This window comes from Pleurodeles waltl, chromosome 1_1, assembly GCF_031143425.1.
Source record: "Pleurodeles waltl isolate 20211129_DDA chromosome 1_1, aPleWal1.hap1.20221129, whole genome shotgun sequence".
Taxonomy (NCBI): domain Eukaryota; kingdom Metazoa; phylum Chordata; class Amphibia; order Caudata; family Salamandridae; genus Pleurodeles; species Pleurodeles waltl.
Genome location: NC_090436.1, coordinates 977,423,166 through 977,999,881, shown reverse-complemented (window position 1 = coordinate 977,999,881; position 576,716 = coordinate 977,423,166). Strand labels below are relative to the sequence as shown.

The 576,716-nt window shown below is 44.7% G+C and overlaps 1 protein-coding gene across 1 annotated transcript; it reads left to right on the top strand.

The window, feature by feature from the left end:
- Positions 1–141,669: 141,669 nt before the first annotated feature.
- ENPEP (glutamyl aminopeptidase) lies at positions 141,670–399,094 on the top strand. The gene is made up of 20 exons (XM_069230243.1): positions 141,670–142,588; positions 203,035–203,176; positions 223,078–223,209; positions 237,792–237,912; positions 255,722–255,876; positions 274,682–274,795; positions 299,707–299,841; positions 304,205–304,270; positions 317,853–317,918; positions 326,685–326,836; positions 336,945–337,030; positions 340,618–340,754; positions 349,491–349,546; positions 353,161–353,311; positions 361,722–361,795; positions 361,986–362,087; positions 362,172–362,342; positions 366,334–366,474; positions 398,164–398,245; positions 398,362–399,094. The coding sequence occupies exons 1-20, from the start codon at positions 141,927–141,929 to the stop codon at positions 398,515–398,517; spliced, it is 2,901 nt and encodes a 966-aa protein (XP_069086344.1). The 5' UTR covers positions 141,670–141,926; the 3' UTR covers positions 398,518–399,094.
- The last annotated feature ends 177,622 nt before the right edge of the window (positions 399,095–576,716 follow it).

The window sequence follows — 576,716 nt, the reverse complement described above, 5'->3', positions numbered from 1 at the left end:
GTCACTGTCTAGAGGAGAGGTGTAAACTGCCCAACTATCAAACTTACTCAGACGGGGAATCCACAAACAGGCAGGGTCACAGAATGTTTTAAGCAGAAAAATGCCTACTTTCTAAAAGTGGCATTTTCAAACTCACAATCCGAAAATCAACTTCACTAAAAGATGTATTTTTAAATTGTACGTTCAGAGACCCTAAACTCCATATTTCTATCTGCTCCCAAAGGGATTCTATGCTTTAAAGTGATTTAAAGCCAGCCCCCGCTGGCAGCTAGCAGGCACCAACCATCCCAGCCTATCTCAGCCAATCTCCACCATCACTGGAATCCTCCTGTTGTACTGTTGGCATGTCAACAATAGAGAATGTGCTGTGATAGCTGGCACAAATAGTGCTAAGCCCACAGAAATGCAAATACCATTGATGCCTTTAGAAAGAAATTCAAAGGAAACAGCTGATAAAAGACTGCCTCCCTGTAAGAGCTGTGCCCCTTGCACCTGTGTTCATTTCCAAGCTGACTCTGGATGCTTATCAAGAGACCCAGTGAGTGTATGCTCACTAAGGGCCTGATTTAGAATTTGGAGGATGGGTTACACCGTCACAAACATGATGGATATTACATATGCCAAATTAAGATTTACATAGGGTATAATGGAATCGTAATACGGCGAATGGGATATCTGTCATATTTGTGATGGAGTAACCCCCTCCCCAAATTCTAAATCAGGCCCTAAGGGGTTGATTACAAGTGTGGTGGTCCGAGGACCAGCACACTTGCAGTGACAGTCAAATTGCCACACTCCAGGCATTCTGACCACCACATTAAAACCCTGGTGGGCAGACCCACTAGGGGACTGCTGTCCCCTCCAGCAGTATGATTCCTGACAGGCTGACGGCGGTCTGAGTTGTATTCAGCCATGGCGGTGCTGAACTCAGCACCGCCTGGCTTATTACAACTCAGCTTTCCATCAGCCTTTCCATGGCGGGGACCCTATTGCATGTGAAGTTTGGTGCCACCCTGCTCAGCACCATCGAAATGCGTACTGTCTGCTTTGCAGAAAGTGAGCTTTCCAATGGTGCTGGTGTGCTATGATATTAGCCTCAGCTCCCTTAAAGGAGCTGTGACCAATATCGTAGCGCTGTTCCAGCCATTCAGCACAGCAGGAACACATAATACAATGTTCCTGCATGCAGGGGCTTCCCCTCCACTATGGTAGAGGAGTGACGCCCCACTGCTAAAAGGCAGAATAAAAATAAAACGATAATTAATTATTATAATTTTATATTTATGCTGAGTCTAAGGCGGGGCCAGCATCTTCTGCATCAGAGGAAGAAAGAGTAAGTGCATTTTTTTAAATTATTACTACCTCTGCCGCTCCGCGCGCTGTCCCACCAGCCCTTTTTGGCGGCGGCGCCACTGCCGCCGGAAACATTGTAATACTGTTGGGGGGGACGCCACAGGTATGATGGTGGCATCCTCTCTGCGAGTTTGGTAGTCGGCTCGTCCAACCGCTAAACTCATAATCAGTCCCTTAGTGTCCAATAGGAACGACACTTTCCTGACATCCATGTAATAATCTGAAGATTCTGGGACAGTGGAATACAGGACTTGGCAATATTGTTTGCCTGCGTAGTCTGGTTCTCTCTGACGTGACGCTCGCAGCATGCCACTATCTTTTTAGGCATTGTGACCCCAGTCACTGGACAGGTTCGCTAAGACGGCATATTGCAAATGCAAAAGTTGGAGTGTTTTTTTGCACTTTTTGCAAACCTTTTTTTTTTTATTTGTTCATGTGAATCACAACGTGATTTGTGGTTGAAAAACGTCGCCCCGCTATCAGTAACTAATGTTGTGCGGTGGTTGGTCATTTTGATGTTGTACAGACTTTGTGCATTGGAAATGCGGACTTTGAAATTGCAAAGACAGTTGAATTCTTTACAAAGGTAGATCTGAGCCCCCTATTGTTTACAGTGGACTTTAACTCTCTATATACTTCAGTCACTCACATTGAAGCTGTGACACGTATTGAAAGGCTAATTGCACAACAAGAACTTAGAGGCAAGAATACACTTTGACGTCCTTATTGCACTACGTTTTGTACCACAAAAATGTTCAATTACTTGACTAGTACCACTTACAAGTGTCATGCACACCAACTTGATCTAATGTGGTCTCATTCTATGGGAATGTATATATGTATAGTTGTGTGCACAAATATATCAGGAAGATTGACACTTTGAAACAGAACATGGGGCCAGATGTAGGTAGGAAAAATTTTGCGAGTCGGAAATTGCGAGTCGTTGCGACTCGCAATTTCCGACTCGCTAAATGGTATCCAAGAAGAAAACGCGACTTCAATGAAACAGTTAGCTCTCCCTGATAGAGTAGACCAGATAATACATATACCAGGGACGGACCAACAAAAGGAAGGTACATCACATACAATGGTTCCTATAAGGAATAAGATATTACCTCAACTAAGGCAGTGTGATGATTCCAGAAATATATTAAATACAACTCATGGCGATATCCCCCCTCCTTCCCCAAAGGACCAGTACTGCAACTTTGAACAGAATCTTAATCAGAAATCTGAAATAGTCTTACTATTTTGGAATATTGCAGGTCTAGCAAATAAGTTAGGCAATGAGATCTGGGCTAACTTTTTAGAAGACTATTCATGTGTTTGCCTACAAGAGACATGGCTTTTAACTCCTGTCCATCTAAAGGGCTACAAAACATTTCATACTCCTGCGGAGCAGTCCAGGTATGGTAGACCTAAAGGGGGACTGTGTACATACATCTCCAATAAGTTATCCTTACAGAATCTAGAGATGACTTTATGAGTCCATACTATCAAATGATAGAGAGTAACTTAGACCACAAGACCCACTTAGTCATTATTAATTTTTATAACAATGTTGCTCCAGGAGAATTCTCCAACATTTTAGTGGAAATGGGAAATGACCTAAAAAAAATATGTGAAAAAAACAACCGCGAGATCCTATTGGTGTGGGGTGGTGATTTTAACGTCCATCCGTGTAAAGAAACTTCTGATAAGATATGTGGTTGGGTCTCGGAAGGTGTAGATGCATGCCTCCATTTCTCTCACAACACTCAAGGAGATGAAATGAATCTATTGGCTCAAACCTATAACCTATCCTTTGTAAATAAATTATTTCTGGATGAACCACAGTTTAAACCAACGTATAACGGAAGGGGCGTAAATACTGTGATCGATTATGTCCTAATGTCAACTCACTTCGCACACTATCTTACAAATTACACCTTGCATGACATCGCAGTTAGTGATCACTACCCCCAGAGTATGAATCTCCTAGTATCCCCTCTTTTAGCAGCTAGGGAAGATAGAATTACACTGGTAGACGATATTGAACTGGTGCCGCGCAATGGATACACTATGAAGTGGTCACAGACAGACCCCAAGTCTTTGTTGAAACAGTTAATATGCCAATGTAAACATGCTTTCACAGACTGTCTAAGAGAGAATCCACAACCAGGGCAATGTCTAACTGCATTTACGATGATTACTCAAACCATAAAAGAAGCCCTTACTATCAGAAGTGGTAAGATAGGGAAAAAAAAAGGACGCGCGGATGGTTCGACCATAACTGCACTCAAGCACATAAGAGACTGAAACAGGCCTTAAATGCCCAGAAAAGGTGCTTCAGTGATATCCGTAAACGCAGACAGGAATATAAGACAGCAATAAAGGAAAGGAATCTGACTATGAAAATAACCTTGTGGGAAACTCTCCATATAGCAAGAAAGATAACATACTCTTTTGGCAGACAATAAATTCCCCCGTGTTAGGGGAGAAAGACATCCCTAGAATGGAAATCGCCATCTCTGAAGAAGACTGGGTTGCACACTTTTCCAAAATATACTCATTGACGAGTGATACAACAGACCGTACACATGACCATGATTCACAGGAAGGTCCGCGCCTGGTTATAACCCCCCAATTTAGCCTTCAGGAGGTAGAGGAAGCTATAATAATAAGCAAATCAGGGAAAGCGCCGGGCCCTGATGGTGTTCCGATTGACATATTCAAGGCCAATATAGAGCTGTGGGGGCCTGTACTGATGCAGACATTGAGGGCCATCTGCATATGCGGACCCCTACCATCTTGGAGAGATTCCAACATTATTCCAATATACAAAAAGGGTGACCGCCTTAATCCAGCCTGTTACAGGCCAATCTCCCTGCTGGACACAACAGCTAAATTAGCAGGGAGAATAATCCTGAATAGGCTGCAAACATGGGCGGAAGAAAAAAACGTTTTATCCCCGGTCCAGTATGGATTCAGGAAAGGAATCGGAACAGTGGAGCAAAGTTTAAATTTAAGTCTCATTATTGGAAAGTATACTAAGATCAGAGCAGGCAATATCCACCTGGCCTTTATTGATTTATCATCAGCTTTCGACTGTGTAATTCATGACAAACTATGGGACATTTTAAATAGCATGGGGGTAGAACCGGCCTTAACTCAATTTATCCGTGAAATGTACACAGGGTGCAGAGCAAGAGTGAGATATGGCTTAAAAGGGGAATGTACTCGCCCCTTTGGTTTATACAGAGGAGTGCGCCAAGGCTGCGTTCTCGCTCCGCTCCTGTTTGCAATGTATATAAATAATCTAGATAAAGAATTGGCCACTAAGTGTAAAGATCTACCCCAAATAGACAACCGACCCATTCCAGCATTACTCTATGCAGACGACGCAGTACTAATGGCCAGGACCCCAATTGCTCTCCAGAAACTCCTAACAACCTGCATCACATACATGTCACAGCTGGGTCTTACTGTCAATCGCTCCAAAACTTTTATCATGAACTGTGGAGGGAAGCGCGGTAAGACTTATAACATCTCTATTGCAGAAAGCAAGGTCGAAACCGCGCAAACCTTTTCGTACTTGGGCATAATGTTCGATAAGCTGGGTTCCTGGGCTAACTGTAGGAAGACGAAGAGAGTGCATTTGATCAAAACAACGATGGCATTACGACTCTTCTCCAAAAGGCTTGGGGGGATTACACCATCAAACATGATAAAGATCTATAAAGCCAAGTGTATTCCGGCAGCCACGTATGGGACAGGAATTTGGGGACATACAAATTGTGATTTAATGCAGACAGTGGAAAACGATTTTTTAAAACATCTGCTGAGGGTGCCAAATGGCACCTCATCGTATGTCATTCATTCGGAACTCGGGGTTCTCTTTGTTGTAGACTTGATAAAGATCCAGCCACTGTTATTATGGAATAAAGTTTGGACCTCAGAACATACCGGTTTTAATAAGGTCATCCTGACCGATTGTACGAAGTCATTATATACATCAAGGGTACCATAGTTAAAATACATTATGACCTTTTTCGAAAAAATGGGCAATAAAGACTATTACACAAACCCACTTTCGCTGGGGAAGATATCCAGGAAGGACCTGAGCATTCTGGCATTAAAGTATCTAGAAGACATACATTGGAGGGCTGAATAAAAAAAAAACACCGTCATTCATAACCAAACAATTTTGACGGTTGAAGGCATGCAGCCGTACTTGGCAAACGTAGTACACCTTCGCCATCGTTACATTCTTACTAGATTTAAGCTAGATACGTTCCATCGTCTAGTTTCTTTTCCAATTATGAACGACTGGTCTACCTTGCTAAAACCATGCCCCTGTGATGCAAAGACACCTCAATCCACAATTCATGTGGTTTTATTCTGCAATTTCTATGCCCACCAGAGGAAGTGCCTAGTATTTCCACTTTTAAGGTCAATCAATCTCCCCCAGTGTCGCACAGCCTACGCCTGCCTTCAGTCACTATCTTCTCTAGAGATCTGTGAAACTTTGGCTAACTTTTTATGTACTGTATTAAAAATAAGGAAATCTATGGGGACGGTAATGTAATTGTAATTTACTGTGACAGGGCTTTTTATCTATCCACCAGACAGTTTATTGTTGTGTGCTTTTTATTCTTATACTATTCTTCTTTTACTCAACCTTCTTATTATATATTGAAATGTATTATAACTGGAGATTTTTTATGACTTGTATTACTTTTATGAGTTGTTGAAAGTCGAATAAAGTTTTGTTATATTATATATTATATATTAAAACGTGACTTCAATTTGTGACTCGCAAATGAAGTCGCACCGCAGATTGCGAGTCCCCGGTTTGCGAGGTTGCTTTTTGCGACCGCGCTAAAAACGAACACGCAATTTGCGAGTGGGTGTCGCAAATTGCGACTGTACTGCAAATTGAATGCAGGTGCTGCAGAACACTCTGGAAAACTGGATGACATCACAGCCAGGAAGTTTACAAATACACCTGGGAGGAGGGAGGACCACACCCATTTTAACAGCAGAACTGCAAACAGAAGGAACAGCAGCTACCATGGCTGAGACCCCAAGGAAGCGCAAACTCAAATTTGCAGAGAAAGAGCTGGAGGTGCTGACAAAGGAGTGCTGCCAGCACCATGACCAACTATTTGGGAGGGCAGCCCTCACCGTGCCAGAGGTGGAAAAGAGAAAAATATGGATGGACATCCAAGACAAAGTGAACTCCCTGGGTGTCAGCCACCGGAGCATCGAAGAACTCAAAAAAAGGTGGGATGACCTGCGCTCCCGGACCAAGGAGAGGGTGGCAGATTGGCTCCGGGAGATGAGGGGCACTGGAGGGGGACCGTCCACAATACCACCACCCACACCCCTGGAGGAAAGAGTAGAGGAGACCCTTGAGCCTGAGGCAGTGTGCGGGATGGGAGAGCTGGATACATCAGAGCCAGGACCATCAACCGGTGAGTACCATGAGACATGCATGTACCCTCAATAATGCCATACTCCCACCCACCTTGTACACAGTAGCATGCACAACCAAAATAGCTCCATTTCAGAGTTGCAACCACCAGAATGGTTCATTATGGGCAATGTAGTCAAGTAGGCAGTTGATAGGCAACAATTTATTAGGAAGTTGATAACAGATAGTAGATACTGACAGTGTGTTCCCTATGTCCCACATGTCTCCCACAAGACACCCCCACCAGCCAAAGCATCCAGGGGCCAATAGTCAGCCAGCAGCCAACAGATGACTCAGGACCAGCCACCACTGAGACCTGCACCACCAACACTCAGTCCCCTCATGATACACCAGTTGCCATACTTTTGTCTGATCCAGTACCTGGTCCCAGCCACAGTGCCACCGTAGAAGACACGGAGCCTCCACTGCGTCGCAGGCGACGTGTAAATGTACCATCACAGCGGCAGGCAGAGTCAGGGGACGCCTCCATGTCGCGTGCTGAGGCCGCACTCCTACGGGGTCAGCGCCTGCAAACACAGGAGATTAGGAGAATTACAGGGGCATTGCGGCGCATGGAGCGAAACCAAGGCAGTAGCATGCAGCTTGTGCACACGGAGTTGCAACAAATGAACACACATATGGGCGACCTTGCACTCTCCATGCGAGAACTTGTGGCTGGACTCCTAACTCAGACAGAGGGTGCAAGGCGTCGTGACAGGCAGCTACTTAACCGGCTGGACCGCATGTCTGCCTCCATAGTCAGGCTGGCTGTGAACACTACTGGCCTTTTTAGGCGCACAGTCAGCCTCCAAGTTGACATGGGCCACTTTGCCAGTGATGTGGCACGTGGACTGGGCCGTCTCAGCCACGCTGTTGACATAATGGAGGCACGGCAGGTGGCCAGGGGCGCGCCCGACACGCCGCAAGACAGCGAGGAGGGCTCCACCATCAGCAGTGTCTCTGCCAGTGACACCAGGGTGTTGCGCAGTGGAAGCACAAGGCAGGGCACTGCTGACACCCCTGGTACCAGCCATGCTGGCCGAGGCCGGCATAGGATCTGAGCTCCACACTGTCCTGGGGTTGGGGCACAGGAGGTTAATGTGTCCTCATGCCAGGAGGACTGTTACAGCCCCTGAACTGTTGACAATGTATATAGTTTTTTTGGTTGCACAAATTAAATCACTTTTTAGTTCCACTTAACACCTGGACTCTTTGTGTGTGACATTAGTGAGTGTGGTGACAGTTAGCACGTACCTTCCAAAGTATTGGTTTGCAATGTGTTCCCGTCTCAGTCTGCCTTGATTAGCGATGCTTCTATCCCCATGATGGCGATGTGGTAGCTCTTGCTCTTCATCCTCCGAATCTGGGTCTTCAGGGGTGAGAGGTAGCCCACGTCTGGTGGCAGTGTTGTGCAGTATAGCGCATGCAACAACAATCTTGAAAGCTGTTATTGGGGTATACTGGAGGGCACCTCCACTTCTGTGGAGGCATTTGAATCTTGCTTTCAGCAGTCCAAAGGTCCGTTCAATAATATTTCTGGTCCTCTTATGTGCACTGTTGTATCGCCTCTCTGTCTCATTGCTGGGTGTTAAGTACGGGGTAAGTATCCATGGTCGAAGTGCATATGCACTATCACCTGTTTGGCACAAAATGCACAATGTTAGCAGGGCATAGATGGGTTCCACATTGACCTGTGTGTATGTCTGCAAGGTTTTTTCAGCTATTCCTAGGAGGTATCCGTCTCCAAACTCCCCACGTTCTAGGCGTTGGTGTATCCCACTGTGTCTGAAAATGTAGGAGTCATGTGTACTCCCAGGAAATTTGTCAACCATGTCAATGATAACATAATGGGCGTCACATACCACCTGGTTGGTGAGTGAGTGGGTACACTTCCTATTGCGGAACAGATATTCTAGATTTGCAGGAGGGCATATTTGTATATGTGTCCCGTCTACACACCCTATGACATGGGGGAAGTTGGCAATCCTGTAGAATTCCAATTTGGTGCTGTTGATTTCTGCCTCATTCCTGGGTAGGTATATGTATCTGGACATGTGTGTGAGTAAGGCATCTAGGAATGCCCTGAAGAACCGTGAGAGTGAACTTTGGGATACCCCACCTGCCACGGCAATGACCCCCTGATAGCTACCCGAGGCCAAGAGGTGCAGTGAGCAAAGCACTTGCACATGCGTAGGGATGGCGCAGCCGCGCACAGTCTGGCGTTGTAGCTGTGGTTTGAGTAATTATATTAAATCTAGTATTGCTGCACTGCTGAGTCTATATTTATCATAAATCTCCTCCTCAGTTTATTGGAAAAGTGTCAGCCTGGTTCTGTATATCTTCTCCTGTCTCTGGCTCCTCCTCCTCCTCTGCTGTGCGGCGTGGACTCTCCTCCTCATTCCTATCACATATATCTCCGCCATCTTGGGTAACCCAGATGCCTTCTGGGTCTCCTTTTATACTTTGGTAATGGTTACCACCTGCTCTGAGTTAGTGGTAAATTGGAAGTGCAAAATGGGCTTTTTGCGACTAGTCGCAATTTGCAAGTGGTTATTGCATATGGTTTTCGACTCGCAAATTGCGACTTCCTATTTGCGGGTCGCAAAATGGGGTTGCTATTTTTGCGAGTCGGTAATGGCTCGTGTCACATTTTACGAGTCGGAAATGGGATTTCTGCATCCCATTTCCGATTTGGGGAGTCCCACATTGCGATTCGGGCCATTTGCAACTCGCAAAAGTTTCCTACATCTGGCTCATAATGTGGTGAAAAAACGTCATTGACAATGCCTTTAGGGGAATTACGAAGATGTCTTGATAGTTTTGAAAATTGTGAATGAATAACTTCTTCAAATACACTGTGAGCATTGGATGGCCGATATCCACTATTCAAATTAAAATCTAGTATACTACTTGTAAAATTCATTAATGAGAAGAGATGGTGAAAAGATTCTTAATCGAGAATTATATTCTATTTAATAGGAGTTAGAAATTATGACCAATAACAAAAGGGAAGGTAATGGATTGACATATGAAAAAGTACACAATTCACATAGGAGGGATGATCTGCTAACATCACTATGGCAACAGATAAAGGACTTAAAAACTGACCTGTTTTAAATTGTACGGGCAAATGGATAGCCTCATATATTAGCTGGTTAGCCACACATTCTACGGGGCTCTTTCTCCCGCTGGTGTTTCCCAATAGAATTTATTTCCCTGTGACAACGCGGTGTACGTGAGTGGGAACTGGCTTCCCACGAGTGGGTGGCGGGATTAGGGGATAGGATGAGCGCAACAACCATCAGTTTTAGCAGTCGGTAGGGTAGTGCATAATATTGAGTTTAAACAGAATTATAGAAATACCGGTGTTGGCCTAACATTAGCATTTGGCTTGAAAACTTTAAAATACTTGATAGTGTAGTTCTGTTAGAGAAAAATGCAGAAGAGGGACAGATTTAAAAAAATATGGTTCATTGCATTAGTTTACTCCATCTGTACTTCCTTACTTTTGAAATATTTATATCCGAAGAGCGTTTAAAATTGTGCCATCTGTAAATGTACTTGCTACTCCATTTGCAATTTTATATATTCTCCAAGGACTGGAGAAGACAGTCTCCTCCGTGCCTTGGGACTCGTAAAAGCAAATCATATAATGGCAAAAAATATCCTGCAACTACTCCTAATAAAAACACTTACCACGGAAGCTTGAAAACAAGGTCATCTTTCATGATGTGCTCTTAGGCTGACAAACTCTGACATATTTATTTGCAGGTGCTCAATTTTTAACAGAAACCACAGCCTGCACACCAATTAAAGCCCTACAGTGGGAATGGCAGCATTTACTACGGGCACACAACCAAAGCCCACTGACAGAAACATGCACCATCACACATTAAAAGCCTGATACAACTGACCGTAACTTCTTTAACAATGCTATTGAAGTTGTTCTCTGTTATTTGGAATTGTTATTCCAAAGGGTACAACACAGGAAAAAGAAATAGATCATGAATTATTGTTGTACAGTAACTGTGGTTTAAGTCTAATTTGATGGGTAAGAAGAATCAGGCATCTGTATTCACACATTTCATTTTCAAGATTATTTGCCTGTGCGTGAGCCTTTCCTAATTTGTTATTTATTTAAGTCCCCTCTAAAATCCAACAGAATATGATTTGCACTCAACAAGTGGACACAAACACATTCATTAAGAGAGGGCGGAACGGGGAGCCCAAACGGAATTCCCTTATTCCAGGTTATGTATGTCTCGGAATTCTCACACCCTGTTTTCCTGGGTGCCGGAATACTGGACTAGATGTTATTGGATGGAAAGAATCAGTAGGCAGGAGGCATGTGGTGGAGGTAAGTAAAAATTGTATTAAACATAAAACAAAATAACACCTCTACCGCACCGCTTCACCCGCTCCTGTGCTGTCTGCAGGCACAGACTCCCAGCCTGCCCTGCTGCCAATCCTAACGCTGCTCAGAGCAGCATCAAGATTGGGTGGGAGCACCCAGTCAGGGTGCTCCCAGGCAGACTGGGAGCCTGTGCAGGTTCTCTCCAGCCCATTAGCTGTGTAGCAGAGCTGGAGAGACCCTACTGCGCAGGTGTGTTTGGCCGGCCTGAGACGGCCGGCCAAACATACATGCGCACTGAGGGGGACGTCACTCCCATGGCCCTTCCCCTTTTACAAAAAAACTATAATAAACACAGTTTATAATTGTTTTTTGGTAAAAGGTTTGCAGTTGTCACTGCTGGCGGGGGCGACGCTCCTCCGCCCTAATGGAGGAGCCGCCCCATGGAAAGAACAGCCAATAAAATTGCTGTAGACTGCAGCTGTACCAGCAGTCAGACCACATCTAATGGCCCAACCTAACCTCTTTTTCTAGCAAAGGGCCAGCATGCAATGCTCCCCCACCAAGGTGCTTGTTCTCTTCCCTCTCCTATGCCTCTACCTATTCCCTCTACTCCCACCGACACAGATGGCCCTGCTCAAATTTACCACTTGCTCGGACCAATTGGAAAATAGGAGTGTAAAACCACAAGCAATGGAGAATTTCAATTGGTTTTAGGTACGGAAAAATTTGTTCTGCACTATTGTTCCCCATTCCATGGGGTTTATCTCATAATTGCACATGGAGTACGGGTGGTGTGCTGCCACATGATACTAGTAATTATGGGTCAAAGGTTGCACTAGGCAACTTGTAATGAGAACCAAAAAGTCATTTTAGAAACACTGGTCACAAGGCTGGGATGAGCACACTTAGGAGTGTAGATTAGTAATTTAAATTCAGGAGGCGTAAATCTCAAATTCTCAGCTAAATATGCTGTTGGATGTGGGGTAGAGGAGTGAGATAACGAAGTTTCACTTTGGGCTGTTTCCAGGAGGAGCGGGGTCAGTATGGATTTGCATTAGGTGGCCCTCTGTTTGGAGTGGAACACTGAATGAAAAATGATGGTTTGGAGTACTACCACAAGGAACTACCACTGGTTTGACTATTTGTAAGCACTTATCCCATGCACCTTTTGGGTGTTTGATTGCCAGAAGTACGCCTGCTAACCTGAGAATGGCACAGGTGTCCAAGCCTACTACTGCCAGTGACATGAGAAAAACTGACAAAGGTATAGCAGACTCACCTCAGGGCCCCCAAAACCAATTACCAAGCTAAAAATACATTTGGGGGTGTCACACCCCAAGCACCGCCCACCCCTTAAAGCGACATTCCTGCTTATGCCACCTTCGCCTAGTAGTTAGAACTCCCTGGAAAATCATAAATATGGACAGGTACAACACAACGGTATGGGGTCCCTTTTATGAGATAACTTATTCTAAATTTATTTTCACTACACATACTTTTCTTAGCCTCTGCTATGAGAATCTTTGATGGTAGGTTTGTCGAATCAGTGCATGCCAGCAGGGCTCAATGTTTTCTGTCCTGGCCTTTAACAAATTATTTTATCAAGTGACTGATAGCACTGTGTACTAAGCCAGAGTTGCAAATAGAGGTGGGCGCACCAGGAACCTAACAGGACGCAACAAGTCAAGGTCCTATCGTGACTCTTAGTCTGTGCACGAGCCAAGCCTTGAAAACCAAAGCATAAATATTGTGCAACAAAAATAATGTAACAATCAAAATTATTATTTTTTAACTTTTTTACCATTCTGAAGTGTTTCACTGTAGTCCATAATATTCTATCACTGCGTAGTCAGAAATTTAATAAAACCCATCCTCCAACAACATTAGCAAACTAAGTGGCAGGTCAGTAGTCTTGTAAACCATAAACGTGGCTTAGATTCTTATTACAGAAAGAGTAGCATTATAATCTATGAAATCAAATATAAGAGTTGCTTGCACATCCTCAATATTTAAAAGTGCCCTGATGTGTGAAAATAAAGACAAGCATTGGCAAAGTCAATAGGTTTTGCCTATGCAAAACATATTAGCTCTGTCAATGTGTTTTTACATGTTGCACAGCAGCGTAGAACGTTAATTTGAAGCCAATGCATATGGAACAAAACTTTTATACAAAGTCAAAGCAAATTTTCGAACAAAGATAACTTTGAAATGATTGATCATTTAGGACTGCTATTATTTTCTCAATCTTCGACAACAATTTAACTATGTATTATTACTCACCACAGTCCCAATGACATTTCTTCAAAAGTTATATGCTAAACAGCATGGGACGAAATGAATGTTACTGCAGTGGAATCGTTTTAGCAGAAAGCATTGTTAAAGTTAGCTGCAGGAGGGACCTGACTGTAGACCCAAATGAGAAACGTATGCAAATTTGATTTTGCTTTCCTTGCCAAGCGGGAATAACTCTCCAAAATATATTTGCTCATACATCTTAAGGAAAGCTCTTCAGACTTACTCCTGACTGTATTAGTCGTTGAAAAACAGGCACAGTTGACACAATGTTACCAAATAACTATAGCACGGTACTCTGGACAAATATAAGCAAAGCGTCTATAGGCACAATAGTGTACCCCTTGGATTTTATGCAGTTACTCTGTAGTTTATGCAATGCATTTTTGGGGCATAATACTCAGAAGTATTGCAATTACAAGACGGTGCACTTCACAGACCACCTACTCATTATACCACTTGTAAATATATAGCAAGAGTCCTCTGAAAAGTTTATTCCTGCACACAGCAGCAGCCTTTCTCTGTAGTTTCAAATGCTGGAGGTCAGTGCATGGTTAGAGAAGGACGCCTCCCCCAGAAGGTGCATGCATCCTTGCTACACCTCTGCGTGATGCGCTTAAAGCGCCCTCCATTCACACAGCTGAGGATAGCAAGGCGCCGAGAGAGGGGAGAGCATGTGGCGTAGTGGCCAAATCTGCCGACCTTAGAGTGGGGAAGCAGCATTCGAGTCCCGGCATCAGCTCAAATCTTGTGATTGTGGGCAAATCACTTAATTTCCCTGTGCCTATAAAAAAAATAATGTGATGTATGGTGTAACTAGTGCTCGTGTAAAGCACTCCCATGCCTTTCAGTTGATTTTTCTATATCAAAAGGAGGAAGTTATTTATCCACAGGGGGAGCGGGGTGTTGACAATAGGGTCTGACTCAGCCTCCAACTGAGTACTAACATTCTGTTCTGTGTTTAGAAAAGCCATTGAAATTTGTAACACATAATATCCTTCATTTAGATGCATTGTTATTATCCTGAAAATATGACAGGTTTTTACTATTACGCGGGTCGACAAACCCCCCCTCTTGGATGCAACACCATTTTACATGCATAAGGTGCGTGCTGAGCAGTGTATCTAGCAATAACGCAGTGGCACTAATGTCCATGGATGTCAGGTGCCCACTGCTTCCCCAGTTATAGCTTTCTAATAATTTCCAACTCGGGCTTAGGGACCCATTTCCTTTACTTGCCTTTAGTTGCCTTAGATCCTATCGCGCCTTTACTAGCCCGTGTGCCCTATACTTGATTAGACAATTGCTTCCAACATCCACCTAGGCAGAGGACTGGGCTCCTGCATATGTCAGCCATAAGAAGTTCCTACCTTCATAGGCTGCTGGGAGAGCATTCCAGTGCTTGGGAACTAGAGTTGTATGAAATGTGTGCTTTATATATCAGAGGGACGGAAATGGAAACATGTGGTCCATATTTATCAATATTTCATCCATTGCAGTCAAGCACCTTCCTGCGCTGTGCTTCATGAAAAAAGGAGGGCAGGAATGCACTGTATTTAACATTATACAGTGCATTTCTGTTCTTTGCCTGTGTTGGTGCACAAGCTGCTTCCTAGCACCACTCCAGGCACCCTTACACTGTGGTGCAAGGATCACTGCATTGCAGGCAAGATTGTTTTTGTGCAGGAAAGGAGAAAAAATATATCTCCTCATTGCACCTCGGGTTGGGAAGCATACAATTCTGGTGCATTTCCTGGTCTATCAGTGTTGGTAAGTCTCAGAATGTGTCAGAATGCTTAGTGCCCCCAACTCATTTACACATCACTTACATTATGGGAAACTGTATGGTTTCCAATGGAGATGCTGCCTAATGAAACCTTTCAACCAGAGAACCATCTATCTCATTTAGTAGTGTTTCTACATTATTTTTTATGTTATTTATGATGCACAAAACTTTCACTACAAAAAGGGGTATCCTCATGCTGTAAATAAAAGACAAAACTGTACAAGAACTTCTGAGAAACACTTTAGTCTATGAACCTCGACTTATGATGTTTTGGAAAAGGCCAGGTTTTTCGTGCTTTCCTGGATCTGTGAGGGTTCTAAACTTTTTAAGATGAACAGGCAGCTTGTTCCACTTTATTCCAGTTATGATAGAGAAAGCAAAGCCTCAAAGCTAGGAACTCTGAAAATGTAGAACTACCAAGAGGGACAGATCCCCGGATCTCAAAGTTTGAGAAGGATCATACAGAGTAGAACAGTTTTCCTGCATTGGGGAGTGCACAGCTTTGTGCACTAGACTAAGCATCTTAGAAATGGTGCACTTTTTTACTGGCTTCCAATTAAGAGAGTCTAAAGCATGTGAAATATGGTCTCTGGTTTTTAAACCAAGAGCAATCTGGCAGCATAGTTTTCAAACCAGTTGAAGTCTGCAAATCAGATATGTTGGAAAATTGAGATAGACAGCGTTACAATAATCTAGGCAAGCTAGTTCAAAATCTGAGCTAAGAAAAGCAAGAACTGCTCACATACTTAACGTGATTCAACAGGTAAAAAGCAGAGTTAAACTTTACTTTTATTTTACTTTCTGTTCTTGAAAATAGGAATTGGAGTTAGTTTAGGGGCCAATGTAGATGACTAGAAAGGATGTGATTAGAGCCCAACGTAGAGAGGTAGAAAAGTGAAAAGACTTGGAGGACAGAGTATCCTTGACTTATTGCCATTCGACTTAATATATCCATTATTCAGTCTGTGTCAAGCAGTGGTAGAGATGGCTCGCCATGGCACTCAGATCATGAAGTAATTAATACAAAGTGAGTGTCGTTGACGTACATATGTAAATCAAACCCTTGTGAGTGAAACAGATGGGCCAGAGGGCCATATAAAAAAACAGAAGAGGGATAATATTGATCAATGAGGAACCCCCGTGATAGCGATCGAACTGAGTAGGAGAATGAGCCAGCTGTAATTTAAAAATACTTTCAGATAAAAAACTGCAATGCCAAGTCCAAGCCTGATCTGCTATACCGAGATCTTTTTAAATTATGTAATAAGACCAGGTGAGTAATGGTATTGAAGGCTGCTGACAAATCTAACAAAATCAGTGGCAGAAAGGAGAACATATGTACATTTGTAGATCATCTAGTACTGAGGCAACTACTACTTCAGTACTGCTTCCAGGACACTAAACTATTTGCAGAGGGAACATTAAGTTGATAGCTGCAACAGAAGCAGATGTCTGATGAACATGGTAGCCTAGCCAAAAAAGGCAGCTGTGAGATGCGGCAATCGTTAGGCATATTGTCAGGGTCTAATAAAGATTTCTTCAAAAAAGGAGTCAAATAAGTGAATTTGAATTCTGTAGGAACCATTCTGTCGTAGGACTCTCGTTGAAAGAACAAGACCGCTGCATTTTGGGCAGCAGCACCACTGAGCGTGGGGGACTGAGTCTGATCCCACGCCAAATGATGGCTGTCAGCATAAACCGTTTGGCTAGCTAGCAGCGCCTCATCAGTACCCAAGAGTAAAGGTGATTATGTGGCAGGCTATCGCGTGACACTCCAAGACTCCTCAGGGAAGTTGTGGTGGAACAGATCTTACCCCTTCCTTTCTCTAAGTTATACATGTCTCATACATGCAAAGACAAAAAGAAGCAGGATTAGGTATTAAAATATTTTCATGAAGTAACTGCAGTCTACATAAAAAGACATGATTTGCATTTATTAGGATAATGAAACACAATACTATTATAGAGGTGACTAGAAAAGTGAAACAAAGGAAAGGTCCCACCATACTGTCATAATAGTGATTCTAAAATCCCTACCTGCACCACTAGAATTCTACATGAGAACAATAGCAGTGTTAGCCCCAATCTGCCCATTTAGTGCCCGAAAGGAAACACAATCACCATACTTGTGCTACCGATAGAGAAGAGATCTGTTGGTCTGCTGAGAATCCTCATGCATGGATGAAGAAAAGAAGCAGTGTTTCAGCAGAAACTGTGATGACAACGTGCTGCATGAGATTTCAAACTGGCTGGAATGTCTCCTTTAAGATGGTGTGGGCTATGTGGTGTTTTATAGTAAAACATGTGTTGTACTAAGAACTGCCCTGACAAAACATATTTTTCTGAGTAGGGTTGATAATCTATTCTTTGGACTGGCAATACATGTAAACTATTGTGTACAGCCTTAGGTTGAGCACGGATGAAAATGTTGTGCAAAGCAATGAATAGCAAATTCTGCATGGAAGAACAACTGATAAAATAATAAAAACATCTCAACTAAAATGAAGTTTTGCTAAAAAAAAAAAAATGACTACAAGTGAAATGTAACTAGGTGAGAGGGCACAGGCCTCAGGCCCAGAGCTAAATAACGTGCCTGTGTAAATGCTAAAATAACCACATGACAATTGCATATGAAATAGAATCAGTACAAATAGCTTCTGGAAAAGCATGTTCCACCAACAACATTTCTCTGAAAATTCTAACAGAAAGGCGATTGTTTGAAGATCCAGAAGGATTACTCACCAGTTGGAGAAAATCATTGTCAATTAGAAGAGAGAACTACCATAATTGACTGCAACTGTCAATATTAGGGATAGAATGTTGAGAGTTTTGTGAAAAAAACGAACATGGCGGCATGCAGTTTATGACAGACAAAATCTTTTTAAGTAAAGTGGGATATGGTTGCATCTGAACCCCAATTGACTAATGGTGATGGAGGTTGTTGCAGCTCTTCAATAGAAGAAACAATTGCAGAAACAGTCATAAAGAAATAAAAGCATGCTTTAGTTTTATGGACAGTACATTTGTAGATGTACTTCATATTGTATTGTAATTGTATTGTAATAGTATTTATATAGCGCTTACTACCCCTGACGAAGCGTCAAAGTGCTTTTTGGCGAGTAGCACGCTACTCCGGAACCCAACAAGAATTAGTGGTGGATTAGTATAGGGAAATATGAGTACAGTTTTAGTATTATTATGACTTAATTATGTGGCTATCAAGCTTAATGGTGGGATTATACTTATGCAGCCAATGGTGTTCCATAACACAAAAGTGATGACACAGGTCAGCTAAGTCCTTGGTGTACCTCTTGTGGGATATGCTCAAAGTATTTGTGGCTCTTTAAATAGGCAGCCCGATCTAAATGAGACCTCAGCTGAATGTGATTAATATCCAGCCCATCCTGTGGATCACGAGGATTACTGATGACAATGGTAAATAGAATACTATAGCCAGTAACTCGGGGTGGGCAAACTAATTTAAAATCATTAAAAAACTATATGGGTAACTTTAAAATAATTTTTTTGCAAAGCAGCTCTTAACAATTCTTGGGCTTCTTGTCCTTTACATAGTGTGCTATGGGATAATGAAAAGGTCAATGAGGAAAGCTGGTACACGGTCAAGTTTCTTTAGTCATGAGGATAGTATGGTGTGGGAAATTCGTTGAATTCTACAAAGTATTTACAGTTTACTTGACAAACTGTAGAATTTTAAATTATCACTGAACCCTAAATGGGATCCAAGATTTAAAAAAAACGATATCATAGTTTCAATGAACAGATCAAAAAAAGCAGCTGTATGTAAGAACAATATATATGTTAAGCAAAGCTAGTTCGCTGTTTGGTAATACACATTCTAAATGTATGAAATGTTGATTTCTTAATTTGCGGTTCCTAGTGGGTCACATCAACCTACCACATCAATATTAATGAGGAAGGTTGCTATTTGCGACCCATTAAGAATCACAGCCATCATGGGGATGGTGGCCTGCTGAGGTCAGCAGACCAAAAGCAATTATTTTTTTATATGATGCATTTAAAAGTAAACAAACACTTTGTGGTTTAAGTTTTTGAGAGGATGCAGTAGTCTGTGGGACCACTGCCTGCTCTTACAAATGTTTAGCTTTTTTAAAGGGTAAGGGTCCTAATGTGACCCCTTTCATTTTGGGAATGAGTTACCACCACTTATAAAATGGTGGTAAAGTATTACTGTTTTGCGACCAGAGTTTGGTCACAAAACAGTAATACATACCATACCAATTCGATATTTGGAAGGGACACCAAAACCTCACCTTATAGTGAATCACAAATGCAAATTGCGGTTCAGTAACAAGTTATCAAATCACATTGTGCATTTTGTACATTTGAAAAAGCATTTTTCTGGTCGCAAACAGCCCAATTCTGTAAATCAGGCCATTTGCGACCGGAAAAATGCTTTGTACATCTGCTCCAATGTTTGCACCTTGCTACGGGGAAAGCACAGGATATGACACAGTTATTCCCTTTTCGTGTACAGAATTTGGATTGGATATGTAACTTTGCTCCAAACAGGAACTGGACTTCACAGTTTCAGTATTTACTGAGTGCATTATTATCTCCTCAAATTACCAGGAGATTCCGAATGAGGCCTTGAGGTGATTCATTTGAAGCCATTTCTAATTGTCAGAGAGTTATTATACCATGGCTTACATGACTGTATCAATGCAATACAGATAACATCCATAAAAAATGAATCCCTTCATCAACCTATTGAGTTTATGACACAAACAAAAACAAGCACTAACAAAGCCAATAGGCATAGATTTTTATATAAATCAAAGTCTTCTTCATTTTATTGTAGTGTGTTGTATTGTATTGGGTTTGAGTTTATATAGTTATTCATACCCTCACAGAGGCACTGAAGTGTTTTGGCTTCTCTGTAGGTTGTGCTTGATTAGTAAGTTTCAGAATTAGAGTGTGGCAATGTATGAGGTCTTTAGTGTTGTGTGTTATGATCTTAGTTATGCTTTATGTTGTCATGCGTAGTTGTCCTTGAGCATGTAGCAGATTAAAGAGCATTGTTAAATAGGATACTTTGCATCTCAGTAAAAAAGTGTGAGTTTCACATGGGGCATATGTCAAAAATGCTTTGGTGTTGTGCGTAATAGGCAGTGGTTGTGGTTATTGTGTTGCTGTGTTTCTATGCATGTGAGTAGAGTGAGAAATAGGCATGCATGGGCTGTGCCTTTAATAACTGTAAGAAGATTTGGTTATGGTTCTTCATTGGGTATGACCCTGGCTTTGCACCATCATTACCCACCTGTTGTTGTTAGGTTGTGGATCTGTCCATTGGTTGGTGGGTGATCAGTACATCAAGGGGGATAGTGCCAGGCCACTAGCCCACTTTCTAAATTTCAGGTGGTGTAGGATGTGAAAAAGGATAGCTTGGCTGTGCCACTACATCTCTGAGAAAAGCACTTGAAAGAAAGGTCATTTGCTGGTGGCCACAATTTGGTGGTCACGTTTTGTCCAACATTTAATATGATTTATGTAATTTCTGCACTACAAAATATATGAGTGGAGTGCATCTTTGGGCATGACCTCTAGTTAACGTTTTATGAATATCTGTTTGAGACAAACATTTTTTAAGTATTATTTTGCATATCATTTCATATATATTCACACATATAGTATTTAGAATTCATTTAATGTGAACATATTTTTGTGTTTTATTAACTTGGCTGGAGTGAAGGCCTACACATATAATTTCCTTTTTACAGCTAACTTTCAATGTGGAGTTGTTTTTCTTAACTGTTTCTTTCCAGATGCAGGTGTTAGGAGCGGAAACAGAGTCAATAAGAAACTTTTTGTGCATAAAGAAAGCCTGAGACGAACTATGCAAGGACGAAGAGAGGAGTGTTCTGGAAGTTTGGCAGTCGTAACTCTTTCGAATTTGCTGAGACTGAGGAGTATCAAGATGGGGTGTTTCATGGGTTTGGAAACTGTAACTTCCAATTAATTTAATTAGGGTTTCATTTGAGAAGCTTTTCACTGTAATTTCATTATCTTGGGAAACTGTGATTTAAGGAAGGTTTAGTTAGTGAGGGATTCAGACCCTTGCCTATGCTTGCAACTGAAGTGACCCTTTTGAGGTACAGACCTCATATTTCATATGTAGTTTCATACCATCACACTTCTCCTAACAGAATATTCTACTGACTTTCTGCTTGCAAAGCTTTCCCAAATACTCTTCCAATACTAGAAAAGTTAGGATTAATTAGGCAGGAGAATTTGGTTCTAGTGACCAAGAACCACACACTTTTTCTGATCTTCTGCATTGTTGTAATCAATTTTAGTCCTGTATGTGCTAACTAGGTTCAACATTGTACAACGTTTTAATTCTCCCTTGGTGATTTTATGGTTTTGAGACTCATTTATGTAATGTTGACTTTGAGTCTTTTAATAAAACCCTTTTAACCCTATAAATTGACTCTGAATGTTATTATGTGACATTTGGGTTATGCAGAGATTGTTCAAGTGATCTGTTAACCCCTCAGAACAAAGAAGCAAAGATTCATCGGACCACAGAATTAGAGAAAGTGCCCCAGGTTCAACCAGATGTTTCTTGTCTTTCTTGGGAGGCAGTTGCATGTTTTTCATATCAGTATGTAGAATAAGGTTCCAATAATGTGTGCCTTTGTCTAGGGTGGGCTAGTCCTTCACTGGTCTTCCAGGGGTAGATTAGGGAGAATATCTCATATTGAAGGAGATTATCTCATAAGGATCGGGAACGCACTGTGTCCTACTAAGGATTGGGTTATAAAGAATAGGTCTGATTTTGAGTCTGAGATGAGGTAGATGTATGTATGGATTCATGCAGGTGATACTTGTATACTGTGAACTTAGCTGAAGGGCAGTGGAGCACTGCACAACGTTGAAGGCAATGATACAGTCAACAACTGATTGGAAAGCTAGCTGGGTTCTGTATCCTAATGAAGTATTAATGAAAGAGGTACATCTTTGGCTCTTTCCTAAATTAGAGCAGGTGTGTGGCACTCCTGATGGATATGGGAACATTGTTCTTGATTCAGGCAAATGTGGAGAGGGCCTATTGCCTTGGTTATATTTTATTGCACTTCATCAATTCCAGTATGATAGTGTCCTGGCTGTGGATGTGCTGAGAGTGATTGGAGATGATAAGATTGTCAGTCAAGCAGATGGGGGTCCCACTCATGATCACCTTATAGGTGATGCAGTTGTTTTTGATGTTTAATCTGTTCTTATTCAATGACAGCACTTTATCAAGAAGGCACCTCAGTTGGTGGAAGGTCAAAGAGGTGGTGTTGAGAGATCTTTAAAGTCAAGTGTGGAGCATTGGAGTAGAGAGATGGGAAAAACAGAGCAAAATGTGAATAATTTTGGAGGTGAGAGTTCTGCCTCTCAACTCCAAAAGGTAGAGAGAGTCTTTACTTGTATTGGAGTACAGAAGAAGTGAAATGGGATTGGTTAGCGACAGAAGAGAGTTCGGAGAAATTTGGATTGGAAGCCATAGAGGGTCCAAGGAAGTAAAACAGAATGAGGTGAAGGTGAAAGATGGAATTGGGTTGCGTGCAGTGAAGAGGTTGAGGAAAGGCAGGGGGAAAGTGAGAGAGGTGCCTTCATTTCTTAAGTCCAGTAAGAAAAGAGTGTTTGAGTTGGAAGAAGGGTTAACAGACTCTAGATTGACTGAACTGAAGTAATAGATTTACAACACAGTGAATGAACTGGGTTGCTAGAAAGATGCAGAGAAAGATGGGTAGAAAGAGAGAGAGGAAATACAAATGCAAATGAACGAGACAGATGGATTAGGTGTGGGGTGGAGGCTGGGGAAGTGAGGTTAAAGGGAAAGGGCTGAGTTAGTGGTGACTACTAGGTCATGTGCAAGTGGAAGGTTTGATGGAAGGGTGGTTATAGGAAAGAGGTGTTGTGGAAGGAGAGAATATGGAAAGTAATGTTGCTAGAGAGAGTATGATGAGGAAAAGATAATCATAGTGGTTCAAATAGGAAGGACTGGGAATAAAAGCAATTAGAAGGAGTAAAGATGGGAGGAGCTAGAGTACTGAGGACAGATTTTATAAAGAAGTGAGGAGAAAAAAAAGAGACCTAAGGTTGGTGTGAGAGAAAGGTTACATGAAAGTCTGAGTCGGGAAACAGATGCTTCTAGGTGTGGTTGTGTGAATGATCATGTGACCCCAAAAGAGAATGGGCAATGGGTGGATGAAAGAATGGGAAAGTGGCTGGTGGCTTAAATGAATGTATAGATGCACAAACATTAATCTACCACAATATGTGGAATAAATGTCATCTGACAAATTATGGTGTTCTAAGTATTGTTTCCAAAAATATCACCCCATTGGAGTTAATATTCTAAAGTCCATACGACTGGATGAATGCACGAGTGAGTCATGGATGAACAGTAAGATAACAGATCATTGTGTGGACGGATTGGATAAATGAGTGAGCGACAGAGTGGGTGGATTTAAAACAAAACAGGCAAGGTTCAAACCTTTAGTGGGAAGGAAAGCATGTATACCTCCATCAAGAACATTTTGTTAAAATGAGCTACAAATTCTGAATTTCAAAGAATATTGGCTCACTGACACAACACAAATGGTGGGATCTAAGGACATACTTATCAAGAGGTTAATGAATCTGGAAGTTCGAATATTATTCAAATCTCAATGTATTATTCACATCTTAATGTGTCCTACTGGAAGAGACGGATGGTATTCGGCACTCTATCTGATGCAAAATATCCTCATTTATAACTTTATGTTACAGGGAGTTGTGTGGATGGCAGAAAAGATTTATAAACTGAAGAAAACAGATGACAACATATCAACCCAAAGGTATGTCCTAAATCCCACAGAAGTGCATCTGGATGTATTTGTAGTATTTTTATGATACGATTAGCGGTATCAATAATTCTGGATATGCCGCTAGTAATTAGTACTATATATATTTTAATATTGTCAAACTTTCCAAAAGTAGATTTTTGTATCTGCTCCATGTCGGTTCTTGCGACTGTATTAAACTTCTTTGTGCTCCAACATACCAATATCTATCCATTTCATACCCATGCTGAATCGTCAGCTGTCCTAAAAATAGAATTTCAAATGCAGAAAAGCAGAGCGTGCAGGGAGACCCTTTTCACATGCTGACAAACAAAGAAACAATGTGAAACCCCACAATTCTCGCTGTCATTGTGAAAAACATGTCCTTCGGCCTTTCTAAGATCTTTGGCCAGTGTTGCTGAAGCAGGGAGTGGTCATTTAATTGTGCTGTTTATTGGCGAAAATCAATTATATATATATATATATATATATATATATATATATATATATATATATATATATATATATGTATATATATACATATATATACATATATACATATATATATATATATATTATATATATATATATATACATATATACATATATATATATATATATATATATATATATATATATATATATATTTATATATATATATATATATATATGTATATATATATATATATATTGTTATTAAAATCACTTTGCAGCTGAACCAACAAACTTGAGATGTCTCACCTGTTTGCATCACGATTATCATTCCATTAGATAGCAACCTTTTATTAATGGAAAGGAAATTTGATCAAATATGAAGACAGAGATGGCTGGCATTCCTAGATAACCGAGGCCTTTCCTGTAAGAGAATACCATCAAACTTCTTCAAATAAGACCACATTCACCCAAAACATTGGTGAGCATATTATGCATTGCAGTCAGGGATACAACAGGTGTTGCATCTATTTTGTGCACCCCCAAGGCACTATAGTATTGCAGAAGGGGCTGTAGACACTTGTGCGGGCCCGTCTGTAATGGTGATAGCACTGGTGCACATGTAGCACCTGTGATATCTTGAGATGACGCCCCCTTATTTGCATGGGGGAGTGGTCTACATGCAAATGAAGGAATTACTTTGCCTTTGCACCCATGCTGTATTACAGATGTGGCCACAGAGGCAAACGGGTCTTTAGGAGGCACAATGACACCACAAAAAGGTAGTGCACTGTCAATCTGCCCCTTGGGGCGGTCCTCTGGAGGAGACACAGGGGGTCACATAGACCCCAGACAACCTCCCTGCAGGCAAATGAAGTTAATCGGTGCATCCTCCTGCATGGGCATTTCTCTCCCCTCTTCAAAGTGCACAGCATTGCCATCTGCACTGTGAAACTTGGAGCAGCTTGTAAGCCACTGCTCTCGATTTCACAGAATAAGCTGCCCCCAGAGCAACGTATTGATTGTAATAGCGTGCACCATCCTAGTTTGCACCTCATGCATCTGGTGGAAGGTGTGTTTTGCCACACTACAAAACAAAGGCCCTGTTGTTGCACTCCTCCTCATTATTACTAGCATGCTTACTCTGCACCAGTGCAGTTGCTCTGTGGTGAAAGAAATCTTCAGTTTTTTTCCACCTCAACAACACATTATGGGCCAGATGTAGCAAAGGTTTTGAACGTCGCAAACAGCTAATTTAGCTGTTTGCGACCTACAAAACCCACATTGCGTTGCCCAATTCCCGTTTTGCGAGTCGGTAACCTGGTTACTGACTCGCAAAATGGGACTGTGAGTCACAAATAGGAAGGGGTCGCAAAGCAATCGCAGTTACCACCAGTGTCATACTGGTGGTAACCCATTTGCAAAAGGGATGGGGTCCCCAAGGGACCCCTTCCCCTTTGTGAATGGCCTGCAATTTTTTTTTTCAGAGCAGGCAGTGTTCCCCTTCCTATTTGCGAGTCGCAGCGCGATGCTGCATTGCTTTGTGACCGCGGTCGCAAAGCAATCGCAGTTACCACCAGTGTCACACTGGTGCTCACCCATTTGCAAAAGGGATGGGGTCCCCAAGGGACCCCTTCCCCTTTGTGAATGGCCTGCAAAACATTTTTTCAGAGCAGGCAGTGGTCCTATGGATCACTGCCTGCTCTGAAAAAATGAAACTGAAACGTTTCATTTTTTCATTTTGTGATGCATCTCGTTTTCCTTTAAGGGAAACGGGCTGCATTACAAAAAAAAACCTGCTTTATTTAAAAGCTGTCACAGACATGGTGGTCTGCTGTCTCCAGCAGGCCACCATCCCTGTGAGTGCTGCGAGTCACAAGGGGGTCACAAATAGCAACCCACCTCATTAATATTAATGAGGTGGGCATTTGCGACCGCCTTGCGAGTCGCAGATGGTGTCAGGGACACCATCCTGCATCCTGAATTACCTTAACACCCCCCCCACCCCCACCCCCTCCAGCCCCTCTGGGCATTTTGAAACAACATACGGCATGTAGCACCTTAGAAATTACTAATAAATAAATACAGTATATATATATTATCATCATTGGTCTCTTCTCCTGCCGCATTTCAGCGGACCCTTCAGACTTCATGGACATTTGTAATGCGAACATTTCTATCTAACAGTAGCAGCACACAGGGCCTTATCAATGGACAGGTGGACAGGTGTGCCTGCCTGGGATCCCGCTGTGCTGATACGGCGTAGCAGTGGCCTGGTGTTCCTGCGCCTGTTTTTTCTAAGTGTGGTATCACCAGAGCCAAGAAAATAGGGACGGTAATATCAGATCAGGCTTTGTCTGCAACAGTAGCCAAGCCTAGACCCTTGTCCCTGCCAAGTGTTTTCTTTGTAATGGGAGAACACTTGCCAGAAAGATCCTTCCTTACTCCTCCCCAACAACGATCCCAGCCCATCTCCCTCGCACCTCAAAAGGAGCCACTGCCGCCATCTGCCTGCTGCTCAAAGCATGGTGCCAATGGGAGTATTAACCCCTATAATGTCGTAATTCCACACAGTAATTCTGTGTCTGCACGGTTAATCCCCATTCTGAGTGGATACCTTGTGTGAGAAGGTAGCCTCTTTCTAGCCTTGTTACCCCCACTTTTGGCCTGTTTGTGAGTGTATGTCAGGATGTTTGTCACTGTTTTCACTGTCTCACTGGGATCCTGATAGCCAGGCCTCAGTGCTCATAGTGAAAACACTATGTTTTCAGTATGGTTGTTATGTGTCACTGGGATCCTGCTGGTCAGGACCCCAGTGCTCATAGGTTTGTGGCCTATATGTATGTGTCACTGGGACCCTGTCACACAGGGCCCCAGTGCTCATAGGTGTGCATGTATATGTTCCCTGTGTGGTGCCTAACTGTCTCACTGAGGCTCTGCTAACCAGAACCTCAGTGGTTATGCTCTCTCATTACTTTCAAATTGTCACTAACAGGCTAGTGACCATTTTTACCAATTTACATTGGCTTACTGGAACACCCTTATAATTCCCTAGTATATGGTACTGAGGTACCCAGGGTATTGGGGTTCCAGGAGATCCCTATGGGCTGCAGCATTTCTTTTGCCACCCATAGGAAGCTCTGACAATTCTTACACAGGCCTGCCACTGCAGCCTGAGTGAAATAACGTCCACGTTATTTCACAGCCATTTTACACTGCACTTAAGTAACTTATAAGTCACCTATATGTCTAACCTTTACCTGGTAAAGGTTAGGTGCAAAGTTACTTAGTGTGAGGGCACCCTGGCACTAGCCAAGGTGCCCCCACATTGTTCAGAGCCAATTCCCTGAACTTTGTGAGTGCGGGGACACCATTACACGCGTGCACTACATATAGGTCACTACCTATATGTAGCTTCACAATGGTAACTCCGAATATGGCCATGTAACATGTCTATGATCATGGAATTGCCCCCTCTATACCATCCTGGCATAGTTGGCACAATCCCATGATCCCAGTGGTCTGTAGCACAGACCCTGGTACTGCCAAACTGCCCTTCCTGGGGTTTCACTGCAGCTGCTGCTGCTGCCAACCCCTCAGACAGGCAGCTGCCCTCCTGGGGTCCAGCCAGGCCTGGCCCAGGATGGCAGAACAAAGAACTTCCTCTGAGAGAGGGTGTGACACCCTCTCCCTTTGGAAAATGGTGTGAAGGCAGGGGAGGAGTAGCCTCCCCCAGCCTCTGGAAATGCTTTGTTGGGCACAGATGTGCCCAATTCTGCATAAGCCAGTCTACACCGGTTCAGGGACCCCTTAGCCCCTGCTCTGGCGCGAAACTGGACAAAGGAAAGGGGAGTGACCACTCCCCTGACCTGCACCTCCCCTGGGAGGTGTCCAGAGATCCTCCAGTGTGCTCCAGACCTCTGCCATCTTGGAAACAGAGGTGCTGCTGGCACACTGGACTGCTCTGAGTGGCCAGTGCCACCAGGTGACGTCAGAGACTCCTGCTGATAGGCTCCTTCAGGTGTTAGTAGCCTATCCTCTCTCCTAAGTAGCCAAACCCTCTTTTCTGGCTATTTAGGGTCTCTGTCTCTGGGGAAACTTTAGATAACGAATGCATGAGCTCAGCCGAGTTCCTCTGCATCTCCCTCTTCACCTTCTGATAAGGAATCGACCGCTGACCGCGCTGGAAGCCTGCAAACCTGCAACATAGTAGCAAAGACGACTACTGCAACTCTGTAACGCTGATCCTGCCGCCTTCTCGACTGTTTTCCTGCTTGTGCATGCTGTGGGGGTAGTCTGCCTCCTCACTGCACCAGAAGCTCCGAAGAAATCTCCCGTGGGTCGACGGAATCTTCCCCCTGCAACCGCAGGCACCAAAAAGCTGCATCTCCGGTCCCTTGGGTCTCCTCTCAGCACGACGAGCGAGGTCCCTCGAATTCAGCGACACCGTCCAAGTGACTCCCACAGTCCAGTGACTCTTCAGTCCGAGTTTGGTGGAGGTAAGTCCTTGCCTCACCTCGCTGGGCTGCATTGCTGGGAACCGCGACTTTGCAAGCTTCTCCGGCCCCTGTGCACTTCCGGCGGAAATCCTGTGTGCACAGCCAAGCCTGGGTCCACGGCACTCTAACCTGCATTGCACGACTTTCTAAGTTGGTCTCCGGCGACGTGGGACTCCTTTGTGCAACTTCGGCGAGCACCGTTTCACGCATCCTCGTAGTGCCTGTTTCTGGCACTTCTCCGGGTGCTACCTGCTTCAGTGAGGGCTCTTTGTCTTGCTCGATGTCCCCTCTCTCTGCAGGTCCAATTTGCGACCTCCTGGTCCCTCCTGGGCCCCAGCAGCGTCCAAAAACGCCAAACGCACGATTTGCGTGTAGCAAGGCTTGTTGGCGTCCATCCGGCGGGAAAACACTTCTGCACGACTCTCCAAGGCGTGGGGGATCCATCCTCCAAAGGGGAAGTCTCTAGCCCTTGTCGTTCCTGCAGTATTCACAGTTCTTCAGCCTAGTAAGAGCTTCTTTGCACCAACCGCTGGCATTTCTTGGGCATCTGCCCATCTCCGAGCTGCTTGTGACTTTTGGACTTGGTCCCCTTGTTCCACAGGTACCCTCAGTCAGGAAACCATCGTTGTTGCATTGCTGATTTGTGTTTTCCTTGCATTTTCCCTCTAACACGACTATTTTGTCCTTAGGGGAACTTTAGTGCACTTTGCACTCACTTTTCAGGGTCTTGGGGAGGGTTATTTTTCTAACTCTCACTATTTTCTAATAGTCCCAGCGACCCTCTACAAGGTCACATAGGTTTGGGGTCCATTCGTGGTTCGCATTCCACTTCTGGAGTATATGGTTTGTGTTGCCCCTATCCCTATGTTTCCCCATTGCATCCTATTGTAACTATACATTGTTTGCACTGTTTTCTAAGACTATACTGCATATTTTTGCTATTGTGTATATATATCTTGTGTATATTTCCTATCCTCTCACTGAGGGTACACTCTAAGATACTTTGGCATATTGTCATAAAAATAAAGTACCTTTATTTTTAGTATAACTGTGTATTGTGTTTTCTTATGATATTGTGCATATGACACTAAGTGGTACTGTAGTAGCTTCACACGTCTCCTAGTTCAGCCTAAGCTGCTCTGCTAAGCTACCATTATCTATCAGCCTGAGCTGCTAGACACCCTATACACTAATAAGGGATAACTGGGCCTGGTGCAAGGTGCAAGTACCCCTTGGTACTCACTACAAGCCAGTCCAGCCTCCTACATTGGTTGTGCAGCGGTGGGATAAGTGCTTTGAGACTACTTACCACTCTTGTCATTGTACTTTTCATAAGAGAAAAATATACAAAACAAGGTCAGTGTATATACACATAGCCAAAAAGTTTTGCATTTCCTCTTTTCACTCTTTTCTAAGTGCTGAAAAGTACTTCTAAACTTTCAAAAAGTTCTTAAAAGTTTAAAAAGTTTTTTTCTGTCTTTCCAAAAAGTTCTGAAAACTTTTTTCTCTTTTTCTATCACTTTAACTCTCTCTAAAAATGTCTGGCACAGGCCAAAAAGTTGAACTGTCCAAACTTGCATATGATCACCTTAGCTGGAAAGGAGCAAGGAGTCTCTGCATAGAGAGAGGTTTGAGTGTAGGGAAGAATCCTTCCTTAGAACTGTTAATTAATATGCTTAGAGTACAGGATAAGGCCATAAGTGCCCAATCTGTAGAAAAAGTAGCTAATGGTTCTCAATCTGATCCAGGGACTCCCCCAGGAAAAGGTTCAGGAAAGAAACTTCTCAGCCTGCCCATTACTAGACAGTCTAGCATAGTTGGTACAGAGGTTGAATCACATCATACTGATGATGTGCTCTCACATTATGCTGGTAGCCAAGCTGTTAGGGTGCCCTCTGTAAGGGACAGGTCTCCTTCTGTTCATTCCCATCATACCTCCGTATCTAGAAATGTCCCTCCCACCCACCCTGATGACAGATTGTTAGAAAGGGAGCTCAATAGATTGAGAGTGGAGCAAACCAGACTGAAGCTCAAGAAGCAACAGCTGGATTTGGATAGACAGTCTTTAGAAATAGAGAGGGAAAGACAGAAGATGGGTTTAGATACCCATGGTGGCAGCAGCAGTATTCCCCATAGTCATCCTGCAAAAGAGCATGATTCCAGGAATCTGCATAAGATAGTTCCCCCTTACAAGGAGGGGGATGACATTAACAAGTGGTTTGCTGCACTTGAGTTGGCCTGTGTTGTACAGGATGTCCCTCAAAAGCAGTGGGCTGCTATCCTATGGCTATCATTTACTGGAAAAGGTAGGGATAGGCTCCTTACTGTAAAAGAAAATGATGCTAACAATTTCCAAGTTCTTAAGAATGCACTCCTGGATGGTTATGGCTTAACCACTGAACAGTACAGGATAAAGTTCAGAGATACCAAAAAGGAGTCTTCACAAGACTGGGTTGATTTCATTGACCAGGCAGTGAAGGCCTTGGAGGGGTGGTTACATGGCAGTAAAGTTACTGATTATGACAGCCTGTATAACTTGATCCTGAGAGAGCATATTCTTAATAATTGTGTGTCTGATTTGTTGCACCAGTACCTGGTAGACTCTGATCTGACCTCTCCCCAAGAATTGGGAAAGAAGGCAGACAAATGGGTCAGAACAAGGGTGAACAGAAAAGTTCATAAAGGGGGTGACAAAGATGGCAATAAGAAGAAAGATGGTGAAAAATCTCAAGATAAGCATGGGGATAAGGGTAAAACCAAAGATCCCACTTCAAATCTTAAACACTCTTCAGAGGGTGGGGATAAAACAAATTCTTCCTCTTCTTCCCAACCTGCACACATTAAAAAGCCTTGGTGCTTTGTGTGTAAAAACAGAGGCCATAGGCCAGGGGATAAGTCCTGTCCAGGTAAACCCCCTGAGCCTACCACCACTAATACATCAAGCTCTAGTGCCCCTAGCAGTAGTGATACTAGTGGTGGGACTGCTGGCAACAGTCAAGCAAAGGGTGTAGTTGGGTTCACTTATGGGTCCATAGTGGAAACTGATGTAATCAGTCCCAAGACAGTTTCTGTCACACCTAGTGGCATTGGCCTTGCCACACTGGCTGCTTGTCCCCTTACAATGGATAAGTACAGGCAGACAGTTTCAATAAATGGTGTTGAGGCCTTGGCCTACAGGGACACAGGTGCCAGTTTCACTTTGGTGACTGAAAACCTAGTGCCTCCTGAACAACACATCATTGGACAACAGTATAAGATTATTGATGTCCATAATTCCACTAAGTTTCTTCCCTTAGCTATAATTCAGTTTAGTTGGGGTGGAGTTACTGGCCCTAAGCAGGTGGTGGTATCACCTAGCTTACCTGTAGACTGTCTCTTAGGTAATGACCTAGAGGCCTCAGGTTGGGCTGATGTAGAGTTTTATGCCCATGCAGCCATGCTGGGCATCCCTGAGGAATTGTTCCCTCTCATTTCAAGTGAAATGAAAAAGCAAAGGAGAGAAGGCCTGAAAACTCAGGATCCCTCTCCATCAACAGGTAAAAAGGGTATCACAGTATCCCCTAACCACCCTACCATTCAGGATACTATTCCTGTGGTGGGAGAAACCTCTCCTGGGGTGGCACCTGTTCCAAGGGAATCATCAGCTGGCAAAGCTGGACTCCCTGAGGTGGAAGTACCTCTCTGTGGGATAACTAACATTGGTGAGAAAAACAGCACCATTTTAGTTAACATGGAGCATCCCTCCAACCCTCCCAGAGAAACTTTAGTGCAGAAACCCTGTACTGCCTCACAACACTTAGGACAGCATCACTGCCCTAGTGTGGAGCTCATAGGACAGCATCCCTGCCCTGCTCCAACTCAAGAGAAACAGCATCCCTGTTCTCTCTTCCAGCCAAATGGACAAAGTTTTTGCCCAGCTATGGCTTTACTGAGACAGCATCCCTGTCTGGCATTTCCATCATTACAAATAGGTTCAGTGGATAATTCCCACTGCTCTAAACTAAAACTTACTGATAGAAACTCTGAAAATACATCTTCACATTGTTGGCTAGCTAAAAAACTTCAAACAGGGTGGTTTACATCCCCACAGGGAAGTAACCATATAGTGGATGATAAAGGGAGTAACCAGTCTATTGCAGAGCTACTCTCTACTTATCACCACTTAGACAATAAAGTCTCAACTGGCCAAGGTTAGCCTTATTGTCCTTCGTTTGGGGGGGGGTTGTGTGAGAAGGTAGCCTCTTTCTAGCCTTGTTACCCCCACTTTTGGCCTGTTTGTGAGTGTATGTCAGGATGTTTGTCACTGTTTTCACTGTCTCACTGGGATCCTGATAGCCAGGCCTCAGTGCTCATAGTGAAAACACTATGTTTTCAGTATGGTTGTTATGTGTCACTGGGATCCTGCTGGTCAGGACCCCAGTGCTCATAGGTTTGTGGCCTATATGTATGTGTCACTGGGACCCTGTCACACAGGGCCCCAGTGCTCATAGGTGTGCATGTATATGTTCCCTGTGTGGTGCCTAACTGTCTCACTGAGGCTCTGCTAACCAGAACCTCAGTGGTTATGCTCTCTCATTACTTTCAAATTGTCACTAACAGGCTAGTGACCATTTTTACCAATTTACATTGGCTTACTGGAACACCCTTATAATTCCCTAGTATATGGTACTGAGGTACCCAGGGTATTGGGGTTCCAGGAGATCCCTATGGGCTGCAGCATTTCTTTTGCCACCCATAGGAAGCTCTGACAATTCTTACACAGGCCTGCCACTGCAGCCTGAGTGAAATAACGTCCACGTTATTTCACAGCCATTTTACACTGCACTTAAGTAACTTATAAGTCACCTATATGTCTAACCTTTACCTGGTAAAGGTTAGGTGCAAAGTTACTTAGTGTGAGGGCACCCTGGCACTAGCCAAGGTGCCCCCACATTGTTCAGAGCCAATTCCCTGAACTTTGTGAGTGCGGGGACACCATTACACGCGTGCACTACATATAGGTCACTACCTATATGTAGCTTCACAATGGTAACTCCGAATATGGCCATGTAACATGTCTATGATCATGGAATTGCCCCCTCTATACCATCCTGGCATAGTTGGCACAATCCCATGATCCCAGTGGTCTGTAGCACAGACCCTGGTACTGCCAAACTGCCCTTCCTGGGGTTTCACTGCAGCTGCTGCTGCTGCCAACCCCTCAGACAGGCAGCTGCCCTCCTGGGGTCCAGCCAGGCCTGGCCCAGGATGGCAGAACAAAGAACTTCCTCTGAGAGAGGGTGTGACACCCTCTCCCTTTGGAAAATGGTGTGAAGGCAGGGGAGGAGTAGCCTCCCCCAGCCTCTGGAAATGCTTTGTTGGGCACAGATGTGCCCAATTCTGCATAAGCCAGTCTACACCGGTTCAGGGACCCCTTAGCCCCTGCTCTGGCGCGAAACTGGACAAAGGAAAGGGGAGTGACCACTCCCCTGACCTGCACCTCCCCTGGGAGGTGTCCAGAGCTCCTCCAGTGTGCTCCAGACCTCTGCCATCTTGGAAACAGAGGTGCTGCTGGCACACTGGACTGCTCTGAGTGGCCAGTGCCACCAGGTGACGTCAGAGACTCCTGCTGATAGGCTCCTTCAGGTGTTAGTAGCCTATCCTCTCTCCTAAGTAGCCAAACCCTCTTTTCTGGCTATTTAGGGTCTCTGTCTCTGGGGAAACTTTAGATAACGAATGCATGAGCTCAGCCGAGTTCCTCTGCATCTCCCTCTTCACCTTCTGATAAGGAATCGACCGCTGACCGCGCTGGAAGCCTGCAAACCTGCAACATAGTAGCAAAGACGACTACTGCAACTCTGTAACGCTGATCCTGCCGCCTTCTCGACTGTTTTCCTGCTTGTGCATGCTGTGGGGGTAGTCTGCCTCCTCTCTGCACCAGAAGCTCCGAAGAAATCTCCCGTGGGTCGACGGAATCTTCCCCCTGCAACCGCAGGCACCAAAAAGCTGCATCTCCGGTCCCTTGGGTCTCCTCTCAGCACGACGAGCGAGGTCCCTCGAATTCAGCGACACCGTCCAAGTGACTCCCACAGTCCAGTGACTCTTCAGCCCGAGTTTGGTGGAGGTAAGTCCTTGCCTCACCTCGCTGGGCTGCATTGCTGGGAACCGCGACTTTGCAAGCTTCTCCGGCCCCTGTGCACTTCCGGCGGAAATCCTGTGTGCACAGCCAAGCCTGGGTCCACGGCACTCTAACCTGCATTGCACGACTTTCTAAGTTGGTCTCCGGCGACGTGGGACTCCTTTGTGCAACTTCGGCGAGCACCGTTTCACGCATCCTCGTAGTGCCTGTTTCTGGCACTTCTCCGGGTGCTACCTGCTTCAGTGAGGGCTCTTTGTCTTGCTCGACGTCCCCTCTCTCTGCAGGTCCAATTTGCGACCTCCTGGTCCCTCCTGGGCCCCAGCAGCGTCCAAAAACGCCAAACGCACGATTTGCGTGTAGCAAGGCTTGTTGGCGTCCATCCGGCGGGAAAACACTTCTGCACGACTCTCCAAGGCGTGGGGGATCCATCCTCCAAAGGGGAAGTCTCTAGCCCTTGTCGTTCCTGCAGTATTCACAGTTCTTCAGCCTAGTAAGAGCTTCTTTGCACCAACCGCTGGCATTTCTTGGGCATCTGCCCATCTCCGAGCTGCTTGTGACTTTTGGACTTGGTCCCCTTGTTCCACAGGTACCCTCAGTCAGGAAACCATCGTTGTTGCATTGCTGATTTGTGTTTTCCTTGCATTTTCCCTCTAACACGACTATTTTGTCCTTAGGGGAACTTTAGTGCACTTTGCACTCACTTTTCAGGGTCTTGGGGAGGGTTATTTTTCTAACTCTCACTATTTTCTAATAGTCCCAGCGACCCTCTACAAGGTCACATAGGTTTGGGGTCCATTCGTGGTTCGCATTCCACTTCTGGAGTATATGGTTTGTGTTGCCCCTATCCCTATGTTTCCCCATTGCATCCTATTGTAACTATACATTGTTTGCACTGTTTTCTAAGACTATACTGCATATTTTTGCTATTGTGTATATATATCTTGTGTATATTTCCTATCCTCTCACTGAGGGTACACTCTAAGATACTTTGGCATATTGTCATAAAAATAAAGTACCTTTATTTTTAGTATAACTGTGTATTGTGTTTTCTTATGATATTGTGCATATGACACTAAGTGGTACTGTAGTAGCTTCACACGTCTCCTAGTTCAGCCTAAGCTGCTCTGCTAAGCTACCATTATCTATCAGCCTGAGCTGCTAGACACCCTATACACTAATAAGGGATAACTGGGCCTGGTGCAAGGTGCAAGTACCCCTTGGTACTCACTACAAGCCAGTCCAGCCTCCTACACCTTGCAACAGGTGAAATTCCATGCCGGAACGGCAGTGCTTAATTTGTTAATAAAAAGGTGCTGGTGCCCAAAGCCCTCCTCTTAAACACGTGGCTGCTGCAAATAAATGTGGGAACACGGAATACTGAGGCAGGGTAATCCTGAAGTCATCTCTGGCCTCTTCAATCCATTTAAAGCCACTCCCTGCCCCTTCAGCTAACCTTTGTAGCTTTCTGCTTTCTCCCTTTGTGACGCTTTTTCGTTTTTCTCTTCCTCATTCTTTCCCATGTGTGTCTTTTGCTCACAGAAAATGTTTGAGGCAGAAGAATAAGCACCAGCCCTCAAAAGCAAGTGTCGGTGCTCAGCATGGAAACAACAAGCACAAATTAAGCACTGCGGAACAGTAATTCCGACCACTGGGAATCCCCAAATTAAATTCTACCTAACTCAATCTCATGGCTGTTATCTAAACCCAGGGCCACTGGAATTATGCAATTGTGCAGCTACGGCGATTTTTGCATAACTTTTAGATTTGCTGCATTTGCCACACAATCCAGCTGCCACATAATCTACAGATTTTAACAAAAAAAAGTGTTTCCCGATCAAACGGTTCAAAAGTTAGGAAAAACGCTGCATAACGGGTTGCTGCGCAGAGGAAGGCCCTTTGCAAAGGTTGACTGGTCAGCTTCCTGTAGTTTATTACAATGTATGGGAGTCAAACTGGTACTAATGATGTACAACGAATTCCCAGACTGTTAACAAGTTTAAAGATGACTAAAAAATAAAGCAATCCTGTCACAAAATGTGCTGCATAAATTGCCTTTTCTTGCTGCATAATTTACTCAATGCTGCCAAATAATCTGACCCTCCCTTGCCTCAACAGTGGCTCTGTCTATACCAGATGAAGACTGTCTGAGGTTTAAAGGTAAAAGTGAATTCGATTGGCATCGCTTACTTTTGAAAGAATGGAAGCAGCTACCTATCAGAGATACCTACTGTAAAAAAAATAGAAGATTAAAGCAAGCTAATGCCTAATTCACCTTTTGGAGAGCATGCTGAGACCTCTATAGCTCGATAGTACTGACTTACATCTATTGTTAATAATATGTTCATACATGACATATAATTTAATATGCACAGTACTTTTTAAGAGCCTGTAAGTGCTTTAATCTTCATTGACCTTCACACCTCACTCGCTTGAATTGAGACCATCATGATCGGGGGAGCTAGTAATTTAATTAGTCAGGCATCTTAAGACAACATCTGTGCCTTATTTGTAGAAGAAAACTGCTTGCATATGTGTAAACTGAAAATGCTGTGCTAGCAGAGCGCAGGCCAATGTCTTTACACACGTTCTCAACAGCGTAGTCCAAGAAATGTTTGTTTTTTGTGCATTTACGAAATAGCTTGCACAGGTACATTTTTTTAAGGAAGCAACACTAGATTAATATTGTCCAACCGCAACTCATGGTGAAGAAAGAGAGGTCATTTTTGCACACACAAGGGCTTAAGAAATAAGGGGCAGATTTAACAAACTTGCGCAAAGTATTTTTAAAGTATTAACTTTTCCAGCACAAAAAGTTTTTGCTCTGTAAAGATAGCCCTTAAAGTAATGCATATAGGGGCATATTTATGAAAAGTAGCGCTGCAACTAGTGTAGCGTCACTTTTCTTGCGCTCCTTAGCGCCCCCCCTAATGCCACCATGTGTGCGCTGTATTCAACATACGGCGCACCATGGTGGTAGTTAGGGAACTAGCATCAGAATATTTGACGCTAGTTCAACGTTTTGCAGGATTAGCATAAAAAAAATTGACGTTAATCCTGCAAAGCACCCCGGAGGCCCATTGTAACCAATGGGAGCCTCCTTTTAATGCCTGCTCTGAGTAGACGTTAAAAGTGCTGAAAAAATGATGAAGAGAAATCTCTTTGCCTGGTGCAGACATAGGGGCATATTTATACTCTGTTTGCACCGAATTAGTGTCATTTTTTTAAACTCTAATTCGGTGCAAAACTAACTCCATATTTATACTTTGGTGCTAGACCCCTCTAGCACCAGATTTATGGAGTTAAAGTCATTTTTTGAAAGTGGAGACCTACTTTGCCTTAATGAGATGCAAGGTAGGCGTTACCATGCAAAAAATGACTCTATGGCCTTAACGCCATACTTAGGGGCATATTTATACTCTGCAGCATATTTATACTCTGTTTGCACCGAATTAGTGTCATTTTTTTTTTACTCTAATTCGGTGCAAAACTAACTCCATATTTATACTTTGGTGCTAGACCCATCTAGCACCAAGGCCCTAATTTAAACTTTTTTTGCACCGCATTAACGTCATTTTATGACACAAAAGTGGCGCAAACTTACAAAATATTGGCCCTTATTTCTACTTTTTGCTGCAAAACTGCACTAACTCAGTTTTGCACCAAAAAGTTTAGCACCGGCTTGCACCATTTCTGTGCACCAGCCGGGCACCATATTTATGGAATGGTGCAAGCCGGTGCAAAGGGTAGGCTAGAGTTTAAAAAAATGACTTTAGTCGGGTGGGGCTGGCAGTATAGAAGAAAAGGGTTTAGCACCAAAAAATGGCTTTAGGCAGGTTAGAGTAAAAAAAAATGACTCTAACCAGATTAGCGTCATTTTATGGTGCTAAACCTACCATGCCACATGACTCCTGCCTTAGAAAAGGCAGGAGTCATGCCCACCACCCCAGTGGCGAGCACAGAGGACAGGGGTCCCCTGGGCATGGCCATTGCACCCTGTTCAGGGCCCCCTATGGCACTTTCAAAAATAAAATGCACTTACCTGTACTTACCTGGGATGGGGTCCCCCATCCTCGCAGTCCCTCTAGTGTGGGTGGGGGTGCCCCTGGGGCCTAGGGAGGGCACCTCTGGGCTTATTCCATGGTGTTCCATCATGGAAATAGGGCCACTGGTCCTCTAACGCCTGCCCTGACCCAGGTCTTAAAAAATGGGGCAAAGCAAGCTTTGCCCCATTTTTTGACCCCTCCTCCCTCCCTTGCACCATTTTTACATGGGAGTATAAATATGGTGTTAAGGCCATAGAGTCATTTTTTTGCACGGGAACGCCTACCTTGCATCTCATTAAGGCAAGGTAGGTTTCCACTTCCAAAAAATGACTTTAACTCCATAAATTTGGTGCTAGACGGGTCTAGCACCAAAGTATAAATATGGAGTTAGTTTTGCACTGAATTAGAGTAAAAAAACCTTGACGCTAATTCAGTGCAAACAGAGTATAAATATGCCCTTTAGCGTAAAAAAATGATGCTAATCTGGTCAGAATAATTTATTTTGACTCAAAACTGCCTAACGTCATTTTTTGTTAATCTAGCCTACCCTTTGCACCGGCTTGCACCATTCCATAAATATGGTGCCCAGCTGGTGCTAAAAAATGGTGCAAGCCGGTGCAAAACTTTTTGGGGCAAAACTGCCTTAGTGCAGTTTTGCACCAAAAAGTATAAATAAGGCCCATAATGTGGCCCAAAGGGTTACAAAGTGGTGCAGTGCATGCATTACGCCACTTTGTAAATATGGTGTGCCGTTTTTGACCTTCTAACGCCACATTAGCATAAAACAACTGACGCTAATGTGGCATTGGAATGGCTCTAGGGGTTCTTAAATATGCCCCATAGAGCTTTCTGCTATTTTTCTCTACTTTACATGAAATAGGCAGCCCAAGAGTGGTGCATGAGAATCCCCACAATACTAACCATGTTTTTTTGCAAAGCCCAGTCTGCTAAAATTGAGAGACAGGACTTTGCACCCAAAAAATAACGCCTCATAAGGCAGTTGTAATTTCTCCTACCTTTTCAAGCATAGTATGCATGCTCCACTGTACAACATGTGAAATGTATGAAAAGTGGAAATGTTTGCCTAGTGGTAGGCTCTTGTACAGCAAGGTTACTGTTCCAGTGCAACACCTTAGCTACACATCATGTGAACACATTTGAACTATAGTGCAAAGAGTGTATGTGCTGTTAGGCAGCCGGTTTGAGCACAAGCATTGGGTGAGAGAGCAGATGTGCTAAATCTCATTAGATATGGCTATGTGCAGCTCTCTCACCCCGTGCTACACAAACTTGTACTATGTCTTAGTGAGTCACACCCTAAAGTTGCAAAATACCAGGACTTCAACAGGTAACATATTAGCAATCAGATGCTGGAGAGGTGATTTTTGCTAAATTTATTAAGAACCTTGATAGGTGTGAAAACAGCCAATGTTAGATATTTTCCCTTCCCCAAAAAATGTGTTCATTCATCAAATATCATTAGTAGTAGGACATTTCTGAAAGCATTGCCCCAAAAGATAATAGGCCCCGCCTAACACTCACAAATAATCCTTTCATTTCAGCATATTGCACCATCACCAAGCCAGTGTGCAGCCTGAATGCTGTTATTGTTTGACAAAGCCCATGCCTTCCTCTGTTTTAAAAGATCCACCTTAGTTAACTGGGGTTTTGCCCTTACTTTATTCTGTACAGATAATCTTTACTATATGAAGTGCCCTATCCTAAAGACCCCTTTCAATTCCAAGGAATAGTTGGTGGGTAGAGTTTCATGTGCACAATTAGGTCCCTATTTTTTAGAGTGTTTTATAAAGCGTGAACATGACCCCAGTGTATTAGAGCACTGTAGATAACGATGATGCACAGAAGATACACAAATGCAGATACATTAAGAGAAACAAACTCAAGTAAGATATAGTATGTTGTTACAGAGGTAATGGTAATGGTTTTCTGAGATTGTTAAAACGTCATGCAGTTCTAGATACCCAGGGAGCAAAGAATGAGTGATGTTCTCCTGAGAAAGGATGTATGGATAATATTGTCAATTGTGGTGCTCATTGAGCTCAGGAAATGGGCTCATCTAGAAATTCTGAGAGGAATATTTTCATTATGAGAGGAATCTATTCATTAGGATTGTCTTCACTTCTCTTTTGAAAATGTGGGTTGATGGGTTTGATTGCACCTCGGATGGTAAGGAGTTCCAAATTCTTGGAGCAGCTCCTGAAAAGGAACAAGAGTAGGTTTTCTGCTTTCTGAATCTTGGGGTTCAAGCCTGAGAGAGTTAGCACTTCTGAGGGAGCGGTTGCCTCCTGAGATTCAAATTTGTCTGCCAGGTACATTGGTTCATTAAAATGCAAGGCTCTGTGTGTGAGGCAAGCAATTTTCTGTTGGCCTCTGGCTTCGAGATGATGCTAGTTTAGATGCCTAAGTGATGGGGTAATGTGGTCAAAACGTCTAATGCCTGTTCCCAGTCTCACTGCTGCATTGAGAGTTGCTATGAGTGGAGCTGTACTTGCCTTGGGGAGACCTGAGAGGCATGCAGAACCGTTTTCTAGTCTGGAGATGACTAATGACTGCACTGCTTGTTTGAAGTCTGACGAGGGGGGAACGGTTTCACTTTCCTCAATAGATTAAGTTGGAATGACGCACTACACATATTTGCACTGATATGTGCTTGCATGTTCAAATTCTTGTCTAGTGTTACTCCGAGGGGTTTAGTGGAATCAACAATGGTATGTTTGCAGTTCAGGGCGTCTAGGTGATTCAGCTAATTTTGGATGTGTGAGTGCCTGTTCTGAGGGGAGAAACTTAGGAATTCCGTTTTCAGAGATTGTGTCACCTCACACATCCAAATAAGCTAACCTAGTCTTCAACAAACAACAGCTTGTATATCATCATAGAAGCATTTAAAGCATCCTTCTGAAACAGTTCAGATAGAAATGCCTCCATATTGCTTATTAAAATTATTTCAATCACCCATTGTTCTTCTAAAGTCCTCTTTATGAAGGACGTAGCACTATAACAATTGTGTGAAAAAGAAAACCCAAATTACTGATTGTGCTTCAATTGGTCAACTGTACACACTGCAATGAACGCAACAAAAGGGCTCCTCTTTCTTTCAGACATTATTAAGATTGTTTTGGTGGTGTACATTTTTTACCTATTTACTGTTTTATAAATTTCCACCACAGTTGTAGAATCTTAAGGGCCAGTGGGTGCTTTTATAGCAAGGACCATTTTGCCTCTATATTTACACACGGCAATGACTTCTATATGTCCTAGCTTCGGTGAAAACTGCTATCTCTGCTATCTCATCGAACACATACGCAATGTACAGCCTGAAGTAAAAGGAGCCAAAACAGGGTCTCTGTTTGAGCCTGTTCTCATTTTGAATTTTATTGAATAACGTTCCCACAATAATGGGTCTGCGTGTAGATCAATCAACAGAACCACTAGATCTAGGTCAGTTCTCCATGAACTTCATTTGACCAAATGGGTTTTCTTTACCCATAACTAAATGTGGAGCTCAGGTTGATAAAATATGTGTGTAAGTTCATAACCCCTTTAAAGTAATGTCTTATCGTGGCTAAAGCCATCAGATTATTATCAAGTGAAATAACTTTGAGAAATCCTACCTTACAAATTGATTTCAAATTGTTTTCCACGGACTATGTAGCCAGTTCCTTGTCTGGAGGAGCAAGCCTCAGAGATGGTTTTCTGAGCCACAGAATTCCCCATTTTGTAAATTGGGCATATAATGCTGCCAATTTATAAGACGGTCATTACTCCAGATTTTTGCACTGCAATTTTATAATAAAGCAAGAAGATTCTTCTGTGTCTTTAGGCAAGATTTGTGGAAAGACTACCTGTTCCACTGAAAAACATTTTTTGAAGTGTAGCCCAATGTCACTAAATTGTTAGCCTTTCCTTCTCAGTGGCACTGTGGGTTTCGGTCACGAAGACGCACAGGAGTCAGGATGCACTCCTGCTCTAGTGTATGAAATATATGTAGGAAAACCAATAGCTCGTATCTGTAATCTGATATATTTAGATCCTCCACCAGTTTAATGGGTTCCAGGCTAAGCAATGTACATTAATCACTGCAAAGTCCAGTTACAACTCCTACTCTGCAGGCTGGGTGAGCTACTCAGAAGGACACTGATATATAACTCCTCAGGTGCAATAATGTATTACAATCAGAATTATCTACAAGGCTACTGCCTTCTAAAATAACTGGATCGGCAAATAATGACACCCTCTCAGTGAACATATTAGTTGCAACCATCCCCAATACTGGTCTTTGTGTTTTACATCTACACATGAGATAGCATTTTAATCCTCTTCTCACTCACCATGGCAGGTGCCAGTTCCTTCATTCCTGGTGTAAATAACCCAGACGAGCCCATGGCTTACCCTGCTGAACTAGACATTCATCTTTAGGGTAGCAGAAGACTATATGAGCAGGGATGAGGCCCATCCTTCTCATGCCTTATATGATGCATGCTGAATTGACTGGTGGTCAGTTTCTGCAGCAAATCTCACCCTTACACAGTACAGCACCAACTCACCTAACTGGGTTGGTAGCTCTTGAAGTAGTGACCACACTGCATTGCCCACTTACTTCCAACATGGAATCTATCAGGCCTGGGATCTCCTTGGTCTTCAACAATACAATTTCCTCAATGTTACAGCTTTTTACATACTTTTTACAGTGAAACTACCAGGGCTAGAATCACCAATTCCTGCTGGTAATTGCACCCCTGTGCTTTGGAGTTAAGAGTTTGACTCAGAATGGGAAATATCCATGTGGTCCCATGAATGCCTGGTTCTTTTCCACATGGTTATCCTCCATTATCGGGTCTGGTCCACTTCTATTTACAGTCAGCATGTATTGTGGATCGGGAGGCAAGGGTTGTCTGGGATATCAGGGGGCTTAACAGGCAGTGGGCTGACTGGGTGGAGCGTTGTATGCACTTCTGTGTTGTGGGGGTGTAGTGAGGACTGTGCCTTTGCTCGTTGCATGTGCTTAATGATTTTACATGATGCTTGTCCACTAACATTAGGGCTGATGTTCCTGCTTCAAATAACACTTGATCACTAGGCCAGAACAGTCTGCTCCTTCTTCAAAGATGCCGCTCCGAGTGACTCATAATCAGTCGCATGGTGGTATCAAGGAACTGAAAGTTATCCTTGTCTGATTATCCTCTGTGTGGACTCCACCCACCAGCGACATTCCAGGTTGAAGCAGTGTGGCATGTGGTCACTTTTAAATATATACTGTAGTGAATGTTTTAGCAAGCAGGAAAAGTTCATTTCTCAAACAATTTACTCAACCGTCTAATTAGAGGATGGACTTAAAGAGGCCAATGAATCCTAGTATGATATACCAAATATACCATTTAATGAACATGGTACCTCTCAAATTGCCTGAAAAGAGAATGTGTTAAAATAAATTGAAAGCTAGTGTAGACAATCCTCTAAATAGAATATCCAGGCAAATGGTTTAAGCATCTTGAACCTATAAAGTTGAATCTATGATTTGGACAAGCATTTACTCATAATTTCAGATTGGAGTCAGAGGTTCTATTTGAGACTACACTTCAGCTTTATGCTTTCCCGTACCTGAAGTTAATTAATGTAAACTTGACATTGTCTTTTTGAACATGACATAAAAAGAGGATGAATTACCCCAACGCTTTCTTACACCAAATCCCAATAATTGCTGCTTCAACTGTTCCACTACATGAAGGCCAGTATATGAGTGACACAAACCCTCTTTGACTCACACAAATGGGCCTCTTCACAAACTGCATTTTGGAGTATGTTTAGTAGTGCTAGAATAGTACTGATTATCTGCTACAAAATGATATTATTTAACCTACTTGTGGAGGTTTATGTCTTCACCTCTCCCATCCTTTTTGTGCAGAGATTTCCTCTTTGACTGCCCTAGACTACCAGGGGCTGATAAGCTGGTTAGATGAGTTAACACCAAACTTACAGTGAGTAACTAAGGTCTTCCTACTAGTAAGCCCCATGAGAACCCTTGGCATTCGTTTAGTGTGGTGAAGAAATTAGTGTTATACTGGCAGGGAGTAAAGGTGTAATGCTTCTGGGTTGAGCCAAAAGAGACTTGAATTTGACTGTTTGGAGAAGGTGTGGGTGGACAGGAATTTGGTTTAGTCAGAAGATGAGATGCTGCTGCACCAGAGAGCGAGCTCCGAGATTCCAGGATCATGGCACCCATCTTCTGCCAGACAGGGAGCCTCCGCCTAAACAGTTGCCCAAATTGGTCTCACAGCATGTAAAATACAGACTGTGCTATATTTACCAGTGATGTGGTCTTCTGAACAGAACTTTAAAGTACAGTCCAACAACAGACCTAGAGGTGAGTGCTTGTCCATTTTATATGGGCGGGTGACCCATGACCTGGCTCATAGCTAACACGCATGTTCAGACATACCTAGGTATACCTGCTTTTCTAGAGGGCTCTGGGTTTGCAGGCTACTCTTCAGTTCAGCCTTAATCAGCAGAGGCCACTATTGAAGGCATTTACTAAAATGTTTTGACATTTTCCTGCTGCCTACTTTCTGAGACCATGATTTCTTTCATTTACAATAGGGATACAATATTGGTCGTGTATTGTTTTGTCTGATGATTTTGTTCATATACGGAAGTTTTTCAACAACAAAAAAGGCTTATACGAGAAGTAGATGGTTTACTAGACGGGCTTCTCATCCATGGTTTTTGGAGTTCATGTCAAGATTTACCAAGGTTTACGCAGTGCGAAGCTGCTCAGAAATCTGCTGTGTTATGTTGTACGAATTAGAAACAAATTGTGAGGAGCTGCATTAATTAAACATTACACACCACTGATGGTATTTGCCTTACTTGCGCTACAAATGTGTGGTTGTGTAAAGCTAAACACTACTGGCATAAAGAACAGTGAGCAGTATCTGAGATGTGTCCTAAAGACCCATGCGTAATTGCATAATATGAATACTTTCACAGAAATTATCATATTTCTCTTGGGAAAGTCATGATAAAACCCAATCTTTGCATCTGTTTTCATTTAGTATTAGTATCTCATTTCAGACCAACTCCCACTACTGTATGTAACTTTAGTTATTATGAATTTGCATGAAATCCTAGGGTGCTTTACACATTTCCTTCCTTGTGTCCACTTTCAATAAACTATCTGGAGTTTGGCACTAAGCGATGCAATGCAATTTAGCACTACATTTGTGCCAACTTTCCTCACAAAAATTCATTTTGTATGTGCAAGTTGATCAGTGGTGCGGTGTCTGCAGCATTGCCTTATGTAGCACAACTTATCCCCTCATAAACGTCTGCCCTGAAGCTTAGTACAGCTAGGGGAGACTTTTATTCCCTGGGACCTCTAAATTCACTAAAGTGCAACAAATCCAAGCATATGTGAAGTCAGTTGGCTGGGCTTTAGTGTGGTAAACTCATGCAAACAACATGCCCACATTTCTGTGTTTGCCTGTTTTAAAAAAACATAAAACCAGACCTTTTGGCTTTGACAGTTCTTGTTTAGAAAAGGAATGTCAGAAGGTCTGGTGCACTATTAAGCCAGACCTGAAATAAGCACAAACGTTTTAGCAAAGCGATAGAAAGAAGCCATTGTATAGAGTGATGTGCACAGTCATAAGCCTGCTGTTCACACAAACAGTTGATATCACACTTGTAACGCCGCAGATATTTCAACACTACATGTGCAGTTTCAGAATTATAATATTTATGACACAGTTGTAAACAAAAACAAAGGTCTTGTATTAATGAAACAAAAAGACACGTATTTTTCTGTTTGAAAATCCCTTTTTAAAAAAGAACTTTGGGATACATATGGATAGATAAAATATGTGATTTAAATTGTATATAGAAAAAAGTGTAGTGGGCGACTTTGACCCGGAGGACCCATTGGATTGAAGCAAAATGTGTGCTCTAAAGATAAGAGAGTATCACTGCACGGACAGTACACAGTACTGATTAGACAGTGGAATGAATACTCCCTTAGGAGAACTTGTATGACAAGATGCCTTAAAAAGTGGCGCAAGGGATACCTGTCCACAAAGTTCCAGTCCGGGGCTGGATACCGGAGGACAGACGGTGGTGCTCAGACACTCCAGACAGACTCCCTGTGCTGTCGCAAGAGGCTGAGTCATAAGAGAATTCTAGACAAGTCACATCCCTATTCCAAATGGTCAACAGACACGTGCAATGCATTCAATCAAAGGCCCATATTTATACTTTTACACGCAAAACTGCGTTAGCGTGTAAAAGTATAAAGCCGGCTAGTGCCATTCCTGGATGCCGGCCGGGTGTCATATTTATGGAATGGTGCGAGCCAGAGGTAATGCACGGTTAGCGTAATTAAAAATGACGTTAACCAGGTGGGGGAGGCGTAGGGGGATCCAGAGGTTGTGCGCCGAATTATGGCGCTACACTGTTTAGAGGCAAAAAAAATGCCTCTGAGCAGAATAGCGCCATTTACCGGCACACAACCCCCATGGACATGGCTCTTGTCTTAGTAAAGACAGGAGTCATGTCCACCATCCCAATGGCCATGCGCAGGGGACTAGTGTCCCCTGGACATGGCCATCAGGGCCAGTGCCATGCAGGGGGCCTGAGGTTAGGGCCCCCAAGAGGGATTTTTTTTTTTTTAAATATACTTATCGGACCTACCTGGGATGGATTCCTCATCCTCTGGTGTCCCTGGGGTCAGGGAAGGGCATCTGTGGGCTCTTTCCATGGTCTCTGACCATGAAAACATGCCCACAAGCTTAGCTCCATTATTTAAGGCCCCCTGAGCTTGAATTTAGCACGGGGGATTTAAGGCCATATCGTCATTTCTGCACGGTAACGCCTAACTTGCATCTCATTGATGCAAGGTAGGTTTCCATGTCCAGAAGATTACATTAACTCCATAACTTTGGCGCGAGACGTGCCTAGCGCCAAAGTATAAATATGGAGTTAGGTTTGCACTGAATTAGCATAAAAAAAAATACGTTAATTCAGCAAAAACCAAGAATAACTATGCCCCAAAGTGCTTCAGGAGCGATCAGAGAACGTGCATGTTGGGTGATAATCTCACTGTAGGCTGCATAAAACTCATGCACAGAGCGTACTGGCGAAGTCAGTGCTTGACGAGCGCCCGGTAGGTTTGGCTTTAATGTGCTAATGCAGGCAGATTTAGGCTTGCAGACTGCTCGTGCTGCGTGGTTCATTTTTCTGCTATGTTTGTGCCCTGTTCTGCATTCTTCAAGCTTGCTGTGTCACTGTCTTCAAAGCGCTAAGGTGGCGGTAGTGTAGCGATGCACCCGTGCAAGTTTGGGAGTTAACAATAATAGAACACAGATATGAGAGAAACAGAATACAGTCACGGGACAAATAGCTCCTTTACATTTGTTCATGCCTGTGTGTTTGCATTTGTTAGCAAAAGAAAGCCATCCTATCGCTTTGCTAATACTTGAAGGAATAGGCCACACCGTCAGGGACGTCGTAACCTCCCCTACCCCCCTAGCCCCCCTAGTTAGGAGTGACGGTGGATTGGGGTTCCTAATGGACCTCTTCTGTCTGGAAGTCGGCAGACAAAAACTCATTATTGGCCCTGGACTAGAGCGTCAATAGAGGAGCAAGAAGGAGCAAGTCAAAGCGGCAGCTGGGGAAATAGAACAAGTAAAGGAAGAAGAAATATTGGAAGGGTGAAAAGAAGAGCGTGTGTATGAATTAATGGGTGGATGAATATGTGGATAGTGACTGAGTGGAAGGATGTTTGGATGGATAGGTGAATGGATGACAAAGTACAGGGGTGAGTGGATGGGTGGATGGGCAGATGAAAGGGTGACAGAGTAAGGGGATGGATGAGTGAATGGATAGGTGGATGGACAAGTGAAAGCATGGGAGAGTAAAGGGATGGACGGAGAGGAGAAAGGATGGCAGAGTAAATGCATGGATGGATGAATGGGAGTGAATGGATAGGTGAATGGACAGGCAAAAGGATAGCAGAGTAAAGGGATGGATAGATATGTGAAAAGATGGCAAAGGGATAGATCGATGAATGGGTGAAAAGATGAATGAATGGATGGCGGGGTGGATGGATGGCTGAATAGCAGAGTTGGATAAATGGATGGATGGCAGAGTGGATGGATGGGTGAACAGATGGCAAAGTGGATGGATGGATGACTTAGTGGATGCATTGATGGAGGAATAGCAGAGTGGATGAAGGTAGAGTGGATGGGTGGATGGATAGTAGAGCAGATGTATTGATGGGTGGCAGAGTGGACAGATGGATAGCAGAGCTAATGGATGGGTGGACGAAAGAATGATTGGTGGATGATAGAATTTAAAGTGAAATAGTCGATGGCAGAAGGTGGGTGGAAGGATGAAAGAATAAATGGATAGACACATGGACGGAAGAGACAAGGAAGGTATTCTAAGGAGGGTTCGGCTCACTTGGTTCATTTGCTTGGTAGAATCAGCACTTTAGTTTAAATGTTCTGGCTACTCCTGTGCACACCGTCCGATACTGCAAACAATTGTTTGGTGCTTCAAACCATTTCCTGTGCTTATGCTAAATTCTTGCCTTGCACCAGATCATCAGTCTAGATGCAGCTTTCAGCTTACTGCCTCACCACCATCTACCTTTCTGGATTATAGCCCTTAGCCGGAGACTAAAAAGCAAGCATTTGCTGACCATAGTGCCAATGGCTATGCAGTCCACATATTGAGGGGTACCAGAGGCATGAATAAAAGGATTGCTTATCTATATCCTGAGTAAAAGGGAAGTATTTTGTATTTTGCATTTTTCTTGCTAAAATGGTTGCTTTGCGGGATGCCCTCACAAAGTATCTACTTTTAGTATTTTCTCACACTACCTATATTATTTTAGACTTTTACAAGATGTTTGCAGTTCAGAAAGATTTCAAAAGACCTTTTCTGAAAACAAATGTTTTAGAAGGGAATTTACCCATGGAGGGTGTTTTTGGAGTTGACTTGCTTCTGAAAAGCAATTACTCTGAGAAGTTTTGTTACACTATTTGTTTACATTGGGGTTTTTTCAAAGTTCACAGCATTTGTAAAGTTTCCAGGAAGAGGCAAATATGTTGTTAGGATATCCTGTTTTAGATTTAAACCTCTAATAACTGATAAAACCCCACTGCAAGGGAAATGTCCCTATCACTATGAACATATAAACACTAATATACACCTGTACAACCACTTTTTAAAATGCCATTCGGAGAGAGGAACATTAAAGAAAATGCATCTTTTTTCTTCCTAAAGGGGCCAACACAATGTTACTTTGTTTTACAAGCTAGCAGCAAGAAAGACTGGACAAATATTATTCTGCTTGAGATTTGTTGTTTAAGGCTGTGACTAAAAATTGGTTCTTCTTTTTGTTTCGTTCAGTTTTGTGTGATTAGATTAAAGGTGCAGGGCATAGACTCATGTTTTAGGTTTGATCTATATGTTTCATGCACTGTGGAAAATCTGGGAATATTAACAGCATACTTGACCTTTTGGCAGTGTTTAATTTTTTCACTGATTGGTAAAATGACTGGCTCGTAGGAATCTTGGGCAATGCACATACCACATATATCTATGGATACAGAATTGGAAAAACCCTTTTAAATAGTAGCCCCTGTTTCAACCATTCCCTACTGATATCAGGTCAAATGTCAAACACCCCAGGCTTTAAACATTCAATGCAAGGTATAGCAACATCTACCTGTGAAAAGAGTACTGTCATCATCCAAATGGCATTGACATACCAACAAAATTCATAGCTGCAAGGCATCTCATTGTCACATGTGATACCTTAATCTAATTCTGGCTTGTTACCCAGCTGCATGCTACAGCAGTAGTTTTTTAGACCAATAGTTGCAATGTTAAGAGCAAAACTTCAAATCCCAGAATACAATGTGATATCAGTTAAGAGGTCAGGACTTATTTAGAGTGAAACATTTGCCGTAGGAGCTCTTGGCAGTGATGAAAGTCCACACAACAGCAGCACCTCTTAAAGTCATCGGGCAAAGAGTACAGAAATACAGAAATGCAATGGTTAGCATGCGTTAAGCATCATGTTTCAGGTGCCTTATAATGGAGGGCTACAAATTAATCTAGTGTAATTCAATATTTATAAAGGTTTCACAAGGAACTATGCTGTAGGCAGGATTGGCCACCCCTACAATGTCATAATATTCACTACGGATAGAGTGAATAACTTACAGCTCTACAAATTTGTTAATTAAACATTTGAATATAGCACTCTTACTTTTGTGCTCCACATCTAGTCATGGAAACCACACAGAGTCCAGCCTGACAGACTGATCTTGACAGGACATTAGATATGAGAGAGGGGTCAGGGATGTGAGTGAGTGTTTACTACACCAACTTTGTAGGCTTAAAACAGTCTGACACCAAGTCCACTGGACACATTGCCCATAGGAAGGCATTACATTCCTTGCATTACTTCTCCTTTAAACTAAATATTTGTTTTTTTAACAATCACATGTTAACATGTAAACACTGAAAACACAATTGTTGCCAATTATTAGGGTTAGTCAGCTGAATAAACGCCAATGAGCACTGATTTCAAATGCTTTACAAAACAGTGAAAAAAAACCACTGAAACTCACAAAAATATACACTGAAAACAGGACAGCCTATATATTGATAATGACTGCTGTATGAGTGAACTTACATGGAGAGACACACAACAGGAAATAGACGCAAACACACAGACAAAGAGAGATATTAGAAACAGACTTGAGACAGTGACATTGGTAGAGAAACAGAGAAAAATACATTAGGTGAGAGAAATAGAGGATTACATATGAGAGGGTTACATACAAATAAAGAGAGACAAAGAGTGACACACTACAGAAGAGACAGAGGTTATGGCACAGAAAAATAGAAACGTGAAGTGAGACTTTAGAAGCAAGACACAGTATGATAGATATAGTGACAGAGTTAAATAGAGGGGTATCTAGAAGGATTACTTACTGATAAAAATAGAGAGTGTGAGGTGCTAGGGCAGAGAATGTGGATTGGATGTAGAGGCAAAGAGAGAGACATTAGCATAGAAACAGTGCAGCATTATGCAGAACAAGACATTAAGGAAGACAGTGAGAGACACACAGAGTAGGCAGTAATGGACAGATAGAGAGCGTCAAACAATTACAGGCACACAAACGGACATTAAGGGAGAGTCAGTGAGTGAGGACCACTGACATAGAGACTCTTCGGGTGAGACATTGGAAAAGAAATAAAGAGAGAAGCATTAAAGGAGAGAAAGTGGGTGGCACAGTTTTGAGGCAAGTGTATTGAAAATAAACTGGAGAAAGAGAGAATGTGACATGTTGATACAGAGAGACTGAGGGACCTATTCACAAATGTAAATCTACAAGTGTAGATTTACTACAAGTACATCAGCTCCTACACTTTTGAGTAACTTTCCTACTTTTGACTATTTACCATTTGTGAGTGTAAAATTAGTCAAAATTGTAGACTTACATTGCCTTATCCAAGGAGATAGTGTGGGAGGGGACTAATAGTAACTTTACAAGTGTATTTGAAGTTCAGCACACTTAGTGGAGACCCTTGCAATCGGGGGCGGAGATCTTGGTAAGGAAATGTGTAGGTAAATTTGGATTAAACTTTTTTTAAATATTGAAAAATATTTTAAGTTAAATATTAGATCAGGCATAATTTTAATCATGCAGTTATAATGTGATGATATTTAGATGTAACCATAATTTGACCATCGACTCCATTTTGTGCAAGAGACTCCATTTTGTGCCCAGCTGCAGGACAGCACAAGTATTTTTCCTTACAAAACTTCTTTTTCTCTTCCCCTGTGAAGAGCCGAACAGGGCTGGAACATATTATGTGGGATGCACACTAGATACAAGTTCACAAGACTGAGACTGTTTTTATCAGAGGATTGTGTAAGTCTATCTCAGAACAAACATTTGGAGCCTGGCCAGCTCCTATGGGCGTTTTTGACGCAGACGAAGTACAGCCAGTGTTTAATTTCATAACAGAGAGGAGAGAGGTGTTCCCAGAATCATCTTCTGGAGGTCGTTTAAGGTATTAAAGATGGGGAGACTTGGCACTGAGACAGGAACTTTCCTGTGGCGTGGACGCGCTGCCTAGGATCTTTGTGATCCCAGTCTGGGGTCTCCTGCCCTGGCTGATGAAGGGTTCCCTAGTCTCGCTGGCGAGGATGATGTCAACCCAAATGGTGATGTATTTTAAATCTTGATTATTTAGCTTATGTATACATGCTCTGTTAACACATTGCGCATTACTTTCTTTTAAGTCCTGAACACTTGATATGTGCATTTATCTTTGTATATATTTACATGTTCTGTTGCATTTGAGTTATATGCATATTCTCATATATTTGTGTGACTTTCATTTGATATTTGGGAAGTGCCTTAATAAATTCATTATTTAGACTAAGAGTGTTGCATTCTTTTGGCATTGTGGCGGTCATTCTGACCTTGGCGGACGGCGGAGGCCGTCCGCCAAGGTACCGCCGTCAGAACACCGCACCGCGGTCGAAAGACCGCGGCGGTGATTCTGACATTTGCCCTGGGCTGGCGGGCGGCCACCAAAAGGCCGCCCGCCAGCCCAGGGCAAATCAACCTTCCCACTAGGATGCCGGCTCAGAATTGCCGGCATCAGCATGAACAGGATGGCGGTAGGGGGTGTCTGAATCCCCATGGCGGCGGAGCGCACTCCGCCGCCATGGAGGATTCAGACGGGCAGCGGAAAGTCGGCGGTAGCCCGCCGGCTTTCCGCTTCTGGCCGCAGCTGTACCGCCGCGGTCAGAATGCCCGGCGGAGCACCGCCAGCCTGTTGGCGGTGCTACCGCCGACCTCCGCCCTGGCGGTAATTACCGCCAGGGTCAGAATGACCCCCTGTGTCTCCTTAGTTTAAGTGAGAGCAATACTCATGATAGGAGTAATTTTGGTAATTCTGCATTATTTATTCATTCATTTCTTATTTTATGTCGAGTTAATTAAAATCATTACATGTGATCAGCCACAGAACATAAATTTTCACAAGTGCCAGGGCAGTCATTTACAATAAATAAAGAAAAACGTATAAAGAGCCAAAAATAGGTTGAATATGATTTTCAGAAAAGAGCTAAGTGCTCCATAGTCATGTGCAAAATTATTAGTAAATAATAAAACAATCGACACAATACCATAAAAGTTTTAGCCATTTTGTGCCAGAGAGGTAACCGCCAAGATAAAAGAAGGAGGGAAGAAAGATTAATAATGCAGGGCAATTACTCATTACTGTTTGACATGTATTTACCAATAATAATGTAATTACTCCTGCTCACATAACTAAGAGTAATTTGGGGAAAGCAACCCTACCACAAAAGCACATTTAGTGACCACAAGCGCCCACTGGGGTTCCCTATTTGGGTTCTGTTGCATTTAACACTATTTCTTGACACAAAATGCATCCTTTTATCCATTTTAGATGCAAGCATGCATTTTACACTAAGAAAATAGAGCTAAATGCTGGGAGTAAGTTGGTGGGAAAATACTACCCAATGACACATTTAGCTCTATATCTGCTGGCGCCCATTGTGGATGCAAGGTGGACAGTGTACATAATTATGCTTCACTGTATTATATGAGTTACACCCAGCCCTATTAAATAGTAACATTAATTAATTGTACACATTTATTTTAAATGTATTGCAATATAATACAATGTTACAGCATTATTCACTAATTTTTACAAATGATGTAGAGAATTCATGAACATTACTATAATTGTTTTTAATATAAATTAATGTTACATTATTTTTAAAATAGACAAGCATTAAAATATGTAAATATAACATATTACATATTACATATTGTTGATTTTTAGATTTTTAACACTTAATTAAATGTAGTTATATTTTTAAATACCTTATTAAATAAATTAAATTACTTTTTTAATTTATTTGAACGTTACTTCAGATGGAATTTTCTTTTAAGGACCCTACCTCCATTATTTTCTACAGGAGGATGTTGCAGTATCAGTGGTTTGCCATGTGTGGTGCTAAACATAACAGTTTTGTGTCCTTTTTGGCTTTACCATCTATTGAAATATAGAAGGGCACTTTGTGAATGGCAATGCGCTTACTCTTTTGATTGTGAGTGCATGTCCCTTCTTAAACCCCTGCTTAACCCTCTCTAAACCCCTCCTTAATCCTCCATTAGGCCCTCCCCTTTAGCAGTAAGTAGTTGTAAGCAATCCCCATTTCCAGTCACTCCCCTTTATCCCTCCCACATTTACTACTAAAAACATATTATTACATGTGCTGAGGAAAAGGTTTGACCTCCACAATTAGGCATGGGAATTACATTTGTGGTGCATTAATAGTACTATTGTAGAACTACTTAACATGGTACATATTTTGGTAGGTTTGAGCAAGTGGTACAGGTGAGGACCACTGGCACTCAATTTTTGGGACCAGCACTTATTTTCCCTTTGACCAGGGGAAAAACATACAAAGAGGAAAGAAGGAAGAAGACAAAGAGCGGAAGTAGGAACCTACAAGAGTGACATAAAGGGACAGGCAGTGTCTGGCAGTGGATTTAAAATGTACGAAGTGGAATCAGAACTAGCCAGTCTTGGTATTTGGCATGATGACATTCAGTAGCACCAGTTGCGGACTTCTGAGCAAAACCCTTGACCCCAGCACTTATTTTGTTATCAAATTAAGCACTGACAAGCACTGGCAAAGCCAACAGGTCTCACAAATTTACAAGACATTTCTCAATAATTGCCAACCCCAGCTAGAACAATTTAAGTAAATGGGAGCAAGACTTGGGCCTCTTGGGTGATGCTGACTGGAAGGAAATGTTTAAATACCGTAAGGAGGTTGCAGTGAGATCGGGTTTCTGATCAAAACAGCTCAAAATACTGCACCTTGCCTACTCCACCGCAAACGACTCTTTAAGAAGTGTAAAACTAATTCAGACCACTGCTTGAGGAGGTGTAAACAACCAGGAAAGCTAATACATACAATATGGGACTTCCCTAGTGTTAGAAATAGGGTCTTTGGTTTGCAGTCAGGTTACTCCCTGTCCAAGCAAGGACCCTCACTCTAGTCAGGGTAAGTCACATACAATTCACATTATCCTGTGTCCACGCTCTGGTAGCTTGGCACTGAGCAGTCAGGCTTAACTTAGAAGGCAATGTGTAAAGTATTTGTGCAATAAATCATGCAATAACACAGTAGAACACCACAAAAATACACCACACAGTGTTTAGAAAAATATATAACATTTATCTGATAAGATGCAGGTCAAAACGATTAAGATGCAATAAGTGTATGTTGAAATATCACTGTAAAAAATGATATAAAGTGTCTTTAGTCTCTTAAAAGCAACAAATGTCTCTTGCAAGCACAAAGTACCTGGTTTGCATTCCAATTCTCCGCAAGAGATCGCAGAGGAGGAGATGCGTGGAAAACGAGGAGGTGTGCGTCGATTTTTACCAACGCACACAGGCAATGCGTTGTCGAGTTTTCACGTAGGGCAGGCTTTACGTCAATTTCCGGTGCGCAGACTGGAATCCTCTGGGTTTTCGGACACCCCGGGTACAATGCGTTGAAATCCGGCGCTGACGGGATGAAGTCACAGGGGCTGCGTTGATCCGGTGGGCGTTGAGTGGAAGTTTCTACCGCACGACAGGCGCTGCGTTGATTCCTCTCAGGAAGTCGGGCTGCATCATTCCGGCTTGACTTTGAGTTGATCCAGTGGGATGTGCATTTAATTTCCAGTCGCTACCCTGGCGCTGCATTGATCTTCTCCTTGCGAAGTCGGGCTGCAACTTTCTGGTTCGGCGTGCAGTGATTTTCTCACCTCGATGCAGGCTTTGCGTTGATTTTCGCCACACAGGGAGTTCTGCTTACAGGAGTGAAGTCTTTTTGGTCCTGAGACTTCAGGGAACAGGAGGCAAGCTCTATCCAAGCCCATGGGCAGCAATTCTCAGCACAGCCAGAGAGCAGCAAGGCAGCAGGGCAACAGCAAAGCAGCAGTCCTTCTCAGAAAGCAGTAAGGTGTGTCCTTTGGGCAGCCAGGTAGTTCTTCTTGGCAGGTTACAGGTTCTGCTTCTGGGTTTCTTCTCCAGGATGTGTCGTGTCCAGAAGTGTCTACGTTGGTAGGGTCAGAGACCCTGCTTTAATACCCAAATGTGCCTCTGAAGTGGGAGAGACTTCGAAGAGTGGCTTAGAAGTGCACAAGGTCCCCTTTCAGTTCTATCCTGTCTGCCAGGGTCCCAGTAGGGGGTGTAGCAGTCCTTTGTGTGAGGGCAGGCTACTGTCCTTTGACATGTAAGTGTCAGGCCCTCCACCCTCCCAACCCAGGAAGACCCATTCAATATGCAGATGGATGCAAGTGTGGATGAGCATCCTGTGTTTGGGGTTGTCTGAATGAATTCACAAGGGAACTGACAACTGAACCTAGCCAGACGTGGATTGTAAGACCCAGAAGGATTTAAGTGCAGAGAAATGCTCACTTTCTAAAAGGGGCATTTCTAAAATAGTAATATTAAAGCCAACTTCACCAGTCAGCAGGATTTTGTATTACCATTCTGGCCATATCAAATATGACTTTGTTACTCCTTTCAGATCAGAAGCTACCACTCAAACAGTATATGAGGGTAGCCCTAATGTTAGCCTATGAAAGGAGCAGGCCTCACTGCAATGTAAAACGAATTTAGGAGTTTTACACTACCAGGACATGTAAATTACACAGGTACATGTCCTGCCTTTTGCCTACGCGGCACCCTGCCCTATGGGTTACCTAGGGCCTACCTTAGGTGTGACTTATATGTAGAAAAAGGGGAGTTTTAGGCTTGGCAAGTACTTTTAAATGTCAAGTCGAATTGGCAGTGAAACTGCACACACAGGCCTTGCAATGGCAGGCCTGAGACATGGTTCAAGGGCTACTTAAGTGGGTGGCACAATCAGTGCTGCAGGCCCACTAGTAGCATTTAATCTACAGGTCCTGGGCACATATATTGCACTTTACTAGGGACTTCTAAGTAAATTAAATAAGCCAATTGGGTATGATCCAATGTCATCATGTTTTAAGGGAGAGAGCACATGCACTGGTTAGCAGTGGTAAAGTGTGCAGAGTCCTAAAACCAGCAAAAACAGTGTCCAAAACGTGGAGGGAAGCAGGCAAAAAGGTAGGGGTCACCTAGGCTGCAGCACTTTTGGACCAGGGTGTATCAAAGGATAACTAGAGCCATCGATATCGACCGGAACTCACGGAACTGAACGAGCAGGTTGCTTGCTTGGGGATTTGAGGATATCAAACAATCCTCAGGTTTACCCTCATGTTTTGTAATGTTGCCCTCATAATAGTTAAACTGGATGTGATTCGACTTTGGGGGAGCGCTGACATTCCGAAAGTGTTACACTGGGTCCAGAATATGGGTTGGTGTGTGCAGACTAGTGAATAGGACAAAAGGCTGCCCGAAGAAGTTCGAACGAATCTAGGGTCCTTGGCGAGAAACCCTTAGGTATATTTAAATAAAGGTTGTATGATTAAATAAGGGCCATGAAAACAAGTATAGTGGAGAGATTGTTGAAACAGAGGTTCGCACACCACAGGGGAGCATTGTATTTGATTAATCAAATGAGTGGAAAACATTTAAACCAACTTAAATGATGGAAATGTATTGTTGACATTCTCTGCCTTCTTGATTGGTGAATACATTGAATGGAGATTTCGCATTGTGTTGAATAACACGTACATCCTTAAACTGATGAGCATAAGTTTGCATTAAAAAAAAATACAAGTATTTTTTTAAATCAGGATGTATGTGTGGCACATTGCATCGCAAAGCATGGAATTGATATTCTTACCATTAGAACATTTTGCAGGCGCTGCTTAAAACTGCGGAACACCGTGCAAGTGGCCACATTACACTTCCCAAGTAATCCCTTAGGTCGCGCAGACAGCTTTGCTATCATGCCTGATCTAAAAACTGAAACGACCTTTGGCCTCCGAATGACTCTCACATCTACAAGGAAGCACCAACTACTAATAATGCTATGGAAACTGTTTTACAGCCGCCTATCTTTGCGAGATCATAAATGACATGAACATTGAACCAGATGGGTCGATAACATTTGGCCTGGAACTTAAACGTCCTGTCCAATAAACGAGATGGTTTAGACTCTGATCAGTTGTGAAACAGATCCCTCATAAACTCGGCCACTTTTCATATATTTGGAGTTATAGGAAACTGGAAAAAGTGTATGAAACATTTACAATCACATTCCAATGATGCTACCCATAAATGTCTAGGGAATTGTTAGTCTTGCCTTTCTGCAATCTGTTGGGCAGCGATAATGGAGTGTAAAGTGCTATCGGTCCATGGTATCTGGTCATATGTCTTCAGCATGGGTAAGGTCATTTACCAATGCAGTCAATGTGCAACATACTACAGTGGCCACTGCATGCCAGGGGCTATACCACTACTAGTCTCCAGTGTTTTCAACGCCTGTATTCTTTATATTACTTAACTCCTTGCCTTGGGATGTTGGACAGCGTTCAACCTATTTTTGAACATCTTACAATATCCATTGTCCTAACAGACTGGTGTAAAATGTTCCTCCCACGCACAGGTGCTCATTGAGTATATTTAGCTTTTGAACAGCAGAGAGTTCCCCTGTTGACCATATGGTGGTAGGGTATAGTTGTATTTGAAAGGATAACATGAGGGATGTACTTTTAGAAATGAAGCAACAGTAGCAAATAATATTGTTAAATGCACTCTCTATTCAAGAAGGATAGTGGAGCACAAACCTGTACTGCTATTTAGGTGGAATGATTACAAACTGGGAAAGATTTGTATGGACATGGCAACTGAAGCATTCCATCACCAAGTAGCAGAAGTGCGTTGAAATCTTGCTCTAGATGCAGGGGCAGCTCCTCCATAATAGGGGAGGAGCGTCGCCCCCCTCCTCAGTCAGGCAGTGATGCACGGCCTGACTGAGCCATGGGAGTCTAGGGTGGGGTGCAGCCATGTAGCAGGGAGGAGGAGTGGTAGGCACTTGTAAGTGCGCCTGTCAGTTTGGCCGGCCATCTCAGCTGTGTTACAAAGCAGAGTTGGAGAAATGGCATAGGCCTCCTGTGCCTCAGCGAGCGTCAAACCAGCCTGCTCAGGACAATATTGGTGCTGCTCTCATGCATGCGTGGTTTGTGCCCCATTTCCAGGAAGATAGAAGCATCACGGAGGCGGCCGGCAGCAGTAGTGTCAGAAAGGTATGTTTAAAAAAAAAAATGTTTAACCTACCTTCCCTCCACCAACAGTCCTCCCTCAAGCCCCACCACCCTTGATTGGGGCAGCCGCCACTGGCTAGATTTCCTTGTAAAATCCTTGTGGAATCCTGTGTTCTGTTAACATTACATTTGTGAAGTTCCTGTGAGTTTTACTATTTGTTTACATGGGAGACTGAAATGGAATAGATGTAGCAGGAAAGTTACCATGCACAGCTTTAGCACTTCAGTCCCATATTATGTATGGAGTGCATTGCCCCAGTATGCACCACAGCGCATCTTTATCTGGGGACACGGGCAAAGACCAGGTCAATGCACCCTATTACAGTTAATGCTCTGCCCCAGCACAGCAGTGAACTTGCACCTCCGCGGGGGTAGTGCATTAATGAAAGGCAGACTGGCTGTTTCAAGCTGACAATCCACCTTTACCTCTGCAGGCAGCAAACCGGCCTGCATCCAAAGCAGGCAGAGATCCTTCTCAGAAGGGCTGCATGAGGTAACTGAACATACATCGCGTCTGGAATCTGACTCTGTGCTCCAAGATTTCCTTTTATACCTGGGAGTTGCAACAGAAAGGGGACATGCGTGACACCCGGGAAAAGAGGAAATCAAATTTCTGTCGTTGAACGAGGAATAAATTAATCCAGCTGTTCCAGAGATGTACTTCTACCGATGCGGCAAGCTCGCGCCACTCGTCTTACAACAACACGTGGATTTGATTTTCGGACAGAAGCGTTCCCTCGTTGTTAATTGATAGAGGTAACACAATTTGCCTTCTTAATCACTAAATCAAAGAAAATACTAAGGCAAGCGTCAATAATGGCAAAGAGATTGAGAAAGAACGTTCTTTCGTATGGCCACCTGGCACCAGAGGTTATAGCAGAGTGTCGAGGGCCAAGGAAGTAAATTATGTGTGTTATCGAAGCAGAGAATAACCTGGCTGGTAACCTACTGCAATAAAGTTTATTTTTATGGCAGTCCACAGCCTTGGTCTTCAATAAACAACTTAAATTATTCATGCTCACGTCATTCGGTAATGATTACATTAAACAACAAAAGGACAGAACAGCTACATTCAATTTCGCTTCCAAGTACACACAAGGCTATTTCCTAATTAATTTATTGAGGATTTGTTCTCTCGCTCAGCACCAGGTTGCAGCCCTGCCAAGCTTCCCAGGTCCATGCGTGTTGTGCTGCTTTAGTCCAGGGCTTTTCTTTGAATTCTGGGACGTGTAGTCTTGTTTATTCAATTGTAAAAGAAAAGTACAAGTTCCAAAATGCAAAAGAAAAAACCTGGACTGGAGCGGCACATAACGCACGAACCTGGGAAACTCGGCTGCTGAGGTTGACTCTCGGTATTATAGTCCCTTCTAATATAAATAAAATCATGGGTAAATTATTAAAGTGTGCTCTTGTTTTAGCAACGTTTCTATTTATATCTGGATGTAGCACCTTTAGTTGTTTACCAGACCTTTTGTTATCAATTCTTTCAAATATATATAAATTAGTCTTCATTTCTACCCAGAGTAATATTTCTCTTTCACCCCTTAATCTTGGCTGTTCCATATTTGATCCCAGTGCCTATGTGATGCCTGCATGTCAATTTGTGAGGCACTATTTTATATCTAGGACACACACTCAACCATCACACTTTTCGACATATTCAATTCTTTTTATCATATATTGTAAACCTTGTCACCTTCAATACTACCAGCATTGTCACTGATTCCAAACTAATACACAACTTCCAATACCATACACTCCCAATGAATCCACCACCGTTACCAAATCATCAACATCACCACCATTCGTACCACCACAACTGCAACTAATACCATCACACCTGGCCATACCACCATCATTACCAGTACTAACAACATCAATGCTAATACCACTGCCCACAACATTACCTTTACCAACATAATCAGTGCCACTGCCACCATCAATAATACACCAGCAACTCTACCGGTACTGCCACAACCAATACCTGACCAGCACTTATGCCACCCCAACCCACCACCAACAATACTGAAAATTACAAAAGCACACCACCATTGTTGGAAAATGGCCTCCCTGAATGGTCACCCCAAACTTTTTGCCTTCCTCCTCTTCTTTTTCTGACCTCATTTTTGCTGGCTTTAGGACTCAGGACACTTTACCACTGCTAACCAGTGCCAAAGTGCGTGTGCTCTCTCCCTAAAAAACATTGGCTCATACCCAATTGGCATATTTAATTTCCTTGCAAGTCCCTAGTTAAGTGCACTACATGTGCCTGGAGCATGTAAATTAAATGCTACTAGTGGGCCTGCAGAACTGATTGTGCCACCTACATAAGTAGCCCTTTAACCATGTCTCTGTCCTGTCATTGCAAGGCCTGTGTGTGCAGTTTCACTGCCACTTCGTCTTGGCATTTAAAATTACTTGCCAAGCCTTAAACTCCCCTTTTTCTAAATATAAGTCACCCCTAAGGAATACCCTAGGTAACTCATAGTGCAGGGAGCTATGTAGGTAAAAGGCAGGACATGTACTTATGTGTTTTACATGTCTTTGTAGTGAAAAACTCACCAATTCATTTTCTACTACTGTGAGGCCTGCTCCTCTCATAGACTAGCACTAGAACTGCCCTCATATACTCTTAAGTGGTACATTCTGATCTGGAAGGAGTAGCCATGTCTTGTTTTGTAATGCCAGAATGGTAATAGAAAATACTACTTACTGGTGAAGTTGGATTTAATATTACTATTTTAGAAATGCCACTTTTAGAAAGTGGGCATTTCTCTGCACTTACTATCATCTGTGCCTTACAGCCTCTCTCCAATCCACGTCTGGTCTGAGCTGATTGACAGTTCCCCTTGTGCATTCCACCCAGACAAACACAGGACACTCAGTCACATCTGCATTCATCTGCATACTGAATGGGTCTTCCTGGGCAGGAAGGGTGGAAGAGCTCACACTTGCATTTCAAAGGCCAGTAGCCTGCCCTGACACACAGGACTGATAACCCCCCACGGGGATTCTGGCAGACAGGACTGACTGAAAGGGGAACTTGTTCACTTCGAAACCACTCTTTGAAGTTTCTCCCACTTAAAAGGCATTTTCGGTATATTAACTGGGTCTCTGACCCCACCAAATCAGACACTTCTGGATCTATACCTGAACTCTGTCAGAAGACCTGCCTGGCTGCCCAAACGACTCATTTGGACTGCTTTGCTAAGACGGATTGCTGCCCTACTGTTGCCCTGCTGCCTGCTGGCCTCTGGCTGTTGTGGATGGATTCAGCCTTCCCCAAAACTGCTCTCCCATGGCTTGGATTGAGCTAGTCTCCTGTTCTGAAGTCTCAGGGACAGTAAAGACTTCATCTACTGGCTTTTGAGCTAGTTTCCGGCTTCAGTGATGCCTGGAACAACTTCAGCTATGCCAGCACAGATGCTGAAGCCTGCTCCCACTCCATGGACATCTCTGCATGCAACGACCGTGCCTGCAACGCAACATTGCAGCGACACTGCTGACCTCACGCAGGGTCATCGCTACACGCAAAGTCGACACATCACGTCTTGACTGACTGGATCCAGCGACCCATCAGGTCACTAGGAATCAATGCATTGCCAACTATACCACATCAGCTGTACCGGCAACCGGATAGAACCAACGCTTCACCTCTATCTGCCTCGCAGAGCGGAACCAACACCTCATCTTCTCGGACGCCTGAGGACTGATGTCGCACCAGCTCCGGTGATGCCTCTTCTCTCCGACTCCGTGCAACGTCTTTGTTCTTTGTTTTCCAAAGGTACTGTACCTGGCGGCCTATGTGACTCCGTGACCAGCACCGGTGGTGTCGGATTGTTGGGAACGACTCCATTAGTGATGCCAGGATAGCCCTAGTTGGAGCTATTGTGATTCTAAGTGCTTGAGTGGGATTTAATCTTTAAAAATTCATAACTTTACTTGTGTACATTGGATTGCCATTGTTTCAACAATATTTTATTCAGATAAATATTCTCTATTTTTCTAAACCTGTGAGGTGTATTTTTGTGGTGTTTTCACCGTGTTATTGTATAAGATCTGCACAAATACTTTACACTTTGCCTTCTAAGTTAAGTCTGACTTCTCAGTGCCAAGCTACAGAAGGGTGGGCACAGGATAATTTGGATTGTGTTGTGACTTACCATGACTAGGATTGCGGTCACTACTTGGACAAGGGTGTATACCTCTTCCAATAGAGACCTCATTTATAACAACCATTAATAGCACAGCCCCTAATACCACACCACCACTAATATCAATTTCCGTAATATCATCAATCTCAATCAACCATCAGTACCACACTACTACAAATATCACTATCATAGATACAAGCACCATACCACTATAAATCTTTTATTCAGCCTACTTCATCCATATGCACGTTGTTGTGTCATTCACATTTTTCTTGCTACCTCTACAGGGCAGTGGTTCGGCCCACTTTAGCCATTTGCTCACCTCGCTGTGAGTTACATTACAGAGCTGTATAGTGTTTTTTTTTAATGGCCCACTTCAGTGCCATGTACTGATGAGCCAATATGTCTTTTTCTAAAAGGCAAATAAACGTTTCCCTTTTTTAAACTTTTATTTTTATTTCCTTGCAAGGGCATTGTACCTCTTCAGACACAGCTGCTGGGCTCTTGTGGCCACTTGCAGTGAGATGCATCCTACAAGGCCACTGTAAAAGACACAAGGACACTGCAAATACCACCATTCTCTAAAACGGCTTTAAAACCATTTCAAGATAACATTCATCCTTGTGCGTGAATGCACACACATCGGCAGTTAAATTTTAATGTTTTTGTTATACATTCCTAAAAACTATTCCAAGATAGCCTCCCAGGCCTGCGCATACATGAACAAGCAAAGGAAGTCGTATTTAAAATGTGTGAAGTTCTGTCCAGAAACGGGTTCCAAAACCAATTGTGAGGATCTGGACCCAACAGATCATCAAGGAGCAACCCCTTGTCATGTTCGGGAAGGCAGTGGACGGGTAGGCATACTGCAGAGACTACTGAATGATGCAGTAATCAGCGGGTAGTCTAAAGATCCTGCCACTCCCAAGCGGCCGTTTTACCTTAGGATTAGGATCATCAAAGCAAAAATACGGATCACATCCAGAGTATGGGTGTGAGGTCAGGTACACTAACCTTATCAGACATAATGTTGTGAAAATGGTAGGTCACTCTAATACTGAGACAACACTCACTACCATAGTATACTAAGTTACTGATAGGTCATGAAGAAATGCTGTTGATCTATTTTAGCACAGACAAGGCCCGAACAATGTCTCCCAAATAGAGGAATCTAGTAATCATAATACAGCCTGAGGATCTACTGATTTCTATTTTGATCCCATTAACAGAGATCCTACAAATAAAATAGGTTTCAGGGGCAGTTCTAGTTAATTTTAAACAGTTGTTCTAGAACCAACTACACAATTCTGCTAACACTTCTCAAATTTTTTCCGAAGGACTTGCTGGCCATAAATGTCCAATGGGTGATAAAGAAAGAACCCTGGCAAAGTGCCCTTTGTGAGCCCTGCTGGACATTGCTGCCCCAGCCCAGCAAGGAGTACAGCCCTATGATGAAGCATGCCCTTTTTTTTTGGGTATGGACTTGTGCTCCTAAAATGAGCTGCTCCTTGATGATCAAGACCTTCACAGATGATGTTGGAACTCGTTTCTGGATAGAAATTAACACTTGTGTAGCTAAATATAAATGTAATTAGGGAGGATGTGTGGTAAACTGAAAACTCTTCCTGCCCCCTGTTGTTTTTCTCATATTTAGAGTATGCACTTACGTGAGCCTTCACAAGAGGACACCTTTGATTGGTTTTGGTTATAATGTACTAAAACAACATTCTAAAGAAATAAACACTGGAAAAGCCAATAGATCGTCAACGAAAGTCTGAACTATTGGCTTTGCCATTGCTTGTTTAACATTGTGTTCTAGTTCTCATGCTATTTGCTGGAGAAAGACATATATAAAAATCAATCTAATTTCACATGTGTGCACAGACGTACCCAAATGAAGTACCTCAGTCACAGAACAAAGGTGGGCTTGAAGACAAATCAATGATGGGCTGCTTTAAATCCAATCATGAAAATACCCAGTGCATGCACATTGAAATGGTAATATTATTTAGGCACCAATACCCTGTTCATGGGGGCATAGAGTGGAGGAGGGAAGAAGAAAACATTGGTGAAATTTTCCGTAGATTCATAGAGATAATGAGTTTGGAGAATGTTTCCGAGTCCATCTCCCATGCCGGAGTTCCACCTATCATAGCACCACCAACTCCACAGAATTATGGAGCTTTTAATTTAGCATATAACACATGCTCATACTCATCTTCAGGAGTAAATCTACATTCTCCTCAAAACATGCCTTCATTTACACCTACTAGGAATTCTGAAAAGGAATCGTGGCATGCATAAATGGATTACTAACGCATTCTTCTCAATGAATGGGGAGAAATATGCAATAGATATATCCATTCAAGTGTTGAGAAGGGGTCAGAACAAAGCAGTGTCCCCACATGGAAAAAATGTTTTCCCTGTCAAGAAAAAGAAATGTGCATTTAAACATTGGATTACGTTTCCAAAGTATGTAAGTGTGTAGTAGCTAGAAATTGCACATTGAGGAAATGGGAGCCCAGGGAATGTTTCACACAACATTCTGAATAGTAACTTGCTCCCGGTGCAGTTTTCCAAGGGTAAGAAGTGACTGTCTTACATTCCAAAAGTTGTAATTCTGCATCTGTTTTTAGGAGTGCATTCACGACCCCAGGTTTGTTCATTTTTGTGAACTGGGCCTAATATCTTATTTCATTAACTAGCACCCAATTTACAAAACTTTGCACACCGAAGTCTGGCATAGAGGAGTAAAAGGTTGAATTGAGAATTTTCAAACATGACTGTATCCAGAGCAGACACGTGGTATGGTAATTAACAAGACAGTGAGGGGCATATTTATACTCTGTCTGCGCCGAATGTGTGTCAGAAAATTTTGACGCACATTCAGCGCAAACCATGCACTATATTTAAACTTTGACGCCCGATCCCGCGGATGCCAAAATCCCGCCGTGTGCGTCATTTTCTGGATGCGGGAAACCGCCTTGCGTTAATGATATGAAAGGTAGGCATTCCCATCCAAAAAATGACACAAACACCCGTGCGCCTTATTTATGCTACCGCGCAAAAATCCCACACGGCCAGGAGGCGGAGGCGGAAAATGACGCACAGCCCGATTTGCGTAAAAAATTAACACCTGGGTCAGGGCAGGCGTTAAAATGGGGCAAACACACCTGTATTTAATGAAACCACACAGAAGCAACAGCAGAGCTCCAAAAGGAAGACATGGAGGTGCTTCTCATCCAGCGTGCACGCAGACGCAGAGCACAGGAACAACAACAGCAGCTTCCACAACACCAGAAGGGACCCCAAAGGCAACGGAGAAGGCAGGAGAGGATATTCCGCACCAGGACAACCCTTCCTGGCCTCAGGGAACATGACATCATCCAGAGGTACAGGTTGAACTGGCAGGCCATTCAGCAGCTGCTGCGCAACATTGAGCCACAGTTGGCACCCAGCTTGCAGACACCCCGCACCATCCCAACAGAAACCAAGCTGCTAGGTGTACTACACATGTTGGCAAGTGGCTCCTTTCAAACCATTAGCGCCCTGGTTGCTGAGATCTCACAGCCATCATTCTCCACCTTCCTCCCCAAGGTATTGAATGCCATCATCTCCCTCACACCCTGCCACATCAGCTTCCCAAACACACAGCAGAAGCAGCAGGAGACAAAACAGGGGTTTTAGCTCATTAATGGATTTCCACACGTCCTTGGTGCCATTGACTGCGCACATGTACGCCTTGTGCCACCTGCTGCAACTGAATATCTATACCGCCACAGGAAGCACACACACTCCATCAATGTGCAGGCCATTGTGGATCACCAGGGATTGATCACCAACATCGTGGCAAAGTATCCTGGGAGTGTACATGATTCATTCATCTTCTGTCACTGTACCGTCAATCAACACTTCCAGGATGGACGATGTGGAAATGGACTACTTGTTGGTGAGTACAGAAACCTACTTATATACACACTGCACAGCAACCCTCTAGGACAAACAACACATACACCACAACAGCGACATGTGAACAGGAACACATTGAGGTTGTGACACCGCTAGGCATGTTTGATATCCTCACCCAATGGGAGACACACCTAGGGACAAAGTACTGTTCCAAATACAAACTGATGCCACTTCACAGACACAAGGGGAAAATGTAAAACAACACAATGACAAACACATGGTGCCAACTGGCATGACACCTGTGAAGGTAAAACTCCAATAACACATCAATAACACCCAAACAAACACCCTTCCAGACAATACGTACTGTGTAAGGGGTGTGGAATGTAATTTGCTGCAGGTCAAACACTGTGACTCACATAGCATTATGATGACTACAATAAAGGTCACATGCAATCATTGAGGCCATTCCAATATCTCACATCACTCCTGCTCTGACATTGCCCACTACCAAGACGCAAGTGGACTGTGCGAAGAACACATCTTGATGGTACTATATGGAAGGTGCACATAACACACACACAACAGATGTACTGCCATATGGACCTTCTGAAACTCAAAACGACAACCTCACAACCAAGTTAGCCAGCTGAACTAGACCATGTGCAGTAGTCTAGGTAGACGTTACAACCTGAGTCAACTTGCCAAAGGCAGAGAAATAGGTCTGCAGTGACCTTGTCACACATGTGAAATTAGTGTACAGTCAAATGTTAAGACATCAATTATCACAACGTATGGAGAAGTTTGGCTAATTGTCACCTTGCAAAATGTAAGTGTCTCACTGATGTTTAAATGAATCCATTGCATATATCAAAAGGTATGGGATGTCCAGGGTACATAGATGCAAACGTGTTACCACCACTGTCGAATTGATTCTGTGTATGGAACTATCATCTCACCCCCAGTTAAGACACAAGGACACCTGTATCACAAGTCACAATGCTAGGGAGTACACACTGTACTGCAACTCTCAAAGTATACTGCTGATATCGGGTCAGCAGCCAAACACTCGTTCAGCCTAGGAAACAACCCAATGCTGATGGTACATCCTAGAAGCCTAGGAATCAACACAATAACACAAACACAAATGAGTCACAGACAACACAAGAAAACTACTGCCATGTAAGGTGATATTAATGAGGCTAGCTACATCAACATGATCACAATCATTTTCTCTTTCAGCTGATCAGGGGTATGGGATCCAGCCATGGATTATGACCCCACTTGGCAACCCAAGCACTGCAGCAGAGCGTGCCTACAATGAGGCACATAGGAGGAAACGCACCATAGTCGAGAGGACCTTTGGCATCCTGAAGTCGAGATTCAGGTGCCTCGACATCACTGGTGGCAGCCTCCTATGCTCACCAGAAATGGTCTGCAAGATCATTTTAACCTGTGCCATCCTGCACAACATTTGTGTACGAAAGAACATTCCCCTATTAGAACCAGAGCCACAAATGCCTGAAGAGGAGAAAGAGGAGGATGTTGGCCATCAACATGAGGGGGACCAACCAAACACAGCTTCAGGATTGTGTAGGCGCCAACATATTGTCAACAATTTCTTTTGAATCAACTCACCATCACCACTGTATTAACATATGTAAATAAACACCTATAATAATCACCATATCATGGTCTGGGTAATCATTTTTGCTCACCTTTATCTCTAACTATCAGAATAAGAGTGTAGCCTCTTGGAGCATTGCTGATATACTGATCAGGACACAGAAATTTCCAAAGCAATTGTAATGCGTATTATTGAACAGTCACATTCACACACACTGTAAATGACATATCCTGTACATTTCACCTTTGAAGGGCAATAGCAGAGGACCACACCAATTTCACACATACATGTTGGCAACATGATTCTTTGCAGCATATGGAACACAACTAAGACACCATCAGTCATTGATGGAACAAAATGCATCATACACGAGGCAGTGGATGTGAAATTGCAACAGTAACATTAATGTATGGCCACACCCTTGACAACAGTAACTGTTACATCACCTATCTTTGCAAGGACCATGTGTGACTAGAATTCCATATAAGCAGAACATAGAGAGCACAAGTGCCACACCTATGACAAGCATTGCGCACATGACATTCCATGTACATGTCAGCCCATGTCCTAAGTCCTGACACACTCATGTTCCCGGTCTCACCCCACCGGTCTTAAGAGGTCCCTGGAGTGGTAATATGTGTACCCAGATATTCCCTCCTCTACACACACACAGACTAACAATATTAATCCAGTGTGCTTCACCCTTTAGTATGGTATGCCATAGTCATTGTACATTTGTCTGCATGGACAGCAGGTTAAATAATGCACTGGCTTGTAGTCTCTAATCCCTGTTATCACCTGTAGGTTGCTTCCCATGTGAAAGGTACTGTTGGCCAGTTGAACTCGATTCTCACCTACAGGACTTGTGAGAGACTGATGCAGTGCACACTTGTGAGCACCTCCATGCAGACCAGCCATTTGAACATGCACTGCCCTTGCAGATGCTTGGAACAGCATAGAAGCTGCCATTTTATTGATTACACTGTTATGCATTGCCAGAAAAATAAGCTGTATAACACAGCCCATGGGTTTATGTGTCACCTTCCAAAACACAAGACAAACACAGTTTTCCATGTCAACTGTCTTGTTCTTCCCCTGACCAGTCTCAGTCAGACCACTGAGTATGTACTTTGTGAAATTGCTGGACCCTGATTGACCCTGCATCCTGTTAGCCTGACTGGCACCTGTCTGTGCGTTACCCTAAAGGTTCCTTGTGGCTACATATGTATCATAGTTGCTTTCCCAACCCTCACATTCCTCCGGGGGTATTTTGTCAGGTGGTTTATCAATGCGTACTCAAATACATTGTATAGCATAATCTGCTTATTTATCGTACCATAATTTGGGACGTCTCCAAATACCCAAATCATAGCCTATCCCTTGTCTGGGTCTCATGTATGCATGAGCGACAAAGTGTGAAAGTGTACCATGGCCGTATGCAGGGATTTGGTATGGTGCCTCTAGCAGAACCAGCAACGTCAGATAATGTGCATGAAAAGTCCACACATTTTAGGACCCTGACAGTTCACACGCTGATTCACATTGCTCACAACATATTGATGGGCCGTGCGTGGTGAATAGCTGTGAGATTAATCAGCACAGAGGCTATGATGTTCCCAGATGCAGTGGGAACATTAGAGGCCAACCTTTGTACAAATGTTGTAATGACACCTACCGGTAGAAGAATCCTGAGATATGATCTTACTCAGCACACCAAGGTTGCCCTGTTGACAGTCTCATAACACGTCTGCAGTGACAGGGTAGGACATCCCCATGTGGGTTCTCAAATCCTCATTGGCTTTACTTCCATTGATCTCCGAAGGATACTCGGTAGATACAGGAATAGCCACCACTGACTCATGACTAGACCTGGACGTATCTGTGACAACATAGACCCCTAAAAATATACAGGATTAACATTGGCCCACACACATGAACCAGGCACCTCTATGCAATTGATCACTGTGAATATGTGGCCACGTGCTGCTTGGTCTGCTTGTCCGCCACTGCCACAGGAGAGTTGTGGCTGTGTCATATGACCTCAACTGTGGCGTGACATTACAAATGTGGTTCATCTTTGGCTCTCTGAGTCAATAACACGGAACCCACTTAGTATGTACATGTGCCTGACTCATGTTGGGTTCACCAACAAGTGCCTAGGAAGCAGTATCCAAAATTCCAGCACATGTGATGGCCAAGTTGTGGACCATTGACATGAACAACCGTCTGCTTTCTATCCGGTGCATGCTTTGTCATTTGTGGTGTTTATGTTACCCAAAAACTAGAAAGTGCACACAGCAGTTGTTGCTACATGTATGACTAACACATGTCCTCTCTCATTTCCACACTGACTTTCATCTGAGGGTTGGACACATTGATTCCACATGCATACAAGCATATTTGCAATAATGCATCTTGGGATGGTCACACAGTGGGTCAACAACAATAATAGTAGCCAATGCACACACATTGAGCCATAAGCATTGAGGTATTGTACTTCTGTGCCTCACCTTGCTATCCTCTCCTGATGCCAAACATACTCAATTTGTGCAATACATATATGTAGGCCACACGTTTGGCCATCTATTGCGTCAGTCAAGAGTGAAAATCCTGTACATGAAGTAGCGGATCATGGTCTGCAGTAGTATGATGTGTCACATGGGCCCATACGCCACCATGCCCAAAGTGGGTGTAATCAGCCTATCTCAGTATTGTCACAACTGTAATATTACATTAAAATGGTCAAATGACCCAAACCCAGTTAATGCCTGAAATTTTGCCGCATACGCGTAAAAAAATGATGCACATGCGTCTGAAAATGACGCTTATGGCCGAAAAATGACACATAATGAACTGAAAGAACCATTGGCCCTGAGCGGTATCTTCCACACTGTACCTCTGAAAATTGATTAAGTTTAAAACTATTTAGAAAAATATGGATGCGGGCTCAAATCTACTCCTGTGCGTCGAAAAAAATGACGCGCAGAAAAAAGTTTGACGCATGACAATAAAAATGCCCATTTTAGGCAGGAAGTGATGTAATAGGATATCCTGTTTACAGAATAGGTACAGTGGATGTACTTTCACTTTCACTTTGCAGTCTGTGATATTTCCTGACTGTGTGGCTGTGTCTCAATTTGTCTCTGTATATTTAGTGAATTTGTCTCCTGTGTGGGCTTTTTATTGTCTTTTTGTGATTAAAAACTTGTTGTAGTATCCTGTCTGAGTGTTTTGTGGTCATTTGTGTTGTAAACTATTATCTTTGTTTTGTTGGGAGTCTGTTGTGGGTAGTGTTAGTTTGGGTATAGTTGGGCTGTGTTGGTATTTTTTTATTTTTTCCTGTCCTACTTTCCCCCTATTCTCCTTTGTTTCCCTTTATCCCCTATTTCTCTTTTGGTACAAATATTGTGGGTAGACCTCATCTTGGCAGGATGGGAGAGGAGGAGCTGGGTGGATTAATTTGGCTGGTGTGCCATTTCCTACCCCTAATGATTGAGGCAGGTGGGCGTGTGATACAGGGGTATCACACTGAGGCACGGAGGCTCCGGTGGGCAAAGGTGTTGCATCATCTGAAAAGGATTTATAAGACACCCAGAAACGAGCACCAGCTGAAGCACCGCTGGGATGACCTTGTCTCCAAGGAGCAAGATCTGCTGGACCACCTGGGGATTGTGATTGGTGGCCCTGTTTGTGAGTACAAATCATGTTAATATGCACGTTTAATTGCTCTGTAGTGACATCAGCTGATTTTTACAATATCTGCCGGCAATGTTGTTGAGTGTGTGGAATGCTACTGAAACTTACAGGGTCATATTTCTACTTTGTTAAGGATCACAATTGCTAGCTGTTAGGAAGCAAGAGCTCCGCAAACTTACTGAATACATTTGCATTATGTAAGTTAGTGCCACCTTTGTGTCAAACAGCAACACAAATCAGGAGCCAATTATGTATAGATATAGGCCACAGTTGCCTGTGAGGTATGGAAATTTCCAACTCATTACCATCATTTGTTGACGCAAAAGCTAGACTGACTTTCTAAACACAACATGAGGCTGAAAATGAGTGCAGGCTTCACGTCAACTGATGATAGCAATGTGGCCCAAACATATGTCTCATGTGTGTCTGCTGAGTGTGTCAGGAAACCGATCATGGTAATTCCAAACATCTAAGGGATTATTGTGCCCCTCCTTCATTTCAGATACATGTCTGATCTGGATTTGGACACATAGGTAACAAGTTCTAGCTGCGTTCAGTTAACATCTTAGACTGGTATTTGTAGTGCCACATTTCGATTAGGGATGGCTGGCCGAAGGTATGGACATGGGTTCATATCTCTATGGTTGGTGCAACTCATCATAGCTGTGCCACATCAAATGAAGAAACTGTAACAAAATGAGGGCTAACAACTGTCCCTGGCCCTCTGTACATTGTACCTGTGTGTCATAAATTTGTCATGGTCACAATGGCTGGTTGACTGGTAATGCAGTCCTCATGGAAAGTGGCTTTGGATGTCTCTCATGGATACACATGATGAGACGAATACACTCCATGATTATGGGGGTCATTACAACATTGGCGGTATAAGGCTCTTACCGCCGAGCAGAAGACCGCCAATACACCGCCGTGGCCGCGGTAGACCGCCACAGCTATTATGACACACATCACGGAATCCGGCGAAATTCAGACACCCACACAACACCGCCACACCAAAGGTCAGCGATAAACTGGCGGAAACAAATCCTCCACCTCCACGCCAACAAAAACACGCCCATGCTATTACGACCCACGAATCCACGCGGCGGTCTTTCAACCGTGGTATTCCATTGGCGGTACAAACCGCCGCGCTCAAAATACACACACATATACAAAACACCGCCACATTGGAAAATTCAAAATACACACACCTGATACACATACACACACCACTCCCACACACCCAACACAATATAAAATACACACCCACATCACACACAAACCCCTACAACCAGAAATTCTGAGAGAAGGCCAGAGAGACAGCACAGCTATTGACAACTCCATCACACAGAGGCACACAACATCATCACCCACACAACATCCACGCACAAAACACCACATACCACTACACTCACCACACTCATCAACACATACACCACCCCACACATCACACACAACACCCCATGTCATGCCAAAGACACCCCAGCTCAGGGTCAAGGTGGAGGAAATCGTACGGGTAGAGCCACAGCTATTTGGCTCACAGGTACAGCATACATCAATAGCCAGGAAGATGGAGCTATGGCGCAGAATAGTGGACAGGGTCAATGCCGTGGGACAGCACTCAAGAAATAGGGTGGACATCAGGAAGAGGTGGAACGAACTACAGGGGAAGGTGCGTTCAACGGTCTCCAGGCACAACATCTCGGTGCAGCGGACTGGCGGCGGACCCCCACCTCCTCCCCCACAACTAACAACATGGGAGGAGCAAGTCCTGACCATCTTGCATCCTGAGGGCCTCGGAGGAGTCGGTGGAGGATGGGACACTGGTAAGTCAAATCTTAACTATCACATCCCCCACCCTACCTGCATGCTATCACACACCCCCACCCTCACACCCTCCCCTATCACCCCAAATCCTCACTAATCTACCCATGACAGCAAGCACCCATCCCAACACCAAGCTCTGCATGACACAACTAAGCATGGGCACCCCTCACTAAAGCATGCCCACTGCACATACCCAGAACACCCCCCCCCAACCATCACCACACAAGCCCCCACACAGGAATGCCTGCACTGGGGATCATGCACACCCAACCATTGCACACCTTTACACACACAGATGCAATAATCATGTTCTTATACCTCTGCAGGAACCCGAAGGAACGTCACCACACCAGAGGGTCCAGACAACACCACTCCACCCCCAGAAGAGGCCCACAGTGACGACAGCACCTCTGCCCCACTGGATCCTGATGACCAGCCCGGACCATCGTGGGCCTCAGGACAGTCGGTTCCCCTTGCCCAGCCACAGCCCAACACCGAGCTGCCACCCTCTGGTAACACCAGCACAGCACCCACCCAGCGAGCCCAAACCTCCCTTCCCAGGACAGTCAATCAGCGGTGTGTCCACCACTACAGGGCACCCAGGCTAACCCACCACCCCAACAACAACAGGGACCTGGGGGCAGTGGTAGTGGGCACACGGTCCAGGGGACGGAGGCACAGGAACATCGGGGAACTGGGAGGGCTGCTGTGCGACAGAGGTAGGACAGGCCAAGGGAAGCAACTCTCCACGAGGCCCTATCTTCCATCATGGGAGCATACCACCACTCCCAGGAGACGATGGCGACAGTCCTGGACAAGTTGCAGGAGACCCTGCGTCTGCAGGACAAACTGTATTTGGGGTTCAGGGAGGAGCTCAGGACCATCAGCTCCGCCCTGGGCACCATCGTAGGGGTGCTGACGGACATTCAAAAGACCTTGAGGGACACCGTGGCACTCCAAGGGGCCCCTGACACAAGCCAGGACGACGAACTGCCCACCACCTCCGCCGGCGCTAGTGGACAGGACGCCCCGCCACAGGACCACAACACCAGCACCCCATCCCCTGCAGACGGACAACCACCATGCAAGCGGTCCCTGAGATCCAGGAACAGGACAGAGCAAGATGGCAAGACCCCGCCAGGAAATAAGACCACCCTGATTGTCCCCCCACTGTCCCTCTTTGTCACCCTGTCCAGATTGGAACTGCCCCAGCTCCACTTCCAATGCCCAGATGGGCAGTGCACCTGTGAGACTAATAGACTGGACTCTGCCATGGACATTCCTCCACCATCACCCATCCCCATTTTACAACCTTCCTTGATTTTTTTAGCACTTAAATAAACACCCTTGAAAGCCCAAAAAATCTTGAGTCAGTCTATGATTTGGAACTTTGTATTATCAATTACAGAGTCATAATGGGTTACCCATTGTAAGGCTAACATACCAATGTCACACATCACAAGCCCTTGAAGGATGCAAGCAGTTGACACGTAGGTTACCACACTTGTGAAACTGAAATGGAAGGGTACAACTCAATTAACAAATAGCGAGTGAAATGTAGGTACAGGATAGAGGTAGACGTGTGAAAGTTAATGTAATGTTAAACCAGAAAATTTTCTCACCTGTGTGTCACTGGAAATATTGCTGTATGACTGACTCCCTGTTGTCGTTTTCTTCATCCTCAGCTTCATCCTCATCACTTCCACTGGCTCCACAGGCTCCACAGCTGCCACAACACCGTCATCTGGATCATCCTCCTGCAGAAAAGGCACCTGGCGTCGCAATGCCAAATTATGGAACATGGAGCAGGCGATGATGATGTCGCACACCTTCTTCGGTGAGTAGAATAGGGATCCACCTGTCATATGGAGGCACCTGAACCTGGCCTTAAGAAGGCCGAAGGTGCGTTCGATTACCCTCCTAGTCCGCCCATGGGCATCATTGTACCGTTCCTCTGCCCTGGTCCTGGGATTCCTCACTGGGGTCAATAGCCAGGAAAGGTTGGGGTAACCAGAGTCCTTCAATAGCCATACACGGTGCCTCTGGAGTTGACCCATCATATCAGGGATGGTGCTATTCCGCAGGATGTAGGCGTCATGCACAGAGCCAGGGAACATTGCATTTACCTGCGAGATGTACTGGTCTGCCAAACAGACCATCTGGACATTCATGGAATGATAATTCTTCCTGTTCCTGTACACCTATTCACTCCTGCGGGGGGGGGGACCAGAGCTACATGGGTCCCATCAATGGCACCTATGACGTTCAGGATATGTCCAAGGGCATAGAAGTCACCTTTCACTGTAGGCAAATCTGCCACCTCAGGGAAAATGATGTATCTCCTTACGTGTTTCAGCAGGGCAGACAACACTCTGGACAGCACGTTGGAAAACATAGGCTGGGACATCCCTGATGCCATGGCCACTGTTGTCTGAAATGACCCACTTGCAAGGAAATGGAGCACTGACAGCACCTGCACGTCAGGGGGGATTCCAGTCGGATGGCGGATTGGTGACATCAGGTCCGGCTCCAACTGGGTACATAGTTCCTGGATTGTGGCACGGTCAAACCGGTAGGTGACGATGATACGTCTTTCTTCCATTGTCAACAGGTCCACCAGCGGTCGGTACACCGGAGGATTCTGCCATCTTCTCATATGTCCCAGCTGACGGTGCCTAAGAAGGACAACAGCGAAGAACCAGTCACTATTCCTCCAGGTATGTACCCACAGTTACACACAAGACTACACCAGACAAAAAAGCCTTCCTGTATGTGATTTGAGTATAGGCCTAGCTATGCGTGACGCAGTAGTAAATGAAGCTATGTGGGCCCCTGAAATGGCGGCTGCCTGACCTCTAAACTGGGACAATGGGATTGTGGGGTAACTGCGCTGGCGCTGCACACCGTCACGGTAGGCGGTCGTAGACCGCGGCGCAATGCTGCATTGGTTAACATTGGACCCTATGGGTCCCAGGAGCCAATGAACAGGTGCGCCGGCGGTGATGATGTGCACAGCCGCGGACGTCACCGCCGCGGACGTCACCGCCATTTTCTATCTGTTCACTCACTAGATACCTGACCTTCGACAGGAGAGGACCTACACTGCTAGTGCTGCTGTGACCTCAGTCTGGAAGCGACAATGGCTTCTGCGTCTGGGGAAAGGGCCCCTGCCTTCACTGCACAGGAGTTGGAGAAACTTGTGGATGGGGTCCTCCCCCAGTACACGCTACTCTACGGTCCTCCAGACCAACAGGTTAGTACACAGGGAGCACGTTGTATGGGCTAGGCCTGGGTGGAGAGGGCTGGGCGGAAGAGGGAAGGGGGCAGAGTACATAGAACAGTTATGCATGGGAATGAATGGGCCACATGACCAGAGTAGGGAGGGGGCCACTCACATTGACAGTGCAGTTGGTAATGACTGTTCCTCTTTCCTTGTGCATGTCATGTAGGTCAACGCCCACCAGAAGAGGGACATTTGGCGTGCCATCGCCAAGGAGGTCCGGACCCTGGTTGCCCACCAGAGACGGGGCACCCACTGCCGTAAGAGATGGGAGGACATTTGCCACTGCAGCAAGAAGACGGGGGAGGCTCAGCTGGGGATGGCCTCCCAACGTGGGAGGGGTGCCCGTCGCACCATGACCCCCCTGATGTTCCGGATCCTGGCAATGGCCTACCCGGAGTTGGATGGGCGCTTGAGGACATCACAGCAGACACAAGGGGGTGAGTACAACCTCATTCAGTGGACTTTGCGTGCAGTGGAGGGGTCTGGGTGGGGGAGGTGGGCTGTGGGTGTCACTAGGCCAGGGCGAGTTAGGTAGGCAAGGCCCCTCCGTAATGTAGGCCATGTGGCACTCAACCCCACCTCAGCAGAGTGCCAAGTTGAGGTATAGTTGCCCTTGTGGCATCAATGTGCGCAGATTTCCACCATTGCCATGTAGGCCATGTCCCAGAAATTGCATGTGCAGAGGTCAGGAGCACGGCGTAATGCAGGGGGCTGCTGCGTCTGTCTTGTCCTCCAATGGTAGCGGCATGCCATGCACTAAAACTCTCTTTGTTCTGTCTCCCCCCTTTTCCTGCTCTCCCTGTCCTTTTGTACATCAGCATCATCAGGCGGAGGTACAGTGGCACCGGAGCATGAGGGAGCTGCATCCCACATGGCCATGGAGGGCCACACCACAGACTCTGAATGCACCAGTGGGACGGAGGGCGAGTGGAGCTTCACGTCGGCCACCGGATCACCAACCAGCGACACAGACTCATCCGCCGATGGGAGCTCCCCTGTGGTGGCGGCACCACCTGTGCGCCCCACTTCTACAGATACAGCCGCCACCCCCCCTACCAGCACCGCCCTCACAGCAGCCCCTCAGCGTTCGCCCCGTGCCCGCTCACCCAGGAGGGTGGGCATCACCTTCGCCCCAGGCACCTCAGGCCCTGCCCCAGTCACCCCTGCTGCCCTCAGTGAGGAGGCCATTGCCCTCCTAAGGTCACTCACTGTTGGGCAGTCTACCATTGTGAATGCCATCCAGGGTGTAGAAAGGGAGTTGCAACACGGTAATGCATTCCTGGAGGGCATTCACTCTGGTCAGGCTGTCCTTCAGCGAACCCTGCAATCTCTAGCCTCAGCACTGATGGCAGCCATTGTCCCTGTGTCTAGCCTCCCCCCTCCAACTTCCTCCACCCAGACCTAATCTCCTGTACCCCAGCCCATCCCAAGCACACCTACAGACCAGCATGCACACAAGTCAACACACACATGTAGCTCAAGCAAACATAGGCACCACACACACCACAGGCACTCACGCAAGCCTCACCCACATACAGACACAGCAACATCCACTGTCTCCACTGTGTCCCCCTCCTCCTCTTCTCCCTCCTCCCTCCCAGTCTCGTCTACACACACACCTGCATGCACCACATCTACAGGCACTAGGACTCGCACCAGTACACCCAGCACCACAAGCCGCTCACCTGCACTCACCACCTCCACTGCCATTTACACGTCCCCTGTGTCCTCTCCCAATTTGTCTGTGACGTCCCCTCCCAAAGTACACAAACGCCGGCAATCACTCACCCAACATCCATGCACCTCACGATAGCCTCCAGTACCTGCACCTACACCCAAAACACCTAAAGTGACACCTCCTACAACCACCTCTTCTTCCTCCACTCCCAGACCCCTCCAGCTACCCATCCCAGTGTTCGTCAGAAACTGTCCCTCTGTCAAATTGACCTTTTTGCCCCCACCCCCCCCTCCAATTCATCAGTCCTGTCGTAGCGCCTCAGCCAAATATCCTCCAGTACCAGTGGTGCGTGTTCCAGGTTTTTGGAGTGCACCGGCCACCAGGGCAGGCAGTAGGACCCGGAGCCAAGGCACTGGCAGCCCACCCACTGTAAAGGCTCTGAAAATGGAGAGTGGACGACGGGACCGTCTTAAGACTCCTGGTGGGACAACAAGTGACATGGGATCGAAGGCAATTGGTGAGTCAGCTGTAACTCCAACGAAGGTGGGGAAGGTCCAGAGGAAGTCTGCCCAGCCTGTTGTGAGTGTCACGGCGGAGAAGTGCGCCATCATTTCCGCGGTCCAGACACAACCGCCAGCACCGTCGTCACTGGTCCAGAGACCACCGCCAGAGTCACAGCCCAGGAGGGCCCAAGTATCGTCACTGGTCCAGAGACCACCGCCGGAGTCACAGCCCAGGAGGGCATAAGTATCGTCACTGGTCCAGAGACCACCGCCGGAGTCACAGCCCAGAAGGGCCCAAGTATCGTCACTGGTCCAAAGACCACCGCCGGAGTCACAGCCCAGGAGGGCACAAGTATCGTCACTGGTCCAGAGACCACCGCCGGAGTCACAGCCCAGGAGGGCACAAGTATCGTCACTGGTCCAGAGACCACCACCTGAGTCACAGCCCAGGAGGGCACAAGTATCGTTACTGGTCCAGAAACCACAGCCCAGGAGGGCACATGTATCGTCACTGGTCCAGAGACCACAGCCGAAGTCACAGCCCATGAGGGGCCAGGATGCCACAGCCCCGCTGGGCAATTATGGAATGTCATGCCACACACCAATGCCCATTGTAGAGATCGTCATGCCACCCACCAATGCCCATTGTAGAGATCGTTATGCCACACACCAATGCCCAGTGTAGAGATCGTCATGCCACACACCAATGCCCAGTGTAGAGACAGTCATGCCACACACCAATGTCCGTATCAGAACCGCCATGTCAAAGCACCGCTGAACAGGGCAAAGACCGCCATGGCAAAGCACTGCTGAACAGTCCTGAAACGCCATGTCAAAGCACCGCTGAACAGGGCAAAGACCACCATGGCAAAGCACCGCTGAACATGGCAAAGACCGCCATGGCAAAGCACAGCTGAACAGTCCTGAAACGCCATGTCAAAGCACCGCTGAACAGTCCTGAAACGCCATGTCAAAGCACCGCTGAACAGGGCAAAGACCGCCATGTCAAAGCACCGCTGAACAGGGCAAAGACCGCCATGGCAAAGCACAGCTGAACAGGGCAAAGACCGCCATGGCAAAGCACCGCTGAACAGTCCTGAAACAGAATGTCAAAGCACCGCTGAACAGGGCAAAGACTGCCATGGCAAAGCACCGCTGAACAGGGCAAAGACCGCCATGGCAAAGCACCGCTGAACAGGGCAAAGACCGCCATGGCAAAGGACCACTGAACAGGGCAAAGACCGCCATGGCAAAGCACCGCTGAACAGGGCATGCACCGTGTAGGAATGAATGGACCGCCACCAGGCATCCTTATCCTATGTGCAGCTGGGACAGTGACAGGACAGGTACTTTCAAGTGGAGACTCATCCAGTCTGGGCACCAGTCCCCCTCCAGAACCAGTGGAGACCTGCATCTACTTGAGAGACTGTGGCTTTGCACTCCCCAGGATGGCACAGTGGGCAAACCACCCACTGTAGTGACTTGAGAGACTGTGGCTTTGCACTCCCCAGGATGGAACAGTGGGCAAACCACCCACTGTAGAGACTTGAGAGACTGTGGCTTTGCACTCCCCAGGATGGCACAGTGGGCAAACCACCCACTGTAGAGACTTGAGAGACTGTGGCTTTGCACTCCCCAGGATGGCACAGTGGGCAAACCACCCACTGTAGAGACTTGAGAGACTGTGGCTTTTCACTCCCCAGGATGGCACAGTGGGCAAACCACCCACTGTAGAGACTTGAGAGACTGTGGCTTTGTACTCCCCAGGATGGCACAGTGGGCAAACCACCCACTGTAGAGACTTGAGAGACTGTGGCTTTGCACTCCCCAGGATGGCACAGTGGGCAAACCACCCACTGTAGTGACTTGAGAGACTGTGGCTTTGCACTCCCCAGGATACATCAATGGGCATGGAGCCCCGTCGTGGATCTGGCTTCGCATTCATCTGGCTGGGGTGCCCCCCCCCCTTCCCTTCCCCCTGAGGTGCCTGTAGTGTTTCTATCTGATGCCCCGGCAGTGTTCTCTCCGATTTTGGTCAGGTGTCTATTGTGGGCCTCGCCCATGCATTTTTGGACTGTTGGTGCACGGACATTGTTGTGTACATATCTGCACTACTTCTCGGATTGTATGTGTAAATAAGAGTTATTTTGAGAGATATATACCTGTATATTTTTGTATGACATTTATATTGGCACATTACAATGTTTGCCCGAATTTTGCATTGTCTTTGCATTCTTCCGGGGAGATTGTGGGTTGTTACTGTGATTTTTGGGACTGCATTGGTGTGTATGTTGTGATATGCGAGGGTGGGGGTGTTTGGTGGGTGTCCCCCTAACTTTTGCCTCCCCCGTGTCATAGGTGCAGTACTCACCGGTATCTTCTGCGCCTACGTAGCTGTTGGTCATAAAGGAGCAGAAAAACAAGGGCAGGTAGGATTTGTAATTCCGGCTCCATGGTGTCCTCCTTCCTCGTGGGATGTGTTCAGGTGAGCGTGAGGGCCAAACTGTAGACAATTAAACGGACATGATTCCCTCCCTTCCCTCATCTTTCCTGGTTCTAATACTTTGTGGGTTTAGGGTGCTTAGTGTAGGCTGTTAGTTCAGTTAGTGTTAGTGGGTGGGGGTTCCTGAATTTTTCTACTGTTTATTTTTATGTGTGTGTGTGGGGGCAATGTTGGGGTTCTTGTGTTTATAAAAAAAAAGAATTAAAACAAAAAAAACAAAAAAATATATATATTTATGTAGTATAGGATAGTGGGGGTCATTCTGACCCCGGCCGGATCCTCCAGAATACCGCTGCGCGGTCAAAAGACCGCCACGGTTATTCTGAGTTTCCTGCTGGGCGGGTGGGCGACCGCCAGAAGGCCGCCCGCCCGCCCAGCGGGAAACACCCTTCCATGAGGATGCCGGCTCCGAATGGAGCCGGCGGAGTGGAAGGGGTGCGACGGGTGCAGTTGCACCCGTCGCGATTTTCAGTGTCTGCCACGCAGACACTGAAAATCTATGTGGGGCCCTGTTAGGGGGCCCCACGACACCCGTTCCCGCCAGCCAGGTTCTGGCGGTGAAAACCGCCAGAACCAGGCTGGCGGGAAGGGGGTCGGAATCCCCATGGCGGCGCTGCTTGCAGCGCCGCCATGGAGGATTCCTTTGGGCAGGGGTAAACCGGCGGGAAACCGCCGGTTGCCCTTTTCTGACCGCAGCTTTACCGCCGCGGTCAGAATTGCCCATGTAGCACCGCCAGCCCGTTGGCGGTGCTACCCCCGGCCTCCACAGGGTCAGAATGAGGCCCAGTATGTGTTTAGGTTAGTATCTGTTGTCCTCCATGTGTCCCGTCTCATAAGGGGGGCAGGGGGCTGATGTTTAGAACATTTCGTTAAATGTGATAAGTAAGTTTAGCTTAGGTTAGTTAGGGACAGTTGTGGATAATGAGTAGTTGGAGTAGATTAGGGTAGGTAAGGCTTTTCCCAGAGTTTTCACTTCTGTTTTTACTGTTTAATAAATATGTAGGTAACCCTTTACAGTATTTGTCACATGCTTGTAGATCAGGGCCTTGGCATGAGTGTACAGTGTCTCTTTTGTATTACATTTTGGGTCCTATGCTGCAAACAAATCCCAAATGAGCTGTAACATTGGCAGCTACCCCAAAGCTACTTAGCTAAGATTCGGCCATTCATTGCAACCACCAATCACAGTTACTATGGATCCCAAAGTGTGTTTTTTTGTGATGTATGTTTTCAATGTCACATACTGTGCTTCCAGATTTTGTATTTGGGGCACTGTGTTATGTCTGACTGCAGTCTCATGTCCAAGGAAACCCTTATAAGGTGAGTGGTAGTAAGCTCTCTTGTGGTATGGTGTACATAACTCACATAGATCATTTGTTACACTGTTCAGCATGATTAATTATTTGGATGTAAACTCACACACCTCCATTCATGCAGTTTGGTGTGTGTTAGCCTATATTTGTGGGCAATGTTCCATACGTTAGTTTTGCATTGAAGCAACATTTTGAAGGCATTATTTTCTGGTTTTGACATCCCTTGAGGAAGTGATAATCTGTCCAACACAGCATTATGGTGTATAGTTTATCTTTTCCTCAGAAATTACCCTCAGGAAGGGCAGAGTATGGTAGAATCCAGGCCAATATGCATAGTTATCAGTCCACATTATTTCAGGACAGTTGTATTGACAATCTATGATAATTGACAGGTTGCAAAATTCACTGATCTGCTGCACGGTTGATGTGTCACATTATACAGAGAAAAAGTGGTTGTGTAAGAGCTATTTATTAAAAAGTGCTGTAGTGCTATACGTACATTGTCCATGATTGTGAGTCCATTATAGTGACATCTTCCATTGTGATCCTACACAAGTGCAAAAGGACATATCATTTGACATGCTGGGGTGAAGTGTCAGACAGTGCAGAGGGACAGGACTTGCCAATGAGTTAGTGCGAGACAATCACTGGGCAGGCTGACAAGATAAACAGTGGTTTGCAGAACAGTGCTTGAGAACAGTTGTTAGACTGGCATGGTACAAAGCGCAGGACCTTGGTAATACGTGGCCATGTGGCAGGGACTAGTGCTACCGGGTACTTTTACATGTGAAGGTGATCTGTTCCTGGTCTTCATCTTCTGATGTGTGTGTTGCCTCCTCTGCCCTTGTTGGTGGTGGTTGTGAAGGGGCAACACACACCTCAGTGTGTGTAGACGTGGAGTCAGACATCCCAGTAGCTGCTACCTGTGGGGTCCTAAGGGCAGTACTGATGCAAGGAGGATCTGCTGGTTCTTAAGAATAGCAGCCACATCGCGATGGTAGGCAGCCAGGTCGGCCCTGAGGAGTTCAATGTTGCATTTGTGCACGCGTTGACAGGATTGCTGTTGTAGGTGTTGAGTCAACTGTATTACAGCTGTGCTGATTTCCTTCAGCCTTTTTTCTACTTCTTGCAAGATAGTTGTTCGCCCTTGCATAGCTGCTGCTTGTTCTTCAGTTGACATCATGCACGAACGCACCCCGTCTAGGCTGGCTGCCATAGTTTGCATCCCCACCCGCACCTCCTTGGCCAGCTCCCGCTGTACTCCGACTACAGTTCTCTCAAAGCTGGTGCCAGTGTCATCAGAGTCCTCAGCTGTATTGGAGCTGGAAGGTCGTACAATTGGGGTGGTGGGTGGATCCTCTGCGATGGCTGCTGTATCTGTGCTCCTCCTTGTGACTGAAGGTGGGGTCTGGAGGGTTCTAAGGACCTCTTGGAGGGTCTGGTGGCTGATGTTTGTCAGCTCATCATCCATGTCATCAGGGTAGTCCTGGACAGGCATATCCGCAGGAGATCCATCGTCCTCTGCAATGAAATACAGTACAATTAGTGTGTCTGTGTTGTGGCATTTGTGATGTGACATGCCTGCCTTGTGATGATTTTCACATTGTGATCTTGGTTCCTGTTCATTGCTCCAGTCTTTCAGATGGGCATTCTCCCGGGCCTATGCCCCACCTGCATTTCACATGTATTGTGGTCAGTTTGTGGACTTGTCAGCATCATCTCCTCTAGGTGTTGGTTCTGGCCAAATTGTGAATTGCCACCTTCTTCTCCTACTCAACCCTCCGTCTACTTACATTCTCATGGTGAGGCCTTTCACTAGCTGTGGGTGCTCTGATGGCACTAGCACCACACTTAACAATCTGGACCTGCCCCAGTGTCTGATCTTTCACATCCACCTATATGTAGTTGAAATGTAGCATATACTATGTATAGCATTGTTATGGCACAATATGGATGTCAGCATTGGTAATGTGTACTGCTGATGTTGGGGAATGTGTGGTACATTGGATTGCCCTGATAGTAGCAGTGTCCTATTTCCTCCTCTGACTGTGCAGGTGTATTTCAGTGATCAGTTACATGTGTCCTTCCCCTCAATGCTGTTGTCTGAGCAGTATGACATTTGGGATGTTGCATTGTGACCCAGGCACAGGATGGACCCTGACATATGCAGCATGGTTGTGACATTACTGCTGTGTACCTCCTAATGTGGATGAAATTGGCTGATGTTTGCGGCAACTATGGACATTCACATTTGACAAGACTGGAACATTTGTCTTGTTTCAGGACATTGTCAACTTCGTCATCCTAAACCCTCTAATTTGGGTGTGTATGATCCATGGGGACGTTACTGCCATTGGCTACTTGACCAGCACACACAGCAGAGGTGGTAGTGGCAACTGTTGTCAATGTTACATTCCAGCTGTCGGTATGGCTAGAGGTTGTTAATTGGGCCCTAGTTAATATAGGGAGTATGGTGGCTGACGTGTGACGGGATGTCAGTTTGACGTTGTGCCCTTCCCTCCTGGCGTGGCTTTACCTTTGCAACATCGTTGGCGTGGCAGCATACCCCCATGGAAAGGTTGTTGGTGTTGTGTAGTGGTGTGCCCCAGGTTTCCTCTGAACGGGCCATGCCCCCATGCCCCTTTACCCATGCCTCTCCATGTATATGATGACTTACATGCATTGTGTAGTAGGTATTCCCCCCCGCTGGCAGTTAACATTAGTGCATTTTAATTCCCCATGCGACTTACCCTGCATGTGCGTTGTGTCTGGTAGTCTGCGCTGTCCTGTCCTTGGATCCCTGTGGCAATCTCCTCAGGGATGATGGCTGCAACCATCTCCTCCATGTGGTCCAGGGCCTCCTGTGGTGCTGGACTCCCACCTCCAGTCTGCAGTGCCGCCTTCCTGTTTCGAAAAGAGTGACTCACACCTGTTTGACGGCGCACAGAAATGGCGTTAGCCTGCGGTGCAGTTTTGCTTCAAAAAGTATAAATATGGGCCTGAATACCTCAAAGTAAAAACTTTGTTGATATTCAAAAAATGTCCTAGTGATTTTCAAGCTCAATTTGCTCATCCACACTTACCTCTTCGATGGATGAATTATAGTAATTCTGCTTCGACTGTGATCACAAAAATCTGGCAAAATATGTTTCTGGTGAATGTGGGCTACAATGCAGACACAATCTGAGGCAATAGGTGCGGAAGCAGCAAAACCTGTTCCTAGTTCTCCTCAGCACATAACCTGTAATTCTGCTGTAAACCGAAATGTCAGATTAGCTTTACCCTGCAGTTTTGATAATTTCTGATTCTGAATTTCTGATGTGGTGTGCTCCTGCTTCGTTATTGTGAGCCTCTTAGCATCAAACGAGGTTAGCAGTGATATATAAGTGCTAATTAAGTGAGAAAAAAACACTTAAATACCTTCGTGTTTTGTAGAGAGCGGGGTGTTTTGACCTGGAAACAGGTTTTCTTCAGTTGGAGAAAAAAGTTATGGGACATTTTGACCATAAAACGCGGTATTTTCTACTTTAGGGAAATATGCTGTTTTTGAGAGAAAAAGGTCCAGTGAACTCTATTATTTAGTAAGTCTGCATAAGTAGGCTCAGAGATTGTTTTTGAGTCCTTGAAAAGATGATTTTTTATTAAAAAATGTAGGTATAAACAACGGTTACAATGTTGCTGTTTTCTTTTCAGATTGCACCCCAAAGACACTTCACGTAGTGGCATGCTGCGTGCGAGTATTTTCCTATAAATTACATCATATTAACATCTATATTTTGGGTTATGTCCTCACTAGTGACCTTCACTGAGTGTCTGTTGCTTCCCAAGTACAGTGGTAATCTTCATCTGTGAGTGCGTGACTAGTGGACAACGCTAGGCCTTTCAAACTTCCTTAGTCACTGCAGAGGTCAACATGTTTGTGCTTGTGAAACCTCTCCTGCCATTCTTAGGTAAAAGAGCTGGCAACAGCAGCGGACTCCCTCATCACTCTTTCTCTCCAAACTGCCCCTTTCAAGTTTGGGTAGAATATTTTATAAAATGAAGTGAGAATATGAATAGTTTGGGTGGGGGAAAATTTCGAACTAAGTACAATCTTCATGGTCACTCCCTACCTCTTCTGTTTAAGGAAAGCCCTCATTAATGCAGTGATGCATGAGTGACTGAGTGGATCTGAGGGGGTAATATGTTTGGGGCAGACAGCACAAACGCTGCATCTCAGAGCAGTTTGAGTGCTGAAACATCTAAGTGCTTGCCAACTCTTTGCCAGCCCCTATACCATGAGCCACACCTCCCATGAAGCTAACATTAGATTGTCTTCCTTAGAAAAAAAATCATCCTGTGCCAATGGAAAAAATACATTTTGAAATTGCATGGTGCCATCGTTTTCAGTGGTTATTGTTTGGCCCCTAGACACACCCAGTCCCATCTTCAGTGGAAGCCATATCATAAAACGACCACAAGGTCCCTATACGCTGGCATTGTCCCTACCTACTGCGTGACAAAACACTTACAGTTATGTTTTTTGAAGGACAGCAAGGTGTACTGGAGGCAGGTGAAAGACCCTGAGGAAGTTAAATGTAAAAACTTACCTATGAAGGATTTTGTAGGATTTTGCTGACGTTCAGATTATAAATCAGAATCATACCCATGTGAATCTTTGCTGAGTGACAACACAGATTTGGTGTAAATTGTATTGAGTGCATGAAATTATGTTTAACTTGTATTTTAGGATATAGAGTTTTTAATATTGTGCTCCCATAATATCAAAGCTAAACTGACTACAACCAAAGTACAGACAAGTATGACAGTATGTATAGATTGACTAAAGTTAATTCCACATCTATGTACCTTGAAAATGAATATATAGTCAAGGGTTTGCCGATGTGGAGATAGGCAGAGTAAACATACTTAACTAGATTTACAAACCTTGTCTTCATTGTAGTTATCAATATTTTTGCTCTGATATTATGAAACCACGATATTACAGATCAAATATTCGGTGCCCTTCCAGTATTTCTACACCCGTAATACTAAGGCACTCGTTGAAGTGTCATAGAATTGACATATGGTAAAACTACTTTGGAGAACTACTTTGGAGAAAAGCTGTTATTGACCCTCATGGTTTTCCAGGGATTTGTTTTACTTTACAGTTTCACAGGTGGGGATGCAAGAATAACATGCAGGGTCCGTTTTACCAGACTGTAAACTTTCACTCGTTCTCACACTGAAAATCCCTCCCAGTGCTGGCAGACATTTCTTGAAAAAAACAGATGGGCCAGATTTATCCAGGCGTGCGTTGCCCTTGCATAACGCAAATTGACACAAGGGATGTTAAGTGGGATTTACTATACCACACAGCCACATTTTGCAGCTTCACGATGTATAGTACATCTGGAGTATTGCAATGCAGTTAAGTTGCTGGCTTGCTTTATTTTGCCCTGGAAAGGTGATCTATGGGTGGAGCATGGATCTTCCCATGCATTCACTCCTGGTTTTTGGTGTATTCCCAGATTTATTAACACTAGTAAACTGGGACTGCATCACAATGGTACACCTTACCAGGAGAGGCGTAATGAGGAGAAAAATGTTTACCTCTCCTTGTTTTTTTCCTCTTTCTACATGTACATCTGCAGCACACATAGAAAGAGGAATTGTTTTTGATAAGAAAGGTGTGCTTTCCTTGACAAAAACAATAATGCTCGTAATGCGGGCACCCATGAACCTAGAGGTATTAAAAAAGAAAGCAACAGCACTAAAATGTGAATTTATTAATTTTTGATGCCCACTTTGCCTTTGTTAAATGTGATAAAAGTGTAGTATTTGACATCCCTAAAGTACGGCCTAGAAGCATGTCCAGAAAAACATAATGAATTATTAAACTTGGAGTATAACAAACTTTTCAGATCATTTTTTGCCTTTTCCTATCCACAACTCGAGCACAAATCCCTCATAAGTTCGACCTAATTGATCAAGAGTTGAAAACCAATGGTGCTTTAGAAAATTATTGGTTTACCATGAAAAGAAGTGCACCAAACACTTTTAGGGGCATTGTATACAAAGAATGTAAGTGTCTAATCCTATAAAGGAAAACAGCATGGCACCGAACAATAGTGAGTTTTTAAAAAGCTGCATATGGCTAAACTGTGGAATCAGGCCATTTCAAATTCCAGCCTCAAAATCCTGTTAAAAACTCACCTTATTATATTCCTGTATTAGAGATCAAGGAAAATGTATAACATGGAACCATTTGTTTCTGGTTAAAGAAAAATATGTAACTTATTACTGCTCCTTGCCTTATGCTTCTTTTATTTCCTGGTAACTAAGTATAAAATGTTTACGCCTTTGATTTGACCTATTTGATGTAGGCGAAATTACACATTGCAGGGAAATCAAGAGGGCATCGCCAGCATATAAACTATACTACAGAGAAAGTTTAGCCTTTATTCTGTGCTGCTCCCCTTTACTAGCCACCCAGTGCTGCTATTAACACACTTCGAGAAACTGGGCATAAGATCATGCGATAAGGTATTGTTGTGCAATGTCCACTCTATGGAAAGTGTTTTGTTACCCAATTTGAAGAATACATGGACTTGATTAAGTTGAAATCTGAAAATTAAAATCAATAAGTTGCAATTTTGAATTTAAATAATAGAACTTGCTAATCAGTATGTGTTTCCAATTATATCATTTGTTTTTAAAATCTAGAAACTGCTTTTTATCTTTTAACTTCTTTCTACTGTTTTGATCAGACCATATTATCACTCTTGACCTTTAGTTCTTGTTTAAACCTAGAAATGAATTTGTTTTTCTCTCCTTCAAACTCCTCTATAGAAGAGCTACTCTTCATTACACTTTATCTACCTACAGTATTTATTGCATGCTTTCCCAAAGTTGTAGTGTAATGATTTTAATTAATCAAACACTAAATATAACTTAAGTGCATGTTTTTTAAACAAGTAGCTGTTGGACTTTTTTGCTTATGCAGGGTCAACCCCAATCATTTTGCCTCCTGCCTCCTATTTTTTCTGACCTGTTGCTGTTGGCTTTTGAACTCTGAGCACCTTAGCACTGCTAACCAGTGCTAAAGTGCATATGCTCTCTTTGTAAATTGTATTGTTGTTTGGTTTATCCATGATTGGCATATTTGATTTACTAGTAAGTCCCTAGTAAAGTACATTGGAGGTGTCAGAGCCTGTATATGTAATGCTACTAGTGGGCCTGCAGCAATGGTTGTGCCACCCACATAAGTAGCTCTGTAATCATGTCTCAGTCCTGCCACTGCAGTGTTCTGTGTGTGCAGTTTTAACTGTAAATTAGACTTGGCAAGTGTACCAGGCCTAGACCTTCCCTTTTCTTACATGTCAGACCCCTAAGGTAGGCCCTAGGGCAGGGTACAGTGTATGGTTAAGGTAGGGCATATAGGCCCTCATTACAACCCTGGTGGTCGGTGTTAAAGCTGCGGTAAAACCGCCAACAGGCCAGCGGTAAAAAAAATGGAATCACGACTGTGGCGGAAACCGCCAACATAGACAGCCACTTTAACACTCCGACCGCCACGGCGGTACAAACAAACCCCTCGGCGGTCACCGCTAACAGACAGGTGGAAGACAAGGTTCCGCCCACTGTATTACAACAGTCCAATCTGCCAACTTTTCCGGGGCGGATTCACCGCGAACAAAAACACGATGGAAACAGGACTTGGAAGGGAAAACGCTCACCTCTACACACCCCACGAGGAATCAGGACGCCATGGAACCCGAGCTCCAGATACTGCCAGCCTTTATCTTCCTACTTCTCTACCAGGAACAACAAAGACGGCGGCGAAGACCACGTGAGTACTGCACCTACGACACAGGGGAGGGGGGAGGGAAAAGTGAGTGACACACATACACGCAACATGCATAACTCCCACCCCCACCCTCACCCACTGCAACACACACACAAGTACATGTTGATACATGACATTAACAACCCCCAACTCCCCCTGGAAGAATGCAAGGACAAAAGGAAATGATTCAAACGTTTGCAATCTATTAAAAAACAGTAATCAAAAATATATACATTCACATACATATATTTACACTAGAAACAAATATATACACCAAGAATACAAGTCCAAGGTATTCCACCATCATAGTCCGTGGACAATTGGGCCCAAAATGCATGGGCGAGGCCCACAGTCAATACCCAATCAAAATGGAGAGAACACTGCTGGGCATCAGATAGAAATACAACAGGCACCTCAGGGAGAAGGTAAGGGGGGGCACCTCAGCCGGATGAGTGCACGACGTCAGACCCACGAGGGGGCTCCATGCCCATTGATGTATCCTGGGGAGTGCAAAGCTACAGTCTCTCAAGTCTCTCCAGTGGGTGGTTTGCCCACTGCTTTATCCTGGGGAGTGTAAAGCCACAGTCTCTCAAGTCTCTCCAGTGGGTGGTTTGCCCACTGCTGCATCCTGGGGAGTGTAAAGCCACAGTCTCTCAAGTCTCTCCAGTGGGTGGTTTGCCCACTGCTGCATCCTGGGGAGTGCAAAGCTACAGTCTCTCAAGTCTCTCCAGTGGGTGGTTTGCCCACTGCTTTATCTTGGGGAGTCCAAAGCCACAGTCTCTCATGTCTCTCCAGTGGGTGGTTTGCCCACTGCTGCATCCTGGGAAGTGCTAAGCCACAGACTCACAAATGGATAACAGTCTCCACTGGTTCTGGAGGGGGCTTTGTGCCCAGAGTGCTTCATCCTGCCAAGGACAGAGTTAGTGGATGCCTTACTCCACTGGTTCTGGAGGGGGCTTTGTGCACAGAGTGCTTCATCCTGCCAAGGACTGAGGTAGTGGATGCCTTTCTCCACTGGTTCTGGAGGGGGCTTTGTGCCCAGAGTGCTTCATCCTACTCGTGGTGGCCTCAGTAGCGTCGGAATCTTTGGCGCTCACTGGCCTGCGGTGCTGGTGGCGGCGGTGTCCTGTTCAGCGGTGCTGGTGGCGGCGGTGTACTGTTCAGCGGTGCTGATGGCGGCGGTGTCCTTTGCAGCGGTGCTAGGGACAGCGGTGTCCTTGGCAGCGCTGCTTGTGACGGCAGTGTCCTTGGCAGCAGTACTTGTGGTGGCGGTGTCCTTGGCAGCGGTGCTTGTGGCTGTGGTGTTCTTGGCAGCGGTGCTTGTGGCGGTCTTGTCCGTTGTGCAGGTTTACCCAGACTTGGCTGTTTTACTGGGCCCCTTCCCCACCTTGGATGGTGGAGCAGCTGTCTCCACACTCCCAACTGTACCCCTGGGAGAGGGTTTGGTTGAAGATTTTTTAACTCCCTCCCGCCGGGCACTGGCCAACTTTTTCTGCTTTTGAGGTGGGGGACTGTCCGTGCTCTGGCTACTTGGCACACTGGCTGCCCTGCTGCCTAGCACACTCCAGAAGCCGGTTACTACTGGCACCACTGTTCCCGCAGATGTTGTGGCTGAGGCGCTGGGTTGGGACCTGGAGAGGCGGGCCCTAGGAGACTGAAGGGGTGCGGGAGGTGAGGGGGAGCAGTCAAGGTTGGACAGTAAATGTTTTTTGGGCACACTGGGGCGGATAGATGGAGGGGGTTTGAGAGTGGAGGAAGAGGTAGTGGTTGTAGGAGGTGTACGTTTGGTGACTTTGGGTGAAGGTGCATGGGCTGGAGGCTGTCGTGAGGTGGATGGCTGTTGGGTGGGTGTGTGGCTGCGTTTGTGTACCTTGGGAGGAGGGCTAACAGACACACTGGGAGAGGACACAGGGGATGTGTGAATGGTAGTGGGGGTGGTGACTGCACGTGAGCGGGGTGTGGTGGTGGGTGTGCTGGTGATGGAGGTAGTGGCTGACGATGTCGTGAATGCAGGTGTGAGTGGAGACAAGACTGGGAGGGAGGAGGGACACGAGGAGGAGGGGGACACAGTGGAGGCAGTGGCTGTTGGTATGTCTGCATGTGTATGATGCTTGCATGAGTGCCTGTGGGATGTGTGGTGCTTATGTTTTCCTGAGCTTGCCTTGTGTGTTGACTGCCATCAGTGCGGAGGTCAGAGTCTGAAAAGCTTGCAGATGGGCTGCCAGACCAGAATGAATGCCCTCCAGGTATGCATTGGTCTGTTGCAACTGCCTCTCTACACCCTGGATGGCATTCAAAATGGTAGACTGCCCAACAGTGAGGGACCTGAGGAGGTCAATGGCCTCCTCACTGAGGGCAGCAGGGCTGACTCGGGCAGGGCCTGAGGTGCCTGGGGCAAAGGAGATGCCCACCCTCCTGGGTGAGCGGCCACGGGGCAAACGCTGAGGGGCTGCTGGGAGGGCAGTCCTGGTAGGGGGGGTGGCGGCTGTACCTATAGATGCAGGGGAACAGAGGGGCCCACCACCACAAGAGAACTCCCATCAGAGGAGGTCTCAGCTCCTGTCCCCGCCGTGGAGCTCCCCTCGCCCTCCGTCCCACTGGTGGCTTCTGACTCCGTTGTGTCATCCTCCAGGGTCATGTTTAATGCAGCTCCCTCCTGCTCCGGTGCCACTGCTCCTCTGCCTGATGATGCTAACGCACACAAGCACAGGGAGACCACAAAAAGTGGGGGAAGACAGAAGAAAGACATGTTGAGTGCTTCCAATACCGCTACTGTTGGCGGACACTACATACACATATGCCCCCTGCACTACGCCGTGCACTTGGAGTTCCCTAATCAATCACAGGGACATGGGTTACAAGGCTATGCCCGATTGCTGTACACATGGAAGTCACAGGAGCTTGACTAGCTGTAATTGGCTCTATACACAGGTGGGGTGGGGTGCCACAGGGCCTGCCTTAAGAAGGGACCTTGCCTACAAAACTCGCCCTGGCCTAGGGGAACCCACAGCCCACCTCCCCCGCCCAGACACCTACAATGCATGCTGAATCAGCTGAATGAGAGTGTACTCAGCCCATTGTGGCTTCTGTGATGCCCTCAAGCGCCCATCCAACTCCGGGTACGCCACTGCCAGGATCCTGAACATCAGGGGGGTCATGGTGCGACGGGCACCCCTCCCACGTTGGGAGGTCATCCCCAGCTGGGCCTCCGCTGTCTTCTTGCTCCAGCGGCGAATGTCTTCCCATCTTTTCCGCCAGTGGGTGCTCCGTCTGTGGTAGACCCCCAGGGTACGGACATCCTTGGCAATGGCACTCCAAATATCCTTCTTCTGGTGGGCACTGACTTACAGGAATAGTACGGGGAAAAGGAGAAGATATAACCATCTGCACCGTCACAGTCATTGGCCCGCATCCCTACCCTTGCCATGACGCACATGCACTCATCTCTGTTTCATGCACACCTCATTCTCCCCCCCATCTTTCATCTACACCACTCCAAACAGGCATTGCCCATACAGCATGCTCACAGTATACTCACCTGCTTGTCTGGAGGACAGTAGAGTAGCGTATACTGGGGGAGGACCCCATCCGCTAGTTTCTCCAACTCCTCCGTGCTGAAAGAAGAGGCCCTTTCCCCAGACACACGAGCCATTGTCTCTTCCAAACTGAGGTCACAGCAGCACTTGCAGTGTAGGTCCTCTCCTGTCGAAGATCAGGTATCAAGTGATGGAACAGAGAGAAAATGGCGGTGACGTCCGCGGCGGTGCGTACCGTCACCGCCGGCGTACATCGTCATTGGCTCCTGGTACCCATAGGGTCCAATGTTAACCAATGCAGGATTGCGCCGCAGTCTTCGACCGCCTACCGCGACGGTGTACAACGCCAGCGCAGTTACCTCATATCCCTTTGTCCCACATTACAGCTCAGGCAGCTGCCATTTCAAGGGGCCACATGGCATTATTTTTGACTGCGTCACACATATCTAGGCCTTGCTTAAACACTAATACAGCCATATGTTGATTTTGAAACATTTTCCGATTAAGTTGTGTTTACATACCTCAGTGTTAGTTGACTCTCTGCTCGCTGTTCTCCTCCATAGAGCACGTCCGCTGGGGCAGGTGAGGAGATGGCGGCATCCTCCGGTGTACAGACCGCTGGTGGACCTGTCGACAATGGAGGAGCGACATGTAATTATCACCTACAGACTTGATTGTACCACAATCCTGGAACTGTGTGCCCAGTGGAGCCAGACCTGATTTCAACTATCCACCATCCCACAGGAATCCCCCCTCTAGTGCAGGTGCTGTCAGTACTCCATTTCCTGGCAAGTGGGTCTTTTCAGACGACAGTGGCCATAGCATCAGGGATGTCCCAGCCTATGTTCTCCAACATGTTGTCCAGAGTGTTGTCTGCCCTGCTGAAACAAATGCGCAGCTCCATCGTTTTCCCTCAGGTGGAGGATTTGCACCCAGTGAAAGGTGACTTCTATGCCCTGGGACATATCCCCAACATCATAGGTGCCACTGATGGGACACATGTAGCCTTGGTACCCCCCCCCCCGCAGGAGTGAACAGGTGTACTGAAACTGGAAGAGTTACCATTCTATGAATGTGCAGATGGTGTGTTTGGCAGACCAGTACATCTCCCATGTGAATGCCAAATTTCCTGGCTCAGTGCATGACGCTTACATTCTGTGGAATAGCAGCATCCCTTATGTGATGGGGCAACTGCAGAGGCATCGTGTGTGGCTATTAGGTGAGGACATGGACCCAATACAGTGTGACTAGGTGTCTGGGTCTGGGGATGTCCCTAAGAGTTCCAGTTGTCCCTCGACATTTGCAGGTGACTCTGGTTACCCCAACCTGTCATGGCTACTGACCCCAGTGAGGAATCCCAGGACAAGGGCAGAGGAAAGCTACAATGAGGCCCATGGCCGGACTAGGAGGATTATAAAAAGGACCTTCGGCCTCCTGAAGGCCGGCTTCCGGTGCCTCCATATGACAGGTGGTTCCCTATTCTACTCACCAAAGAAGGTGTGCCAGATCATCGTGGCCTGCTGTATGCTTCACGACTTGGCTTTGCGACGACAGGTGCCTTTTCTGCAGGAGGATGGTCCAGATGGAGGTGTTGTGGCAGCTGTGGAGCCTGTGGAAAGTGAAGATGAGGAAGATAAGGAAGCAGAAGAAGAGGACATAGACAACAGGAACACGGTGATCCAGCAATAATTCCAGTGAGACACAGGTAAGAAGAGAACACTGCCTGCTACATCTGATTTAATTCTCCTACCTTCTCATCTGTCTGTCATTTTCACCCAGTATATGGTCACTGAGTTGTCACTTTCCCTTTCTATTTCATAGATGTGGGTCCCACTGTGTGGCCTCTGCTTTGTTTCCGCATGGACTAGAGCTGTGTGACATAGGTATGTTGACATTACATTGGTTATAGCATTTTACCACTGTTATTGCTAATACACATTTTCGAAAGCACAGACTGATTCCAGATTGTTTTGTGATTTAAGGGTATTTATTTAAGTGCAAAATAGTGGAGGTGTTGTAAAATGGTCAGGGGTGATGGTGGAGGAATGTCCATGGCAGAGTCCAGTCTATAAGTCTCACAGGTGCATTGTTCAAAGGGGCATAGGAAGTGGAGCTGGGGCAGTTGATGGATGGACAGGGTGACAAAGTGGGACAGAAGGATGACAATCAGGGTGGTCTCATTTCTTGGCGGTGGTCTTAGCATTGTTCTCTGTCTTTGTCCTGGATCTCAGGGAACGCTTGCGGGGTGGTTCACCATCTGCAGGGGGTGGGGTGCTGGTGTCGTGGTCCTGTGGCGGTGCCTCCTGTCCTCTAGCGCCGGCAGAGGTGGTGGGCAGTTCATCGTCCATGCTAGTGTCAGGGGCCCCTTGTTGTGCCACAGTGTCCCTCCTGGTGTTGACGAGTTCCTTCAGCACCCCTACAATGGTGCCCAGGGTGGAATTGATGGATTTGAGTTCCTCCCTGAACCCCAAATACTGTTCCTCCTGCAGCCGCTGGGTCTCCTGAAACTTGGCCAGTACCATTGCCATCATCTCCTGGGAATGGTGGTAGGCTCCCATGATGTTGGAGAGGGCCTCGTGGAGAGTGGGTTCCCTGGGCCTGTCCTCCCCCTGTCGCACAGCAGCCCTCCCACTTCCCCTGTTTCCCTGGGCCTCTGTCCCCTGAACTGTGTGCCCACTACAACTGCCCCCGGTCCCTGGTGTTCTTGGGATGGTGGGTTTGCCTGGGTTCCCTGTATGGTGGACACAATGCTGCTTGACGTGTCCTGGGTATAGAGGTATGGGCCCGCTGGATGGGTACTGTGCTGGTGTTTCCAGAGGGGGGAGGCTCTGTTGTGGCTTGTGCCAGTGTGACGGGAACAGACTGACCCGAGGTCCCAGATGGGCCGGGCTGGTGATCTAGATCCAGTTGGACAGAGCTGCTGTCATCACTGTGGGCCTCTTCTGTGGGTGGAGTGGACATGTCTGGACCCTCCTGTCTGGTGACGTTGGGTAGGGGTCCTGCAGGGGTGTAAAAGCATGATTATTGCATCTGTGTGTGTCATGGTGTGCAATTGGTGGGTGACCCTGTAGCCCAGTGCTTCCATTCTTGTGTGAGACCCTGTGTGTTAGTGGTTTAGGGGGGTGTATGGGTATGCGCAGTGGACATGCTTTGGTGATGGGTGTCCATGCTTTGGTGTTACATGCAGGGCTTGGGATGCGTGGTTTGTGATATTGGGACATATGTGAGGAGTTGGAGTTATGGGGGTGAGGGCGAGGGTGGGGGTATGTGATAGCATGCAGGTGGGTGGGGGATGAAGTAGTTAAAGGTTTGACTTACCAGAGTCCATTCCTCCAGCTACTCCTGTGAGGTCCTCAGGATGCAGTATAGCCAAGACCTGCTCCTCCCATGTAGTGAGTTCTGGGGGAGGAGGTGGGGGTCTGCCGCCAGTCCTCTGAACCGCAATGTGGTGTCTTGAGACCACTGAACGCACCTTCCCCCGTAGGTCGTTCCACCTCTTCCTGATGTCATCCCTAGTTCTTGGGTGCTGTCCCACTGCGTTGACCCTGTCCACGCTTCTTCGCCATAGCTCCATCTTCCTAGCTATGGTGGTGTGCTGCACCTGTGATCCGAATAGCTGTGGCTCTACCCGGATGATTTCCTCCACCATGACCCTGAGTTCCTCCTCAGAAAACCTGGGGTTTCTTTGCGGTGCCATGGGGTGGTGTGGGTGATGTGTGGGGTGGTGTGTGTTGTGATGTGTGGAGTGATATTTAGAGGTGTGTTGTGTGAGGTGCGTGAATGTTGTGTGAGTGATGGTGTTGAGTGCCTGTGGATGCTATTGTTCTTTCTGGTGGTGTCTCTCTCTGGCCTTCTGTCACAATTGTTGTCGTAAGGGTTTGTGGGTGATGTGGGTGTGTGTTTTATAGTGTATTGGGTGTGGTGTGTGTATGTGTATCAGGTGTGTGTATTTGGAATTGTCCAATGTGGTTGTGTTTTGTAGATGTGTGTGTACTTTGAGCGCGGCGGTGTGTACCGCCAATGGAATACCGCGGTTGAAAGACCGCCACGTGGATTGGTGGGTCGTGATAGTGTGGGCGTATTCCTGTTGGCGTGATGGTGTCGGTTTTGTTATCGCTAGTTTATCACTGACCTTTGGTGTGGCGGATTTGTGTGGGTGTCTAGATTTTGGCGGATTCCGAGCTGTGGGTCATAATGGCAGTGGCGGTATTCCGCGGCCCCGGCGGTGTGTTGGCTGTCTTCTGCATGGCGGTAAGTGGCTTTTACTGCCAATGTTGTAATGACCCCCATAGTAATGTGGTTTATATGTCCTGACAGTGAAATATTGCTAAATTCGTTTTTCAATGTTGCAAGGCCTGTCCCTCTCATAGGTTACCATAGGGCTACCTTTAAATCTGATTAAAGTGTAGATTCCTTTGGGACCGGATGGGCATGTGGAGTTTGGGGTCTCTGAGCTCACAATTTAAAAATACATCTCTTAGTAAAGTTGATTTTAAGATTGTGTGTTTGAAAATGCCACTTTTAGAAAGTGAGCATTTTCTTGTTTATACCATTTCTGTGACTCTGCCTGTTTGTGGATTCCCTGTCTGGGTCAGTTTGACAGTTGAGCTGGTGGCACCTCACACTAGACCACTAGACAGTGACACAAAGGGAGCTGGGGTGTAGTCTGCATTCCCTGATGAGCCATCTGTGCTAGGAGGGAGGGGAAGAGTGGTCACTTACACCTGAAAGGGCTGTGCCTGCCCTCACACAATGCAGTCTCCAGCCCCCTGGTGAGTGTCTGGGGCCTAGCCTGGGCAAGGCAGGATTTCACATTCAAGAGAGGCTTTGCTTTGAAAGAGGCATACTTCAAAGGAGAAATTGGGTATAAGAAGGGAACCCAAAACCACAGACTTTAGAACACTTCTGGAAACAAGAGGAACCTCTGCCTGGAGGAGAGCTGAAGAGCTGAGGAAGAAGAGCTGGCCTGCCTGTGACTTTACTTTGTGGAGCTATCCTGCAGTTGCTGCTTCTGCCAGAGTCAGAGGGCAAAGAATGGACTTCCATCTTGAGAAGAACTCTCCATGGGCTTGATTTAGAGCTTGCCTCCTGTTGTTTGAAGTTTCAGGGACAGCAAAGACTTCTCTCTGACAGCACCTGGAGTCTCTGGAGAGACACCTACTCTGCCCTGTGGTGCCCATCCAGTTCCTGAGACCCTGAAAGGAGAAGCTGGCAGCCTAAGAGGAGGAAATCCACGCACAGAGCCCAGTGCGGGGAAAAGATCGAGGCGACTCTGATCTGCTGCAAAAGAAATGATACGCCGCCGGCTCTGTGGCTAAAACTCGATGCTCGCCAGAAACACGACCGAAGAATCGACAAACGGAGCTGGAGAAATGACGTGCAGCATCGCTGACAGAGGCTGGGAGATCGCAACCCACGCTGCGTGGTTTTCGGATCATCGTGTGGCTGGATTTCCAACACAAGTACTGCTGGGCATGTAAAAACAACACAAGGCCTGCCCGGACCCGAGAGTGCTGACCGGATTGACACATTGCTCTCCTGTGGGGAGAAGAAATGACACACCCAAACCCAACGAAATGAGAAACGACGCAAGGTCTCGCTCTTGAGTGAAATCAACGCATCGCAAGCCCTTTTTGACACCAACTCGCCAGTGCGGGGTTATTTTTGACGCACCTAAGGTAGATTTTCACGCTAACAGTGTTAGTGTGTGTTTAAAACTACTTAAAGACTCTTTTTGATTTTTTATTGATAACTTGACTTGTGGATTGTGGATTTTTGTCGTTTTGGTCTTGTTTTGTTTAGATAAATATTTCCTATTTTTCTAAACCTGTGATGTGTCATTTTGTAGTGATTTCATTAAGTTACTGTGTGTGTTGGTACAAATAATTTACACCTAGCACTCTGAAGTTAAGCCTACTGCTCTGCCAAGCTACTAAGGGGGTAAGCAGGGGTTAGCTGAGGTTGATTCTCTTTTACCGTAACTAGAGTGAGGGTCCTTGCTTGGACAGGGGGTAGCCTGATTGCCAACCAAAGACCCCATTTCTAACATTGGTGATCAGCGGTTGGGATTTGGACTTGTATTTGGACTTGACATACAGTGATTAAGTGTACACTACTGTTTTGATCTCAGATCACTACGTGACCACATACTACTTGTCTTGTGATTTCGCTTTTTCTCTTAAGGACTCCCTTTTGTTCTACTTCCATGATTTTGCTGACCCCTTGACTGATTCTTTTTACTTCATTGGGAACTTGTTTTCTGCCTTTTAGAACTTTACACTTGTTGCCATCATGTCTCAATCTGGAGATGCAACAGCTGGAGCTGTGTTTGAATTAGGGAAACTGAAGAGGTACTCAGTTGCTCAATTGAAACAGTTCTGTGAAGCTCTTGCCTCTCCCGTTAAGAGCTCCGCCAGGAAGGGGGCGCTGAAAAAGGCACTGAGGGCCTGGGTGACAGTCAAGGAAGCTGGGGGCACACAGAGGATATGGATGGGGAAGTGCAGAGTCTACACAGTGGTGTAGTAGAGGTACCTTCTACGCCTGGGGATAGAGTCTCCAGGAGGGGTAGCAATAGGTCCTCTAAGGGTCTTACTCCTAAAGATTTGCAGGACAGACATGGAGAAAGGGCTCACCGGTTGGAGGCAGAAAAGTTGAGGATGCAAAGGGAGTTTGACAAGTGGAAAAGGGACTTAGAGATAGAACAGATGATTGGGCTTATTAGCTAAAACTGAAAGAGCTGGAAGTCATGCGGACTGGGTCCAGCTGGAATTGTGTCAGCAACAATTTTATATCCAGTGCTGCTGAAGAAGTGCACATGCCCAGAGATGTGGTGCACTACTTGAAGGAGGGAGTTAACACACACCGGGAGGTTCAGGGGTATGAGGTAGCTCCAGTGATGTGCAGGGTCCCTGAGGTGGATTGGGGAACTGCCATGGGGAGTCATATTCCTACTGGTGGGAGGGATACCCTACTGACTCTAGGTGAGAGTGACAGGGAGAGGGGTTCCCCCCAGGTAGAAGTCCTGGTTATGGAGTGTGAAGACATCCCAGAAGAGTGTGGGCTGAGTATCAGGGACAGTCAGGTACTGTCTCACCAGTCTCAGGAGGGTGATGTGGGGTGCTTTTTTCAAGGCAGAGTCACTGGATGGTTGGGTGAAGGGTACTTTGGTTAATTCATGTGAGGGGCTGTGTGATGTAATTGCTGGAGAGCATATGTATAGTCCTTATTTTCATGAGCTACACCAACACCAGGTGGAGTGTGAATTTTCTGATCCCAGGGAGCTTACAATGGAGGCAGACTTCTGGGTGAGTACCAGCGAGTCTGAAGAGGTTTTTGGGGGGTGCTCCTGAGAAGAGTGGTCTAGGTATTTCCCAACCAGGTGAGGTAGGGAAGGATTGTAGTGTCCCAGGTAGGTCCCAGTGTAGTGTGATGGGTGAGGGACCCAATGTCCAGTCTCAGAGGAGAGGGAATGGGGGTGGGCTGAGGCCCAAGGTGCCCAAGATCCGGTCCCAGGTCCTGGAGGGTTTCATGAAGGAACACCAGGAGGGGAGCCTAGCCTGTACCGAAGGGCCATCTGTTGAGGGAGACCCCATAGTGTCAGGAGAACTTGGGCGGGGCAGCTGTAGCCAGCGTCCCACCAGTTCTGGTGTCTGGCAGTGCCACTCCTAGTGAGGGGGTGCAGAAGTCCAGACAGAGGGTTGAGATGGGGTTGCGGACCCCAGTGGAGAACCTGGAGGGTCAGGGGTCAGCTCTGAGAGTGGAGCCCCCAGGAATGACCTTGGTGAGACCATTTCTGGGTTGGGGAGAATCCAGACTCTGCCAGATGGGCAGAGGTCAGGAAACCTGCGTCAGCCAGATTCTTGTGTGGCCCTTGGGGACGGTGTGTCCCTTCAGGGGAGTAAGTGTGCCCCCCTGGAAGTCCTGGTGTGCCAGGCAGTGGTTCAACCGCAGGATGGTGACTCTGGGTTGGATGACCAGGTTAAGAGGGTAAACTCTGATCTGGTGGGGGGTAGATATGCCCCCCCAGGAAGTCCTGGGTTGCCATGCGGTGGTCCAGTCTGTAGGCACAGACCTTGGACTGGAGGATCAGGTGCAGGGGGTAAACCCTGACCTGAAAGGGGGGCGGTTTGCCCAATCACACCCCTGGTGTGATTTCTAGGGGTACTCTCACTGAGGGGGGGTGCAGAACCCTGAGAGTAGGGGCAGGGGAGAGAGAGAGACTCACCCGTGACCCCAGTGCAATCTAAGGGTACAGACCCTGGATTGGAAGGCCAGGTTCAGGGTGTCCGCCCTGACCTGGAGGAAGGGGCTACTGCTAACAGTGCCCCTACCATGTTGTCTTCTGGGGGGGCACTCCTAGTTGGGGGGTGCAGGACTCCAGAAGGGAGGGTAGGGGAGGGAAGCCTCACCCCTGGCCCTGGTTCAACCTGACGGTACAGACTCCAGGTTGGAGGACCAGTTGCATGTTAACATCCCTGCACTGGTGAGAGAATTGTGCAGGACTGCTTCTACAGGCACCCTGACAATTTTTTACTCTGGGGGTGCCGCTCCTAGAGGGATGGTACAAAGCCCCAGAGGGGAGTACCAGGGTCAAGTTGTCATCCCTGACCTGGTGGAAGGGAGAGTGGTCAAAGGGTACCAGGCACCTGCGGCTACAGCCCCCACTCTCCGCAGTCACAGTGGTTGGAGAGGCCTGATGTAGGGCTCTCATCCCTGACAGTTGTCAGGAGTCACTGTGTCTTGCTGTCCTGGTGGACAGAGTTGCCCCTGGGGGGGGCGACAAGAGTCACACCCCGGGGGAGGAGTGGGCAACACCATTGTGTTGGCCCTGGTGGTACTATCTGCCAATTGGGATGCATCTGTGAGCAAAGTAAAGTTAGGTGCTGCACTGATGGCATCTGCAGATGTGGAGAAGGGTTCCCCATGGGTTAGCTTAGTGGGCCCAGAGAGTATGGACAGAGGGATCCAACTGGAGTCAGGGAGGCGTAGAACTGGAACATGCCCTTGTTGTTGTGGGCCTGGGTCCTTGTTCTAGCGCCCCAATCAGGGAAGTACATCAAGGTATTGATTGTTCTCCGCTGGCTTTAGGCTGGTAGGGGGTCGTGTTGGACTTTTTTGCTTATGCAATGTCATCCCCAATCGTTTTGCCTTCTGCCTCCTATTTCTTCTGACCTTTTGCTGTTGGCTTTTGAACTCTGTGCACTTTACCACTGCTAACCAGTGCTAAATTGCATATGCTCTCTTTGTAAATTGTATTGTTGATTGGTTTATCCATGATTGGCATATTTGATTTACTAGTAAGTCCCTAGTAAAGTGCATTGGAGGTGCCAGGGCCTGTAAATTAAATGCTACTAGTGGGCCTGCAGCACTGGTTGTGCCACCCACATAAGTAGCTCTGTAATCATGTCTCAGACCTACCACTGCAGTGTCTATGTGTGCAGTTTTAACTGTAAATTCGACTTGGTAAGTGTACCCACTCACCAGGCCTAAACCTTCCCTTTTCTTACATGTCAGACACCCCTAAGGTAGGCCCTAGGTAGCCCCAAGGGCAGGGTGCAGTGTATGGTTAAGGTAGGATATATAGGCCTTCATTACAACCTTGGCGGTAAATGCCACCTACCGCTGTACTGACGGCCACCAACATACCGTGAACGCAGCGGTATACTGCTACGGAAATGACCCACACAGAGAAATATGCCACTATACAGACACACACACAAGTCCGCCAGATCAAAGGTCACTGATAAAATGTCGTTAACAAAACCCAGACTGTTACGCCAACAGGAATACACCCACAGTATCAGGACCAACAAATCACTGTGGCGGTCTTTCACCCACGGTAAACCATTGGTGGTACACACCACTGCGCTCAAAATACACATACACTTACAAAACTACACCACATTGGACAATTCAAAATACACACCCCTGATACACATACACACACCACACCACTATAAAACACACACCCACATTACCCACAACCCTTTCAATGAAAAAAAGATTGTGAACAGAGAGACAGGCCAGGAGCACCGACTCAATCTGAGCCACAGAACACCATCATCCATACACCATCCACGCACCTCACAGCACACACCACAACACATCACCCCACACACCAACCCACACATCCTCACACATAACACTCACACCACATCCATGGCACCCCAAAGACACCCCAGGTTTTCAGAGGAGGAGCTAAGGGTCATGGTGGAGGAAATCATCCAGGTAGAGCCACAGCTGTTCGGATCACAGGTGCAGCAGACATCCATTGCAAGGAAGATGGAGTTATGGCGGAGAGTCGTGGACAGGGTCAACTCCGTGGGACAGCATCCAAGAACAAGGGATGACATCAAGAAGAGGTGGAACGACCTACGGGGGAAGGTGCGTTCCGTGGTAGCAAGAGACCAGGTAGCTGTACAGAGGACTGGCGGTGGACCCCCACCTCCTCCCCCACAACTAGCAACATGGGAGGAGCAAGTCTTGGCTATAATGCATCCTTAGGGCCTCGCAGGAGTAGCAGGAGGACTGGACTCTGGTAAGTCAAATCTCTACTACTATATCCTCCACCCTACCTGCATGCCATCACAAACTCCTACCCATACCCTCACCCCCATCACCCCACCACCTCACATATAACCCACTATCACAACTCACCCATCCCAATACTAAGCCCTACATGCAACACCAGTGCATGGACACCCATCACAGACCTGCATGGACACCCAACACTAAAGCATGCCCATTAGAGAGAATCACCTAGCCCACATAATCACCATGCACACAATGCGAAGCTGACAGGGCAATCACACCCATGCACAAGATGGCACACGCAGATACAATAACACTGCATTTACATCCCCACAGGACCCCCACTCAACGTCACCAGAGAGGAGGTGCCACCAACATCCAGTACCCCCACAGATGAGGCCGACAGTGATGACAGCAGCTTTGCATGCCTGGATCACAATGACCAACCTGTCCCATCAGGGACCTCTGGACAGTCTGTTACCCTGCCACAGTCCCATACCACCACAGAGCCTCCCCCCTCACTAATCACCACCACAGCACCCACCCAGCGGGCCCATACCACTGTCCCCAGGACACATCAATCAGCAGTGTGTCCACCACTACAGGGACCCCAGGCAACCCCACAAACCCAAGAAATTAAGGGACCTGGGGTCAGTGGCAGTGGGCGCACGGTTCAGGGGACAGAGGCACAGGACAACAGGGAAGCTGGGAGGACTGCTGTGCGAGAGGGGGAGAACAGGCCCAGGGAACCGACTCTCCAGGAGGCACTTATTAACATTCTGGGAGCATACCACCATTCACAGGAAGAACCATGGGCCAGCTACTGGCCAAGTTGCAGGACACCAAGCGGCTGCAGGAGGGACAGTACCTGGGGATCAGGGAGGACCTTAAAGACATCCACACCATCCTGGTCACCACTGCAGGGGTGCTGGCTGACATGGCCAACACCATGAGGGAGGCAGTGGCACAACAATGGGCCCCTGACACTAGCCACACCGATGAACAGCCTTCCACCTCCGCCGGCGCTAGTGGACAGGAGGCCCCGCCATTGAAACAACAGGCCACCAGCACCCCACCCCCTGCAAAAGGAGAACCACCCCGCAAACGGTCCCTGCGATCCAGGCAGAAGCCAGAGAACATTGCCAAGACCCATGCCAGGAAATAAGACTCTCCTGATTGTCACCCTTCTGCCCCACTCTGTCACCCTGTCCACCTTGAACTGCCATTGCTCACCTTCCTATGCACCATTGGACAATGCACCTGTGATACCAAGAGACTGGACTCTACCCTGGAATTTCCTCCACCATCAACCCAGCCCATTGCACATTCCCCTCTACTTATTAGCACTTAAATAAACACCTTTGGAACAAATACAAATCTGGAGTCTGTCAATTGATTGAAATATGTATTAGTACAATCTGAAAACATTGCAAATCTTATGTACAGTAATTTATACTTTGGTATGACCAGCAGTGGGCAGCAGGATATATACCAGGAGCCAGAGTGGGGTAAAGAGATCTGAAAATAGAGATGCCAAAGGGTACAGTAAGTGGCCATAGACCTAGGGAAATCATGCTGCCATGTACAATGTCCAACAGAAAACTGAAAAGAAAAGTGAAGTTACAGTGTCTTAACTGTGTGTGACTGGCAGTACTGCTGTATGATATTACTTCTGTTGTCCACATCTTATTCCTCTGACTCCTCTTCCTCACTGTCCACAGGCTCCACCGCTGCCACAAGACCATCTCCAGGCTCATCCTCCTTTAGAAAAGGCACCTGGCGTCTCAAGGCCAGGTTGTGAAACATGCAACATGCATGATGATCTGGCACACCTTCTTGGGTGAGTAGTACAGGGATCCACCTGTCAGGTGAAGGCACCAGAAACTGGCCTTCAGGAGGCCGAAGGTTCTCTCAATAATCCTCCTTGTTCGCCCATGTGCCTCATTGTAACGTTCCTCTGCCCTTGTCCTAGGATTCTTCACTGGGGTCAGTAGCCATGAGAGTTTGGGGTAACCAGAGTCACCTGCAAATGTCGAGGGACAATTGTTAGACACACACTAACCCTTAGGGACAACCCCATACCCAGACATCAACATATACTGGGTGGGGACCTTGGGCTCACCTAGTAGCCACACCCGGTGCCTCTGGAGTTGAGCAATCACATATTGGAAGCTGCTATTCCTCAAGATAAAGGCATCATGCACAGAGCCAGGAGACTTGGCATTCACATGGGAGATGTACTGGTCAGCCAAACACACCATCTGCACATTCATATAATGATAGCTTTTTCTATTCCTGAATACCTGTTCATTGCTCCAGGGTCGGGGGGGCAAATGCTACATGTGTACCATCAATGGCACCAATGATGTTGGGGATATGTTCCAGGGCATAAAAGTCAGCTTTCACTGTGGCCAAATCCTCCACCTGGGGGAATACGATGTAGCTGCACATGTGTTTCAGCATATCAGACAACACTCTGGTCAAAAAGTTGGATAACATTGGCTGAGACATCCCTGATGCCATGGCCACTGTTGTTTGGAAGGAACCACTTGCCAGGAAATGGAGCACTGACAGGACCTGCACTAGAGGGGGGATACCTGTGGGTTTGGCGGATAGCTGACATCAGGTCTGGCTCCAATTGGGCACACAGTTCTTGGATTGTGGCCCGATCAAGTCTTTAGGTTAGGATAATGTGTCTGTCCTCCATTGTCGCAAGGTCCACCAGGGGTCTGTACACTGAAGGATGTCTCCATCTCATATTCATCCTCAGCGGTTGAAGCCCAGGGAGGAAAACGGTGAGCAGAGGGTCATATTCACCCATCAATTACAATAATGATGCATCTCTTCATTTACAGAACCAGTATGTGAATCCGAGAGTCAGTTGATGTGCCAATGTCAGCGGTGACACAGTTAGGTGCCATGGCCTGTGCCCCGCTGTACTGGCGGCTGCCTGACCTGTGAGGAGAGACAAGTGGAAATGAGGTAATTCCGCTGGTGTTGTGCGCCGTTGTGGTAGGCGGTCGATGACCGCGGCGCAACTTCGCATTGGTTATCATTGGGCAATATGGGTTCCAGGAGCTAATGGCGATGTATGCCGACGGTGACAAAACGCACCGCCGCGAACGTGACTGCCATTTTCTTTCTGTTCACTCACTTGCTACCTGACTTTCAACAGGAGAGGACCTACACTGCAAGTGCTGCTGAGACCTGTGTCTGGACAATGGCTCATGTGTCTGCGGAAAGGGCCCCTGCCTTCACTGTGGAGGAGTTGGAGAAAGTGGTGGATGGGGTCCTATCCCAGTACCGTTTACTTTATGGTCCTCCAGACCAACAGGTGAGTACACTGTGAGCACAATGCATGGGCCATGAATGCGTGGAGTGCTGTGTGTGTAAGCCTTGTGTAAGGGAGGGGGTGGCTGAGGGGTCCTGGGCAGAGTGCTGCATGTATGGTGGTCAATGTATGTGCGTTAGTTAATGGGAGGGATATGGTGGCCCATGAGTGTGACGGTCCAGACAGTATTACTAATCCCTTTTCTGCTGTATTTTTCCTGCAGGTCAGCGACCAATCAGAAAAATACGTATTTGGCGTGCCATCGCCAAAGAGGTGCGGCCCCTGGGGGTCTTTGACAGGCTTAGCACCCACTGCTGTAAACGGTGAGAGGACCTGCGCTGCTGGGCAAGGAAGACGGTGGAGGCCCAGCTGGGGCTGGCCTCCCAACGAGGAAGGGGTGCCCATCGTACCCTGACCCCCCTGATGTTTCGCATCCCGGTGGTGGCCTATCCGGAGTTGGATGGGTGCTTGAGGGCATCACAGCAGCCAAAAGGGGGTGAGTACAAATTCAGATTCATGAGTTGGCGTGCATTAAGGTTTTACCTGGTCGGGGATGTGGAATGTGGGTGCCCCTAGGCCAGGGAGAACATGGCAGGGTAGGTCCCTTGTCGGGCAGGCTCTGAAGCACTCCAAACCCAATGGTGTTAGTGTGCATCTACTAACTGGGCAGGGCCCTGTGGGTTTCAGGTGCGCAGCTGATGGCGTTATGCCATTTCCCCCATGGGCTGGTGACTAGCATTGTAACCAGTAGTGCATGGTCTAGTGCATAGGGCAGCTCCCTGTGTGTTGTGTACGCCAACGGTAGTGTTTTTGCTGGCATTGACCAAGTGTATCCTCTGTCTCTCCCCCTCTTTCTGTATTGTCACCCTGTCCTGTGTGCATTAGCATGATCTGGCGGAGGAGCAGAGGCTCCGGCGACGGAGGGAGCTGCATCCCACATGGGCCTGGAGGCCGAATCCACTGAGGATGAGGGTACCAGTGGGACGGAGGGCGAGGGGAGCACCACAACGGAGACAGGAGGGGACACTACAGACAGCGACTTCTCCTCTGATGGAAACTCCCTGGCGGTGGCGGACACCTCTGTGCCCACCCAAACAATAGGTACAGCCGCCACCCCCACTACCAGCACCTTTCTCCCAGCAGCCCCGCAGCGTGTTTCCCGTGCACACGTCCCCTGTGTCCTCTCCCACTGTGTCTGTGACCCCTCCTCCCAAAGTACACAAAGGCAAGCACACACCCACCCAACAGCCATCAACCTCACAACAGCATCCAGCTCATGCACCTGCACCCAAACACAGCAGACTGACACCTCCTACAACCACCACCTCTTCCTCCACTCCCAAACCTTCACCCTCTTCCCGCCCCAATGTCCCTAAGAAGCTTTTCCTAGCCAACATTGACCTGTTTACTACCCATCCCCCTCCACGCCCCGTCCTTTCCCATGGGCCAGGGTGGCCAAGATCCACCCCAGCACCTCAGTCACCAAGTCCACGTCCTCTGTGGTTCCTGGAGCTGTCAGAGGCTCAAAGGGGGCACCCATCAGGCCTGCCAGTGTGCTGCCAACCCCTGCCAAGGCAAAGAACATTCCGCCACCTGGCAAGGTGAAGAAGGGGACAGCATCCAATAAGGGGAAGGAGCCACAATCACCCAGCACGGCCACCTCAAGTAGCTGCCGGAGGATGGACTGTAGCCCTGCCTCCATGGACTATCATGCATCCTGACCACTGCAAATCTCGTGGGTCTGACACCCAGGTGAGGGACTGTGACCTGGCACCCCCTACGTGCTTCATCACTGGGCACAAAGCCCCCTCCAGAACCAGTGGAGACATGCATCCACTCACTGCATCCTTCCCAGGATGAAGCACACTGGGCATAAAGCCCCCTCCGGAACCAGTGGAGAAAGGCATCCACTCACTGCATCCTTCCCAGGATGAAGCACACTGGGCACAATGTACCCTCCAGAACCAGTGGAGAAAGACACCCACTCACGTCATCCTTACCAGGATGAAGCACACTGGGCACAATGCCCCCTCCAGAACCAGTGGAGAAGCCAACCACTTGAGAGATTGTGGCCTTGCACTACCCAGGACCAAGCAGTGGGCAAACCACCCACGAGAGTGAATGTGGCCTTGTCCTCGCCAGGACCACGCAGTGGGCAAACCACCCACTCGAGAGAATGTGGCCTTGCACTCCCCAGGACCACTTGAGAGACTGTGGCTTTGCACTCCCCAGGACCAAGCAGTGGGCAAACCACCCACTTGTGAGACTGTGGCCTTGCCCTCCCCAGGACCAGGCAGTGGGCAAACCACCCACTTGAGAGACTGTGGCCTTGCACTCCCTAAGCCCAGGCAGTGGGCAAACCACTCACTAGAGAGACTGTGGCCTTGCAATCCCCAGGACCAAGTATTGGGCAAACCACCCACTTGAGAGACTGTGGCCTTGCACTCCCCAGGACCAAGCAGTGGGCAAACCATCCACTAGAGAGACTGTGGCTTTGCACTCCCCAGGACCAGGCAGTGGGCAAATCACCCACTGAGAGACTTGAGAGACTGTGGTCTTGCACTACCCAGGACCAAGCAGAGGGCATGGAGCCCCCTCCAGGAGCTGTGGCGTTGTACCATCTTCAAAGTGAGGTGCCTGTGTGTTTTAGACCTGATGCCCCTGCAGTGTTCTCTCCATTTTGAGGCAGGAGTCAAGTGTAGGCTTGGCCTATGTGTTATGGCCCAGTGGGCCACCGACTATTTTTGTGTGGACATTTTCCCTCATTTTGTATATATTGTATATATTGTACATGCTGTTTATTTATTTATGAACATATTTCTCTAGAATTCTAATATTACACTAATTTGACTCAATTCCTTTTGTCCTTGCGTTATTCCAGAGGGTTACGGGATGTATATGTAATGTTGTTTCACGTATTTGTGTGTATGGTGTTGGGGGTGAGGGTGGGAGTAGGGAAGTTGCGTGTTGCGCATGTGTGTCACTGTCTTTTTCCTCCCCCTCCCCTTTCTACTAGGTGAGGTACTCACCGTGGTCGTCGTCGCCACCGTTGGTGCTCTATATATATGAGAAGATACACCATCATGGGCAGAACGTGCAGCTCGGCCTCCATGGCATCTTGGTTCTTCGTTGAGTGTCGAGAGGTGAGTGGTTTCCCTTCCAAGTACTGTTTCCGCTGTGCTTTTGATGGAGTTGGTACCAACCCGGAAAGGCTGGCAGATGGGCATGTTGTAATAGGGTGGGCGGTACATTGTCTTCGCCTGTCTGTTGGCGGTGACCGCCACAGTGTTTGTTGCTACCGCCGTGGCGGCTGGAGTGTTAAAGTGGCTGTATGTGTTGACGGTCTCCGCCATGGTCATGATCCCATTTTATTTACCGCTGGCCTGTTGGTGGTATTACTGCCGCTTTAACACTGACCGCCAGGGTTGTAATAAGGGCCATAGTAATGTGTTTTATATGTCTTGACAGTGAAATATTGCTAAATTCGTTTTTCACTGTTGCAAGGCCTGTCCCTCTCATAGGTTAACATGGGGGCTACCTTTAAATCTGATTAAAGTGTAGATTCCCTTTGGGAGCAGATGGACATGTGGAGTTTGGGGTCTCTGAGCTCACAATTAAAAAATACATCTCTTAGTAAAGTTGATTTTTAGATTGTGTGTTTGAAAATGCCACTTTTAGAAAGTGAGCATTTTCTTGCTTATACCATTTCTGTGACTGCCTGTTTGTAGATTCCCTGTCTGGGTCAGTTTGACAGTAGGGCTGGTTGCACCTCACACTAGACAGTGACACAAAGGGAGCTGGGGTATAGTCTGCATTTCCTGATGAGCCATCTGTGCTAGGAGTAGTCACTTACACCTGAAAGGGCTGTGCCTGCCCTTACACAATGCAGTCACCAACCCCCTGGTGAATGTCTTCACATTTAAGAGAGACTTTGCTTTGAATTAGGCCTACTTCAAAGGAGAAATTGGGTATAAGAAGGGCACCCAAAACCACAGACTTTAAAACACTTCTGGAAACAAGAGGAACCTCTGCCTGGAGAAGAGCTGAAGAAGAAGAGCTACCCTGCCTGTGACTGTGCTTTGTGGAGCTATCCTGCAGTTGCTGCTTATGCCGGAGTAAGAGGACAAAGACTGGACTTCCATCTTGAGAAGAACTCTCCAAGACCTTGATTTGGAGCTTGCCTCCTGTTGTTTGAAGTCTCATGGACAGCAAAGTCTCTGCCAGCACCTGGGGTCTCTGGAGAGACTCCTGCTCTGCCATATGGTGCCCATCCAGTCCCTGGGACCCTGAAAGGAGAAGCTGGCAGCCTAAGATGAGGATATCTATGCACAGAGCACTGTGCGGGGAAAAGATCGACACAACTCGGATCTGCGGCTGAAGAAACGATGTGCCACCGGCTCCGCGGCTGAAAATTGCTTCTCACCGGCAGAATCGACACACGGAGCAGGAGCATCGCTGGCAGAGGCTGGGAGATCGCACCCCGTGCTGCATGGTTTTTGGATCATCGTGTGGCTGGATTTCTGACGCATGTACCGCTGGGCGTGTAAAAACAACGTAAGGCCTGCCCGGACCCGAGAGTGCTGACCAGATCGACGCATCGCTCTCCTGCGAAGAGAAGAAACAACGCGCCCGACCCAACAAAAGGAGAAATGACGCAAGGCCTCGCCTGTGAGTGAAATCGATGCATAGCAAGCCTTTTTTGACACTCACTCGCCTGTGCGGGTTTTTTTTTGATGCACGCAAGGTACATTTTCATGATAACAGTGTTATTGTGTTTTTAAAACTACTTAAAGACTCTTTTTGATTTTGAATTGGTAACTTGACTTGTGTATTGTGGATTTTTGTCGTTTTGGTCTTTGTTTTGTTTAGATAAATATTTCCTATTTTTCTAAACCTGTGTTGTGTCATTTGTAGTGATTTCATTAAGTTACTGTTTGTGTTAGTACAAATACTTTACACCTACTGCTCTGAAGTTAAGCCTACTGCTCTGCCAAGCTACCCAGGGGGTAAGCAGGGGTTAGCTGAGGGTGATTCTCTTTTACCCTGAATAGAGTGAGGGTCCTTGCTTGGACAGGGGGTAACCTGACCCTATTTCTAACAGTAGCTATAAAAGCTTTGGCAAACGCCTGTGCTTTCAAGACAGACATAAAACCTACAAAATAGTTAATCGTTCTGGTATGTTTCATAGGACGCCTGATTCAACATGTAAATGTATTTACTTTATAAACTGATTGTTCTCATACAATGGTGCAACATTAACTTGGTTACTGGACTGTTTCTACAGCATCACAAGAGGAACTGTCCTAGGATTAAGAGAAAAGGAAGGTTCCCAGTGTTTTCTTCAAGGACTTAAATGAGGGGTGTATCTGGTATGGGTAAGTGATTGCTTTGAGACTGAGGCTTAGCCCTTCAGATTCCTGCCATTGCATCTAATGTATTTGCTGCTGGAAATGAAAAGAAGATGGAAATTAGGAAATTTGAAGAGTCTTCAGAGGAGGCAGAATGCATTGTATTGTGAGTGGTTATGCTTTTTTATGGCTTCCACTGAAGCAGGAAGCATCGTTTTGTGTATTATGTAGTTGGCGGAGCTGTGATGGAAGATGGCCAGTTCCTAGGTGTTTCCATAGTCCATTTTAAAGATGATCAGGGTCCCTGCCACAGAGTCACCACAGATTTCTGAGAAATCAAAGTGAGGGCCTTTGTAGAGCCTGTGGGAGCAGGCATAGTTGGGCGTTAAAGAGAGAAAGAGTGTAAGCCAGCAGCTATGCATCTTTATGAGTAAGTCTGAGAATGCCTTTGTGTAACTGGCTACGGGGTACTTCATTATTTAGAAATTTACTCAAATCCTCTCTGAGGATCATCCTGAGAGCCCAGTTTACTGGTGTTTCGAAGAGACAGACCCATTTCTTGAGTTATGTTGCTCCTGCATGAGACCTGAGCCTGAGATAACCAGTGTTCACTTGGACTGTGATAATTCCCTACTAGCTGTGTTGAGTTAACAGGGTATTTCCTTTAATGTTTCCTGATAGGTGTAGAGGGGTGGGTGTGCAGGACAACACACCCATTGGCCATGACACTAAGAATGTCACTAGTGAGTCGCTGTTCAGGAGGACATTAAACCTTTAGCAGTTTTGCCAAGGAATCAAAGTGTCTTAAGAAGGGAGAAGAGTACGGTAGAAAAGAAAGTAGAGTAAGCATGTTTTGGGTATCCAGCACTGACTCCTCAATTTAAACTAATTTACCTGGAAGCCATTCGAATCCATGGATGTTTCCTGTCCCTGCTGGACATCTGTTGTGGCAGCAACATCTGATGGGTGGTCCAATGCCATGCACGTCAGCTGGTTATTATTGGAATATAGTTTCCTAGTCCTAAAGCATCTTCATGAGTGGCCGTGTGTGCATGTTAAAGATGGACGACCCTCAAGTGCAAGGTTACCTAAGTTTCTTCCCGGCAATTACATCAACTTGATTTACACAGAAACTAGATAAGATAGTTCTCTGTCATAAACTGTTGTAATCCTTTCAACCACTAAAACGAGAGTCATTTAAAAAAGCATCACAAAAGAGTTTAGAATGTTTTTCTTATTCTTTGAATTACACTGTTGCTAATATCTGCAATGTGGCAAACAGAAACTTGCTCAGTGAAAAAGAGTATTTAATCAGTGCAGCACTCCAGTTTGGAAGCAATGGCGCTTTACAGAAGGTTGACTCAAGAAAAACAAGCAAATTTGTGTTGTAAAAGAGACATGATGTGATGTGTAAACATGATAAATTTATAAAAAGGTATTAAACATGGGATAACACAGTGAGGTTCACTTCCATAACAAAACAGGAAGTCCTAATGTTCACAGATAAAAGTCTCCAAATAGTATGCAACCAGAAGCAAAGCAAAGCCCCAGATTTAATGAGCAATGTTTAGAAAACTCATCTCAATGCAGGAAATGTATACAGTATAACCTTGCTACCCTCTAAATGAAGTTATGGTTTCTAGAAAAATGTTAATTAATGCTATTTCCAATTAAAAGTATACTATGACCTAAGCAACTGAAATTATGCGGTGAGTGAACTGCCAAATATGCAGTTGAACCACAGAGCATATATAAACGTATTTATTTAACATATGAGGTGACATAACTTTTTTAAAATATTTTTTGACAATAATATTTAACTATTCTCATATTTTAATAAAGTAGGTGTTTCATGTATGAAAGCAGAACATACATATCCCTCCTGTGTTCTTTCAACTAGAGATATGTAACTCGGACTGTTTGTGCTCAGTCCACAAACATTTTTCAGTGAGTGTATCATTCTCCTGAATTACTTCTGTGCTTCCATGGTCATTTCACAAAGAACATCGTGCGAGTAGTTCTGTTTTACTCCAAGCTTACATGTTTTTATTCATGTGACAATGGCTTTCGGAGGAGCTGGATCAAGTCAGATGTGGCAGCGGTCAAGACTTATCCTTGGCTCAAGCTGAGTTTATAAACTGAGAAAGCATTGATTTTACAGTGAAAAGGAGGTCTACAATGTTTTGTTTATCTGTTTGACATGTCTGCAGAGACGTTTCAAGGCATGGGCAAAGTGGGCTCTGGCCCAGGGCCCCAGCCTTTCAGGAGGTGCCCTGATGGATCCGGCTCCGTTTTATTCACAGTCCTGCCCTTATGATCTTGTATGATTTTTTAACATAGGTTGCTTTAAATACTATTTTTATTTAATGTATTTTTAATACGGGTAACGTGTGGAAGTCTGTTACAGATATCTTGCAGAGAAATGTTGTGTTTGTTTTTCAGCATCATGCAACATTCTAAAAGGAACTTTTTGTGTGTTCAAAAAATACTTCAAATATGAGAAATAGCAATGGGTCACAGAGATTATTTGCAATAATTTTAGTAAGCCACTGCTATATGACAGTATTAAAGGCACACATCACTATGCCAGAATATTGGATGGAAACACATTTATGATTTGGACGAGTGTGCCTGTGCAGTATCAGTGACCTGGCCAAAGAGACATGAAAAAAGATGAAATTATGTCATAATTTGAAAACCCTCCGAACAGGAGCCCCCAAAATATGTTTTCCCAGGGCCCCCAAAATCCTTAAGATGTCCCTGCATATAGGTGCATGTGTTCTGTTGTGCAGAGTATTCCCAGCGCCAGTCAGAGCTGAGCTCAATAGTGATGTCATCATTGGAATGTTATAGCTGGCGCTGGGGTGAAGAGAATGTCAATCATAAGTGGGAGCAGGCAGAGATGGGCGTTGAAGAGAGAAAGTGTAGGCCAGCAGCTATGCATGTTTATGAGTAAGTCTGAGAATGCCTTTGTGTAACTGGCTACGGGGTACTTCATTATTTAGAAATTTACTCGGAGACTCTCTCGGGATCATCCTGAGAGCCCAGTTTACCTCTGTTTCGAAGAGACAGGATCATTTCTTGAGTTATGTTGTTCCTTCATGAGACCTGGGCCTGAAATAACCAGTGTTCACTTCGACTGTGATATTCCATACTAGCCGCGTTGAGTTAATAGGGTATTTTCTTTAATGTTTCCTGATAGGTGTAGAGCACTTTTAAGCGTCGACTGAATGATACTAAAGGAGGTGTCTGCTACGTGGGTGAGGGTCGAGACAAGACACTAAAAAGACAAATCCTTTCATAAATGAAAGTCAGACAGGAATTGAACCTTACAAAGAAACACTGCACATAAATGCATACAAAAATGTCACACGTTCACAATAAAGCATTCAACCGAGACTTCACAGGAATTTCATTAGCAAATGAAGAGTGAGTTACTGTCCCTATCAGTTATGTGGTAGATTTTATGATGAAAAATGTGTGTTGGCTTTACTGAAATTGAGTTAATTACAGAACTTGTCGGCTGTGATTTTACAAATGAAGTCATAAGCTTGAATAGTGCTGAAGGTAATATATACAAAGGTGAAAGATGTGTATGCAGTTAAATCAACCAGAGGCTTTGATATGTGTATTACATACAACAATCCCATTGCCATACATGACAAGGCCTTGACTGTTTGAACACAGTACCAAGAAATCAAGAGCACAATTCAAACACAACTAACAGGCAAGAGAAAAGCAAAACAACATTTGTATTGACCTACTAATTACTAATCTTGTGTTCTGGAGTACGGAACTAACCGCAGCAAAAAGCGCACACACAAGAGAAAAACAGAACAACATTTTTTACTAACTGACTTAGGACTAATCATACTGCAGAAAACGCTTTGAGGACTCGTCATGGGTCATAAGACCTATTTAAATACATTTACAATTGAAAATACAATTACCATGGATAGTCATGTAGGCACTGAGAGACCAGCTTGGAACCACAAATATATAGTCTAGTATCATCATCAGTACAAAATATGAAGAACCTCAACCATGATTCTTCCTACTTCTTCAAGGATATGGGAAAAGGCCTGAAACTGGTGAGTAAGAACACAAATCTGTGTATAGATTGAAGGGGCATGACTTTGTATTTCAATAAGGCCCCCACTCCAGCCCTAACCAACAACAACAGTGAAAATGCATCTGCTGGGTGGAAAGCTGCAAAAGAGATACGTTCAAGCTCAAGTATCTTTTGAAAAAGGACAGGATAGACAGACTGAAGATTGGGACCTTGGAGGCTAATCTTTCTAAAATGACCCTGTCTTACTGGCAATTTATTTCAGTTCTCCTCGGCCTCGCATCCCCAAAGACCGAGGAAGGAATTTAAGAAACTATCCTGTGATGGCATAGCTGGCATCCATTAAATTGCAAAAATTGACATAATATTATTTGAGTGAGGCGGAGAAGATTGTTTGTCTGGTTGCCCATTAGTGGCACTTGGTGATAGTGGAATGAATGTACATGAGTAATGGAAATGTGCAATTTTTAAATAGGATTTTTTAGTTGTTTTACCAATCATATCAAATGTAAAGCCACTGAGAAGAAACATAAGAGTTGGAAGAAAAGGATGTAAAGAACCACAGCGATTATGAACAGATGAGTATAACGTAATAAGGCAGAGAAATATAATAGCGTGTTTACTCTTCTTTTGACTGAGCACATTTTGGCCGATGGAGTTGCTTTGACACCTTACGAATGAACCGAAAAAAGTATCCTGCAAGCAGTCTAAAAAAAACAGAAGTAAATCACACAAAGTTGGCTCAGTACCACTCACACAATTTTATTGTGTCTCAGAGATTCAAAGCCTGGACAGAGTCTTGCATAGTAAAACCTATCCGGTGCCTTGACGTATCAGAACCAGAAACCCATTAACAATAAATACCTGTATGGCTAAGAGGGTCATACTGGAACAGAAAATACACCAAGTGGCCAACAGAACAGTGCCCACATAAGCGAATTAGATAACTAAACAAAAGTGGCTCCTGTTTGTAAATTGTGGAAGGTTTGAACTTGTAAATGTACGATGTATAAGTATTTTGCAATGTTTGGAAGACTACATGGATTTGAACTTGCTGCAGGCAATGTTTGTTTTAATATGTGGGAAATCAACCATCAAATCTGGCCTAGCAGACCCAAATATATGCCCACAAACAGCCCAAAAAATGATCGACACTATTGCAAGTCAGACCTGTCCATCGAGCACTACTTGATTGCCCTAAAAGCTAATCCAGCCCTGGTGGCTGTTGGGATTGTGCGGTAGAGACCTTGTGGAGAGAGAATTAGGTGTCTTGAATAGATAATAGGTGCAGAGATGAACTATATCGTCATTGTTATAGGCAAAGAGGCATTTTTGGATGACTGAGATTGCGATGGTGTCCCTATATGTTTGGACTCAGTGTGCTAGGTTCTAAACCTTCATCCTATGAATAGCTTACAGTTCGTACTCTTGCACAATGCCTGTGCAGACCACAAGAAGGTAACTGGTTTGAGAGACTTAGAAGCAACTCTTATGCATTGATGTTGCCACTAAAGGCCTTATGACACCCTTTTTATCCTTGAACAAAATATAACCGGGGAATTGGAAATGAACATATGTTTATGTTCTGTTTTAAAAGACTCTCACCACAGAAGCAGGTTTATTTTTTTATTTTAAATGATTAACTAATTTTATTGTTTATGCTTTCTCGTTTAAAAATGTTTAAGTAGCAACAATAAAACCTGAACATTACTGAATTAGATGACCCATATTTTTGCCAGAACAAGGTTTTGAAGGGAACCGTTGGGTTCTACCAAACTGCTATTAGGAAGAAATACATTATTTTCAGGCTTTTGTGAGCCTACTGGTGTAGTGCGCACCTGAGAGGGCGAAAATGGGTTTTGAAGATAATCTGTGTGTATCTTGCACTATGACCACATAGAATAGAGGACTGTGAAAGTTTTAAAGATTACAGTTCAGGCAGCCCACCTACTACAGAATGCAGTGGGTTTCTGCCGGTGCTGAAAGATCTTGATGAGCCCACAAATGTTCCTACTGTCCTGTGGGGCCACTCTGCCCAGGTGTCTGTGTCTGTTTCTTCTGTGATATCCCTGCTTTAATCTTCAAGTCTGTAAAGTGTGCCTCGAAGACGACAAGGACTGTGTGCAAATAAGCAAAACATGCATGCTTCGATAGTGTCATAGGATTCCCTTGTTAGAACGAGACTGTTGGATTAGGGACAACTGCACCACTGTTTGTGGGTGACTGAGTCAATCCCACACCGTCTTGGCAGCTGTCAGCCCAACCCTTTTGACTACCTAGCAGCACCTCACCAAAACCTGGAAGAAAAGGTTATTTGTGGCAGCCTGAAACATGACACTCTATGACTTCTCAGGGCAAGTCATGGTTGACAAGTCTCACCCTTTCTCTTGCTAGTAAAAGGTCTCATACACACACATGGGGCAAAGAAAGAGATGGTTTTCAATACATGTATTGAAAAGACTGCAATTCATGATCAAATATATGAGCTGCAATTATTAGGGCAATGAGCCAAAACAGCATTAGAATGGTGGTGACAAGCGAGAAGTAAATAAACAGTCCCAACATTTTGGAATAATATACATAGATAAATTCTACTGAAGCGAGAGCATACCGGTGATAACCCAATCTGTCCATACTTAGTCCATGAGAAGAGCACTCACCCCCTTTACCTCCATCTCCGGGGGTTGGCTGTAGGGACAGGCCCAATGTCAGCCATGAAATGGCATGAAGCATGGCAGAATCCTGCCTAGAATTACCTCCATGTTGTCCCTTGACCTATACAGTGCTTTTATAAGAAATATATTTTCATTCCTTGAAAAGGCCTGATGTGGGCAACTGCTTGAGTGTCGGACTGTTTGCAACCTCATGTGGCAACAATTGCTAGCTGGATTATACGTATTCAGACTTTTCAACCTTGGGCAGGGGTACATGGTGAAATGTCATGCACAGGATAATAATAACAATGCTTTTGCAGAACCATAGAGTTACAGCTCATTAGAAAATAAAAACATCTCAGCTGAAAGCAAACTAACTAAAAATGAATAAAACTGAATAAATTAAATCAGAGCACATATATAGGTAAAAGGGCACCGGCTATGGCCCTATGCTAAACTAAAATAAGTGTGCCCAAGCAGAGTGTAAAATGAACCCACAACAATAGTGACTGCAACAAATGTGCCTTACTGCACAGTCTGATGGCAACATTTTATTGACAAAGTAAGTAATATATTTTAAAAGCATATTAAACTAGTTTTGGGTATGAAAAATGTGCAGGTTCTTGTAGCACATTTGTGAAGAGTAAAACTCTAATTAAATGGCATATTTGGATTTCTATGTCCAAATGTTAGTAGAAATATCTATTTTACAGCAATTATAGTTTTCAAGTTAATTTTACTCAGAAGTTGGGGACAAACTTCCATGCATCTGCAAGACTAAGAAGTTGGTGTGGAGTCTGGCTCAGCTAAAACATCCTGCCTTATCCAGTCGAAGTTTTATGCTTTTGGAGAAAGATAACTTTACAATCTGAACCAATGGGCAGTCTTTAAAAAAACCTGTCTTCCATTGCAGTAAGAGGGCCCAGTCATTTACACCCAATGTACTTATACTGATTGTTTACCTTTGTCATTGTTTTCTGGGATCATTTTTTACTTTTCTTTACCAATAACTTATGAGCTCCTGAACCGAGTTTTGCTTTAGCACAGTTGTCTTATTTTTACTAAACTTGATAGGTAATTTGTTTTCTAATTTATTCCTTCACTTCAGTCTTCTGGTACAGCCAAGCTATGTTGCACAAACTTTGTCTGAGAAAAGCCTGCTGCTTGAATGTTTTTTCTATTAGCTATATATAGCACAAGATAGACCTAAATGAATTGGGGAATTTTACATGAGCACCAGTTGCATGACACAAGGACATACTCAGTTTTTGTATTTTTTAGGCATGAGGAGATTAAGGGGGTCATTACGACCCTGGCAGAAGGCGGAGAAGCGGCGGTAAGACCGCCAACAGGCTGGCGGTCTTTTTTTTTTAGTATTATGACCATGGTGGTTACTGCCATGGTCATCCGCCGCTTCTCCGTTCCGCCCGCCGGTCTGGTCTCCAGCCCGGTGGCCGTCACAATACCGCCGCCGGTATTTTGACCCGGTTTACCGCCGTGGATTTCCAGCGGTAGGAACCGCCATGAAATCCATGGCGGTAAGCACTATCAGTGCCAGGGAATTCCTTCCCTGGCACTGATAGGGGTCTCCCCCACCCCCCACCCTCAGCCGACTCCCTCACCTACACCCCCCACCACCCCTGCCACCCCCCAAAGGTGGCAGGGCCCCCCTCCCCACCCAACCCCCAACATCACAGAACTCACACACACACGACACGCACGCAGGCACCACCAACACACACACGCACACACACCGACATACATGCCTACATCCACACACTCAGTCAGACGCACACCCATATACAGACATACACGCACACATCCATACAGACATACACACACTCATTCCCAAAACACGCAACACACCCGCAAGCATACACGCACTCACACACCCCATCTGCATACACAGACGCACACCCCCATGCACCCACACAACACACAACGCCCCCCCACCCCCTCCCCTAACGGACGATCGACTTACCTGTTCCGTCGAGGGGACGGGAGCCATGGGGGCTGCTCCGCCGACACCACACCGGCAACAGAACACCGCCGCGCCGAATCACAGGACGTGATTCGCTGGGCGGTGTTCTGTTGGCGTGGCGGTGGAGGTAGAGCAACCTCCACTTCCCCGCCGCCCACCAGTATGGCTGTTGGCGGCTCTCCGTCCGAAAAAGGACAGAGAGCAGCCAACAGTCATAATACGCAGAGCGGCAAACGGCCACTACTGGCGGTCTCCCGCACGGCGGTCCCTCGGCGGTCTTGTAAAAAGACCGCTGAGGTTGTAATGACCACCTAAGTGATTTTCCCAGATTCACAGGATTCTGGGCTGACACTGAACCTTGAACCTTGTTCCCCAGTTCCAAAGTCCGCAGCTCTGGCTGTAACACCACATCCTCTCCCTGCTGCAAGTTCTGAGGGTAATCTAAGAATTCCTAACAGAAACCTGCTTTTACTTTTTAGCTATTAGGTTGTTTAAAAGTGTGGGAGTTAACTCACAGATCATACGTACTTCTCTCTGTCCCCGGTTATCATTCCAGTTTCAATCATAAGGGTACTGTTAGACAAACTGTTGCTTGAATAAAAAGTGCGTGGCTCAGTAGTAGTGCAAGAAAAATGTTTCAGGTGTATAATTATCTTATTTACAGGAGTCCTTTTGCCCGCCCTGCTTATGAATGACTCAGTAAATTGTTGCATGGGATTGAGGTCTTGTGTCTTCTAAAATCACTGCTTAGTTGGTAGCAAGTAGATAAGAGCAGGATATGCTTAAGTGTGGTTATATAACAAGGGGAGGAACTTTGTGTTGTGAGAGCCACGGGGCCTGAGCACTGTAGCTTTAACAGTGGGTGTTACATTTGTCGGTTGACATACAGGGGGACCATTTACAGAAACATTAAAAAAATTATGGTGGTAGGTGGGCAGCAAAGACCAGCACTGGAAGTTGTACTGTGCACTGAAATAATGGGATGCAGAAGGGAATAAGGAAAAAAGTGCAGGGTCAATCAAGGCACCAAAAAGTGCTGTAGGCCCGAAAGGGGGACAACTTTAAAAATAACTTGGGAGGTGCCCACCCCAATCAAATGTTTCTATATTTTAATCCTGGGTTTCAGAGAGAATTCATTTCCAGAATAAGCAAGGTAAATGCAGCACTGTCACATGAACAGACCTCATCTCAGACTAAGCTTCATTAAATCATGCTTTTTCTAACCTGAAAATGTACCTTTGCTAAACTCATGCTCACAGTAACAAATCCCAGTTATTGACTCACTGTATCATAGGATTCAAGTTACAACCTACTGGCAAGGCTTAAATAGACTGAAACTGGCCTGGTTGGCATGGGTTTTCTTCTGAAGGTGGCCTGGGCTGGCAGTTCAGGATAAATTGTTCCCATGAGGAGTAGGGTTTCTATTGAATTGCTTATGGTGGGCCTTTTTCAAGAGTGGGATGGTGGGTGAAAAACTATGGAGTGAAATGTGGCCCAAGCAATCACTAGTGGCTGAGAAAAATTGAAGAATTCCATACAGAACTTTCTTGATTGTTGCAATTGACTTCATTGGAAAGGCCATGGATTGTAAGTGCACCCAAGGGTCAGTCTGCCAGCCCCTTATACTTCCTAAGGAGTGCTCCATGGTTTGTAAAGGAACCTGCTTCCCAGTTTGTAGCAAACATAACTGGATCCTGAAGGAATCCTCGCTGCATGGAGACCTGGGGCCAGATGTATTAATCCTTTTAGCATTTGCAAACTGCATAATTTTCAGAGTTGGACCATTTGCAACAGCAAAAAAGGCATCTTAGTATGTACGCAACCCAAATAGTGATTGGGTTACATGTTACTGAGTCGCAATTTAGGTTTGTAAATACATTCCTATTTGGTATTCGGAAGAGGCATGTTTAGGGCATCCCTTACAAATATTAGATCACAGTAAGATGTATTCATATTTACTGACTACTGAAAGTACCCGTTCCTCCAGAGACCCATTTCCCTTCGTGAATGTTGAAAAAAATATTTGTAAGAGTAGGCATTTGACCCAAGAATTAACCATTGCCTACCCTTAAAAAATGTTAGTCACAAGTTTACAAATTTATGTTTTTTCAAATGCATCATATTATCCTTTAACCCCTCTCCCGACATGGACGTAATGGTTATGTCCGTGGCTTTGGTTCTCAGGTGCCACGGACGTAACCATTACGTCCATGTAACGGCCCTCAGGGAAAGCGCTAGCGCCCCCTTCGAGGGCCAGCCCCCCAATCCCACCAGGTCAGGGTTGGAAGGGGAATCGCTTCCCCTTCCACCCCCCCAACCCCTCCACCACCCCCACGACGTCAGCGCGTGATCGCGCACTGACATCATCAAAGGGTGCAAGAAGCGCTGGAAGCCATTTACTTCCAGCGCGTCTACGGAGTAGGAGGTGAGCTTTTCTTCCGGGCGGGGGAGGGGATTGCACAAATAGAGGCATCGGGGGAAAAGAAAGGGTTTTCCTTTCCCTTGATGTCTCTTTCAGCATTCCTGCTGCCCGATCGCAGTGCGATCGGGCAGCAGGAATGCCCACTAGACAACAGGGAATTAGTGTGTGTGTGTGATTTTACAGTGTGGGTGAGCGACCCCTTGGGCAAGGGTAGCTTCCCTTGAGGGGCCATTATATTTAGCACCGGAAGCCACTAGAAACTAGGGATTGTTTTTGTGGCTGTATTTTTTTGTGTTGGGGCGGCCTCCTGGGGCAAGGGTCGCCCCCGAAGGGGGCAATATAATTGGCATATTTTTTTTTGGACCTTCTGCCCCCAGGAGGACAGAAACCATAAAGACGCCATGGATTCTTTTTGTTTTCTTTTTTTTGTTTTTTTCTGTGTTTTGGGGGCGCCCCCTTGGGCTAGGGTCACCCCCAAGGGCAAAAAGCACTATTGGGCAGTTCTGCCCCCCTTGGGGGCAGATTGGCCTCTTTTTTTTAGGCTCATCTGCCCCCAAGGGGGCAGAATCCACTTAGCGCCAGGGATCATGTGTGTGTGTGTGCTTTGTGGGGGGGGTGGCCCTTTGGGTAAGGGTCGCCCCACAAAGGGGGCGATATATTCTATGCTATTTCTGCCCCCTCGGGGGCAGATTGGGCGATTTTTTTAGGCCCACCTGCCCCCTAGCAGAGAACACTAGACACCAGGGAAAATGTATAAATGGTTAGGAGTGGGTGTTTGTCAACTGGCGAAGTATTTGCATTTGTGATTATAACAGTTTGGCAGTGGTTGTCCTGCAGTTTGCGTAGTTGCATGTTTAAGGTTAGTAAATAAATTTACTCCAAAGGAGTATTGTTGCCATGCATGAATGACATGTTTGTAGGTGGTGTACTGAATGCAGGATTGTGTGTGAAATTGTCCTTAGATTTATGCATAATGATATTTGTGTTGTCTTATGTCTAATTTGCTTTTCTGTTTTCTTTTTAGTGGGATATCATTGGTGATTGCTGTGGCTGTGCAGAGTAGTTGCTGGTGAGTCAAGCTTTTTCAGGCAAGTAAGTGGTATAGTTTTTGAGTTTATAACTCTTAGTGATAAAGATACACTTTGTTTATTACTTATCTTACACAGTGCTGGTTGTTGGTGGTGCATTTGTCCAGTTGCTTTTTGTAGGAAGGATCATGGCTAGCCGTAGGATGACCACTCAGCAGGTTGTTGGTGTGCTTTTTGAGTCGTCTTTTGACCATGATTATGAGACTGACTCTGCATCTGAGGAAGAGGAGGAAGTGCAAGACTCTGGAAGTGAATTTTCTGTGAGAGAGGAATCATCTGATGATGGGCCTGTTTTAGAGGAGGACACTGATGTGCCAATGGTGCAGCAGCCAGTGGCTGAAAGGCTTCCCATTGGAAGACCTGACACATGGGTTGCACCAAACATGGAGCAGCCACAGTTGCTTGCGTTTACTGTTTTTCCCGAGTGTCGAGTTAATACGGAAAACTTTTTGCCTGTTATCTTCTTTGAGTTGTTTATGGACAATATATTTTTGGAAGAGAATGTTGAACAGACTAATTTGTATGCAGAACAATATTTGAGGGACAACACTGCCAGATTTAGACCACACCCTAGAGCCAGCTGGTTGATTACAACAAATCTGGAAAAATGTTCTTGGGTTTAACTTTTTTGATGGGGCTGATAAGGAAGCCATCACTGTTTTCATATTGGTCTACTAGTCCATTGATGGCAACAGTTATATTTCCTGCAATCATGAGTCGTAACCGGTATGAGCTTCTTCTTCGTATGTTGCATTTTGTAGATAATGCTTTAGCCTTGCCACAAGATCACACTGATTCTAATCGTCTTTTTAAGATTAGACCTGTCCTTGATCATTTGGTAGATCGGTTTTCAGAGATCTATGTTCCAGGCAAATAAATATCTGTAGATGAGTCTTTGGTCCTGTTCAAGGGTCATTTGGTTTTTAGGCAGTACATTCATAGCAAGAGGGTACGGTATGGAATTAAATTGTATATGCTGTCTGAAAGTAGTACAGGATATGTTTATAATTTCCAGGCCTACACTGGTAGGGATTCCAGTATTGACCCCCCTGGTTGTCCACCCACTTTTGGAATTAGTGAGAAATTTGTGTGGGAACTTGGTATATGACTGTTTAACAAAGGTCACCATTTATATGTAGATAACCTCTACAATGGAGTTCGGTTGTTCAGAGTGGACACTGTTGCTTGTGGCACAATCCACTCTAATCGGAAAGGCTATCCAAGAGGGCTTGTCTGTAAAAAACTTGAGAAGGGACAGTGCAGTGCCTTGTGGAGTGATGAGCTGCTAGCTCTGAAATTTGTAGACAAGAGGGATGTGTACATGCTAACTACCATCCATGATGAGAGTACTTCACATGTGGCTGTTTGGGGTCAAGTTGCTGAAGTGAGCAAACCTGTGTGCATTTTAGAGTACAATAAGCACATGGGTAGTGTTGATAGAATAGATCAGAGGTTGGAACCTTACGCTGCTGCTCATAAGTCTTATAGTTGGTATAAGAAATTAGCGGTTCACCTGTTCCACTTGGTAACTTTTAATGCTTTTGTTGTGTTCAAGGATAGTTCTCCAGAGTCAAGGATGACATTTGTGAAATTTCAGGAGTCTATCATAGCGAGCCTTGTTGTGTTGGAACAGGCAAAATTTACTAGAGAAGCAGTGGTGGAGGATGTGGCTAGATTTAAAGATCGTCACTTTGCTGAGCACATTCCTCCTATGGCCAAAAAAAACTTCCCTGCTAAGAGATGTAGAGTCTGTGCTCGAAGAGGTAACAGGAAGGAGACTAGGGTGTATTGCCCTGATTGTCCTTCAAAGCTTGGGCTGTGTGTGGGTGACTGTTTCAGGAGCTACCACACACAGAAGAATTATTGGGAATTACCGTGAGCGTAAACTGCTGTTTTATATTTTTATATGTTCAGTTTCATGGTTGGCATTACAGTCATGTGTTCAGTTAGAGCTTTTGAGTTTGTAGTTTTGTACTTATTTATAATTAGTTGTTTCTTTGTTGTTTAAAAACAAAAAAAAAGTGATGGCTGGGCATGGACTGGCGCTTGACTGGCGCTTGGCTGGCGGTGTGTGTGGGGTGGCGCTTGGCTGGCGGTGTGTGTGGGGTGGTGCTTGGCTGGTGATGGGCGTGGGGTGGCGCTTGGATGGCGGTGTGCGTGGGGTAGTGCTTGGCTGGTGGTGTGCATGGGGTGGCGCTTGGCTGGCGGTGTGCATGGAGTGGCGCTTGGCTGGCAGTGTAAATATTGACTTGCTGTTGGCTACTGCAATACACTGCCAGCCTAACGCCAGTCCACACACTCCCGTCCGCTGGCGTGATTGCTGTATCAGGCATGAGGGTGCATGTAAGTGATGGGCCCTTGAGTGGCGCTGTCTGTCGATGGGAGTGTTGTAATGTGCTGGGCCCGTGGCTGGCGGCGTGAATGGTCTTGTGCATTTCATGTATGAAAGGTGTGTGAATGGACTGTAAAGCGGTTGGTGCGTTCTGGCTTTACAGCTCACAGGCTGTGAGTCATTGGTTCAGTTTTTTGGCCTTTCAGTTATTAACAGTGCATTTCATTTTTCTGAAATCTCTTGTTAATAAAATTTGATCTTCTGAACCATCACTCACCCTTGTGTCAAATCCAACCAGTATGTGTGATAAAAATAACAAAACCTGCTCCGCTGTAATCAGGCGTCTCAGCACACTCGTGACACGCTAGGTGTCTCGGGTGGGACCCCGATGATGAAGCATGCCACCAACTTGGTTGGTGGGTGAGGGGTCTTTTTAACATAACCTAAGTGCATTTATTTTCACACTTTTAGTGTTTGGAACGTCACATAAGTATGTGGACACATCAAAATGATCTATTGCAAAGCTACCTGTGTTTGGGGAGGGGGCACCTATGTTTTTGGTCCCAGGTGCGATCTTCATCTAGGGAAACCTACCAAACCCAGACATGTTTTAAAACTAGACACCCCAAGGAGTCCAGGGAGGTGTGGCTTGCCTAGATCCCCCAACATTTTCTTACCCAGACTCCTCTGCACAGCTCAAAATTTGCTTAAAAAAACAAATTTTCCTCACTTTCCTTTGTAGGATCACCACTCCGGCACAAATTTCCTACCACCCAGCATTCCCCTCAGCCTCCCAAGTAAAATGATACCTCACTTGTGTGGGTCCCCAAAGCCGAGTCAGCCTAAAAGATGTATAAAAGAAATATATGTGCAAATCAACTTGCTGTGCCAACCCCTCTATCTGTACAGGTTATTGGCATTTTTCTGTTGCAGGCACTTGGGCCATGCACACAAGTGAGGTATAATTTTTATCGGGAGACTTGGGGGAATGCTGGGTGGAAGGACATTTGTGGCTTCTCTCAGATTCCAGAACTTTCTGTCACCGAAATGTGAGGAAAAAGTGTTTTTCTTAGCCAAATTTTGAGGTTTACAAAGGATTCTGGGTAACAGGACCTGGTGAGAGCCCCACAAGTCACTCCATCTTGGATTCCCCTAGGTGTCTAGTTTTCAAAAAGGCACAGGTTTAGTAGGTTTCCATAGGTGCCGGCTGAGCTAGAGGCCAAAATCCGCAGCTAGGCACTTTGCAAAAAACAGCTCTGTTTTATTTGGGAAAATGTGATGTGTCCACGTTGTGTTTTGGGGCATTTCCTGTTGGGGGCACTAGGGCTAACCACACAAGTGAGGTACCATTTTTATGGGGAGACTTGGAGGAACGTTGGGTGGAAGGAAATTTGTGACTCCTCTCAGAATCCAGAACTTTCTGTCATCGAAATGTGAGGGAAAAGTGTTTTTTTTAGCCAAGTATTGAAGTTTGCAAAGGATTCTGGGTAACAGAACCTGGTGAGAGCCCCACAAGTCACCACATCCTGGATTCCCCTAGGTGTCTAGTTTTCAAAAAATGCACAGGTTCGGTAGATTTCCCTAGGTGCCGGCTGAGCTAGAGGCCAAAATCCACAGCTAGGCACTTTGCAAAAAACAGCTCTGTTTTATTGGGGAAAATGTGATGTGTCCACGTTGTGTTTTGGGGCATTTCCTGTCACGGGCATTAGGCCTACCCACAGAAGTGAGGTACTGTTTTTATCGGGAGACTTGGGGGAATGCTAGGTGGAAGGAAATGTGTGGCTCCTCTCAGATTCCAGAACGTTATGTTACCAAAATGTGAGGAAAAAGTGTTTTTGTGCCAAATTTTGAGGTTTGCAAAGGATTCTGGGTAACAGAACCTGGAGAGAGCCCCACAAGTCACCCCATCTTGGATTTCCCTAGGTGTCTAGTTTTCAAAAATGTGAAGGTTTGGTAGGTATCCCTAGATGCCCGATGAGCTAGAGGCCAAAATCCACAGCAAGGCACTTTGCAAAAAATAACTCTGTTTTATTTGGAAAAATGTGATGTGTCCAGGTTGTGTTTTGGGGCATTTCCTGTCACGGGCTCCAGGCCTACCCACAAAAGTGAGGTACCATTTTTATTGGGAAACTTGGAACACTAGGGGGAAGGAAATTTGTGGCTCCTCTCAGATTCCAGAACCTTCTGTCAACGAGATGTGGGGGAAAAGTGTTTTTTGGACAAATTTTGAGGTTTGCAAAGGATTCTGGGTAACAGAACCTTGTGAGAGCCCCACAAGTCACCCCATCTTGGATTCCCTTAGGTGTCTAGTTTTAAAAAATGCACAGGTTTGGTGGGTTTCCCTAGGTGGTGGCTGAGCTAGAGGCCAAACTCTACAGCTAGGCACTTTGCAAAAAACACATTAGATTTCAATGTAAAAATGTGAAGTGTCAATGTTGCATTTCCTGTTGATAACATTAGGCCTACCCACACAAGTGAGGTATCATTTTTATCGGGAGACTTAGGGGAACACAGAATAGCAGAACAAGTGTTATTGCCCCTTGTCTTTCTCCACTTTTTTCCTTCCAAATATAAGACAATGTGTGAAAAAGAAGTCTATTTGAGAAATGCCCTGTAATTCACATGCTAGTATGGGCACCCCAGAATTCATAGATGTGCAAATAACCACTGCTTCTCAACACCTTATCTTGTACCCATTTTGGAAATACAATGGTTTTCTTGATACCTATTTTTCATTCTTTATATTTTAGCAAATTAATTGTTGTATACCCGGTATAGAATGAAAACCCATTGCAAGGTGCAGCTCATTTATTGGCTCTGGGTACCTAGGATTCTTGATGAACCTACAAGCCCTATATATCCCCGCAACCAGAAGAGTCCAGCAGACGTACGGTATATTGCTTTAAGAAATCTAACATCACAGAAAAAGTTACAGATTAAAACGTAAGGAAAAATGGCTGTTTTTTTCACCTCAATTTCAATATATATTTTTAATTTCAGCTGTTATTTTCTGTAGGAAACACTTGTAGGATCTACACAAATTACCTCTTGCTGAATTCAGAACGTTGTCTACTTTTCAGAAATGTTTAGCTTTCTGGGATCCAGCATTGGTTTCATACCCATTTCTGTCACTAACTGGAATGAGGCAGAAAGCACAAACAATAGTAAAAATGGGGTATGTCCCAGTAAAATGCAAACATTGTTTTGAAAAATTGGGTTTTCTGATTCAAATCTGCCTGTTCCTGAAAGCTGGGAAGATGGTGATTTTAGCACTGCAAACCCTTTGTCAATGCCATTTTCAGGGGAAAAAACACAAGCCTTCTTCTGCAACCCCTTTTTCCCATTTTTTTGAAAAACTGAAATTTTCACTGTATTTTGGCTAATTTCTTGGACTTTTTCAGGGGAACCTACAAAGTCTGGGTACCTCTAGAATCTCTAGGATTTTGAAAAAAAAGGAAGCAAATTTGGCGTGGGTAGATTATGTGGACAAAAAGTTATGAGGGCCTAAGCACGAACTGCCCCAAACAGCCCAAAAAAGGCTTGGCACCTGAGGGGTAAAAGGCCTGGCAGCGAAGGGGTTAAGCAAAGCAAGTGACATTCAAAAATGTTTTTTAAAGAAATCACAGTCATGGTGATTGCCTGACCTCAGCAGGCCACTATCTCGGCCATGGCTGCAATCTATAGCAGGTCACCATTTGCAAGCTGTTGAATTCTTTTTCCATATGCAAAGAAAGCATGGCTGCAGGAGCCTGGTCTCTAGGTATCCCATCTAAAAAATAAAGGAGCCTATGAATGTTGAAGGATTTGCTTCTTCCACTTTGCTCCTGAGGAACCAAGTGTGTAAGCATACCCTACATCCTGTCCACTAGGATTTTCCCTAGGGTATTAGAATATAGGAGTTGTATAGAAAATGGATGGTGCAAGCCATGGTCCAGGGGGTGTTTTAGCAACATAGGTAGGATTGCCCCCAAGGCATCAGTGTGAGCCTTTCTCCCTAGTAGCATCATACTACTCCGGGAGATGATTTGTCAATAAACTCTGATATGCTTTAAAATATTCATGTAGGAGACCATCACTGGAGGGGTCTTCCCCATCGTGAGTTGTTTAATTGCTGCAGTCATCTTGTCTTCTGAATCTGTTCCCTTAATTTTCAGTATCTGCTCTCTTGACAGCCTCTGTAGGCTGGAGACCAACTAGTAGTGGTCTACACATGAGGCCTCAGCCACACGTTGATCTGTGACCTACTGCTTATACTATTCAGGGAGGATTACATTTAAGTCTTCTTGTTTAGGCAAATGGTGTCCATCTGGTTGCCAGATGGCTGTTGTAGCCATTGAGCAAGTCTCTAATTAATCAGTCTAAGTAGCAAACTGCTAGATTCGTTCCCTGCTTTGTGCCTCTGTGCAACTAATTGCCTATAATTATACTTTGCTAGTCTATTGCTAAGGTCAGCATGATGTTGTTTCTTCTGCACCAGTTCCTACCTTATAGACTCTGGACCTACTGCTTCTGGCTCAAGTCCCCCTCGAGATTAGCCATCTGGTCTTGTAGGACTGTGAGTACTCCTGTGAGTGTTTACATGCAGAAACATTTTGTATACATTTTGAAAGCTTCCCATTTCATCAAAGGATCTGTGTTTGCCTCAAAGTAGTGCTGAATTTCCTCTGTGGTTGTGCATTGGCATGTGGCACACTCTAACACAAACACTTGAAGGCACCATGTGGAAATCCTAGTTATGACGGACCCCCATTGCAGCGATAAGAGCAATAGGTTACGATCAGATCAGATGTTGTCATGGTTTAAGTATTCCACAATCCACGTGTCCCCTGAAGTGTGGTGATATAAAGATCATATTAACAAGTGTGTGCAGTGTGTACAGAGGAGATTAGTGTGAATATTCACTGTCCATGTGGTGGGCTGAGCTCCATGAACTGGTCCAGTCCCATTCCTGCACCCATCAAACTAATTTGTCTATTTTCTGTGCAGGTGCTCCAGTCACAGAAGAATGAGATCTGTTTTTGGAGTGTCTATTGCATAGTTAAAATCCCTCCGCCATCAAGTATGAGTCGTAGGTTGTCTCAAGAGGATTTTGGAGGTCAAGTGCCGATGTGTCCCCAGAGTTGGGGGAGTAAAGACCCAAGAAGTGCAGTCTATAGCCATCTAGCAACTCTTTCACATAAACACACACTGCCTCTCTTCTGTGTCAACTTGCTCTTTAAACATAAAATGGTGTCCCCTGTCATACACATATCAGGATGCCCTGGTGTTGGACCTGGCCCTTGTGGCAGATTCATCCCCTGACTGTTTGCCTCCTATTTTTCTGACCTCTCGCTGTTGGCTCTAGGACCCTGAGCACTTTATCACTGCTGATCAGTGCTAAAGTGCAGGTGCTCTCCCATCTAAAGTTGTGTGATTGGCTTATGCCTATTTGGCATATTTAGGTTACCTGTAAGTCCCTTGTACTATGGTATCTCTATACCCAGGGCCTGTAAATTAAATGCTACTAGTGGGCCTGCAGCGCTGCTTGCACCTCCCAGTGAAGTAGCCTTTCAAACCTGTCTCAGGCATGCGAGCGCAGGGCCTGTATGCGCAGTTTTCTGCCACGGGAACTGGCATCTAAATTTACGTGCCAGGCCATTACTCCCCTTTTACTACACGTAAGTCACCCCTAAGGTAGGCCCTAGCTAGCCCTATGGGCAGAGTGCTATGTATGTAGAAGGCAGGACATGTGCCTGGTTGTGTGGCCTGTCCTGGTAGTTACAAACAGCCTAACTTGGTGTCTCACTGCTGTGAGTAATGCCTTCTCATAGGATTGCATTAGAAATGCCCTGCCTTATGTGTAGGGGGTATTGTCTGATTTATGAGGGGTAGCGTAGGCATGTTTGGTATGGTTGTAATGGTGATGAGAAATGCTGCTTACTGGTGTAAGTGGATTTTTTATTACCATTACAGAAATGCCACTTCTAGAAGGTGAGCATTTCTCTGTGCTTATGACTCTGGTGTTTTGCAGCTGGACTCCATTCCACGTCTGGGCAGAGAGACAGTTGGGCTTTGTGCATACTTCTCAGACAGCCTGTACACAGAGAGGGTGGAGGTGTCACAGAGGTGCATCTGCATGCTGAATAGTCTTCCTGGGATGAGAGAAGGGAGAGGCGGGGCACACCTGCATTTGTAAAGGCTGTGCCCTGGCCTCACACAATAGAGTTGTTTACCCCCAACTGAAGTTTGGAGCCTGTGTTAGAGGAGAGAGGGGGCACTCCCAGAACCAGTTGTAACTTGTTGGAACCTCCTCTCCCCTCCTTGGTGGACACACTGTAAAACTGAGTATAAGTACAGGGGAATTTTCCCCACAATTGGGGAACTCTTGGTGACATTTTGGAACTGGACACAAAATGCTGGAGGGACTCATCAGGAACTGACATGGACTGCTGCTGCTGTGCTGACCTGTGACCTGAAGGAACTGCCACTTGCCTGCATCCACCTTGTGCTGGCCTGCTGCTGGGCCATACCACCTGTGCTCCTTCCTCTTTTACTGTTGTCCCCCAGGGGCTGGCTGCCGTGGCCCTGGACCCCTGCAACAGGAATCTAGCGCCTGGAGGAGCGCTCACATTTTGAACTACAAAGAGCTCTGAAAGCGCGGTCTGGTGGCAAAGGAACTTCCCCAGCACTTGAAAGCGCTTATCTGCCCTCAGGATTCACCACCACAACCGAGCGTTGCGCTTGGTAACATGCGTGTTTGTAATCACTGCTGCAGCCCGGGCGGGTGCTTTCTTCAAAGCGTGAGAGACGCACTGCTTCTGTGCCCCCGGGGCAGGAGGAGAACCCGAAGGAGAGGAAACCAGAGCAAGTGTGCTCCTAGCGGTGCCCCGGGGAGAGGTGCGCTCAGAGGAGTACCTCCAGGGCACCAGAAGGCCCTCACTTAGGGCCAATCACTGAGCAGGCTCGGGCAAGCCCTTTTTCAGCTGGAGAGGATCGGGCGGGGAAGGAAGCCTCATCCGAGGTCCCCCGCCCCACCGGGCCCCTCGCTGTCATTGTGGACAGGCAGGGGGAGAGGAAGCCTCATCGGAGGCTCCCCCAGCCCCAACGAAGCCCTGATATTTCCCGGAGAGACCGCCGGTGTCCCTTGGGAACCCCCACGAGAGTCGGGGAAAGCCTCCTATCAGTGGCACCTCTTGTTGTTTCTTGGTTTTGGGCCCCCCTCATTGGAGGGCCAGTTGAGGACAAGAGGGGCCCCCAGAGATCGCAGGCCCCAGGAGGTGCCCGTTATAAAATCTGAGGAGATGCCTGTCGCCCACTCTCCCCCAATCATTAAAATTGTCCCCAAGGGAGCGCACAGAGCACCGGCGGCCCCATTTTGATCTTCCTGGCACTGGAGGTGCGTCATCATGAGAACCAGGTACTTTCATGGACACACATATGTTTTCTAAATGTGCCTAGTATGGACATTAAGGATGTATATGTTACCCTGCTTGTTTATGATGTGCTACATATGGGTAGTAGTGTTCCATTTATGGGCATGATATGCTTATGTATGTTTTATGACTTGCCATTGGTTTTTATCATGCTCTTAGTATAGGCATTTATGATATTTCTATGATAAGTGCATTTGTGTAATAATGTGATTCCTGACTACTTCTTATGTTGCAGAATATTAAGTAACCTGTGTGTTATTTGTGACTACTGCTGGATCTGCAGAGTAACTAATGTGTAACGTTCTGACAACTGCTAAGGTAGTAGGATATTACTGACATGTCGTGTTTGGTCTAATTATTGCATTGTTACAATACAGTATGGGCCAGATGTAGCAACCATTTTGCGACTCGCAAGCGGCAAAAATTGCCGTTTGCGAGTCGCAAACCGGAGTTTGCTATGCAGAAATGCATTTTGCGAGTCCGGACCGACTCGCAAAATGCATTTCCGACTCGCAAATAGGAAGGGTGTTCCCTTCCTATTTGCGACTCGCAGTGGTATGCAATTAAGTGCAGCTCATTTTCCTTTAAGGAAAACGGGCTACACTTGAAAAATAAACTGCTTTATTAGCAAGCAGTCACGGACATGGAGGTCTGCTGACTACAGCAGGCCTCCATGTCAGTGAGTGCCCATAGTCGCTTTGGGGCCGCAATTTGCGACCCACCTCATTATTATTAATGAGGTGGGTCTTTGCGACCCCATAGTGACTCGCAGACGGTGTCTGAGACACCGTTCTGCATTGCAAATTGCGAGTTGCAATTTGCGAGTTGCTCGGACTCGCAAATTGCAACTCGCAATTTGCAAAGTACCTACATCTGGCCCTATATTTTCATATAACTTGGTGTTGTGTTTCCTTTGTGGTGGGGATAGTGTGTCACATGTGTTGTGTGTGTTGTGCAAACGTTTTACACATTGCCTCTGGGATAGCCCTGACTGCTCGTGCCAAGCTACCAAGAGGGTAAGCAGGGGTTATTTTGGACGTGTAACTCCCTTGCCCCTACTGGGTGGGTTCTGCCTGGCTTAGGTGCATATCCTAGACAACCAGAAACCCCATTTCTGACACCTGGGATCGGCGTTGTTGTTACTATAAAACAATTGGCCTTTCCGTAATGGTGAAGTCTTTGACATTCGGCTCTTTTGATGTGATTTTCCTGCAAAGTTGCAATAGAAACATTGTGTCTCTTTAATTAAGTATGCACCTGGTGTCTTTTTGCTTTCTGCTCCAGCCATCTCACATTCCGATTGAAAAAAATGTATATTTTATACGGCGCTAAGTGAACTGCTATGCAAGAGAGATGGCCTAATGCTGGAAAAAGCCAGGCATATCTGAGACCCCTTTCACTGCGTTTATATTTCCTTGGTGTGAAAGATGCTCTGCGGAGCTGCACCACAAGGCTCTAATAGGGAAAGATCAGGGCTTTGCTGTTGCATATCAGGAAGTGCTTGTAGGATGACACCAAGGTCTCTGAAATGTAGCAGTTTAGCCATGGTCAGTCTAGGTGGTGCCCCTGGAGGAGGTGGATGAACTGGGACACAATGCACATTTTCAATGGAAAGAAGGAAGACTGGCTGTGTGGTGCCACTACTGTGGCAATCCATGTCTCCGTAGAATTTTCCAGGTCACAGGTTTCTGTGCCCTCTGGAACTCCTATCAAGTAGATATTGCTACATTTATGCCCGCTGCTATACCCCCAGGTAATGGACGCACTCTGTGAGATCCCGCACCCTCTGCTGAAGGTCAGTTGTCTGACAGTATGGTGCCTTCATCAAACTCTCTGGTTGAGAAATCCTCTAGGTTAGGCTTCTTTTATCCTGCCTAACAGACCCAGTGCTATTGCTACCACATCTATTTTGGCTCCCAGGGACAACCTAGTGGAGTTGACTATCCCCATAATAATGTCCAATTTGTCTCAGGAATTGTGATCTTTCGTGTATGAATCCTGTGCAGTTGAGTACAGAATTCCGGCTTGATCTGTTTCAGTGTCACTAGGGGGATGCAAAGGAGGTAAGATCAGCAGTTTAGCGATTCTGGACTTCCCATACTTGAGGGCCTATGCAGCAGGCCCTTGGCTATACTGAATGTTCCTGGGGAGAGAACTCCTACCTTCAGTGCAAGTTCGGCAGGGATGCAGTAAGAGCACATTGTAAGCATGCACTGTGCCCTAGCTCTTCTTGTGAGTTGGGCCTCTTACCCCTTGTCCAAAGGAATGATTGATCCATCCAGTGGTAGCATGAGCAGTCAACTAGAAGCTCCACTGTGACCCTCACACTCAAGACCGGAGGAAGTATGAAGGATTTCGTAATGTATTTTGCTTGTGTGATATACATGTTGGTGCCATTAAAGAGTTATGAGCCATTAACACCCCTAGTGTCTCCAGCTCATCTTCAACAATGTCACTACCCTACGAGGCTAATGGTTAATACAGAGTTTTGCCACTTCCCTCTGTCGCTTGTCCAGTGTGCCTGCAATCCATTCGGCCTTAATACATGTGTACAAAATAAACATTCCATTTTCTCCCCAGCCCCATCCTCCAGTGCAGATGGCTCCCATCATGGAATGGGAGCATGACCTTGCCTCCGTATAGGCTAGCACCCATGACTCCGCCAGCATGCAACTGTTAATCTACTGTGCAGTCCAGGTCTTTAATGTTATGGTTCAGGGCTGGGGCCAGCCACGCCTGGCAGCAGAACCAGAAGTCAAGCTCCTCACTATGGCATGCTGGCCCACAGTCCACATCCAAGGTATCCAGTGGGAGCAACCACTGCATTGATGGTGTGCAGTGTGAAGGATTGGGGGAGACATCAGGACCCAGAAGATGATCATAAGGCAGAGCCACGGCTCATCAATCCTGGGCTGCAAGCAGCCAATACTGCGTGCCACTCCCCATAAGTCTCCACTCTTCTGGACCCTCCAGAGTGTCAGATGGGGTCAGATGTTGATGGCTTTGGGCAGCAGCCTGCCTTAACTGTCACCGCCATCTTGACCTGATTGGCCTCACCTCCAGGTTGAGAAAGGATTTTTTCACTGAACTGTATTGTAAACTTACAGGTTCATGTTTTATAAAGAAGATAGGGTCAAACCATCATTAATTAATAACCTTGTTTCTCACACATAATGTTACTAAGAAAGAGCTCATATGATCCTGCAATATTTACCTCATTCTATTTGTTTATGTCCTTCCTTTCACACGTTCAAAATTTCCTTCATGAGCCATTTTCTCTTACCTGAGCATAGCTAATGAGTACCAGTTTAACATGGTTGTCAAGGCCAAAAGCGCAGAAGGCACTCTCAGGTCTGCTGAACACTCTATGCTTCTGCCATGAATTGTCCCATTTTGTCTCTCCGTAGTCCCTGCACACCAACTGTACAGGTAGGTTGAGGTGTTTTCTGTAGTCCCACATATGCTGGGTTGCACACTCTTCATAGCAATCTGTTATGTGGGAAAGTGTTGGTACCTGTGTAGTGATATACAATTTTGGATTATGCTGCTTTGAATAAGGGCCACCTTTCCTTTAGCCAGTTTCGGTTTTTAACCATGTACATAAAAGCTTGTGTTTTATTTTTGTTAACACGAATGGCACACAATAATCAATAAATACAAATCACTGCTTTCTCAAGTGTTACGTACAGCCTGGTTGACAACAATCCTAAAAGGAAATCTATACAGTGCAATCATGTTGACATTTTGACTTTCTGTGTCGTAGGCCCTTCAAAATTACCTTAAACCCTAAGTTTGGCACTTGGTCAGCTAGCACCCTTTGCTGTGCGTGTTTACAAACCCGTTGCGTTGGAATAGACAGCTGGATCTTACCTAGTTAGTGAAATCCCCCACGAGCAAAACAATTTTCAAACTAAAATCACCATTCTCACTGACTTCTAACACATGGATCTTAGGAATACTGAAGTGCCAGGGTCCATCGAGATAAATCTATATGGTCTGTCAAGCGGTGCATGGCCCTGTTTTATGAGCTGCTGACACTGCTAGGCATGTGATCGTCCCTCACTTGTTGATTAACACAACACAGTTTTATATTTAACCATACCCAGAACGCAGGAGTAGAAGCGGAAGGTTCGGCGTTTATAAAGGGAGTGTGTTATCACTATTAGTCGTTCAGTCTCCCTTCGCATTCTTCAGGGATAACATTCCCCAGGGAACAGCAGCAGCTGCTTGCAAAATCACCAGCCTGCAGGGGAGGGAGAGAGAGAAACAGGGAGGAAAGTCTACCTATCCTCCATCTTCACATTGTGGCGGCGCTCGAGGAATCCCACAGAGTGAGACGTATCTGCACTTGGCAGAGAGGGCTTCTGCCTGCCCCCTCCACTGGTAATGGATGCACTGCAAATGTCAGATGTCACTAAGACTAAAAGATACTGCATCAGGGGCAAGCACGTGGCCATTATCTGCGCCGCAGTGGCAGCTGTGGGGCTAGCAGTAGGGCTAGGTGTGGGCCTCACGCGCCCGGAGCCCTGCCAAGAGTCCCCTGCTCCAGAAGCAACAGCAAGCCCCTCGAGCACCACCGCCACACCGAGCCTTGCTCCTTCGACGGGCCCTACAGAGGTCTTCTGCCCTGCCACTGAAAATCAGGCCGGGGACTGGAAAAATTTCCGGCTGCCCGATTACATTGAACCAATGCACTACAACCTGGAGCTGCACCCGATGATGGATGAGGAGAGCTACACCGGGAAGGTGCGCATCTGGCTGAAGCTCACGCGGCCCAGCTCGCACGTGTGGCTGCACCTGCGAGAGACGCGCCTCACCAAGGTGCCGGAGCTCACCCGTGACCAGGTCGGGTCCGGGGAGCAGGCCGTCGCCGTGTCCGGCTGCTTCCAGTACACTGAGCACGAGTACGTGGTGGTGGAAGCGGGCTCACAGCTGCAGCCCACGGGGGAACAAGAACACTACGTGCTCACGCTCGAGTTCGCGGGCCGGCTGAACGGGTCCCTCGTTGGTTTTTATAAGACGACTTACGTCGAGGATGGTGTAATCAAGTAAGTGTTATAAATGCATTTAAATCAGGTTTTTATGTATGGTTTCAGGAAAGTACACTAGGAGGATACATTAGGGGTCACTGTGTATTGGCGGTTAAAGCTTAAGGAAATGCATGATACATAGAATTATATCTGGGTAACAATGATTTACAGAGATGTTTTTCAAGGAGGGGCCCTGAGTGCCGTCAAATCAAATAGAGAGTGAAAAACTTCCCCGTAATACACTTTTTAAGTGTCACTTTTTCCAAGTATGCACCGATACCAACACACACCTGTAATAACCGGTGGTGAGTTAGGGTACACCAGGAAATTCACGAAAGAGCCAAGTCAGGAGTCTGAGTAGGCTTTAAGAGTCAAAACAGCAACAAAGCATTCTGCATATAAATGATAAAGCAAACGTCATAGAAAAAAGTTTAAAGACTCGTGCAATTAAAATAGGTTATTGAGTGCTCATGGTTCACTTAAATACATTACACCACCGTATTGACATCTGTTAAAATTAAATGATCTTAAACATCACCTCTTCCATACCTCTAATGCCTTGACATCACTGCCATAATGAAGCCAAGAGATATCAGTTTGTCATCTACAATGAAAATATTGCCAATATTGTTGTCTGTGATGCAACTTTTTTGTCTATTAAACCACATGATATTGAGTCTTTTATGTAGCCTAAATCCTAGGCTGAACTTTTCAAGGTGGTTTCAGATGTGATTTTAAGAGACGTGAAGAACAGTGAAATAATCAGATTTCAACAAGATCACACAATTCGGCCAAATAGGGAAGCTGGGGATTGAACCCAATTGTCCAGGCTGCTTATTCTGCACATCGGCCACTGCAGAATATTTAATGTTCTCCATCTGCTATCATACAAAAACAACGTTTTGTTTTTTCAATATTTCATGAATTGCAGTTCAATTGCAGACACACTTACATAATGAAAGCACCTTTTAGTATTTCTTGCATTCAGCTGTCATAGAACTGATGGTTTTTGTCTTTTTAAAACTACAAGTTGTAGTGTAATACTTGGGATGCTTGGCTCAGCTCTATTGTGATCTCTTCAGTTGATGTGGGACAAGGATAGAGCCCTTCTGCCCAAGCCATGCCAAGCATCTGCAGCCCCATCTGCGATACCAAAGTGCAGCTGGGGCTCAAAAAGCAGGTGTTATATTGCATTTTTTTTTACTTCATTCATGACTATCATCAAAAGCAACGTTTATTTTTATGCTTGGATAACACAAGAAAATAGAAACGTTAATTTCATTTTGTAACAATCATTGCTGAGTAAAATGTAGCAAAATAGCACACCTTTGCAAAGTTGTGCTAAGGTTACCTCAGTTCTAATTACAACAACTCGGTGCTATGGGGCCCACAAGGGATGATAAATCATTGTGTAAATGTCTGTACAATGCAACTCAACAGAAGTAGTTAATGTAATAGGGTCCGCTGACCATAAGAAATTAAGAAAACAAAGCAAGTAGGCCACAACGGTATTATCTAAAATCTAGCCATCAAAATGGAACAGTGGGTTGATGTGATATTAGCAAAGGATGACAAACAGAAACATTTTCTTCTATTCAGTGTGCCCAAGAATACTAGGTTCTGAACCAATGATCTGCAGCGCCACATAAATGGGTATTATTTTTCACTCTGGTTGCGCTCTTCCATTCTTGCATGTCCCTCTCCAAAGGCTAATTAATATAAAACAAATAAAACATGCAGATAATGTATTCACAGGTAGTGCATTCCATAGTGTGACATGAATATGCATAAGTTTTGTTATGTATTAACCATGGCTGCATTATACCCCATTACCGATGAAAACTGCGCCATTCATGCCTGGAATCATGTTGTCTGGTGCATAGCTATCAGTGGTGGAGCAGGTACAGTGGCACTGGGGCCAGAGGCCTAAGGGATTCACTGAACATAGTCAGGGAGTGCCTTTTCCTTGTGTGCACTGGTGCACATGCTGTTCTAGGTAGCTGCTGTTTGTTGTCCAGTGAAATACGGAGCTGATGCTCTTGAGGAGGCCTTTCACGCTCTCGATGTGTGACTGCATCATAGATACACCAGCTGCTAGTGACTGTGAAAAAGGGAAGTATTTAACTAAAGAGTGATTAACACCAAGCGGGCAATTGAAAATAACCCGTAGGTTGCTTTTGTCTATTACTTGTCTTTTACACACTGTAGTCATACATATGTGACCTTTTAAGTGACATCCATGTAGAGCCAGTAGTTTCTTTTCCAGTCAGAATAGTCATTTGGAGAATAAGGAACATCACCCTTATTGGCCAAAATTTTCTGCAAGTAAGTGGTTGGCCAGATGGGTTGTCCACTTCTTCCTCAGTGTTGTCTTACCTCACTGACCATTTGTAGATCCAGAAGAATGTATCTTCCTGCTCTGTTTCCAGAAAACCTTTCTATTCCTGGGCCACATGTGCAAAGAGTTTTTACATTCACAAATTCTCTGAATCTAAACACCAGTCGATTTGCTAATGCTAAAACGTCTTCTTATTTACTAAGCGAATATAGTGATTCAGATTTTTTTTCCGAATTTCTCACCTCTTTGTGGTGCAGTCAGTGTGGCTACTGATAGCTCTTTTCCCCTGTTCCAAAGTTCGTAATGTGGTGTGGCTGCAGAGGTAAATCATTTCCCTTATGTGCTTGCTACACCCCCTTAACATAGCACTGGCACTAGATGTGCACTACTATCTGATTTACAGAAGACACCTTGCGAGCATCTTAAGTCCCTACTATAATACCACGGTTCCCACAGAAGTACCACTGAAAACAGGTGCACACACATGTTGCATCCCGGGGTCATTGCATGTAATATACTCTTTCTTTACGTGTAAATGTACAAGGATCAGAGAGATATTTTGCAAGTCTGTGTTTTTTGTTTGCATTATAGCCATAAATGTGTCTCCTATCTGGTGTAATTTGACACTCACGTGAGAGGTGCAAAATAATGCAAAAATAATATTGATGCCACACTTATTTGCAAAGAACTTTAGACGTGAAGATGGCTGACTTTTAAGAGAACATTAACACCCTTCAATCCCTGACATGAATGAAGGGGTTTTAATAAGACCCTGCCTGATTACAAATTTCGTGCAAAAGGAAAGGTTGTGCTAAAAATTATCTCTTACCCTTGGCTATGGTGAAGTACAGGGAGAAAATATATTGACTATCGCTTTAGCAAGGTAATGCTCTTCTGAGATCAGCTGTTGAAACATCAGCCTTCCCACCCTCAAAGTTACCTTCACACACTAAAATAAAAAAGATTTCTCCCTCACTGCACATTTGTCATCAATGTTCAGTCTGAAGATTGTTCTGGTTCCTGCCACTGTCTTCCAATATCTTTCTTTTTGTTACTCCTATACTTGGAATTTGGGTCAGGCACTGTCAGGAACAGGGTCCTCCAAGAGAAGTTTTAAGGCACTCGATGCCCTGCTTGTCTCTTTGCCCTGATAAGTGCCTAAGCTGATGTAGCTTCACAATCCACCCACCTAAAACTAAATTAAACCCACATTTCATCAATTCAATTGAAGGCTTTACCTCGGATGAATACATCAGGGTCTCTAAAACAGGTATGTCCTAGGTAATTAAGGCCATGGCTTAAGCATGTAAACTACATTTATGCAGTTCCAGTAGTCTGACAGCCAACCAGTATTTTGGTTCCTCTGTGAGTTCCCTGTGGTATCCAGATATTTAACACACAACTGACACAAACACCAGCCACGACCATTAGCTTTGTCACTCATGATTTTGTTGCAAATAATTTATGTTAAAAATGGTTTAATTCTGAAATTATGAGACTATGAATTTAACATTACTGAGGCCTGTGGAAGAGGCAGTGGCCTTCAGAGTTTCTGACGGTCTCCAGTTATGTCTAACAAGACGTGCATGCCCTTTCGCTCTCCACATCGTGCCCACCTACATATTTCATAGGTCTCTTTCCTTTTCAGTACACTGTTTTCACTCTACTGAATGCTCTTCCTCGCATCTCCTTCACTTCACCAACCCCAAAACATGTTCAACGCACCCACTCACCTCTAAACACTCCTTATTTCCATAGTTTAACAACGTTGTTCGTCCTTAACACCCATTTGCACAAAATCACAGTTGCAATTGGAATACATGACCATTGCTCTTTGCTTTCAGCAGAGAGGTCATGGATGGGAACGACCATGAATTGTGAACGCCTTTTTGACCCACTGACAAGCACAGTGAGAAACTCGCAGTGCCTTCAGCCTGAGCGCCAGAGCGCTCAATCATATAATCAGTTATAAGCATCTAGAGGCGACTCATTCGAAAGAATTTACAAGAGTAATATGCTACTCGATAAAAAATAAAAAGTAACACCCTAGAAATAGCTAACAATCTCAGAGAGAGCAAAATTAAGTAAAACATGTGAAATATAAATAGGAACTAACCCGCGGACATTACCTAAGTAGCTGTTCAGTATTTGATCAGTGGTTTTGATTAGGCCATAGAGGGATTGATGGGGACCCGTTTCAATGTCCGTTTTAAATTACTACTGTGTCTGAGACCCGGAGGGACCTGGTCCACTTAAACCCCTAATTACATTCCACTGCCATTGCATTTAAAATATATAGCGTGCACTATTGTTATGTAACACATATAAGGTATTATGCTTGTTGTTTCGTGCAACCAGGATTATTTTATTGCAACAATGCCAAACCAAGACTACTTTTCCAGACCTTGTGTTTGAGCTTCGGAGATTAAAGAGTTCAAGTGATCTGTAAAAAGGCGGATCTGAAAGAAAACCTGGAATTAATGTAGATTTATTCAATAGCATTACATGTCTCTTTCTGTCTCACGTTTGTCTTTGACATATTTTTGTGGACTTCAGAAGCAACTGTAAGTACAAATTTGTCCCTTGCAAGTAAATTGCTGAGGTCTTGAAGTGTAATAAATTGGAAAAGAGAGGGATCAAAAGTTCAGTTAATGTTTAAAGATTGGTTGAACTGCGAAATCAGTTTCCAGATTTTATATGTATATTATGACCTCAGTTTAAGAGCACAGGCATCATTTCGAGTAGGTCAAGGATGATCTGTGTGTGTGTGTAGGTAGATACTACTCAATAACTAATGATTCTGCGATAATAAAATATTTCTGTCCGGAAATGACAATAAGTATGGCTGTTGAACCTCGACACTAGTGTGGCACAAATACAAAGTTCACACGGCAAAAAGCACATGGGTCAAGCAACCGAAAACACCTGCCACTATACTAGTGGGGGGCAACCTCACCACTCTGGCTTCAAATGTGGTTTAGATGGGTTACTTCCTCCAAAACACTAAATAAGCGTGTGGATTAACTGCGTCATACATCACGTATTTCCAAGGAAATTATGTAAAAATTCATTAGATTTCGATACTCATGCGAAAGACACGGAGGTGGGTGAATTTTCGCCCTAAGTTTAATCTGTTATATATGTGGTCAAATGGCACATTCTGACACATAATTTTTTGGAAAGAATTGTATAAAAATCGATACACTTTAGAGGCCTTTCTGTTAACTTGGTAAGCAATTTTCCGTGGCCTATTTTTACTGCTTTTATTTCTACCTTCTGCGTTCTTTCATTTCCCTCGTATTGCTTGGAGGTACATTAATAGTCATATCATGTACCCAAGACTCTGCATATAAAGAGAAGGTGAAATACACATTTTCAGCAAATCTCACAACCATAGGCTTTAGACTTGAGGGCACTCTCTAGATCTGGAGAGATTTTAAAGGCTCAGACAGTAGAGTTGCCATACATTTGATAGTGATTGTAGAGGGTCACACAGCAGACACTTTCCTTTCGTCACACTGATTCCATAGGTTTGGACTTAAGGCAGCAGATATATAATCTATATTGAAATACTTAAGAAAGGTAATGAAAGAAACTGCCAATTTAGATCATGGTCCGTATTCACTCAAGTCTTGAAATACTTGATATAACCACTAGAAATTGCACTCTAAGCAATAGCATTCAACTAGTCTGTGAGTAAAGTGGTTTATTATATGATGTTGTTGTGAAACCTCACTATGTAATAAACTCACAAAACCAGCTTGAGTCCAGTCAGACTTGTTTGTAAAATCTCAGCTCAACCCTACGTAGCTGTGGTTTGGAGCAGTCAGACTTTAACAAAGGAATACGTGCAAAACATTTAGAAGTACCATACATATATAAAAATAGACCTTATTTGTAGGAGTTTTTAGACACCAAAATGAACAAAATTCACTGGAAGGCTTCTTTAGCTTTTATGTTCCAGTAGCTGTATGGAGAAGACAGTCAAATGACTCTTGGAGTCACTCATCTGTTTGGGGCTTGGGTAAGACCTTTTCTCAAGAAGGGCACCACAAGCACAGCCCTCGCTTTCCCATCCCAGGAACAGCAGGTGGGAGCCAGTCTTTGCTGCAGCCTATTTTTGCCAGAGAACAGCAGATCAGTTGCATTATAAGATCTGGATGCTAGGGGTGCTACCTTTATGCTCAAGCTTTGTCCTCAGGAGATGTGGTGACTATTAGTCAATGGACTACTACATCCCCTTTGGCTTGATGATTACTTCCTGGTAACGGTGACATCTTGCTATACTGGAATGCAATATTCTTCCCACTCCCAAGATGGCAGAACCCTTTTCTTGGTGTTTGGTGCTTGGGAGCCCACCCTAGCGGTATGGCTACTTGAAGGCTACATGCCCACTGGAAAACTGGTTTGGCCACTGTTGACCTTCTCTGTCCCCAGCACCAATCTGTCTACCAGAATAAAAGAGCCACCTCTTTCATGTGTGTCTATCACTTGCTCATCAAATGTGGCATCCCTTTTGAAGCTTGACCTTTAGGCTCCAACCCTGTTTGCCCTTCGTGCCAGGCAGAAGTGCCACCTCTTCCAATGGTAGGCCTCTTGTTTCTCTTCCTGAGAGTTGTTCACAACTTTCTCTAGATGGGGAGAAGGCTGTCTTGTGGTTAATAACCATAAACATCACTGGAAGACTTTAGGCAAAGAGGGGCAACTTTCCAAAGTTACATTTGACTTGGGCATCAGTTTGGGTTTGACGTAACAATACTGTTGTTGCCTCGAAGGAAGCAACCTTAGCACTCCCATCCAGAAGTTATCACAGCTGAGTTGCCAGTGTGTAACCCTGTACTAGCCAATGGGCCTACTAGCCTTGCTACAGTAAAACAACAATTTAGATCTTCTACTATTAGAACATGTAGAAACACATGTTCCACTTTTTAAAATACAGCACCCTGCCTCAGGGCTTGATAAGACATTGCACAAAGGTGATGTCTCCTTCAGTTTAATTCTTGCTAAGTGTTTCTTCGCAGATGCCTCCTAGCACTTGAGGTGGGTTATTGCAGTGAGTACAGCCACATATGTCTGCCACCTTTGAGAGGGCCTTTATGGCACCCTTTGAGGGCTGGTGTGTTCCATTCCAAGAACACAAAGAGGAGCTGTGTTCATGGACAAACCTGGCCTATGGAAGTGTCTCAAGACTTCAGCTGACCATGGACTGAGAAACCATATAGTTTCAGAGAATCCTACTCGTTTCATTCCAAAGGGTACCTTGTCACCACACTAAATATGTACCACCTTTTGAATTGTACACATTTATGTATAAAAACATGCATTGCACTGTACTGGATTTTAGTTGCAAATGTAAAGTGCTTTATAAACCTAACAACGAGATGACAAGCATTTGTGGATGGTAAAATGCTACTCTATGGTAATGCTATGGATGAAAGAATGTGTGTCTGTTATTTGACCATTGTGATTAGTGATCTTATCATGTTTTGTCACTGCACCTATTCTTGGATCTGAAGCCGAAAGGTGTGAAAGATTGGATACTTAGATGCATGGGTATGGATGGATCCCTAGTGTGTGAGGGTAGGGTGTGCTATGTGGGACATGTTTTGATGTTCTGCATGTATTAACTTCCTCATACTATTCTGTAGCAGGTGTGTAACTGCAGACACATGGTTGGAGGGTAAAAGGAGGAGAAAAAGAGCAGTCATGCGTGCATGTAGATCAATACAATTTTTGTATTGATCTTAAACACAAACTGCACCAGATTCAATAAATTATAGTAAGTGCCTAGAGCTGAAGGATGATAGCTGTGTGGAATGCAATTTTGAGGCAACTGCATGCTCGTACATGCCCTGGAGTCTACATGGGAGAGGTTGAAGAATAATCCGTGATCCATAGGAATTTCCATTATGCACCTAGGAGTCAACACAGGAGCAGCATGGAGCAACCCATCTAAAGAAAATTATACAGCATCAATAGTAAATGCTCTGTTCGACAATTGTGAAGTGACAGAGAAGCAACCCATGGGAATGGGCATTACACAACAGCTATACCATTATTACTGATAGGGCCATATTGGAGTGAAAAAAATGACACTGTGTCATAAAACTAGCCATATTTTATACCTAAGGAGTCCACCCAGGTGTGACCCAAATGAGAAGGCATTTTAATGTAAGCTATAGTATGTCAGGAGTTCACCCAGACTTGTCAAGTAGAAACACAAGGAATCAAAAGACTAAATACAAACAGAGGTCTTTAGGGACCAACGAGGGGAGGTGATACCGCAGACCATTAGCAGGGTGGCATTAAGAAACTAAGAGAGAGGGTGTTGTGAGTCTAGTCAATAAATTCAGTTAGATTACAAAAGAAGTGAGGGATGGGCAGGGTCAAGGCTCAAGAAAATGATGATAGATTAGGTAAATGGGGCATGCATTCTGGTCCTGGTCCCTACTAGGCCCTAGTAGGTCCCACAAGCGAAAAACCAAATGAAGACGTGCGCTTTGGATGGAGATACTCGGTAACAATGTTAGCTGAAATCTAGTTATCCAATCAGAGAGGTACCCCACCAGAGGCTGCGGAGCTGTAAACTGCAGTTCAAGTTTCCAAAAGGGAAAAAGAAGGTTGGATGACAGAAACAAACCATTGCAACCAATGGGGGCAAATGTATTAGGTCAAACAAGAAAGTCCTATTTGAAGAGTGATCCCTAAACAAACCTTTAAACTGTAAATGGAATGGAAAAGGATTCTTAACCTTTTGACCTCTGTCTACCCCCAATGAATCATTAGTGGAATCCAGAGATCCTTACTCAGTCACTACTGGAACCAGGGAACCCTAGCCTAAACTATTTCTACAGTTTGAACATCAAAACAACACACAAAATTACTGAAACACATATACATCAAATACACAACTTACAAAATATTTTATGTAAGTGACAATAGAAAATCTACATATGCATTTTAATAGGAATATTAAAGCTTTTCTAAATTTGTTTTCTAATTCTAAAAGATGAAGCAAAATGCTGGACCATAGCATTGTACTTTGTTTTTTTGCTCCTGATGCATAGTAACCTTTGGTTGACACTTCAACTCAATACACCCATTGCCCATAATATATGTGCTTATGCTACTTCCAATACATATATATATATATATATATATATATATATATATATGGAGTAGACTCCCTGAGTAGTCATTGCAGACCACTTAGTTGGGGTTTGTGGACCACAGGTTAAGAAGCGTTACCATAATGCTGAACATGAGAGACATGTCAGGGACGTTCAGATTGGACTCTTGCCCTAATGGTGCTCCATTTCTGCATGTCTGATGATCAAATGGAGGTCACTTTTCAAGACACATTTACAAAAGCCCTTCAAGGCCATTCTTCTGGTTGTCTATACCATTTATTTCAGCTCTATCAACCATAACATTTCTTCAGCCTGCTGGCTATGCACCCAACCATATTTAAAATATTGAGTGCTAAACATTTTTGTATACTAAATTCTTCCTTTCTCAACTGCTTAACATCCTAATGTTCATGGAGGACCTGAAGGCACGCATGATCCAAACAACATATTGCCTGGATATGTTAGGTCAAGCTGGGTGGTTTAAATAGATTTTCTTTCATCACCTTTGAATCCACAAAGTGTGCCTGCATATATCCAGTTAGATATTTAGAACTGTCCGCTGTGTTTCATAATATCACAACGTGCATTATTTCAGGATTTAAAGTTTCATTTATTGAATGTACATGAATAGTGGGCTATGGCATAATTGAATTGCCTCCCAGATTTAAATCTCATCATTATTTGTGGAAACATATACTGGGGTTATGGTAACAACAATAAAGTTTTTTTATTGAAAATGACTTGATTGCAGTGGAAGAAGTTTTGGGCACCAATGTCTCACTAATGCCAGTTCAGTTCTCTTGGAGTTCTTGCATGAGAAAACATGTTTTTAGAATCATATCACAGAGAATGTTATATTGTGGTTCAGTAAGTGAGAGCACCGACCCTCCAGGCAAAGAGGCAGTGGAGGGTCCGAAGAGCTGTGTGCTGCTGCCAGGTGCACAAGATAAAGAAGAAGCCCCCATAAATGAGGAATGTGGTTATGACTTTCAGTGGCCTGGGTTTGAGGTGGTTGCTGGCGGCTGGGAACATTCTAACCTGAGCTGGAATGATCCCATGTAGAGTTTGCTAACGGTGTTAAAGCTGAACTAAGGAATGCAGAAAAAGTAGTACAGGAATATAGGAATATATCTCACAGGAGGAAGCATCAGTGATGGAATTTGTTCATAGTGACTGTGTTCACTTGTGGGACAAAGGGCATTTTGTAGATGACGAGAATGGCAAGGTTGTGAACTTTAAGGACTGGAACTGGAGTTAGATGAAATCAGTCCAAGTGAAAGCAAGAGATGAAAGATCTACAGGGCCCATGCACAAGATCCTGTTAACTATTGTGCAAAAGTCAGTTTTTTTGTATTTACTTCCAGACTTGTTTCAGCAAGTTCGATACCTGGTAAGGTTGAAAAATCGCTCCTACGGCTTGAGATGGGTTTGGGTGTCATCAGCATATATAAGTGGTATCTAATGTTGTATGCTTCACAATTTGGGGATGGAGTATTTCTATTAGCCATTGATGATTATCAGCAAAAGGGATGATAATTGAAATATTTCACAGGTTATGGCAGTGGTTGATGATGGAATGAATCAATTCTTGATTTGGTGAATAATGGAAATATGAAGAGGCTGGAAGTGTGATCACATACTGAAGAGAACATTGCCAGGCCGTTGAATAGGGAGCTTGTGTCTATAATGTTAAAAGCCACTGACCAATCCAGTGCAATCAGAGGAGATATTTAAACTTGACCATGGGTGGCATATCACTGTTTGGTGATGCTGAATATCATGATTTTTGCCCAACGTGTATGTAGGAAACTGACTTCCAGTCACAAAATATGTGATTAGATGCCAGATTGGAAAATAGTTGAGTTCAAATGCCTTGCAATACATGGAAGATGGAATGTTACAATGTTTGCTCGAAGGGAACCAATATTGTTGCTGAGAAAAGCGTTATGCAATTGCAAATATCACTATATGTTACTGACAATGAAGTAGCTACCTAAGGGGCACCATTTTTCTGTATACCTAGAAGGTTGCATGTCAGAATATCAATTGCAAAATGATCAACTAACATAAATATTGTGGCCTAAATATTGTTACCAGAAATCATTCCATAAGGTGTATTATTTCTATTATTAACTGCAACGGGTAAATATTTTTGTCAACAATTTTTAGGACACAATATTTTGTCAGATTACAGGTAAAGCACAGTATTCCAGTAGTATAACATCTGGACAGTACAAAAGTAAAGTTTTTAGCATCTGTGATCCATGTCGACACTTTTTGCCCTGATCTTGATTGCTTTGCAGCCATGGCATTTTCATTTGCATTCAATCAGGTTTTTAGAGACTACAATTTATTTGATCGTAGTACTACTATGTCCTAAGTTGCATCTCAAGCGATATTATTTTGGGATCTGGAGAATTGGCATGATGGTGTCAATGTATAGTTCTGTTCAGTTTACAATGGGTATGAAATGGGACCATCCCTCCTGGAGCTAATAGGAGGAGATGTGACCTAATGGCCATTAGTGACAACTTTGGAGCTGAGGAACCTTGTTCAAGTCTTTGTGTCAGCTTAACTACCTGTGATTCTGAGCAAATCATTTAAATTGCCCATGCCTCAAATAAACAAATTAATACATAAAACGCATCTGACCTTTGTAATGTAATGCTCATGTAATGTGCTCCAGTGCCCATGGGCTGAGTTCATGCTTTATAAAACTGCAAAAAAAATTCACTCCTTCTCCTTCACTGAAAAAGGTGGTGGGGACATGTACCATGAAGGTACTGATCACTGTTAAACCCAGTGGGACTTCACCTGGATCATTTGAAGGCAGTCAAATGACACAATAGGCTCCTGGACTGGAGAGAGTGTTTTTGTGTTATAGTTTAATGTGTGGCATCAGGAGCGAGCTGAAAGCATGCTGCTGTGGGCAGAGTGCAGGACTTTAATCGTGTTGTGCTACATGGACCTCACCTGAAAGGACAGGTGATATGCTTCACTTCAAAGATGTATGACATTAACTGTACCTGTTTTCACTGGATTGTTTTAGAATGACTAGGAGGGTATGATTGCTGCCATTTGGTGGGATATACTGCTTTGTTCCTCTGTCACATGTGCCTGTAATGTCATGGGCCAGGGCACATAATCGCTGTAGCAAATGGGCTCCGTCCATTTAATCTCCCTGGATTTTTTGCATTTGACTGCACATTTTTGGACTTTTGCTGTGAGAGAGCCTCATTTCATCTAGCCAGCTGCAGTTAGCTGCCCTGACAAACAGTGCTCATTGAGGCAGTTTTACTTTATTAACGTTCAAAATGTCTACAAAGAGGTGTGGTACCTGAGTCTCGCTTATGGGAAATTCATGGCAAATGGACCTATGGGTGTTAACCCCCAGTGTCTACCTTTTAAGATAGGATCACTGCTGCACAGCTAGTATAAGAGGCTTTGGCTGGTTACATGTGAACTTGGAAGCACATGTGTGCAAATGTGTGCTAGCTGCTCGTGTGAGACCATAGGTTGCTTGTTTCAGAAGGGCATTCATAGTGTAGGTCTGTAGTGTTTACTGAAGCTCTGTGGTGCTTAAACTATAATTACACCTTATGGGCAGAATCAGTTTTGCACTAGCATATGCTTACATTGTCTAGCAAGGTATCCACCCAGTGGTAAACAAACACCCTGAGTGTAGATTTACCATCCCTAACATCATATCTACACTCCTTATGATGCTTTAAAAATTGTCATATTTCCGTGCCTCAGCTCAAATCAGATTCCACTTTGACCCCCCTTCTGAACCCAGTTAATTACTTTGCTCTCCAGCAGGTGGATCAACCCAGGACAGCCCAATCCCATAGAAACAAAGGAAGAGGGTAGACTTCTCCTTTGCAGTTTTGGTATAAAGGGATTAAGCAGCGATTCAGGTATGTGCAGAGTTGAGGTTCACAGGGAAGATCTTTCCAATGACAAATTAAAGTGATCATATTGGAAGGTCAGAGATTGTTGTGCAGGAGGATTGGGGCAGGGGTTGAGTGATGAGGTAGCACCCGGTAGAACCGAGGGGTGCATGGCCTCTAGAGCTTTCCATCCCCACTTAAAAGCCCCTGCACAGATAAGAAGACACTAGAACGACAACAGCGAAAGAATGCCTTGATGGAAGGAAAAGCCATCTGATTCCATGATATAATTGAGAGACACATTCTACTAGTGGGGGTGCAAGAATTCAACCCCACAACTAGAATGGGTCTCTCATGGATAGTAATGATGGCCCTCTTTTACCCCTTGTGAAACAGTTGTAGGAAAGAACCTGCTCCTCCCCTTGGACTTCTGTGAACTAGCACTTTTCTCTGATAACCTACAGGTGCCCTGAAAGTAGCTAGGAGGCTGTGTGACCTGGGGAGTGCTGCAGGGAGGGTTCTTTTGGATGGCTACAGAGGGGCTGAGAAAGATGACACCCAACACAGGTTGGAGGAGTAGGAGCCCAAGCGCAGGACAGTTCTGGCGTAGAGTTCCGTAAAATCCAGCTCCCAAGCAAAAGCACGCCTTGGAGGCTAGAAGCTGTGAGGAAAAGGGTCCTGGTGGGCAGGACTAGCCACCAGTAGCAAAAAGAGCCAAAAACATCAAAAGTGGCCCAACAGGGTCAGAGCAACTGCCTCCCATGGGAGGACTGAACAGAAAACAGGGTGTGTGGTGCTTTGCTGGAGTCACTGTAGTCCTTGAAATACAACCCTGGGTGGGCTAAGGTTTGAAGTCAGAGTAATTTTGAGGCACTTTGCTGTAGTCAGTGTAGTCCCTTGAATACCACTCCAGGTGGGCTAGGGTTCGAAGGTCAGGGTAATTTCAATCATTAAATGTTGATGGGGAGGAAGTGTATTAAGGACCCCTGCTCTGAGCTTATTTATGCCTCCGATGCCCTACATATCTCTGGGGACTGATACACAAACAGTTTGTTCCAGGGACCCCCAATCCCTGGTACCAAAAAGTAACAAGAGCAGGTGTGTTGTCTGCTCCTGTGCCCATATCTGAGGGGATGGGGCACACCAGCCTCCCTCTTCTCTGTCTGAAACCAGCGTGGGCAGGAAGAGGCACCTGTCTGACTGAGGGAGTCAAATGAAGAGCGGCTTCTGCTGGAGTGGAAGAAAAATTTTGCCATCACTCACACGCTGCAAAGAAGTGCACAGGGAGCTGGCTAGGGCTTCGGAGTCATTAGTCCCCCCTCCCACACATCTTCCAACAAGGAGAAATTATTGTGGCTGTCCTGGGTGGTACCTGGGCACCTATAATTCGCAACACTCAAGAATGGTGGCTGAAAACTCTACTGAAATAATCATTTTAGGAATGAACCATGGCAAGTGGCAAAGCTCCTCATTATTTTTTCAAGCTCAGTGCACAGAAGCCCCCCATAAGCCCAAGTACTGGCTGGGATAATTTGCATATGGTGATTTTTTTGTAGTGACCTGCGAAGCGTAGGGGCCTCATCAACTCTTTTAGCGAGTGTTCTAGGGACAACCTTCCTCAAGCCCCCTGTCCAGAAATGGTCATTAAACAAAATCACCCTAAGTCTCCGGCAGCATGGTGATTATGACACAAGGGGAGGGGCTTTATTGCACTCCTGGAGTTAGAACCCTTGTTCTTGCGCTCTAGAGTGCAAGAATGCTTGTTGAATGGTCTTACGGTTGCAGTAACTGCCTCATTAAAAGAAATGAAATCCATTTCAATAATGTTTTCAAGTGCAAAGACTAAATTAAATGAGTAGGCCTTATCATAAGTGTAACATTTACAAAATCATAAATGTATTATAGTCCAGACAACACAACCTTACTATGACTTATTTTACCATGTTCCAAAACAATTTACAAATGAAATGCAATTTTCCTTTTACAAACAAAAGAAATAACCCTTGTCTCTGTTACAATTTGGAATATTTCTTTCACAGCCAGTGTTGACCAACCTTACACTGCTGTGTGATAGGGTTCCAGAAAAGAGCATATACATGGATCAATCAATTAAACAGTTACTTCCTATATATTGTACTTGTATTTGAATTTAGCAATATAATATTTGGGCTAAAAAATATGATTTTTTGCTAGGCTGACCACCTGGCAATAAGGCAAAATCTGGACAGTGACAGTAAACATTCATGACAAAGGGTCAAAATTCAGGACAAACAATTCAGGACAAGAGGTAATTTTTAGGGGCTCATCTGAGGACGATGGACGTTATAAAATAGACAGTTGATAGAAGTCAAAATAGGTTTATGTTCTTTAGTTGTTTAACAAATTGGGGTACTGAGCAAACATTCACTGGACTTATTCATCAGTGAAAAAAATAGCAACTATATACACCCCAAGCAGAATTTGACAGCTGACCATGAACGATAGTGCCAGAAGCAGCACTGGGCTATTGAACATAGACTTAGAGTTCACAGGCTGTTGCACTACTAGAGAGTGTGAAACAGAGAGAACATATAGTCATAGAGTACATGAGAAAGATACATACAGAAATGGAGAGATAGAATGTTGGAGCAATGAGAGTGAACAGTGGGAGAGGTAGAAAGGAAATGAGGGCTGGCCTGCTGAGAGAAAGAAAAGATGATGAAAGAGGGAAAATAATAAGCTGGGGCAGAGAAAGGAGAGACGAAGAGATACAGAAATATAATAGTTATAGAAGAAACAAGCCTTCTCTCCATTGTGCCAGTTACATAAAAAAAAAAAAAATGTATGCCATGATGTAACCAGCATGTTTAAAAATTTCTGAGGAATCTGCCCTTATACTGTGTGAAGGAAATTTGGCTTACCTTTGATTGTCTTTATTGTCGCCTTTTTTGCTTGCTACTTATTCAATGTCCTTCCTTATCCCAGCTTGTCCATCTTGTCTCTGTCCCTCCCTTGGAGCATAGCCTGCTTACCATCTCTCTCATTAGCTAGCTTCTATTTAACCACTTATCACTTCTAAGAAACCTTTTTTTCCTTTTGGGTTAAGCACTCCATAAGAGTGCATGTTTTTCCAGTCCCTTCTTCTCACCTATGTGTGCTTGCCCCAATTTTGCACCCCTGTGCTGTATTTCTATTTTCTGTACTTCTCACCCACCCTCCTTGCACTCAGTGATGTTCTCACCCTTGTGTGCTTCTCCACCCCTGTTTGTGATGCTGTCACTTTGGGGTATTTCTTGCTTTCTTAAATGCTTCTCCCCCCTGCGTTATTCTCTACCCCATCGCCCTGTGCTGTGTTTTTTACTCCTTGTATGCTTCTTCCTCGGCTCTAAGTGTTGTTCACTCCTGTGTTTGATGCTTCCTCACCCCAATTCTCTCCTCTGTATCGCCAACCACCTGCAATTCTTTATAGGCACCCCCCCATAAAAAGTGTCCCACATTAACAGATTGTAACCTTTTATAAATCATTACTTGGTTAGTAACAGGTAATTAGTTTGGGAGAGCACTGTGGTAAATAAATTATTTTATAACCCGTAGGCCAGTAACATAGGATAATACTGAACACTCCCTTTTCCACTGCTTCTCACTTGCTGGTCTACTGACACTCATTTGCGGGGCCATGAATCTCACTCTGGCTGTGATCACTGTCAAATCCTTGTGTCCTCCCTCTGTTCTTAGGTCATAAAGCTCCTGTTCGTTCATGGGGGATCCCCACTGTTCACTGACCTACAGGTCCCAGAAGGTGATGTTCACCCTTAGGACTGAATTCTGTTTAGTTTGAAAGACCTAAGACAGTGAGGTTTTTGTTCATCATGAGTTGGTCCTAAAGCTACCCACTCATCCTCAGGAGCCTAACTTCACAGTCACTTACTTGTCCACAAACTCCATGCTGACACCATTTACTCAAAGCCTCTACATAGTCTCCAGGTTTACCTTTATTCACTTCCCAGGTTTTGACTGAAATGCCACTTCACTGCATAAAAATACCTTCTGCTCATCCTCAGGTACAGCAGTGCTGTGTAGCCGCAGGATAGTTGCCCTGTCTGAAAGGGCTGTGAGATCCGCTAGGTTCTGGCATCAGTCCCTTATAGCTGGCTGCATGTAGTTGGAAGCTTCCAAACGCTCCTTTTCACGTCAATGCAGTTGCTGAAAGTGACCAAGAGTGAGATTGGTCATCTTTTCATTTAGAGGTCTGCAACAAACTGCACAAAACCTTCTAATTACAGTCTGATATACTAGAACGTTTACCCAGCACAGTTGAATTACATCACATTATTGAGTAAACACGCAAAATCCCTGAATGATTGAATTGTCTGTTGCATATGTTTTAGTGCACATTTTAGGTCAGAGTTTGGACTGTGGCAGGGTCAACTCATCCTTTCAAGACATAAAATTCTTAACCTTAAAGAGAGAACTGCCAATTAATATATGTGACACCTCTAGTTGCTCCCAAAAGTGAAACTTAATTAAACCACATGTCCATGCATGCAATGATCCAGTGGCATATCACAAAATAACAGGGCCACACCCTTGCAGAATATGGTGAGGGACCCTAACCCTCCCATATCCCACAGATATTCATAGACCTCTGTTTGAAAAGGGGCCCTCTGAAGGAAGGTGCCTCCCACAACACACAGTAACTGAATGGCTCTGCATGACACCACTGTAATGCTCTTAGTTGACTAAAAGATTGACAGAATGTAACCAGCGTGGCATGGAGACAAACTAGCAGCTATGAAAGAGAGTGAAACCTGGTGGGCCTTCTTGTCATCCCTCTTTCTTTACCTCCATCATCCATATCAATCAGTGTCTCCTGGCAGCACTCTACTGTAAGATTGTTTTCAGTTATCAATGTGAGTTGTCTCAAGAATGAGGCTGATAAGTCTGGTCTTGCTAGCTTAAAAGAGCTCTTCTAGCACACACTTCTGTCAATCCTGATTGGTGTTACTTTAAAAAAAAAAAGTAACAATACAATGCATAACACTGCCTTGCATTACATTCTGTCAGGTAAGCATTACATGGGTGGTGCATAGGTGTTCTCGTCCATCCACCCATGTATTTTGATGTAAACCCATATTTACAAAGACTCGTCAAGATGGGTGGATGCCAAAATGGTGTGCCTATCTGAAGCTGGTGTAAAGAGGAGAAAAATCATAATTTTTCCTCATGTCTTCCTCTTTGCATGTGTGCTGCATTTTGCAGCAAATGTGCAAAGAAGAAATTGCCTCATAGGATAATTTTCTCTTCCTGCTCAAAAAACTTACCTGACCATAATGTTTGGGCACTAGGCAGCCGCAAGTGCACCAGTGCTAGGAGAGAGCATAACTGCACCATATTTCAAAAATATGGAGCTGTTGGGCTTTTTCCATTTCAAACAATGCAGCAACTTCACTCGCTCGCTGTGTTACTTGAAGTATTAGTAAATATGCTCCTCAATGATTTGGCACAGGTGTCCAGAAATACATTTTGCCCTGGACATTGTACAGCATTCTGTTGCCTTTTGACTAGGGTCATGCTGTAGAAACAAGGGTCGTGCTATAGAAACAAGGATCATACTATAGAAATAACATTTACATACAGATAGACAATTACTAAGTGTTAAGAAAAAGCTGCTTTTCAAATAATGAGGAAAAAATCCATCCACGGCTCCAGCACAAGATATTTGTCGGGCAGGTTACAGCATGGCACAAAAATGTTTTGGTATTAGTGCCCACTTGACGTGTTATGTTAGGCATTCCTAATTGTCCTTTTCTTTCTCCATCAACTAGAAATAAAAATTGTACAGAAACAGGGATTACAATAAAATGAAATGCTTCCTTTCATAGGCTTTGCCTTCCCACCAGTCTGCCCCACAATCAGCTCCTGAAGTGCTTTTACCTTACAGCCTGAGGCACTGAACAGACTGCAGGAATGATAGCAACACCCCTGGAAGGGTCAGCTTTAGTGCTGGTTGCACCTGGTGCGAAACTCTTTGTTAGCAGGCCCCCCAAACGACCTCTTTCTCCTCAGTACCACCATTCAACACTTCCCCTCATCTCTCCATAGACCCTCTCTCGTGTGTATTTAATTTCTTTTATAGTGTCACTTATCCTAATGTAAGGTATCAAGAGCACTTTAAATCACACACATTATTCAGAGACAATGGCTCATATAAATGTGTAAATCAATGTATAAGAACTGTTACTTAAGACAATGATGTATGCAAGGTGTAGTAATTCCATTCCATTCATACTGGTAAGAATTATATGTAGGGTGACTGGAATTATGTAGAAGGGGAGCACCAATTTATGTGGCAGCGCTGACTAAATTATGCTTCAAAAGGCAAATAATGCAGCATAATGCTGCACACCTTTGGATACTATTACTTCATTCTTTTTTTAATTTTAATACATGGTAATACTGTCTGGACAAAGATTGCACTTTATTAGTAACCTTTTTAAAAGGCCTCCCACCGCGCTTGAACACAAGTCACCACTTTTTTTTAGTAACTTTTGATCCATTTACTTCTTTGATCTGCCTGTTACACATTGTGCTTTGCAAGATACACTTTAACCCTCTGCTCTACTTTATGATGAGTCAAAACGGGGATTAGGCAAAACTCAGATATCTCTTCAATAGATATATTAATCATCAGAGATAAAATGACATTTTTTATGATGACTTGAAAATCACAGGCAGGCAAACAACTCAGAAGTGTTTGCATTTAGCACTGTTGGATATTTCAAAACGAAGCGCACTGGAACCTTCCCTTAAGCATGGCTCCTGCTTCACGGGCACTGACCCCTTGACAAGAGCAGAGTGACATGCCCTAGCCAGATGAAGGAGCAGACGCACCACACACTGTAACTGCAGCATGACCCATTGTCATTCTGTATGTGATAATTGGCGACAGACAGGATGACAAAGGGACTGGTCTTTGCGAGGTCGGGCAGGGGCTGCTGAAACCTCTTCAGTTCAAAGACGTGCGAACTGGCCCCCAACAATGAGTGCTTTAAAACTCTTTACGCTTCTTGCAGGGGGGGTGGCACAGATTGCTGCCATCCCCAGAATTACGGACCAAGGGCGTCCGTAAAAGCAATTATGACAGTCAACGGATTAGACACCAAAATAACAGACGGTCTAAGAAATTTACGGACGGGTGGTCACCCTATTTTTTGCTTTGGTTGCTAAAATCGCATCTACAATAAATAATTACAATAGAACAACATTATTTGGAATGTCAGTTTTAAAGTTTGTAATTTTAATACGTTTATATTGATTTAGTTTTATGGTAATTATGTATTCCACATTGATTTGAACAATCAAAACTCTAAAATGTTTTGATTATTGTACATAATACATGTTGTTTGAAGAGCCTGTAAACAACATTAAACACATATAAATAAATACATGCATACGTTTAACAGTATAAAACGCTACGAATAATAACATCTTGATTTTAAAGGTTACAATTACTTAAGTGATTCTGGTTCATAAACATATTTAAAACTGAAATGTATTCTTAATACACCAAAAGACAAAAACCCCGATAGATCAATGGTTATGGCCAAGGAAAGTACCCTTTGTTGTAGTACAGTCTACATGCCTTGAGAGTATGTGATCCATAAACTCAACGTATTTAGTAGCGCCAATCCATGACGCCAGCTGGGCGCCATATTTATGGAATGGCGCTAGCCGGCGCTAGGGCCCTGTTAGTGTCCTTGTAAACGATGCTAACAGGGCCGGGGACACGTAGAAGGAACTGGGTCTTATGCGCCAAATTATGGCGCTACACTGTTTACATGTAAAAGAATTGCCTCTAAGCAGTGTACCACCATTTTCTGTTGCACAAGCCCCATGGACATGGCTCCTGTCTTAGCAAAGACAAGAGCCATGCCCACCACCTCAATGGCCATGCCCAGGGGACAAATGGCCATTGGGCCAGCGCTGTACCGGGGTCCCCAAGTCAGGGCCCCCAAGCAGTGTTGGAAAAATAAAAATACTCACCTGGACATACCTGATTTAGGTGCTTATGAGGGGGTTTGAGCCCAGCGACTGGGAATCATAGGAAGGTTGTGTGATCATCAATGTTTCTGGTATAATCAGGGAATTTGCTCCAGAACTGTTGTCAAAAAGGAAAAGATAAGCAACTAGTTTTGACATGCCAGACTGAGAGAATAATCAGGGGATTTTGCTGGTAGGAACACAGCCTATGATTAGGTCTCCCCTTTGATAAATGTGTACAATATGTTCTGCGAAGCACATGAGGTTCTTTAAAGGCAATGCAGCATGACTCTGGAGGCAACAAGAGTGATCTGAGAGCTTATGCAATTAACTCTCTGTGTGCTAACACATCTTTGTGAGGAATGCATCATTATGAATGGACGAGCCATGACCAGTCTGAGTTTAGTTTGGCTGAGACAGGAGGACGAGTCAATGACATTGACAAGGTTGAATTTGCAAAGATAGCACAAATATCTGAAAAACTATGTTAGTCTGAAAAATTCAAATATGACTTTTAGAGACACAGGTCTCAAGCACATACTTCATGGCTCTCAAATTATGGAAGTGTTGTACATGGTTCATGCTGCAGCTGACAACCATTGGCCAAAGTGGTGAAAAACATCCCTGTAATTCTCTTTTTACCAGTCTATAACTTATGCAATTGCAAGCGCGCCTGGTCCTTAGTAAGTAAACTTACAAGGGGATGCGTATAGGCCAATGATCCTTTTGGATCTCATGGAGTATCCTAGCTATGTAGTAATCAATGAACATCAATTATCAATGTAATCAATCAACTATCACTAAGAGAATCATTAAGCATGAGACAATATATCTACATTTAATGAATAACCACAACTCAATTATACGTTTTATCAATTTTATTTCCCTATTAGTTATCAGGTTAGATCAAACTTTATTCAATTAACTCAGAATTATTTCATTAATGACCACCAATAACATAATCTAATCAAAACTTGATAAAACATATGTTCGAATGCTTCAGCATAACCCAACAAGGGTAAGTATATCAGCATTAATAGCAGAGTTCAGCAATCAGGCTGTCAATCATTTGTCACTGTCAATGTCACTCAAAGGACCCTTACCTAACCCAGATTAGAAGTTAGCATGTGGGACTTCATGCAAAAACAATTTAGAAAACGTGAATTTGGAAAACATCTAGGTAAGAGAAAAACTCTAAAACAGCGCTGTTGGTACCTAGAAAGAAAGGCATTAAAGTTAATCAGTCACATTGTCATAGCTACCTATCCACAAAATGGATCAGCAACAAATTCTGTTTCGTCTTCAGGTCATCAATTGATCAGCAATGCATGAGCCCAATGACATAATCTCGAATCACGTCTTCTGTCATCAGCATTTCTCCCCTCGCATCTCACATCTGAAGTTTTAGCCTCTTGTCATGACTTTTTATTAGAGTTTTTCAGTCCATCCCCCTAATTCCTATTTGGTCAGTCAATCGGCAAATATGACTCTAACCTATAATATTAATTTTACACATCTATGAGTTCTAATATTTCTCCATCCCCAATTAGTTGATTGGTTCGCTGTACCATGCCCTCATGATCCGGCTCATCAGGTATCGAAAATGTTGCATCTTCTTTTCCAGTCAGTGCTTCTATTGTTCAAGTCCTGGGAAAGTACATTGAGTCTGTCTTACCTCAAACTTGTTACATTTCTTAGTCCCTCATCTCCTGTTCATCGGTACATTGCAGAAAATTCTAGCTAAGCAGATTTTTATTAAACAGCAAACAGTTCACAGTCAGTTCAATGCACCAGCTTCTCTGCAGCGCACTAGAAATTCAGCTTCTGTATGAGGCCTGGAAAAACTAGGCCTCAATTTCGGCTAAGTTAATTCTACAAATTAATGCAAAGCATAGGCTATACATCTCAATATGACATATTACTACATTATTATTATACATTTTCATTATTTCACACATTTTTAGTTCTTTTAGTACAATCGTATAAGTGGCTGACATACCCAGTGGGCACATTTTCAAAACATGCACATAAATTTTTATCTACGATTAATTTCTTTATGAACTTTTATAAATCATAAGATATAGGCATTTGTTAATATTTTCTAATTAGCATATCTGCATCAACACTATGTATGGCCCCAAAATCATCTGCCCCTGTTTTCAATTGCTATGCAGTGGCAGAGAGGTATTGGGGGAGCCATACAAACATGGCCTCTGTTATGTAACCCAGTCTCAAATGTTAAAAAAGCAAACTTACCTGCCATCCTTGAAAAACCTCCACCATCTTCCCTGCCTTCCTCCCCCTTCCTGCAGCTGTGTGGTCTGCTATCATTCAAAGCAGACAAGCAGCACTCCACTGAAAGGTTCCCAAAGAGCCCTGACATCCTGGCATAAAAAGTCTTTATGACATCACAACAGTGGGTAACCAGTTTTGTTATCAACAGTTGCTATGTCATAGCAGTAGGTTATGAGATTCAGAATGTAAAATAAATAATAGAGGCTCTCTGTAAGCATGCACAACAACTTAATATTCTTCTATAAGATAGCCTCAAATGCTGCTTTTTTCCAGAGAGTTAGAAGATATTCCAGCCCCCAGCCCCCTTCCCCAAAAAAATCAATACGTTTGACACCTGGACAGAAAAATGCAGGCACCTGTCTAACCTTTCTGAACGTAGGTCTTAACCAATTTTTCTACATTGCGTAATTAATTTTGCAAGATGTTTTTAGCAGAATATGTTTTCTGAAGGCTCAAATTGTGTGATCATTTCTCTTTTTTTAACAGTTATTTATTGGAGGAGAGATGTAATTTACAGCACATTTATCCTATTTGTGTTTTTTTTTAAATAGCTATTGATAACAGTAATATTAACTTGAAGTCGATTCACTGCCTGCCTGTTAGACTTTTTTATCCTTGGAGTAGTCTCCCCTAACTTTTTGCCTCTGTTTCCCAGGTTGTTGATGTGTGCTGGGCTCTGTTTTTGCTGTTTTTGTTACTTTGGGCACTTTACCACTGCTATCCAGTGCTAAAGTGCAAGTGCTCCTGTATACAATGTGTATGTCATTGGCTTTCCATTATTGGCATATTTGATTTACTGGTAAGTCCCTAGTACAGTGCACTAGAGGTGCCCAGGGCCTGTAAATCAAATGCTACTAGTGGGCCTGCAGCACTGGTTGTGCCACCCACATTAATAGCCCTGTAAACATGGCTCAGACCTGCAACTGCAGTGTCTGTGTGTGCAGTCTTAAACATAAAAGTGTACCCACTTGCCAGGCCTAAACCTTCCCTTTTCTTACATGTAAGGCACCCATAGGGTAGGCCCTAGGTTGCCCCATGGACAGGGTGCAGTGTATGTTTAAAGTAGGACATGTACAAATGTGTTTTATATGTCCTGACAGTGAAATACTGCCAAATTCATTTTTCACTGTTGCAAAGCCTATCTCTCTCGTAGGTTAACATGGGGGCTGCCTTTAAAAATGATTAAACCGTAGATTCGCTTTAGGAGCAGATAGACGTGGAGTTTGGGGCCTCTGGGCTCACAATTTAAAAATGCATCATTTAGTAAAGGTGGTTTTAAGATTGTGTGTTGGAAAATGCCAATTTTGAGAAAGTGGGCATTTTCTTGCTTAAACCAATCTGTGACTCTGCCTGTTTGTGGATTCCCTGTCTGGGTCAGTTTGACAGTTGGGCTGGTTGCACCTTACACTAGACAGTAACACAAAAGGAGCTGGGGTGTAACCTGCATATCCTGATGAGCCATCTGTGCGAGGAGGGAGGGGAGGAGTGGTCACTTACACCTGAAAGGGCTGTGCCTGCCCTCACACAATGCAGTCTGCAACTCTCTGGTGTGCGTATCTGGGGCCTGGCCTGGGCAAGGCAGGATTTCACAAGAGAGACTTTCCTTTGAAGTGAGCCTACCTCAAAGGCCAAAATGGGCATAAGGAAGGCACCCAAAACCACAAACTTTAGATCACTTCTGGACATCAAGAGGAACCTGTGCCTGGAGAAGAGCAGAAGAGCTGAGGAAAAGTGCTGCCCTGTCTGAGACTGTGCTTTGTGGAGCTATCCTGCAGTTGCTGCTTCTGCCTGTGCAAGGGGACAAAGACTGGACTTAGTGTACCTTCCTGCTTGTGAAGAAATCTCCAAGGGCTTGTCCTGAGCTTCCCTCCTGTTGTAGAAGTCTCAGGGCCATCAAGGACTTCCCCTGCCAGAACTCTCTGCTGAGACTTCTGCCCTGCCAAGTGGTGCCCTATCCAGTTTCTGGGGCCTTGGAAGGTGAAGCTAGCAGACCAAGACTGAAAATCCACACACAGACCACCGTGCGGGGAAAATATTGACGCACCTTCTGAGACGCGGCAGAAATCGACCCTCCACCAGCATCGCAGCTGAAAAATTGACACACATAGCTGGAAGAACGATGCGCAAAACCCGCCAACAGAGGCGGATAATGTCGCAACCCCCATTGCGCGGTTTTGCTGATACCGTGCGGCAGGATTTTTGACGCAAACCTTACTGGGTGTGAAAAACGACGCAACACCTGCCTGGACCTGAGTGCTGCCTGGATCGACACATCGCTCCCTTGTAGGGAGGATAAACGACACACGCTGACCCGACCAATAAAGGAGGAACAACGCAAGGTCTCGCTTGTGGGTGAAAAATCAACGCACCACTGACCTTTTTCGACGCACACTCGCCCGGGCATGTTATTTTGACACAACCAAGGTAATTTTCAACGCTAACAGTGTTTTTACTGTTTTCTCAAAGATTTAAGACTCTTTTTGCTTTTTAATTATTAACTTGACTTGTGTATGTTGGATTTTTGTCGTTTTGGTCCTGTTTTGTTTAGATAAATATTTTCTATTTTTCTAAACCTGTGTTGTGTCATTTTGTAGTGTTTTCATTACGTTACTGTGTTTGTTGGTACAAATACTTTACACCTAGAACTCTGAGGTTAGTATTTTTTAACTCAGTCAATATTAGTAGAGTATGATTGTGTGTCACGATCAGATACTCGGAGATATCACTTAGCCATCAAAATCTCTATGGATAGGAAAGTATGGCAAACTACGGTGGTGAAAGATTGTGAAAGTTCTTTTGAATTAGTTAATGCGCTTAATGAACCTCAAACAAAAGTCATCTGTTAGGATCATGTGCACTGCAATGGCCTTAAGATGAAGGGTTATCCTTGACTCACTTCAGCATACTCCAAGCAGTTCCATTCTTGGTCATTTTATTCGCAGCCCTGTTGAATGGTTGTGGGGGGCTCCTTCAATAATTAATGATCTCAGACATATAGGGCCATATGTACGAACACATTTTCCCATAGACACAGAATGGGCAAAACTACTTGCTACATCTGGCCCATAGTGTAAAATTTCATGGTTGACTGGTAAATCTGCCTCATATTTCCAGGAATTTTTTGTAGTTGATCATTTAGACTGCATATCACCCTGTAATGGGATTCTCTCCTGTAAATTTCTTGTAATCATGTCTACATAGTAGGGCTACGATTGGATCTCCAAAATATAAACATACAAAGTTTCATCATTGCTATAGCCATCACAAACCATCTCCTCCATTGCTGCATGAACTCCAGATAAGTGTCAAATTCATGCAGTGAAAGTGTTTTACTTGTCAAAGACCCCACTTTGTCAACATTTTATATTATTGTTCTCTATACTTTCATCCAGTATTGGTTCTAAAAGGGGCATTACCAGATAAAATAAACAATGATGCGTTGACAACTCCAAAATGCTGTTCCTGATAGCAGCCTAGGATAATTCCAGTGGGAGGCCAATGTCATCTGTGCAAGATTTTGTAGCAGCTCAGCTACATATAGGCTTCCCCCCTGAGTGGGTTGCCTTTAGTCTGCCATGGTCTGCCATGGTCTGTCATGAGTTTGAAGTAGTCACTATTCAGGTATTCTTTTTGTAAGTGCAGTCACCACCATTCATTGAACTGTTTGGCTATCGGTACTGAGAATAAATGATCCATGATGAGTGTATACAGTCCGAATGTCACCCCTTACATGTGCCCCATGTGGGTGGGACTACTTTTTGTAGAGGCAGTGAGTGAGGGAGTGGTGATTCCAGAAGTGTTTGGGCTGAAAGTTAAGTTCTACCTGTGGTTCTGTAAAGATTTTCAGTTTACCATCCATTAGTAGGTGGTTGAATATCTTTAATCCCTAGGATTCCAAATATTCCCATACCTGTTCACATTCTCAAATCTTTATGATACTGTCATTGCACAGAGGGACATGCTTATGTATTTTGCTGTTCATCCCTATAATCGACTGCACTTTGTGCCAAGCAAATGTCAACCCTGATAGATTAGGGTTAGTGCAGATCAGCCTCCTTTTGTCACTAGTGCAAAGCATTCTAAAAGCCTTCCACCTTTCCTACTAATGCTTTCTCCATTTTAACACATGCAGAAGTGTCTAGAGTGCCACTTATCATATTAAATACCTGGTTTGTGCTATTTAGAAAGCCAACCAGTAGGACTCTATCTGAGGTAGTTGTAAACCACTGTGTTCCATTGCTGCATGGAACTAGCACATTTTGAAATGGTGCTATGGCTCTCTTAAATAAATGTTTTCAATGACTTGGATTTCTCAGAAATAGCGGGTCGGTATGCAGATATGGAGCAAGGAAAAGACTTTGTTGAGATGAGACATTACTTTCATTTTAATCGCTTGTACCTTGCCTGATAGTGACCAGTAAAGAGAACACCACTTAACCAGGTGAGGTTTGATCTTTGTGAGCAAGGAGTGCATGTTGTTGTCTACTGTGAAAGACAATCCAGTGTTCAAGTTAATCCCTAGGTATTTTAAATTGGGTGCTGTCCATCTGAAAGAATTTTCTCTATTAGCTGCAGTAGTAGTGAGTCCAGTGGGTAGGCGTGCCAAACATTTTCCCCAGTTAGTTCTGTAGCCTGAGAACAATGAGAAGAGTGTGATGACACTTAAAAGAGCATTGATGGATGTGTGATTTGAATTAAGTTAGTAAGATGTTGTCTGGGTGATACAGGCCTTCATGTTCCCCTGAAGGTTTCTTCACTCCTAAGATATCCGTCATGATGGATGGCATTGGCTAAGGTTTCAAGCGCTATTATGAAAAACTGCCAGGAAAGTGATCATCTCTGACTGGTTTCTCTCATGACTTCAGATTACAGTGGTATTTAGCCAGTACTGCCATTGGTGTAGCATACAGCTGATTCACCTTTGTAAAGTATTACTTTCCTAGGCCCATCTTTTCCAATACCTGGAGCATATACTCCCACTCCACCCTGTCAAAAGCTTTCTCTCTGTCTAGTCAGACTACCACCTTATCATCATCATCATCCCATGGTTGTCACAGTACATGAGTGAGGAATATCAAGTGTGATGCAGGGGTGCAGTATGGAACAAATCCGACTTGATCACGTGACCATAAGTCTCATCCTATTGGCAGAACATTAGTCAAAAGGTTCATGTCCACATTGAGTAGGGATATCAGCCTGTAGCTGGCACCACTCAAAGCATCTGTACCACGTTTGAGAATAGGGAGATTCTAGCTTTATTTATCTTCTTTAGGGAACTGGTGCCCGCTTGATTTTTGCAGAAGATCTTGCATAGCAGAGGAACTAATCATTCTTGTTGACTTTATAAGAAGGGTAAACGTCGACTGGTAGAGCTTTATTATAGGGAGATTTTCTTTACTTTGCTGATTTTGTCTTCCAAGATATCCTCCTCCAAGCTTTGTGTTTGAAAGAGAGTTCGTTTTGGTATTGGAATTCCTCTATGAAGTCCAAAAAGCTTTCAAGCTGGAGAGGGTCGTCGTATTCTGAGGTTTTGTTTTCATAGGTGATGTGCATAATTGTAGGGTCTAGTAAACCATATTGGATGCCAGGTTTCTTTTCACTGTATCTCATTGTTATGGAAATGTTTATGTCCTTGCAAGAAGAAGATGCAGTGTTCTCTTAACCTAAAATGATCTTGCGGCTTTGCTTCATTGATAATCGTCCTTGTATACTGGTGCCTGAGAAAACATGCAATCACTTGCTGTGGAACTTCAATGTTTATGGAACTTCTGGCTCTGATTTGTTGCAAGTCCCGTAGAGGGCTCTAATATTAGATTGATGATTTCCAAATCAAAGTGGACCAAAGTTGCTCATGTCCCCGCTTTCCAACAGTTTTGGTGTCCCAGAGAAGTGAAGATTGTGTTGTTGATTCCTGTCTTCCAATTCCATGATTTGTCTTTGCATGTATCAGTGGTCCTGCAGCCACATAGTGCAAAGTGCCACTTTCCATTCCAATTGTATAAGTCTGTTTTCCGTCCCTGTAGGCGCTTGTTGAAGGATGCTGTATCCTCCCTCATGGAAAGAATCTCCACTGATTATTTTTTTGTGGTGTATTCCACCATGGTATTGATATCCTTAAGGCCATGAGTTCACTCAGGATGGTTCCTAGTCCAGTGTCTTGTAACGTAATGCTGTGGATGATGGTCACTTTGAGATTGTTTCCTGTTACCGCTTCCTGTGACCGCTTCAGTGTAAAGGAGGTGTCTCCCTCGCTTAGACATTGTCTAGTGATTTGGCAGACTGTGAGATATATTACGAGTCAAGCTTTCCCAGCCTTTGGGGGAGCAGTGCATTAGTCTGTGGCACAAAAAAGCAGGCTAGGACAGACGGCTTCTTAAGAGGCTGACTGAGCATATGTTGTTAGGGGCCAGACCAATCCACTTACCTCCCTCCTGTGGTAAGTGGAGATGTCCATAGAGTGGATGCTAATTGCAGGACAGGTGCCTCATAAATGACAACAAGTACCTTATCTCTGGCACAGGGGGGTTGCAGGGTTAACCATGCTTGTTCCAGTGCTCTTTGCAAGTGTTGATGCATTGCTCCCTGGGACACACTGTTGCTAATGAATGGTACGGGTATTATTTGGCCAAGTGCAGTTGCCCTTATCATATGAGTGCCTCACTAGTCCCTATATCTTGTCTGCTGTCTCTATGCTCTTGTGGTCACTGTGCTTCATTGAGAGGGAGCAGGTCTTTCTTACTGTTTTCCACTATATCAAAAAGCCATTTAAAGATGGCCATCACTAATCCTCTTTTTATGTCTGCATATGCAGATGAATGCAGTATTTACCATGGGATCCACTGGTCAAGTCTATTTACATCCTCCAAGGTATAGGGTCTCAGCCTATTCCCAACCTCTGTGCAGTGCTCCCTGGTCCCCATTGTGCAATTTATACCTCTTGCATGCCCTGCACATTCTTGGAGATCTTGCTGTAGCCGCCAACACCCCAGGTAGTAAAGCCCAGTCCTGCTGTGGATCTTCGGTACCCCCTGCTGTGTCTCCTCCATGTCACCAATCTCCTCCATGTCACCAACAGACTGAAGGCTGACACACTCCATGAGGAGCTCCGCATGTTAAGGGTTCTGCAATGTTGGGCCTTATACGGCGGATCATCACAGAGCTCTTAATAGAGTGTCACCATCTTCACAGGTGCTGGTTCAGCCCCCATTTTACCACTTCTTAAGTTTGAGTAGTACTCATGCTGCTGCTTTCTGAAATTCGGAAGCACTCTGTGCAAAAGGGACATCAATGACAAATTATTGCAAGTGCCCTCAGATGATAAAAGATGGCAAGCATGATACTTGATACCTTATCCCCTGTCCACCCAGAAATCCAATATTTTCACCAAGGTTATGAGAAATATCATACACCCATACACGGCTGCCATGTCTTGTATGGCCCGTATTCATTCATAGCCCCCCCTACTAGAATTAGTGATTTGAAAGGTTTTAATTTCAACTGATTTCTGCACAATATTAGCAAGATTTCCTGTCTCCAATGAACAGAGTGTTATCACCACCTGAATGTCATCTGCACAGTTAAGAAAATTATATATGTAGGGCACCATAGCATATCTCACATTTCAGTGCTTAGATATATGTTCAAAAAAGGTAGGTAACTATTCTTTGTATTCTCCCCTCTAAACAGGATCTAATCTGATCTTGTGTGAGACAATTCATCTCAATGTCCTTCAGTCTCATGATAATGATGGCATAAATGTTAGGATCGAATGTCACTGCAAGGTCCAACCATATCAGAATTCTGACACCATACGCCCCAGCTCTAACCCTAATATTGTTGAAGATTCCATTGATCACTGACTCTGTACGGGATCTGGATGAAATTCCGCCTGGATTTTTTTTCCAGAGCACTGTACACCTCTACTAAAGGCCAAGTTTGATATCATTACCAGCTCCAGGAATATCGTGTAAAATTAAAGATTAGATACTGGATGATAGTGAACTGTGAGTAAATACCAGGGATTTTTTCAGGGGACTCATTTGCATATTTTCTCCCTGCAGGATCATTACCATCAAGCCACCACGTCAGGGGCAACTTAAGGATTTTGGGATTCCTGGATCACACATAATTTGTGGCCCTTTGCATGGAAAACTCTGAATTTATTATCCATTTTAGGCTCATTCACGCCCTCAGCAACTATGGTTGAATCAATAACAACCCTCTTCCTTGGCCAGCCTGCATCTGGGCCTAGCCCTGGTGCAAGTAGTCTCTCGCAGCACTAGAGATGCAGAAAGACTAGTGGCCTAAAGAAGCCCGCTGCATGTGGTGCACTGGACAGGTGTTTCATCATTTTTGCCCGTGGATATGGATGGCGTGTTTTTTTTTTTTTACTGCACTCTACCTAATGCTTCGTGAAGAACAGAGACACAGAGTCAGGTGGCACTAGGTTGTGATTGCATTGGTCCAGCAGCTTCTTCTTGTGGACTGTGAAGTAAAGGAGGGAGCAAATAATGCCACTGCACTGTACACCGGCAAGCGGGCCAACCTGTCAGAAAAGCAGAAACTCTTGTGGTCCAAACAAGCCTTCAACTCACAACATGTGTTGTAGCTATTCTATCAGCACCATTTAGTCATATGGTGCTGATGTATGCTTTTGTTTACTGCACTGCCTTTAATGCGTGCAACAGGTATTCAGGTGCACTAGGCAGCAGACTGTGATTGCACCTGCTTACAGCAGATCCACAAGTACGATGCAGTCACTGAGGGAGCACACAATGCCTGTCTTTAATTTACATAATTGACAAATGCGGAATAAAGGCAAAGGCCTGTGCAATTTGGCTGAACATGTGCACTTTAAAATATTACAGTGCTTGCTGTATTTAAGTAGACCAAATAGGTATTTTTCTCTTTCCTTCTCCATCTCTCAGCCAAGGGCAGGCTGACCGGAAGTCCTCTTCTTGCTCAAAACAAAGAATGTAAACATTTTTTTTATTTTTAAATCTCCAGACAGTCTGAGACTGTCCCAAAAGCTTAAGTGAGCAGGCCTATTGAAAGGTGGGGTCCTTGGGCCTGAGCCCACTTTTACGCTGTCTTAAAACGTTTCTGCATCAAGTAGAGCTTGATTGCTTACCTCCTTTAAAAATAGGCTCCCTCTGGAGTTAGTGCTAATTTATTAAACATTCTAGGTAGCATCACAGTACTATGGGGTCCATAGGTTTCACTTGTTTGTAGCATCATTTCAAACTGATATATTTGAGATCATGTTTAAAGCAGACACAACTTGTTCAACTGTTCTCCTTTCTACAGCATAAAGGGTTTCTGAGATGTTGAAAGCTCAGAGGCTAAAGTCAGGTGCATAAATGCCATGATTTGCAAAGGCAAATTGACATTTAGAATTCACTGCGTGAATTTACAAGCGTAAATTGATTTACTCACTTATAATATTTCACCATTTATTTGTAATATCACTTAACAGAATATCTGCTGCCTGGCGCAATGATGCAGGAGGCGTTAAGAGAGGGAATGCCTTACAGAGCTGGTGAGAACCCATACACTTACATATTTGTGCAAATCCAAAAAACATTTGCCATGATGCGGGGATATTTAATCCTGTCAAGGGTGTGACTAAATGTTGGACCAGTATAGGAATTCAAGGGGGGGGTTCCTCCTACAGCTAATGGAGTTACAGGGCAATAGTTAGTGGAGATTTTGGGGGAATGGGTTTCCCCACAGGGAAAAATATTGTGTCCCTGTAGAAAAAACAATTAAAGGTTTGCACTGTGTATTTATGCATATTTACAAAAATGTATTTACTTTGGAGTGAATAGGATTTTGGAAAATAATTAATGGTGGGCTTAACTCATGTAATTCAGTGTGGCATCATCATGCGGAATTAACTAAAAATTGAGAATTTACACATAATCCTGTGAGAAGATTAATTCTGAGTTTAGCCCTACTCCTTAACATAAAATGCTTCCCCATCCAAAATGGGCACACGAATGCGTTCTGCAGTAAGAAATAGCTTTAAATGAAAAAGAACACAAATAGCAAGCTCGAGCAGCCACTTGCTAAATGTGTTCTTGGGGTGGGAATTTCACCCAACGTACCCTTGGCATTTAATGCTATCTTCTTATCACAAATTTCCCTCCTTCAAGTCCAAAATGGGTGCAAAAGGCATTTTGCACTAAGAAATACCAACAAATAAGCTACTGAGGTAGAATTTTCCCCCTAACTTGCTCCGGCATCTAGATGGATGTGAGGAGGCATATTACATTCAGAAATAGTTGTAAATGCAGCAGAACACAAATAACAAGAATGAATGGCTACTTGCGGTCACTAAATGTGCCCTCATGGTAGGATTGTTTTTCCCTAATTACTCTTAAATACGTGAGCAGGTGTAATGGTGTTATTATCCGTAATTCTACATCAAAGAGTAACACAGAATTACCGAAATTACTCAGACTAAAATTAAATTAAATTAGAATTATGTCCAGGCCTAAAAATAATCTCAGAACTATACCTGGGAGACCACCAGGAATCGCGCAAAACTAGATGTACTTCAAACCGAGATTGGCATTTTATTGAATGGAACCCTAAATAGATTTAGCAAATTCTCATCTTTTTCTGGACAGTGTCATGATATACTAGTGGGTCAAAAACTTCAGGGTGTTACCAGATGTATAAAACTAACTGATCATGATAATTACAATAGCCAGTGGTGAATCTGTAAATTACATAGAATCCCACCACCACTGAATATAAAGCATATATGTTTAGCTTTCACTGCAGGTTGATTCTTACTGACATAAATCGGACCCATTTACACCTTTCAGGTATCCACCAGATTTAACCAGACACGCATAAGGGGTGTTACTACTGCATAAATATATGCCTCTACTGCGTACAATTACACATCAGTAAACCACAGGGAAGAGATAGGAGTGGGTGCATACAATAATGGTTTACCCTAGAGTTTGTGAATGCCCAGAAACATGGGTTTTTGACCATTCACAAACTCCCCATTGGTTGGAGATTTCTGGATGGTGAAGGAAGGGAGCACCCCCAGACTTTGTGTGGTGTACAAGATGCTGTATCTCCAAGTGGAAACAGGTTCTATTTTTGTTATGTTGGAGAAAAAAAAACAAAAGAAAAACATGTGTAATTTCACAGCAGGAGGCCTCTCTCCAGTGAGGGCTTATGCTGTGCATACCACTCTGAATTGTGAAATATAAAATGTGACATGACATTCCCAGTAGTATCCCTGGAAAGTTGTGAATCTTGAGTATACTATTGGGAGTGTTTGTGCATGTTCAACACAAATAAAGTTACCTTTGAGTAGGAGCAGGTGCCATTCGCGGCTCGCGAATGTAAAAAGGGGCGGAGTGGGGAGGCTCACGCATGCGGGTTAGTGGGGGGGTAGAAAATATATATACAATTTTTAAAAAATGAAAATAAACGTACCTTTAGGCAGTGCAGCGCCACGCTCCATTCCTCTGCTGGCTGGAGGCAGGCATAGGCTCCCAGCCCGCCCTGCGGCCAATCCTGATGCTGCTCAAAACAGAGTCAGAATTGGCTGGGAGCGCCCAGCAAGGGTGCTCCCGGGCAGACTGGGAGCCTGTGCAGGGTCATTCCAGCACAGCAACTGTGTTGCAGGGCTGGAGAGAGCCCACTGCGCATGTGTGTTTGGCCGGCCTGAGACAAACACACATGATCTCTGAAGGGGAGTGCTGAGCACTCCCCCTCACACTCGTCACCCGCGTGGCCCCACCCCTCGGCCCCCGTGGCCCCAAACACTGTTTGTTATCATTTCCCTGTAAAGGTTTTGCAGCTGCCGCTGCTGGCGGGAAGGCAACACTCCTCCACCCTCATGGAGGAGCCACCCCTGGTAGATAGCCAGATCCAGATGTTCCTGTTTATTTTAGTGAATCGGGATCCCGGCTGCTGCATAGTTTGCAAATTTAAACAGAAGTATTTATGCTCAAGTGCAAACGTTACTAAGAACACTGCAAATGTAACTCCATTTATTTAATTGTAACTCATTGCAAGTAGAAATGCTTTACAAGTTTTGACAGGTCATCTTTCACCCAGTTGCTGTACTCGTGCAATAAACTGCCAAGCTCTTATCCCTAATTGCGCAGAAAGCCTTAAAAGATGGAATGAATGATGTTGCCTGCAGCAGAAACTGCTATATATATATATATATATATATATATATATATATACTTACATTTTAAATCAAGGAGGGTGTAATTGTTCATTGCCATGAAAATGTTTTTGGGGTCGAGCCTGCGAGTGCGTGCGCTAGAGGATGCATCTCGCTTTCCAGACACTATTGAGTAGGTAAGGGTCTTGGAGCCCGCCTGTCACTCATCATTTGTTGGTTTCTGTGGCACTCTTTACAGCCACGTAATTCATCAAGGCACGCCTGGTATCATTTCCATTCTTCTGTGTGGGGAAGGGATCAAGCAGTGATTGATTAAACTTAAAAATGCCTGTCCTCTGCTCCCCACTTGATCGAGTTACTATTTTGCTCTTTTTAACTTATCATTTTCCGGTGAGAGGGGGCTATGGAATGATTCTAATTTCAACCTATCCTTTCCTGTGGTTGCTCATCACGTTGTTGTTTGTGAAGGGCATTTAAGGGCTATTTATGAACGAATGTAGGTGTTCTTAGGTAATTGCTTTCTGATGTGTACAAGTTGAGAGTGGATCCAGGATTGTGTGAGCGCATCAATATCTTCGGGTGATATTACAATGTTTTAGGAATGGCCCACCTATATGTCTGTTGAAGCATTTACCCCAGAGTCGATAAACAAGAATGCAGATTCCAGGTTTTGTTCCTGAGTAAGGTGTTGACATATACCTTATAGAAGTGTGTATTTGTAGCTGGCTTGTCGGTTCAGTTAGTTAGAGGGCAGTGATATTAACACCAGCGTTACGCGTTCGATCCCTGCCCGATGAAAGATATTTTTTCTCACTTTTCCTTTACAGATTTACAAAATGTCCACAGTGCAGGACGTTTAAGGTGGCACTTTACACCGAGGGTTGTCGTTTATTCTGCTAAATAACAATGTGATTTGGGGGCTGGTGTTTGACAAGTATTGTGATTGGTGCAGTGTGGATGATGCACTAGCTCAGTGTTCCCCAACCCCTGGGCCGCGGACCGGTGCCGGTCCGTGGATCAATTGGCCACTGTGGCGGGTGGTAAATGTTTGATAATTTTTCCGTGGCCCGCTTGTCACACAATGGGACAAGCGGGCCACGGAAAAATTATCAAACATTTACCGGTCCGCAGCGATAAAAAGGTTGGACAACACTGCACTAGCTGACAAGACTTTAACCATCAGCCTCCTCCATGTTTTCATAGTTGTCTCAAAGTGCACTTCTTGAAGCACTGTTTACTATGGGGGCTACCAGTGCATAATTTGTAAATAAGAACGGCGTGCCCAAAGCCCTCCTCTTAAACATGCAGCTGCTGCATTTAAATGTCCTAGCACGGAATACCGAAGCAGCGTAATCCTGAAGCCATCTCGGGCCTCTTCAATCCATATAATGCCACTACCTGCCCCTTCAGCTCAATCTAACAGCTTTCTACCTTGGTGAGGCTTTTTGATTTTTCTCTTCCTCCGTCTTTCCCGTATGTGTGTTTTGCTCGCGGCAAATGCTTGAGGCAGAAGCCTAAGAGCCGGCCCTCAAAAATAGGTGCCGGTGCTTTTGGCTGTACCGCAAAAGTTAACATTTGTTCTCTGGCAAGAAAGTGAGCAACATTGTGGCTCTTTCATCCTTGGAAACGGAGAAAATGTGTTGAAGAAAACATCATTTAGAACACTTTCGTATCTCTCTGAGCTCATCGGGGCTTTACAAACATATTTGTGTCAGGGACCTCTATGAAGCACAGGTAGGGCTGCTAGAGGTCATGTGAGGGGTTGGAAAGGGCACACGGATTACATAGACATTAACTGACGTGTCTTTTACATATTAGTGACTTCTATATCATTACAATGTCTTCTGCATTTTGTACTTAAATGTCTGTAAAGCACTTGGTCCGTTGGTGTATGGTGTTCACACTTTGAAACATTACAAAATAAATAAAAATGTTTGCGTGCCGATATAAACTTTTCGTGACCCATTTAGTATTTTTTCCATTACTTTATCAGCTTTCCTTTTCTATCTTGTTGGGAGCAGATGGGAAATGTTAGGACTTTAAATGTGGAGTACTGCGCGGTAACCGCCATTTACACCAATACATTGAACCAGTGAAAAACATTAGTGAGCGGCTTACGTTGTGGTTTAGTTGGTTAATGTTCTTGGATAGTTAACCCGAGAGCCTGTGTTTGAATCTCCGCAGCGCCTGTGCATTTTTCAATCACATTCCGAGGGAACTAAAGATAATGTATTATTTGGAAAAAAAGATAAATTGTTTGCAAACCTACTTTGTTACTTTTATAATTATCCACAGGTACAGGACAAACCTCTTCAAAGATAAACACAGTTTTTTTAATGTTACATTGAGAATGCATCGCACAGTAACCCCAATTATCCTTTATTTTCAAAGGCAATGAGTTTGGCTTTGCGCAGTGAAAAAAATGCCAAGCTTCACTAGCATCAAAGTGGGCAGCAGTGATGCAAGCTTCAAACCACAGGAGCAGCACAGGCAGCAGCAGGGTAACTTCAATTACTGACACTGCTACAGAACCAGTAGAAGAGGTTCAAATTACGCTATTTCAAGCACATGTACAGCACAGGCAATGGCAGTGTGAGCTCAGCTGCAGTACAAAGATGGTTACAGTACAGACAGGCGCACTGCAAGCTTCACTTACACGATAACGCCGTGAGTAGGCCTAAAGTAATATTGGAGAGCCGAGAGAGAGCTAATAAAACCAAGAAGAAATATGTAAAGCCTTATGTGAAGTGCTGAGTACATTTAAAGGGGTCCTTTAGAATAATATGTCTAGACCTTGCTGGGTCCCCTGGACAGTTGATAACCATTTTAGAGATCAATCTAGCCTATTGTGAAAAAACCTGAAGCTACGTCTGTGTTTTGTCTAATTTTGTAGAACCCCACCAAAACTATTGTGCAAAGTACACAAATTTCCACCTGGAGTTCACAAAGTTCCATCTGGAGTTCACAAATGCTCACCACGAGAATTGTTGCTACTTTAAAGACCCCCTGCACATTGCACATTGCCTGCTGATCTGGGGACAGCCATTAGAGTACTGTGTCTGGTTCTAGAGGGCACATCTAAAGTATTGTGTCAATTCTCAACATAATTTCTGTCATTTTGTATCCAGTTCTAGTGGCAACATCTCAATTTATTTCTCTTGTTCCGGAGGCCACCACAGTCATAAAGTATCCAGTGCTGCAGATGTCACCTTGTTCCAAAGCCATGTCTGTAGTACTGTGTCCAGTTGTAGATTTCTCAGTTGGTATATTTTGCTACTTTAGGATCCCACATTTACATTGTTGTGTTTAGTTGTGACAAATGCATCTGTTTTGTTTTCAGTTTTGGAGTCAGAACTGGGAACTGTCTCCATTTCTGGATGCTGCATCTGGGTTCTGTGGTATTGTGTTCAGTTCTGAGGGTGTCGTCCAAAGCTGTATGTGCTGGGTAAATACCGTGGGTTGTTGTGCCAAGCAAGAAGGGCTTCACCCTTAGCACTTTCTCAAGTGGTGAAGGCCAAATCTGTGATATTGGGTTAAATTACAGTGGCTTCCCCTTAATTTTTGTATCTATTTCTGGAGCTCTCTTATAAAATATTGTTTCTGCCTTGGGAACCTCAACCGGAGAATTGCATGAAGTGCTGCTTACCCCATCTGAAATATTGTGCCCAGTTCTCTATGTCTGACCAAGACTTTTGCTACAACTCTTTGAATAATTGAGTACAACATCTTGGATATTGAGTGAGTTCTCTAAGCCAGCGCTCACTGGGAATGGAGAGCAGCCCTAGAAAAACGTTCATACCGGGCCTGCCCCCATCTTAGTCTCTCATATTTTTCTTTCCTTCTCTCTTTCTTCACTTTCTTCACCCATTTCCTGTATGTTGATCACAAAGAATCAACTTTAGCTGAAAAATTATTTGAAGAAGCTAGAGAAAAGGATAGAGGTGCCAGCAGTGGTCCCCTTTCCTCAAAACTGGCCTCTGACAGCCCCAGCCCAAATACCTCTTAATGAAGGTGAGCCCCCCCTCCCAATATAATTAGCATTACGTATTCTCCACGTGAGTGGTGTCAGTGGGGGGAGTGTACGGCTGCCTGCTAAGAAAAATGTTGAGGTGGTGTGCTTACTTTTTCACAAATGTAAGCGCTGTTTCATGTGCTATATTTTGGAGTCTTTTGATTCCAATATCAATATTGTGTGATACCGAGGATAACACTGAAATTCTGTATTTCCTGTACCTCCACAGTCTTGAAATTTATGTGATGCCCAGGACTCTGTAAATAAACTCTCCAGCGATAGGGGTTGTACACCTGTTGCCTAAAACTCAAGAATTTAAATCCATTTGTGGTCTTCTATTTCTCGAGCTTCTCTTTCTGTGTGACCACTTCCCTCCTTCCTTCACATGTGCCGGTCTGCAAAGAGCTATTGTTTGCTATCTGTGAAAAGAGTACGATTCAATGTTCTCATTAGGTTGAATTCTACCAGACAGCAAAGCTGTTCATTGCAAAGCCATATTGGAGACAAGCTCAAATCTGACCTAGAAGTGCATTCTACCCACTGCTTACCATTGGCTTTCGTTTTGTCATTCACTTTTGCTTACTATCTATTTACATGCTATATTTGTTTACCCCACCTGGCTTGTGTTTGTCCCTCCTTTACATCATCTCTCTGATTGGTTGCTCCTGTGCTTTCACCATTGTCTGCTTTTCGGGCACTGTTTTAGGTTGAGCATAGCAGCGCGTAAGTGCTGCTTTTCGACATGTTGTAACTTATTCTGTGGGCTTTAAACACGCCCATCTCACAACCATCACTTTCATTCAATCCTGGTCCTGCCTTTCAGAAATCCCTTTATTTCATTGGTAAATGCTTCACGTTTGTCCCGCCTTGAGGCTGTTTTGTTATGCCTTGCAGACTGACCCTGTTACATGGATTATTGCACGATTGACCATATACATTAGTGTGGGTGCACTATTTTTTCTTTTGTCTCTCTCCTTTGCTCTCCATGGCAGCTTTGGCACTTTGAAGAAAAACACAGAAATCTTCAAAGCAGCTCTCCCCGCACAGAGAGCCGATACTACTGTATTCACTGCTCTCGGGAAACTTGCCTCATAATGCTGGGTGAGGAATTCCTTAAAAAAAAATTTTTTGATCATAAGTCAGCCTGTAGTCGTCCTAGGACAATGTGACCACCTTTAACCTCTTCTGTGTTTCAGATGTAATGGTTACGTCCTGCGGCACAGTGCTCATGTGCCGAGGACGTAACCATTACGTCCTGGGCACTGAGCTCAGAGGGAGCGCTAGCGCTCCCTCTCTGGGCTTCCCTCCCACCTCCCCAAGGCAGGGATGGAAGGGGAAGCCCTTCCTCTTCCACCCCTGACCCCCCCAGTGACATCTGATGATGTCAGCGCGCAAATGCGCGCTGACCTCATCAGAGGCCACTTCCCCATCACTCTGGAAGCTCAGCTTCCAGCGCGATTGGAAGAGAAATACAAAGCATTTCTCTTCCGATCATGTGATGGGGCCCTGTAAGGAAATGGCTCCCTGTTGCAGTTACCCCCCATCTTTTGCCTGATACTAATGCTGACTTGACTGAGAAGTGTGCTGGGACCCTGCTAATCAGGCCCCAGCACCAGTGTTCTTTCACCTAAAATGTACCATTGTTTCCACAATTGGCACACCCTTGGCACACAGATAAGTCTCTTGCAAAAGGTACCAGTGGTACCAAGGGCCCTGTGACCAGGGAAGGTCCCTAAGGGCTGCAGCATATGTTGTGCCACCCTCAGGGACCCCTCACCTAACACATGCACACTGCCATTGCAGATTGTTTGTGTTGGTGGGGAGAAAAAGGCAAAGTCGACATGGCATCCCCCTCAGGATGCCATGCACACAAAATACTGCCTGTGGCATAGGTAAGCCACCCCTCTAGCAGGCCTTACAGCCCTAAGGCAGGGTGCACTATACCACAGGTGAGGGCACAGCTGCATGAGCAATATGTCCCTACAGTGTCTAAGTCTATTCTTAGACATTGTAAGTACAGTTGTGGCCATATTAAATATATGGTCTGGGAGATTGTCAAAAACGAACTCCACAGCTCCATAATGGTTACACTGAATACTGGGAAGTTTGGTATCAAACTTCTCAGAATAATAAACCCACACTGATGTCAGTGTTGGATTTATAAAAAAAATTCACACAGAGGGCATCTTAGAGATGCCCCCTGTATTTTACCCAATTGTTCAGTGCAGGACTGACTGCTCTGTGCCAGCCTGCTGCTGAGAGATGAGTTTCTGACCCCACGTGGTGAGGGCCTTTGTGCTCTCTGAGGACAGAAACAAAAGCCTGCTCTGGGTGGAGGTGCTTCACACCCCCCCTGCCGGAACTGTAACACCTAGCACTAAGCCTCAAAGGCTCAGACTTCGTTTTACAATGCCCCAGGACACCCCAGCTAGTGGAGATGCCCACCCCCTGGACACAGCCCCCACTTTTAGGTGGCAAGTCCAGGGGAGATAATGAGAAAAACAAGGAGGAGTCACCCACCAGTCAGGACAGCCCCTAAGGTGACCTGAGCTGAGGTGACCCCTGCCTTTAGAAATCCTCCATCTTTATTTTGGAGTATTCCCCCAATAGGATTAGGGATGTGCCCCCCTCCCCTCAGGGAGGAGGCACAAAGAGGGTGTAGCCACCTTCAAGGACAGTAGCCATTGGCTACTGCCCTCCCAGACCTAAACACACCCCTAAATTCAGTATTTAGGGGCTCCCCAGAACCTTGGAAATCATATTCCTGCAACCTGAAGACAAAGAAGGACTGCTGACCTGAAAGTCCTGCAGAGAAGACGGAGACACCAACTGCTTTGGCCCTAGCCCTACCGGCCTGTCTCCCCACTTCAAGAAAAACTGCAACAGTGACGGGTCACCCAGGGTCCAGCGACCTCTGAAGCCTCCGAGGCCTACCCTGCATCTAACAGGACCAAGAACTCCAGAGGACAGCGGCTCTGTTCCAAAGAAGCTACAACTTTGCAACAAAGAAACAACTTTTAAAGGACTGCACGTTTCCCGCCGGAAGCGTGAGACTTTCCACTCTGCACCCGCCGCCCCCCGGCTCGACCTGCGGAGAACCAACACTACAGGGAGGACTCCCCGGCGACTGCGACCCTGTGAGTAGCCAGAGTTGACCCCACTGAGCCCCCCCCAAGTGACGCCTGCAGAGGGAATCCAGAGGCTCCCCCTGACCGCAACTGCCTGCTTCTAAGAACCCGACGCCTGGTAAAGACACTGCACCCGCAGCCCCCAGGACCTGAAGGATCCGACCTCCTGTGCAGAAGCGACCCCCAGGTGGCCCTCTCCCTTGCCCAGGTGGTGGCTACCCCATGGAGCCCCCCCCTTGCCTGCCTGCTTCGTTGAAGAGACCCCTGGGTCTCCCATTGAATCCTATTGCAAACCCGACACCTGTTTGCACTCTGCACCCGGTCGCCCCTGTGCCGCTGAGGGTGTACTTTCTGTGCTGACTTGTGTCCCCCCTGGTGACCTACAAAACCCCCCTGGTCTGCCCTCCGAAGTCGCGGGTACTTACCTGACCGGCCTTGAGCTGCTGGTGTGGTAACTTTGGGGTTGCCCTGAACCCCCAAAAGTGGGCTACCTTGGACCCAACTTTGAACCCTGTAGGTGGTTTACTTACCTGCAAAACTAACAAACACTTACCTCCCCCAAGAACTGTTGAAATTTGCAGTGTCTAGTTTTAAAATAGCTTATTGCCATTTTTTGCCAAAACTGTACATGCTATTTTGCTGATTCAAAGTTCCTATGATACCTAAGTGAAGTACCTTTCCTTTGAAGTATTGATTGTAAATCTTGAACCTGTGGTTCTTAAAATAAACTAAGAAAATATATTTTTCTATATAAAAACCTATTAGCCTGGAATTGTCTTTGAGTGTGAGTTCCTCATTTATTGCCTGTGTGTGTACAACAAATGCTTAACACTACCCTCTGATAAGCCTACTGCTCGACCACACTACCACAAAATAGAGCATTGGAATTATCTCTTTTTGCCACTATCTTACCTTTAAGGGGGACCCTTGGACTCTGTGCATGCTATTTCTTACTTTGAAATAGTACATACAGAGCCAACTTCCTACAGGCCCTGAGAGGCTTCAAAGGGAAGGAAATAAATGTCCTTCCATTTAAAGTCTCTCAGAGCATTTCAAAAGCCGGATTATAAAGCGATCCGGCTTTTAAAATGCCCACTAGACACCAGGGATTTATTTTTTATTTGAAATTGGCATAAGGGGAGCGATCCAGGGGGGCAATATTTTTCAAGGCCTTTTCTGCCCCCCCGGGGCAGATCGGCGTATTGTTAGGCCGATCGGCCACCAGGGGGGGCAGAATCCACTAGGCGCCAGGGATCTTTTCTTTTTTTTGTGTTTCTTTTCTTTTTTTTTTAGTTGGGTCGCTCCCTAGGGGGCAAATTATATTTAGGCCATTTCTGGGGCAGGTTGGCCTATTTTTCTGAGCAGAAACCACTAGACACCAGGGATTTTTTTTTTTTTTACGCCAAATTTACAGAAGGGGAGCAACCCCTTAGGCAAGGGTCGCTCCCCGAGGGGGCAAATTTATTTTAAGCCATTTCTGCCCCCCCGGGGGCAGATTAGCCTATTGTTGTTAGGTCGATCTGTCCCTAGGGGGGGCAGAAACCTCTAGGCACCAGGGCTAATTTTGTTTTGTGTTTTTTTGTTGTTGTTTTTTTAGAGATGCGGAGCGACCCCTTAGGCAAGGTTCGCTCCCCTGGGGGGCAGACTGTATTTCGACTATTTCTGCCCCCCTTTGGGGCAGATCGGCCGATTTTTGTTAGGCCAATCTGCCCACAAGGGGACAGAAACCACTAGGCACCGGGGATCTTTTTCCCCTTAGGCAAGGGTCGCTCCGCGGGGCAGGGGGAGCAAATTTATTTTAGGCCTTTTCTGCCCCCAGGTGTGGCAGAAACCTCTAGGCACCAGGGATAAAACATTTTTTGTTTAGTTTTTTAGAGGTGGGGAGCGACCTCTTAGTCAAGGGTCACTCCCCTGGGGGGCAAATTGTATTTAGACCATTTCTGCCCCCCCTTGGGGGCAGATCGGCCGATTTGTGTTAGGCCAATCTGCCTCCAAGGGGGGCAGAAACCACTTAGGCACCAGGGATTGGTGTGTGTGTATGCGTGTGTTTTCTTTAGGGGGGCAGCCCCTTGGGTAAGGGTCGCTCCCCATGGGGGCACATTACTGTTAGCCATATCTGCCCCCCTTAGGGGCAGATGGGTCTATTATTGGAAGGCCCATCTGCCCCCAAAGGGGGGCAGAAAGCCCACTAGAGGCCAGGGAAGTTTTTTTTTTTAAATAAGAGGGTGGGGGTATAGCCATACTTCCACCCCAAATAAATGGGGCCAAAGTTGTTCCGCCAACCAGTGGGCAGATGGGGCAATTACCCCTGATCCACACCCCGGGGGGCAGAAAGTCTACTAGATGCCAGGGAATTAAAAAAAACAAAAATATTGGGGTGGTGGCTATCAACCAGTATGGGCCTGGTTACGCCCCCACCCCAACTAAAGGGGGTAACAGTCTTTCAGCTCTCCCCGCACTCTAAAACATCTTATCCCACAGCAAGCAAGAAGACATTTGATTATTTTGGGTTTTTGTTTTACATTTGGGCCATGAGAGCTTGGCTAACTCTTAAAATCGTCCGACTTGGGATGGTGAGGGCTGCACTTTATTGACTTTGGGACGCTGCCATGTAGAAAAATCCACAGGACCTAGACACATCTGGAAACTAAACATCTGGGTGATTCCAGGGTGGTGTGTTTCACATGCACCCACACCATTTTTGTACCCACAATCCCCTTCAAACCTCCAACTTTGCTGGAAATCACACATTTTTCCCACGTTTTTGTGATGGAACCTTCCGGATCCTGCAGGAATCCACAAAATTCCTACCACCCAGCATTGTCTCATCTATACCGATAAAAATTCTGCTGTACTTGCCAGCCTAAAAATGTTTTTTTGCAAACTGCCCTTTGGTTCCCCCTCAATATCAACATGTTTTTGTCTCTTCCCTTTCACAAGCACTTGGCCCACCTACACAAATGAGGTATCATTTTTACCGGGAGGCTGAGGGGAACATTGGGTGGTATGAAATTTGTCCCAGAGCGGTGATCCCACACAGAAATGTGGGGAAAATTTTATTTTTTAGCTAAATTTGAGGTTTGCTGGGGATTCTGGGTAAGAAAACATTGGGGGATGCACGCAAGTCACACCTCACTGGACTCCCTCGGGTGTCTAGTTTTCAGAAATGTCTGGGTTTGGTAGGTTTCCCTAGAAGGCTGCTGAGCCCAGGACCAAAAACACAGGTATCCCCCCGCAAAAACAGGTAGTTTTGTATTTGATAATTTTGATGTGTCCAGATAGTGTTTTGGGGCATTTCCTTTCGCGGGCAGTAGGCCCACCCACAAAAGTGAGGTACCATTTTTATCGGTAGACTTGGGGGAACGGTGGGTAGAAGGACATTTGTGGCTCCTCTCTGATTCCAGAACTTTCTGTCACCAAAATGAGAGGAAAAGGTGTTTTTTTGGCCAAATTTTGAGGTTTGCAAAGGATTCTGGGTAACAGAACCTGGTCAGAGCCCCACAGGTCACCCCATCTTGGATTCCCCTAGGTGTCTAGTTTTCAAAACTGCGGAGGTTTGCTAGGTTTCCCTAGGTGCCGGCTGAGCTAGAGGCCAAAACCCACAGCTAGGTGCTTTGCAAAAAACAGCTCTGTTTTCTTTGTGAAAACGTGATGTGTCCACGTTGTGTTTTGGGGCTTTTCCTGTCGCGGGCCCTAGGCCTACCCCCACAAGTGAGGCACCATTTTTATCGGGAGACATGGAGGAACGCTGGGTGGAAGGAAATTGGTGGCTCCTCTCTGATTCCAGAACTTTCTGTCACCTAAATGAGAGGAAAAACTGTTTTTTTGGCCAAATTTTGAGGTTTGCAAAGGAGTCTGGGTAACAGAACCTGGTCAGAGCCCCACAAGTCACCCCATCTTGGGTTCCCCTAGGTGTTTAGTTTTCAAAACTGCGCAGGTTTGCTAGGTTTCCCTAGGTTCCGGCTGAGCTAGAGGCCAAAATACACAGCTAGGCGCTTTGCAAAAAACAGCTCTGTTTTCTTTGTGAAAATGTGATGTGTCCACGTTGTGTTTTGGGGGTTTTCCTGTTGCGGGCGCTAAGCCTACCCCCGCAAGTGAGGTACCATTTTTATCGGGAGACATAGGGGAACGCTGGGTGGAAGGAAATTTGTGGCTCCTCTCTGATTCCAGAACTTTCTGTCACCGAAATGAGAGGAAAAACTTTTTTGGGCCAAATCTTGAGGTTTGCAAAGTATTCTGAGTAACAGAACCTGGTCAAAGCCTCACAAGTCACCCCATCTTGGATTCCCCTAGGTGTCTAGTTTTCAAAACTGTGCAGGTTTGCTAGGTTTCCCTAGGTGCCGGCTGAGCTAGAGGCCAAAATCCACAGCTAGGCACTTTGCAAAAAACAACTCTGTTTTCTTTGTGAAAATGTGATGTGTCCATGTTGTGTTTTGGGGTAGTTCCTGTTGCGGGCGCTAGGCCTACTCACGCAAGTGAGGTACCATTTTTATCGGCAGACATGGGGGAACACAGAATAGCAAAACAAGTGTTATTGACCCTTGTCTTTCTCTACATTTTTTCCTTCAAATGTAAGACAGGGGGGTAAAAAAGACATCTATTTGAGAAATGCCCTGTAATTCACATGCTAGTAAGGGCAAATAACCACTGCTTCTCAACACCCTATCTTGTGGCCATTTTGGAAATACAAAGGTTTTCTTGATATTTTTCATTTTTTATATTTCAGCAAATGAATTGCTGTATACCAGGTATAGAATGAAAACCCATTGCAAGGTGCAGCTCATTTATTGGCTCTGGGTACCTAGGGTTCTTGATGACCTACAAGCCCTATATATCCCTGGAACCAGAAGAGTCCAACTGATGTAACGGGATATTGCTTTAAAAAATCTGACATCGCAGGAAAAAGTTAAAGAGTAAAACGTGGAGAAAAATTGCAGTTTTTTTCACCTCAATTTCAATATTCTTTTATTTCAGCTGTTATTTTCTGTAGGAAACACTTAAAATATCTAAACAAATGACCCCTTGCTGAATTCGGAATTGTGTCTACTTTTCAGAAATGTTTAGCGTTCTGGGATCCAGCATTGGTTTCTCACACATTTCTGTCACTAACTGGAAGGAGGCGGAAAGCACAAAAAATTGAAAACATGGGGTATGTTTCAGTAAAATGTCAGAATTTGTGTTGAAAAATTGTGTTTTCTAATTCAAGTCTGCCTGTTCCTGAAAGCTGGGAAGATGGCGATTTTACCACTGCAAAACCTTTGTTGATGCCATTTTCAGGGGAATAACCACGTGCCTTCTTCTGCAGCCCTTTTTCCCATTTTTTTGAAAAAAACGAATTTTTGCTGTATTTTGGCTAATTTCTTGGTCTCCTTCAGAGGAACCCACAAAGTCTGGGTACCTCTAGAATCCCTAGGATGCTGGAAAAAAGGACGCAAATTTGGCGTGGGTAGCTTATGTGATCAAAAAGTTATGAGGGCCTAAGCGCAAACTGCCCCAAATAGCTAAAAAAAGGCTCGGCACAGGAGGGGTTAAAACGTTCACCACACATGCTCTTTCTTTTTAAATCATCTCTTGGTCCACGTACTAGGTTAGTGGGGTCACACAAAAATAATACCTGCTCCCACCATTCAGCATCTTTTTAAGCTCTCTCATGTCTGAAACATTTGTTTTACAGCTGGGAGTAGTTTGTGTTTTAAGGGCCTTATTTGTAAATAATATTCTAGTAGGTATTGCTAGCCCTGAAAACGTGTAGTACACTAGGTCCTCAAGGGCTTAAATATATGGTCACGTTGTATTACTTTCTGCCATTCTGTTTTCATGTGGATATGTTCTCTAAGGGTCTGCCTGTATGGTTACATAACCATGTTTCTTCCAAATGCTATTTTTTGTTGTGGTGCCCTTTAGGGGTTGTTTTCAGCATTGCAGTCTAATATCGATTTTTTTTTTTTTATAAAAGGTTTTTATTGGGCTTACAATATGATTGTATATGTTTTATTAATCTCTCCTTATAGCAATTATGACCATGATTCAGGCCAACACCACACCCTTATTACACTATGACTGTTTGAACACTTTTGATATGTTTGGGTTATTACAGCATGACTGTGTGGGCACTCTTGATATGTTTGGGTTATTACACTATGACTGGTTGGACACTCTTGATATGTTTGGGCTATTACGCTATGTCTGTATGGACACTCTTGATATGGTTGGGTTATCACACTGTGACTGGACACTCTTTGATATGTTTGGTTGACCCTTCTAGTTTCTTCTGCGGCTGTCCTGTTTTGGGAATTGTGTTAGCCAGCCAGGAACTTTGATGCTGGAATGGTGAAAGTGGTATTCTATTGTAATTTGCATGACAGATTTAAATTAGGGTGCTAAATAGCAAATTTTTCATGTTTTGCTGAAGATATAGGAGGAAGGTAAATGGAAGTGCGTTGGTTGTATGCAGTGCCACTGGAATTATGTGGCAGGAAAGGAACAAGTTATAAGGCAGGGTTCAGCAATTTATGTGGTAAGAGAAGTCCAGTTAGGCATTTACAACGCCATTAGCTCTAACTCCCGCAAATGCGAGACCTTTTGCATTACGAATGCTTGTTATAGTTGCTGTCAATTCATATTTATATGACGTAGTTCTCAAAGCAAAAACTATTCAAAGAATCCATTTGCAATGCAAGAGTCGTAAATATTTTGGATCTGTTTTTAAGATTCAGTATCTTCAAATGTAAAGTACATACACACCTGCGTTGAAACGTAATTACAATGCTACTCTGCAGGCTGTTAGTTGATGAACTGTTACGCTACCAGAAACCCCGTGGTGTAAAGAGGAAACAAGCGTTATTACCTCGAGCCCCAAGAGACACGTTTTGCTGGCCTGTGAAGAATTAAATAATGCGCTCTTTTTTACGCCGTGGATTTGTGCTCTGTTAAGATCAACTTCTTATATGTCTTACTGAAATTATCTTATTCTGTGGGTCGAGTGGCCGTTTTTGGTAAATGGATTCCTGTACTACTCCGCATGACCAAATTGTCAGTTTTTGGGTAATAAAAGGTTGAGGTCAGGATACAAGCTACCTGGTCTGCAGCTTTTCCGGGGATTGTTTCCTCTGAATCTAGGCATACACATAAATAGACCTATCAGACAATGCAAGTTTGTATACATATTTAAAGACTGCAAGGCCTAAAAGCTAATTGTTTGCGGCTCCCTCAGTATTCAGTTTAATTTTCGACAAGGCAGATTGGGTCACTTTTTTAAATTTCTTGTGCTAGGTATAATTTGCACTTTGAAATTCATTTTCATTCATGAAAAACTACTATTTATTTTGTTCATATGAATTACTTCTAATTGGTGATCAACATTAGGGCATTGCTTGCAAGGTTCTACCACTTTTTGTTATTAGATAAGACCTCCATACAATTTCTGAAGAAAACTTCCGCTTGAGCACTCTAAGCTATAGCGGAGGCGTTTACTACAATAACATAGGGTGAAGTTGCAATTATTGTGGGATGTTTTCCACTTTTGCCTTCCGGAGATTTGTTTCGGTAATGAAAACTTAATTAAATAGTGAAAACACTAGAACTAGATGCCTCACATGTGAGGGGTTATAAAGCTGGAATTCTTAAGGCCAGAGAAGTCATTAACGTGTTGACATAAACTGTGAAGAGAAACACAACTCATTCATATGTTCGTGCTGACCCTGAGAAACTTCTTGACCTTCTGTGCCATGCTACTATAGTTCACCATCCTACTCTGGAAGATTACACAATGGAAACACATTCATATTACGAAGACACGGTTTGGACGTCATCTGGGAGTCAGGTAGGCCCATCAAAATCTCTTCCAGTGATGGTCGCCACTATGTAGTTATAGTTAGGACCAGGTTTCCACAGACAAAGAATTACATATTCGAACAACTTTGGTGCAGTTTGACAAATCTTCACAAAACCTTTTGAAAAAAAGGTTTAACCCACCGCAGCTCCTTCCTGGAATGTTTGGGGTTTTCCATTTAGAAGGGCCAGAGAAATTCCCATAGGAGTTTTGAGCAGTGCTACACCCAAATGGCTGAACGGAATTAAACCAAATTTGGAACAAAGCTAGATTTGTACCCATAAAAGGTGTTTTTTGTTATTTGGTGTGAATCTGTTTAGTAGTTTTTGAGAAATTAAGGTTAAAAATGTATAGATATTTGAGGCTGCAGTAGTACTGCAGGATTGGTAGATCAAAAGTAAGATCTGATTGGCTGACGTCAACATCTACAAAGATGTTTGACATCCATTTTAGGCCTTGGAGACTTAGGCCCTCGTTACGAGTCAGGAGGGGTTGCGACCGCCAGACTCGCAGTGGAGGTCGGACTGCTGCTAAAGCATCGGTCCGGCCTCTATGTTATGACCGTGGCAGAACCGCCATGGTCCGACCACTGGCACCGCCAGGTTGCCACAGGTCGACAGCTTGCGGTGCCGGTGGTCTTAATCTACCAGGGCAGCACTGCAAGCACAGCCATGCGAAGGCTGGCAGATATGGGGTGCCGGGGGCATGGGCAGTGCAGGGGCCCCCATAGACAGCCCCATTGCGCTTTTCACTGCCTGAATTACGAACAGTGAAAAGTGCAACGGGTGCTCTCGCACCCGACGCACCGCAACATTGCCGCCAGTTCAATTACAAGCCGGCGTCAATGTTGTGCTGAGTATTCCTCTGGGCCAGCGGGTGGAAACGCTGTTTCCTCCCGCTGGCCCAGTGGAAAACTCATAATTGGGCCGGGGGCAGAAAACCAGAGTGGAAGTTTTCTACCCAATAGAGTTTGGCGGGCGGCCTCTGCCGCCCACCAAACTCAAAATGAGGCCCTTAATCTCTATGTCATAAGAATAAAAATCGAAAACATATAGGGGGCAGGGTAGGGATGCCCTGGCCCCCAAAGCCTTGTAGAGGGAATTGCAGAGGGAGCACCACAGGCCAAAAACAGGAAAAATATTTGTGGCACCACTGTAGTACTGTGGTACATTGCTGAAATATCCAAATAAGAAACAGTGCAGGCCTGTATTGTTCAATTATAATCCCCCCCAGGGTCGGCAAGAGCCTGGGGGGGGGAGCAGCACAGTTTTATTTTTTTTATAGTAGTTAGGGAGGGGGCATGCATAATCCCCCTCCTCAAGGTACAAAAAGACCCAAGGGTCTACATTTTCCCAGGGACAACACACAGCATGCTTCGTAAGGAGTCCTGGGACCCCATCCCCAGGACCCCAAAGCACTTACATGTAGAGAAGTGGAGGAGACACTGCACTGACACCCTACCCCTCACTTGGTGGGGAAGCAGGCCACAGATACACTCCCTGCCCAAATGAAGTAGGTAGGGAGCAGGAAGTTACCAACTCCCATGTCAACACTGTTTGTGTAGGCAGACAGGAAGCCGACCCAGCAGTGTGGAAGTGGACTTCCTGTTCTGCCATTACTTAAAAAAAAACACAAGGGTCTGGGTGTCCCAAGTGGGACCAGGGTACCAAAAGCATTAAAAAAACTTGCCATGCACTGCTGATAACCTCCCATGTTACAGCGCTCATGACATGTTCTATGGTGTCATTGATAGCAGCACTGATGACATCTGAAATTACATGAAAACACTTTTGTTGGAAATGGGGTCTCTAGTTGGCAGAGGTATACACCCTTATCCAAGTAGGGACCACAATCCTAGTCAGGGTAAGTCACACACAATCCAAATTATCCTGTGCCCACCCTCAGGTAGATTGGCACTGACCAGTGAGGCTTAACTTAGAAGGCAATGTGTGAAGAATTTGTGCAATAAATCATGCAATAATACAATGAAAACACCACAAAAATACACCACACAGGTTTAGAAAAATATAAGATATTTATCTGAGTGAATTAAAGTCAAAATGATCAAGATTTGATAAGCACCAGCTGAAATATCACTTTTGCAATGATAAGAAGAGTCTTAAATCTTCAAAACTCAACAAATGTCTCTTGTGTGCACGAAGTACCTGGTATGCGTTTAAATTACACGCACGAAGACTGCAGAGGAGGAGATGCGTGGAAAAAGGAAGGTGTGCGTCGGATTTCCTGATGTGCACACCGATGCGTTGATGCTTCCCACCCTGCAAGGGCTTTGCATCGATTTCCGGCACGCAGTCTTGGATCCTCAGTGCGATGCTGGGTCTTTTGACGCCCAGGGACGATGCATGGAAATCCTGGACATGCAGGACGAAGTCACAGGTGCTGCTTCGATCTGGTGTGGCGATGCGTCGGAGTTTCTGTCGCACAGCAGGTGCTGTGTCAATTCCTCATACAGTCAGACTGTGTTGTTCCGGCTCGGCGCTGCATCGATCCGATAGGGCTGTGTATCGAAGTTCTAGTAGTAACACAGGCGCTGCGTCGATCTCCACTTGGGAAGCCGGGCTGCATCGTTCCAGTTCAGCAATGCAGTGAATCTTTCACTGCTGAGCAGGCTGTGTGTCAATTTCGGCAGGCTGTGCGTCTATTTTTGCCGCACAAGGAGTTTCCTTGGAGAATAGAAGTCTATTTGGCCCTGAGACTTCAGGAACAGGAGGCAAGCTCAATCCAAGCCCTTGGAGAGCACTTCTCAGCAGTGCCAGAGGCCAGCAGGGCAGCAGGGTAACAGCAAGGCAGCAGTCCTTCACAGCAAAGCAGTCCAGGTGAGTCCTTTGGGCATCCAGGCAGCTCCTCTTGGCAGGTTGCAGGATCTGACTCAGAGTCCCTGTCCCAGGAAGTGTCTGAGTTGGTGGGGTCAGGGACCCAGTTTATATACCCAAAAGTGCCTTTGAATTGGGGTAGACCTCAAAGAGTTGTTTTGAAGTGCACAAGGTCTCCTTTCGGTACAGGTCTGTCTGCCAGGGTCCCAGTAGGGCACTTGGCAGTCCATTGTGTGAGGGCAGGCCACTAGCCTCTGAAATGCAAGTGTCAGCCCCACCACCCTTCCAGCCAGAAAGACCCATTCAGTGTGCAGATGAGTGCAGGTGTGACTGAGTATCCTGTGTTTGTGGTTGTCTGGGTGAAATGCACAAGCGAGCTGCCAACCAGCCAAGCCCAGACATGGATTGGAGACAGGCTGTAAGGCACAGATGGATTTTAGTGCAAAAAATGCTCACTTTCTAAAAGTGGCATTTCTGAAATAGTAATATAAAATCCAACATTGCTAATAAGCAGAATCTATCACTTAAACAGTATATGAGGGTAGCCCTAATGTTAGCATATAAAAGGAGCAGACCTCACAGCAGTGGAAAACTAATTTATAAGTTTTCCACTACCAGGACATATACAACACACAGATATATATCCTGCCTTTTACCTACACAGCACCCTGCCCTCTGGGTTACGTAGGGCCTACCTTAGGGGTGACTTATATGTAGAAAAAGGGGAGTTTAAGGCTTGGGAAGTACTTTTAAATGCCAAGTCGAAGTGGCAGTGAAACTATACACACAGGCCTTTCAATGGCAGGCCTGAGACATGGTTGAGGGGCTACTTATGTGGATGACACAACCAGTGCTGCAGACCCACTAGTAGCGTTCAATCTAAAGGCCCTGGACACATGCAGTGCACTTTACTAGGGATTTACAAGTAGATCAAATATGCCAATTGGGTATGAACCAATGTTATCATGTTTTAAGGGAGATAGCATATGCACTTTAGCACTGGTTAACAGTTGTAAAGTGTGCAGAGTCCTAAAACCAGCAAAAACAGTGTCAGAAAAGTTGAAGAATGCAGACAAAAAGTTGGAGGATGACCACCCCAAGGCTGTCAGTTCGAACAACTGGGTACGGCGGAGTGTGAGTTATAGTTACTTTATGTCAATTTAACCTTTGCTTTATTCAATGAATATGTATTAGTTTCAGTCACAAAGCTCGGCCCATTCTTCTCAGTTATTGAGGTGTATGCTATTTTCAACTCAGGCATTTAGTATACATGATTTGCACTTTGTTTGAGAGTAGTAATTTATGCAAAGTAGCACTTCTTTGTAGAAGATAACTATTATGCCTTTGTCATTTCTGTAGAGCATGATGCATTCTTTATCTTTATCTTCCATGCTACTAAGAGCGAGAATGTGTTGGAGTGTCTTACGTGCAGCAACGTTTGCATGGATATTTTCTTCTGTGAGGGTTAATCCATGTTTTAATTAATTTTCTGCAAAGCGCTCTATTATGTCACGGTGTCTTCTTTACATATTAGATAAAACTGTTAAATACATAAATCTGACACACGTATAGAATATTGTTTTGGTTTTGGGCTGCCTTTTTTAAAAAAGAGCAAGGTCTGAGCTGCTGAACATGCTGTAGATATAGCAACCATCAAACCTGCAGCGCCTGTTGCAACACTCTTTGTTGTCCCACCCCGCAATGACCTCATTCTTCATAGATGCCCTCTGTACCACCCTCCAATTCTGCCCCTTATCTCTCCATAGCCCTTCTCTCACATTTATTTATTTTACAGTGCTACTCATCCCACTGTAGAGAGTCAGAGAGCTTTATATCACAGATATAAAGTACTGAGACAATGCTTTATAAAAGTGTATAAATCAATGTAGAGGAAGTGTTACTTAAGACAATGAGGATGTTAAGATAAAGGAGTGATGTGCCATCCATACTGGTAGGCATTATATGTTAAGACTGCTTGGTCTGGAAAAACGAAGGGGCAAATTTACTAACTTTTCACACAGTGTATTAACCAAAATTGCTGATCTATATGAAAGGTACAGGGCACAGCACCATATCTATTAAGATATGTTGTTGCTCTCTCCTCTGGTGCTTGTGTACCTTAGGCTGTCTTGGTCAAAGGCACACACCCATGTATCATAGTGCATGTTGTGTAAGTGTGTAGCCCTCCATTACAAAGGTTTATGCTTTGACAAAGTATACCATTTTACCACGTTGCATATGTGCCCTAGGGTACAACACACATGAAATGTTGGAAAGGTCTGGAAAAAATCAATCTTCTCTCCAACTTTATGTGTACCTTGGTGAAGCATAATGTTTTGATACAAATAACTTCTAAGTTAGTAAATAGGGATTAGTATCAAAAACCCATGGTTGAGTACATGGAAAGATCCATGTATCACCCTTGGAATGCCTCCCTGACATAAAGTAGGCTATAGTGCTACTTTGTGTTACTTTATGGCTACTTTCCAATGCAATTCAGGATTTGTGTGGAAAACTAAACTCCAAAACAACGCTTAGCACTAGGTTTGTGTTCTTTTCTGATGCAAACTAGGTGCAAAGTGTTAGTAAATCTTGCCCATAAATTCAAGATTTTAAATCTAACACAATGATGGAAATATAATTGCACAAACGAGTCATGAAAAACAACAAAGTTTTACAGCTAATCTTGCTATATGCATGCAGAACTTTGATGCCAGACCATAGATCACTTCTAGAACGATTGCAATTTATGAAATTCAAGTAGCAGAGGATCTCCGTGACAAACGTATTGATCCACTGAGCTAACTACATACAATACAGATCAGTGATCTGCATGTGACACGTTGTGTCTACGGCAGAAACATTAACCCACTATGGTAATTTATCATGAATCAAATGGTGACATAAATTATAGATCTCTCCATCAATTGAATTAACTACCAGAGTTAGCATGCCTTTGTTATTATCCCGTAAAAACTGCCTGCCACATAAGATTTCTGTGGGCTACTCTTATCTTGCTTTAACCTGTCATGCAAAGGGCGCCCCCTCGAACTTGGTGCCCAGTGCGGCGGCATCTTTCGCACTCTCCCTAAAGTTGGCACTGGAATAGTGCCATTATAACTGACAATAACTGTAGACACATATAACATGGCCTGATCTCCTCTTCAGACTCAGCAAGATTGGACAGCTGGGCATTTGGCTGCATGAGAAAGCCCAATCAAATACCATATAAGGCAGGGTAGGGGACTGGATAAATGCGGTAAGCTGGTTTTATCCAAATAGGGATAAAAATCCCACATTCCAGAGTCTACATTTATCCCCGCCAAGTTCACCCAGAGAACTTCCATCCATTGTTTTTCAAGATAGAAGTTTTTTTTTAGATCTATGCTCAGTAGGTTTCTTTGTCCTGGTCATAATTAGAAATATTTAGCCAATTTCTAATCTCAGTGCCAAACACGTTTTCTGCTTCCTTTGATGATTTATCTTGTCTGGGTCTGATGTACAGAGACGGTTGTCCATGACGTCGCAACACTCCTGTTGTCCCTTTAGCTAAGATTAAGCATTAGGACTAAATAAACGTATGAGGGCCTGATTTAGATCTCAGTAGAGGGGTTACTCCATCACAAAGGTGATGGATAAACTGTCTGCCGAAATCTAAATACCATAAAAAACAAAGGTATCTAGATTTCGGTGGATGGGATATCTGTCACTGTTGCGATGAATTAACCCCTCTGCAGAGATCTAAATAATACCCAGAGTCTTCTTGGCATGTATCAATAAATAGCATTTGTAAGAAAGAGTAGTCAGAAAAATGGCAAGTATGGGCAAAACGTCAGTCAATAAAAATATTTGATCAAACAACTCCTAGAAGATGTTATAGAATGTATGCAATCCTGGGGCTGTCACATACCTTCATGCTTCAGAAACTTTGCTAGGGAAGGAGAGGTTGCCTATTGGTCATTAGTTTACCAGTTTGTTAGGGAATGCTACCAGTCTTTTTAATATGTGGAGTTATTTACTGGGACCAATCTCAGTTGAAAGAGGTGTTTATTAGCTCTGGAGAAGAGGTGTCAATATGATAATTAGAAGTGGCTGTAGAGCAGCCCTTAGTTGACATGTTTCAATCCTTTTATTTTAAATGCTGAGTAGAGGACCTAGGGGATGATCGTTGGTGTGAACGTGTCAAGGAATTCTACCAGGTTTCCTGGTTATTTGTCCCATATTTTAATGATCTGCACATTGTTTTCTTTCAGTATTGCTCCTAGTTGTGTCCTTGACTTTTTCGTGACCTTTTCTGGACTGAACCATCTGTTAGCTGCCTTTTCTCTGATTCTTTTTTTTTCAGTCATGATTTGGGTACAGTTTTGAGTGTTTGTTTTAGTGGCCTGAAGTTGTATGATGTGCATTTCAGCTGGTGACGGTGCACATAGTTCTGTGAAGACATCTCAGAATGTGGTCATCATTTCTTTTATGTTGTATTTGTTTGACAAAGGTCCACTGGACTGGGTTCCAAGTTGTTGACTACTTTAGTAAATTGGCTTGTTCTTAGGTGTATCAATGCAGAGAGGAATATCCTCATAGCAAGGATCATCTGTGAGGTGGTTTGAGTGGAAAAGGCCAGATTGTTGGGTACAGAGGATATCTCAGAAAGGATATGAGGGTTGGGTGTGGTTGGTAGGGTCAGGTTTTAATAAAGATTATCAATTTAAGCAAGGCAGATGGATCAGTGGATGCTCTCAGACCTAGAGCATTGTCTTATTATCTTGTCCTATCATACTTGAGCCGTGGCCTCACTCAGTATACAGGACAGTGACTTAATGCTCTTTTTTTCCCCTACCTACTGCGTGCTCCCTTTTAATATCAGTCCCCTTTAGCTCTGGTGCACTTAACTCAGTTCATTGTATCACACCATGTCTATTGCTCTGTGTAGTTCTGCATCCTCACCAGAGGTGCTTGACATAACGGCTAATGGTAACTCACCAATCAAACACAAACGTTTAGTCTTTGTTTCAATTCATATTTTGATGCTACATGGGTATATTGTTACAAGGAATCTCCTTCTGAAAATAAGAGCTTTGAAAGATGGGGAGAGTAGTCTTATGCTCAGTCAGGTGCCAGTAGAGAAATGACAGAGGAGAGAGTTTTGGAAATCACTGCTAATGCTCAGTGCAAGAAATGAGGGATCCTGCCTCAGAAAGGAGGGAAGCCTAACTGTTATGCCTCCATTTATTACAAGAAGGCTGCCATTTTGTCAAGGAACCAGCATTGGGAGGGCCAGGATATAATCGCCATTGCTTTCCATGGCTCAGGCAATGTTTTATTATGGCACTCTATGCAGACTAGCAACAATGACTGTTGCTGCATGCTAATTAAGAATGTACCAGGGATAGCTTTCCCAGCCTCAGTAGGATGGCAGTTGAGAGCCTTTGGCTCGCGACTGGGGCTGCAAGTGCTATCAGTAGCTGAGGTCACTTTGGATTGCAGTGAAGAATTGCAATATCCATCAGCCAGGCCGTTCTGAGGCTGCTATCAGTGAGCGAGATGTGTGATCAGTAGAAGAAAGAACCCCTCTAACCTCCAGTGGCTGTTGACGTGAGCCAAGGAGTTTGGAGCTCTGGGAAGGATGACAGGGAACCAAACCTAGGATGGCAGAAAAGTGATGATATTGGTGCCAGAATATGCTGCCCCAGGTTGGTAAGTATGGATAACTGCCAACACGAAATGGATTGGATAGTGTAAGGTTGGGGTAAGCATCTAGGGCTCTGGCAATCCTGTAGACAGTCTTTGTGGGTTGATAGGATGGCAGGAGGTAGAGACTCACGTGGGATCTGGGCATTGCAATAGGAGCTACGCACTAACAGGTGCCTTCAGGATGTTGCCATGGTGAGCACCATTGAAGCCCCATTAAAAGCAACCCCTGACCATTCTTTGGTATCCTAAGTGAGAGACGCAAAGCATACAAGGATCTGAAAAGAGGAAATGCTGGACCGGGAGCACAGGGCATGGGTACGTGGTGCCACCTAGCCATGGGAAGCGCCAATCTTGAGGTTGAAGATTTGAATTAAGTGGAGGCAGATGCTGATGCAGGCACCAGAGGTCAAGCCCCTTTACGTTGATCATTTTCCTTTGAACAATGTGCAGAGTTTAAACGAAACATATTCAGCCACATAAAAACGCTCAACCAGATAATTTGAAATAAAATCTAAAAAAATAATTATGTTTTCGTTAGGATTTGAGTTCAAGCAGCTCCATTAGGCCAACTGAATAATGGCAAAATCATAACTAGTTGATTCGCTTTCAGTATTTATTTAGGGATACCTCTTTTTTTTGCTGAAGAGATGCTTTCAGAAATGTATGAATGCAGTATAAGAACCAATAACGTAATTCCTTACGCATCTCGTCTATACCTTGCTATCAGACAGTTAAAAGGCTGTCATTTGCTACATTGCCCATGCATGTCCAATCTCAGTGCCAGAGAAGTGATATGAATGCTTTCTGTCCTTGATCTCACTCAGCTACGTTACCGGTTGTCGGAATCATAAGAGAAATTCTTAACTCATGCCATCCCAGAACAGAACATCGTGTTGCCACTTCGAATAAAGAAGGAGGTTATGTTTGTTTTTGTTTTTGCTTTCGCTTAAGCTTCTTTTCCCGAAAGAACCTTGAACTGATTGTGTCTCCGGGTTTATTGTATTGTCTTCTTGTTTGCTATCAGTCTTGTTTTCTATAAAGCTATTACGTTTGCTTTTCTGAGCGTAGAATAGGAAGAGTCACTGAACATAAGTGGCTGACATTTCTAACGCTGCCTTCTATTCATCTCTAAGGAATATAGCCGCTGCCGATCACGAGCCGACAGATGCAAGGAAGTCATTTCCTTGTTTTGATGAGCCTAACAAAAAGTCGACCTACAACATCACAATACTCCATGACAACTCCTACCATGCAATCTCGAACATGCCTGTGGAGGTAAGACTATCGTCAGAATTCATATTCTGAGTCGTTATGGGCTATGCTGTGCGTTTAGAATGTCCTCAGGGGAGAGCATAGTCACCTCGTTTATTTCTCATCTGTACTGTGAAAACTGTAGCAATATCCAAACAATCATTTCATAAACTGAACAGTCAATATCAGAGCCTGAAGACCTGTTTATGTAATTTGCACTTTGAGTACATAGTATATACATATAACGGTCAACGGTATTCAATGTAAATCACATGCTTATTTAAATCTTTGCAATTTCTTGTGTTCATGTATTTATTGGAGCTTCTCAATAAAAATTGTGTTTTACAGTATCAATTTGCATTTGTAGCAGTAGTAGTCATATGAGATGAAGGTGATAGGTGGAAAAGTAAATATGTCTGCTGACACAAAGTTAGATAGCATGGAGGCCCAACAATTCTTTGCTAGGCATGGGGGACCCAGCGATTCACGATTTTGATGGTGCAGCATTCCAAGTAAAGAAGGTGTATTTTTTGGTTCATATGGATGGTTATAGACCTGTTCTGTGAAAGGAAGTTGAACCAATAGTGAGGAGCAAAATAGGAAATTGGGAGGTGGCGTGTGTGGTTTAGTGATGATGAAATGGAGAAAGGATGAAGATCTAGGGAAGCTTGTTCTTCTCCTCAGGCATTAACATGTGAAGAAGATTCACCTGGCTAAAAAGAGGTGTCTAGGAGCTTCTACTGGCGACCTAGAGTCTATAGGAGAGGCAAGTAATGACTTTCCAAGTTTCAGACTGTTTTGGAACTTAGGACCTTGGCGGAGGGGATTACTCCATCACAAACATGATGGATATCCCACCGCCATTTTACAAGTACCTTAGGATATAATGGAACTTATAATACTGCGGATAGGATATCCGTCAGGTTTGTGACGGGGTAATCACCTCCGCCAAGGTCATATCAGGCCCTTAGTATTTTTTCTGTTTGTGGAGTGGCTGTACAATGCACTCAAACTCCCTGAGAAAAGAGTGACTTCAGCTATAGACTGCCAGACAGTCCCACTCTGAGCTTTCTCTCTTGGTGTTCAATGTGGCTACGGAATGCATGGAACCCTTGATGGCTAATGGCACCCACCTTTCTCCACTGAAGGAAAACGAGAACCAAAGAAGTCACTTATGTCCTAATTACAAGTTGAGGGATTAATTCTGATGCTTGTGCAAACAGGATTTTGCACATGAATTCGAATTAGGGGCCAGATGGACTTACAATAGGGATACCGATTTCCTTAATTGGGATTCTCTCCGATATGCAATTAGGAAATCAGTATTTCTAATGTGTGAAACTCTTTTGAGTTTCATTAGCAATTCCTAGTGGGTCATAGACCGACCTACCACATGAATATTAATGAGGTAGGTCACAGTTTGAGACCCATTAGGAATCCTAGCCATCACAGGGATTGTGGTCTGCTGAAGTCAGCAGACCACTATGTCTCTGACTGTTTTTTGATAATTTTGTCATTTATTTAAATACAGCCCATTTTCCTTAAATTAAAATGGGATGTATTTATAAAGAAAAAATTACACTTTGCAGTTTCATTTTTTAAGAGTAGACAATGGTCCATGGGACTGCTGCCTGCTCTAAAAAATCTGTGTTTTCCATTCTCAAAGGGAAAGGGGTCCCCTGCGACCTCTTCCTATTTGTAAATGGGTTACCACTTTTTTCAAGAAGCCAGTAAACTATGAATGTTTTTTGCGACCGTTGGTTGGTCACAAAACATTCACACATCCCATTCAGATTTGGCATTTGGAAGGGATGCTTTAAACATGCCCCTTCTACATACTGAATCACAAACACAAATTGCGATTTGGTAATATGTGACCAAGGGCCAGATGTAGCAAACTTTTTTCATGGCGCAAACAGCGAATTTTGCTGTTTGCGACATGCAAAACACATGGTGATGCCCATTCCCATTTTGCGAGTCAGTAACCTGGTTACCGACTCGCAAAATGGGAATGCGAGTCGCAAATAGCAAGGGGTGTTCCCCTTCCTATTCGCGAGTCGCATCGCGATGCAGAATTGCTTTTTGACCGCGAACGCGGTTGCAAAGCAATTTGCAGTTACTACCAGTGTCACACTGGTGGTAACCCATTCCCCTTTGTGAATAGCGCTGAAAACATTTGTTCGGGTGTAATGCAACTCGTTTTCATTTAAGGAAAACGGGCTGCATTATTGAAAAGCAGTCACAGACATGGTGGTCTGCTGTCTCCAGCAGGCCACCATCCCTGTGAGTGCTGCGACTCGCAAGGGGGTCGCAAATTGCGACTCACCTCATTAATATTAATGAGGTGGGCCTTTGCGACCCCATTGCAACTCGCAGATGGTGTCAGGGACACCATCCTGCATCCGGCATTGCGACTCGCAAATTGCGAGTCGCAATGCCGGACTTTCCTATATCTGGCCCTATATCACAAATTGTGTTTCGTTCATACCTAAAAACATGCCTTTTCTGACCACAAAAATACTTTACACATGTGGCCCTAATTCTGCTTATAATTAGCACACCTTCATGGTTTTCCCTTGATAGATTCTAGCAGGTCAAACCTGCCTTAAAGTCCTTGAAAGGGGTAATCATGACGAATGTAGTGTGCTAAATGCCGATTTTGTATGTTATACCTCATTTCTATGCTGACTCGGAAATATTTAACACACACATACACTGGATAATGATATTGCTGGCTATGGAACATACACCACTATATTCCACATAACTTTGAATTGCAGCCTAAGTCTGATTTGGGACTGGGCTGATGTGAAGAATTCACTCTAGTAATATAGGATACGTGACAGGGGCCTAACAAAGGCCACTGCAGCCCCCGCCACAGTAACCGTGCATGAGAGCGCCTGATTAAGTCCGGAGGGGACCCTCCATGTTCTTTCCAGTGGGACCCCCTAAAGTTTTACTACGCCAGTGGTACTCGGTGTCCAGAAAATCCTATTATCTCCTGCTCTGACCTTTTAGCACCAAAACTCAAAGCTTTATCTGGAACTTGAAGATGCTTTATTTGAGTTTGCTGAAACCTCCTTTGTTTCAGCATCCTATTTTACCTTAAGGGTTTAAAAAAAAGAGAAGTAAAAAAAGTCCAAAGGTAAAAACTTTCCGTGGTGTGACCTGGTGGCATACTAACCTTTACGCCATTGCAGCTGACCTGAAATCATTCCTATGTTCTGATCTACCATGAATAATGACTATCGTTGCCATGTTTCAGTTTCTTGGCACTTTTCCTTTAAAGTTTTAACAATAGGTATCACTTGTTCCCAGGATCTATTTGGAGCAACTTTTTAGCATCTTGTCTGTTATATTTTTCTAAACTGATTTCGATTTTATTGTTCTTTCGTGCTGATAGAATGTAATGTACATTTGTCTGAGTGACTGCCTGCTGCTTGTACCACAGCTTCAAATGGTTAAGCAGGGTTTCTCATTGAACTGTTTTCTAACCTATCCACATTTTGTTTGTTACCTAGGAGGTGTTATACGTTTTACAAACTAATAACCCCGTTTCTGACTTTAAACATTATTATTGAAAATATAATATTATAAATGTTTCACAATATTCAACTCATTCTACAAAACGTTTGGCATTGCCCTTCATTGATGAACAGAAGTGTGTTCGCCTAGTAAATTATCTTCGTTACTTTGGGTATCAGGTACACCGTCCAGAAGCATGTACTGTCAGATGCTTTGTACGTGTTATGTATGTTTCTTTTTTAAACTTGTATTGAGTGTTTAACAATTACATACAGCAGTGGTAATCAAGCCATTGATATGCAGGCAAGTTAGTATCATCAATGATAGTTTAGGCACTTGGTGATACAGGATGTGAGATAATGTGATAAATGATTGGGGGAGACAGAAAAAGGAACCCGGACTAGTCACATGACCTCAGTGAGAGACTGATAACAAACACCTTGCATGCCATGGACAGAGCAGAACATTTACCATCATTTACATCTCGGCTTCATTATGTTTTGGGCCATCTGAGCGTGCAATACAAAAAACAGTTCCATGTAGTTACCATAACCAAATGCATATCCCTTTCCAGTTGTAGCATTCAGCATCTGCTCATGTTCCAAATCCACCACACTCCAGAGCCATCTAAACCAGCATCATTGACTCTATAAAGATAGGCCTGATATGTCCCCCATATATCCTGTGGGCGACTGCCAATAGGGAGCAGCTCCCTATAAACATCTGATTGTGTACTACAGTACATCATATCATTATGCCATTCCTTTAATGCTGACAAAGGGCCACGCACCCACTGCATGGCCACTTTGCTTCTAGCCAATAAGAAGTTGATTGCCACCAACTTTCTATTAACTCCTGGAACGTCCCTGTCGTATCCTAATAGTGTCAATAATGGAGCCCTGGATAATGTGTATTGCGTAATGGTCTCCAGGATTTGGAGCACCGCCTAACAGAAGCCCTGAATCCCGGGGCAATACCAGGCTAGTTGTGCAAACTCGGCAACATCCATCCCAGAGTGTACAGTGTGCAGTTTCACACAGTCCATATCTGGCAAGTCTCTCAGGGTTGTAGTAACACTCTATTAATATATTTAAAATGTATTAACCTGTGTCTGCTGTTGAGAGAGACAGTCTGCGCAACCAAGCAGCAATATAGTCATTGTTTATCTGTGATGTTGATTTCTAGGTCTCTTTGCCAGTCTTGTCTGGCCCGAGTCGGGCCTGGTCTATGAACCTCCTGCATATCTGAATATATTTTGACTACAATCGAAGTAGGAGTAGGTGATTGCAACAAGGAGATAAAGCTAGCATTTCCAGAGGCTCTTGTAGATCCTCGCCCACAAATTTACACATAACCTGCCAGGCACTATGGTAGTGAAAATGTGTTAGTGCATTGGGCGAAGTGACCTGTGTAGAGACCTCATCTCAACTGCTCATCCTGCCCCCTTTGAAGAAGTCACCCATGGTATATTAAGGGGACCTAAAGCTTACGCCACACCCTTTTCCTGCCCCAGTGGAAACCATAGGCAACAGCCTAAGCAGGCACATGGGGAGTACAAAAATTAACCGTGCTGGTGCTCCAGTAGCCTTCTCCACAAGCAGGTCATAACATTCAAGGAGTCGAAGACTCAGTATCGATGCACCGGTTTTTAGAACAGCACCTGTGGCGGTGTAAGAGGACCAGCCAGAGATCATTCCAACTGTAGGTGTGGGAGATTCCCCGCTCCATGCACCCAGTAGTGAGCAAAGCTACCCTGTGCTGCCAGAAAGTAGGCCTCTAGATTGGGTGCATTTAATCCACCCATGTCATATGGCAGTGTAAGGGTTTCCCATCACACTCGCAACTGCTTCCTGGCCCTGTCGAGATGAATCATAAAAGCGCGCAACATGTTCCCGACGGATCCTGATAACAGTAGCGGTATGTTCATGAATAGGACGAAGAAGCGGGGAGCAACACCATTTTAATTACGGCAACTCGACCAGCCAATGAGAGCGGGAGTTTTATCCAGTGCTCAACAAGTTAGGGTAGTTTCTGCACTGCCTTTCCATAGATTTCTAGTATGACAGTCTTGGAGTCCATATGTACCTGTATACCCAAGTAGTGGACATCTTCTGTCATCCATTGTAATGTTTTTTCTATCTGTACTGAGGTCATGGTCACCAAGGTGAGAGGAAATATCAGGGATTTATCACAACTGATACGAAGCCCTGGGTGGCTTCTGAACAACGTCCCTTCACGTTGCACCAGCAACAAGTTACGTACTGTCTCGCGTACATACAGAAAAATGTCATCTGCAACCACTGACTTATTTAACTTGTAATGGGGAAATAGAATCCCATGATGCGCATGGTATTCCTGCAGTGCTCAAAGCAATGGTTCTGCCACCAGCGCTTAAATCAGTGGGGAGAGGGGTACCCTTGCCGGGGGCCTCTCTCTATGACAATGGGTTCCGAGCTCACACCATTAATGTAGATCTAAGCTGTTGGTTATGTAATACAATACACTGATGAGCTGTAGGAACACATCCCTTACCCCAATCCACCTTATAAAGCTCCAGGCCACGGAGTTGAATGCCTTTTTAGCATCCATAGATATTGCCCTGCCTGTGTATCAGGGCAAAGGCACTGTAATGCACCAAAACATGTTTTGAAGTTATGCACCAGAGTGCATCCCTGGACAAAGCCAGACTGTCCTGGGCCCACCACAGTTGGCAGTATTGGTGCCAAGCGATTGGCAAGGATTTTAGCATAGATTTTCATATCCACATTTCATAATGACAGCGGACGATAGGAGGAGCCGGCGTTTGCCGGCTTCTCCTGTCCCAGCAGCATGACAATTGGTGCCTCTCTTATAGTAGGGGGCGATTTGCTGTCAGCAGCCATCTCCTCGAATAGTGTGACCAGTTGAGGTATCAATATAGCTTGATATGCCTTAAAGAGAGCTACTGTAGGCCCATCCATACCTGCGGCCTTTCCAGCCAGCATTTCATTTAATGCCACCATAATCTCCCCCAAGCCCTGGAAGAGCCATCAATCTCTCTCTTTGCTCATTAGTGAGCCATTTCATAGCTATGTGTGCTAGGTAGTCAGCCATTGTATCATCATTTGTGGTTGGTTGTGCTTTGTAATAAGTGGTATAGTATCTGCAAAAACGATCTACTATAGCCTCAGTGGTGTGCACCAATCGTCCCTTTTCATCCACTATTTCTGTTACGACATTGCTGTTCTGGCGGATTCGTAACAAAGCAGCCAGTGTAGTACCTGGGTGTTCCCCCCTACCAAACACTCGGGCCACAGCATATTTTCCAAGATGATTCAGTTCACTCTGAGCAACCTCATGGAATTCATTTATTTTGATTTTAATCTCAGCTAACAAATGTGTCTCCCTATGTCGCTGTTCTAGTTCTGCAAGGTCTCACTCTAATTGCGCTAATTTTTTTTGGATATTCTGGAGAACCCTAGCATGTTTGGACAGAGTAATGTCTCTGATGTAAACTTTAAATGCTTCCCAAATCATGGCAAACTTGTCCACTGATCCGATGTTGGTGTGAAAGAAATCTTCTGTGGCTTGGTGCAGTTCTGCCTTCAAGGCCGAATCTAGCAGTGAATGGAAAGCGCCATGTAAAGGGTGCGCGACAAGAGGGGGCATACCTCAAGGTCTAGCACCAGTGGTGGGTGATCTGAGTATATGCAAGGAAGTGGCTGACAGCGGCAAACTTGCGCAGTAACTCTCTGAACAGTAGGCAGGAATATATACGTGTATGCAGACCGTGTATTTCTTTAATGGCCCCTGTCGCTGGCGTGACCCACCAGACCAATCTCCTTCTGGCCATAGCACACAATTAAAATCCCCACCCCACAATTGAGGTATACCTGTTGATGCACCTGCTTGATGCTTAGTGAGTACTAGAACTGTTGGTTGTTGTAGTTAGGGCCGTCCACCCCTACCAACAAGACAATGAGATCACCATTACTGCAACAAGTGATTACATACCTTCCTCCTGGTTCTATGCATCACTCCTGCAGTGTAATTTCATAGCCTCTACGAGTCCAAGTAGGAACCCCTCTGTCATGTGTGGTGAACCCTGCAATGCAATACTGTCCTTGCAATCTGCAAGTTGTCAGGATACTGCTCCCTGGTGCTAGATGTGTTTCTTGTAAAACATCAAAATCTATCTTGTGTCTTTTGGGAAATGCTTGAACACTGCGCAGTTTCGGGCAGTCGTTCAAGCCTCTCACATTCCAAGTGAGGAAGCAGATCAATGAGGAGCCCATAAGGCCCACCACAGATCCATGAATGTGGTATTTCTCCCCCAACCCCCGGCCCATCGCCTGCACTCCTACCATGCCCTCAATATCTGGTGTGTGCCTGTAGTGTGTATGAATAGCTGTTGCATGTAACAAAACCCTCCCTTCTCCCACATTGCACCGTACCCCAACTGGCACAGTGTTGTTATTCCCTCCCTATACCCACCCGATCCCCAGCAGTTTCCCCTTAGATATGCAACTAGTGGTAAACACACGGGGGTTGACCATTGCCACACCCAGTAACTCTGTGGCCATTTGCTAGCCAAGCCGATAACAATAATCATGCGTAGTGAACTTCAGGCCTAAGCATGCCCCTACCCTGTCATCTGTCCTCCTAGAGTGGGCACAGACTGGTCCAAATATCTTAATAACAGTAGTCCTACTTGAGCACATACCCCCATTATCACTTCCCCATAATGTCCCTTGCAACTGATGTTACCTTAGGAATACAGCTAATAAATACAGCAAATCAGAATACTTTAAGTGGAAGAAATATTACCCAATCATGCAGTACTTAATTTGTAAATAAAAATGTGCTGGTGCCTAAAGCTCTAATCTGAAACATGCGGCTGCTGCAATTAAATGTGCGAGCACGGAATACTGAGGCAGCGTAATCAAAAAGCCATCTCGGTCCTACTTAGTCCATTTACAGCCACTCCCCACCCCTTCAGCTCATTCTTGCAACTCACTGCTTTCTCCCTTTGTGGCACTTTTTCATTTTTCTCTTCCTCCGTCTTTCCCATATGTGTCTTTTGCTCACAGTAAGTGCTTGAGGCAGAAAAATAAGTGCTGGCCCTCAAAAATAAGTGCTGGTGCCCCGCACCAGAAACCACTGGCTCAAATTAAGCACTGTATTCATGTAATATTAACCAAGAATAACAGACATATATGCTACTGATATTCATGCTGACTGCTTCTACATTAAAGTCCCCTAGGAAAGGAGCAATATTCGATGATCAGCAAGGAGAGTACTAAATCATTCCACAGCATTCAGCTCGTTGTCTACCTCCATCGCCATGGTTCCCAGAGGCCGAACATCACGAGCCCAGTGTTTCCCTGAGCTTCAGGAATTGCTGCACTGAATTGGTGTCTGAACAGATGATAGCTTTGCCATCTACTATCGCTCTTAGCTTTGCAGGATATAGCATATTGTACTCCAGCTTATGATCACCCAGTTTGCCTTTGACTGGGAGAAATTGTTTCTGTGCGTCTTGCACTTGTTGGATAAAGTCTGGGTAGAGGGACACCCCTGTGCCTCCATACTTAGCTCTTTGAGTTCCTGTGCTCTGCAGAGCGTCACGTTCCTGTCCCTATAATTTAGTAGTCTCGCAATTATTGGTCATGGCGGCACCCCTGGGATAGGGCGAGACACAAGAGATCGGTGTACCCTCTCCACCATGAACATGGCTGAAAAGGATGAACTTCCTAGTAGATTCAGCAACAATTGTTCGACAAAGTGTTCCATGTTGGCCATGTCAGTGCTTTCTGTGACACATACTATGCATAGGTTGTTCCTTCTGGAACGTGCCTCCAAATCTTCAATTTCCACACGGATCATGTGGAGGAGTTTGTCCACTTTTTTTAGGGCAGGAGCAGCAGTGACCTGCTAGTCCTTAACTTCAGATACTCATCTTTCCACCATATCAAGGCGTTTTACCTTCTTATCTAGTCTCTTGGTTATTCGACCCATGTGGAACATCAGGGGCATCAATTTTACCATCAATTTTTGTGAGGCTCTGCTGCTTCGCTACCGAATGCTGAACAATGTCAAACATTCACCCCCAGTACAGTGATCTGGGCCTAAATCCATTGTTTTTTTGCTGCCCATGCCATTCCAGTTTGGACCCAGCCATATGCAAACCAGTCTAGACCCTGTTCCCCATGGGAACAGTCCAGCCCGAACTGCCAAGCCAGGTCTTCCCTGGACTGGAAACAAGCATCCTGGGACCGGTTTCAGGGTTTCACCCCTCATCAGCCAAGCTAGATTGAATCCAGTGGCATGGGAAGCACGGGACCCATCTGGCCATACCCTTCCCACTTAGGGCGATAAAAGCAAAAAAAACAAGTGATGGACGGAATGCCGAACAATGTCAAACATTCACCCCCAGTACAGTGATCTGGGCCTAAATACATTGTTTTTTTGCTGCCCATGCCATTCCAGTTTGGACCCAGCTATATGCAAATCAGTCTTGACCCTGTTCCCCATGGGAACAGTCCAGCCCGAACTGCCAGGCCAGGTCTTCCTTGGACTGGAAACAAGCATCCTGGGGCCGGTTTCGGGGTTTCACCCCTCATCAGCCAGGCTAGCTTGAATCCAGTGGTATGTGTCCTCTTCCTCGCCTGATTCCCCAGCCATGCCCCAAGAAGAAGCTACCTCACCCTCTCATGCCTTAGCTGATTTCCTGTTATTAAACTGTAGTTTCTGCTGATTCCCACGATCCCGCAAGTAATCTGTAGCATAGTCTGGTCCTGGGCCCTATGTCTATTGTTGTATGTGACATCTAGGCACAGATAATTCCTTGCCCCACAACAGTTCAATCAAGGCTAATATGGCATGCTCACCATGGAGGCACGGGGTCCCAGTTTTACTCGGGGCACCCACTCACCGACCGCGTCTCCTGTATACAGAGCATTTGAGCCATCTTTGAACTCAGGACCTGGGTCGGATCTTCAGTATTTTACCAGGACCCTACCCATCCGCAAAGTGCGTCCCGCAGTGGGACTCATCCCAATCATTGAAGTTAGAGTTGGTTTTATTATCTGCAGCTGAAATGGACCAATTGTGAGTGGGGGCTAGCAGGCAGGGTACCAGAACTCAAACTGGTCTGTGTGCTGTGCCCCAAATGTTCAGATGCAGTTGCTGGCTAGGCACCCTGTTGTCTAGGCATGCATGCAGTGCCCTTGAGCCTTCCATTTAATTACTCGTGCAGAGGTGGGGGGCAGTCCCCCTATGTGCACTGCACAATGCGTCCTTTTTGCTGCAGTCTGCCCTTGGGAGCCGCTTCCCCCACCGCGTTGTTGTCACTCACCTCCATGACCTGGGAGTTTGTTTTTTCTAGGCCATTACTAGGGTGCCCCTACTGCCTCATTGTGCAAGGTCGCACACAAAGAGAAGCTGCAGCTCTGCCTGACCCTGGGGGCTCTAGGAGAGGCCCGTGGGGCAGTCCCTCCCAGAGCCGTGTCTTAGCAGCTCTGCTCAGTGCCCCAGCCCTGACTGCTGTGTGCATTCAATGCCAGCAATCCCCCCCAGTGCCATAGTGATCGGATGCAAATAACTGTCTTGCTGGGTTGCCTCTGGGGGTCCGGCACTAAAGCATCATTCAGTGTGTACGGGCAGTCAATTACAGCTAATGTCATGTAGTTCACTCATCAGGATATTGCAGGGTGTTTGTTCAGCCGGTGGATCGCTTCTACTGTGCGGTCATTTTGAACACGGCAAGCTCCGCCCCCCTGTGATGTATTTTTCTATGCGTAAACATAAACACTAGTAACATTGTTTAAAAAAAACTGAGGTCATTTTCTTGATTTATTAAATTGGAGCACCGTGATATGGTCTACAGGTGCAATACAACAAGGGAGAATGTGCTTTGAAAATGGGAGTCCAGAAACCAGTCATCTTTCCTGTTGGGCATGCAGCAGCATAACCTTAATTTACCTTAAGTCCTGATTATGCCAGACACCGGAAACTGAGATATGCCAAGTGTATGTTGCATGGAAGAATTCTTAGTATTCCAAATGCTACAGCACACATCTTTAATATTTATTAAGGGTGCTTCCTTCTCATTATGGACCTTCCTCTTGCTACCACGACATGCCTGGTATGTGGGGCTGGAATGGAATTAAGGAAATCCTTAGGTTCAAGAACATCTCACTTCAAGGATCCTTCTTTTACCACTGGAATAAACTGTTGACTAGCAGACCTAATACTGACAAAGGCATTAGTTTGAATTTTGTATCAGGAATAGATTTTAGTAAGCTTTACTAACACAAACAGCACTAGTACAACACAAAGAGCACAACATGGGCAGTAGGGGTGCAGACTTACCTGACACAAAGCGTCGGCATGGGATGTGCAGTAGCAGTGCAAACACCCCTCAACTACCAAAACAGCTGCAGCATTCGGAGCAGGTGGATAGCCTCCTGTAGGAGGCTGGACTGGCTTGTAGTGAGTACCAAGGGGTACTTACACCTTGCACCAGGCCCAGGTATCCCTTATTAGTGTATAGGGTGTCTAGCAGCTTAGGCTGATAGATAATGGTAGCTTAGCAGAGCAGCTTAGGCTGAACTAGGAGAAGTGTGAAGCTACTACAGTACCACAAGTGTCACTTGCACAATATCATAAGAAAACACAATACACAGTTATACTAAAAATAAAGGTACTTTATTTTTATGACAATATGCCAAAGTATCTCAGAGTGTACCCTCAGAGTGAGGATAGCAAATATACACAAGTTATATGTACACAGTACTAAAAATATGCAGTATAGTCTTAGAAAACAGTGCAAACAATGTATAGTTACAATAGGATGCAATGGAGACACATAGGGATAGGGGAACACAAACCATATACTCCAAAAGTGGAATGCGAACCACAAATGGACCCCAAACCTATGTGACCTTGTAGAGGGTCGCTGGGACTATTAGAAAATAGTGAGGGTTAGAAAAATAGCCCACCCCAAGACCCTGAAAAGTGAGTGCAAAGTGCACTAAAGTTCCCCCAAGGACAAAGAAGTCATGATAGAGGAATAATGCAGGAAAGACACAAACCAGCAATGCAACAACAATGGATTTCCAGTTGAGGGTACCTGTGGAACACGGGCACCAAGTCCAAAAGTCACAAGCAAGTCGGAGATGGGCAGATGCCCAGGAAATGCCAGCTGTGGGTGCAAAGAAGCTTCTACTGGACAGAAGAAGCTGAGGATTCTGCAGGAACGAAAAGGGCTAGAGACTTCCCCTTTGGTGGACGGATCCCTTCTCGCCGTGGAGAGTCGTGCAGAAGTGTTTTCCTGCCGAAAGAACGCCAACAAGCCTTGCTAGCTGCAAATCGTGCGGTTAGCGTTTTTGGACGCTGCTGTGGCCCAGGAGGGACCAGGAGGTCGCAAATTGGACCAGGAGGTAGAGGGGACATCGAGCAAGACAAGGAGCCCTCTTAGCAGCAGGTAGCACCCGGAGAAGTGCCAGAACAGGCACTACGAGGATGTGTGAAACAGTGCTCACCCGAAGTTACACAAAGGAGTCCCCCGTCGCCGGAGACCAACTTAGAAAGTCGTGCAATGCAGGTTAGAGTGCCGTGGACCCAGGCTTGGCTGTGCACAAAGGATTTCCACCGGAAGTGCACAGGGGCCGGAGTAGTTGCAAAAGTCGCAGTTACCAACAATGCAGTCTGGCGTGGGGAGGCAAGGACTTACCTCCACCAAACTTGGACTGAAGAGTCACTGGACTGTGGGAGTCACTTGGACAGAGTTGCTGGATTCAAGGGACCTCGCTCGTCGTGCTGAGAGGAGACCCAAGGGACCGGTAATGCAGCTTTTTGGTGCCTGCAGTTGCAGGGGGAAGATTCCGTCGACCCATGGGAGATTTCTTCGCAGCTTCTAGTGCAGAGAGGAGGCAGACTACCCCCACAGCATGCACCACCAGGAAAACAGTTGAGAAGGCGGCAGGATCAGCGTTACAGAGTTGCAGTAGTCGTCTTTGCTACTATGTTGCAGTTTTGCAGGCATCCAGCGCGGTCAGCAGTCGATTCCTTGGCAGAAGGTGAAGAGAGAGATGCAGAGGAACTCTGATGAGCTCTTGCATTCGTTATCTAAAGTTTCCCCAGAGACAGAGACCCTAAATAGCCAGAAAAGAGGGTTTGGCTACCTAGGAGAGAGGATAGGCAGCAACACCTGAAGGAGCCTATCAGAAGGAGTCTCTGACGTCACCTGGTGGCACTGGCCACTCAGAGCAGTCCAGTGTGCCAGCAGCACCTCTGTTTCCAAGATGGCAGAGGTCTGGAGCACACTGGAGGAGCTCTGGACACCTCCCAGGGGAGGTGCAGGTCAGGGGAGTGGTCACTCCCCTTTCCTTTGTCCAGTTTCGCGCCAGAGCAGGGCTAAGGGGTCCCTGAACCGGTGTGAACTGGCTTATGCAGAAATGGGCACCAAATGTGCCCATGAAAGCATTTCCAGAGGCTGGGGGAGGCTACTCCTCCCCTGCCTTCACACCATTTTCCAAAGGGAGAGGGTGTAACACCCTCTCTCAGAGGAACTCCTTTGTTCTGCCATCCTGGGACAAGCCTGGCTTGACCCCAGGAGGGCAGAAACCTGTCTGAGGGGTTGGCAGCAGCAGCAGCTGCAGTGAAACCCCAGGAAAGGCAGTTTGGCAGTACCAGGGTCTGTGCTACAGACCACTGGGATCATGGGATTGTGCCAACTATGCCAGGATGGCATAGAGGGGGCAATTCCATGATCATAGACATGTTACATGGCCATATTCGGAGTTACCATTGTGAAGCTACATATAGTTAGTGACCTATATGTAGTGCACACGTGTAATGGTGTCCCCGCACTCACAAAGTCCGGGGAATTGGCACCGAACAATGTGGGGGCACCTTGGCTAGTGCCAGGGTGCCCTCACACTAAGTAACTTTGCACCTAACCTTTACCAGGTAAAGGTTAGACATATAGGTGACTTATAAGTTACTTAAGTGCAGTGTAAAATGGCTGTGAAATAACGTGGACGTTATTTCACTCAGGCTGCAGTGGCAGGCCTGTGTAAGAATTGTCAGAGCTCCCTATGGGTGGCAAAAGAAATGCTGCAGCCCATAGGGATCTCCTGGAACCCCAATACCCTGGGTACCTTAGTACCATATACTAGGGAATTATAAGGGTGTTCCAGTAAGCCAATGTAAATTGGTAAAATTGGTCACTAGCCTGTTAGTGACAATTTGAAAGTAATGAGAGAGCATAACCACTGAGGTTCTGGTTAGCAGAGCCTCAGTGAGACAGTTAGGCACTACACAGGGAACACATACATATAGGCCACAAACTTATGAGCACTGGGGTTCTGACTAGCAGGGTCCCAGTGACACATAACAAACATACTGAAAACATAGGGTTTTCACTATGAGCACTGGGCCCTGGCTAGCAGGATCCCAGTGAGACAGTGAAAACACCCTGACATACACTCACAAACAGGCCAAAAGTGGGGGTAACAAGGCTAGAAAGAGGCTACTTTCTCACCCCCCCTTCACACATCCACACAAAGACAGTTGCAGCAAAGACAACACCAGTTCATCTTTTGAATTCTCATAGTGGAAGAGCTGAAAATATGAAATTTATATAGGACACAGACTCAGCAAAATTAATGTTGGGATGCAGAGAAAGAGAGAGAGGTCATGTTACAATTGTACAGAATGCATATCACTTCTAATGCATCAGTGGAGTATTGTGTATACTCTTAAGGATTAAATCTGGAATACTGTGTTAGGTTTAGAATGTTCACCTAGAGAATTTCTCCTTCCTATAGATAGTAACACTGCCATACTGGGGCCTAATCTACTGGTCACTCATATTCCTATTGATAAATAATCCCTGTATGAAGTGTTCTCTCTTTTTTTCTGGTTCTTGACTCAACTTTTTGTTTTCGGGAGCCCGGGCTAATTGACTCTGTAATATTATGCTCATATCTTGACATGGGTGGTTAGTCTGGAGTATTATGTCACATACTGCATGCCCCTTTTGCCTCTTGGTGAATGAATGCATGGGGGTGAATAGAACTGAGTGATGACAGATGATGAATCATTGTAATGCAAAGAAATGGATTATGGATATTAAAGGGGAATTCATGGTAAATGAATTATCAATGGTGAGTAAATGATGGATGGTGAAAGGACATTTCAGTAGCATTGTCCCCATCAATCAGGTGCTTTTTTCAACCCTGATTCATTCCCCCCTTCTGGGCGGGCTGTTTAACCATGGCAAGTGTGCAGATGTGTCGTGGACATGCACACTGGGTGTGCCGCTGGGACACCGAAGGAGCACCTAAGGCAAGCCTGTCTACGCCTGTCCTCACCTGGATGGCACCATGGACCAGGACCTCTGCCTCAGTAAAATCAGGTACCAAGCATTATACGTCTGAAGAGATCCTGCAACTCGCACCAAGTACTTCTGAGGCATGCAGGCATTCTACAGATGTTTCCATGAATTTGGTAAGTTGCAGGGAATGTGGGTTTCAATTAGATACAAGCATTCCAGTGGCTCTCTGGGGAAAGAGAGAGAGGGATCTAACTCGTGTATAGGACATTGTTATTATATAAATTGCCGGTCATTGCCAAAGTACAAGACTGAGATTTACGACATCTTAATTAACCTCTAACCTGAGGCACTCTTTCTGTCTGAAACATGGCTGACCACACACAGCTCCTGAGATCCTCAGTGCTGTCCCACAGGACTTTGGGCTCCTGAAGCTTGATAGACAGTCACAAAGGGTGGTGGGATAGCATTTATTTTTACTCTTCCCTGCTCCTTCCCTGAAGTCACAGTTGCAAGCTCTGAAGTGGCAGCTTTTGCTGTGACATTGTCCACCTGGCTCCACTTCACAATTTCTAACTACCCTGACTGATGTCATACCCACTTCATTATTCGAACTTTTTAATTTTGGGTGACCTCAACTTACATTTCGAGGACACCGCATGCCCCTCAGTAACCTCCCTTAATGAGAATCGTAAAGCCTTTCATTTTAATCAATTAGTCCTCGGTCTTACTCATAAGCCCTTATTTTCTCATTTCCTCCCAGGTGAGTATGGCTCTGCCAATACCTTTGTCTTGGTCAGACCATTTTTTGCTTTCTTTCTAGGTCACTTTACCTTCCCGATCCCTTACGCCAGTAGGAAGTCAGCTCTCATTAAGGCGGAAGTGGTCTAGCATCTCACCAGCGTCCTTTACAGCATCTTTAGGAACAAACTAACCGACCCTTAGTAGCAACCCAGATACAGCAAAAGCACATGTAGAGAACTGGATTAGCAGTGCACTTGGTTTATAGCCCTGCTGACCACCTGCAAAAACACTTGAACCCAACCATCAGCGAAGAGGTTTAATGATGAGCTCCGCCTGCTTAACAAAGCATGCAATCGCATACAACACCAATGGTGTAAATAAAACAATGTTTCAGTAAAGTCCAACTATGATAAAACACTGAAGTCCTACAATAAACAGATCAGGCTGGTACATAGTCAATTTAATGCTCATGAGATTGAGCAAGCACAAAATTCAGCCCCTGAACTGTGTCAAATCTTTGTCTTCCTTGGAACATGTCTCTCCCGCTATGGTACCTTCAGTGGAGAAATGTAATGAAATTGCTCATTTTTTCTCCAACAAAGTTTCTAAGATATACGAATCCTTCCCAATAGAAGCCAGAGATATGTTCATCCCCACTATCTGGCCAGAGCCACCTAGTTTCTCTAGTGGCTTGCTCAGGATCAACACCCTGACCATAGGTGAACTATGTGTGTTGGCCCTCAAAGTAAAATCGGGCTCCCTACTTGATCCAGCCCCTCCAGGGATCCTTGAGCAAGGACTGGAGACCATTTTACCTAGTTTATGTGACCTACTTAACCAGTCATTTAACACAGGTCAAATGGAAATATGCAATAGTAATGTCCTGTTAAAAAAGCCCAATCTGGGCACAAAGAAAACAAAAAAATGTAAGCCTATCGCTCTGCTCCCTTTCTTTTCTAAGGTGGTGAAAAAAACTTTCACCAACAGCTGACCAAATATATTGAGACTAATGACCTGCTACATGACACTCAGTAAGTGTTCCACCCACAGCAGAGTACCAAATTCACACTGTTGCTTGGGTCAGAATCACTGAGACTCATTGCCGATGAAGGCAGAAATGAGGCATTGATCATGCTGGATTTGAGTGTGGCCTTTGACACCGTTTCCCATAGCCTTTTAGTTAAACAGTTGTGGTCCTACGGGGTTGCAGGCCCTGCCTTAAAAAACAACTGACCTGTTTTCTTCAGAACCACACTTATCAGGTAGTACCAGAGTTATGTTCCTCGGAGGTCATCACTCTCCAAAAGGGGGTCCCGCAAGGCTCTATATTGAGCTTGATTGTTTTTAACTTATATATGCTCCCTTAGCTGAAATGGTTGAGCGGCATGGCGTACAAATCTTTATACTTAACTTATTATCACACTGACACAAGACAATGGGATCTCCACAACGGGCTTTCAAACCTACCTAGCTAGCCTGGCAGAATGGATGGACCAGAGCTGCCATAGATTGAATACAGAGAAAACTGATATACTAATCTTGGGGAAACAGCCATCCATCTGGTCCTCAGCATGGTGGCCAGATGTTTTAGTCTTTGAGCCAACTCCAAAACCAAAAATAAAGAAGCTGGGAATCTGGTTTGACAGGAATCTTATGTTTGACAACCAGATATCCAAACTAGCACGGGAATTTGTTGGCATACTGAAAATGCTATGTAAGATCTTTGATGTCCTTCCAGAAGTGGCCAGGAAAAGAGTAATCCAAAAACTCCTGGTCTCCCGGTGAGACTATTGTAACTTACTCTATGTGAGTGCTACCCAAGGTAGATTGAAGATGTTCCAGAGAGTACAAAATGCAACAGCGCAGCTGCTCCTGAATATCCCTAGATGTTCTTCTTTAGGACCAGCACTTATGAAATTGTACTGGATCCCGAGTATCATTCAAAGCCCTTCGTTTCTGCACTAAAATCCTGACCACCAAAGGCCCCTGCTACTTTCCATACTCTGATTAAGCCCTACCGTCCTAATAGGTGCCTCAGAACTTCCAAAGCTAGGCTAGCGGCTGTGACAAGGGTGGGAAGAGCTTGGATGGGTGACCTCTCTATCATCTTTCTGGCCCCCAAATTGAGGAACTCCCTCCTTCTTGACCTGAGGCAGGAAAAGTCAGAACTGACCTTCTGAAAAAAAATCTAAACCTGACTGTTTAAAGCATCTTATAAGTCTCTTCCTGTGTAGTTATGGTAGCCTGACTTCCTAGTGTGGGGACACTGTTTTGGAGTAACCAAGTGGTTTATAAACACTATGACATAACGTCATTTCACACCTAAACCACTTTATCAAAAATGTCAGAGAAAGTGTTTTGCTCCAGGAGCCAATGAATCACAAAGCCTTAACTGTAAGAAAATTAATGATGTCTGAAACTCTCTGGAATCTCCAGATGTCAATAACCACAATCTGGACCTTCCAGCAGATGAGAAAAGACCCTATACATGTTGTTAATAATGTTAATAATGAAATGTGCTGGCGCACGCCCGCAAATTACAATAGTCTAATTCAATCAAACTTAGTAGCATTCCAAAGATACAGCACATCGGCCCAACCGCACATCCAAACATATGCTATATGGACACGCCTTAGAAACAAAACAAGAGCTTGTCTTGCTAAAATGGTATTGTTTTGGACCTTAATGCACATCGCACAGCACAGCCACATGCATATGAAATCGTGGGGTCCATAGTTGTGAGGTCGGAGCGATGAGACTGAGGGATGTAGTAAGCTGAACCACAGTATCAGTCTTCATTCAAGCTGCTGCTGGTTCTGCATGCCAATGCTGATGAATGGTGGTGGAAGGAAAATAAAGCAGCATCCCCTTAGAAGGCGTCTCCCAGGCATGGCCATTATAGTGTGACCCAGTGAGCGTGTGTGCCACAACAACGTCAGCATGCAGGGGTCTGTTGCAGATACTCTACTGCCTGCTTACTTTGCCTTAAAGCTTCAACACTTTATAACTTCCTTCTCCAACCAAGATTCCTTGACATAGAAGAAGGGGCATTTTGGGGGCAATGATTTTAGCTAATAATGCATGGGACAAATTCATATGGTCAGTACGCCATCATTATACACAATTATATTAAATGGAAGAGCAATGGAAACACTTCTGTGGTAAAGCAATCAAATGTGATGCACTCCTCTACTTCCCTTCCTCTAATCCATTTCAAATCACTGCAAGTTTTCCACTAGGTTTGCTCAAGTACCATTATAACCATTATAGTGAAATGTAAAGGTGTAACTCAAATGTTTGCCATGCCACATATATAACGTATTTCTTGCCTCTGCAGAGTACGGTCGAATTTCAGCCTGGGTGGAACAGAACAACCTTTCAAAAATCGGTCCCGATGAGCACATATTTGGTGTGCTTTGCTGTGCATCAATTTATACCTGAACGAAGGATGTCAGCCAGTGGAATTCCTGTAAGTGATGAGTTTTACTTATAATCATCTGTCTCTTCTCCACACTATAATAATGAGTGTACTTGGCAAGGACGAAATCAAAATGGCAGCTTTTCCTTATGACGACAAGTGCCATTTTGACAAGTGGATGCTTGAAGGTGAAGGTGACCTCAGACACATCCATACTGCTGGACATAGTGTCTGTTTTGTGGAGGTGCTCTTCAGATGGACACAGCGGATAGCACTTTCTGAACCAGGTATTGAATGAGTCACAAATATTCACAGAACCTACTTGTGATTGCTTTGTTATATTTTTAAGTTGGTGGTATACGTGTTTATGTTATATTTGTAGTTTATGTATGGTGCATATGACTTGCATAAATTGTAACAATACTTTATGATATTGATTATACTGCTGTAGTAGCTATATAAAAGGGGTCTTTCTGAGGTGTTATCAGATTGTAAACAGATATCGGAATGTGCTTATTTGTTGCACTGCTTGACCGTCACTGTAAGGGGCAACAAGAACAGGGATTATTTTTTACTATGGGAGGTATCTGTGTCACCTCTTAAGTGCATTTAGAATGATTATATATGTTACATTCCTTAGGAGCATAATTTCAAATTGTTTCAACAGGTTTACATCCACAAATTGCATGCAACAATTCTCAACCTGTTGTATTCCTTAAAATCCTACATGAAAGATTAACCTTTTATTAAACTTTTGCTTATTTTCATCCCCTACTTTTTTAAATACACCTCTGCTTCCTTTCTACCATCTCCCTGGCCTCTCCTGTATATAAATTGCTTTAAATCTCATGTCTATCAGTCTTAAACTCTTTGGAAACCATAACTATTTGAATTCCAACAAGCAATTCTCGCATAGGTCCCTTCCTCAAATCACATCTATGTAAATAATGTACCACAAAGCAACTGGAGTGAATCCATGGAATGGGCATGCACAACTAACCCCGATAGCTAATGGACTGACTACTAACTTTGGGTTCCCAGATAGCATGTTAGTCACCGTACAGTGCTTCAATTCCTCATCAGGTGTAGTAAGCACTATATGAACACAATTTAAACAGTTTAGGTCTTTCAGTGTGAAACACCAGTAACAAACTACAAAGAACAATTTAGTTGAAGAGTGCTTCACCTAGCTATTATATCCGCCAGATTATATCATCACTGTATTAGGGCTTGTCACGAAAAAACTAAATCGTGGGACATGCTATTGATTACAGCAGGTATTAATTTATTTTTATTTTAAATATATACCATAAGTGCATACAGTGCATAAGTAAGCAACTGAAATAAATCACGTTTCTTCACCGTATAGTAAGCAATAAGTACCTCTGCCTACTGCCTGGTGCAAATGGCTGTGAATGCATCAGACGGCCATCCTGTTTCAAAGCTGCAACTTCACACATCAATTTACACTCATGTTACCCTAGTTCAATGTTTTTGTGAGGATTGGAATTTTTATTTGCTTCAAATTTAAAATGGATATGAGCAAATGTCTGTCATCATTTATGTGTCTATGCATTTTATGTCCCTTACATCTTTATGGCTATAAACCTTTCCTTGATTATCAACTCAACCTGCAGAGGAATTGGCTCTTTGTCAGGTGGTCTATATTTTCCACAGTCCTTTTTTTATGCTATCAGAAATCATCAGGAAAGATCCTTGAGAACAGCAAGACAAAGACAGACCTTGCCCTTCTGAGGTTCACAATTTATAAAGAAAAGCAGTAAATTAGGCCCAGGGACTGGAAATTGTGGAGTTCAGCAAAGTGGCGTCTAATGCACGGTGGGATTAAACATAATGTCAGATCAGCTTCTGTACCAGTCAGAGCAAGGCTTCGAGGGAACGCAGATACTTCCAGGATAAAATAAGAAATGGTGGTGCAGTTTATCAGTTGCTCATTTGTATATTTTCTTCAATGTCAGTTCGTCCACTGTTTTCTACCCTGCACCTTTCTTTTATTTTCCTTGCCTTTCCCATTTTTAACCTTTATGCAGTTACTGATGTACTGGTTTGCATCAGCTCCTCCCGGTTAAAGCTGGTTTCTTGTTTGTTATTTGTCACTGCCTATTCTGATGCAGTGTTCTCCTCCCTTGGCATCTCTGATTCTGTGTGTTCACCTTCATTGAGTTGTCCAGGTCCCCTGAAATGCAGGTGGAATTCCAGCTGCCACTTTTAGCTTGTTATCAGCTTGCCTGTTGAGTGACATTTTAAGTCCTGGAGTGGAGTAGCCTGGAGAAGTGGGCACAGTAATTTGAAATTTATTAGCCTTAATAATTCTTGTCTACTGTTTAAATAGTATTTCCATATCATACGCAAAAAGAGAACCTTTCTTGATGAGACGCACCTGCTAACCCACAAATGCCTGACGCACCATTGTCAATCTTGGAGACGTTGCTCTCTCTCACTCCCTTTCCCCCATTTTCCCCAACAGAGATCATTAGCTTCTCAATCACAACATAGCTCTTGGTCATATCTCTTTTGGCACTAAGGTCTGAGGATTAGTATCAGTATCCTCTGCCTCGTTCTCTTAAATACTCAAGGTCCTACTAGGCAGAATAATGTAAATTATAATAAGATCCTTTTGTCTTATTATCCTCTACATTATCTTTCAAAGTTGTTTTGTGCTGGCAAGTTCCTTCAATCTATGTCATTTTGTAAGCACTTCTTTCCCTGATAATTAGCTGGTTCGCTATTATTTTTCCCTGGTTAATTGTATCTCAAAATGTATGTGTAAATTAGCACTTATCACCAAAGCAGATTTGCTCCTTTGACACCAATCTTTTCTTTTGTTTGCTACCTTCCCATGGCGCACACAGAACATGTCACCCTCAACAGCATCTAAAGGCCTTGCATTTACTCTCGTAATGCATTTATTTTCACAGGACCTTAATTCACAGTAACTTAATTCACAATTCCTGTACAACATTAGAGATGTTACTTTCCTGAGTCCTCTCTCTGACTTTGCATTGTTTCTTTTCTTGCTGTTTATTGGCTATCTCTGTATCTGCCAAACTTGGAGTCAATTTTGTACTTTCCTTCTGCCCACGTTCCCTATGTCAGAGCCAGAGAAGAGGTGATTACCCTTGAGAAGATACTATGGTTTTCTAATTCATCTGAAGTCCAATATTTGTTATGCAATCACTATTTTACATTATTCTGCCTATCATATATCAGGGGTAAGATATCTAGTGTACCCCCTGTCCTACACCAACAGGGCATTCTGCACTATTAGTTACAGCAAAGCTTCAGTGGTAATATTCAGCAGTTGACCCATTTAATACCCAGATATTCTCACACATCCAGGGCTCATGACTCTAGCATCATAATTCTAGTCAAGTAGACAGGGTGGCCCTCTGCAATGGCAGAGGAGCATCCCCCCACTGCTGAAAGCAGAAAAATAAAGGGGTAATAAAAGTATTTTAGTATCCCTTTATTTTCCGCTTTTGTAGGGCGGGCAGGACCGCCATCCTCAATGTCAACAAGCGGAGAAGGAGATGTGACCTTCTAAGTGCGCATGTCAGTTTGGCCAGCCATCCGAGGCCCGACAGAGCAGTCAGGCTTAACTTAGAGGCAATTTGTAAAGTGTTTATGCAGCCCATTAAACATGAAAACACAACAAAAGAAAGATCAAACATCAATTTAGAAAACTAGAGTATATTTGAATAAATAAAGCAATATCAAAATGACATAAATTCAATCAGTAGCATTGGAGATGTGGAATTTTAAAAGTGTTAGTGAAAGTAGCTCCTAAAAGCGCAAAGCACCAACTGTGGATATCTGATCTCATTGTAGCGGGACAAAGTCACAAGCTCAGGCCGACTGCAATGGAGCACCGGCCAGCTACAGGGGCCCAGTTAGGCCCACTGAGCAAGGGAACCTTAAATCCTGGTTGCAGAGCTTTGCAAGGACCTGGGTCGAGGTTGAAGAAATGTGTCAGTGATGAGGAGTTGTGAGGCTGCTATGCAGGGTCCTGCAAAGTTGTCAAGGAGCCTATCGTCAGGAAGTTTGCAATGTGAAGTCCAGAGTCGACGATGCATCTCACAGCCAGGGCAATGCATGGGTTACTACATGCTGTGATGTGGAGTTCAGTGCTGTTGAGGCTGCCGTCAATGAGAGGCTGTCAATGTAGAGTATGGCACTGAGGGTGCTTTGTGCAGCCGAGGCGATGCAAAGTCCTGGCACAGGGAAAGTCCATGTAGCCTAGATGATTCGGTTCTGCTTAGGTAGAAGATATGGATAGGTTCTGCTGAATCCACAGATGGTCTGGCAGAGCATCTTTAGGCCCAATTCCAAGAGTCCAGGACTGGCACAACCTGAAAGGGCAGGACTCATAGGTGGCAGAGTACATGTGCTAGGTTCAAGGTTGTTGGAAGCCTGTTATGTCCCTGAGTCTTCTGATTAACAGGCCAACCAGCTAGCCCTTGGAGTCACTCTGGTTCCTGGTTTCAGAGTTTCAGGTCCAGTTCTTTCCACCCAGACAAGAAGGCTGCATGTCACCACAGCAGGGCAGTAGTCCAGCAGAGTGGCAGTCCTTACAGCACCACAGCATTCCTTCTTCCTGTCAGAGTTCACAGGTCCAAAAGTGTACTGAAGGGTTGGGGTCTGTGGTCCACTATTTATACTTGGTGCCCACTTTGAAGTTGGTAAAGCTTCTAGAGGTTTCCACCTTGCTGAGATATTAGGCATCCCCTCTATCCTTGTCCTGGTCCCAGCTTGTCTGGGGCCACTATAGTCTAGGTCCAACCTCTTTGTGAGAGTGTTCAGGCAGAGCCTTTGTAATGCACAGTTGTGGTAGGTGGCAGCTCCCCCCATCCCAGTAACTCAGTGTGGCCAATTCTGCCATCACCTTCCTTTCATTTGTCTCACTGTCTGGGATCAATACACAAAGACCAGCTGCACCTAGTCAGGTGTTCCAGGAACAGTCTGTATGCACTAAATGGTTAGGATAAGAAATTGCCAAATTTCAAAAACGTGTATTTTAGAATTGTGATTACAAAATCTGACTTTATCATTAAAGAGAACTTTTAATTGCAATTCTTTAGGCACCAAACTCGAACTGTATACATATTTCCAATTGGAGGTTGCAGGTAATACATTAATAAGGTCACTCCAATGTTATAGGAGGGGTTGGCCTTGCAGTAATGAAAAACAAATTTATGAGTTTCAGTAGTAGGACATGTAAAGCTCAAAAGTACATGTCCAACTTTTTACATACACTACACCCTGCCTTCTGGTCTGTTCAGGGTCTAACCTAGGGGTGACGTATGTATTTTTAAAAGAAAAGGTTTGGTTCTGCCGTAAGGTCTATTTTAACAGGTTGAAATGCGGGTTAAATTTCTCAAACAGCCTGTAATAGCTCCTGATTTCAGTTTCCAAGGCCGCTTGCTGCGTCTTCCTCTCCCTATTCACCAGTGCAGCGTTATACATCATTTGGCCTCGTAAGGTCGTCTTTGCCGCCACCCATGTGACCCTTTTGGACGTCACCGTGCCGAGGTTGTCACGGATGTAAGTTGATGCGTGTGCCTGCTATTGCACTTTCCCTTGAGGGGTGCAGTAGCGGTGGACGGCAAATCGCCAAGGCTTGCACCCAGGAGATATCAGGCCCAGGCAGACGGCCAAAAAGATCGGAGAGTGATCCGATAAACCCCCATCTAATATTCGAGCATCCTGTGCATGTGCCACTGTGCTACGGGAGATAAGGAAGTAATCCAATCAGGACTGATTGCCATGGACCGGGGATAAAAAGGTATATTCCTGATCCGCCGGGTGTGTCAATCTCCAAAAATCCACTAGACCATTATCCTGCATGATATCAGAATGTAAGGCCCTGTCTCCATTATTAGCTGTGTCCAAAGGTCCGGTCCGGTCCAGTATTGGGTCCCTAGCTAGGTTCCAGTCTCCCCCAATTATGTGTTGGGTAGCCCCTATCTCTGTCAAGAGGTGATTAATACGTAAGAAAAACTGCCTTTTTGAACCAGTTGGGGTGTATACAGAACCCACACAGATTGAAGAGCCTCCTAGTTTCAGTTTGGCAAACACGTACTGCCCCTCCGGTTCAACCCACGATTTAGTGACAGTAGCAGGTAGGCTTTTCCGTAAGAGAATCACAACACCACACTTTCATGGCGTAGTGTCTTCGGTGGTCTGTGGTGGAGGACTACAGCTAGACAATACTGTTCCTACTCACTCTTGTCACAACTTATCAGACTCAGCGCTATTCAGATGGGTCTCCTGTATGAGAGCCACATCTGTCCACTTAGTATTGAGGTATGAGAGTATTTTCTTCCTTTTAATGAAATGAGTGAGGCCATTAACATTGCAGGAGACGACCCGCAATGGGGTGAAGGAGGAGGACAAGTGTCCGGCCATGAGAGAGGACTAAAGGGAACGACCAGAATAGAGGGACGTGCCAAAGAGGGAGAAGGAGAGGGGGAGGATGGGAGAGTCCAATATGAGAGAAGGAAGTGTGTGGGGGAGGGAAAACACGGAGCAGTAGAAAAGAGGAGGGGAATGGAATACCCACAGGGTTCCACCTGATGAGAAGAGAGGGGGAGAGGGTAGGTGTTAATGTAGAGGAGTGCAAAAGATGGGATTGGCAGGAGAGGGGGAGGGGAGGAGAGGGCCAAAGACAGAAAGAAAGAGGGAGTGGGGTTAAGGGAAGAACCAAGAAGGGGAGACACAATAGGGTGGAAGATTGGGGGAGGGTGGCAAGGAAGGTCAGACTAAGGGAACAAGGATGGGAGTGCTAGTCCCACCGAAAGAGGAGAAGGGAAAGCTGTGGAGGAGAGAAGAGGGAAGAAGAGAAAGGGGGAGAGATGTGGAGCTAGAAAAGAGCCCCAAAGTCTCTAACCGTCGTCTGCGGGACTCCAGCCTGGGGGTGAGAAAGCAAAGCGCGCGACCACATCCTCCTATGTGTGCAAGTGTCCCGTAACCCAGGGACCAGGAGCCTTCTATGCAATGGTGCCCCAACGGGGGCGGCACAGCGTCATGCCACGAGAGGACCAGCACATCGGGGCGTGCTATGGCCAACTTAATAGTCAAATCACACAAGCTTTATTCGGTCTAATTAAACCATCAAAGCAATAACTTACAACAGTAAAACCATGATCTATACACAATAAATATATAATAACAAGATTAAAAAGTAAATAATGAGGATAAGATAAAGATAAAATGAGAGATCTGCGAATGTACAAAAAAGAAAAAATAGATATAAATCTTCACATGTGTCTCCCATACTATATATGAGGGGGAAACGTCAGAATTCCTTTTTGTTGGCTGCCTTGACATCCTCATCAATAATTTTATAAAAAATTCAATGAGTAAAACTGTTGGATTAAATAAATTAGAATCAAGTTTCAATTAATAACAATATCACTGTGATCTTTTAAAAAATGTGTACGTATATGCCAGGCGGACGCAAGGAACTTGCTGACCGCACAAGTTAGGAAAGAGGAGCAATCTCTCAACATCAACCTTAGGGCATCTTTGCACGTTCTCAACCCCATATTCCTGCAAGCGGGGCAGAGCCATTCCCGCCTGGCAGTGCCATAGGCAGGAAAAATAAACATAAAGTGCACTATGGTTTCCACAGAACCGTTACAACTTGGACATTGATTAGATAGCGGGGTATAGCACCATGAACTGGAAAAGGACTTCAGAGGGAAGCATCCATACCTGAACCGAACATACAAGCTTTTACTTAGTTGATCAGTAATTAAATCCAAGAAGGGTTCGAAGTGGGGAAACCACTTGTAAACAAGAAATTGAGACGTCAGCCTACCATGTGAAGTACATAACAGATATTTTTCCCTAACATGGGACCAATAAACTGATTTTAAGTGGTCCTTTTGAACCCTTCTTAGATTATTAGGCTGGCTCCAGAAATCACTGAGTCCCAAGGTGTGGAACCATTCCGAAATGTACTTGAACCAAGGGATAGAAAGTAAGTTTGGTCTATCCAATAAGTCTTGCAAAGACTCCTTGTATATGACTAATTCACGGGTAGTCCAGATGCGAACCTAGAAAGTTAAAGGCCTTAAAGCTATTACATCAGAAATGTGGGGGAACCCTATGTCCAAAAACACTGGAACCAAGGGCGTGCTAAGAGCGATCTTACAAAATTATTTTCCCCCACAGATAACTTGCTAGTTTTGGAACAACCCCAGACCTCAGCGCCATAGACCGCGGCACTCTGAGCCTCGGCTAGATAAATTTTAATAGCTGGGGAAACAACTTTCACGGTATTAGACATTTGGAAACGCAAAATTGCCCCTGACCTGTGTGCTAAGAGAGCTAGGCTTTTTCCTACCTGGGCCTGCCAGTTCATATCATTGCTGATTCTCACCCCTAAAAAATCAATGGAGCATTCCTTGCTCAGAGGAACCTCGTTTTATAAGATGTTACATCGTTTTGTGCAACCAAGACCGAAGATCATAAGTTTTGTTTTACTAGAATTAAGTTCCAATCCATGGTCTGCACAGAACACATTGAACCTATCCAGGAGGACCTGAAGGCCCATAGGTGTTTTAGAGATCAGGAGGGAGTCATCAGCAAATAAAAGAATAGGAACTCTTGAATTGTTCAATGAAGGGGCATCGTTTTGACAATCTGTTACAACTTGCACCACTTCATTAATGAACAGCGAAAAAAGAGTAGGTGCCAGGACACAGCCCTGGCGTAACCCCCACCTGATATTAATGCGATCAGGAAGTTCCCCCTGACTACCCCATCTTACTCGAGCATAGGTGTTCTTGTGCAATCTTTGAATTAGGTGCACAAAATTAATCGGGACGCCAATTGTCTTTAGGACTTCCCACAATTTCTGTCTTGAAACAAGATCGAAAGTGGACTTTAGGTCAACAAAAGCAACATACAAGTTTTGTTTGGCCAAAGTAACGTATTTCCTGAGTAACAGAAAAAATCTAAAAACTTGGTCCATAGTGCTAATTCTTGAACGAAAACCAGCCTGGAGGGGAGATAGGACCTGATTGGCTTGGACCCCGTCCATTAGCCTGTCTAGGACTTGCTTAGAGAAAATCTTTTTAAGATTATCATTGAGGCTAATTGGGTGATAATTGACGGGCAGTCCCACATCTCCTTTTTTAAAAATAGGGATAAATTTCAGCCCCAAGCCACGAGTCCGGAATGAGGCCACCTGCTGCGATGGCGTTTGATAAAGTATTAATATACCACGCCCAAAAACGTGTTCTGACTTAAACAGGTCCCCTGGTATCTTATCAGGACCATAAGCCTTAACGGGTTTCAGAGAACTAATAGCTGCTGTGGTTTCAGCAATTGTAAAAACGATGTCCTCCGTAGGACCTTCGATAAGAGGTCTGCGTTCGACACCCCTATGGTCGTCATGGTCCTGTTGCATGGAAAAATTTCGGAAAAATGAGCCACCCATCTTTCAGGCTGAATATGAAGATTTGGAGTAGCATTACCCTCTCTATGCCTGTGGATCAACAACCTCCAAAAGGAGCCCTCGTCTCGATTTTCGACTGCCTCCAGCAGCTTCTGCCAGATCTCGAATTCCCAATTTTTCTTAGCTAGGTCCAGGGCCTTAGTGTAGCTAGATCTAGCGGCCCTGATCTCCTCCTGTGAGTGCTTATGGAGGGCCAATTTAAGATGGAGCCTAGCAAGGTCGCAATCTTTATTGAACCATTCTCTGGATCGGATAGTATCAGGAGTATGCTTAACAGTGGTTTCTTTATAAAAAAAAATCCTGTAGAATGTTTATCAATTCAGCATGGATTTTCAGGATTGGAAGACTATCGACCTCTTGCTTTTCAAGACCGGAGAACAGCTGTAAAAAGGAAGAATACATTTGTTTGACCAAGAGTGGATTAGATGTAACCTTTGGCCAACTAACACGAGTTTGCCTGGAGTTCAGGGAAGGGATCGGAACATCGGTGGTCTCTAGGTGTTGTGTTCCCCCAAAAGCTTTGTTGGATAAAGAAAGACATAGGGGGTGGTGATCGCTATCATGGCGGTGTTCCACCTTCATGTCCAGAGTGTTTGACCAAAGCCTGATGTCGACAAAAAAATAATCAATAGTGCTGGAAGAACACCCCCGCTTAAAAGTGGGGCCACAATTTAGATCAGATCTAGTCCGACCATTGCATTCCCTGAGTCCACAGCGTAGGCAAAGGGAGGCCATCTGTGTAGCAGCACAAGAACTGATGCTAAGAAAATCGTTCTTCACTTGGGGAATACCCCAAGATTCATCTTCTTCAGTTGTTAGATTACCTACAAGGTTCTTGGATACAAAGGAACAGTTTATATCACCCCCTATTACCAGATGGTTAGAAGGATGCAAAAGTTCCATATGCTTGCCAACTTAATAATTCCCCCGTAAGAAAAGAGGGGGGGAGCGGCGGAGAGAGGGTGAGATGTCTTGAGCCTCTACTACGGTAACACCGCATGTACACAGAGGGGGGGAGGGAAAAGGGGATGAAAAAGTGGGGGAAGGGCGGAACGTAGTGGAGCACAGGCGAAAGAAGAGACAGAGGGAAGGTATGGAGCCTGGTCATTGGAACAATGTCATAGAAGCTCTTGTCACAGGAACACCGCTTAAACACTGTAGATATTTGACAATAGTAAATATTAAACAGTAATCCAGTTATCAACATAATATTAGCTCACAAATTAAATAATCAGGTGGGTCGTTAGGACTAAAAAGGACTTAGGGCCAATGCACAAACTATCACAACAAGAACAAGGCATCCTTAGAAACTTAGTTATCTTTTTTTGAGACCTCCTAGAGGCCTGCAGAAGAGTATGGCTTAACAATTGCTACACAGTTAACATTAAATAGCATTTTGAATCAATACTCATCCATTCGTTAGAGCGGTAGACGGGCAGTCACTCCTATGTTGAGGATGTCAGAGGGCCCTGGCCCCGTAGCTTCGTGCATCTCAGGAAGAGACAGCAAGTTCAAGAAGTGTCCGCTGGGGGCTTCAGAGGGGAACAAGACTTGTCCCTGCACCTGCCCTCTGTCATCGTGGCTAGTTACGAGGTGGTCCAGGTCCCGACCTCTGGGGTTGGGGACTGTAGAATGACGGTCTGTTCCCGACCCTCCTCGTGTGGGTCTCTGGTACATAGTATTCTGATCCGATATAGGCGCATCTCGGTGTGAGAGCGAGGCAGAAGTGTCCATAGATTGTAGGCCATCCAAAAAAGAGCGCAGGTCCTCCGGGTCGTAGAAGTCTTGGGACACTCTGTTTTTCGTAACCCACATTCTCGCCGGTTCAAACAGGCCATATTTCACCTCCATCTGTCTTAGTCAGGGGCGCAGGGCCAGGAATGCCGTCCTGCGCTCGCTAGTTTCCTTGGAAAAGTCCGCCGTTATCCAGATTTTCTTACTGTCCATCTGACAGGATCCGTGGGCATGTGCTCTTTGTATAATCTGTCGGGCTTGGGTATGGCGGAGGAAACAGGCTATAATTGCCTGGGGGTGAGCAGATGCATCGGGTCTCTTTGGACCGCGTCTGTGTCCCCTTTGAAACTCTAGGGGAGGGTCAATTTGTCTGGGTTCTTGGTCAGCGATCTACCGTCTGGTATTTCTGGCCCCACCAATCAGTCCAAATGCGGTATTGCAAGAGATTAGGGCCTCAGGCCGTCCTCTTGGGCAAGTAAGGTCAATCAGAGCTTGCGTTCCAGAATGAGAGGAAGAAGGGATGGGAGGGGGCTCCGCTCCCTCAACTGGGCTTCCGCTAATTGGCACAACTCCAAACATAGCTCCCAGCACAGTTCGTGTCCTCGAGAACAAAGGAAGCCTCGGACTGGTGAGAAACGGACAGACGGCCGCCGTACCTGGGGCACACCAGCAGGAGGAAGCCCTCTCTCTGCATCCGAGAGTGTGCGGGCGTGACGTATGCTGAAGGATATCTGTCACCCAGTTCGCCGTAAGTCGAGTCCCGACAGCGGATGCAGCCTATTCTGCCCTCCACGCTCAAGGAGAAGGGAAAGGCAGGGGGAGCGTGAGCAGTGTTCAAGGATGCAGCAGAAGGTCCCCCAAAGGGCCTGCGCATCCCCTAATATGAGTACAAGAAAGAAGGATGGGCAAGGAGGCAGCAGGTTAGAGTCCCCACACTGAGTAAATTGGTCACTGCTAATGATGATAGCACAGTGTTCTGCCCCCGGGGGCAACTCTTACCCCTCAGCCCCCGGCGTTGTGCCCTGTGCCGATGGGGATCATGTTCTCTGGGTCCCCCGGGCGTCTTGGCTATTACTTGACCAATAAATGGGAGGGCTGCCCCCTACTGACTCCCGGCTCCTAGTTGGGTGGGTCTCCTCGCATGGATAGAGGGGAGAAGAGGACTGGCCCGTCCCCTCAAGCTGACCGCAGTCTTGCCATCCCCAGGCAGTCCAGCGTGGCATTGTTGGGCCTCAAGTTTTCCGTGCAGGGTGGGGGAGGGGCCCCCGGCAAAAGAAGTGGCAGGTGAATGCAGGAGGGTCAAGATGTAGCCTCAGGTTGGAGGCATAGCTCACCTCCCGTCACCTCGTGTTTCTCCACACCACCAAGCGCAAGAATGATGTGGGTCCCAGCGTCGGCTCCTCTGTAAGCTCCCCGATGCGTTGCCAGCAGATACGCAGCCGCCCAGAACGGCGTCTCTCCGGGCTCCGCTGATGTTCCCGGACCCTCGCCGGTGGATTAGTAAGTGGGGGGAGGGAGGAATCGGAGGTCCCAGGGGGACAGCCAAGCCAACGCCAACTCTACCCCAACCCCTCATGAGGAGGCAGAGGTCGGGAATACTGGAAGCCGCTATGTAGGCTGCGACTCCAGGCCGCCGGAATGCCGGTAGGCAAGGGGCCACAGTTCTGTGTCGCTCAAGTGCCAGTCCCCCAGCAGTAGGACCCTCTCCACACCTCCCCAGCTCCAACGGAGAGGCTCCGCGTCTCTGCCACGCCCGTCCGGCTCCAGTACCGCCGCCCTTTAGAGCTCCTCTATCAGGAGGCCATCGTCGTCCGTGGCCAGACCACACCCCTCTGGACCTCATTATGAGTGCCCTGGATGCTTGAGTGTAAATTCTGCACCACTGGAGTTAACAGGTCAAGAAATTATGTTATCGCAAGGTGGTGCAGAATTAAAGGTGCCTCTGTGCTGAGCAATCCAGAACCCTCTATGAAATTAGGAATTACTAGGGGGATCAGTAATTCCAGGTCACTTGGTGACTCCTCATTTTCACCACTTTCTTCCAGAGCTTCCAGCTGATATCTCCACATCAAAATAAAGAGATGTGGGGTATTCATGCAGATCTGATAACTTTGATGATGCTGGAAATTACCATTACTTGACCCATCAGAATTAAAGAGCACCTTGTTTTCAACAAAGGCTACTAACAAAATGTAGGCAGGCTTCTAAACCCAAGAGAAGATAACACTAGTGGAAATGAAAATAAGAATGTTTCAGCAGCTAGGGCATGATTTACAAAGAGTCCTAATAAGAAATTGTATACAATTATGATTTACAAGTAAAATTGATACCTTAGAAGTGGGGACAATTTGGACACCAACTGTTACCGAAAAAATGGTTTCACAAAATACTGCTTTGGTATTTTGTGAACCAACCTATGTAATAATAGGTTGTCTCACAAAATACTGATACGTAGTGGGTTGCAATTTGACCTGTCTCATTAATAATATGCATGAGATTGGTTGCACATTGAGACCCAGCATGATCGGTTAGAGTCACAAGTATAAAGGCCTGCTGTGGTTAGCAGATCACCATGTCAGTGACTGCTTCTAAATAAGGTAATCTTTTTATTGTAAATGAAGCCTGTTTTCTCGAAGAAAATAGGATACATTAAAAAAAGAAAATTAATTATTTTACAAACATTTTTAGGAGCAGGTGGTTGCCCCATGCCTACTCATAAAAATGTTTTTCATGGTTCTCAAAGTGAAGTGGGTCCATTATGGTCCCTTTCCCGTTTGTTGTCTGTAAAATATTAATGTTTGGCGAATAGATTTTGGTCACTTAACATTAATATATACCATTCCTATGCGGTATTTTGAAGGAATGCTCTAAACACACCCCTTCCAAATACGGAATCGGCAGTGGGTCACACACTCACATTGCAATCTGTCAAAGTTTTACCGAATCTTAATTTGCGATCTGGACATAGCAAAACAATTACTGCGATGGCATAAAGGACCATTCTGCAAATCTGGTATTTTGCAACCACAAAAAGCCTTTGTAGGTTTGGCCCTAACTTTTTTTTATTTAGCAATATAATGGTGGTGCAGGCGAGAACAAAGTAGTGGAAAAAAGAGACTCAGCCAGTGCGTTGATCAAATTACATCCATGAGAGCCAAAGTGTTTGCACGAACTTGCTTCTTTGAAAAACAAAAAGGTCAAAACATGCAGGTAAAAAGCCTGCAAAATGAAACAAAAACAAACAATGCCTACTATTCTTTAGTGGGTGCCGTTGTTTAGATTGATTTGTACTTTGTAGCATATTTGTAAAACTGCAGTGGGTAATGTTGAATGGCTATTTTAATTACTGTAGAATTGTTGTGTATGGATTCCTTTACAAATCATTGCAAGCTAACTGTTTCTTTTTTGCTTACAGCTAACCATTTATGCTCAGAAAAAACAACTTCACACTGCAGAGTATGCAGCAAATGTTACGAAAATCATTTTTGACTTCTATGAAGAGTATTTCAATATGAGTTACTCAATTCCGAAGTTAGGTAAGGCCTTTGTTTCCATCATATTTAAGCTTCTGCCGTTATTTTTGTTGGAGATAGTGTGTCTACATGTTCCTAAGGGCGTTTTGCGGGTTTATTGTGAGTGCCCTACTGTTTGGGTGTCGTACACCCTACAAAATACAAAGACATTTCATGCCAGACACAGGAAGAGAGAGATGAAGGAGGAGAAATAAAGAAATGAGCATAGACTCAGCAGGAGTTTTGGATGTGTAAAATGAGACATAGAAACACACAGGCACAGGGAACAAAAGAACATGAGAGGATAAGAGAGAGACACAGTGACGGAGATCGAGAAGGTGGTGAGTTAGAAACTATGAGCAAAGTAGAGAAAGGCAGAACATGTGCGAGAAAGAAAGCGATGTATGAGGGAGAGGGAAGATGAAATAAAGGTGGAGCGTTAGGAATGATGAGACAGAAAAGAAGATAGCGTGAGAGCTTGGGATAGACGGATAGATAAATGGAGAAAAAGGAAGAGAACTGGTGAGAGACAAGACAGAGAAGAGGTCCAGAGAGAAACCTAAAGAAACTGAGAGAGACAAAATCCGTAGGTAGAAAGCTTTCACTTTCAGCTATCAGGCAAATGACTCTGGTTGAAATAGGTGAACACATTAACAGCAAGATTAAGTCATTTGTGTTACTCCAGAAAATCTCAGAATTCCTCCTAATGCTTACGCTCCTTCCCCCATTCACCTAGCTCCAACCCTCCTGGCATTACAAGGAGGGCCAAGAAAGGACAACTTGTAATGAGGCCTGTTCTTCCAGAAGAATTTACAGTGTGGTCTATGATCTACAATACTGAAACAACTGTATGAAATACATAGTTACATGTCATAAACATAAATACATTCTACCTTCTGATATTTGAACATGACAGCTTTGTGCATCCATAGGATGCTTATCGTATGACCTCCTTCATATTGAGAGACAACAATCTACTAATGGAACATTTTCGGGGAATTCGGATTTTTCTAGTGGTAACAGAAGGCTTATCACAGTCTAATTCTCTGCTAGAAACAAAGACTTTGTATGTCGCTCTTTGTGGACAAATCGCTTAGTTGGTTCCCTTTTCTCTCCTGTTCCATACGTAGCTGTGTCAAAAGATGCCTCTGAGCTCCATACATCTAGATAACTTCAGCTGGTGACATCTTTAAGACACAATACACTTTGTAGGGCTGACGAACAACTGAGCAGCCAGGTTGTGGTCCCAAAAATCTGAGTTAGGTAGAAATAACTATGTATTAATATTGATAAAACCAAATTCTTAATTGCATTCATCATACTTGAAGGAGAGAAAGAGATACCCACAGGGACCATATTTTATTCTCCTTAGGTCAAGATAAGTGAGCATTCCCTTCACCTATTCTGATAAACAATATTATGACACGTTCTCCAGAACCTGGATGACAGCTGTATTCCTTGAGATCTGGGTCATAAAAATGACTTTTAACTGCAAGGAGCAAGGTTTTCCCTGGTCCTTTATTTACTTTTGTACCTTGAGTCTTGCAGACCTAGAACACATACCACACAACCCTCTACAATGGTCTAATGTGTAGTGGTAGCTTTACTGCATCAATTGACTGAAAATTGTAAAGAGGTATCACATATCCTTGGAGCTAGCTGACATGCCCACCGGCCTGGCATGCAGTGGTGATGCCACTGGGGTACATGGCAGCAATAAGTCTCTAAGGTAGCACCTTGTTACACTGGATTATCGAGTCACTGCCCTCTCCTGCTGGGCCTAATGGGCCTGCTGGCACGTTTCACTCTTCAATCCCCAATCTGCCATTAGGTTGCATGACAGTCTTAAGGGCTTGGGAAATGATCTTTGGAGGGAGTAACTGCTGCACTGCTAGGCTAGGGCCCCTTTATTGATAGTACCTTTCACTCAGTGTCCTTTGCCTAGAGGCAGACTGAACCAGCCATCGGTTGGGCTGCTAGGTGTGCTGCGGTCATGCTGTCATGCATTGCCCATTCAATTGCAGTTATTGGCAACCCACTGCCTTCACTGAGTACCTTTCTTCCTAGACATGGCGACCCTCTAGCATGGCTGTGCTAGACTGCCTGCCTTTTAGCCATACTTTAGTCCAATGTTCAGACCCAGGAGAATGAAGTCTGCTAAATTAAACACACATCTGCTGTTGGATCACCATGATCTGCAAACAATGAGCTCCTTGGTGGCTGAGCTGGAAAACCTCAATATCATCCTGGAGGCATTTGGGGCAACTCGAGTTTTAGCTTCCCTTTAGGCTAAAGTAGATGCCACTACCATCAATTTGAGTCTATTGCAAGAAGATCAAAAGTGGATAGCTGAAAACGTTACCTAGTCGGAGTGCGCCCGGCAAGAATTGAAACTCGAGACGTCAGCATTGAAGCAGCAATTTCAAACTTGTTAGATTGAGAGTGCTTCATGGAGTTCATGGAGGAGGTGCAGAGGGGCACTCATGCTGCAGTAACATAACAATAGTTGGAATGCCTAAGAGCCTACATTGTTGAGTTTCTGGAAAGCTGAATCAAGGGCATTTTGATGCTTCAAAAACTTTTCCCATTTTTTCAATCGAGAGGGCCCAATGAATCCCAGCATACAACCATCCTGGTGCCCAGCCAGTACCAGTTGTCTCCAAATTGTTGCATTTTAAGGCAATAGATGAGATATTGTGGTTGGCAAGACTGGTCAGGTGGCTTGAAATGGACATCCTGGGTATAAAGAGAAAGTAACAAGAGATGAGTCTGAGGAATTCACTTCTCTTCCCAGCTAAGCTTTAAATTTTGATAAGCAACAGTGCCCTCATCTTAATTGAAGCATAGTTGTTTTGGGAATTTGCTGAGAGATATGAATCCTCTGCACAGGCAGACATCTCGCAAAAATGAGATTGTCAGATGGCCAGACGTAAGCATAGATGCGACAGGCCAAAGCCAAGCGTATTTTCAGGCCCAGTAGAGGCACAGTTGCAGGAGCATGCCCGGCATAGTAAACCCTCTGCACTTGTTGCTGGGCCAGAGGCTGTTTTCATAGACCTGTCTAAAGCCCAGGCATCCACCTCATCAGACACCTCCAACTGTTATGACAGCTGTTCCTTCCTGACATCTCTTCATGACTTGGGTTACCCCCCTCAGACTGCTGAGGACCTCCTGTAATGAGAAGACTCTTCCAGGGATCACTCTGATGGGTCTAAACACTTGCATGCCATGTCACATTTCAACCTCTTTAGGGCTCAATTTATCTATGTAAAATGTTTTAGTTTGCTTTATTTGTCTCTTTCCTTGACTCATTGTTGATATATATGAGACTTCATCTGTGTAGTTTTCACAATTAATAGAGCACCTAAAAAGTGCTGCCCGGCATTTAGCAGTACTTCCAGCTGACACTGTCTCCCCGTTAAGCTAACTGGCTTTCACTGATGCAACACACCAAAGCATATAGGTAAGGCTCCAGCTTGACATCAGCTGCATGACACACCCTATATGTTATTGGCAAGTTTCCTAAGCTTTTGTGAGCTGTCAACTACTTAGATATCTGTCCTTCAGATTGTTGGTTTTTGGATCTGACATCTGAGCAGGCTTATATCCTTCAGGTATGATTATCACAATGGTGGTGATAACCCATCTTTAGCAATGAGGGAGGGCAGGCTGGGCTACACAAGCTGACATACAACACACACCATTGTGTCTCAACCAGGTAACGTCTCTAAGGTCACATGGAACATAAGAGAGATTCACACCATAAATAATATATATGGTATCTATTCCTTTATAATGAGCAAGGGGTCCACATAGCCCTGCTCCAAGAATCCCATATAGCATTAGTAGAAAGTACCAGACTTCAATAGCATTGGCGGGGTCAAGTTTTTTCCAATCATTTTTCAGCCTATACCAGGTGGGTCCTAACCTGGATGAAGGAAGAAGTCCCTTCTGAATCTTTCTTGTTCAACATAGTAGTGCTGACAGGGAGGGTAGGTTTGTCCAATAGAAGATATGATGGATGGAACCCTAGGCTTACCAGATAGCATTTATGCCCTAAATTTGGAACAAGATATGTTCTTGAATCGATTGACAAAGCAGCTCTCTGGGTGGGTTCATAGTCAATAGATCCTATGGAGAAATTCAGTTGTGTGCTTGACGTCACATTGGTCAGGGCCTACCCCTACCTCAGGCCCATAATGCAACATCTCTACTGCACTGTGAAGACTATGCAACCCTGAAGGTAAACTTTACTCTTTCTATTCCTCTTCATATGACCTTTATGCATGATAGGACTGACTAGTCTGCTCCGCTTTGATCTGCCTGCTGGTTTTCTTCCTGCAGTATTTTGTTAGAATTGTGTCTGTTTGCAATCTTCTACTGATAGGCCTTGCATGGGTAACAGTCCATCCTGCTATCCCCCATGGTGCCTCCCAGGCTGCATGATCGAGGTGAAGCATTTTGTGGTACCTTAGTGGAGAGTATACACAGTTACTTTAAGGAGAATGATGGAACTGCCTCCTTTCTAGTGATTGAGTGAGAAGCTTTCAGAGTTTTGTGAGAGTTCACTGCCCTCTTGCCACAGTGGGATTGCACAGGGCTATAGATGGTGATTTGCATAAAGTAGGGATCTCACTTACCCAATTTGAGAGGAACCTTGTGGGCAACTCTGCGTTGTGGAACTCACTTATGGCTGAATTTGAAGAACAGGGTATATTTATGGAACAACTGCACTGCTTTGACTACATCACTTACACAGCTCATGCTCACACTGAAAGGAACAGAGCAGGAAGACTATTGGCATGGCTCTGCCTTATCAACTGTGGAAACACCTCCCTGTTTGTCACATCACTCCATACTTCACAGGATGCATCCTTAGACACCCAGCATAACATCCACACAAATTTTGTATGAGCATTATTCAGTGCTCTATGAGGATAGAACTGATGACACAGCCAAGGAGTTCCAAAGACGACTTCTGTTGCTTAGGGCTCACCTGAGCTGAAGGAAAAATAGATGCTTCTATTATTGTGTAGAACATCTGATATGCCATTCATGATTTAGCTGCTGATAAGATGCCAGAAATTGATGGGTTTTGATTGCAATTCTACCAAACATACACTGCTGCTTGAGCACTATGGCTTGCTCTCCTGTAGAGATGGTGTCCCTCCTGATAGCATCGATACCCAAATTGGGTCGCCCTTGTTCTGACTTCCCTTCATGTAGTCCGATAGACCTTCTGAACTCTGACTATAAAATCCTCTGTCAGATTTTAGCAGGCTGTATAGAATGAGCACTTCCTAAACTGATCCATCTAGGTCAGAAAGGTTTTGTGCACAGGAGGAATATATCTTGGAACATTAACAGACTATACAGAATTATGGAAAGGGCTGTACCCACATGGCCCCACTCAGTGTGCCTGGTTCTAAACCTGTAAAAACCATTCAATACTTTATGGGAATATCTGTTTGAAGTGCTGGCTGCATTTATCTTCAGAGCGTGCACCATGTGGTTGGTCAAGTTACTGTATATGAGCCCTACTGCCTGGGCCAGGATGGACAAACCAATATCAACTTCCTTTTGAATATGTAGAGGGACCCAGCAAGGGTTCCCTTGCTCCCCTTGCCTTTGCATTTGCCTCTAAGACAGTGGCCATCAGTGTGAGATTATGGCGTGGAGGGTAATGGGGCAGAATTCAGATCTTTTATGCCTATTAAGATCTCCTTCATGCGAACCTCTTCAAAACAGTGGCCACCCCTAAGGCACAAACTGTGTTCTGGAGATTCTTTATATCTCAACAATGAGGTACATCACTGTAACAACAATTGTTATGCTGCCTCACCTTTTGTACTACTTCACCAATCTACCTATCCTTCTGCTCGGTCACTCCTAGCAATATGAGACTTCTGGTCTAGCAGGGCACACAGGAAGTTCTACATTTTGAACACTATTATCTAGAAGCCCAGCTCCAATGCAAAGGTTATTGGCTGACAGGTCTCTCACTGGAGGAAATGGGCTTCTTCACAAAATGCATACTGATTACAAAACACATCACACTCTATGCACCAGCCATCCCTTTGTTTGGCCTTCCTAAACATCTGGGCCATCTCACGGTTGCTGATGTTAAGGATTTTAAAGAGGCATGTATCACATAGCTGAGAGACCTAATTCAGGGCAGTTAACTATTCGTTTGACATACTTAGCAAACAGGTGGACATACAAGAGGGCAGTTCTTGATGTATTGGTCCTGGATTTTGCTCTGTGCGTCAAAATGGCTTATTACTGACTCAGTTGGCAGACCACGTTTGTGATGGGAAAATGTAAGAGATGAATCAATTGATTTATCAGGGCCCACCAGTTGTACACTCAAACATCACTACAATCCCTGTGTGAGGTATGGGAGAAAAAAAATAAACCCTGCATTTCACAACAGAGAATGGGAATGGACATTACATTTTCATGCACAATCTTGAATAGTGTTAAGTTTAAATATACACAATTTAACATACTAAACAAGCTCCACTTATCCTCTGATAAAATCAACAAAGTATTTCCTAATGTTAGCAATTCCTGCCCTCTCTGTGTCACATCCCTAGCAAGTCTTCAGCACATCTTATAGGTTTGTGCATCTTAAAGGGCTTACTGGTCTAAAGTCCTGGATGGACATTATTGGAATAGCTAATTTAAAGAACTGGGGAACATGCACTTTATGACTATATAAGCAACCTAAAAAAACACATATAGTAGTTTCTCGCTACCTCAGTCTTGCTTGACATACTGCCAAGGGGCAGTCACTCTAAAGTGAAAAATGGCAGTACATCACACATCAAGTTAATGGCATCAAACTGCCATTAATTGGGCTAAGGCTGAGGGTAAAGGTCTATGCAGGGAAGAGGCCAGAGGCCTGCATAGACATCTGAATGCTGGCGGCTGGGATACCATTGTACTACCCCCAAAACGACACAATACCACTTAATTCCAGCTTGGATTTTACTGGCAACTCTTAAGCTTATCACACTTATATTATGGCAGGGAGGCAGGCCTGGATCTTAAACACCACAGTATGCTCATGCCCTGCTTACCAAACACTATTACACTTCTGTCCTAGCTCTGACCACACTATGGGGTCATTCTAACCCTGGCGGTCAGCGACCGCTAGGGCTAAAATGACGGAAGCACCGCCAACAGGCTGGCGGTGCTTCCATGGGCATTCTGACCGCGGCGGTACAGCCGCGGTCAGAAACGGGAAACCGGCGGTGTCCCGCCGGTTTCCCGCTGCCCTAGGGAATCCTCCACGGCGGCGCTGCTTGCAGCGCCGCCATGGGGATTCCGACCCCCTTACCACCATCCTGTTCCTGGCGGTTTTCACCGCCAGGAACAGGATGGCGGTAATGGGTGTCGTGGGGCCCCTGGGGGCCCCTGCAGTGCCCATGCCAATGGCATGGGCACTGCAGGGGCCCCCTAACAGGGCCCCACAAAGATTTTCAGTGTCTGCATAGCAGACACTGAAAATCGCGACGGGTGCAACTGCACCCGTCGCACCCTTTCCACTCCGCCGGCTCCAATCCGAGCCGGCATCCTCGTGGAAGGGGGTTTCCCGCTGGGCGGGCGGGCGGCCTTCTGGCGGTCGCCCGCCAGCCCAGCGGGAAACTCAGAATGACCGCCGTGGTCTTTTGACCGCGGTACGGTCTTCTTGCGGTTCCCGCTTAGCGGGCGGCTTCTGCCGCCCGCCAAGTTTGGAATCACCCCTTATGTCCTTTCCTACTACCTCCTTTCCTAACTGATTGATAGAGCGCATTAGACATCCCCCTGCTTGTGAGGCTTGCTGATGCCACAACCTCTTTTCTGTTTTAATACTGCCAAAAGTATAGCCTGCCTTTCCTGCCTCCGGGAACAATGTTTTATGTTTCCTGTTTACGATTATACCATCCATTGCTCTATCCCATAGTGGATTTAGTCATGACTCTCAGCCATGGTAGGCAACAGCTCACCCCCTGCGCCCCCTACATTGTAGAATCCATGTTTGTAACTTATTTTTGATGCTGAACTACCTATCTAGCAAGGTAGGCTTTGGCCCTATTCTTTATGGTATTGTAACATAGATTGCTTAGAGTGTATTCTAAAAAATTACAGTAAAGATTGTTTTTCAAAAAGGTGTTCATTTTCTGCTCAGTAGATGCTTATATTGTGTCTGTTCAGCATCCTCATACAATATAACCTGGAACCAGAGACTAATTCAGTTCGCATTAACTAAATATTAGCTCATACTGATGGTCAAGACTTTGATAAACAAAATCAAATAAATGCACACATTCAGCAAGAGGAAACACTCTGGACCTGATTCACAAAGAAAGTGAAAAAGTACAGATGAAGATCTCCATCTCCGCTAGAACGTAATTTTCGTACTTTCTAGAATTTACAAAAGTTCCTGAGAGTGTGCCTGAAAAGCTGTGCAGGCTCAGGTTTCCAGGCATACTTCTCGGAAGATCATGTGACATTCCCAATAGGATTCTAGTCCCACTGACCGGAGTACTCCTTAGTGTAGAGCTCCTCAGAGGCTCAGAGGGGGAATAGGATCCTTTCTTCAAAGGTACACTCTTTTGTAAGAAAAATATTTTCCACATGCAAAAAACATTGCCCTATTCACCATCAAACCTGGGTGAGATCGGTTCCCTTTCACACCCAGGGATTTATGTAATCCCCTGGTTGCAGTAAATATCCAACCCTTTTCAGGGTGGAAAGGGGCGGGGGACAAATTTGTAAATTCATATAAACATCCATGTTTGCGGGAGTTCACAAATTTCCAAAACTAACCATACCTTGGAACACTCACTTTCCCACCATTTAAGTGGAATTTATGGGTGTAAAGAACACCACAGTCGTGGGAGAGGTCTCTGCACATGTGAATGACCTTATGCTCCTCAGAGATCACTTTGTGAATTACTGACAAGTGTAAGTAAGGTAAGTTCCATCACAAACATACCTTTATGATCAAGTTTACATTTGTGAATAGGCCCCTCAATTTTTGTGCTAGCGAACCACGCTTTTACTTTAGCACCATATACCAGTTGTGTATATCCTCATTTTTGCCTAGGTTGTGTCACATACCTAATGAGAATGAAGACACAACTTGAAGGATTGCATGGGTATTTTGATAAGGTTAAATAATACTCTGCATGATTTAGATGTTGGTGGAGGGGAATACTCTGTCACGAATGTGACGGATATCCCGTCTGCCGTATTACGATCCAATTATATGCTATGGAGATCCTAGTATGGCAAATGAGATTTCTGTCATGTTTGTGACAGAGTATTCCCTATGCCAACATCTAAATCAGGCCCTAAGTCCCCGGACTCATTGCTTTTCCAACAAAGTATACCCTCAGTAGTAGGCTAATACTTTCACCATCTGCCACACTACCAAACCTCACACCCCTAAAACAAATCAAACGGCTCTCATTGCCCCTTCAATCCTTCCATTAGCGAAAGGCTAAGTTCAACACTTGTGAATTGCATTTTAAGCTAACTTTAATCAGATCAGTGACGTCAGCTATTTTCTGAGCACACTCTCTTTCACTTAAAGGAACCCTCTGTACGATGTTGTTTCTGGCAAAAAAAAACAACCAGAAATATTACTTCTAACTCTCCAGTGCATTCTCAGCTTTGTAAATTAATTGATTACTTTACAAATAGTGGACCTGAAGGTAATTTACGTTGTTGGACAATTTACGCTTTTGAGTATGTTTACTAAATTTTGCCAATTCACTAAATCCAAGTGTAAATTTACTCCAAAAGTGTAACTTACATGTCTCCAAATTGAGGGCCATGCGTGCTAATCACATACTGCATGATCTATTCACAAAGGTAACATACTTTTGAGTAATTTACATATGTAATTTACTCATACACTTTCGAGTAACTTTATTATTTTTGGCTATTCACAAAATCTGAGTGTAAAGTCACTGCGGGAAGCGCAAGGAGGTCACTGGAGGCGTGTCGAGGGCAGGAGCCCTTTAAATTTCTAATCGCGCTCCCGCCGTCGCGGGAAGCGCAAGGAGGTCACTGGAGGCGTGTCGAGGGCAGGAGCCCTTTAAATTTCTAATCGCGCTCCCGCCGTCGCGGGAAGCGCAAGGAGGTCACTGGAGGCGTGTCGAGGGCAGGAGCCCTTTAAATTTCTAATCGTGCTCCCGCCGCGCGGGACGCGCCCGGGCGAAGCCCGGGCCAAGGGCGGGTCCGTCCTTGCCCGTCCGTGCCAGGAAGAGGCAATTCAGGGCCACCCCCCTGACATTCATCCAAAGTTGCATGGACATGCCAATCTACACGTATGGCTGCCTGAAGGTACTGTGTTGATACTTACTCCTAAATAGGTCCTTTTATAGAGGGCCTTTGGACCGTATTCTCCACCTATTGTTGCGACGCTCTTTCCATTACCCGATAAATACTGGAGTGGGGACAGGCTGGGCCTCTGCCTTTTTTTTTTTTTTTTTCTCTTTCTCTAACTGGCAATAGGTCTGCTCAGATCTATAGTGGCAGCTTAATCCATGGGAAAACGCAAGGCATCAGAACCCCCAAGGGGAAAGATGAATTCTGTAAAAAAACTTAGGAATGCGGGTGAGAACTGCACGATAGCTGAAATAGACGATCTTATTGAGGAGGTAGAGTCACTACTATGCAGTAGGACCACTATTCGGGAGGGCCCCGACAAAAAGATTACCTCCTATTACGCGAAGAAAATCAAACCAGTGGAAGATAAAGCGATAGAGATTGTTTCCCAGCAAGAGGGGGAGGCACCATCTGATGTCAGGACTGTTAGCCCTAGGGTTGCTGCAACTAGAGCCTTGCACCTATGCACCATTGATAATGGTAGGAAGAAGAGCCATATCCAGGAGTGCGAAGTTAGGTGCTCCAATAAATATACAGTCTTGGCAGAACTTGATAGTAGTAACATACAGAATGCACAAGAGGGGGAACCCGTGGATGAATTACACCCATATATCCCAACTGTACAGCTAGATAGTGAAAGGATCACTCCTTTCAATTCAGAACCAGGGAACCCTCTAAAAAATAAAACAAGATCTATAGCAGATCTTTATGATCTAATCACCGGATTAATCCAGGAAGTTAGGGATTTGAAACTTGAAGTCAGAACCTTAACAGATATTGTGGAAAAGGAGGGGGGTAGGGGCACCAATAGAGGCCAATGCGAAAGGGAGTCCCCCCCCATATCACCCCATCTACAAGGTAGATCCACATATCCTCAAAATTCGATTACTAACCCTAACCTTACCCCAGCTACAGCCAAAATTGTACAATAACCACAGGGATGCACGATAGGGGTCAATGTGGAACATATTGGTTCACACAATTCCCAGAGAAGAAATTATAGTAACTTATGCCAAGGAACAGGGAAACCACAAAGAGATCCCCGCTTGGTAAAAGGACCCCAAAAAGGAATTTTGGAACTTACTTTGAACTCCTATCCCCAAGCATCTAATGATTATAACAAAAACACCATTTGGAACCCATACTCTGAGGAGGATAGGTCTCCTACTAGGTTCAATGTTGTTCATCTGTTAAATGTTCCAAAATTACCCTTAAATAGCAGAGAAGATGAGGACTCCTTAAAAAATAAGCTTATACATTGGATCAGGGCTAAAAGACACTGTTTATCCATAATTCGATCAGATATTAGGGGGGCAGAAAGAATCCCTGGAGAGAGGGGGAAACCTGACGTTATTGCATTAACACTCAAGGATGGAAGATTAATCAGAGGTTTGATTGACATGGAACAGAGAACCCCCGCCCCTAATTCCAATGCCATGAGGTTTAGCTTGGATCCATTAACTACCAAACTTCGAGCACAAAGGCATAAACTTAACCACAATGAGGGACTGCAAAAGAGAAACTATGATTCAAACCTTGAGAGAGTAGATTGACTAATCCAGATAGATCAGGCACAAGTGGAACCCAATGGGGACCAAATAGTAGGGGAGCCCCATGAAGGGATTGATCTCCATGCTATAGGGGCAGGGTGCGCAGTGGAGCCTTTGTATGGTAGGAGAAATTTAACAACTCACCCGAGCCATACTCTCAATGCCACAAGCCTAAACGGAAGGGGTCCTATCACCATGATTTCATGGAATGTAGCTGGCTTAAAAAACAAGCTTATAGACCCCGAATGGCAGGACTATATTGATCGACACCATGTCTGTCTCTTCCAGGAGACGTGGCTTAAAGATCCACCGTATAAAGTAGGATATAAAACCTACTTTATCAGTGCAACCTCAGCTGCCAGAGGGAGACCGTCTGGGGGGTTGGTTGTATGGGCGAAGATCTCATTAAATGTTGAGATACGCATGCAAGCCACTGAGTCGGAGGACATTCTATGGTTGACAATGGGGAAAAAAAATAAGATAATAACCCACTTGTTTAATGTATATATAAGACCTAGAAAGTCAAACGTGGAGTCTCCTGAAATAACTCTACTAGACGAGCTGCTCAAAAAAATTCCAATAGGTGAGACAATTATGATAGGGGGTGACCTTAATTGCAACTATGAACCTATAATTGGATTCGAACATTTAGCAGAAGAGGAAGACCGAATGAGAACAATTCCTTACCTAACAATAGAAAAAACTGTCCCAGGCACAGTGGCCGCACTGCAAATCATGAGCCTTACATTAAACCATGGACTGAGGGCATGCAATGGCAGAGTGGGTGAAGTCGGCCTTAATCTGGTTACTTTCCAGAGAGGCAACTCAACTTCAAAAATAGATTACATTCTGCATAGTATAAGCACATGGGAAAGACTAGCGACCTTTAAAATTGATAAAAGAAGGGATAGCGATCACTTCCCGCTAATAATTGAATTCAAGGCACACTTCTTAGATTTGGACTCGAAATATATAGAACATGATAAAGTGAAGTTACAACCCACCCTCAGTAACAACAGAAGGGTTGTAAAATGGCCAGTAATACTTGGCAATCAGGTCACTTTGATAAACATTTACAACATATTTTCTGATCTCTTGGAGCCTTATGCAGAAAATAAACCTAGTGACATTCCTATTATGGCCATCCACCAGTCATTGAGCACTATGTTAAGACCTGTCCTGACTAAACAGTTACAGAATAAGCACATAAAGGAGAAGGCCCAAACCACCCCTAACAGTCCATGGTATACTATCAAATGTAGAGAGAGGAAAAGAGTACTGGTAGAGGCACTAAAGCAAAAAAATCAATTAGCCATACAGCAGGCAAGGGCCAGTTATAAGAAAACGCTGGCTATTGCCCAACGCAACTGGGAGGACCAAAAATGGCAAGACCTGCTGGTAGCAGCGAAAAGCAATGATGCAAGAACCTTTTGGAAAATAGTTACCCATGATAGCAAAGAGGGGATATTTACTACAGACCATCACATAGACCCCGAAACATGGGTTAACTATTTTACATATCTTTACTCTGACCCTCCCACCTTCGATCTCTATCCCTCAAGACACAAAACCCCAGTGGCTTGGGGTATTTTACCCGAGTTACAGTTTAGTCTGGAGGAGACGGTGATTGCCATTGAAGCAATCAAGCCAGGAAAAGCCCCCGGTTTGGATAAGATCCCGGGGGATCTATTCAAACATAGCATAGAAATCTGGGCACCTTATCTAAACCTTTTAAGTAATGCTATAGCAAGGGGAGGCCCAATGCCCGAGACATGGACAGGGGCAGAAATAATCCCAATCCACAAAAAAGGATCCAGGGAAGACCCAGGGAACTATAGACCAATTAGCCTCATAGACGTCACACAAAAAATTTATGCTAGACAGATCCTGAATAGAATCAATATCTGGTTAGAAGAGAACAGCATAATGTCTATATACCAAGCAGGCTTTAGACAACAGACCAGTACAGTTGACCAGGCCTTTAGGCTATTGACAATAATGTGGAAATACACTAGACTAAAGAAAGGCCACCTGTATATCGCGTTTGTGGACCTGCGCGCAGCCTTTGATCTGGTGCCGAGAGACTCCTTATGGGCAGCATTAGGAAAACAGGGCATGCCGGGGAACCTCCTGGGCCAGCTGGAGAGGCTACATGAAAATACATTTGCAAAGGTACGGTGGGGGCCAAAAGGAGAGTTGACAGACCCAATACCTATCAAGAGGGGGGTGAGACAGGGCTGTGTGCTCGCCCCAACTCTTTTCTCTTTATACATCAATGATCTGGTTCATCATCTGAAACAAAGTAACCACGACTCACCAAGATTGAATGATGATCCAGTCCCCGCCCTCCTTTTTGCAGATGACACCATCCTATTGTCTCAAACTCCAATGGGCCTGCAAACTCTACTAGATAAATTCAGTGAGTATTGCAGCTTGAAGGGGTTAGAAATAAATGCAAACAAGACTAAATACTTAACTGTTAACCCTCACAAAGCACTCAAGAGAAACATTTGTATTAGAGGGCAGGCACTGGAACAAGTTAAAAATTTCAACTACCTAGGGATACTGCTTGATGCCAAATTGTCATGGGCGCCGCACATCAACAAAGCTGCTATCTCCTTAACTCATAGCTCTATGGCAATCAGTAAAAATTACAAATGTTCAAGGTCGAGTACTGTGTCACCAGTATTCGAGATCTACAGGTGCAAAGCACAGGCCGCTGCTCTGTATGGCGCAGAACTCTGGGGATTCACAAAACTAACTCCATTGGCCACTCAGGAAAATAATTTTATGAGGGGGATATTGGACCTCCCTCCATCGACTCCGCTGATTCCCTTAGCCCATGACACTAATATGAAACAAATAGGCAAATTGGCAGCCCTGAGGCCCCTGCTCTACTGGTGTAGACTTTGGACAACCCCTGAACTGATCCAATACAGGCAAGCCTTAATTGAGATCATGGGCTTGGACAAGACTATTTCCCTCCCGTGGCTTTATTATATCATGCAAAGCTTTTACAATTTAGGGCTGAAAATCTACTGGGATGAACCGCATATACTCACAACCCAATCAAAGATCCGACTAAAGCAAGTATTTTGGGACTTCATCTTTAATAGCCCTCTTCATAGCAAGGATTCAGGTAGACTAACCTTAAGTTTTCTGGATTTTAAACCACTACCGAGCGCTGAGGAATGGATTGATACCATTCAACCTAGACGAGCAAAAGCTTTATTTATGAAGTATCGATATGGGATTCTCCAGGTCAAGGCTTTTACCTTCAAATGGGGTCTCCTGAATGGGAGTAATCATGAGGCGACCTGCGAGCTATGTAATATGGAGACTCCAGAAACGACGGATCATGTCCTTTTAAATTGCATTGCCTACGATAAACTAAGGAAGAAATGGATCCGACCCATCTGCAGGAACGTTGGAATCAGGAACTACAATGAAGCTGCCAGATTTTTGAGATCCAGCTCGATACCATATGTTGTTTTTGGTCTAAGCCGGTTCTTAATAGCAATTTCATTCATCAGAGACAAGGCGGGCCTGAGGTTGTAGGCGCTTTAATTCAGGCAAAACTCCCAAAGTCAACCTATGGGTCCTGAAATCGATAACTGGGAGTCACCCTCTGCAATTCAATGGCCTTGGGACCTATAATCGGCCAAGGATATATCTAGCTCAGGGGACACTGTCTATGCCCGGGAGGACCGTAGCTACTGGGAGGTTGATTAAGTTACCTAGAATGGTCATTGTCACCTATGAAACTTGTTCCTGGATTCTGATATTTATTTATTTTTTATCCCAAAAAATCTCCTAGTTAGGCAAACAAGTGCCTGATGGCACGGGAGGTAAATTTTATGGGTTTTACAAATGAAATACTGTAATCGATTTTTACCTACTGTTTTTAAGACCAATATCAGATAACTTGTTTCTAGTAGATAAGTGAATATTTGCTGCTGCTAGAACAATGTGCCTTTTTGCATCACTCGATCGTATATGACCTCTAAGCAATATAGGCACGTAAGAAAGAAAGGAATCGTTGGGCCCTAGGGATTGTTAATCACTTTCTAAAAATTAGTCAAATAACCCCTCACGTGATGATGGTATCTATATTGCTAAGATTGTAGAGGCAACTTGAACCTACTGGAGGCAAATAATCATTCAAAAGCATATATCCTACTTTCATAATGGTTACTTTTTGAGCTAGTCTATAGCTAATGATACTACTAGCAAGATAGCAATTTTAACTGTTTTTGTATTAAGGCTTATACTTTAGGGGTATTTTATAAAATTTTATAATATTTATATGGCGATCTGCATGATGATGTGTACTGTATATTTTATAGTGTTTTAGTGATTAATTGTTGATTTTTTAATAACATTTATACCCATAACTCGCCTATTTGTATTGTATGGCCCTGAGGGAGCTTTGGTCTCGATCAGTTTTTAGTGTTTCTTTGTCTTTTTTCTTTTAAAAAAGTGTCTTTGTTTCTTCTAGAAATGTAAGAATCTTGTCAGTATGCTTTTATGGTATTGTTTTACCGAAATAAAGCTGTAAAGTATAAGTATACATTTGTAAATAAATAAAAAAAAAAAAAAAGTCACTGAAAAGTGTAAAACTAAATTCCAGAAGTAAATTACTCAAAAGTGTAAGTTTCCATGTTGAATAGCCCCTGCAGTTTGTGAACAGTTTTGTACTTCCTTTTCTTTTCTATTCCTTTTGTTTTTTTCCTACCTTTAATGTATCTTGTTTTTCTATGTTGCTCTTCTTTCTATTTTGATGTTGTCAATCTTGCTCATTCCATCTTGTTTTTCTCCCCTTTTCTATATGCTGTTCTCTCTTTCTTGCTTTTTCCTTCCTCTTTCTTTTTTCTTTTCTTCCATCATCCTCAGCCTTCCTCCAACTGTGCTTTTAGCTGTCCTTTTCCAACATTTAATTCAACTTCTGTTTTCTGTTTTCTCTTTCTTTTTGCTCCTTTCCCCATTGTCTTACTTCCACCCACCTGTTCCTGTCCACTATTTTCTTTCTTGTCTGCTTTTTTTGTCTTTGCCTCATCCATAATCTTTCTGTTTTCATCTCCTTCTTTATTTTCTTCTCTTGCTAACTATTGATTTATTTCCCTATGCCATTTAGTTTATTCACTAAGTTTCTTTCAGGTTCCTTTTTCTTAAACATTTTCATTCTCTTACTTTTTCCTTTCATCCTGTCATTTCCTTTTTTTCTGACACAATCTTCTCTTTTTCCTTCTCTTTCTTTCTTTCCTTTCACTTTTGCCTTTTTTCCATTTATTTAGCTTTCTTCCACTCACATTTGTTCCTTGTCTTTTTCCTGACCCCCTTTTCTGCTCCTTTTTAGTTTCATTTGTTTATTCTCACTGTCTTTCATGTTTATTCACTATTTTTCCTCTTTCTATCTTTTCACTCTTTTCTTATAGATCATTCTTTTTTATCACATCTTGTTCCTATTTCTTTTTATTCATTATGCTTCCTTTCTTATCATTATTTCTTTCACTGAATCTTCTTTCATTCATTATTCTCACATCTTCAGCAAAACAGTCTTCTAAATTTAAGTCTGTCCATCCAACTTAGAACTGAAGAATTCTATTGGTAGAGGAGAAGAGGCTGTACGTTCTGGTACATGCCAGTTGAATCATTTTGGGCTCTAATCAAATTAGTAAATTCAAGAAAAGAACATTGATCTTCACCACTGAAACATTTCACTAACATAGAAATTAATAATATCTATAAATGTTTAGAACTTTGGGTGGGCATGGTTGGGAATTCACTCTCCTATAAATCTTTTCTAACAACAGCACATTTGCATAATATGTGGTATGATAACGTTTGAGAAAATTATAAAAAGGAACTTTCATTAAAGTGAGAAACGTTTTATATTGCAGATAAAATTGCGATTCCAGACTTTGGTACTGGTGCTATGGAAAACTGGGGTCTGATCACATACAGAGAAACCAATTTACTGTATGACAAAGAAGAATCTGCATCCATCAACAAGCAGAGAGTGGCGGCTGTCATTGCTCATGAGCTTGTTCATCAGGTATACTTTGCTCACATTAGATTCAATATAAAGCAACGTAGGACAGAAGAGTGTGGAAATAGTGACACCATTAAAATAAGCATTGCTACCAACATATTGTGTTTATTTTCGTGGAAATTAGTGGAACACTATATTCAGATGAATAAAAGTGGACAGCATTAAGCTTCTCAGGACACATAGTTTAGAGGTCTCTGTGATGCAACATAACTAAGATGAAAACATACTAAACCTCTCACTAAATGTAATAGAATATGAAGTCTTTTTTCAAGTGGTGCTTGACAGGTGTGCTGCTTTACAATTTGTATATGTAGGTGATGTGCCCTTCATAGTAAACTGTGTGTAACATTACTTCATAATGCAGAATACATAATAAAACAATGTTTGATCAGAAGAAAGGAGTAATGCAGGACCAAAACACATCCAAACAGTAGCTTGGTGCTTATAGCTGATATTCTGCAATCATGGCTGCTGATACTGTTGGAGTTCTGTTTAAATGAAGGGCTAAATAGTTCAGTTTCCAGGAATATACATCAATAAGTTCAGATCTCATCGATTGGTAGAGTGCATTCTTCAGACTTGTACTCATAGACACGACTGGACTCAGCATCTTAAGCAATACTCGCAAACTTTGTCAGACCAGCCCACAAACAGCATGTACAAAAGAGCACAGTGAGTGACTCTTATCAGTGCAAGAAGTGTTTCTGGGTGGTTCTAAACCATGATTTGTTTTGAAAAATAATTGTAAATATGGAGTATTTTACAACAATAATTTGTACTATAGAACCTTATTCAGTCATTGAATGGATGGATGGATGTAGATCGGAGACATGGCTGCATGGCTCAATGAATGAATAGTAGTTGGATGGGCGACAAGTGGGTGAGGAATCAATTCATGAACTGATGACAATGAATAAGGACTTTTAGCTAAGTGCAGCACATGGACTTAAAGCCAAGGGTTGTGTTCTCTGGTTTTCATTAGGTAGTGTGGGTGTCCCTTAGGCACCGCTACTTTTTCCTGAGTGTCTAATTTGACTTTGAAATTGTGCCGCTAAAAATATTGGGGGGACCAGAACCTTTCAATACTGTTATAATTGTGCATTGTTTTTATAAACATTTGCTGCTAAATTCTCCAAGGGGGACATGAGCCTTTACCTGCTTTCCGCATTCTGATGGGGGGCACCACGAGCGAGTCACAAGTGTTCAAGTGGCCTCACTCACAACCTTTGCTTTTTAACTGCCATCTTGAGGTTCCAAGGGACTGCTCGGTTGCAGGCTAGTTTTTTTCCTCTCTCCCCTGTTTCAGGATGGCCACAGCGCGTATGCACCAAGACAAGTAGAGTGTCTCTCAGGCACTGCTATTTTTTTCAACTGGTTCTTATTTGGTTTTAAATTTGTGCTGCTAAAAATCTTGGGTGGAACCAGAACCTTTCAAAACCATTTCAATTATGTATTGTTTTTATAAAGTTGTGACTGCTAAATTCACCATGGGAAACCAGGGCCTTTTGCTGCTTTTGGCATTGTGTGTGGGGCATTATGAGCGAGACACACATGTTCAAGTGGCCTCGCTCGCAACCTTTGTTTTTTAGCCATCTTCTGGTTTGTGAGGGACTGCCTGGTTAGTGGGCTAGTCTTTCTTTTACCGCCCCTATTTTGGAATGGCCACAGGGTGGACATTTTAAGACAGGTAACGTATCTCTCGGGCATTGCTACTTTTTTTCCTCTGTGTCTTATCTGATTTTAAAATTGTGCTGCTAAAAAATCTTGCGGGGAACAGGGGCCTCTTAAAACCGTTTTAATTACTTATTGTTTTTATAGAATTTGGGCTGCTAAATTCACCAGGGGGGAACAAGAGTCTTTTACTTCTTTTGGCATTCTGTTTTGGGGCACTATAAGTGAGGCACACATGTTCAAGTGGCCTCACTCACAACCTTTGCCTTTTAGCTGCCATCTTGGGGTTGTGAGAGACTGCTCAATTAGCGGGCCAACTTTCCTCACTCCCCTATTTCATGATGGCCACAGCACGGACGCGCCAAAGGTGTACCAAAGGCGCATCAAATGCAAGCCTGTTTGAGTCTGTCTGCATCTGTTCACACCCAAACAGGCCCCAGAACCCTGCCCTTTTTGGTCCAGATTTGAGGACTTTCTCAGCCAAACAACTAAGAGCTCTCCAGCCCACCTGTCCTGAAGCCTGTTGAGCCTCACTTGATCCATCTAAGAGTGCACAAACATGCACCCTTTGCAATTTCTCATTACATCCATGAGCTACCAAGACACATCAAACTGCAGGGTTTGCTCCCTCTGTAGGCTTGCCAGGGTGCAGTTAAGCTCCATCACTACGCTCTGGGCCTAAGAGCAATTTCCACCTTTACAGCATCAATGTTCACTTTACCCAGTCATCAGCAAAACATCCATGACTTTGTGGTGGGCGACAACCCAATGCCTTGTTCCTTACAGAAACCTGGCTCAACAAGGCTTCTATGATGCATGTAATAGCAGCCCTTCCCCAGGGTTACTCCATTCTGAGGAGGGATAGACCCAACAAATGAGGAGGGGGATAACTTTTATGTCTAAAAGCACATAAAAATGTGAAATTCACGAACTGTCTGCTCCAGCCTGCGAAGCAATCTCCTTTTTGTTGGAACTTATCTCTAAATTTACTATATCCAGCATTTTAATATACTGCCTCCTGGGGGATGCAGGGAACTCCTTCTTAACCCCTTCGCTGCCAGGCCTTTTCCCCCTCCTGTGCCAGGCCTTTTTTTGCCTATTTGGGGCAGTTTGCGCTTAGGCCCTCATAACTTTTTGTCCACATAAGCTAACCAAGCCAAATTTTCGTCCTTTTTTTCCAACATCCTAGGGATTCTAGAGGTACCCAGACTTTGTGGGTTCCCTTGAAGGAGGCCAAGAAATTGGCCAAAATACAGTGAAAATTTCGTTTTTTTCAAAAAAAATTGAAAAAGTGGCTGCAGAAGAAGGCTTGTGGATTTCCCCCTGAAAACGGCATCAACAAAGGGTTTGCAGTGCTAAACTCAGCAGCTTCCTAGCTTTCAGGAACAGGCAGACTTGAATCAGAAAACCCAATTTTTCAACACAATTTTGGCATTTTACTGGGGCATACCCCATTTTTGCAATTTTTTGTGCTTTCAGCCTCCTTCCAGTCAGTGACAGGAATGGGCATGAAACCAATGCTGGATCCCAGATACCTAACCATTTCTGAAAAGTAGACAAAATTCTGAATTCAGCAAGGGGTCATTTGTGTAGATCCTACAAGGGTTTCCTACAGAAAATAACAGCTGAAAAAGAAAAATATTTAAATTGAGGTGAAAAAAACATCAATTTTTCTCTACGTTTTACTCTGTAACTTTTCCCTGCAATGTCAGATTATGGAAAGCAATATACTGTTACGTCTGCTGGACTCCTCTGGTTGCGGGGATATATAGGGCTTGTAGGTTCATCAAGAACCCGAGGAACCCAGAGCCAATAAATGAGCTGCACCCTGCAGTGCGTTTTCATTCTATACCGGGTATACAGCAATTCATTTGCTGAAATATAAAGAGTAAAAAATTGCTATCAAGAAAACCTTTGCATTTCCAAAAAGGGCACAAGATAAGGTGCTGAGGAGCAGTGGTTATTTGCATATCTCTGAATTCCGGGGTGACCATACTAGCATGTGAATTATAGGGAATTTCTCAAATAGATGTCTTTTTTACACACTCTCCTATATTTGGAAGGAAAAAATGTAGAGAAAGACAAGGGGCAATAGCACTTGTTTTGCTAATCTATGTTCCCCCAAGTCTCCCGATAAAAATGATACCTCACTTGTGTGGGTAGGCCTAGCGCCCGCGACAGGAAACGCCCCAAAACGCAACGTGGACACATCCCATTTTTTTGAAAGAAAACAGAGGTGTTTTTTGCGAAGTGCCTACCTGCAGGTTTTGGCCTCTAGCTCAGCCGCCACCTAGGGAAACCTACCAAACCTGTGCATTTCTGAAAACTAGAGACCTAGGGGAATCCAAGGAGGGGTGACTTGCGGGGCTCGGACCAGGTTCTGTTACCCAGAATCCTTTGCAAACCTCAAAATTTGGCTAAAAAAACACATGTTCCTCACATTTCTGTGGCAGAAAGTTCTGGAATCTGAGAGGAGCCACAAATTTCCTTCCACCCAGCGTTCCCCCAAGTCTCCCGATAAAAATGATACCTCACTTGTGTGGGTAGGCCTAGCGCCCGCGACAGGAAACACCCCAAATCGCAACGTGGACACATCCAAAATTTTGGAAGAAAACAGAGGTGTTTTTTGCGAAGTGCCTACCTGTAGATTTTGGCCTCTAGCTCAGCAGGCACCTAGGGAAACCTACCAAACCTGTGCATTTCTGAAAACTAGAGACCTAGGGGAATCCAAGATGGGGTGACTTGCGGGGCTCGGACCAGGTTCTGTTACCCAGAATCGTTTGCAAACCTCAAAATTTGGCTAAAAAAACACATGTTCCTCACATTTCTGTGGCAGAAAGTTCTGGAATCTGAGAGGAGCCACAAATTTCCTTCCACCCAGCGTTCCCCCAAGTCTCCCGATAAAAATGATACCTCACTTGTGTGGGTAGGCCTAGCGCCCGCGACAGGAAACACCCCAAATCGCAACGTAGACACATCCAAAATTTTGGAAGAAAACAGAGGTGTTTTTTGCGAAGTGCCTACCTGTAGATTTTGGCCTCTAGCTCAGCAGGCACCTAGGGAAACCTACCAAACCTGTGCATTTCTGAAAACTAGAGACCTAGGGGAATCCAAGATGGGGTGACTTGCGGGGCTCGGACCAGGTTCTGTTACCCAGAATCGTTTGCAAACCTCAAAATTTGGCTAAAAAAAAAACACATGTTCCTCACATTTCTGTGGCAGAAAGTTCTGGAATCTGAGAGGAGCCACAAATTTCCTTCCACCCAGCGTTCCCCCAAGTCTCCCGATAAAAATGATACCTCACTTGTGTGGGTAGGCCTAGCGCCGGCGACAGGAAACACCCCAAAGCGCAACGTGGACACATCCCAAATTTTGGAAGAAAACAGAGGTGTTTTTTGCGAAGTGCCTACCTGTAGATTTTGGCCTCTAGCTCAGCCGGCACCTAGGGAAACCTATCAAACCTGTGCATTTCTGAAAACTAGAGACCTAGGGGAATCCAAGGAGGGGTGACTTGCGGGGCTCGGACCAGGTTCTGTTACCCAGAATCCTTTGCAAACCTCAAAATTTGGCTAAAAAAACACATGTTCCTCACATTTCTGTGGCAGAAAGTTCTGGAATCTGAGAGGAGCCACAAATTTCCTTCCACCCAGCGTTCCCCCAAGTCTCCCGATAAAAATGATACCTCACTTGTGTGGGTAGGCCTAGCGCTGGCGACAGGAAACACCCCAAAGCGCAACGTGGACACATCCAAAATTTTGGAAGAAAACAGAGGTGTTTTTTGCGAAGTGCCTACCTGTAGATTTTGGCCTCTAGCTCAGCCGGCACCTAGGGAAACCTACCAAACCTGTGCATTTCTGAAAACTAGAGACCTAGGGGAATCCAAGGAGGGGTGACTTGCGGGGCTCGGACCAGGTTCTGTTACCCAGAATCCTTTGCAAACCTCAAAATTTGGCTAAAAAAACACATGTTCCTCACATTTCTGTGGCAGAAAGTTCTGGAATCTGAGAGGAGCCACAAATTTCCTTCCACCCAGCGTTCCCCCAAGTCTCCCGATAAAAATGATACCTCACTTGTGTGGGTAGGCCTAGCGCCGGTGACAGGAAACACCCCAAAGCGCAACGTGGACACATCCAAAATTTTGGAAGAAAACAGAGGTGTTTTTTGCGAAGTGCCTACCTGTAGATTTTGGCCTCTAGCTCAGCCGGCACCTAGGGAAACCTACCAAACCTGTGCATTTCTGAAAACTAGAGACCTAGGGGAATCCAAGATGGGGTGACTTGTGGGGCTCGGAGCAGGTTCTGTTACCCAGAATCCTTTGCAAACCTCAAAATTTGGCTAAAAAAACACATGTTCCTCACATTTCAGTGGCAGAAAGTTCTGGAATCTGAGAAGAGCCACAAATTTCCTTCCACCCATCATTCCCCTAAGTCTCTCCTCACTTCTGTGGGTAGGCCTAGCGCCCACAAAAGGAAATGGCCCAAAACACAACGTGGACAGAACATATTTTTTCACAGAAAACAGAGGTGTTTTTTGCAAAGTGCCTACCTGTGGAGTTTGGCCTCTAGCTCAGCCAGCCCTGGGGGGGGGGGGTGGCAGAAATGCCCTAAAATAAATTTGACCCCCCCCAAAGCCCCCCCTGCCCCTGCCCGGGAACAACCCCTGCCTACGGGGTCGCTCCCTCCGTATGACATTGGCACCAAAAAACAAATCCCCGGTGCCTAGTGGTTTCTGCCCCCTTGGGGGCAGATTGACCTAAAATCGGCCAATCTGCCCCCAAGGGGGCAGAAATGGTCTAAATACAATTTGCCCCCCAGGGGAGCGACCCTTGCCTGATGGGTCGCTCACCATCTCTAAAAAAAGAAACAACAAAAAAAAAAAAACACAAAAAAAAAAATTGACCTGGCGCCTAGAGGGTTCTGCCCCCCCCAGGGGGCAGTTCGGCCTAATAATAGACCGATCTGCCCCCCGGGGGGGCAGAAATGGCCTAAAATAAATTTGCCCCCCCAACCCCCACCCCCCCCCCCGGGAGCGACCCTTGCCTACGGGGTCGCTCCCCCTGCGTGACATTGGCGCCAAAAAACAAATCCCCGGTGCCTAGTGGTTTCTGCCCCCTTGGGGGCAGATTGACCTAAAATCGGCCAATCTGCCCCCAGGGGGGCAGAAATGGCCTAAATACAATTTGCCCCCCAGGGGAGAGACCCTTGCCTGATGGGTCGCTCCCCATCTCTAAAAAAAGAAACAACAAAAAAAAAAAAACACAAAAAAAAATTTGCCCTGGCGCCTAGAGGTTTCTGCCCCCCTTGGGGGCAGAAATGGCCTAAAATAAATTGCCCTCTCCCCCAGGGAGCGACCCTTGCCTAAGGGGTCGCTCCCTTTGTGTGAAATTCACGCAAAGAAAAAACTCCCTGGTGTCTAGTGGTTTCTACCCCCCTTGGGGGCAGATTGGCCTCATCAAAATAGGCCAATCTGCCCCCAAGGGGGGCAGAAATGGGCAAAATATAATTTTCCCCCAAGGGGAGCGACCCTCGCCTAAGGGGTCGCTCCCCACCAAAAAAAAAAAAAATGAAACATAAAAAAATCAATAAAAAAAAAATGGTCCCTGGTGCTTACAGGTTTCTGCCCCCCCTGAGGGCAGATCGGCCTAATAGTAGGCCGATCTTCCCCCAGGGGGGTCAGAAAAGGCCTTCCCGAAATTATGCCCCCCCCTGGGAGCGACCCTTGCCCAAGGGGTCGCTCCCTTTTGTCAATAACAATAAAAAATAAAAAAAATCCCTGGTGTCTAGTGGTTTCTACCCCCCTTGGGGGCAGATTGGCCTCATCAAAATAGGCCAGTCTGCCCCCAAGGGGGGCAGAAATGGCCAAAATATAATTTTCCCCCAAGGGGAGCGACCCTTGCCTAAGGGGTCGCTCCCCACCAAAAAAAAAAAAAATGAAACATAAAAAAAAAAAAAAAAAAAAAAAGGTCCCTGGTGCGTAGAGGTTTCTGCCCCCAGGGGGGGGCAGAAAAGGCCTTCCCGAAAATATGCCCCCCCTGGGAGCGACCCTTGCCCAAGGGGTCGCTCCCTTTTGTCAATAACAGAAAAAAAAAAAAATCCCTGTTGTCTAGTGGGGTTTCAAAAGCCGGATTGCAAGCAATCTGGCTTTTGAAACCCTCGGAGGGACTTCAAAGGGAAGGAAATACTTTTCCTTCCCTTTGAAGCCCCTCCGGGCCTCCCAGTGATTGAAAGAGAAATGCTTTTGCATTTCTTTTTCAATCGCGCTGGAAGCAGAGCTTCCAGCGCGACTAGGGAGGCCCCTGTGACAAATCAGCGCGCGCTCGCGCGCTGACGTCACAGGGGGGGGTGGAAGGGGAAGGTCTTCCCCCTCCATCCCCGACTTGGGGGGGGGAGGGGGGTGCACGGGGGGCGCGCTAGCGCGCCCCCAAGTTTCCCTGTGCCATGGACGAGATGATCTCGTCCAAGGCACAGGGGAACTGTAGCCTTGGACGAGATCATCTCGTCCAAGGCACAGAAGAGGTTAAATCTGCTACTTTTATTTTCTTAGGGGACTTGAATATTCATCTAGAGGACAATCTTTGCAGTCTTGGTCAGAGGACCTGAAAGCCCTGGACTTGATGTTTATACATTAAACCCCAAACCACATAGCAGGCCACCTTCTATATCTGATCTTTTCTAATAAAAAAAAAAAAGCTTGCTTCTTTTCCTACAGTGCCACTGTTGTGGTCAGATCACCATGCTGTACCGTTTACTGCTTGATCCAGATCAGTTCCACCTAGCAAGGAGGATAGACTACTGCTCAAGACTGCTCACGACCAAGGCCTGGTCGAGGCTGGACACCCCCGCCCTTAACCACCAACTGAGGAATACGATGTCTTGCCTAGCTCAAGTGGCCGAGCTTGATCAGTCCAAGGTTGATGCCTGGCTGGAGGATTAACTGGGCATTGTCCTGCCTTCTAAACTCACTCACAGGATGCATTTTAGCACCTTTCATTCAAAAGTGAGGATGCATTTTTTCCAAACATAGAAGGACAAAAGTCAAGAGACCAACACACTGCTCTAACAGGCTTGGATATTAAAGATGGCTCAGGAAACCAGGCTTCATGTTTTGAGTTGAGCACATGGACTAGAAAAAGGGACCAGCAAGATTAAAGAAGATAGAGCCATTTACTAAATCTACCACCCTTCATTCTCCAATAAAAAAGTTAGTCCAAATATTAAATGTATCAAAGCTTTATACGTTATCAACAAAGTATGCATTCTTATTATATACCATTATATAGGGCAGGGCATTTTTTCAACAGCTAGATTTTCTGTGGTCGGTAGATTATAAAAAACATGCATGTTACCCATGGATGAATATCCTACGCTGATAGGAAATTGTGTGCATGACTTGACAATTTTTTTCCTGTAGTGGTTTAACCTTGCTTACACCACCTCTGCTCCACCAAGAATGAGATCTGTGGATGGTGGAAATATATTACAGCACAATACATTTCATAATTTGACAGAGGGGAGAGGGTTAGGCAATTAACTAAAAGATGGCTAGGGCAAATTAGGGAATAGTTGAGAGACAGTCTTTAACAATCTGTTGACTCCTCCCAACTTAGCTACCTAGGCCACAGTGCAACATAGAGAAGAACCACTTTGTTCAAAATGATTTATAACAATTAAAAATATACTTCATTTATATGGTGCAGTTGCATTCTGGCATTGTCTGTCTTGGGAACAGGGGTGAACCGTAGAACAGAAACACTATGGAGGTCCCTTGCAGAAGAGAAGACCTATTGAACTAAAAAAACAGGAAGGACAGTATTCGAGAGTTGCGGTATACAGGGAGAATGAGGTCTCAGAGTGAAGGACGTTCAGTTGGCATCTACATTAACTAAAGATCAATCTAATAACTCTTCCTGACGGCAGGCTGCATGATTACACAACATTTTAAAAAATCCACTTTAGCTTTGCCCATCATGTCCACTAGATTGTCATTAGGATTTGACACTCAAGCTACTAGTCAGTATTATTCTACAAAGGCCACCTCTTTCCAGTCCTTAGGGTTATGGTTCTTTAAGTTTCCCACAGAGGTAAATAGATATCCCCTTCTCCTGGATGTTGCCAGTTGAACATGCAGAACTTTCATTAAAAAAAAGACAGACCTCTTCATCAAGGAAAGAAAGAGACATTGAGTCTTAGAGTCAAGGTAAACTGAGAAGTCTAACAACAATGAAGAGATGCTGGTGTGCCATTACCCAATTGCCTTTCTTGTTTTCTCTCTGCCTGCTCACCATCCATTGTCGATCTTGCTTCCCCACCTCCATTCATTGTCTGTGTGCTTTCCCCACTCCCCTCTATTGTCTTTTTGCCTCTCCATCCCCAGACAGCCACTCCATGTTATCCATTTGCTTTCCCATCCCTACCTCTGTTGTCCTAATGCATTCTCATCCCTCAACCCTCTGTTGGCTATGTACTTCCCCATGCCCAACCACTCACCCTCCATTGTTTGTGTACTTCCCTCATCTCCCGACTCTCCATTGTCCATGTGCTGTCCCATTGTTGCCTCTTTCTTGTTCTCTTATCCCCACCCACATTCTTCTCTACCACCCTCTCTCCATTTATGTTGCCTCATCCCACTACAACAAAAACGTGGATAAGAACTGTGTCAAAACAATGCATTTTAAGCAACTTTTCATTTACTAGTACACCTTGGATTAGTAAAAAAAAAGAAAAAAAAATCCTTTCCTCAATTTGTAGGAGTGTGGATCCGTGTTAGCAAGTGCCTACAAAAAGATGCAACAGCCACACCTTATAACTTTTTTTAGATCATTTTACGCTATGATGCACAGTAAACGCACTGTTTTTCAGTATGTTAAAAGTCAATGCCAAAAGCCAAGCGGTCTCATGGTGACACCTATTACCTTTGTCAATGCCTGTTATTTTATTGACTGTTGATTAGCAGCAGGAGACGTTGTCTTGCAAAGTTGATTATTTCACTAGTAGTGGACTCTGCTGTTTTAGCATAATTCTAGAACCACTACAGTGCTCTCCATAAATTGGAGAAGACAGCACTTCAATGTATCTTTGCCCTAGTAGTTACAATCTTTCATCTCCAATTCAATTACTCTCTTGATGATCCTTTTGTTTTAAATGATGATTTCTAGGACTGAAAAAGGAATGATAGTATAAAATCCATGTTTGTGCCATGGATTCATTATAGTATCACCAATGCACTATTCAGAGGACACAATTCTTGTTGCAGTCCTATATTTATATCCAGAAGAAGGATTGCACTGTTGACCAAACCTGCTACTTCTCCATCAGAAGATTTTATTGGACATGAAAGAAAAATACATTTGATAAAGTTTGCAAATGCTTTGGGCGTCTTGGCGCTGCCAGCCTCAACAGAGAGGGAAAGGACGATAAGAAAAAGAAAGGGGCATTTTACATAGATGTTGAAAAGCCAAATCTTAAGCTTTTTCATAAAAGACAACAAAGAGGTGCATTTCTTTAGACGAAGAGGCAGAGAGTTCCAGCGTCTAACAGTGCCATGGATGAAACTTCTTCCCCCCCATTGCACTTTTCTGAATTTTGGGATGACTAAATTGAGACAGGTGGTGGATCGCAAAGGTCGGCAAGGAACATACCAGAAGACCCTTTTCTTTAGTTACTCTGGGCTTGTGCAATTTAGGACTTTGAATGCAATACCCAATGCCTTAAAATTGATGCAGTTTTACACAGGAAACAAATGAAGTTGAACAAGAGCCTGAGAGGTGGATTTAGACTTAGCATGCAAGCTGCTGCATTCTGTAGGACCTGTAATTTGTTCAAGAACCTCTTCTGCATGTTAATATAAGGGCATCACTATAGTCTATTTTCAAAAGAATGAGAGCAGTAACAACTAGACTACTTACATCCACAGGAATAAATGGAAGCACCTTCCTTAGGGTCTTTAAAGTTAAAAACAATGAGGAGGTCACTGTATTTACCTGTTTGTCAAATGACAGTTTGTTGTCAAACACAGTCCCAAAGTTTTTAACTTTGGGGACAGAGACCAGTAAGTCTCCTAGCTCTAACGGCCACTGAACTAGAGACCAAAAGGAAATACATTTCCATGATAAGAGGACTTCCGTTTTGTCAGAATTAAATTTTAGGCAATTGTTGGACATCCAGATACCGATATGTTGCATGCAGCTCCGGAACTTAGCAGCTGTGACAGCCTGGTTTCCAGAAACGGAAACCACAATCTGGATGTCATCTGCGTAGCTTACCACTGAGAACCCAAACTTTTTAATGAGGTAGGCTAAGAGCATAACATAAGATTAGAAAGGGTTAGGATCAGGGACTAGCCCTGTGGAACCCCACAGGGGTGGGAGAAAGAGGTTTAGGTGTAGCCCTCCATGGCAACAAATTTCTCTCTTTCAGATAGAAAGGATTTTAGCAGAGCAAGTGCCGAGCCCCGGATACCCAACAAGTTGAGATGTTCAACCAGTACCTCATGATTTACTGGATCAAATGCGGCAGAGAGATGCAACAAAATCAGTGCCGCACTTCTGTCACTATCCAGGATAACTCTCAATTTGTCTGAAGTCACTAACAAAGCAGATTCCTTACTGTGGTGACTCCAGAAACCAATTTGTGTTTGGTCCAGAAGGTTATTAGCTTTAAGAAAGGGAATGAGTTATTTATTAATAGAATTTTATACAATCTTGGAAGGAAAGGGAATATGAGAAATGGGCCTATCCAGCGGGCTAAGATTGGCTTTTTTAGGAGTGGTAAAATAGAGGCAACTTTCCAAGTTTTCGGAAAGTAGCCTTGATTAAACATTTCATTATAAAAGTTGGTCAGATGACAAGGTATTGTTCTAGGTACCAGTTGCAAGATCTTAGGAGGGCAAGGGTCCAGAGGTTAACGGACCTAACAGAGAGTGATACATCCAGAACTTGATCTATGGTTAGGGTGGAGAAAGACAAGAGCACCATTTCACCTGGAGGAAAGGAAGTCTACACATAACTTGGGAGAATCCCAGTGTAGATGTTGTCTACAGTAATATTCAGAGATGTTGAAGAGTTAACCACCTTCGCCTGAAAGGCAGACCGATTTTATCACATGATTGACTGCTTGAGATTTTGTTAGGACCTTCTATCTTAGCAGGTTTTTTTATTATTAAAAATACATCTTTAGAGGAGTTTTTAGAAGATAGGATCTTCTGTTAAAAATAGGCAGATTTTTCTTTGAAAATCAGCTCTTTATTGTTAGAAATTTCCAGTTTATAGCTATTTTGTTTTCTGCAGGATCATACTTTTCCCTCCAACAACGCGCCTACCGCCAGCAGCGCTGTTTCATTTCTTCAATTTTCTCAGAGAACCAAGGCTGAGACGGAGACACTCTTCTATTTCTTATTTGCTTTACCGGAACTAGTTGACTAAGAACGGAGGCTAAGCAGGACTGATATTCCAAGGTGCCATTGTGAAGGTTTTTCGTGACTGTAGGGGGCATGGTTTGCAGCTTGTTGTTAGTTGTTAGTGTCAATTTTATGCTAATGGCGAATAGCTTTAGGTAACGAAGGAGAGCGTTTCGGGTTTGTCTTACCCTCAAACTTTAGGTAGAATATGATTGCAGCATGATCAGATCATGTTAGTGGTAGTACTTCTGAGAAAGATAATGCAGATTTGTCAGAGAAGCGTGAGTTGGGGAATTGACCAACTGATTCAAGTCAAGACTATTCATTAAGTCTATTAGACCCTCTGTGTCCCTATCATCTTTGTTATCCAGATGGAAATTAAAATAGTCTAGAGCAGTGAAACTGGCCGTCTCGGCTTTACTTCTAGTAGTTGGCAAAAACTATGCAGGAACATTGACCTCAGTCTTGGCGGTCAGCAAATTAACAAACCATTAAAGGAGGTGTTGTTATTAAAAACAAATTCAGAAACTAGAGCCTCACAGTCGACAGAGAGAGGGGCTGCTGAAAAACTACCAGTCAGATAGTTCCTGTACACAACGTCCAGCTCACTCCCTTTGTTTCCAACACGATCTAACCTAAAAACTGAGAAACTAGCTAATACAAGGTCAGGGCCAGAGCTCTCATCAGCCAAGGTTTCAGTAACAAAGGCAAGGATCACATTATGGGCTTGGAGAAGCTCGAAAAATCCCCCCTTATTTTTGATAAGTGATCTGGCATTGATTAAAGTGCCATGAAGCACATAGTGGGTAGACAAAACTGTGTTACGAGCCTGCTCAGTGCTGATAAAGTTGAGATAAGAGAGCAACATTGACAATTCAGTTGCTTGCCTCTCTAGAGGGATCAAACACAGACCGGCATCCACATCTGTCTTGCGCCCACATTTTCAAAAGCTCTTCCCTAGTATATTGGAATCCCAGTCTGGATTCTGATGGCATTGGTGTATGTTTTTCAGACTTAATGCAAAGAGGCCTGTAGAAAGTGCAATAATGTAATGCTTTAGTTCATAGTACAATCCTACTTGCTGACTTCCTGCCTCAAAAACTCCTATCATTTAGATTAGGCGGTCTTTTAGCTGCTGTTTTGACCGTCCTTGATCATGGATTTAGCAGTTGCATCCCCACCCCTCTGATTTACATAAGTATTCATAAACTGATACTGCTCAAAGGTGATTTAGTATTCATAAGGTGAAGTTACAATAGGTTGAAAACTCCTGTGTGAGGACTTTTAAGGGAACATTTTTATCACGCTGAATGATCCTCAAATGCTTATGGGCTTTGAAGAAATGGCTGAAACATGAGTGTAAATACTGTGAAAGGTGACCAGTATGTTGCCAACTACGTATTTTTGAGGAAGTCCTGCACACTTACATTATTACAATCAACTCTACATAGTTCCAGCATAGCCTACATCTACCATGGCTTTGACAGAACATCTGTCATTTTCAGAAGCAGCTAATCCAATTCTATGACCTCTGGGCTTAAGCACTTTGTAATCTTTGGTACGGACCTCTTCCAGCATGCTGGCAGCTTTATGTGCTTTCTCTAGGGTGAATATTGCAACTGTTGCATGCCGAGGAATGCCTAAAAAACCATTGGTGGTGCCCGTGGCTAGCCTTTGCTTAACCATCTTAAAGGTGACCTTGATGGACCTGTAGTTTGCAGTATGATCCATCATCAGGACTATTAGGTGTAGCAGACTCTTGTTTTTGTTGAATTTCCTGGGAAGATTTGGTTTGCCCATTTTAGATTCACTGGTCTCAACAATTACTGCAGTCGCCGTGGCCGTGGCACTAAGAGACATTTATTTGGTTTTGGTGGTGATGGTACCATTGTCGATCCAGGAGTGCTCCTCTCAACATCCTTCTGCCCAGAAGAGCTTTCAGCAGGCATGCTGCAGTGTTCACTTTGGCAGAAAAAGGAAGAGGGCTTGATGCCTGTGATGGCAATAGACTTATTTTCTATGGGCCCAATTCACAAAGGTAAAATTAGAGGTTTGGTCAAACCTAAACCAAACTTCTAAGTTTACAACTTTGGGAATTCACAAAAGGCATTTTTGAGTGCTATCTTTAGGTCAGCACTCGGGGTGGAGATCCACTGCCTTCTGGCTTGGTTTGAGCTAAAGAAATGCCATTTTCAGGCTTACGGACAGTGGTTGAGAACAAAGAAAAATGTTTGGCTATCTGAGCTTACACAGCTGGAGCCTCCCCTCCCCAGCCAGCAACTGCCACAAGCAGGCATAAATCAATCAATCAATCATTCAGTGATTTCTAAAGCACGGATAATCACCTGTGGGATTTGAAGGCAGTAGGGGTACCTAACCTGGGTAGTTACCTAACTTTGGAATGAATTCAAAGCGGCCATCGATTGATCCTTAAAATGTATCTACACAGCAGCAATGAGAATGTGAACGCTCCATTGAGAAGCAACATCAACGTTCTACAGAAGACCAGGACCCAAACAGTAAACCAGCACAAAACGGGACAAAACATAGGAAAACAGAGGAAATATATCCCCAGGCCTCCACCATCTCAAATTGTTCATTGCTTTTACACTGTTATCCCTTAATTCTCATGGGCCTCCCCTTCATCCCCTAGTCCAAACCATACTGCAACACACAAGCAAAATTGAAAAGAAGCCAAGAATCCAAATCCAAAAGTGATTAAGGGCTCAATAAAAAACAGAGCGGAACCTTCAAGACAGGAAGAGGCAGTTGATACTGTTGCCACACTAGCGTCAGCCCCACTTCATTCTGCAAAACAATAAAAAAAAAAAAATGAAATTAGCACTAAAAACGTTTCCTGAACATTCTGTTTGGTTAAAATCTAAACTTAATATGCATTTTGAGCTGATGATCGGTGCTTGGTATTAAGAACAAAAGCTGCTTTCCGTAAAAAGCCTATAATAATTGGTCCTGTATTCCCGCAATAGTTTTTTTACACAAGCAAAATCTTGTTTGCAGAATGCGGGATCATGGCAGAATATAGGGTGTTACACATCACTTCTGCAATCTGAAATACTAGAAATTACACAATGGTAAGCCATTGTAAATTAAATTTAGCTTGGGACTAATAAAACTGTACATGGTCTAGTTATTGAGTCATTGGTCTAGTCACACTTTCTCTGCGAAACATAGTATATGCAAGGATGATATTAATGTAATAAATTTTACTTGTTATGGATTTAGAGATGTGTTGCCAACATGGTTTCCCCCCGACTAAGAGCCAGTAGATGAAAAATAAAACAATAGCTTACCATTGTTTTATTTTTCATCTGCTGGCTCAGCTAGCAGAGAGGGGCAGGGCTGGTCCACAGGAGGTGGGAGGAGGAGAGAGTGCACCTAAGTGTGGATGTGTGTTTGGCCAGCCGTCTCAGGCCGGCCAAACAAACATGTGCACTTAGGTTTCACCAACCCGGATGTGTACTCAGGCGGGCTGGAGAAATTGCATAGACCCCAGGGTTGTGTCCGAGTGGCAGTCCAAGCCGCTCAGACCAATCATGACACTGCCTTCATGCTAGGTTTAGCATGAAAGCAGTTCCAGGATTGCTTGGGAGCTTGTACTGGTGAATGCTGCAACAACAGAAGAGGTGCGAGGCAACAGGAGTCGACGGCGAAGACGGCAACAACAAGAACAGTAAGTGGTGTTTTTCTTTTTCCCCACTCCAACCCCCGACCCCACTTGACATTTGCGGCGACTGCTGCTGGTTGCCAATATGTCAAAAACTACATTGTGTTCGCCACTGGAGACATCACAGTGAGAGAAACGTGCAGTAGGTCTTCAAGTGGTTTCATATAATCAAATCAGCCAGAGAAGATTAATTCTTACTCTTACCTGTAGCCTATTGTAACATCCAAGTAGTTCCTAGAAGTTCTTCGAAAATTATATATTACCTGCATAGTTCCTAAAAGGTGATGACTTTGACCTTTATGGCTCTTCAATCTAGACAGAAGATTGTAGCTATTGGGTGCAATGGCCTAGTCCCAAAGTCAATTAGATTACTTTTTATCGTCTGCCTTGACTCCAGTGATTATATTGCCCCATGGAGAAGTGGTGGAAAGGTGTTTCGGCTAAGAAGATTGTTCATCTACACGCAGTGTTAGAAATTAAGATATTTTTGTTAGAATGCCTGCTAGCTTTTTGCACTTGCTTTGTTAATGGTTCTCACCACATCATCAAGCAGCAATATTAAGCTACTGAAAAATGAGAGTGCAACCGGTTGTAATCCACAAGCTGCGCACATTAAGGACAGTCAACCTGGTCTTCCTCACCACCCTTTGAAAATGCTTAGTTGTGCTCTTTCATGCCCTGTGCACAATCAGCCACAGTCTTGACAATTTTACAATTTCATCTCTTCACTTTAAACTCTCAGGAAATCTTACTTACCGTAAGCTATGCACAATTACACACTGCACAGTCTCTTCCGTATCTTACACAATCTTGGGCACTGCTCAATATCGCCCAGCATTGCACCTCCAGTCAGACTCTAAGCCCAGCTACAATCTGCACACACGTTAGTCAAATATTATACAATCTTCAGCATTGTTTGCTCACATTCACTTGTGCTATGCACACTCTTAGCAGCGCAGTTCTAACACTCTGAAAGCTCACTGTGCACATCTTCATTTCTAGGGTTTAGAATGTAATGAACAAATCCACTAGCACCTATTACAGATTTTCCGGATTGCAATGGGAAACAACGTGCGTGTTGTAATACTTTCCCCACCAATTTCTGCATGTCTCTGTATTTACTGGCGGGTTTCACCCAGTAAGTATCTGCAGGTTCGACCTGCCGATATTTGCCTGAGTTTGAGGGGCGGGAAAACTGCGACTCACTCCTAATTGTGCCCCCCCCATGCATACAAGAGCTTGCACAGGCTCCCAGTTAAACATGGTATTCTTAATTGAGGACTGTGTCCAGTGTGCGGCCTGACCCTTTGTGCACGCCTGTATCAGGACTCAATATGTTGAGAAGTTCATACCGTTAGTGATGGCCAAAGTACCAGCATTTTAAAAACATGATCATAGGGACCTACTGTGCACAATTATTGGAAGGGGACAGTATTTAATTCAGGGCGAATTCTGTGAGAGGCAGGACTACAGTTAGCCTGTAGAGACCAACATTTATCATAGACATTTGCCACTTTTTCTGTAATTGAATGCTGAGAATATAAGCAATAGTCACTGGTCCCTCTTGCAACAGTCTCATTATTTTGTGTCTAACTATAAGTGTACCACATTGAGGAGGGGATGTTAGTGACGTTGGTAAGTAACTGAAGGAATCAAATAATTTAGCATGAATAGAGCTCACTGTTGATGAAAAATAGTGATTGTGGCTGCAATGTCAGTGGAGTTCCCCTTATAAAATATAGTCCTACAGGAAAATGTAATTTTATGGCACAGCTTCAATTACTAATGCAGCTAACATTACAAACTGCTTTTGGTTCTGTTTAAGAGCCACAAACCTTTCGTGGTGACTGGCAAGGCCTAATGTCTGAGTGACATTATTGCATTTCCAAAACAAGGCATTGTTTAACAGATCTGAAATTGTGATATTTGGGCTTATGTGTATATTCACTTTTAATGCTGTGATAGGACTGGTCTGAGCACCGGTGTGGGTTTTGTTTGAATAACGTTGGGTTCCTTTGTTTTGCAAAAAATGCTAATTTGTTTTCCTTTTGTGTTCAGTGGTTTGGGAATATTGTGACTATGGACTGGTGGGATGACCTCTGGCTGAATGAAGGATTTGCCAGTTACTTTGAATACAAGGGAATAAATGCAGCGGAACCAGATTGGGAAATGGTAAGCATTTGTGTAAATACATGTGTTGTTCTTGTCTTTTGTGTGTTTTGAGCATACTCCGTACTGTATAACTGAAAAAACTTAAACATAGACAGTAAGTCAAATCATAAGTACTATAGGCCTGATTTATACTTTTTCAGCACTGCATTTGCATAATGTTTTTACGCAAAAGTGGCACAAACTTACAAAATACAGTTATATTTTGTAAGTTTGAGCCGCTTTGGCGTCAAAAAACGATGCAAATGCGGCACGAAAAAAGTATAAATCAGGGCCTAAATGTCTGAGCAGCACTGAAGGTGTAATACTGGTATTATATATTCGTATATGATTTATAGTGTGATATTATGTATTATATATTTTATATATCTATATATATAAATAGATGTAGACATATTTTTGAAAGTATTTGTTGCACTGCTGCATAGAGTTGCCTATTGTGCACTATCTCTATTTTATATACTTTTTCAATTTATCGTAGTTTGTCTAAATATGAAGCAATCTTCAGGAAAACTGATGCCTTTGACTTTTTTCTGAGACCTGTAGCTCTGACACTTATCAATAGCTTGTTTTTCACCATAGAGGATACACAAAGGTGTTGTTTTAGAAAGCTATCTTGTCCAAAATCCCATCCCATCACACAATTAGGAGTGAAGTATTTTTTCCTTTCTATAGTGGGACTTGTGAATACAAATTTCCAAAGTATGGTGAAATTTCTGTATTTGTGAACTTAAGGATAATGGTCAGTTTGTGTGGATTCCAGGGGATCCTGCCAGGAAAATTAGGTGAACAGTCATAAAACTATAATTGTCTGTGTTTTCACTTACACCATAAATATTTCCACAGCCCAGAATCAGAAGGCCTTGAGGCGTTTTTCTATTTAATCTCTTTGAAAGAGAATATTTGACATGGCACTGGGACTTGGCCTATTGTGAGAGTCACTCTCTCTCTGGCCAGTTACCCCAACAAATAATTATCATTTTTTATTACTTCGCATGCTGGGTCACAACAATGCAAATTTTAGCATGTACAAAAATTCTACTAGTAACCATGGCGCTTTATCTAAAACATGCCTTGAACGCAAACTGAGTGCAAATTAACAATTTCAGGTGTGCGTGAAATCAGGGCAAATGTTCCCATGCATAATCTCTTTCGTGCACTCCATTTAGCAAAATCCTGCTTACTTCTGTCATAATTTACCTGCGGTAATACGTGGCTACTCCGTAGCTAAAATCAAACAATTAGAGTTCGATAATCAAAAGGGACTCGCAGCAATCACAGATTTGTGCCACAAAATAGCTTCATTCGACCACCGAAAGCTGCAGAAAGAAGCGCTGACCTGGAGAAAACATCTCATATTGAACATGTCACCTCTCTAAGTGCCTGAGTTATGCTTTTTTAGTGCCGCATTTGCGACATTTTGTGACGCAAAAGCATCGCAAATGTACAAAATATAACTGAATTTTGTAAGTTTGCGCCGCTTATGCAACAAAAAATTACACAAATGTGGTGCTAAAAAAGTATGAATACAGCCCTAAGGGCTGTATTTATAGGTCCCTAGCGCCACATGAGCATCACTTCAAGTGATGCTACTGTGGCGCTAAGCACAGCGCCGTATTTACATTTTTTCTGGCTTAACGTCACCTTGTAAATACGGCCCCTTCAATGCAGCACTGTGCATGGAAGAGGCGTGCGATGGGTGTTGCTGTGGGCGTGGCACAGCATGCATTTTGACGCTGCCTCAGATTTATGAAATTTCTTAAACCTGAGGCAGCGCCAAAATCTAACACCACACCCAGGAGTGGCGTTAGCTGGGCATAATGAGGAGGAATACTTTTATTCCTCCTCGTTTTTTGCTTTTTCTATGCATGCTGCATTCTGCCGCGCACAGAGAAAAAGCAAAATGACAGAAACGATTGTTTATGTGCAGGAAGGTATCCCTTCCTGCACATAAACAATCATTTGAAAATTACGCTTTGGCACTTTGTGTGTGCTGCATTATGCAGCACCCACAGAAGTGCCAAAGCGCCACTGGTGATTGTTTATGTACAGGAAGGGACACTTTCCCGCACATAAACAATCACACCCCTCAACACAGACATCCTTGCACAATGGTGCAAGGATACCTGTGTTGGCACTGGCTGCTAAATTTAGCACCAGCACAGCGGGAAACACAAGGGTGTGCCGTATTCCCTTAAATACGGCACATTCCTGCATTTCTAAAGTGACGCAGTGCGGCACTGCCAATTTTGGCACAGCAGCCCGCTGCACCACTTTTCTTCAAATCTGCCCCTAAGTACTTTATGGAGTTTTGCAAATTCAGGAATTTTAACGCTTATGTATATTGTGACATTTCAGGTATTGGGTGGACATTCCTTCTACCATATATCATGTTTATTCTATGTTTTCACATTTTTGTGTAGCAGTGAAGCGAGCCACCAATGTATGCCTATTTCTTTAATGCTACATATGCATACTCAATAGGTTACATGCATTACTCACGCATAATGTTGGAAAACCTGTGCACTTCCGTTCGCAGTTTTTCCAGAACTGTGATGATTACTGTACATTTCTCCCAATCCGACATGCATACTTTTACAAAACTACACAGCGTAGGGCATCTGTACTTAACCTTTGGTCAGTGGACCCCCAGTGGTCTGTGACTCATACTCAGTTGGTCCAGGACTGTTTAGAAAATTAGATTATATTAACAGATTGATAAAGTCTATGTATATAAAAAAAAGCAAAACTAAGAATTTAACATGTTAAAAGGGTTTGTAAACGTGAACGAATTTTAACTCGGAGGCTAAGAATTAGGTGGTATCCTTAGCTTGTTTTGCAAGAGCAGTGGTAGTAAATCAGACATCATTGTGGGCGTTTGGTAGCCTCAATTAAAGATCTAGCAAACGCTTATAAAAACAGAGAGGATGCTTTAGGAGCGAAAAGACCAAGTGATCGGAAGAGTCTCACATATGACTTCGCCTTTTGCAAACAAAATTGCATTTTGAAAAGTTCCAACTTTCCCATTAATGTCAACATTTTGATCTTGATTATCTTTTTTCTGAATTAAAGAAATATTTCATTATTTGTGTGCTTGTTTGATGTATTCTTGTTTCTGTCTTTTTTTGTCTTTTTGAGGTTTAAATCACAGAAATTGCTTACACCAGGGACTCCAGTTTCAAACACTGATTCAGTTAGGGTCCACAAAAGTTAAAAGTTAAGAACCATTGGCCAAGGAAACAGTTCAGTTTCTGATATAACTCAAATATATTGTGTGCCCCTGTTCTCTATGTCAGCCACATGTGTACTTTTCTCAACTGGATGCTTTACAGGGGTCATAAGATTTGTAACTCATGTGTCAGATTAGGATTAGGACTCTTTCTGTTTTAGGTTTAACTCGTTTTATTAAGATTCCAGCTGCACATTCCATTGCCCACATCCATTCAACTGGCCACAAGTAAACTGTATACTATGTCAAGAGTTTAACTCTCCAACCCCGGTTCCTTCACACCCACCTCCCTCTCCCGGACAATAAGCATTGAAAAAATGAAAATGAGTGCCTAAGCAAGTGGCGGTAACCCTCTATACATTGTGGTGCTGAGTTTGATTACTGGGTAGTATACATTTTCATGTGGCATTATTATTTGAGAGTTTTCACTGGGCATAAGACGGAAGACCTAGGGTATTGTTGGCATGTTAGTTGTTTATAATCTCTGGTGAGAAGCCTGATAAATGGTGGGACCAGTGGTTGCCTGATTCTTGTTTCCTGGGAGGAAGGAAGGACAACACCTCCAATGTTGCTATGTTGTTGTAAGCAATTGTTTGCAGTTTGTGAAAGAGCAATTGGGATTCTTCAATCTTGTTATCCTGTGTTTTCTACCACGGTTGTTTCCACTGGACTTTTTCCCATCTATCATCACTCCTACTCTGTAATTATGTTATTTCCACCAAACCATTATTGATTAGGGTCGACACACACCATTACCTATACCCTCATGACTCACTGGTATCATTCCACCTAGCAAAAAATAAAAAATATCCCAATAAAAATCGTAATAGCCAGCACAATGAGATTCTCTCTTCTAAGAAATCTAAGGGCTCAGCTTCATTAAAACATTTTGCCCAAAATACCCTTAAAGACACACTCTGTAACAAAATCGATGCTTTAGTCCTCAATGTCTGCCAATAAGAGTTTGGCCATGATTTAATCAAATATATCTGTCCTCTTTCTGCTTGTTGAATCGCATTCTTTACTGCTGCCTACAGTCAACACGAAGCAGGGTATATCTTATACTTCCCCGTCATTTGATTTGTATTTCACTTCATTTGCTCCTAAGGGCTCTCACAGGGGGCTTGGATGGATCAATCCCTTTGCCTACTCCGTTATGCTTTGATCATACTCAAAAATCATTAGGTTGTCCCTTCCAGTTCTGATGTAAACAATCCTTCTTTAAGAAATTCGGAGGTTTTTCTGACTGTTATATATCTTCCTAACCAGTCTTCTCTTTCTGCTGGCCCCTTAAATGCTCCCAGAACTGTGTTTTCTAATAAAATGCTTACTGACCCAGCAGTAATTGCTGCCTCTATTCTTATTCTCATCATTTACCTTGCTCTTGAAGCCACTCCATGTACCTTTCTTTTTTTCTCTAATGCAGCTACAGCGACTACCTCAGGTAGAGCAAAACATGGACTGCTTTTCAAAATTGCTCTTTCTTTGAAATGTCATGCCCCTTGAGTGATAATTTCTTGCCTTTTTCATCCACCCTACTACATTCTAAGTGTCATCAGAGGATGTTGGTTGTTAACTTTTACAACAACAATTTTACCAAACACATTTCTGTCATTATTGACTCTTTGAAATCTTTTCTGCTGAATTTTAAGTGTGCTTCCAAGATTTAATTTTCCATCATTCTTGCAGGTGATTTTAATTTGCAAATATGTAAGATATATGACACATTGTTAGATTCTATAAAATATTGTACACTGCATTTTAACCATTGCTTGTAGGGGGGAAACCATGAATGAATTACTAAACAAATGTAATTTATCTTTTATTAAACTTTGTACAGGGCATATGTTCAGTTTGAGCTCTTCCTACATTTATTAGAATGGGTCTTAAATCCATTATTGATTACATTTTTATTTCTGCCCTACTTTTTTCATTAGTGGAGGAATTTAAATTGGGGCTAGTGTTTTAGTGTTCATAACCCATGATCTGTTTCCCTACACTGGGGTCCTTCTAAACAAAATCAGGATAACTCTTACCCACAGTCATACAAGGTCAAGGTTATAGACTTTGCGGGGTCCTGATGTTTTTGTAAAATTTTAATTTCATGTTGTTTTTCTGATTTTAATAGTTGTGTTGATTTGAAATCTTCAGCCAATATGATACTTAACTCTTTCAAAGTAATGTGCATGCATAGAAAATGGTCTTGACTGTATCTTGTATCATGCTTTTTCCTTCGCACAACTCACCAAACACAGGAAAGCAGCTATTAGGAATTAGTCTTAGGAGTGATTAGATCAAGGGTAGACACAAGAAGGCAGTATTGCCTTTTGGCTATTTCTAAATACTTCATTTTAGGAAGTCATTTACCTTCCCTATTTGGGCTTGGATTCTGCATTTTGAAGTAATTTATAGTACTGGCTTGACTGGCATACCTCATAATTACCATCTTACATTGTGTTCCTGGTATCACTTTTACTTATGAGGAAGTGTTGGAGGCTGAGTCCACTTAATAGTCTGTATATCTAGTCTCTGGGGCTCAATATCTTCATGTAAGCATGCTCCTGCCCTTTAGGCACCTCTTCTTACCACAAACATAAACACAGCTGACAAACATACATAACACCTGGTCACATTCCTTCATAGTCACATTTTTAAAAAGTGCAATAAAGATGACCCCTGCTATTATCGGCCTATCTTGTTTATTGATTTTGTTTGTAAAAATTATGGGTTATATCCCTATCTATACACATTCTGGCTGGGCCACCAGAAATCACAATGTTTCCGGTCTTTATTATGGCGTAAGGGCAGGGCTGGGTACAATCGACGGATGTTTGAATCTGCATCTTATAATTCATAAATACACATTAGCTAACCAGGGTTCCAGCTATTTGGCCTTTATTGACATCAATTCAGCTATTGATTATGTGAATCACAACAATCTTTGGTCCATTATGACCTCACTAGGGTTATATATTAACATTGGTAATTGTATGCGTGACCACCACTCAAATCTTACAACCTGAGTCAGACTCAGGTCTGGGGTAGAATGTACTCCATCTTTCAACTGACAAAGGGAAGTCTGGCAAGGGTTTATACTGGCTCATTTCCCTTTTACCTTATATATAAATCAGTTCTGAAAAAGAATTGATTTTATATGGGAAGCATATGCCCGTAGCAGGCTATTGTCATATTCCAGCATTACTGTATACGGAGGATGCTGTCTTCTTGCTTTCTGAGATGGTCAAAAGCCTTGAAAAATTATGAGGTTAATTTGTTGCATTTATGGGTAGTTTGGATGTGCGTTCCAATTTTACCATATCACATAATATGATTGCAGGCCCTAAATGAGTCTGACGTGTTCAAAATCAAGGTGCAACTTATCAGCAAAGTTCAATCTTTCTCCTGTTTCAGGGTAGGTATTGATTCTTCCAATAACTAGACTAGTTTATACACTAGCAGAAGGCAACTGTTTTGCTAAATAAAATGATTGGAAGTAGACACCTAAAATGGAACCCCATATTTATTTTCAAATAATTTAATGACTTTATTCTATTTAAAAATAAACATATTTTAATATCTTACTTTAGTTGAGTTCTATTTTTTAAACAAATCTTTAAAAAATAATTTGAGTTGAATTTAATACACTTAAAGTAATTACATTTAAATTTTATTTTACTTTAGTTAGCAGTATTATATCATTTGTTATTAATTATTCTACATATAAAATATATATTTATATATATATATATATATATAAAATTATTTACATTACATTCAATTTACAAACATTTTTTTTATACTTAAACTTTTTAAAAGTTCCTTACACTTACATAGGAAGGAGATCACGACCCCAATTGTAGAAGTCTCCACCAAGTGTGAGGAACGCCAAACACAGTTTTAGAGTCACTACTAGTAGTAACTTTAATCTCATTGATGACAATTTTACTGACTCCACTCCCTGTTTCTGAGGGGATGGCAAGCTGGTCCACACATTTGAGTATCTTTACCATTGCAAATGGTGAAAAGCCAAAAGTAGTAAAGTTACCCAAAAGTGTAAGAGTAAACTTATACCTGTAGACTTACTTACATGTAAGTTTAACTTTATAAATAGCCCTTCAGTTTCTGGGAGAGAGTATTGTTGTTTGAAGTCCCTGAAAGATTGCTTTTGGCCATTAGCAAATAGTGAGCCCACAATTATGCATCTGTTCTCCCTCCATGCCTAAAAGTATTGCATCTCCATTATCAAAGCAAATTCAGAATTAAAACAGATGGGAATGAAAGGAGAGGGGAAAGATTTGAGAGGTGGCTTATGGCTTTCTTTGTCCATACAGTCAGTGTAACCCTAGTGACCGTAGAGAAGTTGAGCCCCCAGCTTCTCTGTGACAGTCTTCATGATGGAACTTCCCATAGAGGTGTACACATGACAAGATGAACAATGAAGCACCACTGTTTCACTATTTCTAGTTTTCCCCATTCTGCCATAAACTTGAGCTGTTTTTCCTTTAATAGTGATTGAAGATGTGGTGTTACTAGTCTCTAGTGTGCTTGCACTCATCCCTCTGCATGCATAGCCCTGTGATGTCTAGCCTTTTCCTGATTACATTTGCAAAAGTTCAAAGCAAATATGAGTGGTGAGTGTGGACACCCATTTCTGGTGCTTCACTTGATTGTGACACCGAAGGGATACCATCAATTCTTCAGTGGGCTCTTAGTGCCTGTTAGCTTGCAGGGGTCCATCTGAGGAATAGGTGGCCAAATCCAGTTTTATGTTGTATCTAAGCCTAATGCACCCTGTCAAAAACCTCCTCATCATCCAACTAGAGCAAAATTACTTTTCTTTGTTTCTTCTGAGAGTTTTGCAAGATGTGTAGAAGCTTCCTGGCATTGTCTCCACATCGTCGTCCTGCAATAAATCCCAACTGGTAGGCATTTTTTAAATGTGTTTATTATTTTATGTCATAGCATTAACAGAAAGTACAAACCATCAATAAAGCAGTTGAGGAAAAGCTCTAGGCTGGCTACAACAAAATGAAACATAATAGTTTCACTCAGTCTTTGACCAGAGACATACACAATTCAGCACTGTTCATTGCAATTCATGAGGAGAAATCAGCATCTGGCCTGCCAAGGAGTTGCACAGCAGTATGGGGGCTACCAGTGTTTCAATACCAGGATCATACCCTGCTCCCACTGCCACATCATATGAACCAAATGAGGCAGTCAACTCATTCCTGTTGGGGGACGGGTTCATCAGTTCCACCAGGAGTCCTGTTGTGCCAGCAAGTGTGACACCAGCAGGGCCCAGATGTCCTTAGGACAAGAGCATATTGGCATCAACTCCCAATATGACTTGTGTTGTTCCTGGCACTGCGCTGTGTCCCGCAACCACCCAGCCTGTTGAGGTGCAGGCCTCTGACCTTAATGGATAGCCACCCTAAGCTTAGCCAAGAGCAGCAGCGTAGCAATAAGTTTGAGCAAAGCAGAGGGTGCATCTTTGACATACTCCAGCAGCCAACCAGCGGGAACTGCTCTAACTTGCAAGCCATAATCTGCTTAATAGTATTAAAGACATTGTCCTGGAAGCACGCAACTCTAGGACACTGCCATGCCAAATGTAGGAATGTACCAGCAGGCACAGCGCACCGCCTGCAATGCGTGTTCCTCAGTAACCTAATTTCATGTAGTTTCATCGTGGTATGGTATAGGCCATGCAGGTATGTTAAATAAACAGTTCAGAGCCAATAATGCAGGGATAAGGCCTGGGAATGAGAACAGCAGTAACACCATTGATCTTCTCTGATAGTGGCTACCAAGTCATCCTCCTACGCCTCCTGAGCAAAAGATGTGCTAGTTGGCAATGCCTATTGCATCGTAGTGTATGTACGCACAATGAGCCGACGCAGCGATGGGTGTTAAGTGTCTCTTCCAGTATGTGGAAAATTGGAGGTACCACTGGGATGGTGTCATGTGTAGTGCTCAGAGACACCCACAGTTGATGGTAAGTAAGGACATCTAGAGGTGTGGATGTGGGGTCAACAGACACCCTCTGCAGAGAAATTAACGCATTCTCCAGATGGACATTCCCATAGGTTGTCAGCCACAACTGTTGAAGACTGCAGCGGGCGCCCATGTCCTCCTTTAAAGGAATTAGGGGATGGTACATAAAAGACAACGCTGGAGCATACAAATTATTAAATGATGAACCCCAGCCCACAGGCACACTTTGTTCCAGGCCCATAGTGTGCAGGCCACAGTGTCAACCTGAGTTTGCAGGAGTTTAGGAGGGAGATATAAAGCAGCCCCTGGGGGCAATGTGATCATGTTGTGCCATGTACAGCTGGAATTGGTGAACTGGGTCTGAACTAGGCCTGGGTGGAGTTCCGCATAAGTCCCCAAAAATCTCTGCCACGCTACACAAAGTTCTGCGAGTGGCAGAGTTTGGGAAAGTCACACTTGCTTTCCAACACAGGAGTTTTGTCCTGCGCCGTAAAATCAGCATGAACAGCATTATGGGGAGTGCCAGAGCATGGTAACTTCTTTCTGCCAATCGAGTACATTTTTTACTTGAGCGGAAGCTTCCTCAAAGCCAGGGGCAGCTTTCTCATTGTGAGCGGTTGTGGACTACTATGACCGCTCATGTTCAGTAATCTCTCCCATTTATTGATTTCTATTGCTCACTCTCGCCATCTTAAAGATGGTGAGCGAGAGAAAAAACTGCACTCTGCATCACGTTGCTGAGTTTTGTTTAACTCAGCACTTTGCGTGGAGCGCAGAGTGGGGAAAATTCTGCAAACATCGTCGGCAGAGCGGATTTCTTTATCCACCCCTAGTCTGTACGCAATAGAAGTATAAATTTATGTTGGGCACAGACCCTGCACAAATGGAAGGGTCAACGTCTATCACTGTACCCTAGGCTTTCTCCTCACCCAGACCAAAACTATAAGAAGGGAGCAAAGGCGCGTGCGAAAATGAGCTGTCAGTGGTAGAGGGAGGTTAATGAAGAGGTATAGGAATTTAGGAAGGACTACCATTTTAGCTAAAGCAATCAATCCGATAAAGGGCAACGGAAGCCTCACCCATGTGGCCACTCGATCCTCCAGCCAGATTATCAACTGGCCATATTTTTGGCACTAGAGAACAGAGGCTGTAAACAGGAATAGTACAGACTTTAACCAGTTAACGGTGATGCCAGCAAAGCCTCCAAGTATGTTATATCCATCATAAGAGTATCTAGATTAAATAACGGGTCACAGATTTACAAAGCAACATTGTCAGCGTACATTGAAACCAATATCCACCTGGATATGAGTCGCAACCGAGTAGCCAAGGGCTCCATCGCGGACTCGAAAAGGAGGGGCGGTGACCATTCCATTATCCCTAAGTTGCACCACCGGTCGCATGTACAGTATCTTGATCCATTGTAAAAAGGTACCCTAAAGCCAGGTCGAGCCAGAAGGTGGAACACATAGGGCCATTGTAATAAATCAAATCCTTTGGTAGCAACCAGAAGCACAGCCGCCGCACCTAGGTGCGGGTTAACTGTATGTAGAAGAGCAAATAAGGTTTGTTGATTCTGCGCTGTTGATCAGCTTGGTACAAAGCCTGATTGATCAGGGCAAACAATGGTTGGCAACAGTGGAAGGATTCAGGAGGCGATCAGCTTCACCAATTTTTTATTCTCAAGGTTAATCATTGAAAGGGGGTGGTATGAGTCACAGCATGGAGGATCTTTCTCAAGTTTCAAATGAATGCCTCCTAAAGGGAAGCAGAAGGACTCTGCCCCTCAAGGAGTCCTCTTCATGGCCAGAAGATAAAAAGTGGCAGTGAGACCATCTAAACCCAGCGCCCTGTCACCAGGCATGTCCCCAATTACCCGAATAACCTGTTCCACAATAAATGCGAATCGAGATACCAACAATGCTCATCCTCCATTCACAGCAGCTGCACTGAGTCCAGATGGGGTGGAGACACACCAGACAGAGTACAGGAAAAATTGGTCATCATATGCTGTATAGCTTGAATCCCAGCGTGAACTGTTCACTAACTCTATTATGTGAGCACTTGCCCAAGGTTTTTGCAGCATGCCAGCCAATGTCTTACCTGCCCTGTCACCCTCCCCATAGCGCCGAGCGTGGGCCTCCCATTCAAGGTACTACAATACATGGTGATATTGTTAAAAGCAAAGAATCATAGCTCCAAAGCCTGTATGGCGGATTCTAAGCATGCCGGCTCTCTCTATAGCACCTTAAGCACCCCCACCTGATTGGCGATGCATGCTACCCTTACTTTAAACACCTCACAAACACCTCCCAAAAAGTGGATTGAGACTCTAACGACTGCTAGTTCTGCTCAAAGTATCTAACTATTGCAGTCTAATTTCTTCCTGGAAAACCTAATCACGAAGGGTGCCAGGGGGAAGTCTCTAGATGAAGACTCGCAGGTACAGCTCCGGAGGAGATGAGATCCATCAGGACAGTGGCATGATCAGATAGTGTCATGGGGAGGTGGGCAATCTCAGCAGTCCAGTTAACTACATCTTTGGTGACAAGCCAAAACATAGTCAGTGCATCACCATGTGTTATTTTGAGGCCCTGCACACGTGCCTTCGGTACTGGAGGTATGTCGGACATGCCAAATATCAATAAGGTCATTATCAACCATAATAATCGTAAGCTATGCGGCAGCCCCAGGGTTGGCATCTAGATTCACTAGATATATCTTTGCTCAAATCTAGAACTACATTAAAATCAACCCCCTACAGCACCGCCCCAGCACCCATCATACCAATGAATTGCCAGACCTCACTGTAAAAAGCAGGGTCATCAACATTCGGGCCATATACTGAAACCAAAATTATGGGGTGTCCCTGCAAAGTGCCTACCAATATGACAAACTGGACCTGGGAGTCGCAAAGCATGTGTCTGATGTGCGAAGGGGCTGCCCCTGCGAATAAGTGCCACTACACCATGCACATAATTGGAGTAATGAGAGAAGTGGGACTCAGCGATCTAGCTAGCTCACAGGTGCGTCCTAGTCAAGTCAGACAGGTGTGTCTCTTGCAGTAGGCAGTTATCAATATGAAGCCGCTGCAGTTATGCCAGCACATGGTATGCCTTACGGTGATCGTTGATACTCCTAACGTTCCAGGTGAAGCATATAATCAGAAGCATCAGAGCTTAGGGGGCACATAAGCTTGCATGACAATAAGCATGCCGATAGCAAGTGCAGTGGTGTAGTGCTGAATGATAGAAAAGGGAACAGTCAAACCAGAACAGGAAACATTGCATAATTTCACCAGCTGAAACACCCAACTCACTTCGGACCCCCAATCAAGGTAAATTTCCCCATCTCCCCCCCCTCCCCCAAAGTAAGGGCAAAGGGCCATAGACCAACAATATAGGGAAACTTCTCACAGAGAGCGGCAACAGGTTCCAGCATACACTTCAACCAGGTAGTGGCTGAGTGGCCGGGGCAAGTAGGTGGGAAATTATTCACATAGAAGGTAGCATTTGTCCCCTCAGTTCTCCAGGCAGAGTAGTCCCATATAGGTAGTCAGGCTGAGGCCAGCCGTCAGGATACCCATTACAGAAGCCCCAATAAACTCATGAATAAAAATACGACTCAGTGCACCCCAACAGAGTAGAGTAGCATAACCGCTCGTAGTTGGTTAGTCATTATCACTGAGATGGCTGTGCATGGGAGGACTAACAGGCTTAGTCCAAGAGGGTTCCATGTTGCAGACAAAGCATGTGCAAGCCTTGGGATCAGTAAAGTGGTATGTCTTTCCGCTATGTAGGATAATCAACTTGGCTGGTTAAGTTAGCGAGTATGTGTCGCCAACCTTCTGCAAAGAGCTTTTGACCGGGAGGAACACACACCAGGCAGGCCTGCACAATCAGTGTGAAGTCAGGGAAAAAGGTGACAGTATTTCCTTGGTACTGCAGGTGCTGGCGTTCCCTGGTGAGCCTAATTGGGGAGAGGTTCTCTCTGAACAGAGAGTGCAACATTGTCTTCATTTAAGTCTTCATCCTGTCCAGGTTAAGAATGTGCAAATTATTACACTGTGACCTCACTTGAAGGTCTTCTTTTTCATTTTTTATTGCCTCAAGCTCTTTCTCCAGCCAAAGCAACTGTTCACCAGCAGCATTCTGAGTATCTTCTGTATCAGATGTGCACTGCTCAAGTGGGTCAAGATGTTCTTCATGCTTATCAACTTTGTCTTTCAGGCAATCAAAGCGGACCACGAATAAGTCGATCTTAGAATCAATGGTTTGTAAACTACGTAGGGGCTCATGGAACATGCAGCCAATATCTAATACATCTTCAGAGTCCCAATCATTCTGGGCCTCGATACTACCGCCCTAGGGGCCTGGATCCATGGAGTGCATAGAGTGCTGCAATGCGAAAGATAGCTTTCTCTGTTTATGGTTGTGCTTTCCCATGACTCAAGAGTCGTAGCATGAAGACACACTATTAATGAAATGCAGGGCCTCGGAGTCAGTGAAAGATGAAGGAGCCATTTCCCGCCACTCCCCTTATCCAGGCCAGTAGCGGGGCACAAGCAGACCCAGCCAGTGCAGGCAAAGCGAGACTCGCTCAGATCCATGGCACCACTTCAAGCCCGAGCAAAGGACGGGTCGCTGGCTACCGTCTTGGCCGTAGTAGGCTGGCAAGGGGCCCTCCAGCAGCACATGCCACCCAGGGGGCCCCACCTAACCCCAGAGATCATGCTGGGGTGCACAAGCAGGCCAGTCACACACCTAGGTAGTCAAAGTCCACAGGCATCCCCATGCATGCGCAGGAACTAATCCAGGCATCGCCTGGAGATGCTGCTGATGCGAGAACCCAGTCTGGCCGCACTTCACACTCTGCTCCCTAAAAAAGTGGGCAAAACCCCAGCAGCACCGCCGTACCTCCCCTGCAGGCCCAAGCACCTACAGGACACTACTTCCTCTCATAGGCACAGGGAGCAATCCAGGCTCCAGCCGGAGGTACCGCCCAATGCCAGAAGTGCAGCCCAGCCGAGCACCGCTCCCTGCGCCAAGACTCAGCACGCAAATCCCCCTGCAGTACTGTCTTAACTACATGTCAGTCTCTTTCTCTTTGAGTCCTGAAACAGTCCGCTGCACCTGTATGGGTAAACTCTCCCTGCACCGGCAGGACGCTGCCAGAGAGCCCAACAGGCACGACATGCAGCTCTGGTGTTTGGCACTCCAAGCACGCCTCACACATGAGGTTTCCACACCACACAGACCAGGTCCCTTTGCTTCCTCAGCTACCGTAGTAGGCTACACACAATCTTCTGGTCGACGGGAGTAAGAAGTGGGTATACATTTGTGCCGATGCACCTCTTGTTAGAGGATAAATGTGGATTAGAAGCCCCGGCAGGCAAAGGCTCACTAGACAGTGGCCATCTTGTCACCAGGCACCCTATTGCCCCCAGCTGGCATTTATTGTTTCTAGGACGAGGAGTTCTAGCCTTCCTGCCAAAATACCAGTCATTAGTACTACATAAATAGTTTAGACATGATAATGACCTACATAATGTACAATAAGCATGGTATTTGCCTGGCTTTGCTTTTACTACCACCGTTGCCTAGGGCATGGAGGCTAAAAGTACTCCAGTGCCCCAGATGTTAAGTTAAATTAGGAAATGCACCAGGGCCCAGAGACCTCCCTGTCCTAGGTTTTCTAATGACACTGATAACCTCTTTGGTTATGTGCTCCTCCAAAATAAACCTAGAGTCTCTAGAGATGATGAAAAAGAAGTTTGGTTTAAATATGTTGTCACCACAGAAAGCAAGGCTGTCTTCTTGGCATAAAGATTCTGGTAATAATTACTGAAGTCATCCACAATGGAGCGGTGTTACGTACTGTTTCTCCATCAAGAATAGCTACCTTTTTGACCCTGTCTTTGTTACCATTTACATTGAACTGCAGAGTCAGGGGTCTCCATACTTTAATGCCTGAGGAATATTATTTCAAACTCTGCTATATTTAAAGCAAGCATTCTGACCTGAGATTTAAGCACAAGGATCTTGCTCCAAATAGTTTTCGAGGAGGTTTTTTTGGGTTGTCACTCTAAGTTCACTAGCTGAAATTCTAACAAAGCTCTTGCCTTGCTTCTCATCCATTTTAGTAGGGATGCTGCTATGAATGTGCCCTTAAGATAAGATTTGGGAGCATTCCAAGAGTGGAAGAAGAGACATATTGTGTGTCATTTTAATCCACAGATCTTGTTAGTTCCCTCCCCATTTCTGTGCACACTACTGGGTAATGCAGAGGTTTACACTGAGCCTCCTTGTTAGGGACGTGAGTGTGTTTTGCGGTGTATGTTGAAAGTCGTTGTGCATGATCAGCAGAGCTCTGAGGCCTATGGAGACCTCTGTAACATCACACTTCAGGCTTGAGTTGGTGAGGAAGTAGTAAGAAAGAGTGCAGGTCCTATGCTTCACAAAATGAAAGGTTTTGTCAGGGTAAGTGTCTCTCTAATTCTCCACCAGGCCTTTTACATCGCACCCAGCCCTTAAAGCTAGGTGTCACTGTGCCACTCCCCCCCACATTTTTTATGGGATCTGTCCTTGGTGTCATCCAAGACCTGGTTCGGGTACCCCATTATCATCAGCTCACTCATTGTATATTCCAAGGCTGTGGATTTTGACGTTTTTAGGAAAGCCTCCTGGGCAATGTTTGGGCCACATAGGTTCACTATAGTGGAGGGTTTTGTTCCAACCTGTGATTATTAGCCTTTCTGCCTTATTTCTGTCCTCCACCTACTCTGCACTTCCCACCCCATAACACTGAAACCAGCAAATTTAGGGCCTAATTTAGGTCTTGGTGGAGGGAATACACCACCACAAATGTGACAAATATCCCGTCTGGCTTATTGTGATCTCCATATGATATCATAAGATCGTAATAAGGGAGATGGAATATCTGTCATGTTTGTGACAGAGTATTCCCCTCTGCCAAGACCTACATCTGACCTCTAGTCTTGTGTGGTCATGCCTGGGTGTTGTCTGTGCAGCTGAGTTGAAAATCTCATGAGTGTTACATTCTCTCAGTCCTGGGTGTCACTTCCCCTCTTATTCAGAGCCTTATTTTGGGTGACTGCTTGAAAGTCACACTTCCATGCATAAACTTACACATCCTAATAACGGCACCAGTCATCTTCTTTCAGTGACAAGAGGAGGTTTGTGAAACTACCCCTCCCCTCCAAATCACATGATTCCTTAATTGTGGCCCAAACAGCATGTCCGTATGATCTTCAAGAATCAGGCGCTAATGCTGTTGTTTCTGAAAGGATCTTGCCTCATCCAAGTTATCCATCTCTCTCGATGGATTCGCCTTCCAGAGTTTCTCCATTCTTTTAAGAGCATACCTCTTAGCCTTTACAGTACCTATTGAGTTACATAATGAATTCAAGTCCAACATGTGTTTAAAGTGTGGCAATCTGGAAACAACCTGGCATTCCCACAAAAACTGGTCACCATGGTCCTCAAGATCTAGTTTTATTAGGTAATGGTAGTGTGTTTAGTTAATTTGTGGTAGAAACCCTATGTCAAGGGTGCCAGTATGCTTTTTAAAAGGTTTGTTCAGTACATAGTTTCAAAAAGTGAACAGTGACAAGTTGAATAATAAAATATCATACACCTTGACATGATATATGAAAGAGTACTAGAGGTGACATTTTCAAGGTTGAAAAGTAACAATATTTTGTTTGAGCACAAGAGTACATTCCAGAAAGAGGTTGCAGTGAATGAGAGAACATGCTGTTAAGGAATGACAGTAGAAATAACTTGAGATGGGGATACACTTTGAGGTCTCTCTTGGCTAGTGATATTGTGGGGTCCATTCTAATATGTTATTTCAGAGCATTTCCTTCATTACGTCAATGTATCAGTCATTAGGACTCTGTCAAATATCTAAAATGTTTGAATCAGGTATTCAGGGGAGTTGAGGGTGTGGCCTAGCAGCCAAAGATGGTGGATGTCGAATAAACTAGCTCCGGGGCCGGCAAGCTGCAATTACCACTCATCCTGCCATAACAAGGCTCCCGAGTGGCTCTCCCACTAGCCCCTCTGCTCTACAGCCTGGGTGAGCCGCTGTATCAGCCCTGATAGATGAAAACCGCCTGACTGCCGTCCATCCCTGCTCCGCTCTGACTGCCCAGGCGGGGAGGGGTACTTGTCAAACAGCCCGTTGGAGAGAATGTGGACCCCAAAGAGGAGGAGAAAAGACTTTGGCGCCTCTATGCCATATCAGTGAGCTGGTGGCCCTGTAGGCCTGCAGCACCCTTTGGCCTCGCCCTCATGGGTCGATAGAGGAGGCCCGCCGTGTTGCCTCCTGCAGCACCCAGACCCCGAGTGGAGTAAATTGACCCTGCTGGACCTCAGCACAACATCGGTTGGAGTGGAGGAAGATGGAGCATGATTCCACATGTGTGCTGTGCAGGAAGCAGACTCCGTTCCAGGGAGGAGGTTCACCGTCCAGCTGATGAGGTGGAAGACCAGGCACCATTGCCCAACATCTAGGAGCACACCAGCAAGGAGGGCATACCACTCCCCCACACAACCCTTGACCCCTGAACTTGGCTGTGTGGATTCGACTGACCCGAGAGGGGTGGATTACGCAGACCTTGCCAGAGAAGCCAGGTCGACCCTTGACTATGAGGTGAGGGGCCGTTGCACTTCAGCACAAAGTGGGTGTGGGTACTGCAATGGGCCTGCTGACGTCTGGCACCCGATCCCCAGCCTTGCTGGAAAACTAGCTGCCCTGCCATTCAGCGACTCGATGACAGCACTGATGAGGAGAAGACACACAAGCCCCAGGCTCACTTCTTCTCCTCCCACCTTCTGCTGTGAGAGACTCTGAAAGGGTGCTGAGATTGGGGAAGGTGATATAAGAAGGGAGCCCACCTGCTTCTCGACAATCGCCCTGCTCTCATCAACGCCGACTGCAGTGATCTCTGATAAACTTATAAAACCATAGCGTGCACTCAGTGTTGGTGCATCGGCTAACATTCATTGGCCCCTTGCAGAATGCCACCGGAGGAGGGCTGGGGGCTGCAAGGCTGTAATAGACACCCAATCACCCAGCACCTGCAAACAGCGCAACCCCACTCACTCCCCCCACCCCGGTTGACTGGAAACTCCAGCAGGTGGAGTCCCAACTGTGCAATGCAACTTAGCTAGTGCTACATAGGACTACAGATTGGGGGACCCAACACTGCAAACCACAACAGAGTGAGCATCGAACTCACGGGATACATCCTTTAACCACAGGACCCACAACCAAAGCCTGTGGATCCAGACTGAGTACCCCACTACAAACTATTACCCGTTACTTCACAGGTTGGACTGTGCCATGGGAGGATATAAATCACTGAAACCACACTCCCACCTGACCTCTCCCACTCTCCATCATGGGGGAGACGCCAATTCAGTGGTGGGGACCTCCAGGCCTCCACTGGACTCAGCTAACAAGCTGGACGCCATCCTACTTGCTATTGAAACCTCTCATTCATCAGTGGAAGCACGAATAGATGAGATCCGAGTGGAGTTTGGTCCCCTTCGTGAAGATCAACAGAAACTGGCCTCCTGGGTCACCATAACTCAAAAATGGCACCACAGCTGAAGACCCAGGAACAGACTACTCAGGACCTCCTGGAAAGAGTGCAGGGCTTGGAGGCACAAGCTGAAGGTGCCGAAGGAAGGGCTCACGCTACAATATCCGCATGGTTGGTCTCCCAGAAGGAGCAGAGGACACCCAACAGATGACAGACTTCCTTAAGAAATGGGTAAAATTATTCACACCCTCAGAAGCCCTGACCCCCATTTCAGCATGGAGAGAGCACACTGGATTCCGGGTTGCAGGCCACTGCAGGGCTTGCCCCTGAGCCTGGGATAGGTGATTACTTCACTACAAAGACAGAGATGCAATCCTACAGGCTGCCAGACTTGCAGCAACCCTAGTCTATGAAAATAGTCAGGTATCGGTGTTCCTGGACTATGCACTCCAGACCCAATGTGATCGCTCCTTATTTACAGCAGACAAATGCAGGCTCCAGGAGCTGGCAGTCCAATACTCATCACTCATCCTTGTGAGGCTGAAAATTCTCCATGATAATCATACATATTTCCGCCTCAGCCTGGGACTGGATAGAAACCCACTTTGAAGGGGTGCGAAGGCCCTCATCATCTCTAACATCTTAACCGAGGCCCAGACCCTGGGGTGTAGCAGGGGAGGAAAACACCAGCGTCCTGGAGCTGCACCAAGTGCTCCATCTCCTAATGTCTCAAGTCAAAGAAAACAATTTGCAATTGAGGCAGCCTTTTCAATTCTTCAGCTCCAGTGTCCCTGGAAGAGAGTACAGTCTGCTGCTGAGAGAAGATATGCTGATGGAATTTACCATAGGCCTGGTGGTGACCCTGCAGTTGGCAGCCGATTTATGACAGTGGTAATTCCCCTGGGATCAGACCTACCCTCATCGACCCTCACAGTGGAGGGTAGCACCCTGGTCACTCACCTTTGCAATACCTAGGAGGCACCCTCAGATTGTTGTCCGAATTGCCCCTTCCCCCTGAAATTGTAACAAAGTGAAATCCCCACGCCACCCCTGTTCCTTGTGTGGACTCTCTCAGCCAGTGTTTGGGTGTGTGACTTATGGTCTCAGGCTCCAGATGTTGTTGTTATGCCCTTGTTGTTTATTTGCTCAGTTATATATTCTTCTTTTCAGGGTGCTTTCTGCCACCAGTGTTCCAGATTCACCCTGAGGGCCAATCAAGCCTACCCTGCCCCCTTTTGCTGCCCCCTGCACCCCCAAAAGTCCCAATGGTCCCACCACGTACAATACGATTCCTAACACTTATCATAAGGGGGAAACATTTAGCCTGCAACAAATACTCCTCATATGCCTACCTCAGATGACAGAATACACGCATGCATTTCTTACAGGAGACCCACCAAGTAGAGGGGAAACTCCAGCACCTCCTGCCCCACTGAAGAAGCACTGTGCTTGGCACCTCCTACTCTACTTTCACAAGGGGGCCCTTACATGGCTATGCCCGAGCACACTTTTTCAATTACACACTACTGTACTCAACTGTGAGGGTAGATATGTGTTCGCCCAAGTCTACCTTGGTGGCATATGAGGGCTCCTAGGCTGCATCTATGCCCGTAACACAGACCAAGCATCATGATGGCAGCCCCATCAGAGATACTGGCACAATGGGGAGACTAGAACAATGTACTAGATATCACACTTGATCGGTCCACCCCCCATCTCCCGTCCACCCCAACACACCAGCATTCCTAGTTATTCTCAACTTGTGCTCACCAGTGGCCATTACATGACTTATGGAGTGTCAATAATACACAACTCAGCCTATCTTCACATTAATCCATCCCTCATGACTTATATCTCTGCTTAGATCATTTTCATGCTTTTTGGGCTTATCATCCAACTGACACTGACAGCCACTGATACTTAGGCCGGGTTCTCTCTGATCACGCTGCACATTTCCTGGACATCACTTGGGGAGTCCCTCATCCACCAGTCCCCCTATGGAAACTACCCAGGGAGGTTCTTGATGACCCGGCATTTTCTGATTCCCAACTCACACAATAACTAAATACTTTGTTGAAAACCACTAAACAGCCACGGCAAGGGGGATAGAATGGGATGCTTTTAAGGTGTTCACCCAAGGCCATTGCCTCCACACTACTGTATAACCGGTGTCCAGCATGAACTCTCAGAAGCTCTTAAAGCAGCTGACAAATGGGTCACAGAACTTGACAACAGGCCCCTTTTGGGTGAGGCTGCCCACGACGCCCCGCTGACTGCTAAACAACACCAAACTACACAGGTGGAGTGCCTCCAATGCTATAACTCTAAGGAATACTCAGCCAGAGTTCACTCACAGGGGGATAAAACTGGCTGAATACTGGCACGGCTGGCCAGACTGGAGACGCAAGCCACCATAGTAACAGAAATCACCTTGCTTACGTGCCAGCCTCTATGCTCGTAATCAGATATTCTACAAGCCTTCAGCACATATTATTCTACTCTCTACAACCTACTGCCCATCCCAGTATCAGAGGAAATAGGAAGCTTTCTGGCTCCTCTTTCCCTTTCAAACATAAATGCGGCCCAAAGGGTGGACATTGACAGACCCATCGCTATCGAAGAGGTGAAACAGGCAATTCACACCCTTGCCTGCATGAAGACTCCGGGATTGGATGTGTTCCCCATCGAATATTATGACTGCTTTGCGATCCTCATGGTTCCTTGACTAGTTGAAGTATATAATGAGGCACTCACAATGGGCTCTTTCTCGAACTCCCTGCAGGAATCCCTACTCGTCTCCCTCATGAAGCCAGGCAGGGACCTCGCCAAACTCTTTACATACAGCCCCATGGCCATACTGGGGACAGATTATAAGTACTCCCAGAACTGATCCACCCCAACCAAAATGGCTTCATACCAGGCCGAAATACCTTCTATAATATAGGCCACTTGTTCCACGTCAAGGATCATGACTCCTTACAGTACCCTAGAGCAGCATGTCTGATACCTGACATTGAAAAAGCTTTTGATTCCCTCTCCTGGTAGTACCTGTTCATGACTTCAACTTCGAGGAGGCAGCTGGACTCCCTGTTCATTGGGAAAAGTATTTTATTTTCTTATTCTGGGACAACACAGCGCCCTACCCAGTCACCATATGCCCACACACCCTTAACCTGGCAGGCCTATTTGAGGGCAATCTGAAAAGGGCCTATACTAACCTACATTCTCAGGTCCCTTTCTGGCAAAGGCTCCCACTAGCCCTCACCAACAGGAACGCACTGTCTAAAATGATAATTCTCCTATATATTTTTTAATGTACCTGTTTTTCCCCTGTGTCGCTTCTTTCGTGACCTTGATCTTCTGATGGGAGAACTACTTTGGAACAATGGCAGAAGACGAATTGCCTTCCATGAACTACAACTGTCTGGTTCAATGGAATCTGGGGGGCAACTCTTTCGAATCTTATTACTTAGTGGCCCAGCTCCGAAGGGTGGCTCCTTGGCTGGAGGGCAAAAATACATTTGAAACTACCACCAACGATGTCCTCTCCCCATGCATGTGATGCAACAGCTTTTCCATCCCCCTATCACAATGCATCGAACCTGGGCACTGCTCGGTTAGCTAGCGCAAAAATGTCTCACCAGAATCTGGGAGGATGACCTTCGTATCCTTATGACACCGAATGGGTTAAGGCCTTGGACTTCCCCAAAATAGTATTCCGCAATGCATGCTTTAAAAATATTCAGTACATGCTCCTTCACCAGGCCTACCTTACACCTTCCCACTTTTACAGAATATTCCCAAAGGCACTCTTCACCTGTCCAAGATGTTCTAACCGTTTGGTGGACCTTGAACACATACTCTGGTCATGTCCCGCACTGACACGCTTTTGAGACGAGATACACACTATCCTAGCCACAGTTACAGAAATTACCACACTGAAAACATGAAAGGCCACTAACTATTCTCATGATGCAAACGGCACAAAGTGTGAGCCCTGTTCACCAACCTGGCCCTTTTATTAGCCAAACGTCTCCTCACTTTACACTGGAAGATCCCACAAGATTCCATCTTTGGCCCAGTGGTACTCTGTGGTGCCTCATTGGGGGGTGGGGAAAGGTCAGCACTGGATTGGGAGGAATCTCGCCGTATTCGTCGGCGGCCAATTGCAGTTGTCATGCTATTACAATTCAAGGCCTACCCAGTAGGCGATTCCCCTCTAAGCACCCCAATCCACTAAAACGTCATGCCACGTGGCAACCCGATGCGATGCCCTTACCCCCACCTTAGTAAACAGCCGTATTTTCGGGAACATGGATTAAGGCGTCACACTTTTCCCATCGCAAATTCGCATGTTACCCCTTAATTCACCAAACACACACGGATCACCACTGCGTAGTCCCCACATTGGCACCTACATTTCGAAGGTCATCCCTCCATCTTTCTCCCCGCCCCCTTTGGTACCCCCCCCCCCCCCTCCATCTCTGCCGCTGATACAGCTCCCTTGCTGCTCTCCTTCAAACGCCCATGGATGTCTGGTGCTTCATTTAATTAGGAGGCCCAAGGGCTGAGTGCCACTCGCCCAAAAGTTTGTTTTTTTGTCATTCTTCTTGTACTTCCTAATTCCAGAGTTCACCCTTTCCCTTACCTCTCCGATTACCATTCCAGTTGAATAGTCTCCCACTACATGGCATGAGTGCTTTCCAATCCGTTACACAACTCCCATTCTAGAGTCACTCTTTCCCTTATGATGGAGAAGCGCAGAGCTTAGTTACTGGTGAACCTGCAGAGAAGAATGCCCACGTACAAGTTGGCATTATTACATAACGTAAAGTGTTGCCTATCTCTCCCTCCGCTGAGTGAACCCACTATGCGTTGCCACCTGCAGCACCGCTAGATTAAAAATCCATAATCTAACAACCTTGGTTCTCCTAGAGCTAGGCTCTACTTATAGGTTCAGTGTGCTATATAACTGAAGCGTTATTGTCAAATTTCCAACTATGGTAATGAGTATTCGCAATGCGCATACTGCACGTGGGTCCTATACAGCCAGTCAGATGGGAAGGAGCCTACAATCTATGATTTTACTAATGAAATGCGGGCAACAGATACGAGTCACGATTATGTGACTTTACTGTTGTTGTGGTAGTAACAGCGACCACGTTTTCTTAGATCTTTTACTGTTTACGGAAAGCTTTTCAATGACGCTTGCTATCTTATGCTATTGTTCTGTTAAGGAGGAGGTGTTAGTATTAGGTTTTTGAGATATGTGCACAGAGCTAATCATGGGTTTTAGAGTGTGTTAGAAATGTCCACAGTAAGGCATTGAAAAGTGGTGAATTTTAGACAGTTAAACCATTTGCACATAAGGAAATCATTGAGAATAAAAGCAATGCCCCCATCAGCTTTTTTGGTTCTGTCAAGGGAAAGATGATGAAACCAACCTGGTAAAAACATCATAATTAATACTCTCAGTTTTCAGTTTTTACTGATTTTTACAGATAAATACAGACAGAAAACCATTTATTTTACTGTCTGTGTTTATTTTCAAATACAGAAAAATACAGAAAAAGTCCTTCGTTCGATTATGTTCTCTATTGCCAGGACAGTAGGAGTACAGATTGCGAGGTGGGGACATTTTTGCTAATTTATGGTATGCTCAACGTTGCTTTATTTTTTTCAGGGTTTTTTAAACCGATCTAGGAGGTGGGGCTTTTTCTGTTTTTTTCTGTTACTGTTATTACCACTTGTGGTCAGCCCCTAATTGTATTTATAGAAAATTATAAATTAAATATATTTCACAGTGTACACCTATGGTTTTTTTTGAATGCTTACCAATTACTTACTTTAGACTCGAGTATGCGATACGACTTGTAAAGTTACTTACTCTTTTATTTGTAAATAAGCCATTTCACCTTAAAAAGGCAGGTACGAGTCCTGCAAAAATAATTATACCAAGAGCGAAATGTTTTCCTAGCATGGCCTTGGACTCATTCAAGTAAATGCTTAGCTTCTCAGTTCTTTTATTGCTGTACACTAACAATGTAGTGATGCTATGTTTTTTATTAACCACGTTTTGCTGCAGCCCCCTTTCATCAGTGAAACTTCTTTTTTAAGTTTGACCAGGTGTTAATTGATGACGTGCTTCCGGTGATGAAAGATGATGCCTTGCAGTCTTCACACCCTATTGTGGTCAACGTTTCTACTCCAAATGAAATAACTTCTGTATTTGATGGTATCTCATACAGCAAGGTAAGTGGTGCATGACAGGCTAACTGTTATTGTGCTGGCCTTTAATAACGAGATTTTAAGATAACCAATCAAGCATCCTTTTAAAAATCTTCTGGGTGGAACATATAATCAGTGGTGGCTCCTCCGCTAGGGTGGGGGAGCGTGCCCCCCCCTCCAGCAGAGATAGCTGAAAAACCTTTAACAAGGAAAGGATAATAAACTGCGCCCTTGTTAAAGGGTGGGGCATGTGGGGTGACGAGTAGTGAGGGGTGTGCACTGTGCACTCCCCTCACTGCGCATGTGTGTTTGGCTGGCCGTCTCGGGCCGGCCAAACATACATGTGCAGTAGGCTAGAGCCTGCACAGGCTCCCAGTCTGCCTGGGAGTGCCCTGGCTGGGTGCTCCCAGCCAATCCTGGTGCTGCTCTGAGCAGCGTCAGGATTGGCCACAGGGCAGGCTGGGAGCCTGTGCCTGCAGCATCTAAATGACGGAGAGGAGCTGCCAGCGGAGCGGAGATACGCTTCCAAAAAATGTATTTTATTTCTATGTTTTGTGTAATGTCCCCCCACCCCCTCCCTTGCAGGCCAGCCGACCCGCCCCCTGTGAAGCCCATAAGTGATGACTGCGTATAATCTTGTGTCTTTTACTCTTCATGCAACTTTTTTAACATGGAGCTCGCCTTGTACCATTACAGTCATAGTGAATGTGATTACCTGCTCCTATTCAGTGACACCCCGCAGCAATTCATGCTATCAATTCAGTTTCTTGAAATAGAATATTGAATGGTCATTCAAGATTTATAATGATATGACTGTTGGTCACTTAGGTTTTCAGGTTGCCCAAGTCATTGCCTATCATTTGATACACAACACAATGCAAATGTGTTGCATCCTTTCGTAAATTGATTGCCACTCAAGGACTCACTGCAGCATCGATGTGGCTGCTTATGCTTATTTGATGCTTTAATTTTCTAAATGTTGCCTATTGGTGACTTTTTGTTGTATTTGTTATATGTAGTATCATTTTGGCCTTTACATTGTTAGAAGCCCTGCACTTTGCATAGTTACAAAAGGCAAACCTTGGTAAGAGTGACTCTTGCAAAGTTACAAAGGAGAGTGGGGGCAATGTTTGTATATAAAATGTTCCTGTTGCTATTTAGGTCTTCAAGAGTCAGTCCTGCTGTCATTCTGGGCTAATAAGAGTTAGGCTTGGACAGAAAAAGGCCTGAACACCAAAATAAAAGTGGCCACCATTAGCAAATTAGATAGCTAAATATAAGTGGCCATGTTTGCAAATTGGTGCAGTTTTGAACTTCTAAAGACATGTAGTGCAAGTGTTTTGCAAGGTATGGAAGACTGCATGAATTTAAGCTTGCAACATTCAATGTTTGTTTAAATAGCAGAGCGATCAAAAGTACATAGCGGCCTAACAGACCATAAAACAGCCTCACTAATAGCCACAAAACAGCCCTCACACTGACCTGTCAGACCAGACGGCTGGGCACTACCTGATTCCCCTAAAGGCCAGTCTGACCCTGAAGCTGATAGTGCTATTCGGCCTCACAATATACAATGGCATTCCTCTTCCAAATAAACCAAAACATCATATTGCCAGTGTGCCTTCATCATTCACTGACAGCCCATTGACCCATCCTAGTCAAACTGATAAATTAATGTCCTGCAGACACTTGCATATAATCATAAACATCCCCAGCTTTGATCAACATGGTCCATCCCTTTACAATTTAATGTAGCCGTCTCACCTTTCCTAAAAAAAAAAAAAAACCTTCATCTGGAGAATCTACAAAATTTACTACTGTCCCAAAGCTTCTATTCTTGGATAAAAGTCATTGAGAAAGCGGTAAATATGAAATTGAATGACACATATTTACATTGAGGACTATCAGTTTGTGCCAAAGTGTGGTATTGAGACAACAACATTGCAAGTTGTAGATGATGCCCTTCAGATTCTTACTATGACACTTGCAGTCTGGTTCTTCCTTCTGGCCACTTTGTTTAGATGTCATTCACAATAAGATTCTTCTTTCACTTAAACTACTTGTGTACAGGAACATCATTCTGTGCTGACATTGATCCAACTTGAACAGTAAGGTCAATGGACCTGATTAACAAAGGTAACTTATGCACTTGAGGAATTTACAGTTTATGTTGCTTATTCACAAAGTCTAAGTGTAAATTAGTACTAACATTTAAAAAAAAACTGCAGTAATTAAAACAAGCATTTACAATGCAGTGGGTCTCACATATGCTCGAGTTAGAGCTGTTAGTGTTGTAAACTCCTAACAGGACTTTTCTTGCCACATAAACTGAAAATGAAAAGTAAAACAGTTTTACATAAGCGACCCGACGGCTGCCATGAGTGCGAAGCAGACACACAAAACGAAACAGAAGTTCACTCACAGTGAAACGTATCAGCAAATGTGCAATTATCCATGTAATCGGCAAAAGTGCAATTATCCGTGTAACTGGGTCGATGTCATGCAAAGCGCTCGACTACTGCCCAGCGAGATCGCGCTGCCTATGAAATAAAGAGAAAAAGTAGTCCAGAAACCATAAGGAAAACATGGAGCCTCGTATGTTTTCAGTAGTTGGCCAGTGCGCTCGAGCAGGTCTAAACACCGGAAAAGGCATGACGTATGCTTGCCTTTGACTAACGAAATCAAGCGAATTTTAAAAGGCAAGACCACCAACCAACCAAACTGATGGGCGTGACATGGGCGTGGTTACAAGCCCATTGAGAGATTACATAAGGGACGGAGAGCTTTGCGCTCAAACCTAAAAAACTGTAGTAAGTGCAGCACCACTCATGGCCATTCAGTGGTACTGCAATACCCCCCAATAGGTGGAGGAAGGCAATCAAAATAAAACCCCATGTTAAATAATGTTAGATTAATTTTGGTTAAATAATTTACAATAGTTACAAATATAAATACACAAAAATATATAAAATAGTACATTTATTAATTATAATATATATTTCGAATATAAAATGTAGTGTAACTTTTCCTTAAAATATAAATATATTAATATTTAATTACTTCTGTAACTTTACTTTAAAAAAATATTAATGCATAATATTTTTTAGGTGGGAATTCGTTTTTTAATTTAAAATTCAGAAATGTAATTTTAATATAATATATTCAATTAATTAAAGATTCATTTAAAAATTAATTTAGTAAGTGCTGCATTTTTTTTATTTTGATGTACTTTTAAAATAAATATATAAACAGAATTTACATGTATATATTATATATATTTTTGCGTTACATACTTTTTAAAAAATAAAATCCCCCATGCTGTTCCATAGGGAGGCTCCACAGTTAGGATGGAAATCTCCACATAAGATCAGTGATAAATTGGAATCTGTTGTCACTTGAGATTTCCCACTCCCCGTCGCTAGTGAGTCTTCCAGTTCAGTGCCCCACATAGCTGTGAGATATTGATTATTATTTCAATGTCTTCAGGTCTGGATTTTAGTTTTTTACAGATGAGTTTAAATTGGTGTCTGATCATCATTAATGTCGTATCGCGGAGTCTCGAGGAAGTAAAATAGGGATTTTCCACTTTCAGAATAATCTGTGTCATCTGCATAATCGTGGCATGTACTTTATGCCCTCTAGATATTAGTGCAGACACATACAAATATGGGCTCAGCCCAGTGTTAAGTCAGCGCAACGTTTCTTGTTAAGTATCCTAGTCGGTATATTGGCCTTTTCAATTACGTTTCTATGAAGTAATATTCCCTATGCATGCGAATGTTGCAGTTGAAATAAGGTGGCAAAGCGATGTTGTACAGCAATGAGTCTGTTTGCTGCTGAAACCGATACACATATAAATAAATGACTCGACCGGTTCATTTTCTTGTATCGCTTGCCTTTTGAAGAGCTTTTGAAATAATCACTTAAAAAGCTCTAATCTAATTTGCTTTTTCGCATGGTATTACTTTTCATGGTTATGAGTATGTTCATGGCTATATATTGAAGTCTTGGCCACAGCTAGGGAACCGTTACATCTAGTGGCATTTTTCGGCAGTGCAGCAACAGCTGGCGAAGCTCCGAAAAAAAGGGCACCTAAGGTTATTAACGTTTTGACAGCTTGAGAATGTTTTCCATTTACCCCATCACTGCCCAGTTTGTCAGTTGGCATGTTAAGAAGCTCGGGTACATTTTACTTACTTCCCTTACTACTTTGCACCGTGCCACGGCCTCTGCCGTGTTTTTTGGCCATGCTCTGTGGGCAGTTACTGTGCCATCTCATACCATATTATGGAGTTTAGGACCGCAATGTGCTACATTCCACGGCTGTCAATTAATTGTTTTTAAACTGCATGCGAGGTCTTAACACATTTCTGCTCTTTCCACCTAGGGAGCATCAATTCTGAGAATGCTTGAAGATTGGATTACACCGGAAAAATTTCAAGCTGGATGCCAAGTATGTTATTTTTAAATCTTTTGTTTGGGAAAATTGTGCGGTCAGCAATGTGCCCATGTTTTCATTAGAGACACGGCAGCTGGACATTTAGGCATTCCACATTGCATGACCTTACGAATACAAATACAGTTTTGTGTTTAAAGAAAATCGGCGAATACGTTCACGAATGTAACTTTTATTGATTTAAAAATACACTAATATTCCAGGTTTCTTTCACTGCATTTCCAATAATTATGCCATTGCTTCGATCTTTGTGGCACATTCGACCACTCATAGTCTATAAACATTCTTGTTTAAATGCTTTATTAATTAGTGACTAATCGCCAAGAGAACAATCTATGAGGTAGTGAAAGAAAAAAATGAAATTTAATATTTCTTTTGGCCATAAACAGGCTTCACTCTGTGTGATATCCACTGACATATGGGACTGCAATCCAGAACCACGCACTGAATTCAGTAAACACGAAAGAATTCGCACGCACACAGTGCTTAAATTCCCTAATTGGATGTTTTAATAGTTTGTTCTGTTTAAACGAGAGCCACATTGAGAGACCTAGACATAGCAGGGTGAAAACAAATGATGCTCTAGGCGGCACAAGAGTTTTAGCAGTTTACGTTTATTAGGGATTAAATTATTGACACGAAAACATCCCCTGATGTACACAAGCACTATTTACATGCACGTCTGTGAAACAATTGAGTTAAAATGTCAAGTAGCACAAGAATTACAGTTAAATGACCATATGTTTATGTATAAAATATGTAGAATTATCATAAATACAGCACATGTTCAAAAACTATAATCTTAGAAAACAGACACCCAGAACACTAAGGGCCCTATTACGACTCCGGAGGACCAGTATCCCTGCAGTGATACACCCCTCCTGAGTCTGAATTTCTTTTAATGCGGCGAAACAAAACATTGTCATCTTAACTATTTGGGAGCGATACATACTTTTGAGGCCCCTGTCCGGAACTCATTTGTATTTTATCACCCACTTTCTGTTAATTCCCCACAATGGCACACACTATTGAATAATACATGAAAGAATGAGATAGATAAATAGACTGCTGTGAGACAGCCAGAAAGTTACCTTTCCCTGGTGGGTACTTAGAAGGTGGGGGCACAGGACAGTTGCCTACTTTACCAATACCTTAAAACGCCTGTGCACGAAAAGTGTCGCTGTGTGCATGTACATGGTTCCGAGATCGGGAAAAACGCGTAGAATTAGATTTAATAAATCCAGGTGTGTCAGGTTTTTGCTGATTCAGGGCAGTAATTGGAGTGGATGTACTGGCGGAAATTGGGATCCCCACCTCCTGTGTCTGGCCATCTGGGGTGGGGGCCTAAACTACCTTTCATTACTCACAAGTATGTCGTTAAAAAACAGCTTTGGTAAAACTCAGAGGTTTCGATTTTGGGGCCTATTTATCTGCCAATGTAGTTTGATAATGCTGTGCAGCATAATCCAAAAAAAAGTGAGATGATGCGATCACTGTTGCCTGGCGCGTCATTCTGTAGCGCCTACTTGCAGCTCCTTTCATGCACCCACCACCGATTTTGCCACTTAGATCAGTAATTTAAAAACATACTTTTTAGTGTAAAATAAACATAAAGAATGACTGCAAGGTAGGGGACAATGGAAGAGCCGGTGAGATAAAGCACACAATGGGCAGAAAAACAGTGTGGGGACGGCTGGAAGGAAGAAGCAGATAAGAAAGGGAGTGAGCAACATGGGACAGAGGTAGAAGCTCGTGAGAGGGAGACAGCATTACAGGGTACAGGGTGGAGGAGTTTTGGGGGTGAGAAGCACACAAGAGACAGAGAAACAAGGTTAGTAGTCTGGTACTTTTCTGGAGGGAAGAAACATTCGAGAGAGATAGATGAAAAACGTATACACCCTCATGAAGGACCTAACCAAAAGGAAAAGAAAAGTTCCCTAAAACTGAGCAGTGGAAGGGTATAAGTCAGCCAGTGAAAAGTATGATAGAGAGGCTATTATCCAGGAGAGAGACAGAAGAAGAGAATTGCCCTCATTGAATAACAAGCAGGGGAATCAGCGTGACAATAAAGCCAACAGATGGCATGCAATAGGCAGGCTGTAAACCCACTTTAATTTCAAAATATTTATTTAACAAGCCTGTGCTGTCTGGTAAATGAGACTTTTCACTTTTCAGTGCGTAGAACTCCACCCTGACTGGATCTCTGGCTGAGGACTTGAAATGTAGCAGGGTGGACAGAGAATGCAGACCTCATGCCTAAGCAAGCACCCCAGTGGTGTTGTCGCTGAGACTGCTGGAGGGGGAAGCGTGCATCAGTTGTGGAGGTATCACCGAATTACGCTGCTGGATTTGTTTTTCAGAGATGAAATCAAGGAAACCATGATCTCATATTTCGAAACCAATAAGCATTCGGTTGAGAGCCAGGGCACAGTGTGGAAAGCATTCAAGGAGTTTACCAGGGGAGAAGGCATCTCTAAGGCACATGGCATACTGACATCTTTTAGGGGGTCATCTTGCCACACTGGAACAACAACGTACACACCTAGAAACCCAATACATCACAAATGGCAGCCCAGACATAAGGGTTTATAGATTTATTGGCCCCTCATCTGTTGGAAGAGTCGATTCGAAAGGGAGAGCTGTCCTCCGTCATAGAAGCACTAGTCATCACACTGCTCAAACACAGGAAATGCTCATGATTGTGGTTCCTATTGACCACTGTTCCTCATTGACACCAATAACAAAATACCTGTCAAAATCCTGGCTGCTAGACTGAGGCCAATGCTCCATGGCCTGCTCCTCCCTGACCAGTTGGGGTTTATATCACACCTTTCCCACGGCAGATAACCTTCGCACACTGTTCAGAATACCACACCAGAATGCCTCAGAGACCTAGGTGGTGGTGGTGCTTATTGATACCACCAAAGCATTTGGTTCACTAGAATGGCCCTTTCTGATGACGGTCCTGAAAAGAATGGGACTGGGGAAAGTAATGATGAAATGTATAGGACTGTTCTATACTAAACCCACAGAGCACATAAAAGTGAATGACCAGATATCTACTCAGATCTCTATTAAATGGAAAACCACACAGGAATTTCCCCTTTCGCCTGCTGTATTTGCATTAGCATTGCATTCATGTCAGCTTCATTAAGTAAAGTCACCACCAAAAGTGACAAATGATTGACACAAAGAAACATGTCACAAAAACCAATTTTCCAGTTGGAGAACCAATTGCTCCTAACCAGATTGCATAAATCATTCTCTCTGGAAGGACATAAACCCATTAGAACAAAATCCTCATTAAAGTACATCATTGGCAACTTTAAACAAGGATTGTCATCCAGTGGATGGTGTTTGATCCGGAACTTACAGCGGCTACAATGCAGGCTCTCCTGTCTTCTAATGCTGGGAGGGTGCATGTGTGTGTCTCCTTCAATTAAGAATTTGTCAATGCGCACACAACATGCATGCCAAAACAATCTGAATAAAAAGAAGACCTCCAAAATTCTTTTGAGACTACAGGATCACTAAAGACCACAGAACCCATGTTACAGGGTGAAAAACATAGGCCCATATGTAAAAAAGCTTTTTGCATTTCCTAATGGATCGAATCCAAATTTCGGCCCATTAAGAAATGCAAAATAGCCTTTTCCAATGTACAAAAGGGCACTATGACATCACAAATTGTGATTTCTACCCCGTAGAAATCGCATTTTACAATTACCAAATTAGGTAAATGCAGGGATTTCCTATTTGTGATTTCCAAACCCCATGTACATCGCATTTCTTAAATGCGAAATGACCACGTAGGAAATGCTATTATCATTGAGTCCAATACAGTGGTAACCATGTGCAAATTTAAATAAGGCCCCCAAAATGCTCTTTTTACAGTGCTATTGCAGCGTGCACTCACCCCAAGGGCATATGAGCGCTTTACACGAACACCACTTTTTCTTCACTTAGGTTTAAGGGGCGCCTTAAGCCCATCAGTAGGAAGGGTTTTGTATTTCCAAATTTGCGATTTCTTATCAGGAAATTCACATACCATTGGGAGGAATGGGTTTGCATTTCCAAATTTGAAATTTCCTAGAAGCGATTGCTACCCCATAGGAACCGCAATTAGGAAATCACAATTTTAGTATATTCCAGTTTGCGTTTCCTAAATAGCCATTTCTTAGGATTCATTATTTAGGAAATGCCAATTTGAAATTTCATACAAATGGGCCAAAATCTACAGAAAAAGTGCAAACTATTTGTAGTCCAAAAACAAAATCTCCAAACTATAGTAGAAAGAGAAGAAATACTTGGGTTTAATGGGTGTTCAAATTCCAAACATTTCTAAATGAACTAATTTGTAGACCTCAGGTCCTTTTACAAAACAGCTTTTCTTGATTACAAGTGTAGAAACCAAATTAAAACAAATTGTTTTTGAACAAAAGAACAAAAAATTAAGAACTGAACCATTACCCTCTTTAAAATCTGCACTTGAAACCATGAAGTAAATCAACATATACTAGAAAATTACAAATTATTGATAAAGTTAACGTAGGGAAGCCCGTCCCCAATCATCACTGCTAATAAGTCCATTAGTTATGGAGTCCAGTTTATCAATCCATTTCAATTCACTTTTGGCCAACCAATTTGTCGCATCTTGACCACAAGCATCTAGGTGCACTTCTTTGATCACCTGCTACTGAATATCTTCAGCAGTGTATTCAGCATCTGGTTCCGCCAAAGTTGCCCTGATGATGCCACTCTTGATGCAACTTCTGTTTTGCAGGATACAGCTTATTAGTTTTTCCACTGTTTGTCGAATGTACACTTTACTACAAGGGAACCATATGCTGTAAATAACACATTTGTGGTAGATTACAAGGAAAGTGTTGTTTTTTCCAACAACCCTTATAATACTAATGTCACAAATTGGGTCAGGTACATTGACTATGTGTATCTGAGCTGGAAAGGGTCTGACAACATGCTGAATGATTTTCACTCAGAGCTCAACGCACAACTCCTTGTCATACAACTGACACTGAATTTTGATAGGGAGCAAATACAGTTTTTGGGTTTAGGGGTTAAGGCTGCAAATGGTACGATTTCTACATCACTATGTAAAACGCCAACAGAGAGCAATACCCTTTTACAGTCTCAGAGCCAGCATCCTCTTAATTTAAGGGATAATTTACCTTTTGGACAATACTTGTGCATCTGCAGGAATTGTTCCAAAAAAGACAAGTATTATACGTAATCTAACACTCTCACTAAGCGGTTGGTTGAAAGAGGCTACTCGAAGAGAATAGTTGGCAAGCACATAAAAGAGCGTAGTACAATCCAAGGGAAGAGCTTTTTGAAACCATTAAACTAGATGAAGGATCACCTAATTTGTAATAACACTTACAGTACTGTCAGTGAATAATATTATTGTCAGCAATAATATCAGACAAATTGTGGCATTTGGGTTTGATTGAAAATCACATGTTTACAAAAGGACAACCACTCTTTTCATTCAAAAGAGGTCCTAAATTGAAGGATGCATTGGTCAGAGCCAGTCTTCTGAAAACCAAGGCACCTCCCCTACCATTGTCCTAATGAAGAACCCATAGCAATTTGTTTTAGGGGTCAAGACGTCGAAAGATTCCACTGTTGCCTATCATCAAGCTTGTTCTCTTGTACAGTTAAATTCATGTACATGGGTTTTGTGCTTGTAGTACTGTATCAGTTGTCAGCAGTGGTTATACCTTGCAAATACACTTGGCGCACTAATGTTCACTTTTGCCGCAAACTCCTTGCACCATACCATTTTCTTTGGAACACCTATATTGATATCTATGCATGTAAGACAGTAAAAAAAAAAAATCAAATGATTGTGTATGGGATTTTTCCTTTTTTAAGAAATTGCCAAGGAGCATAGGTAAGTTATGTCCGAATCAGCCTATTGTTTGTACTACAAGTGTATTGCACTGGGTCCTAGGGTTATAGGGTGACCTCTTATTTGTTTATGGTTCACTTTGCAGTTGTATGACTGTGTGAGTTTTATACAATTGTTTTTCTTCTCTAGATTTGCTCATTGATTATGTCTGAAAAAGATACATTTTCTTACAGTGAAGAATACATTGATGAAGTATTGAAAGGTCCATATATTTTGAAACTCATTCTAGAAAATGGAATTCATTCTGGAGCCAATACTCTCTAAGTAAAAAATGCTAAGCTTGAAAAATCAAAAAAGAAGTTAATACAAACCCAATATCATGGCCATTTCATGAAACAATATTTATAAGCATAATTTTCCCAGTTTGCCTCCAAGTTAAATGCAAACCTGTCATTTTTGTAGTGGATCCTATGTTTCATGAGAATTTCAGTTTTGTGGTCCAATAATTGTTCTAGGCAGTGGACGGTTCTGGGTATCGAAACAGCACTAGAGTATTTAAAAAAACTAAAACAAGAAAGTAGAACACAGGACATTATTGATGAAGTTAAATTACTTGAAGCATTGGAAGCTCTTGAGAAAACATCACAGAATTTAATACCGTTACTCGGCTTCGTAAATTGACTAAGCCACAGAAAGACAATTAGAAGACAATAAGTCTAAGACGTACCCATATTTAAGTGAAGAATACTATGAACAGGAAGAAACTGGCAGATACATAAATAGGAGCAAAAGACCATACAAACACCACTTTACTTTTTCAGATACCTCAGTTTCTGGGGTTCAGATGCAGAGTTTGCTCTTGGCACTAGATCATCCTTTTATCCCTCTCGTCCCATAATCAAGAGTCTAGGATTTTTATAGTGAAGAACAAGGGAGGCAAAGGTCATCAGGGAGGATCTAAGGGAAGAGGGAGAGGCAGGGGGTTGTATAAACATGAAGACCAGAGTGAACGCCAGACCCATCACCAACATTACATTTGGTAAGTGAAACTGTGAACTCAGATAATGCTATAGCAGCTATATATAACTTGTCTAACTACCACCTGTCTTCTGCGGAGATTTCTACAATAACCAGAGGACTTTTATTTGTATCACCACATAACCTAACATTTTAAAGATGAAAGTTGAGATGTAAAATTTGTTTTAGAAAAATTAGATACAGCCATTTTTTTGGGTTCTAATCCTATCGTGAATAGCTATGATGTCACAGGTGTATGCCCTCTCCGGACTTTCTCCCTCCTTCCAATTCTACACCACCAGAAATTCTGGCTTTTGAAAAGATTGAACCTAAAGACATTGATTCCCTAAGCAAATAGAGAAGGTATATACCATACAATATCAAAAAGTCTGAAAGTTTGGCTGTTCGGTCATTGAAAAGCAGCCCTGACATAATAAAATCTGCAGATAAGGAAGCCGGGATAGTTCTAGAGAACACTGACGTGTATCACAAAGAAACTTTGAGACAACTCCCTGATGTGACCTGCTACAATAAGATAACATCAGATCCCACAGATGCCACACATGATATAAAAAGGACTAATTGTTGATCGTACTGATAAAGACCTGACTGAAGGACGTTTAAGTAAGAACATGCTTTCCTTAATAAACAAGATAATCACATCCCATTAATTCAAACCTTGCCTAAAATGCAGGTTGTCAATCTAGTTAAAGAACTTGAGCTAAACATGAACTCTAATTCTATGTTACTGTTAATATACAGTCCCTATACACTCATTCTTCACAGTCAGAAGCCTAATGAGTCATTAAAGAAATACTTGACCTCAGGGAGCGTTCATATCAAGAACTCAGATGGTTTATTTTTGAATTGTTACACAATGCTCTTCAGAAAAAATATTTTTCTTTGGACAACAATTTTTATTTTCAAACCAAAGGAGTTCAATTGGGGCTGGCTTTGCCCCAGACCTAGCTAACCTCTTTATTGAAAACTACGAGGAGAGATTTGTTTTTTCCAACACTTGTAGTTATAATATCTCGCATTGGGTCAGCTAGATTGGTGATGTGTTTCTGATTTGGAAAGGGTCTGAGTTGATTTGGAAAGGGTCTGTGACATACACTCATGGCTCAAAACACATCTCCCTGACATACAATTTACACTGAATTTTGACAGTGAACCAAGTCTGTTTTTGGATTTATGACTTATGGTTGAGAATGGTACAGTTTATACATCACTATATAGATAGCCAACAGTCAGGAACTCCCTTTTACTGGAGCCACCAGCCCCCTTGTAACTTAAGGGATAATTTACCTTTTGGACAAATTCTTCAGCAAATGCAGCAATTGTTTAAAAAAAGATGACTACTTTCCAGAATCTGGCACTCTCGCTAGGCGGTTGGTTGAAAGGGCTATGCAAACAGAATATTTAGAAAGGCACACCAAAGAGCATGGGATAATTCAAGGGTAGAGCTTTTAAATCCACATAAACGGGATGAAGGACCATAATTTGTGTTAATAATGATAGTACTGTCAGCAGTAACATCAAACAAATTGTTCTGAAGCATTTCAGTTTGATGATTCAAAATCATGTGTTTACGAAAGATTGTTCTGTTCTGCAGTTAAATTCATGTATGCAAGTTTTGTGCTTGTAGTAAAGTATCAATTGACATCAGTGGTTATCCTTTGTAAATAGCCTGATTGTCTCCGGTCCTAGCACCAAGATGGTCAGAGGGTAGAATGCCAATGCCTGGACAAATGGTCCAGAGATCTGACAACCTCTACATCAAATGTGCAATGGGAATATTTCTGCCAGCATAACAAAGGGCACTTATTATCCACCCTCTTAACCCAGACAAACAACTTGGCCAGAGTAAAGTACAAACTAAACATTGTTTTATAACGTTGGCACCTCAAATTAGATGAGGGAAGCAAGATGGCGACTGGGTGATCCGGCTGTTGAGCGGCTCTCTGTCTAGTCTCTCGGAGGCTTGAGCTTGGCTGTCAGCTTGCGGGGGTGCTTTCCGGACAACTATGTTGGTTGACACTGCTCTGGGGCTTCTTTAAGCGCTACAACAAAGCCACCTGGGTGGTGATAACCACGCTTTATTTTACCATTGGTAAAAGATGCTACGTGTTTGGGAACGCCTGACAGGGGCAGTTTTTAAAACTTACAGACATAGCTGTGCCATTGCTGGTGTTCAGACGACCGGTCAAATGGGACCTAAGACTGTGGGCGGCGAACCTCCTAAGTGGACTGCCTCAAGCATGGTTAAAAAAACTGAAGCTGCAGAGCTTGAAGGAGCGGGTGCGGCTGAGAGGACGGCGCCAACAATCTGGAACTAAAACACAGGCATCAGAGAGGAGAGGGAGGGGCTGCTGTGTCTGGTCCCTCAATTATGGACCTTCAGTGTGGCCCTCCACCCCCACCAGTCACGGAGCTCGAATAGGTGGCGGCAGACCCCGAGAAGGGGAAGACATCCACCGCAAGGCCCCAGAAAAATGCTTGTCATCTGGCAGCTTCTTATTCAATCGAGGCCACGGAGATAACTGTTGTGGTGGTGGTTGCCGCAAACGAGGACACACATCTATGTTATCCCTCGTCTCTAATTGTAGAACAAACAATAAAGGGCTCTCAAGGAGTTAACAAGAATGCTGCGGGGGGAAATCGGGCAGGCTGGCCTGAGGGTGGATTTATGGCAGGAAATCATGATGGCTTACCAAATTCGGGTGGCAGCAAAAACATCTGCCCACCCGATCTCAGTATGGCACACAGACTTGTTAGAAGTCCCCGTAACAGTAGGAGGGGGATGGCGTGGTCTGATCTGGATGGTAATGAATGCTTTTTTTCTTATCTGAGGGCAGGGAATGGTCAGATGAGACTCTGATGCAACCTCTGCTTCTAGTAATTACTCTGTAAGTGACGTGAATCAGGATATTGTGCTTACCGCCCACAAGATCAAAAAGAAGGCCTGGATGGTCAACACTGGGAAAGGTCTGCAATGAGAGTATTCGCCAACTGAGGAGCTAGTTAGTGGTTTGACAGTTGGTCTTGGGGAAGCACAAAACTCTAGCCCCCCCAATGTTGGGGGCAATGTATCAGTGTATTATGTCACACAGACAGGAAACTAGGCTTAACAGCCCCAGGGCTCAAGCGGCAACACATAAACCACAAAGAGTGGTTCATAAAATGACTAAGTCTTCCGCTGCCCATGTGGACCGCCTGTCTGACCTAGAAACTAGAACATGGACTCTTGAGGTTGATCTAGTGAGGATCCAAGGTCAGACAAGCACACACAAGGCCCAAATGACTGATTTTCAATGGAAGCTAGAGGATCAAGAGAACCGCCAGTGCTGGAACAACCTACGGATCTTAGGGGTATTAGAAGGCAGAGAAGGCTCCGATATTAGGTTGTTTGTTGTAGAGCTACTTCATAAGGCCCTCCTTGAACTAGTGGGCTGTAACTGGTCCCAAGAAGTGCCACATGCACACAGAGTACCCCAGCTTTAGAAATAGTCTAAAATAAATATGGAAAGACCTAGGGCGATGTTAGTTTATATTGGAAACTATCGTCTCAGACAGGCAATCTACAAGAAAGCAAGACCGGGTGCTAAACAAACTGCTGACGACTTCTCATTCTTCATTAAACCAGATTGTTTTCATGTCACGGTGGAACGGCAGTGGCACGTCCGACTACTAATTAAAATATTTCAGGAGAAAAGTGTGCAGCCCTTCCTATTGAATCCGACAAGACTGAAAGTGGTTTGGAAGGACAGTATGCAGATGCTTACATCAGAAATCAAAGCTAAGGAGTAAATGGAAGGCTTGCAGTAATGGCTTCTGTTCCCTTTTATTTGCACTAGCTATTACAATAGACTAGTTCGGGCGCATATGAGTGCTGGAAGAATTAAATGGACATATAATATGCTGATATGTTGAAATATGCACATATGCGGACAGAATATGTCTTGTGTTTGGTGATTGTGGGATCTGGGTACCTATGTAGCTATAGGGAGGAATTCCATAGGTGCACCCTGGCTTTCGTTTTGAGAGTAATGCGCACTTTAGGAGACCAGGTGGAGAAGCTGCCTGCATCTTATCAGCCCAATCAGTGGTCTGTTGACCTCTCACTGGGGGAGTTAGGTATTAGGGGGTTAATAGGTGGAGGGTACCGGCTGTGGTAGAATGATATGGTGGGGTGGATGGAAGCATGGTGGCACGATAGGGTGGAGCAGGACTCAAGGGGTGGGAGTAAGAGGGTGAGTGAGTGGCGGAGGTGTTGGGGGTTAACGGTTGGGGATTGGGCTGTTTGGGAAAGGCAGGGTAAGTGGGGATGGTAGAAAAAGCATATCCATAAAAAATTAACAGTGGCCTGGGACAGATCAAATTGGTTAGAATGGCTCCTATGAAGGCTTGGATTGGTCGGCAGCTAGCACGGTTGAAATGGTAACAAGTGGTCTAGATTGTAAGATTGGGATATTGGTATATTTCTCTGGCCTCTTTCGCTGAAGGGGTAAATTCTCCATTTGTTCAGTCAATGTCGCCGGGCTCAATGACAAATCAACGCAGCAAAGAGTGATTGGAATACTACAGGGAACAGATATTCCCTGGATCTTTCCAGAGATGAGGAACCCTCCTCAGTGGATGGGTTTGATTTCTGATGAAATACTGAACCCTCCATCGGTTTATCACTCTGAAGGGAGGAGGGCATGAAAGGATCTATTGTCAGGTTTTTGTTCTGTTGCTGTCATTCCCCACTTAAATCAGAAAGAGAAAAGCAGAGTAGCCACATTACAGTTTGCAGCAAAGACATCATAAGAGAAATTATGTTGGCAAACAGCACCCTGTAGTCTGCAGAACCACCCCAGACTCTTGCCCCCTGTGCAACAGGCACAAATGGAATTCTCTTCTGCCCATGAGCTTGTTCACACTTCATTCCCACATTGTCAATAACTGCAGGCTGTCACTTAATCTGCAAAATGAGACAACTCTTTTTACTCTGATACCAGTGAAGACTTAGAGGCATAAGTGCACAATGTACTTTCATGTTTGCACCTTAATGGCTTTGACATATATTGTCTATTCTTCACTGAACCTCCGTTTACTTAGGGAAACAACGGGGAGCGGGATTCTGTCAACTTTGAGTGCCCAAGCCCTAGATAACTCTACTATTGTAAATGTGCATACAAGTAATTGTGCAGCGAGAAGACACCTTGGGTGGGGGCTGCTCATGACTGACATAGGTAATAGCTCATGACCTTAATCCTTCCTATTGGAGACATACAGATGTCAAATGTGATTGTTCAAAAAGGCCTAATTCCTTACATTTACTTTGGTGGTAACAAAATTCTCATTCATTTCAGTGTAGGACACAATGGATTCTGTTCACAGCATTGGTGAGATCACTTTGCTGGCACGTGTTTTTCAATTTATCTCGGTAGTAGCCTAGTCAGAACAGAATAGTATGACAGTGATGTCAAATAACGTCATTTCGCAATGTTACTTATTATTTCCTTGCAGTCATTAGGTGCCTTGAAAGCTCTTGTGGCATTTGTCTTTGTCCGGGGTGTCCAGGTGGTACCTGTCTTGCTGCATCTTCAGTCCCTGTGGCACAATACCTCACAAACCTCTCGCACATCCACAGACTCCTGCAGACCTATTTTAGTAGAAGATAATATGCTGTTAATAGATGAAGCAATGTGTGGGCACCACCTCGACAAAAGGCAACAGTGCTTGATGGCTTTACATGCTTTATGAAGTCACTGTGTGGACAATAATGCAAGTGGCTGTTCGGTGCCATTGCAAAGTTGTGGTAAGGACTTGGGTAGGGAAGCGTCCTGGAGTAGGTGTTGTTCAGTAAGAAAGGCTACTTGCCTAGCTAGCGGCCTGATTTAGAAATTTGGTGGCAATAGGACTGCCATCAGACAGAAACAGAAGCCTCACCTGCACTCCTCTCTGTTTGCCTGCCCCACTTACAGTGAGTATGCTGGTGTTTTTGAGGGGATGTTGATGGCTCCGCCATATGGAATACCTTAAGGTGGCCATGACACTGCAGAAATACCTTTTGACCAGCCATAACCCTTACGCGTGGTATGAAAATGCTCCCCGTTGCATTTGCAGTACCCACATATTATGACAGCAAAAGCCCTAAACAGGCTGAATCTACTGGCACAGATATTTTCTTCCAGGGCAACCGCAGGGAACCCCCCATCTTAGTGATGGGAAGTTCTAAATGGAGGAGAGTTTTGTTTGACGATGTGATAAAGATGTTTCCTCACCACCCTGACAGCCCTGCAGTGACACGATGAACCTCTAAATGAGCTCCTCTGTTCCATGCCCTAATTTGAAAAATATTTTGATGGTGATAGTTTATCCTCGCTAGTCTTTGGTTTCTACTCCCCCAGTTTGCACAATTCCAAATGTGTGCTTTTTTGTTACCTGAGATAATGTGTGTGCACAATATGGGTTTGCTTAAACAATATCACAATTAAGTGTTTTCTAATATAGAAATCAATTGCAAGGCTTCGATTTAATATGCAGACCCCTTATGTCTTTTGTTAATAATATCGGAAATACCTCCTACATTTGTATTGTTGGTTTTAATGACCTTTGAGATGTACTGCAACGTAACATATAGTGGGCTTTCTCAAAATGCATTGAATTACTGAGAATTGTTTTATTGTTTTTATTTTTCAGGCATACCTTGTGAAATATCATTTCAAGAATGCAAGAACTGATGATTTTTGGCAATGTTTGGAAGAGGTAGGGGTCATAGAGACCTGGTTTACAAGGACAATGAATGCTATTGATAGTAATTGACACCATGCAAAAATGAAACAAATATGTATTTCATCTTCATGAGCTTCTCAATATAGAATGGAGCAAATGGGTGTTCTGCCCCCCCAGATTTAGTCTTGGTTATCCCTCCACATTTGACACTTTCACCTCCTTAAGGTTCGTGTTAATAATGTATGTTGGTCTAGGAAAAAGTGGTTGACTTCAGATACTTCAAAAGGAGACATATCATTGCTGTCACCAAGGTATAGGAGCAAGGGCTCTTTGAGCGTGCTGGATCCATGCACTTTAGTTTGAGAGTGCAGGCATCCAACTTGATATTAACCACGAGGAAATCCCCTTGGCTGCTTATTCAATGACAAGCTTTTGATTGAGGTACAAAGCGCATCGTTTTTCCATAATACTCAATTATTCCTAAGACTCTTTTACGGAGGTTTTGATTTGTTGATTTCTTAAGAGCTTTTGGCCATTAATATTTTTTTAAAACACATTTTATTAGCTTTGTAAATAGCAGCAATCAAACAATCATTAACTCCCCCTTGTATCTAACAATGCAGTCTTCGATCATATATTCCCATTACATTGCCGGATTTCGACTTTATGAATATACATTTGCAGTAATTGCACATATCACTTAATTTTGTTCCATGTTCATTTGTCTTCAGTTGAGGTTTAACTTCGGTCCCTCCCCCACTCACCCTGCCCCCACTGCTGGTCTGGTGATGCAGTTCTACTGATATGTTTCTTTGAACTGTAGTGGGTGAATTGTGTACCTGTTGCTTAACTATTATTTTCCGTAATCTACCCTACTACTTTCCCCGTAGCAGTTCTCTCTCTCTCTCTCTCTCTCTCTCTCTCTCTCTCTCTAGACCCCCTGGTTTTTTTTAGGGATATAACCCGCAGGTCCCAAGCCTGCATGTTTTCCATTGTTCCGATCCCTTTGTATGCCTCTCTACACAGCAGGGTCCCCTCACATTCTGCCCATCTCTCCAATTCCTTTTCCCAGGACTGTAGGTAAGGGCCTTTGGGGTTTTCCATTTCCTAGTGACTTCCCTCTTGGCTAATAATAAGCCCAGATCCTGAAATCTGCTGGTTATTTTATTCTTAGTATATCGGTACCAGTGCAATAAGCAATGGGCGGGTGTAGTTGGATTTGTTTTTTTGTAATCTCTAAAAGGCGCTTGACAACCTGCTTAGAATATAAAGTTAAAGCTGGACATGTCCACATCATATGTATAAAGGACGCATCCACCTCTCTGCAGCGATAGCATGCTGCTTCTTGAGTGTTGAAATATCTATTAATCCTTTCTGGATGTAAATATGCTCTATGTAGGATATAGAAATTAATGAGTCTAAATCTGGAATTTATAGCGACTCTGGGGATTCTCCAATATGCTCTCCCAATCTGTCTCTGAAATAAGTGGTGCCCTTGTCCGTCTCCCACTTGGCCCTTACCCCATCTATTGGCTGCAGTGTCTCCATTTGTAAATGTCAGTAAAGACAAGTAATCGCTTTGAATGTCCCTGCTGCATGTAGAACATAGGAGCAGCATGCGTGGGTGCATTGTTCTGCGACTTCCGTACTCCAGTGTCTGCGTATGATTGCATGTGCTGACCCATGGTTCAAAAATTGACCTCCCGGCAGTCTAAATTCCTAGCTGAACGTCTCAAAGGGGGCCAGAACCCATTCTGAAATAAATCACCCAGTCTAGATATGCCTGCTGCAGTCCACGTCGCCGAGCGGGGACAATTCATTCTCCCCCTCAGCAGCGGCAAGGCAAAAAGGGGCAGCTCCAGGGAATATGGCAGTTGAATATCAGATTTTTTCATACCTGCCCTCCAACATTTCTGCATCGTCCTAAAGGCCTGCAGTTGCACTCCAGTAGGGGCATCAATTCTCAGGACCAGCCCAAGCAATGCTCGTGGGTTGAGATAAACACATCCATGGGCCCGTCCCGATGTCGCCTACTTGTCAGCCATCTGGCAAGCCACTGCAATTGGGCTGCCAAGTAGTGTAATTCAAAGTCCAGGGCCGGCAGCCCACATGCTGCACCGTATGCTGGAGCATAACGTATGCCACTCTCTGCCACCCATTTCCCCATATAAATGCCGTACTAAGTGTAGTTAGTTCATTCAAGTAATATTGGGGCACCCACAGTGGCAGTGTTCTGAATAAATGCAGCAACCGAGGTAGAGCCACCATTTTCAAGAGGGTGATTCTGCCCTCCACTGAAATAGAAAGCGTCTGCCAAATGGCTATGGATGCCTCCAAGCTTCGGAGGCCTAACCCGTAACTACCCTCAAACATATCCCGAGCAGTTTGGTAAATTTTCACCCCCAGATATGGCAGGCAACGGGGCTCCACCTCCATGTCCTTTGGCAAATCAACTGGGATCCCAGTTTTTTCAATCAGGAACAATTTAGTTTTGGACCAATTTAATCTAAGTCTGGAGACTTCTGCAAAGTGCTCCAGCAAGGAATGAGCCCCCTATAAGTCTCTCCCTGTATCTCACAAGAATAGTAGAAGGTCATCAGCGTATAATGCAATGCACTGCTTGCCTTCCCCTGCTGTAAGGCCCTCAAAAAAAGTTTCCAACCTGGCCAACACCGCAATAGCGAGGAGCAAGGGGGATAGTGGACATCCATGTCTCGTGCCTCACTCCACCCCAAAACTCTCTGAGATAGCGTGCCCCATCCCCACTCAGGCCATGGGCTTATTGTATAAAAGTCTTGTCCAGTTCACAAATCCCCCTCCGATACCCATGTGAGCCATGACCTCCTACAGGTAGTGACATTCAAGACTATCAAATGCTTTTTCAATATCTATAGATAATATAGCGGCCGTCGCCGAGTCACATGAAGTATCAGCAAGTATATCCATAAGTCGTCTAATGTTAATGGCAGTGCTATGTTTGATCAGGGTGGATTAGCGTGGTCATAAAGGGAAGAAGCCGAGAGGCTAAAATGCCCCTTAAAATCTTGACAATCCACATTCAGTATAGAAAGCAGTCGATATGCTCCCACTTCTGTGGCCACTTTTCCAGGCTTAAGCAATGGAATGATCACTGCCTCTCTACCAGAAGGAGGCTGATATCCCAGCGTACGCACCTTATTAAACATCTTCACTAGTCTCAGGGCCAGCTCTGTTGAATAAGTCCTATAATTTTCAACCGGCAGGGCATCTGACCCTGGTGCTTTTCCACAGGCTATTCTTTTAGTGACCCCCAGTACCTCAAGCAAAGTAATTTCTTCCCCTAGGGTTTTTGCTTCTTCATGTCTTAAGCACAAAACAGCAATATTTCACAAGAATCTAGTTTGTTGAGTGGTGTCAGCTAAAGGTCTGCTAAAGTATAAAGACCGGTAAAAAGTGGCAAAGTAGGCTCTGGAGTTGTCCCGGAGCTCGAATTTAATTTCACTATCAAGGAGCCTCTCTGAGCCAGATTTGTGAGCCAAGTCAGCAGTCTCCCCACCCGATCTCTTTTAATATGCACCCTTGTAATATATGCCTTATAGTCGAAGGAGCAGAGTTGCTCTGTGAGCTCCAACACATTTTCCCAGGCCACCTGCAACCATGGATCCAAATCTGGTTGGCCTGGCCTATCTGAGTCCAAAGAGCAGAGCTTAGACTCAGCATCACTAATTTCTCTTAGTAAAGAGGAGCGAGCCCCTACAGTCTCTGAGATTCAATGCCCCCTAGTCACCACCCTGAACGCTTCCCATTCCACACGAGAGTCCGAAGCCAAGCCCACATTGTCTACAAAAGAGTTCACTAGTTGCTGGCATGCCGCTTCACGAAATGGGGGGTCCTCTAGTACTTCCGGCTTCAGCCTCCAGCTCTGAACCTGTGCGAGTGGTCTCCCCCAGGTCAGTCACAGCAATACCAGGTTTTGATCTGATAATGTATGAGCAAGGTATTCAGTTCCCGCAACCATAATATGAATGTCCAGGGAGCACAGAAAAAATCTAGTCTGACATGCAACTCATGCATCCTCGAAAAAAAAGAAAAATCCTTCTCTAGAGGGTGGAGAATGCGCCAGCTGTCCCGGTGCCCCCAGTGTTCTCGCCATACCGTCAGCGCCTTTGCCGCCCTGCATGCAGGCAAGTCCATCTCGAGGTCCATAACACAGTTAAAGTCACCCCCAAGACTCCATGCCCATTAATATATGAGATAATTGTGTTGTCAATAGGTCAAAGGAGAGTGTTTGGTTGATATTGCGACTATAGATGTTGACCAGTGAGATGTCCCGCCCATCTAGTCTACTGATCACTGCCACATACCTCCCCTCTGGATCCACCTCAGTGCGCACCGGCGAGAAAGGCAGGCTCGCCCTAATCCATATCAATACTCCCCGTGCATAAGCAGAGAACGTTGTGTAATATAGTTGCCCCCCACTGTCGCTGCAAGACCACGCTCTGTTTGGCAGTTGTGTGCATCTCTTGCAAAAATGCAATATCTACTCTCCACCTCTGCAAATGTGTGGAAACATTGTACCGCTTAGCTAATGTATATATGCCCCTGATGTTCTAGAATATTATTTTCTGACATTGTTTGTACTCCATAAGTAAGTTGTCATTTTATCTGGTAGTAGCCGGTTCGATCCCCTCATTCAATTGGAGGTTGCACAGTGTTCCCACATCATCCAAGCATAGATTGCCATCAATTCCCATCCCAGAGGTGCAACCCAACACTCCCCAACTAAAACTGAAAAACTGTCAACCCACCTCCCACACCCCAGGACAGGGAGAAACATTCCACCCATCTAAATTTAAGATTAATCAACAGTTCTAAATCAGTATAAAACGTTCAGGGAGATAACACCAAGCAGTAGCTGGCCTTCAAGGAGCCCAGCCCCCACCCAATTTCAATCACCATTTTGCATTTAATAACCTATACCCCTCCATCATAGGGACATGTGTTAAATAGTATGGGAGCCTGCACAAGTCCCCTAGGATTATGCCTATTGAGTGCTCGCCCCCTAATAGGCACTTCATCAACTCTACAATAGAGAACTTATCATATCATATCAGAGCATCAGCAGAGTGGTGGGTCACCCTCGGTCAGCCCTCACTGGAGGAGAGCGATATATTCAAGTCACTGTCCGAGTCTGACCTTGCTATAGTTTTTGGCATAGGTGGTGTTCGTTCTCCCAACATATTCCTACTGATGGAACTCACGTCTTCAACCTCTCTCAGCCTTACCCGTTGCGCCTCCGTTGCCATGGGGGGTCCATCACCGCCGATCTCCCCCTCCTAGGTGGTCGCACTCTGTGCTTTCTTTTCCCTGTGGGTGATTCCCCAATAGGGCCTGGTCCGGGTTGACATTCCACCAAGGACTAAGTCTCCTGTGGAGTGAGGAAGAACTGCACTCCCGTTGGCATGACCACTCGAAGTTGGGCTGGAAACTGCATAGAATATGCCACTCCCAGTTCTCGCAACTTCTTTTTCACTGTGCGGAAGGCCACCGGTTGGCACTGCATTTCTTTAGAAACGTCTGGGAAAATTAGCACTTTCTGGTTTTCAATCATTAGGTTGTCCTTCTGACGAGCCTGTCGGAGGATAAGATTCTGATCTCTAAAGTGTAGAAGTTTTTCGACTATCGGGTGGCACCCCCAGAGGAGTTGTTCTGGCGCGTACCCGATGCGCCCATTCAAAAGCAAAAAATGGGGAAAGACCTTCTGAGACTACCTCCTGAAGAATCCATGTCTCCATATACCACACCAGATCATTTCTCCCCACTCTCTCCGGAGGCCCACCACTCGGATTTTATTGTGGTGGGCTCTACTTTCTGTGTCTTCTGCCCTAGCCTCCAGTGCTTTCAGATGGTGTTCCATGTTATTCAGCCTATTACTGGTCTCAGTCACCACCGGGGTCATCTCCGAAAGTTCTCTTTAAGTTTTGGTCACTCTTTCGGCCAGGCACATATGGTCATCCCGTAAAAGCCCCAGGTCCGTACTCATATCGTCTATCTTCATTCCCAAGGATTCTTGGGACACCGCAATTACCTGCAGCACATCTTGAAACGCGGGAGTATGATGCTTTTTCTCCAAATCAGGGTGGCCATTCTGTGTTTCCATTTCGGATTCCATATCTGATCTCCCGCCGTTGGGTCGCGCATTTTACTAGGCTTAACCATGGTTGTCGGGCCTAGCAGGTTGTGTTGCGCTAATGTGAACTGTTTTTCTGCTCCCTCTAGGCACCACTGCCTATTCACATTAGTGTCTCCGCAGCTGCAGTTTGACTGTTTCCACTCGTTTGGCGGATGTTCTTTCCTTGTGTGTACTATGTATCCTTCTTTTTTTGCCTTCAGGTCTGTGTCCCCAGAGTTCCAGGCCCAGGCCCTTTATAGCTGGAGGTCCCTCACTTTTCACATTCCTCAAGAGTTCTAGGGTGGTTCCCCACCCACTGATCAACAGGGTCCTAAATCTGGTGCGCCATTCCTCTAGCGGTTAGCAAGGCCCAATATATAGTCAGCCAGCTCTGCCCTCCCTGTTTCCACTCCCCCCCACTGGTGCAGTGTTCACCCCTCTCTCCAAAGGTAGGGGGGAGGAATCGCTTCCCTTGCAGCTCGGCACCAGCACTCTAGTTCAAGCGTCTCAAGGACCCCCCTGCTCCCCTACAGGTTATTGGGTGGGGGGGACTCAGCTCTTTTCGCAGCAATATGTTCATGTTTGGGGGGGATCGGTAGCAAATGTGATCTGGTTCCGGTTCACCTCCCCGGCGTGTCCTGCGCATGTGTGATTTTTCTTCACGGGGGGTAATAGGCAACGTCGTGCAAACAGTTTTCAGGGAGGAAGGGGGAGGGTGCTGCTTCATCCCTGCGGTCCGTCAGAACTCCGGCCCGCGAGAGTCGCTGTCGCTCCTCCCGAGGACTCCCTCTACTAAGACTGGCATATTCTCCTTGCTGCCATTCCAGGTAGGGCCACCACTGCTGCCGCTGTCGCAGCCCCTGCGAGGCTCAGGCCCCCTGCTCTCCACAGCGGGCTCAGCAGGGGCGCACTATCAGCGCACCGCCTCCCCTCCACTCTGACGAGGAATGGCAGCCGCCATCTTTGATTCAGCCTTGTGCCAGCACTCCCAGAGCCGGCTCGCCGCCTCCCTGGACCATAGTTCTTATATGATGGATGGGGTCCCCATGGAAGGCCTTATTGCTGCAGGATGGGGTGGATGAGGGCCGGCTCCTGGGAGCTCCAAGGTTCACCGACATACTCCATCAGCTGCCCAGCCACACCCCTTTTGGCCATGATTATTATAACGATGTGGAAGCCAGCATTGACTACTCCATTATACTACTCGTTGAGATGTTAAGCTAACACATTTGTTGTTAGCAAAGATACAGAGCAGCAAGATTTGTGGTGTGGTTCAGTAGAACCAGCTGTACAAGTCAAGTCCTTCGGTTGCTCCATTACAATCATGGTGTGTCATCAAATTTTATTTTCCCAACCATAAGGTAGTGCAGTGGAATTTGCAGAACACCTGACATTTAAAAACAATTGTCACTTACCCTCTGGGTATCAGTGCTCAGTTGGAAGTAAGATCCTTGAACTTTCAAAGGGAAGAAAGCCAACAGTAGAAGGAAGAGTGGTCTAGCGCCTGGGTGTGAAGTGTAGGAAGTGCTGCATTGTAGCTCTATTTCAATTGTATTTTTTTCTAATGCACAACACTGTGGAGTCAACTACATCTAGCGATTGGTGCTCTATCAGAGTGGAAAATGAAAGTAATCTGTTTAGTGACAGCACTTCATGGACTTTCTGAAGGATGTCAAAGTGGGCAATTGACGTAAGCAAAGAAAAGTCATTGATTACCGAGGAACCAGCATTGCATATCTGTGCTTACCGCTACACTTACATCTATCTCTGGAAATTATATAATTCAGCTGAGTCAGTGAGAGAATAAAGAGGATATTGTTGTGTTTAGGAAAATATAAAATATTCTAGCTTAAAGTTGGGAGCTAGATTCAAATTAAAAATCACGTTGTTTCTTCATGTAAAGGGGGTTTCCCTGTGGATTCCAGGTCATTATGCACTTCAATAAATCCTGTTTAGAAATAACACGTCACCTGTGCAAATTAGAGCCCCTTTCCTTCATTCAGGCCCTCATTTCCAGTAAACTGGAGCGCTATCTTTTGGGGGTAAGATACATCTGCCATTCCAGACACAAAATTACCAGGTACAGAATGCCACACCCAGTTGTTACCAGATGTAGGTCCATACCTGTTAAACTGCAGGTGAAGAGTGTCAGGAGATGTGGGCATGGAGTAGCTCAGCCCCTGACCATCTCCTGCAGTGCAATGGAGGGTTGACAACACTTACCCCTGTGAGGCCACAGCCTGCCCTCACACCAGATGAACTTCTAGTCACCTGCCCCAAATCCCCAAGACCTACAGTGGTCTCTGCTTATATTTATCCCCTACTCAGAGCAGGCGGTATACAGCATCAAAATAATCCCAGGAATCCAGAAAAGCTTGCAGCGTTTCACCTGGTAGTTACGGGTCTGTCTAGTTATTCTGCACAGGCAAAATATAGCTTATAATGACTGTATTTTGATGCAGGGATACCCACTGGAATCTGGAAGCTATGTCTGCTCTTAAATTTAGACACCGCCTTATAAAGGCATAGGTATCAAGCATGGTTATAAAAAAGATTGCATTTTCTTATCCATATGCACACGCTTTGTATCAGAAGCAGTTGATACTGCACATCCTTCTCAGTCTGACTGGATACTCTGTTGTACTTAGGCCAGTGGTGAGCCAGTGAAGGAAGTGATGGATACCTGGACTAGGCAGATGGGCTACCCTGTGTTGAACGTGCAATCCAGTAATGCAGTGACCCAGAAGCGCTTTCTCTTGGACCCATCTGCAGATCCCATGGAGCCATCTTCTGAACTTGGGTAAGTGCATAAAGTTTATAACAAACAAAAGTATGCAAATGCTAACTTTTGGCTGGGTCCAAACTGAGGCAGCATGGTGTGCAAAATAACAATGGGCTGGGATGCGGCTCAAGTAATTAGCAGTCGCTGAGATTAATCCAGGCATTCCATCCATCACTTTTTGTATATTTCAAAGTTTATCACTTACAATGTGTGTTACATTGCAAACTAGGAGGTGGGTGGGGTGTAGAAGAAGAAAATGAGATGGTTATGAAAAAACAATAAATCACATTTGACATCTTACATAGAATGGATGCCCAACCTAGTTTTGTGCAGGGTTTCTCCAAAGAGTTTTATCATACACTCCCCATTTACAAGCCAGGGTGATGACTAAAAAATGCAGTTTGAGACTCATGACTCATTCATTAGATGGGTCGAAACTGTTGGGACACCTTGCATATGCTGAGCTTCCGGGTATGTATGCCTCCCTACGACAAAAAGCCTATGTGATTGTGGTATGAGTGGCACATCAGACACCATTGTGAACTCATTCTTCTATTAGTATTGGAGACACAATGACGACAGCGTTCTGCATATGACTGTTGAGTTAGGTGGACCAGTGACTCTCAATTCATCAATAAGCCATAGACTGGACCTTAACGATTGCCCTGAAACTTTGTTCTTATAACGGGTATTTATGTTATTATTATTTGTCGAAAACCTCACTCTAAACCTCTCATTGCACCCTTCATATTTTGAAAGAAGAGTTGGTGTAACAAATAAACAAAATCACTTCCACTTTCTTAATATGTGTAATTGTTTTGTTTCTGGGATATTGAGAAGGCTCCTGTAGAGGGCAGAATTCTTCAATAGTTCCCTTATACATTTTTTACTTGACCTGAAATAGTTAACAGCTTTGGTGCCAGTACTCTTAACGCGTCGATGAAATCTTACGTCCACAGGTTCTCCAAAATATTAATCTGTTTAATGAAACATTACCTTGAGAATGCACCTTAAATTTCCTAAATTATTCTTACTATATAGATCACCAGTGACTCTACAAATATCTATATACTTATGATTGCACAGCTGCTGTATAAACCACACATGCATATCTCTCTTAAATCAAGCATGTCACGTTCATACTAATCATCGGTCACCTTAGTAATATATTTTTCCCTCCATCATTTGCCACGAGGAATCCTTGCCTCCCTCCTCGTGGTCATGGCCTTCATGAGAACTTGTATTTGGCTGCAAGACGTAATATTTGACTTCGCTGGAAGCGTTGCTTATTCATCCCAAGAAAAAACATTATTTAATAATCACTCCACGCTTATCATGTATATTCACCTTCTGCATTAATCATCATATATATTTCTACCATTCAGAGTATTGTGTATACTGTTTTTATGTTATTTATGTTCCCCATCCTTAAATTAATTCTTGATTTACAAAATATCTCAGGGAATGACTTGTAGTTCTTCGTTTGTTTAGAAAAAATCCTACATCAAAACTCAATGGGTATTAACAAAGTACTTTTTACTAATTTCCTCTATTTAATTCTATATATCCCAAATCAATAGCCCTGCACCTTTGTTCTTGGATGTTCATCACAGGCTAAAATCTCTATTTGTATCCCCCAACATCCAAAGCAGAATGGTGTGCTTGATTTGAGCAGGTGGTAGAAGCTGGGGGCCACCGGCACTTAGTTTTGGGGACCGGCAGTTATTTTTCTGCATTTTACATTTACCTAGTCCAGGAGACGGAAAAACAAAGCGGAGATATGGAGGAAGAGAAAGAAGGGGAAAAACTCTCATAAAGGGAGACTGCAGGAGCCTGCAAAATCAAGATAAAGGGGCAAAGGGACAGTGAGTGTCTGGGAGTGATGAAAGAGGCATGGTAGAACCCAATTAATTGCACTGGCTGCAGGTTTCAGAACAGAGAATTCCATCATATTAGTCCATACTGTATCAACAGATTCTTCCAGAATTATTTCCTGCTAAGGCAGTGTCAGACAATTTCATCCTTGGCGTGGTCTCCCTTAACTTTTTGCCTATGTTCCCGAGGTTGTTGATGTGTGCTGGACTTTGATTTTACTGTTTTTGTTACTCTGGCACTTCACCACTGCTAACCAGTGCTAATGTGCAAGTGCTACTTTACAAAATGTGTATGTAATTGGCTTATCCATGATTGGCATATTTGATTTGCTAGTAAGTCCTTAGTAAAGTGCACTAGAGGTGCCAAGGCCTGTAAATCAAATGCTACTAGTGGGCCTGCAGCACTGGTTGTGCCACCCACATTAGTAGCTCTGTAAACATGGCTCAGACCTGCCATTGCAGTGTGTGTGTGTGTGTGTGTGTGCAGTTTAAACTGTAAATTCGACTTGGCAAGTGTACCCACTTGCCAGGCCTAAACCTTCCATTTTCTTACATGTCAGACACCCCTAAGGTAGGCCATAGGTAGCCCCAAGGGCAGAGTGCAGTGTTTGGTTAAGGAAGTGCTTTAGCTATATACAGGGCCACTGGAATTATGTGGCAAGAAAAGACAAAATTATGAGGCAGGGTTGACCAATTTATGTTGCAAGAAAAATCCAGTTATGAATTTCCAATGCCAATTGCTCTAACTCAAGCAAATGCAAGCCTTATTGTATTGCAAATGCTTGTTATTTCAATGTAATGCCCCCTTGACCTGGCCCTCCCAAGGGCAAAATTAAAAACAAATGCGGGAGACAGGGCTTGTTTTTTTTGATTTCACAGTGAAATTCATCAATATTCACAAATTTGACAGTGACATTTTATAAAAATGCTTGATTTTTTCCCCTGGCTGGGACCCAGGGGAGCCTTGGACCAAGACTAGGGTCTTCAGGTATTTCTACCCTTCCCCCTTTTCATTTTCTTTTTTTTGCGTTTTTATTTTGGTCCTTGGCTGAATCAAATCTCAGCACAAGATCGGGACTATCTGCAAAGTATTTGAGCTTTAAGGTATACACATTTAGATTTCCGTTAATTTCTCAAACACTACTGAACAGATTTTCACCAAATAACAAAACAAGTGATCTCCAGACCAAAAGCTAACTTTCTGCAAAATTTGGTGTAATTCCGTCCAGCGGTTCAGGCTGCAGGCGTGTCTAAAGAGTCTATGGGAGTTAACATGGGAAACACACTTTTTTTTGACTCCCCCTCTTTTCCTCAGCTCCCACTTGATTAACCACTCCAAAACTTTCCATGCACAACAAGACCCAACTTTACACTTTTTGGGGGGAAATTTCATGAAGATTCATAAAACAGCTCCAAAGATCTAGCAGTCAATAAACTCATTTCCTATGGAAAGTAGGTCCTAACTACAACTACCTACTGGTGACCATTTATATATATAGGGATTATACTATCCTAATACATTTTTACCGCACATGATTATACTTACCTATTACATTTTTACCACACATATGCCTTTACCAACCATCCCTTTACAACAAAATGTTCATGGTAAAGGTGTGCATGGTTTAGGCGTATGAGTTGGAAACATTTTCGTTGTAGATGCATGGGTTGTAATGACAGTATTGAAAGGCATGCGTGGTAATTTTATGCATGGTTCCATCCTACAACTGGACAAACTTCTGGGGCGAGTAGGAGGGCCATTGTTTTTTATTTAAAAAAATAAAATCCCTATAGAGGATCTGATTGTGAAAATAAATAACGTTGAAAGTTTGATGTACAGATCTATCTTGTCTGTCAAACTTTCAATGCATTTATGGGAACCACCTTGATGGTGGTTCCTGTAAGTTCAAGAGATGTCCACTGGCCTGGCAGACATTTCTAAATTTGGCGGGTAAGAGTACCCTTGCCATGGCAGAGGTAAAGCCCTCTCTCATGACGACGGTATTTAATCCATTTGCCAAAGTCAAAATCAGTCCCTGAGTCAAGAGGTCACAACAGAGATAGTTGAAGAGAAAATGGTTCAGTGCACCAGACACATAGATTCAAAGAGTTAGGGTAACGTTGGAGTTATATGGTCTCTCATCCTAAGCACCAATCTAGTCACACTATTTTGAATGAGTTGAAGCTTGTAAACTTGCAAATTAAATTCTCTGGGATCCCAAGGTAGACTTAATTTAAATAATCAAAGCACAATAAAAAAAAGGCCTTGATAATCTGGACCATGTGTGAAAATGGAAACAAATATAAAACACAACTCAAAGAGTATGATTGGAAATAGCAACTTTTTTCACTGTGTTGACTAGATGTACCAGAGAGAAAGTTGAGCCAATTTTTATAGCAACGTTTATTACGCCGGTGGACAGGACTGGCTTCCGACTCGGGGAGGTGGGCATAAAGGTCTCAGAAATGAGAGGGACAAGCTAAACAAAGTAGTCCCATCTTATCCTCATTTGACATGAGATAATTAGCACTCATCCATCCTTTAACCTTGGATAGGCAATTATAGAATGCATAATCTGACATGTAAACATCACTGGTTATCTTCAACATGATCTCGATGTTGTCAACATATAAAATTGGTCAAAACCACAGGAAAAAGAAAAAAAGAAACACAAGCTGAAATGTTTGGTGAATGGGCACCACTCAGTATAGAATAGATGAGCAGTTTCAAAGGGGTTTCATGGAGCTCATGGCCTCATTTAGACAGTGGTACAAAAAAAGAAGTCCTAGTCATTTAGCAATATCTTACTTCATCATGACTATCCAGTGTACTATGTCTATACTGTTGATACATGCAGCAGTGAAGATGTTGTAAAGTTCTTTAATAAAAATTGCACATTCTTCTTTCGAATGCAGGTTGACCACATGTTTTCTCATAGATGTTTCTAAACACAGATTCTTCATTCATTAGTGTATTCTTCAGGCACCAGACTGGATTTGTAAAATGTTCACAGTAGTGCCCCTGGGTGGCACCAGATGTCGCTGGGCAGATCCTTGTTGACTTTGTTCCACCTGGATATGGAGCATTGCTCACTCTTTCATTGGACTTTCGAAGACTCCCAAACATAACAAAATCCATTGTGAGAGGCAACAGTGTCCCCTCAGGTTTAAACCATGCAGTGACTGCAGAAAACAGATTTGGTGTTTGTACTTGGGTTATGGCTCCAAGTAGTGCGTGAGACCACCCTCATGGAACCAAAAGCAATTCAGCACTGTGAAGCAAAGCTGACACATCATCGAACACAGGAGATGTCAAGGAACTCGTATAAGTCCCTCTCGAAGTCGAGGGAACCTCTCCTACTCCTGCTGTTCAATCAATCAATCAATCAATCATAAAATGTATAAAGCGCGCTATGTAACCGTTAGGGTTTCAAGGCGCTGAGTGGGTGGGGGGGGCAGCTGCTATTGGTCGAAGAGCCAGGTCTTGAGGAGTCTCCTGAAGGTGAGGAGGTCCTGTGTCTGGCGCAGGGGGGTCGGGAGGGAGTTCCAGGTCTTGGCGGCGAGGTAGGAGAAGGATCTGCAGCCAGAGGTCTTGCGTTGGAATCGGGGAACGATGGCGAGGGTGAGGTTGGCAGAGCGGAGTTGGCGGGAGGGGACGTAGAAGTTGAGTCTGATGTTCAGGTAGGCGGGTCCGGCGTTGTGTAGGGCTTTGTGCGCGTGGGTGAGGAGTTTAAAGGTGATCCTCTGGTCCACGGGGAGCCAGTGGAGGTCCTTCAGGTGGTGGGAGATGTGGCATCGGCGGGGTATGTTGAGGGTCAGGCGGGCGGATGCGTTCTGGATGCGTTGGAGTTGTTGGATGTCTTTTGCTGGGATGCCTGTGTAGAGTGCGTTGCCGTAGTCAAGTCTGCTACTGACGAGGGCCTGGGTCACAGTTTTTCTGGTTTCCGTAGGGATCCACTTGTAGATTCTAGCATGCGAAGGGTGTTGAAGCAGGAGGAGGAGACTGCGTTGACCTGTTTGGACATGGTGAGGGCGGAGTCGAGGATGAAGCCGAGGTTGCGTGCGTGGTTGGCTGGAGTGGGGAGGGTCCCAGCATGGTGGGCCACCAGGAGTCGTCCCAGGCCGAGGGGGTGCGTCCAAGGATGAGGAGTTTAATTTCAGGCGGCTGTTTCTCATCCACTCGGCAATGGATTTCAGTCCCTCATGGAGGTTGGCTTTGGCGGTGTGTGGGTCATTGGTGAGGGAGAGGATGAGCTGGGTGTCGTCGGCGTAGGAGAGGATGCTGAGGTTGTGCTGATGGGCCAGTTGTGCAAGGGGTGCCATGTAGACGTTGAACAGCGTTGGGCTTAGCGAGGAGCCTTGGGGGACGCTGCAGATGAGGTTGATGGCTTCGGAGCGGAAGGGTGAGAGTCGGACTCTCTGGGTTCTGCCGGAGAGGAATGAGGAGATCCAGTTGAGGGCTTTGTCTTGTATTCCGGCTTCGTGGAGAAGAGTTAGTAGGGTGCGGTGGCAGACCGTATCGAAGGCAGCGGAACGGTCTAGGAGGATGAGGGCTGAAGTTTTGCCATTGTCCATTTGCTGTCTGATGTCATCTGTGGCGGCGAGGAGCGCAGTCTTGGTGCTGTGATTGCGTCTGAATCCGGATTGAGAGGGGTCTAGGATGGAGTTGTCCTCAAGGTAGTGGGTGAGCTGGGCGTTGACGATCTTCTCGATGACCTTCGCTGGGAAGGGGAGGAGGGAGATTGGGCGGAAGTTTTTGAGGTCGTTGAGGTCAGCCTTGGGTTTCTTGAGGAGGGCTTGGATGTCGGCGTGCTTCCAGCTGTCCGGGAAGGTCGCAGTATCGAAGGATAGGTTGATGATCTTACGAAGTTGAGGCTGCTCCTCCAGAAAGTTCACTTTGGGGTTGAAGTCATCTGGTAAGTCAAAATCTAAAACAAAGGAACATATGAAAGTGACGAGGTGCTTGATCCCTTCACGCCACTCTCTATTGAAAGAGAAGTTGCAAGGGCATAAAGGTGTCATTTAATGTTGATCCCGGTTGAGATGCAGATTCCGCAGATGGTCTCAATGTGCCTTGAGTTCCCCTGGCCATTGGGGATGCAACAAAAAATTGAGGTTTTTAAGGAGGCCACGCTATAAATTTGTGACACTTTTGGGGCTTCTTCTGGCATGCATTCTGGTCTCAGGAATCTATAGGGGCCTTCAGTCATCTTACCAGTGGCAAATCTATCCTTGTCTCTAGGTGAGTCCTTGCAACCCTTCTTGGGATCACATCGACTTCAGTGCCAACTTCCACTTCAGTTCCATTACCCAAACAGTTCCTCTATGCTGTTACCAGTGCTACTGGTGCCAGATGGGGGGACCTAAATGTTTGAGCCCAAATTGGCTTCATTTTGATCCCCACCGCATTCCAAATTCACTATAGTGTACCCGGTGCCCATACAACATATTCTGATCGAACTGACATTGAGCAACCCTATAGAGGCTCTATTATTTTTTTTAGCTCTGAGTCTGACCAGAGCTTGCCACCTCTCAGTGATAACCTTGGTGAGGAAGAAGATGATTTACCCAGTCATTGTTGATGAAGACAGTTTTTACATGAACTTACAGGTGGCCAGTGTATTTGATACGTCTCATGATAGAGTTTGATTTTGCCTCATGTCTGTGGCTGCCACCCACAGAAAAGAGTACTTCCTTTGCTGTAGTAATTTGGCATGCTACTGAGTTCCTGGACTTACAATCAACTTATACTGAAGTTAAGACAGATGCCCTTACATAGACTGTGCAGCCTGTGCCAGCTTCCTTTGAGCCTTGACTCATGTTCAATGAGGCACTCACTGATACTTTGATGGGCAATTGATTCAAACTTTGCTCTTGGCCACTGATGAATATGCAAGTGATCAGATGCCACAGACCAGTGTCTGGAGACCCTAATTTCCCTATGCATCATCCTACTCTGGAGAGAGTGTGGTAGTTCAGGCTTCCACCAGCAAAGTGAATCCTAATTTGTTTCTTATGACCCCCTTCCAAACAGGGAGTCAAAAAGGATTGAGGCATTCAGGAAACAAATACTCTCTTAAGATAGCCAAATCTTGAGATTGGTTAATGTTCTTTGCCTATTTGGCCACTATACACAGACCTGTTGGACATGGCCGGTGAGATCTTGAGGAACGATTCTCCTCAGAGTTGAGGTCATCTTTAGCTCAAACTATTCAGGGATGATCACGATACAATCAAATATTAAATTTGTGCTGGCCTCAATACTGTTCACTAGGGTGAGCAGTCATCAGTAGTGTGGGTTATGAGCCACAGGTTTCTCACTAAATGCACTGGCACCCCTTATGATTACACCCTCCAATGGCTCATGTATAATTATCAAGAAAGCTGATTCTGCCTTCAAACATTTTAAGAAGAGTCGGGCCACAGCTCACTCCCGATGCCTTTTGGCCCCTAACAGACAGTTTCCTCACCAGTTTAGGCCATTCTGAGATCACTCCAGGGGGTTCAGTGTTCCTGGCCTCCACTGCAGTTACCCAAGTCTATTCGTGGCCAGGACCCTGAAGCTGGCAGGCAATATGCAGGCCTCCATGGGCATCAATCATCCCATTTCATGTTCTCTGTGGTAACAGCCTATAAGCTGCATTAGTTTGCACTTAGTGGCGCACAACCACGCAGCGGGAGGCAGGATCCAATACTTCCTTCAAGGGTGGGAATCCATCACATCTGACAGATGATTCCTCCTGATCAATTATCATGTGTATGCCCTGCTATTTCTTGCAACCCGCTGCACCTTCCTCCCATATGAGAGCAGCTCCCAGAACAACACCTGTCCATTCTACTGTCAGGCTTGCAAGTTTTACTCTCTGAAGGAGCCATGGAGAGGCTTCTAGATTCAGAAATAGGAATAGGTTTTTACTTTTGCTATTTTGTCTTGCTGAAGGATAGAGGGTTTTGGCCCATTTTAGATCTTTGACTTCTAAATGCCTTCCTATGGAAGAACAAATTCAAAATGTTTAGACTAGCCAAGGTTCTACCTGCCCTGGATCCAGGCAACTGGATTGTAGCCTTGGACCTGCATAAAACTTATTTTCATCCACCTGTCCCGCAGTCCCACAGATGTTACCTATGGTTCATGGTAGGTGCCAAGTACTTTCACGTTGCCTTGCTTTCCTTGGCCCTCACCAGCATCCCTGGGGTGTTCACAAACCTTTTAGGAGGCTCCACCTCTAGTCTGCGTTCAGTATTATATTTATACACAAACGCCTCCCTACCAGAAAGTAAGGCAAGGCAGCGAAATGAGCCGCATTGCGCTACCTTGGATTTACTAAACTATGCACAGCCACGCAAGGTTAGTTTGCGTGGCTTAGTAAATCCCAGTTAAGGGCTTGCATTGCGTTGCGTGACCGTGCATGACACATGGGCAATGCAAGCTCCTAGTAAACCTGGCCCTAAATGGTTGTTCAGCGGCAGTCGCATTTCATGTAGCTGTTCAGCAAACCTTTGTGTTTTACAAAAACAAAGCATGGAAGTGTTTTTAAAGAACAAAATACTAATGTCTCTGAAACCCTGGGAGTCCCTTCCGAAGACATTTTTCCTTTTTCTGTTCAGGACTGCCAGTCTTATCATGATGGTACCAAACAGAAAACAGTACATCAGATCATCCCTTCTAAATGTGGCTGTTGGTGTGATGTACTCACACCTATGGTACAATGTCAATTGGGCTGTTGGTATAACGTTTCTTCCAGCAGAAACATGAGAGTCTACCTGGCTCTAAATAGAACAGGACATTCTGTAGTTTAGTGAAAATGGTGCTCCACCAGTTTTGTGATGGGATACCCGGACCGTCAAACTCTTAATAACCCCCTTTGTCTCCCTTTGCATGCTTCTGTCAAAGTTTTTGCAACAAACTCAGATCCACACTTGCATGCTGTGCAATGTGAGATATAACTTCACTGACAGGCCCTGATTGACCTATGTTATGTTAGTAATAAATGGCAAACATTAAAACAACAATATGCCCTGGTCTGCCCGTGCTTCCTAATACCCCTGCATTTACATGTCTGTTATTAAATTGTTGTTATCTTGTTATGTTGATGTTGTTGAAACCTATCTTTAGAACTTAAACTCTTGTGGGTGAAATTCCTAGTTTTGAAATCCCTAGAATAGTTTTGAATTTTTTTAAATGTTGTAAAAGAGAAGTTAAACTGTGGATGTTTTAAGAACATAATTCTAAACTGTCTATATAATTTCAGCTACAGGTGGCATATTCCAATAAAATATACTGCAACCGTCAGCAAACAGGAACATTTTGCATTTTACAACAAGTCTGTTTCAACAGGTAATCTTAAATATCTTAATATCTAGCATTTTAAATTGTAACTAATTATAATGAGTTTTAAAACAGCAAAGACAAATAAATGTAAAGTAACATACAGCAATATCATATAATGTACTAAAAAAGCTGATTGTAATGGAAATAAAAACCAAAAGCTGGAAGACTTGTTACCATTTATATGGAATTGTTTATATCAATATCTATTTAGTTTAATAATTTATTTTCATGCATTTGCTTTGAATGAATGTATTTATATGTTTTAAGTGTGTGTAATTCCCTGAGATAGGCACTGTTTACATTTCTTACCCTAGATATTTAGGCCTGTATTTATACTTTTTGACGCTAAACTGCGCTAACGCAGTTAAGCGTCAAAAAATTTTGCGCCGGCTAACGCCATTCTGAAGCGCCATGCGGGCGCCGTATTTATTGAATGGCGTTAGCCGGCGCAAGCAGACCGGCGCTGCCTGGTGTGCGTGGAAAAAAACCACGTACACCAGGCAGCGCCGGCGTAGGGAAAAATGGCGCTAGGGCGTCTTAAAAATGGTGCAAGTCAGGTTGACGCAAAAAATCGCCTCCACCCGATTTGCGCCATTTTTAACGACGCCCAGACGCCATTTACTTGACTCCTGTCTTAGTAAAGACAGGAGTCATGCCCCCTTGCCCAATGGCCATGCCCAGGGGACTTATGTCCCCTGGGCATGGTCATTGGGCATTGAGGCATGTAGGGGGGCACAAATCAGGCCCCCCTATGCCACAAAAAAATATTTTAAAAAAAAATATTTATACTTACCTGAACTTACCTGAATGTCCCTGGGGTGGGTCCCTCCATCCTTGGGTGTCCTCCTGGGGTGGGCAAGGGTGGCAGGGGGGCTCCCTGGGGGCATGGGAGGGCAGCTGTGGGCTCATTTTGAGCCCACAGGTCCCTTAACGCCTGCCCTGACCCAGGCGTTAAAAAGTGGCGCAAATGCGGGGTTTTCTGCCCCGCCAACTCCCGGGCGTGATTTTTGCCCAGGAGTATAAATACGACGCACTTGCGTCGCAGTCATTTTTTTGGACGGGAACGCCTACCTTGCATCTCATTAACGCAAGGAAGGCGTTCACGCTAAAAAATGACGCTCTTTACTCATACTTTGGCGCTAGACGCGTCTAGCGCCAAAGTATAAATATGGCGTTAGTTTTGCGCCGAATTTGCGTCGAAAAAAACGACGCTAATTCGGCGCAAACGGAGTATAAATATGCCCCTTAGTTATGAAATTCCCAGAAAATGGAAACAAATTACATAGCAAGTTCAAAACAGTACAATTGAGTTCTAATTGTCCATCAGCTAGCTTGTAAGAACATCTTAGAAGCATCACAGGACAATCCATTTTAGGTATTATTTTGCTCCTCAAAAAATGTTTATTCCAATAAATTGTACACAGATAAATATGAATCAAGAACATATTACTAATGTCAGAAAGTTTCATGTAATGTTATTGAACCATCTACCTTATAGAACTAGACTGAAGTGTTAGCCTCATATACAATGGCTTCTCATGTTCAAGTACTATAGGTAAACGTCTAAAAATAATTGCTTGACTATCAAGCCAAACTTCTGCCCCCTAACAAAAGGTTTAAATTTGTTGTAAATCGATTTTTGATAAAAACATGTTTTCATCCCACCCTAAATGTCTGTAGTGTTTTGTAGTCAGGTTTTCATTGAAGATCATCAAAAACCTGCAAAAAGAAAAGTAAATGTTGAGGATGAGGAGCTGTGTAAACTGTGGCTCCCCGCTAATGGCCTTTCTCTTTGGTTTTTGGTCTAGACAGTAATGGTAAGTGGGAGGTTCTAGTCTTGGCCACTGTCTTTGAAGAAGGAGTCCCTGCTTATGGTCAAAGAGACACTAAGTGGAAAGTTAGAGGGATATGAGGGTGGGTCTCCCTATATGGTTGATATCTATTCAGTCCCCCTTCTTCCCCTCAGTCCCACTAGTGGCCTCTGTTTCTCTGCATTGATCTGACCCTCTCTCCTCTCCCCTGTTCCCTGTTCTTGCAACTCCATCCTTACTTCATTGGCCAGCCAGTGAGCCAACTGTTCATTACCATGTCCTGTAGTGGGGACTGATGATGATCTATGGCAGATCCCCTGACATTATTGGGAGCACTTGACTTCTACACATCTCTATTTGCAGGAACATGAAGCACTACTTGAATACTTCCTTAGAAGTATATATGCTACTGTGTTCAACCACTTCTTCAGTGACTAATTGCCGATACCCATCGAAGGGAGTCATTAGTAGGTGGCTGGGTTTCTGCATACACAGTGCAGATTGTGCATAATAGATTAGTATGACTCACCTAGGAGGAGACGGTTCCAACCTCTGTATCATTTAGCTGTTTTGGAACCATGTAAGCATGCAAGCTGGCACCCGTACGCCACTTCCTAGAAGTAGTATCTAGTATGTCATGAAAGATTAAGTAACACCTTGTAACATTTGGATGTTGACACAGGTTTACATCTTGCAGTCATAATGTATGAATAGAAACCTGTAAAGCATCAAAAAGTAATAGAATAATTGCCCTTTGGTATTCAGACATAGGGGTCCTTTTCCAGCAGCTTAGGATTTACAAGGGACATTACAACAACAAGCTTATTTCATATGCTATTCCATTCTTACTAAAATAAGAAAATTGAAAGGGTGCATGTTTTGGATCAAAGAGATGATTCTAATGGACAGCTGTATGGTGCACACCAAAATATATAAGGTATGATCTCGTTCTAGAAAAATATTGTATGCACAATATTGCTAGGGCAAAAATATTTGCAGTCATAATATTATCCACATTTACATTGTCAAGTCAATTTTAGGTAAGAGTTAGAACTAAGGATAGATTAAGGGCTAATGTTATGTTCAAGGGTAAGGTTAGGTTCAGATCTAGAATTAGGTTGTGCAATAGGATTTGTTTCAGGGTTAGTGTTTGATTTAGGGGCAAGGGTTAGGTTTGGGTGCAGTTATAGGCCTAGAGTGTAGGTATGATTAAGGGTAAAACTAGGGCTAGGTTGGGTTAGGGCTAGGTGTGATCCTATATTTTTAGTATGTGCTATTTATTTTATCATATTTTTTACATGTATCTACCGTATACAATATTATGTCATGTGATTTCATTATAGACAATGTTATGGTAAAAAAAACATAAGTTATACTAAAAAAATGATGTATTTGTGTCCCATATTTTGGATGATATATAAGTAGCCTGATGTACGTTTGCTCAGAACTGTGGCATAGCACTGAGATCTGGGTTGGCTGTAATGGAAATATCTTGAAACATCTTGTGATGTCTACAGGAAATTTTAAATTCATAGTAAAATCAAACAACTGAATTGTTTCACCGCAGGGATAATACAGTGTAGGAAACTGTCTTCCAGAAATCAATATAATTTATATTCCCATTAATCTCCAAATGAGAGCTTAATTCTAAGAATACAGACTGACCCACCAAATACTGGGAACCTTTGAATGTGTGCACATTGAATCACAGCATATCTTTGTGTTATCTGCTCTCGGTTTCTATAGCAGTATAACTACAGTTTTCTTCTCTTTCTTCTGCAGATGTTATTCTTGGCACCTATAATCCTAGCAATGATGGATTTCTGAAAATCAATCCAGACTCTATTGGATTTTTCCGTGTAAACTATGAAGAACAAAACTGGGACATGTTATCAAGCCTCCTGTTGAGTAATCTTTCGGTATGTGAACACTATGCCCACATGGTCTCATATATGTGTTCAGAAGCGCTTATCATGATGTATTACTTTCACACACAAAAATTTTCAATGTTTGATTCTTGTTCTTGATTCATTGAACCATTTTTATGTTGGGACGTTGTGCCTGTGGCAGACCGAGTGTTAATACCATCTGATTTGTTGTGCCTGGCAGTTCAGTGTTGTCCTGGTACAATTCAGGAATCAAGGAATATTATACCTGAAACATAGACAGAATGAACACAAGGGAGTGTAATTTATTTAGATGGTGTGACTCAGTCGCGGGTCGTGCTAATTGAAAGGGGCGGGGAGGTGCGCGTGGGGGCAGGTGGGGAATTAAAATAAATGAAAAATAATAATAATTAAAATAAACACTTACCTTTGCTCCCGCGCCGCTCCTCTGCTCCTCCCGTCTCGCTGCAGGCAGGAACAAGCCCTCAGCTTGCCCTGCGCCAATCCTGACACTGCTTAGAGCAGCATCAGGATTGGCCAGGAGCGCCGAACCAGGGCGCTCCACGCAGACTGGGAGCCTGTGCAGGCTCTTTCTAGCCCAGCGACCATGTTGCTGGGCTGGAGAGAGCCCTGTGCGCATGTGTGTTTGGCCAGCCCTAGACGGCCAGCCAAACACACATGCGCTGTGAGGCGGAGTGCTGAGCAGGAATTTGTATTGCTATATGTGACATTGCAACAAATAGCACATGCATAGCTATTCAAAACAATACACACATTATAGTAAAGGTCCCAAGTGGATTAAATTAGGCAAAAGTCTTAGATGAGATTTCGAAATAGGTAAGAAAACCCACATTTTAAATACATATGTGAAAAACAAAATGGTGAAAGGTAATGCAGTCTATCAGGAGAATTTGTGCTGCTCTTGGTATATGCTGACTGTAGCTGTGGCAGCACTACGGTGAATTCCACTAAATCCCCTTTCTTTATGAGGATTGCCTTGGCTTGTCACTTACAAACTCAGTTCTGCTTCAAACATTTATTCGCCCAGGAGGAGATGAATATGTTTGCCTCTCTGTGGGTAAGAATCTAGATGTTTTTGTCACAATTGCAAATACCACAGACGTGTTAATCGTTCATTTACTTATATGTTTTCTGTGGGATTGAAACAGCTGTTTCAACAGACTTTGGACATTGGAAACAAACCAGACGCAAAACAGACGCAGAACATGAAAAATGTAGTTTTGTAGTAAAAATATTGTGATTTTTTAATCTGAAAAATGTTATGTCTGTGATAGAATTGGTGACACCTGTAAATAGGAAAACATGCTTTATATGTACTGTTAGGGCATCAGACCTTATTAAGTAAACTTACAAGGGAGACACAAATACGCCAATGGACCTTTTGACTGTGCTTTTTTTCCCACCATATATCCTGTATCAATACAGGTAAATAACATCAGCAATCAATAACATCAATAATCAATAGGAGTCAGTAATTTCCTCTCACCATGACCATTCAGTCAAGAATAACCACACCTTTATGTAAAAGTTAGAATGTTTAGGGCCAGATGTAGAAAAGGTTTTTACCCATTCTGTGTCTATGGGAAAAAGTATTTGTACATATGGCCCTTATTTCCCTATATTAACAAATCTAATGTCACATAACTTAGTTTAAAATCAAATGATAAACATACAGAAACAATACTGGCTGACCGAAGCAGTGAAAGAATCGCAATCTAATCAAAGCTTGAGCTACTACACTTTCTAAAGTTTCAGTATAGCAAGAATAACTGTACAAATGATATTACATACATTTAGATTCAGCAAAGTAAAGACATCAACTGGTATTACATGTAGCAAACTTCATCAGGGAGAACCCTAACTAACATCAGATCAGAATAGCATGTTTGGGCTTCATGCAAAACAATTTAGTGAACACAAATTTGGAAAAACATCTAACCATGGCTCTATCAAAATAACGGTTGATACCTAGAAACAAAAGCAAATAGACACAACAATCAGTGACATTGTCAATATACATGTCCTCAGTATGTTTCAACAAGCTGTGATAGTCTTCATCAATAGGACATCAGTTCGGTCAGCAAGACATCAGGATTCAGCATCAAAGTTCAGAATAAGCAAATTCTCTTTAAATAGTAAAGTTAAACACGTCACTTCTTGGGACGGTCAAGAAAATAATGGCAAAGTGGCCCTCGCCTCTCAGTGCAGTCTGGCTAAGTTAGATTTCCTAAAACTACTTCCCACATCCTAATTGGTCAGGGGATCGCATGTTCACACTTAGTCTAATGAAACTAAACCCTAAAATCTACAATTTTACTACTACATGGTTCACATGTCGATGCTTGGCTCCTCTTCTCTCGCTCCCGTCATTCGGCTTGTCAGGTATCAATATTGTTGCAGCTTATACTCCAGTCAGTGCATCCATTGTCTTCTCCTGGGAAGGTTAGTCTTACACACAATACATTACAAATTGTTTCAGTAGCAAGTACAGCATCTTCTAGCAAGCATTTTCTCATGAGAACTAACTTCAACTACAAGCACATGGTCAGTACAGTGAAAAGTCACAGTTTAATTCTTTAAGCATCCATTTTACAAAAATGCCTAAGAAATGGAGCTTGACATGAGGCCGTCCAACTAGGCCAAGACCTCACTAAGTTAAGGTCTACAATTAATAAAGCTAATACATAACGCATAACCCTTAATATGACATATTAATACATTAATCAAACATAAGCTCCACATTTCTTATTAACAAGCCATTAATAAGTACACTTTGTGGCCATTGACTGGCACTCTGGTAGGCGCACCTTCAAATGTGTGCATTATTTTTCTCTAAGTTAATACATTTTCTACACAAATCCAACACTCAAAATACATGAATATTCATCAATAAACTCATTCATAACTTCAGCGTTAACAGTACTGTGTGACAGCATTGTGTCTGCTTATGTATGCACATCTGTCTAACCATAAATTAACTTCAGAGCTAGTGGCCCAATTCTATACTTTGTCAGAGCTTTTCTCGCCATTCTTTTTTTGTTTCAGTGATTCTTGTGTGTTTAATTTAGGTCTTCAGGTTACAGTAATTCAGGCCAATAGTGCTTGCTGTTAATGCCAGTAAGAAGCATATTTTCTTGTGATATGCATTAGAACTTAAAAAAAGTTCTATTTCTGCCTGCTAGACAGCACCTTTACTGTCCCAGTAAAAACCTATGCCATTTTTTTACTTAAATGTATAGTTCAAGCATATGGCAGACTTTGGGTGGATTTCACTTTGTGTGATATGCTTTTGTGATTTAAAAAAACATTGCATTGGCTTGCTAACACAGGAATTATTGGCATTTCCAACCCACAAATCCAGAACCACTGCCTCCGGAAATCCTGATCATATCACATCATAAAGAAGCCCCTAAGCAGCGAACCACCACTGAGCTACCCATCTTCAAAATATGTTTTCTCTCTGGTTCTCTATGTGAATAAAAAAGGTGTATAATTAATTGTTATTTTCATAGATGAAGAAACCAGTCATGCAGTCCGTAGTGTGTCATCAGCAAACCATTACTCACTGAATTTCATGTTTAAGGAGCCAACCACTCCCACGCTCATGCACTCACCCATTCACCTGTGTAACTACATCCTCACATCCAACTCACACCCATGCCCCAAGTTTTCCTCGAGCACTTACCTGGTCATCTGCAAGACCACCTTTGAACTCACACTTATCCAGCTCACTCATCCACACCCATCTACATACAGCTGTGCATCTCTCTAAATCTTGTCAGTATATCTGGGTATAGTCATATAAATACACAGATGTATATTTTATATTTGTTTATCTAAACAAAAACAAAACCATTACCAAAAAGGTATGCTTAAAATTGGCCAGAACTGTTGCGAATGCCACCAAAGTGAGAATCCGTTTGTGAATTACAAAAATATCAATGGACACAATGCGCAGGGAGTTTTTCACCTGCCCACTAGGATCGTTGACCTTTTTCCATGCCCTTGCCTGTGAGTCTAATATCACTTCTTTTAATTGAACACTTGTCATTTTTGATCTCGCATAACCTACCTCTATCTTCTATAAAAAGCTGTTTGGGAAATACCAATACACTACAGTATGGCCCATCGACATGAGTTGGTAAATAACATCAGGGAAATCCTTGCATATGAATAATTCTTTCCCAGTCCAAACAGCTTTTTCCTGAGGCACCAGCCAGTTTTGAAGTACCCTGAATTCCCTATGAGCCACTCCGTTTTTGTCTGTGAACACCTGCACAGAAATCAGGATCACTTCATTGAATCAGGTGATTCTGCCATTGAGACAGAGGTTACCAGAATCAGACACTCTGTGGAACACATGGGATTATCTTTCAGCTGCCACTTCGCAGGTCCAAGACTTTGAGATTCTGGAGTTTAAGTGCATCTTGAAGACTGATATTCCTTTCACCCATACACACAAAAGTTAGCCTGCTTTTCAGTGAGCATTGAAAGAAATTATTCCTCCAAGTCCATCAATAATTATTTGCCTTTGTCATGCTTATCAATGTTTGATTGGTAATTGCAAAGGTAGAACGTATCACGTATCACTGTGTGTTAGGCTTACAGTAACCATTTTGGCACCCTCACTTTTTACTTTATGTAAGTCAGGCATGAGTCCTAAAACTCTGGGGAAAAAGTACACAATTATATTGCTTGTAGTGTTATCAGAGGTTCTTTTTATAATGCAGTACATCCGAGGAAATATAAACCTGCTTAACAACAACATTAATTATACATTGGAGCATCCACAGATAAAGTTACATCTTAGACAGAGTAATTAACAAAGTCTACGTCTGGCTATTTTAGAAGTGAAAGTGTTTCTTTGTCTTTCGACTAGTTCTTGGGTGTAATTCTGTGAATGTGTATGTGTATGTAGGTAAAAGCATTGGTTGGATGAATGACTACATGAGTGAGTCCTTGAAAGTGTGAGTGATTGAGTGCCTAGTTGGATGGGGGAGTGTATGACGTGATTAATACGTTTATGGGTGAATTAATTAATGGGACATTTGCAGTGTTCAACTAGCCTGGTGCAGGACTTGTCTCAAGAAGAGTAAAATGCAAAAGGCCAATCTCTGCCTACGTGTATTTAACAGGAAGGGGCATATTTATACTCTGTTTGCACCAAATTAGTGTCATTTTTTTTTACTCTAATTCAGTGCAAAACTAACTCCATATTTATACTTTGGTGCTAGACCCCTCTAGCACCAAATTTATGGAGTTAAAGTCATTTTTTGAAAGTGGAGTCCTACTTTGCCTTAATGAGATGCAAGGTAGGCGTTCCCGTGCAAAAAATGACTCTATGGCCTTAACACCATATTTAGGGGCATATTTATACTCTGCGGCGTATTTATACTCTGTTTGCACCGAATTAGTGTCATTTTTTTTAACTCTAATTCGGTGCAAAACTAACTCCATATTTATACTTTGGTGCTAGACCCATCTAGCACCAAGGCCCTGATTTAAACTTTTTTTGCACTGCATTAACGTCATTTTATGACACAAAAGTGGCGCAAACTTACAAAATATTGGCCCTTATTTATACTTTTTGCTGCAAAACTGCACTAACTCAGTTTTGCACCAAAAAGTTGAGCACCGGCTTGCACCATTTCTGTGCACCAGCTGGGCACCATATTTATGGAATGGTGCAAGCCGGTGCAAAGGGTAGGCTAGAGTTTAAAAAAATGACTTTAGTCGGGTGGGGCTGGCAGTAATGAAGAAGAGGGTTTAGCACCAAAAATGGCTTTAGGCAGGTTAGAGTAAAAATAAATGACTCTAACCAGATTAGCGTCATTTTATGGTGCTAAACCTACCATGCCACATGACTCCTGCCTTAGGAAAGGCAGGAGTCATGCCCACCACCCCAGTGGCCAGCACAGAGGACAGGGGTCCCCTGGGCATGGCCATTGCACCCGGTGCCATATATGGGGGCCCATTTCAGGGCCCCCTATGGCACTTTCAAAAATAAAATGCACTTACCTGTACTTACCTGGGATGGGGTCCCCCATCCTCGCAGTCCCTCTAGTGTGGGTGGGGGTGCCCTTAGGGCCTAGGAAGGGCACCTCTGGGCTTATTCCATGGTGTTCCACCATGGAAATAGGGCCACAGGTCCCCTAAGACCTGCCCTGACCCAGGTCTTAAAAAATGGGGCAAAGCAAGCTTTGCCCCATTTTTTGACCCTTCCTCCCTCCTTTGCACCATTTTTACATGGGAGTATAAATATGGTGTTAAGGCCATAGAGTCATTTTTTTTGCACGGGAACGCCTACCTTGCATCTCATTAAGGCAAGGTAGGTTTCCACTTCCAAAAAATGACTTTAACTCCATAAATTTGGTGCTAGACGGGTCTAGCACCAAAGTATAAATATGGAGTTAGTTTTGCACTGAATTAGAGTAAAAAAAAAATGACGCTAATTCATTGCAAACAGAGTATAAATACGCCCCTTAGCGTCAAAAAATGATGCTAATCTGGTCAGAATCATTTATTTTGACTCAAAACTGCCTAACGTAATTTTTTTTTTAAGCTAGCCTACCCTTTGCACCGGCTTGCACCATTCCATAAATATGGTGCCCAGCTGGTGCTAAAAAATGGTGCAAGCCGGTGCAAAACTTTTTGGGGCAAAACTGCCTTAGTGCAGTTTTGCACCAAAAAGTATAAATAAGGCCCGAAGTGTGCACGTCAAGAATGGCTTCCATTATGCCAGGGACAGCATTATGCCAGAAGTGGGTACCATTATGTCACAAACGGGAGCAGAATCATGCCAGGGATGTGCACCGTCATGCCAGGGGTACCTACAATATTTTTAAAAAATGTCCCATTATTTCCAGGCCAGCATGATCCTGATACAATTGTGCCATGGTTGTCCAAATTACTATCACTACGCTAGTCACATTATGCCAGTAGTGGACACCATTATACTGTGGCTACCCACTGCATGCTATACTATTATGCCAGGTCCAGCAATATGCTAGATGTAAACACCATTATATAATGGGTGCCCACATTAAGGCAATAATTATTACCACTATCGTGTAAGAACCAACATTGTAAGGAAGGGGTGCAGACAAGTCAATATCATCAATATATTATGAATTGTTATGGTACTGACAGGAAAAGCATTATTTCAGAACTGTGTGCCACATCATGTCATGGGTATCCATAGTATGCAAATAATTACCACCATTATAGCAGAGCCAGAATTATTCGTCATTGTATGCAACCCTCGTACAACAGATGCTAAAATTAAACTAATATTTGAATGGTTATGAGATTAATTATCACCCTTGTTCCAGAACTGGGTTCCATCATAAAAAGATGATCACCAGATGCCATGTGTGGCCTGAAATCTGGAGGTTATGTAGAAAACATACCCCCACAGACACGCGAGAACACACACACACTCATATTTATATCAGTACTCTGCAGCAATAATAGGTTTTTACCTGCTTGATACCTATACTTCTGATGTGGCTTTTAGTCACCATCTGGCCCTGCTCTCACCCCTTCTAAGGAGCTCATGGTGTCTAGAGTTACTTTTCTTCATCTCGTCTCTGGCTATGATGTTGGTACAGACCAGGTGACCCTTGAGGCCTTCCCTAGGCAGACACAGACAACTGTTCTTCCAGCAAAATGACCATTGTTGGAACGCAGGAAACACTCCACTTCATGACTGACAGTTACAACCAGCAATATCTGAATGGCTTATGTCGGCTGATCGCGATGTGAACGGGACAATGACCAACTGCTGACTGGGGCTGACCTTTGGCCCTCTCTGGGTGTAGATCATTGAAGCTGCTGTGAGACATCTAAAGCTGGCTCAAGCCAAAACTAACGAGATAATAATTCAAAAGGAATTAAACAACTTGTTTTTTCATCTTAAACTCTAATAGTTGCAGTAGCGGCTGCCACTGAACAGGGGTTGGTGGAGCGGGACAGGGTGCTAAGGGACAGGGGGAGCATTTAAAAAAACAAAACAAATTTAATAAAAATAAAAGAAACACTAACCTTTGAGGGGGCACGCGTTCATCTCCCCTCCGTCCTCTTCCTCTTCCTGGCTGCACAGGCTCCCAGCCAATCATGACGCTGCTGACAGCAGCATCATGATTAGTCTGAGCGGCCTGCTTCGCTGCTCAGACTGGGAATGGGAGCCTGGGCATGTTCTCCACTCTGTAGCGCAATACAGCCGGATAAAGAACATGCAAAGTGCTCATGTCTGGTTGGCTGCACACTGATGGCCAAGCAGACATGTGCACTTTGGGTGTGCGTATAGCCCTCCTCCGGCCCCCTCCCTCCAGACCAGCCCCCCATGCACTACAAGGTCAAATAAAATGATGATAACGTAGTGTACATTATTATCATTTTATTTTTCCTTTTGGGAAATTCAGAGGGGCAACGCTGCTCCACCTTAGCAGAGGAGCCGCCCCTGAATGGATGCAAAAGCAATAAAGGGCTCTTTTGACTAGTACACTCATCACATGATATTTACTTGTTGTGCGTAAGAATTGACTTACCTGGTTAAAAATTTGTGTACTGTGCTTTTTTGCTGTAACCCCACTACACATCTTGGCGAATCTTGTACATTAGGTCTTCTGTGATAATTTGTTTAATTGCTCACTATCACTACTCGGAAATTATTTATGCAATATACTTCTTTACACTTTTCATTTCTAAACAATAATATTTGAGAAATGTTTCTGTTTGTTTTTCTAGCAATTTTCAGTCGCCGACCGTGCAGGGTTTATCGATGATGTTTTTGCCTTTGCAAGGTATGTATATAAGTGGAAATGTTACGCCACTGTGATTTTTAATATTGGCTCCGTGGCGTTTATTTCACGAGAATATTAACCTTAAACAGCTTACACTTTTCAGGTTACTCTGTACAAATTATTCTAAAGAGCCAAAGGTATTTTCGCCAATCTTATGCTATTTGGGAAGGGGGCCGAACTCAAATCATAGAACATTGAGAGTGAATATTTTATTGCCTAAAAAGCAGGACGTATCATGATCATGCGTGTCCATCGGTTTATGAAGATAGGAGGCAGAGACGTTGATGCACAGCAATATAAGATGTATTTTGCAATCGTTCTATCATTCTGTTCATATGTTTAATTTTTTCTACGCTCTCGCCGTTTTAACTCCTGGCTATTCTGTTTTTGATGGCAAAAAATTAGAGAAATAATCCATTTTATTTGGAATTCGGGCACATATGTCGTCCAATCGTTTTATTCTTTAAAAACAAAAACACATACGTTGTTGAAAGTCAAATCAAAGAGAAATTACAGGATCCATGAAGCCTTGCGGACAAACACCCACTCATTGGTCAGGTACTTGAAAAAATATTCACCGTTTTTGGCAATTTCTTGTAAAGGTGATAAATAGAAACTCAACAACGCAGTCGATCACAGGTAATCTCAGAAGAAACTGTGTTTTCATGTGAACCTGTAATGCACCTTAGTTAGGAAAACGCTCACTTGAAAGACCTTTGTGAGAACTTTGCTATCTTGCATTTGACAAAATCACATTTACTCCGCTTTTTATCCTTCGAATTTCACTACAAGAACCATTCGCTAATATTAAAACCTGCGCTGAATCTACCTACTCATAGCATAGCAGTGGCCAAAATTGCTAGTTAGTTGGTTTCACATAAAGGGATGTACAAAGGAAATTAATGAATGAACAATGAAACAACTTGTTGTTTTGTTTCTTTCTGAAAATAGAAGATTTGTCTTGGCACATATGCTTATTGGGAGATAATTTTATTGTTGGGGAATCTGTAGTGGACTGTATTTTTTGTTAGTGCTTGTGAGAAATTGGGTTGCTGGTTGAGTGAGGTGTGAGCCCAGGTCAAGCAACAGCCACAACCCCCTTGTAGGGTTAGCCACAAAAAATCACTAATTTAACCCGTGTTTAACCCTGGGTAGCTTGGCACAAAAAGCAGTCAGGCTAAACTTAGAGGCAATGTGTTAAGTATTTATGCAGCACATACACAGCAACACAGTGACAATACAACACAATAAAAACCCTTACTAAATTATTTGACGCCAAAACCATCAAAATACAATTAGTAGAACCATCATTATGAATTTTTAAAGTTCAAAATAGCAAGTCCTCAGTTTTGGAAAAAGGCCAACTGGGAACCTTTAGCATGACAACCAATGGTCTAGGAGTAGGTGGAGAACTCTTGGAGGTTCAAGACTCACACAGGCTGGATCCAGGTGTGGGTTCAAGGTGGTGGGAGCTTGTTATGTCCATGTGGCTCTGAACAGGAGGTCAGCTAAACTAACCTTTGGAGTCACTGCTGAAGTTGTGGTTGCAGGTGAAGGTGAAGGGCTCCACAGCAGGGCTGGACTTGGAAGGTTCAAGGCAGGCTCCAGGCAGCAAAGCAGTCCTTCCAGATACAGCAGCAGGCAGTCCTCTGAGAGTCCTTCTACAGTTCCAGTAGTGAACTGAAAAGTGGGCCTGAGAGCCCTATTTTCATACCCTAGTGCCATGCTCCTAGATGTTGGAAGAAGTTTACAGAAGGGTTCACTGAAGTTCCAGGAGTTTAGTGCCTCTCCTGCCCTGGCTTCTAGCTGGTTGTACTGACAATACAGGGCCATTAAGCCTATTGTGTGGTGGCAGAGCCCAGCCTGTTCATGTGTAAGAGGGGGCTGGGATTAGCTCTTCCCCCATTAAATCAGTTAATGGCCCATTCAGGCTCTGCTAATCTCACTATTCTGTGCCTGTCTATAGTGAATTCACAAAGTCTCAACTGCCAGTTACACCTAGTCATGTAACCTAAGGCAGACTGCAGGGATGGAGGCTAAGGGCAGGAAAATGCCAACTTTCTAAAAGTGGCATTTTTAAACTTGAAATGATGAATCTGACTTCGCCATTAAAGATGGTGTATCACTACAAATTCATAGATCCCAAACATGACATGTCTGCCCTCTCTGGCCTGGCAATTACATCACATTAATTAAAATAAGTAACCCCCAATGTTATCCTTTGGAAGGGTTAGGCGTCACAGTAGTAAAAAATGAATTTGGGAGTTTTCACCTCTAGGACATGTATAACTAAAAGGCACATGGCCTGCATTCTAATTGCACAGCACCCTGCCTTTTGGTATACCTTATTGGTGGCTTATATGTAACAAAAGGGGAGTTTTAAGTGTTGGCAAGGGGTTTCAAATGGCAAGTCGACATGGCAGTGGCACACTGCCTTCAGGCCGCAGTGGTAGGCCTGGGACATGTTTTAAAGTGCTACTTAAGTGGATGGCACATTAAGTGCTGCAGCCCCACTGGTAGCATTTCATTTACATGCCCTGGTTATATGATATAGCGCTTTACAAGGGGCTTACATATAAATTACATATGCCAGTCAGGTATATGTCAATCAACTAAAGTTTTAGGGAGAGAGTACAGGCACTTTAGCACTGGTTAGCAGTGATAAAGTGCACACACTCCTAAGGCCAACAACCAAAAATCTAGCAAAAAGTAGGAGAAGGAAGGCAAAACCTTTGGGGATGACTCTGTAGAGAGGGACATTTCTAACAATGCTACAAGCCAAATTTTTTAACTTCTGAAATTTAACAACTTTGTGATGCTGCAAAGTTTGTCATTTTTTCACAACTTCACCCCCAGGCAAAATTTATGCAAGAACACGTTTTAGTCGAAGATTTTTTTAGCAAACAATTTTTTGTTAGAGTTCTCCCACAAACTTTTGTTTTTGGGGCTATTTTCTTCATCAAAACCAACTTTTCGGAAATTATTCACTTGTGTATTTTTAAACATGGCCTTGCTCATGAAGGCGAGGAATTGTAGAAACAACAGATGTTGGCAGAAATCAAATTTGGCTTTTTTGTAGTAACCAGTTTCTGTTTACATTGTGTCCCTGGCATATTCGGTGTATTGCAGTTTTACACTTGCAATTGCACAAGTTGACCAGTTCAAAAATGACATTTTCACTGACAGACTGATGCACAAATTATGCTTTTGTACTGGTTGGTCTGTGCAAATGTTGATGCAAAATTGCACAGCACCGGTGCAATGTTACATACGTTAGTAATTGTCCTTGCAGTGGCTCTTAAATATCTATAACTAAATTTACGGAAAAATGGCCCGGTGGATACTTTGTATCTGCTTTAGAAATAGCAACAGACATATACGATTGTCCACATTTGGCTGAAGATTATTGGGACAGAAGGTGGTAAGTTTCCAGACAAGATCTGCAACTTCGGGTTCCTAAATATTGGTGGGTTGCTTATAATTAAAATAATTCTGAAGTTCACTGACTTGTTTCATCGAGCATAGAACAGCCATAAAAAAGAACAGAGCGCTCATCTTTCCAAATCAAAAGTGCAACGAGGCTTGCATACACTAATTCATGTTTCTCTTTTTAGTGCTGAACTTCTGAACTACACAACTGCTCTGAACCTGACAAAATATCTGGTACACGAGGATGCCTATTTGCCCTGGCACCGAGTTACATCAGCTTTGTCATACCTCACAGATATGCTGGAAGACGACAGTGTACTGTACCCAAAATTCAAGGTGTAGTATCTTTTAATTGTTTTGAAAAAGGAAGATAGCTGAATAAAACTCACATGACAAGTCTTTACAGCACACATGCTTTTGAGGGAGTCGATATTTGCAGGGGGCATATCTGTACACCCAATAGCAGCAATGCCCAAAGGCTCAGAGTTATGCACCAAATGCATTTCCAGATGTATGTGAGATGAGGATTGACTCAAATTGCATATCTTCGTGACCAAGGTTGGTGAGATCTGGGCATGGACACACTCCCTTTATTTAATGAATTGGCACCGCAGACCTCTAAGGGCAAATCACTTCTGCAGAATAAATCCCTGATTATAGGTGGGCCAGAGCTTTCAGACCTCTGTGCAAACGATGCTGTACCAAGTTTCCACACCCAGTAACTACCTGATGCAATAAAGTTCACACTCTTCTTTAACATTCGGAAGAGCAAACCTGACTGAATTTAACAATGAGAAAGAGCACAGTTATTCCCCAAAACCTCAGAATAGGTGCAATTAGTTACACCTGAAAAATTCCAAACCACGAGAAAGTAATTTTTATTAGGTGCAATAAACAGCACCTACCCACTGGGGCATTCGTAATCAGGACCTATAACTGGCATCTAGAGTCTCTGTGCAATGGCCTTCCTCAAAGGCCTCCTTCCCACTATTAGCCAGTCACTCTAAGTGGCCACCAACACCCCGCTACCATCTGGGTTATCCCTGAAAATATCAAGAAGGGAAGTTTTGCACCTTTTCTCAAACATTCTGGTCTTGATACATCAGATCTGAAAAATGATTATTCTATGATGCAGCTGCGAGTCACGGCTATAATTCTAGAAGAACATCTGGCCAGGTGGCTGGCCAGACATCTGGAAACATTTGAGCTGCTCAATGAAGACAAATTAGGTTTCACCTAGAAAATATGCCACCCATGCCCCTTTTTGGATAATATTTGCCACTTGCAGGATGAAGTACATATGTATGGGGTCTATTGCTGCTGCATCCACCGTACGGTTTGATAGGTAAATCATGCCATCCAATTAGATCGTCTCAGAGCTGCCAGGATGAAAGGTTGGGCACTGTCTTGGCATTCTTCTTTTCTACCCTATGAGTCACAAACAAATTCTGTTCTTAGTTTTACTCAGTAGAGATGGAGACACCTTGTGATGTCCCACAAGGTGCCACACTTTCTCCCATTGTATTTACCATATAGGTCAGCTGATCTGTGGCCTCATCCATTCTTTCGCAGTTAACACAATATCCTATGCTACTGATACCTAGCCGGTGCTTAAATTCAATCAGGACACCACCATCGTACCTGGGAAGTATAGTTGGGTTTGTTGGGTATCCAGATGTGGCTATTCAACGAGTTTGTAAATTCTGAGGGAGACAAACTGAGATTCTGCTAATAGGTGGTGATCTTAGGTGCTGGACTCAGAATTTGTGACTACTAAACTGAACACACTTCTAATTACGGTGTTCAAAGTTATGAACTATGTTGCCGGTTTGACCAGGAACTGTCTTTCTAGCTTAAAATTGAGAAAGTCTGGTGGATGGCTTTCACTGAATGGAAAACGCTGAAAACCATTCTTCTGTTTCTCCGCCCTGGTCATAATGAGCAAGTAGTCAGGGCCTCATTTTAGCACATTTGGGGGAAGATTTACAAACATCTTGTGCTGGGTTAGCACCACAAATGTAAGGCTAACCAGCACAAAATGCTTTTTTCCTAGTTTGCTTTCCAGTGCAAAACTTATTTTGCGCTAGAAAGTACCCTATAAGTAACACAAAGCAGCACAAAGCACTGCTTTGCATTATTTAGAGTCAAGGGGCGTTACATGGATGCTACTTAGGTGTTTTCATGCAGCCACCCTTGCCTTTTGACGCAAAACCGTATCTGCAAAAAATAGTAGACAAGGTTTTGCACCAAAGGTAAAGCCTTTTAAAAGCAGAAATATTTTCATTTCTCCTTTCTTTGCCGACTTTGCATGTGTGCTGCAATGTGTAGCACACATACAACGTGAGAAAGGTTTTATAGTGTGTTTAAGTCTAGTATTTTGTACTGGAAGGGTACCCTTCAGGTACAAAACCTACGCTTGACTCACTCACACACCCTTGCACCAGTGCTTGATTTGTGCAGCTGGTTTCCGGTGTGGGGCACCAGCACTTATTTTTCTGCCTCAATCATTTACTGCGAACAAACAACACATGTGGGAAAGACAAAGGAAGAGAAATACGAAAAAGCATCACAAAAGAAGAAAGCAGAAAGCCGCAAGAGTGAGCTGAAGGGACAAAGAGCATCTGTAAATGGATTGAAGAGGCCCGAGATGGCTTCAGGTTTATGCTGCCTCAGTATTCCTTGCTCGCACACTTAATTGCAGCAGCCACGAGTTTCATAGGATAGCTGTGGGCATGGGAATGTTTTTATTTACAAATTAAGCTCTGTCTTGCGCTATGGTGTAAAGGTGTGTCTGTGGCGCACAGCAGCTAAAATCAGCACTGGTGCTAGGAGGTGGGAGGAGAGACCCATATCTCTGTAGATCTGGCGCTCTCCTGCTCCCTCCCTGTCCTGCAGCGCATCATTTTTCACTGTTGCACTGCGCTGCATGACTACTTGGTAAATCTAGGCCTTCGAGTACTACAATGCTCTATATCTTGGTTTATGAGAACAGTGTTTCTCCAACCTACACTGCCTATAGAATGTGACCATGAAACTGTCATGTGTCCTACAACAAATTTGCTTATGTGTCTCAGATGCAATGGGACCTGCATTTGCTGACAGTAAAAAACAGAATTCAATTAAAAGGCCTATGATACATGAAGGGCCTGTTTCTGAGTTTGCCAGACTGAAGGTGATATATACCCTGGGGTTTGGACTTTATCAAAATCAGCACATTTTGGTAAATTTTGTTTGTATAATTGTTAGAAATGGGGTCTCTAGTTGGCAGTGGTTTGCAACCTGTCCGAGATAGGACCCTCCTCTAGTCATGGTCAGCTAAGATAACCCCTACTCATCCTCTGGATAGCTTAGCTCAAGCAGTCAGGCTTATCTCATAGGCAATGTGTAAAGTATTTGTACACACATACACACAGTAACACAGTGAAAACACCACATAATAGTTGATATTTATCTAAATAAAACAAGACCAAAACAACAAAAATCCAACATACACAAGTAACGATACACATTTTCAAAGATCAACTGTAGTATAGTGCTTAGAAACACAATATCTCCAACAGGGTCTATCACTCTGTCTTGACGGATTCGCTTCAACAGTCTGATGCTATCACAAGGAAGTATGGGCCTGTCACCGAGTCACATGGACTCTGTGTACAGTGCCTTGGAAAACAACGAGGAAACAAAGACATAGCATGGAGTCAGGGAGGTGAGGTGTCGCTGGTGCAGGTGCAGGGTCGGTTCCTTACTGCTGCCGGGAAGGTGAGACATCAGTTCTTTACTGCTAGGCAGGGGAGGTGAGGCATCAGTTCCTTGCAGCTGCAGGGGAGATGATGCGGCGTCCGTGGCGAGGCATTGGTTCCTTATGACAAGACGGGATTGATGAATCCAGGAATCCAGGAAGTCAAGGTGCAAGGCGTCGACTTGGTGGTGTTGTGATTACACCACGGGGCCACAGGTGCTGTGGCTGAGTCAGAGTCAGGTGTCACAGATGTCAGTGACACAGTGCTCGGGACTCATGCTGTGGTTGGACTTTGGAGGTGCTGCAGTGGCATCAAGCTTGTGTTGCAGGTCATGGTTATTGCACTCGGAGGTGACCACGGCTCTGGTGCAGACAGCTGCAGGGAGTCAGAGACTGGCGCCGGTTCCAAAGTCGCTCTCGAGTTGATGTGCTTAGTTTCTTCTTGATTGCACAAGAGCTCACTTCCAATGGCCCAGGAACTGGATGTGGCACTACTTGACAAGTCAGGACTCTCAGCAAGAGAGCCTGGTACTGGTAGGTGAAATCTTTGAAGGCACTGAGACTTCTTAACAGGAGGCAAGTTCAATTCAAGCCGTTGGAGAACCTTTGAAAGCAGGATGTAGAAAGCAAAGCCCAGTCCTTTCACTCCCAGGACCGAAGAAGCAAGCAGCAGGCCAGCACAACAAAGTAACATGCAGAGTGGCAGTCCCTCCTACCACATCCAGCTCTTCTTCCTAGCAGAATGTCCTCAGTCCAGAATTGTTGTAACTATGTGGTGTCAGCTGTCCAGTACTGATACCCATTTCTGTTTTTGAAGTAGGCAAACTTCTAAGAGAAGTGGAGATTGTGTGAGGACAGGCACAGTCCTATTCAAGTGGAAGTGTCAGCTCCTCCCACAACTCTAGCTCAGGAAGACCCATCAGCCGGGTGATGGGCCATCAAGATATGCAGGGCACACCTCTGATCCATTTGTGTGACTGTCTAGAGTGAATGCATAAACAGCCCAACTGTCATCCTGATTCAGACTTGTATTCCACAGAACGGCAGAGGCACAGAATGGTTAAGCTAGCAAATGCCCGTTTTCTAAAAGTAGTATCAACAACATTGTCTCAACAGACATCAATAAGAGATAAATAAACAATGACAATATCATACAAAAGCATGAAAAAAGGAAAAGAAAAGCTGTGAATTATGTATTACAAATATATTTCAAAAATCAATAAACCAAAAGTACAAAATTGCATCCATATTTATCCAAAATAGTACTGTGACTAAAACAAGGTGAACCCATAGTGCTCGTAAACAAGTGCCCCAAACTGGTGCATGTGAAACACAAAGAAGAAAAAAGAATGAGAAGCATCTAAAATACAGTCAATCTTTGTGAACTCAAAGAACATGAATTAACAATTTTATGAAAACATTAAAATTATCATGTACATCAAGAAGCCTCAATTTTGCTGATGTATTTGTCAACAACGTCCTGACCTTATATATTTAAGACCATCATAATGACCAAAAGATGCACGTGGACAAAGTGGAGCTGTAACCAGAGAAAAATAATGCATTTGGAGCGGAGAGAGAGATAGAAGAGACCAAGGCAGCCATCAAAAGAGAATGTTGTTAAAATACTCACCAGCCTGTAAAAGTAATGGTGATCATCAAAAAGAGTCGTGATAATACTTTTGAGGGGAAAAACGCTTACAAGCCCCAATGGCAGAAAACAGAGGGTGGTTGCTAATTCCTTAAAAGAGAGAAAAAAAATAGTAACTAATGATACCTGTTGAGACGTTGTTGATACTATATTTTACCCAGGTCTTAACTGGGTTTATGGGTTCCCCTGTAGATCACTCTAAAAATGGCATTTTCAAACCTACAATTCAAAAACCAACTTCACCAAAAGATGTATCTTAAAATTGTTACTTCAGAGACCCCAAACTCCACATCTCTATCTGCTCTCAATGTGAAATTACACTTACAAAAATTTCAAGGCAATAATAATAATAACTATTATTATTATTGTTATTAGACCTGTCAGCTCTTGGCGTGGTTTCCCCAGTCTTTTTGCTTCTGTTTGCCTGGTTTTGATCCTGTGCTGAATTGAATAACAATAATAATAATAATAATCATCATCATCATCATCGTCATCGTCATCGTCATAGTCATAGTCATAATCATAATCATAATCATAATAAACGTAATCATCACACCCATAACAAATCCTCAACCTGTAAATTCTCAAAAGTGGAAGTTTGATTTTTTTATGTATTTTAAACTACCGGCCCAGGCATCCTGAAAGTTTTTTCTTAGGGTGTGGGGGGTCTATTTCTTTCTGTCCAAGACTGTCATGGTTTCCATGGCAGACTCAAACAGAAAACAAGTCCATTCTAAATAGGACGGATGGTCTGATGTACGTACACTAACAGCCTCAAGTCTGTTGGTGATATGCGTGCAAGGTTTCCTCTGTAGGAGCCAGTAGTGTCACCACCAAAGGAAATAGGAGGGTCAGTCCAATTCTAAATAGAGCAGGTACACCATAAGATTGGTGGACATGTGTACTCTTCCACATTTGTGGCAGAGTACCATGTTCCCCACACTATAAATGACCCCCTGGTGCTCTGGTTGTTGGCTTGCATACTTTAGAATTTACTCTAGATTGTTCTCACAGAGAGAGAAAGGTCATTCATTTACAAAGCATATTTGACCAATTTTTTTTACATATTTGCAATAACTAGCCAGTTTTGTCACTTGCAAATCATAATGTCCACTATCTGTGTATTAGTTAGATTTTTCTTTCAGGACTATATCATCTTCGTACTGAATAACCCACATGCTGGTGATAATGAGGTGACCTGGCCTGCGGATGAATCCCATTGTAGAGCACTGTTGAAGTACCCCTGCATTCCAAAGAGTATGTTACCCAAAGAGTGGCTTGCATGGAGGAATGTGTCACTAAATTCACTGAGCCCATTCAGCTGTTCAGAAATATTATGTCTAGTGGGAACAAGCACCCCCTAAGGGATGTGCAAAAAGTACACCAACCAGTTGGTGGTTTACATGTTGTGCATTTAATGAGTGCAGGTTATGAGATGGGAAAGGTTCTCCCTCTTAAGCACATTTTTCACTTCTTGCCAGAACAGGAAGTGAAGTCAGAATGCTTCAGCAAGCACAGCATGCAGAGCTGAGTAGGCTCACACACATACAAACTATGCTTGTGCACTGCACATAACACTCATAGTGTAGCCCGAAGCTCGTTAGCTATGCCAACAAAGAATGTGCATTCTCTTCTTTAATCCTGAAAAGCGGTTTTTACTGTCTATGATGTTGTTTTCACACAAAGTTCAAGTGTACAAGAAATGTCTATGTGAAGGTCTCTGGTGCAGTAGCTCAGAAATTCTTTTCTCAAATGTGATGTATATAACCAATGCCGCCACCACCTGACCATGGAAGAGTATGGCTTGGACGACCATGCAACAATGTTTGCTGGGGCCTCCTCCCAATGACCACCACAGCTGCGGATTGCCTAACTACCACCCTTTAACAGGGCCCCTCAAACTCTGATGTCCACCCATTCATCTCCAGAGTAATTTTGACATTTTATTGTTGTCTGAAAATTGCTGGAGGCAAGTAACACCGCAGCAAGTGCTTTTAAATCATAATATACTTGCAAACACAGCCCCCACCCTAAGTCAGAACCCGGTGCGATGCCACCTGTTGCACCGCCCTAGAGCCGGCCCTGCTATGCACAGATGGAGGATTTCAGCATTGGAAGACTAGACAATACTCTAGCACAGATTAACATGGGAACAAAAAGTTAATAGTAAAATCTCTGTGGAGTTTTGGACATTCAAACTGCATGTCTCCATTAATTAAATACACAAAATCCTTCGTTAGAATTTCTGACATAGTGCATGCTGCATATAAAATAAATTACATAGTATTGACACAGATATTATCCATGAGTGTCCCGGGGTGCCATGGAGCATAAGCAGACTTCATACACTAGCTCCAATGTACGCAAATCGTGGCAGCAAATTATACATACAATCGGAAATCCTTGAATATCACCTAGAGGGGTTCCTGCTGCTTGCCCTCCTTAGTTGTTCCTCACTTCACAAGACCCTTCTGTTGCCCAAGCTCCCCTTAACCATGTCTTGGTATAGATGTTTGAACCCCTCAGTGAAGTCATGGATTAGAGACTTCGAGTGTGTAATGAGAACGCAGACACTTAAAGCTCTGTTACAGCCCATTTTCTCCAGACCCAAATACATCTGGGCTCTTTCTAGATCCTATCTCGCAATGGCTGTAGACCAACCTAATTCATCACCCAGCACTCCACAGCTCGCACTGTAATAACGAGACACAGATTTATATTCACATGCTCCCCTGATGCTGACCTCCAAGGGTGTGATTCCCCTACAGAGTGCTACCATGAGACAATCTGAGTTAAGACGACTAAGCTAACTGTGTACCTTTGTAGATCGTCGGGAAGTGCCTATGAAGTGTACTGAACTTAACAACTGTGGTGTTTGGGGCACATGGAAGATATCCCAGACATGACAATGATGCTTGAGATTTGTTCTGTCACATGGGGGCAGGCATTATTGAATGGTTATTGTCGGTGATTGTAATGTTTTATTTTCTTTGACATGTTTGTGTTGCGAAAGAACAAGAGTCAGTACCTGTCTTTTGCTTTTATGGTGAAATGTGCCTGGTTAAAAGCATTGCTGAAGAAAAGTGCATGTTTTGCTGTTAAATTATGATACAGTAAACAATTTAAAGAAAGGAAAAAGAATGTGATGCACTAAGATTGGATTTCTTTTTTAAAAAATGAGGTAAAGTAATTTTTGTTTATAGCTGCAATCTTGAATATCAGATAGATGACTTCCAGTATATAACAATGAGTGATTTTTTTGCCTTGAATGTCAGATAGATGACTACAAGTAGATAACAATGTGTGTTTTTACAAAAAAATGAAAAAAACAACACTAAGACTTTTTTTATTATTAGGAATACTTACGGAGACAAGTTAAGCCTATTGTGGGCATACTTGGATGGAATGATGACGGAAGCCATTTGCAGAGGTTTGTGCTTTTATAAAACAATATAACTGCTTGCAGCTGTTTCTTTCCTGTATTTCGGAAACGGCTATGTCAGGTGTAACAAATTCATGTAATTAAGAGTTGTTTTGGTAGTAAAATATTGATTTTTGTAGGAATCTGTAGAAAAGAGCACTCCATTTTAGTGTATTGATTGCATGAATTTTTCTTACAGGTTACTTCGTGCCTCTGTTCTAAGTCTAGCTTGCAAAATGGAAGACCCAGAGGCTCTGGGTAATGCAACTGACTATTTCTACAAATGGTTAAGTGGAAAAAGGTATTTAACCATTTCAATTAGCTTGAAGAAATACATGTCTTAGAACAGTTGAGCATTGTGTAATGAGCGTATCCTCTATCTCAGCATTCCAGTCAATCTAAGGCTCCTTGTTTACCGCTATGCAATGAAAAACTCTGGAAGTGAGGAGTCATGGAACTACATGTTTCAGCAGTACCAAAACACCTCCCTCGCTCAAGAAAAAGATAAGTTGATGTATGGCCTGGCATCTGTGAATAACATCACTCTTTTGGACAGGTAAGCTAATCATTTCCTTAATATGCTAAGGCCATATTATAAGGGCCCCACATATTGCATATTGTCCTAGGTGCAAATTTTGTACTCAGTAAATACCGTTAGCATGAGGTTCAGGGTTTTCCAAATGTGCAATTGTTACACTTCCCAATGATGCATTCAGGTTATTGCCCAATCTGAGGTTCACAAACACCTAACATGAGCTGCTTTCTCACCCAGTTTACCTCAGATTTCACCTGGTAGAAAAACTGGGCAGACTAAAATCTTTGTGCAATTTATACAAAGATTTTCATCATGCACAAAGGGGATTAGTGCATACATTAAAATGAAAAGGTCCAAATTATTCCAAAACAGCTAAAAAGAATCCCTCTTAATCCGTAAAACTGTGTCACCTATATCTAGTGGGGTTTTGAAAATAAGAATAAAAAATACACCCTTTATTATTTCAAGCATAGGATAGGCATCTCTACAATTATATATCAGGACAAAGCAAGAATGGTGGGTACTACTGGCTTTTGGTCTGAGGGTAGTATTTGGTGAACTGATGCTTCATTACACAATATTACTTTTCATAATGTCTGTAATATCTCACAAGCTATTCCAAATATCCTAACATATTGTATTCTAGAAATATATTGTAAATACAAACTAAAGAAACAAGAAATAGCATCTAAAAATATCCCGATTGACACCAAAGCCTTTTTCTTGCAGTGGCATTATTAGGTTTAGAGTCACTAAACACTCACATAGAGCATAAACATCTAAGGTCTCTACTGCAGTGATAATATCCATGCTGTCTTGCACAAATAATTTAGGGCTTGATTTAGAATTCAGCAGATGGAATACTCCGTCACAAATGTGATGGATATCCCGTCCATTGTGTAACGATCACCATAAAATATAATGGGATCTTAATACAGCGGATGGGATATCCGTCATGTTAGTGACAGAGTACTCCCCTCCGCCAAGATCTAAGTCAGGCCCTCAGTCTTTGGTACAGAGTCTTAAATAAAAAAAAATCTGTATACTTGCAGATTCATTCCAATGCTGAGCTGCAACCAAATGCAATTGTGGTTAATTTTTAAAAATGTAGTATTAAGAATATTGAAAGCAGACATTCTTGGGAATTTAATGTTCAAAAGTCCAATCATGTCAGTTTAAATTGCTTTCACGTTTAGCCTGCAGCATAATTTCTTGGATTTTTTGTGCATTTCATAATATTCTCTCTGGTTTATGTAATGCTCCTCAGTACTGAATCATCCAAAGGTTGTAGTCCTCAGTATATATGACACTGATGTCTCCACATTTGTCTGTGAGTTTAATTGTAATTTTCAAATTGGCGTATGGCCTCTGTTATTCTTGTCTTCTAGTCATCTTAATATATGTCTTTCATTTGTTTATCTATAATACCTTAAAAATAAGTCATTTGCAAGTAATGATTTCTGTGTTTCCACAATTACTGGAAGACGTTAAAAATAAATTTGAGAAAGCCTTGCAGCATTCTTCTAGCTAGTATTCATTTTGAAGACGAAGCTCAGTATTACTGATGTAAATATTTTAATTGTTTTTTAATTGTTCAGTGTTAAGTTTAAAATTTAGTAGTAATGTGTAATATGAAATATGGACATGTCAGTTTATCCATTTTCACATTTAAACTATTAATATTCCAGAACATTATCACCAGATACGTTCAAAACTTAAATTACATTTGAAGAATCCTGGAGAATTTATCATTTTTCACTTGATGAAACTGTGAAATGATTAGATTTTGGCATATGTTTCTTTGATACAATACTTTCGCGAAAAGTTACTTTACAATAAGTTGTTTAGAGCAAACTAACACACATGATGATTTGAACAAAACAAAGATATTAGTGGTAACAACTTGTGCATTTTACTTATTTTGTTGGAAACATTGTTTTGAAAATATTTCATAAATGTCATCCAATTTGAAAATTATTGTACTAAATTTCATGGTGTGCAGAAATATTTGTGCCACAATTTCACAGAACTCATATTTATTATCTGTGGCCTCTGGTGAAATATTTAGTTTTTTTGCGCCACATCATTTACAGCAATGTTTACAATATATGAATTGTTTTCTGATTGAAATTGTGGACAGTGGCCCGGGGAGAGATCAAAGCATTCAAATGTATGTTAATTCAGGATAATATAATTGGTCTATTCCTCAAAGAATTCAACAGATCAAAAATTACCTCTTATTCCACTATTGTGGTTGTTTCTCAGAATCTCTACATTTGACATAATAACAAGCCATGTTCGGTTTCATAATATGAATAACAGAGATAATTTTATCTGTCTTTTACAGATTAATTAATGGCTGTTATTAATAGCCTGTTCAGTCTCAAAGATTGCATTTATTTATGATATCAAAAAAATGCTCTGAGATTAATTCATACCTTTGACATTGAGATTTCAAAAAAATTGTTGCAGTTGATGTTTTATTCTTTGACCTATCTGTCAAGAAATACATCGCTTTTCAGTTCTAATTAGCCATTAGTAAAGTGTAAAATTCAGCCTACCAGGAGGTCCCTTTGAACTACTGAGAAGCCAGGTAAATACACAGGGCCATATTTATACTTTTTGACGCAAAACTGCGCTAACGCAGTTTTGCGTCAAATCTGAAGCGCCATGCGGGCGCCGTATTTAATCAATGACGTTAGCCGGCGTTAGCCGCCAGCGCTGCCTGGTGTGCGTGGAAAAAAACGACGTACACCAGGCAGCGCCGGCGTAGGGGGATATGGGTCTTGGGCGTCAAGAAATGGGGCAAGTCAGGTTGAGGCAATGTTTTCGCCTCAACCCGATTTGCGCCATTTTTTTCTCACTCCCAACCCCCATAGAAATGACTCCTGTCTTAGCAAAGACAGGAGTCATGCCCCCTTGCCCAATGGCCATGCCCAGGGGACTTCTGTCCCCTGGGCATGGTCATTGGGCATAGTGGCATGTAGGGGGGCACAAATCAGGCCCCCCATGCCACAAAAAAAAAAAAAAAACACTTACCTGAACTTACCTTAATGTCCCTGGGATGGGTCCCTCCAGCCTTGGGTGTCCTCCTGGGGTGGGCAAGGGTGACAGGGGGGTCCCTGGGGGCATGGGAGGGCACCTCTGGGCTCCTTCAGAGCCCACAGGTCCCTTAACGCCTGCCTTTTGCAGGCGCTAAAAAACGGCACAAAAGCGGCCGTACGTCATTTTTTTTGACCCGCCCACTCCCGGGCGTGAATTGTGCCCGGGAGTATAAATCCAACGCACATGCCTCGGAGTCGATTTTTTAGACGTGAACGCCTACCTTGCACCTCATTAACGCAAAGTAGGTGTCCACGCTAAAAAATTACGCAAACTCCATGGGCTTTTGCGCTAGACGCGTCTAACCCCAAAGTATAAATATGGAGTTAGTTTTGCGTCGAAATTGCGTCAAAAAAAACGACGCAATTCCGGCGCAAACGGAGTATAAATATGCCCCACAATGTATAGCTATTATTGAAAGTTTTAGGACAGCCAGGTTTTGGGACATGTATGAAAACTGAGAAAGTTGGTCTTAAGTTGGCTGGCAGAATCATGTAAACTAACACAAGATATATACTGAGTTGTGATTCAAAAATATTGAATTGGTATTAGGTACAAAATAATGTCCTTCATTAAAATGAATAGGCCAATGTAAGGTGATATGCATGGCCCTTTAATGGTATTTCAGAAGATAAAGCAGAAATTTGTATGCTCACCAGTCTGCAAGGTAGTTAACAGAAATTAATAAGAGGTAGTTGATAACAAATATTAACAGGTGAAGCGCATACTGTAATACTGCCAAAAATAATGGACTGCAATATTAGATGAAATTAGTTTGCATGCCATTTACAACGAGAGTATGTAAACATTATTCTTGGGTGTATTTTGTCTACCTTTGAACAACAATATAATTTGAAATAAAATAGCACAACCATACATTTTCTCTGCATTTTGCTTTATTTCCTACTAGGTATTTGAACTACCTTTACAACACAAGTCTTATCAAAAGTCAGGATCTGTTTACTGTCCTGCAGTATATATCACAGAACAAATATGGAAAAGTCATGGCTTGGGACTGGGTGCAACTTAACTGGGACTTCCTAGTGAGCAGGTATGTTATTGTACCATATATCGGTGCTTGTCATTTCTCTCTCCTTATGAAAATTATATTCCGCTTTGTAGACTAATGCTCATGATAATCAATCTTTTATAGATAGGATGAAATATGTGCACTTGTCTGATACCTGTGTGGTGCAAGCTACAGTGGAGGTCTGTAACATCATAGAGTGTGAGACCACATGCCACTTGTGTATCACAAACCAGTATGTTTGATTAAATATACAAAATGGCTGTTTTTAGAGACCTATCTCATCTTCCACTGGAAATTCTAGACCATATACTAAAACAATCATGAATACAATATGTGTTAACTCTTTGCACGTAGTTCGCTAGAGTGTTGGATAAGAAAGAATGGCAAAGAGAGCTAAGTAAAAAAGTAAAATATTGTGATATCAGAAGGATATATGTTAGTGAATTATGGTGTCAGTAATACTATTACTTTATAGTTGCACATTTTAGAGATCATAGTAGTGAACTGTTAGACTGTTTATAGCAGATATTTGTTGCTCACTTTATGGACCACTGAATCTAAAAACTAACATTCATTGTACCAGGAACATGTGTTCTATAGGCCTCTGAACAGTACACTACCCCTCCACACACTACAGTCATTATACTGCCACAGATGAACAGCTGTATATATGCTGCATATTTCTCTTTTATATGGAGGACTTTACCAGCGGTTTAACTCTTGGTCTGAAATTCGAAGGTTTTTTGGGGTTAACTTGCCACGTACAATACATAAAAAATAATTCACATGGGGATTGAGGAAGCAGATGCTTTTTTTTTTAACGTACACTCGCTTTTTGAATTTCTTTTCTAGAAAGTAGTGTTATAAAGTGACTTTTGTCAACAGCGACAGAGCTTCAGAACCAACATCAGAGTCACACTTTGCTAGAAATATATCTGCACAATCTTTTGGAGGTGAGAGGCCTTTCTTTAGAAGCAAATCATAACATTCAATATTCTCCCATACCAGGCACTCTGGATAGTCCACACTAGTACATCTGATCACCTGAGGAGTACTAGTGCTGTGAGCAGAACAGCAGCATCAAAACGGCTACCTCTTGGAGATATATTTAATTGATTACAGTACTCATTTCATGTTTGTACCAGGAGCCTCACTTAATTACATGCACATGTTGTCAAATAAACATGTACATTAAGCATCCAGGAAGATGACAAAAGGTTTGGGGAGGGAGGAGCACATGGATGCTCACCATCAGCTTAAATCCTCACTGAAGCCAGTGCAATTAAAATATATTCTTTTGATAGTACATTTGGATGGAAATGAGACTAGGGGCCTGATTTAGAAATGGGCGGACAGGTTACTCTGTCACAGTGAAGATGGATATCATGTCCGCTGAAATCTAAATCTTATTGGATGTAATGGGATTTCGATTTCGGCGGATGGGATATCCTTTACTGTTGTAACAGAGTAACCTATCTGCTGACTTCCACATCAGGCCCTAGGTCTATTTGGTCTTTAACTTTGCATCACAGTCTTCATTCTTAATAGAACATTGGAATGTTGGGAGTTCCCTTGAAAACAGTGGAGAGCTCCAGGCTTCTAATGGCCAGTAGAAGCCCGGGCCTCCAATATTCCAGTGGTTTTACTGAACCTGAGGAGTTTTCAATCCCCTCAGGCTCCATGAGGCCTTTGTTTTATCTATTAGAACATTCTGCCCCCTAGTGGCAGAACGTGTGTCAGAATGTTGTAATAGCCATCTAGCCCTCCATAGCTGGGTTATACTGCCATGAAAGTCCTGAACACTTGTTAAAGGCTCTTGCCTTCGACTCAACACGGGAACGGGCCTTTAATGGCCGGTATAGCTCACTATGGCAGCCTATAGGGCTATATTAGCAATAGCCATCTTTAAAAAATATGCATGGGTAAAATACATTGTAATTGAAAAGAGAGACTCAATAAAGTGACATCCCATAGTATTTCCAAATTATTCATCAAGCACTTAACTCTTAGACATGAATTGCATAAACAATACTTATTAAACCCTGTCTAAACACTGAGATATTAAGGAGTATTTTAAATATATATTTTGGAGGATGCAGCTGCTCAGGAGGATATGGATAACTACTGAGTGAACTCCAAAAATGTAACCAAATCCTGTCATCCCTACTCCATTGCTTAGAAGAGTCTGACATAATTATTATTACAAACAATGCCACATACAAACCTTTCTAACACCTCTTGTACAAAGCACTTACGTTTGATCCGTGACAAATACACTTCCAATCACTGTACTTCTGCATTTGCTCCTGTGTGTACATTACTCATTAATGGTGAAAGACTTTTTGAAATATTATTCTAATTCATTCTAATGACTGCATTTATCATGGTGCTTTGGGGCTATTCGAGCTGAAATGTAAGACAGGGTGCTCCCCTTTTTGGATTACTCATTAAGGGGTGGTTTGACATAACATTTCCTAAATAAAATAATCTGACACACTTTGCATGCTAGCAGTGTGTGTAAATTATATATTCATCAGAAAATCCCTGTCAAATTTGAAAAACTGTAAAGTCAGCTCCTTGAATGTGCATGTTACTATGTTACTGCATGAAACCAAAAAGATGACAATGAATCCTAAAACTGTTGGTTGTGTCACAGAATGCAAATCATGACATTTTCATTAATGACCCAATACCTATAGCAGTACAATTTCTGGACATCGTTCATATCTTGCGATGCACAATTGGTCAATATCAAGAGCAATTTAGAAACTAGCCGCAGGGTGATAAGCTTATCAGACAAGCTTCGTGCAGAAGATCTAAATGACTAAACTGACAGTCAATAATAGATCATATTCTGCTTTATTTTGACTGTGTTCCAACAAAGATTAGAACATTGGAATGTTGGGAGCTCCTTTGAAGACAATGGAGTGCTCAGGGCTTGTAATGGCTCGAAGCCTCAATATTCCTATGTTCTTTGTTCACAACAGCAGCTGTGAACAAAAACCTCACAGAGCCCAAGGGGATTTCAGTCCCCTCAGGCTCCATGTGGGCTTTGTTTTATTTGTTATAACATTCTGCTGGCTATTGGAGGAATGTTCTAATAGCCTTATAGCCCTTTGTAATTGGGCTATACCAGCCATTAAGGTCCTGCTCAATAAAAGGCTTGTGCCTTTAACGCTATATAGGGCCTTCAATGGCCAGTGCAGCCCTCTACGGCAGGCTCTAAGGCTTTAAATTCCAATCTGTTAACACAAATCATCTGGGAAGAGAAATTCATTTACAAACACTAGGGAGCAGTTCTAGAGAGTTCAGGGTTTCACACTCCAGCACACACTCAACTGAACAGTAGAAGCTTTTGTCACAGGATCCTAAATTGGAAAGACCCCCGCTATCTGCACCCCTTGGTAAAAAGGTATGCTCAGGACAGAGTTCACAGATCTGTCGAGCCTCCTGAGTACTCAGCCTCAAGATATCAAGAGCACGTCTGGTGGGAAGCTTTTTGACTTCCTGGCTTCTACATTTTGGAACTCCTTGCTTTTTGACTTAAGACAGGAACACTCTGAAGTTGTTTTCAGTAAGAAAATCTAAACATGTTTTTTTAGGCAACGGTAGAGGTCTTTTGCCAGTTTAGGGCTTAAGGGTGGCTGCTGTTTCAGTCTTAGTGTGGGGACACTCTGAAGTAATCATGCACTCTATAAATCATTTTATTATTATTATTTTATTATTAGTAGTAGTAACTGATTTGAACTATTTACTCATCAACGCCCTCGTGGGCAAAACATTTTTGTGGTTGCAAACTTTGTAAATCACAAAACACAGGCTTAGTCAACTCAAAAGAGTGTTTTGCTATGCACAAATCCTTTCATGAGTCGCAAAAGTCTATTTAACTTGCGAAGCTGGAGTTTTTCAAACCAATACGATTCTCAAATGGAAGGTGGCATGATGAAAGGGACATTCACATCCTGCTTGGGAGCTGCAGTGATTTGTATGAGTGCTTTGCAACCACAACTGCAGTTGAAAATGATAGATCAGCTTGCGACACCCGACTTGGAGTGGTATCTGATTCTGAAAGGTGAAGCTGTCCTGTTGGAGAGCGTCCTCTTTGGTAAAAGTCCTTGCTAGCTGTGGGGGGAGCAAATAGTGGTCAAGGGGACAACGCAGGCTCCTGCCTCAGCTCAGCTCCCCCGATATCATGGGACATGGGTAAGATGGAATTTTGGTCAACTGTTCTTTGCAAGTCTTAAAAGCTCCATTCATATTTATTTGTACGTTGGCACAAATCACACCCTGTCTCATTATTATTATTGAGCAGGAGCATTTGCAACTGCCTTTTGATATTAATTTTATGTTATGGCTGATTAGTACATCAGTTGTATCTCAAAATGCTGTATTGGTTGCAAAAGGTTTATGGGTTGCAATGCAGTTTGCACCCACTGTTTGTGACCTGCCCACTGAAACATTAGGCCACAGGAGACATCTCAAAATGAGCTGTTCAAACTAGTTGAAACCATCACAAATAAATAAACACCAGTTAGAAAATCTCCCAAACATCCTGTGACAACAGTCCCTAAGGTGCATATTCCCCACTGTAAGAAACAAAAACATCCAAGTCCTGTATCTATGGAATTTCAGAAAATCAGTTGCTTAATGTGAATAGTGAAATTCACAGAGAAAAGCAACATAAAATAGTCATCCATAAAAGATCAACAAACTGTGCCGGCTGGTAATTTTAGCAGGAAAGAGGGGGATAGGGGGTCACTCATGTACCCATACATACTCACTCATTCCCATGCACACACACACACACACTCACAACACTAACTCACTCAAATACACATATATACGTGCATTCATACATACAAGCATGCACACATCACACATCAAAATACAAAACCTACCTTCACTGCAGCTCTCTGGGAGAGAAGCCTTTGATGTTACAGGAGGGATGGGACTGCTGCCTTCTCTCACTGGCTGACTTAAGGTCAGCCAATGAGGGAAGGCAGCGATCACTCACTTGTCAAAGTGGGATGGGGTCAGTGAGACTGCTGTCCCTACTCCGCTCTGTAACAAGGTTTTGCTGATTGACACTCATCCTTGGGCTCTTCAGGGCTTAAAACTGAAGCACTCAGGTCCGAGGCAATCAGTGACACCCCCGTCATTACAAGCGGGAGGGCCTCAAGGCACTTTTTCCATATTGCACCAGGGCTGTGAAATCGTCAGTCTGTCAAATTTCAGCTCAGGCAGCCAGGTTCCTGCGCATTTAGCGCATGTGTAGCTCTTGGCTGCATGTCCTGAACAAGAAGAATGAGTTCCGCCGGACAGACACTCTCTTCCTTGGGTACTGAAAACTGGTTACAAAATACTGGCCTCAATTTGCATCCAGTATTGTTGCGACTAGTGAGACTATATGCAAACCAATCTATTTCTTAGTAGGTCGGTTCACAAATTATTAACTCCTAGTGGGTTGCAATTTGACCTACCTTATAAATGATAATGAGGTATGACACAAATTGCAACCCACTAGGAATCACAGCCATCACAGCGATGGTGGCTTGCTGAGATCATCAGACCACTAGGTCTGTGATTCTTCTTAAGTAAAGGAATTTCTAAATTGCAACCCGTTTTCCTTAAAAGTAAATGGGATGCATTTAAAATAAAAATTGAAAAGTGTTTCTTTTTTTAAAAGTAGACAGTGGGGCCTAGGACCACTGCCTTCTCTTAAAAAATGTTTTTGTCAACATTTACCAAGAGAAAGGGGTCCCTTAGGAAGGCCTTCCCATTTGCAAAGGGCTTACCACCTCTTTTGATGAAGTGATAAAAGATTAATGCTTTGTTACCAGAATTCAGTGGCAAAACATTAATACATACCAATCCTGTTCGGTGTTTAGGAGATTCACCATAAGCACACCCCTTTCAAATACCACACTGGTATTTGTCCAGCAACATAAATTGGTGTTGCTGAATGGCAGTTTAATTTTGTACATAACAAATTACCTTTTTGCACTTGCAAATGGCCCAGTTCTGCAAATCAACCCTGTAGGTTGAAAAGGTTTAACAAATCTGGACCCTGTCATTGCAGCAGTGTATCATTTCACTATACCACAATTCCATCTTGAAATTAATTTAACACAAATATATCTCATATCTATTAATTTTTATCTGTCTCTTTACATTGCAGCCCAAATGAGACACAGATATAGAATTTATCAAAAAACATTGGTATAGTAGGGTCTTAGCACAGGTTTGAGAAGGGGTCCGAAATATAGAACTGCTTCCTTTCCTTGTGCTTTTCATTATATTGGTGGACCTTCAGTTTGTTTGTTAATATCTAATACAGACTTTCATAGCTTCTCTAGATAATAAATGTAGGTTTGGGGTGATAAATATAACTCAAGCCTTGATTGTCAAGCTAGGCACCTTTGCGATTTTTGAACCTCACAGTCATCTTTTGCAACATACTAGTTGACTCAGATCTTTTGATTCTCATGTTTTCAAAGTTCATGGCACATGTGAAAGCCAACTATGTGAACATGGGAAACAATGGCAGGCCTTCTAAAAATCCTAAGTAAAATCCTAAACGGTTCAGTATTAGACAAGAATAGGTCTTCCAAGTCACTGGAATTTCCAGACTGTGGGGTTCACATGACTTGCATACAAGGGTAATACTGGAGGCCAAGCTCTCCAGTTCTGTGGTGTATGCTAATGTTGCCCTGGTAAACTGAGGGATATCATAAGCCCCAGAGTGCAATCAAAATGTTAAAATGATTTTTAAACTTGAGATTACAGGTAGAGTGTCAAGTGACATACCGTGTTGAAGTCCAAGGGCAATCTCTTTTATAACCATATGATAGGTGAATGGTATTCAATCTGCTAGAATGTTAGAGATGTACATTAAATATTTTGTTTGAAAAGAACTGTGCCAAACTGCACAGTGGTTCCGGAAATCCTTTGTGAGGTTCTCTTGAGGAGTGATTTCCCAACTAATTTACATTTATATTGAAACACTGTCCATCCCAAGAGGATTTAACAGTCAACTTTCTCTTTGTTTAGGCCACGCAGAACAAATAGTCAAGTCAGATAGATCACACTAGTTATCAAGTGTTTCTTAATCTTTTTTCTTCCATTCTCTGGGCTTCATCATGAACCTCACATCTTGAAAGTGTGGTGGTGGATTGATAATGATTTCAGGACTGTTCCAGAAGTTCATCTTACTTTTCTGTCCTTTAATATTTCTAAGCCTTCAAATTACAATTGTCTGAGTTCATATGGAAAGAAGTATAATGAGTTTTATGAATACTTTTTTTGAGATGCTAGCATTAATTTTTCAGTGCTCCTTATGTAAAAGATCTGGTTAGAGGGAACAAATAAGGCAGGATACCCATGTGATAATACTTCCCAGAAGGAATTAGAAAATGTGTCGTGCAGATTTCTTATTCATTGCTTTAAATTTATTTCGGGAAGCCAGAGTGTCTTCCACAAAGGAAAATAACTAAACCTTGTGAGACTAAAATAAATACCATTGCAGTCAGCAAACTGTTGCCTAATTCCCCATTAAGCATTTGGGGACATATTTATACCCCATTTGCATCATTCTTTTTACGCAAATTTGGCACAAAACTAACTCCATATTTATATTTTGACGTTAGACCCGTCTAATGTCATAAAATTGGAGTTTGCACCAATTTTTGGATGCGTGAACCTACCTTGCGTCAATGAGATGCAAGGCAGGAATTCCCATCTAAAAAATGGTGCTAACCCCATAACCACATATTTATCCACCCTGTGCTAAAATGACGCATGGGTGGGAGGAGCGGCTAAATAATGGTGCAAAGCTTGCTTTGCACCATTATTTAACGCCTGGGTCAGACCAAGCATTAGGGGACCTGTGGAGGACCTGTGGACCCCTTTCCATGGTTAAATACCATGAAAATGGGTGCACAGGTGCCCTCCTCCAGCCCCAGGAACACCCACACCAGAGGGAAACTGGAGGAACGTGGACCCCATCCCAGATAAGTAGAGTAATTATAAGTAAGTATTTTTTTAATTAAAGTGCCATTGGGGGCCCAACCTGGGGCCCCCTGCATAGCACAGGGTGCAGGGGCCATGCCCAGGGGACATTGGTCCCCTGTGCTGGCTATTGGGGTGGTGGGCATGACTCCTGTCTTTTCTAAGACAGGAGTCAAGTCGTATGGATGGTTTTGCACCAGAAAATTACGCTAGGCTGGTTAGAGGCATTTTTTTTGCCTCTAACCAGCCTGTCATTTTTTGGGTGCAAAACCCCCTTCTTCCATACCGCCACCCCTACCCGGCTAATGCCATTTTTTTTTTTTCACGCTAGCCCACCCTTTGCACTGGGTTGCACCAATCCATAAATATGGCGCCCGGCTGCCGATCAGGAATGGAGCAAGCCGGGGCTAAACTTTTTGATGCAAAACTGCGTTAGTGGTGTTTTGGATCAAAAGTATAAATATGCCCCTTGGTGCTAAACAGGAAGGAAAGGCTAGAGGGCAATCGCACATTTTTGGGCCTTTAACTTACAAATAAGCACTTTTCCCTCAAAAAATGCTGCATAACGGGTAGTTACTTACAAGATTTTATGCATTTTCCCCCTAATCTCGTTTAGACATTTGGGCCCGTATTTATACTCCGTTTGCGCCGAATTTGCGTCGTTTTTTTCGACGCAAATTCGACGCTAAACTAACGCCAACTAACGCCATATTTATACTATGGCGTTAGAGGCGTCTAGCGCCAAAGTTCCCGGAATGTGCGTCATTTTTTAGCGTGAACCCCTTTCTTGCGTTAATGATATGCAAGGGAGGCGTTCCCGTCTTAAAAAATGACTCCCAGGCCTTTACGTGGTATTTATACTCCCGGGCAAAAGAGACGCCCGGGAGTGGGCGTGGCTAAAAACGGCGCATTTGCGCCGCTTTTTAACGCCTGGGTCAGGCATGGCGTTAAGGGACAAGTGGGCTCAAAATGAGCCCAGAGTGCCCTCCCCTGCCCCCAGGGACCCCCCCTGCCACCCTTGGCCACCCCAGGAGGACACCCAAGGACGGAGGGACCCATCCCATGGACATTAAGGTAAGTTCAGGTAATTTTTTTTTTTTTTTTTTTTTGTGGCATAGGGGGGCCTGATTTGTGCCGCCCTACATGCCACTATGCCCAATGACCATGCCCAGGGGACAGAAGTCCCCTGGGCATGGCCATTGGGCAAGGGGGCATGACTCCTATCTTTACAATGATAGGAGTCATGTTGATGGGGGATGGGCGTTGAAAAAAAATGGCGCAAGTCGGGTTACGACGATTTTTTCGACGTAACCTGACTTGCCCCATTTTAAGACGCCCATACGCCATTTTCCCCCTACGCCGGCGCTGTCTGGTCTACGTGGTTTTTTCCCACGCAAACCAGGCAGCGCCGGTCTGATTGCGCCGTCTAACGCCATTCCATAAATACGGCGCCCGCATGGCGCTTCAGAATGGCGTTAGACGGCGCAAAATTTTTTGACGCTAAACTGCGTTAGCGCAGTTTAGCGTCAAAAAGTATAAATATGGGCCTTGCTGTAATAATACCCGTTTGTGCGTGATTTGAAATCATTTTACCACCTGAGTTTTGCCCTGAACTTGAATGAAGTGAAATTTTTTTACATCAGCAGAAATATAATTACTATTTCTAGTCGCCTTTATTTGAGGCCATTGACGTCTGACAACTTTATAATTGTTTAACCTCTTCTGTGCCTTGGACGAGATGATCTCGTCCAAGGCTACAGTTCCCCTGTGCCTTGGACGAGATCATCTCGTCCATGGCACAGGGAACTTGGGGGCGCGCTAGCGCGCCCCCCGTGCACCCCCCTCCCCCCCCCAAGTCGGGGATGGAAGGGGAAGACCTTCCCCTTCCACCCCCGACCCCCCCCCACCCCCCCTGTGACGTCAGCGCGCGCGCGCGCGCTGATGTGTCACAGGGGCCTCCCTCGTCGCGCTGGAAGCTCTGCTTCCAGCGCGATTGAAAAAGAAATGCAAAAGCATTTCTTTTTCAATCACTTGGGAGGCCCGGAGGGGCTTCAAAGGGAAGGAAAAGTATTTCCTTCCCTTTGAAGTCCCTCCGAGGGTTTCAAAAGCCGGATTGCTTGCAATCCGGTTTTTGAAACCCCACTAGACACCAGGGATTTTTTTTTTTTTCGTAGAAATTGACAAAAGGGAGCGACCCCTTGGGCAAGGGTCGCTCCCAGGGGGGGCATTTTTTTGAAAAGGCCTTTTCTGCCCCCCCTGGGGGCAGATCGGCCTTATTAGGCCGATCTGCCCCCAGGGGGGGCAGAAACCTCTAGGCACCAGGGACCTCTTTTTTTTTGTTTTTTTTTTTTTTTTTCATTTTTTTTTTATTGAGGTGGGGAGCGACCCCTTAGGCAAGGGTCGTTCCCCTTGGGGGAAAATTATATTTTGGCCATTTCTGCCCCCCTTGGGGGCAGATTGGCCTATTTTGATGAGGCCAATCTGCCCCCAAGGGGGGTAGAAACCACTAGACACCAGGGATTTTTTTTTTTTTTTATGGTTATTGACAAAAGGGAGCGACCCCTTGGGCAAGGGTCGCTCCCAGGGGGGCATATTTTCGGGAAGGCCTTTTCTGCCCCCCCTGGGGGCAGATCGGCCTACTATTAGGCCGATCTGCCCCCAGGGGGGGCAGAAACCTCTAGGCACCAGGGACCATTTTTTTTTTTTTTTTTCATTTTTTTTTTTTTTGGTGGGGAGTGACCCCTTAGGCAAGGGTCGCTCCCCTTGGGGGAAAATTATATTTTGCCCATTTCTGCCCCCCTTGGGGGCAGATTGGCCTATTTTGATGAGGCCAATCTGCCCCCAAGGGGGGTAGAAACCACTAGACACCAGGGAGTTTTTTCTTTGCGTGAATTTCACGCAAAGGGAGCGACCACTTAGGCAAGGGTCGCTCCCTGGGGGGGAGGGGAATTTATTTTAGGCCATTTCTGCCCCCCCTGGGGGCAGATCGGCCTATTATTAGGCCGATCTGCCCCCAGGGGGGGAAGAAACCTCTAGGCGCCAGGGCAAATTTTTTTTTTGTGTTTTTTTTTTTGGTTCTTTTTTTTTTTTTAGAGATGGGGAGCGACCCATCAGGCAAGGGTCGCTCCCCTGGGGGGCAAATTGTATTTAGACCATTTCTGCCCCCCTGGGGGCAGATTGGCCAATTTTAGGTCAATCTGCCCCCAAGGGGGCAGAAACCACTAGGCACCGGGGATTTGTTTTTTGGCGCCAATGTCACGCAGGGGGAGCGACCCCGTAGGCAAGGGTCGCTCCCGGGGGGGGGGGGGGGGGTGGGGGTTGGGGGGGCAAATTTATTTTAGGCCATTTCTGCCCCCCCGGGGGACAGATCGGCCTATTATTAGGCCGAACTGCCCCCGGGGGGGGGCAGAACACTCTAGGCACCAGGGCAATTTTTTTTTTTTTTTTTTTTTTTTTTTTGTTTCTTTTTTTAGAGATGGGGAGCGACCCATCAGGCAAGGGTCGCACCCCTGGGGGGGCAAATTATATTTAGACCATTTCTGCCCCCCTGGGGGCAGATTGGCCAATTTTAGGTCAATCTGCCCCCAAGGGGGCAGAAACCACTAGGCACCGGGGATTTGTTTTTTGGCGCCAATCTCACGCAGGGGGAGCGACCCCGTAGGCAAGGGTCGCTCCCGGGGGGGGGTGGGGGTTGGGGGGGCAAATTTATTTTAGGCCATTTCTGCCCCCCCGGGGGACAGATCGGCCTATTATTAGGCCGAACTGCCCCCGGGGGGGGGGGGCAGAACACTCTAGGCGCCAGGGCAATTTTTATTTTGTGTTTTTTTTTTTTGTTGTTTCTTTTTTTAGAGATGGGGAGCGACCCATCAGGCAAGGGTCGCTCCCCTGGGGGGGCAAATTGTATTTAGACCATTTCTGCCCCCCTGGGGGCAGATTGGCCAATTTTAGGTCAATCTGCCCCCAAGGGGGCAGAAATCACTAGGCACCGGGGATTTGTTTTTTGGCGCCAATGTCACGCAGGGGGAGCGACCCCGTAGGCAAGGGTCGCTCCCGGGGGGGGTGGGGGTTGGGGGTTGGGGGGGCAAATTTATTTTAGGCCATTTCTGCCCCCCCGGGGGACAGATCGGCCTATTATTAGGCCGAACTGCCCCCGGGGGGGGAGGGGGGCAGAACACTCTAGGCACCAGGGCAATTTTTTTTTTGTGTTTTTTTTTTTTGTTGTTTCTTTTTTTAGAGATGGGGAGCGACCCATCAGGCAAGGGTCGCTCCCCTGGGGGGGCAAATTGTATTTAGACCATTTCTGCCCCCCTGGGGGCAGATTGGCCAATTTTAGGTCAATCTGCCCCCAAGGGGGCAGAAACCACTAGGCACCGGGGATTTGTTTTTTGGCGCCAATGTCACGCAGGGGGAGCGACCCCGTAGGCAAGGGTCGCTCCCGGGGGGGGGTGGGTGTTGGGGGGGCAAATTTATTTTAGGCCATTTCTGCCCCCCCGGGGGGCAGATCGGCCTATTATTAGGCCGATCTGCCCCCCGGGGGGGGGGGGCAGAAACCTCTAGGCGCCAGGGGAATTTTTCATTTTTTTCTTTTTTTTTTTCTTTGTTTTTTTTTTTTAGAGATGGGGAGCGACCCATCAGGCAAAAGTCGCTCCCCTGAGGGACATATTGTATTTAGGCCATTTCTGCCCCCCTTGGGGGCAGATTGGCTGATTTTAGGTCAACCTGCCCCCAAGGGGGCAGAAACCACTAGGCACCGGGGATTTGTTTTTTGGTGCCAATGTCACGCAGGGGGAGCGACCCCGTAGGCAAGGGTCGCTCCCGACGGGGGAGGGTGGGGGTTGGGGGGGCAAATTTATTTTAGGGCATTTCTGCCCCCCCCCCCCCCCCCCTGGGGCCGGCTGAGCTACAGGCCAAACACCACAGGTAGGCACCTTGCAAAAAACACCTCTGTTTTCTGTGAAAAATATGTTGTGTCCACGTTGTGTTTTGGGCCATTTCATTTTGTGGGCGCTAGGCCTACCCACAGAAGTGATGTACCATTTTTATCGAGAGACTTAGGGGAACGCTGGGTGGAAGGAAATTTGTGGCTCCTCTCAGATTCCAGAACTTTCTGTCACCGAAATGAGAGGAAAAAGTGTTTTTTGGGCCAAATTTTGATGTTTGCAAAGGATTCTGGGTAACATAACCTGGTCAGAGCCCCGCAAGTCACCCCATCTTGGATTCCCCTGGGTTTCTAGTTTTCAAAAATGCACTGGTTTGCTAGGTTTCCTCAGGTGTCGGCTGAGCTACAGGCCAAAATCCACAGGTAGGCACTGCTTTTTATAAAAAAATGTGATGTGTCCACGTTGTGTTTTGGGCCCTTTCCTTTCGTGGGCGCTAGTCCTACCCACACAAGTGAGGTATCATTTTTATCGGGAGACTTGGGGGAACGCTGGGTAGAAGGAAATTTGTGGCTCCTCTCAGATTCCAGAACTTTCTGCCACAGAAATGTGAGTAACATGTGTATTTTTAGCCAAATTTTGAGGTTTGCAAAGGATTCTGGGTAACAGAACCTGGTCCGAGCCCCGCAAGTCACCCCTCCTTGGATTCCCCTAGGTCTCTAGTTTTCAAAAATGCACAGGTTTGGTAGGTTTCCCTAGGTGCCGGCTGAGCTAGAGGCCAAAATCTACAGGTAGGCACTTCGCAAAAAACACCTCTGTTTTTTTCCAAAATTTAGGATGTGTCCACATTGCGCTTTGGGGTGTTTCCTGTCGCCGGCGCTAGGCCTACCCACGCAAGTGAGGTATCATTTTTATCGGGAGACTTGGGGGAACGCTGGGTGGAAGGAAATTTGTAGCTCCTCTCAGATTCCAGAACTTTCTGCCACAGAAATTTGAGGGACAAGTGTTTTTTTAGCCAAATTTTGAGGTTTGCAAAGGATTCAGGGTAACAGAACCTGGTCCGAGCCACACAAGTCACCCCTCCTTGGATTCCCCTAGGTCTCTAGTTTTCAGAAATGTACAGGTTTGGTAGGTTTCCCTAGGTGGCGGCTGAGCTAGAGGCCAAAATCTCCAGGTAGTCACTTTGCTAAAAACAGCTCTGTTTTCTGTGATGTGTCCACGTTGTGTTTTGGGGCATATCCTGTCGCGGGCGCTAGGCCTACCCACACAAGTGAGGTATCATTTTTATCGGGAGACGTGGGGGAACGCTGGGTGGAAGGAAATTTGTGGCTCCTCTCAGATTCCAGAACTTTCTGCCACAGAAATGTGAGGAACATGTGTTTTTTTAGCCAAATTTTGAGGTTTGCAAAGGATTCTGGGTAACAGAACCTGGTCCGAGCCACACAAGTCACCCCTCCTTGGATTCCCCTAGGTCTCTAGTTTTCAGAAATGCACAGGTTTGGTAGGTTTCCCTAGGTGCCGGCTGAGCTAGAGGCCAAAATCTACAGGTAGTCACTTTGCTAAAAACAGCTCTGTTTTCTGTGATATGTCCACGTTGTGTTTTGGGGCATATCCTGTCGTGGGCGCTAGGCCTACCCACACAAGTGAGGTATCATTTTTATCGGGAGACGTGGGGGAACGCTGGGTGGAAGGAAATTTGTGGCTCCTCTCAGATTCCAGAACTTTCTGCCACAGAAATGTGAGGAACATGTGTTTTTTTAGCCAAATTTTGAGATTTGCAAAGGATTCTGGGTAACAGAACCTGGTCCGAGCCCCGCAAGTCACCCCTCCTTGGATTCCCCTAGGTCTCTAGTTTTCAGAAATGCACAGGTTTGGTAGGTTTCCCTAGGTGGCGGCTGAGCTAGAGACCAAAATCTACAGGTAGTCACTTTGCTAAAAACAGCTCTGTTTTCTGTGATATGTCCACGTTGTGTTTTGGGGCATATCCTGTCGCGGGCGCTAGGCCTACCCACACAAGTGAGGTATCATTTTTATCGGGAGACGTGGGGGAACGCTGGGTGGAAGGAAATTTGTGGCTCCTCTCAGATTCCAGAACTTTCTGCCACAGAAATGTGAGGAACATGTGTTTTTTTAGCCAAATTTTGAGGTTTGCAAAGGATTCTGGGTAACAGAACCTGGTCCGAGCCCCGCAAGTCACCCCTCCTTGGATTCCCCTAGGTCTCTAGTTTTCAGAAATGCACAGGTTTGGTAGGTTTCCCTAGGTGGCGGCTGAGCTAGAGGCCAAAATCTACAGGTAGTCACTTTGCTAAAAACAGCTCTGTTTTCTGTGATATGTCCACGTTGTGTTTTGGGGCATATCCTGTCGCGGGCGCTAGGCCTACCCACACAAGTGAGGTATCATTTTTATCGGGAGACGTGGGGGAACGCTGGGTGGAAGGAAATTTGTGGCTCCTCTCAGATTCCAGAACTTTCTGCCACAGAAATGTGAGGAACATGTGTTTTTTTAGCCAAATTTTGAGATTTGCAAAGGATTCTGGGTAACAGAACCTGGTCCGAGCCCCGCAAGTCACCCCTCCTTGGATTCCCCTAGGTCTCTAGTTTTCAGAAATGCACAGGTTTGGTAGGTTTCCCTAGGTGGCGGCTGAGCTAGAGGCCAAAATCTACAGTTAGTCACTTTGCTAAAAACAGCTCTGTTTTCTGTGATATGTCCACGTTGTGTTTTGGGGCATATCCGGTCGCGGGCGCTAGGCCTACCCACACAAGTGAGGTATCATTTTTATCGGGAGACGTGGGGGAACCCTGGGTGGAAGGAAATTTGTGGCTCCTCTCAGATTCCAGAACTTTCTGCCACAGAAATGTGAGGAACATGTATTTTTTTAGCCAAATTTTGAGGTTTGCAAAGGATTCTGGGTAACAGAACCTGGTCCGAGCCCCGCAAGTCACCCCTCCTTGGATTCCCCTAGGTCTCTAGTTTTCAGAAATGCACAGGTTTGGTAGGTTTCCCTAGGTGGCGGCTGAGCTAGAGGCCAAAATCTACAGTTAGTCACTTTGCTAAAAACAGCTCTGTTTTCTGTGATATGTCCACGTTGTGTTTTGGGGCATATCCTGTCGCGGGCGCTAGGCCTACCCACACAAGTGAGGTATCATTTTTATCGGGAGACGTGGGGGAACCCTGGGTGGAAGGAAATTTGTGGCTCCTCTCAGATTCCAGAACTTTCTGCCACAGAAATGTGAGGAACATGTGTTTTTTTAGCCAAATTTTGAGGTTTGCAAAGGATTCTGGGTAACAGAACCTGGTCCGAGCCCCGCAAGTCACCCCTCCTTGGATTCCCCTAGGTCTCTAGTTTTCAGAAATGCACAGGTTTGGTAGGTTTCCCTAGGTGGCGGCTGAGCTAGAGGCCAAAATCTACAGGTAGTCACTTTGCTAAAAACAGCTCTGTTTTCTGTGATGTGTCCACGTTGTGTTTTGGGGCATATCCTGTCGCGGGTGCTAGGCCTACCCACACAAGTGAGGTACCATTTTTATCGGGAGACTTGGGGGAACATAGATTACCAAAACAAGTACTATTGCCCCTTGTCTTTCTCTACATTTTTTCCTTCCAAATATAGGAGTGTGTGTAAAAAAGACATCTATTTGAGAAATTCCCTGTAATTCACGTGCTACTATGGTCACCCCGGAATTCAGAGATGTGCAAATAACCACTGCTCCTCAACACCTTATCTTGGGCCCTTTTTGGAAATGCAAAGGTTTTCTTGATAGCAATTTTTTACTCCTTATATTTCAGCAAATGAATTGCTGTATACCCGGTATAGAATGAAAACGCACTGCAGGGTGCAGCTCATTTATTGGCTCTGGGTTCCTCGGGTTCTTGATGAACCTACAAACCCTATATATCCCCGCAACCAGAGGAGTCCAGCAGACGTAACGGTATATTGCTTTCGATAATCTGACATTGCAGGGAAAAGTTACAGAGTAAAACGTAGAGAAAAATTGATGGTTTTTTCACCTCAATTTCAATATTTTTCTTTTTCAGCTGTTATTTTCTGTAGGAAACCCTTGTAGGATCTACACAAATGACCCCTTGCTGAATTCAGAATTTTGTCTACTTTTCAGAAATGTTTAGGTTTCTGGGATCCAGCATTGGTTTCATGACCATTCCTGTCACTGACTGGAAGGAGACTGAAAGCACAAAAAATTGCACAAATGGGGTATGCCCCAGTAAAATGCCAAAATTGTGTTGAAAAATTGGGTTTTCGGATTCAAGTCTGCCTGTTCCTGAAAGCTGGGAAGCTGCTGAGTTTAGCACCGCAGACCCTTTGTTGATGCCATTTTCAGGGGAAAAACCACAAGCCTTCTTCTGCAGCCCCTTTTTCAAATTTTTTTGAAAAAAACGAAATTTTCACTGTATTTTGGCCAATTTCTTGGCCTCCTTCAGGGGAACCCACAAAGTCTGGGTACCTTTAGAATCCCTAGGATGTTGGAAAAAAAGGACGCAAATTTGGCTTGGTTAGCTTATGTGGACAAAAAGTTATGAGGGCCTAAGCGCGAACTGCCCCAAATAGGCAAAAAAGGGCCTGGCACAGGAGGGGGAAAAGGCCTGGCAGCGAAGGGGTTAAGTAGAGTGTCAACCAGTAAAATTAATATTTTTAGTTCCTTTGCACGAAGAGAGCATACTAGTAGCTATGTTAAGATGGGACACAGGATGAGAGACCTAATTGTCATCGAGTATGTAGAGGAAATCCTGATGAGGTTAATAATTTGGGTCAGGTAAGCATGGTTTAGGTCCAGTTCGGAACATATATTTCCCAATACCTTACTGTAACTATGTTTTACCAGAATATCAATCATAGATAACATTTTATGCTGCAACAATATCAAATACCAAAATATTGTCAAAGTAGTTATATACACGTAAACGCAGATTTACTATATTTAACTCCCTAATCTCTAATTTTAGGGACACTTGTCCCATAGTAGTGCTTCCCTATGGCGAAATAGTTGTCAAGGAATGATATCGATCTTTCTTCAAATGGTCTGCATTTCCTCTGGAGGGAATTAATTGACGGATACAGTAACTGCAAGTCTAATTTTTTTCTAAATGATTCTTCTCTACACCAATACACACTACCCATTATTTGGATAGGGACAGCGGCATGTATCTTTGGCCCTTAGGAATGCCACTGACTATCCGGGTATAGACGATGGCCCAATCATATAGACCTAATCTTTAGATTTAGGAATAATAATAATTCCTAACATCCTTTCTTAGTTTTTAACGCCATCTGTGATATTGTATTACATTTCCAGTGATGTATCACTAGATAATTGTATACAGTGGTCTTTTAGGATCCCATTTTACACAAAAATACTTCCCATTAAAAAGCTCCTATTTTGAAGTAGGGTACACAATGATGAAGCATGCTACCATTCTTGGACGACTGTCTCTCATCGTATAATATTATATGCCAAGAACAAATGTTAATGTTGTGATTGAGTTTTCTTATAGATTTAGCCTACTATCTGGTTATGAATCTTATATTTATATCCACGATATTCTGAAATACAGACACTCAAACAACATCACTGAGACGACGTACAGAATGTTCTTCAGCCAAAAGTAAAAGGACATCATCCATTCCATTTAGTTATCTTCTGCAATCATGAAGAGAGTGTCAGTTCAGTGAGTGTTTGTCATATATTGAGAGTGAAAAACAATGCACAGTCTTTAGATGAATGTAAGCCTAGACAAAACCTCGTAACACCTCCCACCCTAATTTTAACAGAAACCTTTCAGGCATTTCATTTATGTGTTTCACCTTCTTGGATTGCTGTCTGGTTCCCTTCACCCTGTACGCATCATGAAATTACTAGTCTGCAACTCACTTTCAGATTATTAAATAAACAGTCCCATATTTATACTTTTTTAGCGCCGCATTTGCGTCATTTTTTGACGTGAAAGCGGCGCAAACTTACAAAATATATTTGTATTTTGTAAGTTTGCGTTGCTTTTGCGTCAAAAAATGAGGCGCTAAAAAAGTATAAATATGTGCCATAGTTCTTTCTCAACTGGGACTGTAAAATGTGGTCCGCTACCTTAAGTATGGAAAGAAGGGTTCCAGTGTACAGAGCTTTATAAAGCTGAAATGTAGACTCCTTGGCTGTTCCATCCAGAGAATGCCCCGAGGGTGCTTATTGCTATTTTGGGAGGAAATATGAAAACAGCTCTGCCTTCACCTTTGAATTGAGGGAACATGCAAGATATAGCACAAACCCACATATTTACATGCAAGAATATTACTTAGAGCTAGTGTATGTTTTGGTGCTCAACCTTCATCGATTAAAGACCTTGAACCAAAAAAGCCCCAAGTATTATTTGTCATTCATATTCTTATGGCATTCTTTGAGTGACAAATCCGCCAGCAGGAAGCAGAACGACACCACTAGCATTAGTCTCTGAAAGTCACCAAAGAAAATATTGGACAGTCAAGGTGACATTGGTGCAAAGCTTTTTTGATGTATTTTTCCCCTGGAAGTGGGAGCTGGTGATAACCTCCAGCCATCTGGATGTGCTGTACCCCAATCCACTTACATTGTACGCCTCAGGACCGTACTCAAACCTACAATAACAACTCTGGGCTAATATTTCCCCCATCGCTGGAAACTGAAGGATACCTTGGCTCATTTGCCAGAACTGGATGGTTAATAATAGTCCTGGCTGGCGACCTCCTTTTGTAGGAATGTCAGCATGCGTGAGAGTTGAATTCATATAATTGGAGAAAGTGGATGACAATACAAATTCAGTACGGTGTGTAAACAACCAGTTTCTTAACACCTTCAAAAACATTGTAGAAAACTTACCGTACTGCAGACAAATGGGCTACTGGGTTGGCACCTCTATCAAAAGCATGTGAAATTCTGACCCTTTAGATGTGGAAGATGGTAGTCTAAAGGGGGTTGGATAATTTAATGCATGTCATTCCAAGTTGATTTTGTACTCCATTGTTCGAAACTCAGGAGATAGATACAAAGCTATGTCTCCAGCATATAATTTAATTTTGGCAGCATCTAACAATGGGAGTGAATTCCCTTATGCAAGCGAATATAATGGGCCAGGGGTTCTATCAATAAAGCAAATATAATGGGTGAGAATAGAAATCTGTGGTGGGTTCTTCTGCTGGGAAATACCCTAGCCACACTTTGGTTATTTATTATAACTCGCTGAGGTATTTTGCCTTGTGAGTTTGCCTGAATTTAGGGGCAGATATAAGAAAAGCGGTGCTGCACCCAGTGAGCAGCACTTTCTTAGCGCCCCTTAGCACGCCCTACCGCCACCATGTGTGTGCCATATTTAAAATACGGTGCACCATAGCGCAGGGTAGAGCGTAAGAGCAGCAACATTTTTGCCACTATTGATGTACTGTTCAGGGTTAGCGCCAAAATTTTGTTGCTAACCCGGACCAGTACATAGGAATCCCTTGTAATCAATGGTGTGCTTCCTTCTAACGACTGCTCTGAGCAGGGGTTAAACGTAGCTGCAAAAAATGATGATGTGGAATCTCTTAGATTCCACTGTCCACTGTGCCATTTTTGTGGTCCCCCTAATGGGGGAACTTCCCCTTTGCATACATTATGTATGGTGCATGCATAAAGTGGGGCAAAGGGTTACAAAGTGGTTTGATGCATGCACCACTGTGTAAGTATGGTGCAGCGATTTTTAAAGCCTAACGCCACATTAGCATAAACAAATTACGCTAAGTGGCGCTAGAGCTTCATAAATCTGGGCCCTAATGTCCTAAAATCTATCCCGCCCTGTCTTAGAAACTACTCCCACCCCCGCTCTGAACCCTAAAACCTACCCTGCCATGTCCTAAAAACTACCTTGCCCACCACCCAAAACCCTAAAACCTACTCCACCCTGTCCTAAAAACAATCCAACACTGTCCTTAAAAATATCCCAACCCTCCGCCCCCCGCCCTGAACCCCAAAACCTACCCTGCCCTTTACTAAAAACTACCTCAAACCCCTGCCCTGAACCTTAAAAACTACCCTGTCCTAAAAACTACCCCACCCTGTCCTAAAAACTACCCGACACCTGCCCCTGCCCTGAACCCTAAACCTACCCGCCCTGTCCTAAAAACTATCATGACCACTGCCCTAAAATCTATCCTGTCCTAAAAACAACTCCAGCCCTCTGCCCCACTCTGAAATCTAAAACCTACCCCGCCTTGTCCTAAAAACTTCTCCTGCCCCATTCTAAACCCTAAAACCTACCCTGTCCTAAAAACTACCCCACCCTGTCCTAAAAACTACCACGACACCCGCCCCACCCTAAACCCTAACACCTATCCTGCCCTGTCCTAAAAACTACCCTGATCCCCCCACCCCTGCCCTAAACCCTAAAACCTACCCTGCCGTGTCCTAAAAACTATACCACCCACCCGCCCCACCCTGAACCCTAAAACTTACCCCACCCTGTCCTAAAAACTAATTCTGTGTTGCTTTCTGGAAGTCAGATCACTCAAGAGGGCAACAATGGTGCTGTACCCCTTGACAAACCTCTGATAGTACCCAGTGAGTCCCAAAAAGGCTCTGACCTCTGTGTTTTGTGGGGGATCCAGGTCATGATGGTCTCAAACTTGGCTTGGAGGGGCTGCACCTCAACCCCACCCACCAGGTGATCTATTTACACCACTGTCCCCTGCCCTAGCTGGCACTTACTGGCCTTGATAGTCGGGACTGCCTGACTATCAAGGCCATTAAGTGCCTTGAGGTGGTAGAGATGGCATTCCCAGCTGCTACTGAAGACCTCTATGTCATCCAAGTAAGCAGCAGAGACGATCTCCAACCCAGTACACCAGTCTCTGGAAGGTGGTAGGAGCGTTTTAACACCCAAAGGGCGTCACTTTGAAGTGGTAGTGTCCCACTGAAGTGGTGAATGCTGACCTCTCCTTGGCTTCTTCATTTATGGCAATCTGTGAATACCCTGATGTCAGATCAAAGGTACTTAAGTACTTGACAGCCCCTAGACTGTCAATCAGCTCATCTGCCCGGGGAAGGGGTTGAGCATCAGTCTTGGTCACAGAGTTAAGCCTTCAGTAATCCACACAGAAGCTCGGTTCAGGGGTGGTGGCTGGTAGGGCAGCTTCTGGTACCAGAACCACTGCCTGGACCAGGGGCTACTGGAGGGTCTATCACCCCAAATCAACCATCTTAGCGACCTCACTCTTGATGCTGGCCCTCACCTTATCCCACAACCTTTAAGACTTGTGCTAGACAGGGAGGTTGTCTCCTGTGTCCACATTATGGGTACACAGGTGTGTAATCCCAGGAGTAAAGGAGGAAAGAGAGGATACCTGTTCCAGTACTTGGCGACAGTCCCTCTGCTGCTCAGGAGTCAAGGTGAGGGAAAGGATCACTCCTTCCACAGACCCATCCTTCACTCTCCCCCTCATCAGCCCCATCAGTCACTAGCAACTTGGTGAGCCCAGACCTCTCAAATGGGGTTTGAGGTGATTGATATGAAGCACTCTATGGGGCTACCTACGGTTCTTAAGTTCCACCACGTAGATGATTGCCCCCATTTTCTCAACTACCTCGTAGCTCCATACCAGCAATCCTGGAGGGCCCCAGACTCCACAGGTTCCATCACCTGCACTTCCTGCCCAGGCTGGAATTCTACAGTGGTAGTGTTGTGATCATAGTGCGGATTCATTACAGCCTGGCTGGCTTCTAAGTTGTCAGAAGCTTGCTTCCACAACTTAGTCATTTGGCTATGGAAGGCCAGCATGTAGTTCCCTACATCCTGGGGGACTTTCTTGGGAGCCTGCTCCCAACCCTCCTTAACCAAGCTAAGAGGTACCCTGACAAGGAGCCCATACAGAAGCTCGAAGGAGGTGAAGCCCACTCCCTTCTGTGGTACCTCCCTGTAGGAAAACAACAAACAGCGCAAGAGGATATCCTACTTCCTCCTGATGCTCTCAGACTGACTTCTGATCATGTCTTTTAGGGCATTGAACCTCTCAACAAAACTATTGATTTGGGGATGGTAAGGGGAAGAGAACTTGTAAGTTACTCTGCAGTCCTTCCACATGGACTGCATGTAAGCAGACATGACGTTGGTGTCCCTGTCAGACACCACTTCCTTGGGGAATCCCACCAGGGTGAAAATCCAGATAAGGTGTCTTGCCATCACAGGTGCAGTGGTAGACTGCAGGGGGAAGGCCTCTGGGTACTGAGTGGCATGATCCACCAGGACCAGTATGAACCTGTAACCAGAAGTAGTCTGGGGATCCATAGGCCCAATGATGTTGATACCCACCCTTTCATAAGGGGGGAGGAATGACTGGCAGTGGTTCCAGGGGATCTTTCAGCTTCTGTCCTGTCTTCATACTGACCTGGCAGATCACACAGGTCCTACAGAACGTGGCTGAGGAGGTCCTCATCTTGGGCCAATAAAAGTGGGGGACAAGCCTTTCAATGTCTTGTCTTGGTGTCCTGCCAGGGTTATCTCATGAGCCAGCTCCAGTAGGAAGGCCCTATAGTATTGGGGGAACACTAGTTCCCTTTATGTCCCAGGAGTCTTATGCTTACTATATAGGAGGCTGTCCTCCCAGTAAATCAGTGAAACTCCCATCACCTGCTGCTTGGGCTTCGGTCAGTGGCCTCATGCCCTCAATGGTTGGACACTCCCCCTGTGCCTTACAGAACTCCTCCTTCATGAGTCCTCCTTCTACCTGCCTGTCTGCAGGGATAGTCAGGTTGCCTAGGTAAGAAGCGCCCTCCTCAGTAGTCTCTGGGGTGGCCTCAGTGGGCACCCCATTTATCTCACTAGGGGTACGCTTATGGGCTGCTGTTTTACTATGTTCTCTGCATCTCCCTTTTTTAGCAGCCAGCTGGTGCACTGTTCCAAATTCCAGCCCACCGACTCCCCTCCAGGGCAGCCATGGATCTTGTGGTTGCACAGGTCCAGTCAGGTAACCCCACCATATCCACATGCTTCCAGGTAGAGGACTCTAGGTCATTACCTAACAGTCCACAGTCATGGCAGGGCTTGCAGCAACTCTCAGATGACCTGAACCCCCACCCTCCCACTAAAATTGAACCAGAGCCAATAGACAGTGATCTTCTCTGTTGTCAGCTACCATAACTTGGTGGAATGCATTGGGAATCACCTGCTCTGGGAACAACAGTTGACTCTTTACCACAGTCACACTGGCACTTGCATCCCTCAGAGCTTCAACACCTTGCCCATTGATAATGACCCATTACCTATACTTGGTAGTATTTGAGGGCACATGGATATTAGGAACCATCCCCACTAACCCCCCCCCCATTAACTGGGACAAACTCCTCCCCTGCCACTATGCTTGCCATCCCTGGGTTCTTACCTCCAGTGGGAGGATGTGCTCTTTTTGGACACTTGAGGTTCTCCTTGTAGTTTCCATACTTGCCGCACTCATAGCACTTCGGCGTTTTGGGCTGCTGACTTTTGTCAGGGTTGTTTGGTTTCTGGTGGTCAGATTGGGAATGTGAATTTTGAATGTGATTTGTTTTAGGGACCTTTAGCAAACTCCTTCTTTTTATCTCATGCCTCCTTCCTCTGGTGGGAACCCTGGCCACCCTTTCGGGAGTCGCCCCCGATATCTTTGAGGACACTTTAGTGCTGACCCAGATGTTCACCTTCTCAGCAAGCTTCCTCATGTCAGTCAGCTTGCTATCTACCAGGTGTTGGTGCAGCTCTGGAAAACAACTATCAAGCATGTGCTCCCTCAACAACTAATTTTACAGCCCATCAAAATTATTCACATTGCTGCCCTTCACGCAGCCCTTCAGTGCTTTCCCAGCATAATCTAAAAAACAACAACTGGGTTTGTGTGTTGAGTTTGCGACTGGCCTTTGAACTTCTGCCTATTCCTTTTCGGGGACTGACCAAACTTCTTGACTAAGATAGCTTTCATAGCAGGGTAGTTGTTCTGGTCTCCCACCCGTAAAGTAAGAAGGGCGTCCAAAGACTACCTCCCCAGAATGCCGATTGAACCCTGTGCACTCTTAAAACCACTCCATAGGCTGCTAGCCACTTGTCCACGCAATCCTCCACACTGAAACTGGGCACCACATCTTTTGAGATGTGGATTTTATACTCACTTGAAGACAGTGCAGGTATGCTGCCATTATTTCCATTGCTTGATCCCACTTCCAGGGCTCTTATGTCCAGATCTCTCAAACTGAGCTTATGGGCCGATTTCTTCTCCTTAAGAGCCAATATTTCTCTCCTTACTGGCATGCTCCAATCTGGCAAGTTCCAACCTGAGTTTCCTCTCCTCCCTCCTGTCCGCCAGCTTCTCTGGTGACAGGTTCCTGGAAGAGACCCTGCTCCCTGGTCTGGAAACCACTCCTGCTTCTGGCAAATTGTTATCCCTTTTCACAGGCAGTTCCATTTCCTAATGGGAATCCAGGATCATGTCATCCTCCTCCTCAGGAATTTGCTGTTCCTCCTCTGGCATGTCTTCCTCTGCAACCTGGGCTTCTGCCCTGGCCCTCTACACTTTCTTTAGTTCCACCTTACTGGTGAAAAGCCCTTTTGGACACTTGAAAGTCCTTGCAGAAATACTTTAGCTGGTTAGTGTCGGATTTAAAACTGGTCAGCTCAAAGTCAACAACTGTAGGTGCAGGTACGGTTTCTCCACAGCAACACATAATTTAGCAGAAAAAAAATTCAAAAAGGCCAATTAGGGGTAATTGAAAAAAATCAAAAAAGAAAAATTCCAATTGGTACAGGTCAGGCAAAAATAGGAGAATAGGTCTCACCAATGATCACCAATGTTAGAAATTGGGTCTTTAGTTGGCAGAGGGATGCACTCTGTCCAAGTAAGGACAGCAATCCTAGTCAGGACAACTTAATGACACATCATAAACTAGCCTGCGCTCACCCTCTGGTAGCTTGACGCACAGTAGCAAAGTATTGGCTTTATAGATTAAAAAATAGTAAGATTAATGTGAAAAATGTAATAGATCAAAGGGGTGGTGCCGGTGACACTTCGGTACGGGTGTGCAATGTCCTTGTTTGTGCTCCTTTCAGGGAACGGGTGTGGCTATGTTGGGTAGAGCCACTTGAGCTGCAGCTGAATGTGAGCAGCAAGGGAAAGTTGGGCCACTCAATTTGAAGATAAAGGTGAGCGGCCAAGAAAAGCCTGGCCACTCCAGGCAGGTCACAGATGCGAGCAGCAAAGCTGGATAAAAGCCGCTCAGGTTGAAGCTGAAGGTGAGCAGCAAAGGAAAGCCTGGCCTCTCTAGGCAGGTCACAGAGGCAAGTGACAAAGCTGGGCAAAACCTGCTCGAGTCGAAGTTAAAGGTGAGAGGCTGAGGAAAGCCAGACTGCTCTGGCAAGTCACAGATGTGAGCGACAGGTTTGGCAAACGCTGCTAGGGTTGATATCAAAGGTGAGTAGTAAAAAAAAACAGGGCCGCTTGGACTCACTCTGGATTTGGAGGACGAGTATTGGGTTACTGGGCAGAGATCAGCAGGCAGAGGGGTGGCACAGCAAAGCATGGGGGCAGTTCCTGGGAGCAGTCAATGGTGGCAGAGTGGCAATCCTGGAATACAGCAGTCTTTATTCCAGCAGCGTTTCTTGGGTCCAGAAGTGGACTGATTTTAGGAGTACAAGGACCCAGTACTTATACTTTAAAGTGCCTTTGATGTGGGGGGGGTGACTACAAAGAGCTTTTGTAAAGAGCACAGGTCCCCCCTTTAATGTCAGCTTTGGCTCCAGACTATCAGTTGGAGGTAATCAGCCTATTTATGTGGACTCTAAACACTACCCTTTGGGGTGTAGGTGTGAGGCCTTCCCAATCTCCTCCCCAGGAAGACCTATCAGTATGCAGATGCATGCAGATGCAGTTGAGTATCCTGCGTTGTGTGTGTCTGAAGGGAATGCACAAGTGTAGCTGTCACCTAGCCCAAGCCAGACATATATTGGAGATAGGCTGTAGTCACACAAGGCAGTGAGTGCAGAGAAATGTCACTTTCTAAAAGTGGCAATTCTAATATAGTAATAATAATTCCGACTTTACCAGTAAAGAGGATTTATTATTTCCATTTCAGTGATACTAAACATGATACATCTACTCTTCTCGGGTCAGGAAATACAGCTTAAAGTATTATAAGCAATTCCTAGTGCTGGCCTATGAGAGGGGCAGGCCTCACATTAATGAGAAATGACTTTGGGTATTTTTTCATTACCAGGACATGAGACTTAAAAGTATATGTCCTACCTTTTGCTTACATGGCGTCCTGCCCTATGGACTACTTAGGGCTTACCTTAGGGATGACTTGTATGTAAGAAAAGGGGAGTTCTGGACTTGGCAAGATGTGTTAAGTGTCAAGTCAGGGTGCCTGTAAGAATGCAAACACAGGCATTGCAATGGCAGGCCTGAGACATGGTTAAGGGGCTACTTATGCGGGTGGCACAATCAGTGCTGCAAGCCAACTAGTAGCATTTGCTTTACAGGCCCTAGGCACATGTAGTGCACTTTACTAGGGACTTACAAGTAAATTAAATATGCCAATTGGGAATGAGACAATGTTACTATGCACACATGCACTTTAGCACTGGTTAGCAGTGGTAAAGTGTCCAGAGTCCTAAAGCCAGCAAAAATGAAGTCAGAGAAAGAAGAGGAGGAAGGCAAAAAGTTTGGGGTGACCCTTTAGAAAGGCCAATTTCCAACAGAAATTATCAGTGAATCCCACATATTGGGAGTGTTTATGTAAGATGAGGAATGTCAGCACAACGGAATACTAGTACTATGCCTGGATGAATAAAATATAGTGAAATAAAGAGCTATGATGAGCCCTCACACTAGTAGACATCACATAGGAGAGATGGACTATTTGGGCTTTGTTAGTAACACACTTTGACTTTCCTAATGATTTCTGATATAGAAGGAGGCTAGTACTTTACCCGCACTGTCACTTTGAGTTAGTAAGTGGTCAGATATGCTGGTTATATAAGTTCTGTAATTGCACTCTCACTTTATTGTGTTAGCTATTAGGTCTCCTTTTGTTACATCAGGAAGTTAGCACTTTCTCTGCACTGACTGTACTGAGCAAGTCAGCAATCAAAATGCTGGTTATTTAAGTACTGTACCTACACAGCCATTTACTGTGTTAATTCCTGTGTTAATACATATACGATGCTTTGGAGTTATAATTTATTCATGAAAATAATGAAATGTATATAAAAGATCGCAGAATCTAGGCATTGTAAGATTAAGAGTATTGTGCAGTATTCATTAAGTGCAATGAACGATACATGTTTTTTGTAAATTTGCATGCACCAGCACTTTAAGGTTAATGTGGCGGCGTTTTCCTTCGTGTACAGTTAATTATTTTGTTGCTACGTTCTCTGTATTACAATAATGTTTTAAATTCTAACAATTGCATGAAATGCTCGAAATGAAGGATCTTTAAACTGCATCCCAATCAAGAATAACAATAGAAACCAAACATATCTTGGAATCTGGGGTAGGAAGTGAGGGCATTGTATCTGGTAAGGGAGTCCCTGAGCTCGAAAGTACCAGGGGACTGCAGATTGTGTCAACGTGGGTGATAGCAGCAGAGCTGATGTAGGATTCTTAGAACACGGAGATATATAAGAGGTTTGACCCACTCAAAGATCCCAAAAGAGTACTCTGTCCTTATGGTATCCTAATGAAAATTGTTAAGGCTTGTTACATATTTATGTGGGAGGTTTTTTTTTGTTTTACCAGACCTACACAGGGTAATTTTGTAGCCTAAGTCAGATAAGGGTACCAATTCCCTTGCTGGTGCTGAGGCTTCTGTGGTTTCCAGCCGTTGACTGTACTCAGAGCATGGTATCGTGCTAGCGACTTGTGGCTTTGAATGACGTGGGAGTAACAGGCAGTAACTGTAAAATAGTCTTCTATATGTGGGACAAATGTGTAAACCACTCGGGTGTCAAACTCTGCAATTTTTTATGAATATTTTTTTCGATGCCCTGTTATCTATCATGTCTCTCCTATGAGAACGTTATGGTTGTGTTCCAGTACTAGCTACTGGTAAAATTAGCTTTTTTTTCAAAACCAACCAACATTGCCAAGGAACCCTATGTTGTGACTGATGTCTGTATGAAACTAGCCTGCAACTATGACATTATATGACTGAAATCAGGCCTGGCACAAGCTAAACTCTTTGCCAAGCAACAAGGTGGAACATGGTGAGGATAAAGACCGGTAGCCTCCATTTGAAAGGGATGACAAAGATGTATCATATTTTGAGATTGTTTTAGAAGTTCCCTCAGTAGTTGCTAAGTTCTTTATTCAATGCCCTGTGAATTTTCCCAAAGGAAGATCTGGCTCATTCCAAGGCTTACCCCCATCTGGAAATTCAGCTCAAGGCCTCTCTGGGAAGAAGGTGTAAACTAATGTGGGCATCCTTGAAAAGGCTTTTTGTTATTTGCTATTTGATGTTTCAAAATAAATATATACTTTGGTGCTAGACCCGTCTAACACCAAATTTATGGAGTTAAAGTCATTTTTTGGACGTGGAAACCTACTTTGCGTCAATGAGATGCAAAGTAGGCATTCCCGTGCAAAAAATGACTCTATGGCCTTAGCGCCATATTTACCCCCCATGCTAAAATCACACACGGGGGAGAAGAGGTCAAATAATGGTGCAAAGCTTGCTTTGCACCATTATTTAATGCCTGGGTCAGGGCAGGCGTAAGGGGACCAGTGGGCCTATTTCCATGGTGGAACACCATGGAATAAGCCTACAGGTGTCCTCCCCAGGCCCCAGGGACAACCCCACCCACACCAAGAGGGACAGGGGAGGATGGGGAACCCCATCCCAGGAAAGTATAGGTAAGTACAGTTAAGTATTTTTTTTTTTTTTTTTAAGTGCCATAGGGGGCCCTGAAATGGCCCCCCCTAAATTGCACTGGGTGCAACTGCAATGTCCCAGGGACCCTGGCCCCCTGTGCTGGCCATTGGGATGGTGGGCATATCTCCTGTCTTTTTTAAGACAGGACTCATGAGGTATGGATGATTTTGCGTCAGAAAATGACGCTAGGCTGGTTAGAGTCTTTTTTTTACTCTAACCTGCCTACCATCATTTTTTGGTGCAAAACCCCCTTCTTCCATACCACCAACCGCACCTGGCTAATGTCATTTTTTTACGCTAGCCTACCTTTTTCACTGGCTTGCACCATTCCATAAATATGGTGCCCGGCTAGTGCTCAGAAATGGTGCAAGCCAGTGCTAAACCTTTTGGGGCAAAACTGCGTTAGTGCAGTTTTGACTAAAAAGTATAAATCAGGGCCTTAAGCTGGTAGTAAATTTTAGTTTTTTGTGTAATGCAAAGAGGTATGTAAAAATGCAGTCTCATTTTTCAAGCAGTAGCTCTAGAATTCTTTTGTGAATTCCAAGTGACTCCCATGTGAGTGATGTTTTCATATGTAAAAGTGACAGATATACATCTGTAAATGTGCCCTAGCTTTTTACCATTTTCTAACAAGAAAATATTTTCCCTATAGTAAAAAAACAAAACACTTTTCATATTTCCCATTAATTTTAGGAGCGTCGCCTCTCCATTTTCAATGTGGATGCGTATTTAACACTACTTTTTACAAAAGAAAATGAAGGGGCCCATTTATGAGACTGTGAAGCAGTGTAGCGTAGCAAGACACCTTGCTGCGCTGCACCGCATCACATGGAAAGGTTAGGAATGTGCCGTATTTGAGGCGATGCAGTGCATTCCTGCCTTTTCCCCTGCGCTGGTGACCTTGTGGCAGCCTAACGCCAACGGAGGCACCTTTGCATCATGATGCATGGGTGCCTGCATTGCTTTCAGGATTGTTTTTGTGCAGGAAGGGCTATCTTCCTGCACACAAAAAATCCTCTGAGGCATTTTCCTCTTTCCATGTGTGCTGCAGAATGAGGCACACAAAGAAAGAGGAAGTAGCAAGGAGAAATAACAATATTTCTCCTTGTTACTCCTCCCCTGAGAAGGCGTGTCTTTTTGGCACATTCCCAGGTCTACCACATCTGGTAAATCTGGGAATGCATCAAAGATCATGGGAGTTGTGTGGAAACACCCACGCAACTCCCATTGCATGCCTTCCCAGGGAAGAGTCAGGCAGTGCAGTGATTTGCACGGCATTGCCTTATTCCAGATTTATGGAGCCACTCAGGGTCACACAAAGTGGCCTTGCGTGGCTTCAAAAATCTCATGTTAGGTTTGAGTCGCACATGTACTATGCTGTGTGGCGCATATGTGATGCAAACCAAATCATAAATATGCCCCATAGTGTGGGAATGTGCCTGTTAAATCTGAGAGTTAGTGTGTGTTTATCTACATGGGCGTTCGTCTACATACGTTTGCCATGCTAGTGTGGTATTACAGGTCAGAAAAACAATGTTTTATGAATGTATATTTGCATTTTGTAAAACGAAACATGAATTTCCCCCTAAAATCGAGTATCTGCGCACCTTATTTCAACTGGGGTGTGAAATACCTTTTCAACTGTGCGATTACAGAGAAAAGGCAAGAGATGGAACTCAATAAAAGGACGATCTTCAATATCACAGACAAAAATATCCATGTAGAAGAGACTGACGCTTTCAAAAGCAGTAAACAAATATATTTAGCTAAGTTGACGGTTAGTGAACAGAGGCAGTGTACTTCAATATTGATTTAATATTTATCGTTGCCTTACGAATACAGTATTCTGGGTTGCGAGCTTGAACATCATTTGTGAAATTTAGATGTGCATTGAGCAGTATAGCATTTGACTTGGGTGTTTTGCTTCAGGTATACTATCAACGACAGGAACCTTGGTCGGCTAGTATCAAGAATAACTGGAACATTCAACAGTGACATCCAGCTCTGGCAGGTAAAGGACAATTAAATATTTTTTGTGTTGAAATTCATTCCACATGTTGAAATTCATTCTATGTGTTGATGTCTCTGCCTGTAGTAACCTGTGTTTTGATACTGATGTTATTGCAGCTGGAACATTTCTTTGCAAAATATCCAAATGCCGGAGCAGGAGCAACACCAAGGAAACAAGCACTGGAAACGGTGAAGAATAATATTAATTGGGTTAAAAGAAACAATGAAGAGATAAGATTATGGCTGGAAGACAACGGAGGGCCTTTCTACTAGCTGTGTAAAGGCGGGTCGGTTTATAAAGCCGCCCAAGATTTTAATCACACAATTGACATTCTTTCTTTCTGCAATGTTGCCTACTGGTCCGTTCTGGATAGCGCGAATGGACTAAATTCAGGCCTGCCGTCCCTGGACAGTCACTCTTCCATCTGCTTAATCTTCAAACGGCAAAGCCCGCTGGAGTGCCTTCCAATATGTCACTGCAGGAGACGACCTCTTTTGAGCCACACAGTGCATTACTGTGTGCGGCGAACTTAACTTTGGGCATTCACGTCCCTGTGTCAGAAATCCTTGAAATACTCCACACTGCATTGATCATTGAATGTTAGCTCTCATTCTGTACAAAGAGGTCTGAAACCATAATATCTTGTCAGTGTTTTCTTTTTCATTTTTTGTCTCAGATGCCTTTCGTTGAAACACTGTCTAGACGATGATTTTGTGTTCAATTCACTGGGCACATCCTGCTATTTTCTTTTTCTTCTGAAGAATAATTGAGTTTTTTGTTTTATTTATGCACTGATACCATGTGAACATTTTGTTCTTCTACCATTTAATAAAATTATCTCAAACCACAGTGACTCCTTAATTAAAATCTCTAATTTTAAGAATGACTGCCAATCAAAATCTTCCATTTTATTTGTTCCTATTAATAACATAGGGATGTGGATTCCCTCCATACTGAAAAGCTGAATATTTTGGAGAAATGTATACAAATATGACACACACTCTAAATTCCACAATCAAGTTCTTATTAACTTTATTACTAGGCACACGCGATTAATTTCCACTGGTTCATTGGCCTTCTGTTGTATAAAGCAATATCTCAATTCACAAACTTTGGTCTCCTTGTCTTAAACACAGCTGGTGCCAACAGGATCACTTAGAGTTCTTTTAGCTGCTTCCCCTAATTGTTTTGCTATTGTTAGTGGTTCCCAGCCTAGCCCTCTGTGCTCTGTCTGCGACACTGCCTGTGATATACTATCCACAAAATCAAACATCCTGAACCATGTTAGGGCATATTGCTGTTTCTGCAGTGCTTTACTTGTAAAAAATGCACATAACTAAGTACAGGGGGACAAAAGTATTTCAAGGAGTCTGTCACCGAAGCTATCAAATGCTGTTTTTGTTCAATTTCAAGGCTGCCTAGTTTTGTTTCCACCTCATGTCTCTTTCTTCCACCACACTTAATTTACTGTTTCTTTATCTCACTTTTGTTTTTAATTATGGGGTTCTCCATTTGTCAGTTTTCGTAATTTTGTCTTCCTCCTTCTTTCTCCCTTTCTGGCTTTCTCACTCTTGGTATGGGTAATGATGAAAAATGTCTGGTCACCGATAATGAGTTCTGGTGCCCGCGTCCTGCACCCACAGGCATACGTTAAGCCCCTCTTCTCTGTAAACAGAAGCATAAAGTAGACAATATGCCAACATATATAGCTTCAAGGTCGAGACCCATTGGTGCATATATGTATATTTACCACTCCAACCGCATCCTTGATACATTCAACCTACCGTCTCAAAATAAATATTTACACATGCATCTATTCTAATAAAATCTTCTCATATTTATGAACATTTCCTCTGTGGAAATTATTTAGGAGGATCACATTTGTTATATTGATTCAAAACTATCCAAACACTATGCCCTTTGCTCAGAATGCATTTATTTATGTACTTGCATACATAGATATTTTGTTGTGCCCATGTCTTATTGCCGCTACATTTCATGAAGATAGAAACATGAAATTCAAATACTCTGCACATAGCCTTGATGAATGTTCAAGCACCTCTTGGTATGAGCTCCAAATGAGTTTAGGATTGTTGTTTTCCGAACCCTCCAATAAAAGATTGGCAGTCACGCTCTGGTTATCTAGTGGACAAAATTCTCATCTTCATGTTCTTTGCAAGAAGAGGAAGGTTTCAGATGGATATTTTTTTGGATTCAGAGTGTTTCACAGATTAGGATGCTGATCCACAATGGATCGGCATCTGTGTTTTCTCCCTTGACAACAGGTCGAAGACTGGTTCTGAGATTTTGGCTGAGTATTGAGCAGCAATTACGTTTCTGGAGATAACCTTACATACTCATATACATGCTCAAATACTGACTCATCACATCCCTTCAATCTTGTCAGCCAAATCACATGAATCTTGATTTCAATCTGGTGTTGGTCGTCTGAGTTTTCGGAAATGGGGTTGATCATCAACAACCACTCTCAGCAAGCAAAACTGGCAAACTCCCTTTCAGACACTTCCCTTCTTAAACAAGCACTGCCTCAAAGATCAATCCTTTCACCTACATTCTCTAATCTGTGCACTGAGCGTTTAACCTCTCTCCTAAGATACTTCAACGTCTTTTTTCACCTCTGTACAGACCACTAACAGCTCTATATGAAACTCACCTCTTCAAATAACATCAACACCTAGATGGCTCCCTAACATCCCCCCAGTCATGGATGTCGCTTCATCATCTATAAATGAATCCTTTGAAGACGGAATTCTTCCTCATCTCTACATTGATCTGCATCACAGCAATTAAAGAATGGTTGGAGACAACACAGGCACCCTTGCAGCATGGCACAAGGGTGGCTGCATTGGTGCTAGGCAGCTGATTTTGCACTAGTGCAGGGGAGAACACAGGGATGCACTGTACTTATGTAAATTCAGTGCATTGCTGAGTTCTGGAAATGATGCAGCTCGGTGCAGCAAGATTGCTTGAGGCACCGTGCTGCACCATTTCCTTGTAAATAGGGCCTTAAGGCCCATATTTAAACATTTTCATACAAAACTGCACAAATGCAGTTTTGCGTGAAAAAGTTTACCGCCGGCTAGCACCATTCCAGAGCTCCAGTCGGGTGCCATATTTAACAAATGGCGCAAGTTGGCACTAAGGGTGGGCTAACAACAAGGAAAATTACATTAGGTGGGTGGGGGTAGTGGTATGGGGGAAAGGGGTTTTGCACTGAAAAATGACGTGAGGCTGGTTAGTGGGAAAAAAATGACTCTAAGCAGCCTAGCGTCATTTCTCAGTGCAAAACCTACCATACCACATGACTCCTGTCTTAGGAAAGACAGGAGTCATGCCCACCACTCCAATGGACAGCCCAGGGGACAGAAGGTCCCCTGGGCATGGCCACTGCACCCAATGCCATGTAGGGGGGCCCATTTCAGAGTCCCCAATGGCACTTTTAAAAATTAAACCAAATACTTACCTCTAATTACCTATACTTACGTGGGATGGGGTCCCCCGTCCTCTGCTGTTCTTCTGGTGTGGGTGGGGGTGTCCCTGGGACCTGGGTAGGGCACCTGTGGCCTTATTCCATGGTGTTCCACCATGACAATAGGCCCACAGGTCCCCTAAGGCCTGCCCTGACCCAGTCATTGAATAATGGCGCTAAGCAAGCTTAGTGCCATTATTTAGGCCCGCCTCCTCCCGTGCACTATTTTTGCACGGGAGGATAAATAAGGTGCTAAGGGCTTTGAGTCATTTTTTGCCCGGGAATGCCTACTTTGCATCTCATTGATGCAAGGTAGTTTCCCGCTAGCAAAAAATGACTTTAACTCCAATATTTTGACGTTAGACTAGTCTAGCGTCAAAATATAAATATGGAGTTAGGTTTGCGCTGAATTAGCGTAAAAAAATAATGACTCTACTTCAGCACAAATAGAGTATAAATCTGGGCCTAAGTCCTTTTCCCAGCTGATGACTTCAAAATGAATGTGCAAGCACAAGTTCTTTAGAGGCTGGACAATGGCTTCTCTTTGTGACAGGAATACCTAAACCCCACCTTGTGCCTTTAAAAGCAAAACCTAATGTCGCTGACCATTTGACATCTGGCTTCAGCTCAAATCTCAGACCATATAACTCAATATAGTTCACTAGGAAATGGCTAATGTAGAGGCCTGAAGCACTTGTAAGCTGGTTTGTCTAGTACATAAAGCATTAAACAAGCTGATCATTTCTGGTGAACCTCTTGCACCCAGACTAAGAGGATCTCTCTTCCTAGAAACTCCAGTCTAAATGAAATCGAAAGCTCTAAAACAAGCATTTTCAGGTAACGAATCAAAAGTACGAAACCCCATGTTCCCAACCACCAAAACACATCTTTGTGTATCGTACCTTCAGGAGGGACCTTAAAGCCCTGTTATTTCAACAACACTTTGAAGTAGGGATATCTATCTGATGGTCTTCCCATGAACTAAAAGTCACATAACAACCTTAGATAGGAATTCAGGTTGTCATCTAATGGTTTATAGGGTCCCACCACTCACCAATGAAATCCATTTTCTGGACTAAATATTGCACGTACCACATAGGACAAGAGATTAAAGGGCAGATTTATGGAAAGTGGTGCTGCACATAGTGCAGCGCCACTTTCCCTGCACCCCCTAGAGCTCCCCTACTGCCATCATGTATGCGCTGTATCTAAAATATGTGCACCATGGTGCAGGGTAGGGGCAATAGCATAATTTTTCATGACGCTGTTCATGTACTCTGGAGGAGTAGCGCCAAAATTTTGGCGCTACTCTTGCAGAGTACATAGGGGCTCATTATAAATAATGAAAGCCCCCTCTTAATGCCTGCTCTAAGCAAGCAATAAAAGTGCCATTCAAAATGATGCAAGGAAGTCTCTGAGATGTCAGTGCACCATTTTTTCAGCCCCCCAAACGGGGGAACGCCCCCCCCTTTGAATACATTATGCCTGGTGCAGGCATAATGTAGTGCAAAGGGTTACAAAGTGGTGCAATGCATGCATTGTGCCACTTTGTAAATATGGCGCTAGGATTTGGCCTCGTTGGGCCACATTAGCATAAAAAAATAAATGACACTAATGTGTTGCAAGGTGGCACTAGGGGCTTATAAATATGCCCCTAAATAACTTCTTGAATGTGACTATGTATATTCTCCTTTGGTGCTAATTTTTGGTCTTTCCTTTCATCTTTGTTCATGCATGTACTTTAGAGCTAAGATATTCTTCTGGGTGTGGTTCATTCTGTACAAAATTGCAATTATTGTGGGATACCTCCCGCCCCCTTCTATCATCAGCAAAACTCATGGTACATTGTTCCTGCAACAGGATGGGATTTCTGTCGACAAAACACTGCGCCCTTGTTGTCCACCTATCACAGTTAGCGTATATGCTCCCTGGGGCACGGACCCACCTCAATGAGTCAAAACGGAATGACTGCTACTCTCACACCAGGGTGGACTTAGCGGTCTGTATAATGCCTGTACCCGCACTTACACTCATACCCCATCAACCCAATGCATACACCCTGGTGCAGGTCACCTTTTGGGCATACATCCCTTCTCGGGCCCTCCTCTGGGGAAATGAAGGCCTACGGGTTGGAGGAGATATACACTGGAGCGCTGTTGGCATTGAAACTCTGGACCAGATCATTGAGAATGGTGCACTTAAACCGTTTGAGTACCTGAGAGAGGAATACGGCCTCCATTCTTGCCAAGAGTGGCAGTACCTACAACTTAAGCACTGTCTCCAACGTAGCATGGGGGCTACTCCCTGGACCCTTCAGGTCTTCCCTATCATATCCTAAGTCTTGGGGTCACTTCAAGGGCGTGATTGGGGGCATAAATGATGATATTATACGACATCTTTATTCACAGCCCCTCCTCGAAGCACTGTGCTCTAAATGGCAGGCACGCCTCCAAATGGAATTTGATGTAGAGGACTGGACAGAGATAATGATGGCCCTGGACAGTGGTACCCGGGAAGTCCAACTGAAGTTCTGTCTTTTTAAAATAATCCATGATTTGTACTGGACCACTGTGAAACTGTACAGGGTGGGTCTTCTCCCACATGCGGAATGCTAGTGATGCCCGGAGACCCGGTGCAATCTGACCCATAACCTCTATGTCTTTCGGTCCGGCCCCTCTGAGACACAGTGGGCTCCACTCTCGAAGCCTCTATGACACTGTGGACACCGCTCTCCTTATCTCTCATACTCCTAGACGACATGGAGCGCCTCCCTGACTTGTCCCGCCCACAGCGCTAACTGCTGAACACTGCCCTAGTGACAGCCAAGATTTGCGTCCTACGCCACTGGAGATCTCCTAACTCCCCCACTCCGGAGGAATGGATGGTGGCAAAGGTCCATATTGTAGCCTATGAATGTACCATATATAATATGCAAGATCAAGTTGCCCTGTTTAGACAGACATGTGCACCTTTTCTTGCAGATGACTCATATAACGCTCACTACCAGCCCACTCCCACACCTACCATTATCATTAATACAAAAAAAAACACTCCCAATCCCTTACCTCCTCTTCCCTCCCCTCAGGTCCTCTACACCCATCCCACCCTCCAAACCCCCCTTCACCCCTTCCCACAATCGCTCCCTACCCACCCCGCCTGTCTCCCTAAATTGCGCTGGGCACCGGGCATTGGGTGCCCTGAGCTCTCCTCCGCTCTTCTCCCTTCTTTCTTCTCCCTTACCCCCCAAGCCCTTTTTCTTTATTCGTTATTCTCTACTCTTCATTCTTTATTCTTCTTCTTTTCCTTCTCTCGCTTGACCCTCCCTATCCGCTTTAGCATCTCCATCTATATTGCCTGCCACTTCTCCTTCCTTCTCACTACAACCTACTTCAACCACTTCTAAGATACTCTACTCTACCTTACTCCTTCCAACTTCTTAATCCTGTACTCCTCTATGTCCCACCTTACTCGATGCTCCTAGAATCTGCTGCATACTGCACCTATTCACTCCGCCTTCTACTGTTATGCACGACTACCTGTCACTATCTCTTCTATCAGCCCATTAGATACCCTATGCAAGCCCCCAGCCCCAGTCTGGCTTTAGCCGCATCCGCCTCCTCCTAGACCTTCGAGTCCTGTATGCGCATTGAGACGACCGGCTCATTGACAATGCTAACTGCCCACTAACACAATCTGCTCCTCTCAACGAACGGCTTAGCTATCATAAACCTTCCCCCGCCCCTTCCCACATGGCTCCGATGGTCCGGCAAGACATATGACCTGTTCAGGGTACCCTCAGATTACCGGGTCATGGACGTGCTTCAGGGCTGTCATGGAGGGGTGGCACTCTCTGGAACTCTGGTATGTCTGAGCTTGGATCGTCGTTATTATTATGTGGATACAGTGCTTATTTCTGTTTACCCCGTGCCTTTCTGTCCTCCTCAGGTGCATTAACGCCCCCTCCTTCGGATTATATCCTTCCCCCTTTTTTCTATTTTCTCTCCTCTCTCCTTTGTCCCCCCCCCCCAAACTCTTTCCTTCAAAACAGCAAATAAACTTTAAATATTTACATTCTGATTTATGGTACAATGTTCACTGTATTTTAAGTACTGTTAAATTTTTTCAATATGAAATTACAATACAAAAAAACCTGCAACTATATAGGTAAATAAATAAATAAATATTGTTTGCCCATTTCTTAATAATACTACCCTTTCCAGTACATCACACCTCTACTTTGGAGGGAGGGGTTTGTATCTCAGGACCCCTTTCCAGGCCTAGCAGTGGAATATTGCATAGTCACAAACTGAACGTGTGCAATGTTACAGGATGCCTGTTCTTGCATTGAGGCCTGACCTGCCCAAGCATTGTTGATGAGTGTGAGTCAGTCAGGCAGGTCTGGTGTCAGGGTGGTGACTTGCAGGGATGTAATGTCACAGTTATTCACATAGTAATTTCACAGACTTGTGGTGTGAGGCTGCCCGTCAATACACTCCTCAACTTTTGCTTGGATTATGGTTTAGATTTGGTGGAATAGGACAAGCACACCATGGTAAGGGCAGGAATATTTGTTGTTATTTCACCCAAAACCTTTCACTTGGTGATCACCTTCTCTGTCAGTGCAGTGCTTAGTTCCTGAAAGAATGAGTGCTGGTGCCTAAACCTCTGCTCAGAAGCCAACTGCAGGTACAATTAAACGTTGGCACGCTGAAAACCAAGACTTGCAGTCTCTAATCCACTTCCAGACACTCCCTGACCCTTTTCTCATTCTTGCAGATTCCTGCTCTCCAGCTTTTCTACAAATTTGCCATATTTTGCTTCCTTGACTTTCTAATCTCTGTGTTTCTCCCTCTTTTTGTTCGGTAAATATTTAGGGCCAGATTTAAGAAAAGTGGTGCTACAATATATGTAGCGCCACTTTTCTTGCGGCCTCTTGCGCCCCCTACCGCCACCATGTGTGTGCTGTATTTAAAATATGGCGCACCATGTTGCAGGGTAGGGGGCAATAGCATTAACATTTTTGATGCGAATGATGTACTGTTCAGGGTTAGCACCAAAATGCTGGCGCTAACCTGACAGTCCACAGGGGCTCATTGTAACCAATGGTGTGCCCACTTTTAACGCGTGCTCTGAGCAGGCGTTAAAAGTGTGGGAACAAATGACACAAAGAAATCTCTTAAATTTCTTTGCGCCATTTTTTGACCCCCCAATGGGGAAATGCCCCCTTTGCATACATTATGATTAGCCTATGCATAATGTAGTACAAAGGGTTACAAAGTGGCCAATGCATGCATTGAGCCACTTTGTAAATTTGGCTCGGGGAACAGGCTACCTTTGAGGCCCCTTGGTGTAAAAAAAATGACAATAAGGCAGTGCTAAAGTGGCACTAGGCCCTCTCAAATCTATGCCTTAGTGCAGAAAATAAGCACCGGTCCCCAACAATAAGTGCCAGTGCCTCCCACCAGCAACAACCTGCTCAAAGTAAGCACTATGCTAGTGATAGTTTTGAATACAAAGAGAAGAAGGGGATCACTTGGGAAAAGGTTGAGATTCCATTGAGAGGGCATTTAAATGCTTCTTTGTAATACAGTTACTGAACCTCACTGCCTCTTGAGCAACACACTTCACTAAGTACCTGCAGTCCTGCTGCCATCAGTTGGTTTGTGTCCTTTCTTCTTCCACCCTGTGCAAGCTTCATGCTATTACAAAGGGTGTAGAATGTATCTTCTGCTGAATGAACTGAGTCATGGTCCAAGTGCAAACAAGAGGGTTCAAGCCTCCCAGGGCCAGATTTATACTTTTTCACACAACACTGCATTAGCGCAGTTTTGCGTGAAAATGTGTAATGCCGGCTAGCGCCATTCCAAGATGCCAGCCGGGTGCCATATTTATGGAATGGTGCCAGCTGGCGCTAATGCCCTGTTAGCGTCCTTGGAAAGGCAGGGGAGGCGTAGTGTAGCTTGTGTGCGGAATTATGGCACTACACTGTTTAGAGGCAGAAAAATGCCTCTAAGCAGTGTAGCGCCATTTTCTGTCACTCAACGCCCATGAACATGGCTGCTGTCTTAGTAAAGACAGGAGCCATGCCCACCACCCCAATGGCCATGCCCAGGAGACGAATGTCCAGTGCCGTGTAGGGGGCCCCAAGTCAGGGCCCCCAAGCGGGGGAAAATAAATAATACTTACCGGTAATTACCTGGGATGGGTCCCCCATCCTGTGGTATCCCTCTGGTGTGTGTGGGGGTGGGTGGATGTGTCCCTGGGGCAGGGAAGGGCACCTGTGGGCACCTTCCATGGTCTCTGACCATGGAAATATGCCTACAGGTCCCCTTACGCCTGCCCATACCCAGGCGTTAAATAATGGCGCTAAGCAAGCTTAGCACCATTATTTAAGTCCCCCATCCCCCTGTTGGATTTTAGCATGGGGGGATAAATATGGCGCAAAGGCCAAATCGCCCTTTTCTGGTCAGGAACGCCCACCTTGCAACTTATTGGCGCACATCCAGAAAACGTTAACTCCATACCTTTCAAAGTATAAATACTGAGTAAAGTTTGCGCTGAATTAGCGTAAAAAAAATTATGCTAATTCAGCGCAAACCTAGTATAAATATGGGCCCCAATCTCTTCTTCCCTTCCTGTGTGCTACAGTGCATCTGAATCATCTGCCAACTGCTATCTCACCATCCATGGGTCGGCTCCCAGGTCTCAGCACTGTACATCCTACCTCTCTGCCCCTCAGTAGCTCGTTCTCTGTAGTGATACAGTTAGGCCCATATTTATGCTTTTTTAGTGCTGCATTTGCGGCATTTTTTGACACAAAAGCGGCGCAAACGTACAAAATGCAATTGTATTTTGTAAGTTTGCGCCAAAAAACGATGCAAATGCGGCGTTAAAAGAGTATAAATATTGGCCTTAGTCCTTCCTTCTTGTTTACATTGCAGTTATTATTTTACACTTAGTCCTTCCTTCTTGGTTACAATTTAATTATTGTTTTCTTTGTAAATTTGCCGTCTCGCACTATGGGGCAGATTTAAGAGGCCCTCACGCCTCCTTGCCTCACATTAGCGTCACTTTTAAAAAATTCTAATGTGGCCCGATGAGGCCAAAATGATGCATCAAATTTACAAAGTGGCGCAATGCATGCATTGCACCAATTTGTACCCCTATGCGCTACATTATGCCTGCACTAGGCTTAATGTATGTAAAGGGGTATTCCCCTGTTGGGGGGGGGGGTCTGAAAAAATGGGGCCATTTGCATAATTTTGTTTGAAACTTTTAATGCCTGCTCAGAACAGGCATTGAAAGAAGGCACACCATTGTTTACAATGGGCCTCAATGGACTTTGCAGGATTAGCATCAACACTTTTGATGCTAATCCTGCAAAGCTCCAAATTAGTGTCAAACATGTTGCCACTAGTTCCCTAACTACCGCCATGGTGCGCCATATCTTAGATACGGCACACACATGGTGGCGTTAGGGGGGCACTAAGGGGCAGAAGGCCCTATATTTATATCTGTAAATGCTGATATTTGTTATAACTCATGCTCAGCAATCCTTCTCTATGGCACCCAGCTACATCAAAGTCATTTGCAGCTTGGAGTCCTTGGAGGCAGGACATGTGGGACATGAGCTCCTGCATTTCGAAGGATCAAACTTACTTTCATTCACATTTGGAGTCTCCTTTTTACCTGTTTGCCACCGTTACATATTTGGTGATGAGCGACAACCATATCAGGAGCCCAGCATCATATGAGTGTCATTTCTGTCATTTTGCCCTTGGTTGCTGCCTGGCCTATCTGTCCCGTTGTTGGAGGTTCTGTGCCACCTTGGATGTGCTTCGGAGCATTGCTCTCACACATTTCTGGAGCTTTCTACTGCGCTGGTTGAAGTGCAGGCGCATTAATTTCACAGACTGTGTGGGCCTTCATTGACATGCTGTCTGGAATTCATGACATGCGCATAGCCATTCACATGCAGAGTGTCATCTGTCATGACACGTCATTACAATGTGGTGGCCACCTTTACTTCCTCCTCATGTCTTTCCTAAGGCATATGGAGATCAGGATATTAACATGACTGAGTTCTTTATGGATGATTTAGAGGGCTTGGGCAGGCATACATGAACCAAGATATATGATGCTGAAAATGGGAAACATATTGTAGGATGGCAGGATTTAGAAAAAAATGGTTTAATGCTTGTCCCTGGTGCACCCAATTCTGTCATGGTGAATAATATGCTGGTAGTGTCAATCAGTGACAATAGAGAGAGTGTATTGTCAGAGGTAGTTCAGACGTTTCCAGGTGTTTTTACCAATAAAATTGGGAACATTCACAGATTTGAACACAGGATAAAGCTTAAGAAGAATGCTATACCAGTGTCTCATAAGGTTAGACCAGTGCCCTTATCCATAAGGTCAGAACTCAAAAACTTGCTTGACAAACTGGTTAAGGAAGGTGGTATTGCACACACACAATCCTCGGAGTAGGTGAGTCCCTCTGTCACTGTACACAAGAAAGATGGGGACATTAGGCTTTGTGTGGATTTGCGCACTCTTTACAAGAACCCGATTGTGGGCTGTTACCACTTACCAAAGTATAAATGAGTTATTGGTGAACATAAGTGGTGCTAACTTCTTCACACTGTTAGACTTATGCCCCGCAGATCACCAGATCCGGCTTGCATCATATTTGCAAGACCTTACCACCTTTGTCACTCCCTTTGGAGCTTACAAATGTTTACAGTTGCGTTTGGTCCTGCGTCTGCTGGAAGCATCTTGAAGAAATTGATGGACTCCTTTTTGTCCAACATACCAGGTACTCAGGCCTACCAGGAAGATGTATTAGTGTTTTTCAACACATTCACAGAACATAAGATCATACTCAACAAAGGTTTATCGGTATTTAAGGGAGTGGGCATCACCCTCAAAGCTGCAAAATGTTGTTTCTTGAAACAGGAATTAGACTTTCTGGTTCACCATATTTCTGACAGTGGCATAAAACTTAAATTTTCAGTAGTACAAGCACTGCAGGATGTAACTCCACCAAAAGACAAAGACACCTTGAGATAATCTATTGGTATGTGTGAGTACTACTCATGGTTCATTCAGGGGTATGCTCTGGTTGCACAACCACTTCAGAAGTTGTTACAGAAAGGTGTACAGTTCATTTGGAATGATGCAGCTAACCAAGCCTTTTCTGGAGTCAAATCTATGATCATTAATGCACCAGCTTTGTCCTCATTTAGACCTGAAAGCAAGTGTGTGCTTACGGTGGATGCAAGTCAAGTTGGAATAGGGGCTGTCGTCTCACAATTTTATGACACCAGAGAACATATTATAGACTTTGTCTCCTACTCATTGACGACCCCAGAGTAACACACCAGAACAATTTAGAGGAAAGAATTGGCCTGCTCATGGCCCATTGATAAATTTAAAACTTTTCTTTGGGGCAGGAGTTTTGATTTATTCACAGATCACAAACCCCTAATACATTTGCTTAATTGCATTGATTCAGGTAAGGCTTTGACAAGGCTTGCCAGACTTCTTTCTCATTTGCAGGAATACAATTTTAAGATTGCTTACATAACTAGAGGAGTGAACTCTAGGGCTGTTTTCTTGTCTAGAATGCTTTTTCAGGGTGTTAACCCAGCTGAAGATCCTGACGAGGATGAGTCCGTGAGGGCAACTTTGGATGACATATTGAGCCCTTCTGGTTTGGTCTCTCATGAAGAATGGTTGTCTGCTCTTGAAGATGACAATATGTTCTCTGCTGTATGTGTCACAAAAGGTTGGCCCAGGGAAAGGTCATTACCTGTTCCTCTTAGACTTTTTCACACGTGGAGAGTGAACTATCCATTGTTGATGGTATTCTCTTATGTAATAACAACACTGTTCCTACCTCTTCTATTAGGACCACACTTATTGTGGCTGCTTACCAAGGCATTGAGGGGTGGGAACCACATGTAAAAATTTAAAACAATTCTTTTGGTGGCCTTCTTTAGGTTCACAAGTTCCAAAAGGTATCTCTGGTTGCAATACTTGTTTACTGTCAGATAAGCACTGGATTACTCACCAAGGACCGTTACACACTTTTCCTCTTCCTGAAGAAGTGTGGTCTAAAGTTGCTTTAGACTTTGGAGGATCATTCGAAGTTTTGCCCTCAGACAACAGACATTTATTGGTCTTAGTTGATTATTTCTCAAAATGGGTTTTTATGAATTTGTTCCCACAACCAGTACTGCGATTGTCATAACATGTTTAGACAAAATATTCAAAATTGAGGGGCCACCAAAGGATTTGGCCACTGATAACGGGACACATTTTGTTTCTTACAAATGAAGGAATTTGTTCAGAACCATTACATAAGACATTTAAGGGTGACTTTATACTTGCCAACCTTCAATGGCCTGGTGGAAAGGATGAACAGGTTTCTTAGGGAAGGAATACAATTTGCATTGGCTAGCAGGGTTCCTGTGGAAGATTTTCTAAGAAATAAAGTTTGAGCGTACTATCTCACTCTGTATTCTACCATTGGTGTATCACCTTTTGGTTTATTAAGAAACAGAAAACCCAGATCTCACGTTTGTCTTGATTGGGCCAAGGACCTTGTTCTAAAGGAAAAAGATTGCCAATGTAATATCTCTGAGATGATCAAGGAGAGGGTGGCTGCGATCCAGTCAGCCCACAAAATTCACTATGATAAAATGCATGTTGTAAAAAGTATTGATTTCAAGGTTGCTGACTGGGTGTTAATCAAATGTCCCACCAGAGTAAAAGAGGGGCAATTGTTTTTGTCTGCACCTTAACAGATTATCAAAAATTCAAGAGGGTCAGTCTTTCTTAATGAGAGAGGTTGTTGGGGCAAAATGGCTCTTGTGAGGGTAACACCCGAGCAAGCTTCTAGAATTTGCACACATAAACGTCTCATTGGTGGAGAAGGAGGTCAAAACAGTGATGATTGGTTTGTATTACAGGGAAATATCTCTTCTTCAAGTGCTACTCAATTTTCTTCCTCTGTCTTGTCTAGCACTTCTGAGATGGGTGCAGAATCCTATATCTTTCAGCCAACATTGATAGGTAATTCAGAAGATTCAGAAGAATGTTTTGAGATCAAGCCTTCTGAGGGTACTGATGCAACTGGCCCTGTCCGGAATTTTAGAACTTTTTGCAGTGTTTCCATGCCATTGAAGTACAGAGATTTTTATGTGCACTGAAACTTGTATTGTGTTTGTTTTTGTTTATAAGGGGGAAGAAGATGTAGTGATACACTTAGGGGCAGATTTATGGAAAGTGGCGCTGCACGGAGTACAGCGCCACTTTTCCAGTGCCCCTGAGCACCCCCCTACTCCCACCATGTGTGCGCCGTACTTACAATACGGTGGACCATGGCGCAAGGTAGGGGGCAATAGTGTTCGGTTTTTATGACGCTATTGTGGGCTCTGCAGGAGTAGCGCCTAAATATTGGCTCTACTTCTGCAGAGTACACAGGGGCCCATTCTAAAGAATGGAAGCCCCCTTTTAACATTAACACCTGCTCTTGAGCAGGCGTTAAAAGTGCCATAATAAATGGTACAAGGAAATCACATAGATTTCATTGCGCCATTTTTCCAGCTCCCCTAACGGGGGATGCCCTGTTTGCATACATTATACCTGGTGAAGTAATAATGTAGCGCAAAGGGTTACAGAGTGGCATAATGCATGCATTGCGCCATTCAGTAAATATGGCGTGGGAATTGTGGCCTTGTTAGGTCACATTAACGTAAAAATAAATTATGTTAATGTCACGCAAGGTGGCGGTAGGGGCCTATAAATAAGACCCTTAGTCCTTCATTCTTGTTTACATTTCAGTTATTATTTTTAACTTAGGCCCATATTTATACTTTCTTAGCGCCGCACTGTATTTTGTAAGTTTGCACCGCTTTTGCATCAAAAAATGAAGCAAATGCGGCGCTAAAAAAGTATAAGTATGGGCCTTAGTCCTTCCTTCTTATTTACATTTAATTTTGTATTTTCTCAGTACAATCTCTGCATCGCACTACATTTATATTTGTAAACGTTGATATTTGTTAAGGCTCATGCTCAGCATTCCTTCTCCATGGCACCCAGCTGCAGCAAAGTTATTTTCAGCTTGGAGTCCTTTGAGGCAGAACATGCGGGACATGGGCGCCTGTGTTTCTAAGAATAAAACTTACTTTCATTAGCATTTGGAGCCTCCTGTTTACCTGATTGCCATAGACCTTCCTTCCTTTTTCCCTGTAAATGTTCAGCCTCGCTCTTAATTTTTCCGCATGTGCTGCTCCCACCTTTACATCACCCCTTTGTGAGTACATCAATGTCACTCCATTCTGCTTCAGTGCAAAAGACCACTTTATTGGGAGCATCTTAACACTAACTCTTTCGGCTCAGCCACACAAACTATCACCCTACTCAATTTCTCTAAAAATGTAATTGTGATCCATCCCCACCCCTAAACATATTCCATCTCAACATTTTCCTCCCATGTTCCTGCAATAATAACAACAACCGCAGAATTAATTCTTAATCCTTTCTTAACCTAACGTCTTCTCCTTTTTGATAATCCCTTTCTTTATCACCTTTGCCTACCAGCCCATGGACCAGGCCCACCTCTTTGAACTTTTCTTTATTCCTTCTCCTCCCGTTATTTATGTTTCCTCCTCCTTCTCGCCCGATTTACCATCTCTCCAGGTCTGCCCCCTCACACCACCACCAGAAAAAAGCTCCCTAGAGGTGCTATTTCTATCTATTCCCTCCCCAGTCACTGAAAATGCTTCAATTTCCCATACACAGCCATCCAACAATCTTCCTAATACTTCAAGATAAAACGTATTCCATATATTTGAAAGGCGAACCCCGTCATAGCAGTAGAGTGCGGGACGTTGGTAAACTTTTTCTTAACGCTGTATAACCCTGATACCCTTGGACTTACAAAAAACAGACTTCTCTATGTTAACCGCTTGCCTCACCCTATTAATAGATGCCGGTTTCTTCGTTCCCCTAACAGTATTTTTGGCATCAACTGGGAGTACCCTCAGTTCGTACTGGGCCACCAGGCCCTCAGCTCTCCCTATTCTCCCTTCATCATTTAAATTAATTCCAATCCTGTCGACTGGACGGAGTAATTTTCCCCAAGGTGCAGGATGATCAAATCTGGGCTTGGCTATTTACCCTTCAGCTCCCACATCAGAGGCAGTAGATGGCCCCATATCCTCCTTCTCAGGTCATAACACAGCAACCTCAACCTTTCTGGGTTCAGCCCCAGCTGAAGGCCAAATAACTGTTTAACAGCTTCATCCCTGCCCATTTCGCAGTGGAATGCCCACAGATCCATACTTCTTTCAGGGGGCCATTCACCATTTCTTTGCCTAAAGGATAAAAGCAAATCACTAGTCTGCCATACTGTCCCACACCGTCTTGCCATACATAGCCTTACATGCAGTTATCCCACCATCTCCCCAGACCTTTGAGCTTATTTGCAGCTGGTGACTGGCCGTCACTGCACATATGCAGACTTCGGGAAATATTTGCAAGCCCCATGAGCTGCCTGAGCATCACATTTGTTGATGCTCCAGTGAGCGCAGAATGCAGACACATATGTACGAGGCCACACAAAGCCACTTTGCATGGCTTTTCAATGCCTCATAGAAATGGAGTAAGGCAAGGCAGTGCAAGTTGCTGCAATACCCTGAGTCAGGGGGGGCATTCCATGGACATTGCAGTGGGTTTTCCCCACACAAGTTTGGTGGCATTCCCAGATTTACAAGGCTCTATAAACCTGGGAATGCGTCAAAACTATACGCTTTGCCAGGGGAGCCATAACAAGGAGAAATATCTTTATTCCTAATTTTTGCCTCTTTCGAAACACCTCCATGTATTGTTTTTGAGTAGTAAGGTGTTCCTTCATGCACAAAACAATCCTGCATGCACACATGCACCCTTGTACCATAGTACAAGGGTGTGGTGCAAGGGTTCCTGTGTTAGTGCTAGGCAGCCAAAAGGGCACTAGCACAGAAAGAGAGGACAGAAATGCACCACATTTTGTAAATATGGTGCATTTCTGCCCTTTCCCTGTGCCTGTGGTGCATGGCAGCACAGCAAGGTAACTTGCTGTGCTTCCCTGCTCCACTTTGTTGTAAATATGCCCCTTCAAACCTATCTTACTCAAACAACACCATATAACTGCTAAGACCTGCCATCCTAATATCTTTCTCGCCATCCTGTGCTTAAAAACTGCTTCTTCTAACCACAAAACCCCATCTAGCCAAGCCACTTTGAACAGCCTGGCCCCCAATTTCTCTAGCCACACTACATTGCCCTTCCCCTTCTGATCCCTATTGTTCTTCTTCTTTACCTGAATGATAATACCCCATGCTCACCACGACTCATCTGCCATTTCCAGCCCTTTGTCCGGACCTCCACCCACCAATCCTAACACCGGAAAGCCTTGAAGAACAGTAAGGTAAATACAGGGCAGAACAGCCAGCTATCCCCGGTGGAAGAGCACATAAATCTCACCTGCCCATATACCATCCCCAGAATTCTTAATGCCACTGGCATTTGCAATCTTACCACCATGTCTCCTTCCAAAGTTCAACCCTCCAGCATTCTCCTTCCCAACTCTCATACCCTCATATTTTCCCATAGAAAGCAATGCCTGCCAATCCCCACAATTGTCAAAGTTGCTAGGTATTTCTCTACCTGCCCTATGATGAAATAAAGCACATATTCCCTCCATTCCCTCAAACCCGCTCCTCCAATTTGTCTTCATGCCACTCCTGACTGCACAAACTCTTTCCATGCCATTCTGTGAGGCCTCCATGTTGATTCTGCCAATAATTGCTACATTGCTACGTTGTCATCACACTCTAATTTCCCACAGATCCTTCCGGTACACTCCAGCCTCCCCCATCTGCTTCAGCGGTTTAACTCCCAGGTTTTGCCCACTGTCAACAAGATAACATATTAGCCACCCAATTGTCTAAACTGTCAGTGTGTCTCTCTGAGCACTTCGAAGATAAAATCAATAGATTCACCAAAATCTCCCTAACTCAGTGGCTTCAGCGTGTGGCAAACTTAATCCTAATTCATCGCCTGCCAAATGTTCTGCCAACTTGGTTAAGTTCATCTATTTTATACCTACCCTGATTCAGAAAGTGCTTGCATCAGCCAAATCTAAATCTCCATTAAACATTTGCCAGCCTCACCCCCAAGATTTCGGCTGCATCATCTAATCAGGCTGCCCCTGTGGTTTGTTCATTATTTAATCTATCAGTTAATTGTGGGAAAATTCCTTTGACTTGAAAATTGGCAAAGATTATACTGATCCAAAAGAAGGTTTGTTTGGCACCTACTGATTTCACCAGCTTAATCTGCAGCCCAAGTCAACTTGGTTTGAGGCAATAGATTGCATTCGGTCAATCTGCAGCTCCATCTTTTGTAACTGCCATAAAAGGGCCCTTACCATTGTGTTTTGCTTGGTGCTGCTAGAGGGCAGAAAGACTTGAGAGGGGCTAGTGGTCCATATGGAGGGGGAGACTGAACCCTTTACTCCTATGAAGCTGATGGAACTGTGGTTAGGCTCTTTCCTGAGGATGGGGGTTTGGTGCAGTGATGCTTCAATTTGGGCTTCTTTTGGACTTCCAAGGTTGCAAGGAAGTGGTCCGATAGATTTCCCATTTTTTGATCTGATATGCTTTCCCTCCTGGGTGCTTTCATGGGGGATTGGTGGGAGGTTCGCCTCTAGCATATATGATGGCGAGGCGACTGCATGAAGTGGAGTCTGAAACAAAGGTGCAGCCTCACTGTTGTCAGCTTGTGCAGTCACCATGACCGTGTTCAGGCACTGTTGCTGCAGAGAGCTTTTCCTTCGGGTGATGGGGAAACCTACTGTCATGTACTTGCGCAAGCACTATGACCCTGATCAGGTGCAGTTGGCTGGGGGGGACTTCTTCTTCAAAGCCCTGATTGTCTGAATCCAGCTGGACCAAGGAACCCTTATCTTCAGCCTGTTCTGTTCTCTCCAAGACCGGTCCAGGGAACTTGGTGGGAAGGCAGTTGGGAAAATCCCTTCGCTACCCTGGATCCCTCTTTGTGGTCTAGGGCAGGAACCTGACCTATGGACTTTTGGCCCAATGCCTGGTCCTGTGATTGACACCCCCTCACCATAAGGCAGTGGGGGCTTGATAGGCTCTCATTGGCCCAGTGAGGTATATGTGAAAAGTCCCTTCTCAGGGACATTGTGAAAATAGTCTTGGATCAGCCCTTATACTGGTCCCTGGGCCGAGGGCCTCTTAGAGCTTACATCAAAGGGCCCCTGAGGCGACCTTGGAACGGGCGTATTAAGCAGTGCTGAGGCTGTGGGAATAAATGTGCTGAATTGGCTATGTTCCGCAGTCCCTTGTTTTCTTACCTTATTGGAAGGGCTGGAGTCAGACTCACATTCTTGAAAGGAGAGTGTCAAATGTATGATAGGAATGTTGCTTAAAAGTTCTGCAATGTTGTTCCGGAGGGGAGCTTTACCTCTTGGGCACAATGCTGTGAGTTGTTAAAGCAATAGGTTGCGGTGTCCTTGAGGCCTTGAGGTAGTGGGAGTGCTTGAAGCATGTGCTGAGAGCGGAGTCCGAGTTGGCAAGAAATGAGTAGATAGCGCTGCCTTACTTACCTGTTGGCGAATTCGCATGTAAGGAAGAGGCAAGAACACACTATGTGATCGCTGAAGTCTATCTACGTGTCTTCTGTGTGCATCCAGAGCTTTTGGATAAAGGTATTGAGGAACGATTGGAGATCAGTTCATTTGGGAGCAGCAAGTAGCACTGTCTTCCTCCCTAGTCGCCCATCCACTTCACCCCCTCCTGTTCACCTATGTCCTCACCCATTCCTCACTGTACTCACGGCCATGCTCTTCTTCGACGTATCTCCGGCTGTTCTCTATTCTGGAGCGTTTGTCTTTCTCTGCCCATGACGTCATAGGTGGTCGACCAATAATGCCTGCTTTGGAGGACATGAATTCTGGACCTATTCTCTCTTCCTGTGGGAGCTCGCTCCCTGCTTTTGGCTTTGTGTAGTTCGTCACCCTCATCTGCCTTTACTGAGCTCATTCAGCCCAGCTGCTCGCTGACGCACGTCTGCCCTGAGTCCATCTGCCCATGTATCCACACTGCCAAAGGGATGCACTCTCCTGCATAGTTCTTCCTCTCTTTCACCAGGTTTGAACCGGTCATTCTGTTCTGCGCTGCCATCTGTAGTGCTGGGGGCCCTAGGCCCTCATGCTACTAAATGAATGACACAGACACATAGGGGGTGATTCTGACCCCGGCGGTACAAGACCGCCGGGGCCAGGGTCGGCGGGAGCACCGCCGACAGGCCGGCAGTGCCCCGCAGGGCATTCTGACCGCGGCGGTTCGGCCGCGGTCAGAAGAGGCAAACCGGCGGTCTCCCTCCGTTTTACCGCTGCCCTTAGAATCCCCCATGGCGGCGCAGCTTGCTGCGCCGCCATGGGGGATTCTGACACCCCTACCGCCATCCTGTTCCTGGCGATTCGCCCGCCAGGAACAGGATGGCGGTAGGGGGTGCCGCGGGGCCCCTGGGGGCCCCTGCCGTGCCCATGCCAATGGCATGGGCACGGCAGGGGCCCCCGTAAGAGGGCCCCGCAAAGTATTTCAGTGTCTGCTAAGCAGACACTGAAATACGCGACGGGTGCAACTGCACCCGTCGCACCCCTGCAACTCCGCCGGCTCAATTCTGAGCCGGCGTCCTCGTTGCAGGGGCATTTCCTCTGGGCCGGCGGGCGCTCTTTTGGAGAGCGCCCGCCGGCCCAGAGGAAATGTCTAAATGGCCGCCGCGGTCTTTTGACCGCGGTGCGGTCATTCAGCGGCGGTACCTTGGCAGACGGCCTCCGCCGTCCGCCAGGGTCATAATCAGGCCCATAGTTCTGATTATTACAACTGTTCCAGGGCAGTGTGGCCGGACTCTTTTATTTGCAGGGTCACCTGACTGGTAAAGCCTGTGATGGCTAGGTGTGGGGTGAGTGTGAAAGCCCGCCCTCAGCAGAGTGGCTGGTGGAAACACTAGAATGCGTCCAGCTGGTGCTCCTATTTGCCTTCCATCTGCTGTTCTGGCATTGTTGGCGAAAACAGTACTGTACACCCAGGAACGGGCGTTCCAGTGCTGCATCCTCGTCTGATTGCAGGTCATCCTAATCCCTCCGTGGCCTCCCCTCTGGCTCATGACTGCTGACTGGCAGTCATGACTGACGCATACGCCTTCTTATTTATCACACCTGATTTCATGAAAATGGTCCTTAGCGGTTGTATATCATTCTATCAAAGTCAGCAATTTCGACCTACAAATATATCACATCCACAACAGGGCTTAACACTACATTGTCAAGGTGAGCATATATCTACTATTGTTCTCATCAACTGACGACGATGGACTGGTGATCGATGGTGTTGATGCTATGTTTTTGTCATGTGATACAGCTCATGCGATATAAAGGCAACCCGCCTTCCATCCTTGGACTCAGAAATAAGCATTGATAAGGAAATGAATATACCAATGCTCAAAGATTTGGAGAAATTTGTAATTGTGTAACCTGAGTCACGACGGGATAAGCTTCCCCTTCTAATACACATATTTGGATACCATAGTTAAATTAGGCATTGCAAAAATTGCCTTCAAATGTGTGAGGTTCACAGAAAAAATCCTGTTGGCCTTCGCCTTTCCACAGACCCTGAATCGTCAACCGGATCTGTCCAAAGGCAATATGAAAGTGTTATATTTTACTCTCCTCAGTTCAAATTTACCAAGATCTCACACAAGGGTTGCTGCACGAAGGTGAGAACACAGTGCAGTGCCATCCCTACAAACACTGCGTGCAGCTGGCGTCATCCTCTGCTCTGGTGCACAAACACTGGGTAGAGCACCGCAGACCTTTGCTTGTGCAGAATTTGTACGCCACGCATACACTTCTAACATAAATTCCTAAGCGTAAAAAACGCACAAAGGTCAGGTGCTATGGTTGTGGGATACTCATGAAATGCATAATTTTATGGGAGAAATCAATGCATTTCTCCTCATTTGTTCCTGCTTTAACAGGGCTTTGGTTTGTCACACACAGGACAAGATTTACAAGGCCCTAGTGCTACTGGAGCGTCGCTTTTAGTGACGCTCCAGTGGCGCTGTGCACTGCACCACATTTACAAGGTGGTGCTAAGTCACTTTTTGAGGCAGATTTAAGAAAAGTGGCGCTGCACCCAGTGCCATACACTTTCTGTGCGCCCCTTAGCGCCCCCTACATCCACCATGTGTGCGCCGTATTTAAAATACAGCGCACCGTGGTGCAGGGTAGGGGGAAATAGCGTCATTTATTTTTTTATGCTATTGATGTACTCTGTAGGAGTAGCGCCAAAATTTTGGAATAAATAATGGAAGCCCTTTTTAACGCCTGGTCTAAGCAGGCGTTAAAAATGCAAAAAAAAAAAAAAGGCGCAAGGAATTCACTTATAATTCCTTGCGCTATTTTTTCCCCCTCATCTTTTGGATGAACGCCCCCCCCTTGCATATTTTATGCCTGATGCAGGTATAATGTGGCTCACAGGTTTACAAAGTGGCGCAATGTATGCATTGCGCCTCTTTGTAAATATGACGTGGAGAAAATGCCACTTCAGCACCATCTTAGTGTCAAAAAATGACGCTATGGCAGCAGTAAGGTGGCGCTAGGTCCTCTTAAATCTGCCCCCTTGTGTCTTAAAGCTGCCTTGTAAATGTGGATCCCTCTTGCACCATTTTCTGTGTCAAAGGAGTGTGCACTGGGTGTTGCTGTGGCTGTTTCACCACAACACTCAGTACTTTTGATGCTGCCAAAGATTTACTAGAAGGCGTAAACCTGTGCCAGCGCAAAACACTAACGCCACACCAGGGGTGGCGTTAGCATGGCACAACGAGGAGAAATACTTTTATTCCTCCTCGTTTTTTGCTTTTTCCATGTGTGCTGCATTCTGCAGCACACATAGAAAGAGCAAAAGGCCATGAATGGTTGTTTATGTGCCGGATGTTGTCCCTTCCTGCACATAAACAATCACTTAAAAATTGCTGTTTGGTACTTTTATATGTGCTGCATTCTGCAGCACACATAGAAGTGCCAAATTGCCATTGTAGTTTGTTTATGTACGTGAAGAAACACCTTCCTGCACTTAAGCAATCACTCGCCTCAAAACAGACACCCTTGCATTATGGTTGGCGCAGGCTGCTTAATTTAGCTCTGGATACAAGGGAAACGCAGGGGTGACCCGTATTCTTGCAAATACAGCGTATCCCTGCATTTAAAGAGTGGTGCAGCGCTGCTATTTTTGGTACACCTCCGCACTCCACCTGTTTCTTGTAGATCTGGTCCAAAGTCCGTCCAGGCTATCTTTGTTTAATGTGCTTTGCACTGACCCGCTTGCAGTAAAGCCCCTTGACACAAAGTGGCACAAAGTGTAATTCATTCTGTGAAAATGTCACCTTTCCAGCACAAGCTATCCATTCAGCTGAATAGTTGATCTTTTCATCACTTTATTAGCACAAAGCCTTAGGAAATATAGCCCATGAGTTTCAGTCCCTTGTTTAGAAAAGACACATTGAAGGAAGCCAGATTGGTTTACTTTCATCATGTAGTGATTTTCTTTAAAACTCAGGGGCATATTTACAACCCCTAGTGCCTCCTTGTGCCACATTAGTACCATTTGTTATGCTAAAGTGGCATTAAGAAAGCATTTTTGCATGCATTGCACCACTTTGCACCCTCTTGCGCCACATTATGCCTGCGCCAGGCATAATGCATGCAAAGGGGGCGTTCAGGCACAGGGAGGCCTGAAAAATGGTACAAGATTTCACTGTACCATTGTTTTCATCATTTTAAAAGCCTGCTAAGTGCAGGCATTAAAATGGTGCACCCATTGAAATCAGTGGGCCTCCCTGCACTTTGCTGCACTAGCATCAAAATGTTTGACACTAGTGCAGCAAAGCATCACAATAGCATCAAAAATGTTGATGCTATTGTCCTAATGACCGCCATGGTGTGCCGTATTGTAAATACGGCGCACCCATGGAGGAGTCAGGTGGGGCAGGCGTGACGCAAGAAATCTGGCGCATCAGTGCTGATGCACACGTTTTTTGTAAATCTGCCCTTCAGTGCTTAAGAAATGCTTGGGCCTAAAGCTTTTATTAGCTGCCCTACTGCTTTGGTACTGAATGGTGAGGCTGTTGAGCACCAAGGCTGCCGAGTCTTTTTTCCCTCATCCTACAGCTCCGGTATCTCTATCTCAATCTTGCAGGTTCTTTCTCATCCCATCTTTCTCTCTTTATAACTGTTTTATGAGCATTTTTTGTTTACTCATCCAATCTCTATTTCTGTCTTTTTGATCCTAATCAAAGTTCAACAAAAACAAATAAGTCCCAGTCATCAACAAGCATTTGCAAAGCCAACGGATCTCACCTTTTGGCTGCCATTGCAGACCTATTGGCTGTGCCATTGCTTTTTGTCAATGCTGAACAGCATCGACAAAAAAAAGGAAAAAAAACATGATGACCAAAGCAAAATCATTACTCATTTAAATGTATGTGTCATGATGCTACAGCGTGATGACAGTATGATGACATGCATGCGCAAGTCCTTCGCCACACATACGTTTGCATACAGCATGACACAGCCACACTTTTTTTATTTTTAATTTACAGTTCCAAGATGGCAGATGCCAATCTTTGAGTGGTAAATAAAAACATAATTTAAATGTGAGCAAAAGCATGGTATGCCAAAGGAATCGCGCAGCAATAAAGTGCAGCTACTGAACCCTCCAAACAGTTTTTTTTAAAGCTTTGTTGATAAACAATGGAAGTACCGTGACAGGAGAGGTGGAGGGAACAAGAGAGGATGGTGTGAGAGAGAAATCCACATGGGTTAATGGCGCAGAGGAGCAAAAAATGTTAAAAATAGCGTTGTGTTTCCAAACATGTAATCATTGTGACAGGAGTGTTCGGGGACCAATGGACGAGTATGGAGGAAGAGAAAAAACAAATAAGCAAAAAAAGCCTGGCTAGAGGAGTGGGAAAGCAACAGATTAGCTGGGAAGGAGTAGGAAGCTACCCAAAGCAAGTGGGATGATATTTGAGGTGGGAAGCAGCACACACTATAGCGTAAAATAGATGCACTCCAATTGAATGTTAAAAGAAGTAGAAAATTAGTAGTTCCTTGAATGTGAGCAGTGGACAAATACAAATCATCCAAACAAAAGGATGGTAAAAAAGCTATGTCCCAGGTTAAGGGAAAGCACAAGAAGAGGAAAGAAAGCTGTTGAATAAGAAGCAAACAAATGTAATTGGCATGAAAACAAACCAATGCTAAACAATGGACTGGACCAAAGCTCACTGTAAGTATTGGTATTATCCACAATAGGTCACTGTGAGAAATTAGGTTACTGTTTAAGGTGGGTGAAACCCTTCTCAAGCAGCAACCACAATCCTTGTCAGGGTGAGGCACAAGCAAACCCTAAAGTAATTGTGCTCACCCCTCTGGTAGCTTGGCACTAAGTAGTCAGGCTTAAGTTAGCAAGGGTCACCAACCTTTTCTGTAGCAAAAGATACTTATGTTCAATGAAAATCATTCAGAGCTATGAATATTATTATAATTTGAATAGGACCACATCAGACAAGTTTACATGTTTGTTTTAAATATACACTTTTCAGTTTTTGTAGGCGGGGCTGCACACAGGAGAGCTACTTGTAGGTAGCTCGAGAGCTACTTCTAGCTCACGAGCTACTTCTTTGAATCACCTGAATCTTAGAGGCAATGTGTAATAAAGTGAAAACACAACACAAGGAAAATCTCACACTAACTTAGAAAAATAGAGTAATTTAAAATAAATAAATCAAGACAGAACTATAAAAATCTAATTAGGAGAACCAGAGATTTGCAATTTTAAAGATTTCAGCGAAAATAGAGCCCAACATCACAAAAGGCCAACTGTTGTTATCTGGTCACAATAGACTGAGACAAAGGCCCCTAATAAGAGTTTGCCCAGCAGGAAAATGGCAGCAGCATTGTCGCTGGCTCATAATTGATCCTGATGCAATGCTGCTGCATGCAGGAGGCACCAGCAAACTCAAAATGGGCACTGTCTGCACAGCAGACAATATGCATTTGTAGGGTGCTGGGCAGGGGGACCCCTAGGTATGGGCAGTGCATTGGCCCCCCTGTGGCCCTCTGCATCTGTTCCCAGCCAGCATTTCCATGGTGGTGGTACAGCTATGAAAAGGGCGGTGGAGAACAAGGTTATAATCAGACAGGTGGGGCTACATTCAGTGCCGTCCTGGCTGATAGCAACCTGTACCCGCCTTCAGCCCATTGGGATCGAAGATCCTGGCGGGGACGGTGGTAGGCTGGTGGGTCTGCCCGCCAACCTTGTAATGTGGCAGTTGGACTGCCGCAACAGGGACGGTCCGACCGTCACCACAGCAGCGCCAATGTTGTAATCGGGCCCAAAGTCACAAGTTCAGGCCAACTGCAATGGAGCGAGGGCCAGCTACAAGGACCCACTTAGGCACACTGAACACAGTACCTTAACCCTGGTTGCGAAGAGATGCAGTGTCCCGTGTCATGATGCATCGCACAGCAGAGGAGATTGGATGTTTGGGAGAGGAGATGTATCATGCAGTGGTGGCCCTGGGGCGCTACAAAGTGCAAGGTGATGTCCATGCATGGAGATGCATTGTGCAGTGGTCGTTCTGGTGGGCTGCTTTGGGAGAGGCAATCTCCTTTCATGGATTTGTGTCATGCAGCAGCAGTTCCAACTGGCTGTATTGGGCGAGGCGATGTCCTTATGCAGAGATGCATTGCGCTCCAGCAGTACAGAAAGGCTGGTGTAGGCAATGTGGAATCCTTACATGGGTGAAATCCGCACAGCAGAGGAAATGCTTTTGTTGCTTCAAGCAGCACAGGCGATTTACCAGTTCGGCAGGAGATGCCCTGCGGAGAAGATGCGTCATTTCTACTGAATCTACAAAGAGGCTGAAAGAGCACCTACAGGCTCACTTCCAGGGGTCCAAGACTGGGGTGCCACCACTTGGGATGTCAGAGTCCAGATGCTGGTTCAAGGTTGTTGGGAACCTGTTATGTCCCTAGGGTTCCTAATCAGAAGGCCAGCCAACTAGACCTTGAAGTATCTCTGAGGTCTTGGGTTTAGAGATCCCAGTCAAGGTGGGCAGCAGGTCAGCACAGCTGGGAAGCACTCCTTCAGAGCAGCAGTCCAGCAGTCCAGCAGAGTATGGGTCTGAGGTCCAATATTTATACCTACTGCCCACTTTGAAGTGGAGAAAGCGTCTAGAGGTTTCTACCCACGAGATATCAGGCATCCTCTTCCTGCCTATCCTTGGCCCCAGCTTGTCTGGGGATCACAAAAGACCAGTGCCAAACCCTTTGTGAGAGAGCTCCGGCAGAGCCTTTGTGATGTACAAGTGTGGTAGATGGCAGTTCCTCCCCTTCGTTAACTCAGAGTGGCCCACCCTGCCAACACCTATCTTCTCTTTGTCTCACTGTCTGGGAGCAATACACAAAGACCAACTGCCAGCTCCAACTAGTCATGTGACCCAGGAACTGGCTGGAGGCAGCAAATGGTTAAGAAAATGACACATTTCTAAAAGTGGTATTTTGAGAATTGTGACTAAAAACAGAATTTACCATTAAAGAGGGCTCTTCCTCACAAATCCATAGTCACCACACTTGACCTTTCAACCAGCCCCCAATTGGAAGTTACAGTTATACAAATATAATAAGGTAACTCTTATGTTATCCTATGGGAGAGGTAGGCCTTGCATTAGTGAAAAACAAATTTAGGGGGTTTTCACCACCAGAACATGTAAAACATAAATGTACATGCCCTACATTTTAAATACACTACCCCCTGCCCTATGGGCTGTTCAGGGCACACCCTAGGGGTGACATATATATTAAAAAGGAAGGATTGGGTCTGGTAAAAAGTTTATTTTGCCACGTCGAAATGACAGTTTAAAACTGCACACACAGACTTCAATGGCAGGCCTGAGACATATTTAAAAAGCTACCTAAGTAGATGGTACAATCAATGCTGCAGGCCCACTAGTAGCATTTAATATTCAGGCTCCGAGCACAGGCAGTACTACTTTACTAGGCACTTGCAAATAGGCCAATTGGCTGAAAGCCAACTCTGCCTTGTCTAAAGGAGAGAGCACATGCACTTTAACACTGGTTAGAAGTAGTAAAATGCACAATCCTAAAAGTCAACAAAAACGGGTTCACAAAACAGGAGGGTAAAGGCAAAAAGTATGGGGATGACCCTGCAGAAAGGGCCAAGTTCAACAGTCACTGAAAGCTATCTGCAAAAAAGCTACATTTTTTTAAAATTACCTGAGAGTGTACAATACCAGCAACCACCTGCATAAATTACCCACCGGAATTGTCAATGGGTCGAACAGCAATTTACTACAAGGAAATGTGGGTGCTATCTCTCAGACCATCTGCATGATTGAGACTAGGGGGAATTTTTATGAGCCCTTTGTGCCGCCTTTGTGTCACTTTTTGTGACTCAGCGGTGGCGCATACCTTGAACTCATATCTAGACAGCCACGTAAAGCCACTTTGCGTGGCTCTGAATGGCCTCATAGATATGGAGTAAGGCAAGGCAGCACAAATTGCCGTGTTGCCTTACTCTGACCAAGGGAGGCATTCCATGAGCGCTGTGGTGGGTGTTCCCACACAACATCCATAGATTTTGATGCATTTTTAGATTTACAAGAGATTGTAAAGCTGGGTTTGTGCCAAAACCTCATGCCTCCCCAGGGAAGGCACAGCGAGGAGAAATATCTCCAGAAAGAGGAAAAGCCTCCCAGGATTGTTTTTGTGCAGGAAGGCCCCCCTTCCTGCACAAAAACTATCTTGCCTAAAATGCAGACACCCTTGCACCATGGCACAAGTGTGCCTGAAATGGTGCTAGGATGCCAAAATGGGGCCACTACAGTGGGAAAAGACATGAATACACCATATTGCTTAAATACAGCACATTCCTGCCCTTTCCCTTTGTTGCAGGGCAGTGCAGCAAGGTGGCTTTCTGTGCTGCCCTGTGCCAAAAGCCCATAAATCTGGGCCCTGGTGCCCAAATGTGTGGACAGGGTGGTGTTGCCCTAAAGAACAGATGAGGTAATTTGTCCCTAAATATAAGAATTAAAACAGCATATCAGAAACAGTCAATAAATAAGGATTGCCTCAAAAAACTCAAGATCAGTAAAGTAGAACAACCATGAAAGTGTATTAAACTATTAAATTCCAATACAGAAGGTATAAATTTAGTTAATCTCATTACATCTGTCACAGGGTTCAGAAATCAATGCTGCAATGAACAGAATGTGAAAAATAGACTAAATCAAGAGTGTGCAGAAAATCAACAGAAATTCGGACAGAATCCATAGTAGAGACCAGAAGAAATTTCACTCTTCTCCAAAACATGTCCATTGTATAGAGAAGTTCATCAAAGATAGCAATGGAACTTGCACAGTCAACATAAGTAGAGGAAATGTATCAATACAACAAATCAAAATACAGCATATTAAAATGTCATACAATACCACCATCCTAACAACAGCCCACTAAATAAATAATGATACGTACCCTTTGACCAAATGTGTTTGAAAATAACAGCAATAACCGCACAGGTCTGGTTCAATAACCAATGAAGAGTCTTATAATTGAATGGCCCACAGTAAGCGAGTAGGAAGAGCTTTGAAAGTAACTAATGGTTTCCTCTAGAGTTCTTCAAGAACATTCATAGTACAACTTGTGGTCATAAGCCTGTCCTGTACTTTTATGTGCAGAGTACTCACTGCCCCAACTGCACAATTTGAAAATAATAAACGTACACAAAAGTGTAAGTTTATCTTTGTGAATCAGGCTCCACCAAGCCCCATGTGTGTAACCCATCACAGTTCGATCACTCTATTTAATTGCAGGGCAAACCACTGCTACAGATTTCAAACAACCCTGAAGAGCAGTGGCTACTGGAACTAATGTAGCAAAGATGTATGAGACAAGCTGCTTTACTTCACAATGCTTCTGACCTAAACTGGACAGTGTGCATCTTCTCTTTCATGACAGTACAGAAAAAGTCCTTCTCATGGTTTGACATTCCTAGTGTTATTACACTGCAGATTGTGTCTCTGAGCCCAAGGAAGGTACTCATGAATCCATCATCGAATCCACTATGTCACTGTGAATAAGCCTTATTAAAGTCTTTACAATCAAGGAAAAGTTTGGAATCCACTGGCGACCATAGCCAACTTTTCCCAAAAACATCCTCACTTTCCTCTGAGTAGTCAGAGGGTTAATTCTGAGGATTGCAGAAGTGCATTCTTTGGACACTTTTCTTGCCCCTTTCTTAATGTGGTGTCCCAAGTAAATCACTTATTTCATACAGCACAGCATTTTTTTGATTGTGAGACTTTATGATCATTGTCAGCAAGATGGTTAAAAAGCACAATTGTGTCCAACCTGAAATCTTCAGTTGTCTCTTAAGTATCCATCACACCATCTATACACTGCTCCAGTACTGAATTATAGGTCAGCTACAGATTTACATATTTCCCTAGAATCTACCTAAAGATTAAGGGGCTTTCTGAATACCCTTTTAGAATTCTACACCAAACGAGACCTTTATTGAGGAATTCGAACACAAAACGCTATTAGTAATTCTCAATGTCAATTCCTCTGTACCATTATGTATTTACAGGAATTTGAAATGAAACAACAGGAGGATTCAGTACTGCTAGACAACATGGAACTACAATTGTGTGTATCTTTCCAAGGGCTTGGACAACCCTCCATTTCCAACTTGGTTGTTAATGCCCATCACAGGAGAGTTGCAGCTACTACCAAACACCTCTCTCAGAATTCCTTGCTCTGTCATCGTCTTAATGACAGGCTTCACTCCCTTTTCTGCTTCTTGTGAAAGCTTATATTGAAGAGTTGGAAATTTAACTCCATCTTGTTTTATTGTAATCTTTGCTTGCTCTACACGTTTAATTAATTCAATCTCTTTACCTGTAAAATCCCATACCTTTCTTTCACTGTTTCTTAAATCAAGAAATAGCCTATGTTTATGTGTAGCTATAGCACATTAGTCAGAGGGGTTCCAAACAATATTGCTCTACTTTGGCGCTCGATGTTTTTAAGGCAACGTGGTGCCAAACCAATGCTGGTTGCAAATGTGCAGCTAATATGTATCCATAAATATTCTGGAGGCCTACTCCCCTCTCTGCAGGTTTTCTATAGATGATAAGTGGTAAGCCTTGAGACTCTAGGTGACTTGTTTCCCCAGATGAAGGTGAGGAGTTTATTCTGTATCTGGTTTATCACAGGTTTCATATGGCTGAGTTGGAGTGCCTGAAGAACATACTGGAGTCTGGGAAGGGTGTTCATTTTAATACTGGCAACACGACCCATTCAAGAATTTTCCAATTTTCCCCATCTCTATAGATTGTCAAAAAAATACCCAAGTAGTGTATTGAGATGCCATCCCAATGGAGCCCACAGTTCTGAATTATTGCTTTTGATTGTCCCTGGGGGTCCAAGATGCATATTGCTAATGATTTTGACAAATTTACTTTAAACCAGAGACCAATGCAAATATTTCCAATTCATGTAAGAGGTTAGGAATAGGTGTTTTGGGCTCTGTAACAAAGCGGAGAACATCATCTGAAAAAGGTGCAGTTTTATATTTCTTGTGACCATGGTGAGGCCTTTAATATATGGGTTAGAAATTATTTTGGTACCACAGGTTCATAAAGAGAAAATTAATAGGGAAAGAAGTCATCCTTCTCTTTTTCCTCCCATCAATTCTAGTCTGTCAGATCATTAGCTGTTGGAAAATGGGTTATTGGTAAGGGCAGGTAGATACCTACACTTAGCAATAGGCCACTAACCTCCACTTAGGTCCAGTTAGGTCTCAGTAAATTAAACCCAGCTCAACCCTTGGTAGCTTGGCAACGAGCGACAAGGCTTAACTTAGGAGACAGAGTGTAAAGTATTCAAATATCACAAAACAGTAGTTAAATACAACATAGGAAACAGTTTAAAAATCCAAAACCAATTTATAAAAATAGATTATATTTATTTTTATCTTTAAAATGACACAAAAATAAATACAATCGGATAAGGGGAACCGGAGATATGAATTTTTAAAGAATTATTGTTTTTTTAGCGCCTAGAAACAAAAAGTGCCAATCGGCTCATCTGGTTGCACCTCGACCGGGGCAAAGTCAAAGTTTAAGGCCAACCGCGATGGAGCCTATCTCGGCTACAGGCCGCGGGAGGCCTCGGTCCAAAGTTTACCTTCGCACTTGGGATGAACCTGCCAGTCCAATTCGACCTCCTGGAACCCTTCTCCGATACCTGCCATGGGAATCCTCGGTGGAGATTTTTGCCTTTTGACTTAGTCGTTTTTTCGAGGTGAAAATCCTTCGACCGGGGTATACCTGGAACTTGATCCGACGTCCTTGGAGCCCTCCTCGGATATGCTGGCTGGGAGGTCCCGGTCAACCTTGTACGTTCGGACTTTTCTGGAGATTTTGGCCCTGGGGTCTGCCTCCCAGGCCAAGTACAGTGATGCCAGGAAGGCTAGCACCCAGCAGAGGCTACTGACAGCTGTCAGTACCTAGAACCACACCCTAAGCTCTCCACTGACAGGTGGCTGAGCTGCTTTAGGGGCAACTGTGGGGTCCTGGCACCCCTCTTGCTGTCTAGAGTGGGGGACTACCACCTCCTGTGGCAGACACCCTCCTTCCACTCTCCCTTCTGTCAGTGCAGGGGAAACACCTTGCATCTGGACAGCTGCCTGACTACTTAGGACTTCCTTGGGGTCAGGTGAGGCCTCACCAGTGCCAGCTCTGGGCTCCCCCCCTACTGGTACAGAAGGCCTTTGGCTCCCTGGAACTCTCTTTAAGAGTGGCCCACCCTTCCTTTTCTTCTTTCCTTTTCTTGGGAATCCCTGTCTCCTAACTGTAGGGACTGACTCCCCAGGACTTTGGGTTGGGGGGGCGCCCTGGGCGACCGCCCCATCTGTGACCAGACTCACCTCTGGGAGGTCATTGCCCAGGATACAATCTAGGGGGAGGTCAGCACTGACTACCACCCTAAACCAGTCAAGGTTACCCTCCCTCTCTAGGGGCACTATGGCTACAAGTTTGGAGGTGACCTCCCCTGTGGCTATCCTGACTTTCCTGGTCTCTCCTGGGATATACATGTCTGGGGCCACTAACCGGTCACTCACTATAGTGTGACTGGCACAGGTGGCTCTCAGGCCAGTGGTAGGGATCCCATTCACCTGAATGGGGTGGAAGTGCCTACTCCCACCCTCAGGGATCACCAGCTTACCATCTGGTCGTGTCTCCCAGCTCAATGCTAGGAGGACTTCATCATCTTAGGAGTCCTCCTCCATGGCTACACTGGACAGCCCAGTGCTAACCCCCTTTTTTGGACAGGCTGCATCTCCTCTGAAATGACCTGTCTGCTGACAGTCAAAGCAAGCCTTCCTGCCCAAGAGCTTTTGTAACCCTGGGTCTCCATGTCTCTGCTTGTCAAAGTGGGAGTAGGATTTACTCTCCTCCTTCTTAGGGTTGTGGGGTACAGAGGGAGTCTATGTGGTGGGCTTACCACCTCCCTCCCTAGGCTTTTGGGAACCTGACCCCCCTTCTTGGAGTCTCCCCCCTGGGACTTGACAACCACCCTGGTTCTCAACCACTCATCATCTGTCTCCCGTAGCTCTCTAGGGTTGGTCAGCTTAGAGTCCACTAGATGCTGGCGTAACCTTTCTTGGGTACAATTAGTCAAGATGTGTTCTCTCATGAACAGATTGTATAACCCCTCATAAGTATTTACTTTGTTACCATGAATCCAGCCCTCTAGTGCCTTAAGTGAAGTGTCTACAAAGTCAACCCAAGACTGGGTACTGACCTTCTGGGTGTCCCTGAACTTCATCCTATACTGCTCTGGGGTCAGACCAAATGTCTTGGTTAAGCACCTCTTCATACTAGGGTATGGATCTGCCTCCTCCCCACTTAAGATCAGAAGCCTATCCCTCCCTGAGTTGGGGACCAACTCCCATAAAAGTTAACCCCAGTATTGAGGCCTAATCCTTCTCATTTGGAGGGCCCTCTCAAAGGCCTCTAACCACTTGTCTATGTCATCCCCCTCTACATAAGCAAGAACCACCCCCTTGGGTAATCTGGGGCAAAAAAAACCACCCATGGACACCTCAGCTGGGTAGGTTTGCCAGATAAAGCTCCATGGTTCCCTAGTTTTGTGTCAACAAAAACGTTTTGCAAAAATTGGAAACAAGAATTTTGAAAAATCACAAAAAATTAAATAATTGAAATTAATCCAAATTAAAAATTAAAAACAATTTTTGCACTAGGACAATTTAAAGGATTTTTAATTTGTTTTACTTAAAACTGTAATGTGATACTGAACACAAGTACAGGATCCCACCACTGCACACCAAAAATGTTGGAAAATGGGCTATTGGTAAGGGCAGGTAGGTACCTACACTTAGCAATAGGCCACTAACCTCCACTTAGGTCCAGTTAGGTCTCAGTAAATTAAACCCAGCTCAACCCTTGGTAGCTTGGCAACGAGCGACAAGGCTTAACTTAGGAAACAGAGTGTAAAGCATTCAAATCACAAAATAGTAGTTAAATAAAACACAGGAACCAGTTCAAAAATCCAAAACCAATTTATAAAAATAGATTATATTTTTATCTTTAAAATGACACATAAACGAATAAAATCGGATAAGGGGAACCGGAGATATGAATTTTGAGAGAATTATAGTTTTTCTAGCGCCTAGAAACAAAAAGCGCCAATCGGGTCATCTGGTTGCACCTCGACCGGGGCAAAGTCAAAGTTTAAGGCCGACCGCGATGGAGCCCGGCTCGGCTACAGGCCGCGGGAGGGATCGATCAAAAGTTTACCTTTGCAATTAGTCGTTTTCCTGAAGATTTTCTTCAGCGGGACGAACCTGCCAGCCAATCCGACCTCCTGGAACCCTTCTCCAGATACGTGTCGCGGGAATCCTTGGTGGAGATTTTTACCTTCGGACTTAGTTGTTTTTTTGCGGTGAAGATCCTTCGACCGGGGTACACCTGGATCTTGATCTGACGTCCTTGGAGCCCTCCTCGGCTGGCTGGGATGTCCCGGTCAACTTTGTACGTTCGGACTTAGTCTCTTTTCTGGAGATTTTCTTCACCGGGACGAACCTGCAAATCAGGCCGGGTCGCGGTTTAGGCAAGCCGGCTAGAGTTGCCGCGGCAGGTCGGTACCTCTAAGGAGCTTTTTTACAAAAGTTCTCCAAACTTCTCCAAACTTCTGGGTCTTCTCCCACATGTTCTTTTAAGGTTCTTTTGGGGTCCACAGCTCACCCCAAGGGTCCAGAAGCTCTGAGATGCTCCTTGGGGGTGTTGGCTACAACTCCCAGAATGCACCTGGCGCAAACTCCTTTTTGGCCACTGGGCAGTGGTCAGCTGGTTGATTTCTCCAGGAGTTGGTGCAGGGGACTCTGCTTAGCAATTTTTCACCTGTAGCAAACAGGGGGTCCCTCATTGAACCAGTTGAAGTCAGGCAAAAACCTTTTTGTGGGGAAGCCCAAGTGTGCAGCTGGTGCAGTCCTTCTGAGTGCAGGTTCCAGGTGCAGGCCGGGGGTCCAGCAGGGCAGTCCTTCTTCTCCTTTGGTTCTTCCTTGTTGTAATCTGATGGGGATCTGGTAGGGAACTGAGGTGTGGGTGCAGGTCTGCCAGTTTTATCCTTGCTTCTGGGTGAAAAACAGGGGGGGCCTGATTCTCCAATCAGGTGCAAGGTCCTTCCCCCTGTGATGACCACTTCCTGGGAAGTGTGGCAAAAATCAATCCCAGGAGGCAACATTCTTCAAAAATCCATCGTGGCTGAAAATGATTTTTGGAGGTTACATCTGGCTTAGCCCACCCACTGGTGTGGCTAAAAATCATAAACACACCCCTCTCCTGCCCTCTCCTAATCTAATCAAGGGAGCACCTAGTTGTCTGGGGTTGCAGGGTGTGAGGGTGCTGCTGGGTTGCTCCAAATGTCCTTCTCTGCCTTTGAAGCCCAGTTTGGCAGCCCTCCCCCTTCCTGCCTCATCATCTGCTGAGGGGAGATTCCCTCCCACAGGCACATCTCTTTGTGTGAAGCCAGGCCAGTTCACACCTCATCAAGGCATCCTGGCCAGGCTGCCAGAGGCTGGCCAATCAGAGCACAGCAGCAAAAACAATGCAGGGCTGAAATTGGCAACTTTTCAGGTAAAGTTTAAAACTCTTTACCTGAACAAGTTATATTAAATCCCACAACTGGAAGTTGTGGGATTTATTATAACAATTAATTTGATACCAAACTCTTTGAATCTGTCACTTAAGGGGACTTTTGAAATTAAAATAAAGTCTCCCCATTCTAGCCTATGAAAGCCATTCGCTACAATGAGGGAAACACAAATTTGGCTGTTTTTACCTCACCAGGGCTTATAAAACTATTTTTATAAGGTCCCTGCTTATAGTTACATGGCACCCAGCCCCAGGGGCACATAGGGCACACCTTAGGGGTGACTTATATGTAAACATAAGGTAGTTTAAGACTTTGGAACTACTTTTAATTCCAAAGTCGAATTTGCATATAAGTTTAATGTAAAAGCAGCCAGCAAGGCAGGCCTGCCTTTAAAATGACACTGGGTACCTCAGCAGTGCACCTATGGGTGCACCAACTATGCTGTGGTCCCTAAACCTACATGCCCTACTATATACTAGGGACTTATAGGTAGGTTGACTTAGTCAATTATAATTAGCCTAATTTGCATATTGATTTTACACAGAGCACATGCCCTGGGACTGGCTAGCAGTACCCAGGGCACCATCAGAGTCAGGAAAACACCAGCAAAAAAGTGGAAAATGGGGGCAAAAAGTTAAGAGGCCTCTGCAATCAGCCCTGTTTTCTCACACTAGCCATTTATTTTAGCTCTGCTATGGGGCTGACAAAGTTAGTCATTGTGTATTTAGTAATATTAAGACCCATATCTGTTTTAGTTTCACTCTGTCAAAGTCCTTCTCTACATCAAGTGAGAGAGGAATCATTTGCGTACTTTAGTATTCTGAAGCATTTATCAAATTAAATGACAGTTTGATTTTTTATCAGCTGTGTGCCTTATCTAATAGAGCCCAACTGTTTTGTTGAAATGAGGGCAGGCTAAGCATTTTGTATTTATGATACCATTATGGATGTGAATATTTTTGCATTGAAATTAAGGGGTTCTATCGCCGTATATGAGCCACAGGTGGTAAGATCTCTACCAGTTTTTGGAAAAAACGTAATGGTAAATTCTGTCATCATTTTTATAACTGTTCCAGTTTGCAAAGAACATAATGAAGAGAGTTGTTAATGGCTGAGCCAGATTGTTTCATGCATTATTTAAAAAAAGTACATAGAAAGACCATCTGTTCTAGAGGACCAGTGGTTTTTAAGGTTTCTAATTGAAGACTGAAACTCATCAATTGTGATCAGGCACTCACTCAGAGAAAATTTGAGACTATCCCCCCCTGAGGAAAGTCAAATCTTCAAAGTAATGATCCTGGGCCACTTCGTCTAAACTTTGGCAAATGTAAAGAGTGGAGTAGTGTATGTGAAAGATCTTTAATATATTAGATGTCTTCGTCTCTAGGGTTACCTTATCGTCTCAGGTCGAAGTGATAAGGTTTCTAGTTTGTAATGTTTGGTAATTTGAAGGCTAATATCCTATCTGTTTTATTACCTTTTTCATAGTAATGCTTACTCGTGTAAAGCATTTTCTTCCTAGCACTGTTTATCAGATGTTTTCTACTTCTCTCCTGGCATTCCACAGGTCATGATGGATCCACTGGGAACCCCCTTGTCTATATTTGTGTTCAAGGTCTCGAATTACACTCTCTAATTCTACCTTCTTTTGGACCGACGTGTGAGAAGTGGGGGGTATGAGATCAATTACCCTGTAATGACTGCCTTGAAGGCTTCCCATGTAACCTCTGCATTATCATTTTCTTTAATGTAGTTTTCAATGATGTACAAAACAATCACCTCGGTTTTGGTTCTCAAAAGGAGATCTCATAATTTGCCCAGGTATTTCACGATCATGAAGGGTGTCCTAAATCTAATTGCATTAGGACTGCAGAATGATTTGACAAAACCTTTGTGTTAATTTGTGTGTCAGCTACTTCAGGGCTTAACCTATTGTCAATTAAAATATAATCTGATCTGAAAAAAGACCTAGGAACATTAAGACTAAAGTATAAGCTCATCCCACCTCGTGTTGTGCTCTCCATATATCTAATCAAGATTAACTGCAATTCTGTGTTAGAAGTTAAAGGGGGCAGATGTCAGCATCCCCTGGTGACAATCTTTCACACAAAGGGTTCAGGCCCATATTTATACTTTTTGACGTAAAACTGCGCCAGCGCAGTTTTGCGTCAAAAATATTACCGCCGGCTAACGCCATTTTGGTGCGCCGTGCGGGCGTCATATTTATACTTTGACACACGGCGGCGCAAACAACAGGTGGGAGTCATTATTTTTGACGCACACCGCGGCGTCAAGTCATAAAGGAAAACGACGTTAACGCGGCGGAAATGACTGTGGGTCGATTTACGACACCGCAAACCGGACATGCGGCGATTTTTTTGACGCAATAGCGTCAAAAAACACAGCGAACACAGCCATTCCACCAGAGGAGAGACAAAATGGATCCCAGATGCCACTACAAACCCCAGGAAGATGACAGCAGACCAGGAACCAGCCAGGAAGACCCACACAAGAACGAGGACACTTTTAAGAAGAAAAGAAAGTGTTGCTTCAGTGCAGAGGAGCAGGAAATCCTGGGTAAAGAGGTGACGGAACACCAGCACCAACTGTTTGTCACATCAAAGTTGCCAATCAGTAGGAGAGAGGCTATATGGCAACAAATTGTCGACAAGATTACCAGTGTGGCTGAAGTACGCAGAAAAGTCATTGAGTGCAAGAAACGCTGGCATGACTGCAAACGCAGGACCAAGGAAAAGATGGCCAGGAACAGGAAGGCAGCACTGCAGACTGGAGGGGGGAGTCCAGCACACCAGGAGGCCCTGGACCACATGGAGGAGATGGTCGCAGCCGTCATCCCTGAGGAGATCGTCACAGGGATTCAAGGACAGGACAGCGCAGACTACCAGGACACAACGCACATGCAGGGTAAGTCACATGGGGAATTGAAATGCACTAATGTCAACTGCAACCGGGGGGGGAAATACCTACTACACATTGCATGGAAGTCATCTAATACATGGAGTGGCATGGGTAAAGGGGCACAGCAGGGGGGCATGGCCCGTTCTGAGAAGACCTGGGGCACACCATTACACAACACCAACAACAGTACCATGGGGGCATGCTGTCCTGCCAACAATGGAGCAAAGGGAAAGCCATGACAGGAGGGAAGGCCACTACGTCAAACTTACATCCTGGCACTCGTCAGCCAACATACCTCCTACATTAACTAGGGCCCTATTAGCAATCCTCTAGCCAAACCGACAACTGCAATGTAACTGCGATAGCAGTTGCCACTACCACCTCTGATCTGTGTGCAGCTCAAGTAGCCAATGGCAGTAACCTCCCCATGGAACATACATACCTAAATTAGGGGGTGAGGATGACATCTGCAACAATCTCCTGAAACAAGACAAAGGCCCCAGTACACTCAAATGTCAATGCCCATAGTTGTCACAAACATCAGCCAAAGTAAACAACAATAGGAGCGACACCGCACTAAGGACACACCCATGCTGCATATGTCAGGGTCCTTCCTGTGCCTGGCTAACAAAGCAACATCACAAATGTCATACTGCTCAGACAACAGCATTGAGGAGGGGACACATGTAACTGGTCACTGAAATACACCTGCACAGTCAGAGGACGAAATAGGACACTTATACGACTATCAGAGCAATCCAATGTAACACACATTACCCAACATCAGCAGGACACATTAACAATGTCAACATCCATATCAGATCATAACTATGCCATGCATAGGATATGCAACATGTCAATTACATTTAAGTCAATGTGAACGATCAGGGATTGGGGCAGGTCCTGATAGTTAAGTGTGCTGCCAGGGCCATCAGAACACCCACAGCCAGTGAAAGGTCTCACCATGAGAATGGATATACACGGAGGGTCGAGTAGGAAAAGAAGGTGTCAATTCTCTATTTGGCATAAAGCAATACCTAGAGGCAATGAGGCTGACAAGTCTGATAACTCAATAACATACATGTGACACACAGGTGGGCCATAGGCCTGAAACAATGCCCATCTGAAGGACTGCAGATATTAATACAAAACAAGATCACAAAGTGAATTCATCAAAAGGCAGGCACGTCACGTCAAAATTGTCACAACACAGACACACTAATTTTACCCTGTTTCATTGCAGAGGAAGATGGATCTCCTGCCGATATACCTGTCCCAGATTTCCCTGATGACATGGATGACAAGCCCATAAACATTCTCCAGGAGACCATTCAAAAGGTCCTTGAAACCCTCCAGACCCCACCTTCAGTCACAAGGAGGAGCACAGAACAAGCAGCCATCGCAGAGGATCCACCCACCACCCCAATTGTAAGACCTGCTAGCTCCAATACAGCTGAGGACTCAGACGACACTTGCACCAGCTTTGAGAGAACTGTAGTTGGAGTACAGCGGGAGCTGGCCAAGGAGGTGCGGGTGGGGATGCAAACTATGGCAGCCAACCTTGAGGGGGTACGTTCGTGCATGATGTCATCTGCAGATCAGACAGCAGCTATGCAAGCCCTAACATCTATCTTGCAGTAGCTGCAGAAAACCCAGAAGGAAATCAGCACAGCTGCAATACAGTTGACCCAACATCTACAACAGCAATTCTGTCAACGTGTGCACGAATGCAACATTGAACCCCTCAGGGCTGACCTGGCTGCCTACCATCGTGATGTGGCTGCTATTCTCAAGAACCAGCAGGCCCTCCTTGCAGCAGTACTGCCCTTAAGACCTTCACAGGGAGCAGCCACCGGGATGTCTGACTCCACGTCTTCTAACACTGAGGTGTGTGTTGCCCCTTCACAACCAACAACAACAAGGACAAAGCAGGCAACACACACATCAGAAGAAGAAGACATGGAACAGATCACATTCACAAGGAAAAGTACCCGGAAGCACTAGTCCCTGCCACATGACCAACTATTACCACCCTGCGTTTTGAAACATGTCAGTCTTACAACAACTGTACTCAAGCACTGTTCTGCTAACCACTGTATATCTTGTCACCCAGCCCAGTGATTGTCTCTCTCCTACTCATTGGCTAAGTCTGTCCCTCTGCACTGTCTGAAACAGCAACCCCAGCATGACAAAAGCATTTTGGTAAACCCTTGTGTTGGATCACAATTGAAGATATCACCATAATGGACTCACAATCATGGACAATGTACATATAGCACTACAGCACCTGTCAATAAATAGCACTTACACAACAAATCTGTCTCTGGGTAATGTGACATATCAACTGTGAAGTAGATATTTGAAATGTCCCTACTGTCAAATAACGTAGCTTGTCAATACAACTGTCCAGAAATTATGTAGTTAGAGAAATCTGCACAGTGACCATGATTGCATCATACTCTGCCCATCCTGAGGGAATAATCTGATGAAGTGAGAAACTGTACACCACTATGCTGTGTTGGACATAAGAATGCTTCCTCAGGGGATAACTAAGTCATCAAATAGTGCCCGCTAAATGTTGTCAACGTGCAAAAATAACACTATAAACATGCCACACTAATCTAAGTAAACACTAAAAAAACTGCACAAATGAAGGTGTCTGAGTTAACATACAAATAGGTAATCATGCCGAACTGTGCCACAAATGATGTATGAGGGTCATGAAGACAAGAATACAAGATTGCCAATGAGAACTCATCTTATAAGGGTGTGCATGATCATCACACTGCAGTCAGACCTAAAACTGTTTCCCCAATATCAAGTCTGGAAGCACTGTTAGTGACTTTGAAAACACACTTATCAACAGAAACACATTGCCATCCATATTAACTGTGATTGGTAGTTGCAGCAAAGGGTAGACACTTTGCAAGGTAGCTCTGGGTTAGCTGCCAATCGTACAGCTCAGTTGGGATTTGTGTGTAGCATTGGGCACAGATGTTATAGTACAAAAGATATGTACACGGAATCCAAACCCACGATCAAGTACCATTCAACACATACTATTAAGGGGTAACCAATTATTTATTAAAAGCTAACCATAGATGAGGAAACTGAGGGAAAAATCTTACCTACCCTAATCTACCCTGACTACTCATTACCCACAACTGTCCCTAACTAACCTAAGCTACACTTACTTATCACATGTAACGAAACGTTCTAAACATCTACCCCCCCACCCCACTTATGAGACGGGACACATTGAGGACAACACATACTAACCTAAACACATACTATACTATCCTAAACAAATATATATTTTTTTGGTAAATTTTTATTTTTATGTTTTTTTTCTTTTTTTTTCCACACAAGAACCCCAACATAACACCCCACCCACCCACACATGTAATAAGTCAAAAAAGAAAGAAGCAGGACCCCCCACCTATTAACACTGACTAAACTAACAGCCTATACTAACCTAACACTAAGCCCCCTAAGCCCACTAAGTATAAGAACAAGGAAAGAGGAGGGAGGGGAGGGTATCATGTCCATCTATTCAACTGTCTAGAGGTTGGCCCTCCGGAGGGTCCTCTTGATATCCTTGACCCGCCGTTTAATGTGCTGCACGTCCCGGCTCAGGTGGCTCACCTTGCGCAGCACTTTGTTCATCTTGTTTTCAAGTCTATTGAAGGCTGCAGGGTCAACAGCGGGAGCAGTGGCAGTCTGGGTACCGGTGGAGGAGGTCTGTGTGGGCTGTCCTGCACCGGTGGAAATGCTGGGGCCAGGAAGTCCAGCAGATGTAGATTGAACAGATGCAGCTGTGGGTGGGGCCACCTGGCTCAGATTGGTGGTTGTTTCTGTGGTGGCTGTGGTGGGCACAGTAGGCTCACACTGTGGGAAGGCTCGCCATGCCCCGGAGGCACGTTCATGGCGATATCGCCGGGCCATCCTCCGGAACCCTGACTCCACCAGCAGGATGTGCTGGTATCGCATGGCCCGACGCTGAAATTCACGGACCTGGTCTGGAGTCATGTTAGCTGCTGTGAAGACAAATGCAGATATGCCACATTAGTGACTGCATTGTGTGAAACAGCACAGCAAGTTAATCAGACAATACATCTACTGTACTTCTAACAGCTCATATCACGATACAGAGCATCGAATGTCCCTGAGGAAGTACATGGCAGACCAGACAACAAAGGTCACATCACACAAAGTACATTCATAACCCACAAGATGGGTAACAACTGGCCTTTACTTGCAATCTGAGTTCTGACAGTTAACATCTAAGAATCATGCTGCATATCCTCCACCAAGAGCTGGGCAACAAATGTCAGTGTACGGAAATCAAAACTAAAGCCACATGGTCTGCAAGTTGTAACTGGACTTTCTAGTATGGTACCAAGTGCCAAACCACAGTGTGTATACTAGTATGCAACCAAACCGTCAATTCTTCACAGGTATGTGTAACATACTGGTAGCATCAATACTAGGTACCCCATTCACAAACCCAAGGCCGTGTTTGAGGGGTGGCGGTGGATACACAACTATAATTTGCCAACAAGATGTACACCGAGGAGTGTATAGGCTAATCCACACATGTTTGTCTCTACAGACACACCACAGGTAAGGTCTATCTACATTTTGGAGTCAGCAAACCCTAGAGCACTCATAGGGTCAGACATGTCAGGAAAATCAGAACTTAGTACACACCATATACTTCCAGTGAGGCCTGACTTACATCAGACATAGAGTTGCTAGAACACCCATGATCATGTTTTGCATGCACACCTAGGCCATTACACTCAGGTTCCACAGACTTGATGCACTACATGTGGAAGTACATGATGCTAGGAGGTTCTACCTACTGTTTCAAAATTACGTAGGTAAATAGTGAAGCAGATGTCTATTGGGAAGCTATTAGCTCCACCAATCTTAGAGAATGTGGGTCTGACAGGCTAACTAAATAGGGGCTGACTTCCATTGCGACTCTTGGTGATACAAGTGTCAGAGACATTACTATCCCCTGTACTCACAGTGGGGCCTACAGGGATGTCCTACAATCCCTACATGATACCATTGGATACGCATTGCCTAACTCAAAACATGTGAAAACTGTATTCCCACTCATGGAACAAGTGAAAAACTTGCCCACAGCATCACACCTTGCTATGCGTCCAACTCACACGAGTCCAAAACCAGCAAACACAACACATAACAGACATATCAACACTTACTGTAGTGGTCGGGGTCCTCAAATCTTGCCACCTCTCCCACAGTGTAGGGCGCCGGTCCACCTGTAAGGTATGGAAGGAAGGAATGTGCTCAAAATCTGTGCACAGTGCAACATTTTCAGTATCATTTACAATGTGTAGGCTGAATAAATAAATGGCAGCCATTCAGACATGATGGTACTGCATCTGATATTTCACGGCCAACTTGCATGGGTCTCCTGTGACAGTTACACACATACCTGCACACATACATTGGCCCTAACTATCATGTGGTTCCAAACTTGCCCCATAATTGGTGAGCACTAAAAAGTATGGAGTGTAATCGTCTTATCATGGGCATCCAAGAGAAACATCCAATGCCTGGTTACTTAAGGACTGCATTACCAGTCTAACATGTCTTGTGGCCATGACACCTTTAGTGCACATAGGCCCAATGTACAGAGGGAGGGGCAGGGACTCCTGTAAGCCATCCTGTTGTTACAGTATAGTCAATTGATGTGGCCCAGCTATGGTGATTTGCACCAACCATGGAGATGTAAAGCCATGTGCATACACTTGGACTGCCATCCATGTTTGGATTGTGGCTCAACCGATTCCAACAAACATCTTACGATGTTAGCTGAGGGCACCTTACACCTTTACACGATGTATTCAAATCATGAACTGACATTTATCCAAAAAGATTAAGAAACACAATAATCCCACACATTCATAGTACTTCTGTGAACGCTTTCCTGCCACACTCACCAGACTCACATGACACCAATGTTTGAGTCACTGCGTGAAGGCAGCACTCATTTTCAGCATCATGTTGTGATTCTAAAATCAGTCTAGCAATTGTGTCAACATAGTTGGCCTAAATGTTGGTACATCTGTACTTCTCTGTCAATAGTACCCTATATTGACATGATTGGCTCCTATTTTGTTAGCTGTGCTGACAGAAAGGCCGCACCAATTTCCTACATGGTAAAGTTACCTGTAAGTTTGCTGAGCACGTGCTACCTGACAGCTAGCAATTGTGATCCTTGCCATAGTGCATCAATGATCCCCTTATATGTCCCCAAAATTACACACAGTCATCAAGTTAGCTGGCAGACATTGCACTAATCCACTGATGTCACTACAGAGCATTCATTTGTGCACAATAACAATAGTTGTACTCACCAACAGTGCCACCAATCATGATTCCCAGGTGGTCCAAGAGATCCTGCTCCCTGGTGATGAGGTCAGCCCACCGATGCTTCAGCTGGTGGTCACTCCTCTGGCTGGCATACACACGCTGCAGGTGATGCAGCACCTTTCCCCACCGGATTCTGCGCGCCTCTGTAGGGTACCCCTGCATGACCCTGCCCCCTGCCTGGATCATGAGCTGCAAGAAATGTGTCACGAGCCAGATGAAGCCCCCCAACTCCTCTTCCCCCATCAGGCCAAGACGTGGCCTATCAGACATACTTCTAATTGAAGAGAAGGAATAGGGGTAAAAGAAATAGAAAGGGGAAATGGGTGAAAGTAGGGGTAAAAAGACAGAAAAAAAGTAAACCTAAACACTAAAAGAGCCCAACTATCCCCAAATTAACACTACCCACAACAGACTCCCACAAACAAGAAATACACAAGATAAATGGACAAATGTAGACAAAACACAGTACTACAGTATACACAAACAAAATGTATTTCACAAAAGGACTTTACAGATAGCACACGGGACAAATACAGCACAAAATCTCTGGACAACACTCTCTGCACAGCCACACAGTCTAGAAGGGTCATAGACTGCAAAGTGAAAGTGAAAGTACACCCACTGTACATGATCTGTAAACAGGATATCCTATTACATCACTTCCTGAATGAAAAGTCCCACCTTTTTCGCGTTATGCGTCATTTTTTGTTGCACAAAACTGTATTTGCGTAATTTGTTTTGACGCACATACGTGAATATTAACCCGCATCCACATAATGATACATGGACTGTACAAATATCTGGATGCGGGCTATATTTCACTCCTGTGCGTCAAAAAAAATGACGCAAATGCAGTTTTGGTAAACAAAAAATGACGCACACCGATAGGGACGTCAAAATTACAGTGCATTAACTGGTTTGGGGCATTTTTACTTCTTTTTTGGTTATTTTACATTTGGAACACATCAGAGATTGGCTAATTGAAGACAGTATGGTGTTGATGGTGTATGTTCACATGTGTGACATCATACTGCAGCGGAACATGATCCACTACACCCTTCACAGTATGTTTACAATTGGCTGACGTCATAGATGGTCATAAGTGTGGCCTACATATATGTGTGGCACACATTGTGCATGTTTGCCATAAGGAGAGGATAGCAATGTGACGCACATATGTACAATACCTAATTGCCTTTGGCTCAAAGTGTGTGATTTGACAACTAATTTGTTGGTTGACCAGGTGTGTGTGTGTACATAACATGAAGCATTATTGTACATTTGGTTGTATGAATGTGACGTCCATGTGTCCAACCCTAAGATGCAAGTAAAATTTGGAATGAGCAAGGGCATGTGTTAGTCATACATGTAACAACACCAGCAAAGTATACTTCGAAATTTTAGGGTCACGTAGACACCACATGTGACATTGCATGCACCAGATGGATGGCAGACACATGTTCATGTCAAAAGTCCACAATTTCTACATCCTATGTCCTAGAGTATTGGTAAGAGCTTCATAGGCACTAGTTGATGAATCCCACAGTGAGTCATACACATGCATTGAGGAAGTGGGTACCATGTTGTTTGCACAGACAGACAAGGGTCAATCTCATATGTATGATGACACCACAGTTGAGGCCATAGAAGTAAGCCCCAACTATCAAGTGGCTGTGGTGGACCAGCATACAAGACAGGACGTGTCCACATATTTCCAGTGATCAATTGCACATAGGTGTTTTGTTCATGTGTGTGGTCCAATGATGATCCCATAGATTTTCTGGGATGTAATTTGTCACAGTTCGGACCAGGACTCATCATGAGTCAGTGGCAGCTGTTCCTGTAACTACTGAGTATTCTTTGTTGATCAATGTGAGTAAAGTAGATGTGGACATGTGAACCAACATGTGGATGGTCCCACCCTGTCACTAAAGACGTGTAATGAGACAGTCAACAGGGCAACCTTGGTGTGCTGGGTGAGATAATGTCTCAATTGTCATGTTCCGGCAGGTGTCATTACAACATTTGTACACAGGTTGGCCTCTGCACTTCCCACTGCATCTGGGAACATCATAGCCTCTGTGCTGTTTATTCTCGCAGCTATTCACCACACATGGCCCATCACTATGTTGTGCACACTGTGATGCTGTGTGTGAACTGTCATGGTTCTGACATTTGTGTATTAGTCATGTACATTAACAGAGGTTGCTGGTTGTGCTGAAAGCCCCGTACCCAATCCCTGCCTATGACCCTGGGACACTGTCACACTTTGTCATTCATGCATAAATGCAACCCAGAAAAGGGATGGGCCATGAATTTTGCATTTCCAAGAGGATTTAACTGAAATGGTACAGTTAAAAGGCACAAAGGCACAATGTATTTGTGTATGCATGGTAGAAGCCCATGCCCAATGCCCCCTGATGAATGGCAGGTTTGCTAACGCAAGTGTGGTACATATGTAGACACAGGGACACTTTAGTGTGACGCACAGACAGTTGTCAGTCAGGCTGACAGAATGCAAGTTGATTCAGGAGCCAGCTACTGGACAAGTTACATAATCAGTGGTCTGACTGAGACTGTTTGGAGGACAAACTAGACAGTTGACATGTCAATCTGTGTATGTCCTGTGTTTTTGAAGGTGACAAATGAACGAAAGGGCTGTGTTACACAGCTTAATTACTATTAATGGTAGATGATGTATTTGACATAATGGCAACTCCTATGCTGTTCCAGGCATCATCAGGGGCAGACCTTTTTGAAATGGGTGGTGTGCATGGAGGTGATCACAGGTGTGGGCTGCATCTGTTTCTCACCAGTCCTGTAGGTGAGACTTGCATTCTAAGGGCCAACAGACATTTTCACAAGGGGAAGCAATCTACATGTGCTAACAGGGCTTTGAAACTAGAAGACAGTGTATAAATTGACCTGACGTCCAGGCAGTCAGATGTTCCTTGCAAATGGCATACCTTAGGAAAGGGTGTAGCACACTGGTTTGCTAACGTTGGTCTGTGTTTGTAGAGGAGGTATTATCAGGGTACACATCTTAGTATTCCAGGGACCTCTTCCGACAGGTAGGTTGTGACCAGGTGCATGGGTGTGTCAGGAGTTAGGAAATGGGCTGACATGTACATGGAATGTCATGTGCGCAATGCATGTCATATGTGTGGCACTTGTGATGTCTATGTTCTGCTTCTATGGAACTCTAGTCACAGATATCCCTTGCAAATATTGGATGCAGTTGGACTAACTGCTGTCAAGGGTCTTGTCAGACATTCCTGTTAGTGATGCCAAAGCACATTGATATCCTCATGTATGAGGCTTGTTTTCCCTTTATTGAGTGATGGTGTCATAGTTGTGTGCCATATGCTGCGTTGGACCTTGCTTTCAACATGTATGTGTGAAATAGTTGTGGTCCTCTGCTATAGGCTTTCAAAGGAGATATGTACATGATATATGTCATTAAGAGTGTGTGTGTATGTGACCATTGTATGTTAGGCATCACATAAGCTCTGGGATGTTCCATTTCAGTATCTCAGCAATGCTCCATGAGGCAACACTCTTATTCTGATAAGTAGAGATGAAGGTGTGTAATAAGGAATAGCCAGACCATGATATGGTGATTATAATAGGTGTTTATTCACATTAGTTAACTAAAGTGGTGAAGGTGATCATATTCAAAAGAAATTGTTGACGATCTGTTGCCGCCTGCGTATACCAGCAGCTGTGCTCTGTAGTTCCCTCTCCTGTTGCAGGCCAGCATCCTCCTCTTCCTCCTCTTCAGGCATGTGTGGCTCTGGGTCCAGGAGGGGAATGTTTCTTCTGACACAAATGTTGTGCAATATTGCACATGTGAGGATGATCCTACAGACCATCGGTGGGGAATATAGGAGGCTACCACCAGTGATTTTGAGGCAGCGGAACCTTGACTTGAGGATGCCGAAGGTCCGCTCAACAGTGCTGTGTGTCCCCCTATGGGCCTCGTTGTATGCACGCTCTGCAGCTGTACTCGGGTTGCCAAATGGTGTCATAATCCATGGCTGGATGCCATACCCCTGATCAGCTGCAAGAGAAAATGCATGGGATCATGTTGATGTAGATGGCACTATTGAAAAGACCTTTAATGGCAGTAGTTGTCTTGTGTTGTCTGTGACTCTTTTGTGTACTAATGTGACATCCTATGCTTGTAGGCTGTACCATCTGCATTGTGTTGTTTCCTTGGCTGAACGAGTGTTTGTCTGCTAACCGTTTGTCAGCAGTATGTTTTGGGATTTTCAGTACAGTGTGCCCTCCCTAGCATTGTGACTTGTGATACAGGTGTCCGTGTGTCTTCACTGGGGGTGAGATGATAGTTCCATGCACAGTTAAAATTGAAAGTGTTGTTAACACGTTCATATGAAAGTACCCTGGACATCCCATACCTTTAGACTTATGCAATGTATTAATGTAAAGGTCACTGGGACACTTACAATTTGCAAGGTGACATTTAGGCAACCACACTCATTGACGTCTTCACATTAGGCTGTACAGTAATTTCCGATGTGTGACAGGTTCAATGGTGACTTAAGAAACATGGCTAGCGATCTCACGACCTCAGTGTGTTCCTGTCGACATGTTGCTGTTGTGGTGTATGTGTTGTGTGTCCTAGAGGGTTGCTGTGCAGTGTGTAAATAAGTAGGTTTTTGTACTTACCAACAAGTAGTCCATTGCCATACCGTCCATCCTGGAAGTGTTGATTGATGGTGCAGTGACGGAAGATGTATGAGTCATGTACACTCCCAGGATATTTAGCCACGATGTTGGTGATCAATCCTTGGTGATCGACAATGGCCTGCACGTTGATGGAATGTGTGTGCTTCCTTTTGCGGTAGAGGTGTTCAGTTGCAGCCGGTGGCACAAGGCGTACATGTGTGCAGTCGATTGCACCAAGGAAGTGTGGGAAGCCACTGATTGCGTAGAACCCCTGTTTAGTTTCCTGCTGCTTCTGCAGTTTGTTAGGGAAGCAGATGTGGCAGGGTGTCAGTTGAATGATGGCGTCCAGTACTTTGGGCAAAAAGGTAGAGAATGATGGTTGTGATATTCCGCCAACCAGGGCACCAGTTGTTTGAAAAGAGCTACTTGCCAGCGTGTGAAGTACGGCAAGCAGCTTTGTTTCTGTTGGGATGGTGCGGGGTGTCACCAAAGTGGGGGCCAACTGCTGTTCAATGTTTCGCAGCAGCTGCTGAATGGCCTGCCAGTTCAACCGGTACCTCTGTATGATGTTGTGTTCCCTGAGGCCCTGAAGGGTTGTTCTTGGGCGGAATATCCTCTCCTGCCTTCTGCGCTGCTGGTGTTGTTGTAGCTGCTGTTGTTGCTGCTGGGCTCTGCGTCTGCATGCATGCTGGATTAGAATCACCTCCATGGCTCCCTGTTGCTGCTCTGCTGCTCTGCTGTTTGTTCTGTGTGTTCTGATTAAATACAGGTGTGTTTGCCCCATTTTAAAGCCTGCTCTGACCCAGGCATTAATTTTTGACGCAAATCGGGCTGTGTGTCATTTTCTGGCTCCGCCTCCAGGCCGTGCGTCATTTTTGCCCGAAAGCATAAATACGACGCACGGCCCTTTAAGCCATTTTTTGGACTGGAACGCCTACCTTGCATATAATTAACGCAAGGCGGATTGCCGCATCCCAAAAATTACGCACACGGCGGAATTTTGTCGTCCGCGGGCTCCGACGTCAAAGTTTAAATACGGGGCAACGTTTGCGCTGATTGTGCGTCAAATATTTTGACGCACAATCAGCGCAGACAGAGTATAAATATGCCCCTCAGTGTTACATTCAAGTTGCCCCTAATTACTAGCCAGCGCTTACAAAGCAAAGCGATTTTTGAAAATAGGTCTTCGTAAAATTGGTGCTTATGGTGCTTATTGGTGCCGATATTAGTGTGAGTTGTGCTGTTCCATTCGTGCAGTCAAGGCTTAAGAAACTGTCCTCTTTGTTATCTAATTTGAGGTGCAAGGTAAAGGGTATTCCTCTTCTCAGTAGAGTTGCTACCTCTTTAGTTTTGTTAGCGGCAATGGCGTGGAACTGCATAGGGTACCAATAGGAGCCTAGTCTTGTGGTATTTTTAACTAGGAGGTGGGTTTATGGTAGTGACAGTGATTTTGCCTGTAAATCCTTAAAGAGAACAGTAACTTTTATGTACATTGTGATGTGTTCCAGGTCTCTCCTCTGATCCACCAGAAATACTTCTCAATCTGGAGTCTTTGAGTGGCTCCATAGGGGAGTAAACAAGTGTAGCTCATATATGAACCTTAATGTTCTAGAATAGCTGCCAGAGTGTTCAACTAATTCTTCTCCAACGGCTGTGACTTGGTGTTCTCTCAGTGTGCTGTCAAAGTTTGTGAGTTTGTCTTCTTGATTTATTTGTACATTGAGTTGACCATTCTCCATGAGGAGTTCAGTTTGAAGTTTCCGTTGCAGGATCATAGGTCTCTTCTGCTGGTGGAAGATGAAGAATTTTCTTGGCTCTTGTTAAGTGTGTAGTGAATACTGATTGTTATCTTTAGTGAAGAAATAAATAAAATGGATAGCCCCAGCAGTACAGGATTTTCTCCTGGCAACTATGTGATGTCCTTGAATTCACATCAACGAACAAGACTAGCTCCAGAGACATCTTGAAACAAGGAAATTTGGCTACCTTTGACCTGAATTGTACCCTGAGGTCTAGTTGCAGCAATGATAGATTCTTTCACCTGAAAGTAATGTTCTCTTAATAGCACATCTGCAGTTAAATCACATTTTTGTTGAAATGAGATGTATGCTCTGTGAGTGTGATAGCATTATTTCCGTATCAGGGTAGTTAGAGCAGCTGACGAAACATGTCTTGGATATGTTCTTCTACAGCTGCGTCTAAAATATCTTTATTGAGCCCTCTGAATCGAATGCTGTTCCCTCTTTCTTTATTTTCATAGTCTTCCATTATCTCTTCTGACTAACGGCCATATGGACAAAAATCTAAAATGTGATTTCCTGATTAAGAAAACTTACATCTTTCTTTCCAATGATTCTCAATGGGTCACAAATTGACCTATCTCATGATTATGAGGCAGGTCATAGTTTGCTACCCATTAGGAATCACAGACATCACAGAGATTATGGCCTGGTAGGGACTACCATGTTTGTGATTGCTTTTTAATCAAAAATATTTTTTTTAATGTAGCCTGTTTTCCTTAAAAAGGGTGTTTTAAAAAAGGGACCTGAAACTTTGGGAACACCTTATACTCTTAAAAAACATTTTGTTTTCCATTTACAAATGAGGTACCACCTCCTTCAAGAAGACAGTAAATTATTAAGGTTTTGTGAACTGAATTTGGTTGCAAAAGCATTAATACATCCCATTTGGATTTGGTATTTGGAAAGGACTCTCAAAACACCCCCCTTCCACATACCGAACAGCAGACACAAATCGCGATTCGATATCATGTTACTGAATTACAATTTGTACTTTGAACATATGTAAAAGCATTTTTGCTGTTCGAAACAGCCTCAATGACAAGGACATCTATGCCAACAGTAGGTGTAACATTAATTTCACCAGGACCGGGTACCAGGCTGTGAGCTTGGCATTGCTATTGCATGTATGCCCATGCTTGTTCGCCTGCACCCATATCATGTGCTGGTGGTCTTGGTGCCATGTGTCATCACTGTAAAGAGGAGGTCTCAAATCTAACAGTCATTCAGGAAATTCTCCTCCTTATCAGAATCATTTTCTTTGTCTCTCTGTGTCTTCTTGTTTTTAGATTCATTCTCAATTTTCTTGTTTGTCTCAATAATTACTGCACCCACACCCAACTTTGTATCCTTAATCCACACCTTTGTCTGCATGCCCCACTTTGCCTCCAGCCATTAATTCACTGTATTTCCACCTAATTGTATTTGTAACCCATGTTTACCTTCTCTATCATTTTTTCCAATTTCCACTCAACTGCACTCATTCAACGCTTGAAATTGTGCAGGTCGGGATTGAGGCTTTCTCTCACACATCAAATGCCTCAAATAATCAAGCTTTTTGTTGTTAAAGATACTCTCTAAGGGATAATGCATGTTCTTGTAATCAAATGTAACCTCGTGCCAAACGTTTAACCACATGCTCTTATGAAAACCTACATCCGCCATAATATTGTATGCAGGGGAATCTTCAAGAGATATCCTTTCACCTGCCACAAAAGGATCCTTAGGAACTTTGGGTGTTTTCAAGAAGGCACCAATTTCAATCGCAGCGCAGCTGTGGAAAAGGTCAATCAATCACAGAATGATCTACAATGGCAACTGACCAATGACAGTGTCACTCTTGGTGACGCCTCACCCGTTGCTGTGCAGCTTCTCATTGTCATTTAACCTATTGCAAGGCAACTCTTTCATGAACAAAATCAACACAAAGCCTTTGGCCGTAATCAAACCACACATACAACAAAATCACCTTGTTTGCTTAACCTAAATAAAGAAAGATAAAGGACAAGAGTCAAAGTGAATTTCGCTAAGTAAAAAGAATCAGTACCTTTGCAGCACTGTCAACCACAGGATGGCAGATTCTCCACCAGCTGTAATCCACCCCTGATTAGTGTGTTAACTCCTGTTCTCCACTGGAGCACTGGTTAGAATGCATTCAGTAAGGATTCCTATAAATTCAGAAAGCACACCACCGCTTTTCAGACATGTTCAAAAACTCATTTTGACTCACTTCCTTTGTCTTTGTTTACTTAGGTTAATCACACAACCCAAATTGTCAAGGACTGCTTTGTCTACACTAGACCACTTGTTCATTTGTACGAAACAGGCTTTTCCCCAAAGCCTAGTGAAGGTCACAGCCAAAAGTCAAATTTCAGCTGGTTTTGCTGTTTTCCTCAGGAATTGACACTATGGGGGTCACGAATGAAGGAAGCACCGCCAACAGGCTGGCAGTGCTTCCAATGCTATTCTGACTGCGGCGGTAAAGCCGCGGTCGCCCCGCCGGGGCCGGCGGTATTCCGCCATTTTTGCCCCGACTGGGAGAATCCGCCAGGGCAGCGCTGCCCTGGGGATTCTGACCCCCGTACCGCCAACCTGTTTTCTGGCGGTTTCACCGCCAGGAAGAGGCTGGCAGTAAGGGGTGTCCTGGGGCCCCTGGGGGCATCCCTCCTTCCCAGTGCGGGTCTGTATGGTCTTCTTCCTTGAAAAATACCCACTTGTGGTTTTCTTCTTTGGTATGAAGTTTACAACACAAAAGTATGTCACTTCTGTCTGTGCGATTGATTTAGATATGTCTTATCCATCCTCTGATAGGAGGCGCCCAAAGCAGAAATCAGGGTTAAACTTTGTGTGCCCAACCATTTCCTTGGTAATGTTCTGTCTTGAATGTTAGTTTTTACACAGGAGGGAACCTGCCATACGGGAAGCTCACAGAGCGAGCAGTCGCAGCTCGCGGAAGGGAGAAGGGGTGGGGTGGCGCAGGAAGGTCGAGGTGAGAGCGAAAAAAAAATGAATGAAAAAAAACGTACCTGTTTCACAGTGTAACCTCCTAACTGCTCCCGGCTCCTCGTCTGCAGGGACAGGCTCAGGCTCCCAGCCTGCCCTACGTCCAATCCTACCACTGCTTTCATGCTGCCAGCTGCATGAAAGCAGTGGTAGGATTGGACAGAGTGCCCTGGTTTGGCGCTCCAAGGCAGAGTGGGAGCCTCTGCCTGCTCTCTCCAATCCATCACTGCAGTGCCAGGTTAGACAGAGCCTACTGAGCATATATGTTTGGCTGGCCAGAGATGGCCGGCTAAACATACATGCGCACTGTCCCTGTCACGCCACTGACCCACCACTTTTGCACTAAAAACATAATAAACATAGTTTATTTCATTTTTACTGTAAAACTTTTGCAGCTGCTTCTGTTTGCGGGGGCGACGCCCCTCCACAATAGCGGAGGAGTCACCCCTGGGGGTGAGGCTATAAATCGGTGTTTCTTTCACACCTCTTAACACCATTTCTGGACTGGAGTCAAGAAATTTAATTAAAGCTGATCTGTAGGGAGCCAGTCAGACAATATAGACACAAAAAACATTTTGAAATGGTTTCTGAAATGTGTCACTCAGATTTACTTTCACCAGTTAGCCATATGTTGCCTGAATCAGGTTTCAACTTTTTTTTAGGATAAAGTTGGAGAAGAATATTTTTAAACTGCAGACTTCACCACTGTGTCCAGCTGGTTATACTCATTTGAGAATGTGGCATTCCGCTCAGGCTAATTCCACAAATATAAAAGCTGAATGATCTCTAAAGTTGTTTTTATTTGAACATTAAGAAGCTAGACCTGGTTGAAACAAGGCATAGTAACAATTGATGTATCTAGTGTATGATTATATCTAAATGCAAAAAACGGGTCATGTTGGCATTTCAAAACTGGGACCTTGCTGAGACGAAGGCATGGCTTCTTTTCAGCCCAGTGGTAATTATTTTGGGGGTCCACATGTGGCTGTTAAAGACCTTGGTACAGTCAACATATAATATTTGATTCTACTCCATCTGTTGTGTTTTAGTTTACTTATGATAGACTTACAAAAATATCAATGATGACAATTTATCTTGGCCCATAGGACAGGATGTGTGGTATTTAAAAAGTAGGACATGTATATGTAATGTTTTAGATGCCCTAGCAGTGAAAAAATATAAAGTCATTTTTCACTGTGCCATGGTGGGCCCTCCTGTAGGAAAACAATGGGTTACTTTATAACAACTTACAATGTTGAACTTCAGTTTGGGAGTAGATAGGAAAATGGTTCAAGGACTCATTTCAATAGTAACTAAAAATCCAATGTAATGGTCAAGATGCGTTTTTAGTTTGAAAATGACTCTTTTAGAAAGTTTCTATTTCCCTGCCTAAAGCCAAAAAGGGCCTGTCTTCCTGAGTCCAGTGTCATCTGACAGCTGATGACTCCCCTGTGGTGAGATGCAGATTCTGGACAGTGGACAAAGGGTGTGGGTGTAGAGAGGTGATTTTCTTCCTTGAACAGGATGGCCTTGGGCTGTGCTCCATGCCTTCCTGAGCTTCAAAGGATGCCTACCATGTCACTGGCTTTTGTAGCTCACACTTAGGCCTATCTCTCTTTTGTCTTTCTAGTCAGCTTGGATCCAAACCCAGTGAGTGGGAAAGCTGTCCCAGAACTGATTTAGAATGACCACACAAGAGGTTTTGCCCATTTCCAGAGCCACACCTCTGTGCACAGGGAGCTCTGATGAGGAGAAGAAGAGTTCTGCCATTTTGGTTTTCGGGAAAAGGGTGTACTCTTGGGTGGCTAACAGTAAAACACACAGGAAGACCAAAAGTGACACCACAAGTTTCTGAGGCTTCTCCCCCAGCAACTGTCCAGCTGACTAGTACCAGTTGGCCAGTTGACCAGTGCCAACTGGACCTGCCCTGGGCCCTGCTGCTAGCCTTTGTTGGAGAGGGTTCTAACCCCCAAGTTGTGCCCCGCCCCCAGGTCCTGGACTCCTGACAACTGTTAATAGTGTACTCTTTATGTCTACTCTGCATGTGGGACATAGACATGTTTTGCCAACATTCTGCCTGGAGGACCAAAAAGACTGGGATTGCCAATGAAGCTTCAGCCATCAATGATAAGTTGCTGATTTAAGTCTGCCTAATGGTTTGCCCTGAGAGGGATGACTTCAGACTTCACCCACTCAGAGCTTTCCCACCTTCATTGACGACCGCACCGGGAACTCGTTCTTCAGCAACCTGCTGTTGCGGCGCCCCGCTTTGTGTCCACCTTACAGCTTTCCCCAACAACAGCTCATTGACAACCACTTTTTCTCCATAAACGTTTGTGAGTCAGAAGGAAAACTGTTCACCAAGAAAAACCTGGTCCCATTCCCCATCACGGCTGGCTTTAACCTTTTACTTTAAGCAGGTCTAGCTCGATCAGATAACAAGTGTTAGCAGGTGTGCTTTTTGGTGCTCTTTGAATTCATACTTAAAAAATGCATATCTCTGGTTCTAATTATCAGATGTTTGTTGTTTTGGTGTCCTATTTATTATTATTTACTCTATTTTTCTAAATTGGTTTGGGATTTTTCGTGTGCTATGTTTTCACTTTATTACTCTTTGAATAATGCATAAATACTTTACACATTGCCTCTGATTTAAGCCCAGCTGCTTTGTGCCAAGCTACCACAGGGTTAAGCACAGGTTTATTCAGTGACGTTTGTGGTTCACTCTGACAAGGATTGCGAATATTATTTGAGGTGGGTTCAAAACCCCCTGAACTAATACTGTAATTCATTACACCAAAGTTGGCACAAAGCACAGACTCAGCCATTCATTGTCATAAGTGACTCAATGTATTTTGACTGAGGTCTGTGCTTAGTTTACAAGAACTGAAGAGGTAGTCAGTAAAAACTACATTGGAATACTTTCATCATTACTTAGTTGCCCTTCTTGCTCGATCTCAGATCCTCTCCACAGTCCATCCCTCTCTCTCTCTACTTCTTTCCTTCTCCATGTGCTTTTATTCTTCCTTCTTTAACTCCTTCTCCTCCCATCAGCTTTATCACCAGTCTGAACTGCCTCAGTCATCTGTAATCACTTCTGTGGTCTCTTCATCCCATGTTAGTTTCTTCCCCCCCATTTCTTCATTGTATTACAATTTTGTTTTGTCTTCCCTAAATATTGCTGCACATCACATAGGCAGGCAGCAATACAATCGTTAAATTTAGCACAAATGAAGTCAGTGTAATTGCTCGTCTCAATACATGAGCTGTGGTTGGACTGAATAGTGAAGGCAATCAATTGAGTCACAAATTATAACATGCATAATTTAGACCTGGCCACAATCTATGATTGCATGAATATTTCTAGATATTGCAGACATATACGGCCTCATTATGACATTGGTAGTAAATGCCGCTTACTGCCACACTGACGGCCGGCAACGTACCACTGCGGCGGTGTATATCCGTTCACCATATTATGACACACACACACCAACCCGACAGAATACAGCCACACCAAAGGTCAGTGATAAACTGGTGGTATCAAAACTCACACCGTTATGCCAACAGAACAGCACCCATCACATTATGACCCACGAATCACCATGGCGGACATTCAATGGCAGTAAACCATTGGCGGTACATACTGCCACGGTCAAAATGGACACCCACAAACAAAACAACACCACATTGGACAATTCAAACAACACACATCTGCCACCCATACATACACCACACCTATACCACTATAAACACACACACACACATTACCCACAACCCTTTTCGAAAACAAACCATTGCCACCAGAGAGACACCAAGACCACTGACACAACTAGAGCCATACACTACTCACACCTATACACTACTCCGGCACTCCACATCACACACCCCAACACATTACCCAACACACCCTCACCAACACACATCACAGAACACCCATGGAACCACAAAGACACCCCCGTTTCACAGAGGAGGAGCTAAGGGTCACGGTGGAGGAAATCGTCAGTGTAGAGCCATAGCTATTTGGAGCACAGGGGCAGCAGATAGTAATAGCCAGGAAGATGGAGCTATGGCGGAGAATCGTGGACAGGATCAACGCCGTGGGACAGCACCCCAGAACTAGGGATGACATTAGGAAGAGGTGGAATGACCTACAGGGGAAGGTATGTTCTATAGCAGCAATACACCAGCTCGCTATCCAGAGGAGAGGTGGTGGACCCCCACAACTCACAGTATGGGAGTAGCTAGTCTTGGCAATACTGCATCCTGAGGGCCTGGCCGGAGTCGAAGGAGGACTGGACTCTGGTAAGTCAACTCTAATATTTTCAACCCCTACCTGCATGCCATCACATACCCTCACCCTCACTCCCATCCCTCCACAACATCCCAAACACCACACCATCACAACTCACTCATTCCAATGCCAAGCCCTGCATGCTGTACCAATGCATGGACACCCCTCACAGCACTGCATGGACACTCATCACTAAAGTATGCACACCATAGAGAACTAACAATCCCACCATACACTAACATACACAAGTGAAAGCTAGCAGGGCAAATCCAACCATAGAGGGGAAGCCAGGGATGTACAATAAGTCAGACACATAAACCATAACACATCATTTACATGTCCACAGGTACCCCAGCCAATGTCAGTGGAGAGGATTTTCCAGAACTATCCAGTCCCCCAACGGAAGAGGCCCACAGTGATGACAGCAACTGTGGTCTGGATGACCTACCTGGCCCATCAGGGACCACTGGAGAGCCGGTTCCCCAGGCCCAGTCATACACCACCACAGAGCCTCCCTCATCAGAAAACTCCACCACAGCACCCACCCAGCGTACCCACACCTCTGTCCCCAGGACACGTCAATCAGCAGTGTGTCCACCTCTACCGGGACCCCAGGGCACACCTCACCCTCAAGACAATCAGGGACCTGGGGTCAGTGGCAGTGGGCACACAGTTAAGGGGACAGAGGCACAGGCCACCAGGGACACTAGGAGGACTGCTGGGTGCCAGGGGGAGGACAGGTACAGGGACCCCGCCATCCAGGAGGCACTCGCCGAGATCCTTGGAGCCTATCAACATTCCCAGGACACGATGGGCCAGATCCTTGACAATGTGCAGGAGAACAGGTGGCTGCAGGAGGGACAGTACCAGAGGATCAGGGAGGACTTGAAGCCATCAACAACACCCTGATCTCCATAGCAGGAGTGCTGGCAGACATGGTCAACATTATGAGGGAGGCAGTCTCACACCAGTGGGCCCCGGCCATTAGCCAGACATCTGAAAAGACTTCCACCTCTGCTGCCGCTAGTGGCCAGGAGGCCTCTACACAGGACTCACAGGCCACCAGCATCCCACCCCCGCAGAAGGTGAACCACCCCACAAATGTTCCCTGTGATCCAGATAGAAGCCAGAGACACTTTCCAAGACCCCCACCAGGAAATGAGACTCTCCTGATTGTCACCCTTGTGTCTCACTCAGTCACCCTGTCCTCCTTGAACTGCCATTGCTCCCCTTCCTATGGCCCCTTGGACAATGCACCTGTGCTATAAACAGACTGGAACAATACCCTGGACTTTCCTCCATCATCACCCTATCCCATTGCACTTTCACCCTATATGTTAGCACTTCAATAAACACCTTTTGAAAAAAATCCATTTGGAGTATGTCATGTATATCAAATATGTGTTCATTGAAACAGGTACAAACATTGCAAATTAACTGTACAGAGAATGAGCATAGGTCAATGACCTGTGGCTGGCTGTAGTATTCACACCAGGAGTATATGTCAGGTCACCAACATCTGCAAAATGAATTACCAGAGGGAACAGTAAGTGGGCATAGAAGTGGTAAATATCAGCATGCCATAGCCACACAGATTACAGCCAAAGTCATTGAAATGTAAAGTAGCACTGTCCTACCTGTTTGTCATTGGAAGTATTGACGGATCACAGATGTTATGTTGTCCTCATCCTCAGCCTCTGCCTCCTCATACTCACTGTCCACAGGGTCTACTGCTGGAACACAGGCATCTCCTGTCTCCTCCTCCTGCAGAAATGGGACATAGCGTCTGAGGACCAGGTTATGCAACATGCAGCATTCCACTACTATCTGACAGATCTTCTTGGGTGAGTAGTATAGGGATCCACCTGTTAGATGGAGGTACTGGAACCTGGCCTTCAGAAGGCCAAAGGTCCTTTCAATGATCCTTCTTGTTCGCCCATGTGCCTCATTATAATGTTCTTCTGCCCTTGTCCTGGCATTCCTCAGAGGGGTCAGCAGCCATGATAGGTTTGGGTAACCAGAGTCACCTGCAAATATTGAGGGGCAACATTTAGCCACACCCTATCCCATATGGCCAACACCATTGGAATACAACAACATATACTGTGAGGGAACCAGGGCTCAATTATTAGCCACACCCTGTGCCTCTGTAGTTGGCCTATCACATTAGGGATGCTGCTATTCTTCAGGACAATGGCATCATGCACCGAAGCAGGGTACTTAGCATTAACGTGGGAGATGTACTGGTCCGCCAAGCACACCATCTGAACATTCATGGAGTGGAAACTCTTATGATTCCTGACCACCTGTTCATTCTGCCAGGGGGGAAACAAATGCAATATGTATTTCGATCAATTGCCCCAATTATGTTGGGATATGTCCCATTGCATAAAACTCGGCCTTCACTGTGTCCAAATCCTCAACCTGGGGAGAAAACAATGTAGCTGCACATGTGTTTTATCAGGGCAGACAACACTCTTGTCAGCACTATTAAGAACATTGGCTGTGACATTCCTGCTGCCAAGCCCACTGTCACTTGGAAAGAACTAGTTGCCAGGAAATGGAGTACTGATAGCACTTGCACAAGAAGGGGATCCCCGTGGGGTAACGGATAGCAGATATCAGGTCAGGCTCCAATTGGGCACACAGCTCTGTGATTGTGGCCCTGTCAAGTCTATAGGTGAGGATAATATGCCTGTCCTCCAGTGTTGCCAAGTCCATCAGGGGTCTGTACGCGGGGGTATATCTGAATCTCCTATTCATCTGCAGCAGTAGGAATCTAACAGACAAAAGAGTGAGGCGCCGATCACAAACTGAACAATAGAGCTACAACAGTAGTTTGGATCCTGTAAATATGTAATGGGTCAGTGTGATTTGTCCAGTATTTGCTAATATCTCTTGTGATGCAGCATTATTCCAGAGGCCTGTCCCCTCTGAAATGGCATCCGCCTGTCCTGTGTGTAGGGACAGGTGGAAGTGAGGTAATTCCGCTGATGTTGTGCGCTGTTGCGGGAGGCGGTCGGGAACCGCCATGCAACTCCTCATTGGTTAACATTGGGCCCTATGGGGTACAGTGGCCAATGGTGATCTACACCGGCGGTGACTGTATTCACCGCCGCGGACGTGACTGCCATTTTCTGTCATATTCATCACTTGCTACCTGGCCTTCCATAGGAGAGGACTTACACGGTATGCGCTGCTGTGACCTGTGTCTGGAACCTACTATGGTCCGTGTGACCGGAGAAAGGGCACCAGCCTTCACTTCTGATGAATAGGAGAGACTGGTGGATGGGGTCCTACCCCAGTAAAAACTGCTGTATGGACCTCCAGACCAACATGTGAGTACACTGTGGGCACGATGCATGTGATTGGATGCAAGGAGTGGTGTGTGTGAAGGCCTTGTTTAAGATGGATGGGTGGATGTCTTCTTGGGGGCATACAGGTTGTGTGCTGGGCCAGGTGTATGTCAATGGTGATGGGAACGGGTATGGTTGGCCATATGTGTAACAGGCTAGACTCGTTGCCTAATGGTATTTCCCTGTGTGTATTGCTTCTGCAGGTGAGCGTCCATCAAAAGTAGGGTATATGGCATGCCATCGCCAAGGACGTGCGGACCCTGGGGGTCTACGGCAGGCAGAGTACCCACTGTCGCAAACGGTGGAAGGTCCTGAGACACTGGGCACGGAAGACGGCGGAGGCCCAGCTGGGGATAGCCTCCCAACAAGGAAGGGGTGCCTGTCGAAACCTGACCCCCCTGATGGCCCGCATACTGGTTGTGGCCTATCCAGAGCTGGATGTGCGCTTGAGGGCATCACAGCAGCCACAAAGGGGTGAGTACAGTGCCCATCATTACAACTTATGTATGGTAGGGTGGTAATTGGGTGGTGGATGTGTGTCAGTGGGGGCACCTACAGGCCTGACATTGTAGCATAGGTCCTTGGTGGCTAGGGTTCTGAAGGGATAATCCTGCTACCTAGCTCATAGGCATCCACCACTGGTCAGGGCTGCGTGGGTCTCAGGTGTGCTGCATTTGCCGGTGTGTGCCCCTCCCCATGCCTCAGTGGCTAGCATTATCACTGGTAGTGAAATGCATAGGGCGTAGGCCTGGTCCCTGTGTGTGAGTGTGCTGTGTACACCAACGGTGGTGTTGGTGCAGCCACTGACCCAGTGTATCCTGTGTCTCTTTCTTGTTTTGTCATCCTGTCCTTATGTGCAATAGCATCATCTGGCAGAGGATCAGAGGCACTGGCGATGGAGGGAGCTGCATCCCACAGGACCCAGGAGGCAGAGTCCACCGACGATGAGGGTACCAGTGGGACGGAGGGCGAGGGGAGCACCACGGCAGAGAATGGAGGGGACACTTCAGACACAGATACCTCCTCCGATGGAAGCTCCCTGGTGGTGGTGGACACTTCTGTGACCACCCCAGCTACAGGTACACCCTCACCCCCATATCAGCACCGCCCTCCCAGCAGCCCCTCAGCGAGTTGCCCGTGCCCGCTCACCCAGGAGGGTGGGTATCTCCTTCGCTCAAAGGCACCTCATGCCCTGCCCCAGTTAGCCCTGCTGTCCTGAGTTAGGAGGCTATTGACCTCCTGAGATCCATCTCTGTAAGGCAGTCAACCATTGTGAATGTCATCTAAGGGCTGGCAGCCCAGATGCAACAATCTAATGCATTCCTGGAGGGCATTCACACTGGATTGACGGCCCAACAGAGATTAATTCAGGCTCTGGCCTCCTCTCTCTCGAGGCAGCCATTGTCCCTGTTTCTTACATCCCCCCTCCAACTTCCACCTCCCTTTCCCATTATCCTCAACCCCAAACCCATCCCAAGCACACATACAGGCGAGCATGCACACAAGTCAACACTCAAGAGTGGCGCAGGCAAACACAAGCACCACACTTCATCCCACAGGCACTCACACAAACACCATTCATTTGCAGACACTACAACATCTACTATTTCCACTGTCTGTCCCTCCTCCCCCTCCACCATATCCCTCCCAGTCATGTCCACACTCACACCTGCATGCACTACATCATCATCCACTACCAGCATCATCACCACACCAAGCAGAACACACACCTCACTGGCAGACACCTCCACAACACCCATTCACACGTCCCGTGTCCTCTCCCACTATGTCTGCCCCACCTTCTAAAGTACACAAACGCAAGTACTCAGACACCCAACAGCCATCCACCTCACAACAGCATACAGCTAATGCACCTGCACCCAAATCCAGCAGACAGACACCCCCAACAACTACTCCCTCATTCTCCATTCCCATTCCTTCTCCCTCTTCCTGCCCAAATGTCCATAAAATCTGTTCCTATCCATGCTTGACCTCTTCCCTACCCCCCACCCCGTCCTGCATGTATGGCCAGGGTATCACAAACCCAGCCAAGCACCTCAGCCACACAGTCCACGGGCCTAGTTCCATCCGCACCCACTCGTGCTGGAAAGGGATCCAGGTCACATTTACTGATGGGGAAGGAGCCTGCCCCAGCAGGCAAGAAGGGCAAGGAGCATGCCCCAGCAGGCAAGAAGGGAAAGGAGCCTGCACCAGCATGCAGGAAGGCCAAGGAACTTGCACCTGCTACCTGAAAAGCCAAGGAACCTGCACCAGCAGGCAGAAAGGCCAAGGAGCCTGCACCAGCAGGGAGGAAGGGCAAGGACCAGCAGCTGTAACGAAGCCCCCACCACCAACTATGGTTGTGCATCTGTCCGTGGGTTCAGGGGATGTGCAGGAGGTTTTCACCACCAGCAGCACCACCACAGTGCATCCATCTGAGGGTGCAGGGGATGTGCAGGAGCCTCCCACCACCAGCAGCACCACCACAGTGCAGCCGTCACCGCCTGCGGACAAAATGTAATTCTGCCTCCAGGGGCTGCTGTGCGGCCTGTCCACTTCAGAACCAGTGGGCAAGACACCCATTTGAGAGACTGTGGCCCATCACTCTCCAGGACCAAGCATAGGGCATGTTGCCCCCCTCCAGAACCAGTCGGCAAGACACCCAGTAGAGATTGTGGCCCATCACTCCCCATGTCCAAGCACAGGGCATGTTGCCCTCTCCAGAAACAGTGGGCAAGACACCCACTTGAGAGGCTGTGGCCCATCACTCCCCAGGACTAAGCACAGGACATGTTGCCCCCTCCAGAATCAGTGAGGAAGACACCCACTCGAGAGACTGTGGCCCATCACTCCCCAGGACCAAGCAGAGGGCATGTTGCCCCCTCCAGAACCAGTAGGGAAGACACCCACTTGAGAGACTGTGGCCTTGCACTCCCCAAGACCTAGCACAGGGCATGTTGTCCCCCTCCAGAACCAGTGGTCTTGTTTCAGCTCCCGGCTGAGGTTCTCCCCCTCCCCCATCCCTCTGAGTTGCCTGCCTATTTACTAACTGATGCTCCTGCAGTGTTCTCTCCGTGTTGATGCAGGTGACAAGTGGGGCCTTGGTCTTTGGCCTGTGGCCATGTGGCCCACACAAAATGAGGACTGGACTGTGTCCCTTGTTCTGTAAATGTGTATATATGTGTTATATTACCTAAATTATTATTTCTACTGTGTTGATCTTATTACAAACACTTTGTTAAAATCATTTTGTCATTGCATTTTTCAGCCGATTTAGGGTGATTAACTTGTTTTCTTGTGCAGCTGGTTGTGTGTATGGGGTGTGTATGGTGCGTGTGTGTGTCACTCTCGTTTTCCTCCCCATCCCTTGTGTGCTAGGTGGCTGTACTCACCGTCGTCGTCTTCGCCGACGTTGGTGTTTGTGGTGGAGCAGAACGTAGATTATCATCAGAAAAACATGCAGTTCGGGTTCCATGGCGGCGTGGTTCTTCCCTGTTTCTCCAATGGTGAGTTCTTTCACTTCTAAGTTCTGTTTCCACCAGGCTTTTGATGTAGTTGGTACCGCCCTGAAAAATGTGGTGGATTGTGTTGTTGTAATATGGTAGGCGGAACTTTGACTTCCGCCTGGCTACCGCCGTGGTGCCTGTTGTGTCCGCCCTGGCGGTCGGTGTGGTACATTGGCTGTATTTCGGAGTTCTTTCCGCCATGGTCATAATTTGGCAGTAGTTACCGCCAGCCAGTTGGCAGTATTACCGCCACTTTATCACCGACCGCCAGGGTCGTAATGAGGGCCATAATGTGAAATACACGTTAAAAGCATGCATAAGCGTGCATGCCTTCATGAGGTTCAGGCAAGACCTTCAATCCTAACCCATACATGAAAATGTGCATGAATTATGCTTTCAGATGTGGTGAATTTACACACTCACAAATTTGAGGCTCAGACAATAGTAAGTCCCTCCAAGGTGGGATGAAGGCTATCATTATGATGATAAATTCTGTATTTCAAAGGGCACTGTGTAATGTCCTAATCTTCATTACTCCTTGTCCAGTTTTCCTCATCCCATTCATCACGATATGGAGATAAAGATCTCTGCGACAGAAAAAAAGAACACGAGGAGTGCTCGGTGCTCCAGCGCCCTGTACTCACCCAGCATTCCACCAGGACTACAAAGCTCCAGAACAGAAGGCGGTTGTGCAGGAGGGTGGGGTATGATGAATGGGACGAGGACAATAGGGACATAGGGACCAGGAGTAATGAGGATTACTGGTGAGTAATACAACATTACCCTCTGGTCCCTCAAGTCCTCATCCCCTTCATCACAGTATAGAGAATATCCAAGCAGTCAGAACAGGCCTTCTGAGAACCAGACACCATCAAGAAGAAATCACAAGAAGGGAGACCATACAACAAATGCAGTAACCCAAAACAGTGCTTTATTAAGGAAAGGAAATGAAGTCAAGAACAAACTGCTCTCAGAACCCCAGGCCAAAGTTAGTGTCATTACTCAAATTATTTTGTAACTGATAGTGCCCGATAAAAGTATTAGAGGAAGCCCAAGTAGCAGCCCGGCAAATCTCCTGGATGGACACCCCCGCAGTTCAGCCCAGAAGGCTGCCACCCCCTATGGAGATCTGTCCTGGACCCCAGCAGGAGGTGGAACTCCTGCCACAGAAGAAGCCAGCTCAATAGTCTGCTTGATCCATCAGCAAACAGAAGAGAAGAGGCCCCCTCACCCCAAGAGGCAGCCCCAAAGAAACAAAGAGAGATTCTGATCTGTGGAAAACCTGGGTATGATCCAAAATCAATCGTAAAGCAATTGTCACATCCAGCAAAGACCAGTCCAGCTCAGAGGCCTCCTCAACCTCAGACCCCAAAGCAGGTAAAACAACCTCCTGTGAACAATTAAACTGGGAAGGAGCTTTAATAACAAAGGAAGAGTCCAGATGCAAAAGCACCCCATCCTCTGTGCAGGACAAGAATGGTTCCCTGGCTATGAGAGCACTCAGCTCCCCAAGACGCAGGGTCAAAGTAATAGCCACCAGAAAAACAACCTTCAAAGTGACACATTTTATATCTGCCCCCTCCAGAGGCTCAAAAGGAGCCAAAACCAAAGCCCTCAAAACCAAAGGCAAATCCCAAAAGGAGAAAGACGGCTGCATCACAGGACGCTCCAGTGAAAAGCAAGTTAACCACCAAATCATCCACGTCCTGCAGATTTCCCAAGGAGACCGGAAAGCCTTTATCACAGCCCACTGTGTGTGCAAAGTGGATACAGCCATCCTTTTCTGAAACCCCTCTCACAAAAACTAAAGGACCACTGGCAGAGAAGAATCCAAAGGAGAGACCCTCACTGCCTCACACCACTTCCAAAAATTACCCCAGAGCCAATTATAAGACTGAAGAGTAGCAGGTTTTCCAGAGCGCTAGACAGCCACAGCTAGATGCCGGGACAAGCCCCTGTTCTGGAGACCCCACCTCTCAACTTACACACTAACAGCCACAGCCTCTGGATGCCCAGAGAGGAATGTTACCAGAGAGGAAATGAAGAAGATGGAATCAACCACTGGCCTAGACTGCAAACCCCTTAAGGGTGGGAAACTACTATCTCCTGGGCCAAAAATGAACCACCAAAATCACCACCCAATCTTTCCTCCTCAATTGAGCCAGAAACTGGGCAATCAGTGACAATGGTGGAAGAGGATACAACAAGCGATTTGGCCAGGGGATTGACAGGGCATCCACCCTCCTGTGAAAACCGGGCACAAACGTAAGGAACCTGTGCAGTTACCCGGGAAGAAAATAGATCCAGGAAGGGAACACCAAACCTCCTGCACACCTGCCGAAACATAGCCATCATGAGAGATAGATCCTGGGTAGAAGGAAAAATCCATCTGAAAGCATCCGCCACCCCATTGTCCACTCCCCAAATATACAGCGGCCTGAGAGAACGGAGATGCAACTCCCCCAAGTGAAACAAAGGCAGCACCATAGCATTGAGGGACCTGGAGCGAATACTCACCTGATTGTTCAGATAAGCCACCATGACCTAATGTCAGACGCACAACCAGATTGCGACCCTTGACAGAGTGACCAAACCTCATGAGTGCCCTCACCACAGCCATCAATTTCCTCTGCTAGTGCGCCTGGTCCTTAGTAAGTAAACTTACAAGGGGACGCGTATAGGTCGATGAACCTTTTGATTTGCATGGAGTATCCTATCCGTGAAGTAACCGATGACCATCAATAATCAATACACAGATCAATAACCAATAAGCAAAAACATTAATCATTAGTGAATAGCCTCAACATCTCATGAATAACTACAACTCAATTACACGTTTTATCAATTTTATTTCCCTATTTCCTATAATACTAAGTCATAAGGTTAATTTAAACTTTATTCAATTCACTCAAGATTAATTCATTAGTGACCACCAATAACATAACCTAATCAGAACTGAAGAAAATATGCGTTCTAATACCTCAACATAAGCCAATAGCGATTAATATGTTAACATGAGTAGCAGAGTTCAGCAAATCAATCCATCAATCATTTGTCACCATATATGTCAATGTCTAAGAATCAGAACCCTACCTAACACAGATTAGCATTAGCATGGGGGACTTCATGCAAAAACAATTTGGAACGTGAATTTTTAAAAACATCTAGCTAGGAGAAAAACTATAACACAGTACAGTTGGTACCTAGAAAGAAAAGGCACAAAAATCAATCAGTCACATTGTCATAGCTACTTATCCACGGTATGGATCAGCAAAAAAGTCAGTCTTCGTCTTCAGGTCATCAATCGATCAGCAACGCATCAGGCTCTCAAGAGCATGAGCCCAATGACAGAATTTCGGATCTCTTCGATCGTCCATGCCTAGCCTCCAACATCTATTCTCTCCATCGGTTCTCTAACGGTTCTGAAGTTTTTCCCCTTTGTCACAACATTATATTAAAGTTACCCAGCCCATCCCCTAATTTCTAATTGGTCAATTAGTCACCATATATGATGCTGTCCAATAATGTTTATTTTAGAAATCTATGAATTCTAATATTATGCCATTCTCAGGGTGTCGATTGGTTCACTTTACGATCTCATCATCATCCGGCTCATCGGGATTCGAAAATGTTGCATTTTCTTTTCCAGTCAGTGTCTCTATTTTCCGAGTCCTGGGAAAGTACATCCTGTCTGCTTTACACTGAATTAGATACATACTCTAGTTCCTCCTCTCCTGTCCGTCAATTCATTGCAGAAAATTCTAGCTAAGCAGACTCTATTAGTACGAGTGGTTCACGGTCAGTTCAGCACGTTAGCTTCTCTACATTGCATGATTATTCAGCTTCTGCATGAGGCCTGGTAAAACTCGGCCACAACTGGGGATAAGTTAGCTCTACGGTATAATGCAAAACATACGTTATATATCTCAATATGGCATACTACTACAGTGTTTTAATACATTTTCTAGATTTCATACATGTTATTCATTTTATTAGTACATTTGGGAATCATCGTAGCCACTCTTCGTGGGCACATTTTCAAACGTGCACATTATTTTTCTATATTATTTTCCTCTACATAATATTATTGTTAATTAAAATGCATAAACACTCATTCATAATTTTAATTAACATATCTGCATCAGATCCTCCAATTGGAGGACTTGAGGCCCTCCTGAAATGTCAATCAGGCCTGAATGGACTCATCCCCAAGGTGGCCCCCACACCAGGGAACTGGCCCCTGTGGTGAGAACCAAGGGTGGATCTGCCTGTAAAGGAACCCCTGCATCAGATTGTCTTGGCCGGACCACCACCTTAAGCCTTTCAATATTGCCTGATACACTGGAACTTGTAACTCAAAATCCTCAGAGAGAGGATCCCAGAGTAACAGCAGATGAACACCTCAAAGGTGAAGATGAAATTGTGCCCACGACACCGTAAATACTGCTGCTGCTATGAAGCCCAAGAGATGAAGCCATGTCTGAAATGAGGCAGCAGGACTGGCTATCAGATCCTCGTCAAAGGATCCTAGAGCCAGAGCCCGGGGAGGAGGTAATAAACCTCTGCTGATGTCAGTGCGCAGCTGGGGCCCTATAAAAGTCAGATCCTGAGATGATGCCAACTGGCACTTGGCCCAGTTGATCAGAAAACCATGATCCTGAAGCGCAGAACACACAGTCTGAAGGTCCCGCAGAAGATCCCTTGATGACGGGGCATGCAGGAGCCAACCGTCCGGATAAGGATGCAGGAGACACCCTTGAAGATGACGGAAGGCCACTAGCAGTGCCACCACCTTGGTGAACACACATGGCGCAGAGAGGAGATCGAATGGCAGAACTTGAAACTGATAATGCATCCCCTAGATACACAATTGCAGAAACTTTTGAGATGATGGATGGACTGGCACATGATAGTATGAATCCTGCAGATCCAGAGTGCACATGTAATGGCCCTGCATCACCAGAGGAATGATTTTCTGCAAAGTCTCCATCTTGAAAGGCGAATGACGGATGAATTTGTTCACAGCCTTCAAATCCAGCACCAGGCCGAAATCCTCTTTTGCCTTTTCACCAGAAAATTAATCGAGTAGAACCCCAAACCCTGTTCCAGATGGGGAATCACCCGAACAGCCTGTTTTTGAACCAGGGAAAGAAGTTTTTCTTGAAGGGACACCTATTTGTCTGCCGGGATGACCATGGAGTGATATGCACTCCAAGGAAGGAGGAAATATGCCAAACTCTATTCTGTAGCCATGTTGAACCACATCCAACACCCTGGCGTCTGAAGTAGACCCCAGCCAGGCCTGGGAAAACAGACAAAGATGGTCCCATACCACCTGATCCTGTTCTATCAGTCAGGAATGCTGCATCAGAGGGGGAGACTTGGGCTTCTGCTCCGTCCCTGTGCGGGCAGGAAACCGACCATGAGCTCTCACAAACTGTCGTCCTGGGGGCTGATGTGGGAAGATTTGCATCTGAAGAATGGCCTGTCACCCCCATAGGATTTAAGGGATGAAAACTGTTTCTTCTCTTTGAAGAGTTTATGAAGTCTGGTCTCCAGCTCGGTACCAAACAAAATAGGACCCTGAAAAGGCAAACATAATGCTGAAGACTTCTGGGCTACATCCGTTCTCCAGTCCTTCAGCACCAGAGTGCGACGGGCTGTCACAGCACCCTCTGCCAAAGCAGAAACACGTACCACATCAAATGGAATGTCCGACAGAAACTCCACCTGACATTCGATCATGCCTAGACCCCAGAGCAATCAGAAGACTCATCCAAAGCCCTATCGAGAGTCTTGAGGTCTGAGACAAGGCACTTAGCCACATAAGTCCTATATATCCCAGCCTGAAGGGCCAGATGAGCACAAGAGTACACTTTTTTCAAAGAAGCATCTACCTTTCTGTCTACAAAATCCCTGAGAACCGCCTCCTCAGCCAAAGAAGTACACCCAACCAGACTGGCCACAAAATAATCCACCGGGATAGAATCAGGAAAGTCTGTCTGCATATTATGCAAGGGATACAGTTTAGACATAAAACGAGACATCAATATCGGCATCCTGCCATTCCCTATAGAGCACACCACAAGTGCAGAAATGGACTAGCACATCAACAAGGGTTAATCTGAAACTGGCGTAACATGGCTGAAGAAGAAGATTCAGGAGCCTCCTCCTCCTGAAAGCCTGCATTTCACCTACCATGGCGCACCAGTGCAGGCAACAGGTCTTTAGAAATGTACTTCTGTATAAGATCCTCAGGGCCCAGGCCCTCCTCCTCTGAACCAGAAGAAGAAGAGACAGCCTCGGGAAGAACTTTACGCTTGTCCTCTGCCCCTATCTCAAACAGGATCTCCTTGATGAGGCACTTAATGCGGGCCTCCTCCTCCCCATGTTTGCTCAGACTGGAAGGGGAACGAGACCAGGGTGGAGAAAAGGAAAGGAGGACGAGGAAGACACCTCCAAGTGCTTCAGTTTATGTGCATGCTTCCCCATGGTAGGCAAGTACAGTAGCAGACTTAGGGGGTTATTACAACTTTGGAGGAGGTGTTAATCCGTCCCAAAAGTGACGGTAAAGTGACGGATATACCACCAGCCGTATTACGAGTTCCATAGGATATAATGGACTCGTAATACGGCTGGTGGTATATCCGTCACTTTACCGTCACTTTTGGGACGGATTAACACCTCCTCCAAAATTGTAATAACCCCCTTAGGCCCGTATTTATACTTTTTGACGCTAATCTGCGCTAACGCAGTTTAGCGTCAAAAAAATTAGCGCCGGCTAACGCCATTCTGAAGCGCCATGCGGGCGCCGTATTTATAGAATGGCGTTAGCCGGCGTTAGCCGACCAGCGCTGCCTGGTGTGCGTGAAAAAAAACCACGTACACCAGGCAGCGCCGGCGTAGGGGAAAATGGCGTATGGGCGTCTAAAAATGGGGCAAGTCAGGTCGAGGCAAAAAAATCGTCTTAACCCGATTAGCGCCATTTTTTTACGACGCTCATCCCCCATCAACATGACTCCTGTCTTAGCAAAGACAGGAGTCATGCCCCCTTGCCCAATGGCCATGCCCAGGGGACTTATGTCCCCTGGGCATGGTCATTGGGCATAGTGGCATGTAGGGGGGCACAAATCAGGCCCCCCTATGCCACAAAAAGAAATTACAAAAAATACTTACCCCAACTTACCTTTTCTTCCCTGGGATGGGTCCCTCCATCCTTGGGTGTCCTCCTGGGGTGGGCAAGGGTGGCAGGGGGTGTCCCTGGGGGCAGGGGAGGGCACCTCTGGGCTCCTTCAGAGCCCACAGGTCCCTTAGGGGCATATTTATACTCCGTTTGCACAGAATTTGCATCATTTTTTTCCACGCAAATTCGACGCAAAACTAACTCCATATTTATACTTTGGCGTTAGACGCGTCTAGCGCCAAAGTTCATGGAGTTAGCGTCATTTTTTGGCGTGAACACCTCCCTTGCGTTAATGATATGCAAAGGAGGCGTTCCCGTCTTAAAAAATGACTCCGAGGCATGTGCATGGTATTTATACTCCCGGGCTAAAATGACGCCCGGGAGTGGGCGGGGCAAAAAACCCCGCATTTGCGCCTCTTTTTAATGCCTGGGTCAGGGCAGGCGTTAAGGGACCTGTGGGCTCTGAAGGAGCCCAGAGGTGCCCTCCCCTGCCCCCAGGGACACCCCCTGCCACCCTTGCCCACCCCAGGAGGACACCCAAGGATGGAGGGACCCATCCCAGGGAAGAAAAGGTAAGTTGGGGTAAGAATTTTTTTTAAAAAAAATTTGTGGCATAGGGGGGCCTGATTTGTGCCCCCCTACATGCCACTATGCCCAATGACCATGCCCAGGGGACATAAGTCCCCTGGGCATGGCCATTGTGCAAGGGGGCATGACTCCTGTCTTTGCTAAGACAGGAGTCATGTTGATGGGGGATGAGCGTCGTAAAAAAATGGCGCTAATCGGGTTAAGACGATTTTTTTGCCTCGACCTGACTTGCCCCATTTTTAGACGCCCATACGCCATTTTCCCCTACGCCGGCGCTGCCTGGTGTACGTGGTTTTTTTTCACGCACACCAGGCAGCGCCGGTCGGCTAACGCCGGCTAACGCCATTCTATAAATACGGCGCCCGCATGGCGCTTCAGAATGGCGTTAGCCGGCGCTAATTTTTTTGACGCTAAACTGCGTTAGCGCAGATTAGCGTCAAAAAGTATAAATACGGGCCTTAACGCCTGCCCTGACCCAGGCGTTAAAAAGAGGCGCAAATGCAGGGTTTTTTGCCCCGCCCACACCCGGGCGTCATTTTAGCCCGGGAGTATAAATACCACGCACATGCCTCGGAGTCATTTTTTAAGACGGGAACGCCTCCCTTGCATATCATTAACGCAAGGGAGGTGTTCACGCCAAAAAATGACGCTAACTCCATGAACTTTGGCGCTAGACGCGTCTAACGCCAAAGTATAAATATGGAGTTAGTTTTGCGTCGAATTTGCGTCGAAAAAAACGACGCAAATTCGGCGCAAACGGAGTATAAATATGCCCCTTAATGTAGAAACTCCACAAAATCAGGCAGAAGAAACAGGAAACAAGAAACAGGAAACAAAACACCAATTCCACTGCAGGGTACTCCCCAAGGGGTCCCTGTCAACTTAATATACCCGGGAACACCAAGGAGGGGCACACTTTATGCGGGCAGCAAAATTGCACCTCCCCCGCATGTCCAGAACATGTTCCGTTCAAGGAGGAACTCAGGGAAGTCCAAGGCTTCCTGCTTCCTCCGCACATCCCCCAGCAGCCCAGCAGGCTGGGAGATGTCCCCCTCACCGCTGTGGTACACTGAGAAAAAGCTCGACCAGCAGCCCCAACCAGGCACATAACTACACCCCACGCAAGCCCGGCAGACTGGGGGAAGCGCGAAAACCACAGGCAAGCACCCCCTCAAGTCCTCGGTTCGCATTCGTCAGAGGACAGGAAAAAAGAACAGGTGGAATACTGGGAATGTACGATGTATGTACTACGTGGGGGGTTGGAGGACCCAGCATTCCTCATGTTCTTTTTGTTTCTGTCGCAGAGATAGTTATCTCCATACCGTGATGAAGGGGACAAGGACTTGAGGGACCAGGGGGTAATCATTTTTGTATTTTTACGGGTTCCTGTTAAATACTATTTTTTATACCACTGCATTTTGTACATTAAAGTACTCATTTACTATAAACGGAGATATAAATGTATACATCTAAAAAGAACTAGAGAAGGTGCTTATTAAAACACTGCTGAGACCTATATTAGTTCGCTGTTGTGGAATCTCCACAACAGATGGACATACTCTGAAGATGACGGTGCTTGTAATAAAATTGTGAATTTCCCCCGATGTTAACGAGTACAATTGAATTACTTCACAAAATTATAGACAGCCAGAAAGAGTTCTCCATGAGGAAAGCAAGCTCAGGGCCGTGAAATATCACATCATTCAGTATTAATGCATTGTATTTTTCACCTGGTGCAACAGTTACATTACACAATGTCCCATTCATTCTTTAGGCATGGAGAAATGAAGGCACAGATTTAAGAAACGTGGCTCTTCAGCTAGTCAAGCACCACTTTTTTGTGTCTCCCTTCGCCCCCCTAACCTCACAATGTGTGTGTGGTATTTAAGATACGGTGCACCATGGAGAAATTTGGACCAACAGCGTCAACATTTTTTACTTTATTATGCGCTTTGCTCCACTAGCATCAAAAATTCTGACGCTAGTGAGCAAAGTGCAAGGAGGCCCATTGATTTCAATGTGTGAGTCATTTTAACATGGTGCAATTAAATCTTGTAGATTTCATTGTGCCATTTTTGCGGGCCTCCTTGCGTCAGAATGCCTCCTTTGCACACATAATACAAGGAGCATGCATATTGTGGCGCAAAGGGTTGCAAAGTGTCACAATGCATTCATTGCGCCACTTTCTATATATGGCACGGTGTTTTTGGCAATCTAACCCCACATTAGCATCAGAAAAATGATGCTAATGTGGCATTAGATGGGCAAGGCCATCCTTAAATTTGGGCCTAAATGATTTGTCCAGACAGGGGAGTAGCTTCAAGGGGGTATTTGGGGTGTTCCACCCTCCTAATAAATGAATTTTGTGTTAAAAAGTTAGGTACGAGTGCTTTCTCTTGGGTATGGTGAGTTGTCTGTTGGATTGCGCCAGGAATTGTTACACACACAGACAAAAACCCACACATGCACTCGCTCACCCTCTCTCTGTTAGGAAGGACTTTAAAAATGTTGGCTATTTCACAAAATAATTTATCTCTTACTTAGTGCGCCTACCAATCCTCATTCCTCTCCATTTCCACAGCCCCTTATGCCCCTCTCATGCGTCATTCTTGTCATCGTATAATGTGTCCATGTTCGTCAGTCTGTGGCCCCGCCCCTTTTACTACAAAACGATAATAAACCTAGGCCCAGATTTATGACAAAGTAGCGCAGTGCGGTGCTGTGCCAAAAATAGCAGTGCCGAGCTGCGCAACATTTGAAACACAGGGATGCGTCGTACTTATAGGAATAGGGCACACCCCTGCGTTTCCCCCTGCGCCGGTGCTGAATTAAGCTGCCTGCGCCAAAGCAGGCATCCTTGCACCATAGTGCAAGGTTGTCTGCTTTGTTCGGATAGATTGTTTAAGTGCAGGAAGGGACACCTTCCTTCACATAAGCAATCATCCATGGCAGAGGTTCCCAACCTTTTGACTTCTGTTGACCCCCACTTTATTAGTACTCGAACCCGGGGAACCCCTACTGAATCCTTATTGGAATTTGGGGACCCTCCCCAATCAGTCACTACTGAAAGCTAAAGACCTAGGTTTATCTTTATACTTTTTTAGCGCCGCATTTGCGTCATTTTTTGATGCAAAAGCGGTGCAAACTTGCAAAATACAATTGTATTTTGTAAGTTTGCGCCGTTTTTGCGTCAAAATCGGTGCAAACGCAGCACTAAAAAAGTATAAATATGGGCCCTAATCTGTAAATATTATTACATTTTCTAAGGGGTCACAGACCCCCTTAGGAGGTTTCGCAGACCTCCAGGTGTCCCCGGACCACAGGTTGGGAACCACTGATTCATGGCATTTTGCCTCTTCTATGTGTGCTGCATTCTACAGCACACATAGAAGAAGCAAAAAACAAGGAGGAATAAAAGCATTCCTCCTTGTTTTGTCATGCTTAGTTTTTAGTGCTGCCATAGATTTACGATTTCTTGTAAATCTGGGGCAGCGTCAAAAGCAATGGGTGTTGCGATGGAACACCCACAGCAACACCCATTGCACACCCCTGTGACACAGAAAACTGCATGGAGGGGTCCATATTTACAAGAAGGCGTAACTCCACACCTCCTTGTAAATATGGAGCAGTGGTTAGTGCCACCAAAGCGTCATAAAAAGTGACGCTCCGGTGGCGCGAGGTGCTCTGAAATCAGCCCAGTAATTTATTATTGTTTTATAGTAAAAGGTTTGCAGCAGCTGGTGGTGGTGGTGATGGTGCTAGCAGAGCAGCCGCGTCTGTTCGCTTTTCTTTTGAAAACTCACCAGGCCTCCGCCTGTGTTTTTTTCTCAGTTTGGCCCATATTTATTTATTTTTTCACGCAAAAGCTGCGCTAACTTACAAAATACAGGCCCATATTTATACTTTTTGACGCTAAACTGCGCTAACGCAGTTTAGCGTCAAAAAGTTTTGCGCCGTCTAACGCCATTCTGAAGCGCCATGCGGGCGCCGTATTTATGGAATGGCGTTAGACGGCGCAATCAGACCGGCGCTGCCTGGTTTGCGTGGGAAAAAACCACGTAGACCAGACAGCGCCGGCGTAGGGGGAAAATGGCGCATGGGCGTCTTAAAATGGGGCAAGTCAGGTTACGTCGAAAAAATCGTCGTAACCCGACTTGCGCCATTTATTTTCGACGCCCATCCCCCATCAACATGACTCCTATCATTGTAAAGATAGGAGTCATGCCCCCTTGCCCAATGGCCATGCCCAGGGGACTTCTGTCCCCTGGGCATGGTCATTGGGCATAGTGGCATGTAGGGGGGCACAAATCAGGCCCCCCTATGCCAAAAAATATTATTAAAAAAAAAAATAATAAAACTTACCTGAACTTACCTGAATGTCCCTGGGGTGGGTCCCTCCAGCCTTGGGTGTCCTCCTGGGGTGGGCAAGGGTGGCAGGGGGGGTCCCTGGGGGCAGGGGAGGGCACTCTGGGCTCATTTTGAGCCCACTTGTCCCTTAACGCCATGCCTGACCCAGGCGTTAAAAAGCGGCGCAAATGCGCCGTTTTTAGCCACGCCCACTCCCGGGCGTCACTTTTGCCCGGGAGTATAAATACCACGTAAAGGCCTGGGAGTCATTTTTTAGACGGGAACGCCTCCCTTGCATATCATTAACGCAAGGAAGGGGTTCACGCTAAAAAATGACGCACATTCCGGGAACTTTGGCGCTATTCGCCTCTAACGCCATAGTATAAATATGGCGTTAGTTGGCGTTAGTTTAGCGTCGAATTTGCGTCGAAAAAAACGACGCAAATTCGGCGCAAACGGAGTATAAATACGGCCCACAATTATAATTTGTAAGTTTGCGCCGCTTTTGTATAAATCTGGGCCTTTGTATCCGAAATGGCCAAACCACGAGTTAACTTTTCAAAGTTCTTCTGTGTGCTCATATTTCATTATGTGAAGCAGCACTGCCACCTTGTGGTAAGAAGATATTTATCAAACGACAGAAAGATGTTACAGGTCCTATCGTTTGGCGTTTAGCTTACTAAGGTGCCAACCAGAAGGCAACACCTAAGTTATTCTCTTTGCATAATATGCCTCGACCTCATATTTATGTTTGCTTGTGTATATTAAAATGCTAGTCATTCATGCTTATCTTCTCCTCCGGCTGCTGTGGCTGGATCAAGTTTGTAAGCAACGCTCTCTGGTTAATGCAAAGCGCCCAAATGCCCGCCGGCTGCGAGTGCTTCTTTGTAAGAATGTTAAATAAATAAATAAATAAAGGTTTAAAACACACACAAAGCTAAATAACATACCACTACCAGGGCCACCATAAAAGACACAAACACAGTCACAACATTTAAACAGGCAATTTAAAGAAAAAAAAATCAGAACTATTGAAGCGGGCCTTGTGTGTGTTTTGCCCTGAGACACTGATTAAAGAAATTATCTCACAATATATCACAATGGATAAAACATAATAGCATGGTGTCAACCATAGAATCACAAGTCTTTGTAAAACAGTTTCCAACAGAGTATGATGTTTACAAGAAAGATTATTTTTTCCGCTGCCCTTTGTCTTCCGTACATCCTCACTTTGCACTTTTGCTGCGTAGTCAGTCAAATGTCTTGTCTTGCAAGGTGAAGAAATCCCTAATCCCCGAGAGGTGTTTTCCACAGTTGTATAACCTGTTTCGAACTCATTCATTTGTCGCCCTGTGACTGACTGAGCCCAGGGAGGGGTTAATCTGATAGAAACAACACTCAGCGTAAAGTACTCTGAACAAAAGAGAAGATTAACTGAGCAGGAGAGGCCGGGCCAAAGGAGGGTACACCGGTCTGCGTTCCAAGTCAGCGGCCTGGACTAAACGACCCGTCCGGCAGGAGACAGAGGGAAAGGCGGGACTTCCGGTTGTACGCATCAAAAGCACAGTGCTGGGCTCTCCGTACCCGCAGTACATTCACGTGGACAGGTATATTGAAATAGGGACACAGGGTATAGGAATGAGCCCTATTTTCTCATAGTTACAATTTATAATTTTAAGTAATTGAGATGGTAAGCATTGATCGGCGTAATATTATGTCCCCGCCTTCCTGTGTCATACCTGAACAACTCAGTGTAAACGACTCAAAGAGAGCCCACACCCTAATTCTAAAGATTATTTTAGAAATAAAATAAGCAGTGCAGACGATTCGAATTCTGTGCAAACGACTTTAGGAACTGTATTGTTTTAGTTGTTATAGGCGAGTTAGTGATGTACCAATGTTTATATTATTATTATCATTATTATTAGAAGCAGTACTAGTGGTAGTAGTAGTCTGTTGTTTCTTCTTTTATTATTATTAACACTTTAGCTATTACTATCATTGTTAATCAAATCCACTGCTTCTTGTACCAACCACCCAATTTGTGGTTTCAGTTTATCTTTTCGATTTTCTATTACTTCCTATTGGCCTCATTTACGAGAATCTGACGCATTCTCCAGCAATTCCAGGAGGCTCATTCAGAAAAGCCTTCCGTCAGTTTAATGCCTGCTCTGAGCAGTCGTTAAAAAAGTGATGCTGTAAAGGCGCAGAACAATGCCACTGTCCCAGTCCTGGGTAGCTTCTAACAGGGGAACGCATCCCTTGCATACATTATACCTGGTACAGGTATAATGTGGCACAAGGCTTTACAAACAGGCACTATGGTCCAATTGTACCAGTTTGTACGCATCAAACAATGTGGCGCACTGTGGGGGAATGCTTTGCCCCACAGCTGCATCATAAAATGATGCAACAGTGGCATAAGGGGCTTGTAAATAGGCCTATATGGGCCTCATTTACAGGAATCTTACGCATCAGCTCTAATGCATTAGATATCTTGCGCTGCCCTGTGCCCCCCTAAAGACACCATGGTAGCACTGTATTTATGATACAAAGCTCCATGACGCTGTGTCCACAGATGCGCCAGAAATTCTGACACATCGGTGACGCTAAACTGACGCATTGCTGGGCTAGCGTTAGAAAAATGACAGTAATCAGCAATACCAGGAGGCCTCCATTCAAAAAATCTTGCATCTAGCTGACTGCTCGGGGACTGCTTTGCGCCACCGCTGTGTTAAAAAAAATGATGCCACAGTGGCAAGAGGCTCGTATAAGCCCCATATGTTTCATACTTGAGATTGGCCTAAACTGCTACCAACGAGGCATATTTTCGTTGATAGGATTCCTTTTTCTGGGACTCGATTTCACAGTTCGGCAGCAAGCGAACCGCGAGATGTTTATATCCCTTACCACATAATTCATCCCAAACTTTTTTGCACCAAGTTTAGACCGCGCAGTTGGCCAACTGGCAGCTTTCTATCTGAAATATGATCGTTCAGGGGCAGCTTTAGTTATGTTAATAACCGGCAGAAGTGAGCTGCTCGAAATATGACGGTAAACCTTACTTGTATACGCAGCTCTATTGTTTGAGAATCTACTTTGAGCATGAGTCTGGTTTCACAAGCCCAGCTGAGTTGGACTGCAATACCCCATAGCGGCTGCTAGAGGGAGCCATTGCCCTGCCTGTTTTAGAGGCACTCACTCGTAAACGCAGCGGTTGTACTGGGGTGGGGACCGGACGCCTCGGGAAAAGGCGAGTCTGTCTGCACGCTGGCGGGATGGATAATGACAACCAGTTCCCGCTTTTCGGGAGGGTTTCTGTGCTGCGCCTAAGCTCCTTCATCGGCTAAAAAGGCCTGCGGCCGCGGGATACAACTGATTGTATATAAAGTGCATGCTAAGTGAGCGCCTAAGCCCATGAGCCATTATCTTCTTGGAGCATCCTCTTGCAGATCAGTGTCATTTTAATGGAGCTGCGGGAAGTGCCCCCTCTCCCCGCCCGCGCACGGGCCACGGGTCCCACCGGCTCCTCCACGCCCTGGGCCTCGCATTGTCTGGAAGCTGCAACCTTCTAAACCCGGGTCCACTAGGCGCGTTTCAAATTGTCGGGAATGCAGACAGTCCCAGGTCTGGGGTGGATTAACGTTGTACTGGCACTGGAAACACCAAAACAAATCAAAATAATAAAAACAAAAGTGAAACCGAGAAATATAGATCGCATCCGTGGACGTCCCTGAGAGTCGAGTTCAAGCGCGCGTCAGAGCAGAAAGAAAATCTAATGCACGTAGAAAAGTCGAATTTATAAAAAGATATTGCAGATTGTCCGTCGGCTATAGAAACAGTCAACAACTGCATCTAGCTTTTGTGCAATTTGTATTTATATTTATTTTTTGTAGTGGCAGTAAGGGATCTCGAGCGGTTTTCATAGTTTTGTTCTTCGGGGCAGGTGAAGTGTTGTATCAGATCTCTCGACTTACTCAGCAGGGGCCCGAATTAGTATTTCCTACTCTTGTTGCAAGGACTCGCCTAGCGAAGAGGCACAATATACACACAAGTACACATCCGCACTAATTCCGCCATTTCTTCAATAGGCGTTGGTCTCTTTGATCTGTTAAGATGGTTTTTAGAGTGTGTTTGGACGATGTTCTTTATCGCTTTGCAGTTATTCCCTGCATCGCTTTGTTTTCGTAGTTCAACTTGCAGCTGTTAAAGCACGTTTTCAGAATCTCCGCCCCTCGATTGCTAGGTAAATGTATAATGACAATAATAAATGGAATTCTTATTCTACTAATAATAATACATTGCAACTCTTGCTATGAAGCACTTCGAACTTTATTTTATATTTTCTAAGCACTATAAAATAATAAGCGCCACTAATGGCGGTAATTGGAGGGATCTCGATTATGTTTGTTTGCAGTCCTGTTTAAATGAATGCTCTTTATTATTCGTGGCCGTGGGGTCTGCGACACGTGGTTTTGCGGTGCCCCGCGTTAGCCCCCCATCTCCCTTCAATTATGACGATATATAGAGGTGCATACTAGCGGTTCTCAGTATTCACCCCTTGTGTATACTGCCATATTTACCATTAACCAGAGGAAGGATAAAGGATTCTAACCCCAGCTTTTCAAATTGGGATAGATTTGCGTCTCTGCTTACACTCCGTCGTCCTGTCAGACTCGTCTTCAGTATTTCAATAACTTTTGAAACTGGCACCTTGAGAATTGTTGGAGGCGCTGCATAGTTCAAATTTTAGTTTGTTAGAGTTCAAACATAACAGACGGTGGTCATGTAGAGCGGCTTTGTGCCACCAATGCATACATTTTACGAGTGGAGGAGAAGACGACTGCAGTAGGGCCCTGCATATGTCACAGAAAATACACACTTGGAGTTTTTTAGTTATGTCACCGTCTGACTGCGCACCAATCACCACAGGTGTGGCAGCCAGCGCAGCTTGCACCCCGCAGGCGGGGATGATAGCCAGCACAGCTCCCACTCCGGAGGCCGGTACGACAGACACACGGGTCACACCTCAGTGCCCGGCTATGGCAGCGAGCACAACTCAAACCCCACAGGCTGGGTGTGGCAGCCAGCACAGCTCACACCCCACGGGCTGGGTGTGGCAGCCAGCACAGCTCACACCCCACAGGCTGGGTGTGGAAGCCAGCACAGCTCACCTTAGCGCCCGACTATGTCAGCCAGCACAGCTCACACCCTAAGTAGGACGGGCAGCAGAGCTCACTGCTAGATATGCCAGAACAGTCTGCACCCTAAGAATGGCGGTAGCACAATCCGTACCCCAAGTCTGACAGGCAGCATAGCGCGCGCCTTAGGGATGGCCGCCGGTGCAACCCGATTCTAGGTATGTCACAGCGCACAGCTCCTGCAGCCCTGCGACAGCACCGCCTGCACCTCGGGTCCGACATCCAGGGGTATAGCCCGCACCCCGGGGTGTGCCAGCACAGCCTGGACCCCGCGTACGGCAGCACGGCCCGCTCCCCGGGCTTGAGAGAGACAATGCAGCCCCCATCCCAGCTATGCAGCCACCTCAGCTCCGACCGAAAGTATGAGAGGTGCTAGCCGCACCGAAGCGGTGCTTCATTTGTAAAGTTAATACATACATACATACACGGATGAATGAAACAATGAATTGACACATTAATGTATGGTGCAGGAGCCCAACACATTTCTAGGGGTCTGCCGCTGGTGCTGTCGAACGCCAGGACTGCTGAATACCAAGGTACCAAGGGTGCCCAGTCCTGATGCCACCTTCTGCCTCTTTCTTTCCCCGCAGTACACGCCCTTTCCCCTCCCCTCTCTGTTGCCGGTTCCTCTTTTAACACCACTTCTCACTTTGTCACTATTGTCCTACCCCTTTTATCACCCGTTTTCCGTGTTTCCTCTTGTTCGGTGTAAAGTTCTGTGGGTGAAAAGGAAATTTCTGTCCCCAGAAATGAGAGTCGGCGCCCACCACCTGCAACCACCGGCACAAACCAAGCCCACCGAAGTATGACATAAAACCACGGTGTGCCGGCCGCCATCCTTCTGCTGTTTCTGTTGTGCCAACAGTGCGGACTGAAGTGGGATCCCTCACATGTTTCACGGGAGAAAAACTGTCAAGTCGCCGCCCGCCTGCACATCAAGCACCCCAGGTGTGACGGACAGCGCAGCTCGCGCCCCAAGCACCTGTGCACGCGGCCCTTTCAAGGCTTCCTGGGTGTCAACGGTGGATTAGTCCATCTGATGACGCTAGGCCCACACTTACGCTACGTCTCCCCTTCTAAAAATTCGCTCACCTGCTCAGTAACAGGATCCTTCACGATTACTCGTTTCCGATTAATACGTTCCTCGCCTCTATACCTGTAAGAAAAATAAACATTTTTGGCACGTCAAGCCCTAGACATGGACACTTTGTAAACGCCCTCTTAAAACAATCCACGCCTTACTAGTTCTGCACCTACGTGTGCCTTAAATGGGCAAGAGTGAAACGGAACAAAATGCTTATCCTGAACAGAAACATTTGCCGAAACAGTTAATTCTTACAGGATAAGGCTTGCCCGACAAGCATTTGACAGCGCGAGGGACCACGCGTGAGTCTGAGTAAGGGTGTGGGGTCGCAGGGAGAGAATACACACAGTGGCGTCGCTGGTGCAAATAAGTTAGTGGGCTTCGGGCAGCTGTTCAGCCTGAGAAATGTAGCAGTAATTAGGGTTCGTTGGGCATCGGTGCCACTGTACCTGCTACACGCCATTGTCCGAAAAGACGTTCTGAGGCACTGACAGGCCTTGTCAAAATAGTCACACTGGCTTGAGTGCATGTCCCCTGGCAGCAGGCATGGCTGGGCCCTTTTTGGCCTTAGGCTGGGGTCCTGAACAGTGTGTCCTGAAAGGACGTCCCCCGTCTGCCAGGAGACGCACAATCACGCACACAACCTTTGTTCGGCCCTGTTTATCGCCAGCATCGCCGCTAGTACCCGCGGCTGGGCCTGATTAAAGAAGTTATTGCCACAGCGCTTTGGTCATGTCGCATCCAAGGTTTAGTTCCTTATAGCCCTGTCCTGGCCCAGAAGTGTTCCCACGGCAGTCGAAAGGCTACCCGGCGTGTTGTGTACGGTTGGGAGTGTGGTTGTGCATAGAGTGACCCATGTGAGAAGGCTGTGTGAGGTCAGGGCGGTGCTCCAGCGGTGTGCCCGGGTATCACCAGAAACAGAGGGGATCCAGACAGAGAAAGAAGGCTGCGCTTGTCCACTCACATTACCTCCTATGGCACTGCGGATGGACGATTAGTGACAACTCGTGGGACGCGCTTTGAGTGCTCAGTTAGGGGCTTTCGCGCATATAGCCCATATTTATACTTTTTTTAGCGCCGCATTTGCGCCGCTTTTTGACGTAAAAACGGCGCAAACTTACAAAATACAATTGTATTTCATAACTTTGCGTCGTTTTTTTGCCTCAAACAGCGGCGCAAAAAAAGTATAAATATGGGCCAACTAGTTCTTAGCAATTCAGTGTATGTTTCTCTTTTTAGTTATTATTAGTTTTTGTAGTTTTATACAGCACAAGCTTGTCTCAGGGCATTAGAACGCTTTACATGAGAACCAGAAGCTACACATTTTCAGGAGGCTGTGAAGCCTATTCACAAAGGCAACTTTACAGATGAGTAAGACTGCAAATGTAAATTACTAAAACACTTTGGAGGACATCTTCTGCTTTAGATTATTAACTAATTAAAAATAGTTTAAATATATTAATAATATTTTATCAATGTAAAGTTTTTAACAAAATAAATAAAACATCCTACCTAGCCATTTCATTTTTAATTAATATTTAGTAAATTCATTTAAAAGTTGTGTCTAATTTATGTAAATTACATATTTTAATAAAAGTATAGAAAAAATAAATTATTTTTTAATACAATAACTATTAGTTTGTAAACTAATGAAATATTTAACTAATAGCTTTGCATAATTGTAAAGACTGTAAAATCGATAGATGTACACAAATGGCCTGATTCACAGACTGCATTTTGTAGTACGTATAATGCAGTGCAGTATACAATTCACAACCCTACATATGGAACTAGGAACAAATACTGTGCAAAAGACTGAGTAACCAACTTTTGTTTACATAATAACTGAGAGGAAGGACTCACAGCGCAGGGGGGTGACCACACAAAACATTGTAGAAAAATGTGAACCTTTAGAGAAGTGGTAAAAATAAGGAATGTAAAAACGAAGGCCTGATTAGGAGTGGGTCATTGCCACCCCCCGCCCCCCTCCCGAGTAAACCCCTATTTAAGCAGGGGTCAGAATTATGAGTTAAGGTGTATTTATCACTTCCGATAATTATCAGATGCGTTAAAAACTTCATTACATTTTGGCAGGTCAAACCTGCAGAAACTTGACAGGAGAAATATTCAATGTTTACTCTATCATGCTGATTTTGATGCGTTAAACACAAAGGCCCATATTTATACTTTTTGACGCTAAACTGCGCTAACGCAGTTTAGCGTCAAAAATTTTAGCGCCGTCTAACGCCATTCCGAAGCGACATGCGGGCGCCGTATTTATGGAATGGCGTTAGCCGGCGCAAGCAGACCGGCGCTGCCTGGTGTGCGTGGCAAAAAACCACGTAGACCAGGCAGCGCCGGCGTAGGGGGAAAATGGCGCATGGGCGTCTTAAAATGGTGCAAGTCGGGTTGACGCTAAAAAATCGTCTAAACCCGATTTGCGCCATATTTTTTCGACGCCCATCCCCCATCAACATGACTCCTATCATTGTAAAGATAGGAGTCATGCCCCCTTGCCCAATGGCCATGCCCAGGGGACTTCTGTCCCCTGGGCATGGTCATTGGGCATAGTGGCATGTAGGGGGGCACAAATCAGGCCCCCCTATGCCACAAAAAAAAAAAAAAAAAATACTTACCTGAACTTACCTTAATGTCCATGGGATGGGTCCCTCCGTCCTTGGGTGTCCTCCTGGGGTGGGCAAGGGTGGCAGGGGGGGTCCCTGGGGGCAGGGGAGGGCACTCTGGGCTCATTTTGAGCCCACTTGTCCCTTAACGCCATCCCTGACCCAGGCGTTAAAAAGCGGCGCAAATGCGCCGTTTTTGGCCACGCCCACTCCCGGGCGTCTCTTTTGCCCGGGAGTATAAATACCACGTAAAGGCCTGGGAGTCATTTTTTAAGACGGGAACGCCTCCCTTGCATATCATTAACGCAAGGAAGGGGTTCACGCTAAAAAATGACGCACACTCCGGGCACTTTGGCGCCCGAAGCGTCTAACGCCATAGTATAAATATGGCGTTAGTTGGCGTTGGTTTTGCGTCGAATTTGCGTCTAAAAAAACGACGCAAATTCGGCGCAAACGGAGTATAAATATGCCCCAAAAATTCACGTTATTCCCCAAAACTCATAATAGTCTCTATTTATTGCACCCAATTAATAAAGTACCTTGGTGTACCGTTACTTATGAGGTTCAGTAATAATCACCTGCACTTATAATCAGGCCATACGTCTACAGCTGTCCAAAACGAATAGATTTATACCCCAAAACGTAAACTTTCAGAAGATGGTCAGTCAGCCCCTGAGCTAATGACAGATAAGGGCAGAGGCCCATGGAGAATGATTTGCCTAAGATTAAACAATTTCATCAAGTAGGAGACCCAAGAATTCAATACAGGGCAGCTTATTTATACCCCAAAAACGTGCCCATTATATTAGAACTTTTTTAAAGATTTGGGGCCTGATTTAGCATAAGGTGTTAAAGGATGAAACCCCATAATTGAACTCACATACTTTTGCTAACCCATGTATAAACATCTTCTTGGCGAAACCACGAGTGTGCAAAATGCCCTGAGAAGTGATAATGAAAAATATTCTACAGTGCTTTAAAGGGAACTAGAGAAGTGCTGGTACTCACTTTTTAGAGTACCTTTTTTCTCCTGGGACGTGTGGGTACTCTCCCATTAAATGGAGTGCATCAGTACTAAGAAGTGCAGGCACTCCCTTTTTCAAATTAAAGAAGTGCAGGCACTCAGTACCAGAGAGTACCTTCCCATTTAAAGCACTAAGTATGGGGGAAGGGGCCTTATGGATGAGTGGGTGACATATGGAGATTGTTTTTATTTTTTAGAACTTAATAACAGATGGACAGGGGGATGATTCTTGTCATTGAGGGCTCCCAGACATGGTGCAGTGCTGGAAGACCCACAGGTGAGGACATCCCTCTCCTGAGTCTTGCAGCCATGGTTCAGTGATGTGAGGTTCAGGAGATGACCCTCCGCAGCCATGGTCAAGCAATGCAAGGCCCAGGGATGAGGGCCTCAGGATTGCCTATAATTACTTCTGAAGTTCAAAGATTTTTTTTCAGTTACTTTCTTGTCTTCACAATGGCGTTGATGTCCCCAGTTGCGAATACATCTCTGGGCAATGTCCCTCCAACAGGTTCCTACGTAGTGACTTTTCAGATAGGGTCTGGCAGTGGCCATTCAACAAAGATCTGCTTTGCCTATGTAAAGAAGTAAGTAATCATTTATTTTATGCTAAAATACAATCTATATGCTTTTTCTAGAAATGATTGATTGATATTATGCAATATATAACTTTTTGACCCATGTATGTGACTGGATTGAGTAGATGGTTTATACTGACCAGAGATTTCCAGTTTCCCACTTTCTTAATATTCTTAGTTTACATCAGCTTTGGTTTTGACATTACCTTCTGACCTTCATTACACCTGAGCGTTTTTGAAATGTACATGTTTAGAGATAAACCACATAAAAGTTATAGCCCAAAAAGCTGTTGACTTTACTGAGAAAAACCAAAAGTGACAAGATAAATTCTTGAGTTAATCGCAGGGGCTGGTCATTACATGTGTGGTATTTAGGGCCATATTTATACCCCATTTGCACTGAATTTGCGTCATTTTTTTGATGCAAATTCAGTGCAAAAATAACTCCATATTCATATTTTGTAGCTAGATCAAAATAATGTCAAAATATTGGAGTTTGCACCATTTTTCAGATGTGTGAACCTTCCTTGCATAAATGAGATGCAAGGTAGGCGTTCCAATCTACAAAATGGTGCTATCCCCATGTAGGAGGCTGTACTGGCTTGTAGTGAGTACCTAGGGGTACTTGCACCTTGCACCAGGCCCAGTTATCCCTTATTAGTGTATAGGGTGTCTAGCAGCATAGGCTGATAGATAATGGTAGCTTAGCAGAGCAGCTTAGGCTGAACTAGGAGACGAGTGAAGCTCCTACAGTACCACTAGTGTCACTTGCACAATATCATAAAAAAAACACAATACACAGATATACTAAAAATAAAGGTACTTTATTTTTATGACAATATGCCAAAGTATCTCAGAGTGTACCCTCAGTATGAGGATAGCATATATACACAGGATATATGTACACAATACCAAAAATATGCAGTATAGTCTTAGAAAACAGTGCAAACAATGTATAGTTACAATAGGATGCAATGGGGACACATAGCGATAGGGGCAACACAAACCATATACTCCAAAAGTGGAATGCGAACCACGAATGGACCCCAAACCTATGTGACCTTGTAGAGGGTCGCTGGGACTATTAGAAAATAGTAAGGGTTAGAAAAATAGCCCACCCCAAGACCCTGAAAAGTGAGTGCAAAGTGCACTAAAGTTCCCCAAAGGACTAAGAAGTCGTGATAGGGGAATTCTGCAGGAAAGACACAAACCAGCAATGCAACAACAATGGATTTCCAGTCGAGGGTACCTGTGGAACAAGGGGACCAAGTCCAAAAGTCACAAGCAAGTCGGAGATGGGCAGATGCCCAGGAAATGCCAGCTGTGGGTGCAAAGAAGCTGCTAATGGACAGTAGAAGCTTAGGTTTCTGCAGAGACTTCCCCTTTGGAGGACGGATCCCTCTCGCTGTGGAGAGTCATGCAGAAGTGTTTTCCCGCCGAAAGACCACCAACAAGCCTTGATAGCTGCAAATCGTGCGGTTAGTGTTTTTGGATGCTGCTGTGGCCCAGGAGGGACCAGGATGTCGCCAATTGCGTCAGGGGACAGAGGGGGCGTCGAGCAAGACGAGGAGCCCTCTCAGCAGCAGGCAGCACCCGGAGAAGTGCCAGAAACAGGCACTACGAGGATGCGTGAAACAGTGCTCACCCGAAGTCGCACAAAGGAGTCCCACGTCGCCGGAGACCAACTTAGAAAGTCGTGCAATGCAGGTTAGAGTGCTGTGGACCCAGGCTTGGCTGTGCACAAAGGATTTCCGCCGGAAGTGCACAGAGGCCGGAGTAGCTGCAAAAGTCACGGTTCCCAGCAATGCAGTCTGGCGTGGGGAGGCAAGGACTCACCTCCACCAAACTTGGACTGAAGAGTCACTGGACTGTGGGAGTCACTTGGACACAGTTGCTGGATTTGAGGGACCTCGCTCGTCGTGCTGAGAGGAGACCCAAGGGACCGGTAATGCAGTTCTTTGGTGCCTGCGGTTGCAGGGGGAAGATTCCGTCGACCCACAGGAGATTTCTTCAGAGCTTCTAGTGCAGAGAGGAGGCAGACTACCCCCACAGCATGCACCACCAGGAAAACAGTCGAGAAGGCGGCAGGATCAGCGTTACAGAGTTGCAGTAGTCGTCTTAGCTACTTTGTTGCAGTTTTGCAGGCTTCCAGCGCGGTCAGCAGTCGATTCCTTGGCAGAAGGTGAAGAGAGAGATGCAGAGGAACTCGGATGAGCTCTTGCATTCGTTATCTAAAGATTCCCCAAAGACAGAGACCCTAAATAGCCAGAAAAGAGGGTTTGGCTACCTAGGAGAGAGGATAGGCTAGCAACACCTGAAGGAGCCTAGCAGAAGGAGTCTCTGATGTCACCTGGTGGCACTGGCCACTCAGAGCAGTCCAGTGTGCCAGCAGCACCTCTGTTTCCAAGATGGCAGAGGTCTGGAGCACACTGGAGGAGCTCTGGACACCTCCCAGGGGATGTGCAGGTCAGGGGAGTGGTCACTCCCCTTTCCTTTGTCCAGTTTCACGCCAGAGCAGGGCTAAGGGGTCCCTGAACTGGTGTAGACTGGCTTATGCAGAAATGGGCACCAAATGTGCCCATGAAAGCATTTCCAGAGGCTGGGGGAGGCTACTCCACCCCTGCCTTCACACCATTTTCCAAAGTGAGAGGGTGTAACACCCTCTCTCAGAGGAAGTCCTTTGTTCTGCCATCCTGGGTCAGGCCTGGCTGGACCCCAGGAGGGCAGAAGCCTGTCTGAGGGGTTGGCAGCAGCAGCAGCTGCAGTGAAACCCCTGAAAAGGCAGTTTGGCAGTACCAGGGTCTGTGCTACAGACCACTGGGATCATGGGATTGTGCCAACTATGCCAGGATGGCATAGAGGGGGCAATTCCATGATCATAGACATGTTACATGGCCATATTCGGAGTTACCATTGTGAAGCTACATATAGGTAGTGACCTATATGTAGTGCACGCGTCTAATGGTGTCCCCGCACTCACAAAGTCCGGGGAATTGGCCCTGAACAATGTGGGGGTACCTTGGCTAGTGCCAGGGTGCCCTCACACTAAGTAACTTTGCACCTAACCTTTACCAGGTAAAGGTTAGACATATAGGTGACTTATAAGTTACTTAAGTGCAGTGTAAAATGGCTGTGAAATAACGTGGACGTTATTTCACTCAGGCTGCAGTGGCAGGCCTGTGTAAGAATTGTCAGAGCTCCCTATGGGTGGCAAAAGAAATGCTGCAGCCCATAGGGATCTCCTGGAACCCCAATACCCTGGGTACCTCAGTACCATATACTATGGAATTATAAGGGTGTTCCAGTAAGCCAATGTAAATTGGTAAAATTGGTCACTAGCCTGTTAGTGACAATTTGAAAGAAATGAGAGAGCATAACCACTGAGGTTCTGATTAGCAGAGCCTCAGTGAGACAGTTAGTCACTACACAGGTAACACATTCAGGCACACTTATGAGCACTGGGGCCCTGGCTGGCAGGGTCCCAGTGACACATACAACTAAAACAACATATATACAGTGAAAAATGGGGGTAACATGCCAGGCAAGATGGTACTTTCCTACACCCCATAGCCCCATATTTATCCTCCTGTTCTAAAATGACCCACAGGTGTGAGAGGGGCTAAATAAAGGTGCAAAGGTTGCTTTGCACTATTACTTCATGCGTGGGTCAGACCAGGCGTTAGGGGACCTGTAGACCAATTTCCATGGTTGAAAACCATGGAATGGGTCTACAGGTGCCCTCCTCAAGCCCCAGGAACACCCTCACCCACACCAGAGGGACACCGGAGGATGGGGGACCCCATCACAGGTAAGTAGAGGTAAGTTATTTTTTTTTTTTAATTAAAGTGCCATCAGGGGCCCAACTTGGGGCCCTTTGCATGGCACAGGGTGCAAAGGCCATGCCCATGGTACACTGGTCCCCTGTGCTGGCCATTTGGGTGGTGGGCATGACTTTCTAAGACAGGAGTCATATGGTATGGATGGTTTTGTGTCAGAAAATGACGCTAGGCTGGTTAGAGGCATTTGTTTTGCCTCTAACGAGCCTAACGTCATTTTTTGGTGCAAAACCCCCTTCCCCCATACCGCTACTCCCACCCGCTAATGTCATTCTTTTTTACGCTACCTCACCCTTTTCACCGGCTTGCACCATTCCTGGCGCACAGGAATGGCACAAGCCGGTGCTAAACTTTTTGATGCAAAACTGCATTAGTGCAGTTTTGCATCAAAAAGTATGAATATGCCCCTTAGTCTGTGTTTTTTTCACTGTGTCACTACTGTCGGCAACCAAGCTTATGTAAGTCAGTTTTGGTTCCTGTCTGCTAAGGTAGGAACAGACCAGCCATATCATCTGTGCTCTCAGTGGAAAAACTAGCTACCCCAGGCTGCTTTCAGCTTTGTTAGGTGGGTCTCCTCAGTGAGGGGAAGATGGCGTCCTCTGTCATAATGAGCAACAAGGTCAACCATCTGGAAATACGCATAGCATAATTTGGAGTATTACCGAGAAGAAGAAAAAGGTTAATGGTGGGATGCTTGAATTAACTTTAGGGCCTGGTAATTCGTATAGTTGCAGATGACGACCAACCATATGCAAATAAACTTGAGTTCTTCTGTAGAAAAAAAGGAGAACATATCTGACTTGTACACCAACACAGCCACCCTTGCAGCATGGTACAAGAATGGCTGCGTTGCAGGGGATATTGTTTTTGTGCAGGAAGGAATGCCTGCACAAAAACAATCTTTAATGGTAATTTTCTCTTTCTATGTGTGCTACATAATGCAGCACACATAGAACGAGCAAACAAGCATTTGCAATGCAATAAGTCTCACATTTGCTTGAGTTAGAGCTATTGGCGTTGTAAATGCATAATTGGACATTTCTTGCCACTTAATTTGGTCAACCCTGCCACATAATTTGACCTTCTTTGCCACACAATCCCAGTGGCCCTGCATATAAGTAAAACATTTCCATTTACTGCAGAGTCTTGCCCTGATGACCTTAAACATTTCTTAGATTGATTTTAGTACAATTTTCTTGTAATTTAATTTTAATGTGGGTGATGTGTGGGGGAATATTACTGACATGTTCAGAGAAATGTTGTGTTTATTTTATGCGGCATCCATAAAAAGGTTCTTTAACACCAAAACAGGACCTCACATATGAGAAATGGGAGGGTGTCATGGAGGCTATTTGCAGTAATATTAGTGAGCTGCTGTTGTGTTACAAGTATTGAAAACAGACATCACTGTCCCTGAATATTAGATGTAAACACATTAAGGATTTGGCTCGGATAGTTCAGGAGGACACTAGGAATATCAGACCCATTAACAACAACCAACATAGGTGGGTGGGCCTGCAAGCACACTATTTTCCTTGGAGGGTTTCTGTCATAGACATGGGACCCACCTCAACAGCAATGACAGGGTCGAGAAAGAATAGACCTATGAGTAATAAAGGTTATTTTTAAGTAGTCAGCGCATTAAGAAACACGCCATAAGAAGTTGATTCAAAACATAGGGGAAGCATCAGCCCCACATGACTTTCCCAGTCTAAGACTGAGTCTCATAGTGCACCAGCTGGTCAGCCCCCTGCGATTCAACTACCATGGGGCAGTGAGATTCTCCATGGCACTGGCCTCATCCAAGCTGTGGGCCCCATAGCAGTTTGGGTTCTTCACATGCCAGTAGACTTCAGTCTCTCGGTGCTCCTCAGTGCTCAATTGTTTCCTGTGAGACAACTCCTGTCAGCACCAGCACCTCTCAGGTTTTTTTTTCTGAGCCACAAGCAGGAGAGTGGCTGTAGAATCCAGTCACATGTAGGAAGCACTCGAGTACATGTCTCTATTGCCTTTATCGGCAGTCTTCCTGCAGTCCCCATTGTATCACACTGCTGTCACCAGAATGCTATACAGCACTTCTAGCTGGATCAAACTCCATCACTGAACCAGACTATACAGCCATCGGAAATACCATGGTATGATGACATTCAATACTTTAAGCAGCCATAGTGAGTGCAATACACATGCAGCCACTCTAGGAAGCCGACATTCCACTCGGGTCACAGCCCCCTCAAAACCCACCAGTTTAGTTCTGAGTTACCTTTCCGGCACAGATAATTCCATCTCTACTAATGCACTAGAATAGCTCTCACTGACCTAAGAGTGCACAAAAGACTGTCTTCTAAAATTGAACACATTTTGTATGTGTGTACATCACACAATTTCCAAATTATGTTTAATTTGTTTCCATGTTGCTTTCCCTTGTACGTGCTCATAGACCAGTCTGTTTTAATTCAGTGGAAAGCTGTGTCAACACCTCCTTTGATTCCTGACAGGATATCAAATGCCATACAACACAACAGCAGCATCCTCAATTTCGCTAATACATTTTCCATATGTAATTCTTCAAAGATTCCTCTCTCTCCTCTTTTAATGTATACTGGTATAGTCAGTTGTTTTTCCATTCATTCAATATACAATCACATAATGGCTGTCTCAGTCACAGCACCGTTCTCTGCCTAAGCACGGCTGTCTAAACCCGTGGTTTGGGCGGGAAAGATGCAGCCCAGATACCAATGTAACATATCTTTTGTGTGTAACAAAATCCTCTTTTAATGAACAGATGTGCATCATAGGTAAATAAACCCTGGCACTTGTCATACATCCTCACATCAATGCCTCACTAGGCATTAAGCAAACCTAATCGTAACCGACACCCCGCCCCGAAAAACAACCCCTCAACAAATTACCATATGCAAACGCCCCTGCACTCATCTCTCAAACCACGCATCTGCCAGTATTCAACATGGCAAGCGATACTTCATCTTTCTTAAATCAACTATTAACTTGGAACTTTCCACCAGACCACCCCCGGCACTGCTCTACCAGACCACGAACGCTGCTAAACGTCCTTATGTCCAGCTCACGCTTCAAAACAGCCACAAGCAAAACCCTCAGGAGGATTTTTTATATCTCAACGTTCCCTAGCACATTCTCGCCCACAGCATACGTGCCAAAGCCTCCCTTAGGTACAGCAGATACTTTGAAGTAATTGGGTTTTTGACTGATGGTGATGGAAACACTACTCAAGCAACAACCACTACCCTTGTCAGGGTGAATTACAAAAGTCACTAAATTAACCTGTGCTTAGCCTCTGGTAGCTTGGCACAAGGCAGTCAGGCTTAACTTAGGGACAAAATGTAAAGTATTTATGCACCACACATAGAGTAATAAAGTGAAAATACAACACAAGAAAAATCCCTCACCAATTTTGAAGCACAGAATAAATTATAATAGTAAATTAAATGTTTCCAGAAACACAAAACTCACTCAGTAAAACTGGAGTTATGTAGTTTCCACGATTTAGGTGAGTAAAGTGCCTAAAGGCGCAAAGCACCACTAGTGGTCATCCAGTCATGCCAGACTGGCGGAAAGTCACAAATTCAGGCCAACTGCAATGGAGCGTGAGCTGGATACAGGGACCAGGTTAGTCATGCTGAAAAAGTAATTTTTTCAAATACCTGCACGAAGAGTCCATTCATAGATGGTCATTGCTGTACTGTGAAGAGCAGTCTTGGTGTCGCAGATGGTCATTGCTGTAGCGCAAAGATCCAGTTGGATGTTGCAGACAGTCATTGTTGGAGCTTAATGTTGGAGATCACCGCAGTCTTGTGCTGTAGCTCAAAGGGCAGATCTTGTGCTGCCGTGGATTGCGGTGGTCACGGTAGCATGAAAAGTCCGGTTCACCAGAGCTTTGCATTGGCAGTCATCACATGTGACAGAGTATCAGTGTGAACAGGACCTTTCTTGATCACAAAGGGCCCAAATCTTCAGGATTTCTCCTTTCTTCACCGAGGAGTGCACTCTGATTCGTACCAAGGGTCCAGGACTTGGGGAGACACGTACTTGAGATCAAGCACTCACTTTAGCAGAGGCCAGCAGAGCTCAGGAAGGTCCAGTTGAACGTCCGAAAGGGTCCAGTTGTAGCTGGTCAGTTGGGCAATTCAAAGCCTCCCTTTAGCTCAGAACAGGAGGTCAGCCAACTGACACTTGGAATCACTTAGGTTAATGTGGGGTGACTGGAGCAGATCAAGTCTTCCTTCAGAGAGAGCAGGGCAGGCTGGGAACACAAAGCAGGACTCAAGTCACAGGAGAATCCTTTGATAGCAGAAGGGAAATCCTGCAAAAAAAGTATTGAGCAGCAGTGTAGTCCTGTGAGTCCTGTGGTGACCAAGGCAGTTCTTCTTCTGCAGGTTCCATATCTAAACCTGGTGCCAGCCACTGAAGGGATGGAGGTGTTGACATCCCACATCTATTTCTGGAAAATTCTTCCCTTCACCTGCCAAGGGGCTCCAAATAGTCTGGGGTGACAAAAGACTGGTTTCAGGTTCCTTTGTGTTTGTGCCAAAGGCAGCCCTTTGAAATATAAGTGTGGTTGTAGGAGGGTGGCTCAGTATATGGTGTACACCTATTGGTGAGGCACCCTGTACTGAGTCCAGGCAACCCTTAGTGATAGTGTAGACTGCTCTAGATAACCAGCGCTCTCATAGGAGTAGCTGTGGAGAGCAGCTAAGGCTTATCTAGGAGGGTGTAAAATGGTTGCAAATACCACACTGGTCAATCAGTGATATACACACAGGAAAGACCCCCCACACCAGTGTTAGAAAAAAATATTACATTTATTGTAAAACACACTCTAATACTAACTTTTGTATATCTCCTAACTGGAGGTATGGACATACAAAAATATACTTAGCAACAGGTAAGTAAAGACATAAAATTGCATGGGCCCCTAGAGGGGGAAAAAACACATACTAAAAAATGGAATGTGAAAGTCACTCTTAACCCACACTACCACCCAAGGACCCTTAGGACTGAGGAAGTACTAAAACCCAAAAGGTAAGTAGATAGGATTCCCCAGGCGCCCGTGTGCAGAGCAGTAATCTCTGGTCACTGTCCGTAGGCTAACATCGAGAATTCATGGTCGGAGCTTTCACATTTTAGGACACTTCCCAGAGGCCCCACAGGAAACTCATTGGGAAAAGGAAGTTTGGATAGTGCCCTCACCCATGGATACCCAGAACAGTGGAGTACCTACACTAACGAGCCCAGGTGCATAGGGGTGAAGGCGTGTCGGAACCTCCTCTTGAAGTCAATTGGGGCCTTGGTTGTGCAGCTGCTGTTGTGACCTGTGGACCAGGTCAGTGAAACCCAGGTGTGAATTCCTAAAGAAGAGGACCTAAGGAAAGAGGGGACAGAGTCCAGACCACCCGTAGGTGCCCAGGCGGTGAAGAAGGGCAATACCCACCCTTCCTGGAGATGCTTTCCTGTGGAACGATGGATAAAGAAGTGCAGCTGTGGAGTCCAGGAAATGCAGGAAGATCCTTGGAGTAGTCCATGAGCTGTCCCACGCCGGTTGTCGAATTGCAGAGGGCTCAGTGGTCAGCGGGACCACCAACAGGCCTTGGCAAATGCAGGGAAGTGTTGCACAGGGTTTTCAGGATGTGTGGGTACCAGCAAGGTCCAGGTTACCCAACCTTGACAGCCAGCAAGAATCGGTGGAGCCCCTGCAGGACCCTCTGGCAGCAGGCACACAGAGTCACAGGGAGGTCTCAACAGCAAAGAGGCATGCCCATGTTGCAGGAGTTGCAAATAGGACATTGTTGTTGGAGTAGTAGAGTGCTGGAGGCCAGGGCCTCTTGGATCTAGGAGGCCTTGGACTGAAGAGCCAACAAGCCTTGGCAGCGACAAGCAGACCCAGTGCACAGGGGTTCCAATCAAGCAGCTCTAGCTAGGGACCACAAACTTCCCAGTTGCAAGGAAGAGAGGTCAGACCTCTGGAGAGCCACAGAACCACAACCTGTGTTGCAGAGCCTGGAAGAGGCTGGATCCACAAGCCGGTCATAGGCATTGAGGTGCCTGTGGATGTAGGGGAGTGACTTCTTCACTCCAAGGGAGATTCCTTCATGCTGTCCTAAGTTCAGGTAGAGTCCTAGTGACCCTGGCTGATTCACGGCCATGGAGGTACAGAGGTCTTTACAGAACTTGGAAACACAGTTGCAGTAGGAGCCATCTTACTGGTTACAGTCTTGCTCTTGGTTCCAGCAAAGAACAGCAGCCGTTCAGTTGTCGAGGTTGAGGACTGTCTTGCAGAGGAGACTTGTAGAGGGTTCCTGAGGTCTTGCTGACAAATCTGGGGTCCCACCCTCAAGCGAGCCCTTAAGTAACCCAAGAAAGGGGTTGGACACTTACTGCAGTGACCCACCTTTTAGAGGGGCTCAGGGATGTCACCCTGCTGGACCAACCAGTCAGATGCTCCCAAGGGCCTCTGCACATCTTATTTCCAAGTTGTCAGAATCAAGTGGCCACCTGGCAGAGCTCTGTGCACCTCCCTAGGGGAGGAGATGGACAGGGGAGTGGTCACTCCCCTGTTCATTGTGTAGTTACACACCAGAACGGGAACTGGGGGATCGTACACTCGCACGAACCAGTTATGATAGGAGGGCACCAAATGTGCCCTTCAAAGCAGTCTGGTGGAGCTCAGAGGCACCCCCACCCCAGCGACATATTTCTAAAGAAGAGGTGGTCACACCTCTGTCTTACAGGAAATCCTTTGTTCTATCTTCCCTTGTTTGAGTTAGGCTCAGCAGCAGGAGGACAGAACAGTATCTGGGGTCAACAGTAGCATAGGCTGGCATGCAGAAACTGCAAGCCTTTACAGACAGCCTTTGGGGAATCCCCTAGGGGACCCCCCAGAGTACATGGTATCAAGCAACTAACACTGGAATGGATGTGGTTGCATGATTCCAACATGTTTGATACCAAACATGTTTAGGTTTGGTGAACACTTTATGTAGTTGGACAAATCATGTTGATCAGTGTCCACTATACACCTCAAGATGGCTTCTCACACTTACAAAGACCAGGAAATAGAGTCTGGGGTTTGTAGGGGCACCTCTGCTCATGCAGGGGTGCCCTCACATGTAGAGCCATGCACTCTGTTCTTTTGTAGTTGGGCAACATGTGTTGACCAGTGTCCACAACATACCTTAAGAGGGCTTCCCTGCACTTACAAAGCCCAGGAAATGGAGTCTGGAGTTTGTAGGGGCACCTATGCTCATGCAGGGGGGCCCTCACACTTATAACCATGCATTCCACCCTTGGGCTGAAGGGCCTACCATAGGGGTGACTTACAGGGTCAGAATGCAGTGACCACGATATAAGGGAAACCTTATATCTGGAGGGAAAGGTGCATGCACCATTGCACATAGGCTGCAATGGCAGGCCTGTAGTCAGTCTGCTTAGGCCCCATTGGCGGCACAATAAATGCTGCAGCCCATGGGTGACCCCTGGTGTACTAATGCCCTGGGTACCTAGGTACCATATACTAGGGACTTACATGGCTGCACCAGTATACCAATTGTGGAGTGTAAACGTTACCATACACCTAAAGTTAGGGGAAGAACACTGACACTGGGGTCTTGGTTAGCAGGATCCCAGTGTATTACAGTCTAAACATACTTACACCAAGCAAAAAGTGGGGGCAACTATGACAGAAGGTTGCTACTTTCCTACAGTGGTATGGAACAGTTCCACCCAATGCATCCTTGCAGGATGGCCAATCCTTCTAAAATCTAGTCCTCCTTTGCCTTACTGTCTGGGAGGAATACTGCCAAGCTATTCACAGACATGTGACCCATGACACAGGCTGCAAGCAAATGGTTAGGACAAGAAAATTAATTCTAAATGTGGCATTTTCAGAATCGCAACTTAAAATGTGACTTTACTGTTCAAGAAGGTTTTAAATTACAATTCATTTGAGTCCAAGTTGATATTCCTATCTGTCACTCAATCAAAAGTTAGCACTTATTACATTTAAAACGACAACCCAATCCTATTCAGTGGGCGAGATAAGCCTGGTACTAGTGTAAAATGAATGTAGGAGTTTTTCACTACCAGGACACGTACAACTGAAAAACACGTCCTACTTTTTAAAGACAATGCACACTGCCCCATGGACTGTCTAGGCCCTATCTTAGAGATGACTTAAATATATTGAAAAGGATGGTTTAGGCCTGGCAAATGGTTTATTTTGCCTGGTCGAATTGGCAATTTTAAAACTGGACTATAGACTGCAATGGCAGACCTGTGACATGTTTTAAAGGGCTACTTTAGTTGGTGGTACAATAAGTCCTGCATACTCACTAGCAGCATTTAATCTGTAGGCCCTGGGTACACATAATGAAAATACAACACAAGAAACACCAATTTAGAAACATAGAGTACATTATTATTATAAATTAAAAAATTCCAGAAACAAAGAACTTACTCAGTAAAACTGGAAATATGCAGTTTCCAAGATTTAAGAAAGTACAGTGCATAAAGGCACAAAGCACCACTTGCGGTCATCCAGTTAGGGACTAATAAGTAAATAAAAATGCCAATCAGATATAAACCAATTGTACAATGTTTTATGAATAGATCACATGCACTTTAGTGCAGGTTAGCAGTGGTAAAGTGAACAAAGTCTTAATGAAAACAAAACATTCAGAAAACAGGAGAGGTGAAGGCAAAAAGTGTTGGGGTGACCCTGCAAAGAGGGCCAACTCCAACAATACCATAGATACAACTCTATGCTCAATACTTAAAAATGCACCATCAACCATGTAAAAGTCACCCCTCTCCAAATTTAATATCAGGATGTATAATTCTACCCATCCCTTCTTTGTCACAAAAATTCTATAATTCTCTCCCTTTGTCTTCCTCTGCCCCTTGTCTATCACTGACAGCCTTTTGGCCCCGTGCCATTCCCTCCTCAGAATCAGCTTATTCCACAGCAAATTATTCCCATACTAATATGTCCGAATTTTCAGCGAATCCTGTTTCATGCATGTCAGCAGTGCCAGTCCCTTTAGTTGCACAAGATCGTTACCCCCCACGTGAACTAATGACACACCAGGGGATAAACTCTTGCGGGCTCAGCGGTTTAACTGTGGCATCAATTCCTTCCATCACATGCCGTCTTTTACAAACCCTTTAATTTGTATGAAGCCCAATTGCTTCCTGAAACACCTTCTCTTCACCTGTCATTTTACAAAATAGTGACCACAGATAACCATTCAGTAGTCCGACATACAACCTGCAAAACAACCAGCAAGAACAATTAGGAAAGTTCCGAGGACAACTGGGGGATTATATATCATTCATAACAATCAAATGTTCACTTCCCTCAAATCCTATTCCTCCTGTGAGCTCCCTCTCATTGCTGCTTCAGTCTTTGGGCCATTACGAAATGAATGTTTGTCCTAATCTGTTTCCAGAAGACCCAATATTTGCAATGCCTCTATTATCAAGGTAGGTAACTGCAAAACTGTAAGCCATGCACCATCCTCCTAACTGAAGACCCATTCTCCCTGATCCAGAACTATGGCCCTGAACTTCTTTAACCAGGTCACCAGGCCAGCTTTCCAGTCAGGATGCAATCTCACCAAGCCCCTTTTTTTACACTATTCGATCAGTCGTAAAACTCAATAAGCAGGTTTCGATCATATCCTTAAGTCAAATACGCCTGTTAGCCACAAACCATGCTTGTCTTTTATCCCCAATATCTCGGACACTCGAAGGCCCCAAAAAAAGATACCTAACCTTCCACAACTAAAAAAGTAATGTGCCCATAATATTTTTCCACACCATCTCCAACATTGTCAAACCATTCCAAAAATATGCAATGTCAGAGGTCTCTGCACCCTGCAGTTTCCTTTTTTTCTCCTGTGCCTATGCTTTTAGTATGCTCCTTCGCAGGGCTCCTGGCTGGGCCAGGGGGCCTACTCCATGTACTTTGCGGGGGAGGGGGCTCAAGTTTTTTTGCACCACTGCACATGGGAGGGAGAAACATGTTACTACAGTAGTTGGATCCTATGTAGCTGTAAAAGAAAGCAATGATGATGGAAATTCAGGTATTCCTAAGTCACTTTAATTTTGCTTATAGGGCAATAAGAGTTGTCTGGACCTTTGCAGAAGATTGGGTGTGGCCCTGTCTGGTTTATCATTGCCTCCTCAGAGGGTCCACTTGTCAGCATGGGTGAAGGCAGACCTGAAGGTGTGGAAAACAGTTAATCAGATTTCAATAGCGTTTCCTTGTGGGTTTGAGGGAGGAGGCAGAGTGGTTCATTGAATTATTTTTACATGCAGCAGGAGCCACAGAATTTGGTACATTTTGGGAAGGAATTTGGGGCCATATGTACAAACACATTTTCCCATAGACATAGAATGGGTAAAACCCTTTGATACATCTGGCCCTAAGTGTGCTGAGTGCTGGCATGAGATGTGGACCCAGGAGTTGCGTAGGACTGTGTTTTTGGACTTTTTCTTTTCTTTTCTTTTCTTTTCCACTGGCGGTCACAGTTGTTTTCTGTGGTGAGTTTTTTCAAACAAGAAGGTGTTCTGGAGTGTTGATAACATGACAGCGGTGAATACTTTTTTCAGACAATCTGTGCTATATATTAAAGTTTTGCAACTCTTGTGAGTTTTTGTGTTGGAATTCCTGCACCACAACACTGTGTTCAGAGCAAAGCATGTGCCAGGTGTGAACACTGACACTACAGATGCTTTGCCTCGTTCACAGTGGCAGAGGTTCCGTAGGTTGGCACCAGGTGCGGACAACTTGAAGATGTCAATGCCAGAGGATCTGTGGGTCACAGGAGCAGCAGGGTGGTTGAATTATTGGAAGGTTCATTAGCTCCATCTACAAGCTGGGAGTGTGATCAAGGATGGGCTGAATTGTTAGTGACTGGTGCACAGAAAAAATCTTTGGATGATGCTGGTTTAGAACACGAGTTAGATGATATACTTAGATTTATTATGATAATGAAAAGGACAGCATTGGTCAAATCGGCAATTCAAAGCATGGCAAGAGGCAAAGTACCGGGGGCAGACGGACTTCCAATGGAGTTTTATCTCCGATTCCAAGATTTACTAGCTTCACAACTTTGCATACTGTATGCAGAAGCATGGAATAATAATAGCCTACCCCAATCAACCTCCGAAGCCATAATGATTCCATTACTGAAACCCGATAAACCCCCCACTGATGCCCGATCGTACCGTCCGTTATCCATGGTTAACCTTGAATATAAAATACTTAGCAGGGTATTAGCGGACAGGCTGTTGCCTCATATGACCTCGCTGATTCATCAGGATCAGTCGGGTTTTATTCCATCACGCAGCACTGCTCAAAATATTAGACACCTGCTATCGGTCCTCCACAACATACCGCAAACTACACCACAGGCAGCGATCATATCGGTGGACATTGAGAAAGCCTTTGATAGCTTGAGATGGGACTACCTGGAGAAGGTTATGCTGCAGATGGGGCTCGGAGACGGCTTCGTCCGTTTGATGAGACTTCTATACACCAACCCAACTGCACGAGTGAGAACAGGTCGCACTGTGTCCGACTCTTTCCCCATAGGTAGAGGTACCAGGCAGGGCTGCCCATTATCACCCCTTCTTTTTGCAGTGGCAGTAGAACCACTTGCCCAAATGGCCAGAACCCGAGGATACTTTGACAGTGTTTTGATTAATCGCTGGACACATCATAATGCTCTTTACGCAGATGACATGCTGCTTTTCCTTAAGAACCTAGAAGTAGGTCTACCGGGAGCAATGGGTATGTTGGAGACGTACGGAGTAACATCTGACCTCCACATCAACTGGAGAAAATCTTCCATCTTCCCGGAGACAAAGGGCGCCACAAAACCTATTGACACCAAAGGTCTGCCCTGAACTCCGAATACGATTAAATATTTGGGAGTTAATATATACCACACCACGGACAACCTGTTAGATGGGAACATAAATAGCACACTTAGAGGGATCCGAGCAAGTATGCAGTTCTGGAAGACAATCCCCCTGACAGTTTCTGGAAGAGTCGCACTGCTTAAAATGATAGTGCTGCCCAGACTGCTCTATTACTTCTCCACTATTCCACTTTCAATTCTGAAAGCAGTGTTTAAAAACATAGAATCTATGGTCACGAGTTTCATATGGGGATCGAGTAGACACAGAATTGCAGTACATACCCTCCAGAGACCTACCGCAAAGGGAGGCCTGGCTGTCCCAGACCTGGAGATTTACTACTGGGCAGGACAACTACCATGGTTGGCAAAAATACTTATTGAGCCCCCATTGCCGGGGACTTACGGATCCCACCGAACTGCCCACTTATGCAAATCCTGGGTATATTACTGAATCCTAAAAAACAGGAGCTACCCCTTCCTCTGGAGTGGGAGTCGACCAGATATTGCTGGGAGCAGTACCTAAAACGCACCTGCACTACGGCGCCATACGCACCTGAGGCCCCCATAACCTGCCTGACACACATTACAGGGGACCATATGATAATAGGCATTACTAAATTAATGACATACAACATTGCAAAACTGGGTGATCTGTATAACAACGAGAAGCTACGCACCTACGCAGAACTACAAGAACAGTTTGTGCTTCCATCTGGAATGTTCCTTACCCATAACGCCATAACTAGAGCCATTAATAAGAGATGGGGAGCGGGTTTGCTTGAACCATCTACCCATAAGGGCTGTAACCTTATCTGCTCAATTGGGGAACGGAAAGGAGTGATTTCAGGAATATATAAATCTCTACTAAACAGCATATGCTTACCCCTAAACAAACTTAAAACCAAATGACAGACATAATTAGAAACTACTATAGATGATGTACAGTGGACCAGGATAACCTCCCACATCTACACAGTGTCAAGAAACGCAAGATTTAAGTTGATAAATTTGTATATATATCATGGAGCCTACCTAACGCCCAAAATGATAACTAAAATCTATGGCGCGACCAACTCCTGCTGCCCTCGATGCACTGAACCTGCAGTAGGTCTACTACACATGATGTGGGTCTGTCCTTTACTTAGGAACTACTGGGTAATGATCTTTAGGAAGATTTCCTCCTGCACTGAAAGAACGTTATCTGCCTCCCCATTCGTGGCAATATTGGGGGATTTTACTCGTCCCTCAGCTCATAAAATATCCAACAGATTCATGGACCTTGCTTTGATTCTAGCCAGAAGAGAGATAACCTCACACTGGAAGGACTCAGTGGGCCCTCAAGTGACTAGATGGCAAAACGCACTGGAGAAATGGGCAGAGGCTGAGGGAACAGTGCTGTTAAGAGAAGCTATACAAGGACAAAGACCCAGAGACAATGTTACACAATGGAACATGATCCTAGAGAATCTGAGAACTATAGACACTCCCATTTCAGAAGAAGAAAATATTACCTCGGAATCTGAAACTGAACAGTCCTCTGCACCCATAAGTTAGAGTGTTGCACGTTTGCGAATTAGTGCTTGTTTACGAGAATTGCTGAACTAAGATCTTTTATGAACTAATCTTGTGCCGATTGGGGGGAAGAGGGGTTAAGTATAAAGTTGGGGGGTTTCAGAACAGTATATTATTATTAAGTGTATGCTATTGCATTATCATAAAAGCAATAAAAGACATCTTAAAAAAAAAAAAAACATGGAGGCCCTCACCAGTGGTCGACTCATACCGCCCCATTCAGCATGCTACAATAACATTGAGAATGTGGGAACAATAAACAAAGTGTCACAAGAACATACAATTAGGTAATGGTATAAGACATAGAAATAAAAATTAAAAAATCGTTCATCAACACCCTGCAACCTGGAGCCCCTCTGCCATGTGCCATCTCGACTTCTCATTGTCTTTTCTCAGATTTACAATAGTGTGGTACAGTCCTTCCTGTCAGGTCACCTACAAGGTGCTTTAGAAATTATGAATGAGCCCCTGTGCATATTAAGTGTATTTTGCCAGGGGCTGTATTCATGTTGTGCTCATGCTTCGTTCATATGTATATTCATGCTCCTAAGTCGATGTCTGAGATTGACTGGGTTGACTTACATCAAACTGCCTTCTTCTGAGGCTCTTGTTATGACTAGCCCTTAAAATGAACCAGATTTCCTATGCCTGTAGTTACTAACCCTGCAGGTACTGGTAAATCCAGGGGTGGGGAAAAACTGGGCCATTATGGTTTGGAATCTCAGGGTCCAGTAAGAAATTAAGGCCCTCATTACAACATTGGAGGTAAATCCCGCTTACCGCCGTGCGGAAGACCACCAACACACCGCCGCGGCCACGGAATTTCGCTACAGCTATTACGACCCACAGCTCGGAATCCGCCAAAATCCAGACACCCACACAAGTCCGCCACACCAAAGGTCAGTGATAAACTGGCGATAACAAAACCTCCACTGTCACGCCAACATGAATACGCCCACACTATCACGACCCACGATTCCACGCGGCGGTCTTTCAACCGCGGTAAACCATTGACAGTACACACAGCTGCGCTCAAAATACACACACATTTACAAAACACAACCACATTGGACACTTCGAAATACACACACCTGATACACATACACACACCACTCCCACACACCCAATACAATATAAAACCCCCACCCACATTACCCACAAACCCTTACAACGAAAAATTTGGAAGAAGCAGAGAGACAGAAAAGCAAAGACCACACCAGCATACAGAGGCACACAACACCATCACTCATACACATCAAAACAAAACACCACACACCCCAAAACATCACCCCACACATCACAACAGATACCACCTCACACATCACCCACCCACCCCATGGCACCGCAAAGACACCCCAGGTTTTCTGAGGAGGCGCTCAGGGTCATGGTGGAGGAAATCATCTGGGTAGAGCCACAGCTATTTGGATCACAGGTGCAGCACAACTCCATTGCTAGGAAGATGGAGCAATGGTGCAGAATTGTGGACAGGGTCAATGCAGTGGGACAGCATCCAAGAACACAGGATGACATCAGAAACAGGTGGAACTACCTACGGGGGAAGGTGCGTTCCGTAGTCTCAAGACAAAATATTGCAGTTCACAGGGCTGGCGGCCGACCTCCACCTCCTCCCCCACAACTAACAACATGGGAGGAGCAGGTCTTGGCTATACTGCATCCTGAGGGCCTCGCAGTAGTAGCTGGAGGAATGGACTCAGGTAAGTCAAATCTTTAACTACCATATCCCCCACCCTACCTGCATGCCAACACATACCCCCACCCTCGCCCTCACCCCATCACTCCAACTCCTCACATATGTCCTATTATCACAAACAACACATCCCAACACCAAGCCCTGCATGCAACAACAAAGCATGGACACCCATCACCAAAGCATGTCCACTACACATACCCACACAGACCCCAAAACAATTATCACACAAGGTCCTACACAAGAATGTAAGCACTGGGGTACAGGGTCACCCACCCATTGCACACCATGGCACACACAGATGCAATAATCATGCCTTTACACCCCTGCAGGACCCCTACCCAGCGTCACCGGACAGGAGGTTCCAGACATGTCCACCCCTCCCCCCCACAGAAGAGACATGCAGTGATGACAGCAGCTCTGTCCAACTGGATCTAGATGACCAGCCCGGCCCATCTGGGACCTCGGGACAGTTGGTTCCCATGACACAGTCACAGGCCACCACAGAGCCTCCCCCTCAGGAAACACCAGCACAGCACCCATCCAGCGGGCCCATACCTCTGTCCCCAGGACACGTCAGGCAGCAGTGTGTCCACCACTACAGGGAACCCAGGCAAACAGCAGGGATCTGGGGGCAGTGGCAGTGGGCACATGGTTCAGGGGACAGAGGCCCAGGAAAACCGGGGAACTGGGAGGTCTGCTGTGTGACAGGGGGAGGACAGGCCCAGGGAACCCACTCTCCACGAGGCCCTCTCCAACATCATGGGAGTATACCATCATACCCAGGAGACGATGGCAACGGTACTGGAAATGTTTCAGGAGACCCAGCGGCTGCAGGAGGAACAGTATGTGGGGTTCAGGGAGGAACTCAAGTCCATCAATACCACCCTGGGCACCATTGTAGGCATGCTGAAGGACCTTGTGAACACCAGGAGGGACACTGTGGCACAACCAGGGGCCCCTGACACTAGCCTGGACGAAGAACTGCCCACCACCTCCGCCGGCGCTAGTGGACAGGAGGCACAGCCACAGGACCACGACACCAGCACCCCACCCCCTGCAGACGGAGAACCAACCGCAATCGGTCCTTGCGATCCAGGACAAAGACAGAGAACAATGCCAAGACCCCCGCAAAAAATGAGACAACCCTGAATGTCATCCTTCTGTCCCACTTTGTCACCCTTCCATCCTTAAACTGCCCTAGCTCCACTTCCTATGCCCCTTTGGACAATGCACCTGGTAGACCAATAACTGGACTCTGCCATGGACATTCCTCCACCATCACCCCTGACCATTTTACTACCCCCTCCACTATTTAGCACTTAAATAAACACCCTTGAATCACGAAACAATCTGGAGTCAGTCTGTGCTTTCACAAATGTGTATTTGCAATAACTGAGGAAAATAGCAATGTCCATTCTATTGTCAACATACCTATGTCACACAGCTCTAGTCCATGAGGTAACATAGCAGAGGTCACACAGTGGGAGCCACATCTGTGAAATGGTAAGGCAAAGTGACAATTCAGGGTCCATACACTGGGTGAAAGTGACAGACAGATGATAGGTCTAACAATTTTATCAGATGTAGGAGGCAGTGATGTCTTCTTACCTGTGTCTCACTGGAAGTATTGCTGGATCACGTTGTTTCTGTTTTCTATGTCCTCTTCTTCTGCCTCCTCTTCTTCACTGTCCACAGGCTCCACAGCTGCCACAAGACCTCCAGCTGGACCATCCTCCTGCAGAAAAGGCACCTGTCGTCGCAAAGCCAAGTTGTGCAGCATACAGCAGGCCACAATGATCTGGCACACCTTCTTTGGTGAGTAGAACAGAGAACCACCTGTCACATGGAGGCACCAGAACCTGGCCTTCAGCATTCCTCTGCCCTTGTCCTGGGATTTCTCACTGGGGTCAGTAGCCATGACAGGTTGGGGTACCCAGAGTCACCTGCAAATGTCGAGGGACAACTGTTAGACCCACACTAACCATTAGGGACAACCCCAGACAACTATTCACACTGTATAGGGTCCTTGTCCTCACCTATTAGCCACATACGGTGCCTCTGGAGTTGCCCCATCACATAAGGGATGCTGCTATTCCTCAAAATGTAAGCGTCATGCACTGAGCCTGGAAACTTGGCATTCACATGGGAGATGTACTGATCGGCCAAACACACCATCTGCAAATTCATTGAATGGTAGCTCTTCCTGTTTCTGTACACCTGTTCACTTCTGCGGGGGGTACCATGGCCACATGTGTCCCATAAATGGCACCTATGATGTTGGGGATATGTCCCAGGGCATAGAAGTCACCTTTCACTGTAGGCAAATCCTCCACCTGAGGGAACACGATGTAGCTGCGCATGTGTTTCAGCAGGGCAGACAACACTCTGGACAACACGTTAGAGAACATAGGCTGGGACATCCCTGATGCTATGGCCACTGTTGTTTGAAAAGACCCACTTGCCAGGAAATGGAGTACTGACAGGACCTGCACTAGAGGGGGGATTCCTGTGGGATGGCGGATATCTGACATCAGGTCTGGCTCCAACTGGGCACACAGTTCATGGATTGTGGCATGATCAAGTCTGTAGGTGACTATTACATGTCTCTCTTCCATTGTCGACAGGTCCACCAAAGGTCTGTACACCGGAGGATGCCGCCATCTCCTCACCTGCCCCAGCGGATGTGCCCTATGGATGAGAACAGCGAACAGAGAGTCAGCCAACACTGAGGTAGTAAAACAATAATTTTATTGCACACATTTGTCAATACGCTTTGTGCCTGTCTCTGTGTATATGGACGGCCTATATATGTGTGACGCATTAAAAATTGATGCCATGTGGCCCCCTGAAATGTCGGCTGCCTGACCTGTAATGTGGGACAAGGGGATATGAGGTAACTGCACTGGCGTTGTGCACCGTTGCGGTAGGCGGTCAAAGACCGCAGCGCAATCCTGCATTGGTTAACATTGGGCCCTATGGGTTCCAGGAGCCAGTGATGATGTACGCCGGCGGTGAAGGTACGCACCGCTGCGGACGTGACCGCCATTTTCTCTCTGTTCATTCACTTGATACCTGATCTTCAACAGGAGAGGACCTACACTGGAAGTGCTGCTGTGACCTCAGTCTGGAAGCGACAATGGCTCATGTGTCTGGGGAAAGGCCCCTGCCTTCACATCAGAGGAGTTGGATAAACTAGTGGATGGGGTCCTTCCCCAGTACCCTCTTCTCTATGGTCCTCCAGACAAACAGGTGAGTACACTGTGAGCATGCTGTATGGGCAATGCCTATTTGGAGTGGTGTGGATGGAAGATACGGGGGGAGATGAGGCCTGCAAGATCGGACGGTGATAGTATGTGCGTCAGGACAAGGGTGGGAACGTGGGACAATGACTGTGACGGTCTGGACATTAAAAGTTTTACATTTTCCCCTGTACTGTTCCTCTAGGTCAGCGCCCACCAGAAGAAGGATATTTGGCGTGCCATCGCCAAGGACATCCGGACCCTGGGGGTCCACCACAGACGGAACACTCACTGCCATAAAAGATGGGAGGAGCTTCGCCTCTGGAGCAAAAAGATGGCGGAGGCCCAGCTGGGGATGGCCTCCCAACGTGGGAGGGTTGCCCGTCGCACCATGACCCCCCTGATGTTCAGGATCCTGCTGGTGGAGTATCCGGAGCTGGATGGGCACTTGAGGGAATCACAGCAGCCACAAGGGGGTGAGCACACTCTCATTCAGCTGGCTCTGCGCGCATTGGAGGTGTCTGGGTAAGGAAGGTGGGCAGTGGGTTCCCCTAGGGTAGGGCGAGCTTTGTAGGCGAGGACCCTTTGTGAGGTAGGCTAAGTGGCACCCCATCCCCACCAGTGGTAAGAGCCATCTACACCTAGTCAGGCTCCTGTGACTTCCATGTGTGCAGCAATCGGGCATAGGCCATGTACCCCATCTCCCTGTGATTAATTAGGGAACTCTAAGTGCATGGCGTAGTGCAGAGGGCTGCTGTGTCTGTAGTGTCCGCTGACGGTAGCGGTATTGTATGCACTCAACATGTCTTTCTTCTTTCTCCCCACTCCCTTTTTGTGGTTTCCCTGTTCTTGTGTGCATTAGCATCATCAGGCGGAGGAGCTGTGCCACCAAAGCAGGAGGGAGCTGCATCCCACAAGGCCCTGGAGGGCCAGACAATGGCGTCTGAATTCACCAGTGGGACAGGAGCTGAGACAAGCGACACCGACTTTTCCTCTGATGGGAGCTCCCTTGCTGTGGCGGGCCCCTCTGTGCCCACCGCCTCTACAGGTACAGCCACCAACCCCCCTACCAGCACCGCCCTCCCAGCAGCCCCTCAGCGTGTGTCCCGTGGCCGCTCACCAAGGAGGGTGGGCATCTCTATCGCCCCAGGCACCTGAGGCCCGGCCCCAATCAGCCCTGCTGCCCTCAGTGAGGAGGCTATTGACCTCCTGAGATCCCTCACTGATGGGCAGTCTACCATTCTGAATGCCATCCAGGGTGTAGAGAGGCAGTTGCAACAGACAAATGCCTGGAGGGCATTCATTCTGGCCAGGCAGCCCAACAGCGAGCATTTCAGGCTCTGGCCTCTGCACTGATGGCAGCCATTGTCCCTGTGTCCAGCCTCCCCCCTCCAACTTCCTCCACCCAGACCCAATCCCCAGTACCTCAGCCTATCCAAGCACACCATCAGACCAGCAGGCACACATCTCAACACACAAGAGTGGCTCTGGCAAACATAAGCACCACACATACCACAAGCACTCACACAAGCATCACACCCATGCACACATACCAACATCCACTGCCTCCACTGTACTCCCCTCCTCCACGTCTCCCTCCTCCCTCCCTGTCACATCTCCACTCACACCTGTATGCACTACATCTTCAGTCACTACCTCAATCACCAGCACGCCCATCACCACACACCGCTCACGTGCTCTCACCACCCCACTACCATTCACACATCCCCTGTGTCCTCTACCAGTGTGTCTGTGAGCCCTCCTCCCAAAGTACACAAACGCAGTCACACACCCACCCACCCAACATCCATCCACCTCACGACAGCCTCCAGCCCGTGCACCGTCACCCAAAGTCAGCAAACGAACATCTCCTACAACCACTACCTCTTCCTCCACTCCCAAACCCCCTCCATCTACCAGTCCCAGTGTGTCAAAAAAGCCTTTTCTCGTAAATATTGACCTCTTCCCTACACCTCCCCCCGTCCGTCCCCTAGGGCCCACCTTTCCAGGTCCCAACCCAGCACCTCAGCCACCACATCACCAGGCACAGTGGTGCCAGCAATACCTGGATTTTGGAGTGCGCCAAACAACAGGGCTGCCAGTGTCCCAAGGAGCGAGGCCAAGGATATTTCCCCACCTCCAAAACAGAAAAAGTTGCCCACATCCCGGAGGGAGAAGGCCAAAACACCTGCCAGCAAGGGCTCAGGCAAGACAATTGTGGGGAGTGGTAAGACATCTGCACCACCATCCAAGGTGGGGAAGGGCCTGAAGAAGAAAGGCAAGTAAACGTCGCCGCCAACCTGTACAGCAGACATGCACCGCCGCCACGGACACCGCCGCCAGCACCCCAGATACTGAGACCTTCACTAGCACCACAGACACTGTGCCCTTTAGCAGCACTGCAGTCAGTGAGCCCGCCATCAGCACCGCCGCTACTGACACCGCCGCCAGCACCGCGGTCAGTGAGCCCGCCACCAGCACCGACGCTACTCTACTGACACCGTCACCAGCACTGCGGTCAGTGAGCCAGCCACCAGCACAGCAGTCAGTGAGGCCACCACCAGCACCGCTGCCACAATGACCGCCGCTAATGACACCTCCGCCAGCCCTGCCAGCGGACCCCCAACAACCTGAGCCAGTGGCACCACCGCAGACATGGCTGCCATCCCCAGTGGTCATCTGTACGTTGCTGGTGGTCAGTTCCAGGGGCCTGGGCAGCTTCCATGTTGCCCCACCGTCAGTGGACTGTCACATCCACTACCTCAGTCCTTGGTTGGATGAAGCACTGTGGGCACAAAGCCCCCTCCAGAACCAGTGGAGAAAGGCATCCACTACCTCAGTCCTTGGCAGGATGAAGCACTCTGGGCACAAAGCCCCCTCCAGAACCAGTGGAGAAAGGCATCCACTACCTCAGTCCTTGGCAGGATGAAGCACTCTGGGCACAAAGCCCTCTCCAGAGCCAGTGGAGAAAGCCATCCACTACCTCAGTCCTTGGCAGGATGAAGCACTCTGGGCACAATGCCCCCTCCAGAACCAGTGGAGACTGTTCTCCACTTTAGAGACTGTGGCTTTGCACTCCCCAGGATAAAGCAGTGGGCAACCCACCCACTGCAGAGACTTGAGAGACTGTGGCTTTGCACTCCCTACGATGCAGCAGTGGGCAAACTACCCACTGGAGAGACTTGAGAGACTGTGGCTTTGCACTCCCCAGGATAAAGCAGTGGGCAAACCACCCACTGGAGAGACTTGGGAGACTGTGGCTTTGCACTCCCCAGGATGCAGCAGTGGGCAAACAACCCACTGGAGAGACTTGAGAGACTGTGCCTTTGCACTCCCCAGGATAAAGCAGTGGGCAACCCACCCACTGGAGAGACTTGAGAGACTGTGTCTTTGCACTCCCCAGGATGCAGCAGTGGGCAAAGCACCCACCGTAGAGACTTGAGAGACTGTGGCTATGCACTCCCCAGGATAAAGCAGTGGGCAAACCACCGACTGGAGAGACTTGAGAGACTGTGGCTTTGTACTCCCCAGGATACATCAATGGGTATGGAGCCCCCTCGTGGAGTTGGCGTCGTGCACTCATCCGGCTGAGGTGCCCTCCCTTCCCCCTGAGGTGCCTGTTTCATTTCGATCTGATGCCCCTGCAGTGTTCTCTCTGTTTCGATCAGGTATCTTGTGTGGCCCTCGCCCATGCATTTTGGGCCCAGTGGTCCACAGACTATTTAGGCGCAGTACCGGGGCTTGAATTCTTGGTGTACATATTTGTTTATAGTGTATATACATTTTGGACTAATGGGTGTTTATTGATTACAACGGTTAGGTTACAATCATTTCCTTTTGTCCTTGCATTCTTCCATGGGGGTCGGGGGGTGTAAATGTAATGTTTCAGCATGTATTGGTGTGTGTGTTGTGGTGGGTGATGGTGAAGGTGGGGCTGTTGTGTGTTGAGTGTGTGTGTCACTCTCTTTTCCCTCCCCTGTGTTGTAGGTGCAGTACTCACCGTGGTCGTCGCCGCCGTCGGTCGTGCTCCTGGTAGAGGAGCAGGAAGACTATCACAGGGAGTACTTGGAGTTCAGGCTCCATGGCGTCCTGGTTCCTCGTGGGTTGTGTAGAGGTGAGTGTTTCCCCTTCCAAGTCCTGTTTCCGCCGTGTTTTTGTTTGCGTTGAATCCGCCCCGGAAAAGGTGGCGGATTGGCCTGTCATAATTGTGTGGGCGGTACATTCCGCCTGTCTGTTGGCGGTGACTGCCATGCTGCTTGTTTGTACCGCCGTGGCGGTCGGAGTGTTAAAGTGGCTGTCTATGTTGGCAGTTTCCGCCATGGTCATAATTCCATTTTTTTTACCGCTGGCCTGTTGGCGGTTTTACCGCCGCTTTACCACCGACCACCAGGGTTGTAATGAGGGCCTAAATATTCACAGGGCAGTCCGCAGTGCTGAGTCCCAGCCTCCCACTAATTAATAATTTTTACATAGACTTTCACAGGGAGATTTTAAGTGTTATTAGAATGCAAAATCTCCATGTCAAAGTAAAAATGTACAATTCTGATAGGGCCGGTAACTCTTGTTTCTGGTATCATTCGAATTAAGAGGCATCTCAAAATAATCACTAAGGCCCTCTTTATGACTTTGGTGGGTGGTGGAGGCTGCACGTCAAAGTACTGCATATGTGGCCATCCCTCTGCAGTACCTATTACGAGTTTCCTACAGGGCTGGCCCAGCAGGAAACACACCACAACATTGAAGCTGGCTTGTAATAGAGCCGGCGGCAATGTTGTGGTGCATCAGGTGCAACAGCACCCACTGCGCTTTTCACTGCCCATAATTCGGGCAGTGAAAAGCGCAAGGGGCTTTCCATGGGGGGCCCTGCACTGCCCATGCCAAGTACATGGGCACTGTAGGGGACCCATGGGGCTCCCAGGCACACCCTTTCCGCCAGCCTTTGCATGGCAGTGGGACTGCCAGGCTGTCAGCTGGAGGCAACCTGGCAGTTCCTGGCAGTGCCGCCACGTTCATAATATGGTGGTCAGACCGCGGTGGCGGTCCGAGCGCTGCGTGCCGTGAGTATGACTGTTCATGGACTGCTAGACTTGTAATGAGGCTCTAAGTCCTCTGTGTTGATGTATTTGATACTCTTACTGACAATCGTAATTATCATGATCACAGGATCCAGAAGACCTTTTCCAGTGTGCCACTGTCACAGCCTAGAACAGAGTGCCAAGGATTTCTTCTCTTTGATGTTAGTCGCTAATGAGTAGTTGGCAGATATGTAAATGGATTGGCCTTCCAGCAGGGACAAGCAATTTTTAGGTCTAGCCTTATTGCAGCAGTCTGCCAGATTTATTGGTACCAATACCTTAAATATGCATATAATCGGCTCTGCTTCCACCCAGAGGAGTTTTCAATCACCTCATGCTATCTGACATTTGGTGTATCCTTCCTGAAATGCTTAGACTGTAATGTATATTTTTCATCTCGAAAGTACACTGACACACGTTAACTTCTCTGGTAGCTTTTTAAAATGTTTTATACAGGGCTCAAAATGCAAGGCAGACCTATTGCCTTTGTCAATGCTTGTGTACTTTGCCGCTTGAAGCACTGCTCAGGCATGTTGGTGGTGCAGGAAGCAGACAATGACAGGACGTGGATGCTTTTCTGCAGTGGTGCGGCGAGGTCATAGTGGATAAGCTCTCTGGAATTCCATCAGCTCAGCAAATTGTACTCCAAGCAGGCGTGGAATCAGTTTAGAAAGAAAGTGAATCATGTCATCTTTTTTGCTTTATTGAGGATGGCGTAAAAACATTGCCAGGTTGAGAGTGCTCTTTCAAATCCATGACTTTTTGTCAGAGTTGCCAAATGTCCTAACTCCAATCTGGGTAGGAGTCCAGTTGACCTTTTATGGTAACAGGTGACTGCTCAGTTGAGTTCAGGTGTTTATGGAAAACCGAGATATTGGACCTTTAGGCCCGTATTTATACTTTTTTTAGCGCCTCATTTGCGCCGCTTTTTGACGTAAAACGGCGCAAACCTACAAAATACAATGGTAAAAAAAAAGTATAAAATACGGGCCTTAATGTCTCATACTTAAACACTGGTTGAAGTGGCCAGGATCGTAGGGGCACGATGTGTCCATAGTTTTATGATTTATGAATTACCGTTCCCCTACTTTTTGTATAATGGCAGCTGATCGGGGATGGTTAATTCTGACAGTTTAAATGAGTCTCCTGTGCTGTGAAACCGAGGCTGGACAGACGGTTAAACAAGCCTACCTGCCAGGTTGCATGATTGCCTGAAAGAAATGCAAATGTGCACTACGAGTTGATCTACAAATTTAAATGATTTTTTTGAAGCCAGCATTGGCTTTAATTCACCTAATCGCTTGAGGCTTTGTGATGACAAAGATTTATTATTTTTGAATGGCAGTGCAAAGAATTAACAACTGGGCTGCGATGCACTGTCTTTAATTTGTAATTGTATTTACATCGCGCTTACTATACCTGGAGGTGTTGAAAGGACAGTAATATAAAAAAACTGCATTATGTACACTCTGGATATTTTTAAGCTCTAATTTTATCTTTAACATATTGCTAATTTTTGTAGCAGTCTCACTTATACTGTGTGTAATGCAAGTTTTAAATACTGAATTACATATTCATGGTGCTTTCTGTCACAGGCTCTGACCTTGTAGCATTAAAAATACACATCACTTTTCTCCATTGCACCAAGACTTAATTCTGTATCTCTCTGCTTACGCACAAACCTCTGTATTGTATGAACCAATAAAGGTTTCATAATTTTCTGTAGTGCATTCCCAATGAGTAACAACTTTTTTTATTTTTTCATGTAACCTGCATATTATTTTATATGTAGCTACCTGATGGTGAAAGCCCAAACTAACTTGCAGAATATTTTATGTTTAGCCGCACCTTTGACTCCGCCCCCATGCTCACTGACCCCGTCCCCACTGACAGCAGCATCACAGGTCACATACTTCTTTTAGTGCACTTCGACTGCTGTATTGAAAGCTCACAAGGACAATTGTGGAAATGTCTTTCATAATTGATTGTCTCGCATTGTCCACAAAATGCACTCTGGCTGTGAGCTCCTCGGGGTGCAGTAGGAACTCGAGTAGAAAGTAGAAAGTCATGTAACTGGAAGCGCAATTTGGTAATTAGCTGTGTGGTGCCCCCCAGTCAAAGTAAAATACTTTGGGCCAGATGTATGGAAAGTGTAGCTGCACAGTGTGCAGCGCCACTTTCCCTGCGCCCCTTAGTACCTCCCTAGCGCCTCCATGTGTGCACCGTATTTACAATATGGCGCACCATGGCGCAGGGTAGGGGGCAATAGTGTCATTTTTTATGACGTTATTGATGTACTCTGCAGGAGTAGCGCCAAAATATTGGTGCTACTCCTGCAGAGTACATAGGGGCCCATTCTAAAGAATGGAAGTCCCTTTTAACACCTGCTCTTGAGCAGGCGTTAAAAGTGCCATAAAACATGGCGCAAGGAAATCTCGTAGATTTCCTTACGCCATTTTCCCGGCTCCCCTAACGGGGGAACTCCCCCTTTGCATATATTATGCCTGGCGCAGGCATAATGTAGTGGCAAGGGTTACAGAGTGGCGCAATGCATGCATTGCACCACTATGTAAATACGGCACGGGATTTTGACCTTGTTGGGCCACATTCACGTCAAAATAAATGATGTTAATGTGGCGCAAGGTGGCGCTAGGGGCCTATAAATATGTCCCTTAGTGGGAGTGATCAGGCCTGTGGCTGGAGAATGTAGGTCAGTGGTATTCAAACTTGTTAATGCTGCGCACCCCCAGTGGGAAAAAATAAATCATCAGGCCCCTCCCTCAAAATGTTTCGTAACCATTCTATTACGTTGGCAATGTTTGAATATGTCTGGACTTATTCACACATTGCAGTTAAGTTCTGTTACCTTTTTACAAATGTAATAAAAAAAATTCTGCTTAAAACAAAGCATTATTATCTGCATAATCTTTCTTTTGGTCAGAGCCCGGTGCCCCCCTGGAATCACTTGCCCCCCCCCCCGTTTGAAGACCCCTGATGTAGATCGAATCTGGGCCAGTTGTAGGCATGCACAGAATGGGCAGCGCACAGAGTCAGTCCAACGTAAGTGCGCCTTCTTGAAGGCTGGGGTGAGTGGCCTCAAAAGCCTGTTGCCAACAACGCCTGTCGGGCATTGCCACAGTAAAGTGGTCTTCAGAGCATAAGCCCGTGGTTCGGCTGCGGTTTGTCAGGGAAAATATAAATAATGATTTATTTGTGCAATGACAAGGGCTTGCTGGGCCTCCAGTGAAGAGTGCACGCAGCTGCATCTGAGGACAGACCCGCCTGGCACATGCATCACATTTTCTCCTTCCTGCTACGTTTGGCCAGTTCTGACCTGCCTCGCTGTAAGTCCAGCTGTGTCACGGCAGAATAATGTACACTTCAGGGTTTGTACATGGTTTTGTCTAACAAAAGTTACCTTTTCTTATCCTCAGTGAGCTTTCATTATTAACAGGCCTGATGACCCGCCCTCCCCCCCCCTCAAAAAAGGGGCCTGTAGCTCAGCCGTTGTGAGAGGGTGGCTCTTGAGCGACTGGAGAGAGGCACTGTGCAGAGAAAAGGAAAGGGAAGGCGATTAGAATGAACAGGAGGCAAGAACAGTGCCAATGAGTTCGAAAAGGCAGATCGAGGGTTGATGAAGATAGAAACATTTGGGGACAGGGAGAGGAGAGTAGGAAACTAGAAAATGTGAAAAGAATGTGAGCCCTAAGGAAGAGAAAGTGGTGACTGGGAGGGGTGGGGGTGAGAGAACCAGCAATAAGGGCAGAGAGTGGCGTGAGTGAGCAGAGGCAGTGGATATAACAGAAAGGAGAAGAAACAATAGCAAAACAAAGATACGAAAAAAGGGAATCAAACAGGAGAGTTGTGAAAACCCAGAGAAAGAAGAGGGAGTTAATAGGATTATAGGGAAGTAAGAAGAGGGTAAAATGCAGGAATGGAAGGAAACCCCATTATTTGAGATAAAACAGGGCAAAACTTAAGGAGAGGAGGAAGGGGTACCAGGTTTATAAGAAGGTGAAAGAGATTATTGTAAATTCAGATTCGGGTGGACAGGCAGTGAGAGATGCCAAGCCTATTGGTTCCTGTCCCTATTAAATATCCAGCTGGTCTGTGGGTAAGTCAGTCAAATCTCAGACTGTGCTGACTGGCTCATTAAACGGAAGGCTCCCTGCTTACAAAATGAGGCGTTTTCTGGGATATGCATTTGAATACTGTAAGCCTGGCTTAGCTTTCCATCCTTTCAAGGATGGTAAATTGAACACCATAATTTGTGTAATAGGAACAGCTGTTATTTCCAAAATTTAGAAGCAGCAGTAGTGAGTTTTACAGCAAAATAAAACAAAGTTATTAAGGGCCTGGTTTAGATCTTGGACGACGGTTCACTGCGTCACACATGTGACAGACAGCGTCAGACGTATTACAGGTGCATTATATTCAGTGATACCTGTAATACGGCAGATGGAATATTCATCACCTTTGTCACGGAGTACCCCATCTGCCAAAACCTAAACTAGGCCCGAAGTTACAGCAATCCAGTGCCTGGCCACAACTTTAGGGGGGATTTCAGTGATGTTTAAAAGTGGTTTGCCCCACAGAGCGAATAGAGACTATCTAAGCTATTTGGTTTGTCACCATCGTGATGTTTTCGGGTGGCAGGTGGTAGAAAAGGGTATAAGTAGTGGACCCAAAACCCCAGACTTTAGATGCCCCTGCCTGTGACTGTGCTTTGTTGGGCTATTCTGCAGTTGCTGCTTCTGCCTGTGAAAGGGGAAAAAGACTGGATTTTGTTGTGCATTCCTGCTCGAAGACGAATCTCCAAGTGCTTTAACTGAGCTTGCCTCCTGTTTTGAAGTTTCAAGACCATCAAAGACTTCCTCTGCCAGCACCTGGACTCTCTGCTGTGACTCCTGTCCTACCAAGTGGTGCTCTATTCAGTCCCTGGGCCAAAAAACAGGTGAAGTGGGCAGAACAAGGACTGAAATACACACACAGAACATCATGTGGGGAAATTTTTGACTCACCATCCGCAACGAGGCTGATAACCGATGCGCCACCTGCTTTGCGGGTGCTCTAACCCATACCTGGGAGGATGACTGCCACCCTATTGGGCATTTGTTGGGTGGTGGTGCATGGCTCCTGGCGGTCAAGTTGCCATCCCTCAGATATCCTTGCTCCTGGCTGTGTCCGTGATCCTGAAGGCTTAATCTAAGGTACAGGTGCTGTATCGGCAAATGATTGCTGTGCAAGCGAAACCCTCCTGTGTACTGCGTAGAGAAGCACTAGCTAAGAACTTCCCATCAGTTCCCATGTTGATCAGAGCCTGGTGTCCATCTCTGGAAGCAGTTTGGGGTGTGCAGCACCTGAAGGAGAAAATAGTCTCTAGTGGCATTAGCCCACGAGCAACCTTTTCAGCTCCCCTACAGCATTGCTACCCAAAACATCAGGGCCTAGTCTGAACCTGGGGACATGCTTTGAAGATTCCCTGTTTGTAGAATGTGATCATGGAGTATCTATCCTAGGTGAAACCAAGTGTTGTAAATGAAGATAACTCTCTTGTAGGCAGGAAGTCTGGTAGCCAATTACGTAGGTTCAAGATGTAGATTTATTGTTTTTGTCTCCAGGAGCAGCATCCTACTGCTCAGCCCACCGTCACCAATTGACACTCTCTCCACTCAAGAACTCATCAACATTCCATTACATCACACACACTGCCTGAGCAGCAGGGAACAACATAACCATGGAGAGGATGCATCACAACACGATCAGGTTACAACTCCAAGATCCTCCATTTGTGGTATTGTTAGAAATGAGGATTTTGGTTAGCTAGTGTCTGCACCTAAGCCAGGCAGAACACACCACTCTAGTCATAGTAAGTAAGTTACATGCTAAAGATAACCTGTGCTCACCCTCTGGTAGCTTGGCAGAGAGCAATGTGTGAAGTCACATCAAGTAATGATTACAGTGAAACCACCGCAGAAGAAAAAGACTCCATACAAGGGTATTTAAAAAATAGTGATGCTTTATCAGATGTAACTAAGGCAAAAATGATATTACTTTAACCAGACTATCAAGATTAAGGTGTTTGAAAAGGAATTAGACACGTTAAGCATATTAAGTATAGGTGCCAGGCATTTGTTAGGCTCCCCTGGAAGGAAAAATCTCAGTGTCCATGGTAACATCCTTTTATGGGCCTCGCACTATTCCGGTGTGACAAGGCTGTTGGCAAAGTATTGGAAGAAAGATGTGCGGGTACGTCTTTTATGGAAATTACGGCCCAGCCTCAGGCAACTCCCTGAGTGCAGCAGCGGCTCCTCTGGTCATGTAGGGGCTCCCGAGGTCCGATGTGGGCAGCAGTCCTTGTCAGTGGCCTGACGTGATCCTGGTGTATGTTATAGATTCCTTGTCTCTATCAGGGGATCCGGTACGCCAACCAACCCTCAGGACGCACAGTCCTAGTGGCTGGGGTCATTGCAGAAAAGCACAGAGTTAGGTGAGTTCAACAGCTGCGCTCAGAAACTCGCAGAGTGGAGCGCCGACCGCACAGGGCAGAACTACATGGTTGGTTAGGGTGTGAGTTGGTCTCTAGCACGCCCTGCCGGGGGGAGCAATGTACAGCAGCGGCTGGTAGCAAGAAGCCAAGAAGGGGTAGGAGCTCGGGGGCAGCGTGCAGAGCGAGGGGCCTCACGTGGAGCGGAGGGTGCGGAGGGGCAATAAAAACTTAAATAAACTTACGTGTTCAGTCGCTCCAGCAGCCTCTCTTCTTCATCGTCCCTGCCCAAACTATCCCAAAGCTTCTCTCATGCTGTTACACAGCATGAGGGAAGTGCCGGGATTGGCCTGAGCGGGCAGAAATGCTGCTCAGGGAGGGAGTGGGACACTGCACTTGGTCTCCACCCGGCTGTGCAACACAGCCGGGTGGAGAGTTCTAAGTGTGCATGTCAGTTTGGCCGGCCTGAAACAGCCACCCAAACTGACATGCACACTTAGATCCACACCACCACTCTTCCTCCACTTGTTGACAAGGAGGAGGCTGGCCCAGCACCGCCCTAAGAAAGCGGAAAAATAAAGGGATTATAAAATATTTCTATTATCCCTTTATTTTTCTGACGTCACCAGTTGGGCGATGCTCCTCTGTCGTAGTGGAGGGGCTGCCCCTGGCAGTATGGCACACAGCATGGCTGACTAAATGAGGAGGCATCCTGTGGCCACGCATGGAGTCAGAGGAGATGGAGTGCGGTCCGCACCTCACCAGATTTGTAATACAATGCTGAGGGGCCAGTCTGGGGGAAGAGTTTGCAGTAACAAGCATGGTGCTGCTCTTGAGACCACAGGCATGGGCAGGAGCTAGCTGGTGTGCCCCTGGAGTTGACTTGAGGGTTCCTTGGGATGGGTGGAGTTCAGCAGGCAGCAGGGTGGCTCACAAAGCAGGGCAGCAGTCCCTGGGAACAGTCAGGCAAAGCAAAGTGGCAAACCATCTGATGTAGCAGCCATTACTCCAGCAGAGTTTCTTCTTGATCCAGGAGAGAACTACCTGAGGGGACCAAGAGACCCAGTACTTATACTGACAAGTGCCTTAGGTGAGGTAGGTGACCACAAAATAGTTCTTGTGGAGTGCACAGGTCCCCCTTTCAGGTCAGCCTCAGCTCCAGACTGTCAGTGGGAGGTAATCAGCTCCTTTGTGTGGACTCTAGTTACTACCCTTTGAAATGTAAGTGTGAGCCCTTCCCAACCTCCTCCCCAGGAAACCTATCAGTATGCAGATGAATGGAATGTAGATGTAGCTGAGTATCCTGTGTTGTGTGTGTCTCAAGGGAATGCACTAGTGTAGCTGCCCCCTAGCCTAGGCCAGACGTATATTAGAAATAGGCTGTAGGCACACAGGGCAGAGAGTGCAGAGAAATGTCTACTTTCCAAAAGTGGCATTTCTAAAATAGTAGTAATAAATCAGACTTTACCAGTAAAGAGGATTTATTATTACAATTCCAATGGTACTAAATATGGTGTAGCTACCCCTCTCAGATCAGGAATTACAGCCTAAAGATGTTATAAGGAATTCCCAATTCTGATATATGAGAGGGGCAGGCCTCACAGTAATGAAAAATGACTTTAAGAGTTTTCCATTACTAGGACATGAAAGGTACATGTCCTGTCTTTTGCTTACATGGGCTACTTAGGGCTTACCTTAGGGGTGACATATGTAAGAAAAGGGGAGTTCTGGGCTTGGCAAGAGGTTTTAGGTGCCAGGTCGGGGTGGCAGGGAGCCTGCACTCACAGGGCCTGCAGTGGCACACCTGAGACATTCGTACAGAGATACTTAAGTGGCAGGCACAATCAGCGCTTCAGTTCCCCTAGAAGCCTTTAATTTACGGGCCTGAGCATATGGTATGCCACTCTACAGGGAACTTGCAGGTAAATTAAATACACCAATTGTGGATACACTAATGTTTCTATATTTTAGGGGAGAAGCACATTCACTTTAGCACTCATTAGCAGTGGTAAAGTGCTCAGAGTCCTAAGGCCAACAAAAAGATACAGCAACAAAACAGGAGGTAAAGTTAAAAAAGTCTGGGGTAAGACCACCCTAAGGATGCCAGGTCTAACAGGTACCATACATCTTTTATCTCTCATACCTCTAATAAGGCTTTGATGCATTTTCTAGAGGTTAGGTAAGAGTATACTTTCATTTTTTCTCTGTGGCTGGAACAGGTTTGTTTTATTGACTAGCCTGTGTTTGAAGCATGTGGGTGTTGGGCGTGAGGAATTCTACAATCATGTCATGGAAAACCTGTAGCTATGGCTTAGGCATAAGATAGTTTGAGTCATCTTTTCAATACTTACCATCTTTGTGTGGTTTGGTTAGAAGCTAAACTAATGCTTGTGCTTTGTGGGAAGGGTGTGAATTTATAGTCGGACCTAAGTAGGAGGCATTGGATGATGGGGACTTTAAAGGAAGCTTCAACTGAGCTATGGCAACACTGAAGCTATACCTTTAGATGGAGTGTGCTCCCCTGAACGAGGTCCACACCCACTGCCCGGTGCTTCTTTCTTTAAATGAGAAATGCAGCTGGTCCTACACCTGTCACACTATCGGGTCCAGCCCAAAGAATAAATATTGTAGGGGTCATATTTGTGTGCGTGAATTGTAATTTGCTCATACAAACACACATACACACATTCAGTACCTTTTTCATTCTTCCAAAATCTTTGATGAATGTTGTCCATCCAAAAAATATATACTTTCCCAATTTCTGCCTGCATGAAATTGAAAAAAAAAAACGTTGTTGTCAAATATCAGCATTTTTGGGCAAGCATTGTTGTTGCTTCCACATTCTTAGACCTGCTGTGCTCTGCCTGCCGGTGTAAGGCACAACAAATATAATATACAAACTGTTTTCACAACTTTTGTGCCACAAAATAAAAAAAAATATATGGGTGTCCTTGATAAGCCATAGAAATCAACTGGGATTAGCCACGATCCACAGTTATAACTACAAATACAAAATGCCCCATATTGTCTTCTGAATGGCTTTGATTTTCATTATATTTCTACAAAATGTTAAGTAGATAGTAAAATCAATAATAGCTCATAATAACTGCTATCCACAAAATATCCTAAAACCTATATAGGAATTTACCACATTAGTCGAGTTAAATTACCAAAGTAAATGCACAAGTCCTGAATAAATTGAAGATATTGAGGCAACGTTTATGCTTCCAATGTGGCTGAAGAAAAGTTAACTACCTTTCCTGGAGTTCATGGGAAAGAACAACTACCAATAGAAATGTCTTACGAAAACAAAACTAGTTTCACTTTCACTGTTAATAACCGGTGGCTGTGTTCTGAAGCCCACGTGAAGGAGCTGCCACTGCTCAGGATAGTAAAATGGACAAGAAGAAAGTGTTCAGGATTATTCAGGGACCAATATCGAATTCATTAAAAGATATTCCAAGTCTTTGGGCTTTACCAGTTTTAATATCTATCATCAGATTACTCCGTGAAGGAATAGTTTTTATTTGGTGTACAGATGTTGATCAGTGTTTCGTTGCCTGAACGGACGTTTTTCTAGTGCACCATTTTGAGGAGTTAAGATATTATTTGCTAGGGGTCAACACATTGTAGGTGTATATACTGATCACAGACATTTTCAATTTTGAAAATAGGCTAGAGAATTGACCGGCAGACAGCTTGTAGGGATCTTGTTCTTTTTTGATAATGAGTCTACTATTAATTTGATACTAGGCTCATGAAACTGTAAAGAAGGCCCCTTGTCCTAGTAGACGCAAACTGAAAACAAGAATTTAGGGCCAGATGTAGGTACAAAAAGATTAGCGACTCGCAATTTGCAAGCATGTGCGACTCGCAATTTGCGTGTCGCTAACTGGAATGCAGGTGCAATTGCGACTCGCACCCGGAGTCGCACTGCAGATAGCGAGTCCGCTGTTTGCGAGGTCGCTTTTTGCGACCGTGCAAAAAACGGACTCGCAATTTGCGAGTGGGTATCGCAAATTGCGATTTTCATGAAAATTGATTGCAGGTGCTGCAGAACACTTCAGAAACCACTCCAGAACACTCTGGAAACACTTCCTGGCACATGATGATGACATCACAGCCAGGAAGTTTACAAATACACCTGGGAGGAGGGAGGACCACACCCTTTTTAACTGCTGCACAGCTAACAGAGCAACAGCAACCATGGCTGACACTCCCAGAAAGAGGAAACTGAAATTTGCTGAGAAGGAGCTGGAGGTGCTCACAGAGGAATGCTGTCAGCACCATGATGAGCTATTTGGGAAGGCAGCCCTCAATGTGCCAGACTCTGCCAAAAAAAGAATTTGGCAGGAAATTCAGGAGAAGGTGAACTCCCTGGGGGTCAGCCACAGGAGTGTCGATGAGATAAAGAAGAGGTGGTATGACCTCCGCTCCCGGACCAAGGAGAGGGTGGCAGAAAGGCTCTGGGAGATGAGAGGCACAGGAGGGGGACCATCTTCCATACCACCACCCACACCCCTGGAGGAAAGGGTGGAGGAGACCCTGGAGCCGGAGTCTGTAACAAGATTCGGAGAACTGGACACCTCTGAGCCCAGAACATCAACCGGTGAGTACCATGTGATATGCCTGTACCCCCATCAGTGCCATACCCCCACCCACCATGTACACAGGGGCATGCACAACCAAGATAGCTCCATTTCAGAGTTGCAAACACCAGCATGATGCATTATGGGCAATGTAGTCAAGTAGGCAGTTAATAGGCAAATGTTTATTAGGAAGTGTGCAACAGATAGTAGACACTTACAGTGTTTTCCCCATGTCCCACAGGTCTCCCACAAGACCCCACCACCAGCCACAGTAGCCAGGTGCCACTGGTCAGCCAGTCCCATGAGGAGACAACAGGAGCAGCCACCACTCCCACCTGCACCACCAACACCATCCCCTCTATGACAACACCCGCTGCAACAGTGGTTTCGGAGCCTGCACCAGCAAAAGCCAGGAGTGCCACAGCACATTTTTCAGGGCATCCACCGTTGCGCAGGCGACACAGGATGAGGAGAGCAGGGCTGCAGGCAGAGTCAGGGCGTCCGTCCACCACACTGACAGAGGCACAACTGCTACGTGGTCAGCGCCTGCAGAATCAAATGTTAGGGCGGATTAGTGGGGTTCTGCACCGCTTTGTAAGAAACAATGAAAACAGCATGCAGCAGCTTCATGCACAACTGGACGTAATTGGCAACAACACTGGTGACCTAACCCTGTCCATGCGTGAACTGGTGGCTGAACTGCTTACACAGAGCGAGGGTGCGCGGCGCAGGGACCGCCAGCTGCTCCAAAGGCTAGACAGGATGGCCTCCTCTATTTGCAGACAGGCAGTGAACACTACTGGGCTGTCAAGAAGAACAGTCGGCCTCCAGGTGGAAATGGGCCACTTTGCGGTGATGTGGCAAGGGGCCTGGGCCGGATCACCCATGTGATAGACATCATGGAGGCACGGCAGGTGTCCAGGGGTACAGGGGACACTCCACAAGACAGCGAGGAGGGCTCCACTGTCAGCAGTGTCTCTGCTGGTGACACCAGGGTGTTCCGGAGTGGAAGTACGAGGCAGAGCACTGCTGAGCAACCTGGTACCAGCCAGGCTGGCAGAGGCCGCCGTAGGCAATAAACTAAAAACTGTCCCTGATGTTGGGACACATGATGGCAATGTGCCCCATGCCAGGTGGGCTTTTTGAAGGCCCTGAACAGTTTTTCATTGTAAATAGTTCGGTTTTTGCACATATTAAATAATTTTTTTGTTCCACTTAACAAATGGAGTGTTTGTTCAATTGGTGAGTATGGTAGAAGTTGGCACGTACCGTCCAAAGTATTGTGTTGCGATGTGTTCCCGTCTCAGTCTGCCTTGATTTGCGATGCTCCTATCCCCATGATGGTGATGTGGTTGCTCTTGCTCTTCATCCTCAGAATCCGGGTCTGCAGGGGTGAGAGGTAGCCCACGTCGGGTGGCAATGTTGTGCAGGATAGCGCATGCGACAACTGTTTTGAATGCAGTTATGGGGGTATACTGGAGGGCACCTCCACTTCGATGGAGGCATCTGAACCGTGCTTTCAGCAATCCAAAGGTTCGTTCGATCAGGTTCCTGGTCCTCTTATGTGCACTGTTGTATCACCTCTCACATTCATTGCTGGGTGTTAAGTACGGAGTCGGTATCCATGGCCGTTGTGCATATGTACTGTCACCTGTTGGGCACAAAAAGTACACTGTTAGAAAGTCCTGGTTGGTGTGCACATTGATCTGTGTGCATGTCTACAAGGTGTATGCAGCTCTACCTAGGAGGTATCCGTCTCCAAACTCCCCACGTTCCAGGCGTTGGTGTATCCCACTGTGCCTAAAAATGTAGGAGTCATGAGTACTGCCTGGAAATTTCACTACAATGTCAGTGTTGACATAATGGGCGTCACAAACAACCTGAATATTGAGTGAGTGGGCACACTTTCTATTGCGGAACAGATATTCCAGGTTTGCAGGAGGGCATATTTGAATATGTGTCCCATCTACACACCCTATGACATGGGGAAAGTTGGAAATCCGGTAAAAGTCCAGCTTGGTGCTGTTAATTTCTGCCTCGTTCCTGGGTAGGTATATGTATTGGGACATGTGTGTGAGTAAGGCATCTAGGAATGCCCTGAGGAACCTTGATAGTGCACTTTGGGATACCCCACCTGCCACAGCAATGACCCCCTGATAGCTCCCCAAGGCCAAGAGGTGCAGTGAGCATAGCACTTGCACATGCGTAGGGATGGGGCAGCCGCGCAGAGCCTGGCGTTCTAGCTGTGGTTTGAGTAATTCAATTAAATCTAGTATGGCTGCGCTGCTAAGTCTGTATTTATCATATATTTCTTCCTCAGTTTGCTGGAAGAGAGTCTGCCTTGTTCTGTAAATCTTCTCCTCTCTCTGGCTCCTCCTCCTCCTCTGCTGGGCTGCGTGGGCTCTCCTCCTCACTGCTATCAGGTATATCTCTGCCATCTTGAGTAACCCAGATGCCTTCTGGGTCTCCTTTTATACTTTGGTAATGATTACCACCTGCTCTGAGTTAGTGGTAAATGGGACATGCAAACTGGGCTTTTTGTGACTTGTCGCAATATGCGAGTTGCTATTGCATGTGGTTTGCGACTCGCAAATTGCGACTTCCTATTTGCGGGTCGCAAAATGGGGTTGCAATTTTTGCGAGTCGGTAACGGCTCGCATCGCTTTTTGCGAGTCGGAAATGGGATTTTTGCATCCCATTTCCGATTTTGTGGAGTCGCAAATAGCGATTCGGGCCATTTGTGACTCGCAAACGTTTGCTACATCTGGCCCATACTGATTAATAATACATCCTAAATTTCAAACAGTTATTTTATTGACTTAATATTTTGACAAAAGTACATACAGAAATACTGTCTGTAGAAAAGCAATTTCAGACCAAAGAACAAAAAAACTGGAAAGAGAAGTATGAATTACTGTATCAAGGAAAGGCTACTTAAGGGCATATTTATACTTGTTTTGCGCCAAATTTGTGTCATTTGTTTTTACGCAAATTCAGTGCAAAACTAACTTCATATTTATACTTTGTGCTAGACCCATCTAGCACCATATTTCTGGAGCTTAAGCCATTTTTTGGACGTGGAAACCTACTTTGCATCAATGAGATGCAAAGTAGGCGTTCCCGTGCAAAAAAAATGACTCTATGGCCTTAGCACCATATTTATCCACCCGTGCTAAAATCATGCACATGAGGTAGGAGGGGTCAAAAAATGGTGCAAAGCTTGCTGTGCTGGCCATTGGGGTGGTGTGCATGAATCCTCTCTTTTCTAAGACAGGAGTCACGAGGTATGGATGGTTTTGTGTCAGAAAATGACTCTAAGCAGGTTAGAGTCACTTCTTCCGTAGCGCCAGCCCCACCCGACTAACGTCATTATTTATTTTACGTTAGCCTACCCTTTGCACGGGCTTGCACCATTCTATAAATATGGTGCCCAGCTGGTGCATAGAAATGGCGCAAGCCGGTGCTAAACTTTTTGGTGCAAAACTGCATTAGAGCAGTTTTGCACCAAAAAGTATAAATCAGGACCTTAGTGTCGTTAGTTCATCTTAGATAAAAGCTATGAATTAGCTTCATGATCTTAAGACTGATGGACATCCCGGTATAGCTAAAACACTATCAGTAGTTAAGACATGTATTTGGTGATGCTTTCTGGCTGTGGGGCGAGGCACACTACATTGGCCAGAATACTCTGAGGACTGGAGAAGGAAGTTGAGCCTTTCTGACACCTGTGGCAGTAGAAAAAAAGCTTGCTCTCTTACCGCTGCTCAAGACATGCACCAGGATATGCACGTCAGCGCTATGCAGAGGCTAGGCTAGCCAACCCCACTTCCATTCCATTTGTGGTTAAGGTACTGGTAATATCTGTAACAACATAGATCCTCACTCTTTCATGAACTGTGATTATTTCAACTTGTGGAATTGTTACCTTGTGAAGGAAAATGGGTGCTGCTGATTAAACGGTCCAGGCTTGATACATTTTCATGAATGAATAGTATCTACCTGCTCTTTAGGCTAAACTCCTTTGGGTTATTTAGTGACCATAATCCCATTCCCAGCACTATTTAAGTTTATTTGAGATCCCAGTCTCCTTGATGTTAACTTTGAGAAATGGGAAAATGAAAAGGGGTGCAAGTGATATGGTAGGTGATTTAAATTTAAAAACAATCTGCCACAAGCCTTCACACGGACAACTTTTATCAAAAATGACTTCTCTGTTAAATTATGTTGAATCATTACTTGCATCCGAACCGTTATTAACTGGTTCTAATGTTACTAATACTAACGACATGGTAACAATGAAGGTGTGAAATACTACTAAGAAGTGTAAGAATATCACAGAAGGTGCTACACCCAAAATATCCACTAAGATTACAAATTTGAAAAATCTTAGGCAAGTCAAGGTACAGTTTGCTGGTGACTCTATCAAGAGCTCAAGTCAGATCAATAAGGAGATTTGTAAAACTGTAGTAAGTTATTACTCTGACCCCCCACAACAGGAATTGTAACCTATCGATCCACCCCCATGTTTATTGTAGTATTCTTTTTTTTTTTTTTTCTTTTTTTGGTCCTCATTTTCATACCGCCCTTGCTCACCACGAGAGGGTATAAGGCGGGGAGATCATTTAATACAGAGTGTACTATGATCAATCGCTGCTCATCTCCACCAAACCTCACCTGCCCGGGCGTATGGCCTCGCTATACCCACTCCACCTTCCAATGACGGTCGATAGTGGTACATTGGAGGCATGTTTAATCATTGGACCGTGCCAGACCAAAATATACTCCCTTAACCTCCCCTATCCTCTCCCAAACCCCACCATTGATTCAGTTGATTCCAGAATCTATTTTTTTACAAATCTTACTTGTGTCCAACTTCAAATTAAACAATAAAGCATCTTTCCAATCCATAAGGGTCGGGGGTGAGGCATTAATCCATTTTTTACAAATCGCTCTCCTTGCCACAAGCATCATATAAAATAACAGTTTAGAACTATCCCTACTTATCCGCTGAGGGCCTGTCAAACATCCAAAAATCACAAGCGAGGTGCTTACCTTAAGTCTTATAGCGAGTATATCACTAATAGCATCATCAACCTCTACCCAAAATTTGCTGAGCTTGGGACAATCCAGGGACATATGAATATCGTCTACCGCCGGGGTCCCACGCTTTATGCATCTGACCACGTTGCCCTGGTCCATTCTAGAAAGCTTTACTGGTGTCCAGAAAACTCTGTGAATTGAATTGAAAACAAATGATTCCTCCTTAACGCAGCAAGTTTGACAGTATTATATAAGAGTGTAGTAGATACTTGCTATAAATCTTTATGTTGGTGCTCCGGCAAGCACTCTCCCCATAACTCCTCTGGTAAGGTGAAATCGCCGTCCATGATATCCATAATTAGCCAGTACCATCTGGCCACCTCCTTCAGCAGGATTTCCAGGTGCCACTGATCTTCCAACTCATTTGTGCCTCCCAGCTCCACTTTTAAGTCCTTCACCCAACTGATAATCTGAAGGTACTTGAATCTAGACAAGTTATCCCCTACTTCCCAATTCAGGTTTTTGAATGATCTAACCTCTCCATTGTAGCAAAAAAGTCCCAATATAAAAAACCTGCTGTCTTTAAGGGAGTTGCCAATGCATCCTTGGTCCTCTCTGGTGACCCCGGAGAGTCCCAAATAGGGGCCTTATTGCTATAGTACGACAGTTTCGTGGCTCTCCTGATCACATACTACAACCTCGCTAAATCTTGCAGCACCTTAAATCTGATTTTCTTAAAGTACTTAGGAGCTCTAAACTTATACATAAAAGTTGTCTGTAAATCATTATCCTCAAAGCCTGCCCCAACTCAGACCGACGTGGGTGGTTAAAGGTCTTTAGGAAGAAGGCCCACGCATAGTATTGCATATCTGGCACAGCCAACTCACCTTTTTCTTTCCTCCTTCTCAGTATTTTCCAAGAAATACGTACACCCTTAGATGCCCAAATGAAGCTGCTGATCTTTCCTTGAAGTTTCCTTAAAGAATCCTTACTAAACATTAATGGTATCGAGTTAAAGATAAATGTAAACTTGGGGACAATCACCATCTTAATTAAATTAACCCGGCCGATAATAGTTATAGGTAAGTTTGACCATCTCTTCTGTAGGATATCCACCTCCTTCATTACCTTCCTCAAATTTATTTCTGCCAATTTATTTATATCCTGTGTTATAGTAATCCCTAAATATTTAACCTCCTCCTTCTTAATAACAGGGCTACCCACCTCCATAATCCAAGCCATCACCTCTGTCTTTTGATTATTAACTGCATAACCCGAGATACTCCCAAAATCTCTCATCAGCTCTTCCAATACCAAATTAGTCTGGGTTAAATTAGAAGTATAAATCATCAGGTCATCTGCATATAAAGTTACCTTCATAGAAAAATTCCCACACACAAAGGGGAGAATTCGCTGATCATTCCTAATTCTGGTAGCAAGTAGCTCAATGAACAGATCAAACAGTAGCGGGGATAACAGACACCCCTGCCGCGTACCCCTTTCTATCTTGAACGAGGAAGTGAGATCGCCATTAACCAATATTCTTGCACAGGGATCTTGATAAATTTTTTGTAACGCCCTAATGAAATGTCCCCCAAGATTATACCCTTCACATACCATATTTAAATATTTCCAGTTAACTCTATCAAAAGCTTTGGTTGCATTAACCATCACAACTGCTAGAGGGGAGTGGCATGTGGTGGCCATATCGACCGAGGCTACCAACCCATGTGTCAAATCCTGCATATGTCTTCCTTTCAAAAACCCTTTCTGATCAGTGTATATCAGCTGCCCCAAAACCCCCCTAATCAGTCTGCCAAAAGTTTTGCAAAGATCTTATAGTCACAGTTTAGGAGGGATATTGGACGATAAGATTCATAATTCCTGGGATCCTTTCCTGGTTTTAAAATGATTGTAATAATAGCTTCCCTCCAAGAGGGGGGGGTCTTCCATCAGTCACAAGAATGTTATTGAAGAGTTCTCTAAAAAAAAACATAATACTACTACCCAAAGCTCTATAAACTTCGACAGGCAACCCATCAGGTCCTGCCGCCTAGCATAATTTACCCAAATTTATTGCATACTCAAGCTCAACCATATCAATTGGCTCATTCATCACCTTATTCTCCTCCTCACTTAGAGATGCCAATTCTACTCCCTCTAACCATCCCTTAACCAAGTCTGCTGAAACTTTTAAATACTCAGTGTAAAATTCCTTAAAAAAATTTAGAAAAATATCTTCCACCTCTTTCTTGCTCTTCCTAACCTGCCCTAACCTTCCGTCCCGAATTTCTACCACCTGAGTCCTAACTATACCAGTTCTTATCTTCCAGGCCAGCAATTTGCCACTATTCTCACCATATTCAAAATGACCTCACATCTCATTCTAATTCGATTGTCTATAACTGCTGCTAAATCCAAACGGGCTTCTTGATCTTGTTTATATAACTGATTAATTTCTTCCTCTTCTAGATCCATAGCTGCCAATCTCTGCTCAAAGTGCCGAATCACATTTTCTAGCCTACTTATTTCTTCATAGTACTTTTTCCTTCTATATGCAGCTGCGCTTATCAACTTCCCCCTCAAAAAGGCTTTGAACGCGTCCCATACTTCCGTAGGCAAGGCTAACCCTTTATTAAGATAAAACAAAACCTTCAGTCCCTCTCCGTAATTCTGTTAAAACATCGTCTTCTTCTCTCTCTTTTATCCCCAAACTAATGAAGCTTCAGAGTCACTGCCGAATGATCCGAAAGATGAGCCCCTATATGTAGAACTTCTTCCACAGCCTCTTTTAAACTTTCATCTATTAGAAAATAGTCAATCATAGATTGATGTCTATATTTTTTGTTTTTATAAGTATAGCCTCTTTCACGCCTGTTCTTTTCTCTCCAAACATCATATAAGCCAAATTGTGACATCATTAATCGAACCTGAGCATGCATTTTCTCATTAATTCTTGACCTACTACGTGAAGACCTATCCAACTCATAATTCAATACTACATTGAAGTCCCCCACCCACATAATCGGGTCCCTATATTGAAGCAAAAGAAGTGAGAGTTCTCTCAACGGAGCTATATCATCCCGATTAGGGCTGTAATACCCCACTAGAGTAAATGCAAAGTAATACACCATTAGTTTCCCCACCACCCATCTCCCTGAATTATCCACCGGACCCTCAACAAACAATATATTAGAGTGTTTTTTATTATAATGGCTACCCCTTTATTACCCCCCGCATAATTAGAACTAGCTATCTGCTGCACCCATCTACATGGTCGAAAAACTTCCACACACTCTTCCTTAGAATGATGGGTTTCCTGCAAGATCAACACATCAAATTGAGCGTCCTTCAAACATTGCATCATCTTCTTTTGTCTGCTCTTCACCCGGAGGCCATTAACGTTCCAGGACAGGAGCTTCAAATCAATTCTCGACATCATCCTTCAAGGGGCGCACCGCCCCTATTAAACCTCGTATTTCCCCACCTTCCTCTCTATTCACCACAAGACCCAGGACCTTTTTTCCCTTTTTCCCTTTTTCCCTATACTACTCTCCACCCAGTGCTCCCCCATCACCACCACCCTCCCCTCCCAACCCACCCCCATCGTCCCAACCCCGGAGAACCCTCTCTATCTTCATAGACCGGCGTTACCGCCTATGAACGGTCATCATGCAGGACTCGGAATCTCCTATCACCATAACCGGCTGACCGATGTTAGGGGACAAGGCCTATACCACACCGGAGTCTTGCTCTAACTTCTTGATCAGGTCATCAACATCACTACAATCGTTGAAATTATACATCTTATTATTTGCCATTACTCTTAACGATGCCGGGAACCTTAATTGGGCAGTATATCGATTGTTTTCCCCTGCTCCCATTGCTTGTTTAAGGTAATAGATGCAAGGTCCGACCTAACCTTAAATGGGGCACCATTCACCAAATGCGACTTCTTCTTCAATGCCATTGTCAAAATACACTCCTTAAGCCCATATGTAAGAAAGTAAACCAGTATTTTGTCTGTCCCTGTTGGGGGGCAATTTGTCAGGGACCCTATGTACCCTTTCAATATCTTTTGCAATGTTGATTCCAGCATCCTCAAATTTTATTTCCTGATTTATCAATTTTACCACAAATCCCTTCAGATCCTCTCCATCCAATCCCTCGGGGACTCTGAGGAACCATAGGTTATTTCTCCTTTGATTGTTTTCCCAGGAATCCAGCTTAGCCAACACCCCTGCTTCTCCTGATTTCAAACCTCTTATCTGCTCTTTATTTTCCTCCACAGTAGCCCTCAGCTCACCAACCTCTTCCTCCAAGGCAGCTGTCTGACCTGCCAAATCATCTATTTTTTGCCAAGATCTTCACACAAAGTCCTAATCTCATCCTGATTAGATTTAGACGTTTTAAAACCGTCCTTCAACTCCATGGCTAGAGCCTTCAGCATGTCTGTAAAAGAGTCACTGGGTAGATTTACATCTGCACCCCCATTCATAGGAACTAGTTCCACCCCAGCCTGTGTGTCAGCTTCACTAACCCCCTGTCTTCCTCCAACAGGTCTGTTTTCCCTAAAATGGATTCCAGGGATATTTTGCTGCATCGAGTCCCCATTAACTGTGGAAATAGATGTATCCTCCCTTCCCGGCAAGGGCAGTACAGCTTCTGCCCCTTGCAGACTTCACATTTTCGGGGTTCCGGGTAACACCATGAAATAAGTCCTTAATGAGGGGGTAATCTTTATTTTCCTGGTTGTGGCGGAGCTCAAAGTACCTTTCCTCTTACAAAAATTATTAACTTGCTCTTCCTTACTCCTCCCCGTAGTCTGTTTCCGAGGATTCTCGCCGGTTTCTATTTCTATACACTTTTCCGCCACCTTCGCACTCCGCAGGGAATAGGCTACCCCACCTCTGCCACCCCTAACTCCTATCTTCCCTTCTCCTCTTCTGGCCCGGCTCAGAGCCACCCCTTCTGCCTTATCCACCATGGGACCTTGAGATACCAGAGAAATACTGTTATTCCTTACTTGCAGTCTGATATTTGAGAAACAAAAGGTACCTCCTACACACCATCGGCGTTCCTGCTCACTCCTTGCAGCCCCCAATATGAACAAGGCCTTCTCACCTTCTTCTAAGCCTTTGCCTCTGCCATTGCAAATACAGCCAGTGCTAACTCTGCCACACCTCCCCTGGAATGGAATCCTTGCTGCTGCCTCCCTTCTTCTGAGAACCTCCGATCCAGCTCTCAGCAGGGGTGCCGCCCGCTTCTGTACTTGACTGCCACCTTCAAAACGAAGAAAAGACCGTCCTCTGGCAAAAAATAATGTTGCACTGCCTCCTCCAACTCCCCGGTAAGCAGCTATCTTTTAATCTATATTTCGAGCATTTACGTGCGCCAGTCCTGCTGAGCCCTCCGCGCCCAGCCCCTCAGCCGGCCGCCATGTTCTCTTGAAAACCTTAGTATTCATTTTGAGCTCTTGGCCAGCACTGAGCAGTGCCTCATATGCACACAACACACACTATGGAATCCTCCGCACCTGCTTTATTTTTGACATGTTCATGATTACCTAAGATAGCACAGCTATATAAGAGAGAAAAAGGGATGGATACAGTAAATGTACGAGTATTGAGGCAAACTGTGGCTAAAATGAACTATAATGTAGATGTTCCTAGTAAATTATGAAGGAAAGTCTTAATTTTATTAAAGACACGGAGGAGCCTATTATGATTTTCTTTTCTTGTTTAATTTCAATAGCAGCAGTCAAGACAGAAAAAGTTACAAATCCCAAAAGGCAAATAAACTTGGCCAATGGGAAGAAATATGTAGTCCATAGTCATGCACCAGTCACGGGCCAGAAGACCCCATAATACTCATCTTAACTGTGAACAGCCCTCTTGTGCGAGGGTTAAAAAGTAACAAAGAACGGTAAAATGGTAAAATGGAGCAAACAATGCAAACTGCCATAACAACAGCCAAAAATACTTGTAAAAAGTTCACAAATGCAGATGTGGATTTGGAGAAAACGAGGATGTCTGGCTGCACATAGTTGCACCGAAGTACTGAAGCTGCAGGAAAACTCATATGGTGAAGAACCGGAAGCAGATCCTTAGGAGGAAGCCTGCAAAGGAGTTGATGATGCTGTTGAGGCTGGATAATACTTGCCTCCTTGTCTTTAATCAAATTAAGACTTTCCTTCATAATTTACTAGGAAAATCTACATTTTGTGGCAAGACCTGAGGCTCATATTATGCTTGTTTAAAGCAAATTAATCACAGTTAAAGAGACATGTTGTACTGGTTTACAATAAAACACTTTAAAAACATTATCATTAAACTAATCAGCCGATTTGGGAATGTCCTCGAACGGAGAACCAGCCCAAAAAGCTTTCGAAGCCATAGCTCCCCTGGAAGAATGGGCCCCAAAGGAGGAGGTGTTGATGCCCACCAAGGACATAACCCACTTAACCCAATGACCAAGAGTTGGGGATGAAACAGGCTTAAATGGTTTCTTGAAAGAAATAAGGAGTTGGGATGCTGAGGAAGATTTTAAATCGGCTGTCTTTTGTTCAGCTATCGTCAGACATTGACCTACACATAGTTTAGGATGGTCAGGAAAATAGGGATAAAATACTGAGGACATATTAGTCTTAGTACATATATGAAACATAAATAAGACACCTGTTGGGGTAAAATGGTGAGCCGTGATATCAAGAGCTCTAACATCTGAAAGACGTTTGAAAGAAACAAGGCAAAGTAACATGGAAAGTTTAACAGATAACCTTTTTAAAGTAAGCATTGTATTATCTGGCCAAGACAAGAAAATATTGAAAACAACATTGACATCCCACAAAGAACTGTATTTTGGTAGCGGATGATTCGAAAAAGTCTATTGACAACTCTAGAAGGGAAGGGAACCACACTTGGGATTGCCAAAAGGGGTCTATGGGAACCACCACGGCACATTGACGTCTTACCAGAGCTAAAAGTCTGTTTATCATGATAAACAAAGGGAAAGCGTAATTGAGAGAGATTGACCAATCCTGAGTGAAGGCATCAAAGGCTAATGCTAAGGGACATGGGGCCAGATGTAGGAAGGAAGCAATTTGCGAGTTGCAAATTGCGAGTCCTTCCGACTCGCAATTTGCAACTCGCAAATTGCTATGCAGTACGGTGTCTCAGACACCGACTGCAACTCGCTATGGGGTCGCAATGACCCACCTCATGAATATTCATGAGGTGGGTCGCAAATTGCGGCCCCATAGCGAGTATAGGCACTCGCTAACATGGAGGCCTGCTGTAGTCAGCAGGCCTCCATGTTAGCGACCTGCTTTTCAATAAAGCAGTTTTTTTTTTTTTTTTAAATGTAGCCTGTTTTCCCTAAGGGAAAACGAGCTGCATTTCAAAAAATCCAAAACCTTTTGTTTCGGTTTTTTCAGGGCAGGGAGTGGTCCCTTGGACCACTCCCTGCCCTGAAAAAATATTTTGGGGTCCATTCACAAAGGGGAAGGGGTCCCATGGGGACCCCTTCCCGTTTGCGAATGGGTTACCATCCACTTCAAGTGGATGGTAACTGCGACTCCATTTGCGACCGCATAAGCGGTCACAAATGGAATTGCATACCATTGCGAATCGCAAATAGGAAGGGAACACCCCTTCCTATTTGCGATTCGGAAATGCATTTTGCGAGTCGGTAACGACTCGCAAAATGCATTTCTGCATAGGAAACACGCATTTGCGAGTCGCAAACGGCAAATTTTGCGTTTGCGACTCGCAAAGTGCTTCCTACATCTGGCCCTAAGGGCCAGATGTAGGAAGGAAGCAATTTGCGAGTTGCAAATTGCGAGTCCTTCCGACTCGCAATTTGCAACTCGCAAATTGCTATGCAGTACGGTGTCTCAGACACCGACTGCAACTCGCTATGGGGTCGCAATGACCCACCTCATGAATATTCATGAGGTGGGTCGCAAATTGCGGCCCCATAGCGAGTATAGGCACTCGCTAACATGGAGGCCTGCTGTAGTCAGCAGGCCTCCATGTTAGCGACCTGCTTTTCAATAAAGCAGTTTTTTTTTTTTTTTTTAATGTAGCCCGTTTTCCCTAAGGGAAAACGAGCTGCATTTCAAAAAATCCGAAACCTTTTGTTTCGGTTTTTTCAGGGCAGGGAGTGGTCTCTTGGACCACTCCCTGCCCTGAAAAAATATTTTGGGGTCCATTCACAAAGGGGAAGGGGTCCCATGGGGACCCCTTCCCGTTTGCGAATGGGTTACCATCCACTTCAAGTGGATGGTAACTGCGACTCCATTTGCGACCGCATAAGCGGTCACAAATGGAATTGCATACCATTGCGAATCGCAAATAGGAAGGGAACACCCCTTCCTATTTGCGATTCGGAAATGCGGGAAACACACATTTGCGAGTCGCAAACGGCAAATTTTGCCGTTTGCGACTCGCAAAGTGCTTCCTACATCTGGCCCATGGTCGCCAACTGAAGAACTGGGGCAGTTGAGAGTTGAGATGAGATGCAAATAGACCTATCTGGAAAGGGCACCATTTCTGATGAAAAGTCTTGAAAATCTTGGGATGAAGTCTCCAATCGCTTGAATCTTGAAGATGTCGAGAATGCCAGTCTACCACTGTATTTAGATTGCCCGGCAGGTACTCTGCATGAACCGAAATCCAGTTTAGGAGGCAAAACTCCCAAAACCCTTTCGCTAATTCTGCTAAAGGTTTGGATTTTGTGCCTCGAAATTGATTGATATAACGGACCGTTGATATGTTGTCCATCCTGAGAAAAAACGAGCAACAAACTCTGTCTTTTGCTAGGCTTTTTATCACAAAGGAGCCGGCAAGCATCTCTAAACAGTTGATGTGCAATTCCGACTCCTCTAGCAACCATGTACCCCCAGTTGAGATTGGACCACAAGGGGTTCCCTAGCCGGAACGACTTGCATATGATTCTAGTACAAGATCGGTGGCTGATGCAAAGATAGCCCTGCCATTCCAGGTGTCTAAATGGTCTATCCACCATTGTAATTCTGCAAAAGATTATTGATCTAGGGAGATGTTGTCTGAGTAAGCAAGACCCTTTTGAAGATGGTGTATCTTTAGTCTTTGAAGGACTCTGTAATGAAGCGGGCCTAGAAAAATGGCCTGAATTGAAGAAAAGAGGAGGCCTACTATCCCTGCTAAGGTTCAGATGGATATAAGTGATTTACGTGAAGTTTGAAGAATCTCAGATTTTATGGATTTTACTTTTGCTGAAGGAAGATGTAGAGTAGCAGAGATGGAGTCCACTAGGAAACCTAGAAACTCTATTTGTTGAACTGGAACCGTAGAAGACTTTTCGTTGTTGATAATAAAGCTGAGATCTAACAAAAGAGAACAAGCTAACTGGACATGAGATTGAAGAGAAGAAAGGCTCTGATTCAAGGTTCATGATGAGGATATTGTCCAAATAAATGATTCATCTGATTCATTGAGCTCTGAGAAAAGCTACAACTGGCCTCATGAGCTTTATGAAAGACCAGGGAGCAAAAGAGAAGCCGAAAGGAAGAGAGGAGAAATGAAAAGTCTGGTTTAGCCATTGGAATTGTAAATACTTCCTGAAATCTGGATGCAAGGGGGAAGTAAGATATGCATCCTTTAGGTCCAAACGAACCATCCAGTCGCACTGAAGGAGAAAATCTCTGAGATGTAATATGGTCTCCATTTTGAAATAGTAATAAACAACAAAATGATTGAAATGTTTCAAGTTGATGACTGGGTGCACCTTTTTGTTCTTCTTTTGAACTAGAAAAACTGAACTGATGAAACCTGAAAGATTGAGTTGACAATGGACAATTGCGTGTTTTTGAAGAATGGACTGGATTTCTGCCGAAACTGGGTTTGTCATTTCCACATAGAACTGGGGAGGGTGAGAAAACACCGATTGAACAGGCTCTGAGTGAAGCTCGATTGCATTACCTTGCACAGTGTTTACAACCCATGGGACTGCACTAATCGACTGCCCTATTGGTAGAAACACTAAAAGTCGATCTTCTACAGTAGGAAGGTCAGAAAGGTGACTTACTGGGTTGAGATGAATATCTGGAACCCATGTTGCCTTTGTTGCGGAAACCAAAGCCTATCTGTGGGTAGAACTGTGGTCTATATTTCTAGTAAGAGGTGTTGTATACACCACCGGAACCCTGGTTGTTGTATGAACAGCCGGCAAAGCAGGTTCTGTCTCTGCCGGCCTTGGCAAAAACCTGACTAGCGAACATCTTCTTAAGAGATTGCTGGACTTTATCCAAAGAAGCAAAAGTTGCCACATATTTACTAAGTTTCTTTATGAAGGAATCCTCAAAAAGGAGACCTTCTGCCTTGATGCCATGATCCAAGACAGCAAAATGTACAAGTATGGGGTCAAGCTTGAGAAGGAGACCTTTTCCGTGCTTGTGGGTGATTGCTGCGTTAGCATTCCCCAAAAGACATATGGTACGCTGGAACCATAAAGACAAATCAACCGGATTAATGGGAGAATTATCCAATCAAGCTGATTCTGCCAAATCAAAAATACGAGTCAACGAACCCACAATGTCCAAGAGTTTATCCTGGCATGTGGACCATGCCTTATCTACACCTTTGTGGGGATCCTTACCAAACTTAGTAAAAAAGGTAAGTAGGGAAGGCTCAACGGAGGGTGTAACAGTTACTTTTGACTGCAGGGAAGGACGAGGGCACTCTGATCATATTTTTGCCCTAGTTTGTTTGTCCAAGGGAGTGCGTAGTCTTGAAGCCACATACTCTCCCACATGGTCCGCAGTAAACCATTCTGTGGAGTGTGCATGATGTATATCATTTGGGTCAAACATAGGGACCCCTTCCGTATCAGTAATTGTTAGAGGTTTTGAAGCCCCTTGAGCTGAAAGTTTCACTTTCCTAGGAGGAGGGGGGAGAAATAAGTCCCTGTTATTGTTATTGGATTTACCTGTGTCCGAATCAGCATCTTGTATATCATCATCAATATCCAGAATTTTAGAAATAACAATAGGAGAAGAAATGTGCTTGGATTTTGACGTACATGTGAGAGATGATTTATTATTTATTATCTCCTGCCTTAAGGGAGGCCTATAAGGAGCTGCGTCCTCTGTCTTTTGTGAGTAACACTCACCAACCAATAACGCCACTTTGGGAAGTTTTTTAGACAAAGGGCGTTTTCTGCTATCCCCGCAGACTGGGCCAAAATTGTCTTAGACACTAAGCTTAAAACTGAATTTTCTAAATGTTTTGATAGTTTATATATCGAGGCAGAGACTGCCTGCTCCACAGAACTTTGAGTAAAGTCACTCAAATTCTGTTTCATAACCTCCTCCTCCTCATTCATGGCATGTAAAATAGGAGAACTATCCATTTCCATTAGAGAGTAAAACTGTATATTAAAATTTGGTTGACCGTGAAAGGTTTAAATTTCCTCAACCGGGGGTAATAAACTAGCTTCGCTCCACCTATGGGCGAAGAATAGGGAGGGCCCAGCAAGGGGAAGGCAAAAGAAACTAAAGGAAACCTTCCGGTGTTTGGTAGCAAGGCAGCAGGCTAATAGGCAAAGAAAAAAGGATGCAGTAAGTGAAACTTGGGGAGGGAAGCAGAGGAGCTTGACGTTTCTCTCAACCGTCGCCGAATATGGTGACGGCAGTGAGAGGAACTTAGAAGCTTCAAGAAGAAAGGAAGCACACGAGGCAGGTGCATTATGCAGTGCGGCTACAAGCCGTCTAGAAAGACGCGAGGAGCGGAAAGCGCGACAAGGGCAACACGCATGAGGCCAATAAACAATGAAATACACATTGACAGAATATTAAATTAAACGAATTCTGCAAATATACTTATCTTGAGAGCGAGCAGCAAGAAAAGAGGACCGTTCACAGTCAAGATTAGTATTATGGGGTCTTCTGGCCCGTGAGTGGTGCATGACTATGGACTTCATATTTCTTTCCATTGGCCACGTTCGTTTGCCTTTTGAGATTTGTAATTTTTTTCTGTTGACTGCTGCTATTGAAATTAAACAAGAAAAGAAAAGCATAATATGAGCCTCCAGTCTTGCCATAAAAATCCTCTGACATACCTAGTACCTGCAATATGGAAACTGAGGTCGAAAATCGAGTACGCAATGATAAAAAACAAAAGAGCAATTAGGAAATCCAGGGTACAATTGAAGGTTTTGTGAGAAGAATAAAGTTAGTACTTGTGGATTTGAATGCTACCTTCCCTTTAAGCATGTCCTATCTTCCTCAGATGAAGGGATGCACTCTTGATAAATGTCTGCTGAAACTAATTGCTGTCACATGATCTCACTACATTGACTTGTATTAGGAGAAAATGTATATATGCTAGTCCTAATATTACATGTTTGAGCACACTGCTCCAACTGATCATTTTCTAGCTAGAGCCCTGGTCAGCTGAGATGACAATTTCCTTTTGATATTTTGCTGAGCCACCAGCAATTTTGCATAATTCACTATTTGGACTTGAACGTTGCTACAGATGGTGGATGGTGGAGGTGGGATCTTCTTCCCTAGAGAGAGACAGAAGAGCACAGGACCAGACACCAGAGAAGAGAGATGTTTCTCCAGGAAAGATGGTGTGGCAAAAGACCTGACGTCAAACCTGTTAACTGGCAGAAGCACAAACCACGGATTGAACCAAATTGAGATAAATTTTCAACAGCGCTTAATATTTGATCACTGCTTATTTGCAAGGCTTACATTGTTTGTGGACAATGTGTTGACAAAATACATGAGAAAATAACTGATGTCAATGTTCGAGGCAATGGGGATGTAAATCTAAGGAGATAGGCAGATAGGAGAGGGAGGAATCTTGAGGGAGAGGGAATATGACTTCAATTCCCTGGTTTAAAGCAAGAGGGCAAACAAAAAGAGTGATAAGGTGGAAAATACAGAGGAGGGCCAGGATACAAAGCACAAATCCTTGAAGGATGGAAGAGTGAAAGAAAGTGACACTTAAAAAATCCTCTCCAGGCATAGATGGGAGGTTTTTTGAATGCAAGGGAATGTTTGGGAGTGAGTGTGTGATTCTTTTCTCTTCCCCTGCATGAAGTTAGTTCGAAAAAATATATAACTTAAAGGAACTCTACCCTCTTCTCATTTTCCTTCCTGCCCTCCCTATGTGGAATGAGCTGTGGGCACAAGGCTTGCAGACCCCTTTTCTATTCTGTTTGTGTAAGAGATTATAGGGAATCACGATAGGGGCTGAACAATTCAAATGCATTGAGCCCCACCGTGGCTCACCAAAGAAGATGGAAAGAAGTCCTTTCGGGAACATGGTGTCTTTGATATAGAAAGATTAGCTAATCTACAGAAGAGGTTGAAAGACCTCAAGAATAAAACACATGCAAAGGAGTGCCTGCTTTTCCACCAGTGGCGTGAGGAGGTGCACAAGCAAAAGCACGAATCCCATGTTCCAAGAATGAAAGATACTCAGGAAATGTTACATTACCAAATCAGTCATCTCAAAGACAGTGTAAGGACTTGTGCTCCAATTGTTCTGCCACTTCCTTACTTATTCTCTCAGATCACTGAACAGGAAGAGAAGAAGGGGAATGGGGACTCAAGGGAAAATTATTTACTAGATGTGCTCCCTGTGCAGGCTGTTGGGGTGGCGGTGCAGTCTGCGTTCCACATCTAAATGGAGCAGTGCCTGTGGGACAACCTGCAGATTGAGCACGAGGAGGTACTGCTCCAGTGATTGCTGTGATGCGAATGGCCAGCTGCAGAGTGACTAGATCAGAGGCTGGTTCAACTGCTGTGGATCGGTTTAGAATATGTGCATGTTCTGACTGGGGCATACAGACTGACTGGAAAGAAGCCCCACAATTACTCTTGAGAGTTTGAGACAATGAGTGGGGTGCTTTTTGATACACCCTCCCCATCTCCTCACTTGAGTAATGCAGATGATGATGGTCTGTTCCCATCAGCCTTTCTTCCCCTCAGGGACTACCAAGGAACCGGGGATAGAGCTAAGGGCTACATACCTTGGACCTCCTCTGAAACAGCTCCCTAATATTCTGGAAATCCAACACAGTTCGACAAGGAGTTACAAAGTGTGTGTTAGTGGCTACAGGCCCACTGGGAGGATGTAAGTTGGTTGTTGCAATTGATAGCGCCATGTGAAGTGACAGAAAGACTGGTGGGAAAAGGTGTCACGGCTAAGAGTGGACCCAAGGAATTAAAGAGTTGAATGTGGTGAATGATGTTTTGTTGAATAAAGTACTGGAATTATGTCGAGTGAAAGCAGGATGTACTAAGGGGCATATTTATGGCTTTTGATGCAAAATTGCGCTAAAGCATTTTTGTGTCAAAATCCTTAGTGCTGGCTAGTGCCATTCTATAGCAGCAGCACACCGGCGCTAAGGATAGGCTAGCATCTAATAAAAAGATGCTAGCCGGCGGGGAGATTGCTGTAGGGTAGAAGGTGCTAGTGGGCCAGAAATTATGCTAGGCTGGATAGCGGCAATAAATATGCTGCTAACCGGCCTAGCGTCATTTTCTGATGCACTAGCACCCAAAAATGACTCCTGTCTTTGTAAAGACAGGAGTCATGGCCAGCACAGGGGACCAGTGTCCCGTGGGCAAGGCCATATGACCCAGTGCCAGGCAGGGGCCCCATGCAGGGGCCCCAAATGGCACATTAAAAAATAAATATATATACTTACCCATACTTACCCAGGATGGGGTCCCACATCGTGTGGTGTCCCTCTGGTGTGTGTGGGGTTATTCCTGGGGCTTGGGATGGGCATCTGGAAATGGGTCCACAGGTACCCTAGCGCCTGGTCTGACCCAGACTTTAAATAATGGTTCTAAGCAGACTTAGCTCTATTATTTGGGTCCTCCTACACTGTGCACATGGTTTCTGTGCTGGAGTATAAATATGGCGGTAGGAGATTAGCATCAAATTGTGGACTGGAATGTCTACCTTGCATCTAATTAGCACAAGGTAATTTGCCACATCCACAACATGACACTAACTCCTATATTTTGACGGTCGACTGGTCTAGCATCAAAAAATATACAGGGAGTGCAGAATTATTAGGCAAATGAGTATTTTGACCACATCATCCTCTTTATGCATGTTGTCTTACTCCAAGCTGTATAGGCTCGAAAGCCTACTACCAATTAAGCATATTAGGTGATGTGCATCTCTGTAATGAGAAGGGGTGTGGTCAAATGACATCAACACCCTATATCAGGTGTGCATAATTATTAGGCAACTTCCTTTCCTTTGGCAAAATGGGTCAAAAGAAGGACTTGACAGGCTCAGAAAAGTCAAAAATAGTGAGATATCTTACAGAGGGATGCAGCACTCTTAAAATTGCAAAGCTTCTGAAGCGTGATCATCGAACAATCAAGCGTTTCATTCAAAATAGTCAACGGGGTCGCAAGAAGCGTGTGGAAAAACCAAGGCGCAAAATAACTGCCCATGAACTGAGAAAAGTCAAGCGTGCAGCTGCCACGATGCCACTTGCCACCAGTTTGGCCATATTTCAGAGCTGCAACATCACTGGAGTGCCCAAAAGCACAAGGTGTGCAATACTCAGAGACATGGCCAAGGTAAGAAAGGCTGAAAGACGACCACCACTGAACAAGAAACACAAGCTGAAACGTCAAGACTGGGCCAAGAAATATCTCAAGACTGATTTTTCTAAGGTTTTATGGACTGATGAAATGAGAGTGAGTCTTGATGGGCCAGATGGATGGGCCCGTGGCTGGATTGGTAAAGGGCAGAGAGCTCCAGTCCGACTCAGACGCCAGCAAGGTGGAGGTGGAGTACTGGTTTGGGCTGGTATCATCAAAGATGAGCTTGTGGGGCCTTTTCGGGTTGAGGATGGAGTCAAGCTCAACTCCCAGTCCTACTGCCAGTTCCTGGAAGACACCTTCTTCAAGCAGTGGTACAGGAAGAAGTCTGCATCCTTCAAGAAAAACATGATTTTCATGCAGGACAATGCTCCATCACACGCGTCCAAGTACTCCACAGCGTGGCTGGCAAGAAAGGGTATAAAAGAAGGAAATCTAATGACATGGCCTCCTTGTTCACCTGATCTGAACCCCATTGAGAACCTGTGGTCCATCATCAAATGTGAGATTTACAAGGAGGGAAAACAGTACACCTCTCTGAACAGTGTCTGGGAGGCTGTGGTTGCTGCTGCACGCAATGTTGATGGTGAACAGATCAAAACACTGACATAATCCATGGATGGCAGGCTTTTGAGTGTCCTTGCAAAGAAAGGTGGCTATATTGGTCACTGATTTGGTTTTGTTTTTGAATGTCAGAAATGTATATTTGTGAATGTTGAGATGTTATATTGGTTTCACTGGTAATAATAAATAATTGAAATGGGTATATATTTTTTTTTGTTAAGTTGCCTAATAATTATGCACAGTGATAGTCACCTGCAGACACAGATATCCCCCTAACATAGCTAAAACTAAAAACAAACTAAAAACTACTTCCAAAAATATTCAGCTTTGATATTAATGAGTTTTTTGGGTTCATTGAGAACATGGTTGTTGTTCAATAATAAAATTAATCCTCAAAAATACAACTTGCCTAATAATTCTGCACTCCCTGTATATGGAGTTAAGTTTGTGTCATTTTAGCGTTAAAAAAGTACGCTTATGCTGCGCAAACCAACCATAAATATGGGGCCAAGTTTTCTAAATGTAAGCAGAATAAACGTGAGGCACCAGCTGATTATTTAAGACAGGCTCAAGGATGTGTTTGAGAGGTATTCGGGCATAGCCTGTCCTACGGAAATGGCTCAGGAAGTTGTGGGTAATGCTTTTGTACAGGAACTGTTGCGGAATGTTAGACATCAATTTACAAGTACATGCATTGTTGGCAAACTAAAAAGCTTGGGGAATTAGTGACTGTTGCAACCCACTGTGTTGCATTGCAAGAGAAAAACAGAAAAAACATGTGAAATTGATACTGATGTCCTTAAAATTGCAGAACATGCAGAGAGCAGTTAACGAGGTAGGGCGGGGAGCGCCTCAAAGTGGAAGGTGCAAAGGAGGCCAGGTCAATGGACATGATGGAAGGAGAAACAGAACGGGCAGATGGAAGGCTACAGGAATGAGGGAGCGGGTTGTTTCAAATATGGGCTGTTAGAGCACTGGATGGTCGATTGTCTAAACATCACTTCCAATGTGCCAGTGCCACTAGACAAACCGGGGTACCATCAAGCTGTACCAAATTATTACCCCAAATTTTAAGACAGCCTGAGAGGTCCTGACTGTCAACACTCCCCATGTCAGTTGTGTAATTAATGGTAAATGTACCACTTGTCTCATTGACAAAGGCACCAGCCGCTTGGCCCTTAAAACTTCTGAATTTCCCTCTTTATCTCTCTCTGGCTTGTCCATAGACACAGATGGTTTTTCCATCTAGCGAGTTACCCATCATATCACAAACCCTGTGTCCATCTCTGTGGGTCCTATTAGCAACAGACACTCCTTACTTCTCAGCCCACTTTCCCAGCTAACTTACTGGGCAGGAATGTGTTCTGTACCCCAGATGAAGTGTTCTGAAATATACCTCAGAAACAAGTAAGTCAGCTTTTTATGTGAGAGCTTGTATTGAGAGAGCAAACCCAGCTGTCATGTTGTCAGATTTGAATAAAAAATTTTCACAGGTACCCACCACATTGGGGTCTATGAGAGCTAACAATGGGGGGGTTCATTTCCTCAATGGAATCAGTAAAGTTGAAGGGAGACCCAAGAAGAAATTACTGAGAATACCTCACTATCTTTTAAAACCTGAGGCAGAGGGAGGGATCCGCACCATAACAACTGACATGATTAAACAGGGGGGCCTAGTTCTCATTGTCAATAGGTGTAACTCCTTGATTACTCCAGTACAAACATGGGAAAGGCAAATGTTCCTATTAGATCTTAGAGCAACTATTAGTGTGACTATTTCAAGCTTTTCTGTGGTCCCCAACGCTGTGACCATGCTCTCTTGCATATCAGCCAGTGTCCAGTGGTTTACTGTAGTTGCCCTTTGCTCTGCTTTCTTTTCAATCTCCATGAATTAAGGCAGTCAGTATCTCTTCTTATTTACATATTGAGGGTCTTAACTTTAGTGAATTCTCACAAGGATTTACAAAGTCCCCTTCAATATTCTCCCAGTCTCTAAAGAATAATTTGGACACGCTGATGTTCCAGGAGGGGTCCACTTTGATTTAATATGTTGATGATTTGTTAATGGCCTCTGTCACACTAGACCAGTGAAAGATGGACTCAGTTTGTCTTTGTATTGAATTAACTAAGAAAGAACACAAAGGCCCTCATTATGACACTGTCGCTAAATCCCACTTACCGCTGCGGTTTCGGCCACCAACATACCACTGCGGTGTCGAATATCTGTTCGCCATATTATGACACACACACACCAATCTGACAGAATACATCCACATACACAAATCCGCCAGCCCAAAGGTCACCACATTATGACCCACGAATCAAAACGGCAGACATTCAATGGTGGTAAACCATTGGGGGTACATACTGCCACGCTCAGAATGGACACCCACATACAATACAACACTACATTCGTCAATACTAAAAACACACACCTGATACTCATACACACATCCACCTGCAGCACTATATGACACACACCTACATTACCCACAACACTTTACAAACAACAATTACTGCCAGGAGATTGACACGAGCAGCACAGGGACAACTAGACACACACACCACATACACCCATACATCCCTCACATACCCCACATCACACACCCCTCCACATTACTCAACACACTCTCACCAACACACACCACACAACAACCAAGTAACCACAAAGGCACCCCTGTTTCACTGATGAGGAGTTAAGAGTCAAGGTGGAGGAAATTGTCAGGGTAGTGTCACAGCTGTTTGGAGCACAGGTACAGCAGATATCCATTGCCAGGAAGATGGAGCTATGGCAGAAAATCGTGGACAGGGTAAACGCCGTGGGACAGCACCCAAGTACAAAGGACGACATCAGGAAGAGGTGGAACGACCTATGGGGGAATGTACATTCCGTGGCAGTGAAGAACCAGAACCTTATGGGCCTGGCGGCGCAGGGTACGCCTGAAATCTCCTTGGATTCACCTGCCTCAACTAACAGAGACACGGGACACTCTGTCAGGCGTAAAAGATCAGATTTTATTAGCTGCAGCTAGTACAGTTGTCCAAGAAGTACACAAGGTATGTTCTCAGGAGACTGCCACTTTACTTTGTGGCGCACAATCTTATATACCGTATAAAAACATTTATTAACTACATACACTCCCAGAACACATAGAAAGGAGCCAGTAAGAAGGATGTAAAGATAGAACAGAGTCAATAGAAATGTCGGAAAACAAGACAGAACAAAGTATCAAGTGACTTAAGGTTGCCTCCCCTCCAGCTGTGTTTGTCACCCCTCCCTTGAACTAATTCATTAACCGATCCACAACGAAGTTGCATGTGGTGCGATAAGTTTGTGTGCGTTTGGAAGACAGTTGTGAAATGAGAGAATACTAGCAAAGGACAGCGAAGGCCAGACGATAAGATAAGATCGGCGGAGAATAGTGTGAGCCTACAGATAGTTGAAACAAGGATTAGAAAACCAGACAGGGATTAGTGTACTCGGTCAGACCTTAATACCAGCCTTGTAAAGATAGAGGCAGAAGACTGTTTTGAACACCATGTTGCAGAATAAGCAGAAAAGGCAGAATGGACTTCGTTCGCTGTGCTGCCTGAGTGAAGGCAACATAAAATGGCGGCGGGCCACAAAATGGCGGGTCGATACGATCGTATTAAAAATCGAATTTCCTCAGACCCTCCTTTTGCCAGAACTCAGGCAAGATACACAAACTCATGTTAATCTGAGTCGATGTCTATGGCCATGAGGTCATCAAGCTGTTGCTGTACCATCATTTTGATATTCTCTGCTCTTTGTGACTTGGGTTTGGGAATACATGCAGTAGCACATAGGTTGCAGACGGCAGGACCGCAGTGCATACAAAGACAACAAGAGAATATAAAAGCTAAAATTACTCCAAAGAATGTCAATACCTTCCAACCCCATTTGGACAGCAATCCCCAAAACCACTCTGAAAAGGACCAATCTCCTTCGTCCTGATGAATCGACTCGGAGATTATGTGTAACTTAGAGATAGCTTGGTATACTGTCGGAGCGTCATTAGGTATGAAAATACAGCAACTTGATCCGATCAATTTGCATACTCCACCACGGTCCGCAAGAACAAAGTCTAAGGCAACACGGTTCTGCAAGGTCATAAGACGATCAGCCTGTAGTTCAGCTGTAATGTTACTTAAAGCTCCTACAGTGATGTCTATGGTGGTTTCTACGACACGAACCAATTGCCTTATATTTCTGCTGTTGGCCATTGGACCCCAGAAGGGAAGAAATCCTTTGAGGAAATCTCCTCCCTCTTGTCCTGCTGTGTCTTTCGAATCCACAATCCCTCTGCCATATCTATTTTTATGATGGTTCGCAGGAGCGGTGTATGTAGGGGGAAGAAGAAAGGCTATATAACAAGTACCAGAGAAATCAGCTGGCAACCATGTATAAGCCCTATCGTGGCAAACGAAGTATGTACCTTGAGATGGTACTAACGGCGGTGAATTCAGGGCTGAATAAACATATGTATGGGAACATAAACTTTCTCTTTGTCTGGTGTTTGGAGTTCTTCCATTTATTTGCAGACAGAAATTTCCTTGTTGGGGTATGACCCGTATCGGAGGAGATTTTCCTTGCTCAATCTTATCATTGAGGCTGGAAATGTAATTAGTTATGTTCCAATTGGTATATGCTTTTCTTTCATCTATGGAAGCTTCACTTTTTTTCATGATTTTAGCCATAGCTACCATTCCCTTTATCAATAAACTATGACTGAAATCTGAACCAACACTATGTGAACTGACAGGTTGTTTAATTTTACTTTGATATGCATTATTGAAAATGACAAAATAAGCCCAAGCGGAACCTTCATAGGAGAATGGAAGAACTAAATATGGCATTCCTTTTTCTACCGTATGTGGTATGAGTCCACACACCCAACAGTCAGTTGTATTGATCACTAACTGATGTTGATGTAACAACTGGACGAAGGAATTGTTAAAGTATTCAGTTCTTCTGATGAGTTCATGCTGGGGAAGAGTGTGAAATAGGTGCGGAGAGATAGTAGAAGAAGATGTAGAGGTAGGAGAAGAGACAACTTTTTGCTGCAGAGTAATAATGATCCAGTTTACAGATGCCAAAAGAATACACGACAATATAATGACGCATAGAGCAATACTACAACGACTACATATTTCTTTACAATTATTCTTTACATTTTTACTTTCTCTTTTATCTAATGTAGCCTCCATCTTTCTAAGTGGATGCTCACGGCAATCTTCCTCAATCACTGTAGTCACGATTATCTACCGTCCTATGACACTGTGAGGTCCTGCAGGCCTATTGCCACTTACTCAGGTCGTGACTAAGACTCCTACCGTGACCCTGCAACCGGGATAGAGTACTACATAGGAGAGAAATTTACAAGTTCTTTGGTCTTGGTCTCAAATTATAGCGTTCCTGTCCAGAGGCAGTCTGGTTTTGAAACAATGTTCCTGGATTTGTCGTGTTCAAGCGTCGATGCGATGGTATTGCTTATTGAAGGATGTCGTCGTCCTCTTTCTCAGAAAGTGTTCCAATTAGACGCGCATCACTGAATGGTACAAATTGCGGAACTTTCTCACTTTCAGAGTCACTGATGCCTCTACGGACCCACTGATCGAAAGGCAAGGGCAAAGGCACTTTCTTGCAGTGCACGGCATGCACCCAGTTTTTCTTTCCTTCGACTTTAACTGCTGTTCTTGTGGTCAAAAGAACCAGGCGTGGCTCTCTCCATCTGGGCTCCAAATTTCTCTGTCGTTGGAAATTTTTCGTGCAGACCCAGTCACCTGGTCGGATGGAATGACCTGGGTCTGTGGAAGCCTCTGGTAGAGCACTCTGAACCTGTTGATGAAGAACACGCAATTTAGTTGTAAGGTCATGCAAGTAGTCAATCAACATCGGGTATGGCAAGTCTGAGTATTTCTTAGGGCGAGGAACTCCCCATACATTAGCTGGGCGACCAAATATCACTTCGTAAGGGCTAAGCCCCAAACGAGAGTGTACTGCTGTTCTGGTGGACAGAAGAGCCAATGGTAAAGCATCAGGCCAATTAAGTCCTGTGCTAGCTTGCACCTTAGCAATTTTAAGCTTCAAGGTTCCATTGTAGCATTCTACTAAACCAGCCGACTGTGGGTGATTCGCCGCGTGGAACTTCTGTTTTATGCCAAGACCTGCACAAACTTTTTGCATGACTTGACCCACAAATTCGCTCCCATTGTCACTCCAGACAATGCGCGGCAAACCAAACCTAGGGAAGAATTCTTTCAAAAGTATTTTGGCAGTTGATAAAGCAGTATTGTCCTTCAGAGGGTAGGCTTCTACCCATCTAGAAAAAGCACATACTACCACCAGAACATATTTGAGGTTGTTGCATCGTTCCATGTGAATATAATCGATCTGCAACACCTCAAATGGATATGTCGGAGGAGCAAAATGACCTGCTGGAGTTGGGGTTCCCTTTCCCGGATTGTACATCAAGCAAACAATACAATGTTTTACTACATTATTTGCACACTTTGGGATCCCCTCATTTTGCCACACTGGAGCCAGAAGTTTACATATTCCTTTTGCACTTAGGTGAGCTGGACCATGTGCCATAGTAACTACAGGTAGTACATAAGCATCTGGTAACAGCCAACGTTGATGTTCTGATAATTCAACCCAACATCCCATCTCATCTAACATTCCTGTACTTTCCTTCCACTTTCTCAACTCATTCTCCGTAGCCTCTCCTTGAATTGATTTCACACTCTCTACTGTATCTTCACACATTCCCTTTTCTCTTACGCAGTTTGCGGGACCTACAACATACATTCGACTTGTGTTGTCTCTGGCTGTCTTTTTCGCTACCTCATCTGCAAATGTATTTCCTCGACCAACATCGTCCACAATCTTTTTGTGTGCACTACACTTCACGATCGCTATCTGAGTAGGCATTGTAAGTGACTCAAGAAGTTCAGTCACTAATTGACCATGTTGTATCTTAGTACCATGGGAAGTAAAGAATCCTCTTTCCTTCCATAAGCGCCCAAAGTTAAACGCTACACCAAAAGCGTATTGGCTATCAGTGTACACGTTTACTCTTTTTCCTTTGGATAACACACACGCTCTAGTTAAGGCTATCAATTCAGCTGCCTGAGCTGAATTATGTCTAATGCGTGCTGTCTCCACAATCGTATGCAAAGTAGTAATAGCGTAGGCTGAAACTGTATCTCCATTCGGGAGCTTGAAACAAGAACCATCTACCCATAGTGTTCCATCTGGATTCACTAATGGCGTGTCTTTTAGATCAATTCTACCCTTAGTCTCTTCTTCAGTACGGAGAAAACAATCATGCTGTTCAGAGACATCTCTCTCTTCTGGAAGAGGCAACAAAGTAGCTGGATTCAGGGTATTACATCGTTTGATGTGTATGTGACTAGCCAAAAGCGTCAGCTCATATCCGGACAACCGAGCACTCGTAAGATGCTGCGTTTTTGTCCTATTTAGTAAAATATCCACTGCATGTGGCACCATAACAATGAGAGTATTATCTAGCACTACTCCAGCAGACTGTCGAATAGAAATTGCTGCTGCCGCTGTCGCCTTAAGACAACTAGGCAATGCTTTAGCTACTGGATCTAACGTAGCTGAGAAATATGCGCATGGTCGCTGTTGATCTCCAAAACGCTGCGTTAAGACTGACAATGCACAACCCTCTCTTTCGTGGACATAGAGCGTAAAGGGCTTACTGTAATCAGGAGTACCCAATACAGGAGCAGAACACAAAGCAATACGCAAATCAGTAAAACTCTTCTGACACTCGTCAGTCCACGGAAGAGGCTGAGGCGTATCTTTTAAAGTTAGCGCCAACAGTGGTTTAGCCAATAAAGAGAAACTCGGAATCCACTGTCTACAATAAGAAGTAATGCCCAAAAAGGCACGTACCTCTCTTTGTGTGGATGGGACTGACATTTGTGCAATTGCCTGAATTCGTTCGGGGGTCAATCGTCGTCCCTCCTTTGACAAGAGATGACCCAAATAAGTCACCTCGCGACAAACATATTGCAATTTAGAAGGAGAAACCTTGTGATTTAGATCAAACAAATGACGCAACAGTGCAACGGTCACGTTTTTGCAAATCTCCTCTGAATCAGCGGCAACTAACAAGTCATCCATGTACTGAATGAGAGCGGCACCGGACGGTAAGAAAAAGGCATCAAGATGACATTTTAGAGCTTGACTGTAAACAGAGGGACTTTCACAATAACCTTGAGGTGCGCGTTTAAACCGGAAGCTTCGGCCTCCGAGGGAAAAACCAAAAATATCTCTACTCTCTTCAGCGATGGGAATACTAAAGAAAGCATTCTTTAAATCGATAACTGAAAACCAAGTCGCTGTAGAAGGTATCATCGTCAACAGAGCAGTGATATCTGGGACTACAGGAAACTGCGGTACGACAATCTTGTTTACCTCCCGAAGATCAATTATAAAACGATAAACAGGAGGCTGAGAAGGATCAGTGCGTTTAAGAACCGGAAGAACAGGACTGTTACATATATTTCCTCTCGTTTCCTCAACCACACCCTTCTGAATCAAATCATGGACAATTTCCAGAAGTGCTTTCTCACCTTCAGTAGAGATTCTGTATTGCGGAATACGTGGCATTTCAGCATTGGGCTTAAGAGTAACAACATAAGGTGGGATCTCAAGACAACCAACGTCATTCGGACCCGTAGCCCAAAGCGTTTCGGGAAGAGAAAGCAATTCAGGTGGGAAATTGATCTTTTGATAAGTACATTGGACTAGTCATTTTCTGTCCTAGAGTGAGGTATACACCAGAAGGTGAACAATATATCGTAGCATGCATTCTTTTTAATAGATCTAAACCCAACAGATTTTCACCACAACCATTCGTCAGAAGAAGCGGAGCTTCTAAATCATAAGGGCCTATTGAAACAGGCAAAGGGCAAGAAACTGGATTGCGAACAGGGGCGCCAGAAAATCCTACAGATACATTCGTTAAGCCAGACAAAGGTGCGCCAGGGAGTTTAGAATGAATGATAGAGCTTCTCATGGCACCAGTATCTAAAAGAAATGGCTCTGAAACACCCATTGTAGTGACATTAACATAAGGTCCATTCTGATCCACTGGAATTGACGTAACCCCCTTACTTTGTCCATGGCTGTCCTATTCAAAATGAAGACTTTCATTCCCTCCTTCAATATACTGATCCTCACTGTAATACTGTGTAGACCTAACATTTTGCTGATCAAAGTAATTTCCGGAATTTGGAGGAACAAAAGAACGCTGCCCTTGGGTTAACACACCTCGACCTCTACCTCTATTTGCTGACTGAAGACCACCACGACCTCGTGAAGCAGATGTTGCTCCATTACGCTGCAACAATGCCGGACAATTGTTCTTAAAATGACCTTCCTCCCTACAATAAGCACATTGATTGGGACCTAGCAAAGGTCTTGGAATGAATGGTTCAGGCTTTTGATACAACCTCTGAAACTGCGGAGGCTGCTGAAACTGAGGCTGAACATAACGAGGAGGATAAGCCTGTTGCAAGAGAACTTTAGTTTTTAATTCTTTCGTCTTTTTCTCTTGTTTTTCCCTTTCTTCTTTGTCTCTATTTTCATAATATTGTGCAGTAGCCAATATCTGGGCTGAAGAAGAAACTGCCCATGAACTCTCGGAGTCTTTTAGCTTGTGTGATAGTTCAGGAAGCAAGTTATATACGAACTTATCCACAAATAATCGCTGTCCCCCTTCTGTAGCCATATCTTGACCACTGTGATCAATGAATGTCTCCTCGAATCGGGTAAAGAAATCGGAAACACTTTCATCTTTCTTTTGTTTACATGCTGCTAGCTTATCCCAATTAACTCTCAAAGCAGGCATCATTGTTTTCATTAATGTAATAATCCTACCAGGGAGTTCTGAGATCAAAGCGTCGGGCTTTGCTCCACCTACTTGACCTCTATCTGCGGCAATAATAGCGTTCCAATCGCCGCCTAATTCTTGAGCGTGATCCTCTCTACGAATTTTAGCCCATATTGTCTGTGGAACTACATTTCCCATCAACATGTCAATGTCTGCTAGATTCATAGTACATGCATCAACTGTTTGCGACAACTCTTTATAGTAACCAGCAGGATTTTTGCGTGAATCTGGTAGTGACTGTTTAAGTGCTAAAACTTCAGACCTTTTCCAGGGGACATGTATCCATATGCGCTGAAAATGCGCAGGAATAGCTGGATTAGCACCTGCTGCTGCAACTTCTTCCTTCCATATTGGAGAAACCTCTCTCATGGGATAGTTTTTCAGTGCTGTCCTAACTGAAGGATCAGAATCAGGAAAAGTCTGTGAGAACAATAGGGATCTGAAAGAAATAAGTGTTCTGACAGCGTTTTCAACCTTAGGGCCCACAATAAGTCCTTTGTCAAAGTCAGCCTGAACATCTAACAGATCCTGTGGGACCGAACCCAAATTCATATCCTCCCATTCTTTAGCGAGAGTATCGCACATAACTTTAAAAACATATCTCTGCGTAGGTGTATTCCATTGCAGAAAGGTGGACATAATATCAGACGTACTATATTGGGGACCCTTCTTGATCCATCTACAAGCAAGTGAGTCCAATTTTTCTCGCTCTTCGGAGTCTGGGAATTGACTACGAGACTGTCTTCGAGAAAAAGCTGGAGACACATTTAAAGCTTCAAAGAAAGGTGATAAGAGACCAGAGACAGTATCTGCAAATCGCTTACGCATAGATGGAGAATTTGACATAAGGATAGGGGACAAGGTATTAGGTGAATTAACTAAAGGAGCATTAGGAATTGCCAAAGGAGCAGAAGGCAAAGGAGTTAAAGGCAAAGCTGGCATAGGCAATACTTGAGGAGGCAAATGTGGAAAAGCTGGAGCAGGCGGAAGCACAACTGGCGGCTGAACAGGCTGTAACATCGGGGGTGCATTAGCACCTTGTACATAGGGCGGAGGCAATTTCAATAAGTGGGACATTAAGGAATCTTCCTCAAAATCTTTTCTCTTATCAAGGGAAGAGATAGGCAACGTCGGATAGCATTTATCTATTGCCATTCGATGCTGTCTGTCTGAAATTTCCATTGCATTATCTATTTCATCATCTTTGAATTGCTGAGCAGCCTGTATAATCGTCATTCCCTGTGTTTTCCTATCTCGTTTCGCTTGTTTAATTTCTCTCTGTTTGGCTTCCTTACGCCAAAGGCGAAAAGAGTCAAACATTGCCGGCCGGGCTTTTCTTTTAAATAACGTTGCTTCTAAATTATCTAGCACATCAGTTTCGAAACTACCATTTTCTGGCCATTTTAAAACACCATCTTTCTTTGTATATCGGGTCCATGTCTTATTAAAGGCAATAGGACCAACACCATGTTTAGAATAGAGCTCATATGTGGGAGTTCCAACCGAAGGAATCGGACAGGAGTCCTCAAGCTGGGAGTCCCTATTACAACCAAAGCAACAAAGTTTTCCAAACTTAGTCAGACCAGACATCTCACGATTTTTACTGGCTGTTCACAAACATCAAGGGGGTAAAACTTTCAGTTTACACAGCACAAATGCACTTACCCCTCGGCTTTGGCCACTGCAATGGCCAAATCTAAGAACCTAAGGACAAAACAAAGACCAAAATTTGTGGGCGCGACCCACCAAATACTTAACTAAGGATGTCTTCTTACACCAACAGAGGCCCGTCTATCGTCTCGCTTTACCATACATCATCAAAGAAAGGGCCAAGGCAGGGCGGCAGTCAGGGCAGCAGTCGTCAGTAGCCGTCAGGAAGGAGTAACCGCGCTGAAAAAGACCTTCGGACCACTTCGACATACAGGGGTCGCTTGACGTGGCTCGCGATTCCTCCAGAATTTTCTTGCGGGGTTCCTCACGACCTTCAGGCAGAACCGGTACCGCTGAAGCCGCCCCACGTTGGGCGCCAGTTGAAGAACCAGAACCTTATGGGCCTGGCGGCGCAGGGTACGCCTGAAATCTCCTTGGATTCACCTGCCTCAACTAACAGAGACACGGGACACTCTGTCAGGCGTAAAAGATCAGATTTTATTAGCTGCAGCTAGTACAGTTGTCCAAGAAGTACACAAGGTATGTTCTCAGGAGACTGCCACTTTACTTTGTGGCGCACAATCTTATATACCGTATAAAAACATTTATTAACTACATACACTCCCAGAACACATAGAAAGGAGCCAGTAAGAAGGATGTAAAGATAGAACAGAGTCAATAGAAATGTCGGAAAACAAGACAGAACAAAGTATCAAGTGACTTAAGGTTGCCTCCCCTCCAGCTGTGTTTGTCACCCCTCCCTTGAACTAATTCATTAACCGATCCACAACGAAGTTGCATGTGGTGCGATAAGTTTGTGTGCGTTTGGAAGACAGTTGTGAAATGAGAGAATACTAGCAAAGGACAGCGAAGGCCAGACGATAAGATAAGATCGGCGGAGAATAGTGTGAGCCTACAGATAGTTGAAACAAGGATTAGAAAACCAGACAGGGATTAGTGTACTCGGTCAGACCTTAATACCAGCCTTGTAAAGATAGAGGCAGAAGACTGTTTTGAACACCATGTTGCAGAATAAGCAGAAAAGGCAGAATGGACTTCGTTCGCTGTGCTGCCTGAGTGAAGGCAACATAAAATGGCGGCGGGCCACAAAATGGCGGGTCGATACGATCGTATTAAAAATCGAATTTCCTCAGCAGCAAGGCACCAGCTAGCCATACTGAGGACTGGTGGTGGACCCCCACCTCCTCCCCCACAGCTCACAGCATGGGAGGAGCAAGTCCTGGAACTACTGCATCCTGAGGGACTCGCTGGAGTAGCCAAGGACTGGACACTGGTAAGTCAACATTTGCCACTTATCACCCCCCATACTTGCATGCCATCACACCCCCTCACCCTCACTCCCATCACTCCACCCCACACACTGCACCAACGATGACAACTAACCCCAATACCCAGCCCTGCATTCCATACCAATGCATGGACAGACCTCCCAGAGTTGCATGGACACCCATCACCAAAGCATGCACAGCATAGGGAAACTAACAATCACACAATACATCACCATGCACAAACAAAGGTGCAAAGGCAACAGCAACAATAGAGGGGAAGCAAGGGATGTACAAAATGTCACAGACATGAAGCGTACTCACATCCCCACAGGTGCCCCAGCCAATCTCAGTGGGGAGGAGGTGCCACAACTATCCAGTCCCCCAACAGAAGATGCCCCCAGTGATGACAGTAACTCTGGACTTCAGGATCTAGACCAACAACCTGGCCATCAGGGACCACTGGACAGTCGGTCACCCAAGCTCACTCACAGTCCACCACAGAGCCTCTCCCATCAATATCCAACACCACAGCACCCACCCAGTGTACCCACACCTCTGTCCCCAGGACACGTCAATCAGCAATGTGCCCACCTGTACGGTGACACCAGTTCACATTTCACCCTCAAGAAAATCAGGGACCTGGGTCAGTGGCAGTGGGCCAGTGTTCAGGAGACAGAGGCACAGGCCAACAGGGACACTGGGAGGACCGCTGTGCACCAGGGAGAGGACAGGCCCAGGGAACCGACTCTCCAGGAGGCACTCACCAACATCCTGGGAGCCTACCAACATTCCCAGGACACGATGGGCCAGATCCTTGACAACATGCAAGAGAACAGGCGGCTGCAGGAGGAACAGTATCAGGGGTTCAGGGAGGTCTTGCAGGCCATTAACATTACCTCGATCTCCATAGCAGGGGTGCTGCAGACATGGCCAACATCATGAGGGAAGCAACAGCACACCAGCGGGCCCCTACCACTAGCCAGTCCATTGACCATCCCTCCAACTCCGCTGCAGCTAGTGGGCAGGAGGCCTCACCACAGGACCCACAGGCCACCAGCACCCCTCCATCTACAGAAGCTGAACCACCCTGCAAACATTCCCTGCGAACCAGAGAGAAGCCAGAGACACTTGCCAAGACCACCCCCAGGAAATGAGACTCTCCTAATTGTCCCCCTTGTGTCCCACACTCTCACCTTGTCCACTTTGAACTGCCTTTGCTCCCCTTCCTATGGCCCCTTGGACACAGGACCTGTGCTACAAACAAACTGGAACAATTACCTGGACTTTCCTCTACCATCACCCCATTCCATTGCACTTTTCCCTCAATTGCATAGTACTACAATAAACACCCTTGAACAGAACTTGATTACTAGTATTTCTTGTGTTGAAAATGTGCATTTATGGAAACCGCCAAATCTAGTGCAAATGATCTGAACACTGTGAAAGCATAGAAATATTGACCTGTAGCTGTCTGTAGTCATCACATCAGTACACATTTCTTATCTCACCAACATCTGTAAAATGACAAGCCATATCTGACAGTAAGTTGAGATGCAATGGAAGTTAATGGCATCAGTTTACAGCCACACTAGAAACATAACAGTCAGAGTAATGGTCAGTTGCACTGTCTCACCTGTGTGTCATTGGAAGTATTGACGTATAACTGATGTTCTGTTGTCCTCATCCTCATCCTCTGCCTTCTCATCCTCACTGTCCTTAGGGTCCACTGCTGCCACAGGGGTATCTCCAGTCTCCTCCTCCTGCAGAAAGGGTACATGCCGTCTGAGGGTCAGGTTGTGCAACATGCAGCATGCCACTACTATCTGTCAGACCTTCCCGGGTGAGTAACACAGGGATCCACCTGTCAGATGGAGACACCTGAACCTGGCCTTCAGGAGCCCAAAGGTCCTCTTGATGATCCTTCAGGTCCACCCATGTGCCTCATTATAACGTTCCTCAGCCCCTGTCCTGGCATTCCTCCCAGGGGTCATCAGCCACAATAGGTTTAGTTAGCCAGAGTCACCTGCAAGTATTGAGGGACAGCATTTAGCCTCACACGATGATTTGGGGATGACACCTGAAGGCATACACTAACATACCGTGGGTGGGGACCATGGCTCACATATTAGCCACACCCTGTGCCTCTGTAGTAGGGCTATCGCATTTGGGATGCTGCTGTTCCTCAGACCAAAAGGCATCATGCACCAACCCAGGATACTTAGCATTGACGTGGGGGATGTACTGGTCCGCCAGGCACACCATTTGCACATTCAGTGAGTGAAAACTCTTCCGATTCCTGAGCACCTTTTCATTCTGGCAGACAGCGGGGGAACTAACACAATATGTGTCCCGTCAGTGGCCCCAACAATTTTGGGTATATGTCCCATTGCATAGAATCCAGCCTTCACAGTGGCCAGATTTTCCCCTGGGGGAAAGCTATGTAGCTGCACATGTGTTTTACCAGGGCAGACAAACCTCTTGCCAGCATGATTGAGAACATTGGCTGTGACATTCCTGCTCCCAAGCCCACTGTCATTTGGAAAGAAGCAGTTGCCAGGAAATGGAGCACTGATTGCACTTGCACAAGGGGGGATCCCAGTCGGATGACAGATAGCAGATGTCAGGTCAGGCTCCAATTGGGCACACCGCTCTGTGATTGTGGCCCTGTCCAGTCTATAGGTGAGTATAATGTGCCTGTCCTACAGTGTAGCCAATTCCACAAGTGGTCTGTAAACCGGGGTATGTCTCCTCCTCCTATTTATCCGCAGCTGTAGGTATCTAAGGGACAAGAGAGTGAGTAGGCTGTCACTGTTTGAACAATGGAACCCCTACCTCAGTGTACATAGTGCATTTATGTGATGGACAGTGGGAAGGGCGAGGTATGTGTTAATCTAGGCAGTGAAGCAATTAAGGTTGATATTACCATTGTCCACCACCATGTGATGGCGACCGCCTGTCCTGTATGTAGGGACAGGGAGTAGTGAGGTAACACCGCCGATGTTGGGCGTTGTTGCGGAAGGTGGTCTTGCACAGGCGTGCAATTCCTCATTGGATAATATGGGGCTCTCTGGAGTACAGTGGCCAATGGGGATCTGCGCCGGCGGTTACGGTGTACATCGCCGCCGATGTGACTGCCATTTTCTATCTGATTCCTCACTTGTTTCCTGACCTTCATCAGGAGAACACCTACACTGCGTGTGCTGCTGAGACCAGTGTCTGGAACCTACCAAGGCCCATGTGACTGGGGAAAGGGCCCCTGCCTTCACTTCGGAGGCGTTTGAACATATGGTGGATGGGGTCCAAAACCTACAGGTGAGTACACCTTGGGCACAATGCATGTGGGAAGGATGCATGGAGATGTATGTGCAAGCATTGTGTCATCGGAATGTCTTGTGGTAGTGTACATGGTGTGCTTCGGGCGATGTGATCGAAACGGGATTGGTGGGCCATATTGTGACAGGCTGGATTGTATGTGTAATGGTGTCCTCCCATCTATTATACCTCTGCAGGTCATCGCCCATCAAAAGAAGGGATTATGGTGTGCCATCGCCAAGGATGTGCGTAGCATGGGGGTGTTACGACTCTGTCGTCCCATCTCTAGGGGGGCGCTGTAAAAGGACCGTCAGAAGTCTGGGAATCACCTTGAACACTTATCTAGAGTCCCTTGCTGACTCCCGTTTGTTTCTCTTTTTACCATGGTATGCTTTTTTAGTATTACATTTGCTTCCTGGGACTGCAAATCCCATAATGCACAGCCTGGTAGCCAGGAAAGCCTGGATTCTGTTATACATTGTTTTCTTTGGGAGAAGTCCAGTTGGTCCTTTTCACCGATCCTCTCCTCCAGGACTTGCGAGTGTCTGAAACTACACACACCTGAGAACTCTCCTTTGCAGCCCAGTCATGTGATGTTTGCTGCATCTTGGAACTGCTTATAAGCAGCCATTTCCTCAAAATCCTTGTCGTGCATTGGAGTTTGATTCCTTTGTGTTACAGACCCCTGTTCCAGTCTTGTTCCTGTTCCTGTTATGTTCCAGCTTGAACCTGTTACCTGTTTCTCTGCCCTGTTCCTGATTGTTCCAGCCAGAGTCTGCTCCCTATCTCTTAGCCTTATACCTGTTTGTTTCTTCCAGAGCCTACTCCCTGTTTCTCAGTCCTATTCCTGCCTTGTTTCAGCCTGAACCTGCTCTCTGTTTTCCAGACCTGGTTACTGCTTATTCCTTCTCCCTGTATTCCAGCCCTGTCCTTGCTTGTTCCAGCCAATGCCTGCTCCCTGTTTCCCATTCCTGTTTCTGTTTGTTCCAGCCAGAATCTTGTGCTCTGTTTTCCAGTCCTATTCCTGCCTTTGCTTCAGCCTGAGTCTGTTCACAGTTCCTGCCCCTGCCTCCTAGTTTGTTCCTTCTTTTTCCATTTCCTCTTGGGTATCTGCGTCTGGTAAGTGTTCTATCAGTCATCACCAGTGTATAAGTGTTTTCCTTTGTACTGGGGTTGGCTCCTGGTTTCCAGGAGGCAATTCCAGCCCCCATCATTTGTCTAATGCTATACGTTGTCTTCAGTGCCTAACAGTGACAGTGTGCTATTGCTGTTTTTCCAGGAATTGCAACTGTGTTTTCAGCTGGACCCACAAGAGCTTGTCTTGTGTATGTAAGTACTATTCTTTTTTGTGCTCTAAGGGTCCAGAGACAGAATCACTTCTGCTGTCTCCTTTCTATGGGGCTTGCGGGGTGACTATCTGTAAGAGCAAACTGCACAGAGGCATTGACATTCCCTGTTGCTGTGGGAGGTTCTGAGTCCTACCCTGTGCACAACCTTAGTGGTAACCCCAGTGTGTTTGTCCATTAGTAATCCATTTCCTGTTTGTTCACACTAAGGTTGCTCTGCTTTTGCTTTCCTGTTTCCTGTGCCTGTCCATAGCCGTCCTTTCCCATGTATGCCTTTAGCTGCTGTTCTGCCCCAGTACACTATCTCTTTAGGATGTTCGGTGACCTCAAGGGTTGTCCCAACCAGAGTCCTGATCAGAACCGCCCGAAACCATGCCAAGGGGTCTATGGCAGGCAGAGCACCCACTGTCGGAAACGGTGGGCGGACTTGAGACGCTGGGCACAGAATACCTCAGAGGGCCAGATGGAGATGGTCTCCCAATGAGGAAGGGGTGCCCGTCAGAACCTGACCCCCCTGATGGCCCCCATACTGGTGGTGGTCTACCCAGAGCTGAATGGGCACTTGAGGGCATCACAGCAGCCACAATGGGGTGAGTACTGTGGGCATTATTAAAATAATTGGTAGGTGGCATGGGATCCGGGTGGTGGATGTGACTTAGTGGGTGCCCCTAAGGCCAGGACAGACATTGCAGCGTGATCCAGTTCAAGGGTAATGTGTGTATGGCAAATGCAGGTAACCTAGCTTGTTAGCATTCCATGTTAGTCAGGGGTTTGTGGGTCTCAGGTGGGGTGCAGTTGGCGGTGTGTGGCCCTCATCTTGCAGTGCCATCTAGCCAAGTCACTGGCAGTGCAATGCATAGTGCTCAAGCCTGATCCCTGTGTATGACGGTGCTGTGTTTGCCAACTGTGGTGTTGGTGCAGTAATTGACCCAGTGTTTCCTTCCTCTCTCTCCCCCTCTTTTTCCTTCTGTCATCCTGTCCATGTGTGCATTAGAATCATCTGGCAGAGGAGCAGGGGCACCGGTGACTGAGGGAGCTGCATCCCACAGGACCCAGGTGCGGAGTGCACTGATGCCGAGGGAACCAGTGGGATGGAGTGCGAGGGAAGCACCACAGAGGAGTCAGGAGGTGACAACACAGACTCAGACACCTCCTCCGATGGAAGCTCCCTGGTGGTGGAGGACACCTCTGTGACCACCCCAGCTGCAGGTACAGCCACCACCCCCACACCAGCACTTCCCTCGCATTAGCCCCTTAGCGAGTTGCCCGTGCCCGCTCACCCAGTAGGGCCCCAGTGAGCCCTGCTGCCCTGAGTGAGGAGGCTATTGACCTCCTGCGATCCATCTCTGTGACCATCTCTGTAACTATTTTGAATGCCATCCAGAGGCTGGCATCCCAGATGCAGCAATGCATTCCTGGAGGGCATTCGCAGTGGACTGGTGGCCCAACAGAGATCAATTCAGGGTCTGGCCTCCTCTCTGATGGCTGCCATTGTCCCTGTCCCCACCGTCCCCCCTCCGACTACCACTTCTCAGTCCTGGTCTCCTCAACCCCAACCCATCCCATGCACAAGTACAGTCGAGCATGCACACAAGACAACACACAAGAGTGGCACAGTCAAACACAGGCACCACACTTCATCCCACAAGCACTCAAGCAAACACCAGACAGTTGCAGACACAACCACATCAACTGCCTCCACTGTCTCCCACTCCTCCTCCACCTCCCTCACAATCTCATCCACACTCACACCTGCATGAACTGTATCAACATCCACCACCAGCATCACCACAACAAGCAGCACACACACCTCACTAGCAGACACTTCCACAACATCCATGCACATGTCCCCTGTGTCTTCTCCCACCCTGTGTGTTCCCCCCTACTAAAGGACACAAACGCAAGCACTCACACACCCAACAGTCATCCACCTCACATCAGCACACTCCACATGCACCTGCACCTAGGTTCAGCAGACATACATCTCCTACAACCACTCCCTCAACCTCCATCCACATTCTTCCTCCCTCACCCCACCCCACCATCACTAAGAAGCTTTTCCTTGCCCAACTTGACCTCTTCCTGCCCCCTCCTCCCCCGTCCTGCCCGTAAGAGCAGGGTCCCAATGACCCAGCCCAGCACCTTAGCCAAACAGTCCACATGGACAGTGGTGGCACCACCTAGTCGTGGTGGCAAGCCAGTGAAGGATCCCACTCCACCAGCCAGGAAGGTTAAGAATCCCACACCTCCTGCCATGAAGGGAAAGGAGGCCGCACTTCCTGTCAAAAGGGGAAGAAGCCCTTGACTCCTGCCCGGAAGGGTAAGGAACCCCCACATCCTGCCATGAAGGGGAAGAAGCCCTCAACTCCAGCAGGGGCTGTAAGGGTGACACCACCACCACCAGTGGTCAGGGGGTCCCCACCACCAGCCAAGGAAGTGCATCCCTCACCTCCAGCAGAGGCTACCCAGGAGGCACCTCCACCTGACAACACAGTTCAGCCCTCACCTCCAGGGGAGGCTGTCTGGGTGACACCACCACCACCACCACAAGTGGTCATGGAGCCCTCACTGCCAGCTGAGGAAACTCATCCCTCACCTCCAGCAGAGGCTACCCAGGAGGGTCCTCAACCTGCTGAGACAGTGCAGCCCTCACCTCCAGCAGAGGCTGCCCAGTAGGCACCTTCACCTGCTGACCCTGTGCAGCCCTCACCTCCAGATGATCCAGTGCAGCCATCACCACCAGCAGAAGCCATGTAGGCCACCCTCTAGGGACTTCTGTACAAGGGGCACCCTCCAGGAGCAGTGTGCATGTTTACCATCTGAGAGACTGTGGCCTTGCACTCCCCAGCAAAGGGAAATGGACAGGCAGCCCCCTCCTGAGCCAGTGGGAAAGTTACCCACTCAAGAGACTGTGGCCTTGCACTCCCCAGGACAGAGAAATGGGCATTGAGCCCCCTCCAGGAGCAGTGGGAAAGTCACCCACTCCAAAGACTGGTGCCTTGCACTCCCCAGCAAAGGCAAATGAGCATGGAGCCCCCTCCAGAACCAGTGGCCTTGTTCCCGTATTCGGCTGCGGTGCACCCCACCCCCTGTCCCACTGAGGTGCCTGCCTACTTGTAAACTGATGCCCCTGCTAAGTTCTATCCAGATTAAAACAGGATTCGAGTTGGGCCTTGGACTCTGCCCTGTGGCCATGTGGGCACTTAGTAAATTGGACTGGGCATTGGCCCTTTGTGTACATTTGTACATATCTGTTTTTCATACCATTGGTTCATTTGGTAGCTGTTCATGTCAATACATTCTCATTACTGCATTCTTGTTGTTCTTGCATTATTCTGCCATGTATTGTGTGCCATTGTTTTTCGTCTGCACCTTATTGTGTGTATGGTGTGTGTGTGTCTGGTGTGTGTTGTGCATGTGTGTGTCACTCTTGTTTTCTTCCCTCCCTCTCTTGTTTGCTAGGCAGCTGTACTCACCGTTGTCGTCTTCCTCTGCTTTGGTGTTCCAGGTGGAGCATGATGTAGATGATCATCAGGAAGATTTGCAGTTCCAGTTCCACGGCGGCGTTGTTCTTCTCTGTGTCTCCGATGGTGAGTCTTTGCTCTTCTGTGTTGTGTATCCGCCAGGCTTTTGATGGTGTTGGTACCGTCCCGGAAATTGTGGCGGATTGAAGGGTCAAAATATGGTGGGCTGTAAACCCAAAAGGCGGTGCACCGCCAAACAAGCAAGCACGTAGAATATGATAAACAGAGAGTCCAGTACTCCAGTAGTAAAGATGAAGAGATCCTCCTTTTAATTTTGGTTAAGTCCAATACTTGATATTTGCACAATTCCGTACATACATCAATAGGTGCAGAAAAAAGAACAGCCAACGTGTTTCGCCCACCAAAGGGGCTTCTTCAGGGCTGTAATACAACAAAGAACAAAAGTGTACAAATTGTAATACATAGTAAGAACCTATTTACATGGAGGCAAAAACAGCGAAAATAAAGATAGACAATGATTAACGATAAACAAAAATAAAAATAAGTTTCTACGTACCAACACAGAGTGAAACACCCTATACAACGAAGTGCAAATATTTGAATATGCACATGCGTGCCAAAATAACATAGCATCAAGATAACATGTATCATGAGAACCTAAACAAGTGTATAAAGCCAATAACAAGAGGGATCAGGAAAGATGGCGAGAAGTATATCTGTGCTGCAAAAAGCGTGAAAATATAAGTGTCACCCAGTGCGTGATTCTATTATAGTGCTGAGAAAACAAAGTGAGAAAAATGTAGTGAATTAAGAATTCAAGATGAGACACCGTTAAGGCGAGATATCACCTAAGTGCAAATAGGAATAATGGAGATTAAGAAGAGAATAGTATAAAAAGAAATGCGAGTGGAAATCAGCATACCGCAGTGGTAATCAGTCAGTCACATAAATCAAGTCCAAGCAAAAAATGGAATGCCTAATAGAAGGAAACAAGAATCAATCGAATTAACAAAAAGAGGAAGTGTGCTGGTCAACGGTCAATGGTAAGTGTAATGAAGGGAAAATGTGCAGGACAACGGTCAATGAAACCATCCGGTCACGGGACGCGGAGCGGGCAAAGGAGCGCCTCACAAATAGAGAAGCTCCAAGATCAAAGATGTTCCGAAGTAAAAGGAAGAGGGTATAGAAATGATAAAATAGACGAGCGGACCTACAAAAACAGCCATCCATAAAATAAAAGTGTGAACGAGACTGACTGGATGCCGCCGTGTGCCATGAGCAAGTTGAATATGAATCCACCACCGAGAATATACTTGTGGAGAAAGATGGGAGAGAGTCAAAAAACAGGACCAATGAAGGAAATGTGCCTTGAATTCCAAAATAGTTTGATAGAAAGTACAAGTGAAAAAATTAACAAAGCATAAACTATAACCATTCAAAATGTTAGTGATGGTCCTGGTATTATACACTTGTGCATAAACATAGAAGAGGCAACCAAATCCAAACAGAATATGGTGACCATACAAAAGTCAAAATTACACATAAAATGAATGAATCGATATACACAAAATATCAGAATAAATGTTTCCTACTCCATAAGGATTAAATTTTGATGCAAGATGAAATGAAATAATAGAAGGAAAATGATAACGCATTTCAATAAGGTTAATGAATCGATATACACAAAATATAAAAATAGATGTTTCCTAGTCCATAAGGATTAAATTTTGGTGCAACATGAAATTAAATAATGAAGGAAAATGATAACGCATTTCAATAACATACAATGGACCTGCCCTAATCTGACATATATAATTCTAATCTAGCATTATCAAACTAATCAAACCAGAAATATTACACTATAGAAAATAGTGAAGTTCATGGTCAGTATTATGGACCAGGTCCACTGCTCGTAGGCGGCAGATCCAGGCTGCCTCCCTTTGGCATAGTTTTAATTCCCGATTGCCCCCTCTGGGGTGGATAGGAACATGGTCAATGCCCTGGAACCAAAACAACGAATCATTAGGATGAAGTGATGCTATATGAGCTGTCAATGGGTAGTTGGTGTAATTATTTTTAATGGTACGTGAATGTTCCTGTATTCTGAGTTTCAATGAACGTTTCGTACTTCCCACATAGATAGTATTACATGCGCAACCAGGGACATAAACAACAAATTTTGTATTGCAATTAATTAAATGTTTGATAATAAATGTCCTTGAATTGTTGTAATAAAATTCCTTGGTTTTGTGAAGACCAAACGTACAAATATTGCATTCATGACAAGTATAAAATCCCCCTGGTTTGGTGGAGAGCAATATGGTGGGACTGGGAACTAACTTGGGCATTTGTGATCTCTTAGAGTCAACCCTCTACGGTAAGTAATCTTAGGTTTGTTTGATATATGTCCTTTGAGACCCGGAATTTCAGTGAGTAAGGGCCAATGACGTTTTAACCCCTTCACTGCGGGCGTCGGCCAGCAATACCTCCCTGGTGCGGGTCACGACCAGTGGCCGACACCAGGGAGGGGGTTAATAAATCCTCGGGTGCATCGCACCCCAGGATTTTTTATTTTATTTTTATATCCCAGGGAGACACGGAAGCTTCCGTGTCTCCCCTCGCCACCCACCCGCCCGCTGACGTAACAAAGTTGATTTCCCCATCGCCTTGCGGCCGCTTTCTGCTCCGATGGGGAAAACGGCCTTCCCCACGTTCAGGAAGGCCTCGTAAGAAAGGAGAGAGTCTCCCCTTTCTTACGAGGCCTTCCTGAAAGTGTTTCCTGGCCCCCAGTCGCAGCTGTGCTGTGATCAGGGGCCAGGAAACACTTTCAGGTTTCCTGGCCCCCGATCGCAGCACAGCTGCCACACCACAAGATGGCAGGGATTTCACTTGGGGGGGTCGGCCCCCTCGGAAAACGGGCCGGCACCCCCCCGGGGGCATATTTTTTTTTTTAAAAAGGTAGGTGCCCCCTTGTGGGGGCGTGATCGCGTCCCCCATCGCGTTCCCCCCCCCCCCCCCCCCCCCCCCCCGGGGAAACATTTTTTTTTTTTTTAAATAAATAAATAAAAATGAATGGACAGGGAGTCGCCCGTGGGCAGGGCGACCCCCTTTGGGGGCAATTTTTTTTGTTGTTGTTGTAGGGTTTCCCTGGGGGCAAAATAGATCTATATATATATACATATATATATATATATATATATATATATATATATATAAATATAGATAGATATATCTATGTAGATATATCTATGTACATGGATATATCTATAGATAGATCTATAGATATATATAGATATATGTATATATATATATAGATCTATCTATAGATATATCTATGTAGATAGATATATATATATATAGATAGATTATATATATATATATATATATATATATATATATATATATATATATATATATATATATATATCCCTTTTGTCAATATGTGTGTGGTTTCCCTGGGGGCTGCGATCGGCCCCCAGGAAAACCAGACCCACATATAAAAGTGATATATATATATATATATATAAATATATATATATATATGTATGTATATATATATATAGATTTGCCGCCAGTTGTCTTGCAGTTGCAACTTGCGTCTTCAAAGCAATGCACATACTTCAACTGACGCTTTTCAACTGTAGCTTTTAGGAAGCAATAAAAAAGTCAAGTAAGTATTGTGACTATGTTTCTGCTACAAAAGGGTCAGACTTGTCTAGTGGCAGTTTTAGTGCCATAAAGAAGCGCAGAAGGTTTATGTGCCTACTGCAAAGAGCAAATCTGTATTTTATGTAAATAGCTGAGTACATTAGTAAAGTCAGCCATTACCTGCGCTATAATACCAATGAAATGTATGTGCCGGGTGGAGGGCGGCTATGGAGAGATGAAGGGCACTTTTGCTGGGTGGTAATGAGGAAATCCTAGGAGGAGGGAGTGGGAGCACCAATAATGATTGTTGGACTGGGCGCAGGAGGTGCTAAAGACTGTGACGAATGGTATGTGACAAGGTGTTTTTTGAGTGTCTTGAAAGAACGTGCTGCTTGAGGGAAGAAGTGCAGGTAAGCTGGCCTCTACTGTTGCACGTATCTCACACACACCATCGATTTTGTGACTGTCTACGTAGGCTAGTGTTTTAGGGCAACAGTTTAGCCAATAGCAGAGATGGCATCGTGATGGATGACTGCTGCCGGCACTCGGGTTATAGAGGACCGCTCTGACATAGGATCAGAGACTGAGACATCAGATACTGAGACAGCATCTGAGGGATAGGACAATGGCGCAGACTCTAGAGGGATTTTTCAGTCGGAGGAGTCCCTTTCGATAACTCCTCTTCCAGTACATTATGAGGGAGGTGATGAGGACAGTCCTGCTGTCCCTTCGCAAGCAGTTTGTGCAACTGGGTAATAGTGGGTTAGCCCAACCCAGAGAGCAGGTGAATGCGGCGGCAAGCAGAGAGAGAGAGAGAGTGCTCTCTTGGGAGCTCCCCAATTTAGTTCAACCCCTAATTCCACCGCCCAAATCGTATTGTGGAGACATCAAAATTATCTATGGCAAAACAAACTGATTTTGTAAGGCAGGCACCTGTGTTTTTGGTCCTGGGTTCGGCGGCCATATAGAGAAACACACTAAACCCAAACATTTCTGGAAACTAGACATTCGGGGGAGTCCACAGAGATGTGACTTGTGTGGATTCCCCAAAGTTTTCTTACCCAGAATACCCTGCAAAGCTGAAATGTTGAATAAAAACTCTATTTTTCTCGCATTTCTGTCACACAAACTACAGGAATATGCTGGGATCCACAAAATTCCTACCACCCAGTGACTCCTCACCTGTCCTGATAAAAACACTACCCCACTTGAGTGCCTACACCTAGTGCCTGCATCAGGAATGGATCACCCCAGGGTCAACAGCTGCCTCATGTAAGGACCAACATTGACCTTTGTGTGATCTATTCCTGTCGCGGGCACCAGGCCTACCCACACAAGTGAGGTATCATTTTTATCGGGAGACTTGGGGGAACGCTGGGTGGAAGGAAATTTTTGGCTCCTCTCAGATTTCAGAACTTTCTGTCACTGAAATGTGAGGAAAACATGTTTTTTAGCCACGTTTTGAGGTTTGCAAAGGATTCTGGGTACTAGAACCTGGTCAGAGCCCCACAAGTCACTCCATCTTGGATTCCCCTAGGTCTCTAGTTTTAGAAAATGCACAGGTTTGGCAGGTTTCCCTATATGCCGGCTGAGCTAGAGGCCAAAATCTACAGGTAGGCACTTTGCAAAAAACAGCTCTATTTTCTGTCAAAAAATGGGATGTGTCCACGTTGTGTTTTGGGGCATATCCTGTTGCGGGCGCTAGGCCTACCCACACAAGTGAGGTATCATTTTTATCGGGAGACTTGGGGGAACGCTGGGTGGAAGGAAATTTGTGGCTCCTCTCAGATTCCAGAACTTTCTGTCACCGAAATGAGAGGAAAACATGTTTTTTTAGCCACATTTTGAGGTTTGCAAAGGATTCTGGGTAACATAACCTGGTCAGAGCCCCACAAGTCACCCCATCCTGGATTCCCCTAGGTCTCTTGTTTTAAAAAATGCACAGGGTTGTTAGGTTTCCCTAGGTGCCGGCTGAGCTAGAGGCCAAAATCCACAGCTAGGCACTTTGCAAAAAACAGCTCTGTTTTCTGTCAAAAAAATGGGATGTGTCCACATTGTGTTTTGGGGCATTTCCTGTCGCGGGCGCTAGGCCTACCCACACAAGTGAGGTATCATTTTTATCGGGAAACTTGGGGGAACATAGAATAGCAAAACAAGTGTTATTGCCCCTTATCTTTCTCTACATTTTTTCCTTCCAAATATAAGAGAGTGTGTAAAAAAGACGTCTATTTGAGAAATGTCCTGCAATTCACATGCTAGTATGGGCACCCCGGAATTCAGAGATGTGCAAATAACCACTGCTCTTCAAAACCTTATCTTGAGCCCATTTTGGAAATGCAAAGGTTTTCTTGATACCTATTTTTCACTCTTCATATTTCAGCAAATGAATTGCTGTATACAAAGTACAGAATGAAAACCAACTGCAGGGTGCAGCTCATTTATTGGCTCTGGGTACCTAGGGTTCTTGATGAACCTACAAGCTCTTTATATCCCCGCAACCAGAAGAGTCCAGCAGATAAAACGGTATATTGCTTTCAGAAATCTGACGTCGCAGGAAAAAGTTATAGAGTAAAACATAAAGAAAAATGGCTGTTGTTTTCAGCTCAATTTCAATATTTTTGTATTTCAGCTGTTATTTTCTGTAGAAAAACCTTGTAGGATCTACACAAAATACCCCTTGCTGAATTCAGAATTTTGTCTAGTTTTCAGAAATGTTTAGCTTTCTGGGATCCAGCATTGGTTTCACATCTATTCCTGACACTGACTGGAAGGAGGCGGAAAGCACGAAAAATAGTAAAAATGGGGAATGTCCCAGTAAAATGCCAAATTTGTGTTGAAAAATGTGGTTTTCTGATTCAAGTCTGCCCGTTCATGAAAGGTGGGAATATGGTGATTTCAGCACCAGAAACCCTTTGTTAATGGCATTTTCAAGGAAAAAAACACAAGCCTTCTTCGGCAGCCCTTTTTTCCCATTTTTTTTGAAAAAAAGAAATTTTCACTGTATTTTGGCTATTTTCTTGGTCTCCTCCAGGGGAAACCACAAACTCTGGGTACCATTAGAATCCCTAGGATGTTGGAAAGAAAGGACGCAAATTTGGCGTGGATAGCTTACGTGGACAAAAAGATATGAAGGCCTAAGCGTGAACTACCCCAAATAGCCAAAAAAGGGCTCAGCACTGGGGGGGGGGAAAGACCCAGCAGCTAAGAGGTTCATATTTTATAAATGTCCTTACTATGGACAGTGTAGCGAGTCACAAAAGACAAAAGTTTATTTTGATTCTTCTTGTCTCCATAAGATTTTACAATCAAGGTCTCTTTTCTAGGTGTATCCATAATATGTTTTTCTGCATGTGACAAAATCTTATTGCTATAACCTCTCTTAATAAATCTTTGTTTAGTTAGTTTAATCTGTGTACAAAAGTTGTCATTGGTGCTGCAGTTTCGTCTGACCCGCACCATTTCACCGAAAGGAATGTTGTGAATTACCGAAATAGGATGAGCACTGGTAGCATGGAGGAGACTGTTACATGCCGTGGATTTTCTATATTAAACACTCTGGCCCTCATTCTGACCTTGGCGGGCGGCGGAGGCCGCCCGCCAAAGTCCCGCCGTCAGATTACCGTTCCGCGGTCGAAAGACCGCGGCGGTAATTCTGACTTTCCCGCTGGGCTGGCGGGCGGTCGCCTTCAGACCGCCCGCCAGCCCAGCGGGAAAGAGGCTTCCACGATGAAGCCGGCTCGGAATCGAGCCGGCGGAGTGGAAGCTGTGCGACGGGTGCAGTTGCACCCGTCGCGTATTTCACTGTCTGCGCAGCAGACAGTGAAATACATGTAGGGGCCCTCTTACGGGGGCCCCTGCAATGCCCATGCCAGTGGCATGGGCACTGCAGGGGCCCCCAGGGGCCCCGCGACCCCCCCTACCGCCATCCGGATCTCGGCGGTCCGACCGCCGGGATCTGGATGGCGGTAGGGGGGGTCGGAATCCCCGCGGCGGTGCAGCAAGCTGCGCCGCCGCGGAGGATTCAATGGGGCCGCGGTACACTGGCGGGACCCCGCCAGTGGTGCCGGTCCGACCGCGGCTTTACCGCCGCGGTCGGAATCCCCATTGGAGCACCGCCGGCCTGTCGGCGGTGCTCCCGCGGTCCTCCGCCCTGGCGGTCAAAGACCGCCAGGGTCAGAATGACCCCCTCTGTATGCTATTGTGTTCAATGAAGAATCTAATGTCTAAAAAATCAATAGTGTCTTTACTGTAATGCAGACTGAGTTGTACGTTGTAAGGGTTATTATTGAGGAAGGCGTGATACATAGTCAGTTGCTCAGTAGTTCCATTCCATATAATGATAATATCATCTATATACCTCCCCCAAAAAACAATAAATTCAGTCCAAGGCGAGGCATGCATTCCCCAAGGGTGTATTTTCTCATACCAGCCCATAAACAGACAGGCATAAGATGGGGCAAATTTGGAACCCATCGCCGTCCCTTGTATCTGTTTGAACCACTCATTATTATGTGAAAAATAGTTTTTATACAAAATAATGTCGATCATTTCTAGCAACATCTGATTGTGTGCAAAATGATCAGCAGTTCGAGTATTTAGATAT

Excerpts from the sequence above, each read along its gene's own strand:
- ENPEP (XM_069230243.1), top strand. The coding sequence starts at position 141,927 with ATGGATGCACTGCAAATGTCAGATGTCACTAAGACTAAAAGATACTGC. Across the intron at positions 299,842-304,204 it reads ATGGTATCTCATACAGCAAG|GGAGCATCAATTCTGAGAAT; the intron begins GTAAGTGGTGCA and ends CTTTCCACCTAG. Across the intron at positions 317,919-326,684 it reads TTTGGCAATGTTTGGAAGAG|GCCAGTGGTGAGCCAGTGAA; the intron begins GTAGGGGTCATA and ends TGTTGTACTTAG.